Below are 524715 nucleotides of genomic sequence, written 5' to 3' on the forward strand. Positions count from 1 at the left end.
GACTGAAGTGACTCAGCAGCAGCAGCAGAAATCTAGTACATGGTATAACAATTATACAACCCTGTCTAGGGTGTGAATGGAGAAGCTCGAAAGACATGTTGTGCAGTATGCAACCTGTGCAACTGAGCTTGGTGGCCCCACAAGCCTGACTCTTTGGCCTTTATGGAGATTCTATTAAGGACTTAATTTTCTTTAATATAAGCCTTTTCTACTTAAGCTATCTGGGGTGGGGTCTGGACTAAGAACCACGATCGATACTAATAGGATTAATGATGTGTGCCCCATAGGCTAAAAGCCAGCTGACCGATGGAGGTTAAGTGTCTCCCAGGGGCATAAAAACTAATGTTACTCAGAGGGTTTGCCCTTAATTTATTCATTTTTAGAGGAACACGGGAAGGGGATCTGATTCATCCTATCTTCCTTCCTTATTCCAGAAACTGATTTGTTTATTCTTTTGCTCTAGTTGTCAGGGTCAGAGTTCATGGTGAAATAGAGGATCCAAAGGATGGAAATGAGAGTGCGTTACAAATACTTCAGCAGGGAGACTCTGGGGAAAACCTTTGTTGGGTCTCATTGGTGCACTGCTGGGTATCCTATTGTTACAAGGAAGAATGACATCAGCCTGTGTATCATTAGTCTGATAACTCTCTCTGTGTGTGAGTGTGTATGTGTGTGCGAGTGTGAGAGAGAGAGTGTGCGTGTGTGTATGTGTGTGTGCGCGCGCGCGCATGTCTGGTGGAGATAAAGTGATCAGTTCTGAGGTTTTCCAGAATTGTCCAGATTTGAGATGTCTTTATTTTTTAGGCTATTTCTGGGCACATGTGTTTTGGTTGGGCCCTGTGGCGCTGCTCCTCAAGGTCACTGCCATCCCTGCCCAGGGTGTGGTGAGGAGGGAGAACTAGCAGGACCTCCCCCGGGGAATTCTCTCCCCATCAATTGCTGGAAATGCGTGTTTGACTCCATCCTCAGTGCTTCAAACCTGAAGGGAGGAAAGAAGCGGTTTGGTTGCCTCCCGCCCCGCCCCCCTTCCCCTCTGGTGCCCAAGGCAGGGAGGGGAGGCGAGGGGGGCGGCTGTGAGGCTGGGGCAGGCTAGTGTCTGCCCACCGGTCTGATTTCCAGACCATCACTCGGGATCAGCCGGACTGACCTCGCTTTGCTGGGGCCGTTCTTTCCACCTTGATTGGGAGCAGGGGCTGCAGAGGCCGGAAGAGGGAGCCTGTGAGTCGCGTTTGTCCCGTGGCTCCTCCGGTCAGGGTTTGGACAGAGGGGAGTGTCCCGGCGCGACTGGGAGGTGTGGGGCCTCCGATACACACATCCTTGGTTCTAGAACCTGTCCCAGGGCCCGGGCGGCCTCGGAGCCTCTGCGTGCGGGTCGCGTTCCCCTCCTGCGGGACCTCTGCGGGCTGGGGGACAGACTCTTCCGATGAAGGGAGTTGACAGCGGAGGCCTCCCTGTCCCCCTCTCACTTTCCCTTCAGAAGCCCTCCCTCCGCCGGCTCTCAGAGGGGAAACTGCAAGGGGAAAGCCAGTTGTGCCCGTTTCTGGAAACTGCACAGGCAGGAAGTGCCGGCGGTGAGGTCCCAGGAGAGGAGGAAGGGGGGTCTGTGCAGAGGTGTGCCGGGTGTGGCGGGGACCTCTGCTCCCCTCGGGAAGGGCGGGCCCTGGGCTAGGATGAAGGCCTGAGAGAGAGACAGTCTTAACTTCCTGTTGCTTCATTACTGTTCTGTCACACCTCCGGGATTTCACAATCAATCAGGGCCTTTTCTACATTGAGTCCTGTTTCTCTGGCCCCAAGCTGCTGTAGGTCACTGGGATGGGGGTGGGGGGCAGCAGGCAGCCATAAGCCCCCACACTGAGTTTTGTGAAGGTGTTCCAACTTATCTTCTTCACTCGTCACCCCCTGACCCTGGTACGGTCCTTCTTCCATGAGGATATATATTCTCCTTTTCATAAGTCAGATGGCATGACCCAAGGGACAGGCCATCCAGAAAGCCCTCCTTCCACGTAGGAATCTTTGCTTCTTGAAAGGCAAGGTTAAACCCTTCCAGTGACCAAGAGCTCACTCCCTCACAAGGGACCTCATTCCCCTTTAGGACAATTCCATGTGGTAGGAAGTCGTCTTCCTTTGCTTGGGCACCTGGCTGTCTCCTGGAATCTCTCCCCTATTGGTTTGATTTGGCCAAACTTTTGGTATGATCCTTTCTCTACCTAACAGAACTTTAGAAGGTCCAAGGCCTGTTCTAACACATCTTAAGCCTTCTTCTCCAGGTTAAGATGCACCTGCTTCTCTGACCTGTCTTCAGTGGCCTCAGCCTCCTTCCTGTCCGTCCCTCTCTACTGAAGGTCCCTTTGCTGTCCATACCCCCACTCCCTGAACACATCAGGGAGCCTGCCATGTCCTGCGTGGCTCCAGGAAACACCTAACTGGCCAGGACTAGAGGCCACTTCACTCAGATGAGCTCAGGAGCCCCCAGAAGTCAGGGTCCAGTGGGCCCACTTCCCTATCCTTTCCCCTTGTTCACCTCTGGTGCTCAGTGGACACCGATCCCCAGAAAGGGGACCCAATGATGCTAGAATACACAAGCTGAGCCAGATCCTGACAAGCAGCTGTCCTCCTTTTCCTTGCACAGGCCCAGATTTATCCTCAAGTGCTCAGTCAGCCATGCACTTGGGCCTCTCCAAGCTGCAAGGCAGCCAAGGGGCACTGACTTTACTAGAAGATCCCGGAGGAACGGCAAGTCACGTTCAAGACAATATTTTAAAATTAAGACAAACACATACCTATTGTGTCGTGATTTAGTCGCATTAGTCCTATTCAACTCTCTGACCCCATGGACTGTAGCCCCACCAGGCTCCTCTGCCTATGGGATTTTCCAGGCGAGAATGCTGGAGTGGGTTGCCATTTCCTTCTCCAGAGTATCTTCCCGACCCAGGGATCGATCCTGGATCTCTTGCATCGTAGGTGGATTCTTTACCAACTTGAGCCAGGAGGGAAGCCCCTTGTGTAACAGAATGCAAAAATGTGAATTTCAGAGCCACAACAGGAGACTTCAGAGGAGTTTTGTACTATGGGGAAGGTTGCTTTAGGTTATTTCTTTAAAATTCAGTTCGCAATCCCCCAACTGGCAGGCCCCCTTGGCTGAGGGGTCTTTAAGTTGGGCAGAAAACTTGGGGAAGTTCTTGGAGAAACTCCATCTCCTTTCCTATTTGAATGAGGCAAGTGAGGACCAAGGTAGGAAAGTGATTAGCCTGAGGACACACAGCCTGTATCTGGATCTGAAACCCAGATCTGTGTTCTTCCTGTGCTGAGAAATGTTGCATTGCGTTTATAAGAGTGCTTACCACGGGAAGAAAGGGGATCTGAAGACAGAAAAGCAACTCTAGGTTAACCCTTGGTTATATAGAAAATGCAGCTCAAAGATCAATTTTACTCCAAGAGTCAGTGCTCTGGGTTCTGAGTAAGCTTGACCCCATTATATTCCCTTACCTTCTTCAGGGTCTAATGTTCCCTGTTTGGGAGACAGGATCAGGTTAATAAAGAAGAGAAGTCCAGTGCCAGTGCCAGGGAGCAAAAGGAGAAAGGCTGAGATGGAAGTAAGGCCAGCCACAGGTTACTCTGGATGCCAAGCCACGTGACTGGTAGGACTGTCATGTTAAAATGGTCAGCACCCCTTTCACTTTCCCTTGCTCACACACCAAAGGCTGTATCTGCACATGTGAACACACACATACACACACATACACATACCTCACACTCGGAGTCACAGATACCCACAAGCTTATAGATCCAGCAAAGCCTCATGAATCAAAACTGCAGGGAACCACTGAAGACCTGAGCTCTGGATCCCCCATCAGTTCAAAGATCCATTTTACTCCAAGAGTCTGTGCTCTGGGTTCTGAGTAGAGTTGACCCCATTCAAAGCCCCCACCCCGACACCTGCAAGACAATGCAAAGGGGAATCAACGGAACCAGCGAGTTGAGTACCTGTGGCTTTCTTTTACTTAAAACGCTGTCCCTCACATTATTAAATAAGGGTCAAAGATTTGTAATTTTTTTTATAAAGGTGTCTTCAACATTTTTATAAATTTGTGACACCCAATTGTCAAACTCTTGAGCCACAAATGTCTGCACATTGTCTTGTGGCTGTCGCCTCTCACAGAAGTGCAACTCTCAATATCATTTCATCAAGTCAGTTAATACTGTTTAATAAATAGGCCAGAAAATTAGCTGAGAGTTTTTCTTGGCGGGATGCGGCGTGCGACCAAAGTTATGGAAGATTGTCCCTTGAATCACTAAGGCAAACCTTGTTGAGCGTCATTTTACATAAAGCAATCACATAAAAAAGTTATAAATAGAAAAACTTCCAAAGTTCTCCCACAGACAGACAGGGAAATCGGAACATCCAAAAGAAAAAAAAAAGGAAACAAAACACAAACATTCCTACGACCCATTTGCTTCAAGTTCTTGATCATACAGTACTCGACATCTTTGGATATTTTACAATGTACAACTCCAAATTGCAGCCAAGAGAAAACAAAACGAACTAACCAGTCGTCTGAAAAATTGAGTTTATAAGAAGTCATTACCTTTACAAAATAAAAACAAAGCCCCAACACCACTGGATTCTAATTTGTTCATCTTTCCTTGTTTTCTCTTAAAGTTTGGGTCAGCCCCACTCCCTTGACTGAGGAGGGGGTACGTGGGCATGTTGGCTGGTGGGTCCCAGAAGCGAAGGGCAGAGATGGAGACGGGAAGCTGAGAGGCGCTGCCCAGCAGATGACATCCAAGGACCACAGGGTGTCAGCAACAACTCCCTCTGCTCAAAGGGCCAGAGGTGGTGTATGGAGGCAGGGGTTTCTTCCAGCGAGTGGGGGAGCTGGGAGAGTGACAGAGTCTGTGGTCTTCTCTGGCCTTTTTGTTTTTTTGTGTTTGCTCAGGAAGAAGCCAAGGCAATAGGAAGAGCCGAAGTCTCTGTGCCCACAGCTCCAGGGTTGGGGACACCAGCCCTTGCCCACCCCACCCCCTCCCCCAGATGAACTCGCCTCCCTTCTGGGCTACTGAGAAACAAAAGCAAACTCAGCAAGAAAAGGGGCAGGGCAGGAAAGTGGAGAGATCAGGAAGGCCCCAGCTGTCTTCCTTCTCAGGATGGCTACCCACTGGAAAGCCTGGGAGAGGGGGTGGACAGCCCTCACTCACAGAGCCCTCCACGCCCGTCCTGGAGCCAAGGCTCAGACTCCCCACACCGGACACCCGGCTTCCTCCTCAGGGGGCCAGGGAGGGGCTGTGGGTGTTCAAACACAGCAGTGCCAAAGCCCCAAGAAGCCCACAACCGAAAAGCGAACATACACCTGGGTAACTGGGCGCTTTGTTTCTGGGAATCAGATGGAGGGAGGCAACGGCCAGGTGTTGAGAGGTGGCCCCTGTCTTTCTGTGTTGGCCCCAGGAGTCCTGAAAGACTCCTTATGGCATTGCCGGGGGTATGTGGAGGTGGGGACCATGCTAGGTGGTCGTCTCCGGATGTGCCCCTAGGGGAGGTAGGATTTGGAGTTCCCCAAAGCTGCTTGGGGGCTGTGGACAAGCCACACCCAAGCCCTCTTCCTCTGTTACCCTGTCTAGCATGGCCACATTTCTCACTTGTGCTAATGTAAAGATGGTTGTGATAAAACTAAGTCCAGTAAAATAGTATCACCAGGGACATTAGGAGTGCAAGCTCCTGCTCTCTTCAGGCTTCTCTTTGGAGGGATGGGCAGATATGAGCATGTGGGTGGATGGGAAAGGGAAATGAAATCACCAGCCCTCTTTCACAGCAGGGAGAAACTGGGGTACAGAGGGTGAAGAGGTTCAAGGTCACAGGCCAGGGAGGGGAAAATGGGCCTGGATTCCAGGAGCCTCGCTCCTGACTCCAGGAGGCCTCCCAGCCAACAGGGCATCTCCCCTAAGGGTCCTAGGACCACTGGAGACTGGGAAAATGAAGCCATTAGAACCGAGATAGCAGGGACTCCACCACAGAGCAGTGGGGCCCACAGGGTGTGTGTCTCAGGACCCTACCCTCTTCCCTGCTCCATCTGGTCTGCGTCTGGCCAAGCCACCTCCCTCCTTCTAGACTCTCACAGCTCCAAGGTGCTTTGGGACACGTGGCCTGGGGCCCCGCTGTGATATGGGCCCCTGTGAATTTCTCTTTGAGGGCAGAGAGAGGCAGCCAGGGAGAGGCCGCCAGGGAGAGGCCAGGCCTTTTGGGAAGACACCCATCTCAGACACCAGCAAAGGGGAGGCAGCTGCCTCAGGAGGCCCGGAAAATACCACTGCTGCTGCTATTTTTTTTTTTTTTTCTTTTTTTTTTTTTTCTTTCCTTTTGAAATAAAAAGTTCAGACCCATCGGATGGGGCAGGTGGGCCTGGGAGGGGACGGGGAAGCAGGACCGGAGTGGACAAGGACCAGCCTAATTGTTGGCTTCAGACATGGAGGCCACGTGGTTGAGGCCGGCGAGCCCCGGGAGGCTGGCCAGGCCCGCGGCCCAGGGGTCGGGCAGCGGGAAGTAGGGCCGCGCGGCGGCCACGTTCTCGGCCAGCGCGAAGGCCAGGAGGCCCCCCGCGTTCCGCTCTGCCTCGAGCTGGGCGCGCCCGAACAGCTTCATCTGCGTCTCCTCGAACTGCCGCTCCAGCTCCTGCAGGCTCAGCGCGCCCTTGGGTGCGGCCAGGAAGTGCTTGGCTGGGCTGGGGCCCGGGAGGCACACGGCGGCTCCGCCCAGGTGGCCGCCCACGTCGCCCAGCGCGGGGGGCATCACGAAGGCCGCCTTCTCTGGGGCCGGGCCGCCGGGCCCGAAAAGCAGGCTGGCGGCCCTCCAGGCCGCGGGCTTGCGGCCGCGCCGGGGCCGGGCCATGCGGCAGCTCTGGCGCTTGATGTGACGGTGCAGGTGGTCAGAGCGCGTGAAGCTCTTGTAGCAGAACTCGCACTGGTAGGGCCTCACGCCCGTGTGGATGCGCATGTGGTTCTTGAGGTCGTAGTTATGCACGAACTTGGCGTTGCAGTGGATGCACAGATAGGGCCGCTCCCCCGTGTGCTTCCTCATGTGGATTTTCAGCTTGTCCTGCCTGCAACACAGAGCTGGAGTCAGTCCCTGCCTGCAAACCCAGGGGCCGCCCCTGGCTCTCTGCTGAACCAGCCAAGGCTCCCTACTGCCGTGGTGTCAACCCCCAGGAATGGGACCCCGGCTAGAATTTACCTTCAACTAGGACATGGAACAACAGACTGGTTCCAAATAGGAAAAGGAGTACGTCACGGCTGTATATTGTCACCCTGCTTATTTAACTTCTATGCAGAGTACATCATGAGAAACGCTGGGCTGGAAGAAGCACAAGCTGGAATCAAGATTGCCGGGAGAAATATCAATAACCTCAGATATGCAGATGACACCACCCTTATGGCAGAAAGTGAAGAGGAACTAAAAAGCCTCTTGATGAAAGTAAAAGAGGAGAGTGAAAAAGTTGGCTTAAAGCTCAACATTCAGAAAATGAAGATCATGGCATCTGGTCCCAATCACTTTATGGGAAATAGATGGAGAAACAGTGGAAACAGTGTCAGACTTTATTTTTTGGGCTCCAAAATCACTGCAGATGGTGATTGCAGCCATGAAATTAAAAGACGCTTACTCCTTGGAAGAAAAGTTATGACCAACCTAGATAGCATATTGAAAAGCAGAGACATTACTTTGCCAACAAAGGTCCGTCTAGTCAAGGCTATGGTTTTTCCAGTAGTAGTCATGTATGGATGTGAGAGTTGGACTGTGAAGAAAGCTGAGTGCCGAAGAATTGATGCTTTTGAACTGTGGTGTTAGAGAAGACTCTTGAGAGTCCGTTGGCCTGCAAGGAGATCCAACCAGTCCATTCTAAAGGAGATCAGCCCTGGGTGTTCTTTGGAAGGAATGATGCTAAAGCTGAAACTCCAGTACGTTGACCACCTCATGCGAAGAGTTGACTTATTGGAAAAGACTCTGATGCTGGGAGGGATTGGGGGCAGGAGGAGAAGGGGACAACAGAGGATGAGATGGCTGGATGGCATCACTGACTCGATGGATGTGAGTCTGAGTGAACTCCGGGAGTTGGTGATGGACAAGGAGGCCTGGCGTGCTGCGATTCATGGGGTCTCAAAGAGTCGGACACGACTGAGCGACTGAACTGAACTGAACTGTGTGTTTGTGTGTGTGTGTGTGTGTGTGTATGTGTGTGTGTGTGCATGCGCCTGTGCGCGCACTAAATCACTTCAGTCGTGTCTGACACTTTGTGACCCTATAGACTGTAGCCTGCCAGGTTCCTCTGTCCAAGGGATTCTCCAGGCAAGAATACTGGAGTGGGTTGCCATTTCCTACTCCAGGGACTCTTCCCCACCTAGGGATCAAACCCTTATCTCTTACATCTCCTGCATTGGCAGGTGGGTTCTTTACCACTGGCACCACCTGGGAAGCCCACCTTCAACTACTGCACCACTCCAAACAGGTGTGGTTCCTCCCCTGGATTAGAGAGTAGAGTGGGAGCTGGGTTCTGAAAGGCCTCTGTCACTCCAGAACACCTTTTAGGAATAAGATCAGAGAGAATGAAGCACCCATTCCATCTCTCACACAATGGAAAATAGACTTTCTGGGGCCATGCTGCTAAGTCATCTCAGTCGTGTCGGACTCTGTGCGACCCCATAGACAGCAGCCCACCAGGCTCCGGTCCCTGGGATTCTCCAGGCAAGAACACTGGAGTGGGTTGCCATTTCCTTCTCCAATGCATGAAAGTGAAAAGTGAAAGTGAAGTCGCTCAGTCGTATCTGACTCTTAGCGACCCCATGGACTGCAGCCTACCAGGCTCCTCCATCCATGGGATTCTCCAGGCAAGAGTACTGGAGTGGGGTGCCATTGCCTTAGGCCCCCTGAAAGTCAGCAATCTTTCATTGTCTTCCAAGCGGGCAGCCACTTCTGATACTGGATTGCACTTTCAGCTCCGCTCTCTCCAGGCAACGGGGTCTTCCCTCTGGGTTCACCTGGTCCCATCCCAGCCCCTGGGCTGTTGAGACCTGCCTGTCCTCAGCACTAATCTGAAAGTTCCAGATAGCAGGCACACGTTGTTCAAGTCTCCTGCACTGTGGTTTCTTAGCTCCAGCCCTGGGCTCTCCTCTTTGTCTGCAGACAATTCCAGGGTTTACAAAAGAACCAGGTGCAACAAGAATGCAGCCTAAGCTAGGGCAAAGCTTTGCAGGGTTTAAATAGTATTATTCAGAGGTAAGCTATGATGTGGCGGGACGCCTCCCATAGGGTGTGTGTGAGCCCCTACTCCAGCTGCAGACCCACCGCTAACTGAGTGACTTTAGGTGAGTAACAACCTCTCTGCACAAGAGTTGAACCTCGCATGAGACATCAGTTCCTGGTGTGCAGAGATGATGCACAGAAATTTGGGTTCCTGTTGAGCTGGATTCCACACACCTCCTGGTGGTCTTGAAAGGAGGACTGACATCTCAAGACTGTTTTTATAAAGACTGCATGCCGCCTAAACCAGCTAAAGGAGCCTTTCAGGCTGGCCGAGGTGGAGTCTGTGGAGCCATGGGAACTCTCTGCGGCCTTCTGCGCCTTCCTTGACCAGGCCCCTCAGGCCAGGAAGCTGGGTCGTCTCCCACTTCCTCCCTGCAGGTGTGGCTTGGTTGGAGTGTCTGCCTGTCATTTTTGGTTCGGGGTTGATGTTGGAGCAGATATGGAGTCCAGGCACCCGCACTAAAATGGCCAGATTTAAACCACACTCAGCAGCAACCCAGGATGCCAGCGGGAGCGGGTCCTGGCCGCCTGGTGTCCCCCCGACCACTAGAGGTCTCGCTGGCTCTCGTTTTTTTCTGACTAGCTCCCCAGGGGCGGAGCAGGAGAGAAAAGGACTTTCATGAGCATGCTAGGGGGGAGCAGGGGAGAAGGATCAGGAGGATGGATCCATCTCTAGAAGGCAGCCGGGCACCTGGGAGGTGAGGGCGGAGAGGGGGGAGGGCAGGGAGGAGGAAGGGAGGGTTGGTATTCTCCACACACCAGAACTCCCCACCCCCGGGTCCCTGCCCTGCCCACAACCCACCAGCTGCCCCTCAACTGCACAGTGAGTACCCTGCTGTGACATCTCATGCGCCCTCCCCCCACCAGCATCCTGCTCTTAGGGTCTCCGTAATCCAAATTTCATCCAGGTGATTGGATTTTGGAGCAGGAAGGGGATTTAGCGTCTAGGCTAGTTGGCCTCAAAGGTAATGAGCCATTATCAGGGTTTGATGAAACATGGAGGGCTGGGCTCCCCTCCCAGACAGCCTGAGTCAGGAGATCTGTGGGGAGAGAGCAGAGAATTTGCATTTTGAACAAGCTTTCAGATGCCACTGCTGCTGATGCTGCTGGTCTGAGAACCACCTGCCTAGGTTAATCCTTCACTTGGCTGGGGGGCAAACGGTGGCTCAGGGAGGTGAAGTCCCTAAGGTCACCAGAAGGATAATGACTGAGCTGGGACCAGAAGTGCCCAGGCCTCTGTCCTAAGTCCTGCGCTGTGGCCTGCGTGAACATGTAAGGGTGGGGTGCAAAGTGCTGTCTGTACCCCTGGAGTGTGCTTGGGACCCCACACTCTCACACAGGCTCTGATGAGACACTGATGCTCGGTACTCGGCCAGGCTCACTCACTGGCTGAGAGACTCCATCCTGGAGATTCAGGGCCTGGTGGAGCGTCACCAGTGGGGCTTTAAATACATCCTCTCATTCAGTCCTCACTGCAACCTTATAAGGTCGATTAAAAAAATTACTATTATATATATTTAATAGTATCAACCCTGAGGGTCACCCTCAAATAGTGGACAATGCAAGTGGTAAATCTTCAAATGTCAAGGGCCTCCTTTAAATATGCACTGCTCTTCTGAGCTTTTCATTACGGCATCTAAAATAAATCACATCTCAGTAGCGATTGGCCCAAGTGTGTGAGAAGTGCTGAGAAGGTGACTATAAGTTTGTCTCATTGAGTGCCTGCTTGGGGCAGGCGAATACACCATCTCAATGACTCTGGAAGGTCATTATTCACAAGCAAGGTGTAGTGCAGGACGGGGGCCCCTATTAGGGGTGTGGGAACCCCTTCCAGCTGCAGATCTTCCACTGACTTGCTGGATGACCTTTAGGCAAGTTACTTAACCTCTCTGTGCAGAGTTGAACCTAGGGCCAGACATGAGTTCCTATTGACCAGGAATCTGGGTTTGCATGAGCTTAATTCAACACGCCTGGATCAATTTCCTCACTTGGATCCCAAAAGAGATGGGGGCTCAGAGAAGTCAAAGAGCTTTCCCAAAGGTACCAGGCAGTGAGGGGCAGAGGGGCCCGGAGGCCTAACTGGGCAGGGTTTGTTTGCAGGCTCTTTGGAGGATTTCCTACGGAGTGTTTCCAGCCTGAGGCCTGTAGGGGCTGCCTCGAAAAGTGCAGCCCAGACAGTCACACCAGGGCATCGGCAGCCAGCCTTCTGTCTCAGGGGCCAGAAGCCTGGGCCAAGCTGTGGAAGCAGCTCGGCCTGGGCAGGAGCTGCTGTCCCCAGGGGAGACTTTTCCTGAGAGCAGTGGGGAGGGGAGTGGACAGAGCTCTTAAGTTAGTCCTGGAAAAAAATTAGTGATCATTTAGTTTACTGGGAGCATGTCTGAATCAGGGGCTGAGTAACCTGCATTGCTAGCAGTATGCTTCCCAGGACCTTGAAAGCACTGATCCAAGCCGGCCCATTTCCAGGGAGGGAATGGCTTTCTAAGGTGGCCCAGCCTTCTTATTTCAGTAATGGCCTTTCCACACGGATGTGACGAGCAAGTGTGTTGGCTGAGCTGGGCCCCGGCTCGGCACACTCCAAGAACAAGACCAGCTCCTTAGCTGCCCTGGGCCTCAGTTTCCTGGCCTCTAAAATGGGAGGCTCAATGTGTCTGTTAGTTGCTTAGTTGTATCTGACTCTTTGTGACCTTCATGGATTGTAGCCCATCAGGCTCCTCTGTCCATGGGATTCTCCAAAGAACACTGGAGTGGGGTGCCATTCCCTTCTCCAGGGAATCATCCTGACCCAGGGATCAAACCTGGGTCTCCTGCATTGCAGGCAGATTCTTTACTGCCTGAGCCACTAGGGAAGACCTTTAGTGTTCTGAGAATGTTTGCATCTGGGTAATGGGCTAATACTGAATCTCTGGCTGGCTGGCATCATATATCATGACTCTTCTATTCTTGATCTGCTGGCGGAGGCATCATGAGTGAAGCTGGAACGTTCCAGCCTGACTCTCAGCCGGTGAACTCTTAGTCACTTTCCTTCAGAGCTAGGAGTCCGGTGGTTCCCCTTAAAATCTTCCAAGCCCCCCAACCCTGTCAAATGGCCTCTGTGCTAACTCACCCATTAAAATAGCTTTTCAGTCTCCTTACAAGCTCGCCCCTTCCAGTTACAAAGGAATAGGATCTGGGGGCCCTTGGTGACTATAGCGAACAGCACTGTAATTGAATTGTAACTGAATTCAATTGTGTAATTGAAAGTTACTAAGAAGATAGATTTTAGATGTTTTCAGCACAAAAAAAGGTAACTAAGTGAGATAGTGGGTGAGTTAACTAACATGACTGTGGGTAAGCATTTCACAATATATATGCATATTAAATCATCACTGTGGTACATCTTAAATATATACAGTGTTATATGTCAAATATATGTCAATAAAGCTGGAAAAAAGAATCACCCTCTCTCCCTTGCCAGTCCCCTGTCCCTCCTCACAGTATTACACCCACATACCACACAGACTGCTGCTCCCCTAGTGGGCCCTGCTCCGGACAGCTTTGCATCTTTGCATCTCTGCCGGCAGGAGCTGGACTGCCGGTGCCCCTGGCTCAGAGCCTGCCATATTATGGGATGGATGCTGGTCAGCCCTGGCTCCTCCCCCTTCTGTGCGTATCTTTGGACACACCACACTCCATCCTCAGGTTCCTACCAGATGTCCAAGCATAGATGCGCTTCTTCCTTCCCAGCCACGAGCCCCTCATTCCCGCCCTCCTCTTCCCTGCACCCTCGTCCTTCAGCTCTGCCTTCACCCTTGCAAACTGCCCTGCCCGAAATGCCTACCACTCCTAATCCCCGGGATCCTTCAAGGTCAAACTTAAGTGCAGTCTTTCATAATACTTTCCCCTGTCCACCCAGGTCTCATTCTTTGCCCTGACCTTCCAAAGCACTTGAGCACTGCAGCCCAGGGCAGGTCACTCGAGGAGCAAGGAGGGAGCCACAGAGGACCACGTGTCTGCGTCACCTTCTCCTGCCCTCTAATGGCCACTTACGTATGAGCATTACCTGCCCAGCAAGTCCTGAGCTCTGGGGGCCCTGTCTCCCCGTCTGCATTCTGTGGCTCCCACTCAGCCACACGGGCGCTCCTGGCCGGCGGGGATGCTTGTCCAGAGGCTGTCCTCACTGTCTTTGTTTTCCAGGCATGTTATTCCCAGGGCAGGGCCACCATGTGTGCTGTTTCCTTAGCTGCTCGTCACGCCTGCGGAGCCACCATCCCGTCCCTGGCTCCCGGGGACCTGTCTTGTTAGGCGCCTAGATAGCAAGATGATGCAGGAAGCAGCAGATTCATGGGCAAGGAGCACTGGCCCGCAGCAGATGCAAAAAAGGGACCCAGGCTCAGGGACAGTCCTGCCAGAACTAACTGTGAGCTCTGGTGGAGGCATAACTGCGCAGGTGATTATACCTTATCTCACTAAAGCCCATGAAGTCCGAGTTTCCATCATTCTTGGGAGGAAGTGGAGGCAAAGAGAAGTGCCGTAATGGGTCCAGGGCTTTCCTGATCTTGGGTGATAAATGGGGTCATAAACCTGGGTGTGAACTTATGGAGCACTTGCTTCAACCCCTCTGTGTTATGTGGGGGAACTGAGCCCAGAGAGGGCCGGAGGCTTGGCCAAAGTCACACAGCTAGTCAGAGGCAGATCCAGGCCCTGAAGCTGGAGTTCCTCATCACCGTGCCCTGTCCAAGGGGTTGTAGCCCCTGGGAGACACTGAGCTCTGTGTTCCCTGCCCACCAGACCCTGATCTCTTCCTCCTCGTTCAGCACATGGCCCAGATGGTACCAGAACCTGCTCAGATAAGAACCCACCAGATGCTCTGGAGTTCCACCCAGTGCTGACCACTGAATGTACGGTGGGTGGTCATGGCTATGGCCTGCCAGTAGGGGCCGCTTCTCAGAACTCCCCAGCCCAAATCTGACACGCTCCTCTCTTGCCCTGTGCCCTGGTCTGCCATCTCGTCCCTTTACCCCGCACGGGAGCCAGCCCAAGTCACATCCATGCAAGCCCCAGTAGGCATTCCCCCTTCCAACTCCAAGTGCTCCTCATGGAGAAAGATGAGCCAGAACTTGTGGTCTCATTCCCTTGAGTGAAAGGAAGGGGTCGTGGGTCCTGGAGGCTCCCAGGGAGGAGAAAGCTTTCCCAGCACCACCCGTCCAGACTTCTTGGTAACCTGATGGTCGGAGAAAAATTCTCTTCCTGCTGCCACTGCTAATGTCATTACATTATCTTAATAAGGTCCCCAGAGTTGCCAGGGGTGGGAGAACTAAAAAGAAAATACAGGAAAAGAAAAAAAAAAGCAGCAACAGCCAGGATCCTGGCCTTGCCTTGAGAGCCAACAGCTGTTGGGCTACAGAGCAATCAGCAGCTGGCTTGCACTGGGCGTTGGGGTTGGAGGGTAAAAGTCACAGGCTTTATGGGGTGTCCACAGGGGATTTAGTGGAGACTGGGGGAATTGCGGGGCATCAGAGACTGACACCCCGGGGCACAGAGGTTGCCCATCCTTTTCCAGGGCCTCTGTGGGACCTCTGTTGTCATGGGGACTGGTCTCTTTTCAAGTGTTGCAGTTTCTTGACTTCACAGTCGTCGCTCCAGGCACCTGGGAGAGCCAGGCTGCAGACAGGATGCCGGGGGGCTGGGAGGGGACCCTGCCCAGTGATGCTCTCTAGGGGCTCCCTGGACAGGCTGCCTGCACTCAAGGACCCATGTGGCAGGACAGGAGGAACCAAGAGTCTTCCAAAGCCTTCACAGACTCAGGGCCAGGCCCAGTTGACAGTGATGACCGGGACTGGGGCAACAAGGGGTGGGAGGGCCCTGCGATGTGGGTGGGCAGGGAAAAGCCCCTCCAAGCACAGCTGCATCCTAGAGGACATGCAGAGAGGACGAATACCTTCCCATCTTCCCTGGCCCACGTATTCCCTACTCCTCAAGGCCCATCCTAGGGCACCTCTGGTGGCCCCTGGAGTCTCGACCTTTGGCCTGGGCTTCCAGACTTTCAGATGAGGAGGGTCAGGGACATCTTGATCCAGACTGCCTCTGCCCTAAGTCCTGGAGTTCTCTCTCCCAAGTGAGAGCCACGGGACCAGTTTCGTCAGGATCTGTCTCTGCAGCCAGCACAGGCCCCGGCCAGCCTCAGGCAGAAAACAGTGACCTTGGACCAGGCTGGGGGAGTGGACACATAGCCTCAGGCACAGACAGAGGGCTCGGAGCCCAGGTGACCGTAGGATGGTCAGAGCTAGGAGGGGCCAGCATGGGGCCAGAGATACACACTCTGTTTGAAGCCACTGAGGCCTTTTCTGGGGTGCCAGGGTTGTCTCAGAGCTGGGAAAACCAGTGTGGGACAACCATGGGCCTGGCTGAAATCAGGAACCCAGAGGTGAGGTTCCTGATGCCAAGGAATAGACAACATGCTGGTGGGAGGCCTCAGGCCCTTCTTGGACGCCCATAGAATGAGAGCAGCAAGTGGGACCTTAGGCGTGGAAGGGGCTCTGTCGGAAGGCCCTCTGCCATTTCGTGCTGCTGAAGTCATGAGGAATGATGTTCCCATGGGGTGTGAACATGCTGGGAGTGGGCCCTGGAGGCCGAAACTCAGAGCCTGAGCCAAAAGGCCACCTTGCGGGGAGACGTAACTCCCAGGAGGGAGGGGAAGTGGGTCAGCATCAAGAAGAGAGGAAAGGAGACCTGGCCAGAGGGCAGAAGCTCAGCTGTAATTAGGCGAAGACTCAGGCCCCAGAAAGGGAAATGATGTCCAAGAGAAGGACAGGAGGGCAGCAGGTCCCAGGTCCCTCTGCCTCTTGGGCTCCAGTCCAGCAAGTGGCTTTGCCTTGCAAGGGAAACTGGGAATTCTGAGTCAAAGAGGCAGCAGCTGCGGCTGTAAGTGGAGCTGAAGAGTCTCCAGCTGGGGAAGGAGGGTGGGGTTACAGCTGGTGGCTGTAAGGAGTCAGCTGCAAAGGAGGTCCCCACGGAAAGGTTGCGAGGGGACTTGGCTATAGCGAGAGTCACAGGCAACCCCAACCTGGACAGCCAGGGTTGACCCCGACCTGGACGGCCAGGGTTGAGGCTCTCTGATGTTTGAAAGGAGTCCTACAGGGCAGCTCTGGGGAGGAGACAGGAGGGAAGCAAGGAATCAGTGATTCTGAGGAATGTGGTGGGGAGGGGTGTCAGGGGGTGTCCATCGTGTCCAGCCACAGCCCACAGTGAGAAATAAGAGTCCCCAACCTCCCCCCACTCCCAGTATCTCTGCTCTGAGGAGGTGCTGGAGGAGGGGGCGGGTCCCAGAACTTTTCTGGTCTTTCTCAGGAGGGCCAGTGCCCAGTGGGAAAAGAGTGAGGGGAGTTGTGGATAGAGGTGGGCATGGAGCTGCTTCAGCTGGAAGCAGGCCTGGGGACCCAGATGGCTGAGCAGGATTAACCCGAATGGAGGCCAGGGCCCCGGGCTGGAGGGCTACTCTGGCCTGGAGGAGTGTTGAGCCCGCCACCAGGGGGCACAGAGGCCACCCTCAGTGATCAGCAGGAATGTGCTAGAAGGGAGGGTCTGGAATGCGACCCTCCTATGTAACACAGCATGGAGGCTAGCTAGGCCAGAAGGCCCACGCAGAGGATGTTCTGGTGTCAAGAGGGTGAGAAGTCTGACTGTCTTGACTGACCAAGTTAAAAACTTTCCCTAGGGAAGGCAGGGACTCAGCCCCACATGGCCCTCATGGAAAGTGGACTGTGGGAAAGACCCAGAGGAAAGTGGGGGAGGGAAGGGAGATGGGGACTTGGGGGGTGGGGTGGGGGGAGGGGCAGGATCCCGTGGGGTACCCTCTGATGCAGCACCTCCCACTGAAGTTACAGTCCTGGGTCTCCCCTGCAGGGAGGGGTGTCCCCAGTGTCCACCATCTGCTCAGGGGACAAGCAAAGGAGGTGGAGCCTGGATGGCAGGACTCAGGGGCTGGCTTTTCTGGATCTGGCCTGTGAAGACTGTCCACGTCTTAAAGTCATTCCCAAGGGGCCGGGCTTGGAGGCACAGACTGCTAGAGGCCCTGGCTCCAGATGGATGAACTGCACTTGAATTTGGACTGGGCTCTTGCTTGTCTTCCTTCCATTATCCCTGTGCTTTTTTGAAATCTTCCAGGTGTTCTGTGGATCTAAGGTGAATGCAGGGTGGGAGGTGGGGGTGACATCAGAGTGGCAGGGCCGTTAGTGAGCAGTACCTGAGAGGGGGTGAATCTTAGGGACTTTGGGTCTAGCTGCTCTGCAGCAATGAGAGAAGTGAGCACTTGAGGTCAGCACTGCTGACTGGAAGGGGACACACCCCAGGTATAGGGGGCCCTGCCCTTCTACACCTGGAAATTCTCCATTTATTGTCAGCCTGGAGCAGCTGGGAGAGTGTGCTGGAGTTTCCTTCACAGCAGCAGCTGTGAGGGGACCCAAGGCCACCTTGGAAACAATCAGAGTTGTCCTTTGAAGCAGTCACTGGAAGAGCCTGCAGAGCTGTTTCCACAACTGTCGTCTATTCCTTGACCCTCGCTGGAAACCTCAAATAGAGTTTTCAAGCCACCAGAGAGAGCGAGTCTCGTGACTTAGCAGGACTCATCTTGTTTTTCCCCTCAAAGCATTGCCCCTGATTTGATAATCTACCTCATTCAAAACACAGTACTCTGTCCTCAAAACTGAAGCTTTGGGTCCACTGAGGAAAAGCAAAAGAATGAGCTCCCAGCAATTCCTAGAGCTAAACTGCTAAGAGGACGTGGGGGCAGCAGCGCGACTGGGGTCAGTGTGGGTTTCTCCAGGTGGGTTCCTTGGTGGGGACAGTGGCAGTGTGGGCACAAGACCTGGACTAGGAAGTCACCGTCCCAGGGCAGATCCCACCAGGCTCTGTCCACATCAGATAGACACACTGAAACGACGAAGCCCTGATGCAGGGCACTCACCAGGACCTTCCCCACCGTGGACATGGCTGTGAGGGTCAGCCTCACATCAGTGACCACCATTGATACCAACAGACCTTATCTCCCCCAAAGAGGCCCATCGAAACCTAGCCCTGGACAAATCGGACCCCAAAGGATCCCACCAGTCAGTTTGGATCACAAAAGTCGCTGTGCAGAGAAGGTATATAATACTTGAGTGCTGAATGGAACACAGTCCAGGGAAGATGAAAGGTTTATCATGTACTGATTTCAAATTTCCACTTTCATAACAGCATAAAGTTAACCGTCTTCCTAACACGGACAGTCAAGGGGGACCTCATAAAAGGAGGCACATCCTGAAGGTCTGACCCCAAATAGGACTGAAAGGGCCTCCGGGGGTCTCACTGAGGTTCAAGTCCTAGCCCTGCCATTTCCCAACTGGGCTTAGGGGTGGCTGATTAACTACTAGAAGACGGATCACCCATCTGTGGACAAAGGCCATGGCCCTCCCTGACTTCCAGGACGTGGCGGGAGGGGTAGTCTGAGGAATCCACTCAGGACAGGCCCTGGCATGCTGACTGTGCTCCAAATAAAAAAAAAGGGGGGGGGGGGCGCTGCTGCTGCACGCTATTGGGGAGCTTCAAACTGGCTTCCCTGGGTCTGCAGTGGGAGCTTCCCTACTTCCGCCTTAACCAGACGGCTCTGCTCGGATCTATTTCATATCTTAGCCTTCCACCTAGTGGGGTAATATGAGAAAATATTTGAAAATCATTGCGCCTGGTAATGCCCAGCACCTATGACAATGAGCTTCCGGTGCGGCTAGGACCCCGGTGGACCTCCCCTGACCTGGGTCCTTTCCCATCTCGGTGGCCCGCTTTCCATCCGGTGGCCCTCGACTCTCTTCACCGCGCCCCCGGCCCTCCAACCCCCCCCTCCCCCAGCCCGCCCCGCCTCCAGCCCGCCCCGCCCCATCTCGCCCCGCCCCATCTCGCCCCGCCCCATCTCGCCCCGCCCCATCTCGCCCCGCCCCATCTCGCCCCGCCCCCGGCCACCAGCCCCGCCCTTTCTCTGCTCCCATCTCGCCCCGCCTCCGGCCCTCCCAGCCCCGCCCCGGCCCGCCCCCTCCCCATCTCGCCCCACCCCCGTCCCCAGCCCAGCCCCTGCTCCGCCCTGGGCCCGCCCCGCCCCCACAGGCAGCCCTGCGCACCTGGTGAAGCGGACCTCGCAGATGTTGCACATGTATGGCTTCTCCCCGGTGTGGGTCCTCATGTGCCGCGGCAGCTTCCCCGCCCCCATGATGACTTTGTGGCAGATAGGGCACTGCTGAGAGGCCTTGGGCTTCAGCTTGCGCTCCTCCACCAGCGGCCAGGGCGGGAAGAGGCCCCCCAGGTGGGTGGCGCTCAGGAAGTTGAGATAGGCACCGTAGTCATTCTCCGCCTTGATGGGGCCCAGCGGCCCCCCGGGAAGGTCCGGGAACATGTCCTTGAAGAAATCGTTGGGGAAGGGCGGCGGTGGGGGTGGGGGCAGCTCCTCCTTCTCCTCCTCCTTGATCTTGCGGTTCTTGATGACCAGGTCCAGGGGCCCACTGTCCATGGGCTGCTCAGGCAGCTGGGCAAAGGCACCGAAGTCCCCTGGCCAGAGGTGCGGAAAGAAGTCCGGGGCGAATGGAGATAAGGAGGGTCTCCTGTCGGGGAGGCTGGCTTTGGGGTACAGGTTCTCCCTCAGCAGAGATTCGATGGAGAAGTCCCGGATCACGCCCAGGTGGCTAGGGCTGCCGGCCTGGAAGGAGTCGGGGAAGTCCCTGGGTGTGTCCGAATAGGCCTTCTCCGAGAGGTGGTCCGACTTGGAAGGGCTTTGGTGGCAACTGATGTCCTGTGGGTCAGGCAAGTTTTCTTGATCAGCAAAATCCTCTGTGTCATCGTCGTCGTCCTCTTCTTCCTCCTCCTCCTCCTCCTCTTCGTCCTCATCATCGTCCTCCTCGTCATCGTCGTCGTCCTCCTTGTCCCCCCCGGGCTCCATGATCTCCAGGCACACGTTCACGATGCACTGGATCTCCAGCATCCTGGCGGCGTTGAGGATGTGCTTGACGTTGGAGGCGGTGATGGTGAGCGTGGAGGTGTAGGCAAATTCCAGGATGGCGGCCAGCGCCTCGGGCTGGACAAAGTCGATCTCGTAGACGTAGGGCTGGCTGGCTAAGGTGCCGGCCGTGAAGAGCTTCTTGAAGTACTTGCTGCAGGCGGCCAGGACCGAGCGGTGGGTGCGGTATTCCTGCTCCTGCACCACCAGGAGCACGTCGCACAGCAGCCCGTCATGCCGCTGCTCGTTCAGGCTGCAGAGGACCTCGCTGCTGTGGTTGGGGAAGGGAATGCCGATCAGCTCGTCAATGCCATTGGCCATGTTCTCAGCCGGAGCCCTGCGGGGGCACACACAGGAAGAGACTGAGTTAGAGGACCTGGCTGGAGGGGACACCAACTCTGGGGTCCTGGCCCAGAGAGGCCAGGCTGGTGGGCCTAGGCGGTGCTTTCCTATCGCACACCTGCCTTTGCTTGGGGCTCCCCTCCCTCCTCCTCTGCTAGGGAGCTGACCCCTCTTCCTCAGCTTTCCCCACTCTAACCTGTCACTCAGAGCCCCACTCCCAAGTGCCTTTTCTCAAGGTACTACTGGGCTCTTCCCAGGACCCTGAAGGCCCTGGAAGCTAGGCCCCTCATCGGGCAGCTGACGCCTGCCTTTTAGCAAAGTCTATGAAATCTCCTCTCGGGCACGATTTCACCAAATTCCACTTTGGGAATGTGCAAGTCCCGAACGCGAGGCTGGCCGGCCACGTGAGACTCCGCTGCTCTGTGTGCTGCGGGAATGGGGGCCACTCCTGACTCCCACCACGTCTGCCGGTCAGGGGCCAAAGGGGGAGTCTTCTCTCATGACTCAGGGCTCCCGCTGGGAGAACGCTTTGGTTTATTTCACAGATCCTCTGCCTCCTGTCACAGACTCCCATTTTGCTGCTTTTGGCTACTGATGTGGCTGTAATAACAATGGGACTGCTAATGGTAGCTGAGTTGTTCCCCGGTCCAGCTCCATCATGTTGAAGTCTCAAGCCCCAGGATGTCAGAGTGTTACTGTGTATGGAGGTAGGATCTTTAAAGAGGTAATTAAGGTTAAAACGGGGTCCTACGAGTGGCTCTTATCCAGTGTGACCCCCAGAGGGGAGACCATGTGAAAACATGGGGCGGAGGGGGCGGTGGAGGTGGGTGGAGACAGCAAGCTGAAGAGAGAGGCCTCAAAGGAAATGGAGACTGCGACACCTTGATCTTGGACTAGATCCAGCTCTCTAGAACTGTGCGAAAATCAGTCTTGTTCTTTAAGCCCTGCTCCATGGTACTTTGTTATTACAGCCCTAGCAAACTGACACAGTTACTAGAAACCTTAAACCAATTTTGTGACCCCTTTTTGGCAAGGGAATGGGGGCCTTACGGCAGGTGGTTTGCCTTCTGTCCTCAACTTCTGGCTTCATCTTAGTTGATGAGGTTTCCCTTCACTTGCCATTCTTGGTTTTTTAAAAAACAGTGACCTCCTACATACGTATATCTCGAGCCATTTGATAAATATTTATATTCAGTGTTAAATTCAAGTTATATTCGGTGTTAAATTCAAGTGCATTGTTAGCTAATTTATCATGTCAGTATTCTGTTACTCTCAGGGAAACATATCCCTGTGGGGAGAAGCCTCTTCTGAGATACATCAGGATTATCTACACATTAAACACAGTGTGGCCAGTGATAGCTGCTAGGAGGGAGGGGGTCAGAAGGAGGGGTCCGGGCAGAGGACAGCAGGCACCCCCTCTGTTCAGGGAGCAGAACAGAATCAATTTGGACAACAAGCCACCTTAATTTTTAATGCCAGGACACGGAGGGCCCTGCTACTCTGGGCAAAGCTTGGTCATGGCCCATAGATAAATCCTAGCCAAGGCCTGGCCCTTCCCTGGGTGCAGTTACAGTGGGGAGAAAAGAAAAAGGAAAACAAAGCGTGGAAGCCCCATGGCCCAGTGGCAAGAGCTCTGGGAATTCCCATACACTTATCTTCTGGGTGTTTCTGCCCTGAGAAGGCAGATGCAGCAGAAAGGGACAAGGGAGAAGTGTCAGGCCCACAATGCGGGCCCCGAGTGACTTGGAGGCACCAGGGACCCAGTGGGGTGTCAGGGTGTCAGGGTGCCTCTGCCTCCCTCCTCCCTGCTTCTCTATGGGTGATGGAGGGCCTTAGCCTTCCCTGAGCAATCCCACCTGGGCAGGTGTTCAAGCCATTTGCTAGAGCAAAGGCCTTGCTGTTTTCCTGCTGTTTTTAAAAAGGACCAGAGGCCCTGCAGGCCATGTGTTTGTTGCCTGAATAGTCATTGGGTTTCTTCCTGAACGCGGCACTGCCCTGGGGTGTGGGAATGCACAGAGAGCAGACCGAGCAGGGCCCTGCTCTAAAAGAGCTTACAGGGACATAACAACTATGCAAAAGGTGGAGCAAGATCCACCAACGAGGAATAAGAGAGCACCACACACCTACCAGAGTGGCTAAAGTAACAGGAAGTGACAACACCAAATGCTGGCGAAATCATAAAAGACATTGCTGTGTCCGCCTGGCTCTCTCTTGGATCACTCGCTCCGGGGGATGCCATGTCATCAGGACAGTTCTACGGAAGGTCCACAGGGCGAGGGGCTGAGCTGTGCGAGTGACCACCAGGAGACTGGGTCACTGAGCCCCAGTCAAGCCTTCAGATGACAGCAGCCCCCTGACATCCTCACTGCAACCTCATGAAAGAGATTGACTCAGAACCACTTAGCAAAGCTGCTTCTGAGATAGTAAATGTTTATTCTTGTTTTCAGTTGCTCAATTTTAGAGTAATTTGTTATACGTCAATAGATAACAGATAATCCAGGGAGATAAGAGACGATACAACAGGCTATCCAGAGGCACTATTGACTATTCATAGACATTATAGACCTGTGATATTTATCAGGATACTTTCTGGCAATAGCAGTTAAATACTATCTTCTAACAAAATCAATATATTATGACACTTGTTTGATAGATGGAAGTAGATGTATTGAGAAAATGATACCTTTTTCTAATTCCCACAAAGCTGCCCTAATGGTAGCAGGGTTCTGGCCCTCCGAGGACCCTTTTCCTCTGAAAACGCCATTGTGAATGAAATGCCCCCTCAACTGTTAAAAGCCCAAATTAGTAAGACCTCAAGAAATTAGTTCTTTCAAGCAAGTTTTCTTGCTTGCCAAGGGCTTATTCATTTAAAGACAAAAATGTTTTTGAAATGTTTTTCAGGGAAAAATTCCCGCAATTCCTTAGACTCATCCCCATGTTCTTAAGTAGAGGAGTTGGGAACCCACTGGATGGGATGGGAGTGGTCAGAGTCTCGCTCAAGCACTCCAAGGGATGGATCGCACCATCCTGACTTGACATGTCCTGCCTCCCAAGCTTTGGGAGCCTGGTCTGCTAGGGCCTTGGGGTCAGGAACCACAGCTGTGTGACTTTGAGAGGCCCCACCACCTCTCTGAGCTTCTCTTTTCTCATCTTGTCATTGGATGGACAGGGGAAATCTGATAACTGGAGTCATGACCGCGAGGAGGGGCTTCCCATGTGTTACTAGTGGTAAAGAACCTGCCTGCCAATGCTGGAGACATAAGAGGCATGAGTTTGATCCCTGGGTTGGGAAGATCCCCTGGACAAGGGCATGACAACCCACTCCAGTATCGTTGCCTGGAGAATCCCACGGACAGAGGAGCCTGACGGGCTACAGTCCATGGGGTCACAAAGAGTTGGACACGACTGAAGTGATTTAGCACACCTGCACACACGACCTTGAGGAGCTAGAAGCACAAAGGGAATCTGGCCATGAGGAGGGAGGCAATAGGCCTGGGTGACTCTGGACTTGAAGGCTGGTCTGTCCAGCAGTGACTTCTCACCGTGGCATGATTTGGAGTCTTTGTCCCACTCCTGGAGGAACAGAAGTAACCATAGAGCTGGGAGGCGGGGGCTGTTTTTCCTGGCAGGAGGTAGCAGGGGAAGGGGGGCTGTGGCTTGCTGTTTTATTGACTTTTGGGGGAGAAGTGCCCCCACCCTGCCCTCTAGAAGCTTCCCTGGTAACCCTGAGATTCCCATGCCTGGAGGGTCTGCAGACAGCAGTATTCCAGAAGGACTGAACGTCCAGCCCCCCTTCCCACCCGGGCCCTCCCTCCCATGGCCCAAGCGAAGGTACTCTGTCTCCAAGAATAATATGCTCAGGAAAGAAAGTCACACACACACAAAAAGCAAAACCAAACCTCTTAACAGTTAGGAGAGGCTCGTAGGAAGGGGCTAGAAAAAATATAGAGCCCAGAAATAAAGGCAGAGGATAGAAAGGGGGAAAGAGGCGCTTGAAAATGGAGCAAGGGCACAGGTGTGGTCCCCATTCCAGAGGATGTGAAGCCCACCACAGCCTCCCCTGGGCCTGTGCCCTCAGTGGAAGATTCTAGAAGCCAAGGTGTGTCCATATAGCTTATCTGGCAAGGGCAGCATTTCTCAGCTCTGGCCTAGGTTTATTCCTTTACAGCATGAGAATATCATTTGCCTCAGGTACTCTACCTGCCCCCTTCCACTACAGGGAGCTTCATCATGCCCTCAACTCACCAGCGAAAGAAGGGGAGGGCCTGCTCCTACGAGAGGAATGGAGACGAGATGGAGGTGGAGCCTTTGGAGAGAGAGGGCCTTAGACTTCAGAAATGCATTGAAAAACCTGGCTCTAGAAGTCCTCCAGAACTAATTTTTTGAGTGTGACTTGAATTTTTGTTTTTCATTTGTGTCCTATTCTAATAACCCTATCATTCAAGCAAGCAAGCCAACATTTCTAACAACAATCAATACAGCTACCATTAATCAAGTGCCTGTAACATGTCTGCCATTGAACCTCTAATCCTTCTTCACCCAACACAACCCTGAAAGGTACACATTTTTATTATCACCTCCAATTTGGCGGCAAAGAGTATGGAGAGGGTGAGTGACTTGCCCAATGGCAGACACAGTGTCTGAGCCAAGATTTGAACTTGGCTGCATTTGGCACCAAAGCTCATGTTCATTCCTCTTGACCATGCTGCTCCTACAAAGTCCATATGGGAGTGAGGGTTGGGACCCTACCTGTCAGAGGTTTAGAGATTTAATCAGAGACAGAGCTGAGGGGTGTGCACCAGGGGGCCTGAGACCCATGGAGGCCTGGGGGACTCAGGGCTGAGGGCACATGAGAAATAAGGACAGGGAGATAGCAGACCCCTGTGGGCTGGGGGATCCAAGGAGGTTTGCAGGAGGAGGGGCCCTTTCTGAGCTGTGAAAGATAGAGAGGATTTTGTTGGGCAGAGAGGCAGGAAGGACCAGCCCCATAGAATTTGGATCTGGAAAACTTTGGATATCTAGAGTCCCCTCTGAAAGTGTGTTGAACCTGGGTACCGAGCAGGCTCTCACAAGAACTTGCTCTCAGCCAGCATGTGCCTGAAGTCGGCTGATGGCCATCTGACCACAGGGGGCTTCTAATGGGAGGTGGAAAGTGAGGACCCTGCTTTCAGACGTCCTGGGTCACTTCTGGCCTCGGGCACTTAGTATCACCCTCCTGAGCTCGGTTTCTTTATCTGATCGTGGGGATGATAATAATGTCCACCCCACAGAGTGGCTGGGCCGATCAGATGAGGTCAGTGCTTCTGGGACAGAGGAGGTGCGTAGCCACTGCTGGCAATTATGAAGCCCAGGAGGGACCAGGGTCCTAACAGGGGTCTTGGCAGAGGGAGACAGGATCATACCAGGAACTAATTTGCTTTCTGTATAGTTTTGCAGAGATCACACTATTTAATCAGCTCTCCCAAAGACACTCCCAGGGCTACCCTGGCATGTGGAGGACATCATGATCATCCAAGGTCCTTCCACATATCCTGTCTCATGGACTCCTAACCCAAAGAGGCAGGCAAGGCGAGTAGAAACTTTATGCCTATTTTACAGATGAAGAAAATGAGGCACAGAGAGGAGCTGATGCCCAAGGTCACACAGCACATTAGTATCAGAGCTAGAACTAGAGCTAGATGCTTTGATGCCCAAGCTTGTGCCCCCAGCCAGGTGTGGGGCTGCCTGGCTGGTAGGTGCCCCATGTTCTAGGGCTGGCTTTACTAGGAACATGAAGTGCAGGGATGGGTAAATTTTGTATATACTCCTGCTGCTCTCAAGTTTGCTTATCTGGGAACTGGGGAAGTAATTGCATGGCTCTCATCTGCTCCAGGGCAGAGTTTGTCTCTTATATGTCTGTATCATTACCAGGATGCTATCAAGCAGGAACATGGCAGATGCTGAATGAACAAGGTTGGTTCAAATACATGGTAGGGAGAGGCTTAAAGTCACAAAAGGTGGTAAGAAAAGAAAGAAAGTGAGTCACTTAGTCGTGTCTGACTCTTTGCGACCCCATGGACTGTAGCCTGCCAGGTTCCTCCATCTGTGGGATTATCCAGGCAAGAATAATGGAGTGGGTTGCCATTTCCTTCTCCAGGAGATCTTCCCAACCCAGAGATTGAACCCGGGGCTTTCCTGGTGGCTCAGACGGTAAAGCGTCTGCCTGCGATGCAGGAGACCCGGGTTTGATTCTTGGGTCGGGAAGATCCCCTGGAGAAGGAAATGGTAATCCACTCCAGCACTCTTGCCTGGAAAATCCCATGGAAGGAGGAGCCTGATAGGCTACAGTCCATGGGGTTACAAAGAGTCAGACACGACTGAGTGACTTCACTTTCACTTTCATTCCTGCATTGTAGGCAGATGCTTTACCATCTGAGCCACCAGGGAAGTCCCTACAGAAGGTGGTGGGCAGCCCCAATCCTCTGCCTTAGGGACACCTGATATTTTAACAGAACCCTATCATTCCTAAAGTATTTCTATCTGTTCATTTCATCCTTATTACGATTCCCATTTGGCGGGGATCAGAGAGGCTGAGTCACTTGCCCCGAGTCACAGCTTGATTTCTACTACAGTCCCATCTCTTTCCTGTCCTCCATGGTTGCCTCAGTGATGTGACTTTTAGGACAATTCTATTGTTGTGATGCACAAATCCAGCACCTCCTTGAATCATGCTCAGGTCAGCAAATCTGGGGCCCAGAGTGATGTTTCCATCTGCCCCATGGTGAACTGGCCCCAGCTGGCAGGCTCTTTCTGCCCTGGGAGTGCCCCCCTCTCCAGCCTCTAGCCCCTCCCCTGCCTGGGCCTGGCAGAATCAGTGTCTCCAGGAGGGCAAGGGTGGGGTTCTGTAGGGTCAGAGAAGGCATGTGGATTCTTTTCCAGATTTGGGAATGAGGCTAGGTAGCAGCTGGCTGCCTCCTCTGAGCAGGTTCTTAGCATCTCTGTGGTCCGTATAGGCACAGAAACCTGCCAGGGGCTGGTGGGCCAGGGCAGGGCCAGAGCAGGGAGGCCTGGCCCAAGCAGCTGGCCGGCCCCATGAAGCCCTGCTGGGCGCACCCTACCCTGCCCTTGGCAGTTCCCCTAAGCAGAGCAGCCACACCCCTCGGCCTTGGAATGCCCCAGAGGCTGGGGCCAGACATGTAGGCTGGAAGGCTGGGCAGGGCCTCCTCTACTTCCAGCCTGCGCCCTGCCTCCCAGAGCACCTCCAGCAGAGGGCTGCCCCACCTGCTCTGCCGCCCTGCTAAGACATGCCTGGAGCCCGCGGTCCCCAGTTCAGCCTCGGGCCCAGGGCTTGGAGCTGCCTGGTTTCTGTGAAATGAGCTCTGGGTTTCCCTCCTCTGCCAACGATGATGGCCGTGCCAGATGCTCTCCGACAGCTGGAATGCAGGCCCTCTGCCACACATGGTCGTGCCCCCTCATTCTCTGCCTGCTCAACCCCCGACCCCCGCCAATGCCTGACCCCTCCACTCACAGCACACCATGTGAAAGGGCAGAGGCCAGCCTGGCAGGCAGGCACTCCTGTGTTCCTGACCCCACACAGAGGGCTTCTCCCCACATCCCAACTCCTGGGGGGCCTGAGCTTTTGCTCCTGAGACCAGATATTCGAGTCCCCGCCTTACTGCTGTCTGAAGCCCCTGACTTACCATGCTGCGTGTTTGTGGGGCACACCCACTTTCCTCTATACATTTTCTTATGATTCCCAGGTACAGAAGGAATTATTTGGCCCACGTGCTGGTGAAAAACCTAAGCTCGTGCTGGTGAAATGACCCACCCAGGGTCACAGAACAAGGTAAGGAAGTGACAGAGACCCCAGACCCCATGACTTATTACCCACGCCCTGCCCACTGTCTCCTGTGGCATCTATCTCTTTTCACCCCCACCCTCACCATCATTACTCCTCCACATCCCACACGGGTTTGGTTTTTATCAGAACAAGGTCTAGGAGCCCCGTGGGAGTTTGGAGGGAGGACACGAGCCACGTTTGTATAGGGATGAGGCACACTCGGGACAGACTTGGGCGGTACCCCAGAGGGCAGCTGGAGTGATGGGCGACAAACAGCAAGGGGCAGCTGTCCTCCTGGGCTTTGGTCCCGAGGTGGGGCCGGGGCACCTGAGTGTGCGAGCTGTTTAATCTCCCCCTAGAGGAACCTGCTCTTCACAGCATCCCGTGAAAGTGAAAGGAGAAGGGAATGGCAATGCAGGCCAGTATTCTTGCCTGGAGGATTCCACGGACAGAAGAGCCTGGCGAGCTACAGTCCATGGGGCCACAAATGGTCAGACATGGCTGAGTGACTAACACTCCCACTTCCAGAGGAACCTGTTTTTCACAGCATCTAGGTGAACTCCAAGTGGGCATGCTGGGGCCTCTGCCCCCATCCCCTCCCTCAAGGGGTGGCTTGGAGCCTGTTACTTTTCAAAGTGGGGCTTCCCTCATAGCTCAGTCGGTAAAGAATCTGCCTGCAATGCAGGAGACTTGGGTTCGATCTCTGGATCAGGAAGATCCCCTGGAGAAGGAAATGGCAACCCACTCCAGTATTCTTGCCTGGAGAATCCCAGGGACAGAGGAGCCTGGTGGGCTACAGTCCATGGGGTTGCAAGAGTCGGACACGACTGGGTGACTTTCACTACTACTACTACTTTTCAGAGCACTTTGACCTTCATGGTGGCAGGTGAAGCCTATACCCATTTTACAGACCAAGGAACAAAAGGGAAGCGAGGTCAAGTGACAAAGTCCAGCAATAACACTGCAGAGCTCACATATCCCTGAGGCCATACTCTGGGGGCACCCCTGCTGTGCCCCTTGGGCTGGGTTGTCTAAGGGCAGTGTGGCCTGGAGCAAGGCTGTGGGGGCTGAGACCACCCGAAGCTGCCGTGGGGAGGGTTCTCCGTGCTGCCTGGGTTGGCCATGGGAATCTGGGCTGGACAAATAAGTGGTATCCCTTCAAATGGTTGTTCTTTAACCATTTATTCATCCTTTATTTATGAGAGAGAGAGGCAGGGCGGGGTGGAGGGGAAAGACTTGTTTTCTTTTAAGAAATACTGCACACCTCTTTATGTTTGGAATAAAGGATTTACTACTTGTGTTTATTACAGGCGATTTCCCGAGCCAGAAAACTCCTTGGGAGGCTTATTAAACCTTATTAAACCGCTGAAAATTTGGATAATAAAATAAATCACTTGTTTCCCATAAACAGCACTCGGCCGCAGGTTACTGAGTTTCAGAATCCCAGCTGCCTCTGCTGCCTTCTCCAGGCATCCCTGCTGGCAGGCTGGTGGGCTGTGCTCACCACAGCCATGAGCTCACAGGGGGTGGGGGGGGCGGGGGCCACACAGGAGCCCCCCGGGAGCCCTATTCTCTTAGCATTTCTGCCCAAAGGGGCTGTCTCCTGCAGAGGAGTGGGTACGGTTTAGATTGTGTGAATTATTTAAGGAGTTGTGCTTGGAGCAGATTAAGAGTCCCCACTTATTGGAACCCTTCCTGGGGATATATTTTAGTGTTTCTTTTAAAAGGCACCACAGTGGTTGCACAGCTGGCCTGCCTGAGCTCGCCCTGCCTTCAGGCCACCTTGACCTGCGCACCCAGGGCGCCCTGCAATTTGCCCATTGCTGCCGAACCAGGGAACTTGACGGTGGGAGAAGGGAAGCTGGTCCAGGTGAGAGGGCCAGAGCTGTGTTCTGGGAAACGGCCTGAAGAGGAGGTGCTGAGACATGCCCAGGTGTGCAGTCGGCAGAGGGGGCGACAATGCTTTGGGGGAGGAGGTACAATTCTAGTCTGCACTGACAATTCATCTCTGCTCTGCAGCTGAGTTCTTGGTGACCTTCGACTGGCCACATGCCCTTTCTGAGCTGCAGCTTCTTTTATGTGAGACCAGGAGGCTGTGAAGGTCCCTTGCTGGTGCTATGGCATCCTCCAGCTGACCCACTTCAGTCTTTAGGTTCCAGGGTGGATCTCTGGATTCTGAGGGCATGAACAGCTCAGCTTCTGCAGTCTTGGGGCTGCTGTACCAGACCGTGGACTTCCTGATTCAGTCCCCCACACCCCCAACCTCACCCTAGGTGTCTCAGAGACGCTGCCAGGTTATACAGGGAAATAACTGTGCACGCACACTGGGCTTTCAGAGGACAAGTGTTCTATCTGCAAGGTCAGGAGGGGATTAGCATTTGACCACACCAGGCAGGATGATGGACACGTGACCAGTTGATAGAAGATGTATGATACGTTCCCTCTCCATGCCCTGGAAGAAGGGCCACGAGGCCCACTCTGCATTTATCTTCCCAGCTCTCAGACAGTGGCCAGGGATAGGCATGGAGTCTGGAAGTTGGCCAGGGCAGTGGCCAGGGCAGGGTCTGGAAGTTGCTTCCCCAGAATGTGCCCTCATTCATTATAAACAATCCTACAGGCCCTGTGTGGGGAGCGTGGGAGACAGACAGGCACCCAGCTTGCCAGAGATGTGACATATGGAGACAGAGGGTTGCTTCTGAGATTCCTCCAGCTATCGACAGAATGACGCTAGCCATGGAGATTAAACTAGCCATGGAGACGTACCTCAAGTGCCGGGTGTTTCGCTTGGTATGAGTCGCTGACCTAAATATAGTACGTAGATTTTTGCACTCGATAGTCGCTCAGTTGTGTCCGACTCTTTGTGACCCCATTTCTCTTTGTGACTCTTTGTAGCCCTCCAGGCTACATGGGATTCTCCAAGCAAGAATGCTGGAGTGGGTTGCCATTTCCTTCTCCAGGGGATCTTCCCCACTCAGGGATCAAATTTGGCTCTCCTGCATTGCAGGCAGGTTCTTTTTGTCTTTACTCTGCAAAACCCATTTTCAAACGGAGAAACTGAGACAGTCGGGATTCAAACCCAAGCCTTTGGGTCCCAGATTTCCTAAGCAGAGTTTACCCATTTGGGGCTGGAGAAACAGGGACGAGAGGGATGGATGGAATTCCTAAAGAACTCACAGAAAACTGGGAGAGGAAGAAGCCGAGTTCAGAACTGGCCCAGAGGTGAGGACAGGGCCCCTCAGGGCGGGGCCGAGGGGCAGAGGCTCTGTTGGGCTCAGGGCGGGGACTCCACTGAGGAAGCCATGGCAGGGAGAGGAGACCTCAGACGCACCCGCACCCCTGTGTAAGAGGCCGGGGGAAGGAAGTCAGGGAAGTGTCTGGATGGGGGGAGAAATCTGCTTGGCGCTGCGTCTGAGGAGGGGTCAGCAACAGGCAGTCCTGGCGGGGCAGAGCAGGGTGGCTGGAAACTGGCTAGGATCGGGTATCTTCTGACCCACTGCTCAGAGCCACACCCCTGCCCCTCTGCCTGCTCCAACCCATCCCAGGGGAAGGGGACCGGGTAGGGAGAAGCTCCTGGGGGAGGGGGCCTAGGGCAGAGGAGGGCAGGATCACTCTCCCAGGCTTCGTCCAGGTGTAAGATGTCCTAGTTACGCCTCAGCTTTTAAGAGCCACCTCGACCTCCCTGCCCCGTCCACCTCGATTTGGAGATAAGACCCGGATGAGCGGCCCAGCCGGATGGCCTCCCGATCCCACCCCTGCCTGTGTTTTCCAAAGGAAGTGAAACCTCAGATTTGCCTCAAAACTTGCACTTTTCTTCCAAGCAGACGCCATCCGCCACGAGAACTGCCTGGCATTTGACTGGGAGGACAAACTGGAAGCTTGCAATTTTCGGGCGTAATTGCACAGTTCCATATAATATTATTATATAGAACTTTTATTGCACTGAGAAAGTCCAAGCATTTCCTTTTCTTATTTACACTTGAGCCCAGTCCCTCCTCGGCTGTAATTTTCCCGCTTGCCCACTGCACAACTTTCGGCTGTTGGGTTCCAGAAGCCGTGCCCAAAGAAAGGCCAATTAGGATGTGAGTGGAAACTCTTGTCACAAGTGGTTCCCTCACAGAATGGGAATCAATTCACAAACACTGACCACTCGCCACAGCTTGCCTGGGGCTTCATGCTGTGCGGGGCTCTGAACAAGACCTTGCATCTAATTTTGAGGGGCTTCTGGCTTTCCTGACCAGTAAGAATAACCCACAGTCTTCCCTGGTGGCTCAGACAGTAAAGAATCCACCTGCCGATGCAGGAGAGGCAGGAGATGTAGGTTCAATCCCTGGGTTGGGAAGATACTCTGGAGAAGGGAATGGCACCCCACTTCAGTATTCTTGCCTGGAGAATTCCACGGACAGAGGAACCTGGCAGGGTACAGTCCATGGGATTGCAAAGAGTCGGACACAACTGAGTGACTGACACACACACACACACACACACGCACACACACACACACACAAGAATAACCCACAGCAAAATATTAAGGAGAAATATGGACCAAGAGGGAACCCGGTGTGGGCTGGGTCCTACAACTGGGGATGTGGGAGCCAGTAGGTGGAGGTCTGGGCAGAACCCCAGCACCAGGCAGCTGTGATGGAGGGACTCCTTGAGGGCCTACAGCAAACACCCGCTTTTGAGCACAGTCCCTGGAGTCCAGCCTCCTTCGTGTTGGTTTCCAGGGCACATCTCAGGGGAAGAGAGCTGTCCTTCCCTCCGCCACAGTGGCTCAGCCGCAAGTGCGTCCCACACGTCCACAAGCCCCAGCCGGCACCAAGGGCAGGACGCTTTCACACCCTCTGGGGAGGGTGTCTGACTGTCTGCACCTTACAAAGTTAACTATCCCATCCCCCATCTCCCGACCACCACCGTTCATCATCCATTTGCGCTGAGGGTTTTGGTCCCCAGACTACCATAAATTACAGTGAAAATATTCTCAAGGGACAAGAATCGCCCACCCTTCCCCCATCCCTCAGTCCCCAGCCCAAAAAAGCCAAAAAAAGCGCCAGAACAGGCTCAGCAATTTCTTCGTATCTCGGAAGTCTGGTCCCTCTTTGAAGTCTCAAGATCAAAAATGTTGAAGAAATACAAGGTTAAAGAGTTAGAAAAGAGTTGGTGAAAAACATCATTATTTGCAGAGGATATTACTGGATACTTTCCTATACAAACAATGGATAAGCTCAAAAACATAGAGGATCCCATTTACTTGGCAAAGGAAATAGATGTAACACCTAAGAATAAGCTTATAAGAAATGTGTAAGGTCCATATAAAGAGAGTTTTAAAACATGACTCAAGCACTCTTTAAATAGAAAGTATAGCTGTGTTCGGATAGGGAGCTATAATACTGTAAACATGCCAGTTCCCCCCTATATAGTTCAATCAATGTGATATGGTCCCAATAAAAATATCAAGCAGAATTTCTATTGAAATTAGATAAGCTAACTCTAAAGTTTACATGGAAAAATAGGCACTTAAGAATAGCCAAGAGATTTCTAAAACAGATGACTAATGGGAGTAAGGGGACCAGCCTTACCAGATATGAAAACACATTATAAAGTCATAAAAATAGAATATTTGATACTGGATCATGAACAGAGAGACAGATCAAGATGATGCCCATAAACAGACTCACACAAATTTATATACATGTGAACTTAGCAAATAGTGAAGGTAGGATTTCAATTTTATTTTAAGATGGATTTTTCAATAAATAGGATGGGGACAACTGGCCAATCATGTAGGAAACAAACGAAATAAAATTCAGACCCGTTCCCCACTCCTTACACCAAAGCAAATGATGGGTACAGCAACAATTTTAGAATTTTTAAAAAGAATCATGAAAAAAATCAGAAAATAGTTTTATCATCTCAAAGGGAAGTGCTCTTCTAAGTAAGAAATAAATAAGCTGGGAAAAAATATTTGCAAAACATATGATGAGGGCTAATCTCCTTTACAGCAAAAGCTTATATTAAATCAGGAAAAGACCTATACCTTGCTGGAAAATTGCAAAAACCATTTTAGCTAAAAAAAAAAAAAAAAAAGAAAAAAAGAAAACCAAATAAGGAGATCACAGAAAAAGAAATACTAGTAGCTTTTAAATATGTGAAAAATGTTCAGCACCACTCGGGATTAAAGATATAAAGATTACAGAGAGATTTTAACTCTGATGATCAAGAAATTTCCCTTATAAATATTGGTTTCATTATCACATGTAACTAACATAGGTACAAAGCTAATCCCTGCAGTATTGTTCCTATAGCCAAGGACTGGAAGCATCAGTGTTCATCAATGGAGCGCTAGCTGGATACATCATGGAGTACTATGCAACTGCTAAAAAGAATGAGACATATCTGAATGTGGATGTAGGGAGAATAGCTCTAAGATTCAACTGCAACACAGAGTGTGATTTGTTACCATGTTTGGAAAGAAAAAGATGACCACAAGTACATATCTTTTGGTAGATGCATGGGCTGTCTTTAGAAAGACACATTAAAAACTGGGTACTAGGTCTTTCTGAGGTGGTGTTGGAGAGCTGCCAGTGAGGGGTAGAAGGTAATTTATTTTCCTATATGTACTCTTGGGTGGTATTTGAATATTAAAGCCATGGCTATTAAAAAGGTTGAATGATTAAATGCTCTCCCTTCTTTCATAAAACTCTCAAACTCTTCAGGATTTTTTGTAATGTCTGATCACTACTGATTTGTTCTGGGGCCTTTCAACTAATTGATCTGTTTTTCTGTCTGTAAAATGGAGTTAATGACACTGGGCCATCTACCCCATTGGTGGCTGTGAAGATAAGAACTGAATGAGAACAGGCTTTGGCTGCCATCAAGTCCTGTAGGATACAATTGTAGGATATTAGGAGTGGCCTACGGTCTGACTAGAATCTGCCTATGACACAGCACTGTTCCTGTGGCTAGAAAGGCAGGTTATATAGAGGGGTGGATTTTCTAACAGTAGAAGAGCCCACAGTTTCAGCCTCAGGAGGTCAATGTTGGTTAGTCCAACATTTATCATATAGCAACAGAGAACACAGGGAGAAGGAGCCAGGAGGTTGTTTTGGCACCTTCTGAACTTCAAGAACCTTGGGAAGGTCTGGTTGCAAATGATGATCCTCATGATAATCAAAACCTGACTGCTTTCTGGTCAACACCTATTACACAGTTATTAACTCATTCATCATTCCCATTTTACAGGTGTGACTACTGAGCTCTAAAGGATTAAAGGGACTCATTCAAGGCACCCAGACAGGAAGAGGCTGAGCCTCCCGACCTGGATCTGGTCATGTCTGCACTGCAGAACTCTTGATGACTCCCTTTATTTAAGAGATCTCGCCATTCCAGTCTGCCCATCCTAGGCCTCCATTGTCTGGTCTTGACTTTATTTCCCAGTGCTCTCTGACATGGAATCTCTCTTTAAAACTGGCTTGTGCATTGCCCTCCAAACACACCATGCTCATTCCAGCCTTGTGCCTGTTGCTTTAAGCTGCCACACCTCCAGGTCCATGTCTCTTGTCAACAGTCTCTTCAAGACTATGGTTGAGTCTCACTTCTTGCCTAATACCCTTCGTCTGTCACCTAAGGCAAACCTAAAGCCCTCCTGGTCCTGGTCCCTACCTGGGCTGGGACCGTGTCTCCCCCTCTCTCTCTCTTGCTCCCCTGCTCCCATTTCCATTTATTTCATTATATGTCAGGATGGCCCCCAAAGAACCTCACTTTCTGGTATTCAAACCTTGTGAATTCCCTCCCACATTGTATCAGGGTTGGTTGGTGTGACCAGGGAAGTGATGATATGAGACTTCCAAAACTAAGTGATGAGAGACATTTCCACTTTTGCCCTGCTTTCTCTGGGTACTCCTGCTGATGTTGGGAGATACAGAAGCAGCCTATGGCGGGGTCTAAGTGAGGAGGAACTGAGACCTCACCAACAACCAGCTCCAAGTTGCCAGCTACTAAGCGAGCCATCTTGGAAGCAGGTCTTTCAATCCTAATCAAAGTTAACATGATCCCAGTCAATCAGTGTCCTGACTATAACTTCCTGGGAAACCTGAGCCAGATCTCCTCAGCTAAGCTGCTTTTGAATTTCTGACTATAAAATCATGAGAATAAGTGTTTAGTGTTGTTTTCAGCTGCTCAAGTTTGGGAGCATTTTTGTTACACAGCAACAGCTGACTAATGTACATTTCTCTCACCATCCCCGACCCCTCAGGAGTTAGGACCTTATTGCTGGCCCTTGCCCATTTATTGTCTTTACTGGCTTTTCACATATAATCTTATTTGGGCTTCTCAGGTGGCTCAGTGGTAAAGAATCTGCCTGCCGATTCAGAAGATGCAGGAGACACGAGTCGATCCCTAGGTTAGCAAGATCACCTGGAAAAAGAAATGGCAACCTACTCCAGTATTCTTGCCTGGGAAATCCCATGGACAGAGGAACCTGGTCGGCTACAGTCCATAGGGCTGCCAAGAGTTGGACACGACTGAGTGATTGAGAGCGCGCACACACACACACACAGTGTTGTTTAATCTTGTATAATCTTGCTTCCTCAAGAAACAAGAGACATATGTGGTTTATAATTCCCCCGTATCTCCCATAATGCCTAGTGAGGTCTGGGAACAAAGGGTGAGACCAATAATCATTTTCTGACTTCCTATTTGCGAAGAGAAGGTGAGTATGTAACTGAAAGGCCACAGGACATGAATGCATGATTTTTCCTGCTTGACCGTAGCCTTATAAGCATGCAAACAACTCAACTTCCATAGAATACCTGCAAACCCAGCACCTGAGATCCACAGCTCATGCTCACGCTGGAGCATCCATGTGGGAGCACTTGTGAACATTCCCGAGTGTTCCACAGTGAGTCACGGTCATGATTCACCCCAGGGGTCTCCCAGAGGGACTGAGCGGGAGGGGGACCTGGAAAGGGCTGTTACTTCTTACTAATGCCACTGAATGCTGGCTCCACACCCTTTCCAAAAATATTCCTTTCAAAGCTGGAGTAACAGCCCCCACTTCTGATGTTCAGTTCTAAATAGATGGTACGCCTCAGCCCAAAGAACAATTTAGAAGTTCGAGAATCATAAAGAGAAATACTGCCAAGGGAGTTGCTGCTACTGCTTTTAAGAAGCCCCGCTCCCATCCCCTAGTCCCTCTGGAGCTGCCACCCCAGACCCCAGAGACACATCTCCAAACCCGCCCAGGCTCTTCTCCCTACAGGAGCTGGGTAGGAGGACACGACCCTTCCTCCGCTCCCTCCCTCCTCCCATCTCTTTCCCAGGCCTGAGTTTTCTGAGACTAACCCAAAAGAGCTGAAGGGAGGAGGGGAGCCCTTTTGTAAAACGGTGTCTAAACAGAGGCAGCCCCACCAGTTTCTTGGCTGGGTGGGTGGAGGTGACCAAAGATACAATTATAACGGAGCCCATCCTCTCCCACAAGACCCGTTTTAACCAGTGTGTAATAAAGCCCCAGCTCATCCACCCTCTGATTTGGGTCAGATGAGATGCATTTTTAGCTTTTCTGGGGAGTTCATGCCAGCGGGGGAAGCACAAGGGGGAAGAAACAAACAAATAAGCTGCAGTCATTGGAAGAGAGAAGAGTCAGGAGCTGACTGTGCAGGAACCGGGAGTCCATCCTCTGCCTGCCGCCACCGCTGGCCATTCTGGTCCAGACCTGGGCTGGGACCGTGTCTCAGTCTCTCTCTCTCTCTCTCTTGATCCCCTGCTCCCAACATCATGTGCTCTTCCTGCACCATCTTCATCACCTGGGCTCTCCTCTCCATTCCTGCTGTCGCTTATTCAGAAGTGAATCGATTCTCGCCACCAGCTCCCAGTACAGGTGCCAGGATCCACCATGTGGGCCCTACCTACCTTGCCTTCTGCCTGCCTCCAACAACCAGAGCCAGCATGACCGGCTTCCACCACCTTGTCCCTGCTGCCAGAGCCTTGCTGCCTGTCAACTTCCTTAGCACCCCCCCGCCCCGACCTCCACCTTTAGTGGGCTAACTCAGCTCATCCTTTCGGACCTGGCCCAGGCACCACCTCTTCCTGAGATTAGGTGCTTGCCCTCCCTCTCTGCCAGCTCCTACCACGCAGAGATGCAGCTGGAATATGGGTGTGACTGTGATCAACCTGGGGGAGAGGAGGGAGAAGCCACTCGGATGTGAGGTGCTGAGAGTGGGGGTCAGAATAGGGGTAGAGAGACCACAGAGGGTGCTGTGGGATGAGCTCTGGGTGTCAGGAATCCCCATAACCCATGGGGCGAGGGGGCTGCCAGGAATGGAGAGAAGCGTGTCCCCAATCCAATCCCAGGTGCCTGAAAGGTGCTGACCAAGCAGCCACGGTGTTGGAGGGGCTGGGGTGGGACTGGATGAGGTAGGGACAGGAGTGTGACCCTGCTCTGGCCTCCACAGGCGGAGGGACTGTCCACCCAGGGAGGAGAGCAGGACCCCTTGGAAATGTCTATAGGCAATTTACAAAGCTTCGGTTATTAAAATTGTAAAAGGAACAACGTGTCTCCTGATGCAAAGCTCATCAGAAAGAAGGGTAGTGATGAAGGTTTCCTAAAACAGACAATGGACAAATGCTGACAAAAGCTGGATTACTTATATCCCCCAGGAAGTTCCGTCCCTTCCTTTTTCTCTTCGCCCCGACATTCACCATGGTCTATAAAGGAGGCCGCCGCTCTATGCTCTCCAACCTTGGAGCCCGTGGCTTCCTCCCTTCCTTTGTCAGGGAGGCCCTCACCTTCTCCAACAGTCTGAGCCCCCAGTCTCCCTCCAACCATCCTGAGCATTCATTAATTAAGCCCCTCAGGCTGTTGGAGATGAGGGCAGAGGGTCTTCAGACACATAAGAAGCCCCTACTCCATGAGTATGTTGAACAAACTATTTTGAAACACATACGCATTTGGTCAGTTTTCAAATGCAAGCAGATGGGATTGTGACAGATTCAACCCAAAGACACATAAAAACATTACTGAATCACAGGAGCCAGGTGGAGCCAGACAGAGGCCCATGAAATGCTTTGAGCTTCAGAGAGGGATCCTCATCTTTAAAAAGGTGAGCTTCCCACCCCCCAGGGCTGGAATGTGAGTTCCTTGACAGTAAGAATGATTTGCTCCTCTCTACCCAGCACAGGATGGAGTGCGGAGCTTCACACCCGCAGGCATCTGGCATGTTCGTTGAGCGACTCACTGAGCACCCACGGCCTCGTCATCTTGAAGTGGTCAGCGTCACCTTGACCTTCCTGAGGAAGCGATGACCCAGGAACATAAATAACAAAGCTCTCAGTCAGCAGCAGATGCTGGGTAAGCCTGGCCCTTCTAGCAACGTCACCCGGCCACACACTGTGCCCCTGTGCAGCCAAGGAGAGCAAAATGCTAAACCAGAAAACTGCATGAATTAAATTCCCAAGGGGAAAATGAGAGAGTCTTATTTCTTCCGATTAAACAATTTATGGATCAGGATAAGAATTTCCTCTAAAAATCTTCAGCACAATCATGTTTCACAATTGCTATAACCTCAAAACATAACAAGCACAGCCAACTGTGAGACACCCCTTTTTGTTCCTGAGTATTCACAGTTTGAAAGGTGAGGAGAGTGTCCGATCGAGGCCTGTGAAGAGGTTTCATCCCTGGGAGACACTCCCTCCCCTCCTCTCCCAGGAGAAGCTGGGTGAGCCGGGGGCATCCATCACAAAGGATTCCACTCTGGTCGACGATGTCTAAACCTCACATCCCACCTCACCCACAGAGCCCCTGAGCCCTGAGCAAGTTAGACACATGGAGCAGTTTTAATTTCATGCACCACTTCCACACCTACTATGTGCCAGGTCATGAGTGGGCTCTTGTATGTGTATTACCTCCTTGAATCCTTCCAATGACCCTGTGAGCTGGTTATGTCTGCTCCCATTTTCCTATGAGGAGACTAAGCCAGGAGTGGTAAAGTTTCAAGTCCTGGCACGTGCAGTGAGTCAGCGGTCTGCTCCATTCATTCTAAGGGCTCCATGTGAGAGCATCCAACAACCGACAGCTGGGATAATGGTAGAAGGAACTGGGAATTCGGTCTGCGTACATCTTAAGATGGCTTCTAGGATGTCGGGGCTGGGTGGGATCTTCTATAGCTGAGGATGCTGAGGCCCAGAGAGGGGAAAAAGACATCCTCCTAGGCAGACAATGCAGCTTGCACTCCTAGCCACACCAGGGTGCTGGTTCTGGCACTGGGAACCACAGCGGGCACAGGGCACCCTTGTTTTGCCATCTCTGCTCAGCTCTCTGCTGTGGGCAGGAGTCTGTGACTCTGTCTGCCAGGACCCCAGAAAGGATTATTACATGCCAACCTCACCTTGCAGGTTACCCTCCCTGCTTCCCACCACCCAAAGCCCAAGGTGAGACCAATTAATCTTGATTTTCACAAGAATTTCCTGGTTTAAGAATTTGAAAGTCCCATATTCTGGGAATCCCCTGGGTCTGGGCAGAGTGGGATGGGAGCTCACCTAGACGATCTCCAGCTTCTGTATAAACCTCCCGCCTCCACTGCCTTTTGTGATCATGTGATTCAGCTTCCCGAGACACACTATGCAGGGCTTACAGTCCCGACCAACACCCTTGAGAGGCCCTGCCCCAGTCAACGCCGAGGAAGAATTCCTGTTGTCCCTGTGGATTGTTCAACCCTGGCAACCCCGAGAGGGGGCAGCCCTCTGCCTCTGGCTCTGAAGGAGCATGGAGGGGCAGAAGGGGAGGAGACAGATGTGATGAAGATGGGAAGAAGCAGGGGATTACAAGTTAATGAAATCAAGACAAGGAGAAAAGGGAGCCAAGGGAGTTGTAGAGAGAGGAGAGAAAGAGCGAGGCAGCAATATGGGTCATATAAATAAGTAAATGGCCACTTGCCACAGCCAGCTGTGGTCCAGGTTTCAATGATGGCCACAGAGCAGAGACAGATTTAGAGTTACATGGGGCTGTGGGATTACTTGGTTTAACACCCTCATTTTGCAGATTTTGAGAAAACTATAGCCTATAGGACTGGGAGGTACGAGTCTCCAGAGCATAATCATGTCAAACTATTTTTTTTCCCATACAACCCAGAACTTTCATGGTATTTTGTGAGTGACAGTTTCTTAAATGTTCATTAATAAGGATGGTGACAGAAGTGATATTTATCTCTGGCAATACAGTCCTCTTCAGCAGGTCTTTCTGAGTCACTGTCAAGACAAGGGTGGATAATTATCTTGGAAATTTGAGCAATATGGCCACGAAGGATGAGAAGGCGGCCCCAATCTCCTGGGAAGCAGAAGAAGGACTGGCCCCACACGTGGGTAGCTGCTGTGATGGGGTGATTGGAAGGCACCTCACTAAGCTCTCAACACCCCAACGTACCTCTCTTCTCCCAGCCTGAAATGATGCTACCCAGCTCGCCATTCCCACCACTGGGAATTCCCACCAGGACAGATTTTAATGAGGAGCTCTGCTGGTGGGAACCACCAGAGCCATTTTTATCCTGCACCCAAGTTTTCAAGGATTTCTGGATTAGCTCAAGAGCAGTACATGTGAGCTCCTCAGGACAACTGCCCACCCCCACGGAGGATCCAGGGCACCTGACCCTCGGGCCTTGAGTCCACCGTCCACACCACTGGCCATGCAAGTTATTGGGAAGGGGAAGAATGGTGATAGAAACAGGGAGAGTAAGGGGGAATAGGGGAGGGTGGTCTCTCTAGGAGGAGGGAATGAATGGGAGCAAGGGGAAGCGACTAAGGGACTAAGGAAAAGGGCAGGGGACAGTCTAATTTATAGAGAGGCAAAAGCCACAATGGGTGGCTCAGAATCCAGGCTTCCTGAGGGTATTACTAACTATCCTCCCTTCCTCCACCCTCAAAAGGACTTCCTGGTCAAAGATGTCAACACCCAAGATCTGACATGCCTTTTTGGTTGTGGGAGGTCCCCACTGTGAAAGCCTTTGTGGGAGTCAGGACCCGACGGGAGGGCTGAGGAGTCAGTGCTGGGTGGCATGTTGGAAAGCTCTGAAACAGAGGACAGAGCCCTCAGGACAGGAGTCTAGAGGCTGACCTCCTGGCCCGGCTCCAACTAGAGCCAGCCTCCTCGAGGTTACAGGGGTAGCAGGGGCCTTGCCTGGGTCCCTGGGCCTCCAGCCTATGGGCCGCCTCTACCACACAACATAGCTTCCTGCCCAGGGCTCTGAGAAGTGGTGTTATTCAGACTCCAGCTTTCTGTGGTCCCATGAGGACGGCAGGTGGGGAGAGCCCATCTTTTCATCCATCCCTCACCCCTGGAGTTTGGAGAAGGAAATGGCAACCCGCTCCGGTGTTCTTGCCTGGAGAATCCCATGGACAGAGGAGCCTGGCGGGCCATGGTCCATGGGGTCACAGAGAGTCAGACATGACTGAGACGACTAAGCACACATCCCTGGAGCTAACTCAGCATCAGGACTTGTGGCTCTGTTTTCTGCTCCTCCCTCTCCCTGAAACCAGCCCCCGTATGGAAGCTTCATGGTTGAGGCAGCCCTGCTTTTGAGGGTCTCCTGTCTCCAGCAGGCAGAGTCTGCTCTCCCTTCATCTGCTGGCCAGGTGTCATCTCCTGGCCAGCCAAATCTTCGGTTTCCATGCTGTGCACCTTTTGAGGCCCCATAATTATTGCAGGATGTCCCTGGGGCCTGGCCCAGTGGCACCCATGGCCCTGCCAGCCCTGGCTTTCTGCCCTGTCCCTGGAGTCCTCCGTCTGCCCACAGCCTGCTGCATCCAGATTCTGGCTGGATCACAATCTCTGGCCAACGTCACATGCATGCAACATGCATACCTCAGAGGGTCTACACACCCCATCGACGTGGGTGCTCTGAAGCTCTTAGGGCCAGGAGTGAGGGTGACATAACAAGACAAATCACCACAACTGGGCTTTGATTGCAAGCAAATTCCACTTCACAAGCCATATTTAATGCTGAGCAAGAGGTGGGCGTGCAGAGACCGTGTCTGTGGATGATGCATTAAGTGTGTAAACCCGAACACAAATGAAGCAGCCACAAAATTATAGATAGCAGCGGGGCCTGGGTATAAATGCAGACAGTCAGCAACCACTGGGGGGCCTCCCAACCCTCCCCCTACTGAGAGGTGGTGTCAGCGTACACTGTCCCCTCCCGGTTCCCAAGATCTTGAAGAAGGAGTCTTCGGGGTGGGGCCTGGGGAGAGAGGCGGGGCTTGTCTACATGGTGACAGAGATGTCCTTCTCTTTGCTATCTTACTACGTTGCAACTGGGAGGAGAGGAAGGAGCAGCTGCAGGACATTTGATGTCTTGGGATTAAGATCCAGCTCCTCTCTGGCAAGATGCATGACCCAGAAAGGGTGGTCGGCCCCATTGACTCATAGCTTCCCCTGTCAGTGAACAAGCTGAACTAACTTCAAGGTCTCTTCAAGGTTTGACGATCCCTGAGTCTATGATAAATAAAACAGCAATGAACCAGGTATTGGGCCCTGGATAAGTTGCTCTGTTTCTCTGGCCCTTAGTTCCCTTCTTTGCAAAATGAGGTGGGTGACGGTTCAGCTGAGGTGTGTCAACTTGTCTAGGCCCCAGCTTCCAGATATTTGTTCACACACCAGTCTAGATAGATCAGTCTAGGCGGTATTTTTTAGATGAGATTAACATTTACATCAGTAGATTCTGAGTAAAGCAGATGACCCTCCATAATAAGTGTGGGCCTCATCCAATCAGTTCAAGACCCTAAGAGAAAAGAGACTGGGATCCCCAGGGGAGGAGAAAGTTCTGCCTTCAGGCTTACTTCAGGCCTGAACTGCAACATCAGCTCTAACCTGGGTCTCCAGCCTGCGGGCCTGTCCTGCAGATTTTGAACTTGCCAACTCTCACAGTGACATGAGCCAGTTCCTTGAAATAAACCTTCCCTTCTTGCTCTCTGTACACACACACACTGTCAGCTCTGCTTCTCTGGAGAACTCTGACTAATGTGCGATAGTTGGATAAGTTGGTGGTCCTCAGGCATGAGTCCTGTGGGTACCAACCCACGTTACATCACTGCAGGATCTCTTAAAACCACCAGCGTCCAGGCCCCAACCTCAGACCAGTTGAACCAGACTCTCCAAGGATGGGGCCTGGGCACTGGTGTTTTAAACTCCCCAGGGCGTCTCCATATGCACAAGGCTGAGAACCACTGTAGAGTCACTTGGAAGCTTATTAAAAATGTGGCTCCACCTAGGACCTACAAATCAGAGCCTCTGGGGTGGGGTCTTGGCATCTTCAGATGGAAGGAGCACAGGGGTCAGCTGCTCTCTAAAATTTGCAATCTCTGGGCACAAATTGCCTCTCAGGGCCCTCCTGGCTTCAGCAAGCGACAACCCTGAAGCCTGAGTTTCGGGGCCGGAGCTCACAGGTCCTCTCAGGCGGAGGTTGAGGCCATTGCAGTGGGAGAGGCCAGCAGGGCACCGTGTTTGAGATGAGAAGCAGCTCTGCCTCCTGCCCTCCCCGCCCCCCACCAAGGGCATGCGGCACCTACCAGGAGGTCACACCTCCCGGGGTGGGGGCACACACAGTGTCCCGCCCACCTTTGTATCCCTGCCCCGGGCAGGGCCAGGTGCAGACGGGTGCTCACACACACCATTGTTGCCTCACTGACTGAACAGATGGACACATTGTCTCTTCAGGGCTGGGCTCACCTGTCCCCGCGGTTCTGTGGGCGGCACGCCTCTCCCCATTCCCGTCCTCCCTGCTCCAACCTGAAAAGGCCCTGCCCTTCCTCGTCCCATCAGCTCCCCGCCATTCTCAGGGCCCCGCTGACACCCCCTCCCCCGAAAGTTCCTCCTGACTTCTCTGCCCACCCACAGTGCATCTGACGGGATGACAAGAGTGCCCTCCAGCTATCTCACCCACGTGCCCTCTGTCATCCCCAGACTGTGGAAAGGGGCCACCCCCCAGGTCTACCCCGAACAGGGCAGGCGGCTGTGAGAAGGCACGCTGAAGAAATCCCCGCCTTGTGGCTGGGGGAGGCCCACAAGAGCAGGTTGGGATGCTCTGGCCTCTCACACCGCACCCCACCCCTGACTCCCATCTGGGAGCCTCTGTTATCAGGGACGAGGCTTCAAGCTGTGTGTGCCTGGCTCTGTCCCTTCCAATTCCAGGACTCTTGACCAGAAGGCCTCCCCTTCTGGCCTGCCCTCTGGGTGGAGCCAGAAAGGTGTTCAGTGTCCCCAGGAAAGGCACAAATGAGCGGTAGGATTTGAGCCCAGGTGGGAGACTTGGCACAAAAATGTGATAAAAGGCTAATGGGGTTAGTGGCTGGGCAATCACTTCAGGGGAGTCTGGTCTGGTCCCTGGTGGAGAAGAAGAGGGAAGGGATGTGTCAGGCTCTGGGTGAGGCTCCTGGGATTGCTGCCCCATTTCACAGGGGAGGCAACAGAGGCTCTCAGAGGTGACTTCACTTACCCAGGGCAGCTGGCAGAGCCAGGACCCAAACCCAGGTCTGTAAGACTTCAAGGGGATGCCAAGGAGGCGGACAGGGACTCACTGCTTCACCCACTCAACATACACATGTTAAGCAGGCATGAAGTGCCAGGTATCAGGAGGCATATAGCACTGAACCAAGGTCCACACGGCGTTTAGATTCTAGTGAGTGAGGAATGGCATACTTTTGGGCCCTGACATCCTAGAAAACAAGATTTGGTGCTGCCTGCTCGGTTCTAAGAGCTGGTGAGACAAGCCCCTGGCTACAGAATGGTACCTGGCCTCCCACTGTCAAAGTCACAAAGACATTCATAGGATGGCGCCATCTGAGAAAAGATTGGTGCTACCTTGCCAGTCAAAGTATAGAGGTGGCAGGAGGCAGAGGAGGAGCAAGGCTGTCCACGGTGTTAGTGGATGATGGCCAAGAACCCAGCAACGCTGGGAAGAGCCTGCCCTGTCCCAACGTGGGGCCACAGCTCTTTCCACTCAGTGTTCTCCTGGAGAAGAGAAACCCTCTGCCCTGAAACAGCACCAAGAGGTCAGGTCAGAGATTCCCCTTCAAGTCCTACTTTGCATCCCTACACCACGTCACTCCCTTAAAAGTCTGCACCAGACTTGAAGCCCAGAGCAGCTACAAAGGGGGACAGGCATCTGTGCGTGATGGAGGGAGGGATGCAAACACGCAATCATGACAGTTTCTGGATAAGAAGATAGATACCAGGGACCGCCCCACCCCTCATCTTTCCTGATGTTTCTGTGCTGATTCTTTCCTTAGCTTCCTTCTGAGCCTGCATTATCCCCTTTCCCAGCGTGCCTCATAGCCCCACCTCGTGCACCAAAAATTCCCATTAGAGTATACACCAAGATTTCTGGTTCAGAAAATGTGCATATGCCATTTTGATTGCAACTGCTTCTTCCCAGCAGCTCCTTAAGGGCAGGGATCACATCATTCTCCTTTAATGCCTGCAGCACAGTGTCTGGTACATCGCAATGTACAAGCATGATAAATGAATGAAAATTTCATGAGAACTATGGATTCTAAGATATCGCAAATGCAATAAAACACACTTTACACAAAAGCACTATACATACTGCTTAGCTGATTCAGAAAGCCACTGCAGCTAACCCAGGTCCTTGTTATGATGACCTAAGAGTCTCTGAAAAATTTCTGATTATCTGTAATTCAGAGTAAAGATGCATGGATGACTCAATGCCACCAAAATAAAACAAAAAACCCCACAACAACCCAACTCAAAAATGAGCCAAAGACTTGACTAGACAGTTCTCCAAAGATATTCAAATGAACAATAAGCACATGAAAAGGTGATCAGTATCACTAATCATTAGGGAAATTCAAGTCAAAATCATAATGAGATACTACCTCGCACTCATTTGGCTGGCTACTGTCAAGACACCAAAAGGTGCTGGTGAGAATGTAGAGAAATTGGAATGCTGTGTATTGCTGATTGGAATGCAAAATGTTGCAGCTGCTATGGAAAACAGTATGGTGAGTCCTCAAAAAATTAAACGTGGAATTGCCATATGATCAACAATCCCACTTCTGGGTATTTACCCAAAAGAATTGAAAACAAGGACTCTGAGAGAGATTTTTACATCCATGTTCATAGTAGCATTATTCACAATAGCCAAGAGGTGGAATGGAGAAGGCAATGGCACCCCACTCCAGTGTTCTTGCCTGGAGAATCCCAGGGACGGGGGAGCCTGGTGGGCTGCCGTCTATGGGGTTGCATAGAGTCGGACATGACTGAAGCGACCTAGCAGCAGTAAGAGGTGGAAACCACCCCAAATGCATCAACAGGTGACTGGATAAGTATATCCACACAAAAACCATAAAAAGGAATGATGCTTTGAAACATGCTTCATCATGAATGAGCCTTGAAAATATTGTGTTAAGTGAAATAAGTCAGTCACAGAAAGGCAAACATTGTATGATTTTGTCTGTATGACATACTCGAAATTGACAAATCCACAGAGACAGAGAGCAAAGTGGTGGCTGCCAGGGGCTGAGGGGTGGAGAATAAGGAACTATTGTTTAATGGTTATGGAGTTGCAGTTTGGGATGATAAAAAGAGGTTCTGGAGATGAATAGCAGTAACTGCTGCACACCATCTATGTACTTGATGCACCTGAATAATGCCCTTAAATGGTGAATTTCATGTTATATAAGTTTTATAATGAATGAATGAGTGAACCATGGATGCCCCTTGGAGACGGCCTGAGGTGTGAGGAAGGCATTTGATCTCTGGAATCAGTCACCATCTCTAGTCTCAGCTGTGTGGGATCATGTGACACTTTGCCTCTGTGAATTTCAAGTTCCTCATATGGCAACACACTCCAGTATTCTTGCCTGGAGAATTCCAGGGACAGAAGAGCCTGGCAGGCTATAGTCTATAGGGTCACAAAGAGTTGGACACAACTGAATGACTAACACTTTTCATCTGTAAAATGGGTAAGAATACCCCAAACAGGGGAAAGGTACTTACATTACAAAATGGATCTAAGGATTAAATGTGAGCTGATACATGCAGCTTACAGGACAAGGAAGGAAAAGTTACCTCTCCCTCCTCCCCAGCCAGTCCCTGGACAATCACTCCTGTTGACCAGGTTTGCCTTAGGCGCCCAACTCCAGCTCACCTTTCCCCAGGGATACCCAGCCTTCCCACGTTCCACTCCTGAAGGCGGGCTGCCAGCTTCCCACACTTGATTCATGGAGGCAGGGGGTGAGCTGGCCAGGCCTTATTAGTGCCTCCTCAAGGTGCTTGCAACAAGCAAACAAGCAAAGACCGAAATGGGAAAGGTAGAATTTCACTCTCCGTGGGAAGTTTGTGGCAGAGGTATTTTTAGGATGGGAGAAGGAGGGAGGTATTTTTAGGATGGGGTACTCTTCCCATTACTCCTCAAATCCCACTTCACAGCACCCACCTCCTCTTGGGGGGGAAAGGTGGACGGGGGGCCCCTAGCTGCCTTGTTTGGGAGCTGAGGCAGAGCCCCTTCTGCAGAGGAGTCAGTCATCCTATGGTTCGCCCTGGGGCTGGGACCCCAGGTATGTGACCCCGGCCAGGTCCTGCCGGCCTCCTCCCTTTGGCAAATGGAGCATGGGGTTCCCTTCCCCCTGCCGGCCACATCCTCACTCTCCCTTCAGGATGACCTGAAAGGGAAGTTTATAAGAGGAAAAGGAATGAAAAGGATCCATTTAACAGCGCACAGTGGGCGGGGGAACTTCCTGACAGGAAACGCTGTGGAAACCGGGCCCCGTCTGGCCATGGAAAACTGGTTTGGCTCAGAATCGGCCAGAGTGGACAGGAGACCTCGGGCAGCCGCACATCACAATTAAACTGGACTTGTCCAAGTTCACGCTCTTTCTTGTCCCCTCTAAAGTGAACAGACACTATAATAATGTGTACACCACAGGGGGAGAAAGGTACCACTTTTTTTAATCCAGGGGGAAAAAAAAACCCACCCTAAGGGGGGAAGAAAAAAACAACCCTAATTTAGGTCGAAGAGACATAAAGGACTACTGCTCCAGAGAAGGAAATCAGCAGCAGATGTAGGCAGCTCAGCAGAGCCAGGCTGATCAGGGCCTCTGCCACCAGGCCACCAGCCTGAGTCACCAGGGCGGGGAGGGCGGCAGGCAGGCAGGGCGATGGGCAAGGGGTGTTTATCTTTATTCTTGGGCTGGGGTGTGGGGTGCCGGAAACAATGGGAACAGAAGAGTCCCTGGGGCTGGGACAGGCGCAGAGTTGCAGGCAGGAACAGACAGGCTCCCAGCGGGCTGGTCTTCTGGGCCAGAGAATTCAAACAAGCCCTGAACCTGAACAGGGAGAAGGCCTCTCCTCCCCGTTCCCCACCCAACGAGACCTTGCAATTCCCTGTTCGCAGGGCTAAGTCTGGCTGTGGCTGGCCAGCTGGTCTCCGCCCCTGCTTCCCCACCCAACTGTCTTTAAGAGCCCGGCTCGGCCATCCTGCTGCTGGCGTGGGTGGCTCAGCTCTGGCCCGGCCTCCTGCTCTGCTCGGCACCTTGTCCTTGGATCGTGTTCCATCTCCTCTCCTAGCAGTTCCCTTCTTTCCCTTCGCTTGAATTCATTTCCTGCAGTTGCCATGGGAAATGTGAGCTCCAGAGATGAAGGCCTGGCCCCTGCATCTTAGGACCCTAGCTCAGTCTGCAGTGAGCAGCCTGGTGTCACTGCCCCTGGAATGTGGGCTCTCAGGGACGGGGATGGTCCCTATCTTGGTGGCCCTCTAGCCCTCCAGGAGTGGGCCAGCTCAGCGAGTGCCTGTCAAATGAAAGGATGAGTACCAGGGGGCGTCCAGAGAGCCGCCCAGGAGAGCACAGGGGCTTAGAACATCCCCGCACCCTGAGTGGATAAGCACCCACCCTTGTATAAAGAGAATGGTTTGCATGAGACCCTGAGGTCAAGTAAAGACAGAACTTGGTCTGCGACACAGTGACCCGATTCTCCCAGCCCCCCAAACCTCCCAGTGATACAATGAAGAGGAGATGGAGAGCCTGCCCTTAAAGATGTTCCCCTGGCTCAATGCAGAAAACAGAATCAAAGCATCTCTTAGCAGGAGGGCCTCAGAGCTCTGCAGCCTGGGAAGTAGAGTTGGGAAATGGTACCGTCAAGGACATCAGCTTGTCAAAGGAATTGAGACCCTGGTCTCCTGCTGTTTCAAGTCCTTCTCATTCGATGAGGTTTTTGTGGTGAGTCACATAGTTATTAACATACTGGCCCCCTGTTTTTTTTTTAATTCTCAAATTTTCCTTGACCCTTAGACCCCGCTAGTTAATTAAACTCACATCTTTGCCAGCATCAAAATAGGTCATCTCTCAGAGTGCAGAGGGAAGAGAGAGAAGAGAAAAGAGGTGTTTTGCAGTGTTCCAGCATTCAGGTCTCTGCGCTTTATCTCAGGCATTGCTTCTCCCACCCACAGTGCTACAGGCTCCTTCATGAAGAAACACATGTCCGAGCCTCGTCAGTGTGAGTGCCACCATGGTTTACATCAGTACCCAGCTCACAAAACGTCCAGACTCTTGCTTTCTACCTAGTCATTCTACCTACCTCTTCCCGCTCCAATGCCCACCTGGTTCTTTGAGTGATAAGGGGCATAAAAGGGACCCTCCAGTTTTAGCTGTAGCTCCTTGCATTCTTGTCCGGCACTGTGGAGGGTCTTCTAGCTCGGTGCCTGGACAAGAAGACAGAGCAAGGTCCAAGTGGCAATAGCCAGCCCAAGGGGAGCAGGCACGAGCTTGAACCTCGGGCCTGGGGTTCCAGGAAGCACAGTAGCAACCTTCCATCCTCTACTGTGGGCTTGGCCAGGATCAGTGAGCATCGTGCAGTTCTGAGCTGATTTTTCTACACCCCCAGTTCCCCACTCCCAGGATGGGATCTAGGGGCTTCACCTGTAGCTTCTGGGAGAGTGAGAATCCCAGGCCCGCTTCCAGTTTTTCTGGAGGAGGGGGTGGCTAAATCCCTTGGGCTTTTTTTCCCCCAGTGTCAGTTTTCTCCTCCCTGCATCTGAATGGGAGAGTGTTCAGGTTAAATGGAGTTGCCTAGCGCAGCCCCACCTGCTGGGCTGGCTAATCCCCCAGCACCTGCAGAAATCGGAAACACGGGACCCCAGCTGTCCTCGGCAGACTGCACACATAATCCATCTACATGTACTTAAGACAGCGCCTGGCACTAGAACTCAGTGCGAAGGGAGGAACTGCTCTCTGTCCTCTCCTCCTTCCTCCCCAGGGCAGGTTCAGGCAAATCCAGCAGATGCCCACTGAGCCCCTTCGATGCCACTGGCAGTCCCTGGGCCTGCTGCTACAGGATTGGAAGGCAAATGCGTGGTCCTCCAGAGGGCCGAGGGGTCAGGACACCCCTGAGTGGGCTGCTTCTGTGTCACAGGACTTTGTGGAGGTCGTCTACTCCCACGACCTGATTTAATTTTCACAATTCTGTGATGTAAACATGTCCTAATTTCCTTATGAGAAGACTGAGGTTCTGAGAGTGAATGAAGGAATTGACAATCTGGTAGCGGTTTCCCTGCACTCAGCCATAGAGTACGATGTGGTAGGGGCCTGGGAAAGAAAAGCAGAGAGAGGCAGGTGCAGGTGGGCATTTCCCCCGGCGACGGGCCTCCGGCAGTTTTTCTCTGTCTGGGACACTAACCCCAGATGCTCCCTGCTTTCTAAGCACCGCCTGGGCACTGACAGCATGGCTGAGGCTCAGGAAATACTGGTTGTTCAAGTGGCTGATTTCCCAAGTGGAGCAGACAAAAGAACCCCAGGGGCAGGTGAGGGCTCTGGGCTTGGCAGGAGCCTAGTTCAAGCTGTTGATGGACTTGCGTCCTCACAGATCCACTGAGCTCTTGGGATGGCGACTCGTACAATGTGATGGCTCCAGGGGGCACCCCTTGGACCTGCAGGTCAGAGCCAGGGCTCCCATAATGCACCGCTCCACTGAGGACTCACAGGAGCCCAGGAGCACGGGGTCTCTACAACCTCCTTGTCCCCACCCTCCAGCCCTGACCACACTCACTTTTTCCATTAGTCTAAATAAATCAAGGAGGAAAAACTGAAACTGTCACTTAGTCATGTCCAACTCTTTATGACCCCAAGAGCTGTAGCCTGCCAGGCTCCACTATCCATGGAATTTCCCAGGCAAGAATACCGGGGTGGGTTGCTGTTTACTTCTCCAGGGGATCTTCCTGACCTAGGGATGAATCTGGGTCATCTGCACTGCAGGCAGATTCTTTACCTTGATTCTAAATCAAGGAGGAAGCTTCAACGAAATACTAACCTGGCTAAGTACCTCTCCTTAGCAGCCTATGTGTGTGTGTGCGCGCGTGTGTGTGTGTGTGTGTGTGATTGCCTCTAACCAAGAGAGCACCCAAGGTCCTTCCTAGCAAAGGCAATGACAACAGAATGGAAAGAAATTTATGTATATATTATATAGGGGAAAAAGTGAAGAAAATTTCCTCCTCTTTTGTTTTTTTTTTTTTCTTATTTATAAAGGCTCATTCCTAACAATATTAGAAAACATAGAAGGAAAGGAAGAAAATAAAAGTCACTGTCTATCTGGCTATTTGGGGTCTGCCCCATTCACACCTTGTGATATCTACATTTCTTACACATACAGGTGTTTTAAAAATGGGAATATACACTATAAACTGTATACACTGTAATCTGCCTTTTTTCACTTAACAATATTTATACATTTCCCCCCATACTTCCCCCATTGCCTTTACTAGAAAGGAGGTTAGCTGGTCTCTTGGTCACAAGTTGTCAAATATACCTTGAGTGTTTAAAGCCAGGTTAGTACTTAATTAAAATCTCCCCCTTGAATTAATTTGACTAGTTGAAAACAAATATTGGAAAGGAAAAAAAAAAAAAAAGAGAATCTGTGGATGCACACTGGCAGCTACTTTGAAAAATTTTGTTCCAGAACAAATGTTTGAAGAATTCTCCCTCTGTCCTCTGGGATTCGAGCACCCAGCCCCTCTGAGTGAGGAGGAACTGCTGGACACATGAACACTCCTGCGAAGAATCGGGGAGTTGGTGGGTGCAAGTCCTTGGCCCTCCAGGACTCCCTGAGGTCTGTGTCCTGCTCATCGGGGACTCACTGCTGAAGGCTGTGTTCCCAAAACTCAGAATTAAAGGAGAAACTGATAATTATCCAGTCAGTTGAGACAAAGTAGATGGTCACACTTGAGGCCCACCTGGAGGTAAATGTTTTGGCCCTGAACTATTTAGTTGGCTGAATTAACCGGGGAACCATCAGGGCTGCCCACCTGCAGAGCGTCATCCTCCCACAGCTGAGCAGGGCGCACACAAATACAAAGTTAAAAGTTGAAAAAATTCCCAAGTGCTTTGAAGCATCCCAGAGCCCTTCTGGACCTGTGCCCAAGAGCATTTTAGCACAGGGAATGTGCTCCCGATACCCCTCTCTTAGCGGGGGTGACAATTAGGAGAAGGAGGTGGGCGGCACTTGAAAACAGCCTACTTGTGTCTCTGATATGGCAACCCCTAATCCACCCCAGGCCTCCTGCCTCTACCGAGGGTCCCTGCCATAAACACCCCAAACTGGGGAATGAGGAAGGATATGGGGGCACACCCACAGACCCAGCGAACCCGAGCCTGGCATGGGGCCTGGCATGGAGCAGCTGCTTGAGACAACTCATTGAATGAATGAATGAACACGCAGAGAAGGGGGGTGAGAAAGTACAGTCAGGGCGTATGTACAGGATGCCAGGGAGTTCAGCTGTGTCAGCATCAAGGCCTGTGTGAAGGTGGTGGGTGATGAGCAGCTGAAGGTACAGGAACTGACTGTGCAGCAGTGACCCCATTTACCGAGCAGCTGTGAGCACTCCGGCCCTGGGTCACACCCCGCGTCCGCCTTCCTCCCTGACGGAGTTGGGCCTTACCATTGCCACTCCCAGCAGGCAGGACCAGCACTCAGGCCCTACCTGATGCCCTGCTACCTCCCCCGGGGTGTCCACGGGAGAGGCCTGGCAGACGCACCACAAGATACTTTCCATCCCTGACCTTCTCCAGCTCCCACAGCAGATCCAGCGTGAACTGAAGCTGATCCACCCAAGTTGATCCCCCCAGAGTCAGAGTGTGCCAGGTCCCATCTGGGAGGGCCTGGGCACCCGGCAGCCAAGCATCTGTGGTTTGCAGGAGCAAGCTGCCCACCAAACGTGATTCTTCCTAAGGTGGACAGAGCTGAAGGCCACAAGCTGGACCCTCGAATGGTTCCTTCAGGCTTGGAGATGATGGGAGATTTGGGTGCAGCTGGATTTTGTCGCTAAGATGGCCCTCTGGCTCATCTCCCAAGATTCCAATATCCCTTCTTTCATCTGTTCATTCATTCACTTAACAAATAATTATTGAGCACCTACTAAGTACCAGGTTTTGCACTAAGAAAGGAGTTCTAAAAAGAGAGTGCATTCTACAGGGCCTGTGTCTCTAGCATCTCTGAGGTGAGAATGAAGACCCATGGGGGCATATGTCACAGGTGCCTGCACAAAGGCAGGAACGTGGGTCTTTCCACCTCTGCAGACAGCCTAGTGGGACCCCTAGCAGGGTGCCCTCGGGGTAGGCAGGACCCCCTCAACCTTGGGTCTGTGCCTTGGCCCACACTCCACATGCGGCAGCAGGCCAGCCATGCAGGATAGCACAGCAGGTCCCAGGGCGGGGACGGCGAGCCAGCAGCTGTACACAGGAGCGGTCATGCAACGCTCCAGGGCATGCAGACGGCCGTTGGTGAGCACAGACCCAGACCCGCTGAAAGCTCAGCCGCAAGAAACCCAGAGCGGCAGAAAGAACCGGAGAAATACTATTGCTTATTACTTCCACGGGGACCCTAGTTTATATCCAGGGAGTATGACATAAGAGATAGGCTGTCCTTGCTATGGATATTAGGAATTATAGAGGGGTTTTTGTTTTTAATTGAGTTAAAAGTCATATAACAGAAATTAACCATTTAAAGTAAACATTCAGCGGCATGTAGTTCATTCACAATATTATGCAACTACCACCTCCATCTATTTCTAAAACCCACTCCTCATCCTAAAAGGAAACCTCATAACCATTTTGCGATTAAGCTCTGCCTCCCCGCCCCTGCCAGCTCCTGGCAACCACCAATCTGCTTCTGTCTCTATGGATTTACTCATTCTGAATATTTCATATAACTAGACTCATATGTGACCTGTTGTGTCTGGCTTCTTTTACTTGGCATAATGTGTCCACAGTTTGCCTGACTTGTAGTATGTACTAGCAATTCCTTCCTTTTGATGGCTGAATGATATTCTATTGTATGGATATAGTGCAATTTGTTTATTCATTTAATTTTTGATGGATTTTTGCACTGTTTCAACTTTTTGGCTATTGTGAATAGCACAGTATGAAATGAGTGTTCAGTCAACAAGCATTTATTTGAATCTGTTTTCAGTTCTTTTGGGTCTATTCTCAGGAGTGGAATTGCTAGGGGAATTAAATTTTTAGCGCTGGAATGAACTTAAAGGTCAGTTATTCCAATTTTATAGGTGGGGAAGCTGATACCTGAGTAGATTATCTGCCCTGTTGGGGGTCACACTGTGTCAGGATGTGAAGGGTGGCTGAAAGCCAACATGCCAAGGGCTCTCTAAGTTCATCACATATAATTCAAGACTCATCGCCTGTTGTGGGTTCCATGTTGTGGGAGTTCCATGGTGTCCAGCACAGAGTCTCTTGTACATTGATAGGCACCGGTATTTGTGAAGTGAAGGAATGGAAGAAAACATTTCCAACCAGCTTCTAAAAGTTTTACCTTTTACCCATTCTGAAAAGGAACGTGCCCATTATCCCATCTTGGAGGTTCAAAGCATCTTGGGGAACAACTCTACAAGGTTCAGAATAAATGTGTCCTTGGAGGAGATGAGCTTCACTGTAGTGGGATCGGGGGGTGCCTGTCACCCCATCTCCTAACGTTTTCACTCCGTGACTACTTCAGCTTCTCCTCAACACCTCACGCTGTAGGGTGGATGATGCTGGATGGACCTTACTGAACCACAGTGGCCCAAGGAGACGGCAGGTGGCCCACCCTGGCCCAGACTCTCAGGGCCCACAGGCCTGATGGAATGCACTCTCTCTGGGAGGAGGTGATACACTTGAGCCTGTCTGATCGGCCAGCGATACCACTGGGCTCTCATGGTACCAAGTGGTTCCATCCTGTGGGTCACGATGCAGCCCCTAGGACTTCTGCCTGGGGTCTATGGTTCTGCTTCCAAGGAGACGGAGCAAAGGAACCTCTGCTGGCAAGAAAGTCTGGTCTGTGGGCAGCAGAGAGTGCCCAGCAGTTGCGGGGCCCAGGCAAGCTCTTCCCTCATCTTTCTTCCACCTGTAGGACCATCAAAGCTGTGGTCAGCAGCACCATGAAGCTATCCTCACGACACAGCTGCTCCTCCCAGAACAGGGCACTGTCACCACACAGGTGCAGGGCCCACTGCCATTCCAGTGGTTTCTCTGGAAGCACATGGTGTGGAGGTGACATCTCAGTGTCTCCACTGGCTACAAGGTGATAGCCCCGGATCAGATCAGCCCTCTGTGGTGCACAAGGGCTTCCGGGTCAGCGTGTGTCAGCCTAAACGATTCAGGCACCTCTGGGACCCCTGCCCTGCGTCCAGCGCCCAGTAGCTCTAGTCCTAGGCACAGATGTGTCACTCTCAGGTGCCTGAGTGTCCCTTAAGTCGTCAGTGCTGCCAGTAAATGAGCAGCTGGGGATCCACCTCATCCCTCCACGGAGGACGCCTCTTTACAGCCTTCGATAGACCCCAGCGACAGTCCATGTACTTCAGGTACTGACGTGCACGAGGAAGTAAAGGGAGCCACCAACAGAGCTCAGATTAACATAGATGAAAGGAAGGAGCAAGGGCTTGAAAGTTATAATTCAAGGTCTCCTTCCACTCCTCATTCTATCCCTTCCTGGCCTTGGCAAGTCATTTATGCTTGCGGGCCTCAGCTTCTGCATCTGGAAGGGGAGGAACGGCCTCTGCACCATCCCTCGAAGCTCTGCAGCAATCTCCACACATGAGCACACTTGGACGTACGTTGGAGGTGTGACATCAGGCTATGGCTGATGCGGCACCATGGGACATGGACCGAGCTGTCCTGACATGCAAGTGGATATGGGCTCTGCCAGTCCCTGTCTTGGTTGCACACACACCTACAGAATCCATGAGGCCAGAGCAACCTCAGAGCCCACATTCCCCCCACCATCCTCTTTGCCTCTGCCACTCCTGGGAGCCTGGGCACGCTTATGAGTTCCTTCCCGCCTCTTCCCCTATTTGGAATCTGTGCATTCTTTGAGGCACTCATCCTCTGTTTAGCCTCTCAACAGCATTACTGCAGTCTTCTCCTGGGAGCCAGATCCCGAGCAGATGTCCATCTGTCCCTGGAGGAGCCACAGCTGAGAGGACCAGGCAGACTCATCTACAGACAAACATGCTCTCAAGGGTAATATTTGAGGATAAAGATGTGTAACAGTAATAGTGGGCAGCAGAAAGGAGGGGTCAGTGGACTTCCCTGGTGGTCCAGTGGTTAAGGATCTGCCTGCCAATGCAGGGACACAGGTTCGATTCCTGGTCCCGAAAGATCCCACATGCTGCGGTGCAACTAAGCCCGGGCACCACAACCACCAGGCCTATGCTCTTAAGCTCGTATGCCACAACTGCTCAGCCTCCGAGCCGCAACTACGGAAGCCCGCCCTCTAGAGCCTGTGCTCCACAACAAGAGACGCCTTCGCAGAGAGAAGCCTACACACTGCAAAGAAGAGTAGCCCCCATTCGTGGCAACTAGAGAAAGCCTGTGTGCAGCAACAAACACCCAGCACAGCCAAAAACAAACAAATAAATAAAAAGGAGGGGTAAAACCTGCTGGGTGGGGCTTGAAAGACTGAAACCACCTTAGAAGAAGTGGCCCTTGAATGAGCAGCAGACATAAGAGATGCTGGTTTGATCCCTGGGTTGGGACGACCCCCTGGAGGAGGGCATGGTAACCCACTCCAGTATTCTTGCCTGGAGAATCCCATGGACAGAGGAGCCTGGAGGGCTATAGTCCCTGGGATCGCAAAGAGTCAGACATGACTGAAGGGACTTAGCACGCATGCATGCAGACATGTGTGCAAAGGACTCTCTGCCTGAACTGTCCTACGTGGAAGCTACCAGCCACACGTGGCTACTGAGCCCTGGAAATTCAGTGAGTCAAATGAAGATGAACTGTAGGGGTAAAATATACACCAGATTTTGAAGACTTAGTACAAAAACAGAGTAAAATAGAGAAGAAATAATAAATAAGTTTCATATGAATTACATGTTGAATGATAATATTTTGAATACACTGAGTTAAATAAAATGTCACCAAGATTAATGTCATCTATTTCTTCTTCTTCTTTTTTTTTTTTTTTAATGTGACCACTGGTCTGTATACTAGAGAAGAAAACTGGTCCTTCACCCTTTGAGCATCACAATGGTTTGGGCTCTGAGGCATTCTGAGTGAGTTGAAACGAAAACAGTCTCCACAAGGCATTTGTTTTCTATATAATTATTTGCCATCCCCTTGTACCACCTGCTTGGAGAAGATTCCAACACACTGAGCCTTTTAACAGGTCAACAGAGAGTGAGACAGTTGGGGTAAGAGGTGGGGTCTGACCCACCATTATTCTCTGCAAGTGAGACTACAGGTAAAAATCTTTCACAATGGTCTCTGAGTATGATCAGATTGTTAGGTTGGAATTTTCTCAACCCATCTACATTCCTAGCAATCAGGTTCATTATCTATAGGGACCCAAGATGGAAGGAGCTGTCACTCAGGCCCTAAGCAGAGGAGCAGCAAGCTCAAAGAAATGCTAGAATCTGGCTAAGAATGGAGGAGATGGGTGCAGAGTCTCAGCTCCTCACCTTCCTTCTGGGCTGTTTGCTTGTGGAGAGGTATTAATTAGGGGAGTTGAGTACCATGACCAGACATGTGGAAAAAAGAGAAAATATAGGCAAACAGCATACTCTGTGTCCCTTTCATGGGCTAGGCATGGGTTTTACGCAACCTCACTCTCCTCACCTGCTGGGTGGGTACAGACCCATTTTATAGATGAGAAAACTGAGGCTCAGAGGATTAAGTGACTTGCCCAGGTTCTAGTGCAGGTTGCTTCTGACTGCCCCTGACAAAAATGATTTGATACATGAAACTGTGGAGGATTAGGCCTGGCCTAGAAATCAGGCCATATGTTCTGGATTCAAATTTCAGGAGCTGGATGACCTTGGACAAGTGGCTTTCTTTCCCTGAAACTCAATTTTCTTGGAGGGGGGGGGGAAAGGTAGGTATTTGTGGACAAAACCACTGTTTCTTTAACTTTTTTCAACTATAACCAATTATAATATTTTGTTTTCCATGGCCAGGATCTAAATCTGTGTATATGTAAAACTGAAAAAAAAGTTTGATTGAGCAATATTTACTTTACGTATGATATACATTAACATTTTCTAATCTATTATATACATATATATTTAAGCTGATGTATTATGACCCACTAGACTGATCAAATGACCCATAATAAGCTGCCACTTATGATCTGAAAACAGTGCTCCAAATGATTGATATCCAAGCTTCTCTCCAGAACTAATATCCTGAGGGTCTGTTGTTGCGGCCAAACAACAAAAAGTCTGTAAGTACCTCTTGGTCTGGGATGAAATTTTCCCCACCCCTTGCATTCTACCTGCCCCGCCCCTCCTCAGAGAACCAGACCCAGAGAACTTTATTTCTCCACTGGCATCAGAGAGCAGAGAGAGGAGCCTGTAATAAGAACACTGCCTCCCACCCATCAAGAGGGCCCCATCTCTGCAGGCTGTTTGCCAGGACATGGAAATCTCTCTACTATAACAGAATGCTTCTCTGTAATAGAATTTGTTGTAATGGGACTTTACCATCCAGTCTAGCAGCAAAATACATTTCAGAGCCTTGGAAAAGATGAACTTGAAGAAGTCCCCCTGATTGTAAACCGTGCCAGTGAAAGGAAACCCCACTGTCCCTTTTGATGACAAGACTATAAAGGGCCTTATTTCGGCATCCCCTCTGAGGAGCTCATTTTCCTTCTTAGCTTGTCCCTGAAGAAATGAAGGCCTCATCCTGGGGTGAGGGAGCTGCTGTGCTCTAATCTCACATGGTGAATGGGGAGTCGTGGCACTCAGACACAGCTAGGCTGACTGCTAGGATTGTTGCAGCAAAAACCTCTCCCCTCCCTCACTTTCTGCCAAGTGCCTGTGCAAGGTCTCAGTTCAGTGTAGTCACTCACTCGTGTCCAGCTCTTAGCGACCCCATGGGCTGCAGCACGCCAGGCCTCCCTGTCCGTTGCCAGCTCCCAGAGTTTACTCAAACTCATGTCCATTGAGTTGGTGATGTCACCCAACCACCTCATCCTCTGTTGTCCCCTTTTCCTCCAGCCTTCAATTTTTCCCAACCTGATGGTCTTTTCCAATTAGTCAGTTCTTCACATCAGGTGGCCAAAGTATTGGAATTTCAGCTTCAGCATCAAGTCCTTCCAAAGAATATTCAGGACTGATCTCCTTTAGGATGGACTGGTTGGATCTCCTTGCAGTCCAAGGGACTCTCAAGAGTCTTCTCCAACACCACAGTTCAAAAGCATCAACTCTTCCGTGCTAAGCTTTCTTCATGGTCCAACTCTCACATCCATACTTGACTACTGGAAAACCCATAGCTCTGACTAGATGGACCTTTGTTGGCAAAGTAATGTCTCTGCTCTGCAAGGTCGCTACACCTGAGCATTCCAGAAACTTCTGTGAATATGAGGCCTCCTCTGCGTCCAGGTTTCTTGCCTCTTACCCCTGGGTGGATGCCCCAGTGTGCTCCAGTGTGGCACTGAGAAGGCAAACGGGGGGCCTGGGCAGCTAAGGAGGGGTGTGAATGGTGCTGGGGGCAGGCCCAGCTTCTGAAGGCAAAGGGACGGGCCGGCAGCCGGGAGCAGAGCTCAGGGCGAACAGCACACGAAGTCCTGTCACAGGGGCCACCCCTCCTCATGCTGGGTCTTTAATGACCCTCACAATGCCTTGAGTGGGTGTGTGCCTATGTTTCATGTCACCGTTTCTTTTATTTCATTGGTCAAATTAGGAGCTGTTCTAGCTTCAGCTTTGGGGTAACGCCTACAAGTGGTGGCTCTTGGGGTCCTGGCCAGCCTTCCCTCACCGCTCCTGTGCCTTCTGGGCTGACTCCACAGTCGGCCATGAACCATGGTCGGGTGAATTGCTTGGCCCCCCAAACTCTATCCGCAGCCTCAGGCCCCAAGGCTCATACTTACACAGACTCCGATACAGCATGGTCAAGATGGGCTTCCAGGACCTGAAAGTCTACAGTCTGCAGCATCTGGCAGCACATGGGCAGAAGAGGGGGCTGCTTGTGTGGGGTATGGTATCTGGGGGTCAGGGAGGGCCTCTGTCACCGTCACTTCTTTTCCGCCATCCCTCTAAGTCTCCTTGGCCGGCTGATGCCCGTAATTCCACAGCTGGGTTCCCTTGGGGTAAGACAAACCTGGGCTTTCTTGCTGTTGCTTAGTCGTGTCAGAGTCTTTTGCGACCCCATGGATTGAGATTTTCCAGGCAAGAATACTGGAGTGGGTTGCCATTTCCTTTCCCCAGGGGATCTTACCTACCCAGGGATTGAATTGCAGGTGGATTCTTTACCGCTGAGTCTCTGGAGAAACCCATTAAAATGCCCATATCTGGGTGTCTTTACAATCTTACCAGCAATTTCCATCTTAGAATGAATGAGTTCATTCAAATCAACTCAGCTGAACTCAAGGACCTACGTGTTTCTGGGCCTTTCCTGGGCCTTGTGGGGAAGAAAAGGCAAGATGACATAGTGGAAGGGGCTGCAGTCTAGTTCACAGGCTCTGCTGACAGCAGTCTTGAAGGAGAGCTGGGAGTGCGCTGGGGAAAGGAGTCAGAAAGGCGGGGAGAGGAGGGCCCCAGTTTCCCACCACGTACATTTAACCTTGTGAGGTAAGCCCGAGGGGGTGCACTACCCACCCCTCCCCCAGTGAGATGTTCCCCACCAAAGAGGTTTGTCCTGGTGAATGTCAGACGCAAGTTGAACTTCCTGAACCAACGTGAACCAACAAGGACAGAAGATGTAAAAACGCAGCCTATGGATCAGGGTTAGGATTCCTGCCCTGCAGTCTAATCGCTGTGACTCTAAGAGACTTAGCTGCTTTGTGCCTCAGTTTTCTCATCTGTCAAGTGGGGAGAATAATAACACCTACCCCCTAAGGTTATTGTGAGGATTAACAGAGTTCATTAAGTGTTCAAAGACATTACCTGTTAATAGCACCCAAAAGTAGATCTCCTCAGGGGAAACTGAGTGTTGACCACACACAACTGGACTTGGGGCTCATTGTGAGAAATGGGGGCACGGAGAGACTCTGGGGCCCCTTGGGAGTGTCTGCCATCTTTAGAGACCTCTCCCTCCCCGGCCAGCTTTGCCCGGGGGCAGTGACTCTGGCTCTGGCAGGAGGCACCTGAAAGGTTCCGGCTCCTTCTCCAGATCCCTGCTGCTGCCCTGGCCGTGCCTGGCCCATCTTGGCCAGGGATTGTCAGAGGCCAGAGAACCCTTGGTTACTCCAGGGCAGGGCGGGCAGCAGGGTCCTCACTCTCCCTGCAGTAGTCTACTCTGAACATTGCTGGCTGGAGAAAAACCAGGATCGTATCTTTTTCTTGCTCAGTCATCTTCAACGAGTGAGCAGTACTTACTGCTAAGTACTTAGTATTAGTACTTCACCCATGGCATGGAGGACAATTCCTCAACCTGGCATTCACGTTGCCGCCACCCTCTTCCTGGGCTTTTCTTTTTCTCACTGCTATTCATCTGTAATAACCACAGTGAGCCCTCTCTGAGCTCTTAGTTTGTGCCCTGAATGCTCCAAGGGCTCCACATGTAATATCTCATTTAATCCTCACAACAAGCTCCTGGGGTAGATACTACTTTAGCCTCATTTTATAATAGAATACTGAAGCACAGACAGATAAGAAGCATACTCAAGGTGACCTTGCTAGTTGATGGCAGAGTTAGGACTGAATCCCAGGAGCCGGGCAGCAGAGCCTGTCTCCCGCCTATAGTCCCCGAGGGCCACCCCGGCCTCCTAGCAATCTAGGTCACTTTCTGTTCCCCCAACACACCAGGCAGGTCCTGCTGCTCACATCAGCTCTCCCATCGCCTGGGTGCTCTCCCACTCTCGTTGCCTCCAGAGTCCTGTCTCACCCACAAAGGAGCCCCTGAGACAGGGTCCACGTGGAACCAGCGACAAGTCCCCTACTGTTCGGCAGGAATTATCTTTCCTGCTCTGCTTCTTGGCAATGCATGTGAACATCATTTACCTGACTTATTGGATTCTGAGGGCCCGTCTGTGGAACTCTTCATCCTGCCTGGGCAGGACCAGAACTGTCTGCTAGGTGAGTGAATATATGATGTGCAACAGGTTTTAAACTTTACAGACACTCTAACATGTCCCATCTTATTTAATACTCATGACCCTGTGTTGGAGTGGATATTGCTATCCCAGTCGTGCAAATGATAATAAGTACCATTTGTTAAGTACTGTGAGGGTAGAAAGTGAAAGTGCTGGTCATGTCCGACTCTTTGTGACCCCATGGACTATAGCCTTGCCAGGTTCCTCTGTCCATGGAATTCTCCAGGCAAGAATACTGGAGTGGGTAGCCATTCCCTTCTCCAGGGGCTCTTCCCGACTCAGGGATTGAATCCGTGTCTCCTGCATTGCAGGCAGATTGTCTATCATGGGAGCCACCAGGGGAGCCCCGTGCTAACAAGTTAATATATACTTCCTCAAAAACTCTTTCCAGCTATTCTGAGAAGAAACTATAATATTCCCCATTTTCCAGATGAGAACTCTGAGGTCAGAAATGCTCAGTGACCTCCCAGAATCACGCTTGGAGCCAACCCTAAGACTCCCAGTACTGACTTAAACCCCTTTTCTGGCTATATTTGCATTTTAAATAGGCTATGTTCTTATTCTTGCTATACTCCCACTTCTCTGATTTGCACTCAGAACTGTGAGACCCCTCTGACAGCTGGGCTGAGGGGAGTCACCCCCTCACCCCTATCCCTGGCTCTGGGAGCTGCTCAGTGGTTGATACCTGGTGTTGCTAATTCAGGACCAGTGACTGATGGAGCTCAAAGGACTCCAGATTTGTCTCCTTAATGAACTGCTTTTGCTCTTTTCTTCTATTTAACTTCATTCTTTTCTTTCTATTCTTTAAAACTACCATTTTCTTTTCAAAAAGTCTGAAAGCAGTAAATTTACATAAAAATGTAAATAAATAAACATGTGTGATCAGTATCCACATTAACATCTTCCTCATCAAGGTTGTACTCTGATCATCCACCATAAATCAAATGAGACCCAGGTCATGCATCGTTACAGTGCTAAACAGGGTTAAGGAAGAGAGAAGTGGTAGATACAAAGTTAGCCCAACAGGAGCTCATAGCAGGGACACATTGGTCTGAGGTTGAGCTGTCAGAGAAACTGGCCTTAAAGGATGGACAACATTTAGTGATGGATAAGTTATTGGCATCTGGTCCCATCACTTCATGGGAAATAGATGGGGAAACAGTGGAAACAGTGTCAGACTTTATTTTTTGGGGCTCCAAAATCACTGCAGATGGTGATTGCAGCCATGAAATTAAAAGACGCTTACTCCTTGGAAGGAAAGTTATGACCAACCTAGACAGCATATTCAAAAGCTGAGATATTACTTTGCCAACAAAGGTCTGTCTAGTCAAGGCTATGGTTTTTCCAGTGGTCATGTATAGATGTGAGAGTTGGACTGTGAAGAAAGCTGAGCGCCAAAGGATTGATGCTTTTGAACTGTGGTGTTGGAGAAGACTCTTGAGAGTCCCTTGGACTGCAAGGAGATCCAACTAGTCCATTCTAAAAGAGATCAGTCCTGGGTGTTCATTGGAAGGACTGATGCTGAAGCTGAAACTCCAATACTTTGGCCACCTCATGTGAAGAGTTGACTCATTGGAAAAGACCCTGATGCTGGGAGGGATTGGGGGCAGGAGGAGAAGGGTACGACAGAGGATGAGATGGCTGGATGGCATCACCGATTCGATGAACATGAGTTTGGGTGAACTCCGGGAGTTGGTGATGGACAGGAAGGCCTGGCATGCTGCGATTCATGGGGTTGCAAAGAGTCAGACACGACTGAGCAACTGAACTGAACTGAACTGAACTGAAGTTTTAGGCAAAGAAGGGGCTAGGCAACTGGTCTAATAAAAACAACTTCCCCCCAAAATGGCTTCCCTGATGGCTCAGCAGGTAAAGAATCTGCCTGCTATGCAGGAGATGTAGGAGACATGGGTTCGATCCCTGGGTTGGGGAGATCCCCTAGAGAAGGGAATGGCTACCCACGCCAGTATTCTTGCCTGAAAAATCCCATGGACAGAGCAGCCTGGTGGGCTCCAGTCCATGGGGTCACAAAGAGTCAGACACAACAGAGTGAATAAGCACGAGCTGCCCTGAAACAAAGCAACAAGGAAATGAACACAGAAGATGCGTTCGGTGTATCACCTGGTTTCATTTTGGTTGGTGTGATGGATGAATAGAAAAAAAACGGCAGGTGTGGACTTGGCAATGGGCAGGTCAAATTACGGAGCTTCTGCAATGCCAGCCTAAGGATGTGACCTTAACTTGATGGCAGTGGGAACCACTGAAGGTGTGGTGTGCTTAGTCGCTCAGTCGTTTCCAACTCCTTGCAACCCCATGGACCATAGCCCTCCAGGCTCCTCTGTCCATGGGGATTCTCCAGACAAGAATACTAGAGTGGGTTGCCATGCCCTCCTCCAGGGGAATCTTTCCAACCCTGGGATCAAACCCAGGTCTCCCACATCACAGGCGGATTCTTTGCCAGCTGAGCCACCAGGGAAGCCTATGAATAGTGGAGTGGGTAGCCTATCCCTTCTCCAGGGGATCTTCCCAACCCAGGGATGGTACCCAGGTCTCCCACGTTGCAGGTGGATTCTTTACCAGCCAAGCTACTGGGGAAGCCCAGCAATGGGTTGAAATCATGGTTCACGCTGGTGTGCCTGCAGTTTCCTTGGCTCTGCTTTAATAATCACAGGCAGAAGAAAGTGCTTGGGAGAGACTAGTCCTGAATCCATTATTCCAATTAATTAGAATTATCTAGGTTGCTGGTTGAACAAGGATTCCTGTGCTTTACCCAGACTTCAAGTCAGGTTCAGGAAGCAGGGCCCTGGGTTTTGATTCTGACATAGGGAGAAACAGCAGAGCCTCTCACGCTGCACTATCCACTCTGACCGCTTGGGGATTCATTAACTTGTGGATTCTGATCCAAGAAGTCCCGGGAGGAGGCATCAGAGCCGAGTTTTCTAATCAGCTTCCAAGTTCAAGGGCCATACCTGGAGTAGCAAAGTGATAAAATTTTGTCCTAAACCTAAATAGTTGTTTTCACCCTTCAAAGCTTTGGAAAAAATACTTCCGCCTGGTTCTCCAGCCTAATTAATCAGATTCAGGGGTGGAGGCAAGCCTGGGTAGAGTTTAAAACTCGCCAAGTGTGTCTAGTGAGCAGGCAGGTTAAGATTCTCCATCCCTAACTCTAAAGATCAGCCTTCTCGTTCCAGGACTGGATCAAGGGTAGTTCCGTGCTCTAGAACTGGGTGCAAGCAGTGGAGCATGGCCAGTAAGCAGAGCAGTGCAGTGGGCAGCCCCGTGCCCCCGACCTGGGCCAAAAGCCGGCACTCAGGAAGGCTCATGTGGGGTGGGACGCAGTCACAGGCAGCGACAGAAGAACACCCACCTCCAGAGACGGCCTGGACTCTTTTCCTATGCGCAGTGGTGTCCGACTCTTTTCGACCCCATGGACTGTAGCCCGCCAGTCTCCTCTGTCCATGGGATTCTCCAGGCAAGAACACTGGAGTGGGTTGCCATTTCCTACTCCAGGGGATCTTCTCGACCTAGGGACCGAACCCGAGTCTCCAGCAGCATCTCCTGCATTGGCAGGCTTATTCTTTACCACTGAGCCACCTGGGAAGCCCCCAGATTTTCTCAGGTCATCAAAGGGGAAGGTGAGGTGGCAGCACGCATGGGGCCACCCCCAGGCCCTGTCCCCGTGAGCCTGGGATGGGGCGGGGGGAGACATGGTGAACTCTTAGCACCTGGCACTCCACCAGCCACCGAGTGGCAACCCGGGCAGCTTGGTTTTTGGCGCTTGCCTACCTGGCTTAAATCCCGGGGTCCGAATCTCGATCAAACTGAGTTCTCGCCCAGGGTGTTACAAGTCGCTTGCAGTGACACCTACTATGTTCTAGGTGCAATTCCACGTGCTCCTGAACAATGTCAGTCCCTGGGTGAGGAATAGGGAACTGGCCTCAACCAATGAGCAAGGCAAGAAGAAGGAACCAAGTTCTCTCTGAGCCACTGCTCACTGAAGCCCTAGCTGGGTTGAACATGCTCAATGAAGGGCATCAAAAAAAAAAAAAAAAAAAGAGATAGATGAGCAAAGGAGGAGGGGGCCAGGAGGGAGGCTGGGGATAGGAATGCTTCATGTGACCTAGGCCTGCCTTTCGAGATTCAGCCCTCTTTGGCCCCTCTGCAAAGCCTTAACTTCCAGAAAGGTTAGCCAAGCAGGCCTCTTTATTGCAAAATGAGTGTTTCCTGCTCTCGACCTGAGCTTAGCCCAGGCCAGACAGACTCACACTCTCGCTTCTCTGTTACCTGAATCAGGTAACCCTTGCCCACCCTGTCTGGTCTTGCTGGGAGACTCCAGCCCACCGAGCTCCTTCCTCTCTGAGCTCCAGCAGCTGCTGCCACCGGGGGTTGGGGGGGGGGCCCTTATCTCTCCACGTGGCTTCTCTCCGAAGCCAGGCTCTCCATGAGAAATGCATTGCAGCCCACACACACAATTTACAATTGTCTGGTAGCCACATTAAAAAGTAAAGAGAAATAGGTGAAGTTAATCTCTAACAATGTATTTTAATATGATGGTTTCAAGATATATTAACCACGAAGCATGTGAAGTTTGTTTTTTGTACTCAATCTTTGAAATCTGTCATTTTACCTTTGTGAGCACCTCAATTTGGAGAGGCCACATTTCAAGCGCTCCACAGCTATTGGCTGTTCGTGGCTATTGCATGGACAGCTCTGGACTTTGCACTCGGAGGGCAGGAATAATTTTCTAGAGCCCAAGAAGGACTGGGTGTGGGAGCTGGAGGCAATCTTAGGGCCACCTGGTCTAACACCTTCGCTCTGCAGGTGCGGAAACAGCCTCAGCTCACGAGGGGAGGAACTCGCCCCATATCACAGTGAACAGAGGATCTAGCCAGGCTGGAGGTCTGTCTTCTGAACAAGACCCTAATGATCCCCTGTGTCTCAGCCTGTGTGGTCCCCTCCGGGCAGGAAGACTCTGTCCCCTTGTCCACTGTGGATCCTGGAGGGAGGCGAGTGGTGGTAGCTTAGGGTCCACTCGGTGGTCTCTGTTTAGCCACTGGGCAGAGTCCAGTGCTCACTGTTCACACTCAGGCCAGAGCCTCCATTCACCCCCCATCTTCTCTAGTCCTGGGTCGAGCTGTGATCCAGGAGAGAGAAAGACTAGGACGAAGGAACCTTGGCACACAACCGCGTGTGGATGCCAATCATACAATTTTTGGCAGCAGAAGCCACTCTGGGAATCCTGAACACACTGATACTGCAGTCATGAGGCAACCGTCCATCCAATTAGCCTGAGTGGTTGGTTCTCCATGCCGGGTGCACACCTCCAGCCGTGGAGCCGCGCCTGAGATTATAGGAGTGTCGCCTCTACTTCCTAGACTCTGCATCCCATCGGTAACCTACTGAACCACGCCCTCCATGCTCTGAACACTGGGCTAGCAGGCGTTTTTCAGGCCAGCCCAGACACCCAGCGCCCATCAGCTGAGCTGCAGACCTTGCAAGGGGGCAGCTGTGCTGTGCCCACACCTGCTTGTGCCAGTTGTGTTTGTTATTGTTAGTTCACAACTTAATTAAATTGAACAGAAATTGATGAGGTAGAAATTCAAAAAGAAAGCAAGCTGATATTTACATGCAAACTGAAGTGACAGACTCAAAAGTGAGTCATTAAAAAAAATGCTGTTGAATGAGGTAAGTGTGGATGAGATAACAAAATACTGGAAAGCCAACCAGAAACCTAGAAGGATTTTGTACTCAAATATGCTTTACGTGTGTCTTTAAGTTCTTTACTTCAATAAATCCATTTTAGAAACCTCCCAAGATGCCTTATTTATGGGAATGTGAAGGTTATGAGAGAAGAACAATGGGGGACGCCAACCACTAGACCCACATGCCGATAAAAGGCCTTGACCAACCTCAAGAAACTGGTGAAGAAATGTCCACATGCACTGTAAATTAAAACACTTAAGGTATTCACATACCTCTGGTTTCCGATGCCTGCTTTAACTGACTTTTGGAGTTGACTAACTATGGGCTCTAGGCAAAAGCTGACTGAGTCAAATTTTTGCCCTTTGGGCGAAGCCCATGATCCATAGCTGATCTCCATTGAACACTGTGGTTGGAGTATTTGAGGGCCTTGCATTTTAATATGAGGATCTCGTATTGGACAGGGACCAGTCGGGACCAGGAAACTCAGTTCTGTGAGGGAAGTCATGATTACCAACAGCAGGAAGCTGGTAGAATACCTGGAGAGGAGAGGGTATGGGTGCTGACTCGGAGCTTTCCTGCAGGTGCAGGACCATGGTGGGGGGACTTGGAGCCACAGGGACATGGGCACAGCGGAGATGTCACCAGGTTTAGAGAGGGGTAGGGGATCGAAGGAGACACCTGGCTTCTTCCTCCCACCTCCCCTCTTGCCCTGAGCCAAACGTAGCTAGAAGCCCACTGGCAAGGAAGCCCAGGTAACACAGCTTTGGGGTCAGTCCCCAGGAGGCAGAACAGAGCAGGAAAGAAATGCTTCTGAGGGATACAGGCCCAGGACTGGCCCAGATCACCTGAAATCCAAAAAGGCCCCACTCAATGACTCAGAGTGGAATTTCAGACACTTTTAAGGCTGTTCATGAAAAAGTGTGAATTGGAGGCCAGAGCAGGTAGAGACTGTCTTCCCAGTACCCTACAATTGTGCTGCATAAGTGACTGCCTGTGCCGAGGCTGGGCAGCTCTGAGGATAAAACCGGGATGGGGATACCTTCAGACACAGACACCAGACTTCATAGAAGAGGCGGGAACTGGGTGCCCCGAGAAGGCCAAAGTCTTCAGTAGGCGACAAGGCTGGGCTGTACCCCAGCCGTTTAATTTTTAAGACGTTTAAAGTTTGTTTTTCTTTTTAAAGGCTTTCAAAGTTTAATAGGCTTCTTGTTGATTCTAACCAAATCTAAAAGATGGCTAATTTAAATGGCACTGCACTCTCTGTCCAACTCGCTACTGTCCAACTGCTGTCCTGAAGTCAGAGGCTCTGGACCCGATGGGCAACGCGGTCAGGCTACTTGAACAATGGTGCGGGGCCCCTCTCATTTCCCCCTTGTGTTTTCAGCTTATGTGAGTCACTGGGGGGACTATAAAGATTAGCGGCTAATGTTGAGGATGGTGGCGGGTCACAGCTTTAGCATCTGACTAACATTTAAGGGACTTAGCTGCTGGCAGCCACCAGTTGTGTGTCTTGGGGCAGGTCACTTCATCCCCCTTGGGTCTCAGGGTCCTTGTCTGTAAAATAAGGGAGTTTGAACTGACGTTATGCATTTCAGGATCATCCCTCTGACATCAGTTTCCATCACGAGGGCTTTTAAATGGAAGTGAAGAAGGAAAGGGACTTTAGGAAGAAAGTGGAGTCCAGGCAGGCCTTGGAAGAAGCTGAAAAAAATAATCCCTGAGATTAAATTCCCTATCCCCATCATACGCTTTTTCCCTTAAAAGTAGAATGTTAAAGAATAAATCCTAGTTAATTGAGAGTTCTGGTTACTTGGGGTGCACTTAATCAAAGTTTTACTGCATTTTCAATTGCAGTGAGTTACACAGTGGTTTGCATATGCAGTTACTTCTTAAGTGACTTCTGTTCCCTGACCTCATATCTGTTTCATTAAAATTGAACACTTTGAAACGAAAAAGGGAGCACGGAGCAGAATGGTTCCACCTGGATACCGCTCTGGGGAAACAGCAGTCAAGGTGATAAAAAGCAGCATCCAACTATGCCCATACATTAGCCGCCCTGCCTGAGAGGCAGTAATTGTATTTTCAACCACTCTTCATAGCGCTTTTCAACCTGATGAGGCATTTCTAGGTTATTCTTCTCACTCTGGGGCAGGTAACTTTGGTACAAAAATCTCCCCCACTACCCTCTTAGTACAGAGCATAATTGAACTTCGGCTGGCTAAGCAATTGAGCAGATTATCTCAATACTTCCCAAATGCTTGCTTGGGTTTGGACAAAAATAAAGAGCCCTTGAATTCTCACGACCACTTTGGGGCAGTGGTGTTGCCATGTCCTCTAGAGGTGGAGCAGAGGTTTCTGAAAACAAAGCAATTTAGAGCCTGTGTTCTCATTCTGACCAGAGGTCTGGTAGTCAAAGCAAGAGATGGCAGAGTGAGCCAGGAGGAGAGTTCTGGGGTAGGGTCAACCAGTGGGGATCCCAGGCACTGATTACTAGGCGAAGGAATGAATGAATGACTGCTTCTTGCTGAGGTGTCCTCCTGCAGCCCACAGCTGAGGGGCAGATGGCTGGCTTCTACAAGACGGGGAAAAGCCCTGTGAGCTGACAAACAGCTGGAAACCCCTTATGTGGAACCCAGCAACCACAGAAGCCACATTTCAATCAGGCAGGTGGGCTGCAGTCAAGGCACTCACCCAGTATCTCCTCAAAGCTGCCCTTTCTTCTGGAAACTTCTGTCACTGTCCGATAGCACCTGCAGCTCTGCCTTTACTGGGGACTTGGGTCCCTGGGTCCATGAATGCTCTCCTGTCCCTTTATAGAAGTTCCTGAGCTGACTCATCGGGAAAGACTCTGATGCTGGGAAAGACTAAAGGCAGGAGGAGAAGGGGACGACAGAGGATGAGACAGTTGGCTGGCATCACCAACTCAACAGACATGAGTGTGAGCAAGCTCTGGGAGATGGTGATGGACAGGGAAGCCTGGCGTGCTGCAGTCCATGGGGTTGCAAAGACTCAGACACAACTGAGCAATTGAACAACAACAAATGTGCTTACATTCTTTTTCTGGAAAGAGCAGAAGGAGAAAGTGCCCCTTGTGAACATCTGATTGGAAAATAAACAATGAGGAGGCATTTTGATTTAAGAGAGCATAGGAGATCAAACAATGAAGAGAGAGAAAGGAAACTGAACCGCAGGCCTGATCTCTTAAAGACAGGTCACAAGCTGAGTTGAGACTTTTTATGAGAGCTCTGAAATGCCAAGTTCTCTGATGGCAAATGCACTTCCTGGGCAGGGCACTTAGACAGAAAGGAAATGGGGCTCCTGATGACATCAGGGCGGCCACAGATTGCTTCCTGGGCTCTGGCATGACTTTATCCTTATTTTTTTTCTTTAAAATAATTATCAGGATGTGACAATGTTGGAGAGCCCCTTGCCATGCCCCTTTGCCATCTCCCTGTCCAATAGGCTGTTTGGGTGACGAGGGTACTACTTCAGTTGCTGAGATGGGACAGCTGACCAGAGGCTTCCTCCTGAGGTGGAAAGGCTAAATCTCAGTATCATCATGGAGCTTGTGCATCAGTGTTGCCTACTCAGCGATGGACATTAAGACAGCTAGTCGGGCTTGTTCAGAGCGAATCCTAAGGCTTCAACTGTAACAACCAGCAAGAAGTGTTTTCTTCTTTTATACTGGACTTGAGCTAGAGAGGCTGTGGGGCTATCCCTACTGCTGCCATCTTGCCTCCTTGCAGACCTGAGAATGTAGCCAGCCCATCTGGGGAGCAGAGCTAAGAGACAAAGAAACCCGTGTCCAGAGGTGGTTGGACCTGGGGGCAGGGGTATTTGAATCTGACCCTACCCAGAGGTCATTGCCAATACATGTCCTGTTTCACTTCAGCCAGTTTGAGTTGGGTTTTTTCTCATTTGCATCTGCTGCTGCTGCTAAGTCGCTTCAGTCGTGTCCGACTCTGTGCGACCCCATAGACGGAAGCCCACCAGGCTCCCCTGTCCCTGGGATTCTCCAGGCAAGAACACTGGAGTGGGTTGCCATTTCCTTCTCCAGTGCATGAAAGTGAAAAGTGAAAGGGAAGTCACTCAGTCGTGTCCGACTCTTAGCGACCCCATGGACTACAGCCTACCAGGCTCCTCCATCCATGGGATTTTCCAGGCAAGAGTACTGGAGTGGGGTGCCATTGCCTTCTCCGTCATTTGCATCTAAAAAGTCCTATTATACTCTGCCTCATCAATAAAATGGGATTAACAGCTATCCTTCCTATAGGACTGCTGCCAGGAATAACCGCATGCCTCTCAGTTATTTAGAGTGAGCGCCTCTAAAATGCTTTATTAATGACCAGGCAGGTCCTAGCGGTAAATGAAAATACCCCTCTGATAAGTGGTTTGGGGAAGAGGCACCGAGCAGTCTCCAAAGAAAAATAAATGTGGAGAATGCTGTCTCGTATCTCATACAATTTATCCCAGCACGATGCCTGACCCAGGACAGATGCCTCAAAAATAATGGTCAACCGTTCAAAGCTTTTGAAAGAACACCCCTCCCATGTCTGACCACTGGCCCCCTGGGCTTTCCCCATTCAGAATGACACCAGTCCAAGGAGGTCCCATTTTTAGAGCATTTAAGTGGACTCCACTCTCACTCTGGCTTTAGCTTAAACTTTGTGACTGTCCAGAACCCCCAATACATACCTTCGAAAACCCCCAAGCCTACTTGTTCTATGGGGGGTGGGGGGCAGGAAAGGGGGCAGGGTGACAAATTCAGTTGAGGGACTGGGAAAGTTTGGTGACCGTGTGATTCCTAAAAATGAACTGACCGAGTGCAGCCCCATCAACCCTTCCCACTAGCTGGGGTTGGGGCGGGAGTCAGGTGGTTATCTCTGCCATCCAATCTCAGGTGGCTGTCAGCCTTTCCCGAGCCACCTGCACAGGTACGATGGCTCTGCTAATAGCCTTTGTCTGCAAATATCATTCATCACCTAAAACAAGCCTAATACAACGCTAAAGGTCTCCACTCCCATATAGACTTTTAAAAACATTTATTTATTTTTAATTGAAGGATAATTGCTTTAAAGTATTGCATTGGTTTCTGCAGAACATCGACATGAATCAGCCATAGGTTTACCCATGTCCCCTCCCACGTGAACATCCCTCCCAGCTCCCTCCCCATCCTACCCCTCTACGTTGTTACTTGTTACGGAGCCCCGGTTTGTGTTCCCTGAGTCATACAGCAAATTCCCAGTGGCTGTCTTTTACATATGGTAATGTTTCCATGTTACTCTGTCCATATCTCCCACCCATTCCTCCTTCCCCCCACCCAGCCGTGTCCATAAGTCTGTTCTCAATGTCTGTGTCTCCACTGCTGCTCTGCAAATAGGCTCATCAGTACCATTTTTCTAGATTCTGTATATATGCATTAGTATACGATACTTTGGAGAAGGAAATGGCAACCCACTCCAGTGTTCTTGCCTGGAGAATCCCAGGGACAGCAGAGCCTGGTGGGCTGCCGTCCATGGGGTCACACAGAGTCGGACACAACTGAAGCAACTTAGCAGCAGCAGCAGCATATGATACTTGCTTTTCTCTTTCTAACTTACTTCACTTTGTATAATAGGCTCTAGCTTCATCTACCTCATTAGGACTGATTCAAAAGTGTTCCTTTCAATAGCTGAGTAATATTGCATTGAATGTATGTACCACAGCTTATTTATCCATTCATCTGTCAATGGACATCTAAGTTGCTTCCATGTCCTAGCTATTGTAAATAGAGCTGCAATAAACATTGGGTTACATGTATCTTTTTCAACTTTGATTCCCTCAGGGTATACACCTAGTAGTGGGATTGCTGGGTCATATGGTGGTTTTACTCCTAGTTTTTAAAGGAATCTACATACTGTTCTCCACAGTGGCTGTATCAATTTGCATTCCCACCAACAATGGAAGAGGGTTCCCTCTCCAGCATTTACTGTTTGTAGATTTTTCATACTGACTTCCAACGCAATCACTGTAAATTACTTGTGTCTCTAAGCTGCCCACTGCAGCCCTTCTCACGTTCCTCCTTCGAAGCCTGAACCCCCAGGCACTCCCGGGAGGGGGCACCCATATCCCCATTTCTTCAGCAACAGCAGACTTTTCAGTGGTGCTTTCCTTCTCCCACCAACAGCAACACGTACCCCCCCACATCCGGGACATTGGGTTTGGGGGAGTTGGACGCCTTCTCCCAGGTTTTTCTCATCAAGCGTTCCCTTTTCTACTTTTCCTCTGTCGTCAGCAGGTTAGGATTGAAAATCATTTACATGGAAGTAGGTGATTCTACAATTCAGCCTGCATGCTTTTGACAATTAACTGAATAAACTGCTTGGGGTCACTCGGAGTAACAATTCACAGGCTGCCTGTGACAGGCAGAAGTTAAACCCCTCAGTGCCGAGGACCTCCCCATGGGGTGAGGGGGAGGCCGGTTCTGGGGAGGGAAATTCAAGGCATCTTATTATTCACCGGCTCCCTTTCCAGCTCTGACCTTAAGAGTACTCTTAACCTTCCTCCTCCAGCTTGCTAATGGGGAAATAAATCTTGGGAGAGTATCTTAAATTCTTTTTTATCACAGACTGTATCACCGAGATAATAAGACCAGCCTTCAGAGTAACCATTAAGCCACAGAAGGTGTGGTCATCATTTATGATTTTTTTTAGCCTTAATTGCTAGACAGACACTTTAAGTGGGAAGTCTGTCTAATGAGCCCAGTCATTAAAACATCAAAAACTGTTATCTGGGGTTTCTATTTTAGTTAGACATTACATTATTTTAATAAGGGGGCCGCATTTCTTGTCACAGAGTTTGGTAATGGAGGCTGAAGCAACCCCCTGGGGACCGGGGGAGGGGGAGGCAGCCCTGCCTTTGGAAAAACAAGGTCGCAAATCAAGCTGGAGCCCTGGAAGGGGGAGGCAGATGAGCAAGTCTGGGAACCTGACCAGGATGAGGGCCCCCCTGGTTGGGGCAGTGGGGGTGGGGGATGGGGCCGTCCTCCCTGGCCCGGGATGGGGACCGGCAGGGCACAGGGTGTTCTGGCCTCCGTGTGCACCATCTCAGAGCGCTCTGATCTGTTGCCACACCTTGGTGCAGCACGCCCTAGAAGCTCCTTTGCTTTTGGCCTCCTTGCTGCTGCATGGGATAGGAGGCCGCCTGCAGGCCTGCCCAGTCCCTGGCCTCTCTCCTCATCCGAGCCCCCTCCCCCCTCCTCGGGCCTCCTACAGCAGGCATTCTCAGAGCTGGCTGGCAGCACAGGATTGACACTGGGCATTCCCAGCCTGAAGGCTCTAGACGTGGATACTCACTGTTGGCTACTGTTTATTGATCCGGACCAGCACTGCCCTCTGTGAGCCACAGACGCAGGCCACGTGTGTAATTCACAATTTTCTAGTAGCCACATTTAAACAGCAAAAATAAACAAGGTCATTTTAAGGACATATTTAGATACTAACATATTCCAAAATATTATCATTTCAACATCTGGTCAATATTTTTTTAAGGGTTAGGATCTATTTTACATTCCTCTTTTCACACTAAATCTTACCCTTCAAGCTCATCTCCACTTGGACTACATTTCAAGTGCTCCAGAGCCACCTGTGGTAGAGACAACTATATTGGAAAGGTCAGTTCAAGCTTTGGTTTTCCAAGCAGCTAACTGTTACCAAGCACTTACTCTATGCCAGGCACTGTTTTAAGTAGTTTATACATAATGATTCATTTAACACTCATAACAACCCCATTGAGTGGATGCTAATATTATGCCCATTTTACAGGTGAGGAAATTAAGGCAGAGTGAGGTGAAGCAACTTGTTCCAAGTCAGAGCCTGTGAGCAGTACCACCCAAATGAGGCACACTGTAGGTGTGCGCTCAGTATATATTTGAAGCCTGACTGTCTGGCCCCTTGCTCATTCTTAAAGGAACTGAGCCCTAGATGACCCTGCAAATGTGGGACAAATTACCCACCACACCAAGCCATCTGAGAGCAGCTGGTTCCCTCCCTCTTTGTGACTGACTCCCCTGGCCATGGAAGCCCCAGGTAACCACCAGCTGATTGTCTGGGGGTGCATGTCTAATACCAGGAGATCCTCCTGAAATACGAAACTTGCAAACAAGTAGCTTCTGTTTTGAAAAAAAAAAAAAAAAAAAAAAAAAATCAAGAGGTGAGCTTAACAAGACAGCCTTTAAAAAACAACTTACAAAAAAGAAAACTTCTGATACTGACAACTTCTGACATTGAAGCACTGAAGAACAATCCTAAAATTCACCATCAAACCATAGGATAGCAAAAGATGACAAGAGGAAAATGTTTCCTTGGTTATTATCACCCCATCATCAAAAAGATATGCGTGAACGGTAAAGGAACAACACACTCCAGCCTAGTATTTATAGATACTCAATGAATACTGGCTGGAAAGGTCAGCTAACCCAGTGTTCTTGAAAAAGTAGAAAAAGTAGAACCCAGGAAATGGAAAAAGTTCTTGGAAAAAGTAGACAGAGCTTGATAGAAAGAGTTATCATCCATGGTAGCTACTCTGCCACAACTGAGAATGGTTATCAAAACCAGGAAAATAGAGTAGGATGACCTCAGCAGACAGAGGTTTGCATGCAAGGAGTGCGATGTCTCTCAGTGGACGATGAAGGCTGGCAGGGCCCAGAAATGGAAATGTACCATATATGGTCCAGCCTTTACATCCCACATGGTTAGCCTTCCTCACTAGACCAGTGCAAAACACAAAAAGGGACATGTGTAGAAGGGATGGTAGCTTTTCAAAAGGCAGGCATAATTCACAGCACCATTGTGTGGTTTTATATTACAACCCAATTCAACTGATTAGATTTATAAAGAGTGGCAGGAAAGGCAAGTGTCAGACATATCTCCTATATGGGTATACAGGAGAAGAACATACAGGTCTGGGTCACAGACCAGACCAAAACTTCCAAAGCTTAGAAAAGCACATTCTGAATTTGCCTGGTTGTCCAGTAGTTAAGAATCTGCCTGACAATGAAGGGGACATGGGTCCTATCCCTGGTCCAGGAAGATCCCACATGCTGCAGAGCCACTAAGCCTGTGCTCTAGAACCCGGGAGCCACAAATACTGAGCCCAGGTGCTGTTCACTGAAGCCCGTGCACCCAGATCCTGTCCTCCGCAACAAGAGAAGCCCCGCGATGAGAAGGCTGAGAACCACAATGAAGACCCAGCACAACCAAAAACAAATAGTTAAAAACAAAAGCACCATCCCAGAAATAGAAATGAGAGGTCCAGTCTGGCCCCTCCAGGAAGGGAAAGATTCATAGAAAAACAACGAAGACACCCTCAACAACCAAGGCCTCTAGGAAAGATGAAAGGATCAAGGCTTAGTGAGTTGAGAGAAGAGACAGCTGGCAGGCTGCAGGGGTTCTAGCCCAGCAGCACACAGAGTCACGAGCCTGGGTTGAAGCCAGCCAAATGACTCCCTTGCTCTGTGGTCTTGAGCAATTTCTTTACCTTTCAGAGTCCTGGCTCCTTTACCCATAAAACAAGGATGATAATAGCTGCCTTGGCAAGTTGGGCACATTGATAAAAATATATGTAAAGTTACCATCCGACCAAGTGATCCACTCCTACGTATATCCACAAGAAAAATGAAAACATTTGTCCACAGAAAATCTGTATACGAATGTTCATAAGAGTCCCAAAGTGGAAACAACCCAAATGGCCATCAACTGGTGACCGAATAATAGTGTGGTAGATCCACAAAGGGGAATATTATTTGGCATCACAAAGGAATGAACCACTGGTACAAGCTACAACGGATGTGCCTTGAGAACATCGCACTGAGTGGAAGAAGCCAGTCAGAACTGGACCACATGTGGTATGCTTCCATTTCTGTGAAATAAACAGAATCAGCAAATCAGTAGAGACAGAAAGTATATTTGTGGTTACCGGGGGCTGTCGGGGAGTTCAGAAAACATTGATCCTTTCCTCTTAACTAGGGGAGTGGCTGCTGATAGGTATGAGGTTTCTTTTTAAGGTGATGAATATATACTAAAAATGACTGCGGTGATGGTTATACAATTCTGTGAATATACTAAACCTGAATTGTATCCTTTTAATTGGCAAATCACATAGTATGTGAAATGTATTGGTATAAAATCCAGTCAGTACATGGCATATTAAAGGTCCCTGGTAACTGTTGTAATAGAAGATGCTTTCCCCTTCTTATTTATTTGCTAGAAGGATGCAAGAAGGGCAAGTAAGATGGGGACCTAAGTGCCCGCACAGGCCATCTTCCACAGGAGGCAAGCTTCAGGTTTCCCTAGGTGGGCCTCTTCCCAGGTGGAAGTGAAGGCGGTGATCCAGCAGGGTGTGGGCGCGCCATGCACTGCCAGGGCACACCGCAGGGCTCCTGGGCCCCAGGGCAGGCAAGCCCTGAAGTTCAGGGTGGTGGGGTGTGGAGCTTATATGAGTGGAGGCCACACCCAGCTGTCTTCGGATAATTCAGCCTTGATTTCTGTTAACACCACCTCCCATAGCGCCTGCCAGGCTGGCCACACATTAATGAAAGTCTCTGTGTTCCAACCAGGTGGCCTGTTCCCACGGGGTGTTATAGTGTTGAAAGTGCTCCCAAAGGTCCACTTCCAGCCTTTCCTCAGAAGACAAGTCCTTCCTTCTGGCCCCCAATTCTGCCGATGCGGGCAGAGTCTGGAATGGGATTTAGGGTATGGGCAACTTTGGTTCCCAGGCCCACTGCAGACCTTCACAGAACCAAGTGACTGCAGGCCTACGGGAAGGCAGAGCTGAGGACCGGTCACCTTCATCACCACACATGGCTCCTGACACAATCTGATGGAGCCTCCTTTACAAAGCCAGGACCTGGCAAGGAGTCTGAGTGCCTTTCTGCAGCTGCTGTGTAGTCGCTCAGTCATGCTCAGTCATGTCCTACCCTTTGTGGCTTCATGGACTGTAGCCTGCCCGGCTCCTCTGTCTGGGATTTCACAGGTAGGAATACTGCTCTCTACAGAGACACTATTGCATCTTGATACAATTTTTGGGCATGTGGGATTGAGCTAGGTCTTGTAGGACACATGGGGTCCATGGCCCTGGCCCCCTTAATACCATGGTGCCCCCTAGGGGTACAACCCCAAACAAGCTTTCCGCACACACTTTCCAAATGCCCCATGAAGAGTTATTGCTATAGAGCATGATGTGTGGCTGGGGAGGTATTGTACCTGGAAAGCCAAGGTTTCTTCCAGCGCTGTGAGTGGTAAGCTGGGAAGCTTTAACAATCGGCTCTCCTGAATAAAGGAGGGATTGTGGTTCCCTAACCCTAACCCTTGGAAGAAAAGCTATGACAAACCTAGATAGCATATTCAAAAGCAGAGACATTACTTTACCAACAAAGGTCCGTCTAGTCAAAGCTATGGTTATTCCAGTAGTCATGTATGGATGTGAGAGTTGGACTATAAAGAAAGCTGAGTGCCAAAGAATTGATGCTTTTGAACTGTGGTGTTGGAGAAGACTCTTGGGAGTCCCTTGGACTGCAAGGAGATCCAGCCAGTCCATCCTAAAGGAGATCAGTCCTTCATTGGAAGGACTGATGCTGAAGCTGAAACTCTAATACTTGGGTCACCTGATGTGAAGAACCGACTCATTGGAAAAGACCCTGATGCTGGGAAAGACTGAAGGTGGGAGGAGACGGGCGACAGAGGATAAGATGGTTGGATGGCATCACTGACGTGATGGACATGAGTTTGAGTAGGCTCCTGGAGTTGGTGATGGACAGGGAAGCCTGGGGTGCTGCAGTCCATGGGGTCACAAAGAGTTGGACATGACTGAATGACTGAACTGAACTGAACTGCAGTGGGAGGTGGGGGGTGGGCGGTGGTGCTCATGTGCAGACTGTGCTGATTTCCACGGTGTGCCTACCTGCACCACAGCCGATTTCAAGGATGGCTGTGTTGAACAACTGGTTACAAAATTCCTAAAACCTAACCACCGGCTCCTGCGCTCACAGGCAAATATAGGCTGGCCGCCAGCACACCTGCCATTACGAGTCTTCTTGTGCAGCTAATTTAGAAGGTGCCCTGAATTAAGAACTCAATCGGAATATTCTTTGTAGGGTCATGTTTTAGAACCAAATAGTAATACTAATCAAAACCTTGATAGCATCCTGTGACCTGAACCAGGCTTTGGGCAATTGAGAAATGGTTCACTGAATGGCAGGGCTCCTGCCTGTGTGCCAGGCGGGCACAGAGCCAGGCCCTGGGGGCAGGAAGCTGCTTGCTCCTCTCCCCATCCTGGCTTTGGTGGCAAACCCCATCCCACAGCCCCCATCGCATCAGGGGTTAAAGGACTCTGGCTGGGCTCCCCGCTCCTAGCCTTTGCTGACCTGCAACAGAATCCTCTCCTCTGCCCAGCATCTCACCTTCAGAAAGTACTTGACAAACTCCTCTGTGCCCAGACTTAATGTGTGCCTCCTCCCAGGGAACCTTGCATCTCTGAAAGTGGCAACAAAAGGAAGAGGGCAATACTTAAACTGAAGCATCCACAGGCAGGCAAGGCAGGCCTGCAGCTGTAATAAGAAACGAGGGGTGGAAACCCTATTATCCTGAGCAAGGGGTTATGGGAGCAGGATGACAAGAAAGTGGTCCAAGCAAGAAGCTGAAGCCGCCCAGAAGGAGGCATAGATTGAGAACTAGTCCCCAGGCTGGTGGTGGGGAGCCCCAGGAGAGCCGGAGGGAGGGTTGCCAAGAGGGCCAAAGTTCCTGGGAGCTAAAGGCTTTGTTCACTATCCTGATTGTGGGGATGTTTCCCTGGCAAAACCCATCAAACTATAAAACATACACGGTTTATTGTGTGTCAGTTATACCTCAATAAAGCGGCCACAAAAACATCCCCCAGGCAAGCTGTGGAGATGGGTATTCGGCTCGACCCAGAGACCCACCAGCTTGGAACTAACACTCGTGGGCTTAGGAGCGGGATCTGGGGACAGGGGTGGGGGGCGGTGGGACAGGACCTCTCAGGTCGCCCACCTCCAGGCTTGCACAGACTTCAGGGTCCCAGGGAGGGGCAGGGAGGAGCGGGGGATGGTTATATAAGTGGGCTAGGCAAGCAGTCAGACTGCCCGGAATTGTCTGTTTTCGAGGATGAAGGTGATATAATTGGAATCAGAGCCTCAGCTGAACCAGGAAATGAGTGGAGATTTAAATACCAGGATGCAAAGTTTACCAAAGGGATAGGAGAGAGGGAGGGAGGAGAGGCGGAGAATGTGGGGAGGGAGCTTTGGAGAGAAAAGTGGAAAGGGTCAGGAAAGGGAGGAGGGGAGATTGGGAGGAAGGCCAAGGAGGAGGGGATCAAAGAGGGGGAGGGTGGAGGGGAGGAGAGGAGGGCTGGGGAGAGGTGGGGAGGGGGAAGGGAGGGGAGGGGGGCAAAGAGGGGGAGGGTGGAGGGGAGGAGAGGAGGGCTGGGGAGAGGTGGGGAGGGGGAAGGGAGGGGAGGGGGCAAAGAGGGGGAGGGTGGAGGGGAGGAGAGGAGGGCTGGGGAGAGGTGGGGAGGGGGAAGGGAGGGGAGGGGGGCAAAGAGGGGGAGGGTGGAGGGGAGGAGGGGAGGGCTGGGGAGAGGTGGGGAGAGGGATGGAGGGAAGGGAGGGGGAGGGGAGGGGGAGGACCGGGAATCAGGGGAGAAAAGATGCTGACACAGCAAGGCCAGGAGGGGCTTGCAGAGTGGGCTCCCTGAAAAGATTCCAGGAGGTCGCCAACACCTTTCAGGCAGCCGGGAGGGAAAGAAGAGCCTGCAGATACTTCTGGAGAGGAGCGCAGTTGGGTGGAGGCCAGTGGCAGGCCCAGAGGCTAGGCTGGGCTGGGCGGGACCCAGGGGGCTGGGCAGCGCTTGGGTGATCCCGAGAAGCAAGTCACACGCTACCCCAACTTGGGAGCCCTCCTGTGCCGCCTCCCCATTCCCCCCGGGGGGTTGTTTGCAAATAAGGATGGAGTCTAGGTTCATCTCTGGAGGTTAAGAAGGAGCTCAGCTCAGCAAACTCTCCAGGTGCCCAGTGACGTGAAGAACAAGTTACTTAGAGAGTAGCCGTAGAACTGGCTGGTTGAACTGATTTCTATTCAGCCCCTGTCATACGTTGCTCTCAAAGGCGTTCAGATGTTCCTAGGGGGGTTGATTTTATGCCCACACCGATGTTACCTCTTCTTCCTCCCCTCATAAAAACAAAACCTTTCCCTCAAATATTTGTTGTTCAGTCACTAAGTCGTGTCTGACTCCGTGCGATCCCATGGACGGCAGCACCACGGGCTTCTCTGTCCTTCAGTATCTCCTGGAGTTTGCACTCAGCCTCACACTGCAGGCTGTAGGGATGGCCCCACTTCCCAGAATGGGAGACTGAGGCGCCGAGAGGTGAAGTGGCTTAACTATTATTGTTGTTCAGTTGCTAAGTCATGTCCGACTCTTTGCGACCCCATGGACTAGAGCACGCCAGGCTTCCCTCCTTCACTATCTTCTGGAGTTTGCTCACACTCATGTCCATTGAGTTGGTGATACCATCCAACCATCTCACCTTTGGTCGTCCCCTTCTCCTCCTGCCTTCAATCTTTACCAGCATCAGGGTCTTTTCAAATGAGTCAGTTCTTTGCATCAGGTGGCCATAGTATTGGAGTTTCAGCTTCAGCATTAGTCCTTCCAATGAATATTCAGATTGATTTCCTTTAGGATGGACTGGTTGGATCTCCCTGTAGTCCAAGGGACTCTCAAGAGTCTTCTCTAATACCACAGTTCAAAAGCATCAATTCTTTGGCGCTCAGCCTACTTTATGGTCCCCCTCTCACATCCATACATGACTACTGGAAAAACTATAGCCTTGACCAGTTGGACCTTTGTTGGCAAGGTGATGGCTTGGCTTTTTAATACACTGTCTAGGTTTATCATAGCTTTTCTTCCAAGGAGTATGTGTCTTTGAATGTCGTGGCTGCAATCACTGTCTACACTGATTTTGGAGCCCAAGAAAATAAAATCTGCCACTGTTTCTACTTTTTCTCCATCTATTTGCCATGAAGTGATGAGACCAGATGCCATGATCTTTGTTCTATGAATGTTGAGTTTTAAGCAAGCCTTTTCACTCTCTTCTTTCACCCTCATCAAAAGGCTCTTTAGTCTTCACTTTCTGCCATTAGAGTGATATCCTCTGCATAACCCACTCCAGTATTCCTGCCTAGAGAATCCCATGAACAGGGGAGCCTAGTGGGCAATGGTTCATAGGGTCACAAAGAGTTGGACACGTCTGAAGGGACTTTGCACAGTACATCTGCCTATCTAAGGTTGTTGATATTTCTCCTGACAATCTTGATTCTAATTTGTGAGTCTTCCAGCCCGGCATTTTGCATGATGTACTCCGCATAGAAGTTAAATAAGCAGGGTAACAATACATAGCCTTGACCAATTTGGAACCAGTCCATCGTTCCAAGTCTGGTCACTGTAAATTCATGGTAAGTAGTTGGTGGGAAAAACCGTAGATTCTTAGTTTCAGCTTGGTGATCTTTTATATGGTCTGCTCTATTGAACTGATTGACTATAATTACCACCGTCATCATCCATGGGCACAGTAATATTGCCTCACAAGGATGAGAGTGACCAGGTTTCGTGTCTTTTACACATGACTTTGGGCCTGACACAGTCCTACACCATACTGACCAGATGGTGGACGCCTTGCGACTCTCTTGACCACAGCTGCACTTGCTGCCCACAGCCTGGTTGCCCTGCCCCCTTTACCTGGTTTGAAGAGCAGAGCTCTAAAAGCCTCCCTGTTGCTGGCACCTCTTATCCAGCCTGCAGTGCATTTTAAGAGGCACACTCTTTAGGGAGCTAATTACCTAATTAGTGCATCTAGAGGAAGGCTTAAGTTATGAGGCTGATAATAAGGCAAAACCCATGAAACAATTGTGCCAGGCGGCTCCTTGCTGTCAGGCTCGTTGTCTGTGTCAAATTATTAATTATGATTCTTAATCACTCCTTTTCCCGTCAGAACCCCTGAGATTTAATTCGCTTCATCCTTTGCCCCTCCTAGAATACTCAGTTCTGAATGCCTTTCTGCTCCTGGGTGAGGGGGGCGGGCAGGGGGGCGGGGTAAACCATGACATCCAGCCAGGCAGCCTGAGAACACCTGTAGCCACCTGCCTGGCCGCCAAGCCAAGGCCAGGGTCTGCCTGCAGGTCCTGTCCAGGGGAGGGTGTGTTTGGACAGGAAGGCCCAAGGACGGGGTCCCGGGGGGGAGGTGACACTCGATGGGCAAGGGGAGCAGCGCAGTACGTCTGTTGTTAGCAATCTGATGGGGCTGTCGGGCAGGAGAGAAATTAGGCCTATTCCATCGCTTCACGGACAGGACTAGGATCAATGAGCACGATGTGTGAGGTTTGATTGGAGTTTCACAGAATAACCTTCTGACTATCAGAGCTGTGAACTATCCAGGGGGAAACCAGCCTCTGCTGGCCAGACGTGATCTGGCAGCTCATGGACCCTCATCTTTGAGACCCAAGGATTCCTCCCTCTTCTGTGCCCGCTTCCATCCTAAACCGACGGTACTGATAGGTGTCTGGGTCTGTCTGTCTCCCCTACTCCCACCCTGAGGCCAACACTGTGCCTGACTCAGGCTGTGTCCCCCTCCCCCAGCCCCTCTCGCGGCCCCTGGTGCTCAATGAACGTGAGCGAATTTGAGTTGAAACAGAAAACAGGCCCAGCTTCATCAAATCATAAAAGTCCTACACCGACATGAAATGGAATATTTGGATTGGAGGAAATGTCAGCGGTTGCTTAACTTTACTTTTCTCCAAGGAGTGGAATAAATTTATACAATGTTTGTGAAATTAACAGTTGTTTTAAGGATTAAAAAGCCAATATGAAACTTCAAAAGGATCCTTGGATGGCATTTTTTCCCCTTTCCTGAATATTTGGTAACCCAAGGTGAGCTACTATCCAAGACGGTTCTGATCCTGTCGTGATGGTCCAGGTGAGGAATGCAGTGGGGAGCTCTGGGTGGGAGTCAGCAGAAAGACGGTGTAGGAGGTGTGCCCTGTTTAACCTCAGATGTGACAGAGGTGAGGTGGCCTTCTTGTGGATGGACCTTCCATGCTTATTTATTTTTAGACCAACCTTGTCAAAACAAAAAACAAAATATATGTTTTTGTGTGTGTGTGTATATATACACACACACACACAAACATATATATACCAAAATATAACAGAAGAAACTCAGGCATAGCCATTCGAGAAAAAGAGAGAGTAATCACAAATACACAATTCTTCTTGGTAGGCAAGTTAGCAATTTAGGGCCCTAAGATTATTGGGTACATTCTCGTCGAGCCAGCAGTTCTACTTCTCATTGTTTATCCTAATAGTTAAGTATGTGAAACAGTTTTATTACCTAATATGAATCTTGGTATTGTTATGCCATGGAAGAAAATTTAAATGTCCAACAGAAAAAGCTTAAATAAAATATGTGATTGTACATTTATGCAATGAAATGACTTGCAATCGTTAAAATAGTACAGATAAGCATTTTACTGACATGGTAACATGCTACGTGGTGACAGGTATAAGCAGTGTTGGAAAGAAAGATCCCATTTGTTTAACAAAATATATGTTCTCAGAAAAATATCTGGGGTGATATAAATTCATAGTAATAACAGGAACAGGGAGGATTACAACAGTGTAATTTTCTTTCTTATTTTCCTTCTCTCTTTCTCCCTTTCTTCCTTCATTCCTTCTTTCTTCTCTCTCCCTCCCTTCCTCCCCCACCCCCCTTTCTTTCAACAATGGACATGTGTTACTTTTATAATTAAAGAGTTTAAGCTTATGCATGCTTTTCCCAGGAAAAGAATGTCATTATAGATAGTTGAGAGAAAAAAGTTTGCAAAATGTATGTGCAAAAACCTGACGTGTGTGTGTGTGTGTCCACATTGAGAGAAAAAGGAAAATAGACTATCAGAGGATTAAGTCTTCTGTTTCTTACCTGTTTCTTAGTAGTGGAACTTAGAAGATTTTCCTCCTCTTTCCATTGTCTACATAACATGTAAACAGAATTTTACACAAAATGTAAAAAGTTTTGAATGGAATGATTGTGTGTTCTCACATGCTATGTGGGTTTAGCTTTAGAGGAGGTGATAGGAAGTGTCCATGCGGATGATACCTGGCCTTTACATGTGGAGCACCTTTGAGTGTCCATCATGGGAAATCTGCGCCCCCAAATCCAGGAGGCTGATAGGGTGGTATCTCTTGAGTAATCCTTGAAGGTATGCCTCCCGTACTCCTATGACTGGGCATTTTGGGGCAGAAGGGACTGTGACATAGGGGACAGATCCTGGACCTACTGGCCAGTGGACCCACCTGTGATACCAGCTGATCCCCTCCAAGCCTTAGTTTTCTCATCTGCAAAGTGGGGATCATCCTCTCCGACCTGCCACTCTTTCCAGGACTGTGAACGGACATGGAAAAGCAAAACTCCCAGATGCAAGGAAGAACCATCATCGTTAGTTATTGGGAAAGCCAGAGATGAGGCAAAAAAGGTAAGCTAGACAGAGGACGCTAAGTTGCTTCAGTCGTGTCTGACTCTGTGACCCCCATGAGCTATAGCTTGCCAGGCTCCTCTGTCCCTGGGATTCTCCAGGTAAGAATACTGGAGTGGGTTCCTGTGCCCTCCTCCAGGGAATCTTCAGGACCCAGGAATCGAACCCTGGTCTCTTACATCTCCTGCATTGGCAAGTGTGTTCTTTACCACTAGCACCCCTTGGACAGGAGATAATTGAGGTTCAATTGGTTTCTGAACCAGCTTAGACTGGAGCACCTCCCTAGAATTCGCTCTGTCCCACAGGGCTGGCAGGAGGCAAGGGGCAGGGAACGCCTCAGCTCACCTTCATCAGAGGCTACCTCCTGACCTAGGGTATGTCTATCTTCACTCAGCGCAAAGTCAAGGGGAAAGCCATGCAAATCCCGAGGGCTGGTATTCTAGAAACAGCACATGTGCAAATGATGAACTCATCTTATCCTCAAACCCAGCCCTCAATGCAGATTCCATCTCAAGTTGCATTTTGGCCGCTGGTAGTGTGAACACAGCCCCACAGTGTCCGAACAACTTGCTCTGCCTGCTCCCTGTGCAAGGTGTGCTCCTGGTTCGTCATCAGGGGCCACACCAGGAAGTAGGCAGCTCACCAGCACAGGAGGTGGCTGTGCAAACACCATCAGGCCAAGTCTCACTTCACCCTGGGTCTCTGTTGTTGTTGCTTAGTCACTAAGTTGTGTCCGACTCTTTTGTGACCCCATAGACCGTAGCCCCCCAGGCTCCTCTGTCCGTGGGGTTTCCCAGGCAAGAACACCAGAGCGGGTTGCCATTTCCTTCTGCAGGGGATCTTTCTGACCCAGGGATCAAACCCATGTTTCCTGCCTTGGCAGGTGGATTCTTTACCACTGCACCACCAGCGGAGCCTGGGTCTCTGCTCACTTGTCTGTAAGGTGAGGACTGTGTTGTCCCATGAAAGGCCTTTTCTACTTTTGAGATCCTGAGGTCCATCACCTAGCGATCTAGAGGCAATAGTTCTGCCCTTGATAGAAGTCATCACAGTCCTGGGACTGATCTCATACAGGTGGGTCTGAAGATAAATTTACAGGCAGCAGGAATATTGGGCAGGAAAAGAGCTCAAGAAAATATAACTCTATTGGGGAGGACATGGGGCAACTAGGAACGGATGGATGGCTGGATGAACGACTGTTCCCTCCCATGGAACACAGACTGGCATCACTTTATGAACACAAACGCCCCCTCTGACCCAGCCACCTCACCCCTAGTTGTAGAACACAGAGAAACTCCTGGACACAGCTATAGGAGACACGTGACAACATGTTCTCAGAAACATTATTAACAGCAGAAAACCCTGCAACCATCTCCAGTGTCACCGACCTCAAACTGGATAACTAGGTTATGGCGCCTTCACACCGCAGAATACTATTCGGTGGTTAAAATGCATGAACGACAGCTGGCTGCACCCACGTGGGTGAATCGTGGAAACATAATATTGAGAGAAAGAAGCAATCACAGAAGAGATACAGTTTGATTTCATTTATGTAAAGTTCAATAACTTTTTCCTAAACTGTGGACAAATATATATAACATAAAAGTTGCCAAGTCAACCGTTTTGAAGTATACAATTCAGTGGCACTAGGTACGTTCACAATGTTGGGCAACCATCACCACTATTTCTAATACCTTTGCTTCACCCCCAAAAGAAACTCTACCCACTAAGCAATAACTTCCCATTCCTTCCTCCACTCAGCCCTGGGGAACCCCTAACCTACTTTCTGAGCTTATGAATTTGCCTATACTGGATATTTCATATACGTGGATTCATACAATATCTGTCCTTTTATGACTGGTTTATTTTGCTTAGTATAATGTCTTCAAGGTTCATCCATGTTAAGCATGTATTAGAACTTCATTCTTTCTATGGCTTGCACTCATTTCACATGCTAGCAAAGTAATGCTCAAAATTCTCCAAGCTAGGCTTCAACAGTACATGAAACCGAGAGCTTCCAAATGTTCAAGCTGTTTTTAAAAAGGCAGAGGAACCAGAGATCAAATTGCCAACATCTGTTGGATCATAGAAAAAGCAAGAGAATTCCAGAAAAACATCTACTTCTGCTTCATTGACTACGCTAAAGCCTTTGACTGTGTGGATCACAACAAACTGTGGAAAATTTAAAGAGATGGGAATACCAGACCACCTTAGCTGCCTCCTGAGAAACCTGTATGTAGGTCAAGAAGCAACAGCTAGAACTGGACATGGAACAACAGACTGGTTCCAAGTTGGGAAAGGAGTACACCAAGGCTGCATATTGTCACCCTGCTTATTTAACTTATATGCAGAGTACATCATGAGAAATGCTGGGCTGGATGAAGCATAAGCTGGAATCAAGATTGCCAGGAGAAATGTCAATAACCTCATATATGCAGATGACACCACCCTTATGGCAGAAAGTGAAGAAGAACTAAAGAGCCTCCTGAAGAAGGTGAAGGAGGAGAGTGAAAAAGCTGGCTTAAAACTCTACATTCAAAAAACGAAGATCATGGCAGCCGCCCATGACTCCATGGCAAATAGATGGGGAAACAATGGAAGCAGTGACAGATTTTATTTTCTGGGGCTCCAAAATCACTGCAGATGGTGACTGAAGCCATGAAATTAAAAGACGCTTGCTCCTCGGAAGAAAAGCTGTGACAAACCTAGACAGCGTATTAAAAAGCAGAGAATGTCTTTGTAGTAATGGACTTCGCTGACAAAGGTCTGTATAGTCAAAGGATTGGTTTTTCCAGTAGCCATGTATGGATGAGAGAGGGAGACCATAAAGAAGGCTGAGCACCAAAGAACTGATGCTTTAGAACTGTGGCGTTGGAGAAGACTCTTGAGAGTCACTTGGACAGCAGGAGATCAAGCCAGTCAGTTCTAAAGGAAATCAATCTGAATATTCATTGGAAGGCCTGATGCTGAAGCTGAAGCTCCAGTACTTTGGCCACCTGATGCGAAGAACTGACTCATTGGAAAAGACCCTGATGCTGAGAAAGACTGAAGGCAGGAGGAGAAGGGGATGACAGAGGATGAGATGGTTGGATGGCATCACCGACTCAATGGACATGAGTTGGAGCAAACTCCAGGGGATGGTGAAGAACAGGGAGGCCTGGTGTGCTGCAGTCGATGGGGTCACAAAAAGTCAGACACGACTGAGCAACTGAACAACAACAACAAGAACTTTATTCTTTTTATGGCTGAAATATATGTATGAAATGCATATATGTGTATACATATATGTATATACACACACAGAAAAATATCAAATATATATTTGGTTTTTTTTACTGGTTCATCTGTTAATGGGCACTTGTTAGTTTCTATCTTTTGGCTATTGGAAATAATGCTGTCAACATTAGTACACAAGCATCTGTTTGAGTCCCTGTTTTGAAATCTTTTGGGTATCCACCAAGAAGCAGAATTGCTGGGTCATATGGTAATTTTACCTTCAATTTTTTGAGGAAATGCAAACATTTGTGGAGTCCTATATAACTGATGCTGAAGCTGAATATATAACTGATACTGAAGCATCACCAACTCAATAGACATGAGCTGAGCAACTCCAGGAGATAGTGGAGGACAGAGGAGCCTGGCGTGCTGCAGTCCATGGGGTCGCAGAGTCAGATATGACTTAGCGACTGAACAACAACGCATGTAAGTAGTAAAACCATCAGTCAAGCAAGGGAATGATGAGCCCACAGTTCAGGATAATAATTATTTCTGGAAGAAAGGAAGGGGATGCAGTGGATGAAGACTGAGGAGCTTTAGTACTTTGGGTCACATTTTATGCCTGAAACTGAATGACGGGTTCTCAGGAGTTTATTTTCTTCTTCACAACCTACATACACACGGCAGATATTCTTCTGCATGTATCAAATGCTACATTAAATAAAAATAAAAATGTAAAGGAAAGAGTCCACTGCCCAGCACCTCAATAGGATAGCGGCAGAGACCCTGGCGTCCCAGCTCCTGGCGGGAGGGAGTCCCCACCGTGCTCAAGGTGCCGTCCAGCTCAGAAGCCCAGGGTCAGCGCGACCCTTGCTACCTCTCCCATCAGACAGCCAGCTCCTTGAGAGCAGCAAAGGAGGCTAGTTTATCTTTGGATTCTGCCAAATGATGCCTGCTCTACACATTTGTTTACTGAATACATGAAAACATCAAGATTTCTCAGTAGCCTCTTCCCGGAAGCTAACAGCTGTGGCTTTCAGAAAGCCTCCCTTTTAGCCACACCCAAGGTTTCCAGACACAATCCTGAGGATACCTTCTCTCTCCAGCCCTGAGAAGACATAAAGAGAGGGGTTGTCAGGCCCGAAGCCAGCTCTGTCTGCTGCTTCTCTCACTACAACTTCTCTCAGGCAACTGTCTCTCCGGCAGCTCCCCGGAGCAGGCCAGATTCCTGATTCCTCTCCTGATTCCTGTCGCCTGCCAGAGGGTCCCCACCCTCGGAGGGCCCTGCTCTGACCGCTCATCTCTGCCGCTGTTCTCTGCGTGGACTAACTTCGTCCTAGCTGGTACTCACGTACCTTACACGTCCACGGACCTCTTACTGCCCAGTGTGGGGAGGAGGGATGCCGAACAAGCATGGCTTCTGCGTTGCTGTGCCTCAGTGAGAAGCTGACAGTGCTGGGGGTGGATGGCAGAGAGCCAGCGGGCCTCTGTGCCTCTAGGTCTGCTTTTACTTTGCTGCCGGCCGCCTCTGCTGCTGTCCACCCCAGGCAGGGCACTCACCCTAGAACCAATTCTTCTAGCACAACCAACCAGCCTTGGCCGAGGACCCTCATACAGATAGCCCTTCAGCTTCTCCTCCCAGCCTGTGTCGCTGTGTGTTCCCACCCCGAGATCCCGGGGCCTGCATACTCAGAGGCTGCCTCGCAGATATGGCCCACCAAGGACTCGGAACCCAGGCAGGGGCCAGGGCCAAATTTCCAGTATAAAAACATCCCCACCGGAGCTCCACAGTCCCTGGATGAGGGCTGGGTCGGCAGGTCCCAAAGGGGTGTGGCCATCCTCCCAGCGATGCCTGCAGACGCAACCGGATGGACACTCACTTGCCAGTGCTTTCCCACGGGCCACAGCCTCGGCCAGCACCAGCAGATCGCCTTCTTCCAGTCTCGGCGTCTTAAAGTTCCCTCCCAAGGAGCATCACCTTACCAGTCCATCACCACCCTGCCTGGGACTCCGCTTCACATCTACAAAGCTAAGCAACACCTGAGTAATTCTACCAGAATTTTACTTTAATCATGATACTCCCGGCTCAAACAATTAGGTGTCCTCCATCACCTTGATTTGGCTATTCATTCACTTACAAGCAATGAGCCATTCCTAGGCACAGACTGTGCTGGGAACAGGAACACAAAGACCAGGAAAACACCGTCCAACCCCCTCGGCCTGTCCCTCGAAGCCCTCTGCCACAGGGGCCCTTCCTACATAGCCGGGTAGGTCTCGCCTCTCCCCTCATCCAGCCAAACTGGAACGCTCACTTTCCGAGGATCCCTGAACCCGCCACCACTGTTTGTTTCCTTCTGTCTTTCCTCATCTGTTGCTGTTGAAATTCCCTCAAGGTCCCCTTCAAGTGACACCTCCTCCAGGAAGCCTTCCTGGTTAACCCTACCAGAAGCTCACTTCTGAACAGAGAAAGCACAGGGCCTGCATCCACTTGGCCCATTTGGTTCTTCCCCAGTCATGTCGGGAGAGGAGGTCAGAAATGCCCTAAAGGACATTCCATTCTTCAAAGGCAGCAGCTCTGCTTTCTAATTCTTAGGCATCTCCCACAACACTTCGCACACGAGGGCACATGAGCAAAAGCTGTGACCTGGGAAAGGACTTCATTTTTATCTTTCTGAAAATTCCAGCAATGCAACTGGCCAGGAGAGGGGTTAGTGCTATGGACCTAGCCAACAGCTTTTCCTCACTCCAAGAATCCACCAGCCAGAGAAACTACAAGTACATTTTTAAGAAAAATAGGCTATACCAGAATATACTAGTATCTTCACAGACAAAGCAAGTTTCCACCTCTTTATAAATCACAAGTCTTTCCTTATCATTATCTGAAATGCAGATGCTTCAGAGTGGAGACAGAGTCTTAGAGGCAGCACTGAGCAGAACCCACAGTCGAGGTCAGGAGATGAAAGGTAAGAGAGAGGGAATAATGCATGCCAAGCTAACAGACAAGAGAGGAATGTCCAATCTCTCAGTTTCTGCCGAATTGAAAGTCAGTCTGCCATGGTGGGTAAGCACGTAGGTGTTAGGAGGAGAGTCATGGGTTCTGGTCCTAGCTCAGCCACTTTCCCGCTGTGTGGCTGTAGGCAAGTTACTTGGCCTCTCTGGTCTCATATTTCTTCTATAGAACAGTAATAATACATAGTTGCTCACTGGATGGTTTTGAAGCTTCAACAAGCACTTGTAAGTGCTTATAACAGCGCCTGGACCTCTGATCATTTGCTATGAGTCAACCCTTACTGTAAAACAAAAGATCTCACTCATTTCACTCCATGAAATATTATCTATGGATGGAGCCTTTATGACATCTAATGAGCTGTCCAAGTAGAAGAATCTTTACTAAAACAGACCCAATTTCTCCCCAGAAAGGCACTACCAATTTATATTCCTTACAGAAGACATGGATGGAAATATCCATTTCATGGCACCTTTGCTTGCCAGCTCTGGCTATTCTAATTAAAAAAAAACAAAAAAAAAAACAAAGCTTTCTGAAATTGATGACTTAAAAAAAAAACAGGCGGCATCTCAAGAGTTCTATCTTGAGTTTTTTAACTAGTTTTGAGGTTCAACCTTGCCTCACATGTGAACTGGCCGTTTGCCATATATAGTCCCACATATGTGAATTGTCAGTTCCTTTTTCTGCATTTATGCTGCTGAGAGTTATGCTTTTCTCTTAAGGTTTATGGAAGCTCTTTTTATATGGTTAATATATTAACTTTTGCCATATGTTTTACAAATACATGCATATATTTTTAAACTTTCAAAACCATCAAAAGATGTTCACCAAGAGACCTGAAATACTTAGTCTGCCTGATCATTCCTCTTTTAGCATCTTATCCTAAAAATTGGAACCAGGATGTTCATTCTAATGCTATTTATAATAAGAAAATTTGGAAACTACCCAAATATATAGCCCTGAGGGTACATTAATGTGAATGAATAGCATGAAGGCATTAAAATGAGATTGTCTATGAATGATTAGGAAGTGATCACAGCTCAAATGCAAAATAATAAGAACAACATAATGTCCAGTATAACCCAATTTGGCTAAATTAAAAAAAAATCCACTTTAACCAAGGTTGAAACAAGATACACCAAAATACGATAACTTTCATTGGAGTCATTTCTGAGTCATGGAATCAATGTTGCCTTTACCTTCTTCATCCTTTTCTGATTTTCAAAATCTCCTATGATAAATGTATTATTTTCTGTATTTTTAAAATAAAGATTTACTTTTATCATGTCAGTTTTTCAAAATCCAGTGCCCACCAGATGCCTCACTCCGAGGCTTGTTAAAACCTACATTACTGCATCCCACCCCCAGAGTATCTGATTCAGGACGTCCAGGGTGGGGGGCTGAGAGCCTGCATTTCTAACAAGTTCCCAGGTGATGCTTGATACTGCCTGTTCAGGGAACGCACCTGGAGAACCACGGGTTCGTACTAAAGCCCATTGCCTAATTTTCATCTAGCTTGATATGATAAACAAAACCGGCACCTGATCTTAATCTTTGAAGATTGGTTGTTTCTATCAGGAGAGAAAGGAGCCAGAACACCACCACAAGCCCAGTGGGCAAGCCTCCTCGTTCCCACTGCCAGCTCCGCATTCTTGGAAGCCCTACGTTCCATGCATTCCTTCCTTGAAACTACCAGGCACCTCCCTTTCCTTCTCATTTTCCAACCAAGTGAACTTGGGGAATGAGGGCATTTCTCATTAGCATTAGCTCCCACAGTTTGAATGAACGTTCATGTGTGACTGGGGGTGGAGGTGGGAAAACCTCCCAGCCTGTCCATAAACTCCTGATGAGCTCAGGGCACCTTGCACGGGTCCATCAAATGTGTGTTGGTCTGAATGGGTCCTTTCTGCCCTCTGAGGACTGTTCTAAACTGGGAGGACAGAATGGAGAGCAGGATTGGCTGGGTCCTACCTACATGAAGCTTACATTCTAGTGGGAAGACATACACTCTCACAAAAGCATGGATAATAACCTCATTGATGGGCCTGAGCACGCTGAAGGAAATGAAACAGAGGGACAGAATTGTAAGTGATGGGTGGGGCGGTGGGGGGCACTCCACTGGTTGGGCACTAAGACAGGGCCTCCTGAATCTGCAGTGTGATGGTCCTAAGTGAGGTCAAAGGGGCAGGGCAGGATAGATCTCGCTGGGGACCTTGCCCAGCGATTCCAACTCAGTGGGTTTGGAAGGACATCCTGCACTTCTGTCAAGTTCCTGGTTGAGGGGGGTGGGCAGTCCAAGCTGCTGGTCCAGGGACCACCCTCTGAGTAGCAAGGTCTTAGGTCATAGCTTCCCTGGTAGCTCAGGTGGTAAAGAATTCACCTGCAATGCTGGAGACCCCACTTTGATTCCTAGGTCAGGAAGATCCCCTGAAAAAAGGGATAGGCTACCCACTCCAGTATTCTTGGGCTTCCCTGGTGGCTCAGAAGGTAAAGAATCTGCCCGCAGTGTGAGAGATCTGGGTTCGATCCCTGGGTTGGGAAGATCCCCTGGAGAAGGGAAAGGCTACACACTCCAGGATTCTGGCCTGGAGAATTCCATGGACAGAGGAGCCTGGCAGGATACAGTCCATGGGGTTGCAAACAGTCAGACATGACTGAGCAACTTTCCTTTCTAGGTCACAGTAAGGAGTTTGGAATTCAACCTAATTACAATGAGGGGCCACTGAGAGTTTGAAACTAGAGAGCGACAGATTGTATTTATGCTTTCCAAAGATGATTTTGAGAGAGAGAATAATATGGGAGAGCTTGAGAGGCAAGAGTTCAGATGAGAGCTGAGGACCCCGGAGCACTGGAGGTGTGGCTGCAGCCAGGGTTGGCAGGACAGGCTGCGGGCCTGGATGCTGGGGGTGCAGGGTGGGGGAAGCAAAGGAGATTTAACCTGTGCTGAGCCTCGTCCTCCCATCAACCCATCAGGGATTCACTTGAGGACTTCTGGCACTAGGCACACAGTCCGGGCTTCCCAGGTGGCATAGTGGTAAAGAACCCGCTTGCCAATGCAGGAGACACAAGAGACTCAAGTTTGATCCCTGGGATGGGAAGATTCCCTAGAGTAGGAAACGGCAACCCACGCCAGTATTCTGGCCTGGAAAATTTCATGGACAGAGGAGCCTGGAGGGCTACAGTCCATGGGGTTGCAAAGAGTCAGGCACTACTCACACACGCACACACACACACAATCTGTGTTCCAGGCCCTCCCTGACTTGCTGCTAGGAAGGAAGACGCACGGTAAGTTTTCACACTCGCTTTCTGGAGCACCAGCTTGGAAAGCAAGAAACGCAGCTGCAGTGGTGGATGGGCTTGGGTGGGGCTCTGAGGCAGTAAATGGGCATTTCAGGCATCTCTGCCAGGACTCTTGGCTGGTAGGGCCCCCCAGAACTGCCCCTGGTCCTGAGAGTCTTCCTGGGTGGGGGTCAGACACCTCCCATTCCTGCTGCTGTATCTCCTGCAGAGTCAGGCCCAGGGGCACTGTCTTTGCCATTGGCCACTCCAGGTAAGAGAAAGAGACACGGGGAGACAGAGATCCAGCCAATCAGCAGTGGCCGTGATCAAGGAATGATGGTCAGGAGAGAAAGAGGAGGTGGATCACCCAGTTGGTGGCAAAATCTTTACCTAAGCAACTCTCGGGTACACATATGTCTATATCTTTACAGTCAGCCAATAGCCCACCACTGTCGCCAGAGCCTTCTCATTCTCAGCACACACCAGCTGCCCTGGCTGTGTATCCTGAATCTTCTAGAGTCTTCTACAACTGCTCCCTCCCCCTTCTTTCCTTTTAAGGTTAGATTAATGCTCATTTAGAAAAATAAATGTATTTACTGTATCGTAATGTTAAAGGACCATTTGAAAAAATGTACACAGTAGACCCCTCTCCCCCCACGCTCATGCTTCAATACACCTGATTCCATCTCCTCGCTCCCTCTGAGCTGCATTCTTAGCTGTGTGTTGACTGATGGGTGGTGATTAGTGTGGAAGCACTGGGTTGAATGAGAGAGCTTGGCCTACAGGTCTGGGGACAGGCAGGGGAGACAGCAAGACTGATGCTGTGAGCCTCTGCCTGGCCTAGGAGGCAGGACTGAGTCTGTGAAATCAGGGCTTAGAGGAGAGGCAGTGGGGCCTTGGTGCCAAAGGGAAGCAGAGAGGAGCAGAGGGCTGTGCCAGCATGTGGTGGCCCTGGTGTCCCCAGGAAGGTGGCCTTCTCACTGCGCAGTAGCAGAGCTGCCCTTTGCCTGGGCCGGTGCACACCACGGCTCCAGGCGACTTTCAGCAGTGACAGAGTTTCTTGCATGTCCTGCTGCAGCGGGTGGCAGGGTCCTGCAGTTGGGCAAGCTGGGTTTGGAACCATCAGATCTGGCTTGGAAGCGGGGATCTACATGACCGTCTGATGCCAGCACAGCTCAGTGGAGGAACAGCCAGGCGGGCACTGCGATTTTTGTTCTGTTTCTTTTAACAAAGCTTCATAAACCCACATCCATGTTGCTACGCATTGTCTACCTTTGCGGTTTACAATGTTTTCATGGTTTACAATATCCCATGAGTAGACGGCTAACAATTGATATCACCATTCTCCTCTCTTAGGCTACACTGATCGTTAGTAGTTTTTCCTCTCTTGTGAAGAGACAGCAATTGTCACATCTTTACTTTATAGGCACATAGCTGCTGGAGCAGGGTGCGTGAGGGGTGGGCAGGGACCATATGTGCTGTCCTGCCCACATGCACATTTCTCTGGACATGAGCCCTCTAAGCAGGTGGTCTGGAGCCATGTGACTCCAGGCAATTCTACCAAGAGGGCTCAGAGCAACTAAGGGTAGTGAAGGCTGACTTACTACTTTACAACTCGCTCTGCTGAAGCATCTGAAATGAGCAGCGCTGTGCAGGGGTGGTTGGGGCAGGACATTCCAGGTGAGGGCAGAGAACCAGCCACTTCAGGCTTGTGGGGACCAGAGGCCAAATGAACACAAGCAAGACTTTCCCAGGTGGGCGGGTTCCAGGGTTCAGGGGGGTCTAACAACCCTGGATTCCCATTCAGCTGTACATATAGTCTACCCCACAAAGGAGAAAACTGCCCACAGCTTGTGTCTTGGGTTCACTGGAGATGCTCAGTAAATGAATGAATGAGTGAACGGACGAGTTGGGAACACGTTTTGTAACTCACACAGTCTTAGTCCCACCCCTAGGAAATTTGAATATTCCCTCCCAGACCCTGACTCCCTGCAGAAGGAACCGGTGTGCATCCAGGACCCAGGGGAACCTGTCTCTGAGGCTCTGCCCAGAGGAGCTGACACCCTGAGCTGTAGCATCTCCCGCCTAGCAGCTGTGGCCTGGGTGATCGGTGCCCAGGCACTGAGGCCACCAGCAGACCTAGGGCTGCACCTCAACATGGATCACTGACTGCTTTCTGATCACCTGTCTTGTGCTCAGCTCTATGCTAGGGAGCTAAACAGGATATACATCCTGTCCACAGGGAGTTTACAGACTGTGACAGATGAGCCAGATGCAGTCTGTGCAGGTCACAGATATGAGCCACCGGGTCCCCCTTCAAGAAAGACTGGCAGACCAGCTGCTAGGAGAATGGGCTGCAGTCAGTCGTCAGCCTAGAATTTCCCTGCCAGGGTGGCCTGGGCTGCCAAGCCATCCAAACACATGGTCACCCAGCAACACCCATATTCCAGGACTGCCTGAAGTCCCAGGGGCTCTAAAAAGGCATGGGACAAGCCTGAGGAGGCCAGGCATGCTCCAGAGGACCCCCTGGGGATGACCAAGGCTCCAGTACCAGCTTCACCTCTGCCCTGTACCTGCTCTCCCTCAGCCTCCTGCAGGGGTGGATCCCCAGGGCACCCTTGACTAGCATCCTCGCACTAAACTCTGATTCCTGGTCGGCTGGCCAGGGCCCTCAGCCATGGAGAAACAGGGACTATAATGCTGAATATAACTCATAGAGTAAATTCAGAGTTAATTCTGTCCTTTAGCCTCTGAGCGCTGGAAGAACAGTGGATGTAGTGATAAATGCTCTTAAGATACAACCTTGACATGCAGTTCTCTGTAGGAATTGTTATGAAAGTTTTTATTAATTAACTTGTAAAACACAAACACATATATATTATGGTCTTGCTTATTACTAGGAAGAGTTGTCTCTCTCATATTTTATGTATGATGTTGGGCTCTAGGGTCCTTGATGGACGGGAGGAGACCTAGCCTGGGGACAGTGAGAGAGTTCCTTCCTGCAGGGCTCAACCAGCCAGGAAAAAAATGCCAATTAAGGCAAAGCTGTCTGTAAGGAGTCATTCTGGTTGCCATGTTAACCCTATGACCTGGGGATCACAGGCTGGATGCTGGCTCCCCAAGTCTTCAGGCAAGCTGAGCTCCTTTAATTGGCATCTGTTAAGTTGGGGTGCAGTGACCTCTCCCTAGTCATGCTGAACTTTTGCAGGTTTGATGAAAAGCCAATGAAGAGCCAAGCAAAGCCTGCAGTCTGTCTGCCTATCTGAGCCCCTCAGGCGAGACTGGGGTGGGAGGAGGTGGGAACGGCTGCCCCCCATGAGAACATGTAGGAGACAGTGGGTGGCATAAACCTCATCAGAAGCCAAAAGCACCTGCTGAAATAGACTCTGCACCAGAGTCCCCAGAGCCAAACAAAACGCAGCCTATCGCCTTAAAGAACCATAGTGTTTGCCTGCTAATTTCCCTTTTCAGATGCTTTTACTACTAACTTGCATGTGTGCGTGCTAAGTCGCTTCAGTCATGTCGGACTCTGCGACTCTACGGACTGCAGCCTGCCAGGCTCCTCTGTCCCTGGGGATTCTCCAGGCAAGAATACTGGAGTCGGTTGCCATGCCCTCCTTCAGTTACTACTAACTTATTGTTTATTTTATTACTGATCACATAAATCATTACTCCAGACAGCCTTCTGGGGGATGGGAGAGTCTGCATGCCCACCCCTGTGGATCTGGCCAACAGGACCAGCTACAGGAGTCCTGACTGTGTGAGGACCACAAGGGTCTTTGGGGCACACAGATGCAGGGGTTTGGGGGTGTTGGCTGGCTGGCCCAGGGACCTTGGGATTAAGGTTGGGGCACCCACCTTCACTAGCTGAGACTGTGGGAATCCTCACATTTTTAGTTTGGTGTCTGTGACGTGCTCTCTGAGCCAGCCCAGGAGCAGCTTAACTTTGTCAAGGAGCACAGGTGACTTAGATGATGAAAAAAGAATGACATCTTTTGGGAAATCGACAGGAAGGGTTTTAACATTAGTCAGGGAGAAAGCCCCTTGCCAACACCCACTTTCCCAGCCCCTCTGCTCCAATAAAAACAAGTGGCCAATATAGGGACAACCAGAAGGAAGTGTAGGGCCAAGACAAGGCAGGAGTGGTGGCTGCTGACGTAAGCATTCAGCTTTCCATGGTGGTAGCAGGAGAAATACCTGGTCACGGGCAGAACACAGGAGCCACTGGGAAAAGGAGAGGCTCTTGGCGGGGTTGGGCAGGAGTGTCAGGGCCCAGAAACTTGCTCTATGGAAGTGCTGAGTTGAAAACTATTTTCAAAATTATGGCTACTATGGCCCAGATGGTGTATAATTTAGCGTTTTAATAAATTCATCAGCTCAGAAGGCAGCTATAACTTTCCCACTGTATGGATGAACAACCCGAGGCTCAGAGATTCCATGAAGTCCACAGTGACCTGGCTGGAGAGTGGGTGAGCTGAGACTGGACCTCACCCAGCTGGTGCCTCCTGCTGTGGAAGCCATGGAGGAGAAATCATTCCTGAATGGGACTCTGGGTGAGACAGCGTCCCAGAGAGCAAGGTTGCCCAGGCAAGAACGGCATGTCTTCTCTTGTCTGCCTTGCAGACATCCCTGAGTCACTGATCGCCAGTCACCTCGCTGGGAAGCCCCCTTGGTCATACAAGCATGGACAGACCTCTGTGCCAGGGACATCACCACTCAAAGCAACTTGTTTCTCGATTTTTCCATCCAGGGACTCAGATCACAGAAGGCTGGGGAAGCAAGATGGAGGGTGCTGGCCATAACGACCCAAGGACTGTGAGGAGCCATCAAGCACCATGGCAAGAGTGTGGCCTTGGGGGTTGCCTGTGAGTGTTCAGTCATGTCCAACTCTTCGCGACCCCATGGACTATAGCCTGCCAGGCTCCTCTGTCCATGGGGTTTTCCAGGCAAGAATCCTGGAGTGGGTTGCTATTTTCTGCTGCAGGGGATCTTCCCAACCCAGGGATCGAGCCCATGTCTCCTGCAGATGTCCCTCTCTCATGGTGGTGCCTTCTAAGAATGTGTGACGTGGCGAACCGGTCCCCTAGTGCGTCTCGGGCAAGCGATTCCAGCAGGGCCTGCTGTGAGCTGGGCCCGGTGCGCCAGCTCAGGGCCACGGCTGGAGCAGCGGGTGTTCTGGGGAACTGTGCACATGTGGCCTGGCCGTTCTTTGGTGAGAGCATCACTTTTGTAACATTTGACCTCTTCAAAGGATGGCATTTAAAAACTTTATGCACTGATGTCTTCTATTTCCTTTATTACTTCTCATGTTGACCCTCCCCTATTATTACTTGCTCTGGATTTTATACCTGGTAATAATGATGGTGAATAACACATTCAATTGTAATTCTTCACTTTCTTTAGTAAACTGACTTAGTCTAAGAGCAGGCCAGGATTTTGTCATAGACAAGTCTTAATAAATACACCAACATAACTGTATCTTTAATCTACCCACCCCACCAGGGACTTGAAGACGGCCCCTGCTGTTCCCCATCAGAGCAGGTCTCAGAGTCCAGCCCTGCCCGGCGTGATCAGTGGATTTTTATTCAAGCCACCTAAAACCAGTTGTGGCCTCCACTGCTTTCCACAGGGGGCTGCTCAGTTTATTGTTAAAATTCCAGACAGTTGCAGCCCCCACAGGAGATCTTGGCCAAAGGGATGCCCCCGTCTGGCTTCATGTCACCTGGGACATGTGCTGGGAAGAGTCTTGGCACGGCATCATAGTCTGTCCTGTCCAGCCGGTGAGGGCCAGCCCCTAGAGGGGCAAGCACTGAGGGGTGCTCTCATTCCGTCCTCACAGTAACCCTGTGAGTTTCCATCCCCATCTAACAAACGGGGCAGCCACAGCGTGGAGACGTTATGTGACTCACCCAATGCCACAAAGCCTGTGAATGAGAGCCAGGACTTGAGCCAGGCCCTCCCCGGCTGCAGAGCCTGGGAGGCTGTGCCACGGGCTCCATCTCCGCTTCAGGGTCAGTGCCACCCCAAGAAGCCTTCCCTGAGCCCTCTGCCCCTCATCCCTGGCTCTGACTCTGAACAGACCATCTCTCCAGACCAATCAGCAGAGACTCTGACTTTTATAGACTTGCTTCATTGTCAAGTTCTGGTCTTAACCGGGTAAACAGATGACCTTGGGAGGGTAGGGGTCAGAGAGCTGCATCTGCATCCTCTCTGGGGACAGCACAGGGCCTGGCACATGGTAGGGGCCACCTCTGTCTTCAGTGATGAGGCATCACTTGCCATGGCCTCACTGGCCGTGGTCAAGGCCCCACACGTCCTCTCCCGGCTCCCCTGAGAGGAGGCTCACTGGGCCTGGCCTTTCATCCCAGCGTGGGCCCGAGGTTGGCTGACGCTCAGCCCCTTTCCTCTGCCTGGTCTGCAAAGAGTTCACCACCATGTTATTGGAAAGGCTTCCAAGAGCTGGAGTCCAGGTTCACTCAGAGGGTGCACCACGGGAGGGAGGAGGGCGGGAGGTGGGGGGCAGGGAGGGAGCGGGTAGGGAAATGCCTCTCAGAGGGGAGCCCCAGAGAGAAGGCAGGGAGGAGGGGGCAGAGGCCCTAGAGCTGGGTGTGCACCAGGCCAAGCAGGGGCCCACCACCCAGGGCCCCATCCCCTGGGGCAACCCCCATGCTCCATCCTTGGCTTCACTGCATTTGTTCCCCAGCCTTCCTGGGGTCCAGTGTCACCTTGAAGAAACCCACTGGCCAGTAGGAAATTGTTCCACCCACCCAAACATTGACCTGTGGTCTTGTTTACTCTAGCCTGTCCTTTCAGAAGTCCCTGGTTCTCTCTGTCCTTTACTCCAACTTACAGTCCTCCCCAGGATGCCCTAATTCTGGTCATTCTCACCCCAAACCCCCACCACCCCGGGGCCAAGTCTGCGCCCAGGCCGCACAAACAGGTATGATATCGCTTGATCAAGGTGGTCCTATGAGGTCCCCATTCCCACATAAAGTGCCCCCACACTCTGCCCAGAGGTACTGTGCTTTATCCTCACACCTGAAGTGTCTCCCCGCCCACACACCAGGAGAAATGTCCTCTTTCTAAGAAGTGTCCTCTTTCTAAGACAGACATCCCACAAAGCGGGTAACACAGTAGCCAGCATCTTGTACACCTTGGTGTGAATTAGTGTCAAAGATTGACTTTCTCCTAACAACCAGGTCAGATCATCAGAAAGAGAAGACAGAGGGGAAGTCCTGATGCTATGAGGCTGGGTGGCTGGGGTGATTCCAGAGCACAGAGTGACTTCTGAATGGATAAGCTCCACGCAGAGGGAGGAACTTGAACAGTGGAAGAAGAGCACGTCAGGACCAGGAAAAGAAGCCTCGCTGCCCTGCACAAGTATCGGTAAAAGAGAGTGATGAAATACTAGGGGCTGAACATACACTCAGTGTATGTACATGTCTTCCCAGTGTCTCTGTCAGCTGGTGAGAACCCCAAAGCGTAGGCAGTCCATACTCTTAGAGTGTGATGTTCACCAAAGATACGCACAGACACAACACGCCCGCCCCCCGCCCCCCAACACTCACACAATCCAAAAGAAGATACAGCAACGCCCAGAAAACTGCCTCCAGCATATTCCCTTCTAGCTAGGCTGCCCACAGAGGAGGCCCCACAGAGCAGCGGAAGGCGGATCAAGCCTGTTTCCTTTTATTGAAAGTTCTACCCTTCTAGAATTTCTCCTCTGCAGGTCCAGGCCAGGGAGACATTCATCCCCATTCAAATGAACCTTCAAGGTTCTTCCTTCATTGGGAGGGAAAAAAAAATAATTCTCTCAAGCCATTCCAGAGCAGTGGCTCTCAGGTCGCCCAGCGTGCTATTGTGTCTTCACCAGGAAGGCCGGGCGGGCGCGGACTCCGGGCCTTACCTGGCCTTTCTGCTCAGGAGGCAGATCTGTGACTGTACCACCCCCGCTCCGCCCTGCTCCCTCACCCTCCAACAGCTTTAATAAACACCGATTACTTCAGTCCTTCGGGCGCAGCAGTCCGTGAGTTGTCCAGTCAGGGGTGTTGGGGTGGGTGCCAAGGGCTGGATCTCCAAATAAACCAGCCCTCCCTTCCCCTCCTCTGCCGCCTCTCCGGAGCGGGTGGATGTTGAGGAGGAGGGCACGTCTCTGGCTGAGACCAGGGGTGACAGAAGCACTTTTCTGAGCCGCCTGCTGAGGGTGGAGCCCCAGTGGGGAAGGGCGGGGGAGCAGAGCTCGAAAACAGGGTGAGAGGTGAGGCCATCCTCCCCATGTGTCATGAATCCAGGCCTCTCTAAAACCCTCCATCCTAATCAAGGAGCCCTGAAATGGCACCGCGAGGGGCTAGCCTTAGGCTGCCTCTCTGGTTAAAACGTGCTGGCACTTTATTCGAGGATAGAAACAGAGTGTTAGGCAATTTGTCATCCATAGGAGATGTGTGGGAAACGGCTAAATGGATGAAGGAACAAATGACTGACACTCTGGGCCACTGTTAGAAACAGCGGTAGAAGAAGCGGAGGAAAGCTCCGGGGGCTTCAAGGGAGGCGGGTAGGGATGCCACCAAGGGGGCTGGGAGAAGAAAGGGCTGCCAAGCCAAATTCTACCCCATCACTGTTGTGCACACAGCCAGCCAGGCAGTGCGGGCCCTCGAAGAACACGACTCCCTTATCAAGTGACTGCCATTTGCAGCTACATCTTCCTCCAAGAAGTTGTGATAATTGTCCTCAGAGAACGTGACAACAGAGAACGCTCGGAATTGTCATAACTGAACTTCAGAAACCGTGCACTCAAGGGCTCTCTGCATTTTTTTTTTCAGCAGCAGAAACCCCCTTGTACAAATAAAGTTTCATGCAAAAACAGACGCACCCTGAACTGTTCTGCTTGAATCAGCTCTATGAATCCCCTTGGAGATACCTGTCTAATCCAACTCCTTGTTTCAAGCAGGGAAACTGAGGCCCAGAGAGGTCCACCTGTGTTCTCAGGCTCCATCACAACCACCTCCAAGAACCTGGTCTCCTCCGCTGAGCATCTACTTCAGTACCTCTTGGGTGGGGTCCTGGCTCGTATAATCTTTAAAAGGGTCACGAGGTGACAGGCGTCAGGTTTAGGCACTGCTGGATTAAGCACTCGTTTGCAGGTGAAGAGTAAATGAGTAGCAAGATCTGATCCCAGCTGCCTGACAATGATTTCCAAGAAGTTATGGAATTAATTTCTGGTGCTGGGTTTTGCTTATATTGAACTGGACGGCACTGGCAGTAACTCTAGCATGTTCTGGTAAAGGGTACATTTTTTGGTAATCTTTGGCAGTCTTTCAAACTAGGTGAGCCCCACTGTACCACTTGGCTCACATCTATCTCTGTCGAGAGTGTGACTCCAGTCAGTCCCACAGGTATGACAATGGGGAAAAAGACTATTTCATTATGGAGCTGACATACCAGTGAGAACTAGAGCACTCAGCCACACCAAAGCGGTTTTGGATGAATCAATGGATCCTGCTGGCAGCTGGGGCCCAGACAAGAACGGGATGAAGAGGCCTTGAGTTGCCACCTGGTTAAGATGTTAGCTCTCTAACGGTTTTATTTGTGGTCCCAAAGGGGTCATTTAATGCAATAAAAAGGTCAGGATCTTAGTCGAGCCTCCACCAAAGCCCTGCACATTGGACAGCTTGTCCAATGGATGTCACACTCACTTCCGTTCAGGTCAATTTCTTCCTTTGCCCGGGCCTACCTTTCCATCAGCAGCTGCATCTGGATAAAGTGGGGCTGAGGGAGTGGGCCCCACTGCCGGCTCTCTGGAGCACTGCTTGGGGAAACAACCCTTGTGTCCCCCAGGGGACCCTGCACTGCCCATAGAAAGTGAGAGTGAAAACCTGGTCAGAGGTCTGCGACGTGCAGGGGAAATACCAGGCTGGGAAGGATGATCAAGAAGCGGAGACAAACGAGTCTCACTACACGTATGGTAAGCAAACGTGACCACGGATTCCAGAATATTTCCTGGCTGCTGCCTCCTTGAACATATAAGCCCCTAGGAAACAGGATCGCTACAATTACAAAAGCAGATACTATCAATTAATGCTGTCAAAGACATCAAGAGACTGGAATCCTTACACTGCCGATGGGAATGTGAAATGGTACAGCCACTGTGAAAAACAGTCTGGCAGTTTCCCAAAAGAGCTACCATCTGACCCAGGAATTTCACTCCCAGGTATATATCCAAGAGAAAATGCTGACCTATGGCCACACACAAGCTCGCACACAAATGTTCACAGTGTTACTGACAAGAGCCTAACATGGAAATGACCCAGCTATCCATCAAAGGATGACTGAGTTAAAAAAATGTGATATATCCATACAAGGAACATTACTCAGAAATAAAAGGAAATAAAATAGTGATACATGTTACATATGGTTGAACCTTAAAACATTATGTGAAGCGAAAGATGTCAGTCACAAAAGGCCACATGTTCTATGATTCCACTGATATGAAATGTCCAGAAGGCAAATATATTTAGAGACAGATAGCAGACGATTGGTGACCTAGACCTGGGGAGTCGGGGTGAAATGGAGAGTGACTTCTACTGGTTATGGGATTCTTTTCGGTTGTGATGAAACTATTCTAAAATTGACGATGGGGAAGGTAGCACAACTTTGTAAATATACTAAAAACCACTAACTTGTACATTCTAAATGGGTGACTTGTGTGGTATGTGAGTTACATCTCAATAAAGTTGCTACGAAACAGAAAAACAAACCTTAGAAAAGTCCCTGTTGTTTAGGTTTTGCTGACTAGAGGCACCCTCTGCTAGACTTCCCGAGGGCTTAAAGGAGGGCAGGTATCAACAGGAACTGGGGTCACTGTCACCTCTTGCTTTTACCAGGAGCTTCACAAAACCAACGAATCAACCCATTAGCTCCAGGAACAATAGAACTATCAGCGAGAACCCACAGCCAAAAAAGCAAGAGCTGTGAGTGTGCATATGTGCACATGTGTGTGTGCAGGCAAGGCAGAATTCTCCCGAAGGCCAAGTTCAGTTCCATGACATTATTTGGGAAGGTCACATATACATTTGCTTCTGGTTTGTATCTCATTTGAAAACGCCGACATTGACCATGTACTCTATTATTAAGCAATTTTTTCCAGTGTGGTGTCTCGGTGTTGCTCTACACAATTTGTTTGGAGGCTAAACTCACTTTTTGAGAGATGAAGAACATCCCACCCTGGGGTTCTGGCCTAGGAAGGGCAGACTTCGGTTGTGCCAACTTTCCCATCCTGCACCTCACGTGACCCGAGCCAGGCCACCCCTGGGAAAGAACTCTTACCCCGAGGGAAGCTTCCTTCTTTCTGGCTCACTGGCCTCCTGCAGGTGGAGGGGAGCCGGGGGACGAGGAGAGGGAAGGAGGCCCACTCTGGCTGGTCCCCTTCCAAGCAAAGGCCCCGGAGGAGGAGGCCTCCCAAAGGGAACAGAAGGGAGTGAGACAGGAGAGCATACGTTCTGCTCTTTCTAAACACAGGCTCAAAATGGATAGAGGAAAAATTAAATTACACTGCAACTCTGAAAGTCATCCACTGAAGATAAACCCTCCCTTCAAAGAAATTACTCATCTTACTCCATGGTGGTATCTCAGGGTGTCTCAGTATTCAAATGTATTAAGCACTGACATGCACAATGTATAATACAAATGGCTCGTGTCAAAACTCCACTTTCCAAGTTATTATCATCAATTTTTTTCTTTTATGCTAAGTCATGAGAAGTCCAGCGACTTAAAAATCCAAACAAAAACTAACAAGAACATGCGCGCAAAGATGGAAAAACATCCTTCGTGGAAGTTACTATGAAGCGAGCAGCTTCAGAAGGGAAAAAACACAATCTCTGACTAATATGAAGGAGACTCCAAATTGCTCTTGGCAACAATCTCTCAACCCTAGATTCCCCTCCCTCTATTCATCTCCACAGTTCCCAGCCAAAGGAAAATAAACTGAACAGCTCTCTCCCTGGCCCAACCTGTAGGGCTGCACGGCTGAGCAAGCATTGAGCAAACAGACATCCCCATGCAATTATCCACCTGTGCAATCGTGGTAAACACCGGGCAGCCAGGCAGGGACTCGCTGCTCTGACCGGGCTGATCATCTCGATATTGGGAGAAAAATGCCTTTATTCTGGCGCCACGACATCAAAACAAGCATAATATGATCTCGTGACCTCAAACCCAAGAGATTTTCTTTTTTAAAAAACAAGGAAGAGGAAAACCATCCTCCTAGGAAGAGTGGGTATCAGTTCCGAAGAAGGAAGGCCCCAGAGCATCCCTCAGAGTGACTTAGCTTCGAGACAAGATTTATCAGTTCACCTTCCTCACAAAAGTGAGAGTTAATTCTCGAGGTGGTTCTCTTACACCTATTACACCATTCAAGATGGAAGGAGAATTTAACAGGCCAAATGTCCCAGAATATTTATGGCCGTTCTGTCTCTCAAAGATTCATCTGACAACCATTTTTTTAGGGCAGATATGTCAGGTCAGCGGAAACGGAGATGGACAGGAGCATGGGGAAATGGCACTGCGAGTGGAGATATAGTGGAGAGAGCACAAGCTTTTCAGTTGAGTCCTGAAACACCCTGGCAGGCGGGTGTGAGCCGCTCTGAGAGCTCTGCACAGTCCAGAGACCTGGGTTCTAGTGTTGGTTTTGCTACCAAGTGCTGTGAACACGGACAAGCTTCCCCAGTGGTAGGATGCGGGGACTGGCGCTCCCGCTGCAGCTCTGAGAGGATGGCAAGTGCCATCCCAGCCACTGAGGAACGAGGGTAGGGGTGGCAGGATGATGCTCTGGGGTGGCTCTCTGCCCGGCTGGCACAGATGCACACAGGTGCCAGTCCTCCTGGAGGCTGCATGGGGCTCTTGTCATCTCCAGCTGGGATGCGCCAAAACTAAAGTCTCATCGCAGAACCCATGATGATAAACCAATAATCTGAACGGCAGGGTCTCAATCAGCTTCATGGGCACTCTGTGCATGCTATGACGTCTCTTGGAGCTAAGGACCAGTCCTCATGACTGAAGCTTGGGGACACTCATCATTCCAGCCGCCCACCCCTCTCCTTCCCCCAGGCCTCCTGCTGCTACTCCTTCATGGCCGTGCTTCTGGAGCACCTCCCCACGTACCATCTCACTTCATTCACTCAGTACTCACCGCCCACTCTCCTCTCCCAGCGCCTGACCCTGCCGTGCACACGTCACCGAAGGATGTACTATTACAAATACTATTCCCATTGACAGAGGCCAGAGACCAGGTCAGATTCCCGTCACGACACTTAGCATGGTGCTTGGAATCACACGGTAGACAATATCAGTTCAGTTTTGTCGCTCAGTTGTGTCTGGCTCTTTGTGACCCCATGGATTGCAGCACGCCAGGCTTCCCTAACAGTTGCTAAATAAATGACCGACTGATTGAATGGAAAGAAACTCAGGTTCAAGAAGGTGAACAACAGATGTAACATATACCACTGCTGCTGCTAAGTCACGTCAGTCGTGTCCGACTCTGGGCAACCCCATAGACGGCAGCCCACCAAGCTCCACCGTCCCTGGGATTCTCCTGGCAAGAACACTGGAGTGGGTTGCCATTTCCTTCTCCAATGCATGAAAGTGAAAAGTGAAAGTGAAGTCACTCAGTTGTGTCTGACTCTTCGCGATCCCATGGACTACAGCCTACCAGGCTCCTCCGCCCATGGGATTTTCCAGGCAAGAGTACTGGAGTGGGGGTTCCATTGCATTGATACTATTTTTGTACAATTATACCAGAGTGATGTGGAGTCCTGTCTCCTCAACTAAAACTCAACATTCTAAAAGATGGGTGGTTGAACAGGTAGCTTAGATTCCTGGCTCTGTCACTAGGTAGCAGGGTGGCTGACTTAACCTTTCTGAGCTTCGGTTTCCTCATCTGCCAAGTGGAGCTAATGTTTCCTATCTGATGGGCTATGCAGGTTAGAGGAGACCTGGTACATGGGACATGGTCTCTGAATGTCCCCTCCCTCTCCTCCCTGCCGGGAACCTCTCTGGCTTATCTCCCAGTCTTGACTCGGCAGGATGAGCCTCAGGTTCTACAACCCCCAGGCCTGTGCTCTTTCTGTCTCCCTCCCTCGGGGTCCTGCCCCAGTGCCTCCTCTTAGCTGAAGCCTTGGGTGACCTCTCTTCTCATATCCCACACTGGCTCTCCCTGCGGTCTCTCCAGGTCACCCTGCTTGAGCCCTAGGTTTTGCTTATTCTGTGCAAGCCTCATTCATCAGTACTGGACGACCCTTGGTGGTGGCTCAGGCCGGAGTTCTTTCCACATCTCCCAGCAGGTCCTGCGAGGTGTTTGGTGGAATCCTAGTCTATCCGTTTTGTGAAGTTCTGGAACCCACGCTGGAGGCCTCTGTGCCTAGGTGGCACCAGCGTCCAGTGGTTCTGTGTAAGGAGCGCTGGACTCACCTGGCCCCTGGGCCTTCCAGTCCCTTCCCTGTGAAAATGGGGTGATGAGGTCCATGGGGGCTGTCCTTGGGTGGTAGTTTGGGAGAAGTTAGGAAACAGTTCCAAACACCAGGGCCAGATGACAGAGCACAGGCTGACTCAGTCATCTTTTAGGAGGGCGGATTTCTTTCCCCTTTGAGCCCAGGTTGGGCCTTAAGGGGAGAGGGTGGCACCCGGCTACTTTCTCTTCCTGGGGATCTAACCAGAGGAGATTCTAATCCCCAGGACTTAAAACCGGGTGAAGGAGCAGAGCTGAAACTTGAACCTGGCAGGGCCTTCGCCTTTCCTCTCCCTCCCCTTCCATACAATCTTCTATGACTCTAGAGAAAAACTGCCTGATTGTTTCAACCACTTCCTTTACATTTTCATACTTCTGCATTTGGAGGGCTTTGGAAGGGGTACGCCCCCAGTCGGCCAATGAACGGCGGCGTCGGGGCTGCCTCCTGTGCCCGGAGAGCCCAGTACCCGGGTTAAGAAAGAGGGCAGCGGCCCTCAGCCAGGACAGCAGAGGCCAGAAACCAGGACGACCAGACCCGACGACCCTCGGAGCCCTCACTACACACAGGAAAACTGCACCGCGCTGGGCTGTGTAGCGGGGTGCCCGCTCTTTCCAGAGTCCCTCCCAGGCCAGCCCGTGGCCGCTGCAGGGAACCGGGCGCTCGGGAGGGTGCGACAGGGGTCCCACCGCCTTGCGAGCGAGCTCCTGGATGTCCCGGCTTAGCTCTACGCCCACCGACGCCCACCCGCCCTATTCTGCTTGCGATTCAGCCCAGGGACCGCGGCTGGACTCCCTCTGGCTTGCGCAGCGACTTGTGCCAACTCCCCCTTTCATTCCTGCCCCTGTCCTAACTTCTGCCAGGAGTTGCCTTGGCTTCCACACCACCTCCACCCGCAACCAAATTTTGCGTCTGATATTGGAAGGAGGCAAGCTCTTTTTTTGGGGGGGGGTAGCAAGGTATTGAAACTAACAGTGTTCATCGGCCACTACCTTCCTGAGTGCCGCTCGCACTCCGTTGTCCCCTCTCCGTCACCCCAGAACCTGCCGCGAGGGCGGCGGGTGCGGGGAACGAGAGCAGAGTTGCTGCACACCGAGTTCCCGGTTCTTTCCTGCGTTTCGCCGCGAGCCCCTGCATAAGCGCGGGGGCCCCAGCACGCTCGGCTCCAGCCCCAGGGCGGCTCTGAAACTCCTCTCATTCGCCGTCACCCAAGCCGCACGGCTGAGTCGGAGCCGCCACCCGGGCCCGGGATCCCCTCGGTGGAGCGCGAACACCCGCAGCGCCCGAAGAGAGGACGCAGCCGCCCGGCGCCCAAGGGGCCTCCCCCGACCCCAATCCCCACCCTTCCCCATCCAGGGCCGCCTGCCCAGAGCCCCAAGCCCATCCCAAGCCCGCTCCGGTACGGTCCGGTCCGGTCCCAAGGCCGCGGCAAACCCACCTGGCCGCCCCGGGGACGCCGCTCGTTCCCGGGTCGTGTCCTGAGCGCCGCCAGGGTCCCGGGCTGGGAATCCACGCGGCAGCGCAGCTCAGGGGAGCCTGCCGCAGCCGGCGGGAGGTTGTCATTGATTCGTGCAGGGCGAGTTAAGCCATTCCAGGAGTGGTTTTGAGAGAGCACTCCCACCCCTCCCTCCAACCAGAAGTATTTGGCAGGCAGCCCCTTTTCGTCCACCTGTACTGTTGAGCGCGGACCGGGACCAATTTCACCAGTCGCGCTTTACACCTCACTTTTTGATATGCAAAGTAAGCCCTTTGCTCAAAGGGAATGCAGAAATGAAAGCAGGGTGATGGAGGAGTTCCCCGCCCCCTACTTTCCTCCTGGGTCTCACCATTTGTTTATTTTTTTTTTTTTCTCTAATATTTCACAAAATGCCTTACCATTTATCTCAAATCAGGGGCGGCTTTTCATTGTCACTGTCCCCCCCCCCCAATTCTGCATGTCTTTTATTTTTAGAGGCAATTTGATTCCCATTTGCCTGAAACCTGAGCCCAATAAAATTACTGGAATTATATGTTTTCTCTTTAAAGGGTCGTGAGTGTAACTTACCAAATAAAACACTGCACAGCAAGCATTCAAGTGGCAAGTGACAAAGAGGGAGGTGCAGGAAATAGGCAGAGAACCCTCCACTGGGTTGCCCAGGGGAAACTGGCCCAGAAGGAGTCCTGAGGCCTGAGGTGGGGGGTGCCTACGGCCGCTCCTCCCCAACAACAAACAGTATCACCAGACTTGCTTTGGCTTTGCTCCTTTCTAAGACTGACTCAGAAATGCCAACCAGAGACCCAACAGTCCACATTTGGGGTGGGCCAGCCACCAATCCCAGAAAGGTGTGGTGGGGCGCCCTTGCCCAAACTGTTCCTTGAAACCACACACCACGCCCTTTTCAAAAAGTGCCAGCTAGGAGGTGCCTGCTGCTGTCGGCCCTCTTCCCCAATAACTGTCCTTCATTTGGGGCGGGGGGGGGGACCTTCATGAACTCCTTGGTACCTAGGCTGGCAGTTCTCAGAAGTGGGGGAGGAGCAGGGGGTAGGGGGTGGGATCCTTCTTCCCCGGTAACCAGCTCCCCAGTGTGAGATGGAGAATCAGCAGGGAACAAACGAGACCAAAGAGAGGCCTGGACCTCACCACCTCTGCCACCAACATGAAAGCACCCCAAAGCCAAAGGTAAACCCCAAAGGTCCATCACTCTATGAAGGCCAAGGATGGGACGGAGGGTTTGCAGCACGCCAGGAAGAATGGTTCAGACTTAAATGCCTCCTCCAGCAGGTGCCCCCTGCCTGAAATCCCAGTGTTAATGATTCATCCCGTTGTGGGGCACACCCAGCAGAGAGCCTGCTCCAGGCAGGCAAATTTGCTTCAGGAAGGCAGGAAGGGTCTCTCTCTGTGTAGTTCTAAAACTGTAAATACCCATGCGTTCGGGGCAAGAGTCCCTACAAAGGGCTGGAAGGAGTTTGTCAGATTTTCTCTGTATGGTAGGGGGTCACGGGTAGCAGCCTGTGGGGGAGCAGAGAGGTCTGGAAGCAGGGAGGGATGAGGAAGGCAGGGGAGGGAAGGGGAGGGGGTGTGAAGTCAGGGAATTGAGCGCTGGAGGTCAGAAGGGAAGGTGCTTAATCAGGGCAGGTGGACAGTTTCCAAGACTGGATGACTCCATAGCTTTTTATCAAAAACTCCCGGAACACCCAGACCAAAGAATGAAAAGTCAAATCCCTTTGTCCACAGAGGTGCTAATGAAATACCCAATCAAGCACAACTCCACGCTCCACTCCCAGGCCCCGTGGGTGAAGGTGCCAACGCATGACCTGGATGCAGTCAGGATCAATCCAGAAGTGTTGGCTGTGTGCCCACAAGTTAAGGTTTGGTTCTGACTGCCTGGGTGGAGGTGGGGCACCATGGAGTGCCACCCTCGGAGCCTCAGGTCTTGTGAGGAGAGAAAGCACCGGTGGCTTGTCGGCGTGGGGCAGGGTCCACAGAGCACTCTTTGGGGTCCATTAAGGAACCGGGTTCTGCAGTCATGAAGATAGAACTCCTGGAGGGGGGGAGAGGGCTCCTGGAAGCGGTCCCTCAGGCCTGGAAGTTTGTGCTGCTGTGAGCAGGGGTGGGAGTGAGGGCTAGGGGACAGGGCAGCTGGCCAGGTTTACGGGGTTCTCCCAGCAGATAAACCATCAGGCCAACAAGGGAGACCCAGTTTATGGATACAGCTTCCAGCTAAAAGGAGAGAGTACAGGGTAGGGCCTGCTTTGGAAGGAGAGAGGATTGGAGCACCTCTTTCAAACCCAGCTGGAGCTGGATGTGGGCAGAAGGGGAGGAGGCAGGAGGCCGCAGGGAGGGGTGGCGGAGAGTTGCATGCCCAGCCCAGCCTGCCCCTAGGCGGCTCCTCCTAGCAGGGCTCTGGCCCCTGGACCTGAAGGAGTGTCTGAGTAGGCCAGTGGGTGGTGCCAGGGCTGACTGTATTGCAGCCAAGAGCCCCGGGGGAGAGCTGGCCACGGTCCAGCCCACTGGCTGGGTACCTTGGTGGACAGTGGATGTCATTGCACCCTCCCCCTTAATCACTGTGTGTGCGTGCTAGGCTGGGACCCACCCTTTCGGAAGGGCTGTGGGCAAAAAGTGGGGAGCCCTGCCCCAGTCCCCCTCCAGCCTCGCCTCTCCCCTGTTCTCAGCCCCCAAGCCAGCTGCCTCCTGAGAACAGGAACATAAAGGAGTCTTGGCGGGTGGGTGGGGGTTGACGAGAGAGGCTCCCACAGCCACACAGAAGGGGCTCAGGGCGGGCCAGGCTCTAGATCTGTCCCTGTGCCTCTCCTCTGGGGAGGTGGTTCGCCCCCTCCCTCTTACTCACCCCCCTCCCCCTCCTTCCCGCCCCACCCCCTTCCTGGGTCAGGTCGGTCAGAGCACTTGGAAACAGGCTGGCTTACAGACGCCTTGCCTTCCACATCTGCCTCCAAACCCACAACACACTCTTGTTCCAGGGCGGATGAAAGCTCCTGCTCCAACCACCAAGCAATGGCTCAGAAGGCTAAACAGAAGCCCAGGCAGCAAATCGGCTACCGTCAACTTGCAACTTCAGTGGTGCCTGGTCCTCAGCTGTGATGCAGGCACGCAGACAGCTCCTGTCTGGGCGTGCACACTTACCGCATGTCCGTATATACATGTGTAGAGAGGTGGACACAGACACAGGCCGTGTCATCTGAGAACACTAATCATTGCCAGCCATGGAACATCTAGCCCCTCATTTAAGCCTTGCAGCCACATCAGGAGGTAGGTCCTTTCATTCTCTCCCCTTTACTGATGAGGAAACGAGGGCTCAGAGAGGCCATATCACTTGTTTGAGGTCACACGGCTTGATAAATCATAACCACTGGACATAACTAACACCTGGGTCTTTGGACTCTGCTGCCCAGAGGCTGACCCCAGGCTTGGCCTCCGGCTTTTTGTCTGGTTCCTACAACTGGCTCCCTAAGGAGCAGTTTGCTTTGCTGGTGTGTGTGCCTCGGTTTCCCCACCTGCTAAGCAGGCAGAGTAATGGCTCTTACTGAACTGAGAGGCTGTTATTGGCCAGGAGGAGGCTGAGATGGAGGTTAGGCTTTGGTGAAGCACTAGAGCGAGTCTTCCCTAGAGGATGCACACAGCACTGGGGTTGAATGTTTCTCAAGCTGGAAACCTGGAATCACCCTTGCTGCCTCTCTCTCCTTTTGCCGCCTGCCCCCCAACCCTGCCCCAGCCAGCCATCCACGTGTAAGACTCAGATCTCCACAGCAGATCTTGGATCTACCTTCTTCCTGCCTCCTCCCCGACGGCCCCAGCCACCAGCCCGCTCCCCTTGACTTGTGCAGGCAGGACCCTTCACCAGCCCCCCTGCCCTGACTCTTGTCCTGCTCCTTCCACCCAGCGCCACCCAGGTAGTCTCCAGACGTGCATCTGGTCACATCGCAGAGCACTTAACATGCGGGCCAGACGGCTCTCCATGGCCCATGAGGCACAGGGAAATCCCTGCCCCTCTCCACACCCACCCCTGCCTCCCACCCCATCCTCCAGTCACAGGCAGACACGCCAGTTCCTCTGCTTTCCTGTTGTGGGAACTTCCTTGGCCTGCCTTGCCCTCCCCTACTTCAGGTTGTGAAGACACGTCACCTCCTCAGAGAAGGCTTCCTTGACTACCGCAGATAAATTAGAAAACCCGCCCCTCCTCCCCCATTATTTGTTTCTGACCCTTAGTCAAAGCACTCATGCAGCTTGCATACTTATATTTGACGTCATGTTTACATTGAACTGGTGGCTCAGATGGTAACCGTCTGCTTTCGATACGGGAGACCTGGGTTCGATCCCTGGGTCAGGAAGATCCCCTGGAAAAGGAAATGGCAACCCACTCCAGTACTCTTGCTTGGAAAATCCCATGGATGGAGGAGGCTGGTGGGCTACAGTCCATGGGGTTGCAAAGAGTTGGACACAACTGAGCGACTTCACTTTATATTGAACTATATTTGACTGTCCCTTCCACTAGAACAGAGGCTGCTTGTGGGCTGGGGACCCTGTATGTCTTTTTCACTGTATATAGTTGGGCTTCCCTGGTGGCTCATCGGTAAAGAACCCAGGAGACTCGGGTTCAATCTGTGTGTTGGAAAGATCCCCTGGAGAAGAAACTGGCAACCCATTCCAGTATTCTTGCTTGGGAAATCCCAAGGACAGAGGAGCCTGGCAGGCTGCCATCCAAGGGGTGGGAAAGAGTTGGACACAATTTAGCAACTAAACAACAACAAAAACATACCTGAAAAACACAAATAAACAAAAAACATATTTGATACAGGTTAGCCTCCTGACAAACACACTGGGGGAAAAAAACGCTTATAGAGAAAACCCTAGATCCGGGAGACCGGAGGACTGGCTCTAGTCCTGGCTCGGCCACTGGCAGGCTGCGTGCCCCTGGGGGCGTCACCTGCCCTCCCCCATCCTCATCCTCGTCCTCTGTAAGGGGGAACGATTCCCAGGTGGCTCAGAGGGTAAAGCGTCTGCCTGCAATGTGGGAGACCCAGGTTCGATCCCTGGGTCGGGAAGATCCCCTGGAGAAGGAAATGGCAACCCACTCCAGCATTCTTGCCTGGAAAATCCCATGGATGGAGCCTGGTGGGCTACAGTCCATGGGGTCACAAAGAGCCAGACTCGACTGAGCGACTTCACTTGGGGGAACTATGGGTGAGATGACCGCCAGGAGCCTGAGCAGGTCGACATTCAGCAGCCAGGCTGGCTTTCTTCCTCGGAGAATGAATGTGTAGGTGCCAATAAACAAACGAGGAGAGAACGCTGGCTGTCAGGCACTCGAGAGGGCTTCGGGACGGATTCGCTTCTGCTGTTGGCCCCCGGCTGACGCTTGATGCGAATCAGCTCACATCCCTGAGCACTCCTCCCACTACACCCCACTTCCCGCCACCTCTGCACAGGCTGCCACATGAGCGTGGAAACAGGACCACACACAAGTGTGGTCCAGAGCAAGTGAACCAGCAGGAGATCCAGTCAGGGCTGATTTTATCTGGGGATTACCAGCCAACAGCCATTCTCCCCCGACTCGCCACGTCTGAGGGCCCAACCTCTGAGGAGGCCTGTGCATGCATGTCCGTGGCTCCTACACCCGTCACGCTGCTTGGCTTTCACAGCGACCCTGAGTCCCACTCTGCAGATGAGGAAACTGAGGCTTAGATTAAAAAGCGAGTGAGTGGCCGAATGGAGCTCTTTGAAATCAGAGACGCAAAACTCTCGTGAGGTTAATATTCTTATAAAAACTTATGTATATAATTTTAAAGAGAATATTGATGTAGCTGAAAAAACAGAGGCGAGAAGGTGACCCATAATCCCACCACATGAGGCAATGGAACGGCCACAGGGCAGGGCCCCTAGTCTCTCTTCAGTGCTTCAGTGGCCATGACCTACCTCCCCGAAACTGGAGCGGGCAGTCCATGCCCCCCACCCCCAACCGCCTCACTAAACACAGGCTTCACCTGCCATCCTACTTTCAACAAATGTTTAATTAAACATTTAATTAAATTTTGAGGAAAACTCAACTGGCTGGAGTGGAAAGGGGCCGCTTTGGATGCACCCGGCTGCTTCCAACACGGCCCAGCTTCCTGTCAACGACAAGCCGAGTCCTCACTCCTCTAAAGTCCCCGGTTTGTACTGTGCTCACAAGGATGTCCCTGTAATCACGCAGCTCTATCACTCTGATCCTCAGATCAGATTTTATTCACATGTATTAGAATGCCAACATGAGATAACAATTCATCGGCTGTTGAGCATCGAGAACAGAGAGGGAGCCACGACTGAATCTAAGCGAAGCTTATACAGTCACAAAGTTTATCCGAATCTGCCGGTGGCCAGAGCTGCACTCACTTCTGCTCCTGGGTCTTAGGGCAGCAGACACGTCACCCAGAACCCACTGCAGTTGGCCGGACACCTTGATCTAACTCCCTGACTTCTTCAAGCACACAGAGGTGATCCAGGGAAGCCCTGGCCTTTGGTTCCCCAGTCCAGTGGGCACTGGAGAAGAAAGTGAGGCCCAGTGAGGGTGGCCGGGTACTGGGAGCCCTCCTTCCCTCCTCAGGCAGGCTGCGAGACCAGCTGGAGCTCGCCCTGGCCTCGGGTGGGAGCCTCTGAGAGGAGGTTCGGGCTGAGCACAGGGTGCCCAGGTGCCGGAACTGTTGTCTCAGGGGAAGTGAGGGGGAAGTACCCGGCCAGGCTGGGCTCACGGCAGAGTCGGTGAGCTCAGCCCGAGGGCTCAGGGCTGGGGCCTCGCCTTCCGGAATATTGTACTGCATGGCACCCTCGGGAGGAGGGGAGGGCCGCGAGCTTCAGCAGAGCAGCTGGCGCTCTGGGTGACTGGGCCTGTCACCGGAGCAGGCCGGGCGGGCGTCCAGGGAGGAGGGCTTGGTCGGTGGGGGCAGTGGCCGGAAAGGGACCACACTTCCGGCCAGGGAGGCAAGCCCCGCGTCCGTTCCTCCATCCCTCCGCCTCTTTCCTTTGCCAGGTGTGTACTGATTGCCTCCCTGTGGCCCCCACTGCTTCGGCCGTGGCTATAACGTGAATACATCACGCAACACCTTCACATGTCACGTCTCCATCCTCGAGGAGCTGATCATCCAGTAGGGGAGAGACCATGAACAGATAACCATCTACCATGAAGTCAGCTGGGTGAGGCCAAGTCTTTGTCCCTCGGTCTTTTCCTTCTTTGTCGCCCACGGCCTCTCACCTCATTTGATCCCCACCCCCAAGGGGCCAGGAGAGCAGGATTTATAGCTCCCACAGACAGTGAGGCAATGGGGTTGGGGGTGGGGAGGTGACTTGCCCAAGGTCATACTGGGCACAGTGGTGAAGACGCTGCATGTAACCTCAGCCGGCTGACTCCTTGCCCAGTGCTCCCAACACTGTCCTCCCCAGCACAGTCACCTAGACTTAACTGCAAAGCAAGAGAGGACTTAACTCTGTGCTTCTAGCAATGTCCTTTTTTTTTTTTTTTTTTTGTAAAGGGGATATTTATGCACAGAGTACTAAAAAAAGCAAGAAAGGAAGGAAGGCAAGGAGGGAGACAGAGAGAGAAAGCAAGGAAAGGAGGAAGGAAAGGAAGAAAAAAACAGGAACTAAGAATCTCAACCTTCCCTTGAGAAACAACTAACTTACCTGATAGTAAATGACCCTTATGAGACAGGACCCCGTGGGTCTAGGCAGCCTAGGGAACTGAGGTCCCAGCTACACCAGCTGCAAACTCTGGCCTTGACCCAAATTTTCTTTCGTAAATAAGACGAAAGTTGGCCTATCCTTCCTGGGTCCCTGCAAATGTGGGAGGCCCCCTAGCCCAATCAGGCTGTTGATATCCTTGGGCATAGCATGGATGCCCACTTGTCCCTTAGCTGGTGTTTGACCAGGAGGAGGAAGGGTGGTGACAGGAATGGGGAAGATGAGGCAGGGCTGCATGTGTGCGGGCACGCTCGTGTGAGTGTACTGTACATGGAGACTGGTGAGTAGAGGGGCCAGCAGCTGGGCTGGGTGACTGCTGGGGAAAGGCTACTCACCAGCCTCTTCTCTGTTGGATGAAGCAGTGAGCAGGGCTCCAACACCCTCCAGAAAAGTGTCTGCCCTAAATGCTCCCAGGGTGCTCAGGCAGAGGGTGGCCTCACCCCTCCCCTTGTGCTGGTCAGCATGCCATTGCTGAGGTGGGGGGGGGGGGCAGTGGTGAGAATGGCTAGCACAGCCCACGACCCTTCCTGAGGGTCAGACAAGCCAAGCAGGCTGGAAGGTCAGCCCAGTGACCTTCACTCATTGAAGCTGGTGTTTTCATTAAGGTCAAGGGTAGGTCTGTAGGATGAATGGGAGAACAAGGCAGAACTGAATGGTCATGATGGAGATCAAAACAAGGGCCTTGGCCTCCTACAAGGACCACATCAAAGAAAAGACTCACTGTTAACCCCCAAGGACAGGAAAATAATGATAATCATAATAGCTGCAAGCACTAAGGCATCATTTCTTTTAAACCTCGGCAACGATTCTATGAAGTCTATATATTATTATTCCCCTTTTAGAGAATGGCAGCTCAGAGCCAGGATTTGAACCCAGGTCACAATGACCACCATTAAAAATCACTTTTAATCCTGAAAAACTACATGAGGTAGCTCAGAATATTTTTGGCCTTTGAGTGGAGTGGGAGAAATCAGAATGAGACAGAAGGTTTAGTTCAGTTCAGTTCAATCGCTCAGTCGTGTCCGACTCTTTGTGACCCCATGAATCGAAGCACGCCAGGCCTCCCTGTCCATCACCAACTCCTGGAGTTCACTCAGACTCACGTCCATCAAGTCAGTGATGCCATCCAGCCATCTCATCCTCTGTCATCCCCTTTTCCTCCTGCCCCCAATCCCTCCCAGCATCAGGGTCTTTTCCAATGAGTCAACTCTTCGCATGAGGTGGCCAAAGTACTGGAGTTTCAGCTTTAGCATCATTCCTTCCAAAGAAATCCCAGGGCTTATCTCCTTCAGAATGGACTGGTTGGATCTCCTTGCAGTCCAAGGGACTCTCAAGAGTCTTCTCCAACACCACAGTTCAAAAGCATCAATTCTTCAGCGCTCAGATTTCTTCACAGTACAACTCTCACATCCATACATGACCACTGGAAAAACCATAGCCTTGACTAGACGGACCTTTGTTGGCAAAGTAATGTCTCTGCTTTTGAATATGCTATCTAGGTTGGTCATAACTTTTCTTCCAAGGAGTAAGTGTCTTTTAATTTCATGGCTGCAATCACCATCTGCAGTGATTTTGGAGCCCCCCAAAATGAAGTCTGACACTGTTTCCACTGTTTGCCCGTCTATTTCCCATGAAGTGATGGGACCAGATGCCATGATCTAAGTTTTCTGAATGTTGAGCTTTAAGCCAACTTTTTCACTCTCCACTTTCACTTTCATCAAGAGGCTTTTGAGTTCCTCTTCACTTTCTGCCATAAGGGTGGTGTCATCTGCATATCTGAGGTTATTGATATTTCTCCTGGCAATCTTGATTCCAGCTTGTGCTTCTTCCAGCCCAGCGTTTCTCATGATGTACTCTGCATAGAAGTTAAATAAGCAGGGTGACAGTATACAGCCTTGATGTATTCCTTTTCCTATTTGGAACCAGTCTGTTCCATGTCCAGTTCTAACTGTTGCTTCCTGACCTGCATATAGGTTTCTCAAGAGGCAGGCCAGGTGGTCTGGTATTCCCAACTCTTTCAGAATTTCCCACAGTTTATTGTGATCCACACAGTCAAAGGCTTTGGCATAGTCAATAAAGCAGAAATAGATGTTTTTCTGGAACTCTCTTGCTTTTTCCATGATCCAGCGGATGTTGGCAATTTGATCTCTGGTTCCTCTGCCTTTTCTAAAACCAGCTTGAACATCTGGAAGTTCACGGTTCACGTATTGCTGAAGCCTGGCTTGGAGAATTTCGAGCATTACTTTACTAGCGTGTGAGATGAGTGCAATTGTGCGGTAGTTTGAGCATTCTTTGGCGTTGCCTTTCTTTGGGATTGGAATGAAAACTGACCTTTTTCAGTCCTAGTCTTATTAATCATAATGGGGGAAAGCATTAGAGCAGACTCTTGTCTGAGGCTGTCCATGTTGTTTGGGGTATCTCAAGGCCTAGCTTAAATAGCCATCTGCCTATTAGAGTTAGCAGGCTCTACTAGCAGTGAGCTCTAGGACCAGTAAAGTCCTTGGTAAAGACTTTACACTTCCATGGAATTCTCCAGGCCAGAATACTGGAGTGAGTAGCCTTTCCCTTCTCCAGGGATTTTCCCAACACAGGGATCAAACCCAGGTGTCCTGCATTGCAGGCGGATTCTTTACCAGCTGAGCCACAAGGGAAGCCCTCCTTGAAGAATAGGAAGGTTTAACAGTCTGCACTGTCTTCTGTAGGGGAATATGGACTGCGGTGGTTGGAGCATGGCGCTGTCACTCAGAAGACGGATTTCAGTGGTGATAGGTAACTGATTGGTTTGGCCTTGCCAATGAGTGGCCCCGGGTTGAGAATCAGTGCTCTGCAAAGACATTGCCACTCACCTAGGTCCTTTGGGTGTGTGCTGAGGGTGGGGATGCGGAGCAGAGATCGCATGTTAAGCATGATTCTTTACATCAACCATTTTTAATAGCTGCATAGAGCACCAGCGAGTGGATACAATATCTCATACATAAGCACTCTGTCCTCTTGAACACTCGGAACTTTTCCATATTATAGGTAATACTAGGATGAACATTCTTATGAATGAACATCCCCCATATTTGGGATTATTGTCTTAGATTCTCAGAGAAAGGATGGGAAGTATATGAACATTTTCATGGCTCCTAACATATAGCACTAAGTTGCATTTTCCAAAAAAATATTGCACTTTAGGCTGACCTGGCAATGTTCAAGAGTGTCTGTTTAACCACAGAAGCTGCCAGTATTTCCACAATCTCACTTTAAAGATAAGGAACGGAGGCTGGACTTGTCAAAGTGACCTGTGGCCTGTCTGAAGTTACGCTTAGTCAATGCCAAACTGGGGACAAGAACTCAGGAATGTCTTATTCACCAACCAGGGTATTTTGCTGCTGCTGGCTTTCTCTACCTCCAACCAGGCAGGAGGGAAGCCATCAAGCCTGGTGCATCGTTCCCTCTCTGCCCCCTTCTCCCTGCCAGCTCTGATGTCAGCTGCCCAAGGAGCTCACGTTTCAGGGCTTTTCACTGTTTTTCTGCTTCTAAAACCCAGGCCTCTCCTCTCTCAAGCTCCCCACCTTCCGAGAACCTTCCTCCGATGGTTCAAAGGAAATCGTCACATACTTGAACTGCGGGTTAGATGTAGATAAGTGGGTGGGGAAGCAGTGGGACAAAGGCGAGGTGACAGCCAAGGGGAAAGACAAAGGCCAGCCAGACTGGCCAGAGCAGTGGGTGCCACAAGAGGAAAGACACAGCAAGAAGGTGGTTGGGGCCTGACGTGCTGATTAGGGAGTTAAATCTGAGGGACTTGAGAGCATCCCTGGCCAGACGCCTGCTGCGGTGGGGACACGGATTGTTTCCAGAGGAAAGCTGGGCAGGGCCCTTAACAGGCTATCTTGGAGGGTCTCAAAGGATCCTTAAACCCCCCAGCTAGACCATAAGAAAAACTACAAGAGTATCTGAGTATGCTCTTTTTCAGGACAGACAGCCCAGTGTGTTCATCAGATTTTCAAAAAGGTTTCTAACCAACTCCACTCCCCTTCCAAGTTTCAAAGCAAAATTAAAACGAAAGGTTCAAGTCATCTAGAAATATAAACTTTGTTCCTGAGTTACACAAACACACACATTTACCATGGTAAAAAGAGAGGAAATAATTATAGATGGTCCTTCTCAGATAGGTAGATGGTAGATAGATACGTAGGTAGGTGATAAATTGATAGATGATTGTAAATAATTGATAGATGATTTAACGATAAATGATCGACAAGCATTTGCTAGAACAGATCTATAGATAGCAAGTAGTCCCAGTAAAGAGTTATTATTTGTGCCACCTGTTTTCTTCTTTCTTCCTGCGTGACAGGGAGCTGGTGGAGCTGGGAGGAGCTGGAAAACCTGGTCCTGAGGTGTTCAGATCACTGCCCTCCAAGAACGATCAGAGGCAAAGATAAAGCCTTTGTGAAGTGACAAAGTCAGTTAGTGGGAAAATGGGATTTGGTTTCACAACTTTTCCAGAGCCATCTCTTGCGTAAGACGGGACGCCCTTGAAAACAATCACGGTGAGCCCTTCTCGAGCACTTAGTGGGTGTCGGGCACTGTGCTAAGTGCTTTACAAGTATTATCTTGTTTACTTCTCAGCAGCGCTGGTGATTCGGGCAGCACTATACCTCCTGTTTTACAAGAAAGGAAATGGAGGCCCTGGGACATGAAGTCACCAGCCCCAAAGCAAACAGCCGCCAGTGGAACAGTGGGTACCGGAAGCCAGCCGGGCTGGGTCATGGAGCTGGGGCTCGAGACAGCCTTTGAGAGCAGTCATGTCATGTGGTCAGTAATCCACCCCATCCCTGTCTTCCACAAAAGGGTTGGACCCTGAGTAGCTTGGCCCTGCTGTTCTCTTCTCCTTTAAAGGAATAGTTTAGTGAGTATACTTGAAATTATCCAGGTTTATTGTCAATACTTGTGAAAAGTGATAGTAGTATTAATGGTGGTTATAGTCATACCTCCCATTGACTGAGCATCTGAGTCAGACAATACACAAAGGCTGTATAGTCATTTTAATTCCATCCTTACATTTAATTCCATCCTTACAACGAGGCTCCAAGGTGAGTATCAGAGGGGTCTCTTTTACAGATATTGGTGCTGAAGTCCAGGGGGGTTTAGATAACCTGCCGATGTCAGCAGTGAGTGGAGGAAGGCTAGAAGGCACCCCTGCTCTTTTCAGTTCTGTCTCTTTCTGGGCCGCGCAGGGCACAGAGGTGCAGAGGTTGGCAGTCTTGCTGGGGCCTGATGGTTCGGGCATGGAAAAGGCCCAGGTAAAAAGGAAGGAAAGAAGGGGAGAAGAGAAGGAAAGGAAGTAGGGATGAAGGGGGAGATGGAGAGACAGGGGAAGAAGGAAGGGAGGGGAAGAAGGGAAGACGCGTGGTAGCACAGGCTACGCGTCAGGCAGCACCAAGGCAGGGCTGAAGGACCCAAATCTAGAGTTACAAAAGCCCCACCAGAAAATGGCCAGAGTGACTCAGCCCCCCTGAGTCACTCACTCCAGGATACAATCAGAGGTATGGCCCATGTCTTTTTGGAATTTGGCTACAGTCTTTGAGGCCAAAGCTCACTACCCCATAAAATGTTCCTGGGAGGGTCAGGTGAAGATAGGAGTATGCCTTTTCGATTAAAATCCATGGCCTTTTAGCTCCTCCCCTCTCTTGGGTTTTGATCTTGATTCTGGAAGCCCTACGGCCTGGGACACATGAAATGCAGGAGGGACAGCCAGCCCCTAGGATGGAACTAGGAGGGTGGGGGTGGACAGGGTCATAGCCATGATTCAGGGTCAAGGCTGGGAAAACCTATAACGGAGAAGCATGTAAGTCTTGCCAAGAACAGAGGCCAAAGCTGGACACAGAGTCTTGAGAGGACTGTGGGGCAGAGGCTGCAGCCAGTGTTCCACGCAGGGGTCGGGGAGGCGTGATGCTGACACCAGCAGGCATGAGGAGCTCCATCTGAACAGCCAGGAGGAAACAGTCTGGGCCGGATCCCAGGCCCTGGGAGGGTGAGAGGATCCCCTCACAAATGACCCAGTGAGCCTGGGACCCCTGGGCAAGAGGGACACTCTCTTCTGGGTGGGGCAACCCTCCGCACTCAGAGTCCTGGGGCTATTCTCTGGGGCAGGATGAGAGCTGAGCTTGACCAGGAAGTGGGCTCCCAGGAGGTGTGACTGGTGCCCACGTCCCAGAAGCCAGGCTCATCGTCCATGGCAGCCTCCAGAATCCATGCCATCCACTTTCCAGAGCCTTTACTCCCCTGCCCCGGCCTTCAGTCATCCTGGCCTGACATTTTCTTTCAGTTCAGAGAACAAAACTTTGTGTTTCTTGATCCTGAAAGTAACATCCGTGTATCAAGGAAACTACCCTGTGTGGAGGGTGATTTTATCCTACGATAAAGGCAGATTTTCGCCCCGTTTTCCTCTCTGGCCGTTTTACGGTGAGCATTTTCCCTGGTGCCCTTGCCCCACCCTCCCCCCCTCATCCCTGTACTTTTTGCCACCTCATCTTAAGTCTTACCTGCAGGTGCCTCTGGCTGGCATCTGTGTACTCAGATTAAGCAAGCCACGTTGTCACTGCTAAATGCTCAAGTCCTAGTCTTTTCATGGGAATTGCTTAAACAATCGGAAAAAGTTTGCATAACAGAAGCCAAAGAAACCCTCCCCTGGCAGTGCCAGTCATCAGCCAGCGCTGACTCCTAGAAGGAGTCAATACAGAACTCTACCCCATATTCTCTTCTCATTTGTTCTGTAGGTTTGAAACTAGAAAACCAAGCCTGTTAGAATTGGCCATAAAATAAGAGCAAATAGGCCCTTGCGTGACTTGGGCCTCAGGGAGTGAGTAGGAAAGCATGTGCTGAGTGAGTTCAACATGGTGGTTCAACATGTTCTTATTTTCCTTTCAGATTCTTGGCTGTGTCCCAGAGAGAGGAGGTAGGCAAATAAATGAGGTTTTGCTGTACCTCTAACATTCTTTATGTTACACGAGCTTTGTTTCTCGGAAACGTTAAATTATTTCTGTCTCAAGGCTGTAACATTGGTATGGTGCAGTCATCTCAGCGCAGGAAGGGGAATGCTCCTACCTTCCAGGTTTTGCTCCTTTACCCAGACGGAGAACCACTGGTTTAGTGCAAACAGGGCTATACTAGAAAAACCAGATTTTTAGATCCTTCTTTACCTTGAACTGTGGGACTAAGACGGCTGGAAATAGAAGCATATTCAGACCATCAGAGCTGCGAGGCTCCTCAGGGGTCCTACAGACCCATACCCTGACTTCACCCCTAACGAAACAGGGTGTGTCCAAGGTTACAAAAGAAGCTATTGGCTAACCCACAAATACCTCATCCACGCGAGGCTTTATGAAGTGATTAACAACGACATCCTGTGTAGTAATGTGTACATTTACAACCCATCTTGTTTCGAAGGATTTGAGCCAGCTTACAAGAATGCCTCCAATGCAAGGTAAACACACATTAAAAGTAAGAAAGAAAAATGAGGCACAGGGCAAGTAAGAGCAAAGATGGAAGCCAGGCTTGAGATGAACCCTGGAGAGATCTGTGTGCTCGATTCAGCAGAGCCCTAGAAGTGGAACCAAGATGCCCAACAGTCAAGAGTAGGGGGCGATAGGCCAGCCCTGCAGGGCTCCGCATTCTTATTCTCTGGGGCTTGCTACTTCCCTCTCCAGGCATCAGTTTGCCCATCTGTCAGATGGACAAATCCTGCCTTATAGGATCTTCATGAAAATCAACTTAAATCTTGTACGTAAAAGAAAGCACTTAAAAAGTACAGTGTACAAAAGAGCTGATCATTTTATCTTCTTGCTATCTCCTTGTGATGAATGAACTGCTATTCATTTCCATTGGCCGATGTTGACCCCAGGTGTAAACGGCTACAGTTGGTACAGTTAATTCTATATACATTCTTAAGAACGTCAAGCACTGTCCAAACACGAGATGAGAAGCCTTGTAACATTTCCTGAACTCTAATTAAGCCTATTTCCACCATCATACCTTTTTTCCTTTCCTTGGTTGGGAAAAATTAAGATATTAGAAGCAACAGGGACTGTAAAATTCTAATGTGAAGTTTGAGTACCCCCCTAGAAAATTCCTGTTTCCTGGTGCAGACCGTTGTTGCATAGTGGAGAGGAGAGAACGAGGTTGGGGAAGGGGAGTGTGGGCCCTTCAGGGGCGTCCTCAGCCGCAGTTTTGCAGGCACCATTTCGACCTGTCACTCGGAGGGTTTTCCAGCCTTATGTGTTGGGGTGGATGGAATATGGCATTTTCTCAACACCAGCCAGAGCTTTACCTAAAAGTTAACTAGCGGTCGGGAGTGGGCATGCTGGGGTTCCAAGAGGTGGGAGGGGGCAAAGGAGCCACGGAGTTTGAGCAAGCAGAGCTCTGTCCCTTATGTAGCTCTTGTCTGAGATAATAACTGGGGGTACTCACTGAGAAGAGTTTTTCAATAAACAGGGGCATCCATAGCAAGAACTATGTAAATACTATAATAATAGAAATATTAAAAAAAATATAGACAGTATGTCTGGTTTGGGACTGAACACGGGAAGGTCACTACGAGCAAAGATATCCAGCATTCTCCTTGGAAAATCATTGGTCTCACAAGGTCATTGCTTCCAGAGTCCACTGACCTGTGGAGGACAAGTAAACAGTGGGATGAATCGGCCTCAGCTGACACATGGCTACAGAAGAACCTGCATTCTGGTCTGTGTAGCCCTTCACATTTCTCATTATTTGAAGCATTAATGTAGGATTAATATCATCATCCCCATTTTATAGATGAGGAAGCGGAGAGCCGATTGGTTGAAATTATATACTTGTTGGAATGGCAAGAATCTAGTTGTCCCAGGCAGAAAGGCAGCCTGGAATCCTCACTGAAAACAGGAACTCTGGAGAAGACTCTGCATCCTGGTTCCAGCATGGCTTGCTCTTTGACCTTAGGCGAGGTCTGGACTGCAAGGAGATCCAACCAGTCCATCCTAAAGGAGATCAGTCCTGAGTGTTCATCAGAAGGACTGATGTTGAAGCTGAAACTCCAGTACTTTGGCCACCTGACATGAAGAGCTGACTCGTTTGAAAAGACCCTGATGCTGGGAAAGATTGAAGGCAGGAGGGAAAGGGGATGACAGAGGATAAGATGGTTGGATGGCATCACCAACTCAATGGACATGAGTTTGGGTATACTCTGGGAGTTGGTGATGGACAGGGAGGCCTGGCGTGCTGCGGTTCATGGGGTCACAAAGAGTCGGACATGACTGAGCAACCGAACTGAACTGAACTGAGCCCTCGCTGCCTCAGTTTCCTCATCTGTAAAGCTGTTGGCTGGATTACCTAGGTCAACATGTGTAAAGTGCTCAGAACAGCCCCTGACACATGAACTGCCACACGAACATGTCAAACACATCAACTGCCAGCTCAGAGCCCACCTCTGCAGCCCCCAAACCAAAGCAGAGCCACGGCAGGACCCCAAAAGCATGTGCTCCATCCTGCAGGAGAAATTCTGATGCCCCTCAAGGTCAGCAAAGAGGCGTCATGGGGCGGAAAGAGGGCCCAAAGTGGACGGGAGTGGGGAGCAGACACTTGGCAAGCCTCTCCAGTGCCCGGGGAACAGTCCTGCTTCTTCTCCCTTCGAGGACTTTGCCAAGGAGGAACTCACAGGCTCGATAAACCCGTGCCAAGCAGGAACGAGATGCTATCTGGGCCTGACAGGCTGACGAGTTCTGTGTGCACAGCTTCCCACCAGGGGCAAACACCAGCCCGACCGTGCACCGGCCCCACTCCCCTTCTTTGCTTTGGTGGATTTGTTTTGGTTGCTGCCAAGGGCACCCGTCAGAAATGACGGGGAGGTTTGCCTTTGGGGAGGGCTGGGAGAGTGTTAGGCAAACAAGTCCTGGCGAGCCGTCTCATAACTCTGGCCCTAACAGGCCACGGGTTGACCATGGGACTGCATGGTGCGTCCCAAAAGCCATGGGTCCATGCACCAAGGGCCAGGTCTGGACTGGGAGGCAGGCATCCCGCTTCCGGCCCGGGCTCTGCTGCTACGAGGCTCTGTGTCCTTGGCCAAGTACTTCCTCCTTCCAGGTCCTCACTGTTCTCATTTGTAAAATGAGGGTCTTGGGAGGTGGAGGGGGTGATGAGTGCAAAGGCCCTTTTTGGCCCTTCCATCTGTGAGTCTGCAGGAAGCGCCATAGCATTCCAAAGGGCTGCAGGTAGCTCTGCCTTCTCGTGGCTCCTGGGTCCTTTTCTGGAAGACCCTCGGTTGTTACTATTGACATGGCAGCATGGAGGGGTGTCTGTGCATTCAACAGACATGGAGCGTGAGGGTCCCCACGTCCCTCACCCTGTCCTGGTGGGAAGAGAAGAGGATCGACGCCACTGGCAGAGGATGGCACGGAGAGCCAAGGGAAGACTGCCAGGCACAGCCTCCGCCAGCTCACCTGGCCCTCCGTGTGCTGTGTGTGGGGAGCACCAGCCTGGGAAGCCCGCGGCCTTGGCCACATCCCTTCCCCCTCACAGGAGGTCCCTTCATCTGAAAATACCCAGAGCAGAACTAGCTGACCTTGCTCATCCTCTGTTCCTGCACTGTATTGGTTATTGCATGTCCGTTACACACAAGCACTGGAGTGGGGTTGGGAGAAGGGCGAGATTCAAGGTCCCCTTTGCCCTCAAGGAGCTGACCCCATGTCCTCACCATCACTTAATGAATTGATTCATTTATTGAGTACCTACTATGTGCCGGAAGCATCTGGAAAGGGTAGGGGTCATGATCTATTCTTTTTTTTTCCTATCCAGTTCCCCTTGTCCTAATATATGAAATATCTGCACATGTGGTGGTTAAGGGTACAAACCCTAGAGCCAGTCTGCCCAGGGGTGACTCCTGATGATGTTCCAATGACCAGGTTCAGTTTCTCTGACTGTAAGATGGGAAGAATGATAATTCCTACCTCCCAGGGTTCTTATGAGAATTCAAAAATTTAACACTTTCAGAACATTTAGCATAGGGCCTGGCATGTTGACGGTCCCCAGTAACTGTCTATAAATAAAATATTTACCAAGATGAATAGAGCCAGCCTGCTATAAATTCATCATCAAGAGAAAGTCACACACATGCACTTTCCTTCCTATTCTAAATGATGTGGGCACTGTTAACTTAGCCATCAGGCTCTGTGTTCACAGACAGTGCAAAGGCAAACTTCACCGCAGCTAAGCTTAACTATCCTAAGTTCCAAATCGGTAAGGTTCAAGTTCATGAGCTTCTACTATAACCAAAACTAGTCATCATTCATTTCATCCTATTTCCTCTCCAAATACTTAGTTGAAACTGAGACTAGTATTCTAGCTGACTTGAATTTCTCCAACTTTTGGTCTTCCCGGCCCCTCGTGCCAAGGCAGGACTCACAGGCCACGCTCAGCAGGCAGGACCCCAGAGGTGGGGAGAAGCACAGATCCCACTGAGCTCAGGGCAGCCTAGAGCTGAGAACAGGGGCCTCCAGTCCCAAGGCTCAGGATCTGTGGGCTGTGGTCTCCTAACATAATGCCTGGCAGGGTCCCAGGATGACAAGAGCCCCTGCAGGAACAGACATGCTTTGGTCTTTTGCAACCTGTTCCAATATTGGCTGAGGGCAGTAAATGGAAAAGTCACAGGATAAATCTCACTTGGAGTTGCCAATTTGGTTCATGCTTAGACCCACTTCCAGACCCACAATTGCCTTGGGCACAATGACTGGGCTTGAAGTGACCAAAGCTGATGCCAGACTCCTAATGGTGGTCACCACTGGGACAACTACCCCAGAGAAACACCTCACTAGCACACTCAGGGAGAAGGAGCTGGAGCCCCGAGCCCACAGGCCTTTGGGGTGGTCTTCTCACTTCTTCCCAAAATATGTTTCACCAGCTTCCTCACTGAGGGCTCACTCATTCAGCTCACCAGTACTTACTGCACATCAACTCTCTGCCACACAGGTGCTAAGCTAGGTCCCCAACATGAAGCCACCCTACAGCGAAAGCACACTGGGCTGAAGCTGGGAGATGAGGTCAGAGTTCCAGCTCCATCACTAAGGATACGTGTGACAGGTCACTTCCCTCCCTGGCTCTCAAGGGCCTCAATCCATAAAAACCCAGAACTGGGCTGAGAATGCCCTTGGTCCACTTCTGTTAAAGATCCTTTGTTATTTAATCTGTTAGGCAACATCTCTGCTTGGCAATTTGATCTCTGGTTCTTCTGCCTTTTCTAAATCCAGCTTGAACATCTGGAAGTTCACAGTTCACGTACTGTTGAAGCCTGGCTTGGAGAATTTTGAGCATTACTTTACTAGCGTGTGAGATGAGTGCAATTCTGCTGTAGTTTGAGCATCTTAGGCATTGCCTTTCTTTGGGGTTGGAATGAAAACTGACCTTTTCCAGTCCTGTGGCCACTGATGAGTTTTCCAAATTTGCTGGCATACTGAGTACAGCACTTTCACAGCATCATCTTTTAGGATTTGAAATAGCTCAACTGGAATTCCATCACCTCCACTAGCTTTGTTTATAGTGATGCTTCCTAAGGCCCACTTGACTTCACATTCCAGGATGTCTGACTCTAGATGAGTGATCACACCACCGTGATTATCTGGGTCGTGAAAGTCTTTTTTGTATAGTTCTTCTGTGTATTCTTGCCACCTCTTAATATCTTTTGCTTCTGTTGGGTCCATACCATTTCTGTCCTTTATTGAGCCTATCTTTGCATGAAATGTTCTCTTGGTATCTCTAATTTTCTTAAAGAGATCTCTAGTCTTTCCCATTTTATTGTTTGCCTCTATTTCTTTGCATTGATTACTGAGGAAGGCTTTCTTATCTCTCCTTGCTATTCTTTGAACTCTGAATTCAAATGGATATATCTTTCCTTTTCTCCTTTGCCTTTCACTTCTTTTCTATTCACAAGTATTTGTAAGGCCTCCTCAGACAACCATTTTGCCTTTTTGCATTTCTTTTCCTTGGGGATGGTCTTGATCCCTGTCTCCTGTACAGTGTCATGAACCTCCCTCCATAGTTCTTCAGGCACTCTGTCTATCAGATCTAATTCCTTGAATCTGTTTTGTCACTTCCACTGTATAGTCATAAGGGATGCGAAGAACTGACTCACTTGAAAAGACCCTGTTACTGAGAAAGATTGAAGGCATGAGGAGAGGGGGACAACAGAAGATAAGATGGTTGGTGGCATCACCAACTCAATGGACATGAGTTTGAGTAAACTCTGGGAATTGGCGATGGACAGGGAGGCCTGGCGTGCTGCAGTCCATGGGGTCGCAAAGAATCGGACACAACTGAGGGACTGAACTGAACATCTCTGGTGTACAGACAGTGGCAATCTTGGTCAAAGAGCTCCAAGCTTGTAAAAAAATAAAATAACCACAAGCCTAGCAACCCACGAAGTTCTCCATAGCCACAGGGAGGGTTCCTGGTTTGCTCCCTGTAAACAGAAGAACCAGTAGCCTTGGGGATGAATTTGAAGAACTGGCCACAGGGAAACGGTAGGGCAGAGCAGGGGAGGGACAAGGGGGACTGATGTGGCTCCCTTTCAGATGTGATCCGAGGGATCCCCGAAAGGGGTCCTGTGCCCCAAATAGCCCCCCTCCCCCAATCTGGTGTCCTGCCTTTGGAATTTCTCCATTTGCAAGTCACTATGTGGGAGTGGAGGGGTGGCATTCCATCGCAGGGATCTGTGCAACATGCAGACGCTAGAGAAGGATGAGGTTTTTCACCCTGCTGAGGCTGCCTGGGTCTTCTCTCCCTGCCAGCCGGGGCCTGGGCAGCCTGTGGGCACCGAGGCTCTGAGGCCAGAGAAAGAAGGGACCCTGTAGGGATCCTTAGGGGGTTGGGGGCGGGTGGGGTGCGGGGAAAGAGACAAAGAGGGCACGCAAAGAACCTGAATTCTGCAGGAAGGGTCGGAGTGGGAGGGTTGAGGGCCAGAGCTCGCCGCCTCCCTGCGGGTAACCGATTCCTGGGAGGAGCCCACAGGGAGAGGGGAGGGAGAGGGAGGGCGAGTCAGGAGAGAGGGTGGGGCCGCACGGGGGTGCGGATTCACAGAAAAATGCCCGAGTGTGGTGATGGTAGAGGGCGCAGGGCAGCACCCCGGTTCGCGGAGCCCACGCCCCTCGAGTTACCCGGCCGGTTCAGACTGGTTCGCCCACCTCTCCCTCCCCACCAGCCCCTCCGGTTTCATCCCTGAGAAATCAGAATCGGAGCGTGATGCAACCACAGCCGCCCCGCCCCGGCCGCAAGCCCTCCGGACTCCGCGCCCGCCCCACCGACGCCCCCTCCCAGGTCCTGCCGTGTCCCCGCCCCTCCCCGGCGCCCCGCCCCTCCGTCCCCTCTGCGATCCTGCACCCCCGGCTCCCCCCGTCCCCGGAGTCCTCGCCCTCCTCTGGGGCATCCTGGCTGGCTTGGCCCCTCCCCTCCACCGCATCCCTCCGGGTCTCTGCGCTGTCTTCCTCGTGCCCCTCTCCGCGCCCTCTTTCCCCCGGGCCTCTCCTCCGCATTCTCACCCTGCCCTAGCCCGACCTCATCACCCGCCCTCCTCTCCTGGAGGCCGCGGCGCCTCCCCTGACCGCGGGTAACGCTGGAGAGGCCGGCGCCTGCCCCCGGCGGGAACTGCCCTGACACGAGATGGGGGCGGGGGCGGCTGGGGGTTGAGGAGGGGGCCCGAGGGCCGTGAGGGTATAACGCGGAGCCGGACCCCCGCCCTCGTCGCCGCATCCCACTCCCACCCCAACCCCACTCGCCCGCCCACCCCCTTGCAAGGCTTGGTGCCAGGGCCCAGCGTAGGCCAGGCAGCCAGCCAGCCAGGCTCAGCTATCAGCGGGGTGGAGGGCAGTGCCAGCTGCAGGCTTCTCTGCCACCCCAGCAGCCCTGGGCCTCCCTCCAGCAGCACCTTCCACCTGAAACTGGAGCGGGCCGGAGGTGGGGGGCTGGGGGGAGCGGGGTTGGTTTGTCAAAGACAGAGGACCCCGCTGCACCTGGGCATCTTGCTACAAGGGGGAGGCTGGGGCTGATCCTGAGTCAGGGCTAGACTGAAGTCCAGCTCGTTTATTTTCTGGGTGACCTCAGGCAAGTCACCTCTCTGCCTCAGTTTTTGCATTTGTAAAGTGGAGATAATAATAATACCCACCTCCTGGCTGTTGTGACTTTTGGTGCCTGGCACATAATAGTTGCCTGGAGAATCCCATGGACAGAGGAGCCTCTTGGGCTATAGTCCATGCTGTGGCCAAGAGTCCGACACGACTGAAGCGATTTAGCACACTTGCACACCCGCACACATAAAGTAAAAGTGAAAGTCGCTCAGCCTTGTCTGACTCTTTGCCACCCCATGGACTATACAGTTTGTGGAATTCTCCAGGCCAGAATACTGCAGTGGGTAGCCTTTCCCTTCTCCAGGGGATCTTCTCAACCCAGGGATGGAACCCAGGTCTCTTGCACTGTGGGTAGATTCTTTACCAGCTGAGCTATCGGCGAAGCCCAAGAATACTGGAGTGGGTGGTATATCCCTTTTCCAGTGGCTTTTCCTGACCCAGGAATCGAACTGGGATCTCCTGCATTCATAAATAATAATATCAGTATTAATTTATAATTTGAATATTATTATTATCTCCCTGAGGGGGGTTGCCATTTACCAAAGGGAAATAGAGTAGAATCTGTCATTAAAGATCTATTAGGTGCCTGTTATGGACAATGAAGGCCACTTGGCATAGTGCAAGAGTCTTGGGAGTGAGATGTGGGTTTGAATCCCAGCCCTGTCATTTGGTAGCTGTGTGATCTTGAGAAAGTTACCTCTCCTTTCTGAACCACAGCCCCCCAACAGTAAAACAGTGCCAGTAATGCCCACTTGGCAGAGTCAGTGCAGGAAATGAATGAGGTAATGTCAGGAGAGTGTCTAGGGCAGTTCTCAGAGCAAAACAGGTGCCTCTCAGTGAATGAGAGGCATGGAGAAGGTCAGGGGGATGGAAAGGACAGACTCAGTTTCTGCCATGTGGGACCTCTGGGGAGATAAGACTTACATGTGAAAAAAAAATACCACTAACTCAATGGGATCCAAGCTCAGAATCAATTCCAAGGTCAGGAAGAAGTGTTGTGGGAGAGGGGGCATGCCCTTAGCATCCATGAGAACAAATAAACTGCTAAGGGTGGAATCCCAGGCATGGGTGGGGGTGCTTCTGAACAGCTCCCCCTCCTCCGTCAGCTACTCCCTGCACCGCCCCCCCACCACAGCGTTCTCCCACCAGGATCAAGGCAGCAGTCATGGGGCTTGAGGGGTATGCAGTTGCTCCAGGATGGGTGTCAGCATTCGCTTCACTAGGGGAGGCCCTTATAGGAGAAAGAGGAATTTTAAGGGCAGTTGGAAAAGGAGGCCTGAGCACAATCTCCACCCTTTCAAATGGCTGTCAATGAGGCAGAACACCATTGCCACCCACAGCTATGGCTGTGAGACTGGAACCGGGTTCCCTCATCTGTGAAACAACAGGGTGGGCAGGATGCTTTCTAGGCCTCCTCAGCTGCAACCCTCCACCCTTCTTGAAAGCCATACTTGCTCTGATCTGTAGGAATGTGGGGGAGAACCGCTCCTCCTTGGAGGTGCAGGGCTTAGCCCCATCAACCATTCCATGGGCGGGCTCGGAGCCCTCCTTAGTGGAGCAGGAATGAGGTGGGATTCCACCCTGGGACAGGATCCCTGACGCTGGAAGGTCAGCAATTTAATGGAATATGACTCGTGGAGCTAGAAGGAGCCTTGCAAGCAGGCATCCAGCCCTCTCACTTACAGATCAAGAAACAAAAGCCCAGAGAAGTCAAGGGACTTGTCCAAGCTTCATGTGTTTCTTTTGGGGCAGAGCTGAGGTTCAACCCACTGCAGCATAGTATCTCCAATGAATTTATTAATAGTTCACAGCAACAACAACAAGAGATCCCAGTGAGCTGGTAACCAAGGTCAATCAAAACTTCTCTGAGTTTCTCTCATGAAAGCAAAATGGAAATGCTTTCGCTTCACGACCAGGTAAGAAAGTGTTTCTCAAAGTGAGGAAGTTGTCTAAAGGGCCCACACGGCCCCCATCAACACTGTCCAAGGCTGGAGGTGACCAGTGGGGCAATGGGCAGGGGCTCCTGTCAGGTTGGGGCGGGGATTTGCTTTTGTGATCAGCACTGCAGGCTCCCTGAAGAGAGTCCAAGGACACTGGGCTTGAGGACTAATATGCATTTTTATTCTACAATAATTTTCATACTGAGTTCAAGAGGCACCGGCTCCAAGTACATAAAACCAAATCAAATTACATTAATTGATTTTATTGAAACCTGCTGCAGTTGTATTCAAGCCCACAGTCAGGGGCATGACCCCTGTGGAATACCAAAGGGGCTTTTGAAATAATTAAATTAATTACACCCTGGGTTATGCACAAGGGCTTGCTCCTCGTGCTCAAGGCAGGCAATGCCTGCTCACTGCCATGGGTGACATGACTGACCACAAAGTAAGATGCTGCCTAGGGGAGCCCAAGGCGCACACCTTCCATTCCGGGGTGGGTCGTCTTTGTGCTTTTTAGGCAAACACAGATCCACACAGGCACACACACATATGGTCACCGGCTAGAACGGCCCTCTCTCTTTCTCTCTGCCGACTTATGGTCCAAGTCAAGCACTCGCCCCATCCTCCTTGTCCTCCTCGCTCCTTGCTCTGCCTCCTTTCCTGACCACCCCCCACCCTGGATCCCCCAGCACTTACATCCATACCCTTGGAAGATGCACTTTCAGGTTACCCTTTCTTTCATGAGGGGCTACCTGGTATGACTAAGTAAAAGATGAGAAGCCCCTCGAATGCAGAGAATGGGCTGTGACCCTCTCTGGATCTTTCAGGAAGCTCAGCCAAGCTCTGTATACGGAAGAAACTCAGGACATTTATTAAACACCTACTATGTGCTAGGCACTAGTCCAAAACTTTACATGGAGTGTAAAAAAACTAAGTGGAGCTCTGTTGCTTCTAAGTAAATCTTAAAACAATTCCATAAACCCTGTTGCTAATCAGGTGATGGTATCACCCTTCCGATTTGACGATTTACCTACAAACAAATCCCAGTGTCCCTGGTGGAAGGGCTACTCCTCACCAACTTTCATTTCACAGAGGACGTTTTGCAGATCCACAGGGGGAAGGTTCTGGCGCAAGGTCACAGAGTGGTTCAGAGGATGAGCACCCTGTATCCTGTCGGCTCCCAGCTCTGAACACATCTGTCCAGGGAAAAAAGTCACCCATGATTCCAGTTACTCCTGTACTGGGGGCTAACACGCCAGATTAGCCTGTCCTACAGAGAAGACGCTGGGTGTCCAGGGACGGAGTCGCCCACGTTCTGTGGCCTTGTGTGTATTCCAGGAGCAAAGCAGGGCAGAGTGGGGACCTAGCCCTTCACGGACCGAACCCTTACCCCATAGCCCCATCAAGACCTGCTCTACCCTTGCCTTAACCTGTCAGAATACCGTAGGAGACAAAGCCTGCTGCCCTACCCCTGTTGCACAACAAGCTTTCCAAACCCCCACCCCCACCGCAGCCCTCTCCCCGCTTCCGCACGCCTCTCACGACCCTCAAGACTACACTCAAAATAGAGCCCTGGATACCAGCCAACGTGAATCCCCTCCCCGACTGTGACCCTGAGCTGCTTGGTAATAACGACGAACACAATCCTCGTAACCGCGACAGCCACTCTTCACAGAGCTTTGTACTGCTCCGTGCCAGGCACTCCTACGCCTTGCCTTTCCATCTAATCCCCACAATCACCTCACCTGACAGGTGAGGAAACTTAGGTGAAGGGAGGTGAGAAGCTGGCCCAAGCACACAGAGCTCGTAGCTGGTGGGGCCTGGATTCAAAGTCAGGTCTATGGCACGCCTTGCTGGCACCCCCGCAGACTACATCTTCCTCATATTGGTGGGCTGATGCTCCCTCACTGCATTCTTTAGATGAGGATACTTATTTTTAAAGTTGTGGTAAAATATATATATAAAATAAAAGTTGGCGCTGTAACCGTTCGAGGGCATGATTCAGGGGCACTGATTATATTCATGCTGTTGTGCCACCGTCGCCACTATTTTGAAATTTTTTCCATCAGCCCCAATGAAAGCTCTGTAACTACTAAGCAATAACTTCCCAATCCCACCCCCTCCAACCCTCACCCCATCTCGCGAATCCCTGCTCACCTCCAGTCTCCCTTCTGTCTCCATGAATTTGCCTGCTCTAGATATTCATACAAGTGGAATCATACAACATTTGTCCTTTGCCTGCAAAGCCAGTTCTCTTCAACAGTAAGCCTGACCCGTCAACTTTTTAGGCCCTCAGTCTCTCACCGGCCAAAAGGGCACAAGGCCTTGGCCTGCCTTCGTCACCAGGAGGTTGTGGACGCGTGACAGCTTGCGGGTGGGGATATCACCTCGAGGAGGGCCAGGCCTTGGAGGCTCAGCATCCCCAGCTACTGAAGTTTGAGAAAGGTCTCGTTGGGTCCTGAGGGGTTACTGAGGGGACCAAAGAAGCAATGTTTTCGGCTGGGGTGGTGGTGGGGGGCAGAAAGCGGACTCTCTAGAAGGGAAAGGTGGCAAGAGGGGGACCCTGAGACCTCTGGGGGCCTGGGCAGCACTGCTTTGGCACAAGGGGGCCAAGGCGGGCCTTGTATGGACTCTAAGGAGTACTGCACCCCTGGGGAGAAAAGTGGCAGCCCAGCCAGAGTTCAATAGCCCCCTCCCACCAATTTGGGGCCCACAGACTCTTCACCTCCTCCCCACTATCTGCCCCTCCCTGTGGTACCAGCTGGGCAATCACCTTCCTACCTGGGGCATTACTCGTGCAGCTAGCACCCCAGCTCCCCCCAAAAGCCTTCCCGCTCCCCAGTGGTTCCTCTCCAGCTCCACTAGGTCCTTTTCAATCTACATCACGTGATGTACCACACTGTGGGGGGTGGGCAGTGTCTTTCAGGGTGCACGCACAATGGAAAGCCTTCTGCACTAGAGTCCTGGGGCTGCCACCTTCTAGCCGATCTAGGGCAGGCGGCTCAACCACCCTGAGCCCCAGCGCTTCATCCGTGAAGTGGACGTGATAATGCCCACTGCCTGCGGGCTGTCCTCAGGACCAGAGCGAGGCGTGTCTGTGACTTGTAACCTGGGCGTGTGGCGGAGCTACACAGAGACGCAGCACACGACGTGGCAGATCTTCCTGACACTCAATTCTACTCAACTCTTTGGGGGAAAATGCGTCCTTTTTATATTAAAAAAAATAGAGATGATTATGGAGGAGAATGAAAAACTTGGATTGCTTTTAAAAGACCAAACAGGCAACTTCCAGGGCATTTCTAGCTTTCTGGGAGCCATGTTCGTGGTTCTCTCGGAATCACAGCGTGCACTGCCCCCTTTGTTGGAAGGGTGTTTCTGGGATGCGCTGGTGAGACCAACTGCCTGGCCTGTGGCAGGTGCTCAGGAAAGGGCAGCTGTGATGTTTCCCCCAGTTGTCGCGGGGGGATGAGTTTAATGCAATGGCATTGCAACCCCTCTGATTGGTATTGTCTCTTGGTCCCCTTGGGAGAGGCAAGGCACAGGGTGGGAATCACGTGGGGCTGCAGTACCAGACTTTCTGTCTCTGCTTCACCATCACCGGCTGGATGCATATCCTTGGACATATCACTCAATTTCTCTGCACCTGAGTTTATTCCCCTACAAAGTGAGACAGCGTCTTAACAACTCATTATCAAAAAAAGACAAATCCAATTTAAAAAGGAGCAGAAGACCTGAAGAGACAGTTTTCCAAAGAAGACATCCAGATGGCCAACAGGCTCATGAAAAGATGCTCAACATCACTGATCATCAGGGAACTGCAAATCAAAACCACAGTGAAATAGCATCTCACACTTGTCAGAACGGCTGTCATCAAAAAGACAAGAAATAACATCCTCATGTTGATAAGAACGTAGAGAAAGGGAATGCTCATGCACTATTGGCGGGAATGCAAATAGGTGCTGCCACTGTGGAAAAGTGTATGGAGCTTCATTAAAAAAAGTAAAACCAGAACTACTGTATGATTCCGCAATTACACTTCTGGGTATTTATATGAAGAAAAAGAAACACTAACTCAAGAAGATATATGCACCCAATGTCCACTGCAGCACTGTTCACCAAAGCCGAAGTATGAAAGAAACCTGAGTCCATCAGAAAAGATGAATGGAGAAAGAAGATGTGGTATAGATAGATACAATGGAATGTTGTTCAACCATAAAAGGAGAAAAACATCTTGCCATTTGCAGCAACATCAATGGACCTAGAGGGTATTGGGCAAAAGGGAAATAAGTCAAACAAAGACAAATACCATATAATTTCACTTACATGTGGAATCTAAAAGCAAACAAACCAAACAGAAACAAACTTACAGTTACAGAAGAAAACAGGTGGTTTCTAGAGGGGAGCAGGGTGGAGGAGATGAGTGAAACAGGTGAGGAAAACGTAGAGGCGTAAACTTCCAGTCATAAAATGCGTAAGTCACAGGGATATATCGTAGTACACAGGGAATACTGTCAATGAGACTGTAACAACTTTGTATGGTGACAGACGGTAAGACTTTCGTGATCATTTCATAGTATATAAAAATATCGAATCACTGGGTTGTACACCTGAAATTAATATAATATTATAGGTCAATTATACTTCAATTAAAAAAAAAAAAGAAAGAAGACAAATACCCTAACAGCTCCCTTGCAGAGCTCTGTGCAGATGACATCAGAGCTCGCTGGAGGAAACAGAGTCAAGGATGGAGAAGTGCTCACATGCTTGTTTCACTTCATGCTCCCACTGAAGCTTGGGGAGGCAGGTGAGCAAAGGCAGAGGGCTTTTTGCGAGCACACCCAGAGCCCTGAGTGTGAGATGTTGCTACCACAGCCCTGCAAGGCAGACAGGGCAGGGGTGGTGCTGACCACTCTGGAGATGAGGATCCGGGGCCCTCAGTGGAGCTGGAGCCCGTTTCTGACTCCCAGTGGATGGCTCAGCCTCCTTCTAGCACTCAGGGCTGCTCAGAGGTGAAAGGCAGGACCTCAGTGGGCAAGGTGACAAGGAGCTCCTTGTCACCTCCACGTTCATTCAGAGGCAGCAAGGGTGGGAGAGTGGGATCCAAGCCCTTTGAAAAATCTCCTCGCGGTCCTGAGATTTTGGGATTCTAACTGGCTCCCAGATTGAAAAGATGCTCAGCATCACTAATCATCAGGGAAATGCAAATCAAAACCACAGTGCAAAAAGAAAAAAAAAATACATAAAGAGACTAATAAATCCACCTGGACTGGAAGTTTAAAAAAGAAACAAACCACAGTGCAAAGGCTCTGACTTTATCTTTTCTACATTTGCTTATTGCATTTCACTTGGTCGCTTCTTTTCTGGAGAGTCTTGTCCAGAGCGCAGTGCCTGGTGACTGCTTAAAAAACACTTGGTGACGGTCCTGCTGAAGTGGCCCTGGAACCTACCGTCTACGCTGGAACAAACCCTCTGGGACTCAGGCATTGCGGCCACTGACACTGGGCATCCTCTGAAAACCAAGCAGGGCGGAGGCTCATTGGGGCTGTCCTCACTGAACAGGAGGAAGCTCTTCGCTGTGTCCCTGTTGCCCAGCCCCGTCCCCAGACAGCCCCCTCCTCCATCGGCAGGAGGATCCGGTCTCGGCTCAGCCCTGGCCCCTCCACCCCCTGCTGCCGGCCCTGCTGAACCCCATCCCACCCTTCCACCAGAGCTGTCAGTGTGGTTCCCCACACAATGGCCATCCGGAGGTAGTGCTGTGTCCGGTCCCTCCTTGGCCGGAGGCAAAGTCCAGACCCTTCCTCCACCCTCCCAGGCCTCCCACCCACGCCTGAATCTCTACTTTGAAAACTTCCCATGGACCAGTGATCTCTAGGCCACAGCGGCACACCACCCTCGCGTCCCCTCCCAGTCCAGGCCGCCCCTCCCACGGGCCCCAGCCTACCCATTTCCTCTGCCCTTTTCACCCTTTGGCGCCAGGACCAGCTATTCTGAGCCTCTGGCCCAGCTCCTTCCCCTGCCAGCTGCTCCCTTACCAGGGCCTTCATTTCTTGCCTCTTCTTTTTGGAGTGGACCCTTACTTAGTTCTGCCAACAAACAGCATGTGTTCCTATGATACAGGAACACCAAAGGCAGCAAGATTCAGCGCAGATCTAAATGCTTGGGTTGTGCGTGCATGCTGAGTCACTTCAGTTGTATCCGACTCTTTGAGACTCCATGGACTGTAGCCCCCCAGGCTCCTCTGTCCATGGGAGTCTCCAGGCAAGAATACTGGAGTGTGCTGCCCTGTCCTCCTCCAGGGGATCTTCCCAACCCAGAGACTGAACACACCTCTCTTACGTTTGCATTACCAGGCAGGTTCTTTACCACTAGTGCCACCTGGGAAGCCCCAAATGCTTGGGTTACTTGTTTGGAAATGTTAAATGCAGGCCACTGCATTGCTGGGTATGTGTGTGCATGTGTGTGTGTGTGTTTATGCGCGCGCGCGCGTGTGTGTGTGTGTACACACCAATGGACTCTCAGTCCTTCCAAGAAGCTTTTCAAAGCAATCTTTCTCCCCCCTTGCCAGAAACAATGAATTAATAAGGATGAGCCCCAACAGGATTAATAGTCCCTTTCTGGTTACCCAAGCTTCTTGCTTCTTTCATGACACAGCAATCACTGGATTTCAAGGTTTCTTGGAGAAGATGCTAAAACAATTACTGCAGATCTTATAAAATTACACTGAAAGGTATGTTTGAAAAGATAATTTTCTGTATTCGGCTCTGTGAAAAGTTTCCCACAAAAGCAGCAACAGTCAGATAAAGGTCCCCACCCACATAAAACAGTTTTGGTAGATTTTCAGATCCCTTTCAGAGTGTAAGGAAGAGACAGGAGAGAAGGACAGTGCCACAGAAAGGAAAAACAAGCCCCTATGTCTTGATTTGGCCTTGGTGACTGGGAAAACACACTCCTGGGGTTGTCCCGGTCAATATTTGATTCAATGAGCTTATCAGCCAGACCTCAACCTGTGGGAAACAGACAGAGCCTGGCACAGGAGCTGGGTGCTGGGTCAGGTGTCCAAGATGATGGCTGAGTAGGTCCAGGGCCTCCTGGTCAAAGGCCTCCTGCAAAGAGGCCCTCGGAAAATGTTTACTTTCTGGATTTCTGCACCAAAGCTTTCTGATCCTGAAAACTGAAAGTGAAAGTCACTCAGCTGTGTCTGACTCTTTGTGACCCCATGAACTACACAGTCCATGGAATTCTCTAGGCAAGAATACTGGAGTGGGTAGTCGTTCCCTTCTCCAGGGGATCTTTGCAACCCAGGGATCAAACCCAGGTCTCCCGTGTTGCAGGCAGATTCTTTACCAGCTGAACCACAAGGGAGGCCCTCTGATCCTGAAGCTCCAGCCAATTTGTTTTTGACAAATACATGGTTGGTGTGCAGATTTTCCTAAACATGACACAAACCATAATGGGGAAAAACATGATAGATGTGATTAAAGCTCAAACTTTTCTATGATAAAGATACCACGCACAAGTTAAAAGTCAATAATCTAAGCGAAAAGTATTAGCATTATGTATAACAGACACGGCGTGAACCGAAAATATACAAAGAATTCCTCTGAACCAATAAGGAAAACCATGAAATATAAATGTTCACTAAAATTATTTAAACTGTCTGATCTCACTGATGATTTTTAAAATATAAAAACCAGCTCGTAGGTGCTTATGAAGAAAGAGGGATAGGTATTTTAGAGGAAGGGCACTGGATTGAGAGAGAAGACCTGAGGTTCAGTCATCTGTCCTGTGAGACCTTGGACAAATCATTTCTCCATCTAGGAAAGTTTTCTAGTTGATATTTTAGTAGAAGTTGCATGAGGAATGGGGTCTTGTGTCTTTGGCATCAGGCATAAAAATAGCTTCTTAGATCTTCCTCTTTCTCCAAGCTGTTCCATTATGTTTATCATAATATTTATCGCACCCTTCTTCACCACCCCCTTCACTGTAGAAGATTTGAAACAGAGGTGTCAGTGGGTCTGCTTCCCTGCTGTGGAATTTGAGAGGACGGAAGGGAAGTGGCTGAGCTCAGACCCCCTTAGCAGCGCTTGGTATGTGTGACAGCTGCCCTGGGGCTCTTGGCCTGTCTCCATGCGGGCCCGCCTGTGCCATAGAGTCTGCTGGCCAGACAGCAGCATGAGGGCTGGGAGCAGGAGGCAGGCAAGGGGCAGATGATAGAAAGGGGAAGCTCAAAGGAAGAGTGAGGACTTGACGGCCAGGCGGCTTTGGGTTTGAATCTCAACTCCTCCCCCTCCTGCCTGTGGACTGCCTAGCGCATCAATCTGTTTCTTGGAGTCTCAGGTTTCTCTTTCACAAAATGGGTGCAACGTTCTCGCCTCCCAGGCTCATTTCCTGGCCATTACCTGTACCACTCACCAGTGAGGCCGAAGAGACAGCGTCGCCCTGCTGACACTGAACTCCTTCGGCTCCCCCAAACCAGACTGGACAACACCGTGGGCTGGAGTGATGTCTGTGGAGGGGGCAGGGGCCCCAGAGTTCTGAGAAAGCTGGACTAGTGCCGGGGCCCTGTTGTGGTCCCTTTTGAAGTTCCAGCACCTGGCATTTTGCCTTGTGTGTGGAGGGCACAAGATAACATGTGCAAAATGAATGAATAAAATTTATGGATGAGGAAGCCAAGGGCCAAAAAGGTGAAGCGATATCCTCAGGGCTACACAACCCATTAATTACTCAGAGAGGGTCAGGGAGCCTTTCTTTCTTTCTTATCATGGGGAAAACGGAGGAGAGAGCATATAGCCAATTATAGTGGCCCCTGAAGTCTCATGTTCCCCAGGAAAGTCTCATTTTATACCTGCTTCCTTTAACAATTATAATAATGCCCACTTTCACTTTCAAATTGTCTGTTCTCCCAGTTATGAGGGAGACTGGAGAGAAGGACTCTGTGTTTCCCTGGCTCCGTCTACTCCCCCATCCCTCATTTCTCTTAACTTGTCAGATATGCAATTAAAATGTCATTCCATTCTCGATTCAGTGAAAGCCCCATTTAAACTCTGCTCATCCCAAAGGCAACCTTCCCCCAGAAAAACCCATGAAAGCTGAGGTCAGCCATCAAGGTGCTGTCTCTGCCTGCACATGGAGTGATGGGCTTCCTCAGCGCCTAGCTGCCTCCCCTGTACCCGCAGCGAGGAGGGGAAGAAGGCACAGCCTTACCAGGCGGATGCCAGAACAGTCCCCTTCCACCCTGACTGACTAGGATGTAGTCCTCCTATTGCACAGGAGCACCTGGGCCCATCAATGGAGAGAGGGCCTTATTGTGCATAGGTGGGCCTGGCAGCCTCTCCAGAGAAGGACAGGCAGCCTGGGATGAGGGCTGGGGCCTTGTGGTCTATCTACATGAGAAATGTGGGGCTGAGGGGAGGCAGAGAGTCCCAGTAGGAAAGAGAAACAAGAGCACACCAAACCAGCGGGCAGCCTCAGAGATTAGCATTTTCAGATGCGCTCAGGTTCCTGTGGTTTGGCTATTGGATTGAGGAAGGGGGGCGTTCTTCCTGCTGATCCTCAGATATTCGGAGATGGCCACCTCAGTGCAGTAAGTAAGGGCACACGTCTACGGGATCCTTGCAGGCCTGACTCCATGAGTGCCTCTCCCAGAGCCTTTCCTGGGCTCACCCCAGCCCTCTGTGCCCAGCCTCTCTGCACAGAAGGGTGACTGGAGACTTGCATGCACGTAGGCACAGAGGCCTAATGTGGTTGATCCCAAAGCATCTCTTTTGGGAGATGGGTGTGGTGCTTTCCCACTGGAAGATCGCCCGCCTCCTATCATGGTGGGTACTCTTCACTTCCTAATCCCACAGGGAATGCGCACTGGGCTCTGCACACTGCCCGTGCTCAACTGGGAGTGGAGTCTTAGTACCTGGGGTTGGCGGCCCAACCTTCCTGGGCTTAGGTCCTGAAGCTCCCGTGGCCACAGTTGAAGACAGGCTGGGGTCTCACTTGCTCTCCCCAGCCCTGCCTGTACCTGCAGACCCCCTGCCTACAGAGCTCCCAGGCCTGGTTCCTAGAGCAGGACAAAGCCAGTCTCCAGGCTCCTACCCCAGGCTGGCTGACTCCTAGTTTCCCCAAAGGAGGAACCCAGGCCTGCTTTGGCCATCTCTCCCTCTCCTGGAGAGCGCTGGGTGGGACATGGCACCAGCTCTGTGAGGTCAGGAACTCAGATCTCTTGTTTCTTTTTGAATTCCCTTCTCCCTCTCAGCCCTCACTTCCTGGGCTTCCCTGGTGGCTCAGCTGGTAAAGAATCTGCTTGCAATGCAGGAGACCTGGGTTCGATCCCTGGGTTGGGAAGATCCCCTGGAGAAGGGAAAGGCTTCCCACTCCAGTGTTCTGGCCTGGAGAATTCCATGGACTCACAAAGAGTTGGACACGACTGAGTGATGTTGGTTCACGTTCTTCCTCTCAGCCCTCACTTCCTCGCCTAGGCCAGGCCCTCTTCTCTGTCATAAATACCCTAGAAATCATCCATCTGATAGCTGATCTCAGCAGCTGTTTGGTTGGAAAGGCCTAGAAAAAAACCACTGTCCCCACAGTGGGAGTGCTTACTGGCCCACCAGCCCCAGCACAGGCTGGCCAGAGTGGACTCTCAACTTCACTTCACACAAGTGCACTCAAGTCTTCGCTGTCACCCTCTGGCTGCCCTGCAGCGTGGCACACAGAAAACGCACGGTAAGCATCTGTGAGTGAGGGGATGTGCGCCTACTGGGACCAGGTTCTGTGCTGGGCACGCTGCCCATGCCATCAGTGGGCACATGTGATTGTCCCATTGAACGGATGGGCAAGTAGAAGCTCAGACAGTTAAGTGGTTTTCCCAAGGCCATTCAGCAAATGTCCAGCCATATTTCAAGGTTAATTCCTCCTGTCTTTAAAGACTGTGGTCTTTTTACTCGCATTTCTGTGGTTCAGTCAACGCTGACGCTCTGTGCTTAGCACTAGGAGGGATTCAAAGCTGATTGAGAAATAGCCCCAGCTCTTAGGCAGTTCATACTGAAAGGGCCAGACCGTCCCTTCATGACCACCTCCAATAAAAGACAGACATGCCAAATCCTGCCCAAGACGCTGAAACCTCCATGTGCAGACTGTGGGCAGAGGGGTGATGTGCGTTCTGACCGGAGTGGAGAAAGGCGCCTGGGATGAGGTGGCACTGGGTTGGGCCATTAAGGACAGATAGGTCTTGGGCCAGGGATAGAGGCTGAAGAATTCAAGATGGACTTGAGGCAGGCCCCTGGTGGGAAGACAGGCTGAGGTGGGTGCTTCGCTTAAGCACCACGAGGCAGGTCAGGGTGGACAAATTCCACGAGCCTGGTGGAGCAGGAGGAAGGGCTGGCGGGCCTCCGCTCCGGGAGGGTTTAGATCTCTTGGGAGAGCTTGAGCACTGAAGGGCTGGAGGGGAGAGCCCTGCTGCTGCAGAATTGGGAGTGGGGCTGGTATCCGCCGGCCCTCCCTCCTCAAATGTGGTCTGGGAGATTCAGCCAACCTCCTGGCCTCAATCAGCGGGAGCCCCAGGGAGAGCAGATAAGCGAGCTCTGAAGGACGAGCTCCAGCCATGGGGCTGCAGACTTATTATTTTTCCCACACACTTGATTGACAGGACACACGGGCCGCGGGGAGCAGGCTTCTCTGGGCCTCTGCTGACGCTGGGAAGAGGAGGGGAGTAGTGACAGGCCTGAGGCCCTTCGGCCAGCCCTGCCCCCCGGGCTGGGGCCTGGAGGTGGAGAGGCCAGCGGGGCCGCCTGCTGTCCCCCAGCCCTGTCTTCTGTCTCCTAGCTTTTCCTCCCTTCCGGTCAGCACGGTTCAGGGAGGAAACATTTGGCGAGGCTCTTGGGAGAGCCTCTGGCACACAAGCTCCTGCGTTTTCCAGGGCTGGGGGAGGGTGGGCCGAGGGCAGAGGGGGAGTGAGCGTCGGTGTCTGTCTTGAGGGGATGTGTGGGAATACATTCGCCCACTGTGGGCCATTAATACACTGTGAGATCCTTGCTGGGCCTCAGTTTCCATGTCTGTAAAACAGATCTCTTGAAGCTGCCTAGAATAATCCCATCTCCCTCTTCCTGAGGTAGGTGAACAGTTAATTTCCTTCAAGGTTTCTTTGTTATAATTTTCTACCTCCACATTGAAATTTGAACAGTCCCATGGTGTCAAGGGCATTAGACTCGAAACCTGATTAAGAAAATCAGTAGATGCCCTCCAAACACAGGAAACTCGTGTTTATTGAGCTTCCACTCCATGCCAGGCCCTGTGCCAACCGCAAGTGTTTAGTTTGATTGTCTTACATAATCTTCACATCGGCTCTGGGATGAGACGATTTTTAGCCCCATTTCCCCCAATGTGGCAGAATTTCTTGAATTTCTTAAAGTCCTGCAGTGGCTTTCCAACACCAGAATGAAATCCAGACTTCTCCCACACCACCTTCCCAGCACCATGCCACTTTCTGATTTAGCCAGAAAACTTTCCTGGTAGCTCAGCTGATAAAGAATCTGCCGGCAATGCAGGAGATTCCCAGTTCGATTCCTGAGTCAGGAAGATCCCCTGGAGAAGGGCTAGGCAATTCACTCCAGTGTTCTCAGGCTTCCCTGGTGGCTCAAATGGTGAAGAATCCACGTGCAATGTGGGAAATCTGGGTTCGATCCCTGGGTTGGAAAGATCCCCTGGAGGAGGGCATGGCAACCCACTCTACTATTCTTGCCTGTAGAATCCCCATGGACAGAGGTGCCTGGCGGGCTGCAGTCCATGGGGTCACAATGAGTCAGACACGACTGAGCGACTAAGCACAGCACAGCATAGCTGATGGACAGAAGGCTGAGCACCGAAGAACTGATGCTTTAGAACTGTGGTGCTGGAGGACTCTAGAGAATCCTTTGGACAGCAAAGAGATCAAATCAGTCAATCCTAAAGGAAATCAACCCTGAATATTCATTGGAAAGACTGATGCTAAAGCTGAAGCTCTAATAACTTTGGCCACCCGATGTGAAGAGTCAACTCATTGGAAAAGACCCTGATGCTGGGAAAGACTGAGGACAGGAGGAGAAAGGGGCAACAGAGGATGAGATGGTTGGATGGCATCATCGACTCAATGGAATGAGTCTGAACAAACTCTGGGAGAAAGTGAAAGACAGGGAAGCCTGACGTGCTGCAGTTCATGGGTCCCAAAGAGCTGAATGCAACCGGACAACAACTGACAGAGCATGGTTCTCCTACTGGCTCAGCCAAGGCTGACAGTGCTTCCCTGGCCCCACTCATTTATTTCTGCTTTTACTCAGGCCCAATTCATGTCTTGCTCCTCCCTTGAAGAAGGGCAAGGACCAGGGGAGGCAGGTGAGATGCTCAGGGAACTAAATTTAAGGAGATCCTCACTTCCAGGGGCCAGCCCTGCACTTGCACAACTCTGAGAATGAGGCCTCCTTAAATTTGCCAAATGCATTTGCCTCACCCTGTTCCCAGCCTTGTCCCAGTGTCTCTGTGTCCAGCCCAAAGGATACTTGTCAGTCCTCTGAAATTCCCATAGCCCTCTTTTGTGTGTCTTGACACTGGAGCGTGTCATGGGGGCCAGACATGATTCCTTGCATGAGTGCAAGGCAGGGATCACTTTTCCTCTGTCCTCATCCTGAAACCAATAGGATGCAAGGCTTTCAAACCTCCAACCTTCAAGCTACTTCCCCCTCTGCATTCTTCTGCCCTCTTCCCCATCCGCTTAGGAACTCCAATTCATCTTAGAATTTATATTAAAATGATGGTTATCTTTGTGTGTAAATATTACATAGCCATCAAAAATGATATTTCCACATGGATGTAGGAAAATGCTTTCCAACTATGACTGAAAATCCACAGGCTGTAAGAGGTTAATGAATTTTACTATATAAAAAATTTTAAATTATATGGCAAACACCATAAGTAAAATCAAAGATAAACAATAAACGGGGAGAAAATATTTGCTACATATATCGTAGATAAGATTTAATATCACTATTAGGTTTTTTAAAAAGCTGTTATGAATTGAAGCACAAAGGACCAAAATCCCAATAGAAAAGTGGGCGATAGAAAAATGGGCAAAAGAACACACCACTTACAAGAGGAACAGAAATATCCTTAACTATGTAAATATCCAACTTCACACATAAAAAGATACATGCAGATTAAAACTACACTGAGATACCATTTCATACTCATGACATTGGCAAAAGTTCCAAAGCTTGATAGAACCTTCTTCAGCAAGGTTATGAGGAAACAGGTAGGAATGCAAATTGGCACAACCCCATGAAAGGGTACCTGAAATATCTTACAAAACTCCATACACATTTACTCTTCAATTCAGTAATCTTATTCTAAGAAATTTACCCTGAAGAGACACTTCCAACACACACACACAAGCTTTGTGGCATTATTTATAATTATTTTATGGTCATGCATAGGACAGTGGTTGGATAAACTATGGCATGCACACACGGAGTACTATGCAGCTATAAAAAAGAATGAGGAAGACCTCTATGAATGATATGTAGTGTTTTCCAGGAGACTGAATACATAAAGCAAAGTGTTTAAAAAGCATATATGACATACTATTTTTGTGTAAAAAAGAAGGGAAAATGTCAAAACACATAAAAAGTGCTTACTTTTATAGAAAGCAATAGAAGTGTAAATATCAAACAATTAAGTTGACTTCCTACCAGGGGGAGATGGGGTAGAAGGAACACAGGAGAGAGTGTTTTCCTACTATACCTTTTTGTGTAGTTCTGACTTTTGAAAGTATGTTAGTATTCAACCTATTTTAAAAAAAATTACATCAATAAGAATGGGAAGGGAAAATCCCTAAAATTGAATGAAAACTGAAAAAAATAAATAAAATCTAGCAGCAGAGAAGGGTTGGAGTAAGGGAACAAGATTTGTTGACTGAAGCAGTGTAGGTGAAACAATTCTGATGCTATTTTAGATTTAACACAGAATTAAGTGAGTGAGTGAATGTGTTGATGGTTTGGGGAATCTGAGTTTTCACTATGGAAGAAAAACATATAAATATGGAATAGATGATGTAGATGAAGATGAAGTCGCTCAGTCGTGTCCGACTCTTTGTGACCCCCATGGACTGTAGCCTACCAGGCTCCTCCGTCCATGGGATTTTCCAAGCAAGAATACTGGAGTGGGTTGCCATTTCCTTCTCCAGGAGATCTTCCCGACCCAGGGATCGGGCCTGGGTCTCCCACATTGTAGGCAGACGCTTTACCGTCTGCACCACAAAGGAAGATGGAATGGGGTAAGACAAAAAGCATCCCTGTGGAAGTGGATTGGGTTTGGAAGTACTGGTGTGGACTCAGAATGTCTCACACGTGAATATGTAAATGTATATGCATGTCTATGTGCATGTGTGTATACATATATGATGAAAGTTATGTTTATGTGTTTATGCATACTTATATTTTCTAGTTCTATCCCTTAAAAGGGCCAAGAAGCAAAGACATCAGTAGCCGTGAGCACACTCAGAGCCCAGATCTTGGTCTCTAATACCATTCTCCACTAAAAGGAAGCAAGGCTTCTTAAAGAAATGACTGATTCCAGGGCTAGCACCAGGCAGCTACAAGATGAGCCTGGAACCTCTTGTTATGCCAGAGAGCAAGAAAGTTCTCCATAACAGGACTGGTGACATATCAAAATATCATGGGAGTCAACTTACAGGGGCTCCTCTACCGGTCAACTCTGGGGCAGCAGCTTAATCCCCAAAATAATTGAGTACAGTGGAAAATAATAAACTCTTGGAAAAACAGAAATTCACCAGACAGACAAATAAATACATTTTATTGCTTACAATAGTAAATGTATACTGTTTGCACCACAAATAAATTCTACTGTTACAGTAGAAAGCCAAGGGCCAATTGGTAAACATGGAGGTAATGCTGAAGCTGGAAAAGCATCGATTTGCAGCAACCGTCATGTTAAACATGGGATCAGGCATGAGTCATCAATGGATACTACATCCATGAAGAGTAGGGACTTGCATAATTGCAGTCTTCCTATAGACTGCACGCTAGTTTAAGGGAGAAAAAACAATGATCCCCATATTGTGGAGAAACTGGCAATACCTTGACTGGCAGTTCAAAATTAACATCGCCAGTGGGGACCAGTGAGTGATTCCTGGTGTGATTGCCTGAGAAGAGCCCAAAGTAGTGCAGGCAGGTGTCTGCCAAGAATGTATAACCTGAGTCTAATGACAAGGAAACATCAAACAAACCCACAATGAGGAATATTTTATGGAAAGTAAGGAAGCATTGGTATTCTAAACGGCACCCCACTCCAGTACTCTTGCCTGGAAAATCCCATGGACGGAGGAGCCTGGTAGGCTGCAGTCTATGGGGTCGCAAAGAGTCGGACACGACTGAGTGACTTCACCTCACCTCACCTCACACATCTCAAAGTCCTAAAAGACAAAGAAAGGCTGCAAAAATGTTCCAGGTTAAAGGAGGCCAAAGAGACATAACAAAGCAACATCCAACCCTAGACAGGATCCTCAGTGGACAAGGATGTGCCGTAAAGAGCATTATGAGCTTAACTGATGAAATCAAAACACAACATAGACTGGTAATTAGACAAAAGTATACATCCATGTTACATGCATTGATCAGCCATACTATGATTATGCTAGACAATACGCCTATACTTAGAAAACACAAACTGAAGTATTTAGGGGTAACACCCTCAAGTGGTTCAGACCAAATGTGTGTGTGTGTGTGTGTGAGAGAGAGAGAGAGAGAGAGATACAAGTGATACAGTTGATACTGTGAGAGAGCAAAGATTATAAAGGGAATGGGGTAAGTTTCTAACAACAGGTGGGTCTAGAATACAAAGATGTAAGGGTCTTCTTTTTATTTTTTGCAGTTTCTCTTTAATTTGAAATTATTTCATAATAAAACAATTTTAATTGGAAGTTCCAACACTTGAATGATGTTCCCTTCTCTGCAGGTGCAGACCCTCCTCTGCCAGAAGACCCCGGGCAGGCAGCCAGACCAGGGGGCAGCTCAGAAATCAAGCATCTGGGTTCAGTGTGGCCTTGAGCGAGAGCCTCACATCTCCGTCTGTGCTCCCACCTCATGGGCTGTTGGACAAGTGAAACACTGCTGGCCAGGCTTTGCTTTCAGATGATGCTGGCCGGCCGTGGGAAGGGCAAATCACCCTGAGCTCTGTGGGGAGCAGAGCTGAGAGCTGCCTGTGTCTCCGACAGCCATGGTGCGGGGAGCAGAGGCTCTCGCAGGATCGTGACCCCAGACAGGCACTGTCCCAGGCTAGGCTTTGGTGGGCTGAGCCTCTGTGCCCTTTGCTCTGGCCCTGACCCCCACACGTCGTCTTCAGGGCCCACTCCTGGTGGCTCTCTTGCCAGAGCTCCTTCCAGTAAGGCATCAGACGGGGCATTTCCGTGTGGATTCAGCATGGCCCCAGCGCCCCTCTCCAGGGGAACCGTGGTGACAATATGTTTGGTGAAAAGAATGGCGGTCCCTGGAGAAGAAGCTGGGGACTTCCCTGGAGGCCCTGAAATCGACCCCAAGACTCTAGACCCTGACAAGGATACTGGGCAGCCCGCCCTACCCCTGGGGTGTCGTGAGGGCAGAGGCACTGTGCTGCTGTCCCCAGTTGCCCCTCTGGGCTCACTCTGCCCCTGGCACTTGGCTCTGCCCAGAGGCTGTGCCCCAACAGCCTGCAGCCAATGGAGACCCCAGAGGAGCCTGCAGAGAGGGAGAGAGGGAGGTTGGGTGTTTAATGCCTTGTCTCTCTGTCTTCAGGGACCCCTCAGGTCACGGCCCGGCGAGGTGGTCCCCTCCACAGCACCCTGACTGCCTCTACTCTCAGCACCCTTGCGTCCCCGGCCCCTTCAATCGCAGTGTCAATAGCCCCGGGGCACTGTACTGGGGCCTGAGGGGTCCCCTACATCCTGCACAGGCCTTCGGACTCAACTCCCTTCAAATTGCTCACTTTGAGTCTGCCTCCTGCTTTCCGCCAGCCCCTGCCTCCAGCAGACACCTGTGGAGGCAGGCCAGGCAGCCCCCCTGCCGCCGCCCCACCCGGAGACTGTGGTACATGTCTGCCCTCCAGGCCCGTGCACCCGGCTCAGTGAGGGGACCCACCGCGAAGCCATTCATGCCGCAGAACAAAAAGCGAGGGCTGCCGCCCAAGCCCTCTTCTGAGGCTCAGGGCCTCCTGTTCCAACTCTATTTCATCTTTTCATAAGTTACTGTTAACTGAGGCGCATGACAAGAAGGGAATTAAAAGAGAGAAAAGTTGGTGGAGGAATGCCTTTTCTTTTTGGTTAAACCTTTTGTTATCCATTCTTTCGGAGCCTGATTCAACCAGAGGAACGTGTGGCAGAACCCGTTCTTCAAAATTAGTTCCAAGAGACAGGCGGGCTCTTTATTATTCATTCTATTAAAATCAAAATATTAGCTAATGCCTCTCACGCCATCAGAGCGGGCCTGGCGACTCCTCTGATGCATTGTCCTGCTTGAAAGTGAGGAAGGCCTTTCATGCCAAGGCCTCTGTCAAGTCCCTCTGGTCCCCAGCTCACACCAATGACAAACCCTGACGTGCTGGGTCTGAGACACTTGTGGGCCCAGGACGAAGGTCCAGGGCCAGACAGGCAAGGCTGCCTCTTCCTCGGCCCCACCCAGCACTAGAGGGGTCTCCCCGCCCCTGATCCCCGCCTCTATGCCTCCTTGGAGCCCAGGGTGGCCTCAGCAGAGGGGGAACGCCCCTCCTGGTTGCAGGGGTGTGGTTTCCCAGATCCAGAACGGGGAACTGATTTTTGTTATGGAGGGAGGAAAGTGATGATTCAGGGACCCCGAGGCTCAGAGCTCAGAACTGCTTTGCAAGCTTCCTTGGATTCCCCACTGCAACCTTCATCTCTGGAAGAAGGACCACAATGCCAAGGAATTCCTTTAATCTCACAGGAACACACAAGTCTGGATTTCAGCACTCCGAGCTCTAGAGTCACTGAGGTTGATACCTCTGGTGGTGGTGGTGGTGGTGGTATTTTTAATCGGGCCCTGAGGAAGACAGTGAGGTTCTTAGTTCAGTGGAGGCTCATTATCCTTGAGAACCATGTGTGGAACTAGAGCCCTCAGCTGATAAGAGTTAGCTCAGCAGGGTCTGTGCCTATTGACCTGGGTTGTAACATGGATGAGTATAGTTTCCTTGGGGGTCCTCCTAGCTGACTGGGGAGTGAGGGAGACTACACAGACCCAGTAAGGGGCTGCCAAGGGACAGAGAAAGCAGAAATTCCTGAAGGCTGAGTGAACCAAAGAAGGCTTCCTGGAGGAGCTGGGCTTTGACAGATGGTTAAGGACTGGAAAGGAGAGAGGAGAGGAAAGCACAAGGAGAACTGTGAGTGAAAAGCTCATAGGTGGGGGTGGGAGTGAGAGGAGGTGGGAAATGATCAGAGATAAGGCTGGAAGGATCTTGACTGCAAACAAAAGTATGAATTCTTTCTTTCTTCCTTTTGTTTCCTTGAGCCATCCTAAATTCACTGTTAATCTCCCAAGACCTATCTTGTTGATAAATGTTGATTTCCCTTGCACACCTGTTCATATTTCTGATGGAAATGTATTATAAAATCACTCCATTCAGCTGGTGATTACCATGGTAATCAGGAACGCTCACCGGCAGGCCAGCACTCCTCTTGAAAATAAGATTCTGAAGATACAGGCTTTCATTTCACTTACGATGTGCCTGGGGAGAGAGGAAGTGAAGCAGGAGTAGGGTGGGGTGTAGGGGGATGGTCCCCTCCTCTGGGGACATCTTGGCAGACAGCACGGCCCCCAGGGCCTGGGAGGGCTCTGCAGGAAAATGGGGGGAATGGACCAGACTGGGAACAAGCCAATGGGGAAAGTCCCGCATAGCTGGTGTTCTACTGTGTGCTTGCTGCTGGGGACAGCTTGGCTGGATCCCAAGCCAGAAGAGGATGTGAGCTACCGGGTGCCCAAGATCAGGAACCGTGGCTAGAATTCCACTGTGTCCCACTTCTGCCACGAGAACCACCTCTATGCCTCCTGGGATATCATGAAGATGCCATCATCAGCACTGTTATTATTTCTCCCTATCGCAAGATTCTAGTTGTTTAAGGTTTGGTAAAAGCCCCAATACAGGTTTGAACTGTATTATTTAATCCGATTTTAAGTTTTCAAGAGCTCCAACCAGACCGCTTGGCTTTAAATCCCTGTTTCGTCACTGACTGACTGTATGGCCCTGGGCAAGTTATTGAACCTCTCTGCTTCTCCTCACCTGTAAAAGGCTGTCTCTAATGTATAAGAGTATTGGGAGGGTTAAGTGAGTTAATACATGAAAAATGTTAGAATACATCTGTCACAGAATAAGCCCTCAAAAATGCTGGGGAGATAGCAGAGCTGCACCTCTCAGTGGAAGGGGACCAGGGACACTGAGAACAGGTAGTGCCCTGGACTTTGCACACACATTGCCTTGCCTTCTTCTCCTGACACCTACATGTAACCCTGTTGGAATGGTAGGCATCCCAGATCCCTGAAGCCCCTGCTGCATGGTGACAAGTGGTGGGTCTGGGCTGGAACCCAGACTCCCTGCCTCCTTTTCCACAGCTCTTCCATTTTTCTTCCTAAAGATGTTGGTTTGCTGACCTCTGCTTGTTCACCCCAAACTAAGATCCAGTCACCCCCTTACTCTGACTGCAGTCCTGGGACTCTCAGGTCAGCGAACATAGGATTCTAGAACAGTCATATCCCCAAAGTCTACATCCTAAATCATCTACAGCTTTCTGTCACTCCTACCATTGCCCATATGCATTAGTGAAAGTGAAAGTGTTAGTCGCTCAGTCATGTCTGACTCTTTGCGACCCCCGTGGACTGTAGCCTGCCAAGCCCGCCAGGTTTCTCCATCCATGGGATTTTCCAGGCAAGAATACTGGGGTGGGTTGCCATTTCCTTCTCCAGGGGGTCTTCCCAACCCAGGGATGGAGCCCGAGTCTCCTGCATTGCAGGCAGACTCTTTATCATCTGAGCTACCAGGGAAGCTATATGCGTTAGATGTTACCTAATGAAACACCACCACCATAATCATAGCAGCAGTTGCATTTATTGTTTTCCCAGTTCTAGGCACCACAGTACCTTCTCTGTTACTATAATAATAATTGTCATTAATGGAATTACTTTACACCAGACATCGCGTAACCCACATCAGTCCAGGAGCTGTGGCCCCTGCCTCACAGAACACCACCCCCCACCCCCAGCAGTTGCTGACAGGCCATTATTCTGGGTCCTGCTAACTCTGTGCAGTGATAAGGAAACTCCACCAATTTGATGCTTTATCTGGTTGCAGGTTGAGGAAAGATATTATTTCAATCAAGATAATGGTTCTATTTCTTGGACGGAAATGAGATTTTTTTTTTTTTCATTGCCTTGTGGGGGTGTCACCAAAACCTGTCTTGGGACTTGAACAGGTCAGATACAAGTTAGTGGATTTTCTTGTGATCCAAGAGAGAGTGTAAACACGACAGAGAGCAGGAAAGAGGAAAACATACATGCCAGGCCTATGAGATCACAAAGTAAGTTCCATGTGGACATTTATAGGCATAAAACCTGTGGAACAAAAATTCAGAAGGTAAGTGTGTAGTGTGAGCCCGAAAGCCTGCATTTCACACAAGGTAAATGGCCTCTAAGGAAATAAGGATAATGAAGCCACAGACACCAGACTCAGCTATGAGAGCAACTTAAAAGTCTTCTAAACCTGCCTGTCACAGAGGATAGACTTCCTTCGTGACTTTGCTGACAGATGACCCAGCTGCTCTTTCAACACCTCCTCCAACAGGGAGCTCACCAACAATGGAGCCTATGCCATCACTGACCCGCTCCTATGTTGAGGAAAGTATCTCCAGATTACATATTAATCGTAAAGTCAATTCATAAAAGGAAACCACAGTGAGAACTCACAAGGTGCTGACACTGCAGTAGACCTAAACAGACTGTGGAAACAATACACATTTCAGTAAGCCATCAAATGATACGCAAGTAACATTAGGTGATAAATGCAGCGATTTGAATGAGTGAACTTCGTGAACGTTTATATTATTTAAAATATTTGGGAATTTCAAGGGCTGTAACACAGCATCTCAAGCTCTTTAGAGGTGATTTGCTTTAATGAGGAAATAACAATTTTCAATTCTTATATCAATTGTTTATATAGTAACTCTAGGGAGTTTGGAAATATTTATAAAGGCTTTACGTCTTCTGAACATCTCACTGAGAACTGACTTGATGAAATGCTCTCTCTCCAAATAAAAGGTACACCTTGGCTCAGCTGATTCTGGAACAGACCCAGTTCTGCTGATTCTTAAGGACCAAGTGGGTGGTGTCTTACTATAACTGCAATCGGACTGAACAACACTTTGAAATCTAAACTGCCCCACTGTTGGTGTGTATAGACTGTCATCGGAAAGTAACCCCAAATCTGGATAATATTGGTTATCAGCAGAGGAGGAGCCAGGCTGCTTGGGACAGAGGTGGGAAGGATATTTTTCACAGCATACTTTTTGATACTTTTGCATTTAGGGCCATGGAACTGTATTACCTATTAAGAATAAAATTATAGTTTAAAAAAGCACATAGTTATTTCAGTGAAGACAGACTTTGACACCATTGATTTCTATTTTAATATCAATACTCTTAAAATGCAATGAAAATTACTGCCAGGTCAGGTGAAAATTACATTTGGCTATCTTCACAGCACTGACGCTCATGCCAGGGTAGTAAATATGACCAATGCCCCACTCAAACCCATTTTTTCCTGCTGGGCACCCAATCAAAAAGAGACTTGCTCTGATATACCTTTGCTTAGCTCCTCCTTCCTGACTCGGCTTTCCTCCCTCCCTTACAAGCTTTCCCTAACGCTGTCTTTTGCTACATCACATGTGCCTGAATCCTTGTCTCAGGCTCTGCTTCTAGAGAACCCAACCTAAGTCAGTCAGATGCTGCCTTCCTGTATCTTTCCAGAGGCTGGCCCCTGGTGGTAGACGCACACATGAGCCTTCCTCTTTGAGGGCAGAACCGTAACCAATTTCCTGCCCAGTCAAAATCACCAGTCTGATACCATACATTCCATGAAAGGCAGCACAGCAAAACAGTGACCATTCGGAACAGAGTTCCCACAGCTAGACCTGGTGAGACTGCACAGCTCTCTTCTTCCCTAGGATGAATGGGCAGGAGGTAGGAGCAGACCCAGAAGGCCTGCTCCATAATCAGACGTGCAGCAGTGATCAGTGGAAAGTCAGCATGAACATCAGCTCTACCTGCTGAGCAATCTCGAATGAAATACTGAAGCTCTTGGAGCCTCGATTTCCTCATCTGCAAAACGGCACACCTGACAGCCTTTGTGAGGCTCAGATGAGGCAGGACCGTCCAGTGTGCTGCGAACGGGCAACGCCACATAAATCCTGGTTGTTCTTGACATTCAGAACAAGCAAGGATCCTCTGCTTGCTTGGAACAAATCATTAAATTAACCTTTGTTACATAAATATACCCCAGCTGCTCCTCACCCTGGGCATAGTACCTGGAGCTCCCTGCATGAGAAGCAACTCCAGGGAAAAGCACGTGGACACGGGGAACACTGTCCTGGCGACAGTCCACCCGAAGCTTAGGGTGGGTCCCCATCACGGTCTCATGACCCCCAGCTGCAGTTGTCTGGAGAAGGTGGAATCTCTCTCTCACTGAGATGCAAGGAGTATCCCCCATGTGAATTTCCTGTGATCTACCCAGTGTCTGTGTTGATCTCGAATACAACTTCCAACTTGTTGAAAAACCCATATATTCTTTTCCACGTAATGAGTCATAAACTGGCAGAAACCTCATTTTACTTACATAGATCAGGGATACTTGCTATCCTGATTCTTTGCGGGCCAGTCATGAAGGCATGTCAAGCCCTGTACCATGTGGTCCTGCCCAGTGTCATAGCATTTCCTCCCCTCCCCATTAGACCCATGTCTATGACATCCTCTGCGTAGGCCATTGGGGTTCCCATCCTGGGGCCTCATCCTTGTTCCTTTCTCCCCAGAACAGCCTCCCTGCTCCATCAGCCCAGCTCAGCTCTCCCTTGACCCAGGACACCTTCCCTAACCACTCCCATCACCAGCATTTCTGCCTGTGCCATACGGGCCAGAGCAGGATGCGTGCCCTTTCATAAAGTTCTTTCATGGTTTCATGGGCAGATGTCTTCTCTTCCCACATCGGACTGACCATTCCTCCAAAACAGAGCCTGAACCTGCAGCCTCTCTTGTATTTCTCAGGGCCACCAGATAGTACCAGGCATCTGGCGAATTAACAATACTCCCAGATGGAGTAATGGACTGGGTCATATGATTGCTCTCAGTTTAACACGCTGCTAAAGGGCCTGTATGAGAATTTACTGTTCTAAATAAGATCACCCTAGCAGCAAACTTGGAATTGTGCAAACTGTTTGTGGCCCCAGGGCAAAAAATTAAAAAAAAACAACAACACATCATCCTCATACCAAAGGAGTCCGGCTTTCCTCACACACCAATCGACCCCAAGGGAGCTGCTCTCTATCATGAGCCAGTGGGCACCCTCCACTCAGAGGGCAGAGCCGAGGCTCAGACCATGAGCCTTCACAGCCTTCCATCCCTGGGTCCAGTCCCACCCAGCCAGAGGCACCTTCCAGAAGAACCAAAAGCCCGACTTCATCCAGGTCACATTCCCTTCCCCAAACGGGGAAACCCACCCACTTCCCAGGAACATTGTCAAACCACAGACCGAAGAAAGCAAAATTCAGACTCACAAGCGACCACGTCTTCTTAAATTTCAGGCCAGCAGTTTCTGTGCAAACCTGCTCATTTCCTGCAAAGAGAAGAAAGGGATGGAGAAGCATATTAGCATCTGCTCTGGGTATCCTTCAGCAGTTTCCTGGCCAACCTCTGGCTTCTGCACCTTCTCTGCTTTCTCACTCCCAGCAGCATTCTCCCCTCCCAGGAACACCGCATGCTAGTTGGGTGGGCGCCCCTGGCAAGATCCCCCCTCCTCCGGCCGTGGGTTCGGCCCACGTCGCCTCCCTCCCCCTCCCCGGCGCCATGCCAGTCTCAGATTGACCACTGCCTCCAATTCCCTGAAGGCGCTGGGCTTCTTCCCACTCGGAGTGAGGCCTCCTCTTCTGTAGTATGGGGTTGCCTAGCAACCCTGTGCGCCAGCTCAGAAGGCCCTCCTAAATTGGACCTCACAGCACAGGGCATCTCCTTGTACAGCTGCCTGAATCTTAACAATCTGGTTCTGAATAATAACACAATGGTAATTGCATGCATGGGCCCCAAACTACATTTAAATAATGTTCAAGAGCTGACACAAACCAACAAAGGCCAGAAAATGCATTTCGGAGGTTGACTGTAGGGCCAGGCAGGACGTTCGGTGCGGGAGAGAGTTGACACCAAAGACTTGAGTTAATGACAATGCCAACCTGAACTGTGCATTCTCCTGCCTCTCTGCCTGAGCATGTCACCACTTTAATGTGCTTTAGGTGAGTTTGGGATCTGTAGAGGCAATTAATGGCCAGCGGTTGTGATGCCTCAAGACAGGATGTCTTATTGTTCTTCGGCAATGATCGGAGAGATTTTTGGAGGAGGTGGGGAGGACATAGGACCAGAAGGGAGCATTGTGCCTGTGTGATTTCCCGTGGCTTTTACGATTGTGGCTAAATACATTTTAGAAGGTAGGAGAAAGAACTTACCAAGCAAGAGTGCAGAGCATCTGCTACCTCAGTGAGGGACAAATTCAACATGACTGATGCGTTTCAGGATAAGAAGTGAAGGCAAAGAGGCCTTGACGCTGGCTAGCACGCAGACGGCAGCCACTTAGTGTGGCGTGGGGAAAGGCCGTGTGCACGCAGAGTCCAGCCTGCAATCTGTGTCCCTGGCAGAGGGTAATGAAGAGCTCTGCTCAAGGCAGAAGAGTCTTCACGCGTGGGAAACTGCAAGCTGACAATCTGTTCCTCATGGAATGATAGCAGTGAGGGTCAGCTGCTCCCTCCTGATGATTTGAAAACCCAAAGCACTTGTTTTTAAAAGCTCAAAATCATCCTGCAAGGGATTTAAACAGATAGCCGCACACCCATGTTCATAGCAGCATCACTCACAATAGGCAGGAGATGGGAGAAACCCAAGAGTCCATTGGACGAATGGGTGAACAAAATGTGGTTCACATGTATGACGGAATGTTACTCGGAACAAAAAAGGAAGGGAATTCTGATATATCCTTCAACATGGATGAACTAGAAGACATTATGGTAAATGAAAATAAGACAAAACGACAAATGTTGTATGATTTTACTTATATGGGTATCCGGGCTTCCCTGGTGGCTCAGACGGTAAAGAATCTGCCTGCAATGTGGGAGACCTGGGTTCGACCCCTGAGTTGGGAAGATCCCCTAAAGAAGGGAAAAGCTACCCACTCTAGTATCCTTGCCTGGAGAATTCCATGGACAGAGGAGCCTGGCAGGCTACAGTCCACGGGGTTGCGAAGAGTCAGACACGACTGAGCTGACTTTCACGCTTCAATCACAGGGCAGTCAAATTCATAGAGACAGAAAGTAGAATACAGAGGTTACCAGGAGTTGGGGAGAGAGGAGAATGGTGAGTTAGTGTTTAATTTGGGGAAGATGAAGATGAAACTATATGTTCTAGAGATGTATGGTAGCAATAGTTGCACAACAATGTGAATAAACAACGCCACTAACCTATACACTTAAAGACGGTTAATACGGTAAATGTTATGTATGCGCTGCTGCTAAGTCGCTTCAGTCGTGTCCGACTCTGTGCAACCCCATAGACAGCAGCCCACCAGGCTCCACCGTCCCTGGGATTCTCCAGGCAAGAACACTGGAGTGGGTTGCCATTTCCTTCTCCAATGTATGACAGTGAAAAGTGAAAGTGAAGTTGCTCAGTCATGTCTGACTCTTCGCGACCCCATGGACTGCAGCCCACCAGGCTCCTCCGTCCATGGGATTTTCCAGGCAAGAGTGCTGGAGTAGGTTGCCATTGCCTTCCCCGAACGTTATGCATATTTTACCACAATTAAAAAAAAAAAAAATCCTCCTGTGGTAACACAGCTTTTCTCACTCAAGGACAAACTGGGCTGTGTCACTCTGGGCTTGCAAACATGGTGTTCATGCAGCAGCATCACGGATGCAGGTGTCTGAGCATAACAAACAGGATCTCCTTGTGCCCACTTCATGGAGTCCGAACCCCATCACCGCCCAGAGCGGGGACCCCTTCCACCCAGCCGGGCCCATCCCCCACACTCGGGACCGGCTTCCTCCCCCAGGCACATGGGCTCCTTCTTGCCCATGCTGCCTGCCCAGAAAGCCATTTCCTGTGGCCTCCACCAAACCAAATCCGACCCTTTCTAGTGGATCTACGTTCTGCGAACGTCACAAAGCCACCCTTGAGCATTTGTTTGGGAACGATTCTATATTCGTGTCTGAAGGGTTTGTCTCTCCCCTAAATTCTCTGGAAGGACCTTTGGACCGGGATTGTCCCTAACATTTTTTTGTCTGCCACAGGCCCTGAGCACACCCTGTGCTGTTCCCTCAAAGCTCTGGGAGGGAAAATGGGCTGTGCCTCCTTTCACAGGGAATCCGGGCACAGCTCCCTGCCTGGGGTGCAGAGCATACCTGCTGGCTGCAGAACCCTCAAGCTAGAAACTCCAGGCAGGCGAGCGCGTCCCTCCAGCCATTTTGAGGTATAACTCAATGTGTGCAATAAACAATTGAACATTTACAGATTTTATTAATTTGGAAAGGTCATTAGAGCTAACAGCTTCTGTGAGTGAGAGTGAATAAATAGCATGGATACTTTTTTTTTTTCTGCATCCAGATTTTTTTTTCTTGGAACATGCTTTAAGCCTCAAAAAATAATGTTACGAGGGAAAAAAAAGGGGGAAAACATCCAGGCTTAGGACTTCCCTGGGAGTCCATTGGTTAAGATTTTGCCTTCCAATGCAGGGGTGCGAGTTCAACAGTGGCCAGAAAACCAAACAGAAAACAGAAACAATACTGTAACAAATTCAATTCAATAAAGACCTAAAAAAAAAATCCAGGCTTGTGAGATAAGAAGAGTCTGACGAGAGTTCCTGACAAGCCTTGTTCCCTCTCTGAGCCTTGGTCTTCTCCTTTGCTAGTTAAGGAAGTGATCACGAACGTCCCTTCCCACAATTATGGTCTGCGGTGAGAATGTGAAGCTATCAACTTTCCAAGCTAATAGTTACCCATCCCTCACCCCATCCATCCTCCCAAATGTTGGGCACGCTTTCACCTCTGGAGAAATAAGGTTCAAGTTCATGGCCCCTCAGCCAGCAAAAGGTCCTTAAAGATTTCAAGTGCCTTCCTGGACCCTGACCTGGGGGATCTCAAACCCAACAATCTGGCTGCCTTGCTCTCATTAAGGAACACTCCAGACTAATGACTTGTTTCCTCGAATCTCCAGGAAGGGCTGGAAATGGGCCAAAGGACATCATCACCCAGGCTCCGTCTCCTCAGCCCTTGGCTCCATGACCAGTCGGCGCTGTCTGTCAAGGGCCAGACCTCTGCAGGGAGCGCACGCCTGGCTCTCCCCGAGGAGACTCGGAACCAGAGGTCAAGGTGCCGAGGGGTCTGGCTCCAGCCTGCTGTCGCGTGTAGAAACGCTTGGCCCTTGACCAGGCTGTGCAGTCCAACCTCCCTCCCTTTCTTCACTCTCAGCCCCTCTTCTCTCCTCCCCAAGCATACAGACACTGAAGGTGGGAGGCCCATACATGTCTGCAAATCTGTGGCCACAAACTTCTAGGTCCTCTTCTCTGATTGCTCCTGGCTTTCAGTAGCAATAGGAAGACTAAATGTGACTCAGAACTATGAGACTAACAGCCTAACGCTTGTACCAACATTAGAGACCAGGGTTCGATCCCTGGCTCAGGAACATTCCTTGAAGAAGGGAATGGCAATTCACTCCAATTCTTTCCTGGGAATTCTCATAGAGAGGAGCCTGGTGGGCTACCATCCACAGGGTCGTAAAGAGTTGGACACGACTGAGTGACTAACTCCAATATTAATTAATATTAGCTAACACTTTTGTGATGCTTTATAATTTAAAAAAGTGTTTTCCCACGTACCTGTCTGGCAGGTGGGATAGAGTTAACCGTTTACTGAGCAATGGCAGTATTCCAGGGTCTTTGCTACCTGTGGGGATGCACACAAGAGAAGGTGTGGTCCCTGCTTGCAAACTCCCTCCAGGACACTGTACAGTCAGGAAGATGGAAGCACAGAGAAGCTGAGTGACCTTCTCAGAAGAATCCAGCTCACAAGCATCCTTGCTCAAACCAAGCCCTAGAACTCAGAGCCTTTTCCAGGTGTTCCCTCAAGGCCTGCGAGTTTTAGTATGAAATCTCACCTGCATGATGTCAACCAGAGGGACCAGACAGAGCACTGCATGGTTTGGGGACTGTGAAAGTCTAGGCCCAGAATGAACAGTGCCTGTGGGTCAGGCCATATTTGGCCCTGGACACCTGAGAGGAGGAGGCCCCAGACTGGAGACAGGTCAGAGCCTGCTGTCGGCATGACGTTGGCCCCTTGTGACCTTTCTGCTCATGGATAAACACCATTGTTCTCGATAGCACCTTTGTAGAGATGCTGCCTTGAGAGCTGACGCAAATTCATGAAATCTTTTTCCTTCTTTCTTTTTTTAAATCAGCACTAACCTTTCTCTTCCAAGATGCCACAGCACTTACGATCAACATGTGACAGAAAATTGGTGTTGTTCTTCTCAGGGTCTCTAATGGCTTTTTGAAAAGCATCAAATGTCCATGCTGGAGCAATCCTGTAAATCTCTCACTTTACAACCAGCATACCTGAGTCCAGAGAGGGCAAATGTCTCACCCCAGGTCACACCAAGGACAAGACCAGAAGCAGAACATGGGTCCCAGACTCCCAGCCTGGGGCCTGCACACACCTAGTGGGTGGTGGGAGGGTTCCCGTGCGTCCTGTGTACCCTGCGCCCCATAGCAGCCTCAGCAAGCACGCAGGGCTGGGAGGGGCCTGTCTGACGCTGGATGCCAGCAGGTAGACTACAGCCTCCTCCCACCACGCACACTATCCCCGCCGCCGCAACCCCCTCCAGGAATGACTTTCAAGCGACTGACTCTACCTCACGGGGAGGGGTACAGGCTGTGAGAGGTGCCTTCAGGGGACAGGGAGGTCATTAGTCTCTGCTGCAGGGCCTTGCAGCTCCCAGGAGGCCATAATGCTCTGGGGTTTAGAGCCAGACTGACCCTGCCATGGACCAGCTATGTGACCTTGGACAAGTGACTTAACCTCTCTCTGCTTTAGATTTTCACCAGCAAAATGGGCAGAATAATGGCACTGACCTCCTACCTCCCGGGGCTGAAACAGAGATGAAACGAGCCAGTGGGACACACTTGGCACCAGGTGCGGCACCTGTGTTCTCTGGTGAGGATGGTGAGACCAGCTTTTCCCTGGGAGATCAGCCCCATCGGGGAATGCAGACTGTGTGCTCGCTGCTAAGTGCTAGCTCCTAGCTCGAGCCCAGCACATGGATGAGCGCTGACTGCGCTCCCATGGGAAGTGCTACTGGGCTGGTGGCAGCCCAGCACCTGGTGAGAAGACGCCTGGGGTGATGAGCTGTCGCTAGCGTGGGTCAGCTGAGGTCTATGGTGACAGAGAGGCAGGGGCTTCTCTTCCCAGGATCCTTCTGAGGCTGTGTTATGTTGGTTACAGTTTGCTTTTTCTGCTAATATTAAAATTAACCACGCTGAGGTCATAAAATGGCACAGACAGTCCATCTCGTGTTTGTCTAGTCCTTACAGAACCAGACATGCTCTGTCCATAGGATCCAGCAAGCATATACTTAAGTATTCACCCGAGGGAGCTGAAAACTTAGGTCCACACAAAAACCTGCACACAGAAGTTTATGGCAGCTTTATTCATAATTGCCAAAAGTGGAGGCCATCAAGATGTCCTTCAGTGGGCGAATGGAGAAATAAACTGTGGTACATCCATGCAATGGAACATTACTCAGTGCTAAGAAGAAATGCGTTATTAAGTCATGAAGACATCAAGGAGCCTTACATGTGTATTACTAAGTGAAAGAAGCCAATCTGAACGGGCTACATACTATATGATTCCAACTATACGACCTTCTGGAAAAGGAAAAACTATGGAGATAAGGAAAAGATCAGTGGTTGCCAGAGGGCAGACAGTCCAGATAAACAGGTGAATCACAGCGGGTTTTACAGGGAAGCGAAACCATTCTGTGTGACCTTGTAATGGTAGACACATGGTTTTATACATTTGTCAAAACCCGTAAAACTGTACAACACGAAGAGTGAACTCTAGTGTAAACTACGGACTTTAGTAAATAATGATATACCAATAGATTGACAGCTGCACACTATCATATATAAAACAGACAAACAACAAGGAATTACTATATAGCACAGGGAACTATATTCAGTATCTTTTAATAAACTATAATGGAAAAGAAGAAAAATATATACATACATATATACATACACGTATGTATAACTGAATCACTTTGCTGCATACCTGAAGCAAATACAATATACTTCAATAAAATAATAAAATAATGTATCAGTATTGGTTCACCAATTATCACAAATGTACCACATTAATGCAAGATATTAATAGTAGGGGAAACTTGGAGGGAGGGGAAGAAAGAGGGTATGTGGGAACTTTGTACTTTCTGCTCAATTTTTCTATAAACTTAAAACTGTTCTAAAAAAATAGTCTATTAGTTAAAAAAACAACCAACCCAAAAACACAATACTCAGGGCCAATTAGTACCCACCTCCATCACTGGGCCCCACTGGGTGCCACGCTGGGGTCTTGGAGGAAGGTCCAGAGACCAACACGGTCCTTTCAACCAGAAGTACAACCACGCCTGTCCGAAGTGCTAGAGACTGTTTGGGAAAGCCAAGAGGGCAGGCCAGCAGGACCCCCTGCCCCGCCCAGCTGGTGAGGCAAACAGAGGCACGGACCCCAGCAACCGGGACACTTCTGCTTGCCAGGCAGTGACTGAGCATTAACTCACTCTTCCTGAGCACATGCCCTGTGCCAGGCTCACCGCCACTGCCTTCCAGAAGGGAGTCAAACAGAGACCCAGCCCATGCCCACAGCCAGACTCCACCCAACCTTTACTGTTCCTCCACCCCCAACAGCCGATAGAGTAGGTGCCCGATAAACATTCCTTGAATTCAACAGTGATTACTTGCATGCCTCTTTATTTCCCCACGAAAGGAAAGAATCTGATGGTAAGCTTCCCTTTCCTCCAGCAAACTCCTGAGTATTTGCTGAACAGAATAAACAGCAGCACCCCCCACACCTTAGGGGAGACCTTGCGTTTGGTCCAGAGGCCACTTTCCCAACCCTGGGAGCACATTCAGAGGGGCTTCCCCCAGACGCACTTGCAAATGCGATGTTGCTTGGCGTTGAGAGCCCACTCAACAAAGGGACATTTCCCTGCTTTTCCCTGGAAGTGCTGCAAAGTGTGTGTGTGTGTGTGTGGTCATTGCCAAGCAGCCTGCAGGGCAGTAGCATGGCCCTTGGCCCCGGGGCTCAACATGCGGGCATCTCGGGGAAACCCATGAGCTGAGGTCCAGCCCGCAGGGCACCAGTCCAGGTTGGTCTGCTCTGATTGAGAGAGGAGAGAGAGGTGGGGGGATGGGGACAGGAAAGTATGCGTGTGTCACTGGAGAACAGTGTCTTCCAAGGCAACCAAATCCTCTCAGTCATTGCTTTGGCGGGTGATGGCTCCCTTGGAAGTCTGAACTTCTGCGACCTTGGCCTAGAACCTTAAAACAGCCTGAGGAGGAGAAAGGGCTGAACCCAGAGAGCCGAAGCCAAAGCTGGGGCCTGGGGCCTGGGATAGGGGAGGCAAGAGAGCCTGTCCAAGGAACAGAGGCCCAATCTCTCTGGTCAGGCTGCCAGCCCCAGTCCGGCTGCTCAATCACACACGTTTTCTTTTTTGTCTGGCCTCAGGGAAGTATTCCTGGGCTTGGGCAAATCTGAGGCAGGGCTAACAGCAGATCCTTGCCTGAGGAACAGGGAAAGGTTATCCAGGTCCCCACCCCCCAGGGGCCCCTGCCCACACTGCCAGGGTAAGAAGGAGGAGGGCGCCCACTGAGGGGGTCCTTCCCAATGCTCCTCTGGCTGGTGAGGCAGGATGGTGAAAGCTCAGTGGAACCTGAGTGGATGCAGGGGAATGATAGAGAATAGTCGACGCTGTAATATTCAACAATGGTTTAAATCTGGGGAAAAATGTTTTCTTTCCATAACATAAGGAAGAAAGCATGACAAAGCCTTCACGTCTGCAGGGCTCCTGAAGAAGGCATCTCAGCACAGCAGAATTCCCACAGGGGCTGAGGGGCAGAAGGGAGTCTCGTGGGTTTAATAACAAGGTTCTATGTGCCTGCCTTCATTGGCTGATGGGGTCTGGGGCTGCGTGGGCTGCCCACTCTGCCTGTCCGCCTGGTTCTGCTGCCTAGTGGGGCTGGGACTTCGAGGCTGGTGTGGGCACGCGTGTGGGGAGGGGAACCGGAGGGCCCTGGGAGCAAGGCTGCCTCGTCAGCCCCCGTGGGGACGGACATCAGGCTGGCAAAGGCGGCATTCGGAGGTCCACGCGGCAGAACCAGGAGGCGGGCCTGCTCTGTCTTCGTGACCACAGGCTTCCCGTTGGTGGCTTTTCCCGCCTGTGTGGGTCTTGCCCTTGTCCTGGTGCCCTGCACCCTATCACTCATACTCCTCCCTCTATCTAAACCTACTTTCCAGGAAGTTCTATCTCACCTGGTGTCCACTGTGATAGGAATAACTAATACCAGGCTTTCTCTGGTGGTTTGGACGGTAAAGAATCCACCTGCAATGCAGGAGGCCCGAGTTGGATCCCTGGGTCGGGAAGAACCCCTGGAGAAGGGAATGGCAACCCACTGCAGTATTCTTGCCTGGAGAATTCCACAGACAGAGGAGCCTGGTGGGCTACAGCCCATGGGGTCGCAAAGAATCAGACACAACTGAGCAACTAGCACACTTTCTCTTAGAGAAAAAGATGCTTTCAGCCCCCTTTCAGATGGAAGAAAAAAACTGATTCCCCCGGGAAAGGATTTACTTGACTTTTTATTTTCAAACTCCACTGTTTACTCTGCACCCCAATGATGCGAAAGACAGACCTGCAGGTGACACTGTACCTGCAGGCACGGTGGCCAGCAGGGTCCAGGCAGTGCGGGTAGTGCAGCAGGTGTCTGGACAGGGGGCGGGCGACGCCCACAGCCCAAGGAGCACCTGGAGAAGGCCGCCTCCGGAGCTGTCCCCTGCGGCCCCTGCTCCCCCGGGACCGCATCACTCCCCCGGCATGGACACGCCGTTTTATTATCCAAACAAGGGCACTTTGAGAATGAAAGGGGACGCTGTTAATAGTCACCAGGGGACAGTAGGCATAAAGCGGCTGTCCCAGGCCAACCATGACGTGTCCCTCCAGCATGTCAACCAGCCTCTGCGGCCTGGGAAAGTTGAGTCAGAACTCTTCCCTGGAACTCCCACCGCCCAACTTAGAAAAAGATGTCTCCTCAACCACCCAGCTTCCCCTCCCACGAGGCGTCAGAAGCAATCCCGACAGAGGCCCCCAGGCGCACCAGGGCCTCCGGAAGCACTACTTGCATCTGTGTGGAGTATGAGAACTGTCCTGGCCACCCGCCCACCTGGAAGGCCCACCCTCCGATTTCCCCGCAGGTCCCCCCAGCTCTCACCCCCTGTAAGAAGTCTGCCCGGACAGCCCACGTCCCTCGGCATTTTGTGCATCACCGTCCCAGCTCCTCAGGCACGTGGGCATCTTCCCCACCTACTCAAGCGCTCTGAGGGGAGGCGCCATCATGTGTCATTCATCTCCGGCCCCGCCCATCCTGACTCCCCCCCTGACCCCACCCCAGTGCCTTGCTTACAGGAAGTCTCTGATTTAAAGGTTTTTGAAGGAACTGAGTCGAACGGAACTACAACTTTCCCTTGAGAACTGGGGACCCAGGGAGGGAACCCAGTGTCCTACAGCCGGTCGGAAGTCCGTGGTTCTCCCACATCAACTTTTCAGGACAAATATTCCTGAATCTCTATGTCCATTGTGGGGGCTTTAGTGCTGAAATTTGTGCAGTCCTGCAGGGTGGTGACTGTGAGATGGGAGTGTCTGAAATAAAATCCAGAAAGGGTCTCAAGAAGAACTCCAATTTTATAGCTCAGGAGAGGTGTTGGGTTGAACCTGGGTGAGAACCTCTCCTCGGCACCTAAAATCGCCCCGCATCTTGGAAAGATGAGAAAGCAGTCAAGACTAAGTGCAGGAGGGCGGTACATGCAGTAAGCTCAGCGGGTAATCAGGGAGGGCTTCCTGGAGGCAGCAGACAGTAAGCAGAAGCTGAAGGAAGGGGAAGATATGAAGAGTCCGGGCAAAGGGCAGTCTAGAAGAGAGACTCTTAGCAAACAGGCATAGGTGGGAGTGGTCAAGCATAACCAAGGCAGTGAGTGAGCAGATGTGGCTGGAGAAGGAGGTGTGTGTGGAAAGGCCCGAGTTGCAGCCATGAGGGCAGATAAAGAACCCAAACGGCAGCTGCCTCTGAGCTTGAGTCTCACGTATGGAGTCACCCTGCTCCCTGTTCTCTCAGGGTGGGGTGCGGGGTGCGTAGTTTGGGGAGAGTGCAATGTAGGCTGGACCTACTGCTCAGGCTGCTGGGTGACAGCTGGGAGGCAGCAGAGGGGCTGATCCAGGTTGAAGCCATCCTCAGTTTTTTTGTTTTTTTTTTTCCTGCTTCTCTTTGGCTTCTCCCAGTTCTGCCAGTTTTGGGAAACCCAGCCAACGAAGCATCTGTGGCTGATAAGTGTGATCTCGCCCTGCATACCAGCCTCTGAGTCAGAAGAGTGGGAGTGAGTGTCCAGGAGATGAAGCCCACCACAAATAAGCTATGCAGGAAGCCCTCTTAGCTGAGATGATTAGTCAGTGAGCTGAAACATTTTAGCATCTTACATGTTTGTATATTCACTCACTGAACTTTGGATATAAAGCCAAGATGTTTCTCTACCTTCACATCTCCTGGATGTAATTGTTCTGATTGTCTTTCTGGCATAAACCACACTTATTTCTAAGTATGGTTTTCTTAAATGGAATGAGAAGCTAAACACACTTGCAAAATAATCTGAATGCAAAAGTCTCCCTCAATTTCGTGAATATTTCCCCAACCTTTCCTAGTTGTTTCATCCACATCTAACTCAACAGCATTTTTTTATTAAATAAAATGAACTGTTTTTTTTTTTTTGAGCCTTTCCAAATTTTCAACCAATTGTTTCATTGAAACAATTTCTTTTTTTTTTTTTTGCAATGAGATTTAATTGGTTTGTATAATACTTAATTAAATTGCATAATTACAATAGCAAGTTCCACTGGCGTAAACAGGTTTGGGAAGTAAGCCAGCTGCCTCTAGGAAAGCATTCAGCTCAGCTGGTGGGAGCAGACATGGTGGACATTTTGGACAGCCGCCTTCCTGCCCCAAGTGTTCCTCCAGCTGTGGACATCAGTCAGAGGGATGGAGCGAGCTGATGAGTTTGGCAAGCTGGCTAACCGAGTCGTAGAGAGTGTCTAGTGCTCCCCTTATCAGGACTCAGGTTAAGGTTAGCGCTCTGGGGACTAAGGACCTGGTGCTGTCCCCCAGCCCCCACGACATCTTAGTCCTCACCTGGTTCTCTTTCTCCCACCTCCACACCTGTGCTGAGTGGGCCCCCCGCCTCCAGATACTTCTCCCCTCCTCCCCTCCCACACCCCAAATCTCCTCCCGCTGCAGCTGTCCAGGAAGGATTTGGCAAACTAAGGCCTTCTGCTTTAGCGACAGGCAATAGCCAAATGTACCCCCTCCCAACGGTCATGGGAACTCCTTACACAGATGAGTTTCTGATGACGCAATTTCCGGCATCTGTGGTAGGCTGGCTGGGAAGAGAGGTGAAGTCAGGGAACTGTTCAGGAGTTGTCCTTCAATCACTCCAGGCTGAAATTTTTGATCGTGTCCAACTGAGTCACAGTAGTACACACTTCCCTGAAGAATGCGGCTTTGGACTCACCTCTGCCTTTCATTTTTTCATGCTGCCACATCACTTATATGGTGTGGGATGCCCCCTTTAACCTCTCTTATCAAGTCATTTTCTCTATGTCCAGCCTTCCCTGTTTCATGAGTCACACAGAGCAAAAGTTAACTTTTAACTTAAGTTAAATGCCATCAAATCAACCAACCAACCAATCAAAAGAATTAGGAGGGACCTACATCTCATAAAGAGATATTCTCCAGAGGAACACATTTGTACTGGACACTTCTTACTCTGAGCCACCCATCATCCTTTCATCCTTCCTCTTGGCAGAAGAACACCAATTTCCTCCCAGATTACCACTTGCACCTCATAGCCAATGTATTTCTGAGGTGGGTTATGGTTGGCTTAAACCAAGCAGCTCAGTTCAGCTCCCTGGCCATAGTGACCGGAACAAATTCTATCACATAAGATGCAGGACATGTTTCCTGGGGAGCTCTTGGGAAGAAGCTCCATTATCAGAGATATTGAAGGTACGTGTAAGGGCTGGAGCTACTGCAACTGTTTTGCTACTATAAAAGAGTTCAGAGGACAGCACTGAGCTACAGAAAAATGGAGCTGGAGATCTCATCAAGCTATTCCTAAAGATCACTCTGTTTTTTAACTTTATATTTACCTAAGCCAATAAATTCCATTTTTGTTGTTGTTGTTTTACTTTAAAATTTTAACACATATACAAGACTTGAAAAAGTAAAAAGTAATAAAACCCAACAATGAAAAACAGCACTCCTGGCTACACACTGATTTCCAGTTCCCAGAGATCAGATCAGATCAGATTAGTCGCTCAGTCGTGTCTGACTCTTTGCGACCCCATGAATCACAGCACACCAGGCCACCCTGTCCATCACCAACTCCCGGAGTTCACTCAGACTCACGTCCATCGAGTCAGTGATGCCATCCAGCCATCTCATCCTCTGTCGTCCCCTTTTCCTCCTGCCCCCAATCCCTCCCAGCATCAGAGTCTTTCCCAATGAGTCAACTCTTCGCATCAGGTGGCCAAAGTACTGGAGTTTCAGCTTTAGCATCATTCCTTCCAAAGAAATCCCAGGGCTGATCTCCTTCAGAATGGACTGGTTGAATCTCCTTGCAGTCCAAGGGACTCTCACGAGTCTTCTCCAATACCACAGTTCAAAAGCATCAATTCTTCGGCGCTCAGCCTTCTTCACAGTCCAACTCTCACATCCATACATGAACACAGGAAAAACCCTAGCCTTGACTAGACAGACCTTTGTTGGCAAAGTAATGTCTCTGCTTTTGAATATGCTATCTAGGTTGGTCATAACTTTCCTTCCAAGGAGTAAGCGTATCCCAGAGATAACCACTCTCAATTATTTAGCTATTTCTTATTGTCTTTTCTGGAGTAGGAACTGTCAACCCACTCCAGTATCCTTGCCTCAAAAATTCCACGGACAGAGGAGCCTGGAGGACAACAGTCCATTGGGTCGCAGAGTCAGACACGACTGAGCGCACATAACTGATCACTGATCTATGGTCTTCAGTGACATATTTCTAAATAACATGCTGCATTAGTCAGCTACGACTTTCAAAACATGCCACAGAACACCATAGACCTGGGTGGTTTAAACAATACAGATGTATTTCCCATAGTCCTGGAGGCTAGGAAGTCCAGGGTCTAAGTGCCAACCAGTCTGGTTTCTGGGAGAGCCTGCTTCCTGGCTTGCATACAACCACCTCTCACCGTGTCTTCACACAGTCAAGAGTGAGTACCCTGGGGTCTCTTCTTATCAGGATGCTAATCAGGGCTCCATCCTATGACCTCACTTAACCTTAGTTACTTCCTTACTCCAAATATAGCCACACTGGGTTAGGGATATAATATTTGAATTCTGGAGGGCCACAGTTCAGTTCAGAGCACACACTACATATAACCACTTACAGAACTTCCATTTTTAGATATTATATATTAGTGCCCCAGAGAGGAAGATGAGGTTTCCTATGCCCCCAACCCCACTTCCTCTAAACCCACATTTCTATCCTCTCCATTCTCCCAACAGAGTGATGCCACCATCTTGGTTAAAGCAATTGTCGGTGTTCACACTATGGTGACTGGGTAGCCGCTGCTCACGGATAAGCCACGTGATGTTCCTTTCTTCCGTAACATTTTCTCTAGTATTAAAAATGGCTTTGTATGCACCTAACATTTATTTACAGGCTTCCCAGGTGGCTCAGTGGTAAATAATCTGTTTGCCAATGCAGAAGTGCAGGAGATGGTGGGTTTGATCCCTGGGTCGAGAAGATCCCCCTGGAAAAGGAAATGGCAACCCACTCCAGTATTCAGAGAACTCCATGGACCAAGGAACCTGGCGGGCTACAGTCCATGGGGTCTCAAAGAGTCAGACACGACTGAGCATACAATCCTTATTTGCACACACATAGAACTGTTCAAATCCGTCTCCAAACAGTTCAGTGCAGTCTGTCCGTTCCTTTTTGTTTTTTTCCAGGCGCGATCCCATCCAGAGTTCTCCATGCTCCAAGTCCAGCCTGGACCTGAGGCTTCTGCACAGCTGTCACCTGGGATTTCTTACTCCTTGCTTCCTGAATCCTTGCTTCCTGAATCCCACACTGTATTCGTGTCCATTGCTGCTGTAACACATTACTGAAAACGAAGTGGCTTCAAACAACACAGATGTATTGCCTTACAGTTCTGCAGGTCAAAAGTCTGAAATGGGTCTCGCTGGACTAAATCAAGATGTTGGCAGCCTTCCTTTTGAAGGCTCTGGGGGAGAAGAGCTTCGAGAGCCTGTCTGTGTTTCCAGCTTCCAGAGGAACCCACAGTCCTTGGCTAAGAGCTCCTTCCTCCATCGCCTAGCCAAGCGACCTTGGGAGAGTCCTCCCCGGACATCGTGACTCTCATCCACTCCTCTGCCTCCTTCGCTTGCTTATAAGGACCCTGGTGATTATATTGGACCCAGAGGGATAACCCAGGATCATCACCCCATCTCAGGGTTAGCTGTTAGCAATCTTCATTCCCTCTGCAAACTTAACTCCCCTTTTGCTCTGGAATCTCACATTTTCACAGGTTCTGGGCATTGGATGCAGTCATCTTTGGGGACCCATTACGTTGTCTGCTGTCACCATTCTCATTTTGATGTACTCGCCTGCTTCATTTTTACAGGTGTGTAGAAGGTACACCCTCTGAGACCATGCCTATTCGAGCCAACTTTATTCCCTCTCCCTCTTAATAGTCTGTTTGGCTGTGAACAGAAAGGTGGAAACCACCTGCCCTTGGAAGACTGGAGGCATTGTTCCCATGTCTTCCAGTTTCCAGAGACACTGTTGGAAAGCTGCGTTCTGTCCTGTTTGTATGCAGTCTACTTTCTTCCTCTCTGAAAGCTGTATGAAGCCTCACTTTGTCCTTAACACTCTGGGGCTCCACCAGGACAGGTCATCTGGTGGTTCTCTGCACCCACTGTGACCCTCCATGTAGCCTGGAAGCCCGTGTCCTTCAGTCCTGCGGACTTTCTCACACAGCTTCTCCAATAACCTCCATCCCCTCGAGTGTCTGTGCTCTCTATTTCTGGAACCCTTACTGCTGATCCTTCTGGACCAAGCTTCTAAATCTCCTAATTATTTTTTTCCAACTTCCTACATTGTTGTCTTCTTTTCCTACTTTCTAAGAAAGTCCCTCAACTCACCTTTCAAACCTTCCACTGATTTTTAAATTTCTGCTGTTTTATGTTTAACTTCTTAGAGTCCGCCCTTATTCTTTGAATGTTCCTTTTTTACAACCCCCATTCTCATTTTATGGATGCGTTATCTCCTCTTATCTCTCTGAGGACATTAAGTATAGTTTTATTGAAGTTTTCTTCTGCTCCTAGACTTGGCTTTCATCCCTTCAGCTCCTTTTTCTTTCCCTGTCCAGTTTGTTTATTTCCCTCTCTCTTGATCTCACATGTTATAGACTTTTCTTTTCACAAATGCCAGGTAATCCTTGACCAACATTAATAGTTAAGAGCAAGACACTAAAAAGTCAGTGATTTCTCTATGGGTGATTAGGTAGAAATCTGTTTATTTCTTTGGGGGAATATACACATACATAAACACAGAAACATGCAGATACATACACACATATATTTGTATGTGTAGGCATGTATATACACACAAACATACATATACATACCTACACACATATATACACACATATGCATGTGTGTATATGCACTCAAGTACACATATGTATCTACACAAACACACACACACATATACGTAAACACACATACATATGCACATATACATACCTATTCACACATACCGTATGTGTACAATTTTTTCCTTTTGGGCCAATCAGTTTACTTGCAAAGGAACCTCCCAATCACTCTGCTTGGGGGACAGACACTGGGCTACCAGTATTCTTGGGGCAGAGAGTAGAGAGGAGCTGGAAGTCTCACCACTTGCAATGTAATCTTTAAACAAATGCTCTCATTTTGAGTCTAGTGTGCAAACTTGCTCTCAGCTGCACACAGTGTCTCAGGGTCCAAAACTTGACTGAATCATATTTTTTTGAAAAGAAACGTCTAGTCTTTGGCCAAAGCAGAGAGGGGAAGTTTACAGGAGGGGCTCTGGGTGTAAGGATTCTTCATGCAAATTTTCAACCAGTTCCCAAGTTTTCAAAGCCATTCCTCATCTTACCTTCAGAAGTATGTGACTCCCATTTCTGCTCTGCTTGAGGGTTGGCAGGGGGTGGAATGACTGCTTCTCGAGATTTCTTCTCACTACCCACCCTTGCGTTTCATCTCTCTGCTCAGTGAGCAACCGTCCATCCATAGACTTTCTGCTTCCACATCTTTGCTGACATCTTTCACCTGCTCTCTGCTCCTCTCCTGCTCTCACTGTCCTCGGGGCATCAGGCTCTGTCATTTTCTTTATGGCCATGGGTGGAGGGGTGATTAGAAAGGGGGTTGAGATAAATAGATGTGACCAAGGCATCATGTTTAACCAGAGGTCTCCTTCCGGGCTGCTCTAGGTGGCATTTCCGTTCCCAGAACCAGACAGCATCCTGCCTCACACACTGCAGCCTGCGCTCCCCTCCAGAGCCCTAGGCACACAAGGCTGCCCTGCCCACCCCACCAGCGCACTGCCCAATTCAGGGTCCATAGACCCCTGTCCTCTGCTCACACTTCCTCTGAGTGCAGTGCCAGGAGCTTCTAGTGAGTTCTACCCACTCTTGTTAACAGTCCTCAGCTCCCACTCCCATTTAAGTTACTTCCTCACCTGCTCAACTTGAGTACGGAACCTGGATGAATGCAGCAAGCAACACCCCCGCACTGAAGACACAGTGATGTCCTCAGACACTCTGCAGAGTGGCTTGGTCATGAAGAAGCAGCCAAGAACCCGTCACAGACACAGGCTACCCCAAATCATCCACATCTTCCACCTGGTCTCTTTTGCAAACCTCCTTGAGTCCACAGGTCAGAAAATCCCACCCAGACACATTCTAGGATCCACTCTAATACGCAGTCCTGGCAGATGGCCCAAAGTGGCCGATCCCAAGCAAGACAAGGATGGCCAATCTAACCCCTGCCACAGAGACAGATTCTTTATCAACACCAGGCTCACAGATACTCCACCACACCAACCACAAGCAGGCAGGCATGAAGCATCTAATACCACAGGCACCAGGTGTAAATCTAGAGCAGAGGACACTGGCTAGTGCGTTATTACAGTTTTCTTGTCAATATGATTAAAATTCACTGAGTCATTAGGATCAAGTCTTCCAGAAGTACTGTGCCCCTCACGAAGTGTGGCCCAGAGCTGCCATCAGCCATCTGCCCTCCTCCAGGCTCGGACTGTACGCAACAGCAGTCTAATAAAGGCACTGGGTCCACGCAGCCTTGTGGGTGGGCAAGAAGTAGGTGGACTCTCTCTCTTGGGCAGCCTTGAAAAGCCACAGATGTGGTCTCATTCCCTGGGGGAGAGGCCAGTGGTGAATGGCTCTTCTTAGCCCATGCAGGGCAGGGCCACTGCCCTGGGCACTGCCCTCTGGGCCCCACACAGATGGAGACACACCCACAGCAATGTGGGCCATGGCACTTGGGCAGGCAGGCTCTGCTTTCCATACAAGATTGGGTCTAAGCAGCCGAACACCTCAAATCTCATTTAAGCCCACGAAAGGCATTGTCATTTAAGCCATTTCTGTAAAGTGAATCATTCCCCCTCCGCAATCCCCTCTCCTCCTACAAAGTGCATCATTTATCCTTTCTTCAGAGATTCAGAGTCTGAAACCCAGGCGTGCTATAAAGAAGACTCAGCTACTTTAAAATGATTGTTTGAAAATAACAACAACAACACCGGAAACTCCCACCCTCCCCTGACAGCTGTGCCTGAGTGCCTGGAAGCAGTTACAAGCCTCAGCTGAAAATCCAGGAGGCTGGCGGCCCACTGAAGGGATGTTTCTGTAGATCCTGGTCAACCTGATCAGATCTCATCTGCGATCCATTCCCATGACGACACCACCCTGGCTCCACCCGGTCCACCCTCTGGCAAGGTCTAGACGGAGCCCCAGTGATTCATGACTTGGATTTTCCAAGCGTCTCTTCCTCCTTCCCTGTTGTGGAGCCCTTCTCCATCTGCACTCACAGGTGTCCTGCCTTTCCCCAAGCCTCTTCCCTGTGTCTTTTCCAGAGCCACCTCCATTGTCTTGGCCTCAGGCACCTCTTTCTTTAAAAATCCATGATGAAATATTCCAGACATACAAAGAGGCATATAAAATAACATCACAAACACCTGTGTCCCCACCACCCAGCCACATAAATAAAAGGCAGCTCTCTCTAGTCCTGGGCCCACATCCCTCCCGGATGCCACACCTCCCGACTCCATGCCTCCCGGCAGCCTTTGTTCCGTTCTTCCTCGGGAAAAGCCCAGGTTGTGGCATACTTCCCAGGTGTCACCTGGACTCTCTGCATTAATTCTCCCTCTGCCCTTCTTGGTGGGCACCCCCAGCCCCCAGCTTCCCATCTTCATTTGTGATTTGACTACTTCCTTATCCCAGAGGACTGCCCTAGTGGCTCAGATGGTAAAGAGTCTGCCTGCAATGCGGGAGACCTGGGATCAATTCCTGGTTCAGGAAGATCCCCAAGAGAAGGGAATGGCAACCCACTTCAGTATTATTGCCTACAGAATTCCATGGACAGAAGAGCCTGGCGGGCTACAGTCCATGGGGTTGCAGAGAGTGACTGACACACTTTCTTATCCTAGAGGGGACCGGCTCGCCAAGGTCCCAGTCTCCCTGGAAGTTACACAGGTGGGCCAGTGGACCTAGGACTTGCAGTGGGTGATACCACGGGCAGGACTACGTCCTTCCTTCCCTCACCAGTGCGCTTGTGGACACGCATGACTTCTTTGTCCATCAGGTGCTGGGCTGGGAAGGAGGCTGGATAGGGGAACACTCTGCCTTCCATGCCTTGCAGTCCCTGGGGGGCAACAGACATATGCACAGAGGCAGCCCCCAAATCAACTGGGCAGCCTGGGATCTGGGGATCCGCCTGTGGAGCAAGCATGGGAACTGCTGAGGCCTGGGGAGGCTGAGAAGGACTGAGGCTAAGCTCCTGGGGTGGCTGAGATGGAGACAGAGAGGGGCAGGGTGGGACCTTCCAGATGAGAGCAGGTAAGTCAGTAGGGAGAGTGGGCAGAGAAGGGACCCACCCTGGCAGCGGAGGATGGAGGAGAGGTGGACAAACAGAGCCCAGCTGGGTGGGGTGCAGGGTAGCACTGGGCTGAGGAGGTGGGTGTTGATTCTGGGAAAGTGGGGGTGCCCGCTTCTGCCAGGCCCACCGGGTTCTCAGATCGCGCTCAGAGGAGGGGTGCCCTTTGTCACGGCCTCCCCAGCCTGATCACTGACTGTGCTGTTGACATTGGCACGGCCCGGGCAGGGGTGGAGGGTGAATGCCGAACGCCCTCTCACCTGCAGCCCGCCCAGCAAACAAAGGCGCCCACAGAGCCGGGAGGCTCCACAGTGCCTGGCGCCCAGCACATGGGGCAGGGGCGGAGTTCAGGCATGGGGGGGTGTTCCGTGCCGCCTCCTGCCCGCGCCCCAGCCTTGTTCTCCCCTGGGCCCCGGGCCGCCTGCCCCCGCCCCTTGCTCACACTCACTGACGCCCCAGCCCCGATCCAGGCCCTTTGTGGAGCAGGTGTGTTAGGGCACAGGTGCCTGGCTTTGGTGCCATCTGTCAGCATTCACCCCTTTTCCTGTCCAAGGCCCTCAGTGCCACCTCCCTCCGGTCCCACCTTGCTAGCAAAGTCCATATGCCCAAGTGGCTGAAAACAACCCAAAGCGTGCCGTCGAGGGTGGCTGTAATTCAGCAGAGCCGAAGTCCTAGCTCAAGGTTCAGGCAAGAAGCAGGGAAGGCGTCTGCACTGAAACCCCCCTGCCAAGGACCGCGCGCCTCCCCGAGCTCCTCTGGGAGGGCCGCACTACACCCACCCTACCTGGGGAAACCTGGAAGCTGCTGAGAAGAAGGCTAACAGTATGAGTCCATTTTAAGGATGCTCTGAGATGTGGATGAACAGACTCTGTCATCTCCTGATTCTAGAAACGCGCTCTGATGGTGCCAGCAGAAGGGGCAGCAGCTCTATGGAGCTGCCTTCAGTCGCTTTTCTTTTTTTAATTAATTTTTATTGACATATAGTTGATTTACAATGTTGTGTTAGTTTTGATGTACAGCAAAGTGATTCAGATATACAAATTTCTTTTTCTTTTTCTTTTTTTTTTTTTTTTGAGGTGGGGTGTGCTCTAATGGTAAAGAATGGCACTAGTGGTACAGGGGACATAATGAGACATGGGTTTGATCCCTGGGCTGGGAAGATCCCCTGGAGAAGGACACAGCAACCCACTCCAGTATTCTTGCCTGGGAAATCCCATGGACAGAGGAGCCTGATGGCTACAGTCCGTGAGGTTGCAAGAGTCAGACACACCTTAGCGACTAAACCACCACCCGGGCCTGAACCAGGCAGCCCAGCCTGTCAGCCACAGTGTGAGGCCTTCCTTGCATGTCTGTAGTCGGGGACCCTCACTGATGGGCCTCACCCATTCTCTTCAAGATGCCCACCACCTTTTGCATCCTTTCTATCCCTGATTTATATATACCTAGTTGACTACTCCATGAGGTCATACTCTCTGGTGGAGAGAGAATACCCAGAATAGGGTCCCTCCAAAATAGACACACTTCAGGGGGGTAGCCCCCTCCTCTCCACCTCCCCAGTCATCCCATACCCAGTCTCACACTCAAGACCCTGTAAACCTTTCCTATAAACCTTCCCAACCCCGACCCACACTGTTCTTCCCAGCTAAATGCACACTGCTCTCACTAGCTCTGTGCTTGCTGGATCATTGATTGGGAGTGTTCCCTTCTGGACTGTTTCTAAGGTAAAGCCTCAGAGTGGAAAGCCACTGTAGAGAATGACTAATTCCCCTTAAAACTTTGATGGGAGGCAAGGCCCACACAGAGCAGGAAGGCATGAATTAGAAGGCTTAGAGCTTGCTGGTGATGAACAAGAACTTGACCCCAGGTCTCCCACTCCAGTTTAAGGACCCCTCCTCCTTTTCAGGTAGTGTGGGCATTGCTGCCTTGTCTGCAGCGCAATCCTGGAAGATAAGGCCCAGCCAAAGTGAGGACCAAGGAGAGGGTTGCACGGATTAGGACCCTGTGAATGTTTGGTGAATGGTTGTGCTGGGTGTTCCAAGGCCCAGATGACCTCCATGCACCCACTCTTTCAGGGTCAGTGCACGCTTTTGCCAACAGAGCCCAGCTCAGGCCAGAGCCTCCTACAGAAAGCCAGGCATGATCTCTGGAGGGAAAGAGAGGCTGTGTAAATTCCATCTCCTTTGGTCCCACCGGTGATTTCCGCGTGGCCTCTGCATGATCTCTCCTAGCCACTAAGCAAAGAGGTAATGGTGGCAAGGGATAGTAAACAAGAAATAGCTGCTCAGCTGAGGCTGGGGTGGGGAGCAAGCTTGAGTGGGTTTATACCTACCTAGGGACCAATGACCAGTGGTCCCCAGGGCCCAGAGAACATCCCTCTTTCTCTTCCTGCTGCAGGAAGATTTTTCAGGACACTCAGTGAGCATTTATTGAGGTGCAGCATTCTGCAGAAGGCATTGGGGGATGTCCTTTCCCAGTTTGTTTATAGTTTGGTTAAGACAAGACCTGAATTAGTAAATGAATTTTTAGCAAGGTTGCCAAATACGAAGTCCATAATCAAAAATCAATTGTATTTTCTATAGACTAATGATAAACAAATGCAAGATTAAAAAAGGAAATTAAATACCACTTACAATAGCATTCAAAAAATTAAATGCCTAAGAAGTAAATCCAATGAAATATGGGCATAGCATCTATACTGAGAGATATAAAACAATGTGAGAAAAATCAAAGTAAAAATGAAAGTATCAGCCGGCTCTTTGTGACCACATGGACTGTAGCCCGCCAGGCTCCTCTGTCCATGGGGATTCTCCAGGCAAGAATACTGGAGTGGGTTGCCATCCTTTCTCCTGGGGATCTTCTCAACCCAGGGATCGAACCTGGGTCTCCTGAATTGCAGGTAGATTCTTTACCATCTGAGCCACCAGGGAAGCCCAAGAGAAATCAAAGATTAAACAAATGGAGGTGAAAGGATCAATAGTTTTCAGGTGTCTATTTTCTCCAGTTTGATCTACAGATTCAATGCAAGTTCAACAAAAATCCCAGCAGATTGGCCCACATGTGTTTGTGTATATGTGTGTGAAAACTGACAAGTGATTTTAAAATTATATGGAAATTCAAAGAATCTAGAATAGCCAAGGCAATATTGAAGAACAAAGTTGGAGAAGTTCCACTGTGTGATATCAAGACTACAATATAAAGTTCCGGTTCTTGGACAGGTACTTAGACTGATAAATTAGATTTTATTAAAATGAAGAACATGGTTAAAAAATCATTCCGAGAGTAAAATGGCAAACCACAAAGAAAAGATACACGACAGAGAACTGATATGTAGAATATAGCACTGCAAATGAGAAATAGACAGACATGCCAGTTAAAAAAAAAAGGGAAATTATTTGAATTGGCACTTCACAAAAAAGGATACCAAAGTAGCCACTAAACAAACAAAATCATGCAAATGCAAAAATAACAACACAGTGACATACCACTACATCAACCAGAATGGCTAAAATAAAACACCAAAGTGCTGGTGAGGATATGGCGCAACTTAACTGTTAAATTTCTGATAGAAATGTAAATCTATAAACTAGTATTTCAAATAAGTGTTTGGCAATACCTACAAAAGCTAAATAGATACACACTAGAGAAGAGTTCAGCAATTGAACTCTTAGGTATATACCCAACAGAAACAATATTTATGTACACTAAAAGATATCAGTACGAATGTTCATAGAAGCTTTTTTCCAAAGTATTCTTAAACCAGAAGTGACCCAAATGTCCATCAGCAGTAGAGCGGGTAGGTAAATTGTGGTATAGTCACACCATGAATACCACATAGCAACAAATGGGAATGAACCTCTGGCATATTCTTAAAAATGGATGAATCTCATGGATATAATGCCAAGTGAAATATAAAAGGAGTGAATACTGCAGGATTCCATTTATATGAGTTCAAAACAGCAAACTATTGCATGATGATAGAAACCATGGTGGTGTTTATTCTTGAGAGGGTCCCAACTGAAAAGAGCAAGAGGGAGCCTTCCAGAGGGCTGGAATGTCCTCTAACATGACCATGCTTTGATTCTGAGAGTGTTGACTCTCGTAAAAATTCTTCAAGCTTTACATTTCAGATTTGAGCACTTTACCAAGAAGGTGGAGGGGGCAGGGGCAGGACTTCAGTGGGGAGACAGGAAGAGAGTAAAGCAGGACCAGTCAGGGTATAAGTGAGGGCTAAAGCTGGCCTTGGGTGGCTGTCCCTGTGCCCAGGGGCCTAGCCGACGGAGCAGAATTCCAGTAAAGAGGTTAATGCATCGGAAGTCAGCCCCAAAGGTAAGAAGACACCTGCACCAGCACCTAGTCCTCTTTGAAAAGACAAGTAAACAAGAGTGACCTTTGGAAAGGGGTCATCAAGTGCCACTGCCACTGCGGGGACCGTCCTCTGATGTGGCCACTGGGGACCAAGAGGCCGGTATCTCAGGCCTTGGTTTGTTTCAAAGGCTGGCTGCTCTGGAGGAAATTAATAAATGAGTTTTCTTCTCTTCTTCTTCTTCTTCTTCTTTTTTTTTTTAAAATCCAATCTGCAAACACACTTCTCTCCTACTTATTTCCTGGGAGAGGAAGAGGGGGAAAACAATTGGCTCGGAGCCTGCAGCCTTACCCAGATAAGAGAGATGTGGCTTTACTTTGTATAATTCCTGCAGGCTCTTTAACTGTTTCCACCTACCCAATGTGGAATCTGTTGCCTGCCCCAGGAGGGCTCTGTTAGCACTTCTTGCCTGGCCTGATCTGGAAGCTCTGGGTATCCAGCCTCATCCACCCGCTTCCCACCGTCCCAGACTCTCTGTTGGCAGAAGGATGGCTCAAGGGGCCATTTCCTTATCTGCTCCTCCTTTCCCCCACGTAGTTTGTGATTTATTGATATTTGTTTGCTTTGAGCCATCCGGCAATCTGGTTTTATCCCCCCACCCCACGCCCGGCACTTGTATTAGCGTGGCTCTGGAAGTCTGTTATTTGGATTTGCTCTCCATCTGTCCCGCGCTCCGTGTTGCTGTTCTCCATGCTATACTGTTTAAAAATAAAGTCGAAAAAGTAACAACTAAATAGATGACAGCCTGGCAAAAACAGCAGCTGTTGCCCATAAGGCAAAATAGAAAATATTCTCCTGGATGTGTTTATACAGAGATGGATATTGCAGAGTAAGATAGACAAGAAAGAGGTCTCAGCCAGTGCAAGATCATTTAACCCTCTGATGCTGAGAAGGGGATGGATGAACCACGCTGGCACCTGTCACTCAGTCCTTGGCTTCAAAATGTGCTGCACAGAGTCTAAAGAGTCTGGACAGGCATTTGGTTGGTGGCTGGAAACCTCTATGAGATGAGTATCTCCATTCTGACTCCAGGTACAAGCCAGATCTAAGTCAAATCATCAAGCCCAGGCACTGGGACTGATACAACAATGAATTTCCCATGAATTCTGCCCCTGACAAACTTAAATCTTAGTTGAGTTAGCGTGACACAAATTTACCAAAAGTTTACAAGAAAATTCATTTAAAACTTCTGTCATATGACATGCTCCAATACTTTGGCCACCTGAGGTGAAGAGCCAACTCATTGGAAAAGACCCTGATGCTGGGAAAGATTTAGGGCCGGAGGAGAAGGAGGTGACAGAGTATGGTTGGTTGGTTGATATCATCGACTCAATGGACACGAGCTTGAGCAAACTCCAGGAGATGATAGTGAAGGACAGGGAAGACTGGCGTGCTGCGGTTGCCAAGAGCCGGACATGACTGAGCAGATGAACAACAATGACCTCAAAAGCACAAGTGACACAAGAAAAAATAAATCAGACTTATTCAAGTTTAAAACTGTTTTCCTTCAATGAATATAATCAAGAAAGTAAAAAGACAACCTACAGAATGTAAAAAAAAAAAAAAAGTGCAAAGCACATACCTATAAAGGACTTCTGTGTATAATGTATAAAGACATCTTAGAATTCAAAAATAAAAAGACAACCCAATTTTTAAAATATGGCCAAAGGGTCTGAATTAACATTTCTCCAAAGAAGATATACCAATGGCCAATAAGCATCTTTGCTCACCATCAAGGAAACGGAAATCAAAAACACAAAGAGACACTACTTCACACCTGTTCAGATAACTAGAATCAAGAAGTCAGCTAAAAACGAGTATCGGCGAGGATGTGGAGAAATTGGAAGCCTCATGCACTGCTGATAGGAGTGTAAAATTGTGCAGCCACTTTGGAAAACATTCTGGCAGTTCTTCAAATGCTTAAATACAGAGTTACCATATGATCCAGCAATTCTACTTTTAGGTATATACCCAAAAGAAATGAAAATATATGTCCACACATAAGCTTATACAGGAATATTCATATCAACATCACTCAAAATACTAAAATATGGAAACAAATGCTCATCTGTTGAATGGATAAATAAAATGTGGTATATCCAAATAGTGGAATGTTTTCCAGCATAGAAAAGAATGAAGTTCTGATATATGCTACAGTGTGGATGAACCTTGGAAACATTATGCAAAGTGAAAGAAGCCAGTCACAAAAGACCAATGTGACATGATTACATTTACATGAAATATCCAGAAGAGGCAAATCCATAGTGACAGAAAATAGATTAAGTGGCTGCCAGGGGTTGGAGGAGGAGAGAATGAGGAGTGACTGCTAATGGGTATAGGGTACCTCTTTGGGGTGATGAAAATGTTCAGGAGTTAGACGGTGGTGATGGTTGCAAACTGTGTGAATATATTAAAAACTCTTGAATTATATATTTTAAATGGGTGACTTGAATAATAAATGAATTACATCTCAGTTAAGTTGTTTTTAAAAATCCGTAAAGTTTATACCGAGAGGCAAAAGAATAGCCAACTCAATATGGAAGAAAAAGAATAAAGTTGGAGGACTGACACTATCTGACATCACGATGCATTATAAAGATATAAGAATCAAGACAACGTGGTATCAATGAAATAACAAACAATTAGATCAATGGAACAGAATAGAGAACCCGGAAATAGACCCACATAAATACAGTCAACTGATATTTGACAAAGGAGCAAAGACAGTACTCGTGGCTCAGACGGTAAAGAATCTGTCTGCAATGCAGGGAGACCCAGGTTCAATCCCTGAGTCAGGAAGATCCCCTGGAGAAGGGAATGTCTACCCACTCCAGTATTCTTGCCTGGAGAATTCCATGGACAGAGGCTACAGTCCATGGGGATCGCAAAGGCGTGGACACGACTGAGCGACTAACACAAAGACAACACAAGGAAAAAGTCTTTTCAATGGAGTTGGAGCAACTGTATATCCACAAGCAAAAAAAAAATGAACCTAGACACAGATCTCACACCCTTCACAAAAATTAACTCAGAGTGGATCATCAACCTAAATGTGAAATGCTAAACTATAAGACTCCTAGAAGATAACGTAGGAAAAAGCCTAGATGACTTTGAGCATGGTGATAACGTTTTAAATAAGAACACCAAAGATACAATCCATGATAGAAATAATTGATAAGCTGGATTTGTTAAAATTAAAAATTTCTTCTCTGTGAAAGACATTGTCAAAAGAATATGAGAGAAAATACTTCCAAAAGTCACATAGGATGAAGGATTATTACACAAAATACACAACCCTTGAAACTCAACAATAAGAAGATGAACAAACTGATTAAAACTAGACAACAGACCTGAGCAGGCAGCTCACCAGAGAAGGCGAGTAAGCATATGAGCCTTAGCGACCGATCAACAACAACAAAGCATATGAAAATATGTCCAACATGCTATGTTGCTAGAGAATTGCAAATTAAGCCAAAAAGGAGATATCACAAGATTCAAAACACTGGCAACACCAAATGCTGGGGAGGATATGGGAAGTCAGGAGCTCTCACTGCTAGTGGGAATGCAAAATGGTGCAGTCAGTTTGGGAGACAGTTTGGCAGTTTCTTACAAAATTAAACACACTGTTCAACTTCCCTGGTGGTTCAGTGGTTAGGAATCTGCCTGCCAATGTTGAGGACATGGATGCGATCCCTGGTCCAGGAAGATTCCACATGACAAGCGGCAACTAAATCCATTGATTACAACTACCGAGGCCCCATGCCCCAGCTGCTGAAGGCCATGTGCCTAGAGCCTGTGCCCTGCAAGAGAAGCCACAGCAATAAGAGGCCTGTGCACAGCAACCAGAGAATAGCCCACACTCCCTGCAACTAGAGAAAGACTGTGAGCAGCATCCAAGACCCAGGCAGCCAAAAATAAATAAATGAAAAAAACACTTTTTAAAGAAAGTGAAATGACATCCTAGAGAATGCTGCTGCTGCTGCTAAGTCGCTTCAGTCATGTCCGACTCTGTATGACCCCATAGACGGCAGCCCACCAGGCTCCCCCGTCCCTGGGATTCTCCAGGCAAGAACACTGGAGTGGGTTGCCATTTCCTTCTCCAATGCATGAAAGTGAAAAGTGAAAGTGAAGTCGCTCAGTCGTGTCTGACTCCAAGCGACCCCATGGACTGCAGCCCACCAGGCTCCTCCATCCATGGGATTTTCCAAGCAAGAGTACTGGAGTGGGGTGCCATTGCCTTCTCCGAATAGGAGACAATATTTTCAAAAGCAAAACCTAACAAACTCTTATCAAACAATTCAGCAATCATGCTTCTTGGAATCTACCCAAATGAATTGAAAACTTATATTCATACAAAATTCTGCACACAGATGTTTATTGCAGTTTTATTCATAATTACCAAGACTTGAAAGCAACCAAGAGGTCCTTCAGTAGGTAAATGGATAAAAACTTTGGTGCATTCAGACAATGGAAAACTATTCAACACTAAAAAGAAATGAGCTACCAAGTCATGAAGATACATGAAGGTACTTTAAATGTAAACTACAAGTGAAAGAAGCTAGTCTATAAAGGTTACATGCTGTATGATCCCAACTATACTACATTCTGAAAAAGGCAAAACTTTGGAGACTAAAGTAATCTATAGTCACCAAGGGAGGGATGGCTGAGCAAGAAGAACACAGAGGGTTCTTGGGGCAGTGAAACTGTTCTGTAAGATACAATGGTGGATACATGTCATTATACAGTGTTCTGTAAGATACAATGGTGGATACATGTCATTATACAGTGCCATAACCCATAGGATGTACAATACCAAGAGTGAACCCAAATGCTGATTGTGGACTTTGAGTGATTATGTTGTGTTTATCAAATGTACCACATGAACCACTCAAGTGGGGGACCTTGATAATTCATGTGTGGAGACAGGGTGTATGTGAGAAGTCTCTGCACTCTCTGCTCAGTTATGCTGTGAACTTAAAACTGCTCTTAAAAATCAAGTTTATTAATTACAAAAAAAAAAAAAAATCCAAGCCAAGAGAAGAGAAGGGCCAAGTTAGTTTATGATTCATTGCTGAATGGCTCATGCGGTGGGTAACGCTGGACCAGACCCGGTGGCTTTGTGACCTGGTTGTGAGCCTAAATCCTAGTATCCCTTCGCCTTCCCCATCTCCATGACCTTGTTTTCAACCACACGGTGCCTTACTTTGGTTTCCCTTTTCCCAAACCACCACTGTCAGGAAGTCAACCCAGCCAGGAGAGCGTGCTGTGGAACTCTCAGCGAGGGCCCTAATCACAACTGGACCAGCGTATTCTGTGCTCGTGTTGAGTGGACCCACTCTCACCCCGGGAGTCACCGTCTTCACTGGCCTCTCCCACACGCACTAGAAGACACAATGGCCCTGACTGCAAAGCCTGCTGAGGGCATTCCCATGAGAACACTCTACATTCACCAGCACCTCATTACTCTTCCTTTAAAACATTTATTTATTTATTTGGTTGCATTGAGTCTTAGTTGTAGCATGTGGGATCTAGTTCCCTGACCAAGGATCAAACCCAGACAGCCTGCATTGGGAGCATGGAGTCTTAGCCACCGGACCACCAGGGAAGTCCCAGCACCTCACTACTCTTGACATAAGTGAATTCTTGACATAAGTGAAGCAAACAGCTTAACTCCATCAGATCTGAAAAGAAAACTACTAAATTTTACACAATAGTAAAGAGAACAGGGCAGAGAAAGTATGTGCTTGACTCAAATTTATTAACCTCTCCTTTGGGCACTGGTTCTGACTGTTCTGAGCTAAAAGCAGTGCATCCCGTGTGCTTAAAGAACTTGCCCCAGAACTTGGGCCAGGATGAGAACTGGTGCTTAAACAATAAGGGCGCTGGCTAATGGACCATGTCGTGGGTAGGAACAGACTGAGCTTTCAAGGGTGGGCGGCTCCACGGAGCTGTCAAAATGCAGGGCTGGAATGAAGAATGGCCTCCGCAATGCACAGCTGTGACGACGTGTGGGGCAAATGCAGGACGAGGTGAGTCAGAGCTACCTGGACATGCACCAGCCTGTCCCTCCATGAGAGCGGGCATCGTGTGCGGGCAGGGAATGGGTGGCAGTGCCCGAGGGGCTGTGTGCTGCCTGCTACACGACGCCCACCTGGAAGGGCTGGTGGCTTCTTCTTCTCTAAGTCATTTTTTTAAATTGTAGTTAACATACAGATAACATAAAATATAGAAAACATGAAATTTACCATTGTAACCATTTCAAGTGTACAGTTTGGTAGCATCATGCCCATCCACACGACTGTGCAACCATTACCACCCTCCACCTCCAGAACTTTTTCATCTTCCCAAAAAAATTCTACCCCCATTAAATACCAACTCCCCAGTCCCTCCTACCCCTGCCTCTGACCACCACCATGTACTTCCTGTCCCTATGAATCTGATATATCGGACAGGCTGGTGCATGTCCAGGTAGCTACAGTTACCCTAGATAACTATATTAGTGGAGTCATACAGTATTTGTACTTCCGTGATTGTCAAGTTTCACTTAGCATGATGTGTTCAAGGTTCATCTGAGTTGTAGCATGTGTCAGAATTTCCTTCCTTTTTACAGTTGAATAGCATTTCATTGTATGCACAGTCTATACAGACCACATTTGGCTTACCCATTCATCCATCGACAAACATTTGAGTTGCTTCCACTTTTTGCCTGCAGTGAATAATGCTGCTGCGAGCATGAATGCACAAGTATCCGTTCAAGTCTCTGCTTTCTTCTGGATGTTCTCCTGGAGACAGAATTGCTAGATCACATGGTCTCCACTTTAATGTTAGTTACCGTATCATACTTACGTGCTTTGAAAGCTCAGAAGGTCACCAATCTTTTTGTTTTGCTTTTGAAGTGAGCACAGCATAAAATATAAGTTGATTAATAAGTAAATCTCCCCTGAGATCTAGGTTAAAAAAAAACAACAACAACAACAGCCCACCATCATTTTTCCATCTTGATATTAACAGATCATGAGGGGACATCCAAGCCAACTCTCTACTCAATGTGAGATTCTGCCAGAGGACCCCCATAGCGCATGGTCATCTATCCTGAGTGGGAGCACTCCCAGTGACCAGGCACTCACTACCTTAGCAGGCAACTGATTTCACTGCAGGCAGTTTTATCTTCAAGTTCTTTCTGGTGCTGAACAGAAACGTGTGTTCTCCAGTCAGCCACTAAAAAGGAAGAGTTCTTCTGTGGATTTTCTTGGCACAAGAGAAGCCTGGAGAGGGTAGAAAATGCTGTCTTGGTCTCCAAGACTCATGGTCTTACAGTGGAGAGAGTGTTGGCTGATGTAACTGAAGTTACATAACCAACTGAATCATTTAGGGCTAGGAGGCAAAAGGAGTAGCAACAGTTACACCGCCAATAGGAACTGAGGGAGGAAGAAATATCAGTGGCTGGTCATTGGCACTCGCTCCCTCAGGGACAAAGGTGTGAGTTAGAAACCCCCAAACCTAGGTCTCTAGGCCAGACTCCTCTCTCAAGCCTTGGGCTCATGTTCCAGAGTGAGTGAGGATGAAGACGGGGTCCTTGTAAAACATCCTCTCCTTCAGTCAGTCCCACGCCTGTCCATCCTGAGTCTGCCAAGTCCAGGTACTGGTTGCCTGTGGAATCCAACCCTCCTCTCCATCCCCTGGCTCTCTCTGCCAGGAGACCCTCCCCATCCATTATGGGTAGAAGCGTGTCCCTTCAAATTCACAAAATTCATGTCGAACTCCTTACCCTTCGTATCTGTGAATGTGACCTCATTTGGAAATAAGAGTCGTTGCAGATATAACTGTTTATGGCGAGGTCATACTGGAGTAGGGTGGGCCCCAATCCAATAAAAAAGGGGGACATGTGGAGACAGACGTGCACACGGGGACACGTGAAGATGAAGGCAGACGTTGGGGTGATGCTTCTACAAGCCAAGAAACACCAAAGACAGAAGGAACACCAAAGACTGACAGCAAGATACGTGGAGCCAGGGGAAGCAGGGGGCAGTTTCCCTGACGGCTTCCGGAGGAGCCGACCCTGCCGTAGCGTGACCTCAGACTTCCGGTCTCCAAAACGGTGAGAGAAGAACTGGTGTTGTTTGAGGCCCCCAGGCTGTGGGGCTTTGTCATGGCAGCCAGCGCAAACCCGTACACCATTCCTCCCCAGACTCCTTTTGCTCTTCAGTCGCCCAGTCATCTCTGACTCTTTGCGATCCCATGGACTGCAGCACTCCAGGCTTCCCTGTCCTTCACCATCTCCCAGAGCTTGCTCAAACTCATGTCCTTTGAGTCAGTGATGCATCCAACCATCTCATCCTCTGTTGTCCCCTTCTCCTCCTGCCTTCAGTCATTTCCAGCATCAGGGTCTTTTCCAGTGAGTCACCTCTTCGCATCAGGTGGGCAAAGGATTGGAGCTTCTTAGGTAGACTCTAAACTCTGTCTTCAAACTCTCCTGTCCTCCCTTCTGCCACCCTTTAGCCTCCACACAATCATCAGAAACATCCCTGAGACACAGAACTGATACTGCCTCTTGTAGAATGAAAGCCGTTCCAGGGCAGAGCCCAGGGGGGCTGAGATGGCTGCAACCCAGCAATACGTGCAGCACAGGCTTGTCCAGGAGCAAATGGGTGAACGGTGAGTGAGAGCTGGGGGTCACAGGCCTGGGTGTCTCTCACACAGGACAACCAGGAGACACAGTGCAGTCTGATTTCACCAAGGCATCTGCTAGTAGCATTGTTGTTACTGTTGTTGTTTAAATTAAAAGCACACTTGCCCTTTATTCCCTTAAAGTATTTTGTTAAGTCTCCTCACCCTGGATCTGCTCCCCTCTGTCTGAGAACTGCCCTTTCCACTCAGGCCTCTGCTCCCCACCTGACAGTCCCCTGCCCTGGGCCCATCGCCCATGTGCCCTACACCCTTGCCCTTGGTCCTCTAGCCATCAGGAACCCGGCCTGTACTCTGAAGGCTGCTGTCTGGGTGCTGAGAGTGGAGGCCTCTGCTCCAGGCAGCTGGGGCTCTCTCAACTGCCGCTTCGGGCCTCCAACACGCCCCAGGCAGGGCCCTTCCCATCCTTGGGGTCCACTATAGCTTGCCAGCTCACCCCATCCTCCTTCGACAATAACAGCACTTCTGCCCCAAGGCCCTTTCAGTCCACTACCTCACTGGACCCTCCAACCTGGGCCCTGACTGGGGGGCTGGGTTAAGACACCTGGGGTCCCCAGCTTATCGCCGCTGCAGCGAGTTCCCCGTGAACCGTCTGTGGTAGAGCTGCCCTGAGCCCCACTCCCTCCTGCTGCACCGCACACTGCCGGCTCCTGCCCTCCCCAGACCAGGCCGCGATGTCAGCCTCCTGGTGGAATCTGGCCTCGGTCAGCGGAGGAAACAATAGTGATGAGGACCACACAAAACATCTAGCGAGAGACCGACTTGCACGCAGGTCCCCGGCCCCCAAACACAGCAATTCACAGACTCCTCACCACCTCCTTGAAAGGCGGACACTACTCTTATCTCTGTGTTCCAGGTGAGGACCTGCGGGTCACACAGCCTGAATGTGGCCTGGTGTGGATCCCCGGCCGGGCAGTGACGGCGAGCTCCGTGTGCCCCTCCACACTAAGGATTGCATGGCCCACGTGGACCTACTCAGAAGCTGCATTTTAACACGTGGTGATGCCTTCATCTGCAGAAGGAGCGCCTGAAATGGTGAAAAGGTGGGCCCAGTGGGAGGATGAGGGAAGAAAGACCTCTGAGCAGGGGTCTAGCCCACTGCACCTGCCCCCCTCCCCCTTCCTCAGCCATAGTGGGAGGGATGATGGAGCAGCTGAGTGCCTCGATCAGGTCCTCGTTTGGGTTAACTGGGGTCAGTAGAGAGGGCGGGATGAATGAGGGAGATGGGAGGAGATGGAGCCTACTAAAGTGAGGCAGAGGGGGTAAAGAGGAAGCCCTCCAAATGCCCATCGATGCCTGGAAGATGGCCTGGCAGCTGGGGGTGCTGGACAACATCTGTCCCACGAGATTCTGAGGCTCACAGACCTGGTGCAGAGCCTTCAGGCCCTCTCACCAGGCCCACGGTCTGCTGCTGAGGGGCCTGGTGGACCCAACAACATCTGCTCTTGGACCAGAATGCTGAGGCTCTGCTTCTCCTAGTTCATGTATGGGAGATCCAGTTGAGAAGCTGCCAAACCAGCGCCTGCACTCAGCCACCAGACCAGCTCCCTCTGAAATCAGCACAGTTAGGTTCACTCACAGACTGGTTTGGTCTAGAGCGAGCGCTGTTTGGATCTTATCCAAATCAGACACAGGCCAGGGCAGAGAGGAGCTGAATTAATGCACATCAGCCAAGAGCTAGTAAGCCAAGGCTGCAATCCCAGCACCCACATCTGGGGTGCGAGTCTGGAACTTGCTCAGTGATGCTGGGCTCTGGCTCAGACAGTGGCAATGCCTTCTTTCCTCCCTACACATGGGGGCAGAGCAAGGAGAACTCTAAGCAACAAATATTTATTGAGCATCTGAGTGCTGGACACTATGCTGAATGAGGGGGACATAGCTCACAACCCAGACTGCTAAGGGTCAACCCACAGAGCTCAGATTTTCACCTGCACGCCATCCTTACGTCCCAGGTACCCAGGGTCCCAACTTTCAGATTCTTACCCACAATCCAGCCTTAAATCCAGGTTCAGAGGGCCTCTGCCCCACTCTGTGGGAAAATAAACCCACCAAGAGCCAGCAATAGTGGTAGTGAGAAGTTATAAGTGTCATGTACTTTTCTAAGTGCTAAGTTTTCTAAGTGCTAACTTTTCTAAGTTCATTTAAATCTAAAGGAAGTCAGTCCTGAACATTCATTGGAAGGACTGATGTTGAAGCTGAAACTCCAATACTTTGGCCACCTGATGCGAAGAGCTGACTCATTTGAAAAGACCCTGTTGCTGGGAAAGACTGAAGGTGGGAGGAGAAGGGGATGACAGAGGATGAGATGGTTGGATGGTGCCACTGACTCAGTGGACATGAGTTTGAGTAAACTCCTGGAGTTGGTGATGGACAGGGAGTCCTGGCGTGTTGCAGTCTGTGAGGTTGGAAAGAGTCGGACACAACTGAGCAACTGAACTGACTGAACTGAATCCTTGGAATAACCCAGTGAAACAAATATTACCACTGATTCCGTTTTCCAATGGAGAACATGGAGGGACAGAAGGGTACAGTAACTCCCCTTGCACGTCAGTAACTGGCAAGGGGACCACTTACTGGCTGTGTGCCTCTTACCTCCCCGACCACCTCTCACTCTCCCCATGATCCCACCCCTCCCTCATGTCCCTACCGTATGTTTCCTTTATTCTTCCCTCTGCCCTGCCACGAGCAAGCATGCAGTGAGCCCAGGATGCAGTCAAGGCTGCATCCTTGACTTGAGAAACAGGCTGGGCTCTAGGGTCAGCTCCCTGCCCTCCCTGCCAACTCCCCACCTGGATGACCTTGTGAGATGTGTGAGATGCTTGCCCAGCAGGGGACTGCAGTCAAAGAGAGGACGATGAAAGAGTGTGCTGAGAGCAGGACCCTCTTTGCACACGATTTAGGACCATCTTTGTACAGATTGCATGTCTGTTTCTTCTTAGTCATCCCGGGATGTTACTAAGGCAGGTGGTCATGATATCATCCCCATCTCTCAGGTGAGAAAATCCAGGGTTGGGGAAGCAGGGGCTTTACCCAAAGTGGTCCTGGATGCCCCTCCATCCCCACCTCTTACTCCAGCCAGAGCAATTCTCCAAACCCCAGGTTTCCAAGGGAAGGTGAGGGCCTTCCCACACAGACACAGGGCACAAGGGACTATTCCTGTTCCAATATGTATAAATGTGACTGACACGGAACCATTACTAGACTTTACAAGCAGCCCCCTTTACTTGAGAAGGGCATGAGAAAGAGTCTCCTTCAGCTTTCTCATCCCTCCATGGGAACTAGCAAGCAACCAGCTCTGCAAACCCTACACCCTGGGCTCAGCACTATAAAGAACTCCAGGGGAAGCAGCTAGAAATCTGAAAAGGGGAGGGGAGGAGGCAGATGTAGAGCTAGAACATCTTGGTCCAGAGGGCCCTGCCCCTGAGACTGCCAGCCTTGAGCTGCATTCTGAGATAGCCAACCCCAAGTTCAGGCTCTGTGCCAGCGCATTAAAAAAAAAAAAAAAAAAAAGAGTTCTGAAGACTAAATTGACAGGAAGATCCCAGCCCAGTAACTGCATGTGATTACAGCTGGGCTCCTGGACAAAAGAACTTCTCTGTTTCCCAAGGGAAGAGCCGGAGGATAGTTTTACACTGGGGCTGTGGAAGGGTCGCAGGGTCAGAGCAGCCTGGAGACCAAGCAGTGTCTCAAGGGTCAGCCCTGAGACCCAGTAGTGATGCTTTTGGCCCAGCAGAGACCCCAACAGAGGCAGCAGGATCAGGATAGGAAGTAAGGCACTTCCCCACCACATCCCTTCTAATCACCATCATTAACCTATTCTAGAAACCCAAGGGCTTCAACCCCAGGCTCCCTGGCTCTCCCAGACCACCAGTCAGCAAGCTAGCAGGCAGCACGTGTCTAAGAGATATCCAGTTAACCAGCTTTTGCAGGAGAGAGGGCAGGGGAAGAGGACCCTGGTTCTAGAACAGTTTTTCCGCTTGAACACACTGCAATGAGTTATTTTACCAACAGACCCTTGTCACACATATGCACACATGTGGATGTGTGTGTGTGTAGGAGTTTTGGAAATGGCATCCCGGCTTAGTTCTTCATTGAGCTAGCCAGAGAAGTGACCAGAAGTCCCGGGTCTTAGTCCCCATTCTGCTACTATGACGTTGTCACTTAAACTTCTTTAGTCTCAACTTTTGCATCTATAAAATGGGAGAATTGCTTACTCTCTTCTTCAGTCCCTGAAAACAGGGGGTTTTCAGGGAGAGGGTCTGATTTAGAGGCTGCTGTTTTCTGACCTAATAATCTTTCTTCCCTTATGACTTAGAAACCTGGGTGACTCACCTACCTGAAAAAATTACATCGCCAAGTCAACCTTACAGATGGAGGTGGCTAACAGGATATATGTAGCAGTTTTCTGGGGGGTTCACATAGTGTTAGTTGCTCAGTCGTGTCCGACTCTTTGAGACCCCAAGGACTGTAGCCCGCCAGGCTCCTCTGTGCATGGAATTCTCTGGGCAAGAATGCTGGAGTGGGTAGCCATTTCCTTCTCCGGGGGATCTTCTCAACCCAAGGATTGAACCCAGGTCTCTCATATTGCAGGCAGATTCTTTACCATCTGAACCACCAGGGAAGCCCAGGGGTTCACATAAAAGCTCATAAAGAGTCACATTAGGTGGAGCTGCAGGAGCCATCTTGGACCATGAAGATGGTATGGTAAGGATGGTGGAATGGTGTGATAAAAATCCCATATAACTGTGACTATTTCATGCTGGCCCCAAACTGCCTATTTTTTGGCTTTCTTTACTGGAAAAAAATATTTTTTTGAAATTTCTTAAGACAGCACTCCCCAACCTGTTTGGCACCAGAGACCAGTTTCATGCAAGACAGTTTTTCCACAGACCAGGGGTAGGGGGCATGATTTTGGGATGATTCAAGCACATTAAATTTATTGTGCACTTTATTTCTATGATTATTACATCAGCTCCATCTCAGCTCATTGGGCATTAGATCCTGGAGGTTGGGGACCCCTGATTTAAGCGACTGTTGTTTATGATCTCTATTGCTAACTTCGTTTTCTAAGTGATAGAGGACCCAGATGCATTTACACTAATAACCTATTCATCCAGCATCCTACATCAACTCCATGAAAGTCCACGAGAGTCACAAACCTAGAATCAATGGAGAAACCTCAAAACACTAGATCTGATGAAATAAAATTGAGGAGAATCAAATGATGGGAGAAAGGAGCTGCCATCAGCACAAGAAGAGCGTAGACAGAAGCAGCAAGTAGACGCTGGGGCCACAGGGAGGGCCTCACAGAGAGGGCAGAAAGCAAAGGGGGACAGAGGACACCCTGCCGGCCTCCGCCCTGGAGCAAACGGCCCAACAGTGTCAGGTTCCCAGGGCGCCTCTGTACTTCACCGGAGGCAGCCATGGTAAGAACAGTTTTCCAGAACATTTGAGTTATGAGGGGCTCTGTCGAGTAAGCCAATTTTTAAATCACAGCAAGTCTTAGTACCAGTAAGAGCTGGTGTCAAGGTCAGCAGTGCTGCTGACTGGCTGAGGGCAAGTCAACTGACCTTGTCAGGTCTTTCTCCTTATTTATAAACGGGATAATCACAGACACTATTCAGAGTTGTTGTGGATTACAGATAATGTTTATTAAACTACACACTTTGCACAACGCTTGCCACATAGTAAATGCTCAGTAAACAGCTCAACAAACTAATGGGCTTCCCAGATGGCTCTACTGGTAAAGAACCCACCTGCCAATGCGGGAGATGGAAGAGACGGAAGTTCAATCCCTGGGTCGGGAGGATCCCTGGAGGAGGGCGCGGCAAGCCACTCAGTATCCCTGCCTGGAGAATCCCATGGACAGGGGAGCCTGGTGAGCTACAGTCCAGATGGTCACAGAGTCAGACATGACTGAAGTGACTGAGTACACAGACTAATACATACTCTACACAGTGAACGGCAATTATAATGAAATCATTAAAGGATCCCATGTACTTTATTAACTCAGGCAACTACTTTCATTTTATATATATATGAAACACTTTCAGCAGAATATAGGTTGGGCTTGTGATTGGGACTGCTGCTGCTGCTGCTGCTGCTAAGTTGCTTCAGTCGTGTCCGACTCTGTGCGACCCCATAGATGGCAGCCCACCAGGCCCCGCCGTCCCTGGGATTCTCCAGGCAAGAACACTGGAGTGGGGTGCCATTTCCTCCTCCAATGCATGAAAGTGAAAAGTGAAAGGGAAGTCGCTCAGTCGTGTCCGACTCTTAGCGACCCCATGGACTGCAGCCCACCAGGCTCCTCCATCCATGGGATTTTCCAGGCAAGAGTACTGGAGTGGGGTGCCATTGCCTTCTCAACAATCCCAAATGGCTACCCTCTTCTCCCATCTTTGTTCCTACTTGCTCCCAATCTCTTGGTCCTTAAACGAACACACCAACTGACATGTTCTGTTAAGGGGACGTACATCTCAGTCAAAGGCTTTTGAACAGCAGGGCAGGAAGCGGTGGACTATGGAAGTGCCTCAGGCCAACCCCTTCCCTAACACCGAGGGCCAAGGATTTTAAATTGTATGTGCGTGACCCCTTCCCCACCGTCACTGGAAGTACCTGTGGGCAAAGCATGTATGTCGTATACCCTCCCAATCCTCCAGGTGCCATATGGGGCTTCGTCCAGAGTAGTGGCCAGTCTGTGTTCCCTGAGAGAGTGACTGTCCTCGTCCAGATCGTTAGCACTCCACTCTGTACCCAAAAGCACAGAGACAGCACCCCCTCTCTGTCTCCAGATCTGAGGAGAGCCACCCTCAGAAGAGCCCAAGCACAGCTGACTAGGCCAGGACGTTGGACAGGCATTTGGGAATTAAAAGGCCAGTATTCCATGTACAATCGGAGAAGAGAGAGATGCTAGCTCCACCATTTGGGGCAGGTGCCTTTACATTTCTGAGAGTTTGGGTGGGTGAACCAGCTCAACCCATCCCCCTTTTGACCAGTTCTCCAGTCACTAACTATGGTCTGAAAGAATTAGCCAAGAATTAGGTTTCAGGCCGGAGAAGGCAATGGCACCCCACTCCAGTACTCTTGCCTGGAGAGTCCCATGGATGGAGGAGCCTGGTGGGCTGCAGGCCATGGGGTCACTAGGAGTCGGACACGACTGAGCGACTTCGCTTTCACTTTTCACTTTCATGCATTGGAGAAGGAAATGGCAACCCACTCCAGTGTTCTTGCCTGGAGAATCCTAGGGACAGGGGAGCCTGGTGGGCTGCCGTCTATGGGGTCACACAGAGTCGGACACGACTGAAGTGACTTAGCATAGCATAGCATAGGTTTCGGGCAATAATAATAATAATAATAAACAATGTAAGTACTGACACTGTTAGGATGACTTGAAGTACCTGTGGCAAGGGGGAAGCTAGGAACAAGCAGACTGATGCAATCTGAAGATAATTATAAGATAATATATAAGATAATAATATATAAGATATAAGATAATATAAGATAATATATTAATATTGTAATATATTATATTATAATATAATTATATAACAACAATATTATAATATAATGTTATATTAATATGAGATAATATAATATTATTGTAATTATTATATATTGATATATATTACATATAATATAATATAATAATATATAATATAATTATAATATATAATATAATAATAATATAAGGTAATAAGATAATATATAAGATAATAATAAGATAATGATCTGAAGATAATTCATAAATCTCCAGTTCTCCAGGGCTTCCCTGGTGGCTCAGATGGTAAAGCATCTGCCTGCAATGCAGGAGTCCCAGGTTTGATCCCTGGGTCGGGAAGGTCCCCTGGAGAAGGAAATGGAAACCCACTCCAGTACTCTTGCCTGGAAAATTCCATGGACAGAGGAGCCTGGTAGGCTACAGTCCTTGGGTTTGCAAAGAGTAGGACACGACTGACTGAGCAACTTCACTTTTCGTTTTCCAGTCACTAAGGAGGAAAGGCACATATCACGGTCTTACTTGTAACGGCCTCTTCCAAACACCATGAATTATCTTCAGATTGCCTCAGTCTGCTTGCTACTAGCTTCCCCCTTGCCACAGATACTTCAAGTTATCCTAACAGTGTCAATACTTACATTGTTTATTATTTTTATTATTATTGCCTGAAACCTAATCCTTGGCTAATTCTTTCAGACCATAAACAGGCGCTCCATTTTATTAAACTCTGCTTGGCTATCAGATTTTCATTAGACTAGTCTTTGCTTTCTAGTGACTAAAGGGAGAAATAGGAAAATCAGGAAAAGAAAAAAGTATAAAAAACAGAGGTAACTTTATGGGTGGTCCAGTGGCAAAGACTCCACGTTCCCAAAGCAGGGGCCTGGGTTCAAGCCCTGGTCAGATCCCACATGCCACACTAAGAGTTCATGTGCCACAACTAAAGATCCCACGTGCTGAAAGTAAGACCCAGTGCAGCCAAATACATTAAATAAATAAATACATATTTTAGAAAGCCACAAAGAAAAATGCTACCTGGGAGGTATTATAAAACTTGCAGACATGGCGAGTAAACGAGTGCCCCTTCCCTCTCCTCTCCCTCACAAAATGAGAGAGCAGGAGTTGAAACATTGTGACGAGCGGGACATTTATGGGCACAGCTTCTTCTTCCACAGATGAAGCCCAGTTTGAACAGTTGGCTTGAGGAGGGAGGGCGAACCAGGCAAGGCACTGTGCTGTAGCAATGGGAGGAGAGGAACATACACCAAGGAGGCAGGTGAGAGGGCTGAGAAGGTGCTGGAGGGCCCCTCAGGGAACCAGAAGATGCTTCCAGCCTCTCCACGAGTGAAGAGCTTGCCAGGAAGCAAGGGTGGATGGGTGGGCAGTGTTCTCCAAGCCTGTGGCTCCTCAGCCCAGGGAGAAGAACCAGCCAGGAAAGTAGGGCCTCGGGCAATAAGTAGCAGCAACAATCATATTAGCCAAGGTGTTAATTGTGTCCCACCTGCGTGGGCCTTGGTTTCTTCATCTGTACCATGGGAGGAGGGGCTAGAAGATTTCCAAGGCTACTTGCTGGTTTGACCATGGGCGAGTTCATTCTGAGCCTGAGAAGAAATCCTCCCAGCCCTGCTTCCTGAGGAGAGGGCTCTGTGGGCCCCTTTGCCTTGGCACGGGCGACCCCGGGCCCTTGTGTGCCCTCTGCCTGGCACGGGCGACCCCGGGCCCTTGCCAGTTGAGGATGTGGAGCTGCTGGCCTTCTGGTATCGGGGGAGGGGGTGTAGGGGGCTGGGATGGGGAGGCAGGGCCTCCTTTGTCCTTTGCTCATCTCTGCCTCCTCCTCCCGGGTCAGCCCCCTCCTCACTGCCCCACCCCACCCTCTGGCTTGAGGGGGGAGGCTGAGGCAGGAAGGGCAGGAGCAGCCCTGGTGAGTAGTGGTGCTGCCCACTGCCCACCCACAACCTCCTCAGAGGCCAGAAGTCAGGAGACTCTGAGCAGGAGTAAAACCAAAGACAGAGGTTCCAGCTCAGACGGCATTGGACACACACACACAGACGTGCACACCCACAGGTGCACACATGCACTCGCACAGCTATGCCTCCACTAATACCTGCTCATACGCCCACACACTCACATCTATACACACACACACATCCACACACACTCACACACACACTCACATCCATACACACACATCCACACACACACACTCGCATACACACACACATCCATACACACACACATACTCACATCCACACTCACTTCCACACACTCACACACACTCACATCCACACACACTCACTTCCACACACACACACACACTCACACATGCACACACACATCCATACACACACATACATCCCACACACACTCACATCCACACACTCACACACACTCACAAACACACATCCATACACACACACACATACTCACATCCACACACACTCACATCCACACACACTCACACACATACTCACATCCCACACACACTCACTTCCACACACTCACACACACTCACACACACACATCCATACACACACACACACACTCACACACACACATCCACACATACTCACACATACATTCTCACACACATATCCATACACACTCACGCACATATTCACACCCACACACACATACTCACTTACATACACACACATCCATACACACTCACACACATACTCACATCCACACACACTCACTTCCACACATTCACACACACACACATACATCCACACACACACACATCCATACACACACACACACACTCACATCCACACATACTCACACACATACATCCTCACACACATATCCATACACACTCACGCACATATTCACACCCACACACACACACTCACTTACATACACACACACATCCATACACACACACATACTCACATCCACACACACACACACTCATGCACACACACATCCATACACACTCACACACATACATTCTCACACACACACACTCACTTCCACACACTCACACACACACACTCTAGGCTTAACAACAAGGATACTTCTTCCCCCTTCCTTTACCCCCTCCCCCTCCCAGAAAGAATCCTTCTGGCTCTGCAGGGGCAGCCACAGACCTTCAGACCATCTGGAAACAGCAGCCCGGAAGAGCCGGCCAGATTGGAGGTAAAGACAGCCAGGGTCAGGGGAAGGGACGGGGGAGAACAAGGCAGCTGCCAGATTATAGTCAAAATGCCCTGTTCATCCCCCTCCAATCTGCCACCCCTCAAATGCCCCCCAAGCCCCCTTGCCTGCCTGGGCAGCTCACCCCAACTCCAACTTCCTTCCTGCACGCCCACCCACTCCTGCCCCGTTGACACCAGCGCCAACTCTGGTGACATCCAGAAACAGCCACACAGAGTCTAATTTTAGCTCCAATCTTCCCTGGCCATGCTTGTGTGGTTTCTAATTATTTTATTCCCAAGATTTACTTTGATGGATAGTTATACATTTTCCAATTTACTGTACAGTGTCGTGTAAAGTGCCCTTTAAAAAAAAAGAAGTGTGGATTAGTCCGTGCTGTTAATTTCCCCAGTTCTAAGGAGAAATCTGCAGATAATCACCCGCCCTCGAAGCTCTGATTCAATCCCCATTTCCTTTAATACTAATAAAACAGACAGTTCATTTATAAGAAGTTCCCTAAAAGAGGGTATTGAAAAACATTATATTTCTTTTAAAGTTGTTAAAGGGCATAAATCCATTACTCAGATAGAGATCGCTTAATAATTTAATGCCTTTGGCTTGGCATTGTTCCCGGAATATTTTCACTTTATCTGTCTTTATTTTCAGGTTGGAACAAATTGAGGAATAATCAGCTCTGTTGGCGGGAAGTGTCCAAGAGTCCATAGCAGGGAGTGGGGGGAAATGGGAGGCTGGGAGAAAAGGGGAGGGCCGGGGGGCGGGGAGGGGGGAGGGTGTTTGGGGGGAGGGCGTTCAGCTCCTCCAAGACTGTCCGTCTCCTGCACAGGCCTTCAGTCTGGGGAGCTGCCCTGCCCCGCTGCGGCCCAAGGGCCAGCCCTGCTGCTCCAGCCTTCCCTTCGGGCCTCCACGTGGTGGGGCATGTGTCCTGCACCGTAGCCTGCCCAGCTCTGCCTCCCGGAAGCAGGGAGCAGCCTGGGAGGCTCTCACCCCCACAGCCTCTCTCCACCCAGCCAGGCAAGCAGATGGGAGGGTCCATAGACAGAGTCTTTCTGCAAAGGGGATTAGTTTGCATTTTCTAAATAAAATCATTTACATGATGTATTAACCCAACCCCGTAATTAAAATCATTAACGTTTCTTTGTGCAGATTAGCAATAAAGAGAAACTCAGGGCGGGAATCAACATTCCTTCTCACAGGCTCATCAAACAACTCCCCCCTGAAGAAGGCTTGGAAGCCTCCTTCCCCGCCTCCTCACCACGGAGCCTTGCCGGTCCCCTAGTCAAGGACCCTCGGCTGACTCACGGTACAAGTGCTCCGGGAATGTCTGCCCCGACCCCGCCAGAAGCCGCACGGAGCGGGAACCAAAACATTGGGAAAGCAACCCTGGACTGGATAGAAAGTTAGCTGAGCTTAAACCATGACTCTCCGACTCTCTGGTTAAATCTCTGTGTATTCCTTCTCCCCTCTGGTCCTCAGTTTCCCCCTTAAAATTAAACCAAATTGACTAAAGTGATGCTTCAGGACTCTTCCTAGTTCCCAGCACTGTGGCGGGTGTGCTGTCTCTGTGGGTGGGACAGACTTTGGCCATGGCTGGTACTCATAACATGTTTGCTGAAGGGAATTGAAGTGAACCCGCCAGACCAGTGAGGGGATGGGCGTGAGGGAAGATGGGGACATCAACACATCCAGTGCAGGGACGTCAGCTGCCAGTGGGTCCCTGCCAGAGGCCAGCCTGAGACCAGCACCATGGAGCCATCACCCCCGGCCACACTAGGGTGTGCCACCTCCACAGGCCCCGCCCACAGAGTGACCTCATCTGGACTCAGGGCAAAGAGGGAGAGTTAAGGAAGGCTGCCAGGGGTCACAGAGCCAGGGGACCTGACATGCAGGAGCCCCACCTGGAGGAGGCTCATTACACACAGCGAGGGATGCCAACAGTCATATCAAAGAATCCTAAGAGCTGCTGGAAGAGGGGAAGGGGCGAATGTCATAGTGTTGCAGGAAAAAGTGGGGCATGAGAGGATGGTTACATCCCAGGTCTCAGGTGAGTCCCTGGGACAGGCCACCAAGTGTGGGTTCTTGGTTTCACACAGGAAAGAATCCAAGAGTGAGCCACAGTAAAGACGATGAAGATTTATTTAGAGATAGAGATATACATCCCATAGACATACATTCCATAAGGACATTCCAAAGGTCTGTGTAGTCAAAGCTATGGTTTTTCCAGTAGTCATGTATGTATATGAGAGTTGGACCATAAAGAAGGCTGAGCATCGAAGAATTGATGCTTTTAAACTGTGGTGTTGGAGAAGACTCTTGAGAGTCCCTTGGACGGCAAGGAGATCCAACCAGTCCATCCTAAAGGAAATCAGTCCTGAATATTCATTGGAAGGACTGATGCTGAAGCTGAAACTCCAATACTTTGGCCACCTGATGCGAAGAACTGACTCATTGGAAAAGGCCCTAACACTGGGAAAGGTTGCGGGCAGGAGGAGAAAGGAGAGACAGAGGATGAGATGGTTGTATGGCATCACTGACTCAATGGACATGAGTTTGAGCAAACTCCGGGAGATGGTGAAGGACAGGGAAGCCTGGCGTGCTGCAGTCCATGGGGTCACAAAGAGTCAGACGCGACTGAGTGACTGAACAACAACAACATTCCATAGATGGAATGTGATCTGTCTCAGAAACAGAGAATGGCCCTGGAAGGAACACACTCCACAGAGGGAGTATATAGCATCTCAAAAGGGAAGAGGCCCCCAAATATTGGGTGGTTAGTTTTTATGGGCTAGGTAATTTAATGGGCTAAAGACTGGGATTATTATTCCAATTGTCTTGAAGAAGGGGTGGGGATTTCCAGGAACTGGGCCACCACCCACTTTCTGGCCTTTCATGGTTAGACTTAGAACTGTCATGGCACTGTGAAGCATGTCATTTAGCCTGCTGATCTGTAATAAGGTAGTTTAAAGTCTAGTTGAAGTTGACTTATCTGCCATCTAAGACCTGGATGGTTCTAAACAGTTTATGGTGCGTCCTCAACAGCTATGCCACTTTTTTAAAGGTTGTGCCTCTTCCTATCTCAGTAGCAGTCAAGCCGTGCCCCTGTGGGTGGGGGAACTGGACCGGGGAAAATACACAGCTGCTGTGGTTACAATGCCTGCCGTGCAGGCGATCCGGGTGTGATCCCTGGGTCGGGAGGATCCCCTGGAGGAGGGTATAGCAACCCACTCCAGTATTCTTGCTTAGAGAATCCCATGGCCAGAGGAGCCTGGCGGGCTATAGTCCATAGAGTTGCACAGAGTTGGACACGACTGAAGTGACTAAGCACAGCAGCAGTGGTCACAGTCCCTGATGTAATGCCCACGATGGCATGAGCACAAGAGCCTCATATTCATGCCATCCCAATGCTTCTGGTACCAGCAGGAGCTAGCTCTCTTCTCTTTCCAGGGTGATGTTCTGGAAGGAGGATGCTTTAGAATGAGATAGCCATGAGTTCAAATCTCAGCTCCATGGTTCACTAGCTGTGTGACTTTGAACAAGTTACAGAGAATCTCTCGATTGGTCTCCCTACATGAAGAGTGAGCAAAACCTAACTCAGAATGATCAGGAGACTTAAGTGAGGTAAAAAGTGTGAAAATATCTACCATGGTACATGGGACAGCAGCCTCCATAAAGATCACACGGTGTGGCAGGTTAAAATGGATACAAATTCTTTGATATTTCTTTTGTCAAGAGGGGATCTAATCCCCTTGAAAATGAACTGGGCTTATTGATTGCCAATGCAATGTGGTCAAATGACATTCTGTGACCACCAAGGATGGATCATAAGAAGCTTTGAGGCTTCCATGTGGGTCTCTTGGGGCAGTCTCCTGAGCCCAGAACCAGCCCTAGGAAGCACAGCTACCCTGAGATGCCCCACCAGGGTGGTCACATGGAGCCCAACCTTCTAGCCCACCCTGATATTGAATAGTGTGCCTCCAATTTCATGTTTAGCTGAAACCTGTGAATGTGACTTTATTTGGAAATAGAGTCATTACAGACTTAATCAAGTTAAGCTGAGGTCATATTGGATCAGGGTGGGCCCTAAACCCAGTATGACTGGCATCCTTATAAGAAGAAGGTACCCAGGGGAGAGGCCCATGTGAACATGGAGGCAGAGACTCAAGTGATGCATCTATAGCCAAGAAATGCCAAGGACTGCTGGCAACCACCAGAGGCCAGAAGCAAACAAGGATCCCTCCCAGGACTTCCCTGGTGGTCTAGTGGTTAAGACTCCATGTTCCCAATGCAGGAGGCAGAGTTTCAGTCCCTGGTTGGAGAACTAAGATCCCACATACCACACGGTGCAACCTCAAAGAATAAATAATTTTAAAAATTAAAAAAGAAGAATCCTTCCTTAGGGCTTTCAGAGGGAGAATATATCTACTGATACCTTGATTTCAAACTTCTAGATGCCATACATATACGTGAAACCATCTCAGACACCATATAGACCAGCCCATCTTGCAGCCAAGTACCACAGTATGACCTCAGTCGATGTCACATGGAGCAGAGAAATCAATCAGCTGAGTTCCATCCAAATTCCTGACCCACAAAATCATGAGATAAAATAAAATGGACGGTTGTTTTAAGTTAAGTTTTGGGGGTAAATAATTTGGTGAGAGGTTGGAAATTAATTTTGCAGCCATGATTGGAAACACACTAAGTCAGTGGCTGAACTGAAACTAACTTTCCATTCTACCATCTTTCTCCCAGGGAGAGTGAGAGTAAAAGTTGCTCAGCTGTGTCCAACTCTTTGCGACCCCATGGACTATACAGTCCATGGAATTCTCCAGGCCAGAATACTGGAGTGGGTAGCCTTTCCCTTCTCCAGGGGATCTTCCCAATCCAAGGATCGAACACAGGTCTCCCACATTGCAGGTGGATTCTTTACCAGCTGAGCCATAAGGGAAGCCCAAGAATACTGGAGTGGGTAGCCTAGGCTTCTCCAGCAGACCTTCCCTACCCAGGAATTGAACTGGGGTCTCCTGCATTGCAGGCGGATACTTTACCAACTGAGCTATCAAGGAAGTCCATGCTTTCTCCCAATCATGAACCAATTACAATTTCAGTTTCACATGCGTGTATCTCTCGAGTCTTATCCCAGTACCCCAGTAAAGATGTAAAATAAATCGAGAACAGGTAAATGCTGTTATCATTTGTATAGCTCCACCACTCCCCACTCTAGCTGACTGGTTGGGTGTAGGGGGTATAAACAATGGCACGATAATAAACACAACCAAGGCATGTGGGCAAAGAGGTGAGACAGGAGGTAGGGGCAGTGGGGAATGCTAAATGGGAAAGGAAAACAGATTGTGAAGGACTTTGAATGCCAGGATGGAAGCTCTAATACAGAGAAGCTCTAACAAAGACAAGACCCCCTTCCTTGCCTTCCTCGATCCCCATGGATATTCTAATGGGGAGATAACTGCGCTGGGAGGAGCCAGTGCCATTTCACCACCTACATTAGCAGTCTTGTCCTAGCTGGCTGGACGCCACCTGCCTTCCCCAGTACTTTCTAGTGTTAAGGATACTTGTGAAACGCTTATCTGTACTCAGAAGCCCAGGCACAACCAAATGGATAGCTTTGAAAATCAAGGTCTAGGTATCGTCTTCAAAAGAGTCTTCATGGTTTCTGGGAGAGGCTGATGTTCACCTGTGCTTCTTCCATAAAGGGAAATGTTAATTACCTCAACAACTGCAGAGAGAAGGAAGGATGCTTGTGGGCTCAGAAGAAACAGAAGTCCATTTATTGGACTTGCCACCTTGGAGCTCCCACGTGGGGTTAGCTTTTCCTTTGAGGATCGTTGCATCAGCTTCATTCACCTTGGTCATTGTCTCCATTCTACTGCTTCTAATAAGCAATCTGTGCCAGTGAGGGTCCCTTCCATGTGTCAGTTTCCAGGGTCATTGATCACAATACATGAGTCTCAGTGGAATTGCTTCCAGAGGTTTAGAATGTCCTACCTCTCTCTCCAAATTCGAATGTTACCCAGATCTCAAGATCCAGTAAAAATCTCTTCTTCCTGGAGTTTCCTGCAACTCCACTAAGCCACGGCAAACTGGCCTTTCCTTAAGCTTACAGCAGTTTACTATATATGGCAGCAAATCGTTTTGTAAAAACTGTATTTTCTTAAAAATTTCTCTCACAACTACCTAAATATATTTTTAATTTATGATTCTAATAAAAATGAAGACACACTAAAGTTAGAAAAAATTAAAAAATAAACATATACATGATGAAAATTAGGTCTCTGTCCAATCCTAACCCGTCTTGTTCCTCAGAAAAAAAACAGTCTGTGAAGTTTTTTTGTTAGGTCTTCCAGAAATACTTTATGCCTGCTAATATATATCAGTTTAGTTCAGTCACTCAGTCATGTCCAACTCATTGCAACCCCATGGACTGCAGCACACCAGGCTTCCCTTTCCATCACCAACTCCCGGAGCTTTCTCAAACTCATGTGCATGGAGTCAGTGATGTCATCCAACCATCTCATCCTCTGTCGTCCCCTTCTCCTCCCACCTTCAATCTTTCCCAGCATCACGGTCTTTTCAAATGAGTCAGCTCTTCGCATCAGGTGGATATAGACGTACACATATGTTTATTTACACACTAAAATAATAGCAGTACCTCATACACTTTTTCCACATCTTGCTTTTTCATGATGGACTGAGCCTTGTTTTGTGACCCCATACAAGTTTGGCTTGGTGACTTAATCATGTGTGCTTGAGAAACATATGCATTCTCAAGTGTTGAGCACAGGGTTCTGCATATGGCCACTACATCAGGCATGTTGATTAAATTCTAAGCACGTTGATTAATTTTTTCAAGTCTTCCATGAGGTTATTAACGTTTTGGTCCATTTTATCAACTATTGAGAGAAGTGTGCTTAAATCTTCCACTTATAAGGGTGAACTTATTCATTTGTCCTTATACTTCTGTCTTTTTTAATGCAATTTTAAAAGAGGTTTTTTTTTTTTACTTTCCCTTTCTGATATTTCATTGTTAGTATAAAGAAATGCAACAGATGTTAACCTTGTATTCTGCCACCTTGCTGAATTCATCCATCAGTTCTAGTAGTTTCTGTGTGGAATCTTTAGGGTTTTCTCTATGCAGTATCACGTCATCTGCATATAATGACAATTTTACCTCTTCTCTTCCAATCTGGATACCTTTTATTTCTTTTTCTTGTCTGATTGCTCTGACTAGGCCCTCCAATACTATGTTGAATAGACATGGTGAGAGTGGGATCCCTGTTCTTGTTCCAGATTTCAGTGGGAAAGCTTTCAGCTTTTTATCATTGCGTATTATGTTGGCTGTGGTTTTGTCATAAATAGCTTTTATTATGCTGAGATAAGTTCCCTCTGTACCCATTTTGATAAGAGCTTTTATAATGAATGGATACTGAATTTTATCAAATGCTTTTTCTGCATCTATTGAGGTGATCATATGGTTTTTGTTCTTTCTTTTGTTGATATGGTGTATCACATTGATTGATTGGAGTATGTTGAACCATCCCTGTGACCCTGGGATGAATCCAACTTGATTGCAGCTTATGATCTTTTTCACAAGTTTTTGGATTTGGTTTGCTAATACTTTGTTGAGAATTTTTGCATCTATATTCATATAATGATTCCATTTTTATTTGGTTCAAAACCAGGCAAATTTAAATGATTAGGATGAAAACATAGTTGGCAAAAGAAAACCAAGGAAATTATTACCACTAAATAAGGCTAGTAGTTACGTCTCAGGAGTTCCTAGGGTTTCTTGACATGGATGGTGGTGTCTTGGGTGTTTGCATTGTCATTATGTGTTAAACTGCATGTACAAATTTTAAGAAATTTTTATGTGATTAATTATGTTTAAGAGTAAAAAAATTTAAATAAAAAAGAATGGAATAAAAGAGGAAGGAAGTACCTCAAGCACCTTTTCTCATGAAGCTGCTAAAGGATGCATTCCATCCAAACAAGGGAGTATACCAAGAAGAAAGAAGATATTAGATTCAGGAAATACGAATTCAAACAGAAGAGGGTAAGAGACTCCTTGGAGAAGGCAATGGCACCCCACTCCAGTACTCTTGCCTGGAAAATCCCATGGACAGAGGAGCCTGGTAGGCTGCAGTCCATGGGGTCGCTAAGAGTCGGACATGACTGAGCGACTCACTTTCACTTTTCACTTTCATGCATTGGAGAAGGACATGGCAACCCACTCCAGTGTTCTTGCCTGGAGAATCCTAGGGACAGGGGAGCCCGGTGGGCTGCCGTCTATGGGGTCGCACAGAGTCGAACACAACTGAAGCGACTTAGCAGCAGCAGCAAGGGACTCCTTAAAGAGATGGTGCATGAGGATCCCAGAATTATAGCTGTGTATCGGAGAGCAACCAGACAAGAATGGAACAGGTCAGTGTTTGCCAAGAAATTTCTATAAGGAGATGAAATTGACAGTGAAAGTCACTCAGTTGTGTCTGACTCTTTGTGACCCCATGGACTATACAGTCCATGGAGTTCTCCAGGCCATAGTACTGGAGTAGGTAGCCTTTCCCTTCTCCAGAGGATCTTCCCAACCCAGGGATTGAACCCAGGTATCCCAATTGCAGGCAGATTCTTTACCAATTGAGCCACAAGGGAAATTGATAGATTACTATTTTATTTGTTTATTTTGAAGGACTGGAAAGGTATTTATTCAACTAAGGGAACATTCTGGGCTGAATTAATGATAAATACACAGAAAACTAAGCAAACAAACATATAAACAAAACCAAAGACAATTATTAACTCCAGAGAAAACTAAAAAGTTGTGCCAAAAGGGAATCATATATTACATAGCTCAGGTGCAACCAGCACACATCACCACAATAATATAAACAGTGTATATTGATCTAACCACAGTTATGAACTAAGCATGCGGGTAGGGGAAATATGTGTTCCACTGTTGATCTAGGGTAGAGAGAGCTACATCATCCTCTTCTATAATGAAAGTCAATAAATAATGATGTTTAAAATTAAAAAATGAAAAAGTAGTGATATATGCATATTACTTATTATTGTTTTTTAATTGCTAAGTCATGCCCAACTCTTTGCAACCCCATGAACTGTAGCACCCCAGGCTCCTCTGTCCTAACCTCTTCATGGATCACAACTTTGTCGTGGGGAAGGGGGTGGCATAACTCAGTGAAGCTAGGAGCCATTCTGTGCAGGGCCACTCAAGACCTATGGGTCATAGTGAAGAGTTCTGACAAAATGTGGTCCACTGGAGATGGAAATGGCAAACCCCATGGACAGTATGAAAAGGCAGAAAGACATGATGCCAGAAGATGAGCTCCAGGTCAGAAGGCATCCAATATGCTACTGGGGAAGAGCAGAGGGCAATTACTAATAGCTCCAGTAAGAATGAAATGCCTGGGCCAAAGCAGGAACTTCTTTCTTGACACTCAGCTGTGGATGTGTCTGGTAGTGAAAGTAAAGTCCAATATGGTAAAGAACAATATTGCATAGGAACTTGCAATGTTAAGTCCATGAATCAAGGTAAATTGGAGATGGTCAAGTAGGAAATGGCAAGACTGATGGCAAGACATCTTAGAAATCAGTGAACTGAAATGGACAGGAATGGGAGAATTTAATTTAGATGACTATTATAACCACTATTGTGGGCAAGAATCCCTTAGGAGAAATGGAGTAGCCATCATAGTCAACAAAAGAGTTCAAAATGAAGTACTTGGGTGCAGTCTCAAAAATGACAGACAGATCTCAGCTCATTTCTAAGGCAGACCATTCAGCATCACAGTAACCTGTCTATGCCTCAACCACTGATACCTAAGAAGCTGAAATTGAACGGTTCTATGAAGACCTACAAGACCTTCTAGAACTAACACCAAAGGAAAAAAAAAAAAAAAGCATATTACTTAGAGACAGATAAATTAAAATTTAAAAAGAAATACAGCAGAAAAAGGAAAGACGGGGTTGTCTCTGGGAAATGAGGTAGCATGGGGAAAGGACTGTTGTTTTTTTTTAAGAAGTCATTGAACTAGTAGATTCTTTTAAACTCTGAATATAAACAGTTTGATAAAATTAAAATGAAAGATGGAACACCATGTCTCACTTGAGGATGTGCATTAAAAGCATCATTATCAGGTACCTCCACTCCCCCAGACTCTGTCTGGCCATCTCTGCCTCAGGACTCCCATCAACCATGGTCAGGGCCAGGACTGAGTCAGAGATGCAGGGTGCCAGGCTGAGCTGACTCTGAGCACAGATAGGATGGTCTTAAAAGAACAGCTGCTGCTGCTGCTAAGTCGCTTCAGTCGAGACTGACTCTGTGCGAGTCAGTCGGCATAGACGGCAACCCACCAGGCTCCCCTGTCCCTGGGATTCTCCAGGCAAGAACACTGGAGTGGGTTACCATTTCCTTCTCCAATGCATGAAAGTGAAAAGTAAAAGTGAAAGTGAATTCGCTCAGTCGTGTCTGACTCTTAGCGACCCCATGGACTGCAGCCTACCAGGCTCCTCTGTCCATGGGATTTTCCAGGCAAGAGTACTGGAGTGGGGTACCATTGCCTTCTCCGAAAAGAACAGCAATAGACTCAATATACCAAAATTACACCGTGAGGAGTAGGGTTATCCTAAGGCTGCAGGCCAAAATTGCCTCACAGGAGGGGCTCTATCAATGTTACATCATATCAAGATGTTAAATAGGAAACACATCCTGTAATTTTCATACATAGCTAAAAGATATTTTATAGAATTCAACCCTCATTTCTAATAAAACTTTCAGAATAACAGACAGCATCAATATTTAAACCAAATTATAATTAATTTCTCCAAATTTCAAACATATAAAGATGCCTACTATATCATGTTATCAAAATCATTAATAAAAATATAATTAACATTGTCTTGAAAGTTCTTGTCAAAAAAAAGAGATAAAGACAGCATAAGGGAAATAACTACTGAAATGGAAGAGACAAAAATATTGCTTGTATATGATGTGACTATATACCTAGAAAATTAAATCAGCCAAAATGATTCAAATACAAAAATACCTAGTGATCCTGTTAAGTTGTAAGTCAGGTTATATCTCTACCATGCTCTCTCAACTTGAGTGGCTTCCCATCTCATTCAGATTTAATCTAGTGTCCTTATAAGAGCCCCATGTCATCTGGTGATAACCTCGTTTCCCCCCATTCTCTCCCATATTTCTCCACTCCAATCACAGGGCTTCCCTGTTTCCTCAATAAGCTATGTATGTCCCCCACCTCAGGGCCTTTTCATTTGCTGTCCCCCCGTCACTTATTCAGGTCTCTGCTCAAATGATACCTATTTATAGGGGTCAAATGTCACTGCGAGTGGCCTTTCCTGAGTACTAAATCTTTCCCTTATCATTCTTCACTTACTTTTTAAGATTTATTGCTACCTGACATACCAGTTATGTATTTGCTTACTGTCTCTCTCCTCACCAGAATATAATAGCCAATAAGATGGGAATTTCATACACTTGGAGCCTAAAAAAATATCTGGCCCATGAAAGGCACTAGATAATTCTGTGCTGAATAAATGATTAAATGAAATACATATAAAATACTCAAAAGATCCAAAGAGGAATTATTTTCCCTTCTTTGGAAAAATAAAAAGTACTCACAGATGAAGAGATTGACAATTGCCATACATCAAAGCTTCTCTATAATGAAAACTGAAGTTAAAAAGAAGACAACAACTGGTGGTAAATTTTGAATTGACGAGGCAAAAATAATTAATAGTGATAGTCTACAAAAAGCCAATTTAAATTTATAAGAAAACACCAAAACCATAACAGATAAATGAACACATAATCCACAGATATTCAATACAGCCTTAATAAACGCATGGAGAAGTATTAATCTTCATTAGTAAACAAAGGATGTAAATTAAAGCAAATTGGAATAACATTTTATCAGTCAAATTAGCCAAAAAAATGCTTTTGCTAACACTGGTGTAGCTGAGATGAAACCAGTAGGTGCATTCCAGAGTGATGACACTGTTTTAAATAGTATTTTTGGAAAGCAATTCAGCAACATAGAGAAAGAGCCGTATAGATGTCCGTGTCCTCTACCAGTAATTCCTCTATTAGGAATTATTCCTATGGAAATTCAACAGCTGCAAAAAGCTATTTGCAAGAAGATGCTCACTGCAGTGCTATCTATAAAAACCCCAAACTGAAAATATAAATGGCCAACATTAAGGGGAATGGTTTAATAAATTACAGTACCTCAGCACAATGGAATATTATGTGACCATTAAAATGATAATTATGCAGAAACATGAAAAATGTTTATGATCCCCTGGTCACTGAAAACAAGCAGAATACAAAACAGTAGGTATGTACCATGGACAAAACGCCCAGCGTGTATGTACATTTAGAAGATAATATGCAAAAATAATACAGTAGTTGGATTGAGGTTACTGGAATTTTATAGTGAGTTATAAGTAATACTATTTTTTTTAATGATCTCTTTAAATTTCCACTCAGAAGCTTCTGTAATTTCTAACAAGTTAGATTCTGAAAGGCTCTTCCTGTGCCTGGGACAATCCTGCAGGAACTAGCGATTTATATTCGTGTAAAACTTTATTATCTTTACTTGTATTTACACAATAGTAGGATCCCTATCATTACAACTTTCAACTCTCCCTCTGCACGGTGGCTCAGCAGAAAAGAATCTGCCAGCCATTGCAGGCAACACAAGAGACGTGAGTTCCATCCCTGGGTCAGGAAGATCTGCTGGAGTAGGAAATGACAACCCACTGTAGTACTCTTGCCTGGAAAATTCCATGGACAGAGCAGCTGGGCGGGTTACTGTCCATGGGGTCATCGCACACGACTGAGCTTGCACTTTTACCTTTCTGAAATGGCATTTAATGGCAAAGATGCAGAAATATGTCAAACAAAAAAGAATACTCAGGCTAGAGCAAAAATGACCCTCATCAGCACTCATGTCACCTATGGTTGACCACATGAGCTAAATTAAAGTGTTTTTGCCTTGGCCAGCAGTTTTGCTTATAAGAGCTTCTAGGTGGAGGGAGGTCTCCACTCTGCCCAAATCACAACATATGGTCTGAAAACATAGCTGGGACTCGAGTCAGCCACCTTCTAACCACAAGGCACGAATCCAAGTGGATATCCTGGTTATCAGGCATGGGGGGCAAGCAGACCCGTGAGCTCAGACCCTCTGCACCTCTGACAACAAGCATGGCTTGATGGCACAGAATAGGGTGGAGGTCAGCTCTGCTTGGAATGCTTTTCTCCTCATCAACCCACCTGGAGAACAGATTCCCCAAACTTCTTTATGACACCTTCTTGAGTTTTTTAAAAAAAAAATCACATCCTAGTTGTGAGAACTTGAGCAAGCTACTTAAACTCTGTGCCTCACTTTCCTTCTCTGTAATTTGGGAATAATAAGAATTAAATGAGTTAATATCTGCCAAGCAAAGGGAATGTTGCTGTTGCTAAGTCACTTCAGTCGTGTCCGACTCTGTGCGACCCCAGAGACAGCAGCCCACCAGGCTCCCCCATCTCTGGGATTCTCCAGGCAAGAACACTGGAGTGGGTTGCTATTTCCTTCTCTAATGCATGAAAGTGAAAAGTGAAAGTGAAGTCGCTCAGTCATGTCCAACCCTCAGCGACCCCATGGACTGCAGCCTTCCAGGCTCCTCTGTCCATGGGATTTTCCAGGCAAGAGTACTGGAGTGGGGTGCCATTGGTGCCTGGCATATAATAACCACTCACACAAGGTTAGTGATCATTGTGGTGTTGGAATTCACCCAACCCTCATCTCCTTCACTCTATTCTGTACACATTCCTAATAAAGAAACAAAGTCTCAAACCTGCTATGGGACAGAACCTTTTTGCATGATGTAATTCCCAGCCTCCTTCTGGGAAGAAATTAGCTTTGATAAAATGCTTAAGCAATTTTCTGATAAACTTTAATGAGATTAAGACCTCTTCTGGGAAGCCAGTTACCCACCCACTCAGCTGACTGTCAGTCAGAACTTAATGATCTGGAAACAATCCTTTTTTCTTGTATCCAGTCTAAGGGTGATAACCTAATCATTTCGTTTTCCTATAAAATTTTTCTGTGGGACAATCTAGAATTGGCCTGCTTAAGCCTCTTTCCTTGAGACCTGCTTGAACTAAAACTGTGATACATGTTCAAAACTAAAATGTCTGGGAAAAAAGTAACAAACCTATTAAATAAAATAGTTTATACCATTTATTTGTATTCTTTTCTAATTTCCCAACTATAGTTAAGAAGCTGGGAAGCAGGGACAACCATGCTTGTTTTTACCTATATTTTTATACAGAACTTAACATTGTAAGTGATATGTAAAATATAGCCAATAAGTGTTTGTTGAGATAATAAATTAATGCAAGAACAAATAAACCTTTAAAAATAAGTGAAAAGAACACTTATTATTCAGAAGAATGCAGGCCACTGTATTATAAACCACTACCAACTCTGGATTCAGTTGTAGATATCTAAAACTTATTTTAACCTGTGGAGCTTGGGCAAAATTTCTTCACTTTCCTGAGCTACTATTTCTTCATCAGACTATGTACTAACAATGCACCGCAGAGGAGTCATGAATTGGAACAATCTGTACAGAAAGTATAATAGAATGCTAGAAACATTCAGACTTCCCTCTCTTGCCACTGACTCTCTACATAATGCTCAGAAAGCCACTTTTTCTCTCCAGTCCTCAGTTTCCTTATCCCTAAAGTGAGAAGGTAGTGGCACCCCACTCCAGTACTCTTGCCTGGAAAATTCCATGGATGGAGGAGCCTGGTAGGCTGCAGTCCATGGGGTCACTAAGAGTCAGACACGACTGAGTGACTTCACTTTCACTTACTTTCACTTTTCACTTTCATGCATTGGAGAAGGAAATGGCAACCCACTCCAGTGTTCTTGCCTGGAGAATCCCAGGGATGGGGGAGCCTGGTGGGCTGCCATCTCTGGGGTCGCACAGAGTCGGACATGACTGAAGCAATTTAGCAGCAGCAGTAGCAAAGTGAGAATAAAAAATACCTCACATGACAAGGGTACAGTCAGGATAAAATAAGAAAAATGCAAAAATGTTTCCAAAAGTAATCAAAGCCCAGGGAAGACTTCTACTTCCAGCCAATATGGAGAAGCAGGGACCAGACTGGCCCGCCTGCCTGAAATAATCAAAATACATAAAACAATAGCTTTAAGACATTGGGCATCAAGCAATGAAGGACAGTGACACCTAAGAGATGAGGAAAAAGTGACATGAATCATCCAGTTGCCCCAGTTACAACCTTGAGAGAGTATCCAGGCCACAGAGCAAGAAGGCAGACTGAGACAGAGCTTGGTGTTCTCCCTGCGCAGAGGAGACACAGCTGGAATCCAAGGAGACCAAGGCAGTTAAAGTTCATAGGCTTGAGTATCGAAAGTAGAGCTGCACACAGAGAGAAAAAACCCCAGAGATCTGTAGAGAGTTCCCATCAAGTAGTCATGAGTGCTGATCAGTACATGTGAGGAAAACATTCAAAGCCAGGGGAAGAACCACCCAAAAGAATTAGAGGTAACAGTATTTGACACTCACTGGAGCAAGAATAGTGTTATTCCCTTTGGCCAGATTGGAATCATGGCACCTGGTCCCAACACTTCATGGCAAATAGATGAGGAAACAATGGAAACACTGACAGACTTTGTTTTCTTGGGCTCCAAAATCACTGCAGATGGTGACTGCAGCCATGAAATTAAAAGACGCTTGCTCCTTGGAAGAAAAGCTATGACAAGCCTGGACAGTGTATTAAAAAGCAGATACATTACTATGCCAGCAAAGGTCCATATAGTCAAAGCTACGGTTTTTCCAGTAGTCATGTATGGAAGTGAGAGCTGGACCACAGAAAAGGCTGAGCGCCTAAGAATTGATGCTTTTGAACTGTGGTGTTGGAGAAGACTCTTGAGAGTCCCTTGGACTGCAAGGAGATCCAGCCAGTCCATTCTAAAGGAGATCAGGCCTGGGTGTTCTTTGGAAGGACTAATGCTGTAGCTGAAACTCCAATACTGTGGCCACCTGATACGAAGAGCTAACTCATTGGAAAAGACCCTGATGCAGGGCAAGATTGAAGGCAGGAGGAGAAGGGGATGACAGAGGATGAGATGATTGGATGGCATCACAGACAACGGACATGAGTTTGAGCAAACTTTGGGAGATGGTGAAGGACAGGGAAGCCTGGCGTGCTGCAGTCCATGGTGTCGCAAAGAGTCGGACACGACTTAGTGACTGAATAGCAACAACACGGTTCACAGGGCACTGGTTAGAGTACTCGGAAAGGTCACTGAATTTATAACTGCATTTTTTAAAAATAATTGAGTATTTATACAAAAAGTAGCAATGTTACAGAAAACTATATGAACTGTTGGCCCAAATGAACTGTTGGGCCAACCCAACAATATGTTATAAAATGTATATAAAAATAAAATGTACGACAGTAGCATAAAGGCCAGGAGAAGTGGAAATGTACTGTTGTAAGGTTTGTATACTATATATGAAGTGGTATAATAATATTTGAAGGTAGGCTATGACGTTAAAGATTTTTTAAACTTGAGAGGAACCATTAAAGTAACAAAGCAAAGAGTTATAGATAAGAAGTTAACAACGGAGATAAAAAGGAACCATAAAAAGTAATCCAAAGGAAAGCAGGAAAAATGAAATGAAGAGATGGAAAGAGTGAAAGCCAAAGTTGCTCAGTTGTGTCCGACTCTTTGTGACCCATGGACTATACAGTCCATGGAATTCTCCAGGCAAGAATACCGGAGTGGGTAGCCTTTCCCTTCTCCTAGCTGGGAAGAGTAGAAAACAAACATAATGATGGATTTAAACCTAATTGTCAATAATCACATTAAACATAATTGGTCTAAACACTATAGGCAGAGATTAATAGAGGGGCTAAAAAAACACTATAGGCAGAGATTATTTAAGGGGCCAAAAAAAGATTAAACTATATTCTGCCTAAACAAATCCACTTTAAAAATAAATAAACAAAAGTAAAAAGATGAAAGAAGATATACCATGCTGCTGCTGCTAAGTCGCATCAGTCGTGTCCGACTCTGTGCGACCCCATAGACGGCAGCCCACCAGGCTCCCCCGTCCCTGGGATTCTCCAGGCAAGAACACTGGAGTGGGTTGCCATTTCCTTCTCCAATGCATGAAAGTGAAAAGTGAAAGTGAAGTCGCTCAGTCGTGTCCGACTCCTAGCGACCCCATGGACTGCAGCGCACCAGGCTCCTCCGTCCATGGGATTTTCCAGGCAAGAGTACTGGAGTGGGGCTAATACTAATTAAAAGAAAGGCTGGAGTAGCTATAGTAATATTAGACAAAGTACATTTTAAAACCAACTATTACTAAACAAAGTTATTTCATCATGATAAAAAAGTCAGTTTATCGGGGGACACAGCAATCCTGGATGGTTGCACACTTAATAATAGAGCCTCAACAGTGGTTCTCAACCAGGGGTAATTGTGTCCCACCAAGAGACATCGGTCAGTGTCAAGGGCAAAGAAGCTCTGCACCTCTCTACACATTCCTTCCCTAAGCATCTCTTCCCATATGACTGGTCCTGAGTTGTATCTTTTATAATAAACCAGTAGTAATAAGTGAAAAAATAATAATCATAGAGCCTCAAAAAACTTGAAGCTGCTCTACACTTGAAATTAACACAACATTGTAAATCAACTATACCTCAAGTTAAAAAAAAGAAAAGAAAACATGAGGCAGAATCTAAAGAAGAAAGAGATATCCTTAATAGCCAACGTATCTATTCAATTTAGTTCTGTCGCTCAGTCGTGTCCGACTCTTTGCCACCCCATGGACTGCAGCCACGCCAGGCCTCCCTGTCCATCACCAATTCCTGGAGTTTACCAAAACTCATGTCTATTGAGTCAGTGATGCCATCCAAGCATTTCATCCTCTGTCGTCCCCTTCTCCTCCTGCCCTCAATCTTTCCCAGCATCAGGGTCTTTTCAAATGAGTCAGCTCTTTGCATCAGGTGGCCAAAATATTGGAGTTTCAGCTTCAACATCAGTCTTTCCAATGAACACCCAGGACTGATCTCCTCTAGGATGGACTAGTTGGATCTCCTTGCAGTCCAAGGGACTCTCAAGAGTCTTCTCCAACACCATAGTTCAAAAGTATCAATTCTTTGGTGCTCAGCTTTCTTTATAGTCCAACTCTCACATCCATACCTGACTACTGGAAAAACCATAGCCTTTACTAGATGGATCTTTGTTGGCAAAGTAATGTCTCTGCTTTTTAATATGCTGTCTAGGTTGGTCATAACTTTCCTCTCAAGGAGTAAGTGTCTTTTAATTTCCTGGCTGCAGTCACCATCTACAGTGATTTTGGAGCCCAAATCTATTAAGATAATTAAATTTAAAGTTAAAAACCTCTCCATAAAGAAGGTTCTAGCCCCAGATGGCTTCACTGGTGAATTTTACGCAATATTTAAAGAAGAAATTACATCAATTCTACACAAACTCTGCCAGAAAACTGAAGAGAAGGGAATACTTCCCAACTCGTTGTACGAGGCAGCATTATCCTTATACCGAAACCAGACAGAGACACTAAAAGAAAAGTACAGACCGATGTCCCACATCAACAAGATACAGAGACTGTTAACAAAATTTCAGCAAATGGAATTCAACAGCATATTAAAAAGATAATGTGCCATGACCAAGTGGTATTTCTCTTAGATTGTGCCTGTGCTTAGTCATGCTCAATTATTTGCAACTTTATGGACTGTAGCCCACCAGGCTCCTCTGTCCATGGGATTCTCCAGGCAAGAATACTGGAGTGGGTTGTCATGCCCTCCTCCAGGGGATATTCCTTATCCAGGGATTGAACCCCCATCTCCTATGTCTGCATTTGGCAGGTGGCTTCTTTACCACTAGCACCACCTGGGAAGCTTTTATCTCAGATGACAAGGTTGATTTAACATTCAAAAATCAGTGTAAGTCATCATATTAACAAACTAAAAAAGAAAAACCACTTGATCATCTGAATAGACACAGAGCATTAGACAAACCCCTACCACTTGTCCTTGATGAAAAAAAAATTAAAACTATCAGTAAACTTGGACTGGACCTACTAAGGGCATCTACAAAACAAACAGACCTACAGCTAACTTCTACTTAGTGGTGATGAACTGAATGCTGTCCCCCTACGATCAGAACCAATCAAGGGTGTCCACTTTCACCACTTCTATTCAAGGTTTCTGAAGGCTATAGCCAGTGAAAAAAGAAATTAAAAACATCTCAACTGAAATGGAAGAATGAAAACTACTTTTCTTCATAGACAACATCACTATCTATGTAGAAAATCCAATAGGATCTACAAAACAGCTACTTGAACTAATTAAAAAGCTAAACAAGTTTATAAAATGTAAGGTTGACATATAAATATCTACTGTATTTCTATATACTAATATAATTGTATTTCTACATTCTCCCTCTATATCAATTATATTTCAAATAATTGGAAGTGAAATTAAACACGATTACTACTTATACAACATATAAAAACATATGACACACTTCAGAATAAATATGATAACAGATGTGTAAAATCCATACACTGAGAACTACAAAACATTGCTTACAGAAATTAAAAATTTAAATAAATGGAGAAATATACCATAGGTAGGAAGACTATTAATATGTCAATTCTCACAAAATTGACATATAGATTCAATGCAATCCTACACGGTGATTAACACAGCAGGTGATTAACATGCAAATTCTAAAGTTTATGTGAAAATGCAAAAGACCTAGAATAGTCAAAATAATTTTGAAAAAGAACAAAGTTAGAGAACTGACACTATCTGATTTAAAGACTTGGAAAGATACAATAATTAAGACAATTTCTTATTGGCACAAAGATAGATAAATTGATCATTGGAACATAGTAGAGAGTCTAAACGGAGAAGGCAATGGTACCCCACTCCAGTACTCTTGCCTGGAAACTCCATGGACGGAGAAGCCTGGTGGGCTGCAGTCCATGGGGTCGCTAAGAGTTGGACATGACTGAGCGACTTCACTTTCACTCTTCACTTTCATGCATTGGAGAAGGAAATGGCAACCCACTCCAGTGTTCTTGCCTGGAGAATCCCAGGGACGGGGGAGCCTGGTGGGCTGCCGTCTGTGGGGTCACACAGAGTCGAACACGAATGACGTGACTTAGCAACAGTAGCAGCAGAGTCTAAAAATAGACCTATACATATATGAACAACTGATTTTTTACCAAAGTACAAAGATAATTCAGTAGGGAAAGGACAGTCTTGTCAACAAATTATGCTGGAACAGTTAGATACTCATATGTAAAAAAGAAGCACTTTGATATACACCTTACACCATGTACAAAATTTAACTCAAAAATTAACTCAGAATGTTTCACGGTCCTAAATGTAAGACTACAAAATTTCTAGACAAAACCAGAGGAGAAAATCTTTGTAACCTTTAGTTAGGCTAAAATGCTTTAGACATGACACCAAAGGCACTATCTAGAACAGAAACAATTGAAACCTTGGACTTGACCAAAATTTAAAATTTCTGATATTTGTAAGACATTGTTAAGAGAATGAAAAGACAAGCTGCAGACTAGGAGAAATGTTTTCAACTTGTTTTTCTAATAAAGATCTTGTTACCTGGAATAAAAATGCTCCCCAAACTCAGTAATAAGGACAAAAACTAGCTCCTCCAGAATAGGAAAAATTTTAAACAGACACTGAATCAGAGAAAATATACGAATGTCAAATAAGCACATGGAAAGATGACCACCATCATCACTTAAAGGGGAAATACAAATTAAAACCACAATAAGATGTCACACTACAATCATTAAAATGACTAAAATTAAAAAAAGAAAAAAAAGAAAGAAACTGAGAATGCCAAGTGCTTTGGAGGATGTGGGATGACTAGACCACTCAGACACTCCTGGAGGGAGTGGAAATGGTATAACCACTTTGGAAAACAGCTTGGATAGTTTCTTTAAAAGTTAAAGATATACTTACCTCTGTAATCCAGTCATTTCATTCTTTCTCTCCATGAGAAAGTAAAGCATATGCCTACACAAATACTCACACTTGAATGTTCATAGAACTGTATTTATAATAGCCAAGAACTGGAAACAATCCAAATGTGCATCAGATAAATAAACTACTGTAATATGTCCATATAATGTGATACTGCTGCTGCTAAGTCGCTTCAGTCGTGTCCGACTCTGTGCGACCCCACAGACGACAGCCCACCAGGCTCCCCCGTCCCTGGGATTCTCCAGGCAAGAACACTGGAGTGGGTTGCCATTTCCTTCTCCAATGCATGAAAGTGAAGAGTGAAAGTGAAGTCACTCAGTCGTGTCTGACTCTTCGAGACCCCATGGACTGCAGCCTACCAGGCTCCTCCGTCCATGGGATTTTCCAGGCAAGAGTACTGGAGTGGGGTGCCATTGCCTTCTCACTAGTGTGATACTAGTGAGCAATAAAAAGGAATAAATTATAGATACATGCCACAACATGGATTAATCTCAAAATAATTGCACTGGGTGAAAGAAACCAGAAGAAAAGAGTACATACTCTGATTCTATTTACATAAAATTCTAGAAAATGCAAATACTGTGTAGTGAGAAAAAGCAAATCTATCACAGAGCATGCCCTCTTCCCTGGGTATAGGAAAGGGTGGGAGGGTATGATTACAAAGGAGCCTCAGAAAACTTTTGGGGTGAAGGACAAGTTCATTATTTTCATTACAGTGCTGATGTCACAGGTGTATACATAAGCCAAAACGTATAAAACTGTACACTTAAACAGAGAAGGCAATGACACCCCACTCCAGTACTTTTGCCTGGAAGATCCCATGGACGGAGAAACCTGGTAGGCTGCAGTCCATGGGGTCGCTAAGAGTCGGACACGACTGAGCGACTTCACTTTCACTTTTCACTTTCATGCATTGGAGAAGGAAATGGCAACCCACTCCAGTGTTCTTGCCTGGAGAATCCCAGGGACAGGGGAGCCTGGTGGGCTGCCGTCTATGGGGTCGCACAGAGTCGGACATGACTGAAGCGACTTAGCAGCAGCAGCAAACATGTGCAGTTTATTTTGTTTCTGTTACATCTCAATAAAGCTGCTAAGGGACCTCCCTGGTGGTCCAGAGGCTAAGAGTCTGTGCTCCCAGTGCAGGGGTCCTAGGTTCAATCCCTGATGGGGAACGAGATCCCATATGCCACAGCCGAGAGTTTGTATACTGCAAGTAAAAAGATCTTGCATGCAACCACTAAAGATCTCACATGCCACAGCTAAGACTCGGGGCAGCCAAATTAATTAATTAATCTTAAAAAAAACCTGATATGAACAATGCACATTGCAACAAGGAATGGCCATCACCAGCTATCACTGGGATCCAGCAGAAGAGGGTCAAGCCAGACCCTGACAGCCACCATGCAGGAGCCAGTCTGAGCTTCCTTCTGGTCTGGGAGATGCTCCACACCCCCCACTTACTATTTCTGTGACTCATCTCTGAGTGGAAGGAGGTCAGTAAAGTTTTGCATCTAGGAAAACCAAAGCGAGAAATATCAGTGAAGGCCACATTAACGCCAGACTGTTATCTGGAAGGCAGTTTTGACTCACTCACCCCACTCCCTGATTGCCACTTCCTCCCAGCAGATAGCAGAGAAGTCTGTTCTAGGTCCAGAGGTCTGACCTCTCAGTCCAGTTTGAGAATCTTGCCTTCTTCCCAGCTGAAACTGCTCTCCCGAAAAAACAAAATCATGATAAAAAGCAGCAGTGTGGCCTCACACCAGGCTTTAATGGGCAAATTCGTATGAGCAAGGGCAAAATGAAGGACAGCAAGTAAAACACTGAATTAAAAGCCACTTAAATTAAGAATTCAATAGCATCCACTTAACTAATAAATAGTATTCCTCTCTGCCATTGATCGACTCAGGATCGTAATGAAGAGTTCCAGGGGCAACAGCAGAATGTCTTAATTCATGGTATAAACGTCACCAACTCTTGGGTTCCAAAGATTGACTGTGTCGGAGAAGAGCGGAATGGAGAGCCCACAGGAATTAATTCTTGGAACATCCCTGCGGGGTCAGCATTATTATATCCTGCTTCTAGGTGGATTTAATATCTCAAGTGCTGGGCAGGGCGCTGTTTGCCCAGGGGAGGCTCCATAATCATTATTAAGTGATGATGGGGTAGAGAGACTGGAGTTGGAGCTCACACTAGATCAGCTGGCTTATTTATTTCCAAGTTAAGAGACTGAACCAATGTAGTGTTGTTATTATCATGGTGATGATTATTGCCATGGTGTATAATAATGGCCCGGGCTTCCCTGTTGGCTCAGTGATAAAGAATCCTCCTGCCAATGTAGGAGACACATGTTCGATTCCTGGGTGGGAGGATTCCCTGGAGAAGGACATAGCAACCCACTCCAGTATTCTTGCCTGGGAAATCCATGGGCAGAGGATCCTGGTAGGCTACAGTCCATAGGGTCACAAAGATTAGGACACAACTTTAGCGACTCAACTATGATAACAATAATAATGGCCCAGAGCGGCCAAAACTACGTAGGAAAGAGCACCAAGTCCCAGGCTTCAGAGATCTGTTTTCTCATAGGACAGTGTCTTGCAAAATAAGAGTTCATCTGAAGGATGTCTCCTATTCCCACCCTAGAGTCCCAACCAATCTGCCTGCAGTGCAGGAGACTTGGGCTCGATCCCTGGGTTGGGAAGATACCCTGGAGAAGGGAATGGCAACCCACTCCAGTATTCTTGCTTGAGAATCCCATGGACAGAAGAGCGTGGCAGGCTACAGTCCATGAGGTCGCAAAGGGTTGGACATGACTGGGTAACTAATCCTTTCAGAGTCCCACCCAAGAGGTCTGCCAGGAGTCCTCTCCTAGATCCATTCCCAGCATCACAGAGCAGTGTCACGTCATGGACACAAAGCTTTCACGTGGACCCCGAGTTCTCATTGCCACTTCTCCTTGGGAAGTGATGCCGGGTGGCTTTAGCTTGGGCTCCATGGGCCCCCCCAAGCACTCCCTTAACAGGATGTGCAGGTCAGGAAAAGGCACGTGGGGCATAAATCCGCTCTGCCTCTGCCGAATCACCCTTGAGGTCTGTTTCCTTGGGAGTGGGTGGTCTGAACAGGATGCCCTGGACCAATGCCATCTTGGGTTCTGTGAGTGGGGTCGGGGGGACCAAAGCAAGAGGGACAGAAGGGAAATGCAGAGGGAACAAACACCATTTTCTCTGTCCTTGGGCACCGTCTGGGGTTCTGGGCATGGGGCTGGGATTCCTATCCCGGGAAAGTCACACGAGCATATGGAAGAGCGTGAGCACGGAAAGGACCCTGAGGCAGCCTTCCTCCCATCTGACAGCGACTCTCAGTTTCAAGTCGAGGGAGTCGAAGCTCAGGAGGACACAGCGGCCAGCTCCAGGCCGCAGAGCTAGAGGAGGGCAGAGCTGGGTGTGGCCCTGGTGCCCTCCCTCGGTCCAGACTGTCAATCACGCTTCTAGTCCCTCAGAAGAGTGAAGATGAAGGATGAGAGGCCCTGAGAGGTGGCCTGTAATCAAGGAATAGGTGGATTTTGCACATCTGCTAAGTCTCTACCCTCCAGGCAGGCCCTGTGGGCACTCTGAGGAAAAGACTATGAGGGACCTGCCCTTACTCGCTCCCTGAGGAGGTGACGCTCACCCACATGAAACCCTCCAACAGAAACGTCAGGCAGTACCTGGATCATGTGGACCACGTGAAAATGTGAGAAAATGGCATCATCAGAGTTTTAGGGTGAGCCCTACAGAACCACGTCATACATGGGGACCCCAAATTACCAGCACACACAAAAACACTCCCCAGCCTTCCTTTTCCCTTGGACATACCCAACAGACAGGGACCTGTAAACATGTAACCATGAACGCAGTACAAGCACGCACAGCAGGACTCAGGTCCCTCTCACTAGACATGGCTAGCTTTTATTTCCCAGGATATGGGACTGGATTGGGTGGTTCCTAGGCTCTTTCAAGTCCAAGACCACAGAGCACATTCTGGACCACTCACAAAGCCTGACAACACTCGGCAGCCAGTATCTGCTGATGTAGAAACTACAAGCCCAGAGCCTTTGCCGGTCCCCTGGAGAGCCAATCACCGTAACGGCACCTTCCTAATTCTCCTACAACACATGGACCACAAAGCCTTCAGCACCCCACTCATGGAACACCTCCGTGTGGCCAGCCTCGTTCCTGTTCCCCAGCCTGGAGTTGTCCCAGCTCCCATGGGAAGCCCGTCCTTGGGCCTGACTTGATTCCTTACCAACCCACAAACACCTGTGCTTGGAGAAGCTTTCCTCCGCCTAGCAAGTCCTTTTCGTGGTCTCTCCAGCTGGCCAAATCCTACCTGTTATTCAGGGCTACCCTCCATGGCCAGAGGGCAGCAGTTCACACGGCCCTCCCTGCCCCCCTGGGTCCCCAGCATGGGTTCCAGCAGCACCACGCACACAGTTCCAACACAGGCAGCTGGTGGGGGCAGGTCACGCCCGTGCATCCTCCCATCATCACCAGCACCCCTAGGCAGCCTCAAACCGCATTCTCCTCTGCATCCGCCCACTGAACAGAGCAAAGGATGAGGGGACTCAAACAGACTCGGAGGAAACCTAGTCGCCCCTGCATTTTTTCAGAGGAAGGAATAAAGGACCATCAGAAGTGGATTTAATGGATGCATGCAGCTGAGTTCGATGACACTCTTAAAATGCCCTCCCATCCTCACTGGGTGCCCCTCTGCCTTCTGCTGCAGAGCCCTGGGGGGTGAGCAGCATGGCAGATTGACAGGGCTATCCATGCTCTGGATGCTGGGGAACTGAGTCTATTCAGTCCACGAGGCTCCGGGGTGACAATAAAAACTCTACCAAACAGAGCAAAGGACATAAACAGATGATACACTGGCAGAAATACAAATAATAAACATATAGAATAAATTAGCAATCAAAGCTATGCAAATTAAACCACTCAAGCCCCCTCAATTGCCAAGTAAGGTAATAGTGTATCACTTTATTCCTATAAATTAGCACCAAAAAAATGGAATTAATAAATCAAGTGCTGGTAGGACCGTGGATAAATGGGAACATTCATAAATGGCTAGCAGCATTAAGATCTGATACAATATTTGAGGGGGAACTATTTAGGCAAACATATTCAAACCCCTAGAGATATCTGTGCCTGTAGCTTTAGAATCCCACTGCTGGGTTTCGGCCTCAAGAACTAAAGAGAAACTGCAGCTCTGCCATTGCTGAATCAGCACTTCTGTAGGTTGATGACTGCTAATACCTCCGGTGTGTGGGTGACATCTCTACAGTCAATTAATGAGCCACTCTTTGTAAGATATAACATTAGCCAGCCTGGCTAACATCAATTACCGTCAAAGGCTGAGCTGTAATCGTAGGGCGAATAAGGCTGAGCCGCTCATTGTTGAAAATGACCAAGAACCAAATCACCTTTCAGAACAAAACTGGGATAAATCAGAGAGAAAACAAAGGAAGGAGCACTCGCCGCATGTCACTTCACACAGCTGGCTCCATGTCACTGCACAGCCTCACGGAGCCAGCGAGGGTCCCCCAGCCCAGCGAGACCCAGGACCTTCCGAGTGGCTGGGTTCCAGCTGTCAGACACAAGCCTGGCTTCACAGAGGTGGAGCAACAGCTTTTCCATGTGCTGGAAAGCCAGGCTTCTTCGCAAAGCTTGGCTACAGGGGTTGGGATTAGGGAAGCTGGCTGGGGAGGGCTATCACCAAATCACCATGGCAACAGTCTCCCTGGCATCGCCCTCCCCTAACCCGGCCAGCCCCCACCAACTGGTCTGCTCACACGGGGACTGTGACTAACTGCTTCGTGTGGCAGGCGCTTCCCGCAGGCTTGTGCCTGTGAGAGAGCAGAAAGGGTGACGACTTTGACTTCGTAAAGCATTTATCCACCGGTTATCTCAATTCAATTCACCCTGACAACCACGAAGCGGGTAGAAGGGACAGCAGGGTGCAGGTGAGAAGGCGACAGACAGAAAGCGTAAACCTCTCGGAAAGCTCAGAGAGGGCGCGCACCTCCTCTCTGGGGAGGGGACTGTGGGCGGAGACATCTGCCTTCTAGACACGGCTGTGTGACCTGGGCATCTCACTTAACCTCTCTGGTGGAGCGGGGAACGGGAAGACTGGACTAGGGCCGGAGACTGTACACTTTCAGATTAAATTGATGAGCATAAAAAATAAAAGTAGGAGTGCTGACATAGGGGTGCCAGATTTGCCCTAGTTACAACATCAAAACCCACCTAGCACCTACTCTGTCCTCTGTAAACCATCCAATAACACTATAGTTTCCTAAAAGAAAAGACACTTTAACTCCCCTAAAGTAGGAAGGACAGAATCTCCAAATAAAAAAATAATCCTTTAATTGGACATTTGAAGCATGGTCTTTCTCTCACTTCATTCCAACTGGAATGATAACTCACAGGGACCTGAGGGTGGAGTCTGAGGACCCCTGAGGGTCCGGAACTCCAGGAAAGCAGGACACTGGCTGTCACCATCCTAGAAATGCATGAATTCAGTGGGAGCTGTCTGGCGATACCAGGACCTCCAACTCCTGGGACTACGGAACTCCCGTCTGATCCAGCTATGCAAAATGGTATCACTTTTTTGTTCTCTTTTGGTTTGTTGTTCCAAAGCAGGAGCAATGTTTTCTCTACATAAACAGAAAATCTCAGTTTCACCTTTTCCTCAGCAGTTTCTCCAGATGAACCTCTTTTCTAAGTGGAGGAATTCCTGCCAGTCTGTCTTAGGGTGCTAAAAGGTTCTTGGTCCAAAATGCAGCCTCCACCCCAATTGCACCTCACATGGACACAAGGTCCTGCCAGACTGTGTGTTCTTCCAGGACAAAATGGTAGGGATCTCCAGAAACGGTAAAGTGGAAACAGTTCCTCCAAGGCAGTGACTGGGAGAATGGAAGCCCATCTCTGGGCTCCTGTTTAAGGCACATGGTCTCTGTCCCCTTCTCTCTAATGTGCCAGGGCTCGAAATTGAACCAGCATTGGAATAACCCGCAGTGCCAATTAAAACAAAAACACAGACTCCTGGGCCCCACCCCAGAATTTCTGATTCACTGGGACTGGGGTGGAACCTAAGAATCTGTATTTCCAACAAGCTCCCAGTTGGTGCTGACGCTGCTAGTCTGGTACCATATTCTGAGACTCACAGCTACTTGCTCATCCTTCCTGGGGGCTCCCCAACCTGTGACAAAGCATCTGGGATCCCGAGATGGAGCAAGGACAGGGTAAGGCCATAGGCTGGAACCTAGAGAAGGTGGTGCAGTGAGGGGAAGGATGTCAATGCAAATGTGGACGTCTGCAGGAAGCCTGACAAATTCTGAGGCTACAGAATTTCTCTGCAGGGTGCTGGTAATCCCCATTCACAGAGGAGAGGTCTAATTGACTACAGGGTCCCAGAAGCACTAAGTGGAATCCTAGTGTGAGCCCCACCTCCTGAATCCTCGCAAGGCTGCCTAGAGGCACTTTGGGAGGAGGAAGGGATGGCCTCTCTGCCCAGCTCTTCAGCACATCCAAAACCACGCTGAGCTGAGCGTGCCTGCCCCAGGCTCCTGAGGCTGGGAGCCCACATTTTCATTCTCAACTCATCCTTGTCTTTTGCTCACCTGATCTGCTGTGCTCTGCTGTGCTCAGAAACTGGCTAAAACCTGCCCAGTTTATTCTTGCCCAGCTTCATTGCCAAATCAATTGAGGGATGGTCCCTGCCCTGAGAATTGAGGAGGTTTGGGCCCAGTTCAAGCCCTGACGTTGACACACTAAAGCTTATAGCTTCTTTGAGCCTGAGTCTATCTGATAAAAGGACATATTGATCACTACCTGACTTGAGCAAGTAAGGAAATGAATGTGTAGGTAAATCAAAAATATAAACATACAACACAGTGTAAGTTATTCAATAAGGCCAGTGTATAGTGACATAGAGTCTTCTTGCCAGACTTCAGTCAGGCTCCTCTGAGCGCTCTTCTTCATCAGGCCTCGACCTTGGCCCTGCCCTTGATAAGCCTGCATGAGCAAGAATCCTATGAAGTCCGTTTAGCAAAAATCCCCCTACCCTTGATGTTCTCTTTCAGTCATTTTCCATCCACTTACCTTCACCTTACTCCTTGGCGAGGCACTCTCACTTGTCCTTGTTGAATTTGCAGCTGAGCTCCATTCTACAGGAAAGTCTCTTTTCCCTACTCTAATAGCCTCTGAATAAAATCTCTCTTAACACTTGAACTAGCTTCTGGCTCTGGTTCTGGTTCTCTCTGACATTAGTCAATATATTCCTGGAAATTGAAGACTAGAACACTTGAATTTAAGTCTTGGTTCATCTCTGATTATCACTGATCAAGTTACTGATCCTCTTGGGGCCACTGTTTGCTTGTCTCTAGAGCACTGAGTGTAGTGGGACATGCCCCGTCGGAGAAATAAATGACATCCTGCAGATAGGACACTTAGCTGGGTACTGCCCAATGGTGAGGCTGCAGTAAATGAATAGTGTTTGCTAAGATCTCACTTAAAGTTGGTGATGGAAAGAGGTGGCATCGCTTTTGCAGTGGTCCTGTCAGAGATGTACCTCTTGAATCTAAGCATGCCGACATCAGACAAAGTCTCCATGTGGGGCATTTCCAGAATAACTGGCCTGTACTCACCCAAAGCATCCAAACCATGGAGTAAGGGAATGACCGAGAAACAGTTCCACACTGCTAGAGATGCCAAGTGTGATTACAAACTGGATCTTTTCCTAAGAGTCATTATGGAGACAATGAGCAAAGCGTGATGGGGGTCTGAAGATAATAGCCACATATCAGAGGTAATTTCCTGATTTTGTGGCTAGCTTATGGTTCTGTAGGAGAAGGTCCTTGTTTGCAGGAAATATACACTAATATATTCTGGGGTGGGTGGGGCCTCAGGTGGCAGCTTACTCATGGTCTGGCATGGAGGAAGTTTTGTTCTGTATTTGTAACTCTTTATAGTTTGAGATTCCTTCAAAGTAAAGAAATGATTTTAAAATAATTTTTTTTAAAAATGAAGCAATGCTCAGAGGGGTTTAAGCGGTCTGGCAGGACTAGGACTCACTAACACCCAGGCCTTCTGATCCCAGGGCTAGTGTTCTTCCCAAGACTAAGTCATGGCAGTGCGGAAGGCACTCAGGAGGCACTTAATAAGTAAGTACGATTTTAAAGGGCTTGGTTCTAGTCCCCACTCTGCTTTTAACCACAGGCAAGTCCCTCCCCCTCTCTGCACACTGGTCTCTTCATTTGCAGAATGAGCAGGTGTCAGGCACCCAGGGTCTCTAACAAGGGGACTGCCACACTCTAGATGTTTGGAAATATGGGCACAATGCACCCACAGTCCTACACAGCCAAGTCTTGCCCTCATCCTAGCACTGTAGAGAAACTACTTTGTTTTTTTCATAATTTTAGCAGGCGTTATTCACCATTTTGAAAGAAATCTCGTCCAAATAGCAGTGCTGCTCTGGGTAGCTGAGCTGCTCACCCTTGCATCAGGACTCTCTAGGGCTCTACACATGGGGCAAACTCCTGACCACTTCACTCTGTCTCCTAGTCTAGTCCTGCCTGAGCATCGACGGTGAAATACACACAATTTTATGAGAAGTTACTTTCCTTTCATTTCTCTTTTATGTTACAGTTAGGTTTATAGAATGGATTTTTTTTTTAATCCTCTATGTAGGCATATGTATTTAAATGTATCCATGAATTTCATTCAGACTCCAAGACATTTGGTATAAAAAAGGGCATTGGGTAACCATGCTTGCAATCTACTGTTCTGTCTAACAAGCTCCTCCTCACTCTTGTGAAGGACTGCATAGCAGTCTACTGTTTAACCATTCATTTTCTGAGAGACATTTAGATTATTTGAGGTTATTTTCCATTTTTCAATGCTTCAAATAAGGCTACAGTGAATATCCTGGTATCTGCCTCTATGGTACATGATTAATTTCTAAAGAAGTCAAATTTGATCAAAGTACAAGGCCATATCCTTCTGGCAAAACCCATCAGATACCCTCTCAGCACCATGGATGCCACAGGATGGAAACACTTTTCCCTTTCTTGTCCCTGCCTCTTCACTGTCAACAACTGGCTGACCCCTGACAACATTTCATCCCGTGTTAGGTAAACCACACATGCGCCACTTGACAACAGGCCCCCTCAACAGATCTATTCAACTAAAACTGATCAGCAGGAAGAAAGCGTGGCTTGGCACAACACCCTCAGCTGGAGTTTACACAATTCGAAACGCATTTTGTTCTGACAGCAAAGTCTTTTTGCAACTAGGTCTTCTTTTTTTATCAGTATGGTAACCAAGCCCAGAGGAACGAAGGAAGACCAAATTCTCCTTCACACTCCCACACACGCTGGCTTCTCTCCAAAAGCTCCTCTGAGCCCATCATGGTGTGGTTTGCTGGTGGGAAGGTCTTTTAGATTTCTAGCTTCTAAATGTCTCTATCTCACGTATGTAAATGCAAGCTCTCTCCATAGGCCTGCATTCAAAACATATCAGCCATTTCAGCAACTGTGTACAGCATTTGTAAGAGACAATGTCCATAGGTGGACAAGGGCAAGTTTGAGGTGAAGTATTTGGAGAATAACAAGCCACATACTTCTTTTAGGCACTGAATTTCAAGGTCCAATAGGATATTTCTCACAACTACAAGGATTGCTCCAAGTTCACCTCATTCACTTAGCAATTTATTCACAATATGGGTATAGAAGACTAAAAGAAAAAATCTGTACCTTGACACATTAAAAATGGCAAGACAGATTTTAGTTGAGCTACTCTACTGGAGGGGAGAGACTTCAATATAGAGCTGAACTCAACTCTGAACTGAGCAAAGAGATCCAGGGATTCATAGCCAAGAAGTAGAGTGAAGGGGTCAGTGGATGGAAATTACTAAGAGAAACTTGATTTGATATCAAGCATAGGGGAACTCTCTACCTTTGATATTAAAAGTGGGAGATGAGGAACTTGATCAACTATTCAGTTCAGTTCAGTTCAGTTCAGTCGCTCAGTCCTGTCCAACTCTTTGCGGCCCCATGAATCACAGCACACCAGGCCTCCCTGTCCATCACCAACTCCCAGAGTTCACTCAGACTCACGTCCATTGAGTCGGTGATGCCATCCAGCCATCTCATCCTCTGTCGTCCCCTTTTCCTCCTGCCCCCAATCCCTCCCAGCATCAGGGTCTTTTCCAATGAGTCAACTCTTCACATCAACTATTAAGGATAATCAAATATCAAGTGGGTGGAGGAACATCCCTCGTGGTCTTCCCTAGTTGAGAGTCTGCCTGCCCACTCAGGGGACACAGGTTTGATCTCTGGTTCAGGAAGATTCCATATGCCTTGGGGCCATCAAGCCCATGTGTCACAACTACTGAGCCTACATGACACAACCACCGCAGCCCGTGTGCCCTAGAGCACATGCTCTGCAGGAAGAGAAGCCACCAGTGAGAAGCCTGTGCCCCACAACGAGAGAGTGGCCCTGGGTCACTGCAACTAGAGAAAGCTCGCACACAGCAACGAAGACCCAGTGCAGCCAAAAATAAATAAGCAAATTAAAATTAAAAAAAAAGAATGGGTGCATATACTGGCTTAAAAGTATGCTGCATATACTTGCTAAAACTGGTCTGGGCAGGCCAAAGTCAAGGCCTAGTTGAGAAGAGGGCTAGAGGAGACTGACTAAGTTAAGTTAAGAAAGGAGAGCTTATCAACACAGATATAGATATAGATATAGATGATATAGGTATAGGTGTAGGTATAGATGGGCTTTCCAGATAGTGCTAGTGGTAAAGAACCTGCACGCCAATGCAGGAGACATAAGAGATGTGGGTTTGATCGCTGAGTCTGGACGATCCCCTGGAGGAGGGCATGGCAACCCACTCCAGTTTCTTGCCTGGAGAATCTTAGGCTTATGAACAAACTGGACATTTGAACATACACTCGGAAGGAAATTTGTTTGTTTGGAGGGGACTTACTGTATAGATCTAGACGTAGGTGTGAGTATAAAAAGAGAGATGAATATAGAACTACACATGAATATTGATATATAAAATTATATATATAAATATAATCAGGTATCATGCTGGAAGCTGAGAATGAAGAGGTAGATAAGAAAAAGTCCCTGTTTAGAAAGAGCTCAGCATGGACCTTCCACACCTTGTGCACTGAGATAGTGAGAGCAGACCAAAAGCACCATGATCAAAGTATGGAATCCACAGTAAGCATGTTCAACTCTCAGATTACAGGGACAGCTGAGATCATGGGCACACATGAGCCGGGACCACATCCAAAGACATTTAGGAGACTCCTGGGAGCTGAGGGAGGGAAGCCCACAACTCTAAGGCAGAAGTCACTTCAAAGGGTAGATGGTTCCGGCAATATTTTATTCCTAGGGTGATTTCCTTCTGAGCCTCTGTCCTGGAGGCCTCTGGTTTGCACTGAAGATTCATTAGGTTGGTCTAAAGCTGATGAGGAAAGAGCAACTATTGTCCTTAAATCTTATAATGGTCTCCAAAGTCAGCTTCAGGGGTCCAGAGCTTCCACTCCCCGCCACTAGTTAGGCAGCTCCGGGGAGATTCTTAAAGAGAACGCTGTGATTTTGGAGCATTTGTGATGGCCAGAGGATTACCTTGGTTCTCATGGGCAAGGGGCCAAATTGCACACAATTCCTAGGTTTCATCTTACATATGAACACATTACAAAGAAGCCTACCTAGAAGCTTTAAAAGTTATCTGTAAAGATAAACTTTTTATACAAGCAGAGAACAATGAAAAGTATTTACAAAGAGTATACAATGACCAATGGTACCCCACTCCAGTACTCTTGCCTGGAAAATCCCATGGACGGAGGAGCCTGGTGGGCTGCAGTCCATGGGGTCGCTAGAGTCTGACACGACTGAGCGACTTCACTCTCACGTTTCACTTTCATGCATTGGAGAAGGAAATGGCAACCCACTCCAGTGTTCTTGCCTGGAGGATCCCAGGGATGGGGGAGCCTGGTGGGCTGCTGTCTCTGGGGTCGCACAGAGTCGGACACGACTGAAGCGACTTAGCAGCAGCAGCATACAATGACCTAAGGTTATGCCCATAATATAGTATAAGTAAAAACAACCAAACCAAACCGGGATATACAACATTATCTACAGTATTACCTTTTATGTATAGAAAAGACATTGGAAAATGTCTGGCGATGATTCCACTCAAGAGGGTGTTGTAAGTTCATGCTTTGTGTAAAGTCACCCTGATAACACTCCCCAAAATATTTTATAGCAAAAATTAAGAGCCATATTCAAAAGCAGGATTTAGAAGTGAAACAGGAAAGGACGTAGTGAGAAGGGCTGATGCTGTGGCCTGTTTGGCATGGGGCCTGGCAGCAAGGAGAAGCTACCAGAAATTCAGCCTCTATGGTATAAACTCCTTATACAGGTCAAGGGGCAAAAGTCATTGCTCAAAACCAGGGGCAGGTGCTCATCTCATGCTCACAGAAGCAGCTCTCCAGAGACGGTTCTGATCACTCAGGTTCTGCATTTCATACGAAGCTAAGTACTGTAGGAAATTCTAGGACTCAAACACAGCCTTACTCCAGGATCTGAGGCAGGCTCAGTGAATGATCTGCAACGGATGGCAGTATAGGGCCGAAGACAGCACTGAAGGCTCTGTAACTTAGTGGGGCAAAGACAAAGTTACTCACAGAGAAGCGTGAACACTGGAAAAGGAAGAAAAACAGCTTGTCAATGACAACGAAGAGAGAAAAGAAAATGCTGAGAGAGACAACTGACAAAATCCACAACTGAGAGATAAACTGACTCAAGATGAAATAAAAATAATAGAAAGATCTGAAAAAAAATTAAACAGCATGCTTTAGTAGCCTCAAATAGAGAATAACAATCATAAAAGGAAAAAGAATTACCAAAAATAGCAGATAAAAATAAACTAAAACTAGCTCTATATGGAAAAGATTCAATAATTGCTGATAATTAAAACTAGGGGCATAGAAATAAAGTATAATGAATTATGAAATCTACATTGGACATAATTACAATGAAAATTAGTAAATTAGAAGAGACCATTAGGGAATTCATATATATATATTGTGTGTGTAAATATATATACTTTAAACTTTTTATTTTATGTTGGAATATAACCAATAAACAATGTTGTGATTGCTGCGGGTGAGCAGTGAAGGGGCTCAACCATACATATACACGTATCCATTCTCCCCCAGACTCCCCTCCCATCCGGCTGCCATGTAACACTGAGCAGAGTTCCATGTGCTGTACAGTAGGTCCTGTTGGTAATCCATTGTAAATACAGCTGTGTGTACATGTCCATCCCAAACTCCCTAACTATCCCTCCCCCTCATCCTTCCCCCGGCAACCCTAAGTTCATTCTCTAAGTCTGTGAATCTGTTTCTGTTCTGTTAGTAAGTTCATTTGTAACATTACTTTTTAGAAGAGACAATTAGAGAATTTACCCAGAAGGAAATATAGAGAGTAATTAAAATTTTTTTAAATATAAAGACAAATCAGTCAAATATATAGGCATTCTGAAGAGGCAAATAGAATGAACAGTTGAAAAGCAATATTCACAAATATGATGGCTAAGAGTTTCCTAAATCTAAAGCAACCAGAGCTACCAGATGAAAAAAGCAGTTTTTAATATCATAGTTGTCAGATTAAAAAACACTTTTAATAAGTTATTTAAAAGTCATGAGCAGGGTATGTACATATAAATTCTCATTTAGATGTGAAGTGGCAAGAACGAGGCATAAGATAAAGAGAAAAACCTTAAAAGCTATCATATAGTTAACTTGTGAAGGAAACATAATTATGAAGGAAAGCAGACCTACTCAGGTCTGCTTTCTAATAATCAGATCAGATCAGATCAGTCGCACAGTCGTGTCTGACTCTTTGCGACCCCATGAATTGCAGCACGCCAGGCCTCCCTGTCCATCACCAACTCCCGGAGTTCACTCAGACTCACGTCCATTGAGTCAGTGATGCCATCCAGCCATCTCATCCTCTGTCATCCCCTTCTCCTCTTGCCTCCAATCCCTCCCAGCATCAGAGTCTTTTCCAATGAGTCAACTCTTCGCATGAGGTGGCCAAAGTATTGGAGTTTCAGCTTTAGCATCATTCCTTCCAAAGAAATCCCAGGGCTGATCTTCAGAATGGACTGGTTGGATCTCCTTGCAGTCCAAGGGACTCTCAAGAGTCTTCTCCAACACCACAGCTCAAAAGCATCAATTCTTTGGTGCTCAGCCTTCTTCACAGTCCAACTCTCACATCCATACATGACCACTGGAAAAACCATAGCCTTGACTAGACGAAACTTTGTTGGCAAGGTAATGTCTCTGCTTTTGAATATGCTATCTAGGTTGGTCATAACTTTCCTTCCAAGGAGTAAGCGTCTTTTGATTTCATGGCTGCAGTCACCATCTGCAGTGATTTTGGAGCCCAGAAAAATAAAGTCTGCCACTGTTTCCACTGTTTCCCCATCTATTTCCCATGAAGTGATGGGACCAGATGCCATGATTTTAGTTTTCTGAATGTTCAGCTTTAAGCCAACTTTTTCACTCTCCACTTTCACTTTCATCAAGAGGCTTTTGAGTTCCTCTTCACTTTCTGTCATAAGGGTGGTGTCATCTGCATATCTGAAGTTATTGATATTTCTCCCGGCAATCTTGATTCCAGCTTGTGCTTCTTCCAGCCCAGCATTTCTCATGATGTACTCTGCATATAAGTTAAATAAACAGGGTGACAATATACAGCCTTGATGAACTCCTTTTCCTATTTAGAACCAGTCTGTTGTTCCATGTCCAGTTCTAACTGCTGCTTCCTGACCTGCATACAAATTTCTCAAGAGGCAGATCATGTGGTCTGGTATTCCCATCTCTTTCAGAATTTCCCACAGTTTATTGTGATCCACACAGTCAAAAGCTTTGGCATAGTCAATAAAGCAGAAATAGATGCTTTTCTGGAACTCTCTTGCCTTTTCCATGATCCAGCGGATGTTGGCAATTTGATCTCTGGTTCCTCTGCCTTTTCTAAAACCAGCTTGAACATCAGGAAGTTCACAGTTCACATATTGCTGAAGCCTGGCTTGGAGAATTTTGAGCATTACTTTACTAGCGTGTGAGATGAGTGCAATTGTGCGGTAGTTTGAGCATTCTTTGGCATTGCCTTTCTTTGGGATTGGAATGAAAACTGACCTTTTCCAGTCCTGTGGCCACTGCTGAGTTTTCCAAATTTGCTGGCATATTGAGTGCAGCACTTTCACAGCATCATCTTTCAGGATTTGGAATAGCTCCACTGGAATTCCATCACCTCCACTAGCTTTGTTCATAGTGATGCTTTCTAAGGCCCACTTGACTTCACATTCCAGGATGTCTGGCTCTAGGTCAGTGATCACACTATTGTGATTATCTGGGTCATGAAGATCTTTCTAATAATAGATGTCTAATAATCTAATAATAGATGTCAAGAGTCAATAAGTAATATTGTCAATAAATGAGAAAAAGAGAAATTTTATTCTAACATTCTATATCCAGTTAAATAAAAATTCAACAGAAAGAAATAAAGCAGAAAAAAAAGAAAGAAGTAGATTTTTTTTTCATATATACAAAGACTAAGAGAGTTAGTTAATCACCCACAGACCCTCACTGAAAAAACCACTTGAGGACATATTTCAGCAGAAAGAAAGTGAGCAGAGTACAAAACAAATAAAATGGTAACCACAGCAATTGAAAAAAGGTGGTTTGCTTTATTTATTATTTGTTGTTTTAAATTACTGATTTTGTGTGTGGTTGAAAGAAAAGGGTGTTAAATTTCTAGACAACAGTAGCAAAGTGCAGAAAGGAGAGAACGTTCTAAGTGTAGATAAACTCAATTAAGGGCCTTTTCTTGTTCAAGCGAAATAGAAAGAGACTGAATAATTTTAGGTTTTGTTAGAAAATACTATATACTTAAGATTGCATGATGTATAGGTAAAGGGTTATCTCTTAAAAATAAAAAACCTCAAATCCACTTTTTAACTAGTAGTGGAGGAAAACTAAATAGCAAAAATGTGATGAGTCTAACAAGAGAAGAGAAAGAGAAAAAGAGAAAAGCAAAAAATATATATATCCATTAAAACACACATACATACATATGGGGAAAAAGGTAATAAAAATAAGTCCATATCAGTAAATGAAATATAAAACTGGATTAATATCACCAATTAAAAGAAATTCTCATATTGGGTAGAAAGAGAAAAAAGGCCTGCCAAATATTGTTATGTGTGCTGTGCTAAGATGCTTCAGTCATGTCCAACTCTTTGCGACCCAGTGGATTGTAGCCCGCCAAGTTCCTCTCTCCATGGGATTCTCCAGACAAGAATACTGGAGTGGGTTGCCATGCCCTCTTCCAGGGGATCTTCCCGACCCAGGGATTCACGTTTCTTATGTCTCTTGCATTGGCAGGCGGGTTCTTTACCACTATTGCCATCTGAGAAACCCAATAAAGACCACTTGAAACAAAGCAAAATAAATAAATTGACAATAAAGTGATTAAAAAAAGACATTCTAGTCAAATAATAACTGATATGACACTGTTAATTTAGACAAACAGGTGATAGAGAAGGAATAAATGTAACTGAGTTAAAGGTTCACTTCAAAAAGTTAGTAAAGGAAGTTCAAATTAAACACAAAGAAACAGTGGAAATAATAAATATAAGAATGCATAGTAATGAATAGAAAACAAATACTAAAACCTAAAGCTAGTTCCTTGGAAGAAAAATCTTTGGCAAGAATGAACAAAAGGAAAAGACACAAAAAAAAATCATAATACTATTTAAATGAGGATTTCTTGTTAAAAACAGTAGATATTTCATAAATCAAAAGAGAAAAGATCAACTAAATTAGAAAAACACATTCTTTTAAAAAAATGATAAATAACTATAACTGATTTAAGAAGAAGGAAACCTGTAAACGTACATGACCACAGAAGAACTGAACTGAATCAGAAAACTGTGACTCTCCCCTCAAAGTCACAGGTCAAAGAAGGCATCGTAGGCAAGTTTTGCCAAATCTTCATGAAATAGCTAATCTCCATCCAAAGCAAATGGCTTCAAAGAATGAAATAAGAGAGATAAACTATTAAAATTATTTTATAATGCTGGTATAACCTTAATAAACTGCAGGGTAAAACATTAAAAGAAAATTACAGGTCTGTATCACTTATGAACATAGATACAAAAATCCTAATTAACATATTCTCAAATCTAATTTAGCAGTGTATAAAAATTATATCAGGGTCAACTACAGATTCTTATAAATATAAGTATGTTCATTATCTATTTATTAATATAATATGCCACATTATCAGATTAAGAGGGAAAAAAGTAAGATCAGCTTAGTAAATGCTCAAACAAAATCTTTTGATAAAATTCCATATCTATTCACGGTAACTAAGCAAAAAGGAAGAGAAAAGAACCTCTTTAATCTGATGAAAGTATTTCTTTAAAAATAATGGGTAAAAAAAAACTAATGGTAAACATCATATGTAATAGTGAAAATGTACATGTATTACAGTCAGGAACCTAACAAGGCTGCCACTCTCACTTACATTATTCTTTACTAAATCTGAAGCCCTAGCTAGTAAAATAAGACAATAAAAAGAAAGCATACTAACGGGGGGGAAAAAAAGACAAAACTCTCATTCTTTAAGAAGCTATCATTGTTCCTGAGGCACCAAAAGCCAAAATTTAGCAAGATGATAGGAAAGGCATGAAGGAAGATCTGATCAGTTGGAGAAATACATGCCAGGCTCCGTGATGAGAAGAGTCAACGTTGTGGTGCTAATTCTTCGCAAATCAATCTGGAAACCAATGCAGTTTCAGACAAAATGCCATGAAGGTTACCACTTCACACCAAATAGAATGGACAATGGTGCAATCACTTCGGGAAGCAGTCTGGCAGCTTCTCAAAAGGTTAAACATAGAATCACCATATGACCCAGCCCTTTCACCACTAGGTATATAGCCAAGAGAAAAGAAAACATACGTTGACACAAAAACTTGCACACAAATGTTCATAGTAGCATTATTCACAACAAGTCAAAAGTGAAAACAAGCTAAATGTCTACCAACTGATGAACGGATAAACAAAATATGGTGGGTATATCCATACAATGAGATGTTATCTGGCCATAAAAAGGAAATGAAGTATGACTCCTGCTACAACGTGGATGAACCTTAAAAACATTATGCAAAGTGAAATAAGTGAGACACAAAAGAAAATGCTGTATGATTCTATTTATATGAAGTGTGGAGAACAGGCAAACCCACAGAGACAAAGGAGATTTCCTGACAGAGACAAAAGTGGTTTCCTGGAAGCAAGTGGCGGGGAATGGGAAGTGATTGCTAATAGGTGTGGGATTTCTTTTGGGGTGATAAAAATGTTGTAGAATTAGATAGTAGAGATGATTTTGCAACTTTGTGAATATACTTAAAAACCACTGAATTATACACTTTTAAAAGAGTGAAATTTAATTGTTCATAAATTGTATTTCAATTTTTCAAAATTACCATCAAGGTTTTTTGTGCTATGTGACAGAGGTCACAAAACTCATACAGAAATATACAGGGCCAAGAACTGCTAAGAGAATTTTGAAAAAAAAATTGCAAAGACTTGCTCTATTATTATCTCAAGACTTGTTAGAAAACAAAGTAATAGACTTACATGTTACTTCTTCTTTAAACTTTTTATTTTACACTGGGATATAGCAAGGTGATGGCACCCCACTCCAGTACTCTTGCCTGGAAAATCCCATGGATGGAGGAGCCTGGTAGCCTGCAGTCCACGGGGTCGCTAAGAGTCGGACACGACTGAGCGACTTCACTTTGACTTTTTACTTTCATGCATTGGAGAAGGAAATGGCAACCCACTCCAGTGTTCTTGCCTGGAGAATCCTAGGGACAGAGGAGCCTGGTGGGCTGCCATCTATGGGGTCACACAGAGTCGGACACGACTGAGCGACTTCACTTCACTATCGCCAGGTAACAATGCTGAGTTTCAGGTGGACAGCAAATGGATTCAGCCATTCTCCCACAAACTCTCCTCCATCCAGGCTGCCACATAACACTGAGCAGAGTTTCCTATTCTATACAGTAGGACCTTGTTGGCTATCTGTTTCAAATATAGCAGTCTATAGATGTTGATCCCAAACTCCATAAATATCCTTTCCTCCCACCCTTCCCCTGGTAATCATAAGTTTGTCCTCTAATAGACTTATATATTATTATTACAGGAATGGACAATTAAGCCCAAAAGAAATAGCAATCCAAGAAAGAAACTCATAGATAGAGGCAAACTTGGCATACGGCAAACTTGGCATTAGGAATCAGTAGGGAAAGGATCAGAGAAGGCAATGGCACCCCACTCCAATGTTCTTGCCTGGAGAATCCCAGGGATGGGGGAGCCTGGTGGGCTGCCGTCTCTGGGGTCGCACAGAGTCGGACGTGACTGAAGCGACTTAGCAGCAGCAGCAGCTGGGAAAGGATAAAGACCCTTCAAACAGTTTACTTGTAAGTGAAAAAAAGTGAGATTGCTATCAGTGAAGTTTGAAACAACAATGAAATTCCATTTCACATTCAGATTAGTTAAAAGTATACAATAGCTGTTATATTTTAGGGAAAAAGGAAAAGAATTGAAAGGTGAAAATGAGGTGTCAATGGTTATCTACAACACATTATTTCTAAAAAGGGAAAGGATTCAAATCAAATATGGCAGAAATATTAAGATTCATTAATTATGGTTCATGGTATATGGATAACAGTTATATAATTTCTCTGTACATTTCTACATGCTTGAAATAATGTCTAATTTTTAAAACCTCCATAAAAATATTACTGATAGGAAATATGCCAAAATATTGAATGGTTTTCTCAGAGCTGTGAAAACACAGGTAATTTTCTTCTTTCTATTTTCATGTATTTTCCATTTTTAGAATGATAAGCAGGTGTTACTGTTAAGGTAGGAGAACATTGAAACTATCAAAAAAGGAAATAATCCACTTTGTCACTGCTGTCCCCTGAAGAAACACACATTATATCCTGCATAAAACGATCATTTCTGTAAATTCCATGGCATGTTGTCCTTTTCATAACACCTCCACCCATCTGTCTCATGATCGGTGTGTGAAGCAGATGGGCAAAGCATCACGTGAAGTGTTCTTAGTTACACGGGGTGTTAGTACATGTGGATTAGGGCCAGATCAAGAACCAGTGTTTTAGGACTCAATCTGACACTTTTCTACTACACCAAACTACCTCTTAACAATCCCAGATGGCCCCTGGGTAAAAAGGTATACAGTTACTCCCTAGCTTCCAGACAGTTATTCTCTAAGGTATATTTGTTAAATTGGGTATTTTGAACTCAAATTTTATTTTATCACAAAAACAGCATTATGATAGAAAGTTAGGTTCAAAAGTTCATGGACAACACCATCTCCACCTGATCTCTTTTGTAAGAGTTGCAACCAGTTGCTGGTTTCACCAACTCCAGCTGTGTGATACACCTGGCATTCCAAACTCCGCAGAGCACCGAAGAATTGATGCTTTTGAACTGTGGTGTTGGAGAAGACTCTTGAGAGTCCTTGGACTCACAAGGAGATCCAACCAGTCCATCCTAAAGAAAATCAGTCCTGAATGTTCATTGGAAGGACTGATGCTGAAGCTGAAACTCCAATACTTTGGCCACCTGATGTGAACAGCCGGCTCGTTTGAAAAGACCCTGATGCTGGGAAAGATTGAAGGCGGGAGGAGAAGGGGATGACAGAGGATGAGATGGTTGGGTTGCATCACCGACTGAATGGCCTTGAGTTTGAGCAAGCTCTGGGAGATGGTAAAGGACAGGGAAGCCTGGTATGCTGCAGTCCATGGGGTAGCAAACGGTGGGACAAGACTGAGCGACTGAACAACGACAACAAAGATGCTAATACTTCACCCAGGCCTTCCCAGTCTTTTTATAAATATCATCATGGTCCACACAGTAGCTCAAGCCAAAACTCTGGGGTGTTATCCCTGAGTTTCCCCTCTTCCTCCCCAGCCCCTGTGTTCACCCGCCTTCACCACTGTTGACACCCAACCCATCACTGAAGTCTGTGAGTGTGCCTCTAAAGTAAATCTCAGTTCCTTCCATTTGTCTCCCTTCTCCTATCACTGATGTGGTCCCGGCCACCATCTCCTCTCCCCCCCAGTCTAAGTCACAGTCATTGGACCCTTGGCAAGAAGGCAAAGAGTGGGAGCCAGCAAGTAAGGACCCTGACTCTCGTCTTTGGGCGTTTAAGTCCATAGGCATCTGCTCTTGTCCTGGCCGAGAAACTATTTACAAAAGTGTCCTCACCATCCCCCACCTCACTACCACCCACCACGCCATGCACCCCTAGCTCTCATTACACGCTGTCTATTCACTAATCCTTCCTTTCACAGAGACTTGCTCTGGGGCCCTTGTCATCTCCAACTTGAAACCCAAGTTATCCTTCCTAATTATAAGGAGTACTTATTGCTGGAAAAGAGTCACAAGTTAGCAAAACAGTAACTTAATTAAAAGAAAAGTCTGATCTCTAGCAATGGAAAATTAACCAATTAATTAATTGATAGCAAACCAGCCCTAGCTGAACTGATAGAGTGCTTTCATAAACAAATCTTGCAAAAACATAGATGAATGCTAATAACCAATACCGTGATATTCTGCCTACACGGACGCTTTGCTAGAAGAAAGCAGACCCCTTTCTCCGTGTGGTTTTCCCACTGTACAACCAGGGTTATTTGTATCACTAAGTGTAGCATCAGGGCATACATTTATTTGGGAAATGCTGAGTGTCTCAGAGCTTCAGAGGTCATTATGCTGAGTTCCTGCAGGCGGGACATAGCCTCGCTCAGTCTCTAAGCTTGATGCCCAGAACAATGCCTGACCCAGAGTTTGTTAAAATGAATCAACTCCAGATCACTGACTTAAAGCTCAGGAGTTGAAGCCCAGAGAGGTCAAGGGACTTGCCCAAGATTACAGGGTTCCTTTTTAATGGAGCCGGGGTCACCACACTCGGGTCTCCTGACCCTCAAGCCACACTATATTATATATCCAAAGAGGGGGTGGGGGGAGTGTACTTAATACTTTCTTTCCCCTACATTTGACGTGCTCTCCTAGCTTTAAATGACCTGAAAGAATGCTTGGCACCATCTTCCAAGAAGCAGGTAAACTGCAGAGTGGCAGCACCCCTTGTGAGCCTTGGATTTCTGCCCTTGGTTCTTAAGGATACCATGTTTAAAATTAATAAAAACAGAAGTCTTTCAAATTGCAGCCATCTGTAAGCATCATTATGCTGAGAACATTAAGCAACAGGGACAAACAGATCTGTTTTCTCTCCACAAAAGCCAGTTCAATTTTGGAAATTTGCTTCTGGAAACATCTCAGGTATGAGATCCTGGAACTGGACTCAGGATACAGAGAAGGAGGTGTGAAGGACAGATGGGATTGGAGGAGCTGGACAAGGACAGGGCGGATGATAAAAGGTACAGGATCACCAGAACAACAACAACAAAAAAACCTCGGATTTTTATAACCCGAGGTGACTTCCAGAATTCTCATGTTGGAAAAACTCTTCCTGTGCCTCGTGAAAAACAGCCCTTCTTATTCCTAGTCTCTCTTTCTTTTTCTCCAGCTTTGTAAATGACCCTAACAGGGCTCAGGTATGTTCCCAAGCTTAAGATTTTCTGCCCCAAATCAAAGTGCAAAATAAACAGCGATTCTACTTACATCTTGAGAATTAGAAGCTTACAGCTCTTCTGAGAAAGGCTAGAACTCCTAATAAGCTGTTTAACAAATATGCGAGGTGCGAGTTTTATGGCTGCGAAACTAAGAACAGTGGCTGAGGCAGGGACACGCCTGACCGTGGGAAAGGGGTGCTTGGCCTCCACCCTGCTCCCCGGTAAATCTGGAGGTTGCTCCCACAATTTATAATCACAAAAATAGCATACGAGCCTTTTTTTCTTTTTTTAAATCAACCTCCTTTCTTCCAGGTGACAGCTTCTTCTCCTTCAGGACACTGGGGGTCAGGCAAAGCAGGAGCTGGGCAGAGAAAAGAATAAGGGCTCACGTGCGCCGATGGCTACAGGAAGCCAACTTTAGGTGTCTCCCCATGATGGGTAATTTCCAAAGATGGCCACGACGATCTTCCTGTCGAGAGGTGGGCGATGTTTCCCTACCCCTTAATCTGGACTGGCCATGTGCTGTGTCTTGGCACACGGATAAAACGTGGTGGAAGTGACCTTCTGGGCCTGAAGTGGCCGCAGCTTCCACATTCACAGAGGTGGGTCCCCGTCATTGTGTACAGTAGACAGGCTGTTCTGCTACAGAGAGAGATCCTGGAGAACGGAGACCATGAGAAGAGAAACAGGCCACATGGAGAAGACACAAGGCTACAGCCAAGAGCCAGCATCAGGGCACCAGACCAGAGAGGGGCGCCGTCTTGGATCCTCAGCTCCAACTGAGTGGCCCAAACAGAAGAAAGAAAAGCTTTGGACATAGAGTCCTGCCCAAATTCCCGACTCACAGGGCTGTGAGCAATGCTTGCTTTAAGACACTTTATCTGGGGTTGCTTTGCCATGTAGCAGTAGGTACCAATCAACTGTTCTCTGCTGTCAACTGGTTCTTCATAGGCGGTCCCTGAGGAACTGTATGGGTTGTGGTTTTGAATTTGTTTATGCTTTTGGTTTTTTTAAAAAATATATCAACTGGAGAATCTTGCTGTGGACAGCAGAAGTGATTTGAGACTGACAGAGCCCTTAAACCTGCCTGGAAAGGGGACTGGTGGCCCACACATCATCACGTGTGCTTCACATGTGCTCAGAGGGAAGAAGTCCATGGTGTGACCCATCCCAGGGCCAGAGGGCAGCCCTTCAGAGCCAGCGCCTCACCCACCCCCTCTCCTCACAACACAGACCGATGACTGCTTTCTGAGCAAGCAGCTCCCACTCCACCGTTTAAAAAAGAATGCCCTAGAAGGAAATCCAGAACATCCAGTCCTCACAGGTCTTGGTCCCTCTCCAGTCTGAAGTGACGGCTGGCACATCGGCCTGCCTCTATGCTTCAGGCTCCCTGCCTCCCCGAAGTCATTTCATGGTCAACATGGCAAAAAAAGGAAAGAAAAAAGAGGCCACGCTGATCCACACAAAGCTTGTGACAGGGCCAGCATCCCTCACATCTGGCTGCAGGTGGCTCCAGCAAGACGTGGCGGCGTTTATCGCCAGTGAATCACGTCCAAGCTCCACTGGAGAAAAAAGCACCTAAACAAAGGGAAGACAAAGGACCACCTGGAGCCTGGTGTGTTCTACCTTCTGATAACAGCACTGCCTGGATTTTGTAGGGGGGTGGCGGGAAGACAAGGGGTCACTCCCCCCACATAGCCAGCGCTTGGCAGCTGCTAGAATGAAGGCAACCTCAGTCCTGAGCCTCAGGTAGCCTCCCTACTATAGCTTCATGGGTGAGGGGGCAGCACAAAGCACAGAGATTGCGGGTGCTGGGCTGCTGACCCAGGCTCATGTTCACGGAAATAGGAAGGAAGGGAGAAATAAACTCTTGGAAGGGTTCTGCACTGATTTTACCTTGACACCCTCACTTTGCGCAGAATTCAAGAGCCCTGAAGAAGACAACAAGAAACTCTTAAGGCAGTGGCTAGGAGAAAATCTGGGACTGAGAGACAAGCAGATGTAAGTCATTGGAAAGGGCCTGGAAGAGAGGGGAACGCACCTGAGGAATGTACCTATTACCCAGAGGAACACTGCTCGTTCCACAAAAGTTTATTGAACATCTATTATGTGCCAGGTACTGTACTAGGTGCTAGGAGTAGAAGGGCAATCAGGGCACACATGGTCTTTGCCCCGAGAAGCTCCCATCCTGCAGGAGGACACAGTCAGAGCACTTACTAGAGGGTGTTTGGGCAAGTCAGAAAAGGAGGTTTAGGCAGAAAAGGAAGTTTAGGCATAGCAGAAGCCAGAGAAGGGTGCAGCCCACTTCAGTGTGGCCTTGGGAGGTTCCCGGGCTCCTGTGGCTTCACTCAGAGGTAAGGACACTCTTTGCTCCCCTCCCTGAAGTCCCACAGTTCCCCTCGCAGTGCCATTGCATAGGGCATTAACTGGATTCGGGCTATCTTCCCACGTGTTTCCAAAACGTTGCTTCTGTGAAGGCACTCACCTGCCCAAAAGCCTTCTATGACAACCCACTGCCTATTGAATAAACTCCTCAACATTTTGGCTTGGCTTACATAGTCTGCTCCAATCCATCCGAATATACCTGGAACAGAAAGTTCCCAAAAGGAACACCCCAATCTCTGTTAACATTCACCTGCACAGCTATGTGATGAGTTCCACCCCCAACTCTGACCACATTTACAAACATCTCCATTTCTATATATGAGCCCTCAACCCAAGAGTCTATTTATTTAGAGTTATGCATACTTGGGCCAGCAGAGCCAATAAGGCATGATAGGAAAAATCTAGGAAAAGACCCCAGGCCCAAATCACACTCAGCACCCAGAAGGTCTGAAATTCTCCACTAGCTATTAGTTGCTGATTTAAGCTTTATCTTTACTTGGCAGTTTCTAAAATTAAAAGGACTTAGCGTTGTGACCCAGGTGGCGCTAGTGGTAAACAATCCGCCTGCCAATGCAGGAGACGTAACAGGTATGGGCTCCATCCCTGGGTTGGGAAGATCCCCTGGAGGAGGGCACGGCAACCCACTCCAGCATTCCTGCCTGGAGAATCCCAGGGACAGAAGAGCCTGGCGGGCTACAGTCTATAGGGTCGCAAAGAGTCGGACACGACTGAAGCGACTTAGCACACACACAGTGTTGTGACCCAGTAAATTCTAGTCCTAGGAATATAGTTAACAGAAATGCTTATGATCATTCGCCAGAAGACACGTTTAAGACTCATCGTGGACGTGCTGACGGTAATAGTCTCAACCTAGAAGCTATCCAAATGCCCATCTACAGTAAGATGGATTCATGGTGATACATTCACATAATAAAATACAATACAGAAACGAGAAAGAACAAACTGCACTACACACAGGAGTATGGATGAATTCCCAGACACAATGTTGAGTAAAATCAGACAGACACAAAAGAGTAATACTACACAGTTCCACTTGCATAAATACAAAGTTCAAGACTAAGCGGTCCTGTTAAAAGGAGAGTGGTTCCCCTTGGTAGCATGAAAATGACTGGAAGGTGGCTTCTGGGATCCTGATAACACGCTCTGTCATGATCTAGATGCTGGTTTGAGCCATAAACTATGGTGCATGCATATTTTTCTATGTATGTAAAACGTCAGCAAAAAGTTTACTTTAAAAGGAGGAAAAAGGAAAAATAATATTGATGCGGGTGCACAGAAATGGATACTTTCTTACGTTGGAGAATGCGAATTAGTTTCAGGAAGGGAACCTGGAAATATTCATCAAAAACCTTTAAAAGCTTCATGTCTTTTGACTCAGTGATTTCAATTCTAGGAATTTATCTTCAGGAAATAATGAAAATGTGCGGTAGTACCTGTCACAGAATTATTTATAATAGAGAAAATTTAGGAAAAGCCTAAATGTGGACCATGTATAGACTTATTGTGCAGCCACTAAAATGTTTTATAAAATATTTAATGAAAGGATTATGGGAGATTTTAATTTCTTCTTTCTCCCTTTTCCCCCAAATTCCCAACAAATGACATTTATTACATGAGTTATTTGGAAATAAAGAAATGCAAATACCTGTGTAGAAATTAATAATTTAATTCTGCATTCATTCAACAAGCAGGTACTGCAATCTTCCATCGCCAGGCACGGGTAGAGTACTGAATAGGTTTAGGGCCTGCTCTCAAGAACCTTAGTTTGGTGAGATTTTAAGTTGAATGTGAATCAACCACAGCTCATGCTGTGGTTGGCGAGAGCAACCTATCTGAAGTCAGGATACACGAATTCAGCCTCAGCTCCACAATTTGCTTTTTAAAAAAATTTTCAGTGTCTTGGTAGGTGAGCTTCTCTCTCTATTTATCCGTTCCTTCATGTGTAAAATGAGTATAATAAGAACTCTCCTGGCTACCTCACCCTGAGACAGTCAGCTGCGAAGGAGACCACTGAGCATGCCCTGAAGATGCAGGCTATAAATATGATCAGGTAATCCTTCGTGTCACAAACAAAAGGGGCACACGCATGCTATCCAGTTCTATTAAGAAATATCATGCCCTCCAGCCTTCATCCTGCCTGTAGGTTACCCTGCCCTCCTCTGAGTCTTGCTCAAGGCGCCAGCATCCATGACAGGTGGAGGGAAGTGCTTTTTATCATTGAATTCCGGTTGCATTGTAGGATGGTAGAGAATGTGGTCTGTGTGATGTTGACTTCTTTAGTGGCCTTGTCCACGCTCAGTTTCTATAAATGTGTGACTGAAAAGAAAGCATAGTTTCCACTTGTAAGACGCAGGGTTTTATATATAGATCCACTGGTTGAGGCCTGTTATTTGCCGTTTGAACCTTTCATAACCTTACAAGTTTATATCTTCCATTTCTACAAGATGTGCTAAAAATCTCCTACGGTAATTATGAATGTCTTTTTCTCCTTCCCATTCTTTCCATTTGTGCTTCCCTTTAGGGGGGGCTATGTTGTCTGGCACATAAGAATTCATGATCGTCCTAGTGGACTGTCCCTTTTATCATTACACAATGATCTTCTTTATCTACGCTATTTCTCCTTACTTTTTACACTGTTGCTCCTGCTGCTACTGCTAAGTCACTTCAGTCATGTCCGACTCTGTGCGACCCCATAGACGGCAGCCCACCAGGCTCCCCCATTCCTGGGATTCTCTAGGCAAGAACACTGGAGTGGGTTGTCATTTTCTTCTCCAATGCATGGAAGTGAAAAGTGGAAGTGAAGTCGCTTAGTTGCGTCCGACTCTTCGCGACCCCATGGACTGCAGCCCACCAGGCTCCTCCATCCATGGGATTTTCCAGGCAAGAGTACTGGAGTGGAATGCCATTGCCTTCTCCTTTACATTGTTATGCAATTGCAATACCAGCTTTATTTTGTTATCTATACTGTTTATTCTCTTCCAACTCTTGGCTCTTAATTTTTGTGTGTCAACAAATTGTATGTGTGTCTTATAACTTGCAGATACCTGGATTTTGTCCTTTTCTAGAAAAGAAAATTCTTTTTTCAATGCAAGTGTTTCTCTTTAATGAGAGAATTTTAATTGTTTTGAGTATGATTTCAGCTAGGGATTCCACTTCCACATGGGTGAATTTTTTGTTTTTTCACTCCCGGCACTTGGAAGATGTACGTGTCTTTAAGGATTCCCTGAGCTGATAAATAAGTACTCATAGCTCTCATTTTACGAAAGGGACCACCCTTTGCGACTCCTGGTTTGAAGCCCAGGCTCAAAAATACTGTTCTGTTGGGTTGTGGTGGTTGTTATCCTGACCATCAAGGTGTAGGACATTAAGATCAAGTGCGTGTTTATGCGTGTGTCAGGAGGCGGAGGTGGGGCGGGGTGGGGGACCGTGGGGAAGCGGGGAGGACTGCGCACTCCTTCTTTGTCAGCTGGGTCCGCCATGGTTGTTGCTCAGCCACCAAGTCGTGTGTGACTCTCTGCAGTGGGATGGACTGCAGCACGCAGCCCTGGTGGCTCAGACAGTAAAGAATCCACCAAGGTACCCAGATAAAAAACAATGGAATAAAAATAATGGAAATCATCCTCAAAGTGCTGAAATGACTAGACCATAGAATTGTGCATCCAGAAAAAGTATCTTTTAAGAATGGAGGTGAAATGAAGACATTATCAAAAAAAACTGAAAATGAGAGCTATGACCACCAACAAATAAGTCAATGAAGGTATTTCTAAATAAAACTTTCAACTCTCAGGAAAATATAATAATAATTCTAAATTCATATTTAATAAAATATCCTCAAAATATGTGTAGAAAACAATTTTTAATGTACAGAAAGAAATGAGGTAAACACAACATTAAAGTGGGAAATTTTAAAACTCTTCTCACAGTAATTGACAGATCAGATACAATAAGCAAAAATAGAGAAGTTCTGAACTTTTAACTTTGATTAATTAACAAGTGTTTTAAATTCAAAGTCTTCAAATTAGAGAACACCTTGGGCTTACATAGAAAAATTTTAGAAACTGATGAGATATAAAGCAATTTCAAATGATTCTAAAGAACAGTCCATGTTCTTTGATCTTCATGTCATTAAATTAGAAATCAGTTATAAAAGTAAACTAAAAAACAAATATTAAAAATTATATTAAAAATACAAAATTATAATAAAAGTTTTTAAATACATAGAACTGAATGATAATAAAAATACTTTCTATCAGATTTATGAGATGCAGATAAAGCAGTATATAGAGAGAAGTATGGGGCTTTCCAGGTGGTGCTAAGTGGTAAAGAATCCAGCTGCCAATGCAGAAGACAGAAGAGATGCGGTTCAATCTCTGGGTCGGGAAGATCCCCTGGAGGAGGGCATGGCAACCCACTCCAGTATTTTTGTCTGGATAATCCCATGGACAGAGGAGCCTGGTGGACTATGGTCCATAGAGTTCTAAAGAGTCAGACACAACTGAAGCAACTTAGCTCTCAGCACTAGAGAGAAGTATAGAGTCTTAAATTCTTATATTATAAAAAGAAGTTAATTAATAAAGAATATATAGAGAGGAATAGAAAAGTAGGAAATCAACAAAACAGAAAACAAAGATACAAAAGAGAAAATTAACAAAGCAAATAAATGTTGCTTTAAAAGACCAACCTTTGTGAAACTGAATAGAAAAGTGGGAAGAGAAGAATAAAATCAATTAACATCAAGAAAGAAAGTATGGGGCAGCTAACTTCAGATACTCAAAGGATTTTGAAAGATCAAAAGAAAAAAATGAAGAACTTTAAGTCAATAGATTTGAAAATTTAAGTAAAATAGACAAATTCCTAGAAGACTATAACTACAAAAATGAATTTTAGAACAAATAGAAAATCTGACATGTCTTATAATCAGTAAATATTGAATAAGTAACTTTAAATCTTCCCACAAAGAAAACAAGAGGTCCAGATGGTTTTACAGGCAGGTCCTATCTGACATGCAATGACTAAACCATTTCACCATCTATATAATCTTCTTAAGTGTAAGAAAAAAAGCCTATTTTTAACCCATTTTGTGAGGCTAATGAAAACTTGAGGCTGGGAAAATCTGAAAAAGGAAAATTACAGGCCAACCTCATTCATGAATAAAGATGCAAAAAAGGTTAAAAATAATAATAAAGTCAAATATAGAAATATATCTTAAAATATATATATATATATATATACACAGTTAAATTTTTGCAAGGAATTGGGAAAAGATGAGAGAAACTGCTAGTGTAATTTGCCAGAGTAATGGATTAAAAGAGACTAATGATATAATCATCTCAGAAGAGGGGAGAAATCATGTGATAAAATGCTAACAGTTATTTCTGAATAAAATCTTAGCAAGCCAAGAACTTAATGAGCTTCCCTAACCTGATAAAGGCCATCTAATACTGCAAACATGGTACTTAATGGTGACATCCTGGGAGCATTCCCTTTAATATCAGGAACAACACAAGGTTGTCTATCACCTCTGCCTCTGCTCAACTCTGTACTGGACATCCCTAGCTAAATACAGTACAGCAAGAAAAAAAAATAAAGAGTGTACAAGTTGGAAAGTAAGAAACAAAACTACCACTATTTGAATGACACAATCCTCTACGGAGATCGAAAAGAACTGACAGCAATGTTAGAATTTAAAAGATAGGGAGGTTGCTAGTTAAAAGATCAATATATACATCAATTGTTTTACTATGTACCTGAAAAAAGAAATGTTTAGAAGATACATATCACTGGGTATTATAGTCAAAGCTATGGTCTTTCCAGTAGTCACGTACAGATGTGAGAGCTGGACCATAAAGAAGGCAGAGCGCTGAAGAATTGACCCTTTCGAACTGTGGTGTGGACTCTTGCGAGTCCCTTGGACTGCAAGGAGATCAAACCAGTCAGTCCTAAAGGAAATCAACGCTGAATATCCATTGGAAGGACTGACATTTAAGCTCCAATTCTTTGGCCACCTATGCGAAAAGCCGACTCATTGGAAAAGACCTTCATGCTGGGAAAGATTGAGGGCAGAAGGGGAAGAGGGCAACAGAGGATGAGATGGTTGGATGACATTACTGATTCAATGGACATGAACTTGGGCAAACTCAGGGAGATGGTGAAGGACAGGAAAGCCTGGTGTGCCACAGTCCACAGAGCTGCAGAGTTAGAAACAACTTTGGTCGCTGAACAACAAAAATAAAAAAGTGGAAACTGTCGATTGAACTTCACTGGCCAGTCAAGGCACTGTGATGCCACTTCCCACCCATTGCAGCAGTTCAGTTCAGTTCAGTTGTTCAGTCATGTCTGACTCTGCGATCCCATGGACTGCAGCACCCCAGGCCTCCCTGTCCATCACCAACTCCCAGAGTCTACTCAAACTCATGTCCATTGAGTCGGTGATGCCATCCAAAGAGCTCATCCTCTGTCGCCCCCTTCTCCTCCCACCTTCAATCTTTCCCAGCATCAGGGTCTTTTCAAATGAGTCAGTTCTTCACATCAGGTGGCCAAGTATTGGAGTTTCAGCTTCAGCATCAGTCCTTCCAATGAATACTCAGGACTGATTTCCTTTAGGATGGACTGGTTGGATCTCCTTGCAGTCCAAGGGACTCTCAAGAGTCTTCTCCAACACCACAGTTCAAAAGCATCAATTCTTTGGCACTCAGCTTTCTTTATGGTCCAACTCTCATATCCATACATGACCACAGGAAAAACCATAGCCTTGACTAGACGGACCTTTGTTGGCAAAGTAATGTCTCTGCTTTTTAAAATGCTGTCTAGGTTGGTCATAATTTTTCTTCCAAGGAGCAAGTGTCTTTTAATTTCATGGCTGCAGTCACCATCTGCAGTGATTTTGGAGCCCAAAAAATAGGGTCTCACTGTTTCCACTGTTTCCCCACCTATTTCCCATGAAGTGGTGGGACCAGATGCCATGATCTTAGTTTTCTGAATGTTGAGTTTTAAGCCAACTTTTTCACTCTCCTCTTTCACTTTCATCAAGAGGCTCTTTAGTTCTTCTTCGGTTTCTACCATAAGGGTGGGTCATCTGCATTTCTGAGGTTATTGATATTTCTCCCAGCAATCTTGATTCCAGCCTGTGCTTCATCCAGCCCAGCATTTCTCATGATGTACTCTGCATATAAGTTAAATAAGCAGGGTGACAACATACAGCCTTGGTGTACTCCTTTCCCGATTTGGAAACAGTCTGTTGTTCCATGTCCAGTTCTAACTGTTGCTTCCTGACTTTCATACAGATTTCTCAAGAGGCAGGTCAGGCGGTCTGGTATTCCCATCTCTTTCAGAATTTCCCACAGCTGGTTGTGATCCACACAGTCAAATGCTTTGGCATAGTCAATAAAGCAGAAGTAGATGTTTTTCTAGCACTCTCTTGCTTTTTTGATGATCCAACAGATGTTGGCAATTTGATCTCTGGTTCCTCTGCCTTTTCTAAAACCAGCTTGAACATCTGGAAGTTCACGGTTCACGTACTGTTGAAGCCTGGCTTGGAGAATTTTGAGCATTACTTTACTTGCATGTGAGATGAGTGCAATTGTGCGGTAGTTTGAGCATTCTTTGGCATTGCCTTTCTTAGGGATTGGAATGAAAACTGACCTTTTCCAGTCCCGTGGCCACTGCTGAGTTTTCCCAATTTGCTGGCATATTGAGTGCAGCACCTTGACAGCATCATCTTTTAGGATTTGAAATACCTCAAATGGAATTCCATCTCCTCCACTAGCTTTTTTCGTAGCGATTCTTCCTAAGGCCCACTTGACTTTGCATTCCAGGATGCCTGGCTCTAGGTGAGTGATCACACCATCGTGATTATGTGGCTTGTGAAGATCTTTTTTGTATAGTTCTTCTGTGTATTCTTGCCACCTCTCCTTATTATCTTCTGCTTCTGTTAGGTCCATACCATTTCTGTCCTTTATTGAGCCCATCTTTGCATGAAATATTCCCTTGGTATCTCTAATTATCTTGAAGAGATTTCTGGTCTTTCCCATTCTATTGCTTTCCTCTATTTCTTTGTATTGATTGCTAAGGAAGGCTTTCTTATCTCTACTTGCTATTCTTTGGAACTCTGCATTCAAGTGGGTATATCTTTCCTTTTCTCCTATGCCTTTTGCTTCTCTTTTTTTGACAGCTATTTGTAAGGCCTCCTCAGACAACCATTTTGCCTTTTTGCACTTCTTTTTCTTGGGGATGGTCTTGACCACTGCCTCCTGTACAATGTCACGAACCTCTGTCCATAGATCTTCAGGCACTCTGTGTCTATCAGATCTAGTCCCTTGAATTTATTTCTCATTTCCACTGTACAATCATAAGGGATTTGATTTAGGTCATACCTAAATGGTCTAGTGGTTTTCCCTACTTTTTTCAATTTAAGTCTGAATTTTGCAATAAGAAGTTCATGATTGGAGCCATGTCCAACACTATGATGCCACTTCCCACCCATTGCACAGTACCAGCCATTGATGAAGGTAAGTAGGGATGTTCACATATTGTTACTAGGAATGTAATTAGGTTTTGTTTTTTAAAAAGCATTGGAACTGGCTGCTGGATATTTTCTCAAGGATGAGTCCAAGACTTCTGTTGAAACACAAGACAGTTTCTTTGCCTAAGCCTCATAACAATTTAGGAAATTATCTATTCTAGCAGAGTGTGTGGCCCAGTTCTTGCCTCCTGTGTTAAAGGTTTCTATTAACTATTGTCATATGTAATGCGACTACTTTTCTATTTCACACAGAATTATAAGAAAATACTTTTCCCCAAGGTTAGTAGTTTATCCAGGGATCCACTCATTCTTTTCTGTTTCTTGTTTTAGTTCATTTCACCAGGGTTTTTTGTTTTGTTTTTGTCTATTTCTTCCTTCAGCTTTGTAAAAGCCTGGACACGTGATTTTTACAAAGTGTTTCAAGAAATAAATTTTACCTCGTATCTATAAAAAAAAAAGCACTGAAGGGCAAATGAGTGATATACAAATAAGTAAATGAAGACATGTGTGTCCTAACACCCAGAAAATTCACTTTCAGGTATGTTCTGCATTTCTAGTCTCTCACTGTGTGTCAGGAGAGTTCAAGGATATTAATCACAGCATTGGAACAGCAAAAGAAATAGACGCAGCTAAATGTCCTTCAACAAGAGAATGGTCTGCTGACCTATGAAGTGTTATGCAGCAATGGAAAAGAATGAAGCAGGCCTATGTGTACTGTCATGGAAAGTTACTCAGTTAAGCAAAGAAAACCAAGCAGAAACCTACAGAAGATGGAGTATGATTTTTTAAACAGCACAAAACATAATTATGTATTTACATATGCAAATCATTCATGTGCCTGGCAGGTTTTAAGTGCTAAGGATACAATGAAACTGATAGTCATTCAGCCATGTCCAACTCTTTGCAAACCCATGAACTATATAGCCTTCTAGGCGCCTCTGTCCCTGGGATTTTCCAGGCAAGAATACTGGAGTGGGTTGCCATTTCCTTCTCCAGGGGATCTTCCTGACCCAAGAAGCGAACCTGGGTCTCCTGCATTGCAGACAATAACAATCAAAAAAAGCAAAAAATTCCTACCTACGTGGAATTTACATTCTAGCACATATACATATACACATAGCTATGGATCCAGCCTTACGTGGACCTATGTGTATGTTTGGGCATAGAAAAGGTCCTAGAGTGTGAACACTAACCATAACAGTAGTTACCATCCAAGTCAGATGCAATGTGGATACCAAACAATGAAGTATACGGCAGTTAAAATGAATGAACCTGATGTCTATACTGTTTCCACTGTTTCCCCATCTATTTCCCATGTAGTGAGAGGATCAGATGCCATGATTAGTTTTCTGAATGTTGAGCTTTAAGCCAACTTTTTCACTCTCCTCTTTCACTTTCATCAAGAGGCTTTTTAGTTCCTCTTCACTTTCTGCCATAAGGGTGGTGTTATCTGCATATCTGAGGTTATTGATATTTCTCCCGGCAATCTTGATTCCAGCTTGTGCTTCTTCCAGCCCAGCGTTTCTCATGATGTACACTGTATAGAAGTTAAATAAGCAGGGTGACCACATACAGCCTTGGTGTACTCCTTTCCTGATTCGGAACCAGTCTGTTGTTCCATGTCCAGTTCTAACTGTTGCTTCCTGACCTGCATACAGGTTTCTCAAGAGGCAGGTCAGGCGGTCTGGTATTCCCATCTCTTTCAGAATTTTCCACAGTTTATTGTGATCCACACAGATGGTGATTTCAACCATGAAATTAAAAGACACTTACTCCTTGGAAGGAAAGTTATGACCAAACTAGATAGCATATTAAAAAGCAGAGACATTACTTTGCCAACAAAGGTCCGTCTAGTCAAGGCTATGGTTTTTCCAGTGGTCAAATATGGATGTGAGAGTTGGACTGTGAAGAAAGCTGAGCACTGAAGAGTTGATGCTTTTGAACTGTGGTGTTGGAGTTTTGAACTGTGGTCTTCTCCAGCATAGTTGGAGAAGTCCCTTGGACTCTTGAGAGTCCCTTGGACTGCAAGGAGATCCAAACCGTCCATCCTAAAGGAGATCAGTCCTGGGTGTTCTTTGGAAGGACTGATGCTGAAGCTGAAACTCCAATACTTTGGCCACCTCATGCGAAGAGTTGACTCATTGGAAAAGACCCTGATGCTGGGAGGGATTGGGGGCAGGAGGAGAAGGGGACGACAGAGGATGAGATGGCTGGATGGCATCACCGACTTGATGGACATGAGTTTGGGTAGACTCTGGGAGTTGGTGATGGACAGGGAGGCCTGGTGTGCTGCGATTCACGGGGTCGCAAAGAGTTGGATACGACTGAGAGACTGGACTGCACTGAACTGATGTCTATACAGCAGTATGGAGAGGTGATTCATGTGCTTTGGTCACCTGATCTCACTAAGGCTCAGTTTCTACACTTGTGAAAATAGGGTTATAATAGTTATGCTAGTACCTCCTTCTGGGGCTGTTGTGTGCTTTCAAAGAGATCATTCGTTTAGAGAATTTAACATGTAGTGGATGCTCAATGAATGATAACTATCAGTATTTTCACAAGGTGGAGGAAAGAGACCTAAACCATCCATAGGACTGTGAATGGCTTCTGGCTGGGGCTGTGTGCTCCAAGGTTCAAAGGCCAGTGCCAGGACCCTGGGGAAATCTGTCCAACCTTGCTCCCTTTGGGCTGACCAAGCCCCTGAGAGTAACAAGCCTCTGTGTGCAGGAGAAGGCAGGCAATGAGTCCCCCGGGTAGACAGGGTTTGCAACCTCCAGGCCAGGTGGTGGCATGCTCGTGGAGAGTGTGTCCTGCTTCTGATTCACTTGCTGCAGGGCAGACCCTAATTACCGTGGATTGCTGAGTACAACTGCTCCCCTGAGGTGTTTGTGAAGGTCATTAGGAATACACAGGGGGACACTGGGGACAGTCTATGCTTCCTTCCCTGGGCAAGTGGCAGGTCTATTGTTAAAAGAAAATGAACATGTCCTGAGCTGAATTGTAGGTCAGCATCTCCCAGGCCTGTGAGCTCTTCCCATTGAGGGAAAGCAAGGCCCCATCTTCTCTTTGCAGGGAGTTCTTGCAATGAGACACCCCTTCCCCATGCTCCAGGGGGCTGAAGCCAGGAAGGCAAAGGCAAGAGCATACAGGGGCGCCCCTGGGCTCTCATGCCCCTCCCCTGCCACCTTCCTTCCTGGGGCTGCCCTCCTCGGCCTCTGTGTAGGTGTCTGGAAAGTGTGGCCGAAAAGATCAAAATCCCTGGCCCAAGCCAACATATCAAGTGAAAAGAACATTCTCCAGACCCTCAAAAACGAGCGGCTCCTCAAGTAATATTTATTTGTTTGGAGGGTCACAAGCCTTGGCTACCCAATATCATCTCCTGAGCCTGAACTCTACGGCAGTCACTACAGAACTTCCTGCTTTCAGGAAAAAATAGACTGGAGCCCTCAGATCGATGGTCCAGCCAGCCTTAGTAAGAGCACACCACCACCAAGTTTAGGGGCTTTGCTTCAAGAGTATCTTGGTCCTCAAACAGGGCATTTTTAGCAGCCTTAGGCCAGAAAGTAGCCAAACTTGTATAGAAATGGCCATCTCCTACACCAGCTGCTGTCAACTCACTTCTAGGTGGCCCCACAAACTCAGGGAGGGAGGTAACAGGGAGAGCTGGGGAGTCAACTTCCAGGAATGGAAAAGCGAAGATCATTAAATCTCTCTCTGTCTGGTTGGACTGGATTTAGTGAACAACAACCTCTACTCCCATGAAGAGGCTTCTTCTCCCAGGGGATTAAAATCCGATAGATACTCAGAAGTTACCGCAACAGCCCCAAAGAAAACGCCCAAGGAGAAAGCTGGATGCAGCCCATTCTCCTGAGACCCATGGCCTCCTCACTCACTGGGATGGTGGCTTCTGGACCTGGTTGTTGCAGAAACCATCCTAATGTCTAGATGGCACTCTGGATGTGGAAAGGGCTCTACAATCACTTATGTTCATAGACCTAGGACTAATCAAAATATGGCCCCATTCCATCACCACAGCCATTTTGATCACTGTGGTCAAAGTTATTTTCCAGTGCTCTTGATGAACGAGTGGTCTCCCTGTGTGGGTGAGGAGGGGGCTGCAAAGGGAATACAGCAGCAAGGGGGCACTGGTCAAGGCTGCTGGAGTCTGGGGGCAGGGCTAACTCAGACCTGAGGATGCTAGACCTCTGCTATGGAAAACTCTAGAAAGGGGATTCAGCCTCTGAAAACTGGCTACCATCTGCTATGTACACACTCACAATATCTCCATCATTGTACATCCATCACCAAGCACATCCATAATCCTTCTGGGAAGCAGGCATACCATTCCATTCTAAGACTGGAGAGTTTAAGTCACTTACCCAAGGTCATACCTCTAGTGAGGACAGAATGACATTTGGGACTAGGCCTGTCTGACTCCAAAGCTTTTCACCATGAGCATCTCCAAGCTGCTCATACCCCTCAAATCAGGTAGAAGAGAAACAGCCTATATTCAGACACCACTTCCCAGAGGGGCCCAGTTTTATATCAGAATCAGCTACAGAGGATGCTGATTTATCCTTCCAAACTTCCTTCCTCCTGTGCCAATCTTGGGGAGACAAGAAACGGCAGCTGGCATGAAGGAAGAGAAGGGGGAAGCAGAGAAAAAAGATACCATCCGTTGCAGACACCAAACCTGGGCGGGGACCTAAGGGGAGGCAGGGGTGGACAAGGAGGCTGCAACTGAACATGGAATGAGAGATGGAGCTTAGGGTTTTTAAATGGGGTGGACTTTCAATATTTGAAAATGAAGCTCTTTTACCTGGCTGTGACCAGAAATGGGAGGGGACCTGCCCAAGATTTGATACAGGGACTGGAGAAAAGAGCCCAAGAAGCTGTATGAAAAACAGTGAAGTGGGAAAAAAAGAAACCTCTCTCATGACTTCAACCACTGTGCCTAGCTCATTGCATGAAGCACTGAAATCAACTGCTACTACCAAGCCTGCTGCTCATTACTGACCCTTCACGCAGAGGCTGGCACTGTGCTGACATGGCACCATGCTGACACATCAGCCAGCCGTAACTGACTTTCCTTGTGTCTAACCTCACTGGATGGCCAGTTCCCTGCAGGTAGGAAGTGTGTCTGGCTCAGTACCGCAGCTTCCATGTTAGGACAATACCTGCTGTTGTTCGGTCACTAAGTCGTGTTCACTCTTTGTGACCCCATGGACTGTAGCATTCTAGGCTTCCCTGTCCTTCACTGTCTCTGGGAGTTTTGCAAACTCATGTCCATTGAGTCGGTGATGCCACCCAACCATCTCTGTCGCCCCCTTCTCCTTCTCCCCTCAATCTTTCCCAGCATCAGGGTATTCCCAAATGCTTAATGTGTTCCAAATGTGTGTGTGTGCAAAGTCGCTTCAGTCGTGTTTGACTCTCTGTGACCCCATGGACTGTAGCCTACCAGGCTCCTCTGTCCATGGGGTTCTCCTGGCAAGAATACTGGAGGGGGTTGCCATGCCCTCCTCCAGGGGGTCTTCCTGACCCAGGGATCAAACCCACGTCTCTTATGTCTCCTACATTGGCAGGTGGGTTCTTTACTACTACCACCACCTGGGAAGCCCCAAATGCCTGTAGACCCTCAATAAAGATTTGGTAAATGAACAAAGGAAGTTCTAAGCCATAAATTGTCATTTGGTATTTATTAGTAGTCACATCACCTCCTATCTCATCTCCTTCTCTTTTTGACGCTCCTTTTCAATCTGGTGGAGATGTTAATAAACTTCAGAATGGCCCCAAATAAGGAGGACGGTAATCAGGAGAAAAAATAGTTGGAAGATTAAAGAGACCAAGTATGAATCATTAAAGGGGAAGAGTGTAGAATTGGAAGAAAAATTGTAGCAAAAGACCCTCTCACCTACCTGCTAAGAGAGGCAGGCATAACAGAGTAGCAGTATCAGTCATTCGTCCAGAATGCTACGACCCTTTATCCACATTTTTAGCTCCCCTGAGAACAATGACACGAAAGAAGATAGAGAGTCAGGCCCACGGCAGCTGTGCTTTCTCGGCAAGGAGCTACGGCCACCGCAGGAGTCATTAGGAGGGACAAAGCGTCCATCTCCCTGGAGGAAGGTGGGCGCTGCTCCAGTGTTTCAGCATGTACCAGCCCCTGGGACCCAGAAGAAAACCTTAGCAGAGGCGTGGGCTGGGGCTAAGCAATTCACACACACATGCGGTCTGCACATCCCGGCCTGGAATTCTGAATTAATCACCGGCAGGACTCACGATGGGCAGATGGGAGGGAGTGGCAGGAAGGAGTCAAACCAGCAGCCTAGGCAGCTGCTAAATTTAGCCTGGTCCCCAAAGCAGGACTTAATTAAATTAATCCTGCACACTTCCCTCCACCCCCCAGGCCCTGTTCCCAGGTGGGTTTTTGCTGTTCCTAGGTTGGTTCACATTATAACATGGGCCTCCACATGCCGATCCCCTTGACAGGAGCCCCAGGCCAGCTCCTCCGGCTCGGGTGCTGGGAAGGGAGCACAATTCCCAGTCGTCCCTGCTCCTCCAAGGAGCTGGGTGCAGCCCGGAGCAAGGCCACTTGCAGCAAGGTTGTGCCAGGCAGATGGCTCTCCGCCTGCTGAGATGGACTCAGCTCCCTGCCACCCTCCACCGAGGAGGCCCTCCCATCAGGGCAAGCGTTCCGCTGACCTGCCTGGGTTCTGGCTTCCGCAAGGCTGGGCCTTCCCTGGTCACTGTCTGTCCCCACGCAGAGCCTTCAACCCCCACCTTTGGCGCCCACAAGGCAGTTATTTCAGCTGATCTCAGAGCAGCTCCGTGAGTGTGGCAGGAAGGGTTATCTTTGCTCCATGGGTCCATTGAGTGAGCTATTGGTTTCCAGATTTTCAACTCAGACCCTTCCCTTCAGAGTCTGTAATGTCCCCTGCACTCAACACCCTGGCATTAACCATCACGGTTTTCACTGATACCACTTAAGCCAGCTTTGAATAGGAATGCAGACTGGAGACCTGGTCTCCACCCACCGCAAGCTTGTTGCAGGACAACAGTGGGAGACGTGATTCAGGCGTCTGCTCCTCATGGTGAAACCGGCAGATGAAAGGGTGTTCTAGGGTTGAATGTAAAGGTCAGCCGCACTCAGGCAACTCTTTAAACCCGACTTGGCCCTGCCCTCCTCCCCCATCAGGGAGAAGCCCGGGTCTCAGACTCCACTGGCCTTCAGGATGACCTGAAGGCTTGGCAAACAGCGCACCGGGCCCCACCCATGTTGCTTCGGGTCCAGGGTGGGTCCTGAGAATGTGCATCCCAATAAGCTCTCAGGAGACCCTGACGCGACAGGTCCAGGGGCCACACTTTTAAAGCAGTTGTCCTGCCTGATGGCTATCACCATTCCCCCCACCCCACCATGGGGGACAAATTTCAGTGTCCTGTTTGACTAAAGGTAGGACCAAACTCCTGTTTCCCGGGCTCCCTCCAGTCCACTGCTCCTTCCAGGACGCTTCCTCTGTGTAAGTGAGGAGGTGCAGGGGGTGGGGATTCAGTGATGGCTGCGAGTGGAAGTTTCTCCCTTCCCCAGCTCGCCTTCTGGGACCCAAGCCCAGGAAGATTCAGGCTACAATGTTTTTAGCTCGAGGGAGTCAGCTGCTCTCAGTGGTCAAATTCAATTCAACAAATCTTCCTGGAGTTCCTTCCAGGCACTTGGCCCAGTTTGGGGTTGGAATGGTTCAAGAGGCCTAAAGCAGTCTCAAATCTACAAGGAAGTTAAATTCTAGGTGGCAGGCTTGGGACCACTCCCAAAGAAATGCCCCACCCCATCTGACCACTCCTCTGAGCCAGAACTCTGCCAGCAGGTGCAGAAAGTCAAAGGCTGAAGGGGTGGGTGGGGCGAGGTGCGTGGGAAAGGGGTCCACTTCTGAATATCTGAAAATCCCAGGGAGGGGTGCTGCACTGGGCCAGTTGGGGTCACAGCCTAGGGATTAGGTGTCAGTCACATCTGCTGGGCTGCCTCGATCCCTTCCCTCCGCTGGCACCCAGCAGGCAGTGCCCAGAAAGGAAGCCGTGTCCAGGTCAGTGAGTTCCCTCCAACCAAGGACCCTGCTGGGGCTGGGACTCCTTCCCAGGAGAACCTGTCGCCTGGACCTTACCAACCCCCTCCCTCCCTCCCCTAGTCCGTTCTACCTCCGTGCTAGACCACCAGCCCAGCAGTAGCCTGTTGGATTCCTGGGGGGCCCAGGGCTGTTGCAGGACAGGAGCGGGAAGAGGGCTTCCCATGTGCCCTGTGCAGCCTGGCAGACAGTCTCTTGCCCCAAGCTGCCTTCCTGTGCCCGCAAGAAGCTGCATCCCAGGGGCTCCTCACCAGGGAGCCTCTAAGGGTCTCAGGTAAACCTCCCTGCTGAGCGCACAGGCTGAGTTACAGCATCCCATGAATCACTTTCTTCTTTCTTTTTTTTCCTTTAAAATTTCTTCTATTTTTCCCCTCTCCCCTGCATATGAGTCTTTTCTTAACTTGGGGATATAATCATATTATTTTTTAAAATTAGGTATTACAGGGCATAATACAACATCCAGGGGCTTCCCAGCTGGCTCAGTGGTTAAGAATCTGCCTGCCAAGCAGGAGACTTGGGTTCGATCCCTGGGTTGGGAAGTTTCCCCTGGAGAAGGGAATGGCAACCCACTCCAGTATTCTTGCCTGGAGAATCCCATGGACAGAGAAGCCTGGAATGGACTAAGCAACTGAGCATGCACAATAACCAGAAAGCATGAAAGGACACAGTGAAAAAAAAAGCTTCTGTCTTGTAATGTGTGCAGAAGGGACCTCTGTTGCCCACGTCCTCCGAGGGACACCCTGCGGTCGGCCAGCATAGTCCCAAGGGAAATCTTTTCTTCACAGATGGTGGCTTACTACACAAACTACTCTGTACCTTGCTGTTTTCTTCTACATTTCTATTTAATCATAAAAATATTCCATATAAACTGACGAGTACTGCGTCATAAAACAAACATCCTTGAACCCACGACTAGCATCATCACAGAACCCCAGGTGGCTCAGGGGTAAAGAACCTGCCTGCCAATGCAGAAGACTCAGGTTTGATCTCTGAGTCGGGAAGATCCCCCGGAGAAGGGAATGGCTACCCACCCCAGTGTTCTTGTCTGGGAAATCCCATGAACAGAAGAGCCTGGCGGGGTACAGTCCATGGGATTGCAAAGGAATTGGACATGACTTAGCGACTAAACAACAGCATCATCACAACTTATTATCATGCTGTGTTTGCCTTTGGGTTTTGTTTTTAGAAATAAGATGTTGTACCTGTGGTTGGAGCCCTGCAGCCACGACCCTGGTCCTATTCCCCACACCTCCATCCCTCACCCCGACCCCACGCAGAGGGAAGTTCTATCAGGCACTTGCTGTCTACAGTCTCCTACTTCCCTGCTTGTCCCTCTGCCTGGGCTCCCCCTCCCACTTAAGGAAATCCCTTCTGGGCTAGGGATGTGCTCCGCGGTTTGAGAGCCAGCCTGCAGTCTGTCTGGACACGGCAGGCATTCACAGTCACTTCCCTGTTACTCTAACAAATGAGGGGCTATTAGAGCAGCACTTGGCATTGCTGTGTGACCAGGCAATTGTGGATGTTTTAAACCTCGCGGACTCCCAAATAGCATTGTCCCCTTCAGTCAGAAGCCATTGCAAGTGGCATAGATCACAGCCGAAAATCAATGCCTGCTAATGTCCCTGCAGGAAGGCAGAAACATTAACTTCATGAATCCTCCTTCTGTTTACATGCTCATTATGAGGATAAAATGTTACTTGGGTTGGGTCAGGCTTTTCGCTGCTTCAGAGGTGGTCCTGAATGAAAATATGTGCCTTAATTTTGGTATGGCTGATGTTGCACATTATATACGAAATGCAAACTCCATCTCTTTTCTTTATCGTCACTAAGCGTTCCACTATCAAGGGAGGAGCTGGGGGATGAGGCTGCCTGTCTGTCTTGCTATAACCTGGAGCTGGGGACAGACCTGCCATTGTTCATCCCTCTGAGGGCACTGGCCTTTCTTCCCTGGGGGAGATGACCAGGGCTCGGAGGGCCATCCAGCATCCTACACCTGGTTGTTTAAGGCCCTCCTACCCTCACAGCCACCTCCAGACTGGGAACTGCACCTGCAGGGAGTTTCCACGGTCTGCACTCGGCTGATGGCCCAGACCAGTGCTGCACCATCATCACGCAGAGCTGGGGCACCTGAAGACCATCCTGGCCCCACATTCATCATTTGCAAACAAGGCAACTGAGACCAGAGATGGGGTGTCATGGGCCAAGGTGCCCAACAGGCTGGTTCCAACACAGCCCTCAGGGGGACCTGCATCCCTGAGCAGGGCCAGGCCACAGCGAGTGTGGGCCACGGTGGGAGTGAGGAACTCCCAGTCGCTGGTCCTGTCTGGGTCCCTTTCCCCTGCTTGCGCCTAGGTCCCCGGGTCCTGCCTGAGCTCTGGAGATCTGTCCTCCAGCGCTTGGGCTCTTATCAGAAGCTGCCCTCTGGAAAGAAGAGCAGAACAAAAGCAGTCATTCTGTCCACACATACATTTCTGCTCTGCAGCTCGGGCCGAGTAGTTCAGAACTGCCGTGTGGTTTCTGAGGACACAGAGGCCTTTCCGGCTCCCCTGCTCAAGCTCCCCTTTACCCTCCTCTAAAGGCACAGACAGGGGCGCTCGGTCCCCCAGAGGCCCTGCCCCAAGGATGGGCAGGCAGGGCAAGGAGCAGAAAATGGGGCCCTGAGAGGGTGACCACTGGCGATGGGAACGAGGGCAGAGGGAACTCAGAAGAGGGAGAGGGTTCTCCCGGGCCTTTGCAGTGCGACCTCTGTTAAGCACTTGGTGCCCAGCGCTCCTGGGGACAGAAATGCGTCTCCACTGTCACGGAGCAAAGGATTTGTGCTTTCCTCACTCATCACATTCTCACCGCTCCCTGGAGCATCCATTCCCTGCCATCAGCACTGATGAGAATGATTATGATTTATATAAACTGTAGATCCTTCATACTTCAGAAAGCATCTTAGCACCCATTACCCTATTTGATCCCCACGAGGTGGACACTCGCAAAAGCATGAGGAAAACAAAGAAAGTGACAAAAGAGGTGAAGACATAAAGCGGATCCTGAAGTTAGATCTCCTCACCACCAGGCTTCATTCCCCACCACCACCACCACCAACCGGACCACCCAGGGGGTTGTCATTGTTGGGCTCAACAAACGAGAGAGACAGGAAGAGAGATGGATGGGATGGGAGATCAGGGTGGACAAGGATGTGGATCCCACAGAAAGGTCCCAGTAGGTCCAGCTATGGGCGAGGAGGAGTCAGCTGGGCAAGAAGGAGGATGACAGAGTCTAGAAGGAGGATGGGAAACACCAGACCGAACACAGCACGTGCAAAGACCCTGGGGGAAGGGGAAGAGAGCTCAGCTCCTTTGAAAAGTGAAAATAGAGCATAGATATTGTATCTGTAGATATAACACATCAATAGTAACTGACACTGGATACAAATTTTTTATGCCACAACTACACCCACACCCAGAATGGATCTATGGCTGCTTTTATTGGGTTGGCCAAAAAGTTCTTTCAGGTTTCCATACACTGTTACGGAAAACCCTGAATGAACTTTTTGGCCAATCCAATAAAAAAAAAGTAACGTATATATTATAGGCAAAGTGAAAGTCATTCAGTCGTGTCCGACTCTTTGGGACCCCATGGACTATACAGTCCATGGAATTCTCCAGGCCAGAATACTGGAGTGGGTAGCCTTTCCCTTCTCCAGGGCCTCTTCTCAACGCAGGGGTTGAACCCAGGTCTCCCACATTGCAGGCAGATTCTTTACCAGCTGAGCCACAAGGGAAGCCCATATTATAGGCAAAGGGAATCCTCAAAGACCACGTATGCGGTGAAAGCCGTGCTCCTCAAATGTTGAACAGCATAGGAGTCTCCTGGAGCCTTGCTATTATGCATGTCCTGGTTGGGAGTCTAGAGTGGGGCCTGAGACGCTGCATGTCTAACAAGCCCCTGCACTACTGGGTCCACAACCACACTTCCAGCAGCAGACCCGGCGGCAGGCACTAGAACGGGGGCTCTCACTCTGCTAGACTTTAGGGTCCCCTGAGGGGCTCTGCATACATGAAGATGAGCCTACCCAGTCCAAGGGAATCGGACACTCTGGGGGTGGGGCCTGAGCGGACGTTTTAGAAGCTCCCGCTGTGATACTAACTGTGCAGGCCAGTTGCAAGTTCCCGGCTAGATATTTCACAAGTTTCAGGTTTACATTTGTCCTCTTGGCCTGGCAGATGAGTTGTGAACTCCCGTCTACTTCATGACATGGGATTTTACCGGCAGGGAGTGTACAGGCTCCAGCAGAGGAAACCAGATGTTTCTGCCCCAAGTAGAAACCGTACGCTGTCAGAGCTGGACATCTAACTCAATCTCATTTTCCAGCTGATGCTACTGAAGTCCTAGCCCACAGAGCTGGTAAGCCGAAGGGCCAGGACGAGAACACTGGTCTCCCAGCCCCAGGGCAGGGCTCTTTCTACGTTCCAGGCAGATATTAAGCAGGAAGGCCTCCTGAGACAGACCAGGGATTGAATCCGTGGAGCCAGTGGTAAAGAACCCTCCTGCCAATGCAGAAACAGAAGAGGCCCGGGGTTCCATCCCTGGGTGGGGAAGATCTCCTAGAGAAAGAAACGGCAACTGACTCCAGGATTCTTGCCTGGAGAATCCCATGGACAGAGGAGCCTGGCAGGCTACAGTCCTTGGTGTCATAAAGAGTTGGACACAACTGAAGCAACTTAGCACTCAGACGCCCTGAAAGATGCAGGGCTGGAGATGGGTGGGGCGGGATCAGGAACAATTCCAAGGGATGAGTGACATCCAGAAAAGAAATAGGGGGGCAAAAATGTTGGGGGGCAGGGGCAGAGGTAGAGGAAGCCACCCCAGTTCCTTTCAAGCCATAAGATTTAAGCAATGCCTGCTCTGTCCACCCTCTAGCCCTGGAAGGCTGTTGTGAATTAGCAGATGGGCAGAGGGAGCCAGGAGCAGCACAGCAAGGTGGGGAGAGGGGTACCGCCAGGCCAAGACAGGAGCCCAGGAGACAGCTGTGTGTTACAAACAGTGATGTTCCTGAGCTGAAGACACACCTCAGACAGGGCGCAGGCTGGGCACAATCTATCTTTTAGGAAGTTTTCAGAAAATTAAAAGAAAAAAAAATCACATTCTTGACCATCCACGGCAAATGCCCTCCGAGGACCTGATAATGTTACTTACTTGTCCTGAGCAAGGAATGCTATTATCAGTCTGTTGTTGGGCACCCAGACACCCAGGACAGATGAGGAAGGGGGAGGGACAGGAAAGACTGAGCCAGAAAAGGATTCTAAGGACAGGATAGCCGGTCGCAGCCACAGGGAGCGATGTCTATGCAGAAGGCGGGTCTGAGTGCCCAGCCGTGATGAGCGGCTGGGGAGGTTCGTGGGGAGGTGGGGGGCAGGAAGTAGGTACAGAATGTGCCTGGATCTCACAAAGAACCCTCTGACAGCAAGCTGTCTGAGAGCGGGACGTTCTGCCCTCCAGCCCACCCTCCAGCCCGGTGAGCCCTGGTCCTGGGAACATCTGAGTACAGATTGGATGGCCAGCTCTCCTGGAGACTGTGGGAAAAGAGACTGACCAGGATGATGCTGGGTGAGAAGTCTTGGCTGTTTTCTACCAGATCTCAGCTTACACTGGCTTTGCGTGGTGAGGCTCTGTTTTGATTTCTCTGTCTTTGCTGGCTTAGGAGAACAGGGGTTGGGGGGCAGCGATGGAAAGTGCTCGCCATGGCTCCCAGCTGAGAGGAAGGCACCAGCGACCCTCCTGGAGACCAGCCAGCACCCTGACGGACAGGCCTTAAGGGAATAAAGACCCGATGCTTCAGAAAACATCTGAAAAGCAGCTTTCAGCCCATCTCGCAAAGATGGGCTCCCCCTGCCATCTCTTGACCTGCCCCCCTTGATTCCTCGTTATCCCCACACAGATCTATAACAGAATAGATCTATAACAGAATTCCTCCCCCTCCTCTGCCAACTGAGGATGCTCTGTCCTGTCGTCCCCACGCAGGAGGCCCAGCCCCTCTTGGCAGACACACCGGTCATTGAGGAGTAGACACCAATGGAGACAAAGCTGAGAGGAGATGGGGAGGGCCATGGGCTCCCCTGGTGGCTCAGAAGGTAAAGAATCTGCCTGCAATGCAGGAGACCCAGGTTTGATCTCTGGGTCAGGAAGCTCTCCTGGAGAAGGGCATGGCTACCCACTCCAGTATTCTTGCCTGGTGATCCCGTGGACAGAGGAGCCTGGCGGGCTACAGCCCAGGGGGTCGAAAAGAGTCTGACGCGACTGAGGGACTAACACGTCACTGTCACCAGGAATGTTAAACTAAAGAGCAGACGCCTCTCGTTTTCTGACACTCCCTCGGCCACTTCCCTGAACTCAGTCCCAGCCTCCAGCCAGGACCCTCCCTCTCTCCCTCCTTTCCCACCATTTCTGCCTGTATTTATAGAGGACTTCTCTATTTTTTCTCTTTCTGCTCATGGCCTCAAGGCCTCATCTCTCACCCAAATGACCTATCAAGGTAGTTCTTAAGTGAAAGCAGTTTCTGCCCTAGGAGAGCACTAATGTCAGCAGGTAAAATAATAATTTTTCTTTTCGCTGCATGTTCGATAACAGAGAGCTGGTGAAATCCAGCCAGATCGATGTCTGCCTTATCGCTGGTAAACTAGCAGTGGCTAGGCCAGACGGGGCTGCTTGAATTTGAACTTGAACCTCTCGACATCCCTCCACAAAGCCCCTTTCCAAAAACCACACTGCAAAACTGACCTCCAGTTTGCTGAGAGCAACACCAAGTCCCAGTAAAGCTCTGGCCCCAGCTGGTGTCTGAGAACCACTATTGTTCGCTGTCTGCAGATTCAACCTGTGAATGTACCCTCCAGTCTGGGTGCATCAGGATCCACTTCCCTGGGTAACGCCAGAGCCCATAAGCCAAGCACAGAGTCTTGCTTTTAGAGCTTAGTGTCCCCTTCATGTTCACTGGTGCTGGGAATGATGCAAGAAATAGGAGAACAGAAGCAGTGTTGTGCTAGCTGGACAGCATGCCTAACCCCTCACAAAAGCTTCCACGCCTCACCTTCACCTTCCTATCACCAGGAGGCCCTCAGCCTGCACCCGGGCAATAGGGCCAATCTGCAACCACTGTGGGAACCTGTCTTTGAATTTCATGACTTCCAGGTACCCAGTGATGCTCTTTGCATCTAGCTCATGACCGGCTCTCTCATTAGACTGGAGGAGGGGGAGAAGATAAGTTAGCCCTAACAGCCTACTCTTAGGTTTCCAAAACAAAAGGTAATGACCATAGACTCCCAGCCTGCCTTGGACAAGATCTCAGATGTTCTGATGATCCTTTTAATCCCAAGGATCTACAAGGCAGGGTCGGTGGGAAGTACAGATTGAAAAGATAATGCCACATTGTGTAACAGCAGTGTGCATTCTCAGTCACTCAGTACGTCCGACTCTTTGCAACGCTATGGGCTGCAGCCCACCAGGCTCCTCTGTCCATGGGATTCTCCAGGCAACAATACTGGAGTGGGGTGCATTTCGTACTCCAAGAGATCTTCCCAACCCAGGGATCGAACTCACATCTCCAGCACTGGCAGGCAGATTCTTTACCTCTGAGCCACTTCAGAAGCCCTGTGACAGCAGGGCCCTCCCCAAATACCTGGCGGACCCAAGAGAAGTTCCTGAAATTCCGCAAGTCCATTCCTCCTGCATAAGAAGTTAAAATACAAAATACAGCACAGGGCTGATGTTTCGAGTTTATATTGGCCATGAGACTAGAGATTGGGGTGAAAGATCTCAGCAAGGCTCCTTAGAAGGTTGGAGACCAGACCCCAGAGAGACTGGGAGGAGGGGGTGACCGGGCCTCGATCCCAGGCTCTCTCCACATCCACTTTGCTTTGTGACCTGGGTTAACTCACCTCTGGGCCTCTATCTTCCCATTGCAAAGTAGAACCAAAAATAAACTTATCTTGCTCCTTGCAAAGTAAAGAATAGCTTTACCGGTTGCTGGTTAGGGAAATGGTTCTGTGATAAGAATAACAAGACCTTAGTCTGGGCCAGGTATTGTTTTCACACAGAATAATTTGTGTAATCCTTCCACGATTCCAGAGATGGGAGCTATGACTGTTCCCGTTTTGCAGATGAAGATCCTGGGGCAACTAGCTTTGGGTTCCCCAGCCAGGGTGGGGGTTGGAGTGCTGAGTGGCAGAGCCAGGAAGGAACCCAGGCCATCGGTCCCTGGAGCCCACACCTTGACTACCACACTCTGCAGCCTCTGTGTGCAGGGCCTGCGGGCACAGAGGATACGCCAGGCTGCCTCTCCTACTGTTCTCCAGTGCACGAGGGGTTAGGTTGACTTGCTCACAAAACAGGGGCAGCCTGGGGTCCTTATTCTACTGAGAGCTGAGGAGCTATCTAGACCCATGTTAAGGCTGCACCTCGGAAGGGGTTCTCCACTCCAGTATGGGGTATGGACCTGTTGTTAAAAAAAGATAGTCTTGCTAGATTTGATTTCTGACACCGGGACTTTATTTGAATCCTGTTTGAGACAAGGCTGGTTTTCCTTCTGGCGCTCTGCAGGCCTGACAGCACGGGGAGGGAGGAAGAGTCCAGAGCCTTTGTTACCTTTAATTAGGTGTGTGCTCATTGATTGATTGATTGATTTTTCTTTCCCGAGTGGCAAGAGAGGACAGTGGCCTACTCCCCAGGTGCTCAGATCCTGCCGCTGGAATGATAACAAGCGCTAAGCAGGACCCACGCACCATCCCGGGGCTGCAAGGCCTCCACCGGCTCCCTGTCAAACCTCAAATTGATTCTGAAATTGCTTAGAGGACGTAAAGTGGTGAACAATTTGAAACCCGTGTAATTATCTGAATGGCTGTTGCTGGGTGACCTGGCCATCACTGCCTGAGACCATCTGAAGAGGCCGGAGCTTACGGTTCCAAAACGAAATCGTAAAAGACCTACTGGGGAATGTTGGATTCAAGCAAGACAGACCCGCCCCGAATGCTCCTGGCTCAGAGGATGGGAGTGCGGTGGCTCTGCGGGCAAATTAAAAAGGTTACCCTCGGAAATACCCCTCAGACCGTGGCTTTACAGACAGACTGCTCAATCAACCGAGTGTCTGCAGGGCACCAGCCATGTGCCTGGCACCATAAGAGACATGACAAGCAGAGGAGGAGGAGGTGCCCTGCTCCTGGTGACGCGCGTGAGAACACTGACATGTGGGAAATGTTAAACCATATCACGTGTTTCATTGGAAGTTAGGAGGAGCTAATACTCAAATGAGTGGTAACACACAAGGTGAGTTACAAGAGGGACTGCAGGCCAGGCCACATCCCCCATCACAAGTGCTCCCAGCCTCCTAAGATAGAGAAACTGAGGCCCAGAAGTCACCGTCCAGGCTCCCAGCACCGTGTCACAGGCATGAATGGCCAATCCACAGGAAGCAACAAGAAAACCATGAGGCTGTGGAGTCCCCACGCCAGCCACGTTTTTGAAAAAGAAACTCTCAGGAACACATTCCAGAAAGAATAAAACTAGAAGCTGAGCTCCGGGGTGTCACCATGGTTGTGGCGCCAAGGTTTTCACCACTTAAAATTTCTGTGAACAAACAGTAGTTCCAACAGAAAAGCCAAGTCTGAGCACTGGCCCTGTGGGGACGACGTCTCAAAAACATGTTTTCACAAGAAATGTATTTAAAGACAGCATCCTCTGTTGCACAGACAGCTCCTTTCGTGAGCATGCCGTTGGGTGATTCCTGCGAGACGCCCCGTCTTCAGCCTGCCCTGGGCACTCCGGCCTCCCAGGGTCTCCCACTGACCCCTTCCATGGGTGGCCATTAACCCCCACTCTTCAGGCTCCAGGTCGTGTCAGGGGGAGTTTGCAAAGGACCAGCACCCTCCAGGAATCAGGAACCTTATCCTATTTTGCTCTCTCCCTCTCTTTTATCCTTATCATTGTAAAATATACATAACGTGAAATTTCCCACTCAAGTATTCAAGTGTGCAGTTGAGTGGCATTAGGTGCAGTCACACCGTTGGGCAGCCTTCACCACCATACATTGCCAGCACCTTTTGTCTCACCAGTTAGCACAGTGCCTGGGAAATAATAGATGCTCAGTAAATACTTATTGACTGAATGGGTGAATTCAGGGGCCTGACATGGAATCCCACAGAGCTGCAAGCATTCAGCTATGCTGATCTCATCAGCCCAGGTCCCCACTCCCCTCTCCAGTCAGTGACTTCCAGCTGTGCCTCAACAACTGTCCCCGGAGCCCAGGAAGGTGCAGGAACCCCCACCCTAGAATGATGCCAACTTTCATGATTTCCTACTCGGTGTTCACTTGAAAAAAAAAAAGAAATAGAAAAGCAGGCTCCTTACAGCCCAGCATTAAAAGCCAACAAGAATTAGCCCCAGAGAAAAAGTAGGTGGGGCACCTCGTGCTGATACGCACGGTGTGCCGGAATCCTCCGAGGAGCACAGTATAAAAACGTAAGCCAGCGGGTTCCACGGAGCAGGCCTGGCAAGAGCTATCTGCCAACTATCTGCCACCTTCTTACCACCTTCCCTCCACCCTCCCGCTCCACCCTCCTAAGGAATCTCAGGCCTGGCACAAGAAACAAACGAGGGGCTTTACTGTCCCTGTAATTGCTCCAAACCCCATTAATTACATGGTAAGCCTCCAACAATAGGCCCGCTGCCTGCCTTAACACAAGCTCCACTCGGGGCGGATTCGGGGCCTCCAGGGCCTCAGTTTCCACCCTATAAAATGAGGGGTTGATGAATGCTAAGCCCCTTTCAGGCTCCGCGCTCTATGACTCCGAGCCTGGAGAGCCAGTGGCCTCCTCGGACGCCCAAAGGCACAAGACAACTAATTACTTCTCACACTGTCACCATAAAATGTCAAACACTATCTACAAAGACAGCAGGCCGGAATCACAAAACTTTCTCTCCTGGCTGAAAAGGACCGGCCCCAGGCTAGGGGGCTGGTGAGGGGCAACGATAAAACAGGCTGCCAAGTCCCAGACTCAGGCCGGATCCCATCGAGCTGCAACTACTTATTAAGGTGGCATTTATTGCCGTTAGAGCCTTCCAAGCAATTTACAAGGCCATCTAAAGTCGTACCCACCTTTAGATTCTGCCACCTTCCACTGCAAGAACAGGTATCCCTTACTTTACACAAACAGCTGTTCTGGACGCCGGAGGAGACTACACTTTTTGGTACAATTTTTTATGTAGCAGAGACTCCTACAGTTAATCTTAAAAAAAAAAAAAAAAATTAGCCTGATCACCCTCCGCCAACCTACCCCTTTTCTACATTGAAGCTTTTGGATGCTGGTTTTGCTTGAAGCAAGAGGTACCTGTGAGGCACCAACCAATGTATCGTTGCCATCCGTGAAAGGCCATGCATACACGCACACACATAGTTACCACGTGCAAACAAAGGCACTCTGGTTGAGCCGGTTCTGACCAGTGCAGCCCCCACTCCGCTCCCTGCCCCCAGGTCCCCCATCCCCAAGAGAGGGCAGGGGGTCTGGAGTGGGGCCAGTTGCTTAGCTCCACCCTCCCCATTGTTTTTCTACAGGGGTTCAACTGGCATTGAGGGCAGGACAAGTCTCCACGGTGCCCGTGCCCAGCCCTCAGCCACTATATGCCAGTTTTCTCCCCCACCCCACCAGTCACCATAACAACCAACACCCTGTCCTTCCCCCAGCCTCCCACCACCCCCAACACGTTGGCAAACACTTCTGGAGCCGGTCCACTGCATGCCCAGCCTGCCCAGAGCCTCAGTTTCTGGATGGGCACTCCAGTTCTCCTGCCAGCCAAGGACGGCCCTAGAGCGCCTGGCCCCTCTTGGCCAGAGTTCCCAAATTGCTATCTGTGGCAAAAGACTTGCTGTTTTTTTGTTTTTTTTTTTTTAATTCCTAAACTATCAGAGACCAATAATTTGGGGAAGTAAAATAAAAATTAATAGAAAAAAAATCATGTGCTTAGATGTTGTACCAATATACATTTCAAGAAAAGTTTCTAAATATTTATTCTTAATTTCTAGACAGATTGGTAACAACCTGTTACCCAGGGACCACATCTCAAGTCACCCTAGGCCAGTGGTGTTTAGGTCTGTGGTCTGGGAACTTAATGGAAATGCCAGTTTTCCAGCCCATCCCAGACCTTGTGAATCTGTAACCCTGGGGTGGAGCCCAGCAATGCATAAACAAGCACTCCACATCATTCTGATGCATGCATAAGTCTGCCAGCCAATGCTTTAAGCAGCCCCTTCCCTCACAGTCAACTGGTCTGGGACCCCAGGAACCCTATAGAAAGTAAGGTCTAGCTGAGGATTCTAGAACTTTCCAGGTCAGGACTCTGGCCATGTTCCCCACAACATGTGCCATTGAATTAGAAGAGCCCTCTGAGGCTCAGCCACAGGCTATGAAGATGAGGGAGGGGAAAAGAAGATGAAAATTAAGATCATTGGAGCCCCACACTGTCAGGAAAATACTTGTTAATTAGGGCCAGACTCCTGGAGATCAGCAAGGGAGGCTTGCCTGAGACCACTAGTCTCCATTAGCATTTTCCCAAGGGGGGCATCCAGGTTATAAAATAGGAGGGCCGTGTGTGATTTGCATACAATTTGCATATGCCTACTTGGACCGCATTCTCTTCTCCAGCGATTTTCAACAGAATTACGATCTTTTCTTAGAAAACCACTGCTGCCCTAAGGGTTGTCACTTATCATTTTTCCTGATTTCTCCTCCTCACTCTCCCTCTCTGACAAATCCACAACCCTAAGCAAAAATCTAAGGAAGGCAGAGAAGCACACAAGTGGGGACAGTGGCCGCTTCTTAGAGAAAATGGTAGCCGGGATTGTTCCTGGCAGAGCATCACCTTCCAAATTGAACGGACTTAGGAGTTTCACAAACCTGGGAAATAAAGATTTTAAGGGGAGAGTACCAAATTTTCATGTAGGCAACATTTACTGCCTCCACAGCTATGAAAGATAGTGCATCAGGAAATTGCTGGTGGTCCAGTACTTAGGATTTCGTGTTCTCCCCGTGGTCTCCCCGAGAGCCCAAGTTCAATCCCTGGTCAGGGAACTAAGATTCCATAAGCCATGTGGCATGGCTAAATGAATACAAGATAGTGCATCTTATTACCAAAAATACTGGAAGGATATAAATCTCAGAATAAGGGACAACCCTTTGAAGAGAGATCAGTTTAATCTTAGAGTGAGAAATTCACTACATTATACTGGTTTTTCTCATTTCTTCCGAGACTAGGATCTGCATCCTGGCTTCACCAAGTGCCAGCTGGGCAACCTCGGACTTCCGTCTTCCAGTTCAGAGCTGGGACAGTGAGACCTGTCTTGAAAGGATCTGCAATGAGCTGCAAAGCAAAGCAACCCGGCACAGCAAGTGCTCAAAATGCCATTGCTACTTTCCACCACCCATTGCCTTTCTTTAATCACAGCTGTTGTCATTATTACTAGGAGGTTTTTTTCAGTTCAGTTCAGTTTAGTCCCTCAGTTGTGTCTGACTCTCTGCGACCCCATGGACTGCAGCACGCCAGCCTTCCCTGTCCATCACCAACTCCCAGAGCTTGCCAAAACTCATGTCCATCAAGTCAGTGATGCCATCCAACCATCTCATCCTCTGTTGTCCCTTTCTCCTCCCATTTCTTGCCACTCCCTCTGAACAAAGGAAAATTATTCCTGCCACTTTCTGTTTTCCAGACTGTTCATGAAGGTCTGGATTTTAAAACCAGAATTACAAGAAATAGATTCAAGTTGAAAAAAGAGCTACATCCAAGACTCCCAAAGAAAGGCTACTGTTGGGACACCCAGCTTTCTTTCTTCTAAGCGAGGGACAGACTTTTTTCTTTTTCTTTTCTTTTTTTCTTCAAAGGATGGCAAGCAGCCTTATTTCAGAAGGCCTAGGAAAGGTGCTGTCCGCCCAAGCCTACAAGCGTGGGCAGGCAAATTACTTTCCCGAGTTTTCTTTCAAAACAGGTTTTTGGGCCTCAAAGCCCCTGAGTTTCTCTTCCTCTGCTTCCCCGCCAGCCCGAGTCTCTGGGGAGACCGAGGTGTGGGCACATCACACTCGGCAACTCAGGCTGGTATCAGCAACTCCTTCTGTGGGGTGACCTGGTAAGCCCACCTGTCTCTACAGCACTGCCGTTTCTAGGAGACACAGCAGCAGGCCTCACATGCCCAGCTACAAGTGTCAACAAGACGTAACTGCCTGCCCCCCGTATGATAAATTAGTGCACATCTTTTCAGCCAATTCGGGCCCTCAGTTATGTCATAAGCAACCTTTAATAACGGTTCCCAGATTCACTCCATCAACAACAGGAAAGGAAAAAGGTCTGGCACCTGCAGGTCAAGCCCAGAGCTATCTCTGACCACCTCCCTGCCCTCTTGCCCCTGTTTTCCAAAGAAAAGCCCAGGATTACGCATGTCATCAGTGTGTTCCCACAGCAGCCACGCCCTCCCCATGGTGGGAGCCGCTGAGGACACGTGAGCTGCCTGGCTCACCACTGAACCTCCCTCCCCGTGTCCACCACAGAGCAGGTGCATGGCAAATGACTATCAAATAAATGAATCCAAAAAGAGTAAATGGAATTTCACCCTTTTCTGCCTAAAATGGAGCCAGGGACTATGACAGCAGTTCCCAGTTGTGGGCAGCTTTGCCTCCAGGGGACATCTGGCAATCGCTGAAGACATTTTTAGTTCTCACCAACTCAGGAGTTGGGATGGTGTTACCGGCATCTAGAAGAGAGAGGTCAGGGATACTACTAAATATCCTTCAATGCTCAGGACAATCCCTGCACAACAGATGAGAAAATCGAGGTTCAGAGAGGTCAAATAAGTTGCCCAAGAACACACAGCTATTCAGTGACTGGGATGGGACTCGAACTAACCTGTGACTGACACCAAATCTGTGGTCTCAGCTGGTCCCTCGCAGGGAAAGCCAGGGAGCAGAAGGGATCCAGAAGGCATGCAAGGCTTATGTATGGAAAAATTATTTGTTAATATTTGCCTTTATTCTGATTTTTCTTCATTGATAAAACAAGTAGAAACAGCAGCCACCTTGGACCCACTTCTTCCCCAGAAGCTTGCTTTGACTCCTGACATTCCCCAATGAGTTAGTCTTCCAGGTCAAGGCAAGAATCTCTGTACTTCTGCCTCAGTTCTCCCATCTTCTAAGGGCATCGGTAACCTCCCATCTGCTTGTCTAGCTTCTGCCCGTCGCTCAAGGATGGCATCAGGACTTCTTCCCCTACAGAGCCAGGTCTGACTTCCTGACCTGACCCTTGTCAGGGGCATCGAAGGAGCTCTCAGGTAGCATCCAATCCACATGCCCAGGCTTTAGCCGCATCCTGGAGCCCCAGGTCCTCCTGGGTCTTGCAACCAGCTGGCCCACTTCCCTGCCCGACCCTCAGGCTCATCCCAGATCTCAGACAGGACCTCCCTGAGGCCAAGCAGGCAGCGGATGTCCACCCCACCCTTCCCAGCACTGGCCCTGCCCCAGAAAGCTTGTCCTCCTGGTCTTGACTGGTCACCGCACACCTCAGTTAATCATGTTACTCACAGGGTCACCACTCAGTCCTGCTCCTCCAGCAAGCAGCCAAGTGATGATTCTTTATATCATGGTTTTACACACCTGTGGCTCTTTATTTATAAAGATCAATGTTTACCAGCCTATTTTCTGGATTCAGACTGCCTGGGTTCAAACCCCAGCTCTGCTGCTTTCTGGCCATGGAACTTTGGGCAGGCTACTTAAATGCTCTGGGCCTCGTATGAACAGCAAAGGTAGTAACAGCACCCACCTCACAGCAATGTTGGGAGAATTAAGAGCTTACCTGAGCGCCTGGCACATAATAAGTGCTCCATAACGGTCAGCTCTGGTCGTGTCACTCTCCCTGTCCCTAGGAGTTCATCTGCCACAGGCTGCTAGGACAGTATCTCAGACATCATTGCTCAGCCGTGTGTTAGACACAAAGCCAGTGCTGGGTGAGATGCTGGGGTAACAGTGAACAGAGAAGCTCTCCTATGATGCCGTGGGGCAGGGTTGCCTCAGTAAGTGTCAGCTGACTCCATGTGAGCCTTCCTGACCACAGATGTTTGAGCTTCTTCCCTCAGTTCCTACTGTCAGCTCATCTGACATTCCCATGGCTATTTATGAATCCCAGAAGCTCTTGCATGCATGGTTCATCCAATCTTCCTTTCGTTATAGTTAATACTCTCCTATCCCTTTACAGGTGTGGACCTGAGGCTCAGAGAGGTTAAATGACTTGCCCAAAGTCACACAGTACTCAATCTGTGAATCCAAAGACAGGGTCTCTCTTTCCCAGACCACCTGTGGCACCATTCACAGGAACAGGATCCCCTAAAGCTGTGGGATGGATTCATCTTATACCTAGGAAAACTCAGAGAGAATCTGCCAAGAATGAGCCCAGGGAAGTGGCTCTCAAGCCTGCCTGGGAATTCGACTCACCTGGGGAGAGGATGTGGAAAAAATGGCAACCCTTCTGCATCATTGGTGTGACTGTAAAATGGGGCAACCACTATGAAAAAGAGGATGGTGATTCCTCAAATTCATTAATTTACAAACATTTAAAATGGAACTACCATACAATTGAGTGATCTCATTTCTGAGTTACGTACCCCAAAGAATTGAAAGCAGGGTCTCAAAGAGAAAGTTGCACATCCGTGTTCCCAGCAGCATTCTTCACAACAGCGAAGAGCCAGAAGCAACCCAAGTGTCCACCAATGGATGAGTGGATAAGTGAACTGTGGTCCATACACACCGTGGAATGTTATTCAGCTTTAAAAAGGACGGAAATCCTCCATCACATGCTACAGCACGCATGCATCCTGAGGACACTATGCTAATTGAAATAAAGCAGTCACAAAAAGACGAAGACTGCATTACTATACATGAGGCATCTAAAAGCGGTCAAATTCATAAAAACAGAAAGTGGCACCCAGGGCCGGATGGAAGGAGGAACGGGGTGTTGTTGTTTAATAGGCACGAGGGTCAGATTTGAGAGATGCAAGAGTTCTAGAGAGCTGCTTCACAATAAAGTGAATATACTTAACACTATAAACTGTACACTTACAAACGGTTACGATGGTAAATTTTGTTACACATTTTATCACACACACACACAAAAGTTAAAGTCCCTTGCTTGGGTCCTGCCCCAGATAAATTAACTCCGCATTGCAGACTAAACTCCAAGCAGCAATGTTTTCAGACCCGCATGTCCCACCCCACCTCCCCTCACTTCCCCATGAGCCTGTGGTTAGCCCGCAATCACTGCCCTGTTTCCTTGCTACTTGAAGTATAGTCCTTGGGCCAGTGGCACTGGACTGGAAGCCTGTTAGAACTGCAGAGCCTCCGCCCTCCTCCAGACTTACTGAATGGTACATGCGTGCTAAGTCGCTTCCGTCGTGTCTGACTCTTTGCGACCCCATGGACTGTAGCCCGCCAGGCTCCTCTGTCCCTGGGATTCTCCAGGCAAGAATACTGGAGTGCGTTGCCATGCCCTCCTCCAGGGGATCTTCCCGACCCAGGGATCAAACCTGTGTCTCTTTGTCTCCTGCACTGGCAGGCAGGTTCTTTACCACTAATGGCACCGGAAGCCTACATCTTACTAAGAATCCTGTCTCCAGGGCCTCGGTAAGTAGAGCCGGTCCCACAGAGGCTGGAAAGCAGAGAACACATTTATCATCTCTCTTGGGCCCAGCCCCCTTGTTAGGAGATGTCTTTGTGGGTGAAGTTGCCAGATTGAGCAAACAAAAACTCAAGATTAAATCTGAATTTGAATTTCACTTCAATTTGAATTTTAGGTAAATGATAAATGAGTTTTAGAACAAGCATGTCCTGTGCAATATTTTTCCCACTGTGTACCTGAAACTCAACTTTAGCTGGGCATCCTGTATTTTATCTGGCAACCCTCTTCACGGAGCCCAGTGCTGGGGGGAGAGGAGAGACGAGCGGATGGGAGGGTCACTGCAAATAAGGGCCGAGTTTGCTGAGAGCTGCTGGAACTAGTTCAGGGGATGATGGGTGGCGGCTGGTAGGGGCAGCACAGGGTCCCCAGTCAGAAAGGTGTCTCCAGCTGAGCCTCCCTGGGGACTAGAGGAAGAAGAGCCCACAGTTGCCCCCTTTTCTCCAGGCCAGCCCACCCTTCCAGAGACTCCTGATGGCTGGAAGTAGGGTTCAGCCTGCAGGTCACACAAAGCGCTGGCCCTCCTTTTTAATGAGCCATTCTCCTGGGACTTCACGCGTAGGCAGATGGGCAGACACTATTTGCAGCCAACGGAAGCGTCCTGACAGGGCTGTTAGTGGTATGGTTCCCTCAGCTCCCCTTCCTCGCCTGGAGTCTACACAGCCGCTTGGGATGACTGAAGTCCTCTCTGGAGGGCATGGTGACCAGAGGCAGGGAACCTTCTCTTGTCCTCGTTTGGGTCTGTCAACACCACAATATCATCTGCCTGGGGAATGCCTCCAAGAGCACCAATTAGAGCTGGGATAAAATGTGTGCGGTTGCAGAAGGCAGCAGAGCGAAGACACTGGAAACCCAGAGACTTCTGCATCAACAGGTACTGGGGAGATGAGAAAAACACCCAGCACTTGTCCACAGCTGGAAATTTGCTGGGGGGATATTTGGACCAGCAATACTGAATGAGGCTCACAGGACTCAGGAACTTCTGAAAATTAAACACCTGACAGGATGCAGGGAAACAACCGAAGGTTCTCTAAAGTCTGGTGAGGACCAGGAACTCAGATTTATAATGGAATGGAGGTTATCCCCACCAGGGCCTATGATGTCCAAGGTCACGCCATTTTCTTCTCCTCCCCAGGCCCTATGCCTGCCCTGCTTGGTGCAAAGATCCCCGTCTTTGTTCAAGAGCCCACTCTGTGCCTTTTACTAAGCCTTGGACCCCTAAGAAGCAACTTCCTGCTTTCAGCAAAGTGGGAAGTAAGGAAGTAAACTGGAACCAGCCCCAAATCCCACACTCCCAGTGGAATGGCAGCTCCTAATGGGCGTGATGGGTCAGCCTCTCGGGGTGGGTGCTGCAGAGTTTGACCCCCACTCTGCTCCATCCAGCTGTCCAGAGAGTCCAGGCTGGGTGAACCTGTGTCCAGCTCTGACCCTTAGGGGGGCTCAATTAGCTTCATGACCCCCCCCTCCAGAGTGTAACACAAAATGGAAAGAAGTCGATGAACAAACCTTTGGGGACAGGTCTTGTGGATGGAGGGGTAGCTTTGAGTACAACCTAAGTGCCTAAAGCCCCCAGCCCAGCCCCACTCAGGGAGGATCAGCTGCCCCTGCTGACCCCACCCCTCTTGCCCCCGTTAGTTCACATCCCTGACTGTCCAGCCCTAAAGACCTAACAACGGGCTCCCCATCCTTCCCACTCACACCTTGGCCACCACCGCCAGCCACCGGGGGCACACAGTGCTGGCACTGGGACTCCAGAAACACTCCTGTACTCAGTTCCCCTCCTCACAGATGAAGTAGAATCAGGATTGTCCAAAGAATGAGCGTTGACTAAAGTCAGGCATGGGTGTCTGCCTAGGCAGGAAGCCACAGGTTATACCAGGAGGTGGCTGTGGTATGGTGAAAAGTCAAGAGACCTGGTACTCCTGCGTGACCTTGAGCAAGTTGCCAGGCCTCTCTGGGCTTCAGTAAAATGAGGATATGTGTATCCATCACACATAGTTGCTGTGAGAATTGTGTAAAGCAATAAATGTGAACACATATTGCACAAAGATAGCACAGTGGTAAAGAATCTGCCTACCAATGTAGGAGATGCAGGAGACTCAGATTTGATCCCTGGGTCAGAAAGATCCCCTGGAGCAGGAAATGGCAACCCACTCCAATATTCTTGCCTGCAAAAGTCCATGGGCAAGGGAGCCTGCTGGGCTAAGTCCACGGGGTCACAAAGAGTCAGATACGACTGAGCTCACACACATACACAGCACATAGAAGATGCTCCACAAACGCTGCCCTGTCCAAAACCTTTGGCTAAAGCCCTGTCCCTAGTTGGACATAATGACCAAGGTTAACGCCTTTAGGGAGCAGGCAACATCATCATTTCTGAACACAGGAACTGATAACAAGACAGTGTCTACTGTTTTGACCGAGGCCTCTAGGCCAGCTCCACCCAGACTTCAGATTCCAGAAACACAACATCTCCCCCAAAGTCCTGTGTCCCCCGGGGACTCCAGATGAAGATGCCCCTGAAGGTCCAGCTCTGAAGATGCCAAGTCCAGAGCCCATGTGCAAAGCACTGCTGCTGTTAGCTGACAGTATAGTCTCCTGCTAGGTGACAGCCATGTGCCAAGCTTAATACACATCCTCACAGCAGCCCTGAGGTCAGCACTCTCTGTTACCATCACCATCGTACAGACGAAGTGAGTCAACATCCCAGCCCCTACAGCTACTGAACAGAAACCTGCGCTCAAGGTGCTAGCAGAGTGTCTGACCCGGTGGTTCTCAATCCTGGATGAAGAGGAAATCATCTGGGGAGGCTTTAAAACAGACTGATCCCTTCTGATTCCACGGATCTGGGTGGGTGAGGGCCTCCATGTTTGAGAAGTTCCAGGGCAATGCCAGTGTGCAGCCTGGGTGGTGAGAGGGCACACTGAGCTGTCAGTCCCTCCCCTCTCTGGAAGGCTGCCTCCCTCCTCGCCACCCACCCCAGGTTGTCTCACCAGGGTGCGCGGCACCAGCACTAGCCCCACCCCCTTCCGCAGTGCCACACACCTGCACTCAACTTCTAGGCTTCTGGGCCTGCAGGTGCTTAGTGGAAACTGAGGCTGGGTGGTGACCTTATTCCCAGAGGAGCCCAGCTATCTGTCTTCTGCTCTCTGCCGCCCCCTGTGGACGCCAGCGAGTAGAACATGTCACAGCATGCACTTTCCTTCCTTCCCGCGTCCCTTCAGGCTGGTCTGGAACCACCTGCTTCACACATCCGCACTGTGTGAGGGTTCCATCTTCCTCAACTTCCCTGGTTCCTGGAGAGGCCCGTCTGCCTTCCCCAGGCTGATCCACAAGGCGCGGCCCAGGCAGCCCCTTCCAGACCAGCTACAGGCCTGCACAAAGGCTGCCATGGTGGACAGGCCATTCTTCACCTGGAAGGGTAAAATCTGTGGGCCCATCCTCCCTGTGGTCAAACCTGGCTCACTTGAGCCCAACACTGGGCAGAAGCCAGCACAATGTTCATTTCTTTGCCTGACCTTGACCCTGCTGTGTGTACCCCAGGGCAGGAGCAGTCATTCTGCGGACAGTCTCTATTGTTTGCTCAATCCTATGCCTGGCCCTCCAGTTTCCCCATTGCTTCCATTTGCTCCTAATGTGAAAAGATCTTGCCCCTGAGTGGGTGCTCCTAGTGCCAAGAAGAGGAGGGGATGGCTGGAGACCCCTGACAGGGTCAGCCAGCCCTTGCCCATTCAGGTCATTGCATGCCGAGCTTTGCTGAGGGAGGCACCTGCAGTCCCTCAGGGTCTTGGTGTGGAAAGAGATAAACTCTGCTCTGACCAAGGGCACAGCCCCAGCCTGTTCCCCTCTCCTGGGATCCAAGCCCAAAGGCTCAGCCTGTTAATAGGTTCTGAGCCCCCCAGGTCCTGTAAGCACAAGGCCCAGGGGTGTTTTCCTTTAATACAGAAGAGATGGATTGAAAGAGACAGAAACAGACAGGCAAATCTTGGTAAGCATCAGAAGTCTGTTTCTCCTCTTAAAAACTGCCCGTCAATTAACAAGCATTTGTGAGCAATTCCAGAACGCGTGCATGTGTGTGTGTCGAATGTCGATTTGCAACTGAGTCATTAAATGGGGTTCCTAAAGGGCTGGCGGAGGTGATAAGTGTGAGCTCACCCCCTTGTTTACTCAGAGATGACCTGGTGCAGGGTCAGTAGAGGCACACGATACAAGTTCAAATCCTGCCTCCAGCCCTTAAGCCGTTTGAGTGTGACTGCAGGCCAGTCACTCACTTCTTGTGTGTCAGTTTCCATCTGCTTAGTGGGGTTAATAAAACACTTAGCAGAGTGCCTTGTGCACACTCCAGAAGTGTTAGCTGGCACTACGTGTGTGTGTTAGTCACTCAGTCGTACTCAACTCTTTGTGACCCCATGAACTGTAGCCCACCAGGCTCCTCTATCCATGGGACTTCCCAGGCACGAGTACTAGAATGGGTTGCCATTCCCTTCTCCAGGGGATCTTCCTGACCCAGGGATAGAACCCAGGTCTCCTGCATTGCAGGCAGATTATTTACCATCTGAACCACCAGGAAAGCCCCATGGGGAGACATAAAGTCAAATATTCATTCCATCAATACTTTTTGTTTGTCAAAAGGAATAAACCACAGCACATGCAACAATGTTAGTGGATCTTAACAATATAATATTAAATGAGAAGGACTTTGAAGATTATATACAACATAATAAGTTTTGAATAGGCTAAAAATAACTACAGCAAAATATATCTATTAGGAATACACATAGATTAGATGCAATGGAATTAGTAAAAAGAAAAGCAAAATGATAAAGATTAAGGAAGGTGATGACCTCGAGTGGGAAGGCCTGAGGCAGGATCTTATGTCTGGGTGTAGATTTGTCATATCCTTGCTTTGCTTTGAGTGATGAGTTCTTGGCTGCTTATTACATAAACTAAAAAAAAAAAAAAACAAAAAACCTAAATAACTACATAATTAAATAAAATCAGACCATGCCTGGACTAATAGAGGGAATGTTATCAGCCAAAGATTGTGATTAAACCAGTTTTAAGCATCAGTGGTACACAAGGAAGAAAACAAATATACTGGCCATCCATGGCTGGCTAAATACTATTCCAGGTCTGGGTTTGCACCAGCAACTGTAATAATAATAATAATAAAATCTCCCCCCTATCAGAGCTCACATTCTGGTGTAGAGAGATAGACTCTCTACACTATATATATAGTGTCAGCATAGAAGAGGTATAGAGAGAAATGAAGATCCAGGAGACAGGAAGCAGGTGGTCCAGGAAGGCTTCACAAAACAAGTGACATTCAAGCAAAGGCCTGAAGAAGGGGGAGGAAGGGGGCCTGCAGATCTCTGGGGGCTGAGGGAACATCTCAGGCAAAGGCCTTGAGGCAAGAGGGCCCAGGACGGGGAGGAGGCCAGTGGCTGGAGGGATCAGGAGGGGAAATGGGGGCCCTGCAGCTCACTCGAGGACTTGGACCTTGAGTGACGTGGGGAGACACTGGAAGGTTCTGAGAAAAGGAGCCCACTGACACATTTTAAAGGATCCCTCTGGCTAGACTGCTGGGGACAGAGGCTAGGACTCTAATCAGGAAGCAACTGCGATCATCCAGGTCAGAGATGAGGATGCTGGGGCCTGAGAGGCCACAGGGGAGCAGGCGAGAGGTGGCCAAATCGTGATACAGTGATGGCCCAGCCGCTGCTCTCCTGGGCCCTCCAAGGCTGGCAGCAAAGACCAGACACACATCCAAATATCCACAATGCAACATCTATGATCAACTCTACGACTGGTTACATAGCATCCTGCTGCCCTGCAGAGGTCCTGTTCTTCAGACCCTGGCTCTGGGCAGCTGCCTCCTCTGGATCATCACACTCTTTCCCAAACCCTCTTGCAGCTGAAAATCTTGGTCATCTGTGTGGCTAGACAGGTGATACTGGTTCTCCATCCAGAGTCCGTTGGTCCCACGATTTTCCACCCCATGATGAGGCCTTCCCCTGCACCCCAACCAAGGTTTCCATGGGCCCTCATTACAAGTCTCAATGTGGCCAGTGTCAGAGCCCAGGGAAGCTTTGAATCCATGGCTCCCACTGAAATCACCTGAGTCCCACCCCCAGAGACTGCTGTCATCCGTCCGAGGGATAGCCAGAGCTTCCAGGTGATTCAAACGTGCAGCCAGGGTTGCAAGTCACTGCTCCAGAGGACTGGCCTGGTTCCCTGCCCCGATCCCTACAGGTGCTTCATGCCCATGAGCCTCTTTCCTGCCCCCTGCTCTCCTAGGTAAATCCCCAGCTGGTGCATCCCCCACTGAGGTGAGGCCCCTCTGCAGCCTGATCAGCCTCGAGATTGAGCAGACAGCACTCCCCTAACTCTCAGGGTAGGGCTGGGATCCAGGCCGCCCCACATGCCTGGAGCATGGAGCACATACCCAGGACCACCCGCTTCCAGGGGCCCTGGGGGCTGCTTCTGGCCAGAAAAGCCCTGCAGCTCGGATTCATTTAATCAAGGCTGTGCTGGACTGGCTTCCTGCCCCTGCTCCTCCCCATCCTTCCTCCTTTAGGACTAGGACTTCGAATGCATTTTTATTAGACTTTTCCTAGGTGAAAATAGTGCTGGTCTGGGGGTGGGGAAACTGGATGGAGTGTGATTTACACTTACCCTGAGTCCTCACACCTCCCAAGGGCAGCCGGAATCGGCAGCCTGCTCACAGAGCTGCTGGCAGATGGGGAGCCCTGCAAAGTCTGAGCTCAGATCTGCCCCAGCGGGAGCCACATCTCTGCACAAGGGCCCAAAACCTCACAAAAGCCAAAGGCCCTTTGGAAAACAAACAGGGGAAGGTGGGTGTCAGTGTCTGGAGGGTTCAGGCAAAGACACCACTCAGAGAAACAGCCTGAACCCCTTACACATGAGATCAGACTGTCCCTATTATATTTTCTCTTTGCTCCAAGCAGCACTTCTCTCTCTCTCTCTTTTTTAAAGTCAATTGCATTTCTTGCTTTCGTTCTTTATTTTGCTACAACAGGTCTTAGCTGCGGGACACAAGGTCTTCGTTGCATCACGGAGAATCTTCACTTGTGGCACGAGGACTCTCCAGCTGTGTCACACCGGCTCCCCAGCGTGTGTGCCCAGTAGCTGCAGCCCATGCGCTTAGTCTCTCCTCAGATTGTGGGATCTTAGTTTCCTACCAGGGATCGAACCCACGTCCCCCGCCTAATCATTCCACTCCTTCTATGTCTGTGCACTGTGGTGTTAATCCTCTAGGGAGGAGGCAGATTTTTTTTTTTTTAAAAGCCTGTTGGGCATTTATTTACAACCTTGATAAGGGTTAAGGAGGGGCTGACCCAGCCCAGAGGGTCAGCAAAGGGACAGCCTAGCTGCTCTCTGATGAGTGTGCAAGGGGTAAAACCATGAAGGTGAGGGACCCCAGCGCCCAGAAAGCAGGTGTGTGCCTCGTGAAGCAGAAAAGAGCATGGCTTGTCCTAGAAACCAAGAGAAGAGGCGGGGCGGGGGGAGGGGGGAGAAAGCCGATGAGTGGGCGGGACCTGTGGGCCCTGCTAAGAATCTGGAATTGATGTTTTCAAACTGTGGTGCTGGAGAAGACTCTTGAGAGTCCCTTGGACTGCAAGGAGCTCCAACCACTCCATCCTAAAGGAAATTGACCCTGAATATTCATTGGAAGGACTGATGCTGAGACTGAAGCTCCAATTCTTTGGCCACTTGATGCAAAGAGCCAAATCATTGGAAAAGATCCTGATGCTGGGAAAGACTGCAGGCAGGAGGAGAAGGGGGCGACAGAGGATGAGGTGGTTGGATGGCATCACCGATTCAAGGAACATGAGTTTGAGCAAGCTCTGGGAGATAATGAAGGGAAGCCTGGTGTGCTGTACTCCATGGAGTTGCAAAGAGTTGGACACGACTTAGAGACTGAACATCAACAACTACCTTTATCCTAGAAGCAGTGAGAGGCCCTTAGAGGCTCTAAATAGGGCACTGTCAGGTCAGATGAGCATATCCACTATACATTGTGTACAGATCAGGGTGGGGACAGCGGTGGCGAGAGAAAATGCAGAAGGACCAGTTGGGTTTCTGGGCGAGTCCAGGAGGGTGATGGGGAATGGAGGGATTGGCAGACCTCAGAACTGACCATGGAGGTCACGGGGCATAGGGAGGACTGAGGCAGGAGGTTTAGAGGACTGTGATGCTGTTTACAGGAGGAGGGAACCCAGGGTGTGGGGCCCGGGTCAGGAGTTCCATGTGGGCACCCTGCGTTTGAGGAGCGCTAAACACGGCAACCCTGGACTGAGTGACTGACTTAGCTACCAGCTGATTCACTGAAAAATGATGCCCAGAACCTCTTTCCTGGGACAAGACTCAGTGTGAGGCACCCACCCACCTAGGACGCACCCTGGACGGGAATAGACCACAGAAAAGACACTGCGGGTGGCCAAGCCCTGGGGGAAAGAGTCCATGTAGTGAAAATGTAAGTTAGTATTACTATTACCTTATCAGATCGGACAAGATCACAGTCAAAGGTGGGGCCACGGCAGCTTGTAATAGACATGGGCTCTCAGGTGGCAGTTGGCTGTTGCGCTGATTCTTTCTCACTCGGAAGCTAGATCACGGTACTAATGTGAAGCATGTGTGAAATATCCCTTTTTCATGCACTAGCAGCGAAAGGGCTTCACAAACCTGTAGCCCAATGAATGTACTTCTGAGTAATGGGAATCCGCAGGTGGGCATCATTTTATTATCATGTACAAGCCATCGTCATCTAAGCTTTGATGTCACGTTAAAGAAACTGCTCGAGCCACTGAGGGCGGTGAGGAATCACCAGCACAAGGCCCCTCGTGGAGAAAGTGACACTTGACTGCTATCCAGGACCTGAGGATTTAAAAACTGTACTGAATGCCATTAGGCTGCTCCTAGAACCACAACATGTGAGGAAAGGAATGGACCTCGGGCCCTGTGCAGTGAGTGAGGGAGGGGACTTGTACAGAATCACTCAGTCCATCAGTGGCTGATCAAGGACCGGAATCCATACCATCTAACTTGTCAGGATGCCTCTTCCATTGTGCTTAGGACCTCAAGAAACCTTTCTAGAGATTCCCAGTCTCTCAGGCCCTAGGTTGAGTCTTCACTGAAACCATCAGAGGAAATGAGAGCAAAGATTATTTCTAACAGTCCAAGTTGGCAGGCAAAGAACACTGCATCTTGGCGGATGTTTTGGGAACTAGGGGATGCTAGGGGACTGGGGGATAGTTGCTTGGAAGACAAGGAAATGGCACAGGGCTCAGGGAACAAAGTCTTATTGGCTTATCTGTTTATAAACAATGCATACTTTACCTGCTTCTAGAAAAGATTTGGGGTGGTTTGCAATTTAAAACATGCACATGCAATAAAATAGTTCAGACTGACATCAGATTGCAGAATTGTCTTTAATAGCAAAAAGAAAACTGGAAACGATTCAAGTGCCTCTTTATAGGGGGCTGGTTCAAAAAAAAATTGTTCATGTATCCTGTGGAATACTACACAGCTATTTTAAGAAATGAAGCATTTGCTCTGTGTACTAATATGGAGAAATTTAAGCTACATTTAAGGAAATTTAAAAAAAGTAAGGTGCAGAATATACAGCAGGGTATCTTTTGTATGGTAAAGTGGTAAGCTAAGAATCTACTGAAATTTCTCATTTTAGCATAAGGAAAACACAAAAAATAAGCCTAGAAGTTATATAAATGGCCTGTAGAGGGCGCCAGGGGGAGCATGCAATCGCAGTGCATACCTGTGGGTGTCAGTTTGATTTCTGAACTATAGAAAATGCTTCACCTATTCAAAAATTCTAATTCAATTAGAAATGAAACCCTCCAGGCCCTCCTCGCTTGTCCCCAGCATGGCCCTGGTTCCCCCCACTCTGGGGGTACAGGGGGGACACCTGTGCCCTGGCCCTGCTCGGCCACAGTATTTGTTGGAGAAGAATTCTGCAGAGGTGAGAAGATAGCACCCTCAATTAAGGATGGTGGCTTCGGCTGTGTAAGCGAGCTCTTTCCTCCCAGGCTCCTCTCTGACCCCTCCCAGAGTAGGAGGGGGCAGCCAGCCATCACATCCATTAAAATGTACTGCCAACCACCCAGACGTCCACTGAGGAGGTAAAATAAATTCTAACCTATTAATAAATTATATCCATATTATAGACGACCATAGTATAAAAAACTAGAGTGATGTGTATGAGCAGTTTTTAAAAGATTATATTAAGTAAAAACACAAGCTGCAGAACATAATATATAGCTTGATCCCATCTTTCTGTAATATGGATCTATTTTTCCAAATCCATGGCAACAATATAAATACAGACAGTGATATGGATGTGAAACTTCTCTGAATTGTTGATAGTGATGATCTCTGGGGTGGGGTGGGGGTGTCTCACAATTTCCCTCACTCATTCAAACATGGGTATATTGTTTTGTTTTCTTATACAAAGCAATTATTATTTTCGTAATCCAAACAGCGAGGAGATCAAATTAGTCAATCCTAAAGGAAATCGACCCTGAAAATTCATTGGAAGGACTGAAGCTGAAGCTCCAATACTTTGGCCACCTAATGCGAAGAGCCAACTCATTGGAAAAGACCCTGATGTTGGGAAAGATTGAGGGCAGGAGGAGAAGCGGGCAGCAGAGGATGAGATGGTTATATAGCATCACCAACTCAATGGACATCAATCTGAGGAAACTTCAGGAAATAGTGAAGAACAGAGAAGCCTGGCATGCTGCAGTGCATGGGGTCGTGAAGAGTCAAACACCACTTGGCGACTGAACGGCAACAACAGTCCACACCTAGATCTCGCTCATTCATTACATTCATTGCTGCTCTTGTGGATCTAGCCAGAGAGTCAGTGGAAGAACCTCCCTCCCAGCCCTGCCCCATCCCACAGATGGGAAACTGAGGCCCAAAGAGGTCAAGGGACTTCCTCGGCATCACACAGTGAGTTAACAGCAAAGCTCCGCTGAGACCTCCTATCTCCTGACTCAGCCCTACACTCTTTACACTATGCCTTGCAGCCTGAAAATAAAATTAGTGTGTATTTGTAGAAGGTTCTTTATGTGACTGGTAGGGGGAAACAGAGGTAATATTGGCAAAAAAAAAAAAAAAAAAAATACTTGGCACTCCAGGACTCATTACCTGGCTGCCAGGTCAATAACACCTCCATTGATTCATGAAAGATTCCAGGCAAGTATTCATTTAAAGAAGAACCATTAACTGTAAATCAATGCCCAGAGTGAGTGCTAAGTTACAAAGTGAGTTAGAATAAGTGGGTAAATGGAAGGCTGGTCTCAGCCCCAAGGGCCACCTGACTGTTACCCACCAGAGCAGGGAGAAGATATTCCCTCTGACCCAGAAAAGCAGCAGCAGGTCAGGGTCAGGGAAGGCTTCTTCAAGGAGTATCTCTCTAACACAAAAATAATTGCCACTGCCTCCCCAAAGCAGCTGCAATGGCAAGATGCCTAGTAATCAATTAACAAGTGGTATTAAATCTGTGGCGCATTGGGCTAGGAAGGCCAGCAGACAGGCATAGAGATGGTCACCTATTCCTTGGTCATCACTGCTTCACAACTTAGAAAGGCTTTAACTCAATCATTCCTTTAGAGCCTCTTGATGTCATGCTGCTGGCAGTTTTTAATCTTTGCTTTGTGTCTGAGGAAGCAATTCCATGACTTGTTCAGGGTCCCACAGGGCACTTCCAAAGCCGAGCTGGACGCCAGGTCTGCCAGACTTGGTCCCACACACTTCTCCCACAGCCCACTCTGTTGGGGGCAGCAGTGTCCAGAAAATTGGACGAACAGCCTCTGGCAAAGTGGACAGGCCAAAACGCACAGGACAAACCAGTCTGGAGTCGTGTGCTGTCTCTCCTCCCGCCCACCCCAGACCACCTGTGGTCACACTTTGCCACTCTGAGGTTTTTGTCCTTTGAGGACAGTTTGCATGTGAGGGTTTTTATATGTGAATACACATGAACACAGTTTTCTAAATGTTTGGCTCTTTATATTTCTTGCAGTGTTTTTACATTCATCGCCCATTAAACTATCTTCGGAGTTAAATGATGTCATCAGTACAGGCAATCTAACTATTTCCAGTTAATAGATGAGGAAACTGAGGCTCAGGGCAACTTGTCCCGTGTCTTATTACTTCTCAGTGTAAAAGAGGGGGAGGCCAAGCGCTCTCTCTGTGTCATTTCATTTCATCCTCCCAACTGTCCTGGAAAGGAGGGAGGTGTGGTTGCCCCTTCCTACCCTTGAGGACACAGAGGCTCAGGGAGGCTAGGTCCCCTGCCCCAAGTGGCAGAGCCAGAACCCAGCACCGCAGGCCCGCAGCTGAGGTGTACAGTTGCAAGGAAGATCCACAGTGGGGCCGATTTCATGCCAGGGACTGAGTAGGTCCTTCCCCAAATACCAATACTAACAATAGCTTCCTGAGCCTTCAAATGTGCCGGGAGTGGGCTGAGCTCTGTCCTTGCAGGACTCTGGGGGACAAGGCAGGGGGCCAGGTTGCCTCTGAATCCTCGAGTGGCAGAGCTGGGCCCCCTCATGCTGAAGCATCCAGCATAGCCCCGTCCCTTTCTAGGACCTTTTCATTCGTTTCTGCTGTGCAAGTACAAGGACAGTGTGGGCTCCTAGCTAACAAGTGCCTCTGATGGCTACTCATCCCAAGTAACGCCATGCACACCCGCCGGGAGGAGTCAGAGCCAACCACCTCCCCAAGCTCTGCACCCAAGAAACTGGGCCGGCTCCCAGGGTGCCTCAAATCCCTTCAACTTTACTGGAGCAATTGCTGCCCACCTTTTGCTTGATTCCACTCAGGCCGTCTTCTCTCTGTGCCCTAAGGAATGATTTGCTGATGATAATAAACATTTCCACAAGAAGGCTCGGGTATCTCTGAATCATAATTTATTGCTTTGTTTCCGTGGTTGATAATTTTTTTTTTTTTTACTGAAAAGACAGGGCAGGAGTGAGTGAGTATGGATGGGATGAGTAATCCCAGCTGCTCTAAGCTCTGCTGGGAAGACAGACAAAAGGGGTGGAGATGGAGAGAAGAGAACAGGAGTGGGTAGAAGGCCGGACAGGGGGAGCATGACCTCAGGTTCGGACAGGGAAGACTTGGGCCCCCAAGTCAGATAAGACTGCTCAGCTGAAGCCTGTAGACATGTGGAGGCGGCAGACAGGAAAGCATTCCAACGGAATGATCCACAAACAACAAAGGGATGGCCCGTCCGGACATTCCCAGGCTTCAGACTCAAATGCCACCTCCTCCAGGTGGCCTTCAAAGGTTACTTCAGCCAAGAGTGATGCCCCCTGTCCTCTGAACCTGAACCTTTCATCTCTCCCTATGGTTAGAGGGCTTTGCGGTCACTGTATATTCGCACTGCCACTCCCCCTCCCCCAGCTTCATCATGAGCTCCCAAAAGGCAGGGAACTTGTTTTCACCTCTTCTCTACATTTGAAGCACATGACACCCAGGACAGTCTTTACTTTTAGGTGATATTAGACCACACCTGTACACAGAGCCATGAGCCTCCAAGCAAACATTTGTGGATCAAGTTTCAGAAAATGGCACCAAATAATAATCATACATTTTAACCTTTGGTGTTGGGCTTTACACTGCTTGAAGCCTTTTCATATTCTTGGAACATAAGTGGCAGGTGATATGAAGCTCATTTTGTTAGATAAGAAAACTGAGGCTCAGAAAGTTTGAGTGATTGACCAATCACCAGTTAGTAAATAGAAACAGCTCTCGAACCCAGGTTTCTGACCTTCCTGATTTTCATTAGAGGAGCTGAAAGTTTCTATCTGCTCTGAAGCACATGACGTATTATTTAAGGGAACACAGCACTGCTATAGCCTACCCCGACTCAAGACACACAGTATGTATTAACATACATTCACAGTACAATCAGGGCTTCCTTGGTGGCTTAGATGGTAAAGAATCTGCCTGCAATGCAGAAGACCTGGGTTCAGTCCCTGGGTCAGGAAGATTCCCTGGAGAAGGGAACGTTTACACACTCCGTTGGCACCTGGCAGGCTACAGTCCATGGGGTCACAAAGAGAGACTAACACTATCACAGCTTAATCAAGGCTCTAAAAACCTGTTTGGCTTTGTTCAATGCTACCTTCTCCAAATTTACCTTACCTGGAACCCTTTTGCATGGGATACCTACAAAATCCCAAACTGGGGAAATGTTCTATTGAACAACTGTTATTTTTCTAAAGGGTAAATCATGTTCTAAGAGAAGCTATACATTATAGAGGAAGAAAGGCTTCAGTTAGATGAATAAAGCTCTAATGGTGAAATTTCAGGCTTCAGCCAGTCAATAAGGACATTAATTATTATTTTACTTTTTATTATTGAACACTTCAAATACACACAAAATAGAAAAGCGTAATAAATCCCCACGTACCCATCACCAATCACCAAACCAGCTTCAACAATATTCAACAATCTGGTTTTGCTTCATTCTTTTAAATTTAAAATGTTTTAGAGACAATCCCAGACATCATTGTAAATACTTCAGTATATAACATTGCCACAATATCACATACCCTAAAATAATTAACAGTAATTCCTGGATCTCTAACTCCCAGCCTGTCTCTAATCTCCTATTTGAGAGATTAGAATAACCTCCTATTGAGCGAATATTGATTCTCTCAGAGAGAATCAAGGTGGACTTGGGTCAGGATTCAAACTCAACCCACACAGGGTGCTTGGTCAGTATGTCTATTAAACGACTTTAAATCTGTAACAATTCCCTCACGTCTCCCTTTTATTTTCCCTTGACCTCTTCTTGGAGAAGTTAGGGCATCTGTCCTAAGGAGCCCTCTCGGCCTGGATCTGGTGACGGCCTCCCTGTGCTGGGCTTTCCCATATGCCTCCAGTTCCTGCATAAGCTGGCCGCTAGAGTCATAGGCAGGAGCAGCTTTATGGTGGGAAAATGTGCTGGGTGGTGCTGTGTCCTTTCCATTACGTAGCAGCTGGTTGCCTACTTTTAGCAAAGCTAACACTGATCCATGGGTTTGGATGCTGGAGAACACATCTTTTTTGAGCAAGTAGGTCCTCCTAGCAGCTCCAAAGTCCTATCACATTCTAGAATTTGGTTCTAGATAATCTCTAACCCAAGAGTTCATGGAGGATTCTCTCTACCATCAAACTCCAAAACTCTTATTAGCTTATCCTTTCCTAGGCTATTTCTGAGTGATCTTTGACCTTTTTTTTTTTTTTTAATAAAAAAGAAAAGACACTTTTAAATGACCAGACAACCTGGAGACCCCATGTTCCCTTCAGGCCAGGCCCTAGCAGCGACTGCACAGACTTAGCTGGAGTCCCAGGGTCTCCATGGCCCATGGATTCCTCCGCCCGTCAGTCTCAAGGAGAACAAGAACACATAGTTGAACTTGATAAATATGTATCCAAAAATTTTAAAAACCAAATTACACAAATCAAGCTTATTCTGAGAGGTTCGTTTTGCCAGGGGTCTCTAGTGCTCCAATCAGCATAATTAAATAGCAAGATCTCTCTAGAATTGATTGTGGTTTTCACGTTTTTTTATCATCCAAGGACCATTTCAGTGAGATGATTTTAAGCTAATAAGAGCCCCCAAATTAGAAACTAATTAAGGAGATGGAAAATACAAATGTATTTGTTTTTAGTCAGGCACTATTTTTATCAGAGGAATCATGAAAAATTAAAATTGTTAAAGTACTCATATGAAGGTTGTCAGTCAAGGACAACGTGGCTTTCTGCCTCTCCCTGCTGCAACGTTTTAAGGTGATGTATCAGAAGCCGTTCCCAAGGGGCCCCCAGGAAGCAATAAAGAGACCAATTTTGAAGAGAATTACACACTGCTAGGCTTGGTAAGGAAAAAGGGGGTTGCCATAATATTCTCAAATCTTTGGTGATTAAGAGTCACAGTGCCTCTTCCTTTTTGAATGCATGATGCCTGGCAACAACATTAAATCATTGCAGTGCTCTTTCTCATGCCCATTTAACAGATGAGAACATTAAGGCCTGGAGAAGTTGAGAGGTGTGCAGAGGGTCATGAACAAACTTAGAAAGAATCTAGACTATTTATCTATCTAAATGTGCTTGATTTTATGACACCCCCTCCTTGCTGTCCCCTACATGTGACATAGATTATCTTTTAAAATAGATGCTAAGTCACCGTGACACTGCTTTGGAGACTCCTTCAGGATTCGTGACAGCCTGGAGAGCTCAGGCCCCAGGAGAGAAGCAGGAACCAGAAGCCAGCTGCCCCTGGGGGAGGAAGCGCCAGTCTAGTGAGGCCGCAGCAGGGGACCCACAGATGACTGCAGTGAGCATCTAAGGACCACTGACACAACCACAGACTATCAGATGTTGACCCAACCTTGAAAATGCTGCTTCAGTCCCCAGGGACTGTAGACTGTGCCCTGATTCCAGCATGGCTGATACCCGGTTACTCTTTGCATCACCGACCAGCACCTCCTAGTCCTGCTGCCTCCATACCAGCCCTGAGGACAGGGGACCTGCTGGTAGACTCCCTCTTCAAACCTCCTTCCCCATCGCAGAATCCTCACCAAACCCAATACCGGTGAAGAGGACCCTATGGCACTTCCTTGGTTTCAGGTCTCTCTCCCCTCAGGCCCAGGAAGGACAGAAGGTGAACTTTCCTAATAACTGGGGAGAGATACCAAACTCGGGGAGATGAGTTAAAGACCCACACACTAGGCTGAAGGCAAATAAAGACGTCAGGGAAACCTGCCACTGACACGCAGGAGACAACCGGTTGGTTCAGAAGCGCCTGCGGAGGAGCAGGCAGGGGAGCACTGCGTTGGGCCTGCGGGCGGGAGGACAGTGCGTGATGCTGACCCAGGCTGCCTCGTGATGCTGAGCGGGAGGGCACGGTTAGAACCCACCCAGGTCTCAAACAAGGAAACACCCCAAGGAGGGAATTAAGAGTTTCAATAATATTTTATAACTTTACAAAGGACTTTCACATATACGATCTCATTTGTGTCTCAGAAAAACCCCAAAGGCAGGAATTATTTAACTGATTCTTCAGATGAAGCTGGGTTTAGGGGAATTTGATTTTGTGGCGTGCTAACCCTGTGCCAGTGACCTGTGTCAGGATGCTATGCTAATTCACATACAGAGCAATGACTGTTTTCAGCTGCTGCTGGAAACCAGTGCCTGGAGTAGATGTCATTCACAGAGTAATAAAGAAAAATACTGTCTCCAAGCCCAGAAAGAGCAGCCATATCTATGACACTGGCTCTCTGGCCCTAAAGGAGAATAGCCTGTATTTTTACGGCTTTGGAAAGAAAGGAGGCAGGTGGGGTAGGGATGGATCTTTGTTTCAAAGGCAGAGATGGGAGGGATGGGAAGGACAAGCAGATTTTGGAGTAGGGTACCTGAGTCAGCTTCCAAAACACTTGGGATGGCTTAGGTAATGGGTCCTGGGGTGGCCAGCAACCCTCAGCCCTGAAACACAGCACCACAGTGGTGTCCGCACTCTAAAGCTAAAAGTCTGGGGACCCCAGAATTTCCTATGACAGAGCTGACATAGGGCTGCAAGCTGCCTGCAGGGCCTGCCTCCTCCAGGTGACCAACCACACGGCTCTGGACAAGGAGGGCCACAGGCAGACGCCACACCACCCTGGGCGAAGATCCAGGCTCATCCCTGCCCCTTTGTCCTGCCCTATGAAAATGCACGGTCCTCATACAACAGAAAGGTTAGGGACAGAACTACAGAAAATCCTACCAGGAAACTTTTGCCAAACTTAGCCCATAGGGGGAACACCACTTGGTTTTATTTAATTTCAGTTCAGTTCAGTTGCTCAGTCGTGTCCAACTCTTTGTAACCACATGGACCACAGCATGTCAGGCCTCCCTGTCCATCACCAACTCCTGGAGTTTACTCAAATTCATGTCCCTTGAGTCAGTGATTCCATCCAACCATCTCATCCTCTGTCGTCCCCTTCTCCTCCCACCTTCAATCTTTCCCAGCATCAGGGTCTTTTCCAATGAGTCAGTTCTTTGCATCAGGTGGCCAAAGGATTGGAGTTTCAGCTTCAGTATCAGTCCTCACAATAAAAAGCTTATTTCTTGGCATGGAATGTCACCAAGTAATCATCATTTTCTTTAGTCCTCACAGTTACCCAGTAAAATAGACCTTCTTAGTGCCACTCCCAAAGCAGGTTCTAAAGCTCAGAGAGCTTTGGGAACTGCTGGGGGTCAGCCCCAGACCTGGAAGTGGTGGTGTCCCAAGGTTAGCTAGGGGGCTCCACGGCCAGGCCAGGACATACGTTACCGTCCAGAACAAGTAATTCAAGACATCTCTGATTCTTCAAGCCAGTTTCCCTAAGAATTCATTTCAGAGGTATCATGAGAAGAGGACAGAATAGTAGATCCTGTTGTTTAGCTCTGGATACACCTGGCTTCTGGTGCCCCTGAACAAGATGCTCTGAATTCTAGACACAGGTTGACCAATACAGTAGCCACAGGCCACGGGTGCTATTGAACACTTGCAATGTGGCTGGTCCAAACCCAAGATAATTGGAAGCACCAAATGCACTCTGGACCTCAAAGACTATGTTCAGAAAGAAGAATATGATCTATCTTGTTACTAATCATTATATTCACTCCATGTTGCAGTGATAATACTTTGAACACATTGAGTTCAAGGAAATGTCATTACAATTCATTTTACTTGCTTCAAATTTAAAACCATGTGTGCGGCTCATGCTTGGTCTCTCTGGACAGTCCCTCTCCAGGTCCGAAGTCTTGCCCCGGTTTCTGTACCCACCTCACCCTGCCCCACTCCCCTCCTGTGGACAGCACTGGAAGCCGAGGAGGCAAGACTCTCCAAGTATTCTGAGAACGTCCTCTCTTCTCAATGTTTCTGTAAATTCCTGGGCACGCCCCTCCCACCCTGTACCCTACTCAGTGCCCAGAAAGCATCTCCGGGCCCAGCCACTGCCAAAGCACTTGCACACAGTCACCATTTCCGAGTGTTTGGATCCACCTTAAACCACATTTTCCACAGCCAGAGGAATGCTGAGAACCAGGTTTCCAAAGCCCAGGCCTCAACTGTGTTAAGTTGATCAGTCGTGTCCAGCTTCAAACCAGTTCGCGGTTGGAAGTCCTGGGAATTCGGATGCGTTTCTCCCAGGCTTCTTTACTCCCTCCTGCCTGCAGACCGTGAGCTCCTCCAAGAGCAGAACAATGGAAGCAAACTAAATGGCTGATCACTTATTACGGTGCCAGCTGCAGTGCTGGGTGCTTTGCACGTCTCGTTTTATTTAATTCTCCCAACCAGCCTATGAGTGAGGAAGTCTTGTTCCCATTTTGAAGACAGGAGCCTGAGGCTCCCAGAATCTGGGATCTGTCTCTACTCCCATGCTTTTTCCCTCTGCCCTTTATTCCCTCCCCTGGGAGCAGACACATCTCATGCATCTTTGTCTGGCACTAGCATGGTGCCGAGTGCAAAACAGGTACTTGGTAAATATTGAGAAACTAGGTTAAGAACCTTCTGATAGATTCAATCTGCTGTTCTTTCTTGACTTAATCAGAATGTATTTTGCCCCTAACCTTCTTAAGGCTGCACACATGAGAAGTCCTCACCCACCCACCTGAAGATCCCCTGGAGCAGGGCATGGCTCCAGTATTCTTGCCTGAGAATCCCATGGACAGAGGAGCCTGGCGGGCTGAATACAGTCCATAGGGTCACCAATGGGTGGATACAACCGAAGCGACTTAACACACACACACCTGCAGGACTGGGCTTTTTCTGCCTCCTCCTGCCCCCATTACTTCCCATCACAAGGCCCCGCAGATTCAGCCCTGCCCAGGTCCCTAGCCAAGCTGAAAATGCACAGACCACCTCTTCCACTGAGAGACAGGGCTCTGAGGATAGCCCAGGGCCAGTACACTAGGGTCTAGGGTGCCTGGGGACACAGCTAGCCCCAGGAAATTATGAAGATGTCAGCTCCCTAGCAAAGTACCCCCAGGCCTAGCCAGACCCCTGACTATCCTCGCTGGGATCCCCCCCACCCCAAAGTTCGATTCCCCTTCCATTTGTTCATATAGACAAAAGTCAAGTCCTGGGCCTGCCTGGTGCCTGAAGCTGATCCATTTCCTAGAATTGGGTTGTTTTCTGGATTTCTTCTTCATCTTATTCTTTCTGCCTGATTTAGAACAAGGCCACCCAGAAGTCCTAAGACTCTGCCCCACCCCACCCTTTGGCTAGGCCTCATGGACCCTGACACTGGCCTGCACAGGAATGGAATTTGCCCCACCCACTTGGGCCTCCTGCCCCAGGTCACTGGCTTTCTCCCCCTGCCCTGGTCAGTTTCCCAAGGCCCAAGCTATTTTTGCTCCCACCCTAGCCTGTTGTTTACCCCATGGTGGAAATGGCCAGAGTAGTACCCAGTATGATACAGTGGCCAAATGGCCAGTGGGAACAGGTTCTCCACCAGGTGGCCAATGGGAACAGGCCCTCCATCAGATCAGAACTCATCTTTGGGGTCTCCATCCCACTAGATCCTGGTCCTTTTGCCTCAGGGCTTTGTCCTCTAGACTCTGAGGACCTTCTTAATGTTTTCTGCCATGGCTGATCTCCTCCAATTACCTGCTAGACCTAGAGTGTCTGCCAGCCCCTTCCTGAGCTCTCCAGACCCCTACTCATGACCTCCCCTAGCCAACCTTGATCATCTGCTACTTGCCCTGGCATCTTTGGAGGGCTGAAGGAAGCCACAAAGTCCCTACTTCCTTTTTAACAAGAAATACCAACCCATTACCTCACCTGTCATTCAAGAAATCTGATCCAACCCGGAACACTTCTCAGCCAATGGGGCCTCCAGGTCTGTTGCTCAGGTATCACCAATATAGGAAAGAGTTCCTGCCTGTCTTGCTGCCTCTGTTTCCCCACCAGCATTCATGCCCTGCCTCCCAAGGGAGCTATGGGAAATAATGACTCCTTGATTTGTTACTCTGAGGTCTTAAAACAGGAGGTGATACATCCATAATGGCATCATGCCTTCCTACAAGGTAGAGTAAGTGAACCTGCCTGATGCTAAATCTTCTGGTGCTAACTCCAGCAAGGGCTTGGGGCAGAAACTAATAACTATAAAGCATGCATCTATCATCTTATCAGGCCTTACTCTGCTCTGTTTGCATAGTTATCTTCCCAAGAGTTGACATTGTATGTCTACTCCAGGCTGATATATTCTCCTACCTGCCACATCATTCAGAAAGGATTGATGAACCTCAGGTTCATTACCTGTCATTACACCGTGTACATGTCACTGGGGGCCGAAGTATCAATTCCTCTTGAGTCTCCCCAGTGAAGCAGTCCTGCCTTGGAGGCTCCAGGTCCAATGCGCTGCAGATGGTGCTCACGCTGCAGGCTCTGGAGGGCTCCACGCCATCTCTTACCTTCTCCTGGCTGGGCCTGCTCCTTGGGGGTGGTGTGGCCTTCCGAGTGCCCTGCTGCTTCAGAGTGAGACCTGCAGGAAGAACAGAGGCCCGATGACTCCTGGGCCAGAGACACAGGTCCAAGTCCTAGCTGTTCTAGAACTTTCCAGCCATCTTTTTTCTTCTCTCTCTCTCTCTTTTATTATTAGGTCTTATAACTCCAGGTGACTGTATAGACTACCTCAACTAGGGTCTTCACTGCCAATGTCCCACCCACCAACCCTACCCCCAGCCTTCTGCATGCATGCCTCCCCCCAAACACACACACGTTTGTTCTTAATCTTACCTCTGCATAGTTTATTTCACCTGCCTGAAAGACCAACTCTCAGTCACTCATTCTACCCACCATTCAGAGTTCAGCTCATCCCCACCAACAGACCCCACTGCCCCAGAAAGAAGAAGGACCTGGGTGTCTTCCCTCCACCAATGAAACCCACAAAGAACAAGGCCATGCCTACTGGGGATATTCTTCAACTCTTGTAGCCCAGGTCCCTGGGTGGCTTCCAGTGTGCTGTGGGTTTGGGGCTCCAGAAAGGCCACCCACCTGCAGCCTCCTTTCACTGCCCTTCACTCAGAGTGAGAGACAAGGGTACTCTGCAAACCTCGCTGCAGAGGGACACAGATACTGCCCACTGAGTGACCACATTTCGTAGCCAAGACCACAGCTCACCCTCTGGGATAGGGGGTGGGGGCAGGTGGTCAGAGCCTCCAGCTAGAAGCAGCCATGCCCTGGCATGCAGATCTTCTAGGCTCTGGAAACGGGCCACACTGGCAGTATCCCTGCACCTCTGACCAGGGATGGACTCCAGCTCCTGGGGGTGCTGCCCAGACAGCTGTGACTCTGAGCTCCACGCCAACCTTGGGCTCCTCTGGGACTCAGTGGACCCACTGCGGAGAAGGGGCTGCAGCGGGTGAAGAGCATCCGCCAGGGCCACCAGCGCTGCAGGTAAGAGGAAGCACCATGGACAGGGATGAGGGGAGGAAGGCAGGGCCCTGGAGTCCCTGGGATGCTCTCAGCCTAACGACAACGTCTTACACACGTATCATAATTTATACCCTGCCAGCTGCTTTTGCATCCACGACACCCGTTTGGTTTCACAGTAGTGATGTGAAGGGATCCTCTTTAAAGGTTACTTTGGAGATAAGGAAACAAAGGCACAAAAAGGTTGAGCATCTCACTAAAGATCACACAGGAAGGTAGCAAAAGAGTCAAGGCTAGAATTTCTGACTCCCAGTTATCATTCTTTCCAGCAAGCCCCTAAGACCTGAGTTAATTTCCTACCGTGTCGGGGGGCGGGGGTCAGTAGGAGTGGGGAGGGGGAGGGGAACACAGGTGTGGGGGGATGGGGAGAAGAGACGAATACAGGAGTAGGGTCGGGCCGTGGTCTCTCTCCTGAGAGGAGGATCTAGGTGAAGACAGCACAGAGTGATAAATAGGGAAGGAAGGAATGTGGGGGCTCCGAGCTGACAGGAGCAGCTCAGGCGAAGAGGAAGCTGCTGTGATAAATAGCCACAGCTGGGGGTGGAGGAGGGGCAGAGTGCCAACCTTGAGACTCCAGGGGACCCGACTCTACAGCTCTGCCCCCGGGCATTTCTGCGCAAGGCAGCACCAGGGGTAAGATGCCCCTTTGAAAGAACTAAGCAGTTATTGGTATTACCTTCAAAAAGCATATATACAGGTCAATGCTCTTTTGTTAATGTGATATACTCCTAAATAATGAAAATGGAAAGGAAAAAAAAAACACTACCCTTAGTTCCAGCCCCTACAAAGAAAGATCTCAGATGCTCCTGGATGATGGGATTCTCAGCTTGATGCCAAAGCTACTCTGTTTCTCCTGGAGAAGTCACACCTAGGGAATTGTTATCCGGCAACAGAAGGCAGTTTGAGCTCCTTCTAGAACAAGCAGCACAGTCAAAGGCCAGAAAACCCAGGATAGGTGGCAAATCCATGGAATTAAACAGAAAAAAATGGCCCAAACACCAATGTCAGCCATGAGCCCACGGCAGACCCACATGCCCACCTTCCTCAGCAGCGAACCAGAACTCAAGACATCAGGCTACAGGAAGAACAGAAAGTCATCTCCTGGGGGTACCGCTCTGTGTCTCTAGCAGCCCGAGGCAGGGGTGGGGTCCTTGTTCTACCTAGTAAGAAGTGAGCCCTACTGTGCACACACGCCACTTGCCCTGGAGGAGGGGGGAGAAGCCCACCCTTTCGAAGCTGGTCACCAGCTCGCCCAGCGGGCTACAGGATCACCTGGCGGCTGGAGTTCCAGAAGCAAACAGCCAGAGCACATCAGTTTTTGCTGGGGGTGAGAGGGTGGGGACGGGAGCCCTCTCGAGCCCTCCTGCAAGGTGGGGCTGAAGCATATTCACAGCAGACGGTGCTGTCGCCCGCGCTCCGGGATTCTCACTCCTAATTATCTGTGCTGTCAGCAAAACAATTAACCCTCAAAGAAAAATGGCACCATCCCCTCCCGACCATATGAAAAGGCAATTTTTCCCAAGGACGAGGGACACTCGGGGCAGCAGCAGAGGGAAAGTAGGGCAGCCTTGCGCTCGATTCCGGATCTCACTCACCCTGGGTGATTTCGCCAAGCTCTGACCTCCAAGGTCTGCCGCATGGCAGCCCGCACTTCCTTTCCCATAAAAAGAGGGGAGTGAGTCCAATCCCTAGGGACCCCTTCAGTCCCACAGCGCTACCGTGCTACAGGCAAGCATGGTTCTTCCCCTTCGAATTCTAAGTTCCTTTGGAGCAGAGATGGAGCTTCCATTTGTTCCTCCATTCATTTGCTCACTTGCTTATCCACTCATTCATTCATTCAGTTATTGTGGAGACATAAATAAAATGTCTATTCAGCCTTCTTGACCACTGCTTGGAGCTCTCTTCCCCTGAGATGTGGGAAGAGGAAGGAAGGATGGAGCAGGTCGAGGTGGGAGACGCTAGGGGCTTCCACACTTGGCACTAACTTGGCATCAGAGACGCAGGGTTTGATCCCTGGGTCGGGAAGATCCCCTGGAGGAGGGCATGGCGACCCACTGCAGTACTCTTGCCTGGACAATCCCATGGACAGAGGAGCGTGGTGGGCTACAGCCCATAGGTTCACAAAGAGTCGGACACGACTGAAGAGACTGAGCACACACATATGTAAGAGGGAAATCCTGCTGCTGCATTTGTGTTCTCTCTGCAGGTTCAGCTGCAGGAAGGCAGACTCCTCTCCAGAGAGCTGAATGCGGTAAGAAAGCCACCGTGGTCCGCAGGGCGGGCCCGCAGAGGGGTGGAGAGGTGCCGTGTAAGGAGGTCTCAAAGCCCCCGTCAGCCGCTGGGGGCGCTGCAGGTAGCACTTCACCCGTGTTCATTAAGTGCCTCAGTGAATGAACCAGAATGCCCCTTCTTAAAGGACCTGTTTAAAAGAAAGGAGCGCTTTGACAGGGCTGAGACATACTGATCAGTACCGAAGGGGCACTATTTAAGACTGGGTTCGGTTGGTCTGTTTCATACACTGTCATGCACTTTCATGGGAAAGAAAGCAGGGTGAGAAGGAAATTGTAGTGTTCACGGTCACCCGGGGCCACGTTTTTGCAGGCGCCATCTGGAGAGGTTGAAGGGCTGGCGGTTCACAGACAAGGAGCCCACAGGTGGCCCCACGTCCAGCCTCGCTTTGGTCCCCATCCCCACGGCCTCCCAGGATCACCCCTCAACAGACTGGGGAACTCACAAGGCAGAAGGGAAGGCCCAGATGGGGGGCACTGTCTGGCCTACTTTGCCCCTGACCCCCGTGGGGCTGCAGATCCCCTACTCAGGCAATGTTTTGGGCGCCTGGAAAAGGAGTGTGGAAAACAGATAGGGTCTGGGGGTCGGGGGGAGGGGGTGGGGGAGGGAGCTGAGACTCCTCCTCCACCACCATTTTGCCCAGTTCAAGCCTTGTGACATCTTTCTTCCATCTCCTTGTCTCCCATCCGGCTACCAGCTCTCGCCTTCACCCAGTGCCCAGGAGCACAGGCTCGGATGCCAGCTACTCGGCATAAAAGGAGTGTGTTTATATTCAGAGCAGGCCATTGCCCACTCAGAATCTGCCCACCCGAAGGCAGCACATGTGACTGTACCCCCTGCCCAGAGCCCAAGCGGGACAGATGCCAACCTCTGGCTGGAGACATTTCTAAATATGAGCTGGCACAAAGAGTCAGGTTCCCAGGCCTCCACTGCTCTGGGAGACCCAGCCAGGGCTGTCAAGACTGCCGGGAAGGAGAGGGGCTGGGGGCAGGCAGGAGCAGGAGGTGGCCATCTGAGGCAGCCATCAGTCCCAGAAATATCACCTGAGCCTCTCCCTGGCCTTCCAGCCTTGTTAGGGGGAGAGACAGGATTGCCCTGCACCCAGAAAGCCTAATCAATTGCCCAAAACCCTTGGCGGCAGGCACAGGAAATCCACTGCTTGCTCAAATGCACATGGATTAAAAATACACAAATAGAATATATTTTTTCTTTCCCTCTCCTCAACCCCCTGAAGCCTAGGATGCTTGTTAAAAATAGCCTTGCTGTGGCATGGATCTTACAAAACCCAGGGGCTGGCAGGAAAATTAAGAAGCCATTGGAGGCAGCACTAAGTGGCTACCCCTGGGGAGTGGGCTGAGGAGGACTGGGAAGGGGTGCTTTTAAGTGTTTGCAGACATGCTGCTTGGATTTTTAACAAGCAGATATTATTTTTATTAGTTAGCTTTGGGTTTTTTTTTTTTTTTAATGGAGGTTCATCTATTGCATCTTCCTGCCTAAGCTGAAGGCTGAACTTACACTGACCTAGCAACATGACAACTCAGTGCTGGCAGCCTGGGTGGTGAACAGACTCCTTAGCACACAGGGCACCAGAGGCAAATTCAGCCCAGAGTCACAAACGGAGCATGAGTGAGAGTCTCACATCTATAACCTGATGGCTGTCTGATCTCAGATAAGCCACTTGAACTCTCTGGGCTACAGTTTCATTAACTGTAAAATGAGGCAGTTGGATTAAATGCTCAACCAGGTATCTTCTAGCTGTAAGCATTTCACAAGTTTAAGGATTGGAAAAACATCTAAAACTTGCCCTGTGTTTGTTCCCATCATGAATAGGCAAGGGGAATGTGCCCCTGGCCTGGGGTGCAGTTTTAAAATCAAGGGACAAAAGAAATCCAAATTGGAAAAGGAGAAATAAAACTGTCACTGTTTGCAGATGACATGATACTTATACACAGAAAATTCTAAAGATGCTACTAGAAAACTATTAGAGCTTATCAATGAATTTGGTGAAATTGCAGGATACAAAATTAAAACACAGAAATCTCTTGTATTCCTACACACTAACAATGAAAGATCAGAAAAAGAAATTAAGGAAACAATCCTATTTACCATCACATCATAAGAATAAAATAACTAGGAATAAACCTACATAAAGAGGCAAGAGAACTGTACTCAGAAAACTCTAAGAAACTGAGGAAAGAAATAAAAAAGGACACAAAGAGATGGAGAGATATACCATATTCTCGAATTGGAAGAATCAATATTGTCAAGATGATTGTACTACCCAAAGCAATCTTCAGATTCAATGCAACCCCTATTAAATTACCAATGGCATTTTTTCACAGAATTAGAACCAAAAAAAAAAAGTTACAATTTGTATGGAAACACAAAAGACCCCAAGATTCCTTTTTCAAGCAATCTTGAGAAAGAAAAACAGAGCTGGAGGAATCAGGCTCTCTGACTTTAGACTATACCACAAAGCTACAGTAATCAAAACAGTATGGTGCTAGCAGAAAAACAGAAATATAGATCGCTGGAACAGGACAGAAAGCCCAGAGGTAAACCCTATGGTCACCTAATCCCTGACTAAAGAGGCAAGAATATACAATGGAGAAAAGACAGTGTCTTCAGTAAGCAGTGCTGGACAGTGACGTATAAAAGACTAAACTTAGAATGCTCCCTAACCCAATACACAAAAATAAACCCCAAATGGATTAAAGACCTCAATGTAAGGCTGGATATTATAAAAGTCTTAGAGGAAAACACAGGCAGAACATTCTCTGACATAAATCAAAGCAAGATCTTTTTTTTATCCACCTCCTAAAGTAATGAAAGTAAAAACAAAAATAAACAAAAGGGACCTAACTAAACTTAAGAGCTTTTGTACAGCGATGGAAACCAGAAACAAAACAAAAAGACAACCCACAGACTAGGAGAAAATATTTCCAAATGAAGCAAACTATAAGGGATTAATCTCCAAAATATACAAACAGCTCATGCAGCTCAATTAAAAAAAAAAAACTAATCAAAAAAATAGGCAGAAGAACTAAATATACATCTCTCCAAAGAAGACATACAGATGGCCAAAAAGAACATGAAAAGATGCTTAACATCATGAATTATTAGAGAAATGCAAATCAAACCTACAGTGAGGTATCACCTCACACTGGTCAGAATAGCCATCATCAAAAACTCTACCAACAAAAACTCCACCAACTGGAGAGGATGTGGAGAAAAAGGAACCTTGCTACACTGTTGGTGGGAATGTAAATTGGTACAGCCACTACGGAGAACAATATGAAAAGTCCTTAAAAAACTAAAAATAGAGCTATCATATGGTCCAGCAATTTCATTCCTGGGTGTAATATCTGGAGAAAACCATAATTTGAAAAGATACATGTACCCCAGTGTTTACTGCAGCCCTATTTACAATAACCAACAACACAGAACACAGAAGAAACCTAAGTGTCCACCAACAGAAGAATGGAAAAAGAAGATGTGGTACATATACATAATGAAATATTACTCAGCCATAAAAAAGAATAAAATAATGCCATTTTCAGCAACATGGATGGACCTAGAGATTGTCATACTGAGTGAAGTCAGACAGAGAATGACAAATATCATGACATCACTTAAATGTAGAATCTTTTAAAAATGGTACAAATGAACTTATTTACAGAACAGAAATAGAGTCACAGATGTAGAAAACAAACTTAGGTTACCAGGGGTGGGGGATAAATTGGGAGATTGGAGATTGGGAGATAGATGTATACACCCTGCTGCTGCTGCTGCTAAGTCGCTTCAGTCGTGTCCGACTCTGTGCGACCCCAGAGACGGCAGCCCACCAGGCTCCCCATCCCTGGGACCCTCCAGGCAAGAACACTGGAGTGGGTTGCCATTTCCTTTCCAATGCATGAAAGTGAAAAGTGAAAGAGAAGTCATTCAGTCATGTCCAACTCTTCGCGACCCCATGGACTGCAGCCTACCAGGCTCCTCCGTCCATGGGATTTTCCAGGCAAGAATACTGGAGTGGGGTGCCATTGCCTTCTCCGTATACACCCTGCTGCTGCTGCTGCTAAGTCGCTTCAGTCGTGTCCGACTCTGTGCGACCCCATAGACGGCAGCCCAGCAGGCTCCCAAATAGATAACTAATAAAGACCTACTGTATAGCACAGAGAACTCTATTCAATCCTCTGTAATGACATATATGGGAAACAATCTTAAAAAGAGTGTATATATGTATATGTGATTCAGTTTGCTGTACAGAAGAAACTGACATAACATTGTAAATCATCTATACTCCAATAAAATTTTTTTTAAGTTTTTATCAAATCTAAAAAAATAAGATCAAGAGAGAAAGGGAAGGAAAGAAGCTGTTCTGAGTGGAGAAACCAGTATCACACCTTGTGGATGAAGTATGCAAGTTGGAAAAAGTCTCACAGTGGGGCCCAAAATGTCCTAGGCTCAAATCCTGACTTCAGCTATTAGTAACTATGGGAACTCAGGAATTGTTTATCAGTGGTACAAACAGACCTCCTCGTCTGTAACATGGGATATGAATACCCACCTCCAAAGGCTATTGTAATGGGACTTCCCTGGTCGTCCAGTGGTTAAGAATCCACCTGCCAAAGTAGGGGACATGGGTTCCATCCCTGGTCTAGGAAGATTCCACATGCTGTAGGTCAACTAAGCCCATGCTCCACAACTGCTGAAACCTGCACTCGAGAGCCCAGGCTCTGCAACAAGAGAGGCCACTGCAATGAGAAGCCCACACACTGCAGCTCGACAGCAGCCCTGCTTGCTGCAACTCGAGAAAGCCCATGCACAGCAATGAAAACCCAGTACCGCCACAAATAAACAAATGTCTAAAAAAGCAAAGGCTGTCGCGATTGTTATATGTAAGGAAGTGAAAAAATACCCAGCTCATTGTGGGAGCTTAACATGCTTTCCTTCTTTCCTTCCTCCTGTCGTTTACCCTCCACAGCACTGCAGGGCGGTTAAGAGCGTGGGCTCTGGAATGAGGTTGGTCTTCCAGCTCCAGCACCTATTCACTGCTGACCGTGGCCAAGCAGCTTCATTTCTCTGTGCCTCAGCTTCTTCACCCACTAAGTGGGAGTGAGCCAGGGCGGGTTACTGTGTTCCTGCCCCTCCTAGCCAACTGAGCCCTCGATTTTCAATCTTGCATCTTCCATAGATTTTCACAGGCCTCCTTCCTTCCTGCTATCTCTCTAAGATTCCTGGTGCACAGCTGCCCACCACCTGTCCACCTGGCCCTTGCCTACTCACTCCCTGTCCCCTCTCCATTTGGCCAGCTCTCTGCAGGCTGTACATCTGGCCAGGATTCTTTCCTGGAACAGGGGAATGTGTTTCAGCTCAGTGCTTCTCAAGCTTTAGTGTGCTTAGGAATCACCTGGGGATCTTGTCAGAACAGAGATGCAGGTTCAGATTTGGTGGGTCCCAGTTTAGGTCTGAGATTCTGTATTTCTAACAAGTTCCCAGGGGATGTCCATGCCACTGGTCTGGGACCACCCTTTGATTAGCAAGGCTGTATGGAAGAAATCCTGGTGTGTTTGTGTATGTGTGTGTAGGGGGGATGGAGACAGGGACAAGGCAGGCCAGTTATCCAAATCAGAGAAGGAGCAGAATTTTAACAGAGATGGCATGAGGGAGACCAAGAAAATGAAAAGGAGGAGAGTGTTTTACAAAATGATGTGACATTACCCAACCAATAAAAATGATGTTTATTGAGATAATGCAGCAGCACAAAAGAGGCCTACGACATAGTAACTGAAAAAGCAGACTGCCCATTATTCTCTCACACACACACACACACACACACATCTTCAACTCTTCCAAAGGCACATTTAAAAAAACTGATGGCAGGATGACAGCTCAGGACAGTGAAGGCTGTGTTACAGGATTATAACCACATGTATTTTCATTTCTTTGTCATTTTCTAGATGTTCTTGGTGAAATTTTATCATTTTTGTAATTTAAAATTTACCTTCTATACACTCTCAAATGCCCACTCCCCCAGCTCCTCAGTTATCCTGTTACTGAGGTTTGATGTATTTTGAGCACAAGCTGCCATCACTGAGACAGCAAGAAAATGGTGCATTAAACCTCAGTCAAACCCCAAAATAAAGCAACCCAGATTCTGTTCTTCCTCTAAGCCAAGGGTCCAGCTCTTTGGAAGGCTGGCGTTGCCACCTCTCACTATAGCAACAGGGAGACCCTGGTAACCCCGAGCTTACAGTTATTAAGAGTAAAAATTGAGTCTGTGGAGAGATGTGCAGTAAGATGTTTCCCCGGGTTTGCATTGGACAGGCCAGGTTCTGAGCCCTCTCAGCCTCTCTTAAAAAAAAAATAGAAAGCAAAAACCAGACTCTAGGAGCTCTTTCCCACAAGGTGTGCTTGGCATTTTCTTCTTTGTTTCCCACTTCAGGGCTGTAGGCTGCCTTTCAAACCAGTCTCTGACATCCCTGGAGGCAGGCCGTTCTAGAGTAGGAGTCACTGTCCAGCCCAGGGATGCTTGCAACCCACTTATGTGTGGGGCGTGTTCACAGCATTCCCAGCACCCCACCCCCAGGCTGTCTGTGTACCTCTATCCGGCTCACCTGGCTTTCCAACACCCCCACCCATTCACCTAGGCCCTGTCCCATTCTATGCAGTACCTCCTCAATTTGCCCTTGGGCAGGTGTTTCAGGCCCCCCAGCCTCCCATCTAGGCCTTAGCTCTAACCTCTGGGAGGCTGGAAGGGGTCCCAGCGTTGGTCTGGCTGCTCCTGCCAGAGGTACAGTGTCTGAATCCAGGCCTGCTCTCCAGAACCCTGAATCTGTTTTGCACTCTAGTGAACCAAGTTCAAGGCCCAGTTCTGCCACCATCTGGCTATGGAATCTTGGGTAGACCCCTTCACATCTATGAACCTATAAACATTTAAAAATGAGTTTATAGGAGGCCTCCCTGGTGGGTCTTGGGAAAGAATCCACCTGCCAATCCAGGAGAGACAGGTTTGATCCCTGGCCCGGGAAGATCCCACATGCCACAGAGCAACTAAGCCCATGCACCACAACTACTGAGCCCACATGCTGCAACCACTGAAGCCTGCACACCCAAGGCCTGAGCTCTGCAATAAAAGAAGCCACCGCAACGAGAAGCCTGGGCCCCACAGCTAGAGAGTAGCCCCCGCTTGTCACAATTAAAGAAAAGCCCGTGCAGCAACAAAGACCCAGTATGGTCAAAAATAAATAAATAACATTAAATTTTAAAAATGGGTTTATAGAATCTCATGGTCTCTTTTGGTCCTAATATGCCATCAAACCAGCAGGAATAACTGTTTACAGTTTTTCTAGCAATACAGACAAGATATTTCACACACAAGAATTTCTAAACAACTAAGCATTGCCCCTTCAAGCAACAAAATGTGTTTCATTTTAGCCCTACTGCACTAAGTTGCTTTAAAAAAAAACGAGACAATATACGTTTCTCTTCATTTTGTGGCAAGGAAGAAAACCTAACATTTGTCTGTGTACTCCTTTCCCCAGCTTTGTTCCACAAAGCACTCGCAGTGGCCAAGGTGCTGAAAATAACATAACCATAACCTTGTCTTCAAGGCCCTCTGGCATCTCTATGAGATGCTCTCCTACATCAGGAGATTTGTCCCTACTGCTCCAGTTTTCTCTCTTCCTCTACCTGGCCCACCCCACAGTGAGGTTCCCAGAGGTCATGCTACCTGTTAGGAATGGTGGCTGCCCTAAGAAGCTTCCTCACTTCTAATGTGCAGCCCCCTGGGCTGGGCGGCCATGGAGCTCTGACCAAGGGGTCAGGTGGAGTGGTGGTCTCAGGATAAGGAGCCATGGCTTCAGCCATTTCACTGATTAGAGGCAGTTATCTCTCACTCTGCGATCCATGTCCTGGACAGCAGAGGTGAGAGCCAGCAGAGTTCCAGATAACTGAAGTATTAATATCTGTGGCTTGACTCCACACCTAAACCAGCACTTACTGCTGCTTCGTTGGCTGTTTTTCCCAGAGGGGGCATTTAGAGATCACCAGAGTTGCTATCATTTCCACCAGGGCCAGACTAGAAGGCAAGCTCAGGTTTAGAATTTAATCCCAACTGTATACATCCCTGGGGTCACTCCTTTCTCCAAACTGATCCTCAAGTTTCAATATGCCCTTGTCTGGCTTCTTCCCATAAGAGATGCTATAATTTCCCCCAAATGAGGCTTTCTTTTCAGAGGAAGCCATCAATGGGCACTAGATCAGATGCCGGCTCGTCCCTAAACCAGAAACACCTGGTATCGCCATCCCTGGCTCCGCCCCCTCCTTTCCCTGGCCACGCCCCTCCATCCCTGGCCACGCCTCCTCTTCCTTCCCCATCCCCACCCGTCTACAAGGCAGTCGCAAAACCTCGAGGCCCTCTGCCTTTGTCCCTCGTCCCAGGTCAGAGTAGATATGCACCAACAAACTCTTACTGTCCCCTGTGCACACCCAGCTTCCCATCTGAGCCCGTCAACTCCACTTTTATCACCCACCTGTCACGCCCCCTGAACATGCGCACTTCCTGCTCCGTGCACGACTGGGCGCCCACATCACTCATTCTAGGGAGGACACCAGCGGAGAGCCTGGAGGTTGTGGTTGGAAAAGGGAATTTCAGAGTTTTCAAGCCTGGAGGTGGGCAGTTCTGAAAGGGTGCCTTTATGGAAAAGCCAGGCTGTAGGAGGGGGAAGCTTCTAGAAAAAAATAAACACTAAATCCACTCTGAGACCAAGATGGGAGATGGTTTACAAAACGCTGAAGTTGGTAAGAAAAGGGCAGGAAATGAGGGCAGAGGAGGCCTGGAGGTGGATGTGGGAGGCTGCTGGGAAAGAAGGTGAGGTGATGCATAACCCAGGTAGAGATGGAGGAGCTGAAGAGGCTGAAAGGGAGTGTTAGCACCATGGCAGGTATCCAGCGCTGCCTGCCACATGACCGGGCCCAAGATGCCACCTGGAGGGTGTCCGAGAAGGGGCCTCTGCAGACCCACAGCCCTGCTGGGTCTGACCCAGGGAGCAGCATGGCAGTAAGGAAATGAGCTGACAGTAAAACAGCATGAACCTTAACCACCACCAAGAGCCAGGACTCCCCCAGGGACAAGTCAAGTCAGTCCTCACAGCAACGCCACCCCAGCACCCGTTCCTGCTTTAGCATCTGGTCTTCCCAAAGGGGAGGACCATATACTGTCGGAGCTGACGTTACCACCAGGGTCAGATCAGAAGCCAAGCTCAGGTTTAAAACTGAACCCCAACTCTGTACATCCCTGTGTCATTCCATGTCTGAGTCCAGCTCCCTCTCCTACAAATGACCAAACTGAGGCTTAGAAAGAGTCAGCAACCAGAGTCTGAATTCAAATCCTCTCAACTACCTGGCTCCCAGACGTGCTCCCTCAGCCGCCAGATGTGCCCGCCAACCCTCTCGGTTTCTTATCAGCACAAGGATGGTGGCTCTGTGGGCTTTGCTCTAGGGTACCCTGGCATCTCCCCACATGAAACACTGCATCTCATGTGTTCCCAGCGTGAACACACTGCTCTAAGTCTCCTGCAGAGCCTGAGATGTGCGCCAAGACCACTTCCTCAGGGAAGGCCGATTTCCAAGAGTGACAGCGTGTACACGTGTCACCTGGCTGTGTGCGTGGCCACCTCTGCTCAGACACACAGAGACGTAGGCCGGAAGAGGGAGCCTTGAAAGGCAAAGACTGATCCTAGGACACTGGACGCTGGGGGTGTGGAGGAGAGGGAGCAGAGGGAAGCAGGGAGAGGGCAGCTGGGTCTGGAGGGGTCTTTCGATGCAGCCTTGAGTGTGGCAGCTGGCAGGATTTGAGAAGCACGTATTAGCAGCTTAGTGACGTCTTCGAATGGGGAAGATGAACAGCATTCTAGCAATACATGATAGGGGAGGAGGATTAGAGGAGGAAGTCAGTGTTCCCTTTATTTCCTGTATAAAATGGGCATGGACAGAGGAACCAGAAGAAGAGAACAATGATACATTTTCTCTTAATGCGTGCGATGGTGCTAAGTCGCTTCAGTCGTGTTCAATTCCTTATAACCCCATGGACTGTAGCCCGCCAGGTTCCTCCGTCCATGGGATTCTCCAGGCAAGAATACTGGAGTGGGTACCCATGCCCTCCTCCAGGGAATCTTTATGACCCAGGGATCGAACTCACATCTTCTGCGTCTCCTGCGTTGCAGTGGATTCTTTACCGTTGAGCCACTGGGGTTGGCTCAAAGACCAAGGCTCCATCCTTCTGTGCTTCTTGCATACTTCCTAATGCCCGCCTGGCCACGCCCGATGCACTGCATAGCTGCTTCATCCAACAGGTTCTAGTGTGTCCCTGGAGTGTATTTGGTCTTGTCAAGATGATGAGTGGGCAACAAATTAACGCTGTAACAGATGCATGAGGGCACACATGGTCTCATGAGGGAAGGCAGAATGCCCGCCTCCCAAAGCAGAAACCCAGAGTCATCCGGTCCTCGAGTGATGCTGAATGAACGGTGCCCACGGTGAGTGCTTTAGGAGGAAGGTTCAGAGCACAGACAAGTCTCAAGGTGGTGGGTTCTTCCACTCTGGAGGTATTCAAGGCAGGATGACTGGCAGGAAGCAGGGGAAGGAGGGAAAGTCCAGTCCATTGGGCCCAAGATAACAAGGCGCCTAGAAATACCCTGCCCGGCAGGCCACAGGGGTGGGGGAGGGCACGCAGTGCACTCGTCCTGAGGCCAGTTTCAAGGAGCAGGGGATACGGCCAAATTTTCCATGAAGCTCCCCCAGGGCAGCGGCCAGGCCTTTTTCATTTTATGGTCCTGCATGTAGCATAGTGCCTGCCATGCTAGGTACTCCCACAGTCCTCCAAGAGCAACGGTTCCTCAGTATTTAGTCTGCACCACCCAGCACAGCACTGAAAGCTGTTTCTTTTGTGCTCATCCACTCTAACTAGACTGTGGGCTTCTATCCAAAACTGTCTTATTTATTGGTTTGAGTACATATTAGTTTTCCATGAACACTGTAACAAATGATTACAAACTCTGCAACTTAACACAAGTTTATTATCTTACAGTTTGAAGGCCAGAAACCTGACATGGATCTCATCGGGCTAAAACCAACGTGTTAGCTGGGCTGTGTTCCCTCCTGGAGGCCTTAAGGGAAGATCCATTCCCTCGCCTCTTGAAGCTTTGTGAAGCTGCCTGCATTCCTTGGCTTGTGAGTCCCTCCCTCCGTCTTCAAAGCTAGCAGCGTGGCCTCTTTCTGACTGTTCTTCTGTTGTCACTTCTCCCTCTCTGACCGCAGCCAGGCATGGTCTCTCGCTGTTGGGGGATTCATGTGTTTTGACTGGGCCCACCTGGATAATTCAGGCTCCTCTCTCCATCTCAAGGTCATAGCCTTAACCACATCTGCAAAGACCCTTAAGCCATGTACAGGTTCTGAGGCCTGGGGAGTGGACATCTTTGGGGGCCATTATTCACCCACCACAAACAGAAATACCTTCACGTTATTCACAGTTGAAATGACACAAAGGGCTATGGAATGCAGCTTTCCTCCCATCCCGGTCATTCACGGCCTACTTCTTCCCGTTAATATTTCCCCCATAGATTTGAACCAGCTGACATGTACACATGCACGGCCCACCTCCTGCCATATACTGGCGTGAGATGTAAACTTGATTTACCACAGAAGCCATGGGTCACATTTCCTTCAGGTTTGGACTCAGGAAGCCCTTGGGGATCACTGCTGCTCACAAGCTCTCAGACTCTTGGTGATGGGGGCAGGGCCTGGCGAGGAGGATAAAACCAGCAGCCAGCAAAGGAGGGACACAAGCTCCCTGGATGGAAAGGAGTGGCTTTGTGCATCTCCCACCTAACAAACTGCTCCTCCCGCATGGACATCCCACCAGGTTGGGCGCCAAAGGGCTTCCCCAGTGCAGAGAGCATCTTACTTCTGCTTAAGGAGGGGCTCTCAGCAGGACTGTAATCTAAGAGGACATGACATGTGGTTTGGGGTTTCCGGACTCCCAGCTGCATCCTGAGACACTATTTTCCTGCCCTTCATCCATTCCCCACAGAGATGTTGCGTTAACTCAAATGGTGCAATGTGTATTAAGTCGGTTTTGATCTAAAGATAAGCTAAATGGCAACTTCGATGAAAGTGATTAAGATTTCACAGCAGCAACCGCTGGGCTTGGAAACCGTTCCCCTTCCCCCTGCCAGCCTAGCCTGGCTCCACCTCTGCAGCAGGGCAAGCTCAGGCTGGGGCACAGGACCCAGGATGCTACCCACTGGCGGATTTCTGTCGGGCAGAGCAGGAAGGTGGCTGGAGGGGAGAGAACAGAGCGTTGAACCCCTACAAGTGAGCCTGAGGGGCCCTGACAGGCCCGAGGTTGGGGGGCTAGGGCCCCACCCTCTGCCCAGCCCCCTCCCTCACCTCTATTTGACCTCTACTTGGCCTGCCAGGTCCAGCTCAAGAGTCCCCTCTGCTAGGAAGCCCCAGGCCTGGATTTGGTAGTATGTCAGGAGATAAAAACATGCCTCAGAGAGTGTCACGTGAGGAGCTGAACTTCAGAGAAGAGCAGAAGTGACCAAAGTTAAAGACAGAAGCAATGTGTAAACAAGTGAGCAAAGTGATGTCAAGATAGAAGGTAAGTTAAAAAGCTGTGACCTCTGTGTCTGGGGGACCAGGGTCCAGGCTTTTCTCACCCTCGGCTCTCAGGGGTACCTCGGACAAACCATCAGCCAGACTTGTGTGTGCTGTGTACTAAGTCGCTTCAGTAGTGTCTAACTCTTTGTGATCCTATGGATGCAGCCTGCCAGGCTCCTCTGACCATGGGATTCTCCAGGCAGGAATACTGGAGTGGACTGTCATGCCATCCTCCAAGGGATCTTCTCGACTCAGGGATCAAACTTACATCTCTTATGTCTCCTACATTGGCAGGCAGGTTCTTTAACACTAGCACCACCTGGGAAGCCCTCAAACAGCCTTCAGTTCAGTTCAGTTCAGTTGCTCAGTCATGTCCGACTCTGCAACCCCATGAATCGCAGCATGCCAGGCCTCTCTGTCCATCACAAACAGCCTTAGACATCTGTATATGAGAGTTTTGTCATCAGCCCTGCCCACCTCACACAGCTGTTGTACATTAAGTAAAAGAAAAGATGAGAAAGTTCTCTGGAAGCCTAAAAGCAATACAGAAATAGAAACTGATATAACAATAATCCTATGCCTTTGCTGTGAATTGCTGTCTGCACAGAGCTTCCTATTCTGTACCTCCTGATCCTCAAAGCAACAACGGGATTCAGGAAAGGACAGTCATACCCAATGTACAGATGTGAAAACTGAGGTGCAGAGAGCTCAAGCCCACAATCACACAGACCACAAGGGGCATAGCTGATGGTGGCGTCCAGGTCTTCTAACTCCAAGCAGTGTTCTGTTTACTTCAGAGGCACCCAGCGTTGCCTAAAAGCACAGCCTCTGCTATTCAGAAACCCTCCTTCTCCTTTAATACTGCCACTTCTCCTAGCTTTGCTGACTGATAAATGCACTTCTCCAGGCTCTTTGTAATCAGCAGTGTTGGGGAGGTAGGCAGGCTACAGACTGGGCTCAGCTTCTGACCCTCTGCAGGGCTACGGAAGAGTCCCTGTCCCCCAGTTCCCACCAAATCTGTGTAACTTTGATGCTAAAACCACTTAATGACCTAATCTAGGTGCTTCCAGGAAATGCACTCAGGCCTTTCTCGAAGGACCAGGCCTTTGTGACAACACAGGGAGCAGGACAGAGCCAGGTGCACAGAAAGGGCACCCAACAAGATCCTAGGGGCTCCATGGACATCTTCTCAGTTCTCTCATGATAATTTCAGGTCAGCATCAGTATCAACGAGGAGCAGAATGGTTGTGTGACCTGCCCACTGACGTCACACAGCCTGGAAGTGCTCGGTCTCAAAGGCCCATGTCTGCATTTTCCATCACAGCATGACTGGGAGAGAGATGGAGATAGAGGCACAGTGCTGGGCCTCCTGTGTTCCCTGCCCCCACAAAAAGGGCTTTATCTACACTTCAAGCCACTTTCTGGGCCTTCCAAATTTTCCTTCCTTCAGTGAATTAGGTGGGAGAAAAGACAGTCAGTTGGTAGCAGAAATTAGACTCCAGTTGTCAGATACAGGCATTCTGTAAAAGCAGTGTCTAGGGATGGGACTGCCTGGGAATACATCTGTGTAATTCACACCTGTGAGCAGAACTCCAACTTTCTACAAACAGGTATGTTCGGCTGACATAATCAATCTCAACATGAACACAATTAATGACTTCGCTCATGACAGGTTCTTGCTGGAGCTTTATATGTACTATATACACTGTTCCCACTTACAGACCATCTTATATGGACAAACCTGACTTTGGAATAGGAAAATAAGGAGGCAATTAATCCTCTGGCAAAAGGACTCACCTGAGATTTCCTCAACTTCTCGTCATCCCCAAATACAACTAGTAGAGTTTCTCTTCCCACCCAGAGCATAGGTATCCATGGACTTGGAAAGATGACTTGAGAAACACAGCTATTTCCTCCTTTCCTGACTGCGAATCTAGCACCAATTTTATCCCTTCTCGCCAGTTAAGTAGGAGAGGAGAAGGCCAGTGTGCCAGGGTTAGGTCTGAAATGTAGTAGTACATTCCCCTCAATGTTCCAATAAAGGAGAGGAGATAGGGGAACCAAAGAAGTTGGATAGAGCTATTGAGAGTTCAGGCTTCCCAGGTGGCTCAGTGGATAAAGAATCCACCTGCAAAGCAGAAGACACAGGTTCCATCCCTGGGTCAGGAAGATCCCCTGGGAGGAGGGTATGGCAACCTACTCCAATATTCTTGCCTGGAGAATCCCATGGACAGAGGAGCCAGGCAGGCTATGGTCCATAGGACTGTGAAGAGCTGGACATGACTGAAGCAACTGAGCGTGGGTGCATGCATTGTGAGCCTGCCAAGCGCACTGATGCCTCCCTGTGAGATCAGCATCCAGGCCTCCTGAGCATCCAGGCCTCCTGCCTCCCACCACCCAGAGAATATTCTCATTGACATTCTCTAGGGAAAGCCTCCGCGTACTTTCCCTAAACCCACTGTGTCTCCTGCTTCCTCTCTGATCACACCTGGACTTTATTATACTGCATCTCTGCCTCCACACCCATCAAAGTTAACCTGTCCTATGTCCCTTGCCACTGATTCTTGGAGAAAAGGGCTGCCGTGTCAACCTCTTCTAAGGGGACATAGAATGTGGTGGTGATGGTGGTTTAGTTGCTAAGTCATATCTGACTCTTAAGACCCCATGGACTATAGCCCGCCAGGCTCCTCTGTCCATGGGATTCTCCAGGCAAGAATATTGGAGTGTGTTGCCATTTCCTTCTCCAGAGGATCTTCCCGTCCCAGGAATCGAACACAGGTGTCCTGCATTGCAGGAAGATTTTTTACGGACTGAACTAACACGAGCCTCTTGGAGAGAGTGATGTTTTGAACAAAAGGATATAATCTCCAACAGTGAAATTCCAAGGACAGTGAGGAAGAAACAGGGTGCAGGATAAATGGGGGGAGGGAATGACAGAGAAAGCACTGAGATTCAGCCTTGAAATCATGTCACACGGACTGGCCATGAGCTACTACTACTAAAAAATCTGTTTTTCAAAAGTTAAGACTCAATTTCCAGATGTCTGCTTTGGGGAGCCAAACTACTGTTGATCGGTGTCCAGTTCATCATGGAATAAAGTCTGAACTCCTCACCCCAGCCTTTCAGACCTGCCACGGTCAGCTCCCCCTTCCTGCCCCTAGTAGGAATCCACTCGGCCTTTGGCTTCCTCTCTGCTGGCCCCAGACCTACTCTGGGCTTCCCAGGTTGTGCCTCTACACGCTGGCCCAGCTCCAGGGACCCTCTCATTTGTCAGCAAGGCACAACTCCAGGGGGGCACCACTGCCTTCCCAGGTCACACGTGTGCAGTACACAGCACAGTCCTCCAGGTCTGCCCGCCTTCACCACCTCTCTGCTGAGGACGCCTCTCTCCCCCACGGCACACTCCCTCTCCCCAACCTTCTTGGTGCCCCCATCACCTTGGGGTCACTTCAGTGCTTTGACACTGACTGTCTCATATTCCCTTGATCTGGATGGGTGGGACTGGGTCCCCGATTAGGGCATAAGTGCCCGGGGGAGGGGGGAGCGACTGGGTCCTGAGTCTGTAGAAACCACCCTCACTCCCAGGCTAGTGGGTTGAGAATTTGGCATTGGTTTTCAAAGTGTGATCCTGGGAGCAGCAACCAGCACCTGGCAACACAAATTTAATGCAAATTCTCGCCCAATCCCTCTCCCGCCCCAGCCAATGTCAGACACTCTGGAGGTGGGCCCAGCACACTTTTTAGCAAGCCCGCCAGGCAATTCGGGATGCACAGAAAGTCCGAGAACCACTCAGGAACGGGGTCCTCTGCACACGCTGCTGGGTTTGCTGAACTGATTAGCAGCGTTTTCCAACTCAGAGAGGTTCGGGCCCACTCGGGGCTGCCCATTTCATTGGTCCCTCTTGGGTACCCAACTCCCACGTTTGGTCTAAAGAATCAGAACCAGCTGGCTCAGAGAGCCTCCCCAGCAGCCTGACACACTGTCACGCCCAGGCTAAACACAAACACCAGCAGACAGGCTGCCGCCAGCTTCCTCCAAAGGGCACCCTGGTCCACAAACCCTCCCTGGTCCAGCTAACTAGGTGAGCATATTATTCATCGACCGACTAGAGTTGAACAACATCCTCATCTCCCCACCGGGTGACCCGTCCCAGCTGCGGTAAGTACTTTTCCAACCCGGAGCTCGGCATCTCCAAGACCCCCCTCGAAGTCCCCCACACCTTTCACAGCCTGCCCCCGCTAAACCCCCAACATTCCAGCTCCCAGGCAGAACTGGGGTGGAGAGGGGAGGTCAGACAGGAAATAAAGAGCCAGGTTCCCAGCCCCACTCCAGACACACAGACTCCGAATCTGTAGCAGGGGGGCCCAGTGCTGAACCGCCTTTCCTGGAAAATCTTATCATCAGACAATCTAAACACAAACCCGCCCTCCTTCCTGGACAGATGGGGAAACTCGGGCCCCGGGACAGTGACCTGGGGCCTCCCAGACCATCTGAGACCACGGAGCACTCTCGCCATCTTCTCGGCCCCCTTTCATGGCCTGGATGTCCACCCAGAGTTCCTAACACATACTTCTGAACCCTCCGCTGGCTCAGCCTTGCCTCCCCAGTTAAACTGCAAAGGTCTAGGGGTGGTGCCAGGCCACAGTCTTGAGTTCCCCCGCCCCTGCTCCCACCCCTTAGTACCGTGTTCAGAGCTGGGCACAGGAAGCATCAATAACTGGTCAAGGAACGCTGACCCACCCAGGCAGCCCGCACTCATCAGCAGCGTATGCACTAAGATGAATCCACCGGATCACCAGATTGTCACCTTGAAACACCCTAGAAGATCTGTCCCAGGAGGGCTAGAGAACATACACTCTGTGGGGAAGCACCCAGCCACTTGGAGAGCTGCCCATAGAGGAGGCCAGAGCAACGGTGGTGGGGGATACAGAGGATGAGGGTGCAGAGTCAGAGGGACAGGCTTCCCCTCCTTGTGGATTCTGCTCAGAGAAACACAGCTGGGAAACGGGACACAGCGCTCACACTTTCTCACCTCTGCCTCTCCAGAGCCTTGACGCTGTCACACAGGAAAGGTGACAATGAAACCGAGACAAAGAAGAGCTCCAAGGAGAAAACACACCCGCTTAATCTCTGGCTCACAGGGAATCCTCACAGATGCCCCCCCGAGAGCACGGGACACAGGACAGGCCTTCTCCCCCACCCCCCGCCCACGGCACGAAGGTGACTGTCTGCTGAGATCTGAGCTGCCGGGGCTCCGGGGCAGGTCTGGCACTCAAACGTTGCCCGAGCCAACCCTGCCCTGGTCCTCCCCGCCTTCCTGCCTCAGTCAGAGAGGCTGGCAGCACAGACAACCCCCAACATCTCCGTGGCCTGAGACAGCAGAAGTGTGTTTTATGCTCCCGGGACATGGGTGTCTATATTTCACCCTTTTCATTTTCATATTTGCCCGAATCCCATGACACAGAGTTTACATTGTTGTCACAGAGCACAACTGTTCTGGGCAAAGAACCAATTGCTCGGCCAGTCTGGCTAAACCAGGTCACGCTGTGGTAACAACAACCATCCACTGCAGACCAGGCTTGTCGCCGTCACGCAGAGTTCCAGGCTGTGGCAGGAGCCACGCTCTCGAATGTGGCCGACCGTCCTGTCGTGCAGGGCCTTGAGCTGGTCATTAAACATTCCAACTGGGAGGTGAAATCCAGCACACGCTGTCCACACTCTACTGGCCAGAACTCACAACCCCACCCCACAACAAGGGGGACAGAACAGACGATCCAGGGCAGAGACAGAGAGCTGATGACCACCCACCCGCAAACACACACCCACGGCCCCCCAGGGCTGGTGCCTGACATTCTTACACCCGAGCTTCATGCCTTTCCCTCCCCTGCGAGAAGCCAAGCTTTCTCCTGGTCTTTGTCATTTTCACTCCAGGAGAAAGGAAAGCTTTCCAAGCCAGTTTAGAGAGAGGAATCTATGAAGATGATTGAAATGTGATTTTCAAAGAAAATGACAGGGAACAGACATTATTACAATATATAATATCACAATCTCACAGTATATAGCAACACTCCACTCTATAACATAACACACTTTTAGCTCTAACAGGCAGTTGAAATGAAAGGTTTTCTAGTGATGGCAACATGTCGGGACGCCAGATAGGACTGCGAGAGCGAGTCAGGCAGAATGTACAAAGGAAAATTTCAAGAATGAGTTTAACAACAGTTCAAGGATACAAAAGGAGGCCAGAGAAGGCCTGCCCTGCAAGTATGGCCCCTTGAAACCCATCAAAAGCTGATGGCGTCAGTTCTGCGAGGATGCTTTGTGACTCTAACAGCCGTCCTTTTCTTTTCTCCCCCCAAGAGAGAAGGGTGGGAGAGACCTTGGAAAGGAAGCCATGGGTAGTACGAAACAGGAACAACAAAAAAAATCTGTATTGAGGTGGGGGTGGGGGAGGGGCAGAGGAAGAGACCCCTGCCCTTCTGGAGGGGCCTCATCATCGGGGGATGCAGATGCAGAAGAAGAATCCAGAAAAGCACACAGCACACTGGAGTTGCTCTCTGGCTCAGAGCTGCAGTGCTCTGGCTGCTTCCACAGGTCCAGTCATACCACCCCAGGATGCGGGTACCTGGAATTGTTCAGGATGGGGCCTTCCTGGAGGAAGCTCCCTGCTGTCTGCAGAGATCAGAACGTGGTGGAGGGTGGACAAGTCAAGATGACCCTTGAAAACTGTGAATCAATAAATCTATCCCAGGTGAGGGTAACTACTTTGCCAAGCATCGGAATACAGGAACAATACCCAAGTCATTCCTTGGGTATTCCAAAGTCACTATGGCTTGTCAAGACGCTTCCAGTTGTTCTTTGCATGTCAGTCAACTCGACTGTAATACAAACGTTTACTGAGTGCTGGCTCTGCACCAGACTCTGCAAATCTAAGAGCAAGAGCTCGAAAGAGAGAGCGCCAGGCACGAAGCCTTCTCTCCCAGAGCTCCCAGGTCTGAGGCGCACATGCTGTGCTTAATGCAGAGTGAGGAGAGGCTGAGAGCAGCAAGGCTGAGCAGCAGGGGCTCAGAGCCTGAGGTGAGGCTGAGCCCGCAGGGGGAGGGAGCAGAGGATCAGGGGAGGCTCCTTGCGGGATCTGACAGTTAAGCTGGGATTTATAAGACGAACATTTCTCCAGCATGAGGTTTGGGGTAGTGGTAGGCCAGGAAGGTTTTACGGGGATATATTACGAAATATGGAAAATCCCAGAGCCATGACACACCAGGACAGATCTGAGGAATGAATGCAAATGTGAAAGGAAGAGTTGGAAGAGATATAGGCAAGGGCCACAGCACAAGGGGCTTCCCAGGTGGTGCTAGTGGTAAAGAAGCGAAGTCGCTCAGTCGTGTCCGCTCTTTGCAACTCCATGGACTATAGCCTATGAGGTTCCTCCATCCATGGAATTTTCCAGGCAAGAGTACTGGAGTGGGTTGCCGTTTCCTTCTCCAGGGGATCTTCCTGACCCAGGGGTTGAACCCAGGTCTCCAGCATTGCAAGCAGACGATTTTACCGTTTGAGCCACCAGGGAAACTCCCCAGTGGTAAAGAACCCACCTGCCAATGCAGGAGACACAAGAGACTCAGGGAAGATCCCCTGGAGAAAGGCATGGCAACCCACTCCAGTATTCCTACCTGGAGAATCCCATGGACAGAGGAGCCTGACGGGTTACAGTCCACTGGGTTGCAGAGTCAGCCATGACTGAAGCAACTTAGCACAGCACAAAGGGCTTTGCGTTGAATTGACTCTAGAGCACAGAGGCAGCCAGGGCAGGAGGTCAGGACACCTTAAGAGGCTGGACCAATAGCCCAGGTGAGAGGAGGGCTGAACCAAGGCAGTGCTGGTGGGCACTGAGGGGAAGCTACAGGTATGAGAAATATTTCAGAAGTGGAATCCCTAAAATTAGGTGATCTTGATGCAAAGTTGAGGGTGAGGGTGAAGGGAGGATGTGAGGGAGCCAAAGGAAGGAGAATGTGTCATAAAGGGCACACATAAAGGGTCCCAAAGGGTCCACAGCTTATCTGCGGCAGAGACCTCAGGTAGACAAGGATGGAGCGGCTGGCGGCCATAGGAAATGCGTGGCCTCTGAGAGGAAAAGGGAGGTCTCGCCATGACTTACATGTTCTAGAAACCTAGTTGTATGGCAAAGGGGAACGGAAGAGGGGCTCCGAGGGGCCCAGGTGCGTTTTCTTTTTACCACAGGATGGAGGAATTGTTTTCTGCCCGAAGGGGAAGAAGCCAGTGGAGGGCGATGGGAATTTGAAGACGGGAGCTGGGAAGGGGAAGGGCTGGTAAATGGTGCCAGAAGTGGATGAAGTCTGGAATGCACACAGTGGGGTAAACCTGTGCAGGAGACCACGAATTTGGGACATCTGGTCTCCCCGTGTTAGGCAGCCCTCCTAAGGAATGATGTCCAGAGACTCACAGGAGACAGAATACAGAACACAATGGTGTTCATGCCATATTTTAATTTCTATAGAAGTCTTAGTTTCTCAAAATGTTTTCATGAATGATCTCACTCATTCGGCGAAATGACTCTGTGAGATAGGTGTGAATAGTCCCACGAGACACCAGAGGATGCTTCCTTGGACTCACAGAGTAAGAGAGTGATGGGGCTGGTGTTGGTAACCTGGCTTCCTGGCTCCAGTCTGCTGCTTTCCCTGGTGTCCCAGCAACTTCAGATTCCCAGCTCTCGATCCCACAGGGGACTCATGCTAACTCACCCGCACAGTCTTTTGCTAAATATACAATTTCAATGTACTCATTTAATTTTATCTTGAAAAAATACATCCAGAATCAGGCTTAAAACATATCAAGTTGTTGTCATTGGTTAGTCACTAAGTTATGTCTGACTCCTTGCAACCCATGGATTGTAATCCACCAGGCTCCTCTGTCCATGGGATTTCCCAGGTGGGAATACTGGAGTGGGCTGCCATTTCCTCCTCCAAAACATATCATAGCATCTAGTAAACATGATTTTCAAAAAAATCTACTAGGAATGTTGAGATTCTGATAAACCCTCTCTCCTCTCTTGTGTGCGCCCTGTGCTGCATCATGTGGAGAGTGGGTCTCAAAGCAGGGGCATGCTGGGGTTTGGGGTTAGGGTTAGCCCTTAAGAAGTACTAAGCTTAGGATGCATCTGGGATCATGGGATCAGAACCTCTTTGGGGTTGGGGGGTGGGAGGGGGTGGCAATCAGAAGCATCCAAGGGATTCAGCTGCCCAGGGAGGACTCAGAACCCTGATGTGGAGGAAAAGACAGCCCCAGAAGGCTTATGCGAGGTGCCCAAGACAGAAAGGGAGAAGCTGAAGCTAGACAGATTCAAAGAGTCTGGTCAAACACATAGGCCCATCAGACAATATGTCAGGAGGAGAGACACAGAGAGAAACTGTCTCCAGCCATGTAATTCCAGCTCTACCTGCCATGAAGCTTTTGCCCCTGATGGGCATGCTCCCATTTGCCTTTTCGAATGCTGTCCCATAAGAAAGGCAGGTTTGGATATTTCTTCCCCTTTTACAGATGAGATAACTGAGGCCTAAAGCTGTGAAATGCCTGCCTGGGGTTGTCATCTTTATGGAACAAAAACAACCCAAGTGGAGGACCAGACCCCACTTTCCAAGAGGAACCTCTGGGACAGAGAGCTGACACTGGGCCCTCCCCATTGCCAAGGTCTTCCCACATAGGGGCCCTTCTCATATTCCTAAGGGGGACCCTTGCCAGTGAGCTCACCTCTTCCCGGAGTCACAGGGTATTCCTTGATGGGCACCCAACTCTCTCTAACAATCCTGCAACACACACTGTTTTATGCCCCCAAATGGAAGTCTTGTCACCTGCATCACCGAGTTCCCTTACATCTCTAACTAAAATAAGAAGCTTGGGTAAGTTCTCAAGTAACTCTGCCCACCACCCCAAATGGCTCTAAGAAAGGTACAGACAGCCCCCTGCCTCCTGCTCCAAATCAGAGCCCTTTCTCATCTCTCATGAGACATGGAGCTCTGACAACCCCCAAGAATTCACAATGGCGTCACTTCACACAGCATCTGGAAGGATGCAGCGCCTACCCCCATGACCTACTGCCTGGTTGGGAAGCTATAATGTGCACACAGGAAACAGGAGAACCAAGAGTTCAACTGGTTGAAACTGACCTTGGGTGTGTTCCAGCTCTTGGGCAAGTCATCCAATGTCTTTTTAACCTCAGTCTACTCTGGTGGCTCAGGGGTAAAGAATCCACCTGCAGTGCAAGAGTTTCAATCCTTGGGTCAGGAAGATTCCCTGGAGAAGGAAATGGCAACCCAGGCCAGTATTCTTGCCCGGAAAATCCCAAGGACAGAGGAGCCTGGCAGGCTACAGTCCATGGGGTTGCAAAGAGTCGGACATGACTGAGTGACTAAACAACAATAACTCATCAAAATAATGGAGACATAAAACTAATACTACCTTAGAGGGCAGAGTGGGGTCAAATGAATTAATCCATAACAGTGCCCAGAAGGTGCACTACATAAAAGATATTTGGGCTCCAAAATGCTGCTTGTTATTGCTATTTGTTTTTCGTGTTTACTAGATGCTCATAGGAGGGAAGGACCATGCAGCCTAGAGTAGTCAGGAGACAATTTCCACCTGAGGCTGGGCTTTTAAACATCAATACAGTTGACAAGGGAGAGCACCATGCAAGAGGAGGACAGAAAATGAGATGCTCAGAGGTGGAATGGGGGCGTTCACTGGCTGTCAGGGAGCCATGAAGTGTGAGGCCTAGGCCCGACCCCCTAGAATTCCTGCCACTGCTGCAAGACAGACCACATTATTAAAGAAAATACCCCACAGGAACCGAAACCAAACAACTGCAGGCAACAGGAGTTCAGGAAACCTTTGGCTCTATCTCCAAGGCAATTGAAAAGAGCTCAAAACAGATTAAAATATGAGATGAATTTTGAAGCCCAGGAATGAGAGAAAATGAATCCTGTGACTGAGGAGCCAATGTGATTATTTCATTATTTGGTTAGAAAGTTAAAATGTGCAGGAAATGTCAGATGCTTTCTCAAGATGGAGGGAGGTTAGGAAGAGTGTGGCGTGGGGGGGGGGGGGTGGGTATTCTTTTTAATACTAAAAAATAGCTTTACCTTGACTTGGCTGAAATCAGAATAACCCCCTTGGGAGGGCAACTGGCCCTTCTGCCAGTCTGTGTAAGGTTGTTTTAAGACACACATCCTGCCTTTTAAAAGAACTCTCCCATCCAATAAAATGAATCAAGCCCCACGAGCCCCCAGGTGAAGAGCACCTCACCCCACCCTTCAAGGCACTGATGATGGCTTAGCCCCCAACCGGAGCTGGTAGAAAGCCCAGGCACCAGCAGCTTCTCCCTGCAGTCTCTCTCCGGCTTTCCTGCCCAGATTGATACCTCTCTTCCCTGGACAATCCCCACCCTTAGGTCTGTTTACTGTCTAGGCCACCCTGTGTCCCTATGCCCCCATCTCCATGTCCATCATTCATTCAGTTATTCACTAAAAGTTTCTTAGGTAGCAACTTGCAGGCTGTGCTGGATGCTGAGGACACAGTGGCATGGGAGGCCTGGTCCCTTCCTGCAGAGAGTCACCCATCTATTAAAGAAGATAGCTGGGCAGTGGGCAGCAGAGAAGGCTGGGGAAGCCAGAGACGGGCCGGTTAATCCTGCCTGCAGGGCAAAGTGAAGTTGCTCAGTCATGTCCGACTCTTTGCGACCCCATGGACTGTAGCCTATCAGGCTCCTCCGTCCATGGGATTTTCCAGGCAAGAGTGCTGGAGTGGATTGCCATTTCCTTCTCCAGGGGGTCTTCCCGACCCAGGTATCGAACCCGGGTCTCCTGCATTGCAGGCAGACGCTTTACCGTCTGAGCCACCAGGGAAGCCTCAGGCAAATCCTCAAAGGAGGCACCATCTGGGCCTGACCTTTGAGTTGGCTTTGATTATGCAGAGAAGAGTAAAGGGAGTTCCAGTTGGGGGAACAGAAGAAAGCCAAGGCCCATGGCCAGGAACTGTGACCCAACCCAAGAGAGAGTGAAGAGGCAAGTTTGGCTTGTGTGAACAGGCCACATGAGAGGCGAGAGGGAAAGCTAAGGAAGTACACTGAGGCTTGATGGATGGGGGCTTTTGTATTTTGATATTTTAACATAAGGACTTCCCTGGTGGCTCAGATGGTAAAACGTCTCCCTACAATGTGGGAGACCCAGGTTCAATCCCTGGGTCAGGAAGATCTCCTGGAGAAGGAAATGGCAACCCACTCCAGTATTCTTGCCTGGAAAATCCCATGGATGGAGGAGCCTGGTGGGCTACAGTCCATGGGGTTGCAAAGAGTCGGACATGACTGAGCGACTTCACTTTTCTTTCAACACATTAAATGGTTTGAATTCAAAAGGTATAAAAGGATATACAGTGAAAAATCACTTTCCCATCCCTGCCCCCAGCTATCCTATTCCCCATCTCAAAGGCAACCAATGTTAGCAGTTTCTTATGTACCCTTACAGAGATATTTTATGCATATACTAGAAAATAGATACCTCTTTTGCCCTTCCTGCACAAATAGTAGCATTTTATATATATATATGAAATACCTTTCTACCTTTTCCATTTAATTTTATATATTGTAAACCAGTAGTTTTCAAAATGGAGTGTGTATCATAATTACCCACTGGCTTGCTAAAACACAGACTGTGGAGCCTCACTCCAGGGTCTCGTGTTCAGTGGGTCCAGGGAGGGGCCTGAGGTCATACGTTCCCATCAAGCTCCCAGGTGACACTGCTCGTCAAAGAACCGTACTCTAAGAATCACTGGTGTAGATCACGCGACCTGAATGTATGAAGAGCTGCCTCCTTCATCTTGTGGCTGAGTAGTATTCCATTGATTGGATGTACAGTGATGTACTCACCCAGCCCCTCCCATTTGGACTGTTTCCAATCTTTTGTTATTTCCAACAATTCTACAGTGATTACATTTGTGCGTTCATTCCTGCATTCATGTGGGGTAGAGATCTGGGATACAGTCTGGGTCAAAGGCTTTGCACACTGACCATTTTGACAGATAACTGCCAGAAACTTGGAGAGAAACTTAAATGCTGATATAAGAAAATCTGAATTTTAACAAATGCAGACATTTAAGCAGAAGACTAGTAAGGTCATGGATATGCTTTAGGAAGACTAAACTGCCTCCATAGTGTGGAATGGAGTAGAAAACTATCCATGTGGAGGACAGATCCCAAGGGCATCCCAGGAGACCTGCCTGCATATGATCATACCTTTGAGTGTGGGTGGGACCCATGACTGACTTCTAACCAGTGCAATCTGGCAAAGATGATGAGGTGTCACTTTGGTGATCACAATACATTATTTTGCCCCATTTTGATAGTAGCTGGACACTAGAGACACTCTTTCTCCCTTTCTAGCTTTGTGAAGGAAGCATCCATGAATTCCACAAGTACAACAACCACATGAAAAAGGAAATGGATTCTTCCCCAGCTGAGTCTCCTGATTAGAACCCAGTCCTGGGGGACACCTTGATTGCAGTTTCATGAGAGCCCTTAAGGCCAGGACTTAGCTCAGATGTGCCAGGACTTATGGTTCACAGAAATAATAAGCCTATGAGATAATAAATGTGTGTTGTTTCAAGCAACTAACTCTGCACTGATTTGTTTGGTAGCAAAAGATAACTAAAACAAACATTTTGGCAGGTTCTCAAAATACAGGCCAAAACGGTGAAGGCCTGAAGTGAACAGATGTCAAGGGCAGAAGAGGGGAATAGGGATGAGGGGTGGATGTGGCAGATATTTAAGAAGGGAGCAGGAATAGTGATTCACAAGAGGAGCAAACCGAGATGAACTCCTACCATCATGGGGCAAGATGGTTGGAAAATGTCCCCGAAACAGGCTCAGCCCGTTTTCATGAGGTCAAATCACAGAGCAATCCGAGGTGGGGAGAATCCAACGTGCTTGTTCCTTAACCCTCTTCAGAAGTGTTTCTTTCCTTGCAGAGAGCTCCAAGAGGACCTCAGCACAGCCACCCCAGACCACCAGCCATCATCGGTAATTTGCTGACAAAGCAGATAAGCACCTACACGTAGAAGACCCACAGGAAATCAAGGTGGCATTTCAAACCCCTGGGGACATGATAGACATTATTTTCAAATAATTGTGTTGAGACAATTCAGGAATGATTGGGGGTGGGGGGGAATGGATCCCATATATCAAGGACATAAACAAAAGATGAAACTATGAAAAAAGTTAGAAGAAAAGTATGGAAGAGTATCTGTAATAATCTTGAACTAGGAAGAACTTCAAAAACATGACCCAAATCCAAATGCCACTTTTAAAAATGCTAAAAATAAAATGCTATACCTGAGTTCAAATTTTTTTAAATATCTAATACCACAAAATACAATAAAATCAAAAGAAAATGCAAAAAATAAGAACAAAACATTGGCAACATAGCTGACAGGCACAGGGCTAATTTCCTTGCTACATAAATAATGTGCATGTGTACATGCACGTCTCTTAAGAAGCAACCCAGTAGAGAAATGTACAATAAAGAAGACATTAAATTGTCTGTCCACAAAGCAGGGAACACGAATGCATTTAACACATCTGAAATGATGCACATCCTCACACGTAGCAGGAAATACGAATTAAAACTACAGTGCAATGCAGTTGTTCATATATTAGGTTGGCAAATACGCTTAAATATACACAGTGCTACAGAGCCAGAGTGTATATATAACCGCTCTCATTCATGGTTAATGGAGTTTAAATTGTTGTCACTACCAAGTGTGGAAAGAGAAACACACAGACTGTCTTGAAAAGGACGCACAAGCACTGGTAACAGCGGCAGTCTGCGGCAGAAGACCCAGGTGGCCACTCCGAGACACAGGAAGTGAAAGGGGAATCTTCACGCATCCATTTTGTACTGTTTAAAACTTTCTCAAACATATAATACCACATTCTCAATAATTCTAAAAAGTAATAAAGTGAAGGAAGTAGAGAGGACTTCCATTTCTGGGAAGACAGAATAAACACATTTTACCCTATATATACATCCCCCTAAGTACAACTAAAAACCCTGAATTTTATACATAAAACAAACGCACCATGAAACTGAAAGGTAAAGAAGAGCAACTGGCTGGCGACCTGGGAGCCTGGGCTCCTCAGGAAGACAAGACAGTAAGCTTGCTGGATGGTGGGTTTTCTTTTGGCCTCACGTAGCCCAGATTTGGAGCTGAAGATGCCGGCAACTTGGAAATATCAATGGGCATAGACAAAAAAAATTCCCGCAAAAGCGTGCTCTTTCTAGCCAAAAGACTAGGAAAGGGGCAGCTTAGAAAGACAAACTGGTATATAGCAATTGCTTTAATCTGGCCAAACACTGCAGAAAAATCTGTGGTCCCACCCCCATCCATGCTTCTGGACTCCCACTCCGACCCAGCAGTAATGACACACCCCAACCCCTCCTTGCTGGAGTAGTGTCAGAGGAGGTTTACTGGAAAGTCAAGACTTTTTACTACTGCTCAGCATAAAAGCCCACTCTCAACCCCTGTGGTGTCAGTGGAGGTCACAAGGGGACCAGTAACTAGGCATTCCAACCCCTCCAATCCAGAAAGGAATTTGTTGAGGTCAAGTGGACTTCAACTTCCACCTGGCAGTAATAAGGCAGTGCTCCCAAACTCCCCTCTGGAGCATGTTTTAAATAAAAAATAGCCAAAGTGAAAGGCTTAAATAGGATTTAAGGTCTCAAAATATATTACCCAAAATGTCCATGTTTCAATTTTTAAAATCACTTATCACAAAGAACCAGGAAAATCTTAAACTATGCCAACTCCAAAATGACAGACATGTCAGAATTATCTGGCAAAGATATTAAAGCAGCCATTATAAAAAATGTTCCAGAGACTTCCCTGGGAGTCAGTGGTTAAGACTCCAAGCTTCCAATGCAGGGGCCACAGGTTTGATCCCTGGTTAGGGAACTAAGATCCCACATACCACGTGGCATGGCAAAAGAAAAAGTTTCAACAAGCAACTATGAACATGTTTGAAACCAATGCAAAAACCTAACAAGGAAATATAAGATATAAAGAAGAACCAAAGAAAACTTTAGAACTGAAAAATACATTAACTGAAATGCCAAATTCAATTAATGAGTTCAATAGCAGAATGGAGAGAACAGAGGAAAGAATCAATGAACTGCAATATAGAGCAATAAAAATTACCCAAACTGAAAAAACAGAAAACAGACTGAAAAAGCAAACAAACAAAGCCTCAGGCATCTATAGTAAAACAACAAAAAGTCTAACATTCTTATAACTGAAGTCCAAAGGAGAAAAAGGGTGGGCTGAAAACGTGCCCAATAATAAAAATCCCTCAAATTTGGAGAAAGACACAGATTCAAGAAGATGAAAGAATTTTTAAATGAAATAAACTGAAATAAATCCACATCATGACACATCACAGTCAAACTTCTGAAAACAAAGACACAGAAAAAAATCTTGAAAACAGCACTAGAGAAATTACACCTACCAATATGGGGAAACAATTAGAATGATAGCAGATTTCTCGCCAGAAACCATGGAGACCCAAATAAGCAGAACAACATTTTTCAAGTGTGAAAAGAACTATCAACCCAGAATTCTATATCCAGTGAAAATATCCTTTAGGGATGAAGGGGAAATAAATTTATTCTGAGATGAAAGAAAATTAAGATAATTTGTTGCTAACGGACCTATCTCCTAAAAGAGTGGCTAAAGGAAGTTCTTTAGAAAAAAAAAGAAAAAAGAAATGATTGAAGAAATCTTTGAATATCAGAAAGAAGAACATACTTAAGTAAAAGTGTAGGTAAATACAAAACTGATTTATTCCTCCTCTTAAACTTCTAATTGATATTTGATAGTTGAAGCAAAAATTATAACACTAATGTAGTTTTAAATATATGTAGAGGAAATATTTCAGACTATCACCTTATAATCAGGAGAAGGTTAAAAAGACATACAGGAAGGTAAAGTTTCTATAATTTGCTCAAATTGGTAAAATGATGACACCAGAATGATGTATTGTCATGTCCACATAATGTACATATCACTAAAAAGACTAAGCAAACAATATAAACTGAAAAATATTATAGGTAAGTCAAAGTGGAATATTTAAAAATGCTTAGGTAACACATGAAAAAGCAGGGAAAAAGAAAATAAACATGAAAGCAAGAACAAACAAAAAATATAAAATTGCATAAAACATCACTAATTACATTAAAAGTGAATAATCTAAAGATACCAGTTTAAAAACATGAATCACTATTCTGTCAATAAGACATTCACTTGGAGTAAAATGATATAGGCAGGTTGAAAATAAAAGGATGCAAATGCATATATCATATAGACATTAATCAAAAGAAAAAAAATGGTTATATAAATAGGAGATAAATTAGACTTCAGGGGGAAACATTACCAGAGACAAAGAGGAATATTTTTTAACTTTATTTTTATTATTGACACTATTACAGATAGAATGATCACAATCATATTAACAAAAATATGGAACACTTCATAAATTTGTGTGTCATCCTTGTTCAGGGGCATGCTTATCTTCTCTGTATTGTTCCAATTTTAGCATATGTGCTGCTGAAGTGAGTACAGAGAGGAATATAATATAATGATAAAAGGTTAATCCACCAAGAAGTCATAGCAATCCTAAATTCACATGCATCAAATAGAGATACAAAATATGTGAAGCAAAACCTGATAGAGCTGAAAAGAATAAAAACATAAATCCACACTTACATTTTCAGATTTCAACATTCCTCTCTCAAAAATGAATAAAACTAGGCAATCAGCAAGGATATGGAAAAACTAAAAAAAAAAAGAAAAAGAAAAACTCAAAAACACCATCAGCCAACAAAATCTAATCAACATTTCCAGAATACTCCACCCAGTAATAGCAAAATGTACATTTTTCTCAAGTGCTCAAAGAACATACGCCAAGATAGACTATATCCTAGGCCATAAAACAAATCTAAATAAGTTCAAAAGAGCTGAATTTTCATACAGAATTCATTTTCTATTTCATATAGAGTGTGTTCTCTGACCTCAGGGGAATCAAACTAGAAATCATAACAGCAAGATAACAGGAAAACCTCTAAACACTTGGAAACAAATCAGTGTACTTCTAAATAATCTGTGAGTCAAAGAGGAATCCATATGTCCTTGAAATGGGTGAATTGTTAAGCTAATCATGGTTCATCCATACCACGGATCACTACTCAGTAATAAAAAGGAACAAACTACTGGTAAATGTACCAACCTGGATGAATCTCCAGGGAATTACACAGTAAAAAAAGTCTGTCTCAGAAAGTTGCACTTTTACTATATTATTACATTTACATAACATTCTTGAAATGATAAAATTATGGAAATGAAGAACAGATTATTAGTTTTCAGAGGTTAAGTAAAGAATCAGAGCAGAGAAGGGAAGTGGACATGGCTATGAAATGGGGACAGGAGAGACCCATGTGGTGATGAAAATATTCTGCTTCTTAATTGTATCAATATCCTAATTGTGATTCTGTATTATATTTTATAAGATATTGCCAATGGAGAAAACTAGGTTAAGGATACAAGGGATTCCTCTGTATTATTTTTTATAACTGCATGCGAATCTCTAATTATCTCAAAATAAAAAGCTTAATTACAAAAGAGTAGAGAATCCCTCCCAGAAGATGTGTTATCAAAGCAAGAATGCCAGTATACACATTCTCCTTTTCTCGCTCTTTCTCCCCCTCTCTCAGACAAACACACACAGACACCCCACCTATCAAGTGCCTTCAGCTATCACCATCTACATTTGCACTGACTTTCTGCCTCTCTTTGGACCAGCCTCATCCAGTCCTTTGTGAGTTCAGAGAAAATACCTCTGAGGCCTTTCCTTTGGCTCCTGAAGCTCTTCCCCAGCTTGGCCTAGGAGCAAGCACTGAATGTATAAAAGGAACTGAGAACTCACTAAGGAGATAAGGGCTGGCAGGTAGCCAAGCTGCATTTTAGGAAGGCCATGCCCCTGAAATTAAACATAAAAGAGGATATATGTATGGTACATGGTTCTGTGCACACCACAGGCTTTTCTGGAGAGATGGTCTGTGGCTCTTACCCACTTCTCAAAGACATTCATTTCCCAAAGAGGCAAGAGAAGGCAGAGGCCTACACTTGAGACCCACACCACCATTTTCTGCAGCCTCAGGAACAACTAGTGAGCTCTGCCAAGCCCAGACCACCTTCTGGAATCTCCCAAGAAGCCTCCTGGTATTCCTCCTCAGCCCTTAGGATGTTCAGCTTCCATCCTGTAGAGCTGGAAATGTCAGAGCTTGAAAATCTTTCATTTAAAATTTCCATGCCCACCCACCAGAAGAAGAAACTGAAGCCCAGAAATACAGGATGACTTTGCAAGATCATCCAGAAAGTTAGCTGCCTAGTTCAAACCAGAACTCAGGTCTCCTCCTTGCTACCAGCTTTGGGACATCTGTTCCTTAGGTTGGCATGAGAGCCGGACCTCAGACAGGGCAACCAGGAGAGCAAAGGCAGGGCAGAAGGCCTGCTGCCACCATGGTATCACCAGTGAAAGGCGGCAGTGGGGACACACCCAGGCACTGGGTTAAAACAAGCACAGATATGCAGATGTTAATGAGCAAATGCTTCCTCTGGACTACCCAGCAGTCCTTCCAAAGTGGTAGTGAGCATTATACCTCAGAGGTACAAACAGGTGGCAATGAAGCTCAGGAACACTAGAGAAATGCCATCACCTTGGAAAACAGGCCATTCAAGGCCACTCTTTCCCAGGGATGTTTCCATCCAATCCCTTCTTTCTCCAAGCCCCTTCACTCCCACCCGTGGCTCCATTCACCACATGCTCACTCACCCCGCAAATAATAAGTAAGGGGTTCCAGAGATTTGTGAATGAGGGGTTAGGAGGCAGGAGGCCCTGAACTCTAAAGATGCAAATAACATCTCCAGCCCAGTCAGGCCCAATGCGAGTCCTGTAGCCCTATGTGTGCCTAACCCTTGCACCCATCAACAGGCCCATTGCTGACCTCCCATCACCCTCGAGCCGTCTGTCTCCCTCATGGCTGTCTCCACTCATTTTTCTTCCCACCTGAAGGCTCAGCTGACTACAGTCTGCAGAGAATTGGGAGCAGGGAGAGCCTTGTCACCAGACAATTGGAAGAGCCTCCTGCCCTGTCTCCAAGCTTGCAGCCCTTTAATCTGTAGCCACAGTGAACATCCCAAATCACACCTCAGACCATAGCACTCTCCTGGCATGCCTGTGCCTCCCAGCATTTCCCAGACTCCTTTGCAGTTAGGCTGGAGCCATGTGCCTGGTTCTAGCCAAATTGAACAGGGTAAGAGTGAAACTCCACATGTCACTTCCAGGTTGGGGGTGCTAGGAGTCAGCATGCTTTCTCCACCCTTCTCTTTTCTCCCACTGTCACTCTGAAGGTCTCAGCAGACATCACTGGAGTAGAATCATTGAGCTATTAACATGTTAGGGGTTGCTTATTGGACAGTTAGCATTGACTGACTAATAAACTTTCCAGTGGGGAGCCATTGCCCTCAGGATATAAGTCCAAACCCTTTAGTGTAGCCATGCTCAATGCCTTTTATGGCCTGGCCCAGACCCCATATCTGGACTGACTCTTGGCCCTCCCCTAAACACACTCTTACAGTAACTGTGATTCAACCATATTTGTAGGTTCTGGAAGAGCTATGCCTCTTCTCCCTCAGGATGTCCCCTCTATCTAGAACACCCTTATCTCTCTCCACTCCCACCCCTCCATCTGCTTAGCAAACTCCTACTCACTCTTCAACTCCCAGCTCAAGCAGCCCCCAACTCCAGCTTTCCATGGAAGAGCTGGGGGCAGCTTCTTCCTCACTGGAGGCACCCCCTCTCCAGCTCCCAGAGAGTCCCTTGCTCATCCTGTATCTCAGCTTTTGTGTTTGACTTTGGGCGCTGCCCACTGAGCTGTGAACTCCACAAAGACAAGGGGAGTGTTCTCCCCATCTTTGTTTTCCTAGAGCCTTCCTCAACATCCATTCCTTCAGAAGATGGTTAATGAGCACACAAATAGAGCCTACATGCAATTCCTGGGGAAGATCACCTCTGCTTGAGAGAGAGATTCAAACAAGTTGTAGGAGCTCTTCACGAAAAGAAGAGGCTTGGAGTGAGGAATAAAACGACCCATAATTACCCTGGGCTCTAGAAAGAGCTCTAACAGGCCAGCTCTGGCTGGCTCTGTCCCCCATTGCCTCAATGTCCCTGGCCAAGGGAGTCCCCTCTCTGTCATCTCGGGTCTCTCGCAGCACCAGGTTACGTGGTTCTGAGCATGGCAAAGCCATTTCAGCCATCCTACCTGCTCTTCCTGTAGTCCCTCTCTTTCCCAGAGGCCTCCACTCAGAGCACCCCATCCATTTCCCCTGACCACTTACCCATTTAACTAGAACCTAGTAAGTCATCCACCAGCAAGGTATGAAGTATTACACTTCCTCGGGCATTCTACTTTAATATGAGACCACGGGACACTCAATGGAGCAGTGCTCACCAAGGAATTTCAGGCAGTGGAACAGACATCCAGCCAGTGGTGAGGAATGCTCTGGAGACATGCCTTTCCTGACCCTCCACTAATCCACCCATCACGACGCCCAGGCGAGAGTTGAGTGCTGGCCTGAAAGAGAGTTAATGTCGGTGGAATATCCTGAGGGCGGGACCCGAGCTCCTCACTCCTCATTCCGCAGTCTCTTTTATCTGGTATTTCTGGGCAAGACAATGAGCAGACAGACTGGAAAGTTACAGGCAGGCCAGCTTTGCCGATCCCTGCCAAAAATGCAGCGAAGGAAGCTGGAGGAAGACTCGAGCCTCTTTAATTTCCTCTTCTGTTTGGCTTCGCCTGTGCTCCCCCTCCCACACCACTTGGAGTCTTCTCTGCCCTGGCTCTAACTCAGGAGCAGCCTAGCTTCCCATCCCAGATGTGGGAAACCCCTCCCTCACCCCAGACCCTTTGACTGGTGTGCTGGTCACACTGGTAAGGCTCTGGCCTCCCTTGAACAGCAACGGCACTTAAAAGCAGGAGCTCAACTAGGAAGTCAAATTTCCAGGCCAAGCTGGAAACACGGTGGGCAAGAAAGGCTGGGGGTAGGGGGATGGTCTCTCATTCTGTTGCTCCAGACTAGAATCAGGACCCAGCCAGAAACGAAGCTGGGAAGGGACTAAGTAGGAAGCACTCTCAAGAGAGGAGCGTCCTCAGAATGCCAACGGGACCACTTAGAGTGCCCCACCCCTACCCAGCAGGATCTCCACCATCTACATGTGAGCACATGTACCCACACAACAAGCGTAAATGCAGAAGAAGACAAACAAACAAAAAGATCAGGATTGAAATCTGTCTCTATCCTCTACTGACTTCTTCCTCTGCAAACTGGGAACAGTTTTCAGGATTGCAATGAGCACAACACTCCTGCTATGCGACTTGCACAGAGAGAGCCCTCCATAAATGTGAATTCTTCCCCAGATCCTGGCAACTAATTGCCATTTGAAAATGACAGCTGTGCCATCAACTGGCTTAGTGACCCCAGGCAAGTCCCTCACCATCTGGGGCTTTCTTAAGCTTTCCTAACCTTGAAGAGCAGGCTTTCTCCAACTGAAGTGTGCATCAGAATCACCTGGAGGGCAGGTAAACACAGATGACTGAGGCCCAACCCCAGAGTTCCTGATTCTGCATTTCTGGGCTGGGACTGGACGCTTTGCATTTCTAACAAGTTCCCCAGTGATGTTGATGTTGCTGGTCTGGGAAGCACACTTTGAGAAGCTCTGAAGCTGAAGCAGTCTAAAATGTCTAGTTCTAGCAGTTTAAAGAGTACATTAAACTAATCCACATTAGGTGATGGCTACTGGTTCAATGTGTTCTTAAGGCTCCTTGTACTTTAAATAGGATAATGTCTTGACTCAAAGAAATCATCTTTTATTGCCCTACTTCTAAGCTGGGTATCAAAAGAGTCCTCGAGTCTATGACTAGGACAATGATGTGGAGAGAATCGTTGTGGAGAGGCTTCCAGGCCTCTCTAGTCTCACTATGCAGGTGTGACGGAAAAGGCATTTCATTTGCTAAACTCTGATGTCCCAAGTGACTCAGCTGCACTTGGCTAATTACCATTTAGGGGCATGACATCTGAGGCCGAAGAAAGGCCCCTGGTTGCCTCAAATCAGCCCAAGGCCAGGCACCATTGCTAGAAGCAGGGCTGTCAGTCAGCTGTGACATTCTGGGTGCCCCCCACCAACCTCTGTCACAGTCGGGGAGAGCAGCCCCTGCCTGGGGAGGCCGGCAGAGCCCAGAGCCTGCAGCCCCAGAGGCTGCCACTCTGTACCCCTGCCATGTGGGCTGTAGAACCCTCTCAGCTTCATTCCCTGCCTTTGTGTCACTCTAAGACCTGTCCAGCAAGGGGGCCGGGCTCTGTACATGTTGCTGTCATTCTGCTAATGCTCTGGGCCTGCCTCAGGGAAGAGAACTGCCCTGCATGTCAATTACAGGATAATGACACCTCCTCCGTGACTGCGCACTAGTCCCCACCCAGCACGGCCCTGCCTTTGGTGCACAGGAACACTGAAAAGGGAAGAGATCGTTAGGGCGCAGCACCTCCCAGCCCCACTGTGTTCTCAATATTTCTATTCGCAAACTCAGGCACGTGGACAAAGTCTTCAGGAAAAAGGTCAGGGCTGAGAAAAAGAAAGAATGAATCCAAGGCCTGAAAGAGGGCTGAGATAAGCCCTCAGACACCCAGCCTGGGCTTCCACTCCAGCCCTGCATGCAGATCACAGGAGATGGGGAGGGGGGTGCCTCCAGCCAAGCCCACCCCCAGAGCATCACCCCACCAATCACCTGGTTTTGCTTTTGTTCATGCACCACTCATTGCTGTCTGAGTAGTGGATCGGTGATGGAGCTCTAAAGACAAACAAGAGGTGCCCCCTCCCACTCCCTCCAAAGCTCCTGGCCCAAGAGGGCAAAGCAGATATACACATTATCGTCAGAAAATGCAGTGAGAGCAATGAAGGCAAAGTCTATGAGAGCTCAGGAGAAGAGACGGCCAAGTTTTCTTGGGGGTGGGGGTGGAAGGAAGAACAGAATAAAGCAGGGCACAGAGGGTGACATCTGAACTCACCCGAAAGGATGACTAGGAGAAACCATGTCTGGACAGGGATAATATTAAAATCTGTAACAAATGCTAAGGCCTAATCCTGGCCAAATGAGAGCAGATGCTGGGCTTGAATGTCAGCCTTACCAGGTAAATATGGCAAGTTAGACATATGCATCTATTATTTCTGCTTCCTCCCCAAACCCTACTGGAATGATCTTCTTCTTTTTTTAAGTTAGTATAAACAGACAAAGATGGGAAGAACCAAAGAGGAGAGAAAAGTAACAGAATTGGGTTTGCTTTTTTAGATGTTAAACATATTTTGTATAATGTTTATTAAACATATTTTGTAAAATATAAGATGTTAAACATATTTATATTAGAATACAGTTGATTAGGCTTCCCAGGTGGCTCACATGGTAAAGAATCTGCCTGTAATGTGGGAGACCTGGGCTCGATCCCTGGGTGGGGAAGATCCCCTGGAGAAGGGCATGGCAACCCACTCCAGTATTCTTGCTTGGAGAATCCCACAGACAGAAGAGCCTGAAGGGCTACAGTCCATGGGGTCACAAAGAGTCAGATGGACATGACTGAGCAACTAATACACACATGGTTGATTAGCAATGCTGTGATAGTTTCAGGTGTGCAGCAAAGTGATTCGGTTATACATACACATGTATCTATTCTTTTCAAGTTCTTTTCCATTTAGGTTGCTACATAATATTGAATAGAGTTACATGTGCTATACAGTAGGTTCTTGGTGATTATCCATTTTAAACATATCAGTGTGTACATATCAATCCAAACTCCTTAACTATCCCATCCCCCTACACTTCCTCCGTGGTAACCATAAGTTCGTTCTCTAATTCTGTAAGTCTGTTTCTGTAACAGAATTTTGGAAGCTGGAAATCAGATGAACAAGTGGTGAATGTCCTGGGAATCCCTAGAATCTGAGTTCTAAGTCAGCTGTTGGGGAAGCTGAGTACCAATCCAATCTAAACAGCAAAAACCCATTAACAGTTCAGAAACTAGTGGTACCAATCCTCTTGAAAACAGGAGAAGACTTCCCTAGCAGTTCAGTAGTTAAGACTCCACACTTCCACTGCTGGGGGCATGGATTCAGTCCCTAGCTGGGGGGCAGAAAAGGAAGGAGGAGCGAAGGGGTGAGGGATAAAACAAAGAAGGTTCGTTGGCAACCTGTTTGGGGAACAGTTAGAGTCCAGATTCTTTGCCTGACTAGCAGTGGCCCTTTGCCCAGCCCAGCAGAAAATGGAGGTCTATTCTTTGAAATAAACAGAGGCTTTCTTGCCTGGAAGACGCCCAGCAGAATCGAAGACATATACCTGCTTTGCTGAAAACAGAGGGATTAAAGAACATTCACATGCATTCTGGTTACTGATACCCCTTCTCCCCTGGGAACTCAGAGCACCAACCCTCAGGATTCTACTCTCTAGGCGAAAGGCAAGATGAGCCTTCTGAGGACCCCAACTTGACTACAAAAAAAAAAAAAGACGTCTTGATTTAAGAAAGACTTCATCTCATACGACTCAATATAAAAAAAAATAAAAATAAACACTATGATTAAGAAATGGGCAGAGGACCTGAAGAGACATTTCTCCAAGGAAGACACACAGATGGCCAAAAGACACATGAAAAGATGCTCAACATCACTAATCATCAGGGACATGCAGATGAAAACCACACTGAGATATCACCTCACACCTGTCAGAATGGCTATCATCAGAACGACAATAAAAAACAAGAGCTGCCAAGGTTGTGGAGAAAAGAGAACCCTTGTGTACTGTTGGTGGGAATATCAACTGCTACAGCCACTATGCAAAATAGTATGGAGGTTCATCAAAAAATTAAAAATAGAACTACAATATGATCTAGCAATTCCACTTCTGAAAACATTAACTCAAAAAGATACATGTACCCCAATGTTCACTGCAGCATTATTCACAATAGCCAAGATATAGGGGAACCTGAGAGTTCATCTATAGATGAGTGGGTAAAGCAGATATGATATATATATATATGATCATTGATATATGACCCATATATCAATACAATGGAATATTACCCATAGAATAGAATGGAATGTTCCCATTTGTGACAACATGAATGGTCCTAGAGGGTCTCATGCTAAGTGAAATAAGTTAGACAGAGAAAGGCAAATACCATATGATCTTACTTATATGTGGAACTTAAAAGAGAAACAGGCTCATAGATACAGAGAACAAACTGGTGGTCACCAGAAGGCAGGCGGATGAGGGTTGGGTGAAACAGGTGAAGATGATTAAGGTGTACAAACTTCCAGTTATAAAATAAATAAGTCACAGGAACGTAGTGTACTGAATAGGGAATATAGTCAAAAATATTGCAATAAGCTTGCATGGTGACAATGGTTACTAGACTTAGCATGGTAATTGATTCATAATGTATACAAATGTTGAATCACTCTGTTGGATATCTGAAATTAATATAATATTGTATGTCAACAATACTTCAGTTTAAAGAATAAAAATAAATACTGCATAACACTTAAGACTCCACAAGAGAAAGGCCCAGCCAGATTTTTCTCCAGTGAAACCCATGGTCATCAAATCCCACCTGCATTGCAATTCTTAAATGTGTGCAGATAAGCAAGAATAGCCAGATAACTGAATAAAGTGTCAAAATTCTATCATGAACTTCTTCAAAGAGGTAATACTGGAATCATAAAATAGGATGCTATAAAAACATTCAGAGAATAACAACATAAAAGGAATCCTTATGAATTAAAAATATAACAGATTAAATCCCAATAGAGGGTTGGAAGGTAAAGCTGAGAAAACATCCTATAAAGTAAAAAGATGAAGAGATAGAAAGAAGAAAAGAGAATTAGAAATCCAGTTCAGAAGGTCCACTCTCCAAATGAGAGTCTTAGAAAAGAGGGAACTGAATGGGGGGCATAAAAAAACAGTAAATTTAATCTACAAAAACCGGGAAATGAAGAGAAGGTACAGAGTTTGCAGACTGCAAAGGCCAGCCATGTGGGTTCTTGGATAAAAACATGAGCACACCGACAGAAACAGATCCACTGTAAGGCAAAGTACATCATTACGACATCTTAGAATACTGGGTCCAAAAAGAAAAACCAAGAACAGAACACATTCCTGCATCAGAAGACTCAATATTAAAATGCCAGTCCTTCCCAACTTTATCTATAGACTCAACATAATCTCAATCAAAATCCCAGAAAGCTATCTTGTAGTTCTTGACAAACTGATTCTAAAGTTTATACAGAAAAGCAAAAGATCTTGCATAACCAACAAAATATAGAAGAACAAAGCTGAAAGACTCACGCTACCTAATTACCAAATTGACTATAAGGCTACAGTAATCAAAACAAGATGTGAAGTGAACAGTGAAAGAAGAGACACATAGATCAATAAAACAGAACTGACAGCCTAGGAAAAGGCCCACACAAATGTAGATAACTCATCTTTGACAAAAGAGCAAAGGCAACTTAATTGAAAATGGAAAGTCTTGTCAACAAATGATGCTGTAACAATTGGATTGCAACTACGCACACACACACACACACACACACACACACACACACACAGTCCAGTTAGAAATAGACTTTATACCTCACGTGAAAAGTCAAAATTGATCACAGACTTAAATTTAAAATGTGAAACTCTAAAACTTCTTGTTGAAAACACAATAGAAAATCTCCATGAACTTGGGTTTGCTGGTGAGTTTTAAAATATGACATCAATAGCAAAAGTTTTGAAAAGCACAGATATTTGAAAGGAAAACAATTGCTAAGTTGAACTTTCTTCCATTTAAAAAATTTGTGATCCATGAAAGAAAACCCCCAGATTGCTTGTCTTTCTCCCAATGTCTCCTCAGACAAGGGGGAAAATATCTACAAAACATATATCTCAGAAAGGACTTATAATATCAAGTAATAACTTGTAATACCAATACTTCTTATATATATATAATTTCTTCAATTTATTTTGGCTGTGCCGGGTCTTCATTTCTGCGAAGACTTTTCTCTAGCTGCAGTGAGCGGGGGCTCCTCTCTGGTGGTGCCCGGCCTCTCATTGCGGTGGCTTCTGTTGTTGCAGAGCACACGCTCCAGGTGCACGGGCTTCAGGAGTTGCAACACATGGTCTCAGTAGTTGTGGTTCCTAGGCTTTAGAGCACAGGTTCAATAGCTGTGGCTCATGGGCTTAGCTGCTCCTTGTCATGTGGGATCTTCCTGGATCAGGGATTGAACCCATGTCTCCTGCATTGGCAAGCAGATTCTTTACTGAGCCAACATGGAAACCCAATACCAATACTTCTATACCAAAATATACCAAAACAACAACAACAACTCTTAAAACTTAATAATGAGAAGACAAATAAGCCAGTTTTAAAATGGGCAAATAGATACCTCACCAAAGAAGATATACGGATGGCGAATAAGTGTATGAAAAGATCCTCAGCAGCATTTGTGATGAGTGAGCTGCAAATCAAAACAATGATGAAATATCACTACATACCTTAGAATGGTTAAAACCCCAAAACTGACCATACCAACTGTTGTCAATAAGGTGGAGCAATAAGATCTCAGTGGTTGGTGCAGAAAATACGAGATGATACAGTCACTAGGGAAGACATTTTGGCAACTATTTTACAAAGTGAAACATACGTTACCATATGATCCAAGTATAATCCTCTTAGGTGTACACCCAGCTCATTTGAAAACTTTTGCCCACATAAAAACCTGTATGTGAATGCTTATGGCAGCTTTATTCAAACTGCCCAAAACTGGGGACTTCCCTGGTGGTCCAATGGCTAAGACTCTGTGCTCCCAGTGCAGGAGGCCTGGGTTCAATCCCTGGTCGGAGAAGTAGACCCCACTTTAGATGACACAACTGAGAGTTCAAACACCTCAATGAAGATTCCGCAGGCTTGCAACTAAGACCCCACAAAACCAAATAAATAAATAATTAAAAAAAAATTTAATTGCCAAAACTTGGAAGCAATCAAGATATCTTTCAATAATTGAGTGGATAAACAATCTGTAGCACATTCATAGAATGAGATATTACTCAGGAACAATAAGAAATGAGCTACCAAGCCTCAAGAAGATATGGATGAATCTTAAATGTGTATTGCTAAATGAAAGAACCAATTTGAAAAACTACATACTGCATGATTTCAATTATATGACATCCTGGAAAGGCAAAACTATAGGACGGTAAACAGATCAGTGATTACCAAGGGGTCAGGGGAGACAGAGTAAAACATGTGACACGCAGGAGATGTGTATGATGGTGAAACTATTCTGTACAATACTGTAATGGTGAAAACAAGACGTCAAACACGTGTCAAAATCCACAAAACTTGACAGCACAAAGACGAAATTTTCATATATGAGAAAAAGGAGATATCCTAGGATAGAATTCAGAATATGACACTAGAATCTAAAAGCATTACATATAAAAACGAGTTCACTGAAGGGGGTGGGAAATAAAGGGCTGACCTAAGTCACTTTGAATATAAGCAAAGTACATAAAACTAAAGGAAAATCAATAATAAATCATACTGATAGTATGTAGCCTTGATTTATCGTGATGACATTGACACTTCACTTCTGTGATCTTCTTCTGCACATAAGAACTGGATTCTGTACACACGTTCTGCACATAAGAACTGGATTCTGTACACACGTTCTGCACATAAGAACTGGATTCTGTACACACGTTCTGCACATAAGAACTGGATTCTGTACACACGTTCTGCACATAAGAACTGGATTCTGTATACACGTTCTGTACATAAGAACTGGAACTGATAAAGTTATTTCCCACAAGAATATAGGTTGACAACTCTGAAATTATTACACATGTATAAAGGAACTAAATATTAAATAAATGAATGGCATATGGTGGGAGCCAGGTTTCTCACTATTTCAATGGACAGTTAAAATAAGCAAAGGCTAGAATGATCCATGTGGTAATGGATTAGTATTGGAGACATCACTATGAACTCATGTTTACCTAATACAGAAACATTTACAGATACATATATATATATATACACACACACATACTCAGTTTATTATGTCTATCTATATAGATATAGATCTATATAGATATATCTATCTATATAGATATAGATATATCTACCTATCTATATCTATCTATCTATCTATATATAGGCCTCCCAGGTGGTGCAGTGGTAAAGAATCTGCCTGTCAATGCAGGAGACGTAGGAAACACAGGTTTGATTCCCTGGTCAGGAAGATCCCCTGGAGTAGGAAATGACAATCCACTCCAGTATGTTTGCCTGGAAAATTCCATGGACAGTGAAGCCTGGCAAGCTACAGTCTATGGGGTCACAAAGAGTTGGACATGACTGAGCAACTGAGCATGTGATATCCTTGCTCTATCATCTGAGAAAGCCCAGAAGAAATGTCACCCCCGAAGCAATGATCACACTAGTGCCCAGATCTTGGTTTCCAATACCATTTCTTCAATAAAAGGAGCTCGGTCTCCTTAGAGAAGTGGTTGGTTCTAGGACTCAAGCAGAAAATACACAAAATGAGCCTAGAGCATCTTGTAGTGCCAGAGAATTAATAAACTGCTAAGGCACACAGTAATGGGGGAATGCCAGAGGAATACAAGAGCCAATAGAAAGAGTTCCCAATGGCAAAAACTGGAACAATTTAAGCAACAAAGTAAAGTAGTACTGGGTCATAACCCAAAGTATAAAATAAGTTCATAGTAATATAAATAAATAATTGATTGGGTAAACCAAAGAGAAAAAATAAACAAATCTCCCGTGTGGGAAAATTTTAAATAATTTATTAATGTAACTCCCTATTTCTTAAGAACGGACTATGCATAGTGACTCTCGTTCAAAGAGAAAATTGTGGAAAGGAAGAAAAAAAAGAAGAGTTTCTTTAAAATGGAGAAACTTAACAAACACTATCTCAAGTCAGATGATCAAAGTTAAAATCAATAGTAAGTTATATTGATAGTATGTAGCCTTGATTGAATGTGATGAAAGTGACACTTTACTTCTGTGATCTTCCCCAAAACACATTACTCTACTATAATCATGAGAAAAAGTTCAGATATATCCCAATTAAGGGACATTCTGCAAAACCATATGACCGGTGCTCCCGAAAACTCTCAAGGTCAGCAAAAATGTCTTAGAGACTGTCAGATATGGCAACTTAGTAGACATGACAATTCAGTGTAATTTATTATCACGTATGGGATCCTAGAAGAGGAAGTGACTTTAGAAGAAAACTAAGGAAATATGATGAAGAATGGTTATTTAGTAAATGGCAGTATATCCAAATCAGTTATTTTATGTGGACAAATGTACCATATGACTAGAAGATGTTCAAAACAAAGACAGCTAAGTGTGAAGTACACGGGAACTCGCTGTACTATCTGCACAGTAATTTTGTAAATCTAAAACTGTTATAAAATTAAAAGTTTCTTAATTTTATAAAAAAAAAACTTTTAAAACCCCTAAACTTTTTCAACTTCAAAAATTTTTAAGTTTAAATTTTTAAACTTCAAAAAAAAAAAATTTAAACCCCTACAACGTTCCAGAAAGAAAAAAAAAATAGGGCATGTAAAAGATCAGGTATCAGAATAGTTTCAGACTTCTCAATAATAATAGTGAAACCTAAAAGAAAATTGGAAAAAAGCTTCAAAATTCTGAAGGAAAATAATTTTCTAACTAGAATTCTATACCCAGCCAAACTGTAATCAAGTGCGATGATAGAATAAATATACTTGCAGTCATACAAAGTTTCAAATAATTTATATCCCATATACCTCTTTTTAGGGAGTTACCAGAGGATATGATCTACTAATATAGGGGTGTAAACCAAGAAACAGTAAGCCATGGAATATGAGAAACAGAAAATCCAACACAAGAGAAAGTCCAAGGGAATCTCAGGGTGATCCCAAGACAATAACTATGCACCAGGCACAGAGATCAATCAGTCCATTTTGAAGCCCTTCAGAGATACAAACAGGGATTTCTGAATGGAAAAAAAAAATCTGAACAGTCTGAGAAGAGATTTAAACAACAGATGGGGTTTGAAAATTTAATTAGTAATAAAAATATGAAATCATAAACGAAAAATAATGCACTGATCAACTTTAGGGAAACAAAGAATGACTCAAGAAAGGAACAGCATCATAGAAATACTAAATGCATAATCATAAAATGTAAACAGTCAATATTTATGATATAAATATTTTAGGAAGATAAGGGAGGTGGTGTGTCAGTCAGATTTTACTAGGGTATATTGCAGTGACAAGATAAGTCTCAAAGGTTTACAAGCATTCTCACTCGTGTAACATTGCAGCACAGCTGTGGGTCAGCTATGACTATACCACATGTCTCCTTCATTATAGGATCTAAGCTAAAGAATTAGCCCCTTAATGAGACATGTCCATTTTCTTGGCAGAGGGGAAAAAGTAACTCACCCACAGCATGCAATGGCTCCTAAACTTCTGATCAGAAGTGGAATACATCACTTCTACTCATATTCCATTGATCAAGCTAATCATAGGGCCAAGCTCAATGTCAATTTTATTATTCACCTATTGGTAAGCTAGTTACATTACAATGTGAACAGACATATGATTCAATTGGGAACAGTCATACAAATGACCGGAGAAGGCAATGGCACCCCACTCCAGTACTCTTGCCTGGAAAATCCCATGGATAGGAGCCTGGAAGGCTGAAGTCCATGGGGTCGCTGAGGGTCGGACACGACTGAGCGACTTCACTTTCACTTTTCACTTTCATGCATTGGAGAAGGAAATGGCAACCCATTCCAGTGTTCTTGCCTGGAGAATCCCAGGGACGGGGGAGCCTGGTGGGCTGCATCTATGGGGTCGCACAGCGTTGGACACGACTGAAGCAACTTAGTAGTAGTAGCATACAAATGACAAGTATATTTGTACACCTGGAGGGCAAGTGCAGCAAAAGAGCTAAATTTTCACCTTCTAGTAGCAGGAAGCCAGTAGACAATGCCTAAAACCGAAAAAACAAAAGTGGCCATTCATGCACGTTATTTAGAAATATGGACGTAAGTGTAATAATTTAAGAGAAAGAACTGAAAGTAGTTGCCTCTAGAGAGGAGGAAAATGGAGGTAAGGGAACAGGGGACTGTTGTTTTTTATAACAAATCTGTAAAACCATTTGGCAAAAGTAACTGAAAGATGACAAATAACAAGGAGGCCAAGCAGCTCTTAATGGCTAATCTAACTGTGCCGTGGTTACTTCTCACTCCGTTCTTGATGATAAGGACATGAATCTCTCCCCTTTAAACAAAGGAAGCGACATCAGTGACAGCTACTGTTGTGTCAACGCCCCTTAAAGCCCAGCACCTGGTGCCACGCATCCTCCGTGAGGGCACTCCTGCCGACCTAAGTGAAACCTACGTATCCTTGACTTCCTCTCAACTAGACTCTGCATTATCCGCGCCACAAAAGAAGGATAATAACACCCAAACCAATAACAGAATATAACTCAGAAATCACATGACTGACTTGAAAACACATCCTTGTTATTGCTGTGCAGGTGACTTGCCATACTAAGTATTCAGGTCAGCTCAGTTCTACAAATAACATTTAAATTAAAATTTGCCCCAAATGATAAAATACGCAGCTGACCAAGTGTTAACATTCTTCTTTCCCGTCCTTTACTCTTGAGATATATTCTGCGTCTTGAAAGCTGTGAAAGTAGAGATGTGAAAATACTTTAATCACTGTTTAGCAGTAATTCAAATTTGACCCAATATTTTCTCCTTAGGTTAGCTAGGCCAGATGTGAACTTTGGGTAGGTATTACATCCCAGTGGACTTCTGTAACATAATCAAAAGTGGATATAATTGCATTAGTCTCAAAAGACCATGAGTCATTCATCTATCAGCCCTCACACTCAGCAGGCTCAGATCAATATAGAATTTCCTTTCATTAAGAACTCCTTTTAGACCTCCAAAACAAAAACTTTAGTAAAATGCTATTTCAACTAGAATCTTCTATAAAATGATGAGGCTTAAAGGATAGTAGCATACTTTTCATTGCATTTCTTTTTATACTCTGCTGTTTGAATATCTAAAAAAAATTTTTTTAATATTTTTCTAAAGCACCAGAAAAGGGGGGAGGGTTAGAAAGGCATATAAAAGAGTTTAGCGTGTGGTAGGAACAGCAAACAGCAGACTGTCACCGGACTTGTAGTATTTGGATGAGGCTGGAAGGAAGTTCTGGGAGCCACGCTTGCAACGGTCTCACGCTCTGATGAAGGGACTTGACTTGAAGCTCAGGTATCAGGAAGATAACCCAGAGGGCTGAATAATCTCAGGGGTCAGAACAAGTGGGAAAGAAGGATCTATCGTTACCTCATTTTAAATCACAAGGGCCTGCGCTGAAAGTGAAAGTGAAGTCGCTCAGTCATGTCCAATTCTTTGCGACCCCATGAACTGTAGCTTACCAAGCTCCTCTGTCCATGGGATCTTCCAGGCAATAGTACTGGAATGGATTGCCAGTTCCTTCTCCAGAGGATCTTCCCGACCCAGGGATTGAACCCAGGTCTCCCGCATTGTAGACAGAGGCTTTACCGTCTGAGCCACCAAGGCAGTCTGCCTAGAACACTAAAAATGGAAGTGGAGCTGATGGGATAAAGACAGAGGCAAAAAGATGGTGGACTCAGTAAGATTTGGGCAATACCGCAAAGAGCGAGGTAAAAGGGAGAAGGATAGAAATAGGAAACAAGGTTTGATAAGTGGTTTTAGGTTTCTGCCACGACCACCCACCCAAGGACAAGTCCTCTTGTCTCAATCTGATGACCTATGTTTGACCAGCTCAGCCTTGGGACAGATCACCTGCCCTGAAACCAGGCAGACGGTCCCTGGAGCTCCCACACACAGGGAACTGGGGGACTGAAAACACTGGGTGAGTCTGTAACCAAGTGGGAAAAGGAGCATGGCTCCTGCTCCCTGTCACCACATTCCCAGAAGAGAAGCTGCTGGAAATCAGAGGGTGTGGCCAGGAAGCTGGGAGCGGAATTGGGGAAGATGTGGCAGAAGGCATCACAGAGGCTGCATCTGACACACCCCAGTGTCAGCTGCAGCCTCATTGCAGCCACCCAATCAAACGCACGCGTGTCCTTGGGTGAGTGGGGTGGCCACCATGACCACACAGCCGAGGTGAGTTGTGGCAGACCTCATATTTGTTTTGGAGACGTTTTATTTCATATTTACTATTTTTTGGATTGCAGATCTCTTTTCAACTTGCAAACAATATTTCTTTTCAGGTCTCAAGCCTTTTTAATAGGTCTTTGAGACATTTGTAGACCCTGGTATACCCATAGTGCGCTGTGTGGCAAGTAGGAAGCAACTGACAACCTCTTGAGGTTGATGGCGGTGGTGGGGGTGGCGGGGCGGGTAGTCACTGGATTAGAACATCATGACGAAGGGCTATGGTCAGGGTTTCAGTTCCTATCCTAGCCGACTGGTTTTGCACAGCCCAGCAATAACAGATCCCATCCTGAGGTACAGCCAGAGGGGGTGAAAGGCCCCATTACAATTCCAAATGCATGTGCTATTTATTGTAAAGGGTGTAAAATGGGCCCTACACAAAGGTAGGTCTGCCCAGAAAGCACTCACCATTGGGAGTGGAAGGTGGGACGGCAGAGATGGACGTACCGAAGCAGACAAAAAGTCCCTTTAACCTCTTCCAGCTAGCTGTTCAGAAATACACAGGAAACCCTTGATATTTGCAGAGTCGTGATTTGTGGTTTCAAACATGCACAGTATTGCTTGCTCCTCGCTCCTCGCCAGCCCACACGGTAATGCTGCAGGCAGCCAGTGCGGCAGACACACAGCCCATGTGTCTCTACAAAGCTCCCTCACAGTGGCCTTTCAGCTGCCCAGATGCTTGAGGAGGGTCTCCCCTCCCCCACCCCCAAGTTGCCACAAGTACGCTCTTTTTAACCCCTTATGGTTGAGTCACAGAACCATAGGATGCTTGAACTAGAAGACAAGGCTCTTAACCCCCACTCTTTTCTTACTCTCTGCCCATTATTCCTGCCATCCCAGCCCCTGCCTAACGCAATCAGGAAGAGGTGTCTCCTAAGCAGAGGCCTCAGGTTGACACATCGCAGGTTGAACTCTGATGGAGAGGACTTCTCCATCTACCCCAAGAACAGTCACAGCTGGCGTGCTTGATCAAGAAACCCTGCCCTCGCCCACCACCAATAGCAAGCATCTTCCAGGCTAGATATGAGAAGGTGGAGAGAAGAGATGGAGAGAAGGGAGAAGGATAAAGGCTGAGTCCACAAGGGAAGAAAATGTACCTCCCTAACAAAGGTCAGTTTTCATTCCAATCCCAAAGAAAGGCAATGCCAAACAATGCTCAAACTGCCGCACAATTGCACTCATCTCACACACTAGTAAAGTCATGCTCAAAATTCTCCAAGCCAGGCTTCAGCAATATGTGAACCGTGAACTTCCTGATGTTCAAGCTGGTTTTAGAAAAGGCAGAGGAACCAGAGATCAAATTGCCAACATCCGCTGGATCATGGAAAAAGCAAGAGAGTTCCAGAAAAACATCTATTTCTGCTTTATTGACTATGCCAAAGCCTTTGACTGTGTGGATCACAATAAACTGTGGAAAATTCTGAAAGAGACGGGAATACCAGACCACCTGACCTGCCTCTTGAGAAATTTGTATGCAGGTCAGGAAGCAACAGTTAGAACTGGACATGGAACAACAGACTGGTTCCAAATAGGAAAAGGAGTTCGTCAAGGCTGTATATTGTCACCCTGTTTATTTAACTTCTATGCAGAGTACATCATGAGAAATGCTGGACTGGAAGAAGCACAAGCTGGAATCAAGATTGCCGGGAGAAATATCAATCACCTCAGATATGCAGATGACACCACCCTTATGAGAGAAAGTGAAGAGGAACTCAAAAGCCTCTTGATGAAAGTGAAAGAGGAGAGTGAAAAAGTTGGCTTAAAGCTCAACATTCAGAAAACGAAGATCATGGCATCTGGTCCCACGGCTTCATGGGAAATAGATGGGGAAACAGTGGAAACAGTGTCAGACTTTATTTTTTTGGACTCCAAAATCATTTCAGATGGTGACTGCAGCCATGAAATTAAAAGACGCTTACTCCTTGGAAGGAAAGTTATGACCAACCTAGATAGCATATTCAAAAGCAGAGACATTACTTTGCCAACAAATGTTCATCTAGTCAAGGCTATGGTTTTTCCTGTGGTCATGTATGGATGTGAGAGTTGGACTGTGAAGAAGGCTGAGCACCGAAGAATTGATGCTTGTGAACTGTGGTGTTGGAAAAGACTCTTGAGAGTCCCTGGGACTGCAAGGAGATCCAACCAGTCCATTCTGAAGGAGATCAGCCCTGGGATTTCTTTGGAAGAAATGATGCTAAAGCTGAAACTCCAGTACTTTGGCCACCTCATGCGAAGAGTTGACTCATTGGAAAAGACTCTGATGCTGGGAGGGATTAGGGGCAGAAGAAGGGGACAAGAGAGGATGAGATGGCTGGATGGCATCACTGACTCGATGGACATGAGTCTGAGTGAACTCCGGGAGTTGGTGAGGGACAGGGAGGCCTGGCGTGCTGAGATTCATGGGGTCGCAAAGAGTTGGACACGACTGAGCGACTGATCTGATCTGAACATCCAGGCAAACTTGGATTCAAGGTCTATTTCTCTCATCCATCCAACAAATCTTTACCCTGGCCGGTGCAGTGCTGCAAACAGAGGGGCAGAGATGCCTGGCAAAGAGGGGAATGCAATCTAAGTTGAAGAAACTCAGTGTACCCAGGGTCACCGTATTTTCCAAACCACAAATCAGAGCTCTTCTGGAAAACCTAGCTCACAGAAGAGCAGAAAACACATGAAAGAACCTTGAGTGTAGGGTGGTGAGCTGCAGCCTGTGTACAGATGTGCTCAGAGAATGCAACTGGTAACCTGAATAAATCCAGGGCCCCACATTACCCAGTCTCTGCCAGGACTCTAGTCAAACATGCAAAATCCAGCAAGCTACAGTAACTGAATGGAGATTCCAGTCTTGTCCTGCTTCAGCTCAAAGAATGATACTGAATAGTAAGTGATAACCCACAGAGTCATCTTTCAGGGTGTTCTTTCTCTCCTCCCCAAATATCCCAGAACTCTCTAGAGCCTCTCCTTGTCAAATCTTCCAAACCCTTCTGGGTCCCCAGCACATGGCTTCTCTATTCTCTTTCTCCTGTTTTAGCCCACTGTGCAGTGGGAGCTATTAGTTCCCATGGGATGATCCAGGAAGACTTTTTAGAGTGGGTGGCACGTATAGTAAATTTTTAAAGATGAGTTGGATTTTAATAGAGAAATGAAGAACATTCCAGGTTGAGGGGCTATAACGAGCAAAACCAGGAGGGGGCATGAAATTCCCTGTTACGTCAGGGACAGCAGAGTAGCTGGGGTCAGTGTGTGCAAAGAGAGAAAATGAGACTGGAGAGCCTAATCAAGGGTGGATTTGGAAGTCAGAAATCTGGATTTACTGGACACCTTCTGGTAGAAAGATAAGGTGTATCAAAAAGCATTCTGGGAAAACCCATTGTTTGAATTAGAAAGGAGACCGATGTGAAATGTATTAAATCCACCCACCAAGACAGCCCTCATTTTCTTTTTCTTTTATATTGGAGGGTAGCCGATTAACAGTGTTGCAAAGTTTCAGGTGAACAGCAAGTGGCTCAGACATACATGTACATGTGTCCATTCTCCCCCAAACCCCACTCCCTTCCCGGCTGCCACACATGGTGAGCACTTCTCTATGCTATACAGTAGGTCCTTGTTGGTTATCCATTTTAACTATAGCAGTGTGCACTTGTCCATCCCAAACTCCCTAACTATCTCTTCTTCCCATCCTTCCCCTGTGGTAAACATACGTTCCTTCTCTAAGTCTGTGAGTATTTTACCATTTTGCAAGTAAGCTCATTTGTATCATTTCTTTTTAGGCTCCAAATATAAGTGATGTCATACAATATTTCTCCTTATTTGTCTGACTTTCTTCACTCAGTATGACAATCTCTAGGTCTAGCCATGGTAAAAAAAAAAAAAAAAAAAATCAGCACCCATTTTAACAGATGCCAAAAATGAATGGGTTTTTATTTCTAAAAGGCAGGTGTAGCAGAAATTATGGAAAACTTGGTCACCTGAAAGCCACAGATAACTCAGGGGTCTCGCTGTTGTATCACTTATGGCCAGCTGCCTCCTCTAGGAAATCTCTTTCCTGAACTTCAGAAAGTTGCAAAACAAACCAGCTTACACAGTATCAATATCATGAATACCAACTGACAAAGAGAGAAAGAAAGCATGGTTTTCACCTAAAATACTAGTCTAATTAGTTATGCATGTTTTTTGTTTTTATTTTTAATTGGAAGATAATTGCTTCACAATTGTGCTGACTTCTGCCATACAACAATCTGAATCAGCCATAAGTATACATATGTCCCTCCCTCTTAAACCTCCTCCTCACCCCCTACCCCATCCCATTCCTCTAAGTTGTCACAGAGTACCAGTTTGAACTCCCTGTCTTACACAGCAACTTCCCATTAGCTATCTATTTTTCATATGATAATGCATATCTTTCAATGCTACTCTCTCAATTTGTCCCACCCTGTCTTCCCCTGCTGTATCCAAAGTCTGTGTCTGTGTCTCTGATTCTGCCCTGCAAATAGGTTCTTCAGTACCCTTTTTCTTGATTCCATATACATGCATTAATATACAATATTTCTTCTTCTGTGTAATGGGCTTTTGTACTGTTGGTGAGAATATAAATTGATACAGCCACTATGGAGAACAGTAAGGAGATTCCCTAAAAAAAAAATTAGGAATAAAACTACCATGTGACCCAGCAATCCCACTACTGGGCATATACCCTGAGGAAACCATAATTGAAAAAGACGCACGTACCCCAGTGTTCACTGCAGCATGATTTACAATAGGTAGGATATGGAAACAACTGAGATGACAATCGGCAAATGAATGGATACAGAAGTTGCGGTACATATATGCAAGGGAATACTACTCAGCCACAAAAAGGATCACATCTGAGTCAGTTCTAATGAGGTGCATGCTTGTTTTATAAGACTGCTTCTTCCTTCTAGTCAAAATCCCAGCCATGCTTCAAAACCTCAACCCTCCCTGCTGTCCTTGTGAATACCTGCAATACCAAATAGTTTGCCAACAATTTCTGATGCTGTCCTATATTTTTTCATCTTGTTTCAATAGATGTTCATGTCTTCTCCCTCCTGAGGGAAGACGTCCGTAAGATCAAGTAGTGCATATTATATTATCAACGCCTAGCCATGTGTCAGGACACAGAAAGAACAAATAAACTGTTGCTGAGTAACTGATTTTTTTTTAAGTGTCTGTAAAACATAGCAGTACTTGTATTACTTTCTTCTATAATGGGAAATCCTTGAGAGAAGCTGACTTTAGCAAACTGATTTTTAAATATCTTATTTCATTTAGACTGACAGACACTAATATCATAGAAGTTGGAGCTGGAAGACAGAAACACTTGGGTACCTTAGCACATTTCACATGAAAGCAGTTAGTGTAACTGATCTAGAACCAGTAGGTACAAAGGGATTGTTAGACAAGCACATCAGTACTTACAAAAGATGTTCTCCGAGAGATCAAATGCCATCCCCTCTCATCTTGTTTACAGGATTCATTTGGCCTCCTCCTGCCAATAGTCTTTATTTGGACCAAGTTACACTGCAGCCCAATCCTGTCTGAGTCATCACACTTTCTAAATAATTGCAGTCTGATTAATGTGGAGACTTTAGGCTGGAAGTAGCAGGTTAACTGTGCACGTGGCAAAACCACATTTTGTCATTTACAAATTCACAGAGAGATGGTCAGCCCCCGTGTGTACATGCTTATGTGTGTCTGTACAGTGGGCCTGCCTGTTGACCTCGTGCGCTCCTGGGGGCCTGCTGCACCTCTACAGGTTAGGTCTTAAAAGAGCAGGGCAGAGACAGTGGGACTCAGAGACAGATGGAAAGATGTGGATTCAAATCTTGATCAGGCAGCTTCCCAGCGTATGATCCTGAGCCAGGCCTGTCACTTCCCTGATGCTTGGCTTTCTTGCATCCAAAGGGTTGTTATAAAGATTGAAAATATGTGTGAGCACTTAGCACAGAGAAAATATTAATAAATGGTAGTGATGTCAGGACTGCCCCCCCACCAGGTATTCCCCCTGAGTGGCCTCACAGCTTCAGTCATCCAGACCACCCAGATCCAAACCCCAGTCTGAAGAGGCCAGCTGGAGCTGCATTCACAAGCAGGGAGACTCTCCTGATAAAAAACAAAACAAAACAAAACAAAAAAAACAAAAAACAAAGAACTGGATCAATACAGAAAAGGAGAGAGCTGGGGAAAGCAAGCAGCCATGCTCCTTCATGCCTACTCACCCTGCAGAGCCCAGCACAGGGCCTGACACTCATAAAGCCCTTGACACATATTTCTGAATGAGCCACTAAATGGGTGAATGGGAGCTGTCTGAATGCTCTATACACAGGTTTCTCTAGAATCCTTTCTCCACATCAGGAGAGACCTATGCTTAGTGAGCTGGAGTCAGATTTCCAGCAGAAAAGTGTTGCTGGTGTATTTAAAGACCCCATCAGTGATTTCAGATGAAACTATGGATGATCACAAGAAGGGTGGGACTGTCCTGGGAACATGTATTAAAGGAAAATCCACCAGGTTGATCAAAGACACTGTTGCCTTTTGGTGTTTTCATTAAATCAATCATTTTTTAATTACAAAAGTAGTATATGTTCATACTAGGAAAAATCAGAAAACACAAGCTAAAAGAAAAAGTGTTAATCTTTTTAAAGATTTATTTTATATGGATTATTTTTTAAAGTCTTTATTGAATTTTTTACAATATTGCTTCTGTTTTTGTTTTTTGGCCACAAGGCATGTGGGATCTTACTTAGCTCCTCAACCAGAGATCAAACCAGCATCCCTGCATTGGAAGATGAAGTCTTTACCACTAGACCACCAGGAAAGTCCCCCTCAAATGTTAATTTAATAATATTTTAACATTCATTATTCTAGACTTTTTCTATACATAGATACATTTTTTCTTGTCAAAAAATAGTGTCTTTTTTTTGCTAAGCAATTTATCTCTTTCATCTTTTCCAAAGCACTAGATATTCTCCATAAAATTTATTTTCCTTTGATCTAGAAGAGAGCTTCTTTTTTTAATATAAATTTATTTATTTTCATTGGAGGCTAATTACTTTACAATATTGTATTGGTTTTGCCATACATTTACATGAGTCCACCATGGGTACACATGTGTTCCCCATCCTGAACCCCCCTCCCACCTCCCTCCCCATACCATCCCTCTGGGTCATCCCAGTGCACCAGTTTTTTAATGCATACACACATCATAAAAGTAAGACATGATCAAAAAAAGCCAAAGAGTAACAAAGAGTAATAAATGAAACGAAAAGTAAAAGCCCCTCCCACTATCATGCCCCATCACAGTCCAAGAGTGACAATTTTTAATAACTGCTGGTAATTGTTTAAAAATTATAATCACAAGAGGCATAGTTATGGCTGATTTGTGTTGTTGTATGGCAGAAACCAACACAACATTATAAAAATCAAAAATAAAAATAAAAAAAATTATAATCACCACATATCACTTACCTGCTTAAAACCTTCCTACAACCTCACAGTCACAGCAAGTTCCAAGCCCACCCCACACCCGTCCGCTCTGAGCCTCCACTTCTCCAGGGACAGACCTAGACCTACAGTCACCATCTCCAAGGTCCAGAGTCCCTGGCAGGCCATGACTCTGCATTCATACTTTGCTCTCCATGCCTGGGAAAGTGAGGCAGGAGCGGCAAGTATGAGGGGCAACCTGAGTGAGAGCTGGCAGGCTTTGGCTCCTTCCCCTTTGCCCCCTTCTCCTTTGCCCAGAGGCCCTTACAGTTGACAAAAGGACCCCTTCTCTGGGCCTCACACTCACCTTCATGTGGTACAAGGTCAGTGTGTGAGGGCAAATGGCCTGGTCAAGAAAGTCAGTAAGCTGGGCCGTAGCAGACAGGGGCTCCAGTCTTCCTTCTGCAAATAACTTGTTATGTGACTTAAAATCTCCCAGTTTCCATTTCCTCATCAATAAAATGAACCGATGGTGGTTCATTTGGATGGTCTAGTGGACTAGACCATCCAACTCTCTTCCAGTGTTAGCGCTCAGTGCCTGAGAAGCTAGGCCATGGTCATCTGGGTGATAACCATCACATGAAGGCAAACTGCACCTGCCCAGGGAAGGAAGTCCTCCGAGTGGCGAGGCCCTGCACTAGACTCTGCCTGCATGGGTCTCTCAGCCTCCTTTACTCTCAAGAACTCTGTGAAGTAAGTAATTTTCCACCCTGATTTGACTCCACAAGAAAAAAGAGGCTCAGAAATCTTAAGTAACAGGTTCAACTTCCCATGACTGCTAAGTGGCAGAGCCAGGGGTTAAAGCCAGTCAATCTGTTTCTCAGGTTCTCTTTTATGCTCTTTCTGAGTGAAGTTCATTGGATTTGGAGGTTGTTTTTGAAGCACATGTAATAAAATTTTATTAGAAATGCATGGAAATATTTTAAGCTTAACGTGTTATAAGGCAAAGTATAATGTCCAATTTATTGGATTTTTGATATGCAATTCAGTCAACTCTATATCCTACAGGATAATAAAATTCTTCATTAAATTAACTGGACATGACTTAACCAATTATGACATTGACAAAACAATGCAGAACCAGTACTCTGACCCTCAGCTGTTATCCATCGATCACGACTTAACATACCCCTCACTCTTCCTACAGCTATGGTTCTCAAACTGGAGAGTGCATTAAAAGCTCCAGGAAAGCTGGTTAAACTCCAGAACACTGGGCTCACGCATAGAAATTCTCATTCAGTTGGTCTTAGTAAGGTGGGGACTGAAAATCTGCATTTCTCACCAGATCCCAATAGATCTGGGGACCCCGGTTAGAGAATCCCTGCTCTCAGACACCCCTGTCCTCTTGGCTCATCTGGTTCCTACAGGCTCAAGCATTCCACTGTCCAGCTGGAAATGCCACTGTTTAGCTGTCATGATTTTGTTCCTCTCTTCGAGTTTTCTACCTACTTCTCCCCCTCTGGCTTCAGCACAAGGGAAAGCTTGGCTTTCTGCCCCATTAGTTGGCTTTCGGCTCCACACCAGCTGGCAAAGGCTGAAAGGGAAAGCCTCTAAGTAAGCACCCTAGCAGGGCGAATTCCCTTGAATCAGAGGGAAGGACTGTTCGCCTTTCAAAGCATAAGATCTCCCCTTTCCACTACACATTGGGTATCTAATAGCTACTTGCATCTACATACAATTGGTTTCTTCACTTGCTTTTTTTTTTTTTTTTTTTTTTTTGGCACAGCTCTGAATTCTTCAAGATGAAATGCTCTTTTTTTTGCCCCCCAAACATCATTTTCTGAGAACTTTCTTTTAAAACACATACACGCCCCAACAAAATGCAACCAGGATACACAACAGAGGTTTCTACACAGAAGTCCAAGTACAAGCTATGGCTATTTCTCTATTTGGCCTAATCTCTTTGTTTGGACTTGTCGGCTATAATCAAAGAATTGCTGCTTCTGGAATAAAGGTCTGAGGGAGCGGGTTCTTCACTTGACCTCTGCTCCTTTCAGGATTCCTAGATGATGAGAGGTGATGAGAAAGGACAGCAGGGCATCCTTACCGAGATGCTTTAAAGCAGAAAAAGACAGCTCTGGAGCAGGACTGGGGAGGTAGGACATGAGACGCCTATAAGGAGATAAATGAACCTTGGATGACCCCACTGCCACGTGCCCTCCTGCCCACACTTGCCCTGTCCACGGTAGGCCATTCTGACAGGGCAGTGCAATGAAAAGGCAGTGCCACCGTCCTGGACAGTTGCGAGCCCAGGATATGGCCCCGGGTCTACTGCTGACCAGCGAGTGTCCCTGGACCACATCCTTCAGCCCGAGGGACAGTATCTGGTTGTGTGTATATAGGGGCACTGGCCTGGATGACCTCCGAAATCCGCTGCAGCAGTCTGTGAGTGAGAACAGGAAATGGTGTTAGCCAAATGTGCTAATGATTATGCTTTTGATGTGACAATACCTCGGCACTTGTGAACTGTTAATGACCAGGGAGGAACAGTTGTTGTCCAAGCACTGAAAAGCCCCACCTGCCAGGGTGGGACCAAGAGGAATCAGGAGGGGCACTGCCCAGAGTGTGCCCCCCGCAAGCCTGCTCTGCCCTCCACACTTCCTGCCCACGTGGCTCCTTCTGCAGAGAAGATAAGGGGAGAGGACACAAGTGCACGGGCTGCAGAGGATAAAAGATTCCTTCCCTTTTCCTCCTCCTTCCACAATCTCTGCCCTACTAACAACCCTGACATCACATATGCACAAATATATATACATATACATACATATATACATATGCATATGTATACACACATACACATGCATATGTATACACATGCATATAATATATGTATATGTGCACACATATACATATGTATATACATACATACACATACATATATATGTATGTATATACATATATAACATTCCCTGACATACATATATATATATAGAAATATGTATGTATGTTGTTAAAAATTAATCACTGCATGGTAAACCTAAAACAAAGTAAATTCTATGGCATATAAATTATACCTCAATAAAGCTGTTAAAATGTTTTTAAAAGAGAATTTTTATAAAGTTAAGTTTTCATTTAATTCTTCTGCAATTAAACTCTGAATCAAAACTAAAGGAAGTTTCCATCAGGACAGCTTCAAGATGAACACACACAAGCACACACACACACACACACACAGAGACACACACAGGAATAAAGCAGACATTTCTAAGTAACAATAAGCCACAGAGGGCAGAAGCCAAGAGGAAGCAAGGTGATCATAAGCACCCCGAGGTCAGTAACCTCAGCACCTGAATTACAGACGCTGTCATTTCAGCATCTGGAAAATGATGCCCCTTGCTCAAGGAATCTGCCTGCAATGCAGGAGACCTGGGTTCAATCCCTGGGTCAGGAAGATCCCCAGGAGAAGGGGATGGCAACCCACTCCAGTATTCTTGCCTGGAGAATCCCATGGACAGAGGAACCTGGTGGCCTACAGTCTATGGAGTCACAAAGAGTTGGACCCAACTAAGTGACTAAACACTTTCTTTTGCTTCAAGGAAGCCGGAACCCTTCTAGATATTCTAAAGGGCATACAGTGCCCAGTCTTCAGGGCAGCATTTGCTTTCTGACTGAACATCAAAAGGGCAAAACAGACCAGACGATGAATAAAGCCACTAGACTTCTTTCCCAGCCCTGGCCAGTTCCATGGCCCAGGTCAGTCCCATGACAGTGAACTTCCGCAGCATTTCTGCTGCAACCATGGCACTGGAAGACCCCTAAGGCTCAGCTATTTAACCCCCCACACTGAAATGGGGCATAATAGACTTCAACTTAGGACTTCCCTGGTGGCTCAGTGGAAAAGAATCCTACAATACAGGAAACTCAGGTTCAATCCCTGGGTCGGGAAGACCCCCTGGAGAAGGAAAATGACAACCCACTCCAGTATTCCTGCCTAGGAAATTCCATGAACAGAAAGGAGCCCGGCAGGCTGTAGTCTATGGGATCACAAAAGAGTCAGACATGACTTGGCGACTGAACAACAGATTTCAACTTGGTGTCCTTTTTTTCCCTGAACTTGAAAAAGAAAATCTCCACTTGACTGTTTTTAAAATTCAGGTGCCTTCTACTTGTAAGATCTTAAAAACATGTAGGTTTTTTTTCTTCCTTCTGCTCTATTTTGTTTGGTCAAATCAAGGCTGCCACTGGCAGATTCTCTAATGACTGATTAGAGGTTGGGTGTAGGTGGCTGGATTTTCCGGTGATATTAGCTTGAAAGGGCAATTTGTGAAGAGCTCTCTGCCGTGTCAGGAGCGCAGCTAAGCCAGACACACGGCAAATGACTGAAGGTGCGGGGTGGGGTGAGGGGTGAGCAGCGAGGGATCCAAACCGGGACAGGATAAGACGCAGTGGCTTCATTTATTTTGACAAATCTTTTCTTTTTAATCATCTGTAATAAGACCACAGCACATTGTGCCAAGTGTTCGATATATTTTGGATAGGTAATGAAGTCTAGGAAATAGGCAGCATAACTCAGCTTCCATCTATTAAATCCTTGCTGAGAAGTAAAGCCAGAGGTGTGTGTGTGTGTGAAGAGAGAGAGAGAATTATAGGGCTGGTACATTAGCAGGGGCAAAAACTAGCCCAGTTCTACTACTACATCGAGATTTAGAACATCAGAGTACAGTGACTACATTTTTCTGTAGAGATCTTTACAGCTATTTGAAATTATGAACCCATAATATGCAAATGCACGGGTCTAAGAAATACACATTCTTGGCAGAGACTGAAGATGTTATAATGTGTGCTGTAAACGGCAACGCGTATGTGTATAAAATCAGTGCGCACATACTAACTGGTCGATTATCCCCTCTAAAACCACACATAAATTCTCCTGACAGCAATTGGAATTTCGCATACATCCCAAGAATGAACAGACTTTTAATGTGCTGTGTGTGTATATGAAGGATGGAATATAAAAAAAAAATTAAAAAACAATAACAACAACAACAATGGAAAGGGTCACCAGGCTACGAGAGCTTCCTGACCCTCGAGCGTGACCATAAAGGGACTGGGGGCTATGGTTTCCTTTTGAATATGATAATTATGATATTAGTAGTAATCAATACTATTTATTGAGTTCTGGGCTCTGTGAGAGCCAGTATGCTGGGCGCTCTCCATTTAAGAAGGGAAGAAGGTGAGTGGGGAGAAGGGATGGGAGGAGAGAGAGAGAGGTGTGTGTGTGTATGCTGTTTTGAAATGCTTTACCACTGCGGCAAGTGCTACTTTCCCCAGGGATGTCACCATTTACAATGGTGAAGATGTTAGCTTGTCCACAAGCTGGGCAGGAAGAGATGCCAGGTCGCTCTGGTATCCCTAGGCAGAGTCCTGGTACAGAAGATGTGTCCTTTTGTGGTGTGACTACCTCAGACCTGGACTCAAGATCTACGTAATAGCCGTGCCCGAGTGAAAAACAGAAAACTCAGGACATGCACTCCAGAATCTGAGAAGAGGTAACCAATTCCCAAAATAGAATGGTGCTGAGTCAGGGCTATACAGACGCAGCGTCTTGACAATTGTAAGGAAGGAACAGCAAAGCCTCTGATCACACAAGGGCTTCTAATGACTCCTGCAAATACGTGATGCTCAGCGAGGTGGCTCGGTCTGGTGCATCAGAATCTGTCGTGAGGAGTTTCTGGCAAAGCAATGGAAATAAAACATAGCGTGCTTTAGTTTTCCATAATGTAAGCGGAAATAGCAGTTTATCAAATAATTCACTTTTACAACCTTTCTCACCAGTCCCACGCCCTTAGGAAAACATCTTAGGAAAACACGCCAGGGCTCCAGGTAGACAAAGGCAATCACACGCTCATCGGTGTCCCCATGGGTGGCAAGGAGAGGGACTGGGATCTTGCCCTCTGCTTTCTCATCCGTACCACCCAGCTTGTGAGCACAGATACCAAGTTCTCAGAAAAGAGCTGAAATCTGACTTACGAGATGATTTGCAAAATAGGCACAAGCACATCCCACATCAGAGCTAAGCCAGAAACAGGAAACGTTTTCCTCCCTTCGGGGTGCTTTCCACATTCTACAAGAGTCAGGGCAAGGAGCCTAAGAACATGGCCATAACTTCTTCAGGTGAGATTCAAACCTACTAAGGCTTCATTCATTCCCAGTGCTACAGGCAGTCAGAAAAACAACAGGTGGGCTTTTGTGTCCAAGTGGTTTCTATTTATGTATAAGTCAGTACCAGGACAGAGAACCCTGAGATTACAAAGATGGATGGAAATCTACTGGAGGATCTTACAAAAACTTGGGCCTTGGAGTGGGGTCCTTGAAGCTTTCCAGCACATCACACAGCCCAACCATTACCCAGGACTTACCAGCCCTCACATCCTCTCCTCTGCTCCTGTCCAGTCACCACTCCAACCCCACATACTACAAGGCCCACAGCCCAAAGAGGGTGTGATGAAAGAGGGATTCTCATCCTCCACAGTGGGCCACAAAGTCCTTAGCAAGTCGTGGGACTCTCACAGAAGTTGGAATACAGAACCATGAATCTACCAGATGAAAACACACAGACAAACCACACCTCTGGCATGTCTTAAAACCTGAGCCCAGTGGCTTGATATTCCTTTGTGCTGGCGGTTGCATTTTTACATCAGTGCCATGCATGTGCATGCGTGCTAAGTTGCTTCAGTGGTGTCCGACTCTGTGACCCCGTGGACTGCAGCCTGCTAGGCCCCTCCATCCATGGGATTCTCCAGGCAAGAATACAGGAGTGGGTTGCCATGCCGTCCTCCAGGGGATCTTCCCGACCCAGGGATGGAACCCGCATCTCTTAGATCTCCTGCATTGGCAGGCGGGTTCTTTACTTCTGGAGCCACCTTCCACAACTGGCTCCAAAAACAGTTTCCCAAAATGTCATAAGAAAGAGATACTGGTCAATGGATAAAAATCATCCCAGTTTGGTTCTGGACTGAAATACATGGTTTCAATACATGGTATCAAGTGGATTGTTGTTGTTGCTGTTATTTAGTCGCTAAGTCATATCTGACTCTTTTGTGACCCGTATGTGGACTGTATGTACCCTGCCAGGCTCCTCTGTCCGGGATTTCCCAGGCAAGGATACTGGAATGGGTTGTCATTTCCTTCTTCAGGGGATCTTCCCAACCCAGGGATTGAACCCACTGCATTGGTAGGCAGATTCTTTACCACTGAGCCACCAGGGAAGCCCATTAAATGGATTCTCTCTTCCTAAATTCTTAAGGCTTAATGGGAAAATTGATATTACTGCATCCCCTGAAGCATACCAGAATTGAGTTAAACAAGTAAAAAAAAAAAAAAATAGAGTGAACTGGATAGATGGGTAAACAGCCAAGGAATTAAGATTTACTGCAATTACTCCTCCAGCCTCACCCCTTAACCAACTGCATTTCCTCTTGCTTCCTATGTGGGCTTTTCTGCAAAGAGGCAACTTCTTGGCAGAACATGACATGGAGCACAGGGCCCCACCGCCATTCCTGTGAACAGGCTGTTTCTCCCCGAATAATGTCTGGGAATCTCAGTGTCAATTTAGGTGCAGTGGGCAGAAGATGGGCTCTGAAACCTGAGCTCTGTTAAATGGGAATAATAATGCCATATGTACATTGCTGTGGGACTGAATGGGGATACCACACCTGGGCAGTGTCTGCTGTGGAGCAGTCCCTAAACTGACGTTAGTGTCCATCCTCCGACCACGCTCCCTTTCTGAGGCTCATCTCACGTCTCACATCCTGTCGACTCCAGGCTGACAGCCTCTCTTTTCTGTAAAGTCTTACAGTTCTTACAAGACAGACTGCATCACTTAGCTCTTCAGTATTAAGCCTGTGTATATCTTACATACATCATCATTTTCCCAGCCAGGTTTTCAAATCCTTCTGGGAGACCATGTCTTGGGCTTCTTCTGATGCTCTGCAGAGCTTGTGCTGTGCTTAGTCACTCAGTTGTGTCCGACTCTTTGAGACCTCCTGGACTGTAGCCCTCCAGGCTCCTCTGTCCATGGGGATTCTCCAGGCAAGAATACTAGAGTGGGATGCCACGCCCTCCTCCAGGAGATCTTCCCAACCCAGGAATCGAACCTAGTTCTCTCGCATTGCAGATGAATTCTTAACTGTCTAAGCCAACAAGGAAGCCCTGAAGACACAGTGGGGGCTCCAAGGCACCTTGTTTTCTCTGTGGGATCCCAGTTTCTCTCCCTCACCCCACCCGCACAACCATACAATTAGAAATTCTTTGTGATGGGCAGTTTCTAGGGCCAATCTGGAACTCTTCAGCAACTTTAGTTAGTTGCCTTCAAGCCTGCTGATAAAGGTTTACCTTCAGGCCACTTCCAGTAAGTATTCTGAGCTCCCAAGAGAACAGGCTGAAAGGACTGGGGCCAGTGTTCCTGAAAGGAGATGCCCTCAACCCAGGAGGGTAGCACAAAGCTGCAAACACACAGGGACAGCCTACAGAGGCTCCAGCTCAAGTGGGTCGAGGGTGCCTCCTTCAACACAGTGGGGTTGTTTTCCCCCATTAACCCCATCCCTTCTGTCTGCAGGCTGCTCTGCCATCTCTGCCCATTTCCTGAGAAGGGCTTGGCCTCAGGGAGAGCCTTGCTCTCCAGACTGAAGACCTCTCTGTTTTCCTGGGATAAACAGGGGTTTCAAAGCTCCTCAAGGTCAGAAGAAGCACAGCGAGGACACAGTCTACCTGGCTGACCTGGGGTCCCAGACCCTGCCTTATGGAGGACCTTGCAGATGGATGGTGACCTAGAGAGGCAGGTGAGCGGGACCAAGGATATGGTGCCACAAGCTCAGGCTTCCCTGGTGGCTCGGATGGTAAAGAATCTGCCTGCAATGCGGGAGACCTGGGTTCGATCCCTGGGTTGGGAAGATCCCCTGGAGAAGGGAATAGCTACCCACTCCAGTATTCTGGCCTAGAGACTCCATGGACAGAGGAACCTGGGTACAGTCCACAAGCTTGGGCAGGAACCCTCGCTGCTCACAGGCAGGCAATCAGCCCAGAGCCCCTCCTTGAAACCATGCCCCCACATCCAGTCAAAGGGCCCAACGTTCCCTCTATGGCTCCTACTTCCCCTCCATCAAGGCTGCTCCCAGAGTGCTGCTTTAACTGTTCTTTCCCTCCATCAAAGTCACCCCTACTCCAACCCAGAACAGGAGTGCTAGCCTTTAAGCCTCCTCCTTTTGTGTCCCCCCTACCCACTGCCTGGCCCAGTGCCCAGGACACAGTGCATAGTAGGAACTCAAGAAACATTAGTTAAATAATGTTGACCACAGAATTTGTTGTCCAGGAAGCTCGATGCAGAAAAAAAAAAAAGTTTATTCTGCTCTTCATCTTTAAACAATTAAGCAATTTTGTTCTTTGAAGCACCTTGTGAACAATAAATCAGCAAGACAAGAATGCTATCAATTTGTCTTTATTCAGAAAACTCAAGGTTTGCTTTCATTAAAAAAAAATCATTGGGTAAAACCCAAGATTATTAAATAAGCAAAAGACTGGAAACAACCAAAATATCCATCTATAAGGGTCTGGTTAAATAAACTAAGGTATAGCCATATAATGTAATTTATGCAGTCAAAATAAACAAGTAAAAAAGAACAAAAAGTTCTTAAATAGTCAAAATTTGCTATTCAGTAAATATAAAGTGAAATAAGAATGTATATGGTATGCTTCCATTTAGATAAAAAATTTTTAAATACACACACACATGCAGGTACACACACACACACATACACATATTTTCCAGTACATGCAGTCAATATTTCTAAACCTAAGAGATAAGTAGAAGTGGTTGCCTAGGGATAAGGGGACTAAGAGATGGGGTGAGAGAAAGACAGTTCACTTTGAATACCCTTTTGTACCTTTTGAATTTTAAACCATGTAAGTATTGACCTATTCGAAAAAATTAAATTAGAAATTCAAAGCAAACAATAGGTGGAAAAGTAATAAAAAATCTACTTTAGGAAAACATAAAAGAGAAATCCCCATTTAAAAAGGGTTCAAGGCAGCCCCGCTGAGTCATCTGTTAACTGCGGAGAAAACAAAAACCGAGGCGGCACCCTTGTGTGGCCAAAAGGACATGTGGTGGCCGCTGGCACTGGTCTGCGCTCCTCTCCACTTTCCTGGGGGACCTCAGAGAGGAGCAGGGCCTCTATGACCCCCTCAGCTTCCTCCTCGGAGAATGGGTTTGCTCGGACCAGCTCTTAGGGCGCACAGGCCTGCTCCCGTGTGGGAAGAGGGAATCCCCAGGTAGACCCAGCTAGTTACTCACTGACAATCTAATTTTAAAAGACGAGACACTCCTTAAAAAGGAGAGAGAGTTTCCTTCCCCTTGCTGAAGCCTGTGGCAGGCAGATAAAAACCTCAAATCCCTCCTCACCAGAATGTGATGAAACCAGTGCCTCTGACTCCAAGAGCTTAAAATACACTTGCGGACACACCCTTCCCTCCAAACACACCTGCTGCTTTTTTCCTCTCTCTTCCCACATCCTCTCTGGACAGGCCACGTGCCCATTTATGACAGAGCTGAAATATTTCCTTTTTTGTTCTAATATTTCCTGCAGGGCCCCTCCCCTCTTTTATGACTGCCATTCACAGCCATCTGGGACGAACAGGAACAACGCGCCGCTTCAGGATTTAAAGACAATGACAACATGTCACTTTTTAAAAATAACACAGTTAACAGAGGTTCCCCCCAACCGCGAAATATACTTTTTAAATAAATGCAACTTGAAAGCAGTGACTAGATACTGTCCACTCTGGCAGAGGCTCAGAGAGATGTGTGGGTCTCTCTCAACTGTCCAGACAGAACTTTCTAACGAGATGCTTTTAAACATGGGGCCCAGCAGTATTCTCTGTTGCCCAAACTTTCTCTCCAAGCCCCACCTCCACCCACTTCAAACTTACAAAGTGGCTAAATTTGCTTTCCATGCCTTTTCTGCAGGAATAAGGGAAACCAGAGCCAGAATGGCTCTGAGATAATACAACTGCACTTTAGAGGATGAGAAAATTGAGCTCCACAGTGGAACAGGTCCCAGCAATACATAGTTCGCCCTCCAAGGGCCAGGATATAAAGTCTCATAGTCCTTTACTTCTTCCTGAATTTGCTTGCTTTTCACACGTTTCCTCCCAGAGGACAGCTTGTGACACGTGGCCTCCTTTGGCCATGCAGAGCCCCCCCAGGTAGCTCCAGCTCCCCCAGACTGGCCCTCCAACCTGTTCCCCAGGCTCCCCACCCTGTCTCCAGGGGACTACAGACCCCTTGAAATGCGACTCCTGTCAGATGTTGAAATGGTAATATCTTGGATATATTGGGTTAAACAAAAGACCCAAAATTCATTTACCCATTTCTTTTTACTTCTTTAAAACGTGGGACTTCCCTGGTGGTCCCAGTGATTAAGACTCTGTGCTTCCAGTGCAGGGGACAAGGGTTCGATCCCTGGTCAGGGAACTAAGATGCCGTATGGTGCAACCAAAAACAAACAAACAAACAAAATCCTCCCCTCCCCCCAAAAAAATTAAAATATGACTGCTAGAAATTTTAAATTACCTGCAGGACTCACATTATATCTTCAATAGACTGTGCTGCTCTAGGTCATAAGCCATTTATCCCAGTCGTCAAAACTGACCTGTCCCGTGTCCGAGTTTCTGCACAGCCATTTTCTATTCTAAAGACCAGCCATGCCAGGCATTCCTGAGTAGATAGTATGCCCCGGAGGCACGCTGACACTGAGACTCTGAATCCTCACAATGATTGCAAGGAGTGTTTCTCCCCTTCTGTAGGAGGTAGAAAGAGAGATCCTGTCACCCTACAAGTGACATTAATTCTACCTGAGCACTGGCTTCCCAACAGTCATCTGTCTTGGAGGATTTTTATGCCTTAAAGTATAGTGGTAGCTTGGGGAGGAAGAGGAGGTGGAGGAGAAGAAAATAAAGTCTTGAGTCCTCTTCAACACAAATCCTTGGTCTCCTCCCAAGTCAATAACTGTGGCTTCCACGTGGGAAGGAATTGTGCCAAGTGCTATGTGTATATCATCTCATCCCATTTTCTCCATAACCCTTTGGAGTGGGTTATCTCTGTTTTCTAGATAAGGAAACTAAGACTTAGAGAGGTTAAGTTACATGCTGAAGGTGACCAGGGGAAAGTGGCCAAGCCATAGGATTGGCTCCACAGCTCCACACCCATGCTCCTCACCACCCCTGAACCTGTCTCGGCTTCCTCACCTGCAGGATGAGGAAAATACCTGCCTGAAGGCAAGGTTGGAAGCTCCGTGGTCCTCAGGGACCCTTCCTCCCCTGGGAGTAGGTTCTGGGCTCCTGATGAAGTGCTAGTTGGAAGAATCTCTGCTTCCAGTCACTGTCTGGATGGGCAACACCCCACATCCTAGGCGAACAACCTGCTCCTACACTCTTGACCTTGGGGCTCTCTTGACCTTGAGTTTCCTCCTGCCTGGGTGCCTTCCCGTTCCTGTCTCACAGAATTAAGTGTCTCTCGGCTCCTATATCAAGACTCCATCTAAACTTCATCTCTTCCAAAAATGCATCAAAACTATTAACTCAGAAAGCTGCCCTTTCTTACTTTGCTTTCCAGAAGGTGATGCTCTTCCTCAGGGTCCTGAACTCCCTCCCCAGTAAAACTCACTCTCAGAAGAAGCCTTGACATCGACAGACTTAACCAGGGTCTGTCTCAGGAATTATTCTGCATTTAACTCATTCAGCAAAATGTATCTTGAGCATCCTTTGCCCACCAGGCGTTCTTTGGACCCTGAGCATAGCAGTGACAGTGACAAAGTCCCTGGGCTTCTGAAGGTTTCCCCCAAACAGTGATGCCCTAAACATGCTATTCCAACCATCCCGGTTCATATTTCTCAAGGTTCTGCTGCTGTTGTTTGTAGGTCAAGGAATGATTAGCTAATGGGCATTGGGTATGGTTTGTGTTTTGTAATGGTAAATAAAGTATGATACATTACTTGAAGGAATGCAACACAACCACAAAAATATGTTTCTAAAGAACACTGTGGCATTGGTAAATGTAATAGAACCCTCAGTAAGGGATAGCTTGCAACTCTGTATACAAGTGGCCCTTAACAAGGTGATGGAGGGAGGTACTTGGTGAGAAATACCTTTCTAGCCAGGCTTGCCTGGCTTAGCGGTAAAGAATCTGCCTGCAATGCAAGAGACACAGATTCAATCCCTGGGTTGGGCCTGGGTTGGGAAGATCCCTTGGAGAAGTAAATGGACACTCACTCGAGTGTTCTTGCCTGCAGAAGCCCATGGACAGAGGAGCCTGGTGGGCTGCAGTCCATGGGGTTGCAAAGAGTCAGACACGACTGAGAGACTAGACCACCACCACACCTTTCTAACCATATCCAGTGTTATGGGTGGGGCAGGAGGGCGATGATTTCCTGATTCAAACCGTGGATGGTAAAGCCAATGTTCTCAGCCAGTAAGGAGACCTGGAAAACCCATTTTTTCTAAGTATCAGTAATTCAGTGGGAATGTGAATCACTCCCAAACTTCCAAGAAAAAGAAACCTTTCTGTTTATTAAAAAAACTATGTGGATTTTCAAAGCTGTAGAAAACAACACTCAATCCTAATTATATTTATATGTGAGTAGGTCGCCATGTGTGCTGGTGAATACAGAAAAAAAGACTGGAAGGAAATATTCCAAAATCAGGGTGCTGAAGCAGTTTTCAGTTTTAATGTTATACCTTTCCATATTTTCCAAATTTTCTATCATGACCCTATTGCTTTTATAATCAGAAAATAAGCAGAAAACTGAACCCTAATAGTTTTTAAATTTCCTCATGTATCTGTTTTTAGAGGCACCATTTCAGTGGGGTTTGGAGATCAGCAGGGTATGAAACTCAAATGAAATTCCCCATTCCTGCAGGGCTGTGCATACCCCCTTGGCCCTGAAGAGAAGCTCTCCCCACTTCCACGTTGGCAGCCAGCTGTCCACAGCTGTTCTGAGAAGGCTGCAGATGAATGGAGCTGGTGGAAAAACACAACATTCCTGACTCTCCAAGGATGGCATTATACTTGGAACTCTTGCTCACCAAAGAAGTAAATAAATAGAAGAGAGAGAGGGGTGGCAGTCAGCAACTGAGAGGAACTTCAGTGCTGGAGGTGGGTCAGTTGCTCGAGTTCATACCATTAGAAAGAAGACCCCTCCGCCTAAGTCAACCATCCTTTTCAAATCAGGGTTAAGGCAGCTTGACCATAGGCCTCCTGGGCTGTACCTCTTGAATGCCACCTTCCCTTCCTGCCACACATCAGCGTGAGTATGAACAAGCTTTATATCTGCCTCTAAGCTAAAGGGATTCCCAGCGCAGGGCCCCTGGCTGATTCATCTTCGTATACCTTCTAGCATTAATGTGCATATCACCATTCACCAACTATTTCACCACCTATTCACCAACTATTTTCTCAGCCACTGCCAGGCACTGTTCTGCCATTGAGAATACATGAAGAGCAAAACAGACAAGCTCCTTGTCTTCATGGAGCTTACATTCTAGTGGGGGAGGCAGACAATAGACCAAAGGAGAACCCAGATTATGCCCCAGACAGAATGGGGCACTATGAAGAATCCATTACTGGGCTCTTTCAGTTGAGATCTAATGACAGGTAAAGCCAGCTATCGGCAGATCTGCAGGAAGGGCCTCGCTGACAAGGAGAACAGCCAAAGAGAAACCCATGAGCTCCGTGTGCTGAAGGAGCCAAAAAGAACTAGGTGGCTGGAGTACAGGGGGGTGGGGAGATGGTCAGAGAGGAAGGCAGGGGCGAGGGGAGCACACGAGTGGCACCCCTGCCCCACTATAGGAGACTCCCTCTGCGGCTCCATGAGTGTCCGTGAGGCTGGGTTGAGCCGTGAGAGCCCATAGAGAAGGACCGCATGGCCGTCAGTTGAATTGATGAATGGGTTCCCATCATCCCAGAGGACCAATCAGCTTGACTCAGGGGTCTCAAAATGTCTATGGAGCCCCCTCTCTTCTCACCCACACTCTGCTTCCACGTCCTGGTCCTCCTGACACCCCCTTCACAGCACCAAGGAGCACAGCGGATGGCAGCAAAGGAGCAAGCCTGTCCACCATGCCCAGCCCTAGGCATGCATTCAGCAAACACTTCCATTCCCAGCCCTTGGGGTGGGCACTGAGGGTGTGAAGATGAACACCACAAGCCCAGCTCCCAAAAGCTGCCCCAGGCTCACAGGGCACCACCATCGGCTGGAGCTGCCCGGCACCCACCTCTCCAGGTGGGCCTCCTGGTAAAACCTGCTGTGAGCGCCTGACTTGGTTCTGAAGGGTGGATTCATTCACTCCAAGGGGTTGAACAGAGAGACGAGCTCAGTGTCCTGCCTGCTTCCTCTGCTCGCCCCCCAGCCCATTCCTCCCTCCACTGACCCAGGGAGAAGATACGCCCAGTCTCAGAAATGAAGTTGTAATTGGTGGGGTGGCAGGTACCATGTCTTTGAAGACACAGGTGTTTGGTGTTGGCTTGAAGAGTGGGAGGGGATGGGGACCACTGGGGACCAGTCTGGGGAAGGGGTTGGGGAGGAGGGAAAACACTCAGACCCCCTCAGTCAGCCCTGCACAGAAATGCCACAGAGCATGGTCAGAGAGGGCCGTGTCTAATTTGTTGCTTTCAGAATCTTCTCGGCATAAAACTCATTGTTGCCCTTATTTGCAGAAGTCAGTTACCCCCGACCTGAGCGGGTTCTTAAGCTCCGCCCTGCGAGGTTTCTGGAATGTCCCTCATTTTGTGCAAACAGGGGGTCAGTGCCTGAGAAAAAGCGGCCACGCCATAGCTCTAGGAAATGCTTGTATCCCAGGTCCCCCAGAGCAGCTGAAGCTGCCAGAAGCCCTGCAGGGCCCCTCCACACAGGTCAGGGGTCACTCCAACACCCGCCAGGCAGTGGGCGGCAGGTTTTCTCCCAGTGGGCACAGCCATCCAGGGGAGAAGTCAGTGCCGAGCCTGGTTCCAGACCCTTGAGTCTTTTCCTCCCAGGAGGGGAGGAGGGTTATAAATAGCCTGGACTCCTTCAGCCGTCCACAGCACAGATCCCACACCCCCGCCCCAGCCTCGGCCAGCTGGTCCCTCCTCGCCCAAGTTCCCACAGCCTGCTGGAGAGGGAGGGAATCAGCTCACCCACAGTGGGGGTGGGGAACCAAGCCCTTCAGGGCCCCTTGGGAGCAAGTGGCCACCTATGAATTATCACTGTAACCCTGCCACACCTCTACACCCCTTTGGAAGTGCAGGGCTGCAGAGAGGCGAGCAGCTCCCTATATGATCAGGGAGCCTCTTTCACTCTGGTCTTTCACCACCAGGGGCTTCCCTGGTGGCTCAGTTGGTAAAGAGTCTGTCCGCAATGCGGGAGACCAGGGTTCAATCCCTGGGTCGGGAAGATCCCCTGGAGAAAGGAAAGACTACCCACCCCAGATCCCCTGGAGAAGGGAAAGGCTACCCACCCCAGTATTCCTGCCTGGAGAACCCCATGGACAGAGGAGCCTGGCGGGCTATAGTCCATGGGGTCACAAAGAGTTGGACCTGGTTAAGTGACTAACACTTTTACTTTTCACTTTTTCGTTTCACCCAGGTCAGCCTAGAAACCCCAAGCTGCACCTCAGTGTATGTTAATGAAGTGAATGGAGTTACAGGAATAACATTCTCCCCTCTCTCTGCCTCAGTGTCCCCACTGTAAGATGAATAAAAGCTGAACCCTGAACGATGAGGCACCTATGAGGTTAGCATGCAGTAAAAGTGAAAAGGCACTGTTAAAACACTGCATGATCATGAAGATACCAGATCCTGGCTTCCTCTACAGGAGCCCCAAGCACAACTCTGGGGACACTGATTCTTTTCTGTTTATGAGAGAAGAATTATGCTCAGTGACATTGCATTAGCCCTGAATTCTTGATATTTCATGCCCTTGAAAGCATAAAACTTACAAAATATTCTCTCTTACAAGTCATTTCTGACTAATACAGATTGACACACACCACATCCAGAATTATTTTGGTTTAATATGGTTCTGCTGGGCTGTACATGACATTTGACTCTGAAGAATAAGCATGGCCCTAGAATATTTAGGTCTGGGGAGAAAAAAGTCCTCTTAACTGTTTACCACTCAAATCCTTCCCCCCCATACACACTGGTAAGAAACAAGTGGCTAAAATTTAAGTGGCCAACTTGCAGTTCTTTTTAATTAAGACACTTTGTTTTCTCAATAAAATACAGGGTAAAAAACATTTACTGAAAACCCACTCATTGATGTTTAATAGCTGTGTCAAATACTCATAACAACATTTATTCCAACACCCCCAGATAATTGCTCATCTTTCTCATTTAGTATCCACAACAGCACAGCATTTGTGTCCAAGTGTAATTGATCCAGAATTGGGCTTCCTTTCAAAAATATCTGTAAAACCTAATTACCAGGAAAACAGAGTTCTGGCATCCTACGGAAAGTGGGTGCTTCGCAGTGAGACAAGCTGCAAACTCATCTTGGCTAATCAAGCCACATTATGTTACAAAAGGAGTTTAAGGAATCTGGGGTGAGGAGGGAGCAGGGAAAGTTGGGATAGTGTCAGACTGGAAATCTGCAGTGACAGTTCTGATTTTTTTTTTTTTTTAAGCCAAGGACAGGGGCCAGGAAATTAGCTGGCAAACATGGATGTAGAAAGTACCAGATAATGAGCCCATGATGGGCTTGGGGTGTGGGGGTGGCATTTCTGATCTCAGGCTCTACAAGGCCTTGCTGAAGGAAGTCTCTCCACCCTGCTCTGGGAGGTTGATGTCATTTCTAGCCTCCCCCAGCCTCTAACGACTGTGGCAGGTCACTCTCCTTCCCTGAGCCTGAGTCTGCTCATCTGCAAAAATGAGCGCTCTTAATATTTCTAGGGCCTCTTTCAGCTCCAAAATTCTGTGACTTCCTTTACAGCAAAGGGTGTGCTTTCTACTCAGGTACTTGGTGGGGCTGGGGGGAACAGGGAGTGGGAACGGGACCAGCCAGAATGAAGGACTGAGTGTTTCCAACTCTCATGCAGTTCTGTACGGACTTGCAACACCAGGGTATCAGACTCTTTGGGGATAATGATTTCTTTCAGGCCAGGAATGGACCTACCCGGGTGGTGCTAACCTCGCTGCCCTGGATTCATCAACCTGGCCAATGAGGAAAAGGGCCAAACCACTGGACTTCTTGAGGAGCCTCTCTCCCAGAGCCGACCAAGGCACAGCTTCCTCTTCTGAGGGTCTTCCCTTCCCACTGTCATCCATCTTTCTGTCCCAGAGCCCCCAGAAACCCCAGCCCAGCGAGGCTCCCTCGCCAGGCAGTACACGCCACCAATTCCTGCTTCCCCTCGGTCCTGGACCCTCCACACCTCGGCTTGGGTACCAGCCACCGCGGCTGGATTCAAAGGAAACGAGAGTTGTTGCCGCTCCGCTTTTCTTGGGTTCCTCCTGGCACTCTTCCTAACGAAATCAGAGAAGCAGCCCTAATAACAAAGCAACACAGCGGCCGGAAGACGGTTAGCTCTCAAAGGAGCAGATGACCCAGACCAGGAGCGAAGGCGTGCCGGGTTCCTTTGTGCGTCTCTAGGAAGAGACTTTGGGTTGACCTCTGCGGGCAACAGATACCGGGCTGGCCCTCGCTTAACTTTTCCCAGACGCGGAGGAACCGTTGCGTGCGCCCATTTCGCGCAACTTCCCAATTGGACAGCAGCATGGGTTTCAGGGTCCTGCAAAGACACCACCTCGAGCAGGCATCTCTAGGAAGTCCTGGCGGCGCATCGCGAGATGCGGGGTCCCAGGTTTCCCAGTCCCTTCCTAATCTTCAAGGTAAAAGCTCAGTGCGAGCGCCAGAGTCTCAGGAAACCGCCACTCTCCAAAACGTCCCCGCGCCTTCCCGGCAGAAGTGCGGTAAAACTTTTGGCAGAAACCACCTGTGGCTGTCGACAGGCCCGCCCCGCCCGGGCCCGAAGGCGCCGCCGAGCCCGGGACGGCATGCGCCCGCAGAAGTTCCCTTCCAGCCCCGCGCGCCACTTCGCTCCGGGCCGCGGTGCCAGCCAGGAGGCGCGGCGCCCGCTCTCTGGCTCGCTCTCCGCTGGCTCTCCCCTCCTCCCTCCCCCCCACCTCCTCCCGCCTCCTCCCGTTGCATGGCTGCCGCACGGAGCCCCTGAATAGCCACCGCAGCCCCCCGCCTCCTGCCCGCCGCGCCAGGGACGCCCCTGCCCCCGCCGGCGCCCCAGGGCGCGCGGACCGCCGGCCTCCTAGCAACAGCTCGGGAGATGACTCCCCGGCGCCAGCGATGTAAAGCCACCCCTCTGGGAGCCCCGCGACCCCCCGACCCGCCTCGGCACAAGCGAGGTGCGGGGAAGATCGCGACCCTCGCAGGCGATGCCTCAGCTCGGCACGCGAAGCCACTCACCTCTGCGCGCCGCCCGACCTGCGCGCCTCCAGCACTTGGCGCCGGGCCGCGGTCCTCGCGTCCTCCTTCGCCGCCGCTGCGGTTCGTCTGTCCCTGCGCGCCGAAGCAGCGCGGGCCGCGGGGCTGTCAGAGTCTCGTGGCCGGGCTGCGCCCGCGGTGTGGAGCCGAGCGGCTGTGGCGGGCGCGCGGCAGCTCCTCCCTCCCCGCGCCTCGCCTCCGCCCTCCCTGCGCCCCGCCTCCCGCGCCTCCGCGGCTGTCAGCCCCGCGCCCCGCGCCCCGCGCCCGCGCTGCCCGCGCCACCGGCTCGGGGTGCGCACTAGGCTAAAGGGCCCGGATGTCTGCGGTTGCCCCTCGCCGGCTCCCGCTCCCTCCCCTACGCCCCCTCCCCGCCCTGCCACACATGCACTTGCTGCGTCCCAACCTCCTCCTCGGCTCCAATTAATTTCTATTTTGACAGTAACTGTGGCGGCGGGCGGGGCGCCCAGGACCCGCAGGGGCGGCGGGCGGCAGTCAGGACGCGGCGCGGGGGGCGGAGTGCGGGGCCGGGCAGAGCCACCCTCAGCTTGGGGCTCCTCGTCTTTTCTCTTTCTTTCCTTTTTTTCTCTTTGCCTCCTCCAGGATTTAAAGGGACAGCCCCGGCCAAGGCGAGGGGCCAGGCGTCCGCCGTTTCTCCGGTCTCCAGACGCCCTCTGCGGCCCGGCCGGACCCTCCCGCACCCGGAGCACAGGCTCCAAGCCGCCGGGTATTTTTAGGTCCACACCCGGCCCGGGACAGCGGGGCGGCGGAGCTTGGCTCGGTGGCCCCGGCGCACGGCTATTTTTACAGAGTCCGATTGTGGGGGTGGGGGAGGAAATAAAAGAACTCAGCAGCTGCTTTTCCAACCGAAAGTCTTAGGGAGCAAGGCGTGGGGGGCTTGAAGTTTCCCTAATGCTCTCCGAATTCCAGAGAGCTCAGAAAGACACCTCTCCGACAACGAGAAACCACAGGCGCGCAGCTCCCCAGAGCTCCCAAATCCCTGCGGGCCTCCCCGCCCTAGAAGGCGCTCGGGCGTGGGGAGCACACCACTACCACCCCCTCGCCAGTCAGTGTACCCCGCACGCTGCACCGCGCTGGCCTGGGACCGGCCTCGGGCTGCCGGTCCCTCCCCTGGACCGCCTGGAGGGCGGGCCTTCCGAAGCATCCAATCAGCCGGCTTCGCAGCCAAGAGGCGGGCCCTGGGAGGACTTGGCTCCACCCCCGTCCCTCCAAGCCCCGCCTCCGCGGATAGGGTACCAGCAGGAGAGTCTGTTTGAGAAGCGCAGCGCGGCGGCAAGCGGTGATGGACAGCGCGAAGGGCCCATCCGAGAGCAGAGGAGGGGGCCTTGGTCCCGGAGCGACGGCTTGGCGACTCGAGCAGACCTTCTGGCCACTCGCAGGCCGGGGTACACGGACGCTCTGCCTTTTTACCACCCCGCTTTCTGCATTCCCGGGTGACATAGAAACCCCTGCCCGCTTTGGCAGGCGGGACGTCTGCAACTGTACCCTCGGAAGTCAACCGATCGTCTCCGGACCTCCTCCTTCAGGGGCAGCGAAGTTATCGGTCCTCAAAGTCTTTGAGGAGCTGCGCTTTCCTGAGCCGTGCTTGGCGCCCAGGAGAGACGAGAAAGAGTATCCCGCCCTCCTGTTTCATCCTATCCATAGACGAATGAGCGGACCATCGAACTCCTGCTGTCTGCGGAGCGTCTGACTATTTATTGAAGATACTCGATGACATCCTTCACAGAATTCATGAAAATAAATGTATGAACCTTTTGCTTGGCGCTTCTTACCAGTGTTGCTCACAAGGAATTGTCCTCGTTTCATTCATTCGTGTAATAAATGCACATTGCATGGTACCACTTTGGTGTAATGAAAACAAGGGGAAAGGCTCTGGAATGGGATGTGACAGCGGAAAGCTAGGCACAAACATGAAAGGAAGAGCTGATATGTAGGGCTGTGTACAGCCTACACTGGCCAGGGGCCTGGCTTTTCCTAATAAGAAAATGTCATTCATTTGACAGTTTGAACAACCAGCTTATCCAAACTGTTCAAAGGCAGTTTGAAGAAATCTAAAGAAGTCTGTCGTGGAAACTAAGAATTTTAGATGCAGGATGTCAGACTTCCAAGTAGCTAGAGCAAAATAACATCCTCGCCGTAAGCAGTCCTGGGAGCCCTTGCCCTCCCAAATTAGGTTGTCTGTCTCCCTGCTAAATTAGGTTGTCTGCCTCACTTCCTTTCATTAAAGGGTCTTCAGTCATTTGGAAGACTATTGACCCAGCTGATATGGTCAAGCTTAAGCCAGAAGCATGGGGGTGCGTTTAGGATGTACCTGGGAGATGTGAGCCCTGTGAATACCTACAGACGATAGGAATGCACTCTAGGGGATGAGGGCAGCCATGGCAGTGAAATGGGTGTTTTGTTTAAGAACAAGAGGGATGTGGTTACTAAATTAGAAATGCCTCTAAATCAGAAAGGTTCTCCTCCCTTCTCTGGGTACAGCTGGCTCAGAGCAGATGTCCAGATGGGGATCACTGAATGGCTTTTCGAGTCGTGAGCTATGGAAGAAGGGTCCATGTTCTGGACAGTGAGCTACAGGGCTTCTGAACCTAAGCACCACAGGCAAACATTTTATAAATTTAAGAGCAATCAGGATGGGACTGGTCTACATTAGTGATATTTCAGAATATTTTTAAAGACAGCAGCTATTACACTGGAGAAGGCAATGGCACCCCACTCCAGCACTCTTGCCTGGAAAATCCCATGGGCGGAGGAGCCTGGTAGGCTGCAGTCCATGGGGTCACAGAGTCAGACACAACTGAGTGACTTCACTTTCACTTTTCTCTTTCATGCATTGGAGAAGGAAATGGCAACCCACTCTAGTGTTCTTGCCTAGAGAATCCCAGGGATGGGGGAGCCTGGTGGGCTCTATGGGGTCGCAGAGTTGGACACAACTGAAGTGACCTAGCAGCAGCTATTACACTGCATTCACAATTTTTATTCAGTTGTCTTTTTCCCGACAAGACTTCAAGCTCCTTACCCAGCTTGGTATCCTGCGTACACTTTGCTGATAGGTGCTCATTAAAAGATGAATGAACACCAAGTCGTTTCAGAATGGTGGAGTAAGCAGGGCAACATGCACAGGCGGAAATCAAGTACACTCAAGACGCATTTAGCGACTTACTTGTCTGCACAGAACTGCAACTGTCAGTTTTGCCATACATAACAGGATTTACTGGCTCATGCCAGGCTCTTCTCTTTATCCACCATGTAACCTAGAAAAGCAACTTATTCGATTCCTCAGTGCATCCATTTCCAAATATGTAGAACAGAGATACGAGTAGGAACTCTTCTTCACCTTAGGGACGTTAGAATGACCAGGTGAGAAAAGGTGTGGGCAAGTGTAACCTCATGAATGACATTCCTTAAGAGGTTATTGTGGATCAAGCACTGAGGAATACATAGTAAACCGTCAATATTATTATTGGTATAAATTTTTGCAGAAATTATCTGAGAATTGGGTTCATATATTTATCTGTGCTATCTGTGTGTTCAAATCCTAAAAGATGATGCTGTGAAAGTGCTGCACTCAATATGCCAGCAAATTGGGAAAACTCAGCAGTGGCCACAGGACTGGAAAAGTCAGTTTTCATTCCCATCCCTAAGAAAGGCAATGCCAAAGAATGCTCAAACTACTGCACAATTGCACTCATCTCACACGCTAGTCAAGTAATGCTCAAAATTCCCTAAGCCAGGCTTCAACAGTATGTGAACCATGAACTTCCAAATGTTCAAGCTGGACTTAGAAAAGGCAGAGGAACCAGAGATCAAATTGCCAACATCCACTGGATCATCAAAAAAGCAAGAGAGTTCCAGAAAAACATCTATTTCTGCTTTATTGACTATGCCAAAGCCTTTGACTGCGTGGGTCACAATAAACTGTGGAAAATTCTGAAAGAGATGGGCATACCAGACCATCTGACCTGCCTCTTGAGATATCTGTATGCAGGTCAAGAAGCAACAGTTAGATCTGGACATGGAACAACAGACTGGTTCCAAATCGGGAAAGGAGTACATCAAGGCTGTATATTGCCACCCTGTTTATTTAACTTATATGCAGAGTACATCATGAGAAATGCCAGGCTGGATGATGCACAAGCTTGAATCAAGATTTCTGGGAGAAATATCAATAACCTCAGATATGCAGATTACACCACCCTTATGGCAGAAAGCAAAGAAGAACTAAAGAGCCCCTTGATGAAAGTGAAAGAGTAGAGTGAAGAAGTTGGCTTAAAACTCAGCATTCAGAAAACAAAGACCACGGCATCTGGTTCTATCACTTCATGGCAAATAGATGGCGAAACAGTGTAAACAGTGGCAGACTTTATTTTGTTGGGCTCCAAAATCACTGCAGATGGTGATTGCAGCCATGAAATTAAAAGATGCTTACTCCTTGGAAGAAAAGTGATGACCAACCTAGACAGCATATTCAAAAGCAGAGACATTACTTTGCCAACAAAGGTCCATCTAGTCAAGGCTATGGTTTTTCCAGTAGTCATGTATGGATGTAAGAGTTGGACTATATAGAAAGCTGAGCACCAAAGAATTGATGCTTTTGAACTGTGGTGTTGGAGAAGACTCTTGAGAGTCCCTTGGACTGCAAGGAGATCCAACCAGTCCATTCTGAAAGAGATCAGTCATGAGTTTTCATTGGAAGGACTGATGCTGAAGCTGAAACTCCAATACTTTGGCCACCTGATGCGAAGAGCTGACTCATTGGAAAAGACCCTGATGCTGGGAAAGATTGAAGGCAGGAGGAGAAGGGGACGACAGAGCATGAGATGGTTGGATGGAATCACCGACTCAATGGACATGAGTTTGGGTAAACTCCGGGAGTTGGTGATGGACAGGGAGGCCTGGCATGCTGCAGTCCATGGGGTCGCAAAGAGTTGGACACAACAGAGTGACTGAACTGAACTTAACTGATTTATCTGTGTCCCAAGGGTGGTTAAGAGGCTGATTCAAGAAAAAAGAAAAGGGAGGAATTAACATTTATAGAGCTCCTCGTATTGTTATGTGTTCCTCAGGACAACCCTGTGTGATGCATTTTGTTATGACCATTTATAGATAAGCGGCTTCCCCAGTGGTTCAGTGGTAAAGAATCTGCCTGCAACGCAGGAGACACAGGAAACATGGGTCCGATCCCTGGGTTGGGAAGATTCCCCTGGTGGAGGAAATGGCAGCCCACTCCAGAATTCTTGCTGGAAAATCCCATGGACAGAGCAGCCTGGTGGGCTATAGTCCAAAGGGTCGCAAAGAATCAGACATGACTGAGCACAGAGACCCACCATAGATGAGAAGTCTGAAATCAATTGCAATGGTAATGAGCAAGGTTCCGAAGCTGGGAAGTGGCAAAGGCAACTCTGGAACCCAGGTTTGTAAGTTCCGGAATCCAATCGGCAACTTAGCCTGTGGTGCTGCCTCTAGAGAAGAAAGAGGAAAGAGCCTGTAAGGAAATGGGGCTAAAGAGAATTGCAAGAAAACAATTGGTAAAGAATCTGCCTGCAGTGCAGGAGACCTGGGTTCGATTCATGGGTCAAGAAGATGCCCTGGAGAAGGAAATGGCAACCCACTCCAGTATTCTTGCCTGGAGAATCCCATGGAGGGAGGAGCCTGGCAGGCTAGCCCATCGCGTCACAAGCGTTGGACACAGAGACTAAACCACCACCAAATAGTCTATTTTACCACAAGATAGGTGGGACGAGATGCAGTCTTGTTTGAGAGGAACTTTCTGGAGAGGGTGGCATTTGATTCAGTCCCTTTAGATTCACATACACACTCTCTCTTTTTTTAATTTTTGATTTTGAGATCATTTCAGATTTTCAGAAAAGTAACAAAAATAACAAAAAGAATTACCATCAGAGAGGATGTGGAGAAAAGGGAACCCTCTTGCACTGTTGGTGGGAATGTAAGCTGACACAGCCACTATAGAGAACAGTATGGAGATTCCTATAAAAACTAGAAATAAAATTACTATATGACCCAGCAATCCCACTACTGGGCATATACCCTGAGGAAACATAACTGAAAAAGACACATGTGCCCCAATGTTCACTGAAGCACTACTTACAAGAGTTAGGACATGGAAGCAATCTAGATATTGCATGGAAGTAACCTAGGTTGTTGATATTTCTCCTGGTAATCTTGATTCCAGCTTGTGCTTCATCCAACCTGGCATTTCACATGGTGTACTCTCTATAAGTTAAATAAGCAGGGTGACCTTATCATAATCCTTTACCAATTCTGAACCAGTCCATTGTTCCACGTCCAGTTCTAACTGTTGCTTCTTGACCTGCATATCAGTTTCTCAGGAGGCAGATAAGGTGGTCTGGTATTCCCATCTCTTTAAGCATTTTCCATGGTTTGCTGTCATCCACACAGTCAAAGGCTTTAAGCGTCTTCAAAGAAGCAGAAGTAGATGTTTTTCTGGAATTCCCTTGCTTTTTCTCTGATCCAACCAATGTTGGCAATTTGACCTCTGGTTCTTCTGCCTTTTTAAAATCCAGCTTGTACATCTGAGAGTTCCTGATTCAGGTACTATTGAAGCCTAGCTTGAAGAATTTTGAGCATTACCTTGCTGGCATCTGAAATGAGCAAAACTGTGCAGTAATTTGAATTTTCTTTGGCTTTGCCCTTCTTTGGGATTGGAATGAAAGCTGACCTTTGCCAGTCCATAGCCTGTCTACATAAACAATTTTATTTTAAAAATGCATTACAAAATTCATAGCCCACATGAAGTATAGTGATTTAATGATGGAGATTTATTATAATGGATAAAGAAGAGGTATTTATTTATTGTCTCATTGGTGCATATAAAGGTTCTGCATATGTCCAACTACCACCTCTTCCTGTTCACATCCCAAAACCACTTTTTCATTTCTTTCCTGTCCACTATTGCCAAATGCACTGTTTTCAGTTAATTTCCTATCTATCTCCCACTTTGAGAAAATGTATCAACACATAGTTACTCAGGACACTGGACTCCTCAGAACTATTTGTATTGAAGGCCATAGCTGTTCTTGCCTCTGCAGTTCGGATACACCACTGACTCGTGACTTTGCATCATTCACCCTGCGGTCTGTGAATACTGGATTCCAACTACTCTCAAAAGTTATTTCTGTGCTTTGTTGATGAGGACCTCTTACCCAGCCTATGCTGGAAAATGTGAGCCATTATTCATTTCCAGATCATGCTAAGTTTACCATTTGGGATTACATAGTATAAACATTGGAGAAGGAAATGGCAACCCACTCCAGTATTCTTGCCTAGAGAATCCTGTGGACAGTGGAGCCTGGTGGGCTGCCATCTATGGGGTCGCACAGAGTCAGACACGACTGAAGCAACTTAACAGCAGCAACAATATAAACATAAAACAACACATCTTCCACTTTTCTCTTAAAGTTTTTAGGTTATAATCACTGCATTCCTAGAATGTGACCTCTTTCAATATTGACCAGATCCCCATACACTGGGTTGAATAGTGTCCTCTTATAATTCAGACCACCTGGGACCTGTGAAAAAGAAAGAAAGATAGTGCTAAGTCATGTCTGACTCTTGCGATCCCATGAACTGTAGCCCACCAGGCTCCTCTGTCCATGGGGTTCTCCAGGCAAGAATACTGGAGTGGGTTGCCATTTCCTTCTCCAGGGGATCTTCATGACCCAGGAATTGAACCCAGGCCTCCTGCATTGCAAGCAGATGCTTTACCGACTGAGCTACACAGGAAGCCCCAATTCAGTGTTGTCAGAAGTGGGATTCTGTGACTGTGACCTTATTTAGAAACAAGGCTTTTGCAGGTGGAATCAAGTTAAGGTAAGGTCATATGGGATTGGGGTGGGCCCTAAATCTGGTAAAGTGAAGTGAAGTTGCTCAGTTGTGTCCGACTCTTTACAATCCCATGGACTGTAGCCTACCAGGCTCCTCCATCCATGGAATTTTCCAGGCAAGAGTACTGGAATGGGTTTCCATTTCCTTCTCCAGGGGATCTTCCCAACCCAGGGATTGAACCCAGGTCTCCCACATTGCAGGCAGACGCTTTACTGTCTGAGCTACCAGGGAAGCCCCCAAAATCTGGTAAAGGGTATTCTTATAAGGAAAGGGAAATTTGGAGACACAAACACACAGAGGATAACGCCATGTGAAGACGGAGGCAGAGATTGGAACAAGCCATCTGTAAACCAAGGAACAGCAAAGATTGCTGGCAACACAGAAGCTGAGAGAGAAGCATGGATCAGACTCTCAGTGTCTCCAGGAGGAACCAAACCTGCTGACACCTTGATTTCAAGGCTCTGGAGTCCAGAACTGTATGTGAATAAAACACTAGGTTTATGATAATTTTGTCACAACAGTCCTAGGAAACAAACATGTCCTGCTTTCTAAAGAGTGATCACAGTGGGAAGGATACGTGAGGAGCCTGTGTGTGGGGCGAGAAGCGAGGAATATTTATGCAAGAAATGTTCAACCCATGTCCAGCATGTTTTCATACCATCCTGAAAAGATGTGACATCACCACATCAGCTGGAGGTAAGAGAGGACATTGATGAGAAAAGCCCATAGGCATTGTAAAAATGTGGTCTCAAAAGCCATCAGAGGAAATGGCCAGTGCCACTGCTGGAGGATGGGCTGACCCATGGCACAGACCCTACTGCAGGTGCAGGGTGACTGGACTGTGTGCCAGGGGAGGGACGTCTGGGGTGAAGGATGCCTGCCACCAGACCTGCAACCCTTGGGTGTATAGATCAGCAGCAGCACCATGGCCTGATTACATAAGAATGAGAGCTGTGCACCAACCCATACACATGGCTCAAGCGTAAGGGTCAGCAGTGGACCATCAGTTACCCAGGGCCCCAAACTCCTCCTGTATCCATAAGGGTCACCCCAAATCATCATGTCTGCACCTTTTGGGTGGCCCAGTCTCCCATGAATCCACAAACAAATACTACAGTGGTCAGGAGTAGCTATCCATCATCAGGCCACCCTCCCAGAACCAGAGTCTGGGCCTAGCAGGGATGACTCCAGACATAAGTCCTGGAGCCCTTCCCACTCCTGGGACAGAAGCGTCAGAATGTGCTCGAAGGGGAGACACAGGGTCTGGAGCACTCACAGGTTCTGGGCTGGGCTGGGGGCAATGTGCCTAGCTGATCCCAGGCCCAGGAAGGAATTCTGACAATCTCAGTGAAGACACTACAAAGCCCAGGGCCTTCTGAAGCTCAAGGATGGAACAGGATCTCATTTGTGTGGGCCTGCAAGGACTCCCTCCTTGACCAAATTTTAGTCAGGCTCCTCTGAGCCTCTTCTCAATTAAGCCTTGACCCTGGTCCGCTGAGTCCAGTTTTAGCCAAGAATCCTGCTAAGCCTTGATATCTGATCATCCTTGCTATCTAATCAAGTTCTTCATCTCCCATCCTTGATATCTAAGTCCTTGGTCTGCCTTTAACAAGAAGCCCATTAGGCCAGTTTAGCAAGAATGCTCTTACTCTTAATATGTAATCTAGTTACTATTAGTCATTTCCCACCCACTGACCCCATGTCTACATCCCCAGCTCTCTGCTGTGGAGTTAAGCTCAGCTCTGTACTGAATTCCCTGTTCCCCACTACAGTAGCTCAATTAAATGTCTTGCCTTTCTTTAGTATTCAGTTCAGTTCAGTTCAGTTGCTCAGTCATGTCCGACTCTTTGCGACCCCATGAATTGCAGCACACCAGGCCTCCCTGTCCCTCACCAACTCCCAGAGTTCACTCAGACTCACGTCCATCGAGTCAGTGATGCCATCCAGACATCTCATTCTCTGTCGTCCTCTTCTCCTCCTGCCCCCAGTCCCTCCCAGCATCAGAGTCTTTTCCAATGAGTCAACTCTTCACATGAGGTGGCCAAAGTACTGGAGTTTCAGCTTTAGCATCATTCCCTCCAAAGAAATCCCAGGGCTGATCTCCTTCAGAATGGACTGGTTGGATCTCCTTGCAGTCCAAGGGACTCTCAAGAGTCTTCTCCAACACCACAGTTCAAAAGCATCAGTTCTTCGGCACTCAGCCTTCTTCACAGTCCAACTCTCACATCCATACATGACCACAGGAAAAACCATAGCCTTGATGAGACAGACCTTTGTTGGCAAAGTAATGTCTCTGCTTTTGAATATGCAGATAGCATAGCAAATAGGTTGGTCATAACTTTCCTTCCAAGGAGTAAGCGTCTTTTAATTTCATGGCTGCAGTCACCATCTGCAGTGATTTTGGAGTCCAAAAAAATAAAGTCTGACACTGTTTCCACTGTTTCCCCATCTATTTGCCATGAAGTGATGGGACCAGATGCCATGATCTTCGTTTTCTGAATGTTGAACTTTAAGCCAACTTTTTCACTCTCCACTTTCACTTTCATCAAGAAACTTTCTAGTTCCTCTTCACTTTCTGCCATAAGGGTGGTGTCATCAGCATATCTGAGGTTACTGATATTTCTCCTGGCAATCTTGATTCCAGCTTGGGTTTCTTCCAGTCCAGCGTTTCTCATGATGTACTCTGAATATAAGGTAAATAAGCAGGGTGATAATATACAGCCTTGACATACTCCTTTTCCTATTTGGAACCAGTCTGTTGTTCCATGTCCATTTCTAACTGTTGCTTCCTGACCTGCATACAGATTTCTCAAGAGGCAGGTCAGGTGATCTGGTATTCCCATCTCTTTCAGAATTTTCCACAGTTGATTGTGATCCACACAGTCAAAGGCTTTGGCATAGTCAATAAAGCAGAAATAGATATTTTTCTAGGTGAAAAAAAATGTTTTTTCTGATCAAAGGCTGGGACTGATTTTATTCAGGTGCATTTCAGTGTTCCGTGTGTGTGTGTTATTTGTTTCATACAAGTGAGTTCATATTACACATATTATTTATAAATTGATTTTTTGTTTGGCAATATTTATTGCCTTTATTGAAATCAACAAATATACATTTAGTCCATACTTTTATGATTAAAAATTGTCTGTTTTAATTTGTCAGCTTTTACTATTACAAGCAACCCTACAGTGAACATGCTCAGAGCTTCATCTTTGTGCATATCCTTACTTATTACTTTCTAAAATTGAGGTATAGTTGATTAACAATATTATATTAGTTTTGGACTTCTCAGGTGGTCCAGTGGTTAAGAATCTGCCTGCCAGTGCAGGGAAAAGTGGTTCGATCCCTGGTCCAGGAAGATTCCACATGCCACGAGACAACTAAGCCTGTGCTCCACAACTGCTGAGCCTGCTCTCCAGAGCCCTCAAACTGCAACTACTGAAGCCTGTGCACCCTAGAGCTCTTGCTGCCAACAAGAGATGCCACCTGGGTGAGAAGCCGACACATTGTAACTAGAGAGTAGGCCCCACTCAATGCATCTAGAGAAAGCCCACATGCAGCAACAAACGCCCAGCACAGCCAAAAAGTTTAATGAATTAATTTTTTTTAAATACAAGAAATTTTAAAAAATATATTAAGTTTTAAGTGTACAACTTAGTGATTTTGTGGATGACACTCCATTTATAGCTATAAAATATTGGCTATATTTCTATGTTGAATAACATATTCTTGTAGCTTATTTTTTTTGTAAGTAGTAGTTTGTACCTATTAAACCCCTAACCCCTACCTTGCCCTTCCTCCCTTCCCTCTCTCCACTGGTAACCACTAGTTCATATCTGTAAGTCTCTTTCTTATTTGTTCTGTTTACTAGTTTATCTCATTTTTTAGATTCCAGACATAAGTAATAACCTACAGTATTTGTCTTTCTATGACTGACTTATTTAACTAAGCATAATATCCTCCAGGTCCAGTCATATTGTTGCAAATGGAAAAATCTCATTCTTTTTTATGGTTGAGTAGTTCTCCACTGTGTGTGTGTGTGTGTGTGTGTAACCCACATGTTCTTGATTCATTCATCTGTTGGTGTTTAGGTTACTTCCATATCTTGGCTATTGTAAATCAGACTGCTATAAATTTTGAGATGCATTCATCTTTTCAAGTTAGTTTTTTCATTCTCTTGCATATATATACATACACACACACACACCCAGGAGTGGAACTGATAGCTCATACTGGCTGCACCAATTGACATTCCCAAAAACAGTATATAAGGGGTTCCCTTTCACCGCATCCTTGCCAACAACATTTGTGGTCTTTTTGAGGATGACCATTCTCACAGGTATGAGGCGAGGGCTCACTGTGGTTTTAACTTGCATGTATCTGATGATTAGCAAAGTCCAGCATATTTTCATGTGCCTGTGGATCATCTATATGTTTTCTTTGGAAAAATATCTGTTCAGTCCCTCTGCCCATTTTTAAGTCAGGCTCTGTGTTTTTGAGATTGAGTGTGTGAGCTGTTTGTATATTTGGGGTATTAAGCCCTTAGTGGTCATATCATTTGCAAATTCTTCTTCCACTCAGTAGGTTGTCTTTTCATATTGTCAATAGTTTCCTCAACTGTGCAAAGGTTTTAAGTTTAACGCGGTCCCATTTGTTTATTTTCACTTTTATTTCCTTTGCTTCAGGAGATAGATCCAAATAAATATTGCTACAATTTCGGTCAAATAGTGTTCTACTTATGTTTTGTTCTAGGAGTTTTATAGTATCCAGTTTTATATTTAGGTCTTTAATCCATTTTGAAATTTTGTGTATATGGTATTAGATAACATTATAATTTCATTCTTTTACATGTAGCTGTCCACTTTTCCTGAACCCTGGGTCAGGAAGATCCCCTGGAGGAGGATCTTCTCAGGTGGCACAGTGGTAAAGAATCTGCCTGCCAATTCAGGAGACCTAAGAGAAGTGGGTTTGATCCCTGGGTCAGAAAGATTCCCTGGTGTAGGAAATGGTAACCCACTCCAGTATTCTCGCCTAGAAAATTTCATGGACAGAGGAGCCTGGTGGGCTACAGTCCATGGGGTCACAAAGAGTCAGACATGACTGGGCATACAACGCAACACAACATTTGTAGATAGTGTCGATTTTAATATTTCCTTTCCAGTGTGGATTCCTTTTATTTCTTTTTCTTAGGTGATTCCTGTGGCTAGAACTCCCAATACTATGTTAAATAAAAGTGGTGAGAGTGGGCATCCTTGTCTTGTTCTTGATCTTTGAGGAAATACTTTTGGCTTTTCACTACTGACTCTGATGTCAACTGGGCTTACCATACTTTATTATATGGTCTTTATTATATTGAGGTATGTTCCCTCTATGCCTGCTTTCTGGAGAGGTTTTATAGTAAATAAATGTTGAATTTTGTCAAAGGCTTTCTCTACCTCTGTTGAAATAATCATATGACTTTATTCTTCAGTTTGTTAATTTGATGTATCACATTTTGATTTGTAGATATTGAACCATTCTTGCATCCCTAAGTTCAATCCTTTTGATCATGATCTTTTTTATGTATTACTGGATTTGGTTTCCTGATATATTTTTTGAGAATTTTTTTTAATCTATGCTCATCACTGATATTGGCCTGTAGTTTTCTTTTTTGTGTGATATCTTTGGTTTGGTATTAGGGTGATGCTGGACTCACAGAATGAGTCTGAAAGTATTCCTTCCTCTGCAATTTTTTGAAATACTTTGAGAAAGATAGGTGTTAACTATTCTCTAAATATTTAGTAGAATTCACCTGAGAAGTCATCTGGTCCTGGACTTTAGCTTCTTGGGAGTTTTTTTAATTGCTGGTTCAACTTTTTTTTAACTGATAATTGATCTGTTCATATTTTGTTTTTTCCTGATTCAGTCTTGGATGATTGCACATTTCTAGGAATTTGTCCATTTCTACTAGGTTGTCTATTTTATTGCTGTATTGTTGTTTGTAGTAATTTCATGATTTGCTGCATTTGTATTTCAGTTGTAACTCCTCTCTTTTTTTTCATTTCTGAGTTCAGTTTAGTCACTCAGTCGTGTCCAACTCTTTGTGACCTCATGGACTGGAGCATGCTAGGCTTCCCTGTCCATTACCTACTCCCAGAGCTTGTTCAAACTCATGTCCACCGAGTTGGTGATGCCATCCAATCATTCATCCTCTGTTGTCCCCTTCTCCTCCACCTTCAATCTTTCCCAGCATCAGGGTCTTTTCCAATGAGTCAGTTCTCCGCATCAGGTGGCCAAAGTAATGGAGCATCAGCTTCAGCATCAGTCCTTCCAATGAATATTCAGGATTGATTTCCTTTAGGATGGACTGGTTGGATCTCCTCACAGTCTAAGGGACTCTCAAAGAGTCTTCTCCAACACCACAGTTCAAAAGCATCAATTCTTCAGCACTCAGCTTTCTTTATAGTCCAACTCTTACATCCATACATGACTACTGGAAAAACCATATCTTGGACTAGACGGACCTTTGTTGGCAAAGTAATGTCTCTGCTTTTTAATATGCTATCTAGGTTGATCAAAGCTTTTCTTCCAAGGAGCAAGCGTCTTTTAATTTCATGGCTGCAATCACCATCTGTAGTAATTTTGGAGCCCAAAAATATAAAGTCTCTCACTGTTTCCATTGTTTCCCCATCTATTTTCCATGAAGTGATGGGACCAGATGCCATGATCTTAGTTTTCTGAATGTTGAGTTTTAAGCCAACTTATTCACTGTCCTCTTAAGAGGCTCTTTAGTTCTTTGCTTTCTGCTATAAGGGTGGTGTCATCTGCGTATCTGAGGTTATTGATATTTCTCCCGGCAATCTTGATTCCAGCTTGTGCTTCATCCAGCCTGGCATTTCACATGATGTACTCTGCATAGAAGTTAAACAAGCAGGCAGATAATATACAGCCGTGGTGTACTCCTTTCCCGATTTGGAAACAGTCTGTTGTTTCATGTCCTGTTCTATCTATTGCTTCTTGACCTACACACAGATTTCTCAGGAGGAAGGTAAGGTGGTCTGGTATTCCCATCTCTTTAAGAATCTTCCGCAGTTTGTTGTGATTTGGGCCCTTTCTCTTTTTTTCTTTATGAGTCTGCCTAAAGATTTATCACTCTTTTTTATCTTTTCTAAGAACCAGCTCTTAGTTTCATTGATAGTTTTTTTTCTTTTTCCTTTTTTAGTCTCTAATCCATTTATTTCTGCTCTGATTTTTGTGATTTATGTCCTTCTACTAACTTTGGATATTGTTTGTTCTGCTTTTCCTACGTTCTTTAGCTATAAAGTTAGGTTGTTTATTTCAGATTTCTCTTATTTCCTGAGGTAAGCTTGTATCACTATAAATTTCCCTCTTACACTGCTTTTGCTAGGTCACATAGATTCACACTATTGAGTTTTTGCTTTCATTTGTCTCCAGCTATTTTTTTTACTTCCTCTTTGACGTCTTTGGTGATCCATCCGTTGTTTAGTAACATATTGTTTAGCCTCCGTGTGTTCGCATTTTTTGCAGTTTTTTTATTATAGTTGATTTCTATAAGTGTTGTGGTTGGAAAAGATGCATAATATGATTTCAGTTTTCACAAATTTATTGAGGCTTGTTTTGTGGTCTAGCATATCCTTAAGAATGTTCCATATGTTCTTGATAAAAATGTGTATTCTGCTGCTTTTGGTTGGAATGTTCTATATGTATCTAGAACGTTCTTTATGTATCTATTAATCCATCTGATATAATGTGTCATTTAAGGCCACTTTTTCCTTATGGCTTCTCTATTTGGGTGACCTGTCCATTGATTTCAGTGGAATGTTAAAGTCCTTTACTATTATTGTGTTACAGTTGGTCTCTCCTACATCCATTAATATTTGCCTTATATACTAAGTAGTCCTATGTTGGGTCCATATATATTTAGAATTGTTATATCTTCTTAAATTGATCCCTTGATCATTACATAGTGTCCTTCTTTGTCTCTTTTATAGTCTTAATTTTAAATTCTATTTCAGCTGATTTAAGTATTGCTACTCCAACTTTTTAAAATTTACATTTACATGGAATACTTTTTCCTACTCCCTCATTTTCAGTCTGTTTGTGTCTCTAAATCTGAAGTGACTTTCTTTTAGGTAGTATATGTACATGTCTTATTTTCATTCAGCCACCATATGTCTTTTGACTGGGGTATTGAGTCAATTTACATTTAAAGTAACTTTTGAGACATATATGTTTACTGACATAAATTATTTTGGGATTGCTTTGGTAGTTCTTTTCTGTTCCTTTCTTCTTCTTTAATTTCTTCCCTTTTGATTTGATGACTATTTTTGTGTTGTGTTTGAATTCCTTTTTCTTTTCTGTGTATGTGTTATAGATTTTTGGCTTCTGATTACCATGAAGTTTATACATAGCAATCTATATATATATGTGTGTGTGTGTATGCATGTGCGATTGTTTCAAGTTGCTAATCACTTAGTTTCAAATGCATTTTAACAAACCTGCATTGTAACTCTTATCTCCTTGTGATCTCTGTTTTTGACATATTTTGCATCTTTTTGTTTTGTGTATTCCTCAACTGCTCATTGTAGATACAAATGGTTTTACTTTCTTATTTTAACGTTCCTACTAGCTTTGTACATGGTTGATTTACTACCTTTACTTTATATTTGCCTTTCTCTATAAGATTTTTCTTTTCATAATCTTCATGTTTCTAGTTGTGGCCTTTTATTTTTCACTCAGAGAAGTTTCTTTAACATTCCTTGTAAAGCTAACTTGGTAGTATCGAACTTTTTAGTTTTTGCTTATCTGTAAAACTTTTGATCTCGTCAATAAATCTGAATAAGAGGTTTGCCTGGTAAAGTATTCTTGGTTGTAGAATTTTCCCCTTAATCACCTTAAATATATCATGCCACTCCCTTCTGGTCTGCTGAGTTTCTGCTGAAAAATCAACTGACAACCTTGTATGTGACTTGTTGCCTTTCCCTGGCTGCTTTTAACATTCTCTCTTTATCTTTAATTTTTGCCATTTTAATGATAATGCATTGATGTGGTCCCCTTTGGATTGCTTTTAATTATTTCTTGAGAATAAATGTGGGAAATTAAATTACTGGGTCAAAATATATACACATCTGTAAGATTAGATGCATGTATGTGCTCAGTCACTCAGTCGTGTCTGACTCTCTGTGGCCCCATGGACTGTAGCCCACGAGGCTTCTCTAACCATGGAATCTTCCAGGCAAGAATACTGGAGTGGGGTGCTATTTCCTAATTCAAGGGGTCTTCCTGATCCAGGGATCAAACCCACATCTCTTTCATCTCCTGCATTGGCAGGCAGATTCTTTACCACTAGAGCCACCTGGGAAGCCCTAAAGATTAGATAGCTAATGTTAAATTGCCTGCCAAAATAACATACCAGTGTGCATTCCTGCAGTACTTAAGAGTGTCTAAGAGTTCACTATATAGAGAGTAAATAAATGGGAAAATATCAGCTTAATTAATAATTTCAAAATGTAGATTAAAACAGGAAGCTTGGCAAAGCTCAATTATTTTTCTTTTAATGTATCAATCTAGATGTCTTTGCCAAACTTCTTGTTTTAATTTAAAATTTTAAATTATTAATGAGGCTGATATTTTTCCATAAGATTTTTGGCCATAAACGTTTTTCCTTTGTTAATTGCTTATTTGTGCACTTGGCCCATTTCCTGATGAGTTGTTCATTTCCCCTCTATTTTTGTAACAGCTCTTCACATAGTGAGGATGTTCGTCCCTTGACTGTCTCATATATTACAGATATTTTTACCGCTTTGCCATTAGCTTTTTTAAAAAAAATAAGCAACACTTCATGAATTTGTGTGTCATCCTTGCACAGGGGCCATGCTAATCTTTTCTGTATTGTTCCAATTTTAGTATATGTGCTGCTAAAGTGAGCATGGCTTTTAAATTTTGTTTGTATTGATGTCTTTAATATTCTTGATTACAAAGGAATATATCATCTCTGTATATTTATAATGATCACAATTATACCAGGTTAAAAAAAATTCAATCTACCATCACATCCACAAAACAGAAGAATTTTACTTTTCTCCCCAGAAATAACCACATTTAATAATTTGTTAATGACTTTCCAAGCCCTTTCTATGCATTTCTGTTGTGGTTTGTTTTGATGTATAGAGGTTTGTTTGGTCCTTAGTTACTTCTTTTTGGCTGTGCTGAGTCTTCATTGCTGCATGGGCTTCTCACTAGTTGTGGCAGGCAGGGCCTGCTGTCTGGTTTCAGCGAGCCGGCTTCTTATTGGGATAGCTTCCCTTGTTGCCAGAGCACGGGCTCTAGGGCCCACAGGCTTCAGTGGGATCAAACCCGAGTCTCCTGCATTGGCAGGCAGATTCTTTACCACTGAGCCACCAGGGAAGCCTTGTTTTGATGTATAAAAGTTTTCAACTCTGATTAGTTATTCACTTCTTAAAACTTGATTAAGACGTTATCTACTCTATGACTTTGTCATATTAGAAACACCTTTCTGATTACAAAATATGCACAAATATTCACCCATATTTCCTCCCAATGTGTTTATGGTTTCACATATATATCTTTAATGAATCTTGAACTTACTTTGCTTTTTTCCAAATACATGGATATGCTGCTGCTGCTGCTGCTAAGTCACCTCAGTCGTGTCCGACTCTGTGCGACCCCATAGACGGCAGCCCACCAGGCTCCCCCGTCCCTGGGATTCTCCAGGCAAGAACACTGGAGTGGGTTGCCATTTCCTTCTCCAGTGCATGAAAGTGAAAAGTGGAAGTGAAGTCGCTCAGTCGTGTCTGACCCTCAGCGACCCCATGGACTGCAGCCTTCCAGGCTCCTCCATCCATGGGATTTTCCAGGTAAGAGTACTGGAGTGGGGTGCCATTACCTTCTCCGACATGGATTATGATGGGTACTTAAAAAAAAAACACACATCCCAGAATAAAGGGAAATGTACAAAGTTAAGAATTTGCAAAGTTGCTCAAGAAATAGGAGTATGGTATAGCTGTAGTACAGAAGACTGATATGGGAAAAATAGAAGATACTGCTGGAAGAGTAGGTAATTTAAGATCAAGGAGGAATTTGAGGTTGAAGGCAAGGAGGCCAGAAGGTCTGAAAGACCTGGGGACAGGAAGTATCTAACCAGAGCCATCCTTAGAGCAATGTGAGCAGGTGCGCTGAGACAGGGAGATGTGAGATGGCCAGCACAGAGGGTCAGGTGCCCGCAACTAAGATGTAAACTAGATCAGAGGTAGTGGGGACAGAGGGGAGGTGATGATTGTTAGATACCCGAAAGAGTCCACAGGACTTCAGAGGTGGCTGAATATAAAGAAGGGAGTCTGCTGTGTGGTCATGAGGACAAAGACTGCTCGTCGTTTGGAGGGAGTTGTTCTGCTCTACACAGCTCTTCTCTCTCTGTTTTCTCAAGTAGGTTGAAGAGGTTTCCCCTTCTTCATTTTACAGATGGGAAAACCAAGGCTGGGGAGGACAGGACTTGCCCCAGAGAGTCAGGCCCCTTGTGGCCCAATCTGGGTGGAAATGCAGGCAGCCAGGCTCCGGAGCTCTGTTATTTCTCACTGAATATGGGCTACCTCACTTCACCTGTGTGCACAGGTTGGGGGTGGTGGGGTGGGTGATGAGGGTGCAAGTGCCTGTGTGTCCATGTGTTCCATGGGCATGTGGAAGAGGCGTGTAACACACGCACCAGCTGGGCTTCTCTCCCAGGAGCTGGTGACGGGCACCAGTGCTCCCTGGATGGCTTCCTCTTCCCAAACAAACATTCATATGACACAATGTCTGAAAGCTCAGAAGACTTCCTGTCTCCATCGGGCCAAAGCCCTGCCTGCTGCAAGCCTGGGGCCATTGGAACTATCTCCAGCCCTCTACTGCCCTCCACCCTCAGTCTCCAGCTCCAGGACTCATGAAACGCCATGAGCTCACTATGCCTGGCCTGCTTGGCACCAGCTACATAAAGAGGCTGGACATTCTTCTGCCAAAGAAAACCCAGTGGCTGGGCCAGCAACCTGGACTTTCTCCAACAAGCTAGTTCAGCCACACTTCACCTCAAGGTTCCATCCCCTCCAGGGCGTCTGCTACTCCCATCAGGGCCCCAATCTAAGGAACGCTGAATAGGCCCCACCTTTACCAAAAAGGGAGTCATGTTTCCCAGGGGCTAGTACCTTCTCTATCAGATGCAAAATAAGCCAGCAACAGTGCACAGAGTGAAAGGAGGCCTGGCGGTCTTTAACCAACAGTAATCTATTCATTCTTTGAGGCCCAGTTGATTTGTCATTCACTCAGTGACTTCTTACCCAAATTTCACCCAAAAGCGCTAATTAATTGCTTCTCTGGGCCTAGACAGCATATTAAAAAGCAGAGACATCACTTTGTCAACAAAGGTCCGTCTAGTCAAGGCTATGGTTTTTCTTGTGGTCATGTATGGATGTAAGAGCTGGACTGTGAATAAAGCTGAGAGCTGAAGAATTGATGCTTTTGAACTGTGGTGTTGGAGAAGACTCTTGAGAGTCCCTTGGACTGCAAGGAGATCCAACCAGTCCATCCTAAAGGAGATCAGTCCTGGGTGTTCATTGGAAGGACTGATGCTGAAGCTGAAACTCCAATACTTTGGCCACCTCATGCGAAGAGTTGACTCATTGGAAAAGACTCTGATGCTGAGAGTGATTGGGGGCAGGAGGAGAAGGGGACGACAGAGGATGAGATGGTTGGATGGCATCACAGACTCAATGGGCATGGGTCTAGGTGGATTCCAGGAGTTGGTGATGGACAGGGAGGCCTGGCGTGCTATGGTTCATGGGGTCACAAACAGTCAGACACTACTGAGCAACTGAACTGAACTGAACTGGGCTCCCATAGCAAGTGTGTGCGGTGTTATAGCCTTCGTTGCCTCAGAAGCAAATAGGTTCCATCTTTTGTGCCAATTCTGATTGATAGGTAGTGATTACCTGATGGCTGTGTCAAGAAGGATGCTGAGGCCATATGCAAACCAACAGAAAATTTACCATCACTCTTTAGAAAGGTAGGTGTGTGGGTGGCATGCAGGTACCATGCAACTATGTCTGCCAACCAAGACTGCCACACTGCATTGCCCTCCATCCCCACAGTGGTCTCCAATCACCATCTGAGCAGTCTGGGTACAGGACTACATTCGCTCACCTTTGTATCTCCAGTGCCTAGCACCATGCCTGGCTCTTAGTAGGTGGTCAAGATGTATTTTGCTGAGTGAATAGTTGGTTTGAAGTTTCCATAATCTTTCCCATAGAGTGAAGAAGAAGATGAACCCACTCTGGCTGTAGACAAGAGGGAATTAGGTAACCTTGACCCTCCCTCTGGCTCTCGGGGAGGCCACTCCTTCTCTGGACACTTGAGTGTCTCCAGTAATCTTACAGGAATCTTATGGTCATCATGTCCAATAAGGCCTTGTGCCCAGCTCGTCTTCACATTAATAACTTCAGGTTACTTTAATGCACAGTGTACCGAGCAGGTTGGCTCCCATAGGCATTTAGTAATTCCTGATCAAACGAATTAATGTATCTTCTACTGTCTACTTGCCACTTTTCTTCTGTTTGCAGGAAAGTGCGCCACCCACTGTTCATTTTAACATCTGGTAGCAAATGAATCACCAGGTTACATAGTTGTGCTTTGTTGCCTCTTACCAAGCAGTGACTGTCTTAATTGAGTTTATGAATAGTAACTGAATCATAGAATTCTAAATTGGAATGTACCAAACTTTTTCAAGCTTATTTTAAAGCTGAGGAAACTCAGACACTAATTATTGACAGAGTTGCTATCCACTCTCATCACTTCACTTTCATATTCATTCACTCAGTAACTTTTTCAGAGTGAATATTTAACAAAAAACACATTTTACAGGTTGTTTTTGCAAGAACACAGAGCAAACTGTACTTCCTAATGTTTTGATATCTCATTTGTATTTCTGTGATCTTTTAGACAAGACCAACTTTATGTATTTTTTGTGTGTATAAATGTTTGTAACTCCTTTATTTGTAATACAAAAAAACTAGAGAAAACTCAAATGTCCATCCACAGGTGAAAGAATAAGCAGATGTCTGTATATCCATGCAATGAAATGCCACTCTGCAACTAAAAGGAACATGTGACTGAAACATGCAACAAAACTGATGAATCTCACAAACATTCTGCTGAGCGAAAGAGGCGGGAAGCAAAAGAATGCATGCTACATCATTCCCTTTATATACCATTTTAGAAAAAGCAAACTATAGTGAAAGGAAGCAGGTCAGTGATTACCTAGAGTTAGGGGTACTAGAGAGCAAGAATTAATATAATTCTATAGTAACTAACAGCATGCTATAGGTAAAACTACAGATAAACAGATGAGTAAAATAGACAGCCAAGAAAGAGTTCTACACAACCATTAACTTGCTTTATGGCAGAGGTACTGCTACTATTACTACTCAATGGTGGAAAGATAACTCTAGGCCAAGCGGATTTCCATATGCAAAAATTAACCTTGACCTCTAGTTCACATCATATACAAACTACCTCACATCACACACAAACATTAATTCTAGAGAAAAATATAAGAGTTTTTTCATTATATTCAAGGAGACAAATTTTTCTTAATAAAGTACAAAAAACACTAACCAAAAAAGGTTGCATTGATAAATTTTACTTCATTGAGCCAAGAATATCTTTTAATCAAAAGATAAGATAAAATAGAGTGAAAGGATTGGCCAAATTGGGAGAAGATATGTATATATTCTGACTAATATCCAGAACATATAAAAAGCTCCATTATGAGTATGAAAAAGTTAGACAAGCCAATTTTTTAAAAAAAATAATGAACATGCAGAATAGACATACAGAAAGGTGTGCTCGACATCATTATGAATCAGGGATATACATCTACACTTTGCTCCTCCCAATAGAAATGACTAAAATTAAAAGTACTGATAATCCTGTTAGTGAGAATGTGAAGCACCTTCAACTCTCACACACTGATGGCAGAAGTGTAAATCTGATGCTACCACTTTGGAATATACTTTGGCTCTGACAATGCACATCCCTGTAAAATTCTGTCAAGGAGTACACTTGAAATTTGTGCATTTTCCCACCTGTAAATTACATCTCAATAAACAAGAAAAATCACAAAAATGAAAGAAGATGAGACAATAGGAGAAATCCAAACACAAAATGTATATTTGGCCATATGAAGGAATTAGTACTAATTCTGCAGACGTGAAATAGCATTGTAGTCATGTAGACAAAACTAACTTTAAATGTAGGTAAAATTAGCAGGACCGCCCACCAGGTTCAGTCCAAATTCCTCCCCTAACCGTACACAGCCCTTTAGTAAGAAATTTACCAACAACCTAACACGTGTCTTAACCAAGTATCACCAGTTATGCAAAAGAGGTAGAAAACACAGCCCATGCCCTCCAAGTACTTTTCTCTGCAACTATCTAGAGCTTTAAACAGTCTCTGTAGGTTGTCAAGGGGCTTCCCAGGTGGCTCAGTGGTAAAGAACCCGCCTGCCAATGCAGGAGATATAAGAGACCCGGGTTCGATCCCTGGGTCAGGAAGATCCCTTGGAGGAGGGTACGGCAACCCAGTATTCCTGCCTGGAGCATCCTGTGGATGGCTACAGTCCATCAGGTCACAAAGAACTGGACACAACTGAAGTGACCATGCACACATACACATATGTGTGTGTGTATATATAATGAGAAATATAACTTACATACACATTTGTAAACAAAAAATACTCAATATCACCCCATACCCTCTTCAGCACTCCTGGGCTCAGGAACAAAGCCCTGATAGACTCGGGGTTTACTTAGTTTTGTGGGGTGTGACCACAATGAATGGCCTTAGGAAGCATAGATTCTGAGCACTTCCATGTAATTTTGGAAGGACTTCTGTGTCCATTTTTACTGCAAACTGTTGGCTATCGTTTCATTTTGCTTGTCTTCCTGCTTTTCACTGTTTTTATTCAGGGCTCTTCAAGAAAGCCACTCTGGGTAAACCCTTGGCCACTGTTTTCCTGCAGCCTTTCTCCGCCTCTTTGCCTTTAGAACAGGTCATTTACTGGATCCCCCTGAAGACCAGCATCATGGGCACTGGATGTGTGCAGCTGTTCATAACAGATCTCACACTCGGTTCAACGTTCTGCTGTAGCTGTCCTGACACTCTCAGTAACTTTGTCTTTGAATTTGTGTGTTATAAGTTAACATCCAATAGGGTGATGGAGACTGGGCATGAGAGGGGAGATATGGTAAGTATGTGTCCTCTGCTCTTTGCTCCCATTTACATGTAGTGTTAGCTGGACCCACTGTGCAGCTCCATAACACGCTCAGCTTGCCCTCTCTTTGTGTCTGGATGAACTCCCATGTATCATGGGCCCACAGGAATTCTGTGCTCATATGCCATGTCTGCATGGCTACAACAGCCCTGAAAGGCCACTCTTTCCATTCGAGCCAGAACTTGCTTCAAATACAGAAAGACAATAATGGCAATTCTAAGAAACACAAATGACCAAAGAACCAATCATATCCTTTTTTTTTTTTTCACATTGCATCTCTGTATTAGTCAATCAGTTCTGCTGAAAACGATGACATAAAAAGAAAAGAAAAGAAAAGGCAACCCCAATTCCTTTCCCTTTAAGTCCTTCCTTAAAGGACTTAAAAGACTGACAAGTTCAGTCATGTCCAACTCTTTTGCAACCCCATGGACTGTAGTTCATCAGGCTCCTCTGCCCAGGGGGATTCTCCAGGCAAGAATACTGGCATGAGTTGCCATATCCTCCTCCAGGGGATCTTCCCAACCTAGGGATCGAACCCAGGTCTGCACTGCAGGCAAATTCTTTACTGTCTGAGCCACCAGGGAAGCCAAAGAATACAGGAGTACATAGCCTATCCCTTCTCCAGGGGATCCTTCCAACCCAGGAATTGAACTGGGGTCTTCTGCATTGCAGGCAGATTTTTTACAAGCTGAACTACCAGGGAAGCCCCCAGATGCTTTTATATTTACGTTTAAAACTGGCTTTGTGTATTCACAATAGCCAAAAGCTGGAGATAACCCATGTGTCTAGCCCACATTCACCCATGGATGAGTGAGGAACCCAGAGATGCTAAACTCATAGAGACAGAGGGTAGAGCGGTGTTGCCAGGGTCTGGGAGGAGAGCAGAGTCAGGAGGTAGTGTTCAGGGGTACAGAGTCTCAGCTTTGCAAGATGAAAGATGTTCACAATGGATGGTGGTGTTGGCTGTACAACACTGTAAATGTCCTGAAGCCCACTGAACTGTGCATTTAAATGGTTAAAATGGTGTTACATTATGTATATTTGACCCCAATTAAAAGATGATAAGTGAGCGAATGAATAAAAACTGGTACAATATAAAGATGAATAGCAAAAGTCATACTAATTGCTTAAATGTTTAATTTCTCTTATGATGACACAAACTAACAAATGCAAAAATAAAAATGAATTGAGAGAGAGCACAGAAGAAAGGGAAAAGCTTTGCATTTTAGTACCCTTAACTGCATTTGCATTTTGTACTGGGCCCTGCAGAGTAGGACCTGGTCCTGTCCTCAGCCTCCTGTCGACAGCTCAGTCCCCATGCCCTGGTTCCTTCCTCTGCACCTATATTGGCCACTTGAGAGAAATAGTCTCTCCTTTTCCCTCTTTTTCTCAAAATTATTTCTTTATTTGGCTGCGCTGGGTCTTAGTTGCAGCATGCGGCATCTAGTTCCCTGACCAAAGATGGAACCTGGGCCCCCTGCGTCGGGAGCTCAGAGTCTTAGCCACCAGACCACCAGGGACATTCCTCTTTTTCCCTCTTATTTCTCTTCCATTCTCATTCTCCCTCCCTCCTGCCCTTCCTTTTTAAACCAAGGGCAAGAGAGTTGCTATCACATCTCTCCATTTATTTTCCTTGACGTATTCACCTCCTTCCTCACACCCCTCATCCCTCACTGAGCCGGCCCAAAGCATCCTTGGTCTCTGTACAAAACCCACTCTCTCCACTTGCAACAACCCCCTTCTCCTCTTGCATCCTGAAGCCGAAGCCCTTTGTCCTGGAGCCCCCCAGACCGCTTCCTCTGTCCTCCTGCCTCCTCCCAGCTTCAGTCACCCCTGTGAGATCCCAGCCACTCGGAGCCGACCATTGTTCTTCTTTGGACTCCCTAGATTCAAACGGGATCATCCAGAAACACTTTTCTTTAAAAAGAGCAGATGAGCAGCCCAAATGTCCATCAAAAGACGAATGGATAAACACAATGTGGTCTGTACATACAGTGGAATTATTATCCAGCTGTTAAGCGGAAGGAAATTCTGACCCGTGCTGCAGCATGGATGAACCCTGAAGGCCTTATGCAAAGTGAAGTATGTCAGACACAAAAGAACCAGTACTATATAATTCCCCTGATATAAGGTTCCTAGAGCAGCAAGTTCATCCCAACAGAAAGTGGAATTGTGGTTGCCAGGGACTATGGGGAGGGAGAAATGAAGAATTATTTTTTGGTTCCAGACATGGATGTGGCAAGTACATACAACATGGTGAAGGTACTTAATGCCACTGAATTGTATACTTTAAAATGATTAAAACAGTAAAATTTATGTTATATATATTTTAACCACAATTCTAAAAGAAAGGACAGGTAGGAATGCTAATCTGTGGCCCTGTCTCTTTACCATTTCCCTTCTCCACCTAGAGGTATGTGTGTCCTGGAGAAAAGGAAAGATGATTTATGCCCTCAGTTCAAGACTGGACAGGAAAAAAGACAGAGCAAATGAAGGCGAGGATGTGGTGTCATTTATCAAGCTTATGGTGCCAGTTGAAGGGTTGTTTTCAGAGAATCACTTGAGGGCTCTCTGATGATGGCAGAATAGAGCTGGATATTCAGGGAGGGGAAATGACTCACCGGGTCCTCCCAGGTCGTGGGTGGCAAGGACAGTGCTGGAGTCAGGGCAGCCCGGCTCCCAGTCCAGGGCTCTTTCCTCTCCACTGAAGCCTCCATGTGGTTGCAGCCATGTGAAGACAGCATCTGAGTCAGCAACTACAACGAAACGAAGTAGGGACTCTAAGGAAAGTATTCATAGAGGAGCCATGGGCTCAGTTTCCCAGAACTGGACCAGAGGAGACTCGGGATGAACAGCTACGAAGCCTATAAGGCAAGGGGCCCAGAACTGGAATCCAGGGTGGACGTAACAGTACACCAGAGGACACAGCGGCATCCTGGGCCGTGTTTCTGTCGTGGGCACCACTGTCGTTTGGCTCAGGACTGTTCCAGGCATAGTGGGACTTCTAGCATCTCCAGTCCCTGCCCTCTAAATTCCATAAGCGCCCCCTGGTCTCTGTGATTACACTATGCACCCAACACATTTTCAAATGCCATCAGGGGGTGGGTACCATTCCTAGCTAGCTTCTATGGGTCTATGTTTTAGGCCATGTATGCAGGGTGGGAGGCTTCATGGGCAAGCGACTAGAACAGTCACCTGGGGCCCTCCACTCCAAAGGGTCCTGCATGAGGAGTTTAATGCTCCAAGGGTACCATCTTGAAATTCTTCATCCTTCTCCCCTTGAGCCTGTGGAACTGTCCACAAACAACCGAGAATGTGCTGAGGACTTGGGGCTTCTGTTCTTGTGCAATCCCACCTCCTGCTGCCTCCCCAGGATGGGTTCTTCGCCACCCACCCCATGACCCCTGGCATCTCAGATTCCACTCAGTTTCACCGTCCACACCCTCATCACTCGACCCCATCACATTGGTGGAGGAGGACGAGGGGTCACGTTCTATATTGCCCTCCACTCCCCAGCAGAGACCAAGTCAAGCTGAAGGTTGAGTGCAGGCCCCTTGGCCTCTCCAGACAGGACAAGGCAGTGACTATCACTGCCCTGGGCTGGCAGTGCCACGGCACATTGTGGGGTGGCTCAGCAAGGGGCCCTTGCTCACCCTCAATGCAGGTACACAGCTTCTCTTTGGCTATTCTCTTTTAGGGTTTGCCCATCTACCTGTGGGTTGGGCGGGTGGAGGCCCATAGGAAGGCAGACTGATTCCCCACTCCCAGCTGGGACCCTGCATTTTACACAGAACCCACAAGTTACAGGGACAGCTCCGCACCAACAATAGAGTCAGCAGTGGACACAGATGTGGGGATGATTTCAGAAAACGGTTTGATGTAGACTCCATGGTTCCCTCGGGGCTCAGTGGTAAAGAATCTGCCTGCCAATGCAGGAGACAAGAGTGCGATCCCTGGGTCGGGAAGATCCCCTGGAGAAGGAAATGGCAACCCACTTCAGTATTCTTGCCTGGAGAACCCCATGGACGAGGAGCCTGGCAAGTCATGGGATTGCAGAACAGTCAGCCACGACTCAGCGACTAAATAACAACAATAACCATGGGTTTTAGTGACTGATTACATGTGGAGGGGAAGGGAGGATTTTAAGACACTCTGCCCCATTTTTAGCCCAGAAATGGAGAAAGATCAGTTTGTTTGAAGGAGGTATAAAAAAAAGGGGAGAAATAACACATCTATTCTGAAACATATTTATTTTGAGATTATTGTAGAGACAGCCAGAAAGCATTTGGAAGTCAAAATTTGTGAGCTGTATGTGTGTGGATGGTATTTGAAGTTATAGGAACAAGAGAGAAGGGCCAGGACAAGATGTTAGGGCTGGAGGAGGGGCAAAGACGCTGCAGGGACACAAAGTGAGATTCAGACAGAAACGCAGGCACTGAATTCGGTCACTAGAAAGTCACCAAGTACCTTAGACTGCACTGTCCAATACGATTGCCACTAGCCATATGTAGCAATTAAGTTATGGTTAAACTTAAGTAAAATGTAAAATCCAGTTCCACAAGCCACACTGCATGTCCTCAGTAGCCACATGTGCCTAGGGGTTACCACACTGGGCCACTCAGAATAGAACATCCTCACAGAATGCCCTATTGAACAGCACAGCCTTATAGCAGGTTCTGGGGAGCGCAAGAGCAGAGGCAAGCTCACAGTGGGCAAAAACGTGGGGAGAGGTGAGGGTGAGGGTGGTCAGTTTGGAAAGTAGGTTCCTGATCGCCAAGCCCAGAGGCACTGGCTTGCCCAGATGCAGCTGTGAGGTACGCTGAGAACTGAAACCTTCAAATGAGATGCTTCTATGGGAAACCTGGTGGAGAAAATTGTACTCTCCAGACTTCTTTAGGCAGAACACAGAATTTCGTAAGAATTTCCCTTGGGGTAGAAATTTAGGAGGTGAGTTGGCTCAAAGGTGACATACCTGCCCTGCTGAAGGGGACAGAATATCTTGGGGTACAGGCAAGGGAGCTGTGCAGAGAGAAGCAGAGTGCAGAGCAGGGATAACGGGGAGATGGGCACAGCTGGACAACATGCTGGGACAGTCCTGCCTTTAACCCTCCACATCTTCAGGAAACGTCCATGAAAACCACAAAATCCCGTGTTGGTGGGGTTCTTGTGGGAAGCAGAGAAAGTACAATGTTGACCACTTAGATATCACTTGAAGACCACAAAGTCAGGTTCTAACCAAGTTCATTCAGATCCCCAAGGGGCACTCGTAAAATAGTTTATTCTAAAAGAGTTTAGGATGCAGCTTATTTAGGATGCAGGTTTAACTTTTTCTTGATTTTTAGCATGCATCTAAAGAGCAAGCCCTATGTTTTAAAAAATAATAATCAGATGCCTATAAATGTATGAATATCTAAAGCAACAAAATTAAATATTTATTAAACCTGGCTCAGATCTGTCCATCCTCATGCATGTCGGAGATAAGAGCCCTCCAGAGGTGTGAGGAATCCAGAGCCACTTATAGACCTGGAGTGCTTATCAAGGGGGTTTTGAAAGTTATACCTGGGCATTGCCACCTCTTTGAGATGGAAACTTCATGTAAATGGCACTTTCCTTCTGTCTGTGACTGCAGCCACCCTCCCCTCCCTGCGTCCCTAGGGCCCTGTACACGTACCTACTTCGTCCCCTGCAGAGCATCTGAGCCAAGATGGTCTGGTGGGTGTGATGAGGGGGGAGGGCTTCAGAGACGTCTCAACCTGGCTGAGGCCTGCAGGCTGGTTCAAGCAGTGCCAGGACTGGACACTCCAGGCACCCTGGGCTCACCAATTCCACCCTTCCTGGCTGGCAGGGATGTCTCACCTGCTTCAGGCTTGCTTGGCTCGAAATCAGCATCCAACGCTACCACCCCGGGCCTCCAGGCTCGCCTGCACTCGAGGTTTCCGGGGCTTTCGCGCAGGCGCAGTGCTGGACACCCAGAAGGCTCTCAATTACACGCTTGTCGAATGACCGCTACGAGGTCTGCGGCTCTTGGGAAGACTTCTTGCCATCACAAACTTCACAGATCAGTTTTCCCCCTCTCACCTGCTTATCCTTCAGGTTCTCAATCGTTTGTCAACCTGAATAAACGCGAGTCTTGCCTCCTCAAGTCACTTGCTGCCTCGAGAGTTTATTTTCGAAGCAACTTAGCAACATTTGTGTTACAGATTCTCACAGCGGAAGCAGTCGGTGGGGCTGCCCTCACTCTCCAGATACTCAGAATCCCACATCCCGCGCGTGAGGTGCCCTGCGAGCACCTTGGGTTTTCACCCGAGGGCTTCTTCTTAGCCCGAGTGCCAAGGAGGTCCCGCCCAGGGGGTCCCGCCCAGGAGGAGCCCTGGAGGATGGGAGCTGGAGGATAAGAACTCCGGCTCCTTCCTGCCTCTGGGGGCCCCGGGCAAGCTGATTCTGTCTGCTACTTTTCCAAGGTGACACTGAACCCCTTTCCATCTCCCGAAATCCACCTTTCTCCTGTCCTTTTTAATTTATTTTTTATTGAAGGATAATTGCTTACAGAACTTCGCTGTTTTTTTGCCAAACCTCAACATGTATCAGCCACAGGTCTCGTGTCCTTCTTGGTCCATCCCACTGCCCCACTCTCCCAGCAGGGCTTCCTGGGAACATCTCCGGATCAGACTGCTGTGCCAAAGTCTTGTCTCGGCATCCGAGTCCAGCAAAACCCAGACAAAGACAACTTCTTTTAACAGGAAAGATACTGCTTTTCTGAAATTGTTCGTTGTGGATTTAAAAAAAAATCGCTTTTATGTTGTGAATTATAATGCATGTAAATGCACAGATATTGCATATATAGGTCGATAAATTATCACAAAGTGAATACCATCCAGATGGAGAAATAAAACATTGCCAGTGCCCCAGAGGCCCCCTCTTGCTGTGTCCCCTCCCCACTCATCCTCCTTCCCTAGCCAGTCTCCTGGCTTCTAACACCATAGATGATTTCACCGGCTTTTGAAGTTTATGTCAATGCACTAATTCAATATATATTCTTCTGAGTCCAACTTCAATATATATTCAGTGTAGAACTTCAGTATGTTCAATATATTTTCTTCCATTCAACATCATGGGTGTGAGATCCATCTGTCTACTGCATGGGGCCCTAGTTTATTCATTTGTGCTGCGTCACCCTCTGTTGTATGGTTAGACCACAATGTACTTATCTGTCATCTGTTGATAGTCATACGGGGTTATTACCAAAAAAAATTTTTTTTAATTGCTTCCGTGAACATTCTTGTGGATGCACACAGGAACACAGTTCTGTTGACTCTGTGCGCCAGAAGAGACTTGTGGATTAGGGGGCACTTGTGATAGTAAGTGGAGGAAAAGTCTTTTTAAGCAGAAAAGCCTCTCTGGATGCTCATAGTGTGATACCACACAGGCAGCTGGGTTCTTACTGTTCCCACATTATGACAGGGCCACATAAGGGAACCTGTATTCATTTCCTGGGGCTGCTGTTGCAAATTCCCACAAGCAGAAATTTATCTTTCCACAGTCTGGGACCAGAAGTCAGGAATCGAGGTTCAGCAGTGCCGGTTCCATCTGGAGGCTCTGACTGGTATCCTTCCATCCTCTCCCCTAGCTTCTGGTGGCCTGTGACAGGCTCTGGCTTGCAGAGGCATCTCTCCAGGCTCTGACTCTGTCCTCGCACTGCCTGCTCCCTTGTGGGTCTCCTCCCCTTTTCTTCTCTCATAAGGACACTTGTGATTGAATCTAGAGCACATGCTAATCTCAGATGATCTCAATTACCTTAATTACACCTAAAAAGACCCTTTCCCAGATACAGTCATATTCACAGTTTTGGAGTGGACTCATATTTGGGAGAACCATTCAGCGTAGTATAGGACCCAAAAAGTTGGAGAGTCCCTAAGAATTAAAATTTGAAATCGGTACACAATGAAGGGGCTAACTTTTCCAAGGAATCTCCTTGGGTAGTGGGCAGGACATCTCCCAAATCAAATCAGGACAAGCACAGTCTGGAAGAAATTCATTGAAGTCTTCTACAGTGATCGCTTCGTTAGAATCTACATCATTTTTCCATTTTGTAAAAAGGCACCATAAAAATAAAAGTGCTTCTAGCCAGGGTCATGCTTAGGTTGTTATGGTCTAATGACTTGGATGGATGGTTGCAACTCCATGCATTCCAGCCAGTCCTCCCGAACAGAAGTGGGAGGTAGTGGAAGGGAGGACATCTGGGCATCGAGGGAGAGTCAGGACCCTAAATGAGAGGAGAAACCCTGAAGACAGGCTTTTTCACCTTGCACTTATTCTGAGGACTCACTGGGAGCACAAGTGTCCCGGCTGAAGAAAAACACAAACCACAAATAGGAAAGAGAATTTCACTTTACGAAGAATTTTTTTTAAAGAAATCCTGCCTAAATCATTCTATGCAAGCTCCCTTTAGAAATAGAGGGGCCCCCCACCAGGCTCCTCTTGCCTATGGGGTTTCCCAGGCAAGAATACTGGAGTGGACTGCCATGTCCTCCTCCAAGGATCTTTCCAAACCACGGATCGAACCCGCATCTCGGTTCTCCTGAATTGGCAAGCAGGGTCTTGACCACTCATGCCATCTGGGAAGCCCTTGCTCCACCCCAACCTCTGGCAAACACCTCTCTGTTCTCTAACCCTATAGATTTACCTTTTCCAGAGGGTCACATACGTAGATCATAGAGGGTGTAGCTTCTGGAGACTGGCTTCTTTCAGGATGTCTGAGACTCACACATGTCACTTTCACGGCCATGTAGATTCCCTTGTATGGATGTACTACGGTTTGCTTTATTCACAGACTGAAGGATATTTGGGTTGTTTACGGTTTGGGGTGATTTTGAATAAAACAGCTACAAATTTTAAAAAGAAATAGAAGGCCCCTTCATACATTAAAAACAGCATTTTTTTCCCCAATACTGGTTTTGTCCACAGTTTTTCAGGACCATCTTTACTGCCAAAATCCAGGTTTTCTGGTACCAATGAAAATGCTCTGATGGCTCACTCCTTGCCTGCCCTAGTCTCATGAGTAGTTAAAATCAACTCTAATGAATAGGCTGATCTCATGCTTGTCCTCATCTAAAGAAAAGCAGAGGTTTTCCTACATGAAACAAGCCACATCCTGTCTGACGGCTCCGGGATCCTCTCTTCCTCCCGTCTCTCCATCTTTTGAACAGAATTAACTAATTCAAAAGTAGTAGAAGGTTTTGGGGGGGGAGGATTTTCTTTAAATTTAGAATTTATTCAGAACGAAATCCTACTCTTCTTGCACAAGTATGTTGGTTATTTGCTCAGTTCTGAAATTTGCTTGAAGCTGAAGCATAAGTTCTCCAGGCAGAGCCATTCACCAGCAGTAATGCAATAACCGGGAATAACAGCGGTGGAATGTTGGTGCTCTGAGTCCACTGGCCCCCTGGAAGCTTCCATTTACACCCAGTGGTGTTAGCACAGCCCAGAATCATTTATACCAGCAGCAGGCCTGTCCCACTTGCTTTCCCTCTCTCTTCCCCATGCTCACCTCTCCATTGGCCCCCAAGATGTGTCCCTGCCAGCCCCGTGCCCCACTGAGTGAAGCTGGTACAGGGCACGCCTACGGCAGATACACTACGCTGTCTTCTGACTGTGGTGTGGTGGGAAGGACGGAGAAGGAGATCAGGTGAAGCCAACTAACTAGGGGTCCTTGAGCAAGTCCCTTCACCTCTCCACGTTCGAGTGCTCCTTCTCTTGGGAATCACTCCTTGGAGCTGCAGGGATGAGCCCTGCAGGCAGACCACCTGACTTTCGAATTCTAACTCCCTGATTTACAAGCTCTGTGACCTTGGGCAAAAGGCTCAACATCTTTGAATTGTAATCTGGGGATAATAAAATGCCTATTTCCTAGGTTGAGGATGAACTGAATTAATACAGGTGAGGTGTGCAGAGCAGTGCCTGCCATGGAGTAAGAGCTCAGTAAATGTTGGCTGTTACATCATGTGTGAGACTCACATGAAATGCTGGGTGTGGGAGGACTTTGAGAGGTACAGAGTCAGAGGGATGAGAAGCAAGCACGTGGCTATTTTCCTAGTGCTCACAACCCCTGTATTTATGGTCTCTCATTTCTTAGCCTTTTCAATTCCTTTCTTTCAGAAATACCCAAAGCCATGCATGAAATGAGGGAAGTACATGCCGTTTTCTAAAGGACTGGCGTGCTGGGTCATGAACCGCCTCTTGGGCTGGGATCTGAACACCTCATTTCTGACTCATAGTTACAGCCCTTTTTGAACTAGAAGATCCAAAAGCTCTTTCCTGAATCTCTGGCTCACCAGCAACATAATCTTGAATATACTGCTTGGTTTCCTCAAGGGATCTATAAAAACTGCCCTGTCTCCTTTGGGGAACATTATGAGGTTCAAAAGGGAAGTGCTTTGCAAACTGAAAAGTGCCCCCCCTCAACTACACAAACATAGCTGATTCTTGGAGGAGAGGAAAGGTCAGGGAAACTTTGAGGATGGGCATTGGATCTTGGTCATCCTTCTATCTAACCCCTGATCCCAGCGTCGCCTGCAAGCACCTGGCTGGGACCTTTATTGAGCTGGGACCTTGGTGCTCAATAAAAGGCTTGCTGGGATGATTTGAGTTGGGGAGGGAGAGGGAGGTATTAACAACCCTGTGGGTTTCCAGCCCTGAAGGCCTGACATCTCTCAGCAGTGTGTGGGCCATTAGGAGCCTGCCAAACACGTCACCCGTGAAATCACAGGGCCACCAGGAAGGCGGTGTGGGGTGGGGTCAGCAGGAATGTACTAATTTTGTCAATTGCACGGTGCCATCATGCACACACCCATGGGCGGCAGTGAGGAAGCAGAGGAGGGGAAGGGAAAGTCGACAGTTTCATGTGAGTGAATTGCAGGTCCTGCCAGATGGCTCACAGGCCTGGGGCTGGCCCTGAGCAAAGCTGCAGGAGGAGAGTTTGTTTTCACTGTTGTCACTCCCTCCATTTCATCATCTTCTCCATTCCCGCCCCCTCTCACCCCCAAATACACACACACACACACACACATCCTACCCCGACACCTGTCCCGTGATGTGTCCCACTCTCCGTCTGGAAGCCCGCCTGCCTGACCCACAGGGAAGCCGTGACCTGAGCCTTATCTTGCTCCCTGACCTATGGCTCTCCATCTCCCACCAACCTCCCTCTGCTCCACAATCCATCTGTCCCACACTTGCTGATCTAACTTCATCCTCTCTCACATTCACTAGTTTGAACTCCACTTTGTATTATCATGTTCCAAGCCCAGATGTGCCTCCCAATGAGAAAGCAGTCTCCATGAGGTTGGAGACCTTGTCTGATCCTCTTTGCAGTTCACGCAGAGCCCTGCAGTGTTGGGACCACACAAGGTGTTTCATGAACATTCAGGAATGTGCTGGGCTTTTTACCAGTTCCCTGCACCTCTTGTACGGGTAGCCACAGAGTCTAAGTGTCCATAAGAGTTGAGTGGGGTCAGGAGGACTTAAAGACCCTGAGGATGGAGGGAATGAGGTCCTTAAAGGAACTAGCTAGACTCTTCTTCCCTTAGGCAGTGTCATGGGACTATAGTGTTCCATGAAAAAAAAAGGCTGCTTCAACTTGGGTGAAAAATATATCAGAACTCTGTCTTATTTTACAATATTTCCACTAGTCAAGAATGAGTTCCAACTTAAAAAAGAAAAGAAAAGGAAGAAGAGACAATGACAAGCCCAGATAATTTCACATATATTTTTTCAAAACTTGGAAGATAATTCTTTTGAATACACTCAGAGCACAGAAAAAAGTAAACCAACTAACCCGTCGTATGAGATTAATATGACTCTCATTGCAAAAGCAAACTAAGGTAGTACAGGTCATGAAAAGTAAAAATCAGATTCACATTATAAACTTGGATGAATACAGCAATCCTAAATTAACTAACAAATTGAAGAGAGCCATGTACAAATAAAACTATATCATAATCAAGTAGAATTTAATACAGGAATATAAGGATGGTTTAAAAGCTCAGAAGATCATTTTTATTGGAATATTATTGTTTCACAATGTTGTGCTAGTTTCTGCTGTACAAGCAAGTGAATCAGCTTTATGTATACACATATTCCCTCCTTCTTGGACCACCCACCCATCTAGGTCATCACAGGGCACTGAACTGAGCTTCTTGTGCTTTGTAGCTGGCTATAAAGCACTGGAAATCTTTTAATATATTACACTGTATTAACTAATTATAGGAGAAAATTGATATCCTCATGTCAATGCTGAAAAACCATTAAGTAGACATTAAGTATACTTCAACAGTCATTCATGATAAAGAAGTATGGGCAAACCAGAAATGATAGAAAACTTTATTAACAGGACAAATAGACTCTATCAAATTATCAGGATAAGAAAGTGCAGGAAACTTTCATGTAAGAACAACATAAAATTAACGCATTTCTATAAATCAGTAATAGACAATTAGAAAAGGTAGTGAAGAAAAACAGCTCATTCATTAGAGCAATAAAGTTTAGGAGGAACATAAGACTAAATTTGACAGAAGAAAAATGGTCAAGATCTTCACAAAGAAATTTACAAATCTCAGTGGTTATCTATCACTGGAGCCAGCCACCTTAAAACTCAGACGCCTAAAATGGCGACATTTTATTTGCTCTTGACCCTAGAGGTCTGCAGTCTGGTCTAGGCTTAGCTAGGGCGGTTTCTTTGCTGGTCTCACCTAGGGTCTCTCATGTCAGCTGGCATCTCAGTGGCTCATGATATAACTTGGCCTCACTCAAGTGTCCGGTGGGCTGGCACCAGTGTTGTCTAGGCCACCTTTCTGCAGTCACATGGCAGGGGAAGAGTTCCAAGAAGGTAACAGCAGAACTGAAAGGCATCTTGCGTGAGGTGCAGACACTGAAGACATACAATAACACTTCCACTGTATTTCTCTGGTAAATGCAAAGCTTAAGGCCAGTCCGGATTCAAGGCATAGAGAACTGACAACATTACCCTGTAAAGCGTTGTGGATCCTAGGATGGGAACAGGTGACTCCCCTGACAAGCAACCAGCCACACAAGTCTCACTGAATGTAAAAGGTGAGGTGAATAAAGGGAAAAGTATGCCTTATTCATACAAATGGGAAGATTTAGAATTATAAAAAAAAAAACAATTCTAATTCTGCCTAAAGTAGTCTATAAAGTTTTAATTGCCATAAAAATTCCAAGGTCGTTTTTCATTTTGTTGTTGTTATGTGTAGCTTGATGATGTTGCCCTAAAATGCATTGGAAGGAGTGAAAGAATAAGAAAGAGGTTTATTAAGAAAGGACTCCATAGTATATCACGTAAATGGGAGTTGTTTTAAAAGAAACATGGCGGGCGGGGGGACAGAATTAAAGGTAAAGAGAGTGGATTGAACAAATGTTTCACTTTCACTTCCTCTCAAAATCCCACTCTTCAAATGACAGTAAAGTAAAAACAAAGAGTGAAAGAACAGAAAAGAACTCTAGAAAAAAAATTATGGAGGCTAAGAAGCAGATGAGAGAGTGGGAAGTAACTTAGCCACTCAGTAGATCCAAGCTAACTGAGTTGTAGGCCATCCACGTGGAAAAACAAGAAGCAATGGGACAGGATGATAGAGCTCCCCAAAGACTCAGGAAAGGGTGGAACCAGTTATCTCTGGAAATAACGGTGAAGATGCAGCTAAAATAAATAGTTGAAAGTCTGGGCAGGACCCAGATTCCCAGACTCCCTCCCAGCTCTGCACAGCCAGACAGTGGCCACCCATCATGGAAGCCTGGAAGACTCCAAGTTTATTCTCTAGAGAGGATCCAACAGGAGGCAGTTACCCTGATGGGGCAGTGTTGAGGGCAGAAGTTCCTACTAAAAGCTGGAATATTAGCGAGTATGTGTGCATTGGAGGCGGAGCTTCAGAGTTCTATTTTGAGCCTCTCCTCCAAGAACCATGGAAGCCAGGCACTCATCCAGAGACAGGAAACAACTTCATCAGCCCAAGAAGAAAAACCTAACTGATACTGAAAATCTCCAAGAGATGATCTAGATTGATCATCTCAGGATAATCTCAACTCACATACCCAGAGCTTGCAATCAGGTTTCTACGCCTATAAGAACACAAAGACACACGAAGAAAAACCACTAGCATAAAAGACAGAGGCCTAGATGAACAAATGGGGAGGGGGGACAAATTTAAGAAGCAAAGTTGATCTGAGAGGAAGCAAACTCAAAAAAATGTTACAATTAATATCCTCCGAGAAATGAGAAGATATTTTAACCATAGAACAAGGAGAGATTATTAGGAAAAGGAACAAAGAACAAAAATGAGTGCTCCTGAGAAAGAAAAACATCAAATTAGAAATGAAAAAAAAAAAGGTCAATAAAAGAATAGAAGGCAAGGTTGAGAAAAGAGGACAAAGAAAATAGGATGAAAAATAGGAAAGAGAAGAAAATTAGAAGACTAATTCAGGAGCTTTGATACATAAACAATAGGAGCTCCAGTAAAAACAACAGAAAGCATGGCAGAGAGGAGTCCCAGTGATAGAGGGAGAAGGGAGAAGGGAGAGGGGAAGGAAGGAAGGAAAATCTGAGAAGAGAGTTAAGAAGAAAACCTCCCAGAATTGAAGTACAGGAGTTCACAGATTTAATGAACCTACCAAGCACCCTGGGCTTCCCTGGTGGCTCAGAGGGTAAAGCGTCTGCCTGCAGTGTGGGAGACCTGGGTTCAGTCCTTGGGTAGGGAAGATCCCCTGGAGAAGGAACTGGCAACCCACTCCAGTACTCTTGCCTGAAAAATTCCATGGACGGAGGACCCTGATAGGATACAGTCTATGGGGTCGCAAAGAGTCGGACAGGACTGAGCGACTTCACTTTCACTTTCAGTTTTTCACCAAGCACCCAGCACAATGGATGAAATATCACGATGAAAGTTTAGAACGTTGTCTACCAAGGAAAAAATATTCTCCAAGTTTAAAAAGATCAGCAAGGCTTTGGACTTTTCAACAGTCCTACAGGAAGCCTGAAGATATTGGTGAATACCTCCAAAATTCTGAAAAAGTACTTCCAATCTAGAATTTCATAACCACCCAAGGTGCCAATCAATTGGGAAGTGGGAATAAAAATATTTCCAGACATTTTACAATATTAACCTTCCATCTACTTCTACCCAGGGAGCTGCTAGAGGAATGTGTCCCTAGAACCAAGCAATAAACTAATAATAAGGAAGAAAGGGGACCCAGGATATCTTACACTAAAGAGAGACTGGGCTTGAAGAAAAGACCCAGAGTGACAGCTGTTTACCAGACGTAGAGGCTTCCAGCCTACAGGGGAGTGTGTCAGAAAAGTGCAAGAAAGACTCCTCAGAAGACTAAACAGACTAAATATCTGATGATTATGAAGGGGAGAATGAGACAATTGTTGAAGCCTTTATGATTGAATTAGATACATGTAAATAGAAAGCCAAGTAAACAAACAAACAAAAAAAGGCAAGATAATTATTACCTCCAAGAGAAACAAAAAGTCATGTAGGGAAGGGAAGTCATCATGGTTCACTACGTGGTTTTACACAGTCAGGTTAACGTGAACCTCCAAATATCCATGTGATCAAAACTATGACCCAACACATTGAGGGGCTGGGGAGGGAACATTTAAGTGCACAGAGCAGAGAAATTCCCAGTAGACTAACTTTCAAAACTTAATGGTTAAAACTGAAAAAATTATGAGGTAGCAATACAAATTTAGAGATACTATTTAGAGCCATGGAAATAAGTATCACAATAATCAGAGTTGAGAATGACTGCTCCCAGGGAGGGAATGTAGGGGGAGGGATAAGGGACACCGTTTTTCATAGCAAAGCCTATAAAACAATTTGACTGTGCCTATGTATAACTTTGATAAAAATACAAGCTTTAAAAATAAAAACTTTTTAAGTAAAATGGTGGAAATAATACTGGCTTTCACCATTTTATCAGGCTTGAAAAATTGCAAAATGCCATACAAGTGAAAGGTACTTCATGACTAATGAGCCACAGGAATAATTGCACAGGTCAGTATTTATAATCTGGTTGATATTTTGAAATGTCACAACTCTGTCATATATGTTCAATCTTCCAAATTGTTTGCACTTATTTAGCATAACTTGTTCCAAAATCCAGGAAGCATTCATGCTACACACACACACACACACACACACACACACACACACACACACACAGAAAGAGCGAGAGAGAAAAACATGCGGGAAGATCTAAGAATAGCCAAGGCAATTGAATAACAAACTGGCAGGGGACTTACTTTACCCGTTATTAAGATTTTGCAGAAAACTGTAAAAATTAAGAGTAGTATGGGCACAGAAGAAAGAATACACTGATAGAACCAAACAGAGGGTCCAGATGGACCCTGATACATCTATTAGGACGAATACACAGATGGAACCCTAAAATGTGACAAACATTGAGAATTACACACTCCGAAAAATGAGGTTAAATAATTGACTATCTAAATGGAAAAACTAATATAAAATGTAGTGTCTTGTTTTTTTTGGAGAGAAAGCTGAGACAAATAGCAAGATTTAACATTTTTTAAGCTGAATGAGAGTTAGGTAAAAACATAAAAGCAAACAGAACTTCCCCCTGAATGCTTTGTGGTTGGTTACTGAACGCAGGGCAAGAAGGGGACTGCAAGGGCAGGGAGAAACCAGCCTAGAAGAAATTGGAGGCCACTGCAAGAGCAAGGAAAAGAGCCGATGTGTATTTCAATAAAAGATGGTGGCTCTGGGGATAGAGACATCTATCCCATGTCACATGGCTTTGGCTCATCCAGCAGACATTCCTAAGGGAGACTTGATAAAACCTAGAAAGTGATTGGATTCTGGTAATCAGAAAAAGGAAGAGTCAACAGACTCCTGGGTACCTAGCTAATAAGTCAGCCTGGATTTACAACCGATGTAGGTAGGATATAATCATTTCCATTGCGGATATGTTTAAATCTGAGGCTGTTACAGAATTTTAGTTGGAGCTGTCTAATAAGGAGTGGTAAATACAAAGTATGCAGTTCAGGAGAGAATTGGAGCTGGAAACAGATTCAGAGAGAGCATCCTTGCTGAATGGAATTAAGTCCCCTTTACATGCCACCATAATCCTGCCTCCCTTTCCATCACAAAGCTGTCATCATCAACTGCAGCTACTTGATGTCTCCTCACTAGGCTGTAAATCTTGAGAAGTTGAGGAGTTTGTCTTGTTCTCTGCTGTATCACAACGTGTCTGGCACATACTAGGTCCTTTATTCAAGAGGGGAAGATGAGGAAAGGCAGAACCTTGGGGAACACCAAAACCTATGGGTCTGGCAGCAAGAGAAGACCATCAAAGAGACAGTCAGAGTAATCACCAGAACAAAAGAAGAACTGCGGGATGAGCATTCGCAAGCAGTCAAGATGCTCCTGTCCTGCAGAGGTTTCCCACTTGCCCCATTCCAGCTCTTCCTCGAGAAACTTCCCCATTCACAGTCCAGGGACCAGGTCACTCTCCTTCCTCGAGAGGCTGATTAGAACAAAGATGGACACTTAACAGTTGTGTCCATCTGTCAGTGATGAGGTTTTGAGGGTAAGTCGAGGAAGAGCAAAGTCAGCGTCTTGAGGATCTGAAGCCACAAGTCATTCTGGGGGAGCAGGGCTTCAGGGAGAGAAAAGGAAGCTAATAGCAGAGGGAGAAAGGGAATGAATAAACACAGTCTCCATTCCCAGTTACTTTCCAATTTCCAGTTCTAGCCCCTGTAAGACCTGCCCTGACCCTAGGTTTTATGGGACCCAATAAACCTCTTTTATTCCTGAGCTACTTTGAGTGGACTTCTGTTCTTTCTACCCACCCAGATTGAACTAGAACTGTCTTTATTATATCTATCTATAGATAGATAGATATAGATATATCTACAGATAGATATAAACTATATATATATAGTATAGATAACAACAATTTTAAAGGAAATCAAATCTCCATGGACTCATGAAAATCTTTACCTTTACTGGAGATTGTTGACAACCCTCTACTTATATTAAAAATATAATCTTCACTTGCACTTGAAACACTCCTGTTTAGAATTTAGAGCTAGAAGGAAGTTTAGAACCTGCCAAAGAGGGAGGGACTTGATTGCCTGCAGACATACGCTGCTTAGTGGCCTAGAAGGGACTTCATTCCAAAAGTGCGGACTCCCAGGGATCTTGCCACCAATGTACTCCGTTCCCCCAACTCTAGTCTCAAGGAAACATGTAGCAATCACTGCACAATGGTGCTGAGTACTCAGCCCCAAAAGTGCTCCAAATCCAACTCTAAGATAAAACACTCAAACCAGTGGCTGGTTTCTCTGTAGCAGGACGCCTCCACCAGGAAGGTGCCCTGAATGAGGGCAAACGTGCAGAGAATGGCCTTTGATATCCACTTCATTACAGTCAAATGCTGAGCAAGATTTGATTTGTTGAAATCCTGTGTTCCTTCTGTGCGTTTTGAAAGTCATGTCTGGTGCTCAACTCAGAACCAAGATTTCGTGCTGGATGAAGGCAGTGGGATGGCGTGTGCTCAGGGTTGGGAACTCCTCTGAACAATGCTCCCAGCCCTTCCAAACTGGTCCAGGAGGTCCGGCCATGGTTGACTTCCTCCTGCACAGCCGAGGATGCCAATTGAAACATGGCATCCTGCCAAGACTGTGGGACCATCAGATCCCAGGTTCTCAGATCCAGGTTCTGGGGGCAGAAGGCAGATCTCCTGCCAAGGTCTCCAAACCTGGCTCCTCCCGAGCTCTTGTCCTGGCCTCCTCTTTGGAAAAGGGGACATCAGTCTTCAGCTGATTCCTGACGTGGGTCGGGTTGGAGCCCTGGAATCTGCAGGCCCTCATCCAGCTTGCCTCACACTCTCCGGCCCAGAAAGGCTGGTTTGCAGCATCTGGAAAAGCATTTACCCGTTTGGTTGTGGTCTGCCCTTGTAGCCAAGCCGGCTCCAAGTGCCACATTTCCAAGCTGCACGTCCAGTACCAGCTGCCGCAGCCCGAAAACACTCAGGAGAGGTGACAATGACACCCACTCGTATAGCTGCCGCGTGGCTGTCCTTCCTCCATTCTTTGAACTCAAAAAATTTTGTTTTTGTTAAATGAAGGGAGGAAAAGGCTGCCATCATTGTCTGAAATTCTTCCTCCAGAAGTCTCTGCAGCAATGCTTCACAGACTGAGGGAGAAGAGTTTAAATGAAAATTGATCTGGCTTATTATGCCATTTATCTTCCCAAACTTCTTAGAGAGGAGCAGGGGCATAGACCTCCTGTCCATTTTGCGTGTGGGGAAACTGAGGCTGAAGGAACTACAGAGACTCACAGCTGCGGGGAAAGAGCCAGTTATAGCAGCAAAGCAGGGCCATCTGAGAACATGTGCGTTGATGGGTAGACAGACCTTTCCTGACTTGAAGGACTCACACAGTTGTCAGGCGCTCTGGACACTATGGGTGGGGAATTCAAAGAGCAGAGGAACGGGGTCCCTTTGCAGCATTAATTTGAGTGACCCCTCATTTAAGCCTGTACCCCGAACTCCAAGCCTGGTACTCTTGTACTGGTGCCCCCAAGACCTAGCACAAGTGACCCCACCCTGGAGGTTTTTTTCTAATTACTCAGTCCCCATCCCCCTGCCCATCAAAGAACTATTCTCCCAGTCACAGTCGGAACCACACACTCATTCTTTACTGCTCTCAAACTTATACTAGTCTTCTCTCAACTAGATTGCTAGCTGCTTCTCAAGGGCAGGGACCATGCCCTAGATTTTGGAAACCCCAGTCCTACTGGTTTCCTCACTGTTTGCCAAATGGCAGGGTCACGAGCACACCCCGAGGGGCAGGATCAAGAAAGACAGTCCTTTGGAACTTGGAGAAAAGCTGTCTTGTTTCCATTAGAAGCGGTGGGAGACGTTGGGTGGAAGCAGCCATCTGAAATGACTGTTGATAAGCGTGGCTTCCTCTTCAGACCATGGAAGGTGGCTCTGCACTTAAGTTCACACATGAGAGAGTGGATCTGGGATGAACCCCCTGGTCAGCTGACCCAGGCTGACGCTACCCACAGGGAAATTTTTTCTGCATCACACCATTAGTGTTCACATGTATATCATGTATATATGTCATGGGGCCTCTAGACTGCAAGCTCCCTATGTGCTGGGATAATTCAAAATTCTTTTAGACATCATAATACAGTATTGGACACATAACTGGTGCTCTGTTAACAGTGACTGATAAACATGAGCATCCAACCAAAAAAAGAGTCCCTAACCCAAGCTGAATAAATGAGAAAGGACCACCTTACAGGTGGAGAGATGAAATAGATAACTCTTGGTAGCTCCTGCCAGTTGGCTGCAGGATTGCCTCTATGACTCTGATCACCAGGAAAAGAACCTGAGAAGCTTCTTCACACCTCCATATTCCAACCTCAGTCCCCTCCCTCCGAGTGGCACCTCCCTAGCACCACGCATATTAAATGCCATGAGTGAGACTCAGAATCAGGGCACCATAAACCTGGTTCCATCTATTCCCGTGAGCAAGTGATTTCTCTTCCAGAGTCTCAGTGCTTATACCTGTTTAAAAAAAAAAAAAGGAGTTAGCTGGCTTATTGCTGAAGGACACTCATGCTCTGAAAATCTAATGGTCTAGAATGGCAGGTGGGGTGTCTCTTTGATTCTGTTTGGTTGGTTTGCTTGTATATGTCTTAACTTTGCATGGCCATCTTTACTGGGGTGGACAACACAATTATCTACATCAAATACCCTTACCCTGCTCCGGAGAGGCCTGGATAGTGCCTAAGGCTACCTAAAAGGAGATGTGAAATGACTTTGAAGTCTCTGCTGCTACTGTTGCTAAGTCACTTCAGTCGTGTCTGACTCTGTGTGACCCCATAGACGGCAGCCCACCAGGCTCCCCCGTCCCTGGGATTCTCCAAGCAAGAACGCTGGAGTGGGTTGCCACTTCCTTCTCCAATGCATGAAAGTGAAAAGAGAAAGTGAAGTCACTCAGTCGTGTCTGACCCTCAGCGACCCCATGGACTGTAGCCTTCCAGGCTCCTCCATCCATGGGATTTTCCAGGCAGGAGTACTGGAGTGGGGTGCCATTGCCTTCTCCGTTGAAGTCTCTAATTTCCCTTATCAATTCATGTAAAATTTGTATGTTTTCTATATTATTACTGAGTTAAGATAGAAGGCTTCTTCCTTACACCCTAAAATAAAGAGACCCTCCAGGAAGGGGTTAATGTTAAAGTTGTTTGAGCCAAAGTGCCAATCTATAGGGGCTTCCCTGGTGGCTCAGCGGTAAAGACTCTGCCTGCAATGCAGGATTTGCAGGAGATACAGGTTTGATCCCTGGGTCAGGAAGATCCCCCTGGAGGAGAGCATGGAAACCCACTCCAGTATTCTTGCCTGGAGAATCCCATGGACAGAGGAGCCCGGATGGCTACAGTCCAGATGGTCTAGAAGAGTCAGACACAACTGAAGCAACTTATCACGCATACACAATGTACAGGTGTCTTCAGGGACAACAGAACTGCCAGGGCTAAATATTCATCTTTTGATCCAGCTAAAAATCCCTCATCAGGTATTTTTCTTTTGCTGTAAAAATGCAAATTCTCTTGGGAATGGTCTAAAAGTTGGACCAAACAGAAACGAGGCTGAGATTCTATCCTTGGATCCGGGAAGCCAGTTCCAGCAGGACAGTCTGGGGCTGTGGGGATTAGCAGTAGCTGGTGAGAACAGCTGAGGATTTTGATAAACTTCCATCAAGTCAACACCATGACTCGACTGTGTCCTCCAGAACAAGAAGGACATGCTGTGCGGGTCTGAGCAATGACTGGGCAGGTCCTTTGAAAATACTGCATTCGAAGGGAGCTGAAACCACATCTCTGGGGGACTTGGACTAATTGTCCAGGTTAGTCTGGACAGAGACCATGGGTGTCCATCTCATGCAGAATGGATGGAGAGACCAGAGGTGGGGCCAGGTTGGGAGAGGCTCCCTATTGTCATCGAGATTGATTTGTGTGACCTCTGACGGCGGAAAGCAGACCGGTGCTCACCTGTTTCAGGTGAGGGCTCAGAAGAGGGAGGCCGAGAGCCCTGTGCAATGCAGGTGGGCTGCCTCCGTGGAAGGGAGCTTGCTTATCCTGGTCCGGGAAGAGTGGAGGTGGGAGCTAGCTGACCACGGGGTGATGGGATTCTATGAAACAGTGGGGTACACATGGAGATGCAACCCGAGAGTCCCTTCTGGGAAGCATTGTTGTCCAGCTGTGAGGAGCATGGTCAGAGGTGAGTGGACAGCCTCCAGCATTAGCTCTTCAGGGTTGGCTTCGGTTGCAGGGAGCCTTCTCCCCTGCGGCTCACGTGTGTATGACGGGAGGCAGTGGGCATGCAAAGCCTCCAGGCAGCTGCAGGACACACTCTGATGGGCGTTCAGAGCTAGGTTGGCTGAGGCTTTGTTGCAGCTGCATCACTGTTGGGCATCTCCCCTGCCCTCAACCTCCACTTCTAGAAAACCTTACCTGAGATGAAAGGATACTGCATGGACTGGTCACCCAGAGATTCTGGGACATCATACTCTCATCACTGACGTACAACTAGAGTGTGAATGAATTCACTGAAATCTTGACAGAGAACAAGTCCATAGAGGTGCAACGTCAGAAAGTGCCAGCAGGGAGGCCACAAGAAGAGGAGGTTAAAAGACGATGGACTGAATTGTACACTTTAAATGGGTGGTAGGTGCGTTAGATCTCAGGAAAACTTCTTACAGTTTTTTGTTTTTTTAGGGACAATAGAGTTACTGTAAGGTGGCCGGTCACTCTCTGCTAGGAGACTTGCCCTATAGCCCCAAACCAGGAGCTGAAAGGACACAGGCAAGACCCACGGCCCCTCAACCTGGCTGTGTGCCCCCACAAAACAGAGCAGGCGTGCCTGGGGCCTGCTTCTCAGTCTTGGACGTCCCAGTGACACCACCCGCCTCGCTGTGCCCGAGTCCAGAGGGAGGCGCCCTGCCAGCGGCCAGAGCCCAGTGCACCATTTTGTTCTCCTGACACTGGGGTCTGCAGACGTCTCCCGTAAAGGACACCCCACCCCCATACTCTGGCAACTACTTAACCCTGCTGCCGTAGCACAAAAGCAGCCACAGACGCTACATAAATGGTCCTGGCTTTGTTCAAAGAAAACTTTATCTACAAAACAAGCAATGGTAAAGATCTCTCCCAGGGAGTACAGTTTGCTGACCTCTGTCCTAGCATCATGGACCAGCCTACTTGGAACAGAAAAGTTTTCTCTCTTTGAGACCCAATCAGGCATCATGTTGCAGGGGTCTTTATTGTCTCACTGGGGAAATGGGACCAAATGCTCTATATATGTAACATAGATTTCAGTTCAGCTGAGAACAGAGGCTCAGAGAATATGGTTCCTGCTCTCAAGGAACCCACCTGAGTTCTGGAGACATGTAAACAAGCAGATAAGTCTCATTTCACATGCAGAAGAAATATTGTTGCTGTTCAGTTGCAACCCTATGGACTGCAGCACACTAGGCTTCCCTGTCCTTCACTATCTCCAGGAGTTTGCTCAAACTCATGTCCGTTGAGTTGGTGATGCCATGCAACCATCTCATCCTCTGTTGTCCCCTTCTCCTGCCTTCAATCTTTCCCAGCATCAGGGTATTTTCCAACGTGTCAGCTCTTCGCATCAGGTGGCCAAAGTATCGAAGCTTCAGCTTCAGCATCAGTCCTTCCAATGAATATTCAGGGTTGATCTCCTTCAGGATTAACTGGTTGGATCTACTTGCTGTCCAAGGGACTCTCAAGAGTCTTCTCCAGCACCGTAATTCAAAAGCATCAATTGTTCAGTGCTCAGCCTTCCTTACGGTTCAACTCTCACATGCATACTTGGCTACTGAAAAAACCGTAGAAGAAATGTAGGCACATATACAAAGGTTTAGGCTAAAACCATCACTGGCATTGTCACCAGATACAGATCGTTAGGCTGGGGGCTGGTCCATTGGCCCTTGAGGTGGGCTATTGAAGCAGCATCTTTAGCGCCTTCCAGTCTCTGTTCATCTACAGAGAACTTGACTTTTCCAGTTCATCTTGGAAACAAGGACAAAGATAATCCCAGCTTGTCACTGAGGCCAGACCCTGCAGGGCTTGTCTTGATGCACAAGCCACCAGGAAGGGAGGGTGATCGTGGCCATCATGGGAAAGGCCAGGGGCTGGGTGTGGCTCCAGAGGCCACATTCCTGTTTCCTGAGCCTCCTCAGTATATTGCAGCTTGTGTGTGCGCTCTTCCCTCTGCTGTGCCACCTGGTACCCTCCCGGGCCCTGTCTAGGGGTGCCCTCTGGTGGCCTGTAGCCTGGAAAGCTTTGGTGTCTCTTAAGGAAACAGGCTTCCCAAATGGCTCAGTGGTCAAGAATCCCCTTGCCAATGCAGGAGACGCAGGTTCAATCCCTGGGTTGAGAAGATCCCCTGGAGGAGAGCATGGCAGCCCACTCCAGTATTCTTGCCTAGAGAATTCCATGGAGAGAGGAGCCTGGTGGGCTACAGTCCATAGGGTCAGACACAACTGACCACCTGTGTGCACAGAACCAGCCAGGCAGGAAGAAAACCTAACAATGAGTTGCAGAGATTTCCCCCAGGCTCCTTCTTCCCAACACAAGCTCCAGCCTCCCCCCACCCACTTCTTTATTTTTTATTCTTTTTAATTTTTTTTGTCACACCATGCGCAGCTTGTAGGGTTTTAGTTCCCCAGCCAGGGATCAAATCCAGGCCCTTGGCAATGAGAGCATGAAATCCTCCTCATTGGACTGCCCAGGAATTTCCCCCTAGGAATTTTGGGACATGCCCAGTTCTGAGGAGGAATCCTTTTCAACCCCATCAGCTTTCAGTTTGGGCGATTCTACCATCAAACCACTCCCTGGAGACTTGGCATTCTGGATTGTTTATGGCAGAGAGATCACCCCAAATCTTCAAAGGCGCTTAGGCCCAATGGATAAAAAGGCTTCTGCGAATTTTTCTAATGGGGAGCACACTTTTCCTTTGCATCTACCCCTCAATGCTGAACCACTCCCCTGCCTCCCAATCCTTTTCCTTCAGTGTCTCCCATAGCTGAGGTCTCAGTGGAGAAGGACAGTCTCCTCCTCGGTGTTAAATGCTCTAAGGAAAGCATTTCTGGTAAATGTGATCCTTTCAATGGAGCCGTTGTTCTGGCTGAAGCTTGCGTGCTCCTAACCCTCAGTGGAGGCCATCCACACGTTTTCTTCCTCAACCAGGGGCAAGGCCTGTGGCCCATGCCTTCCGGTGATGTTGCTGATGGCTGCGGCCCTAGCAGCCCTATCCTTGGCAAAGCAGTAATGTTGGTAGAACCCAGTTTTTGTTCCAGGGCCCCCTGGCTTTTGTAGAGCTTATTCCTTCTGCCCCCTGCCCCGGGGCCCACTCTTCTACTCTAATGCATCCTCCATCATCCAAAAATCTATGTGCACTGATATGCGTGTCCCTCCCCACGAGGCTTGCCTTTTCCAACCTTTATTTCTTTTGGAAAAGGACATTGTTCTGGAAACAAAATACCTGGATTTTTCATTCCAGTCCTGCCACTGATGGCTGTGTGATCCCGGACAAAGCAATTTCTCTCTATAATATGGTCCAGGCCAGGAATTCTCAACTTGGCTGCACATTAGAATCACACAGAAAGCTTTCTAAAAGTATCTTTTGTTGCCTGGGGCCAACCCCAGAAAGTCAGTTTCATTTGGTGTGGGGCAGGACCCAAGCATTGAGGAAGGCATGAAAACCCACTCCAGTATTCTAGCCTGGAGAATCCCATAGACATAGGAGCCGGGTGGGCTACAGTCCATGGGGTCACAAAGAGTCGGACACAATGAAGTGACTTAGCACACACCACACAGGACCCAGGCATTAGGGCTTTTTATTGTCTTTGGATAGTTATCCAGTGTAGTCAAGTGGAGCTGTTCAAGCAACTTCCAGTCATCAGGAGGGTTCAGAAGTTTAGGGGCATGGGGAAGGGGAAGTCTCTGAGAGCCCTAGCATTGTCCCTTACTATTTGCCTACATGCTAAGCCTTAGCATCCCTCATAGCTATGAGGCTTCCCTCATAGTTCAGTCGGTAAAGAGACGGCCTGCAATGCAGGAGACCCGGGTTTGGTTACTGGGTTGGGAAGATCCCTTGGAGCAGGAAATGGCAACCCACTCCAGTATCCTTGCTGGAGAATCCATGGACAGAGGAGCCTGGCGGACTACAGTCTGTGGGGTCTCAAGAGTCAGACACGACTGAGCGACTAGGCACATACAATCCAACCTTGGATTCAGGAAATACATGTGGAAGTCCATCTGGAGCAAAGAGAAAAGCACAAGACAGCAAGGGCTGAGGTAATTAAGGAACACGGTCTTTTTATAAAAATTCTAAGCAGAGCCCTTTCAAGCCTCCAGAACTATGGTGCGGCTCCATCAGCTTTGGGGTGACTGAGCAGCAGCCAACATCACGTTTAGCGGCCGGATTGTCCTGTAACCCATGACAGGGCTGCGGGAGAAGCACAGGGGCTAGAGACCAGACACGACCGGAGCTGGCTTAGCCCAGGAAACACCCTGATAACTGGTCCCAGAGCCAGTGCCCCGCCCATTTCTCACTACATCCTGAAGACAGCAAACCCTGCAGCCGTTGGTTGACTGCATGGACTCCTGAGGCAGGCTGCTTGGGTTAAAATGCCTGCTTCACTACTTACTAGCCATGTAACCTCAGACGCGCTGCTCAACCCCTCTGTGCCTTGTTTCCTTCCCTGTAAGATGGAAATAATAATAATGTCTACCTCTTAGGGTTGTTCTTAAAATTAGATGGGTTGGTACTTGAGCTGTGCATGAAACTTAGAATGTGCTAAAGAATTGTTTCCTTTCATTCAGGAGAAACCTCACACTATTCTGGAATGGGAATCCAAAGACCTGGCTTTCCCTCCCAGCTCCACCTTGATTTAGCTGGGTGTTCTGGGGTGAAAGTGAAAGTCGCTCAGTCATGTCTGACTCTTTGCAACCCCATGGACTATACAGTCAATGGAATTCTCCAGGCCAGAATACCACAGTGGGTAGCCATTCCCTTCTCCAGGGGATCTTTCCAACCCAGGGATCAAACCCAGGTCTCCCACATTGCAGGTGGATTCTTTACCAGGGGTAGGATTCTTTACCAGGGTACTCCTCTGGGGTAGGTGACCTCATTTCCCTACGCCAGGGCCCTCTGTTCTAAACTGAGGAGTAGAACTAACCCCCTTACTCGAAAGTCCTCCATGGATCCCCACTGACCTCACAATAAAGTCCCAGGTCCCTGGCTTGGCCTTTGGTGCCCTTGGTGTCTCCAGCTCCTGCCCTTCACTCCAGCCTCAATCCACAGAACGCCCAGGGTGGTCATGGCTGCTGAGTGGGCTTGTAGGGCATCATCATATCATGTCTCTGCTCCACTCAAAGGCTCCCCATGGCTTTGTACCACTGAGAGTAAAACCCCAGGCTGTCTGTATATCCTGCCTGGCCCCACAATCTGACCTCAGCTCCCACCTCTCTCCCTCTCCACCTGACACCCAGTTCTCTGGTTCTTGGCTGTTCCCAAGCTCTGGAAAAAGAAAGGCCAGGGTGAGCTGCAGTCCTTCTGGAAGCTCTGAACCATAAGAGTGGCCTTCCCTGACCACCCCATACACAAGGGCACACTGCCCCCATCATCCTGTCTCATGTTTCCCAGCTGCCCCGTCATCCCTAATATATTATATATTCATTTACAGTCTGTATCCCCTTCCACAATGTAAGCTCAAGAGACCAGGGGCGTTGTTGGGCTCCTTGCTGTGTCCCCAGCTCTGAGGATCATGCTGGACACATACTAGGTGTCCCGAAACTGTGCTGAAAGCTGAAGGATGCTGACTTGCCTACTAGACGAAGTTATGTTATTGCAAGGAACACGCAGGAAAGACATATCTCAACCAAAAAGGATAAACCTCTTTTACAGATGATGTCACACATGGGCATGGATGGGGAGGCTATTTTAGGAGCAGTGGGAAGATTCCTAGCCGAGGTCCTCAGATTAGGACACTGGGGCAATGCCCACCACCTGTGAGCATGAGGAATGGGTAAACACGGCAAGCCATTTAGCTCAGCCCATCTGACCAGAGGACTAAACTTTGAATATAGACTGATGGTCTATTCTCTCTGAAAGGGCTCGAGAAAACAGACAGTGCTCCAGACTCACCATGCCCACCACAATGCCCACTGTCCGTCATTATACCTCCAGGCACCTAGGAAGCCACCAGGGGCTGGTGGCCACCTGGGCTGTCCCACTGTGGGCAGGACACTCCTTACTGTGTCTTACTTCTGTACTACATCATGTGAACCCTTGGTAGCTTCCAAAATGAAGCTACATGGTTTGATGGCAGATCTCTGGTGGGAAATGCCACCCTTTAATTGTCCTTAAATAGAGTCCTTTTTATTCAAAGCTTAATTCAGTTAATTTTCCCAATATAAATAAATAATCTAAAGTGTAAGCAGGCCTTTCCATGGCTGACCAGTGGTTAAGACTATGCTCCCACTGCAGGGAGCACTTGTTTGATCCCTGGTCAGGGAAGTAAGATCCCACATGCCACATAGTGTGGTCAAAAAAATTAAAAAGTAAAGTGTAAGCAAATTCTCTCGCAGGCTGTGCTGACTCTCTGCCTCTGCTCCATTTAAAGACCTCCCCTGGCAGAGCCTAGGCCCAGCTTTCCCTGAACCTACTCAGAAGTTCCCTCTCCCATGGCGTTGCACTGATTTCGCGTGGGCGTCATGTGTCCTGGGGAGGGCATAAAGGGGCTGCAAGGAACACCTGCCCACGCACCTGGGCTCCCAGATCTGTGTCCTTTGTCCAATCCTAACACCACCCTGGTCTAGGGGGACCCAAGAGATACTGTGGTCCCCAGAGTCTACCTGGGGTTTATGATGTGAGGGATGAGCAGGAGACACCCATAAAAAGCAAGCTGGGGAAGAATTATGTTACCATTTCATGAACAATCGAGTTAAATTTTGTGAAAACAGCTGGGAGTGCTTCAGGAGAGAAAAAAGTCCAGAGTGGACTACAGTCATTCTGGAAGCTCTAAGACCCAACTCCAAAGCTCACTCCTTCTGGGAAGACTTCTCCAGGGTGGGATGAGCCCTCCCCACTGCAGGTCTTGTTGCACGAATCCTCATGGGCACCTCGCAGGAGGTACTGAGCGGTCACCACCTTCTCTTGTGATTATTTAAGTACAGGGTGAATCACCCTTCAGGAGACCTGCCGTGGACCTGGGGCAGAAGCCTGTCTGTGAGCTTCATTGCTTCCCACACTTCCCTCCACTCTGCCACTGAGCACAGCCTAACGGGATCCATGTCCCTCACCAGACTTAATGCCCTGGGAGGGGAGGAGCCATGTTGGTCTAGTTCAGAGCCATGTGCCCTAAGCCCTGTGCAATGCCTAGACCATGATCTATGGTCATCAATCAATATTTGCTGAATGAAGGAATCCCCCCTACTAGAATGCAGCTGGGGCCATGCTTTATATTCTCTGCATTCTTATCTATACATAAACAGTATTGGCACCCTTGTGATTTTCTGGTTGAATGAATGAATGCAAGGAAGATTTCACAGCAGAGATATAATTTGAACTGGGCCTTCAAGGATGCAGCAGTCTACAAAGTCCCAGAGAGAGTGATGTGGTTAAGATCCCATCAGCCTTTTACTGTGGTCCAACTCCCTTGATGGAGTCTTTCATTTTAGACCCGATTAACAATGAGGAATGCACCCAGAGGCATAATAGAGAAAGTATGCCAGCCGCCTCAATTCTGCCTCTGGCACCAGCCATATACACACCCAGGCGTCGTCTTTATACCCTCCTAGTCCAGCACAATGCCTAGCACATAGCAGATTCCTCATTAATATGTGTTGAATGAAATCAAATATAGCCAACCCATTATTAAGTATCCCGCAGCCCATAAGTCTCTGGATTGAAGGGAAATGTGTGCAGAACTGGAGACTCAAGCAAAATGCCACTAATCTGCCAGGCTAGACTCTGCAGCCTTAGTTTCTGCAGAATTAAAGGATTAAGTCTGAGATAGGCACCAAGCCATGTCAAGTGTGAGCTGTAACCTTCGTTCTGAAGTCTGTCACACATCAGACCTAGAGGCGAGAGCCGGCCCTTTGTAGCTGAGTGGGGAGGAGTCTGGCCCAGCCCCTCAGGGCAGGGGTGGGGATGGCAGATACATGATCCATGTGAGGATGGATGGGTACAGGGGCATCTGATGGAAGAGAGGGTCCTGAGGAAGGGAGGTACCTAATTCACAGCATGGAAGGAGGTGTTTGGAGGCCCACAAGCCTCATCCATCTTGGTGAGTGGTGGGTCACCCCAGTTCCCAGAATTGTAGTCTCTTTTCTCCCAGAGAGGCTGATCCATGGATAGTTTGAGCTCGAATATTTCAAATGCAGGGCAATGAGCACAAAGGAAAACATAATATTACCTTTTCCTCCTGTCTGTACCTCTGGCCCCAGTAAACAGAAGAGAGGGAGTGAAAGGGAGTGGAAGGGGAGGGGAGAGGAGGGAAGGGAGGGGAAGGAAGAAGCAAGAGAGAAAAGAGAGCAGTTGGATTTTCGCCTCCCCGTCCCCAGTCTGCACTGCAGGAAAGTTCCTTTGGGCTCATCACGTGGTGCAGGTGCTGCTGGCGAGGCCCCTTCTGGGAACTGGTTGCCAAATTCATTGAGCCTGATGAGCAGCTGTGAGCCAACGTGGGGCGGAGCCAAGCGAGTCACTTACCTGCTGGGCTCCCGTGTATTTGTGGGTTCTCTGGACGGGACCTGGGAGGACAATCGGGGGGCCACCTTCATCCAGCTCTATGACTCTGCCTTCCAGGAGTGCTCCAGTGGCTGCCAGGACACACTGCAAAGCTCCAGCCCTGCCAGCCCCGGGACAAGATGCTGCCAGCTCTCAGCTCAGGGGAGCTCTCCCCAGCCCACCAGACCCCTCTTTCTCAGATGGGTGGCCACACACTGCATCCCTGCCTCTTTGCTTAAGGACTTTGAGCCTCAGATCCTCTAGGTATTCGTTATACCAGGAGCAATATCAGTAACCTCCCCGCACCCTCCGCCCATGACAGGGGGCTGCCAGCACAATCCAGGCAGACAGTGGATATGAGGCCAAGATGACCACACCCAGGTGGTTGTGGTTTAGTTGCTAAGTCATGTCCGACTCTGCAATCCCATGGACTGTAGCCCGCCAGGCTCCTCTGTCTATAGTATTTCCCAGGCAAGAATACTGGAGTGGGTTGCCATTTCCTTCTCCATGGGATCTTCCTGACCCAGGGATTCAACCCAGGTCTCCTGCATTGCAGGTGGTCTCCTTCACAGCAGGCGGATTCTTTACCGACTGAGTCACCAAGGAAGGCCTTACATCAGGGTTCCAAGTTAATTACAAAGTAACAGGGGAAAGACAGCAGTGCTCAGAGTGACTGGTGGTGATGAGGGTGAGGGCCAGCTGGGCTCTGCCCGTCCTCTCCAGCAGGTCTGCGAGCAAGGCCGCAGGGCGCGGGCAGGGATCCCGAGCACCGAGACCTGGCACCGTAGCTACGACAGGCCTGAACTCAGGCAGGACCATGCCACAGGGCCAGCTGGGGCCTTTCAGGGGCCCAGGCAGGGAGGCCAAGCAGGAGGGTGTGGGCCACAAGCTTACTTGGCACCTCTTGGCTTGTTTCCAGGTCTTACCAGGATGGAACAGCCCTAGAGGGCACCTCATAGAGCTGCCCAGGCTAAACCAGAACTTCATGAGCGCCCCTCAGGACCCCCCCTCCCAATTCTCAGAGTCCTGTCACCTCTACCTTTCTGCTAGACTCCTTCCTGAAGAGCATCAGCACCCTCTTCAGGGATCAGGAGATAATGGAACCGAAATATCAGCGAGGACCCTGGGGGGCTGGCATGGAGCCTGGCATCACTGGGAACAGGAACGGGGGAGTGGGCCCGCCCGTCCCAGGTGAGCGCTAGGGGAGGGGTTGACGGGGCAGCCAGTGGGCAGCGAGCACCTAAGCGGCCACCACCCAGGATAGAATGTGAGGTCAAGAAAGAGAGAACGCTAGGAGCCAGAGAAATGAGACAGTCCGGTCTATCTAGAGTCAGGAGGGCTTTCATAGAGGGGCTGGCATTTCAGAAGAGTCACCACTGAGCCATGTTTCTGCCCTCAGGCTGGGTGTAGGCTTTGACTCAACCACTCTTAGAAGCAAATAGTTCCAAACGTGCGTTGTCTCATGTGTAAAATGAGGAAAAGAACCTTTCTATGGAAATGTTTCTATAGGAAAAATTGCTATAGGAAGCAGCTATCGTAGTAGAGTGTGGTCATGTCCACAGCACTGAGCAGGCCGTCTGCTGTAAAAGAGCCCCAGTCACCACTCACTAAGGACCGGTGGGGTTTGAACTTACAAAGATGGTGGGGAAAGGGAAGGCGTGGGAGGATGGTATAGATCAACTTAGCCCATTGGTTTAGGTTTCAGCTACTCAAGGCACAATCTCATTTTAAACAACCAAGGAAGTTTCCATTTAAAGAACTTGGGTGGGGAAACGTCTTATGAAATGAAAATTCCTTTTGAAAGCATGAAAAATCTCTCCCTGTTTTCCTAGTTTCAAGTCTGAGTTTCGTCGTTAATTCAGTGTGTATCGAGCAAGTCCTTTATTGAGGATGTCAGGCTGAGGATTTGGCAATTCAGAGATCAGGTGGTCTCCAACCTCAAGGAGTTTCTGAGTAACAAATGCACAGGTCCTAGAGAGATGGGTATTTTTCAAGAAGCCTAGTCCAGCCCCTCTTTCAAATATCTCTAGGGAAATGGACGGGTTCCCCTACCCACCAATGTTGGGCAGACCAGCTTTTTCTGCTAAAATCAGGGCCAATGGGCCACTACTGACCCAGATGGGTCAAGCACCCCCAGCTGGAGGTGAACATTGGAGGTCTGGTGAGAAATTCCAAGACCCAAGAGGAAAACTTCCCCAATCAGCCTTCCTTTACTGAATTTAAAATTAACAGCCCAACTGTAAAGAGAGCTTTTGCTCTGTGTTCACAGGTAAAGGACCAGCCCATGCAGATCTGACCTTGACTCTGATTCTCACCTCTCTTGCCGCAGATCAGAGCCACAGAAAACATCAACCCTCAGTTCACCAACAGGTGCTCTTTGGCAAAAGACATTCAGCCTTGTGTGGGTTTGTTGGAAGCGGTTGGGGGGGGTGGGTTGCAGAATATCTGCATCATCGCTTCTTGGGCTGTGCCTGCTATATGAAGGGGTTCATCACAACATGAGATGGATTCTTTCATCGTCCCCATCTTACAGATGAGAAAACTGAGACTTAGTAAGATTGAGTAACCTATCCAATGATCATACAGCTAAAATGAAGAATGAATACCATGGGTGGACACCAAAGCCTGTATTTTTAACCACAGTTCTCCCAACACCCAACCTAGTGCCGTGATTTCAATACTCTGCTACTTTGCTTTAAGATGCCTTCTATGTCAGAATAGGAGAACTGTGAACTGTATACAAGGGGGTTGGAAACTCACAGCCTGGGGGCAGGGGAGGATGTATCAGAACAGGAAATAAGTTTTATTTGGCTACAATAATGTTTCAAAAATAGAATTTTAAAATTTAAATTATTTGTCTAGCCTGCCCTGTGTTTTATTACATCTTTGCATGTGTGATTACTTGCCTGGGCCCAGAAAGTATTTGAATCCATGACCCCCGGTAGAGCCCATCTCACCCGACTGTGACTTCAGGGCCGTGCCTTGAATCCTTTTGTTCTGAAGGCACTTTACCTTCTTTCCTACAGAAAGTACTTTGGGGCTGTCTCACCTGCAGTGAGAATTCAGACCACAGAGCCAGTCAAGCCAATGAGGCTCTAACATTTTCCCCTACTCTGTCCACCTTGTCTCTCCCTGCCTGCCCTGCAAAGGACTCCACAGTCCTAGACAGGCAGCCTGTGTTCCCTAGGCCGGAAGTCCGCTGAGTGTGGGCAGCTTCAGCGGGAGCCTGGCTGTCAGCGCTAACCCCACAGTCTTCACTGGACTCAGGAATCCACAAGCCTGGCATTGACAGAGGCCCCCGGGTGCAAGGCTGGGCCACTGCTCTAGTTTTTGCAGATCTGAGGCAGCTCTCAACTCAGACCTGCCATGTTCTTGGGACGGCAGCTTAAGTGAGGCCTCTGGGTCCAGGAGAGAGGGTAGCTGGTCCCCCAGGTGTCCTAAGGGCTCTGGACACCCCTCTGTTTACGTGTTCCAGGACAAAATCTTGGGCAACCTTGTTTCATGAAACCAGGAGTCAGCTTCCTGATGGGAAAACTGCTGTGGAATAAAAGGGTGTGTGTGTGTGTGCGCGTGTGTGTGTTGGGGTGAGGATGCAAGAAAAGAGGGGAAAAAGAAGAGAGGAAGGAAAAAACAAACAGCCCAACTCAAAAGACATGTGGTTTTCTTCTTGTGGTTTGATGCAAGGGCTTTGTGGTTTAAGTGAAGATCGGAGCCCAGAATGTGGGAGAGCTAAAGACTGGGTGGGGCTGGGCAGAGTCCTGAGAACAAAGAGTCTATTGAGGAAGCTCTGCCCAGGGAGAGGCGGGCAGCAGGAGGGCAGGCATCTCCGACTCACCTGGGAACCCGCCTGGCACAGGCTTCTGGTCTACCCGAGAAGCCGTCACAGCCTGACTCATACAGGAGCCCTTCTGCCTCTGAGATGGCAACTCAGATGCAGTATTGTACAAGGGAAGTTTCCAAGCCTGTGAGCCTGGGCTTGGAGTTCCGAAAACAAAGTCCCCATGGAGAAAGACATGAGATGAAGACAAAGTTTTGAATTCTGTGCAGTCACTAACAGTGACCCTGAGCTTGGACCAGACCACTTACAGCTCCAACTTCCCAAGATTCTAGACTCTTTTTGAGATGTGACCTTTCTTCCTTCTCTCAAGCCCAGCAACATGAAGTTTATATGACACTTAAACTTGCCAGATGCTCTTCTAAATGCTCTCTACTAACTCATTAATCTTCAGAAGTCTGTAAAATGGGTCCTATGACTTCCCATTTTACAGATGAGGAAACTGAGGCTCAGAGAGATTGGGTGATATGCTGGATTGTGAGTCTGGGTAGTGAACTCTGTTACCAATGATGTACTGGCTCATTCTGGTAAGCTGAGAATGCCCAAGATGAGGCCAAAAAGGAGATTCCCAAGGCACAGACCCCTATAGTCCATTCCCTTCCTCCAGCTCCCAACCCCCTCCCCCGGTACACACAAACCAATGCAAAAGATGATGTTCAGCACCCAGAGAGGCTAGGAGGCCTGGAGAAAGGCAGGTGGCAGGTCCACCTGGCCCCCTTCCTTCTGAGAGGTAAGAACTGGGCTCTGGCAAAGGTGAAGATCTTGATAAGTCAGACTCCTACCATGCAAAGCAGCCTTTGAACAAAATCTCTGCTATGATTACAGTGCCCCAGGCTTGGAATTTTTGGCATTTTTTTTCTAAACATTGGAAACCCCATTGACTATCACTATTGTTACTGGAAAGCTCTTTGAAATGGTTATATAAGAATAATACTGGTGCTCCCATCAACCCAGTCAGGGTCACTCCCCACCCAATCCAGAGTGAAGGCCACAGGGCTGCATACGCACACACACACACACACACAGGCCTGCACACCCACACACACAGGCCTGCACACACACACACACAGGCCTGCACACACACACACACAAACACAGAGGCCTGCACACACACAGGCCTGCACACCCACACACACACACAGGCCTGCACACCCACACACACACACGCCTGCACACACACACACACACGCCTACACACACACACACACAGGCCTGCACACCCCCACACCCACACACAGGCCTGTACACCCCCACACACACATAGGCCTGCACACCCACATACACAGAGGTCTGCATACGCCCCTCCACACACACACACACACACGCACACACATGGGCCTGCACACCCAATACACACACAGGCCTGCACACACACACACACAGAGGTCTGCCTACCCACACACACGCGCGCGCACACACAGGCCTGCATGCCCACACAAATCTATTGGATTTCCTTTCAGCCAGACCAGGTGCTGTGAGAACACATCTCACTTCCTGCTCCTGGCCGCTCACTCCCATCCCACCCCATCAGTCTCACACCTCCCTTCTCGGAAGATCACTGAGCGTTGTTAAAGCCAACAGGGTTCTGGGAGACCATCGAAGGTCACACAAAGCAGTCAGTTGGTAGAAAGAGCCTTTCAGAGCCGCAGAGGCCAGTAATTTGCAGCCCATCACTAAGCTCTCTAAAATATCAATAAAAATACTCGCCAAAGTGGTGACTGTGAAGATTAACAGGGGCTCTGCTCATAGAGTCCAGCGCACAGTGCCTGGGGCGGGGTAAGTGCCCAGGATGATGCTACGCCCACCTAGACCTGCACCTGAGTTCCTGACAGAGAAACTGACACTGAGGGAGTGGTCTCGAATGACCACATGTACCCAGAATTTTGATTAGCACTTTACATATATTCCTTTATTTATTCCATGAGGTCAGACAAAGACCACCTGAAACTCATAGTCGAGGTTAAGGGACTTTTTCAAGGTCACTCAGGCTAGTAAGTAGCCAAGCTCAGATTTACACACTTGAAAAGACTGTAGGGGTCCAGAGACCATTTCTTTATCAGTCTCCCCAGTGGCCTAAAAATTGTGATGAATCAATGAAAGAGTGAATGAAAAAAAAATGGGCTAGGAAAGTCTGAATTCAGCAAAACCCTCAGAATCTTATTGAAATAGAATCAAGTCACCCATAGCCTCAACACCACCAAGGAGATCTCTTCTATTTCCTGGGACTAATGTGGGTCAAAGGAGCTTCACTGCCAACGGGTCTGTTTCTGCAAGGACCAGGCATGTCTGTAGAACAGAGATAAATACATAATGCAATGCTCATTCGAAGCCAGTTTGTTGTGGCCAAGCCTTAAGTACCCTCCGGGCCACCCTGGAGACACAAGAAAAGAAGAGCCAGTCTTGTTCTTACCATTCACTGGGGAGGTAAGAAGTTCTGAGTGAAAGGAGACAAGATAAGACTGAGCCCCGGATCTGAGGGAGAAGGAAGCAATGCCATGCAGAAGGGAGGAGGGAGCCAGTGAGGGCTGAGTGGACCCAGATGTTAGCGGGCAGGGGCGTGGATCCCAGGCTTGTACCACTCACTCTCTCCTGCCTCCCCTTTCTCGCCACAGAACTTTCCTCATGGAATTCTCCAGTCCCAAGTGTCCCTCTTTGACTTGTTTAAATCTGGGCCCCCACAAAGGAACACTTTAGGCTGTTAGGTACAGGGCATTCCTGATGCCTGAGATCTGGGGAGGCTCTGAATTTCTGTGGGACTTCCAGATCATTTTCTTTCCCTCTTTAATTTTTCAGAGCAGTTTTAGGTTCACAGTAAAACCGAGGAGTAAATCCAAAGTGTTCCCATATGCCTGCTGCCCACCCCCTGACCTCCCCTTCTGTCAGCAACCCCCACCACACTGGTACATGGGTTACATGAACCTACCTTAACACGTCCTTAGACCCAGAGCCCAGAGTTTCTGTTAGGGTCCACTCTGGGTGTTGTGCATACCAGGAGTTCTGACATGTGTATAATGACGTGTCTCTATCATAGTTTCACTGCCTTAAGAATCCCCTGTGTTCTGCCTATTCATCCCTCTCTCCCCCAAAACTGGCAACCATGAATCTTTTTACTGTTTCCATAGTTATTTTTAATGTTTTGTTATTGTGGTAAAAGTCACATAATATAAAACATACCACTTTAACCATATTTAACTGTACGGTTCAATGGCACCAAGTACAATCGCGTTGCTGTGCAACTCTCACCGTCATCCATCTCCCGAAGTTTTCACCTTCCTAAGTGGAAACTCTGCCCCCATTAAAACACTAACTCCATATTACCCCTCCCCTGCCCCCACCCCATCCCTGGACCTTGGCATCTACCAATCTACTTTCTGACTCTATGAATTTTAACTATTCTAGGTATCTGGCATCCACTCCAGTATTCTTGCCTGGAGAATCCCATGGACAGAGGAGCTTTGCGGGCTGCAATCCATAGGGTCACACAGAGTCGGACACAACTGAAGCGATTTAGCACACATGCACACAGGTATCTCACATAAGTGGAGTCAAACAATATTTGTCTGCACCTAATGTATACTGGGTTTCCCCTGATGGCTCAGACAGTAAAGAATCTTACTGCAATGCAGGATACCTGGGTTCAATGCCTGGGTAGGGAAGATCCCCTGGAGAAGGGATTGGCTAACCACTCCAGTATTCTTGCTTGGAGAATCCCATGGACAGAGGAGCCTGGTAGGCTACAGATCATGGTGTTGCAAAGAGTTGGACATGACTGATCAACTAACACTTTCACTACTTGCAATATATGTTGGAATGCATTTTAAAGTTAACTTAAAATTAACGTCCTACAAACAGGTCGTATCTTCTTTTTTTTCCCCCTGTACTATACAGTAGATTCTCACTAGTTATCTGTTTTATACATAGTTGTGTATATATGCCAGTCCCAATCTCCCAGTTTATCCCACTGCTTCCTTCCCACCTTGGTGTCCATATGTTTGTTCTCAATGTCTGTGTCTCTGTTTCTGCTTTGAACATAGATTCATCTGTACTATTTTGTCTGTGTCTCTGTTTCTGCTTTGAACATAGATGCATCTGTACTATTTTCCTAGATTCCACATATATGCCTTAATATACAATATTTGTTTTTCTTTTTCTGACTTAACTTTAACTTCACTCTGTATGATGGTCTCTAGGTCCATCCACATCTCTGCAAATGGTACAATTTTGTTTCTTTTTAATGGCTGAGTAATATTCCATTATATATATATAGATAGATATATATAGATATATCTCACATCTTCTTTATCCATTCTTCTATTGATAGACATCTAGGTTGCTTCCATGTCCTAGCTATTGTAAATAGTGCCACAAAGAACATTGGGGTGCATGTATCTTTTGGTATTACGGTTTCCTCTGGGTATACGCCCAATAGTGGGCTGGGTTATATGGTAGTTCTATTTTTAGTTTTTTAAGGAGTCTCCATACTGTTGTCCATAGTGACTGTACCAATTTACATTTCCACCAACAGTGAACGGGAGTTCCCTTTGTTCCACACCCTCTCCAGCATTTATTGTTTGTAGATTTTTTGATGGTAGCTTCTGACTGTTATGAGGTGGTATTTCACTACAGTCTTGATCTGCATTTGTCTAATAATTAGTGATATCGAGTATCTTTTCATATACCTCTTGGCCATCTGTATGTCTTCTCTGGAGAAATGTGTCTTCAGGTCTTCTGCCCATTTTTTGATCAGATTGCTTGTTCTTTTGGTATTGAGCTGCATGAGCTGTTTGTATATTTTGGAGATTAATTTCCTGTTAGTCGCTTCATTTGCAAATATTTTCTCCCATTCTGAGGGTTGTTTTTGTATCTTGTTTATGGTTTCTTTTGTTGTACAAAAGCTTTTAAGTCCCATTTGTTAATTTTTGTTTTTATTTTCATTATTCTAGGAGGTGGGTCAAAAAAGACCTTGATTGATGTTAAAGAGTGTCCTGCCTATGTTTTCCTCTAAGAGTTTGATAGTGTTAAGCCTTAGTGGGACTTCCCTGGTAGCTCAGATGGTAAAGCGTCTGCCTACAATGCAGGAGACCTGGGTTCAATCCCTGGGTTAGGAAGATTCCCTGGAGAAGGAAATGGAAACCCACTCCAGTATTCTTGCCTGGAAAATCCCATGGACGGAGGAGCCTGGTAGGCTATAGTCAGTCCGTGGGGTCGCAAAGAGTTGGACACGACTGAGCGACTTCACTTTCACTTTCAAGCCTTACGCTGAGTAATCTGGTCTAATAGTGGTCCCTTCTTTATATCTTCAGTTGTCAATCTCTTCTGCTATCTTCCTGTATTTCTCATCAATCTTTGCTCTATAAATAGCTGCAAATTCTGTGTGCCTGAAGGAAGAAGAGAGCTCAGAATCTTCCTGAGCTACCATTTTGGCCACTATTAGTGAAGTGAAGTCACTCAGTCGTGTCCGGCTCTTTGCAACCCCGTGGACTGTAGCCCACTAGGCTCCTCCGTCCATGGGATTCTCCAGGCAAGAATACTGGAGTGGGTTGCCATTTCCTTCTCCAAAGGAAGGCCACTATTAATGATGTGTATTTATATTTTAAGTGAGTTTCTTGTGCAAAGTATATAACTGGACCTTGCTTTTTTAATCTACTCTGACAGTCTCTGTCTTTTAATTGTGTATTTAAAACACTGATGTTTAAGGACTTCATTGGTGGTCCTGTGGTTAAGAACCCACCTTCCATTGCAGGGGATCATGGCCTGGGAACGAAGATCCCACATGCCATGGGGCAACTAAGCCTGAATGCTACAGCTACTGAACCTGCACACCACGACTAGCAAGAAGTTCTGGATGAAGAAGTAAAGCCATCGAAGCAAGAGAAAGCATCACAGGGAAAAGTATTCTTTTTCTACTCTGGAAATATGAACCTGTCACTACAATGATTATCTCTTCCATCGAATCCTAAAAGGTCAACCCTACAGAGCTCAATTAGCTTGGGCTTCCCTGGTAGCTCAGCTGGTAAAGAACCTGCCTGCAATGCAGGAGACCCTGGTCCTTTCCTGGGTCAGGGAGATCCACTGGAGAAGGGATAGACTACCCACTCCAGTATTCTTGGGCTTCCCTGGTGGTTCAGCTGGTAAAGAATCCGTCTGCAATGCGGGAGACCTGGGTTTGATCCCTGAGTCTGGAAGATCCCTTGGAGAAGGTAAAGACTACCCCTTCCAGTATTCTGGCCTGGAGAATTCCATGGAATATATAGTCCATGGGGTCGCAAAGAGTCAGACACGACTAAGTGATTTTTTTATTATTTTTTTTTATTCTTATCTTGTATGTTCTGCTGTCAAAAGTTAGTGAAGGCTTGGGTGTGGGATGAATTGGGAGACTGGGATTGACATATATATACTATTGATACTATGTATGAAATTGATAACTAATGAGAACTGAGTGTATAGCACAGGGAGCTCTACTCAGTGCTCTGTGGAGACCTAAATGGGAAGGAAATCTAAAAAAGAGGGATTATATGTACACATATAACTGATTCACTTTGTTGTATAGCAGAAACTAACATAACATTGTAAAGCAACTATACTCCAATTAAAAAAATTTTTTTAATTTTTTAAATTAAAATTAAAAGCTTCAGTCTGGTTTTCCTTCACCAGTACCTGTGGCTGTCCCAGCCTATGGAGCTCCACAAAACCCAGCACAGAGTTGCAAGCCATGATCCATCTCAAGAGAAAAATGCATGCCCTTCAAGTTCACTTGAGGACGTACAATATCTGGAAGCCATTGGATTTATCCCCAGGGGGAAAAAAATTCAATCTGGCCTGAGGAAGCAATAAGTTAGATTTTGAAGATCGGGATCCAACACTGGATTATGTGGACCTTTCAGAAAACCCATTATACTGAAACTGAACTCTTGCCACTGCTAAATTAGAGCATGACGATTCATAGCAAAAAAAAGGAATCCACACTTTACAGAAAGGGTTATCATCTGGATTCTTAAAACATGGAGAGCTCTCCCATACTTTTCAGGAGCAGAGCTATTGCATAAAACTAGGCACACCTGGATGCTTTCATGGGCAATGTTCACCTTTAAGCCTTAAATTATAATATGTTGGGCCCTTGAAAGTAACAGAATCGCATCTGGCTAAGTAGTCTTTAAGGAAGGAATAACAGGAACCTAATTTGTTCCTGTTATCCTGAAGCACAGTATATGCGACACTGCTGCTGCTGCTGCTGAGTCGCTTCAGTCGTGTCCGACTCTGTGCGACCCTGTAGACGGCAGCCCACCAGGCTCCGCCGTCCCTGGGATTCTCCAGGCAAGAATACTGGAGTGAGTTGTCATTTCCTTCTCCAACATGCGACGCTAGATCCTTGAATTATAACCCTTGGTTTCCTTCCTGAGGCTCTGCCTCTCTCCTGATCTGTGCTGCTGCTACTGCTTGAAATGACCTCCCTTAGCAGAAGTCCAAGGTAGGCCCCAGCCACATGGGGCAATGTGTACCACGTGCCATACTGAGGTGCCCTCCAGGTCTGCTGCTGCTGCTAAGTCACTTCAGTCGTGTCCGACTCTGTGGGACCCCATAGACGGCAGCCCACCACGCTCCCCCGTCCCTGGGATTCTCCAGGCAAGAACACTGAAGTGGGTTGCCATTTCCTTCTCCAATGCATGAAAGCAAAAAGTGAAAGTGAAGTTGCTCAGTCATGTCTGACTCTTCACGACCCCATGGACTGCAGCCAACCAGGCTCCTCCGTCCATGGGATTTTCCAGGCAAGAGTACTGGAGTGGGGTGCCATCACCTTCTCCAGCCCTCCAGGTCTAGCTTTAGCTTAAACTCCACACTCAGGACACGGCACTTGGCTGTCTGAGCGTGATCTGGTCATAGAGCCAGATAATGTAACACAGTGGTGTTAGTATCCCTAAGGAATGGAAGATGGAAGGAAGCTGCATAAAACATTTATCCCCATTTCTCCCTTCCATGGATTACTCTGAGGACTAGTTTCTCCTTGAAAATCTTGTGGAGAAAATCCCAAGTGCAGCCTGAGCATGCAAACCAATTGAGTTGAATGTCTTTCCACCACTTGTAACACAATGGCCAATACAGTAACACTGTGGGAACTTCTTATTTCCTTGACTCACTTCCCATTTTCCTTCACCCTCATCCCCCTGGTCTTGCATGTCACAAATCTAACATTAGCATTTTGAGCTTTGCTTAAAGTTCTGTCCTAGCCTAGAAAACATGGGCTAAAACAGCTGTCCAAGAGTGACTCTAGAAAATAATCCTCTGGATGGAATTAGGGAGGTGAATAGTCCATCTGTCTGAGAGTAACAGGTACTCCCTTGCTGGTACATGGAATGGAAGTAGTTCCTCTGCATTTGGTGGATCCATTTCTTCAACTTTCACTCTAGTTACCTGGGATAAAGTGCAAGTGGAGGGGGGTCAGGCAATGCCCAGTGGAGATCGAGTGGTCACAGCAGTCACTAATACAGAAACGATGTGAATGACAAGGATTGTAGATTAGGGTGGATACCGATGACAGCATTAAACACATTTAAATAAAAACAGGCTCAGGGAGGTCAATTTAAGGCATAATCTAAAATTCAGATGACCTGTATGGCAATATTGGAGAAGGAAATGGCAACCCACTCCAGTATTCTTGCCTGGATAATTCCATGGACAAAGGAACCTGGCAGGCTGCAGTCCATGGGGTCACAAAGAGTCGGTTGGACACTACTAAAGCGACTGAGATATGGTAATATTGAAAGAAGTCTTTTTTGGGGGGCAGTATCAGGGAAGACTGGGCTGAATATCAGGGCAAGGACCTGATGTTAAGCATTCCAAGGGGGACACATGTATACCTATGGTTGATTCATGTTGGTGTATGGCAAAAAAAATCACAGCACTGTAAATCAATTATCCTCCAATTAAAATAAATTATTTTTTTAATTTTCTTTTATTTTTTAAATTTTCTTTTATTTATTTTTTTTAATTATTATTATTTTTTAACTTTACAATATTGTATTGGTTTTGCCATACATCAGCATGCATCCGCCACGGTTGTACACGTGTTCCCCATCCTGAACCCCTAATTAAAATAAATTAATTTAAAAATAAAAAATAAGAGCTCCATACCTGCCATTAAGATAAAATACAGAAACTTGACAAATATTCTATGTCCAGTCAGAACCCGGATAGGGAACACGTGGGACTCTGAGCTCTAGGATGGAGACATTTAGGTGAATGAACCAAGCGTCTTGAAACTCCAAGTTCCCTTAAACCTCCTTCTCAAGGAAGCAGCACCTTCACCTTTGCCAGAGGATACTAGACTCTGCTTGCCTGGAGAACGTTCAGTGATCTCACCCGAAGCGGTTTCTTCATAAGATAGTGCTTGTTGTCCTCAAGACAAAGTTAGTCTTGTTCCAGCAACCCTCCTTGTCTCCATATTGATAGTCAAAGTCAGGTCCCAGCAAGGTCAGATGGAGACACAGAATCTCTGTTTCTGGAGGAAATTGCCTAGATAGGAAAGAAATGATAAAACCTAGCATCAGCTGAGGATCATAAATGAAAACCAGTTTTGAGTGTGCTAGACCAGAGGCTGGCAAAACATAGGACTGGAGAGTGGAGAATTCACTGACATGTAGTAACTCACATATGACTCACAATTTCATTTGTGTCCAGAATACCTGGGTAGTTTGCTGGGATGGTTACTTGGAGCCTGACTCCACAGGGGACCACAGTAAATAAAGTGGCAATGCCAAGTTGGCATAGTATTCAAGATGTCAGAAGGCTTGGGGAGATGGGAATATTAAACAGATTTATCCCAGGTATGGTCCAAAAACCTGCCACTCAGAGAATATACCCTTTGCTAAGGCAGTATAAAAACACATTGGTGAGGAAAATGTCAGCATCTTAGAGAAACTCAACATGGGCTTTCAGAGGCATGATGAACAAAATGACTTAATAGGAAGCAAGTTGGAGGGCCTTTGAGATTCCTTGAGCTGCAGGGATTTATGGCTGCTGTAAACAGCTTTTGGTGTCCTGGAGTTAAGGTAAATGGATGATCAATTAGAATGCTAACATATTTATATGCATGGAAAAAAAAATCTCAATCTGGAAAATAGTAGGCAGACATTGTCCAATGCAAAGGAAAAACTGTGCCTTTACCCCTAAGCCGGTTCACAGACTCAGAGTCCATGGTGAAGGGAATTCCAAGACTCTAAGTCCTGACCAAAGTCAGCGTCCAGAGGATCCAGTGCATCTGGGACACTCTGTGGTTATTCTCCAAGTTCCCAAATATATAGTTAGGATAGATAAGCTTAGCATACACCTAGCAGCTGACAGATCCCTCACAGTATTGGCCTGATTGGTGGGCTAAGGGTCATTACAATTGGAAGAGTCAATTGGAAGTCCTTGAAATTTCCCCATCCCTAATACCAACCTCCAAATTAATCAGAAGCATTATCATATTTTTGGAGGAATTTCAGAATTAGCACCACCAACAAAGATTGGAAAGATAAAAGAGGTGGCCTCTATTGCTTTTTGATTAAATTCACCCCTGACAATGGAGTACTGCAAAATATTCAGTCTAAATATGAGTCTTTAATTGGGACAGACCAACACAGTGCCTGGAAATCCTTCAGTGGGTAGAGTCGAAAAAGTTGATGTTTACTTAGCAAGAACAGCGATCCACATTCACTGTCCTGTCCCAGGGGTATGATAAGTTTCTTGCACAGTCATGATATATCAGAACACCATACTGGTCCACTATACTGATGACATTGTGCTGACTGGAACAGGTGAGCAGTAGCTGGTGAATACCTTAAATGCTTTAGTAAGACACGTCCATGGCAAGGAGTGGGAGCTGTATCTCCACAGACTCAGATACACACCACATTGGTGGGCTTTTTTTAAGTTTCATTTGTCTGGGATATGTTGGCACGTCTCTGTCAGGTAAAAAGCGGATTGATGCATCATGCACCTTAAAATATTGGGTTGGTCGAAAAGTTCACTTGAGTTGGAAAAACCCGACACTAAGGAAGAGGCATAATACTTGCAGTTTCCTTGGATTTGGAAAGCACTAGAGTCTAAATTTTTATTCCATTTCTCTGATGACTCAAAAAACCTCAGTTTTGAATGAGCAGCAAGTTCAAGTTGTGGTTCCAGGTACTGTGTTTCATGGGCCATGTGACCAACAGACCCAAAGGAGCTGGGAGTATCTGTCGTGGAGAAGGACAGTCCTCAGTAGGATAGTCACAGCACAAAGCCCTCAGATTCTGGGGCAGATTCAAGGCCATGCTCGTAACCACTGGGTCATCACAGTTTCTCTTCAGATATAGCTCATCTTCGATCTCTCTCTCTAGCCCCTTTCTTCCCAGTTTAAGACACCATAATCACTCATGTGGATAAAGAACGCAGACAGATAATATTTCACTGCATCCCCACCACAACCTCATGAGATAGGAAGGTGTGAGAGAAACAGCACTCATCAATATCCATTTTCTCCTCTTCTTCCTGGCATGGGACTAAAATACACTTCCTAGACCCTCTTCTGCGCTTCCCTGGTGACTCAGTGGTAAAGAATCTGCCTGCCAATCCAGGAGACATAGATTTGATCCCTGGGTTGGGAAGATCCCCTGGAGAAGGAAATAGCAACCCATTCCAGTATGTTTGCCTGGGAAATCCAGGGACAAAGGAACCTGGCAGGCTATAGTCCATGGGGTCACCAAAGAGTTGGACATGACTTAGTGATTAAATAACACACCCTCCTGCAGTTAGGTTAGGACCAAGTGATTTAATTCAGACCATTGGAAAATGATTTGTGTCTCTCCCAGGCCTGGCCCATCCAAATCTCCTAGGTGTGGCCTTCCGTTCTGTATCTGGCTCATGGAGACCTTGGAGGCCACATCCTAAAGATGGCAGCTCCATCATATGAGAGGCGCCTGGGTCTCCGAAGGACCACATGGAGCAGAGGCCCCTGTCTGACTTCCACTGGACATGAACATGAGCAAGGAAGGTTTTGATATTGTTAAACCACTGAGAGTCTGGGATTATTTGTTAGAACAGTTCAGTTCAGTTCAGTTCAGTCGCTCAGTCATGTCCGACTCTTTGCAACCCCATGAATTGCAGCACGCCAGGCCTCCCTGTCCATCACCAACTCCCGGAGTTCACTCAGACTCACGTCCATCGAGTCAGTGATGCCATCCAGCCATCTCATCCTCTGTCGTCCCCTTCTACTCCTGCCCCCAATCCCTCCCAGCATCAGAGTCTTTTCCAATGAGTCAACTCTTCACATGAGGTGGCCAAAGTACTGGAGTTTCAGCTTAAGCATCATTTCTTCCAAAGAAATCCCAGGACTGATCTCCTTCAGAATGGACTGGTTGGATCTCCTTGCAGTCCAAGGGACTCTCAAGAGTCTTCTCCAACACCACAGTTCAAAAGCATCAATTCTTCGGCACTCAGCCTTCTTCACAGTCCAACTCTCACATCCATACATGACCACAGGAAAAACCATAGCCTTGACTAGACGGACTTTTGTTGGCAAAGTAATGTCTCAGTTTTTGAATATGCTAGCTAGGTTGGTCATAACTTTCCTTCCAAGGAGTAAGTGTCTTTTAATTTCATGGCTGCAGTCACCATCTGCAGTGATTTTGGAGCCCAAAAAAATAAAGTCTGACACTGTTTCCACTGTTTCCCCATTTATTTCCCATGAGGTGATGGGACTGGATGCCATGATCTTCATTTTCTGAATGTTGAGCTTTAAGCCAACTTTTTCACTCTCCACTTTCACTTTCATCAAGAGGCTTTTTAGTTCCTCTTCACTTTCTGCCATAAGGGTGGTGTCATTTTCATATCTGAGGTTATTGATATTTCTCCCAGAAATCTTGATTCCAGCTTGTGCTTCTTCCAGTCCAGCGTTTCTCATGATGTACTCTGCATAGAAGTTAAATAAGCAGGGTGACAATATACAGCCTTGACGTACTCCTTTTCCTATTTGGAACCAGTCTGTTGTTCCATGTCCAGTTCTAACTGTTGCTTCCTGACCTGCATACAGATTTCTCAGGAGGCAGGTCAGGTGGTCTGGTATTCCTATCTCTTTCAGAATTTCCCACAGTTGATTGTGATCCACACAGTCAAAGGCTTTGGCATAGTCAATAAAGCAGAAATAGATGTTTTTCTGAAACTCTCTTGCTTTTTCGATGATCCAGAGGATGTTGGCAATTTGATCTCTGCCTAGCCTAAATGAAACAAGAAGAAAAGTGTGGATTTTATTACGAAAATATCAAAAGGTAAGAAAGGTGCAGATAATGGGAAATCACCTGGGTTGCAATCAAACACAGCTAGAGATAGATTCATGGCCCAACCACTTGCTGGTTGTATAACTTTGTAAAACTGTCATTCAATATCTCTGAGCCTCAATTTCCATATCTAATAAATGAAAATATATAATCTTGCAAGCTTATCATGAGAATGAGGGATACTATTGATAATATGCCGGGCACACTTACTGGCATACAGTAGGTGCTCAATGAACATTCACTCTCATTACTGCCAGTCACATGGTAAATAACACAGTGCTCCGTTTTCTGAAGGCCAGCCCAGAACAAACTTGCTGCCCACACTGTTTTCCCCAGGCTTGCTTTGTACTGCAACCAAAATGGTCACCTTTTTATTAGAAAGGAACCCCCTCATTGGAATTCACATTTCTGAAAACAGACTGAAAACCAGTTCTAAACACTCTTTGCCTGCACATATATGAAGGGACAGAATTAGGTCCAGAGGTAACCAAAATGATGCAACCGTGTATTTTGATGTAACAGAATTCTATTACATTTGAAATGAAAGTGACGAAGAGGTCACAAGTGGTGACCAAGGCTGCAGTCTTCTACTCTGCACTTAGATTCAAAAGCAGCCTGTTTCCAAGACTGTGGAGTTGATTTACTTCAGGAAGAAGTTTTCGCGCCCTCCTTCCGACACCCTTAATTGCTGCGCCCTCTGGTGGTCATGATATTCTAAAGGAACTCAATCCTGAATATTCATTGGAAGGACTGATGCTGAAGCTGAAACTCTAATATTTTGGCCACCTGATGCGAAGAACTGACTCATTTGAAAAGACCCTGATGCTGGGAAAGATTGAAGGCGGGAGGAGAAGGGGATGACAGAGGATGAGATGGTTGGATGGCATCACCGATTCAATGGACATGAGTGTGGATAAACTCTGCGAGTTAGTGATGAACAAGTAGGCCTGGCGTGCTGCAGTCCATGGGGTCACAAAGAGTCAGACACGACTGAGCAACTGAACTGAACTGACTTGTGGTCATGAATTTACTCATCTCTGTCTATTTCTGATTTTAAAAGAAAGATGGACTTTAAAGAAGGGGCTAGAGCATTAGGAACCTCACCCTTGTTCAGGATCCAGGTATTCAGGTTCATGCAGTCTGTGAAAGAGACCAGGCTGATGCATGTACAGTCTGATGGCAGAGACTGAGTGACCCGAGGCAGATGAGGGGGGCAATAAGACGGCTCAGCAGTAATGGGGAGGATCAAGCATTTCAAAGGGGAAACCATTGATTTAGAGATGGATTCAAATAAGAGGAAGGAAGCAGAATTGTGCAAGAATAGGCTAGGGGATGGCTCTTGCTTCCAGACCACTGGCCGCATTCAGGTTATTCCTCCCCCAGAAGGTACAAAAAATACAATACTCCACTGTGCAATCTGAAGTCAGCACCACCCACTTTTCCCACACTGCTTTCCCCTCTTCTGTCTCCTTTATGCCTCATTCCTGCACCAGCCAGGGAGGCTGGCCAGCTAACTCCCAGGCAAAAGAAACGGTAGCGGTGTCAACACCTGAAATCCTGTACCTACTGGTATGATGCCTGAGACTTCTGTCCACCCCACCCGCCCCCACCATCCCGTAGAGATTCGTTCCTTAAGAGAAGCCCTTTCTGGGCTTCAAAGCAGAAGGCAAGATCTATTCATAGGAAAAGGGGGTATCATTTTCTTAAAAAAAAAAATTTCAGCGGATTAAGCAAAGATAAACAGCTTTCTATTATGCAGCACTTCTCAGGGCCTTAAACACATTAATGTGTTCTAGGAGTCAGCTACAGGGGATTGCAGGAGGGCATTTCCAAAATTTATTTGAGCATTGTAACCTGCTTTTCAAAGAGCATCTTGAAAGATGCTCTCTGGCATCCACTTGAGAAGCACTTCCTTAAACGGTTAGTGAGCTCATTCCTATTAAGGTCCTGGCTGCCAGTGGGCAGGTCCTTGTGATTGGAAGAATTCTATCCCCGGGCCAAGATACCAGAGTTCCCCTCCGGCCTTGCATTCCTTGAGTGCTCTGGTCGCCTGTGTGCGTGCTCAGTCACTTCAGTCATGTCCGACTCTCCATGACCCCAGGGACTGTAGCCCACCAGGTTCCTCTATCCATGGGATTCTCCAGGCAAGAATACTGAAATGGGTTGCCAGGCCCTCCTCCAGGGGATCTCCCCGACCCAGGGATCAAACCTGCATCTCTTACGTCTCCTGCATTGGCAAGTGGGTTCTTTACCACTAGCGCCACCTGGTTAGTTCCCTCCATTTCTTTGGGTTCTACTTCGTCATCTACGGACTTTCCTGGTGCTCAGAGGGTAAACTGTCTGCCTACAGTGCGGGAGACCTGGGTTCAATCCCTGGGTCAGGAAGATCCTCTGCAGAAGGCAATGGCACCCCACTCCAGTACTCTTGCCTGGAAAATCCCATGGACGGAGGAGGGTAGTAGGCTACATTCCATGGGGTCACAAAGAGTCGGACACCACTGAGCAACTTCACTTTCACTTTTCCTCATCTACAAAGTGAAGTTTGGAGAGATCAGTGGTTTTCAAACTGTTTCAAGGAGACTTAAGGCTTCATGGAGGTACTTCATCCGTTCCACAACAACCATAAAATTTCCAAAACTTAAGATAAATGTGGATTCCCGAGGGAATCCATTACACTCTTTTTGCCACTCATTTTATATGGAAGATTTACCAAAGATTCCAATCGGTGAAAAGAGTCTATTTGCCAAAACCAAATATTTTGCTAAAATATATGATCTCTGAGGACAGTTTCATGCATATATAGTTGTAGAGGTGTATGAACTAGCAATCCAAGAGAACAGCCTGGAATTACAAGATTTACTAGTTGCTAGATGCGTGATGTGGCCAAGTCACAAGACTTCAGGGGAACTTATTAGACCCAGATCATTGGGTTATTGGGAATAACGAGAGGGAATGAATGCGACTACCCTGAAAACTGGTAAGGATACACTTTGGGTGAAGTAGGGGTTATTCCAGATCGGCAGGGGGAACCGGATGCAGGGCAGGGTGCCCTGAGGCTGAAGTTGCTGCTCCCTGGGTCTCTGCAGGAGCCTCTTCCTTTCCTGTCTCCCAGCTCCCCGCTCCAGCTCAATCCACTGTGTTAGCAATTAATCTGCCTCAAATAACTCCTTTCTTACTACCCAGTTGCCCGTGAACCTATGAGTTGAAACCTTTGCAGAAGCTCCATGCCTGGTTCTCAGTGGTACCCCGGGGAGGTGCAATCTGCACAGCTAGCCAGCAGAGGAAAAAATAGACATCATGGGTTTTCAAAAAAGAAACCAAAACTGAAATTACCCAATCCTTAAAAAGCAATGACACAAGAGCCTTACACAGCATATCTATGGGCTTTAACAAAAACAGAATTTAGAGGAAAATTCATAATTTCAAATCAGTATATTGGAAAATTGGGGAAAATCAATAAACTAAGAACATGGCAAGGGCAATGGGTCACAGTAGCCGTTTAGGTTTTTAATCTCTCTATAACTCCTCTCAACAAACAAGCAGACCAGATAAGATACTACCAGTTAAAAAACAAAATAAAGCAAATAAATGAAAAATCTACATATAACCTCTTCAACCAAACTAGGCTATGTAAGAAGAAATCTATCAAACCCTGCATGCTCAGTCCCTTCAACTGTATCTGACTCTCTGCGACCCCATGGACTGTAGCCCACAGGCTGCTCTGTCCATGGGATTCTCCAGGCAAGAATACTGGAGTGGGTTGCCATGCCCTTCTCCAGGGAATCTTCCCGACCCAGGGATTGAACCCAGGTCTCCCACATTGCAGGCAGAGTCTTTACCATCTGAGCCACCAAGGAAGGCTAGCCTATAGAGTTCTAGGTCTGGGGACTGGGGCTGGAACAGGAAATCCCCCAAACCACATTTATATATATAGCTCAGAGACAAAGAAGTGGCTATAGAGACAGGCCTTACTTGGAGTCATTCATATACTGACAGAGAAGGTGACTTTAGGCTTGGAGCTGGAAAACTCTCCTAGCCCATCTCCTCCCAATGTTCCCTCCCCACTCCCAACCAGAAACTCATCCTAAAAGCCTAGCAAAGCCACCTGCTTCAGACATGAAGGGATGGGACTTCCCTAGTGGTCCAGTGACTAAGATTCCATGCTCCCAATGCAGGGGGCCCAGCTTCAATCCCTGGTCAGGGAGATAAACCTCACAAGCCACAACTAAGAGTTCACATGCCGCACCTAAAGATCCTGCATGCCATAACTAAGACCCAGCTCAGCCAAATAAGCAAATATCTTCTTTTTTTTAATGAGGGGAAAACAAAATACAACCTGGGACCTTTTCTTGGGTCTGTGTCTTGGCAATTGGAGGTACCGCTGCAGTGAACGCTGGGGCGCATGTGTCATTATGAATGAAGGTTTTTCATAATATAGGCCTAGGTGTGAGTATTAGAAGCCTAGGTTTAGCTGTCTTGAAATTTTTTGTTCTGGCCTGTGGAGGCTGTCCCTTCAAGGGGCTGTTGCCAATATCTATTCCCAGGGAACATGAAGGGGGCTCCATCATCTCCTGGCTCTCTCCTCCATGTACTGTTTGCAGACAGGATGGCCATTCCTGGAGAACGACATGGCAACCCACTCCAATATTCTTGCCTGGAGAATCCCACAGACAGAGGAGCCTGGTGGGCTACAGTCCATGGGGTCGCAAAGAGTTGGACACAACTGAGCAATTCACAAACACACACACCACTTAGTTACTTTTCCAAAAATGAAAATGAAATAAATAACATTGGAGCCACAACAGACATCTTTAATACTCTAAGTCATTGACCTTTGCTGCTGTTGCTGCTGCTGCTGCTAAGTCGCTTCAGTCGTGTCCGACTCTGTGCGACCCCATAGACGGCAGCCCACCAGGCTCCCCCGTCCCTGGGATTCTCCAGGCAAGAACACTGGAGTGGGTTGCCATTTCCTTCTCCAATGCATGAAAGTGAAAAGTGAAAGTGAAGTTGCTCAGTTGTGTCTGACTCTTAGCGACCCCATGGACTGCAGCCTACCAGGCTCCTCTGTCCATGGGATTTTCCATTGACCTTTGGCCACCTCTAATTTCAGCCTCAACTGCAATTGATCTGTCTCATTTTGCTTTCTGCCCTGGGCCTTTCTCCACTGCCTCGGGAGCACCCTCAACTCACTTATCAGAAATACAGGAGAATTTGTCATCGCTCACAGTCACCCATGAGTGGACCCTGGAGGAGGAAATGGCAACCCACTCCAATATTTGTGGCTAGAAAATCCCATGGATGGAGGAGCCTGGTGGGCTATAAGTCCGTGGGATCACAAAGAGTCGGACAGGACTGAGTGACTTCACTTTCACTTTCATGAGTGGAAGTAGAATGCACATAGACCCACCTGTAAAGGGGGCTCAAGTTTTTTTTTCCCTCATCAAGTGACCATAAAGAACTCTCCATGAGGCCATGGTCATATACTGAAGGAGTGGAAGCAGCGTGATAGGACTGAAGAGGGCTGAGCTCTCTGTATCTTCTGGACCTGCATGAACCTCAGGGCTTACACACCATTTGCCTTTTTCTATCTTTATCTATTTGGCTATGCCAGGCCTTAGCTGCAGCACATGGGCTCTCCTTACTGCAGCAGGCAGGATCTTCAGTTGCAGCCCATGGGATCTAGTTCCCTGACCAGGATTGAACCCGGGCCCCCCTGCATTGAAGCTTGAAGTTTTAGCCACTGGACCACCCGGGAAGGCCCTACAGCATGTCTATTTGATAACAGATTGCTCACACCCAATCTTCTGGGGTGGTGAGTCAGGTTACCCCCAGTACCAGAGAGGAAGCTCAGGCCTTATGGACCTTCTACGTTTCATGCATAAGCCTCCGTCTTCACCAAGGCCAAGTAGCAAACCAGAAGCTCTTTCTCAAATGAGACTCTGCACCAGTCCATAGACTAGCTCAGAAATCCTAGAGGTCTGGGCTGTGGTTCTCCTGCTGGTATTTTCCAGAAACTCCAGAGAGCATCTGTATTTGCTACAGACACTTTGAGCCGATCTGTCGCTCATCAGACCCAAGCGGCGGGCAACTTGTTCTACAGAAACCTTTCTTGCTCTGGTTGCCGCTTGAAACTGCATGTGATGTATTAACTCAGACTTTCTGTGTCCAGCCAAATCTTTGATCTGACAAGTTACTCTTTACCCTTGGAAAATAACACCACCATGATTTCTTTCACTGATTTTTCATACAGGACATATTCAGAAAAGTCAACTATACAGGGCTCTATTAGCCTTGCAGTTATTGTGCATTTTTTCTTCATCTAATGCCACATAACACTTGGTAAGATGTTTCCTTAGCTTTTTCCATTCTACTTAGAAAACTGTAACAAACAAGGTTTGGTCTTTCCAGATTCCATTGTGTCTGCATTTGAAGTACTCAATTCTTTTTTCACTGTACTATGAATAGTGGGCCTTGACATGGTGCCACAATGACCTTATGTCACGCGTGGAACCCTGGTCCAGGATGATTCCACATGCCTCAGGGCAAGTAAGCCTGAGCGCCGCAGCTACTGGGTCTGTGCGCCCTAAAGCCCATGCTCTGCAACGAGAGAAGCCCCTGCAACGAGATGCCCTCACACTGCCACTAGGGAGTAGACCCTGGTCCCTGCAACTAGAGGAAGCCTGCTCACAGCAACAGAGACCCAGTGTAGCCAAATATGGCTTCCCAGGTGGCGCTGGTGGTAAAGAACCCGCCTGCCAATGCAGGAGATGTAAGAGACATGAGTTCGATCCCTGGGTTGGGAAGACCCCCTGGAGGAGAGCATGACAACCCCCTCCAGTGTTCTTGCCTGGAGAATCCCATGGACAGATGAGCCTGGCAGGCTACAGTCCATAGGATCACACAAAGTCAGACACAACTGAAGTGACTTAGCACAGCACAGCACAAAGCCAAATAAAAGTTAATTAATAAAAACTACCTTATGTCATAATACTGTTCAAAAATTTTCTGTTGTGAAAAACACAAGAAGTAAATTATATATGTGTGTGTATATATCTGTGTGTGTGTGTCAAAGAAAAGATAGTTTTCCTATTTTCATTTTATTTTCTCAACTTCATGTAGTTTCTTTGGAGTATTTTCCTCTCTTCTACAAGTCAGAGATATATGAGTTTCATTTTTTTCAGCTTCCTTAAACGTAGACTGTGCAGCTGTGGGTTGAAAAGGGGAGTCTTCCAATGTCTCCTTTTAAGTCAATGATCCATCCTGAAAAATAATACAATAAATCATAAGTACATTTTCTTTTATTTTAGAATAAAGCATATTAAATTATAAAATAATAAATGCCTTTATATAATATTTTAAAAGTTAGAAAAGTTTTCCAAAAGGGTAAAGGTAAAAAATATTATTGCAAAAGAAAACAACAAAGAGTACTTACTTCTTCTGTTTCTGTATATATGCAAAAAAGAAAACTTTGGGATTTCCAAACAACCATGTATTATACAATAATACAGTCACAGAGATTGTATCAGGTATAACCAAAGACAGGCAGTAAGAGAATCCCGAGAAAAAAAATTAACTTCACCTCTGAAAATGCAGTATTTATGTTAATATCTTAATCCTACTAACTCAGAAGATTCTAGAGCACAAAAGAATACGTAAGTACACACTCCATTATCTGCCAGAGTAATAACACCATCATATATTGAGAATCCCTTGGACTGCAAGGAGATCAAACCAGTCAATCCTAAAGGAAATCAGTCCTGAATATTCACTGGAAGGACTGATGCTGAAGCTGAAACTTCAATACTTCAGCCACCTGATGTGACGAACTGACTCATTTGAAAAGACCCTGATGCTGGGGAAAGATTGAAGGCAGGAGGAGAAGGGGATGACAGAGGATGAGATGGTTGGATAGCCTCACCGACTCAATGGACATGAGTTTGAGTAAACTCCGGAAGTTGGTGATGGACAGGGAAGCCTGCCGTGATGCAGTCCATGACATCGCAAAGAGTCAGACACAACTGAGCGACTGAACTTAACTGGTATTATGAAATCTCTGGATTGAACTGTTATGGAAGAGTGACTCCTTCATACCTTCCATTTTTGCCCTTTCTGAATAGGAATGTCTATAACCACTACCCTATGCCTCTCCACAGGTGTATATTGGGTGTCTTGGGAACGGATAACTCATCTCTTTAGTTCCACAGGTCCACAGAAGCTGTGCTCACAAGCTACACCCCAGGAGGCTCATCTTGTCTGAGATTTTGGAGAGTTTATTCTATAATGAGTTTATACTATAATGAGGCAAGACTTGGGGGGACTGGTTCCAAATAGGAAAAGAAGTACGTCAAGGCTGTATATTGTCACCCTGCTTATTTAACTTATATGCAGAGTACATCATGAGAAATGCTGGACTGGAGGAAACACAAGCTGGAATCAAGATTGCCGGGAGAAATATCAATCACCTCAGATATGCAGATGACACCACCCTTACGGCAGAAAGTGAAGAGGAACTCAAAAGCCTCTTGATGAAAGTGAAAGTGGAGAGTGAAAAAGTTGGCTTAAAGCTCAATCTTCAGAAAACGAAGATCATGGCATCCGGTCCCATCACTTCATGGGAAATAGATGGGGAAACAGTGGAAACAGTGTCAGACTTTATTTTTTTGGGCTCCAAAATCACTGCAGATGGTGACTGCAGCCATGAAATTAAAAGACACTTACTCCTTGGAAGGAAAGTTATGACCAACCTAGATAGCATATTCAAAAGCAGAGACAGTACTTTGCCAACAAAGGTCCGTCTAGTCAAGGCTATGGTTTTTCCTGTGGTCATGTATGGATGTGAGAGTTGGACTGTGAAGAAGGCTGAGCGCCAAAGAATTGATGCTTTTGAACTGTGGTGTTGGAGAAGACTCTTGAGAGTCCCTTGGACTGCAAGGAGATCCAACCAGTCCATTCTGAAGGAGATCAGCCCTGGGATTTCTTTGGAAGGAATGATGCTAAAGCTGAAACTCCAGTACTTTGGCCACCTCATGCGAAGAGTTGACTCATTGGAAAAGACTCTGATGCTGGGAGGGATTGGGGGCAGGAGGAGAACGGGACGACAGAGGATGAGATGGCTGGATGGCATCACTGACTCGATGGACGTGAGTCTGAGTGAACTCCGGGAGTTGGTGATGGACAGGGAGGCCTGGCGTGCTGTGATTTATGGGGTTGCGAAGAGTCGGACACAACTGAGCGACTGAACTGAAATGAACTGAACTGGTAGGGAGTGAATACATTTTGCATGTGAGAAGAGCATTAATCACTGGATACCAGAGAGCAGACTAGAGCAGACATAACTCTTAAAGTAACTCTGGTGTTTATGCCTCTGTGTAGTTCCCCGCCCTTGAGCGTGGGGCTATCTGTACCTTGATTCTAACCAAAGAGAGCAAGAGGGATAGGGTGTCAGTCCTGTGATTACTTACATAAGACTCTATCTCGATAGCAGACTCTCTCCTTGCTTACTTTGAAGAATCCAGCTGCTACCAAGAAGCAAGATACAGCAGCAAGGAACTGAATACTGCCAACAACCACATAAATGGGAAGTGAAGGCTTCCCAAGTAAAGCTTACAGTTGAGAAGTTACGTAGGTCCTCTGCACCTTAATTGCAGCCTAAGAAACCCTAAACAAAGAGCCCACCTAAGCTATACCTAGACTTCTGACCAGGAAATGTCTTTAAAACCCCTCATAGCACGCTAACATAAAAGGAAACATCCTTGGACTTCCCCGGTGGTCCAGTGGTTAGGAATCTGCCTGTCAATGCAGGGACAGGGTTCAGTCCCTGGTTTGGAAGATCCCGCACACTGTGGGGCAACTAATTCCCTGTGCCACAGCTACTGAAGCCCCTGTGCCTAGGGCCCGTGCTCTGCAACGAGCAAGCAATGAGAAGTCTGCACACCAAAACTGGAGTAGCTCCCTGATCACCACAGCTAGAGAAAGCCGGCACACAGCAACAAAGACCCAGCTCAGCCAAAAATAAACATAAATAAAGAAATAAAATCCTTCAAAAAAAGAAGAAAAAAAAAAGGAAATGTCCTTTTTTAAAGTATCCAGCAAAAACCTACATAAAAGATTTTTAATTGTAAAAGATTAGAAGTATTCCCTTTAGAGTCGGAAAACAAGGATCCTACTAGCACCAGACAAGAAAAAAAAAAAAATTACAGGTATAAGTATTAGAAAGCAAGAAGCAGAACTGTAATTATTTTCAGGTAACGTAGAAAACCCAATAGAATATACAGATTAATTATTGGATTAATGAGAGTTCATAAATTGTATGGTTATGAGACCAGTATACAAAAATGATTGCTTTCTTACACTCTAATAATAGAGTTTTTTAAATGTAGTATAAGAAAAAACATTTTTAAGGGTAACTAAACAAATCTAACAAAACACATGAATGAATTTAAGAAATTAAGCTATAAAAATGTTTATATATTTTAAAAGAAGATATTAAAAATATTATTTTCATGGCTAGAATACCAGAGATGTCAGGTCTATAAATTTAATATAATTCATTTAAATTTAAATAAATTTTTTCATCAAATTTGGCAAATTTAAATTATTAAGGAATGAAATTTTAAAAAGCAAAAAGCCAATACTAACAAAGTCAATTTTGGAGATAAACATGATATAAGGACTAGATCTAGAAGCTATCAAAATATGAAGCTAAAGGAATTACAATGCTGCACTATTAACACAATAACAGAAAAATCAACCAGTGGTAAAGAATAGAAAAGGTCCCTACATGCACAGGACTTGTTTTTCAACCTTGAGGGCATTGTAAATTAGCAGGAAACAGATGACCTCTTCTATATATGATGCTGGGTCTGTTACTTAATGGTATGAAAAAAACAAAAGTGAATTCCAAGTCACATTATACATTAAAATCTTTTCCAGGTGAATTAAAGAACTACATATTTTAACTTTTTGAAAAAAATACAAAATATCTTTATGTACTTGGGGTTGGAAAAGCCAAAAGATCAAAAGCACAAACTGTAAACAAAAATGCTTAAATGTCCTTCCTACCAAGTAAAAACATTGTTTTATACTCTCGTGTATAAAAAGACACCAAAATAAAGCAATAAGACGAGCCATATAGATGTGTCTAGCTCGCAAATAAACTCATTCATATCTTGTTTGTAGTAGTCAGAGATTCAAGAGAAGAGAATGGAAAATTGTGGTAAATTCATACAATAAAATATTATACAGCAGCGAAAATAAACTATGCCTACACATATCCACAGAGACTTCTCAAAAAGCTAACATTAAGTTGAAAAAAGCACAAGTTTCAGAAGGATACATACTCTATGATATATTTAGAGACGGTTTTTAAATATGCAGTTCTACCATCTGTTGTTTAGGAATACATATGCATATAGTAATAGTGTCAATGCATGTGTCGAAAGGATAGACACCAAATTTAGGATGGTCGTTCCCTTTGTGGGGTAGAATGTAAGAAAAAAATGTGATTGAGGAAGGGCCAAAAAGCTTCAACTATATTTATTTTATTTCCCAAGATGAATGTTATGCCTTTTTCTAAATATTTTGGATGTTTTATATACATCATGATAATTAAAAAAAAAAAAAAAATGAGTCTGGGTCTTTGGTAAAACCTTCAAGCTGCCGGATCAAGTTTTCCGAGCCAACACAGCCTCATAGTCATTTTTGTTACTGTCACCAAAGGTTCCTACAGGATTCAGGAGGTCTTGTTTAACCATCGCAGCTCTTGGATCCGCTTTTGTCTCAGCTTCTATGAATTGTGGGGCCTTCCACCTTGTCCAGTATTGTGTAGATGTACACCCTAATTAGCTCATGTACACTCACCCACCATAAAAGGACAATGACAATACCTACCATTTCTTGGATGCTCTCTGTGTGTCAATGTGGTACGTAACTCTCTACATCCATTCATTTAAACCATCTTTACAGTAACTATCTTGCCAACCAGGAAACTGGAAATCAGAGACGCTAGGGTCCTTAGCCCCGCCCATTTTCTACCGGCCCTTCCTGGCCTCTCTCTGCTGCCTCCCAGGGCTACCTGAGTCCAGATCCTCTCGGACGATGGTGTGGGCTGATGCAGTGACGGACTCTGCCCGGGAGTGCGGTTCTGATGGCACAGAGCCTTGGTGACGAGACCAGCCTCAGACTGAAGGCCGCACCGATGTGGCCCCCAGTGCGCAGGCTTGCGCCACAGCTGTACAGCGCCCTGGTCCCCACCCACCCGCCGTCAGTCACAGGCGCAGACCAGTCCGAGTATTTGCTACCAGAGCCCACTAGGGGTCTCTGTTACTTTATTTTTCTGTTGACTGAAGGCTTGCTAAAGCCACCCTGCTGCTGCTGCTGCTGCTGCTAAGTCGCCTCACTCGTGTCCGACTCTGTGAGACCCCATAGATGGAAGCCCACCAGGCTCCGCCGTCCCTGGGATTCTCCAGGCAAGAACACTGGAGTGGGTTGCCATTTCCTTCTCCAATGCATGAAAGTGGAAAGTGAAAAGGGAAAATCAAGTCGCTCAGTCGTGTCCGACTCTTAGCGATCCCATGGACTGCAGCCTACCAGGCTCCTCCGACTATGGGATTTTCGAGGCAAGAGTACTGGAGTGGGGTGCCATTGCCTTCTCCAAAAACCACCTTAAACCTGTTCAAAGCCAGAAAGTAGGCTGCCTGGAATTCTGTGGTCTTCAGAGAAACCAGACTCCTACAACCAAAACTGGGCCCGAGAGGGTGGAGAGAAGAGAACTCACATTTGTCGGAGGATTTGGTTGGAGCACTTCCCTGTTTCAGCCAGTTCTCATACCTTAATGTTAAGAAGCCAACATTTAAGTAATGATCCGCATGTGCAAGGCACTGTTGTATACTCTTTACAAATATTAACTTCTTAAGCTTCACAACAACCCAGGAGTTAAGTAGGGTTAAGTAATTTGCCTAAGGTCACACAGCTGGTAAGTAGTATGGTCATTTAGTCAGTTCATCCTCGTGACAACTCTGTATGGTAGATACTGCCATCCCTAGTTTGCAGACGAGGAGCCCAGGCTCAGAAACATTGAGGCCAACATTATACAGTAGCAGAAGGGGAATCCACATCTAGGTCTATGTGACTCAGGACGAAATATAAGACAAAAGATCTTCCCAGAGAGGGAGAGAGGACCAGTTCCCAAGTCCTGTGTCCTCGGCCCCGTGTGGGTCACATACACAGGCTTATGGACACCATGAAGGACTGGGTGGTCCACTCTCTGCTGAAGACAGGGGGAGCTGTTCTGAACTCGTGCAAGAACTATGTCAAAGGAAACAAGAGTGACGAGGTCTGGCATCCTGTGCGTGAATCGTCATTTCCCCCTTCTTCCTCCTCCATCTGAGTGTGTGCAGAAAGTAACGAGGAAGCATTGCACTGGGGATGGGCAAGTCCTTGGTCAGGGCCAGCAGAGGTTGCTATAAGGTGGGATCTGAGAGGATCTACTGAAAGCCTCGATTAATTCCTCTTTAATCCAACTTTTAACTGCTGCCTGGGAACCACCCCTCACCCCCCACCATTTAGAAATGTATTTATTTGACTTAAGGCATTCACCTCTGTTAAAATACAAATATCGCCTGTGGTGGTCTTAGGGTCATTCACCAAACATGTCTGGTTGACCATCCATCTGCATGGTGGGATGGGACCCCTGTCTGTCCCTGTGGACACGTGAAAAAGGAAAAGAAACTGTGAGTGGGTGTGGCGTGAATCACTTCCGGCTGGAAGCTTGTCCATCCCACGCATGATTCTTCAAACTGTCCTTCCCTCTGCCACAGCGACCAGCAATGGTCCAGGCAGCGTCAGGTCTAGCAGCTTGGGTCCCAGAGTAAGACTTCTGTGGACACGTGGTGTGAGTGTCGCTAGTGGTAAAGAACCCGCCTGCCAATGCAGGAGATGTTAGAGACACGAGTTCGATCCCTGGGTCAGGAAGATCCCCTGGAGGAGGGCATGGCAACCCACTCCAGTATTCTTGCCTGGGGAGAATCCCATGGACAGAGGAGCCTGGCAGACTGCAGATCATAGGGTTGCAAAGAGTCAGACACGACTGAATTGACTTAGCATGCACACACGCAGTGTGAGTGCAAAATAGTTCTGTGGCATTAGACTCTAGATTTTGAGCTTAGGTGTAATAGTTCAACCTAGTTGATCCTGACTGATACACCAGCAGGGTGTATTCATCTAGAGTCAGCCTTTAATAACTTATATACTGAGGTTGCACACAGCCCGGATTTTGGAAAAACTGGAGTTTTACTGCGAGGGAAAAAAAAAGAAGGAAAAAAAAATCTGTGATAGTTAATCTTTAAAGATGGTCCCAAACAATTCCACTCCTCTGATACGTACATGTGATTCCTCACATCAAAAGGTAGAATCTAATTTTCCTGATCTTGAGTCTGGACTGATTTTAGTAACTTGCTTGGCCAACAGAGTGAGTTAGGGAATGATACTCTGGGATGGCCAAGGCTAGGTCCTGAGAAGTCTGGGTCCCTTGGAACACTCTTGCGATGTCCCTCTAAGCAGCTGTCACGCTGGAGAAACTCAAACCATCAGAGGCCTATCACCAGCTCTCGCTGAGCTCCAAGCCACCTTGAAGCCATGTGAGCAAGTCATCTTGAACATCAAGCCCTGTGAAGCTTTCAGTCCCGGGCACCATGTGTATAAACACATGAGAACCGCCCCGCCAGTCAACCAAGGAAGTCAAGTGGGGGTAATAATACTGTTGTTTCAGCTACTACAATTTGGGTGTGTGTGTTATGCTGCAATATATGAAATTAGTAGATATTGATTCCTGGAAGCAGGGTGTTGCTGTGGGGACTATTAATTTTTATTGGAGAACAGATGCTTTACAATGTTGTGTTAGTTTCTGCTGCACAGCACATTGAATCAGCTTTATGTTTACGTACATCCACTCTTTTTCAGATTCCCTTCCCATTTAGGTGAGCAGTGAGTAGAGTTTCCAGTGCTATGGAGTAGGCTCTCGTTAGTTATCTATTTTATACATAGTATTACATGTATGTCAATCCCAACCTCCAACACATCTCCCCCTCTTTCCCTACTTGGTGTACATACATTTGTTCTCCACGTCTGTGTCTCTATTTCTGCTTTGCAGATAAGATTATCTATGCCATTCTTCTAGATTGCACATGTATGTGCTAATATACAATATTTATTTTTCTCTTTCTGACTTTTTTCACTCCGTATGACCATTCCTAGGTCCATCCATGTCTCTGCAGATAGCACCATTCCATTCCTTTTCATGGCTGAGTAGTATTCCATTGCGTATAAGTACCACAGCTTCTTTATCCATTCCTCTGCTGAGGAACGTTTTTTGTTTGTTTTTTAATCTAAGATTGGTGGCATTGGCTTTGAGAGGAGTGAAAAGACAGAAGCTGGAAAGGCTCAGCGGAGATGTTTGGCAAAAGCCTGATGGGCAGGAGCATGAACGTAGAGAAAAGATTCTTTCTTCTTCATGCAGGGAAGGGAAGTTGCAACACTGGGAACTTCGGTGACATTATTAGAAAATATACCTAATAAACTGGTACATTTGACTATGGAGATTTCCTGGCTGAGAATGCTAAGTGTCCATATGTTTTTTTTAGGTGCTTTGACAAGGTACCTACAAAGATTAAAAAGAGAGAGAGAGAGAGAAATGAACTAAAGACAAACTGTTTCTATTTTTTATTTAAAGCCGTTCCCTGACAACATTTTTACAGCAGTTTGAAGGAGATCCTATTTCAAATCCTGAAAGATGATGCTGTGAAAGTGCTGCACTCAATATGCCAGCAAATTTGGAATACTCAGCAGTGGCCACAGGACTGGAAAAGGTCAGTTTTCATTCCAATCCCAAAGAAAGGCAATGCCAAAGAATGCTCAAACTACTGCACAATTGCACTCATCTCACATGCAAGTAAAGTAATGTTCAAAATTCTCCAAGCCAGGCTTCAGCAATACATGAACTGTGAACTTCCTGATGTTCAAGCTGGTTTTAGAAAAGGCAGAGGAACCAGAGATCAAATTGTCAACATCCGCTGGATCATCGAAAAAGCAAGAGAGTTCCAGAAAAACATCTATTTCTGCTTTATTGACTATGCCAAAGCCTTTGACTGTGTGGATCACAATCAACTGTGGAAAATTCTGAAAGAGATGGGAATACCAGACCACCTGACCTGCCTCTTGAGAAATCTGTATGCAGATCAGGAAGCAACAGTTAGAACTGGACATGGAACAACAGACTGGTTCCAAATAGGAAAAGGAGTAAGTCAAGGCTGTATATTGTCACCCTGCTTACTTAACTTATATGCAGAGTACATCATGAGAAACGCTGGACTGGAAGAAACACAAGCTGGAATCAAGATTGCCGGGAGAAATATCAATCACCTCAGATATGCAGATGATACCACCCTTGTGGCAGAAAGTGAAGAGGAACTAAGAAGCCTCTTGATGAAGGTGAAAGAGGAGAGTGAAAAAGTTGGCTTAAAGCTCAACATTCAGAAAACGAAGATCATGGCATCCAGTCCCATCACTTCATAGGAAATAGATGGAGAAACAGTGGAAACAGTGTCAGACTTTATTTTTCGGGCTCCAAAATCACTGCAGATGGTGACTGCAGCCATGAAATTAAAAGACACTTACTCCTTGGAAGGAAAGTTATGACCAACCTAGATAGCATATTCAAAAGCAGAGACAGTACTTTGCCAACAAAGGTCCGTCTAGTCAAGGCTATGGTTTTTCTTGTGGTCGTGTATGGATATGAGAGTTGGACTGTGAAGAAGGCTGAGCGCCGAAGAATTGATGCTTTTGAACTGTGGTGTTGGAGAAGACTCTTGAGAGTCCCTTGGACTGCAAGGAGATCCAACCAGTCCATTCTGAAGGAGATCAGCCCTGGGATTTCTTTGGAAGGAATGATGCTAAAGCTGAAACTCCAGTACTTTGGCCACCTCATGTGAAGAGTTGACTCATTGGAAAAGACTCTGATGCTGGGAGGGATTGGGGGCAGGAGGAGAAGAGGACGACAGAGGATGAGATGGCTGGATGGCATCACTGACTCGATGGACGTGAGTCTGAGTGAACTCCGGGAGTTGGTGATGGACAGGGAGGCCTGGCGTGCTGCTATTCATGGGGTCGCAAAGAGTTGGACACGACTGAGCAACTGAACTAAACTGAACTGAACTGAACTGAACTGAAGGAGATCCAACCAGTCCATTCTAAAGGAGATCAGTCCTGGGTGTTCATTGGAAGGACTGATGCTGAGGCTGAAACTCCAATACTTTGGCCACCTCGTGCGAAGAGTTGACTCATTGGAAAAGACCCTGATGCTGGGAGGGATTGGAGGCAGGAAGAGAAGGGGATGACAGAGGATGAGATGGCTGGATGGCATCACCGACTCGATGGACGTTAGTTTGAGTGAACTCTGGGAGTTGGTGATGGACAGGGAGGCCTGGTGTGCTGCGATTGATGGGGTCGCAAAGAGTCGGACATGACTGAGCGACTGAACTGAAGTGAACTGAGGTTCTCAGCAAAATTGAGAGGAAGGTGCAGAGATTTCCTATCCACTCCCTGCCCCTACACATGCATAGCCCACCCCGTTACCAACGTCCCCCACCAGAGGGGTACATTTTTTACATTGATGAACCTCCATCAACACATCATTATCACCCAAAGTCCATAGTGCACATCAGGGTCCACTCTTGGTGTCGTGCGTTCTGTAGGTTTGGATGGAAAGTATTATATGTACCATCCATTACAGTATTATGCACAGTATTTTCACTGACTTCCCTAAAATTTCTCTTAGAGACTGTTATGAATTTGCAGTCAAATGATAGGTGGACCTGGAGTTGTATGAAGACTTGAAGGAGCTACAACCCAAGGTATCTCACTTGCATGGCTGACAGTTGATGCTGTTGGCTGGGAGCTCAGATGAGGCTGTTAACTGGAGCACCCACAGGTCCCATCTGTGTGTGACTTGGACTTCTCATAGCATGGTGGTGGGGCTTCCTTGTGGAAGCATCTCAATGATGTGTTTAATTACATATGCTTAGTATTAGGGTTATTATTAGGATCATTAGAAGAATTAGAATTATTTTGCTATTATAAGATACTCACACTACCCATGAAATGGTATAGTGTTATTTGAAAGTAGAGTTGAACTAGTTATAAGTGTGTATTTCAACCTCTAGGGAAGCCACTAAAAAAGTTTTTTAAAAAAGTATAATGATATGCTAAGAAAAGAGAGAAAATGGAATCATGTAAAATGTTCAGTTAAAATCATAAATGGCTGGAAAAGAATGGAAGAGAAAAATAGGAATAAATGGCAAGAACAACAAATAGAAACAATGATAAAGATGGTAGTTGTTAATCCAAGTTGTGAAGTCGCTCAGTCGTGTCCGACTCTTTGTGACCCCATGGACTGTAGCCCACCGGCTCCTCCATCCATGGAATTTTCTAGGCAAGAGTACTGGAGTGGGTTGCCATTTCCTTCTCCTGGGGATCTTCCCAACCCAGGGATCGAAGCTGGGTCTCCCGCATTGCAGGCAGTCGCTTTACCGTCTGAGCCACCAGGGAATCCAACGAAAGCAATAATCCCTTTGAACATCAGTGGTCACAGCAAGAGTGACCTGGGTGAGCAGATGACCCTCCTCAGTGTGAGTGGATGTCATCCAGTTCACTGAGTGCTTAACTGAACAAAACAGTGGAGGAGGGGTGGATTCACTCTCTCTGCTTGAGCTGAGACGCCCGTTTTCTCCCACCCTTGGACACTGGTGCTCCTGGTTCTTGGACTCAAAGACTTGCACCATCAGCCCCCTGGTTCTCAGGCCTTCAGACCCAGACTGGATTACACCACCAGCTCTCTTGGCTCTCCAGCTTGTAGTCAACAGACAATGGGCCTCCTCGTCCTCTGCTTGCAACCCCATGGATTGTAGCCTGCCAGGCTCCTCTGTCCATGGGATTTTCCAGACAAGAATACTGGAATGGGTTGCCATTTCCTTCTGCATGAGCCACTTCTTATAGTAAATCTCCTGATAGAGATAGATAGATAATGGATGAATAGGTAGATGGATGGATGAATGGATAGATGGATGGATAGATAGATAGATAGACAGGTCCATCAACCCTATTGGTCGTTTCTCTGGAGAGCCTTAATACAAAGGAGTCCTGGTGTCCAGTCCTGGCTGTTTCACTCATTTTAATAACCAGAGTTGTCTGTATGTGTGATGAATGCATAGTAAGATCCCTGTCACTAGGAGTATTCAAGCACAGTTCAGAAAACAGCCCCATGAGGTCTTTAGCTCAGTAAATAAATGAATAATGTAATAAACTTGATCCTGAGGGCAGTAGAGAGCCATGAAACAGCCTTGTAACAGGGCTGTTTTAGACTTGGGCGTGACATCAGTAAGTGTTCAGTTTGTAAAGATTCCAGTGACAGTCAGATGGAGACTGGATTAGAGTGGGAGAGAACTGGAAGCTGGGAGATATTTGAAAAATATTGTGGTAATCTAGAGAGACATGAAGGTCTGAACAGAGGCGTTATCCCTTCCAGCATTTGGCATATTCATTCATTCATTCACTCAAGAAGTACTTATCAAGCCCCCAACATGAGTCGGGCATTACTTTAAGCAATGGGAATTCTAACTGAGTATGAGAAGGGTATATATTGTATTGTTTTATTATTTAACTCTTCTAATTAACTTGCTTCTGGGCCAATTGAGAGTCTTCCTTTACATTTTGCTCAATAAAAAGGACTTGAATTGAATTAAAATAATATGACAATTGTGATAAATCCCTCAGCTGTGCAGTTCGATGATTAAGACTTGGGTCATAGAGATAGAGAAGATAGGTCACTAAGGGCAACAGGAAAATCGCCCACATCCCACATGCCAGCATCCTGTCAATCCTGGAAACAAGTCACTCGGTCTGTGGGTTCTTTTTGCAAAAGCTGGAGTCAGCTGAAGGCTCTGGTTCCACATTGCAGAATCCCACTCCTTGCTGAGGCTCTTCATAATATTTGGGTGTAGATAGAAACGAACACATTCCCAGAAGAGGAGAGAGAAAGACTGGTCTAACAGCCAAGTGAGAGAAAGGAGGAAAGAACATTCTTCTTAGTGTTTCTAAAAATACCTCCAGTCAAGACACCTCATTCAGAGTTGTTCAGATATGAAAATGAAATAGAAATCTCATGCTGCCTTTATCCTAAGAGCTTATTGGAAGGCAGAATGGGCTACCAATGATCTCTTCCTAGGTCTTGTGCCAAAAAGATCTTTTGGACAGCAGGGTCTACCTTTAGTGCGTGGGCAAGTTAATTTGGAGTTTGGGGTTTGTCCGTAGGAAGAGAGGGATCTGGACAAAAACAATAAATATAATCAAGATGGTGGTTCTTTTGTCAACTGCTTTTCACCTTCACTTTTCTAGATGCTCTGGCACTTCAGGAGGATGTGGGAACTAGTCTTACCTTTCCACTAATTGCCGTACAACTATTCTGATTTGGGGAGGAACATAGAGTCCAAGACCTATTTATTCTGTGATTCACAGTTCTAACTTTGTCTGGCTGGGGCAGGGAGACAGTCTGGACAAAGTGCCCTGCGGTGCTCAGTGGCACATGACCCAGCTGTGGGAAGCAGAATGAGAGAGTGATCGAGAAATCATACCTGTCGGGACCCCAGCCCTGCAGCATGGGTAAAAGCTGAAGCGAGGGTGGGGTGGCCCCTCCCTGGAATCTTACAGGCTCCCTTGCTCTCCTGTGCTCAGGCTCATCTCCTCCCTGAGAGAACATTGGTCTGCAAACTCTTCAGGTCCAGACGTCACACTCTCTCCAGGTGGTGAGGCGGTGGGCTCTTCTCCCTTGTCTGGCCCTAACCAGGCCTCACCTGGGCTCACCTGGGTTGTGCTGCACCTCCAGACTCTACGGCTCCCATTCAAGAAGATGTGGCTTAAGAAGCTTCCAGGACAGAGTGGACTCTCCATATTTGGTAGCTATTATCCTCAACTTAGCCTTCTGAGGCTCAGTCTCCTCATCTACAAAACGGGTTTAACAGCTGCTGTTGATACTTTGGAAGATGCATCACCAGGATAAGGGTTTATTGGATGTCAACAGGCACCATGCTAAGTACTTCACAGGCAATATTTTCATTTATATTACCCAAACTTCATCACTACCATGATTATCTTTGTTTTACAGATAAGAAATCTGAGCAAAGATGGTTTTTTAACAGCTTGCCCAAGGTCACACAGCTAGTAAGTTATAGAGCCAGCACTGAAAATCAGATTGATCTCCAAAGCTGGAGTGCTTGATGGATGCATATAAAGTATCGGTCATAATAAGAGTACTAGTTTATTAACTGCTGGTAAACAGATCACCCCAAATCTTAGTGGATCAAGACAACCAACGATTATTTAGTCCACGGTTCTGCAGATCAGTTAACTTAAGCTATGCTCCCTCAGGTGGTCCTTTCGGCCTTTGCTGGCTCCCTTGTGCCTCTGTGGTCAGGGGCAGGTGGCGAGGTGGCTCTGCTTGCATGTCTTGGCAGGCTGCAATCTGGGGCTCTGGAGCTCTCTTCCACGTGGCCCCTCGTCCTCCAGCAGACTAGCCTGCGGCTCTCCCAGGGCAGGGGCCTGGGCTTGGAATTGGCACACTGTCCCTTCTGCCCCACTCTTCTATTCAAAGTGAGTCACAAGCCAGCCCAGATTCAATAAAGAGGGAACGAGGCTCCAGCTCTTGCTAGGTGGTCCTGCAAAGACACAGTCTGAGGAAGTAATGAACAGAGCAATCAATCTATCACGATAGGGGGTCACTAAACACAGGTAGTGTGACTCTCAGATATTTTTGGACAGTATTCATCAAACTCAGATCATTACTCTATAGTCATTAAGTGCCCCTAGAGAATTCCTTGTAGCCATCCAGACTCTCTCAGCTACAAGGAGGGCAGAAACCAGTTCTTCAGGAATCTTTCTCCACCTTTGGCTCTCACTTCCTCTGGGATGGCATCCTTCTCCCTCAACCCCTTGGGGTGGCAGAAGTGACCACCAGCAGCCACAGGCTGCTCCCTCTCTCCCCCATTTACTGAAAGAGACTGCCTCTATCCCAACACCTCTAAGAAAACCCTGGAATGAGTCCCATCAGCTCAGGTGGGGTCTCCAAGCCCATCCCTTAGGTCCTCGTGGTCACTAATTGACAAGGTCTGAGCCTCAGCTTCATTCCTGACCGAGAAGGGAGGTGTCCCATCAAGAAGAAGAAGACAGTGCTGTTCCCAGAGTCTGGAGAGAGGGCCCCAGAAGAGACCCCTTGGTAGATGTCAACCGCCTGGCCTTTCTCGTGCCCCCAGAGGAAGCCCTCCCTCATTCCCTGGAGCCCCTACTTTGGTCTGCATTTCTAGGTTACAATGCACTAACTGGATCTTAAGTGCTTATTTCACCAGTGATTACATTTTTTTCTTCTCTATCATAGTTTATTATAAGATATTGAATATAATTCCCTATGCTGTACAGTTGGATTTCATTGCTTATTTCATATATTACAGTTTGTATCTTCTAATCCCAAGATCCTAATTTATCCCTCCCCTTCCAAGTATTTTGTCATCTGTTATAAAGTTCAAGGGGAACATCTTTGAGCTAAAGCAAAGTTGCCTTTCAATGCTAATTTTGAAATCCTAAATGAGAATATCGTGGAAGGATCAAAATGAGAACTACTCAGATTAGAAAGTGCAAAATGAAAAGCAAGACAAACAAGACAGGACAGGAAGTCGATAAGAAGAGAAGGTGGCCTTCGGCATACGGAATATACTGGATAATTCCCGCTCTGTGGAACATCCTGGAATGAAGCCTGGGCAAAGGCTAGAGAGAAAGGAGAGATCTTGGCCTCTGCGCCAGAAATTCTTCTTACTTTTAACCTTAAAATTTCCATGGCCCTAATTCAGGGTGAGGAGTGTATGCTTAGTCACTCTTGAGACCAACTCTTTGTGACCCCATGGACTGTGACCGCACGGACTGTAACCTGCCAGGCTCCTCTGTCCATGGAATTTTTCAGGCAAGAATACTGGAGAGTTGCCATTTCCGACTCCAGGAGATCTTCCCGACCCAGGGATCGAACCTGCGTCTCTTGTGTCTCCTGCATGACAGGCAGATTCTCTACCGCTACCCATCCTAGGAAGCCCAGAGTGCCCTGTGTTCAAATCTCTGCTACCCCAACTTACAAGTTGTGTGATCTGTGTAGGAGCATGTATCATTTATTGTCCAAATCAGGACATCTTAGAAAGTGAAAGAGGATGTTATTAATGATTTTACAAGGGCAATATAATGTATGGGCATTCGTCTCTTAAGCAAAATGATATTTTTGTTTCTAATGGCACACGATGATAGATACAATATCTATTTAGCATTTATTACTAATCTGTGCTCAGTTCTGCCCCTACTGTCTGTAATTCTATTGTGTGTGAACTATAATATTATCCCCATCTTTTCAGATGAGAAAACTGAGGATTGAAGAAGTTAATTAACGTTACCAAGACCTAGGTGGCAATATGTTCCAGTTTTCTTATAACTATACAGTTCAGTTCAGTTCAGTTCTGTCGCTCAGTCATGTCCGACTCTTTGTGACCCCAAATACAGTAATGGGACTGTAAAGAACCATTAGAGGGAATTCCCTGGTGGTCCAGTGTTTGGGACTCCCTGCTTTCACTGCAGTGGGGCATGGGCTCAATCGCTGGTTGGGGAACTAAGATCTGGCATGACTAAAAAAATAAAAACCATTAGAACTTGAACATCTAAATGAGTCTCCTTGCTGGGAGCACTTATCTTGAGAAACTACTCAGCTACCATTGCTGCTCATAACTAAACACGTTTGGAATTATGCCTTTGGAACATCTCACAGATATTGACACACATGTATTTAAAATTTTTTAATTTATTTTTATTGAGAGGTAATTGACATATAACATTATATTACTTTCAGATGTACAACATAACAATCTGATGTTTGTATACATTGAGAAATGACCATGACAGGAGGTCAGCTTCATCACCGTCCATAGTTATAATTTTTTTCTTGTGATGAAAACTTAAGATCTCCCTCTTAGCAATGTTCCAATACACAACACAGTACTGCTACTGTACGCACCATGCTGTACATTACATCCCCATGACTCACTTATTTTATAACTGAATGTTTGCACCTTTTGACCCTCTTTGCCAATTTTATTCCCCCTTCCCCACACCAGTTCTTGAAAATCATTTTTCTGATAATACATCTTCATCCATAGAGAATAAATATGATTTTTGAAAGGAACCCAAAGTCATCCCTTCTGACCCTCTTTACAGCCAGAAAAAGCTAGAAAACCTACAAAATCATAATTTGCTAGAGCCCATCAAAAAATGGATGTCCCAGGCCAGCACAACTAGCATGAATTCTAAGGGTGGATGGGTCCCGCCTTGGAGGAGAGACGGGACACGAGCCCTGTTCGTGCACACCTGCAACCAGGCAAAAAGGGAAGAAAAGGCCAGCAGACAAAAGTCAGCAGGAAGCAACCGGACAAAATGTTTGAAGAATCACAAAGGCCAAGGGTGGATTACCCTGAGATGGTAGAACCTCCGGGAGTTGCAGGGAGCTCCTGCCCCTCAGCGTGCTTCTCCTCGTGGTACCCTAGCCGGGTTCTTCCGAGAAGGCAGTGGCAACCCACTCCAGTACTCTTGCCTGGAGAGTCCCATGGGTGGAGGAGCCTGGTAGGCTGCAGTCCATGGGGTCGCTGGGGGTCGCACACGACTGAGTGACTTCACTTTCACTTTTCACTTTCATGCATTGGAGAAGGAAATGGCAACCCATTCCAGTGTTCTTGCCTGGAGAATCCCAGGGACGGGGGAGCCTGGTGGGCTGCTGTCTATGGGGTGGCAGAGTCAGATACGACTGAAGCAACTTAGTAGCAGCAGCAGCAGCCAGGTTCTTGGCTTCCTTCAGTTCAGTTCAATCTCTCAGTCGTGTCCGACTCTTTGTGACCCCATGAATCACAGCATGCCAGGCCTCCCTGTCCATCACAAACTCCTGGAGTTCACTCAGGCTCAGGTCCATCGAGTCAGTGATGCCATCCAGCCATCTCATCCTCTGTCATCCTCTTCTCCTCCTGCCCCCAATCCCTTCCAGCATCAGAGTCTTTTCCAATGAGTCAACTCTTCTCATGAGGTGGCCAAAGTACTGGAGTTTCAGCTTTAGCATCATTCCTTCCAAAGAAATCCCAGGGCTAATCTCCTTCAGAATGGACTGGTTGGATCTCCATGCAGTCCAAGGGACTCTCAAGAGTCTTCTCCAACACCACAGTTCAAAAGCATCAATTCTTCGGTGCTCAGCTTTCTTCACAGTCCAACTCTCACATCCATACATGACCACTGGAAAAACCATAGCCTTGACTAGACAGACCTTTATTGGCAAAGTAATGTCTCTGCTTTTGAATATGCTATCTAGGTTGGTCATAACTTTTCTTCCAAGGAGTAAGCGTCTTTTAATTTCATTGCTGCAGTCACCATCTGCAGTGATTTTGGAGCCTAAAACATTAAAGGCAGTCACTGTTTGCACTGTTTCCCCATCTATTTCCCATGAAGTGATGGGACCAGATGCCATGATCTTCGTTTTCTGAATGTTGAGCTTTAAGCCAACTTTTTCACTCTCCACTTTCCTTTCATCAAGAGGCTTTTGAGTTCCTCTTCACTTTCTGCCATAAGGGTGGTGTCATTTTCATATCTGAGGTTATTGATATTTCTCCTGGCAATCTTGATTTCAGCTTGTGCTTCCTCCAGCCCAGCATTTCTCATGATGTACTCTGCACATAAGTTAAATAAGCAGAGTGACAGTATACAGCCTTGACGTTTTTCCTATTTGGAACCAGTCTGTTGTTCCATGCCCAGTTCTAACTGTTGCTTCCTGACCTGCATACAGGTTTCTCAAGAGGCAGGTAAGGTGGTCTGGTATTCCCATCTCTTTCAGAATTTTCCAGTCAGTAGAAACTGATGAAATTTTTGCCAAGAAATTCAGGCTAGGCTTTATTGACGTCTCTGTTGCAGCACAGGGGAGCAAGAAAAAAACAACAGGTTTGCTTGCTTGTTGCCTGCTCCCTGAGGGGGGCTTGCTCCTAATATTGGGCCAGTGGTGTGTGCAGGGGTCAGGCTGGAGGCGTGGCTTGCCCATGCCTTTAGGTGGTATGTAGTACCCTGTTTTTGCTCCTGGTTCTTCAGACCTGGCAGTTGTATCTTTGTATCTTTTGTTCAGAAACTGCTCTAACTACCTTGCAGTTATTTTCAGTCCCATATAGTTTCTTTGTATTTTGTTGCTTTGAGGAGAGGTGTGTCCAGGCTCAGGCATTGCCACACTGCAACAAGGGGCCCCAGGTCCCAGCCTGTCTCACATGGAGCCACCAAACCCTCATGAATAAGGGGACAAGGAGGAAGTCCAGAGAAAACCTTCCTCCATGTTCAAAACTGGAAGAGGGATGTGATAATAACTGTGGGAAAAGCATGAGATCACACCCGTATCTTTTCTCCCCAAAAAGGGCATTAAGCCACTGAGGACAGGCCAGCAACACTTTGACCCCTAGGGCACATGCGAAGACACACTGCCGCTGGAGAAAGGGAAGAGAAGAAAGTCTGAACTCCCAGGGGAGGAGCTGGATCCACACTCTTAGGTCTCTATTGGAGAAAACCCAACTTCCAAGACAGAGACCAGAACCCGCCCAAGGCTGGGGCTGAAACGGAACAACAGAGAACCACACTTCCACCGTCAGCACCCGCCAGCAAGCATCAAGTAACAGACAACTGCAGTCTGCCACTGGGGAAGGGGTGAGGCGGTGGGAAGAGACTCTGAGGGGCAGGCGCACAGGGGAGCTGAGAGTAGAGAAGGAGCATTGAGAAAAAATCCTTCTGGCAACACAAGCCCCTCCCTTAGTATATGGTGATGCTACTCAATAGAATAAGCAGAAAAATCAGCAAAGACTTAGCAGGCCTGTACAACACTTCCAAACATCTTGACCTAATCGAATTTATAGAACATGCCAAAAATGACATCAGAATACATATGCTTTATAAGTGCACATAAAACATTCACCATCGCTACAACAATTAATTTAAAAGAATTGAAATCATGGAAAGTATGATCTCAGACCATACTGGAATTAGAAATAGATTGCAGAAAGATATCTGGACAATCCCCAAATCTCTGTAAACTATGTACCATACATCCAAGTAACCCATGAATCAAAGAAGACACGTGGCAATTAGAAAATATTTTGCATGGAATGAAAATGAAACAAAACAACAATTTGTGAAAATACAGCTAACACAGCACTTAGAGGAAAATTATAGCATCACTTGATGGAGAAAGATTTTGGTTTGAGGGAAATGGATATATTAATAATAATGAGCATCTCAAAACATTTATGTATATCTTCTTAATTATATCTCAGTAATTATTTATAATTTTTCAACTAGAGATCCTGCAAGTCTTTCACCATAAGTTCTGAGTTCACAAAAAGAAGAAATGAGGACTTCCCTGGTGGTCCAGTGGCTAACACTCCGAGCTCCCAATGCAGGAGGCCCAAGTTCCACCCCTGGTCAGGGAACTAGATCCCTTCAGTTCAGTTCAGTTCAGTCACTCAGTCGTGTCCGACTCTTCGAGACCCCATGAATCGCAGCACGCCAGCCCTCCCTGTCCATCACCAACTCCTGGAGTTCACTCAGACCCACGTCAATCGAGTCGGTGATGCCATCCAGACATCTCATCCTCTGTCATCCCCTTCTACTCCTGCCCCCAATCCCTCCCAGCATCAGAGTCTTTTCCAATGAGTCAACTCTTCGCATGAGATGGCCAAAGTACTGGAGTTTCAGCTGTAGCATCATTCCTTCCAAAGAAATCCCAGGGCTGATCTCCTTCAGAATGGACTGATTGGATCGCCTTGCAGTCCAAGGGACTCTCAAGAGTCTTCTCCAACACCACAGTTCAAAAGCATCAATTCTTTGGCGCTCAGCTTTCTTCACAGTCCAACTCTCACATCCATACATGACCACAGGAAAAACCATAGCCTTGACTAGACGAACCTTTGTTGGCAAAGTAATGTCTCTGCTTTTGAATATGCTATCATATGCTATTTCCTTCCAAGGAGTAAGCGTCTTTTAATTTCATGGCTGCAGTCACCATCTGCAGTGATTTTGGAGCCCAACAAAATGAAGTCTGACACTGTTTCCACTGTTTCCCCATTTATTTCCCATGAAGTGATGGGACCGGATGCCATGATCTTAGTTTTCTGAATGTTGAGCTTTAAGCCAACTTTTTCACTCTCCACTTTCACTTTCATCAAGAGGCTTCTTAGCTCCTCTTCACTTTCTGCCATAAGGGTGGTGTCATCTACATATCTGAGGTTATTGATATTTCTCCCCACAATCTTGATTCCAGCTTGTGCTTCTTCCAGTCCAGCGTTTCTCATGATGTACTCTGCATATAAGCTAAATAAGCAGGGTGACAATATACAGCCTTGACGTACTCCTTTCTTGATTTGGAACCAGTCTGTTGTTCCATGTCCAGTTCTAACTGTTGCTTCCTGACCTACATACCGATTTCTCAAGAGGCAGGTTAGGTGGTCTGGTATTCCCATCTCTTTCAGAATTTTCCACAGTTTATTGTCATCCATACAGTCAAAGGCTTTGGCATAGTCAATAAAGCAGAAATAGATGTTTTTCTGGAACTCTCTTGCTTTTTCGATGATCCAGTGGATGTTGGCAATTTGATCTCTGGTTCCTCTGCCTTTTCTAAAACCAGCTTGAACATCAGGAATTTCACAGTTCATGTATTGCTGAAGGCTGGCTTGGAGAATTTTGAGCATTACTTTACTAGCATGTGAGATGAGTGCAATTGTGCAGTCGTTTGAGCATTCTTTGGCATTGCCTTTCTTTGGGATTGGAATGAAAACTGACCTTTTCCAGTCCTGTGACCACTGCTGAGTTTTCCAAATTTGTTGACATATTGAGTGCGGCACTTTCAGAGCATCATCTTTCAGGATTTGAAATAGCTCAACTGGAACTCCATCACCTCCACTAGCTTTGTTCGTAGTGATGCTTTCTAAGGCCCACTTGACTTCACAGTCCAGAATGTCAGGCTCTAGATGAGTGATCACACCATCATGATTATCTGGGTCATGAAGATCTTTTTTGTACAGTTCTTCTTGCCACCTCTCCTTAATATCTTCTGCTTCTGTTAGGTCCATACCATTTCTGTCCTTTATCGAGCCCATCTTTGCATGAAATGTCCCTTTGGTATCTCTAATTTTCTTGAAGAGATCTCTAGTCTTTCCCATTCTGTTGTTTTCCTCTATTTCTTTGCATTGATTTCTGAGGAAGGCTTTCTTATCTCTTCTTGCTATTCTTTGGAACTCTGCATTCAGATGCTTATATCTTTCCTTTTCTCCTTTGCTTTTCACTTCTCTTCTTTTCACAGATATTTGTAAGGCCTCCTCAGACAGCCATTTTGCTTTTTTGCATTTCTTTTCCATGGGGATGGTCTTGATCCCTGTCTTCTGTACAAAGTCATGAACCTCATTCCATAGTTCATCAGGCACTCTATCTATCAGATCTAGGCCCTTAAATCTATTTCTCACTTCCACTGTATAATCATAAGGGATTTGATTTAGGTCATACCTGAATGGTCTAGTGGTTTTCCCTACTTTCTTCAATTTAAGTCTGAATTTGGTAATAAGGAATTCATGATCTGAGCCACAGTCAGCTCCTGGTCTTGTTTTTGTTGACTGTATAGAGCTTCTCCATCTTTGGCTGCAAAGAATATAATCAATCTGATTTCAGTGTTGACCATCTGGTGATGTCCATGTGTAGAGTCTTCTCTTGTGTTGTTGGAAGAGGGTGTTTGCTATGACCAGTGCATTTTCTTGGCAAAATTCTATTAGTCTTTGCCCTGCTTCATTCCGTATTCCAAAGCCAAATTTGCCTGTTACTCCAGGCGTTTCTTGACTTCCTACTTTTGCATTCCAGTCCCCTATAATGAAAAGGACATCTTTTTTGGGTGTTAGTTCGAAAAGGTCTTGTAGTTCTTCATAGAACCGTTCAACTTCAGCTTAGGCCGCCACTAAAGGCCACAACTAAAGAGTCAGTTGGTGCAGCCAAATAAATAAATAAATATTATTTAAGAAAGAAGAAATGACCTTTGAGCATAAACTAGAGCTTTAATTTCATTAGGGGTCTATTCCAAATAAAATGAAGCAATAAAGCTTCACTTATTCATTTTATCAATGTTTATTCAAATAACCAGTACAAGTGAAGTATTTCTAGTTGCTCCATGCCCAAAAGGCAGATCAGATTATTAGTTTCTTGAAGGTAAGAGAATGTCTATTTGACTGGAAATGAACAATCCTTAACGGATTTTCCTACCAGGTGAGACTCACTCATAAAAGCGTTTTAACAGACATCACCTCTGTTAGCCAAGTTTCTTCAAGACTCAGCTCCAGCGGCACTTTGTCTGAGACATTGTTGCCAATGGCAACTGGCCATCCATGCTGAGCCAGTGCCTCCCTGTGTCTCTCATGTCACCCTGTGATTAGTTAGACTGTGAGAAACAAAGGCCTGAAACGTGATGACAAACACTCAGGAGTTTACTCACTCATTTAAAAACCTGTTGTGAAGGTGGGCAGTCCGAGGCCAGTGTGGCAGCTCCATGAAATCATCCACTTTCTTCTCCAGCATCCTCACCACAAAACTTCATCCTCAAGGTCACCACATAATCCAAAATGGCAGTTGCAAATGCAGCCTCTGATCCACACGGTAGACACTGGGAGGGGCGGCAGGTTCCCAAGGTGACCCTTCCCTCTAAGCGGTCTCCCCAGACATCCCATTGGCACACCCCCTTACATCACACCAGCCAGGAGCTAGTCATAAGTGAAGAAACCTGGAAGATGCAGTCTTTATCCTGGGTAGCAATGTTCCCAGCTAAGAGTCAGGATTCTGTGACTACTGAGAGAGAAAATGCATATGGACCAGAAACTGGTAGTTCCTGCCAACCACACTGACTATGTCACATTTTAACTGCCTGGTTGTCTGTCTGTGTTACAAGAACGTGTATTGGGAGTGGCCAGCAGTACCTAACCCACAATAGGCAATGGAAAAAAATTTTAACTTTTGTATTGAGATTTATCATACTCACATCATAGTGAGTGCACTAACCTTACGGGTATGTCTGTCTCAATGAATTTTCACATGTGAATATACCTGTGGGCTTCCCTAGTAGCTCAGCTGGTAGAGAATCCACCTGTAATTCAAGAGACCCAGGGTCAATTCCTGGGTCAGAAAGATCCCCTAGAGAAAGGCTAGGCTACCCATTCCAGTATTCTTGGGCTTCCCTGGTGGCTCAGATGGTAAAGAATCCACCTGCAATGTGGGTTCTGAAAGGTTGCTGCTGAGCCATGAAAGATGCCAGGATTGTTGGCCTCTGGAGGAGAGGAATTCAATCTGGGGCCAGTGACGAGACTTGATCGCTCAGAGCTTTTGTGTGACAAAGCTTTATTAAAGTATAAATGAGACAGACAAAGCTTCTGATAGACATCAGGAGGCAGAAAGCGTGCGCCCCCCGCTAGTCTTTAGCCAGATGTTTTATGTCTGTTGGAAAGCTATTAATCAGATAAGAGAGACATCTCAAGACTGAGGGAGTTTCACCAGGCCCCTTTCCCACAATATACATTTTTGAGATAGGATGGCATGAGATGTGTCATCCCCCAGCCATAAAACAATTGATCTGAATACTGGTTTGTTGAGCTATTATCAACCCGAGGTTTGAGAAAAAAAAAGTTAGTCTTAGGTGGAACCATTTGAAGAAAGGCAAATTCCAAAGCAAATACATAGTTTAATTAACATCGCTTAAGAAAAACATTTCCATACATCAACATGCATCCGCCACTGGTGTACATGTGTTCCCCATCCTGAACCCCGCTCCGACCTCCCTCCCTATACCATCCCTCTGGGTCACCCCAGTGCACCAGCCCCAAGCTTCCTGTATCCTGCATCAGACCTGGATTGGCGATTCATTTCTTATATGATATTATACATGTTTTAATGCCATTCTCCCAAATCATCCCCCCCCCCACCTCTCCCACAGAGTCCAAAAGACTGTTCTATACATCTGTGTCTCTTTTGCTGTCTTGCATACAGGGTTGTCGTTACCATCTTTCTAAATTCCATATATATGCGGATGCATGTTGATGTATGGCAAAACCAATACAATATTGTAAAGTAAAAAAAAAAATAATAATAAAATAAATAAAATAAAAAGAAAAACATTTCCATAAGAAAAACGCATTGGTTAATTCAAGGTTTGAGAAAAGTTAAGTTCAGGTGGAACCAGGTGTCGTCATGGCAACACAGAATTTTAAGAGGAACCTGCTTTTAATCTTGTGTAGAGAAGGAAAAAAAATCTGACACTTGTAGTTTGTTTCCTCCTCCTGCTTTATCTCTCCATCAAATGTCTGACACTTACATTCTATTTCCTCCATTTGGAGACCCCTGGCCTTCCTGCCTCTTACCCTCTCAGTTCGACCCCTGAGTTGGAAAGATTCCCAGGAGGAGGGCATGGCAACCCACTCCAGTGTTCTCGCCTGGAGAATCCCCATGGACAGAGGAGCCTGGTGGGCTACAATCCATGGGGTCACAAAGAGTCAGACACTACTGAGCAGTGAAGCACAGCACAGCACATGTAACCACTGCCCAGGTCCCAGTAAAGGCCATTTCCCCCACTCTAAAGGTTTCCTTCCTGCCCCTTCCTAGTCAACTCCTCCCATAGGTAACCACACTTCCAACTTCTCACCTCAATTCATTTTGCCTGTTCTTGAATTTCAGTTCAGTCACTCAGTCGTGTCTGACTCTTTGCAACCCCATGAACCGCAGCACACCAGGCCTCCCCGTCCATCACCAACTTCCAGAGTTCATCCAAACCCATGTCCATCGAGTCGGTGATGCCATCCAACCATCTCATCCTCTATCGTCCCCTTCTCCTCCTGCCCCCAATCTTTCCCAGCATCAGGGTCTTTTCAAATGAGTCAGCTCTTCACATCAGGTGGCCAAAGTACTGGAATTTCAGCTTCAACATCAGTCCCTCCAATGAACACCCAGGACTGATCTCCTTTAGGATGAACTTCATATCCATGAAATCATATGGCACTTTACGTTTTAACCAACTAAGGATTTCTAGGAATTGTAAACCATCCAATCTAAATTTTCCAGGTTAGTCTTCATTTTGAACATGCTGTAATAAAAACATTCTTACTTTCTAGAAGATTGGATTCCTACTTGACATACCCAGATGCTGTCAACAGACATTATGTAGTCCAATTCCCTTTGGCCTTAACTGTTTTCCACAATAAAGTTGTCTCATCCGTCCTCCTTTTTAAAGAGAAATGTGCCTTGAAAGGCCATCTCCATCAAGAAGCCTCCTGCCACAGCTCTGGGTGTGCCAGGACTCTCAGCGTGTGTTTGACGGGGAGAGGGATGACGCTGGGACATAAACAAAAGCTGGCAGTGGAGACAGACAGAGCCAGGGCTGGCCATCTGGAACCCCTGCAGCTGGCCCAGCGGGATGCTGCGTGCCAGTCCCAACTGCCCAGCTGGAGGATTCTCCACCTCTGCCACCCCCACCGTTGGCAAGGAACCATCTCCCTCCTCGCTGGCACTCGGCTCATTTCCTATTGGTCAGAAGGAGAAGAGTGGGCCCAGATTTGTTCATTAGGCCCAGCAGGACATGGCAAAAGCTTGGCAGCAACGAAAGCAGCAGACAAAAGGCTGTCGGAGCGGGGTCTGATGGGAAGGCAGTGCAGCTTAGAGCAAAAGCACGGCATCTCTGCCACCTAAGAAAAGGACCCCACTCTTCTTGGAAACCACTGCGGAAAGTTTGTCCCGCCACGTGTCAGGCTTTGGCTAAAACCAGGAAGTTGATGGGGACAAGGGGGTGGGGGAGGGGTGGGAGGGGCAGAGGGGATACAGCACAGTGAAGGAAGCCATCCTTCACATGCAGGTGGGGAGTGGGGCCCTGGGGGAAAGACGGTGCTGGAACCAGGGTGCTGCCCCACCCTCCTACCCCACCCCTGCTTCAGCACACCTCAGAAGATCCCCAGAGAGCATCTCTCCAGCCCCAGCCTCCAACTCTGGAAGTCCCTGATGAGGGTGGAGAGGCAGCTCAAACCACTACCCAGGGGGAGAAGTAAATCTTCTATTCCAGGTACATCTCCTGGCCTGGTCCTAACCCCACCGCCATCATTTCCCCCTCCTTTTATGCACGCTAGGACCACAGCTCAATTCAGCTTTGTCGTGTCAGGCTGGGATGATGTCCCCTGGAGGCGTCTCCCAAAATGCACTGGCCCCACGAGTCCATTTGGACAGCCATAGGAAACGTGAACAAAGAAAGAGGGAAGAAAAGCATCTATTCACGGGCTCCCAGCCACCACTGGTCGTTTTTGTTCCGTGGGGTGGGTGGACCTCTCCTGCACTCCCCAGCTGCGTATGCAGAGCACCAGTTGGGTTTCCACGAGTCCCGTGTGTCAGTGTCAGCTTAACCTTTTAGGACAGGACATGAGAGTATAAACAAGGCTGTCCTTAGGTCATACGTGGCCTTGGCAGATGTTTTCTGTGGGCTCCATCTGTATAAACAATTTGATTGAAAAGTCTACTAGTTTCAGAGTTTCGCAGTCTACATGAGATACAGTGATTTGTTGACGGGAATTTAGATAATGGGCCAAGAATTGGTATTTACATGCTTGTTTATTCTCCTATCAACACACGTGAAGTTTTCTTTAGACGTATCCAAGCACCATGTCTTCCTGTTCAGGGCAGGAAGTAGCTCTTCGTGTTCATGACTCTCAGGGCACCTGACTAATCACAAGCCTGAGAAAAGGTAGCAGCACTGTTATTACAGGCTCGTGACTCTTTGGAACCAGTCTGTACTCAAGCAAGAAAGATCTTCTTGCCTCTGCAATTCTGCAATATTTAATTGCAATTCTGCAATATTTAATGCTGGCTACCTCATTACTCATAAGGCTGCCCCATCTTATGGAGCCACCTGTGAATACTGGCTTCCAACGACTCTTAAAGGTTGTTGAAGTGCTTCACGGCTGCTGCTGCTGCTAAGTCACTTCAGTCGTGTCCGACTCTGTGAGACCTCATAGACGGCAGCCCACCAGGCTCCCCCGTCCCTGGGATTCTCCAGGCAAGAACACTGGAGTGGGTTGCCATTTCCTTCTCCAATACATGAAAGTGAAGGAAATGGCAACCCACTCCAGTGCTTCACGAAGATGACCACAAATTCAAGTCTCACTCAGAGTATTCATGAAAAGGTAAGGGATGATTCATTTCCTGGACAAGCATGTTAAAGTTGTCCTTCTAAGTTTTACAATGTAAATTAAACAATGTAAATTATGTCTCCCAACGTGTATTCCCATTTTGTCCTTAATCTTTGCATCCCTGAATTCAATCTGTCTCAAAGTTTATTTCACCCTTGCCTTCCATATGTGGCCGTCAAAGGGGGGACTAGTGAGAGGCCTGTGGGGAGAGTAAGAAGAGTAGAACAACTTCCACAGGAGAAGTCTATCCCTCATTCTGCTAGTCTTCAGACTGGCCTGGGAGAATGTGATATCACAGCCACAATCAGAAGGGCCCATTGACTTTGAGAGCGAGAAGCTGGAAAGTATGGAGGAGAAGGAAGGGCCATCCCTGGAGGACTTTGGAACAAACCAGAAATGGGACCTGAGTGACCCCACAGGCTTGAGTCCTGGAGCTCTTTAGGATATCTATGTAACCCCTTGCATGGTATGTGTATGTGTGTGTGTGTGTGTTTCATGGGAGAAATCAGGCCCCACACTCATACAGGTTGCAACGCAGGTTTAGGAGCTTAGAAAATTCCATGGAAGGAGTGGTGAGGGATCACCAAGCCTGAGGCTCCCACCAGAGTCATGGGTCTTGCCTGCCTGGATCTAAGTGATGGTGGTTCTGAGTGATGGATTGGTCCAAGATGACACAAGAAGATTGGTCCCGTGGGAAGTTGGTCGGAGCCCCTTGGGATTGATGCCTACAGTAGAGGCTAGAATACAAGACAGGAGGTCTACATGATCTGTCAGGGTGCATAAAAGTTCTGACGTCCTCCTCCACAAGGTTTTAAACTCCCTACGGATAAGGACCATGTCCTTAAATGCCTCATATCATATAACATAAGCCCATGAGGATTTAACTAAATGCTCAATAACACTTAAACTTACTCCATCCGTTATTTAAAGGTTTTCATCAAAGTCCTGCCTCATATGTGCACAAAAACCATCAAGCTTTATGAAGAATAAAAGGAAATATGCAATATAATCCCTGCCTATGAAACAACTGGGTAATTTGATTGTTTAATCGAAAGAAGGGAGTGATGAACCTGAAGTTCACAGAAGAGTCCACCCTCTTCCTGAAGGGCTGGATAGTAGTGCTGTCTTAGGTTTAGGCTGTCAAAACTAGATATCACAGGCTGGATGTCTTAAACTATAGAAATGTATTTTCTCACTGTTCTGGAGGCTGGGAAATCCACGTGCAAGTTGCCGGCAAGGTAGATTTCACTCTGGGGCCTCTTCTCTTGGCTTTTGTTGCTGTTGTTCATTCACCTCAGTCGTGTCCAACTCTTTGAGACCCTATGGACTGTAGCATGCCTGGCTTCCTTGTCCTTCACCATCTTCTGGAGGTTGCTCAAACTCATGTCCATTGACTCAGTGATGCCATCCAACCATCTCATCCTCAGTTGTCCCCTTCTCCTCCTGCCTTCAATCTTTCCCAGCATCAAGGTCTTTTCCAATGTGTCAGCTCTTCACATCAGGTGGCCAAAGTATTGGAGCTTCACCTTCAGCATCAGTCCTTCCAATGAACAATCAGGGTTGATTTCTTGGCTTTTAGGAGGATGCCATCTCACTGTGTGCTCATGTGAGCTCTTTATGATTTTACAGAGAGGGGGAGATAGAGAGCAAGCTCCCTGGTGTCTTTTCCATAAAGGCATAAATCCCATCCTGGGGGGGCCAACACTCATGACATCTTCTGATTACTTCCCAAAGGACCATCTCCAAATACCATTCCACTGGAGGTTAGGGCTTCAACATATGAATGTGGTGGGAAGGATCACAGACATTCAGTCCATAACAAGAGCCCAACACATATTAGGGACTCAATAAATATTTGCTGAATGAATGAATTAGGAACTCCAGATGATTTTGCCCAGAATATGGACTCCCATGGATGGCCACAGTGAAGTCAAATAAATAAGCATGTATCAAATATCACACAGTCAAAGGCTCTAGCATAGTCAATGGAGCAGAAGTAGATGTTTTGGAATTCCCTTGCTTTCTCCATGATACAACGGATGTTGGCAATTTGATCTCTGGTTCCTCTGCCTTTCCTAAATCCAGCTTATATTCCCTAATGGCTCAGCTGGTAAAGAATCTGCCTGCAATGCAGGAGACCTGGGTTCAATCCCTGGTTTGGGAAGATCCTTTGGAGAAGGGAAAGGCTACCCACTCCAGTATTCTGGCCTGGAGAATTCCATGGACTGTATAGTCCATGGGGTTGCAAAGAGTTGGACATGACTGAGCCACTTTCACTTCATTTGGCTTCAATTCAGCTGTATTATACATCTGGAAGTTCTCAGTTCACATACTGCTGAAGCCTAGCTTGAAGGATTTTGAGCCTAACCTTGCTAGCATGAGAAATGAGCACATTCTTTGGCATTGCCCTTATTTGGGATTGGAATGAAAGCTCATCTTTTCCAGTCCTGTGGCCACTGCTGAATTTTCCAAATTTGCTGACATATTGAGTACAATACCTTTGCAGCATCATCTTCTAGGATTTGAAATAGCTCAGCTGGAATTCCATCACCCCCACTAGCTTTATTTGTAGTAATGTTTCCTAAGGCACACTTGTCTTCACACTCCAGGATGTCTGGCTCTAGGTGAGTGACCACACTATTGTGGTTATCTGTGTCATTAAGATGTTTCTTGTATAGTTCTTCTGTCTATTCTTGCCACTTTTTCTTAATATCTTCTGCTTCTATTAGGTCCTTGATATTTCTGTCCTTTATTGTGCCCATCTTGGCATGAAATGTTCCCTTGGTATCTCTAATTTTTTCAAAGATATCTCTAGTCTATCCCATTCTATTGTTTCCCTCTATTTCTTTGCATTGTTCTTTTAAGAAGGACTTCTTATCTCTCCTTGCTACTCAAAACATGGAAAATTATAACAAATTGTGGAAAATTCTGAGATTGAACCTGGGCCCTTGACAGTTAAAGTATGAAGTCCTAACCATTCGACTGCCAAGGAATTCCCTAAATGTTTATTTAATGGGGAAACAAAGAAAAGACAAAAGTCAGAGGTTATCTGTGGGAGCTTATGATCAGAGCCAGATCTTAGGGAAACAGATAAATAGAAGGTCTCTTCCTATTTGGTGCCATCCTAATACCCCTTCCAGAACCTTCTGTATTCTGCTGTTCTGAGATCCTAGGACCCTCCTTCCAGCTGCTCAGAACTACTATACCATTGCTCCTCTGGCAGCTCACCTTGTGTAAAGAATCACACCCAAACCTACTTCCCACCACCCCACACTCAACATGAAAACTTCCCTGCTTCTAACTCTTGTCGAATGGTGCAAGAATTACCTGCTAATTAACACCAGATAGATGACTGAGGACTCCTAGGTGAGGCTTCTATTTTTCTATGCCTGGAGAACCCTTGTTCTTGGGGAACACACTGAATCCCTTTCTCCTCTCTCCTAGTGCCAAGTGGGAACTTTGAGACTGGATGAGGCTGATGGTACTCAGAGCCACTCTGAAGGGCTATTCTGTGAACAGCATACTTCTGGGATGTTTGGAAAGTCCTGCCCCAGAAAGGATACTACCTTTCTCCATGACTTCCATAGAAAGCACCATTTTTTTTTTAAACTCCACTATTAGAAGTAAGATATAAAATGCCAATGACTGATTAGGCTAAACCTAGGGCAATGGCACCCCACTCCAGTACTCTTGCCTGGAAAATCCCATGGATGGAGGAGCCTGGTGAGCTGCAGTCCATGGGGTCGCTAAGAGTTGGACACGACTGAGCGACTTCACTTTACTTTTCACTTTCATGCATTGGAGAAGGAAATGGCAACCCACTCCAGTGTTCTTGCCTGGAGAATCCCAGGGACGGGGGAGCCTGGTGGGCTGCCATCTATGGGGTCACACAGAGTCCGACATGACTGAAGCGACTTAGCGGCAGCAGCAGCAGGGATCTATAATCTAAGAATCGTCTCAAATCATGACCTAAATCATCAAATCTGAGGTTCTCCAGCCTGGCCTTATATTAGAACCCCTTGTGGGATGTGGATGAAAAATACTGCCTGCTATTCAGTAGCCAGGGTTTTCCTGGTAGCTCAGTTACAGGGTTTTCCCGGTAGCTCAGTGGGTAAAGAATCCACCTTCAATGTATTACACGCAGGAGATGTGGGTTCAATCCCTGGGTTGGGAAGATCCCTTGGAAGAGGTCATGGCAACCCACTCCAGTATTCTTGCCTGAGAAAATCCCATGGACAGAGGCGCCTGATGGGCTACAGTCCACAGGATCACAAAGAGTCGAACACGACTAAAGCAACTGAGCACGCACGTACGTTCAGTAAACAAAGGCTGCTGGAGCCATCGACCCAGCAGCCACTAAAGCCACCCCCAACCTTGCACCCTGAGGGGATTCAAGGAGGAGAAAAACAGGACATTGGCCCTTGATAGCTAATGTGAAATGTGAGAGTCACTCAGTCATGCCCCACTCTTTGAAACCCCATGGACTGTAGCCCACCAGGCTCCTCTGTTTAAGCCACCGATCAAAGTGGTGATTTCAATGAGCCCAGATGCCGGCATCTTCCCATGCACAGAAAAGCATTAAATTCATTAACTGAAGATGTCTAGTTTTCTTTCATTAACAGTAATCATCTGATGTTTCACCTACCTGGTTTTTGTGACAAAACTCCTATATATTCTGGCTCATCCCTTACCTCTTCAGAGCAGTCCCTGGCAGCTATCTGAGAGGCTGTCTTCCAGGTTTAAGTCTTCAGAAAATCCACTGAATAAAACATAATTCTCGACTTCTAGGTTGTACTTTTTTTTTAGTCAATAAGAACTTATAAAACACACTGATGTCTCCAAATATTCTGATTTAAATGGTCTGCATTGGATCCAGGGCAATGATATTTTTAAAAAGTAACCTCAGATGGTTCCAGTATATAACCAGAGTTGAGGTTACACACTGATCTCGCCCTTCCCTGCCCTGGCCCCACGACCTTATTCAAGAGGAGGCAGAACCAGAGAAGGGGGGAACACGATTTGCCCAAGGTCACAAAGCCAGGAAGCCGCCAAGCCAGCACCAAAACCCCAGCCCCTAGCTTCTCAGAACTCTTCTGTCCACAGCTATAAATACTGCTCTTCCCAAGCTCAGCTTCTGAAACAGGAGGGATGGGAGTGAGGTCAAACCCATCCTTTGTACCCCTACACTGAATTAACCCTCAGAGACAGAGTTTTGGGTGAAGTGGAAAAGAACAGCTTTATTGCCTTGCCAGGCAAAAGGGGCCACAGTGGGCTAATGCCCTTAAAACTGTGTATCCCCTCCTGGAGTGGGTAGTGAGAGGTTTAATAATAATGATTCAATGAGGACATAATCAGCTTGTGGACATTCTTCTATTTGGTTGGTGGTGAGGTAAGTGTGAATCAGCATCATCAACCTTCTGGTTCCAACCAGTCTGGGGTCTACATGCTTGTGGGGAGCTAGAAGTTAATCATTAATTTCTCCCACCCGGCGGGGGTTTCAGTATCTGCAAAACATCTCACAGATATTGTGTGTGTCCCTTGATGGGGAACCAGGACCTTGCCCCAAGGCTGCACTATTGTTTCTCTTGACTGTTCCTCTGTTGTCTCGCATCTCCTCCCTTTCCTAATTAACAACTGTCTGGGGGGATTCCTTGGTGATCCAGTGGTTAGAACTCTGTGCTTCTACTTCAGGGGGCAACTAAGATCCTGCATGCTGTGCTGCTGCTGCTGCTAAGTGCATGCGTGGCCAAAAAAACCAACTGTTTGAATCCGCCCTTGGGATCTCAGGGAAGGTCACAGAGGCTGAAGGAAGCCTATTTCCTGTAATCAAAGAAATGAGGGGCACAGGAAGGATTTTGTGGCCAGGAGCCACACAGGGTCCTACTCGAGAACAGAAGAAAGGCCAGATCGTGAAGGAAGGAGGATAGGTAGGCAGGGGGACCACAGCTAAGTTCACCCGATTGCACATGAGAAGGCAGTGCTGATGAGTAACCAGCTTAGCTCTTTGCACGGCTTCCTCCAGGGGAAGAAGAAAGTAGTTGAGTCCTAAGATTACGCTCTGTGCTCACTGTCACAGCCTCCACTGTTCCCAGCTTTGTAGCACAGTGAATGTTACCACAGTCCCCCAACCCAGGTACAATTCCCAGCTCTGAAAAGGCAGCTGACCTGTTCCTTTCACCTGCCCAGGGAAAACTGCAGTCGACACAAATGGGGCCACTCCCGGGGAACAGTCCGGCTGAAAGGGCCCTGTGTCTCAGAGGCTGCACATAATACCCAATTATCCCCCGGCTTCCCAAGGGAGAGAATGGAGAGGTGAAGGTTTTCAAAAGCCCAGCGGCCCTCAAGGTTCCATTATGGGGATACTCACATAGCCGCCTTTCTGCAAACCCCATGGAAGGTCACGGGGACACGGAACAACAGAAGCGGCTCTTTGGGCACTGGAGAACAGCCTCTCTCCCAGTCCTGGCCCAACCAGAGAAACCCAGCTTCTATTCTGGGTGCTGGAAATGAAGATGGAGAGCCCTGATGCAGAAATTCACCATCACACAGGAGGCCTCCTCCAGGTAATCCCAGGTGGCTTTGGAAAAGACCCACAGACAAGCCACAAGGAAGTCCAAGCAAGGAGGTCCTCCTCTCATCCAAGTCAGCTCTGTGCTCTGTGACCCTCCTTCTAACCACCCCCCTTCCTTAGTCCCACTCTCGTCTCAGCATCCTTGACTGCAGGCCCCGCCCATCAACCTCTGCTTCAGGCTCTTGTCTCCATCTGTGCCATTGTCTCTCCGACCATAGTCGTCAAGGGTACCAACTACTCTTCCAGCTTTGCTTCCCCCCAGCTGCTAATGCAGCGCTGAACTCACATAAATCCAATGTAATAAATATTTTTAGAATTCATCAACAGAGACTGAGAGAGAAGACATTTTTTTTTTGTCTTCAAATTTGAATTTCTGGGCTTGACTTCACCCCCTTTCCTTTTCATCACCAGAAGCATAGGGGTTTTGACAACATACACATAGCTCATGAAAAACATGTATTCTTAAATTCCACAAGTATTTTAAGAAGAGAGTATTCTGTAGTGTTTAAGAGTACTGGGTCCCAGCGCTTCAATTTTGAGTTTCAGTAATTACTACCTGGGTTCAGTTCAGTTCAGTTCAGTCGCTCAGTCGTGTCCAACTCTTTGCAACCCCATGAATCGCAGCACGCCAGGCCTCCCTGTCCATCACCAACTCCCGGAGTTCACTCAGACTCACGTCCATAGAGTCGGTGGTGCCATCCAGCCACCTCATCCTCCGTCATCCCCTTCTCCTCCTGCCCCCAATCCATCCCAGCATCAGAGTCTTTTCCAATGAGTCAACTCTTTGCATGAGGTGGCCAAAGTACTGGAGTTCCAAGCTTCAGTTTCCTCATCTGTAAAATGGAATTAATACTAGTGTGGCTCAGACGGTAAAGAATTGCCTGCAATGTGGGAGACCCAAGTTCAATCCCCGAGTCAGGAAGATTATCTGGAGAAGGGAATCACTATCCACTCCAGTATTCTTACCTGGAGAACTCTATGGACAGAGGAGCCTGACCAGCTATATAGCCCATGTAGTTGCAAAGAATCGGACACGGCTGAGCAACTAACATTTTGACTTCTCACATTTTTCAGGTCCTTCCGTGTTGTGAAGATGACACAGGACAGGTCCTGCTCCTTGCACGCTGCCCAGCACACGCAAGTGCTGGGCCAAAGTGAAGTATCATTTATTGAGCACCTACATAACTCTTGGCCAATGTGGAGCAAGGTGCTGGGCATACAAAGGAAATTAAGGCAAACATGTGTTCTCAAGACTCGTAATCTAGGGGGAGAGGCAGACCCATAGAGGATCATCATAAAGCAGGGTAACAACTGTAGCCCAGTGATATGAACAGGGTATTTTAGGAAGCCCAGAGCGAGGAACCCACCAGACTTCCTGGAGGGTGACCGCTGAGGGAAAGATGAACAGAAAAGCTGGGAATGGAGATGGCCTTCCAGGCAAAAGAAACTACGTGAGCCAGGGGCAAGAGACAGTCTATCAAATGGGTGGAAGGGCGGGTAAAGGGGGGGAAACTGACTGGTGTTGCTGGATAACTAAACAGAAGACAGGAAAGAACATGTGGGTGGGCTGGCTACCTTTGTCTTTTTTCCCATTGCTGGTGTGGTTCAACAGAGGTGTCTCAGATTGAGAGATGCCTGAAATGGACACCTCCTTGGTTTCTGTCACCCACTTATTTTTTGGCTTGAGAAATGTTTGTTTGTTTTTTCCTGATTTATTATTCTATCAGGTATAATCCTCCTTTCCACGCTGTTACCTGTAGACTTCTGGCCTCCCAGGTGGCAGCCTTAGGAAGTATCCAGTGTGCAGCCCCTCTCCAGGCCCATGTGCCAGTAGCACCTGGAGCGGAAGTAGTAGGTGTCCCCTTGGTGTCAGGGGCCTCACTTCCATTCTCCAGAGCAGAACAAGGGGGCCACGTGGCAAGCAGGGACCAGGGAGTCATGGCTGCAGAGAGAGGGCATCAGTTTGACCAAGGACACTCACTAGCCATACTCATACCCAGAGCAGGATAAGCACTGTCCCCGGGCCTCCTTCCTGTCCAGGCTGGGACCAAAGGCTCAGGGCTCCAGAAAAGAAACAGACGTCACCCTGGGGACTGAAAGCAGGGGAACTTTTGCTTACTGTGTGTTAGTTGCTTACTCGTGTCCGACTCTTTGCAACCCTATAGACTGCAGCCCCCCAGGCCCCTCCATCCATGGGATTCTCCAGGCAAGAACACTGGAGTGGGTTGCTATTTCCTTCTCCAAAAGAAACTATAGAAAGAAAGAAAGGGAAGTCACTCAGTCATGTCCGACTCTTTGCAACCCCATGGACTGTTGCCTACCAGGCTCCTCCATCTATGGAATTCTCCAGGCAAGAGTACTGGAGTGGGCTGCCATTTCCTTCTCTGTTTATTTACTACTGACTTGATTTTTTACCTTCAGCAAGATGATTTATCTTGCGGGCTGGATCAGATCAGATCAGATCAGTCACTCAGTCGTGTTCGACTCTTTGCAACCCCATGAATTGCAGCATGCCAGGCCTCCCTGTCCATCACCAACTCCCGGAGTTCACTCAGACTCACGTCCATCGAGTCAGTGATGCCATCCAGTCATCTCATCCTCTGTTGTCCCCTTCTCCTCTTGCCCCCAATCCCTCCCAGCATCAGAGTCTTTTCCAATGAGTCAACTCTTCGCATGAGGTGGCCAAAGTACTGGAGTTTCAGCTTTAGCATCATTCCCTCCAAAGAAATCCCAGGGCTGATCTCCTTCAGAATGGACTGGTTGGATCTCCTTGCAGTCCAAGAGACTCTCAAGAGTCTTCTCCAACATCACCTTTTACAAATTTATAGGTGTAAAAATAACATACAGGCTTTCCAGGTGGCACAGTGGTGAAGAATCTGCCTGACAGTACAGGAGATGCGAGAGATGCAGGTACAGTCCCTGGGTTGGGAAGATTCCCTGGAGAAGGAAATGGCAACCCACTCCAGTATTCTTTCCTGAAGAATCCCATGGACAGAGGAGCCTGGCAGGTTACAACCCATAGGATCACTAAGAGTTGGACATGATTGAGCACACACACACACACACACAAAGTATAATAAGACATGATTAAGCATTAACATTTTAAAATGGATATGCATCATTACATTGCATGACAAAACTTATCAAATTGTCACCATGGATATGCTGTCTCATAATATGAATGTTTAAATTACAAAATAACTTGCTATGAATTAATATATTTTACTTAAGCACAGGAATGGATAAGCAAGTACCCAAAGTTTGATGCTTCAGATGCCAGGGAAGTCCAAGGTACAGGATAGGGTTGACATCCTAGCTTTCTGGGTTTCCAGATCCTTGATTTGCGGGCGTGACCTCAGGACGAGGTGTAAGAGATAAAGCTCCACTGAATCTGCCCATCCGGAACAAAGTTCCCAACAAAGTGACTGCCCAGGTTCTTTAACTCAAGGACTATTTTATTGTATCCCCTACTTGTTTTTAGGAAGCATGTGCTTGAGGGATGAGGGGGAACTATCAGATTTAGTCTACCTCAGATCTGAGATCTGTAGTTAGCGGCATTGTTCCCTGGGAGGCCCTTGTGAGTCCTAGGGGTGGTCTACCCCTAAATATGCCACAACGGTGTCTTGATTGTTTTGAATGAAAGGTACACAGGAGGGATATTCTGACCCTCCTCTCTGTCTCCCTAAAAAGAGGAAGTAAATCTCTCATATGAAAGATACAATAGGGAAATCAGGCTGCTCTGTGCTTAGTTGCTCAGTTGTGTTCCACTCTTTGCGATCCCATTGACTGTAGCCCGCCAGGCTCCTCTGTCCATGGGGATTCTCCAGGCAAGAATACTGGAGCAGGTTGCCATGCCCTCCTCCAGAGGATCTTCCTAACAGGGATCGAACACAGGTCTCCCACATTGCAAGTGGATTTTTTTTTTTATCATCTGAGCCACCAAGGAAGCCTTATAAATAAACCTTGTTACTTCTTTAATGTAGCACACCAAACCCAAACTCTGTTCAGATTCTTCATTAATTGAGCACCCAAATCCAAGTTTCTTTGTCAATTCCTCTCAAATTTACTGTTGCTTTATCTAAACGGTAGAAAAGCTGCCTGTTTTTGCCACTTCTTAGACCCTATTTCTGTGAGACCTCAGAGTGCACATATTAAAATGTGTTCCTTTTTCTCCTGTTAATAATAATGTTATTATTAGTCAAGCCAGGAGTACTCAAGACAGGTGGTGGGGTGGGGGACTTCCCAGGTGGTCCAGTGGCTAAGATTCCGCGCTCTCAGTGCAGGGGGCCTGGGTTTGATTCCTAGTCAGGAAATTGGATCCCACGTGCCTCCACTGGGAGTTCATGTGCCTGTTGCTGCTGCTGCTGAGCCACTTCTGTTGTGTCCGACTCTGTGCGACTCCATAGACGACAGCCCACCAGGCTCCCCCGTCCCTGGGATTCTCCAGGCAAGAACACTGGAGTGGGTTGCCATTTCCTTCTCCAATGCAGGAAAGTGAAAAGTGAAAGTGAAGTCGCTCAGTCGTGTCTGACTCTTCGTGACCCCATGGACTGCAGCCTACCAGGCTCCTTCACCCATGGGATTTTCCAGGCAAGACTACTAGAGTGGGTTGCCATTGCCTTCTCCAGTTCATGTGCCGAAACTAACAAAAAAAATAATAATAATAAGATCCCAGGTGCCACATGAAGACGGAAGATCCTGCGCGCCTCAACTAAGACCTGGTGCAACCAGAGTAATTAATTAATTAATTATCTTTTAAAAAGAGGAGTAGAGGGGGAAATTTCTTCTCCTGACACCTTGTACCAATGCAGAGGCAGCAGGAGTCAATGGCACAGCCCTTGACTCACAGAACCTGTTGCTTGGGATCAACACCTTCAACCAGGAATAAGCTGGACAAAGGACTGATGGAGGATCAAGTCTCAAGGCTGCCTCCTGCCTCCTCACAGGTCTGCTCCTGGAATTCAGTGCTCACCTGTCCTGGGCATCCAGACTTCTGCATGAACAACACTGAGTAAGGAATTCACCGAGTGGAGGACTGACTGGTCCAGGATGGCCCTTTCATACCTTCAGACAGGCGGTGGGGACACAACTGCATGCCAGGATCCACCCCCATCGCCATAGAAGGAGATGCTCCAGCAGCAGGATCACATACTTCCTGGTTGTACTAACACACTGCATCACGGGACCTGCCACCGCTGGCAGGAGTGAGGATACACAGAGGTGGTATAGGAAGGAAGTTACGGGCTCACATCTGGCATCAGATAGACCTGATCTTGAACCCAGGCTCCACCTCTTGGAAACCTCACAAGTTAGCATAAAGCTTTTCAAACCTTCGCTTCCTCTTTCATTAAATGGGAGTAAACGCACCCACCTTACAGGGATCTTGTGAAGATTAAATAAAATCAGGCATGTCCTAAGACTGGCACATGTTAAATATTCAAGACAGGTTAGCTGCTATTGTTGCCAATATTATTGCCATGACAAGGATAAGTGCTATAATCTAGTTTATGAGCTTCGTTTTGCATAATGTACCAGGTGTTGGCGATCCTAAGGCAAATAAGCCATAGCATGTGTCCTATGTCTGGTTATAGTTTAGTGGTAGAAGGAGATAAAGAAAAATTTCTATCATAAATTCAGAGTATAGGTACTATAGCAGAGGTAAGCACAGGGAAGTGAGAACCCATAAGGGCATTTAACCCACTGCAGGGGTGGGAAGGAAGCAGGCTGCTAATGGCTTCTGGAAGGATGCAGCTTGTGAGTGGAGGCCTACAGGGTGGGGGAGTATAAGCCCCATGGAAGGATGGAGGAGAGGGAAAAACTGAACAACGGCTCAGGGAAGAACATTCCAGGCAGTAAGGACAAGGGCAAGACTGTGTCTTCTGGCAAGTCAAAGCCATGGGCTATCTTGGCTATCAGTTCAGTTCAGTTCAGTCGCTCAGTCGTGTCTGATTCATAGGAGGCCAGGCCTCCCTATCCATCACCAACTCCCAGAGTCCACCCAAACCCATGTCCATCGAGTCAGTGATGCCATCCAACCATCTCATCCTCTGTCTTCCCATTCTCCTCCTGCCCTCAATCTTTCCCAGAATCAGGGTCTTTTCAAATGAGTCAGCTCTCCGCATCAGGTGGCCAAAGTACTGGAGTTTCAGCTTCAACATCAGTCCCTCCAATGAACACCCAGGATTGATCTCCTTTAGAATGGACTGGTTGGATCTCCTTGCAGTCCAAGGGACTCTCAAGAGTCTTCTCCAACAAAAGCATCAATTCTTCAGCACTCAGCTTTCTTTGCAGTCCAACTCTCACATCCATACATGACTACTGGAAAAACCATAGCCTTGACTAGACGAACCTTTGTTGGCAAAGTAATGTCTCTGCTTTTTAATATGCTGTCTAGGTTGGTCTAACTTTCCTTCCAAGGAGTAAGCATCTTTTAATTTCATGGCTGCAGTCACCATCTTCAGTAATTTTGGAGCCCAACAAAATAAAGTCACCCACTGTTCCACTGTTTCCCCATCTATTTGCCATGAAGTGATGGGGCTGGATGCCATGATCTTGGCAGTAATGGGAGGAAAATATGATTTGGTGGCCAAGGTGCCATCTGCCTTGGTGTTACCAAGGTTACACCAGAAGAACAGTTTTGGATGGCTTATTATCACTGGACATGACAGAGCACTCTGGCTAGCTGTCAAATATCCACCTTCCCTTATTGTGCACCAACAAATACCCTACTGTTGATTGCCACAAATGCCCAGGTAAAAATCCATTTCCCATAAACAGCAAGGTCCTACAGAATAACAGGGAACCATATTCAATATCCTGTGATAAACCACAATGGAAAAAAATATAAAAAAGAATGTACTTTCCTGGTGGTCCAGTGGTTAAGAATCCATCTTCCAATGCAGGGGACATGGGCTTCATCCCTGGTCAGAGAACTAAGATCCCACATGCCACTAGGCTAACCAAAGATCCTTCTTGCCGCAACTAAGACCTATGCAGCCAAATAAAGAAAAAAACATTTTTTTAAAAAAGAATGTACACATGTGTAAAACTGAATTGCTTTGCTGTACAGCAGAAACTAACATTGTAAATCAACTGTGCTGCTGCTGCTGCTGCTAAGTCGCTTCAGTCATGTCCGACTCTGTGCAATCCCATAGACGGCAGCCCACCAGGCTCCCCCATCCCTGGGATTCTCCAGGCAAGAACACTGGAGTGGGCTGCCATTTCCTTCTCCAATGCATGAAAGTGAAAAGTGAAAGTGAAGTCACTCAGTCGCGTCCGACTCTTAGCGACCCCATGGACTGCAGCCTACCAGGTTCCTCCGTCTATGGGATTTTCCAGGCAAGAGTACTGGGGTGGGGTGCCATTGCCTTCTGTACATCAGTTTAAAAAAAAAGGTTCTTGTTCAGTTCAGTTCAGTTCAGTTACTCAGTCGTATCTGACTCTTAGCGACCCCATGGACTGTGTAGGGGAAGGGAGTTAGAGAAGGTGAGGTTCAGAAAAAGAATAAGACCAGCACTTTACAGGAACAGATCACCTTTAATGAGGTGAGAAGGGGCAGCAGTCAGATTAGTGAGCTGCAGTCCATTCTAAAGGAGATCAGTCCTGGGTGTTCATTGGAAGGACTGATGCTAAAGCTGAAACTCCAATACTTTGGCCACCTCATGCGAAGAGTTGACTCATTGGAAAAGACCCTGATGCTGGGAGGGATTGGGGGCAGAAGGAGAAGGGGATGACAGAGGATGAGATGGCTGAATGCCATCACCGACTCGATGGACATGAGTTTGAGTAAACTCCGGGAGTTGGTGATGGACAGGGAGGCCTGGCGTGCTGCGATTCATGGGGTCGCAAAGAGTTGGACACGACTAAGTGACTGAACTGAACTGAATACTAACCCAAGAAAAGAGTAAGTATATATAGGCATATATGTGGAAATCTACTGTCTTAAGGGGACCCGTTCTGGTCCAAGGTTGTTCAGATTAGTTACCTCTTAAACCGCTGGGGCAAGGAATTCTGAAGATTGGCCAGAGGCTGGGACAGGCTGGGAGCTGGGTGTAATCAACCTTAATTTACATTTTTTTCTTCCAGTGAGAGAGTTCTTTGTTTTGCATAGAATGGTGAGGAGGACCTGGAGGGGAGTTTTAACTCCAGGCTATTTTGAGCCCTGTAACTTTCCTTCAGACTGCAGCATGTCAGGCTTCTCTGTCCATCACCAACTCCTGGAGCTTACTCAAACTCTTGTTTTTTGAATCAATGATGTCATCCAACCATCTCATCCTCTGTTGTCCCCTTCCTCTCCTACCTTCAATCTTTCCTAGCACCAAGGTCTTTTCAAATGAGTGAGTTCTTCACATCAGGTTGTCAAAGTATTGGAGTGTCAGCTTCAGTATCAGCCCTTTGAATGATATTCAGGACTGATTTCCTTTAGGATTGATGTGTGCTAAGTTTAAAAAATCCTTTTCCCACCTTTCTTGCAAACAGAGGTTCCAATGCAATGTATGCAGAAATTTATTTTTTACTTAGAACAAAAATTCCAGACATACACAAAAGTAGAGAAAATAGTGTAAAACTGCCATGTACACTTCATATAGTTGCATAGCTGTTGATATTTTGCCATTTTTGTTTCATCTACCCTTCCACTTGTCTTTTATTTTCTAGATTATTTTAAAGCAAAGGTCAGATGTTATGTTACTTCCACCCAAAAATATTTCAGTGTGATGGGATCACCGACTCAATGGACATGGATTTGGGTGGACTCCGGGAGTTGGTGATGGACAGGGAGGCCAATCCCTTATACAGTGGAAGTGAGAAATGGATTTAAGGGACTAGATCTGATAGGCAGAGTGCCTGATGAACTATGGATGGAGGTTTGTGACATTGTACAGAAGACAGGGAGCAAAACCATCCCCAAGAAAAAGAAATGCAAGAAAGCAAAATGGTTGTCTGAGGAGGCCTTACAAATAGCTGTGAAAAGAAGAGAAGTGAAAAGCAAAGGAGAATAGGAAAGATATACCCAGTTGAATGCAGAGTTCCAAAGAATAGCAAGGAGAGATAAGAAAGCCTTCCTCAGCGATCAGTACAAAGAAATAGAGGAAAACAACAGAATGGGAAAGACTAGAGATCTCTTCAAGAAAATTAGAGATACCAAGGGAACATTTCATGCAAAGATGGGCTCGATAAAGGACAGAAATGGTATGGACCTAACAGAAGCAGAAGATATTAAGGAGAGGTGGCAAGAATACACAGAAGAACTATACAAAAAAGATCTTCAAGACCCAGATAATCACGAAGGTGTTATCACTCACACTCACCTAGAGCCGGACATCCTGGAATGTGAAGTCAAGTGGGCCTTAGGAAGCATCACTACGAACAAAGCTAGTGGAGGTGATGGAATTCCAGTTGAGCTATTTCAAATTTTAAAAGATGATGCTATGAAAGTGCTGCACTCAATATGTCAACAAATTTGGAAAACTCAGCAGTGGCCACAGGACTGGAAAAGGTCAGTTTTCATTCCAATCCCCAAGAAAGGCAATGCCAAAGAATTCTCAAACTACCACACAATTGCACTCATCTCACACGCTAGTAAAGTAATGCTCAAAATTCTCCATGCCAGGCTTCAGCAATACACGAACCGTGAACTTCCTGATGTTCAAGCTGGTTTTAGAAAAGGCAGAGGAACCAGAGATCAAATTGCCAACATCCGCTGGATCATAGAAAAAGCAAGAGAGTTCCAGAAAAACATCTATTTCTGCTTTATTGACTATGCCAAAGCCTTTGACTGTGTGGATCACAATCAACTGTGGAAAATTCTGAAAGAGATGGGAATACCAGACCACCTGACCTGCCTCTTGAGAAACCTGTATACAGGTCAGGAAGCAACAGTTAGAACTGGGCATGGAACAACAGACTGGTCCCAAATAGGAAAAGGAGTACGTCAAGGCTGTATATTGTCACCCTGCTTATTTAACTTATATGCAGAGTACATCATGAGAAACGCTGGACTGGAAGAAACACAAGCTGGAATCAAGATTGCAGGGAGAAATATTAATAACCTCAGATATGCAGATGACACCCCCTTATGGCAGAAAGCAAAGAAGAACTAAAGAGCCTCTTGATGAAAGTGAAAGAGGAGAGTGAAAAAGTTGGCTTTAGATCAGATCAGATCAGTCGCTCAGTCGTGTCCGACTCTTTGCGACCCCATGAATCGCAGCACGCCAGGCCTCCCTGTCCATCACCAACTCCTGGAGTTCACTCAGACTCACGTCCATCGAGTCAGTGATGCCATCCAGCTATCTCATCCTCTGTCATCCCCTTCTCCTCCTGCCCCCAATCCCTCCCAGCATCAGAGTCTTTTCCAATGAGTCAACTCTTCGCATGAGGTGGCCAAAGTATTGGAGTTTCAGCTTTAGCATCATTCCTTCCAAAGAAATCCCAGGGCTGATCTCCTTCAGAATGGACTGGTTGGATCTCCTTGCAGTCCAAGGGATTCTCAAGAGTCTTCTCCAACACCACAGTTCAAAAGCATCAATTCTTCGGCGCTCAGCCTTCTTCACAGTCCAACTCTTGCATCCATACATGACCACAGGAAAAACCATAGCCTTGACTAGATGAACCTTTCTTGGCAAAGTAATGTCTCTGCTTTTGAATATGCCATCTAGGTTGGTCATAACCTTCCTTCCAAGGAAAGCTCAATATTTCGAAAACTAAGATCATGGCATCCAGTCCCATCACTTCATGGCAAATAGATGGGGAAACAGTGGGTGACTTTATTTTTCTGGGCTCCAAAATCACTGCGGATGGTGATTGCAGCCATGAAATTAAAAGACGCTTACTCCTTGGAAGGAAAGTTATGACCAACCTAGTTCAGTTCAGTTCAGTGTCTCAGTCGTGTCCAACTCTTTGCAACCCCATGAATTGCAGCACGCCAGGCTCCCTGTCCATCACCAACTCCCGGAGTTCACTCAAACTCACGTCCATCAAGTCGGGGATGCCATCCACCCATCTCATCCTCTGTCGTCCCCTTCTCCTCCTGTCCCCAATCCCTCCCAGCATCAGAGTCTTTTCCAATGAGTCAACTCTTTGCATGAGGTGGCCAAAGTACTGCAGCATATTAAAAAGCAGAGACATTACTTTGCCAACAAAGGTCCATCTAGTCAAGGCTATGGTTTTTCCAGTAGTCATGTATGGATATAAGAGTTGGACTATAAAGAAAGCTGAGAATGAAAGAATTGATGCTTTTGAACTGTGGTGCTGGAGAAGACTCTTGAGAGTCCCTTGGACTGCAAGGAGATCCAACCAGTTCATCCTAAAGGAGATCAGTCCTGGGTGTTCATTGGAGGGACTGATGTTGAAGCTGAAACTCCAATACTTTGTCCACCTGATGCGGAGAGCTGTCTCATTTGAAAAGACCCTGATGTCAGGAAAGATTGAGGGCAGGAGGAGAAGGGGACGACAGAGGATGAGATGGTTGGATAGCATCACCGACACAATGGACATGGGTTTGGGTGGACTCTGGGAGTTGGTGATAGACAGGGAGGCCTGGCGTGCTGCAGTTCATGGGGTCGCAAAGAGTCAGACAGGACTGAGGGACTGAACTGAGCTCCAAGAGATACTTTCTTTGTTAACATTACCACAATACCAGTATCATACCTGACAAAATTAATAAGGCTTCCTCAATAAAATCCAAAATACCCTGTTTTTCCTTGGGAATTTTTTTTAAGGGGACTAATTTGGTAGTGACCCACGAGCCCTTTGGCCCTTTATCACCGCTGTGACTGAGACAGGCTGGGACCTGGGACCCTTTGCTGCAGGGCTGCAATACTTGCACCTGGACACACCTCTCTTCCAGCAACAAAATACAAAGAAACTATATGGGACTAAAAATAACTGCCTGCGTGCCTAGTTGGGACAAATTATGGCCAAAAGATACAAATAGGCCAAAAAATCCAACTGTTACTTCTGAACAGCATGGTGCAGAAACATGCCTCCTGCACTCAGCACAGTGGGGTGGGCAAACCGCCCAAGCTACCAGGCCCTACTCTCTGGACATACCTACCCTCCCCCCATATAAGGAACAAACTTGCCCCCCAACCCCTGCTCAGGGAGTGAGAGAGCGAGGGAACGTGCTACCTGTTCCTACTCCCAGCTGCTACAGCAGGGGCCCCAAAAAGCCTTGCTTGAATTTCTTGCCTGGCGTCTAATCAATTTCCACCAAGGGGGGAAGGTCAGGAACCCTAGTCAGTATCATGAACATGAGTCAACTTTGAGGATGGAAACCATATACTAGGGAGGACAAGTCTGGGAAGACAGGGGGAGCTAGGGCTCAGATCACTTCAAGGTGAGGAGCTTAACTCTGGACTCCTTGTTTCTTAGTCTGGATTTTTTCTTCTTTTTTTTTAATTAATAGATTTTGCTTTTTGAGCAATTTTTGGGTTTACAGAAAGGACAGAGAGTTCCCAGATTCCCCTGTCCCCATCCCCACTGGATCCTTTATTACTAACCTCTTGCATTAGTATGGTATATTTGTTACAATTGACAGCTGATATTGATTCATTATTATTCACTAAAGTCCACACTTGGTGGTGTACATTGCATGGGTTTTAGAAAATATATAAGGACTTGTGGGTTTCCCTGGTGGCTCAGACAGTAAGGAATCTGCCTACAACACAGGAGACCCAGGTTTGATCCCTGGGTCAGGAAGATCCTCTGAAGAAGGGAATGGCTCCCTACTCCAGTATTCTTGCCTGTAGAATCCCGTGGACAGAGGAGCCCAGCAGGCTAGAGTCCATGAGGTTGTGAAGAGTTGGACAAGACTGAGTGACTAACACACCACACACACACACACACACACATGCACACACACACACACACAAGAACTTGTATTCTTGCCTGTAGGATCCCATGGACAGAGGAGCCTGGCAGGCTAGAGTCCATGAGGTTGCAAAGAGTTGGACAAGACTGAATGACTAAGACACACATACACACACACAAGAACTTGTATCCACCATTACAGAATTATACAGAGTAGTTTTACCGCCTTAAAAAATCCTCTGCGCTTGACCTGCTTATCCCCGACCTGTTCCTTCCCTGGAACCCTTAGCAACCACGTATCTTTCAACTATCTTCCCACAGTTTTGTCTTTTCCAGAATGTCACATCGTTGAAATCATACAGCCTTTTCAGATTGGCTTTTTTCACTTAGCAATATGCATTTAAGTTTCCTCCATGAATTTTCATGACTTGATAGCTCATTTCTTTTTAGCGTTGAACAATTATCCATTGCCTGGATGTACCACAGTTTGTTTACCCATTCACCTACTGAAGGGCATCCTGGTGGCTTCCAAGTTTTGGAAATTACGAATAAAGCTGCCGTAAACATCCACGGGCAGGTTTTTGTGTGCACATAAGTTTTCAATTATTTTGAGTAAATAACCAAAGAATGAGATTGCTGGATCACATGGTGAGAACATGTTTAGTTCTATAAGAAACTGCCAAACTGTCTTCCAAAGTGACTATACAAAGTTTCTTTTTAATGTGAGAGAAAATTCTGTTGTTTTTTTTAAACCACTATAACTTGGATCTCTGCAACTGAATGCAGTTCCTAGAGATCTCTTCAAGAAAATTAGAGATACAAAGGGAGTATTTCATGCAAAGACGGGCTCAATAAAGGACAGAAATGGTATGGACCTAACAGAAGCAGAAGATATTAAGAAGAGGTGGCAAGAATACACAGAAGAACTGTACAAAAAAGATCTTCATGACCCAGATAATCACGATGGTGTGATCACTCATCTAGAGCCAGACATCCTGGACTGTGAAGTCAAGTGGGCCTTAGAAAGCATCACTATGAACAAAGCTAGTGGAGGTGATGGAATTCCAGTTGAGCTACTTCAAATCCTGAAAGATGATGCCATGAAAGTGCTGCACTCAATATGTCAACAAATTTGGAAAACTCAACAGTGGCCACAGGACTGGAAAAGGTCAGTGTTCATTCCAATCCCAAAGAAAGGCAATGCCAAAGAATATGCAAACTACTGCACAATTGCACTCATCTCACACGCTACTAAAGTAATGCTCAAAATTCTCCAAGCCAGGCTTCAGCAATATGTGAACCATAAAATTCCTGATGTTCAAGCTGGTTTTAGAAAAGGCAGAGGAACCAGAGATCAAATTGCCAACATCCACTGGATCATCGAAAAAGCAAGAGAGTTCCAGAAAAACATCTATTTCTGCTTTGGCATATTGACTATGCCAAAGCCTTTGACTGCGTGGATCACAATCAACTGTGGAAAATTCTGAAAGAGATGGGAATATCAGACCACCTGACCTGCCTCTTGAGAAATCTGTATGCAGGTCAGGAAGCAACAGTTAGAACTGGGCATGGAACAACAGACTGGTTCCAAATCAAGAAAGGAGTACATCATGGCTGTATATTGTTACCCTGCTTATTTAACTTCTATGCAGAGTACATCATGAGAAACGCTGGACTAGAAGAAACACAAGCCGGAATCAAGATTGCCGGGAGAAATATCAATCACCTCAGATATGCAGATGACACCACCCTTATGGCAGAAAGCAAAGAAGAAATAAAGAGCTTCTTGATGAAAGTGAAAGAGGAGAGTGAAAAAGTTGGCTTAAAGCTCAACATTCAGAAAACGAAGATCATGGCATCCGGTCCCATCACTTCATGACAGATAGATGGGGAAACAGTGGAAACAGTGGGTGACTTTATTTTTCTGGGCTCCAAAATCACTGCAGATGGTGACTGCAGCCATGAAATTAAAAGACGCTTACTCCTTGGAAGGAAAGTTATGACCAACCTAGATAGCATATTCAAAAGCAGAGACATTACTTTGCCAACAAAGGTCCGTCTAGTCCAGGCTATGGTTTTTCCTGTGGTCATGTATGGATGTGAGAGTTGCACTGTGAAGAAGGCTGAGCACCGAAGAATTGTTGCTTTTGAACTGTGGTGTTGGAGAAGACTCTTGAGAGTCCCTTGGACTGCATGGAGATCCAACCAGTCCATTCTGAAGGAGATCAGCCCTGGGATTTCTTTGGAAGGAATGATGCTAAAGCTGAAACTCCAGTACTTTGGCCGCCTCATGCGAAGAGTTGACTCATTGGAAAAGTCTCTGATGCTGGGAGGGATTGGGGGCAGGAGGAGAAGGGGATGACAGAGGATGAGATGGCTGGATGGCATCACTGACTCGATGGACGTGAGTCTGGGTGAATTCCGGGAGTTGGTGATGGACAGGGAGGCCTGGCATGCTGTGATTCATGGGGTCGAAAAGAGTCGGACAAGACTGAGCAACTGAACTGAACTGAAAGGATATGGTGAGAATGTGCCTGCTGAATGCTTGTAACCCAAATGAAAATCTACCAACAGCAGGTCATCTTAACCAAAAAGCCAGAAGTAACTGCTCACCTAGTCAGGCATTCTCTTCCACTGATGTTTCTTCTTTTTCAGGAGAAAGTCAAGAGATACTGCCAAATGCACAGCAAAGCCATGGCTCTCTCCTCTTCTAGTTCTCTAGTACCATCAGCCACACAAGAAAAGATCTCAGTTTGGCTCAGCTTATTGTTTCTGTCTGGTTCAGGGTTTTCCAGGTGGCACCAATGGTAAAGAATCTGCCGGGCAAGGCAGGAGATGCAAGAGATGAGAGTTCGATCCCTGGGTTGGAAAGATCCCATGAAGTAGGAAATGGCAATTCTCTCCATTTTTCTTGCCTGGAGAATCTTACAGACAGAGGAATCTGGCAGGCTACAGTCAATGGGGTCGCAAAGAGTTGGACACGAATGAGCGATTGAACACAATGGAGCGATCGAACATACATGCACAAGAAGTCTTCAAGTGATTCCTTCTTCTAGTGGCTGCTTACAAATCACTTAATAATCTGTTTCACCCATCTTTGGCATTTTCCTGATCATTTCATAATTTCTCCAAGATTAAGGATAGTGGTTTGATATCTGCAAATCCTTTTGTAGTTGGAATCCTCAAACGCTGAAGCGAATACATATTCCCTACTGTCATTATCCAGTAATCAAAATCATTTTAGCGACTTGATTTGGCTTCATGCTGTGCAATAGATGGTTTCTGGGGGAGCTATATATACATCACATTGTTATAAATTAATTCCTGTTTTAAATGAATGGGGAAAGCTCATCACAGAAGAGGATAATTCAGTGAATCCTTCTATAAAGCAAATAAATCCATTATATGAATAATCACCCTCTAATTTAGTTCTCTATGAATATGAAATGTTCAAATATTGAGAGTTTTTTCACATATGGAGATTATAACTGAACATTTGGTTATATTCAATCTCTTTTTTCTTCTTTAATATCATTATTGTCTTCATTATTTTTTATTGTCATTACCCGGGAAGTCACTAAATTTTAGGAACAAAATAAAAGAACTGCATTGCTAGAATCTGTTCTGTTAATCCCTAAGCAGGTCTTATTCTGTGTTGAGGAATCTTGTAGCCTCTTTCAGTGGCATATGATTACTTGGTTATATGACCTTGGGTGAATCAACAATTATGTAAATTTCCTGGGCCTCCATTCCTTTATCTATAAAGCAGGAATGATAAAGTTGGTGTTAAGAATTAAATGAGATAACTAACATAGAGATGGTTAATTTTCTGCGTGAACTTGACTGGGCTAAGGGATGCCCAGGTAATGGTAAAACATTATTTCTGGGTGTGTCTGTGAGGGTGTCTCCAGAAAAGACTGGAATTTGAATTGGTAAATGTAATAAAGAAGATCACCCTCATTAATGTGGGTGGGCATCATTCAATCTACTGAGAGTTTGGCTGGAACAAAAAGGCAGAAAAAGGGCAAATTCTCTCTCTCTATTTGAGCTGAGAAACCCATTTTATCCAGCCTTCAGGCATCGGTGCTCCTGGTTTTCAAGTCTTTGGACCAGGACTGAATTATACCACTGGATTCTTTGGGTCTCCAGCTTGCAAATGACAGATCCTAGGACTTCTTGGTCTCAATAATTGTATGAGTCAATTCCTACAATAAACTCCCTCTTACATATTTACATATCCAACCTATTGGTTCTGTTTCTCTGGAGAACTCTAATACAAGTGGCTACCATGTGCTATGTACTCAATTAATATCAGTTACTATAACTGCTATTAATAGAAGTGTTATTAAACAGTGAGGTTAGACAGGCTTTCTCCTTAATAAAAAATTATTATTACCACTTCCACCCATTATGATGGGCTCTGTGGGAAAATAAAACAAGTAAAGGTTGGCAAGGATACGGAGACATTGGAACCCTTGCACATTGTTGGTGTAAAGTAAAAATGGTGCAGCTATGATGGAAAAAAGTATGGTGGTTCCTCAGGAAACTGAAAAGAAGAACTACCATCTGATTCAGCAATTCTGCTCCCGGGTATATGCCCCAAAGAATTGAAAGCAAGGTCTTGAGATATTTACACACACATGTTCACTCAAGTATTATTCACAACAACCAAGAGGTGAAAGCAGCCCAAATGTTCATTAACAGATGAAATGAATAAAGAAAATGGACAAGAGAATATCATTCAGCCTTAAAAAACAGGAAATTCTGACACATGCGGTAACATACTTGATCCTTGAGGACATCACGCCAAGTGAAAAAAGCTTGCCACAAAAGAGCAAACACTGTGAAGAAAAAAAAAAGAACCAATACAGTATCATTTCACTTATATGAGGCCCCTGCTCAAGCTCATGGAGAAGGAAATGGCAACCCACTCCAGTGCTCTTGCCTGAAAAATTCCATGGGCCTGAAGAGCCTGGTAGGAGCTACAGTCTGTGGGATCGAAAAGAGTTGGGCACCACGTAGAAGGCAATGGCACCCCACTCCAGTACTTTTGCCTGGAGAATCCCATGGACGGAGGAGCCTGGTAGGCTATAGTCCATGGGGTTGTTAAGAGTCAGACACAACTGACAGACTTCACTTTCACTTTTCACTTTCATGCACTGGAGAAGGAAATGGCAAGCCACTCCAGTGTTCTTGCCAGGAGAATCCCAGGAACAGAGGAGCCTGGTGGGCTGCCGTCTATGGGGTCGCAGTAAAGATGGATTCTTTACTGCTGAGCCACTGTGGAAGCCCATATGAAGCCCCAGAGAAGTTAAATTCAGTTCAGTTCAGTTCAGTTGCTCAGTTGTGTCTGACTCTTTGCGACCCCATGGACTGTCGCACACCAGGCTTCCCTGTCCATCTCCAACTCCCAGAGCTTGCTCAAACTCATGTCCATCGAGTCCGTGATGCCATTCAATCATCTCATCCACTGTCGTCCCCCTCTCCTCCTGCTTTCAATCCTTCCTAGCATCAGGGTCTTTCCCAGTGAGTCAGTTCTTCACACCAGGTGGCCGAATGGAAACAAAAAGTAGAATGGTGGTTTCCCAGGGCTGTGAGGCAGCGAGAAGGAAGAGCTTTTGTTTAAGGGGTACAGAGTCTCAGTTTTGCAAAAGGAAGAGTTCTGTGGATGGATGATGGTGATGGTAGCGTAACAATATGAGTGTTCTTAGTGCCACTGAATTGTGCACTTAAACATAGTTAACATGGTAAATTTATACGTATTTCATCATGATTTTTTAAGATTTAAAAATCTGAGGAGAAGGAAATGCCAACCCATTCCCGTATTCTTGCCTGGGAAATCCCACGGACAGAGGAACCTGGCGGGCTACAGTCCATGGGGTCGCACACATGACAGGGGTGGAGGAAGATGGGTTGATAGCAATAAACAGGTAGAACTACAAAAATTTTTTTGAGAAAAATTCCTATCATTCCAAGATGGGAGGTTTTCTAGGCCTAGAAAATGGTATCATACCAGGTGGCAGGAGAGCAAAAGAAAAGGAGAGGTGGCAGTAGGGACAACGTGTTCTTTGGCGGAAATGAACAGGCTGCCATAGCTGACAGGTGGACCACGCAGGACGGGTTCACACGCACAAGCGCCCCTGGAGCTAATTCCATGGCTGAGTAGCTTCACAAAGCACAGCTGAGGTTATGACCCGCATCTGGATAACTACAGCTTCCAGAGCCAGGACCTGCCCACGAAGCTGGTATTCAAAAATTGTAACTCTATGCACAGCAGAAGAGTTCACTGGTGCTGACTGAGTAATTAAATTACAAGGTGATTATTAGTCTGCTCAGCCAAAAAGATGACATCTGAATCTGAGTACTCAAAGTAGCCATGGACGAAAACTCCTCCCAGAAAAAAAAAAAAAAGAAAAAAACTATAACTAAATTAATGCCATTTTCCACCAATTATAGATGCCCTCCAGTGACTACAAGGTTGTCATGGCAACATGCCCACTGAAAGGGTATGTTTGATAAGGCCTGAACTCAAGGATACCAGGAACGGAGTGTTGTGAATCTTATCTCTACATCAGACCAAACTGTTTTCTGGGATGAAGGCTAGGAGAACTGTCACCAGTCTGCTCCTGTCTCTTCCGCCAGCTTATCCAAGGTTCCAGGCTGGTGGGCCACCTCTGCTGCTGCCCTTTAGGGAGAGGAGCAGCCCCAACATCTCCCCACACTTTCCCTTCTCCTGGGATGGTCTCCCTTTCAGTGTCAGCCAACTGGCATCTTTCCTTATTTTTCTGAAAATCTCCCCTGCCTTTTCTTCCAGGCAGGCTTCCATGACCAACTGGCAGTTCAGAGGTCGCTAGACCAGATTCAATTCCATTGCTTAGCTCTGCAGAGAAGGAAATGGCAACCCACTCCAGTATTCCTGCCTAGAGAATCCTGTGGACAGAGGAGCCTGGTGGGCTGCAGTCCATAGGGTCGCACAGAGTTGGACACGACTGAAGCAACTTAGCATGCATGCATGAATGCCTTGGAGAAGGAAATGGCAGCCCACTCTAGTATTCTTGTCTGGAGAATCCTGGGGACAGAGGAGCCTGGTGGGGTGCCGTCTATGGGGTAGCACAGAGTCGGACACAACTGACATGACTTAGCAGCAGCAGCTCTGCACATCTCAGACTGTACAGAAACTCATCAAAAAAAAAAAAAAAGGCAGAGCCCTTATTTTGGTTTAAGATGATCCAAAATAAATTCAAGGGCTCCTTGAATTTAAGTACCCTTTATTCAAGTACCAAACCTGATCAAAACCAGTCAATGCTGTGAATCATATTTATACCATCAAAGCAGTCCAGAAAAGTTGCTGACAGAGCAAAATATTGTCAATCAGCTCTGATGTTGAATGTACCAGATGAGCTGCTATTTAAAGAAAGTATGGTTACTCCTTTTGTAAAAGGGGTAAGCATCTCATAAAATATCTTTTGTGTAAACTCCTATTTTCATATACAAGGTGAATTTTAGAATTTAAAAAGCTGTCTCAAGTCCTTTCTGGAAAGAGTGGAGTATAAACAAATTTTTGATCAATACTGTCAACACGGAAAAACAAGAGGAATGTGGGTATATGTATCTGCCCATGGGTGGAGGAGGGACTCCACATTAGCCCCTAGAGCACCCAGTCTCTTCCTTATCCCCTAGGTTCCGCTGAACTGGCAGTTCTTGTTCAGTCGCTCAGTCGTGTCCAGCTCTTTGAGACCCCAAGGACTGCAGAAGTAGCAGAGCTTGCACTGAAAGTGCCGATGGGGTTACTGGGACCTCAGCTCAGGCCAGACTGGACTCGCTGGGCCTAGGACTGCGGTACGTTCCACTGTCCAAATTACCACTCAGAAACAAAATCTAACCCCACTCTCCTGGGCCACAGAATAAAGTCCAAATTGCCAAGATTTTCACTCAAGATCCCACTCAGCCTATCCCCAATATAACAACAAAAACAACAATTGAAAAAGAAAAGTTAACCACCACTGAGCCCTTACGGTGTGCTTTCTATACGTGAGTTTCTTAATCCTCGTGACAACTTACCAAGGAAAGCACAATTACTTTTCTGATTTAGAGAGGACAGAGAGCTCAAGTTGCCCAAGGCTGTCACCCGGTTATAAAAGGTGACAACGAGATTCACGTTCTGGTCTGTGTACGTCATGAGTCCAGGCTCCAACCAGCTCCACAGCACTGCCTTTCTGGACTAACTGCCTCCTTCTTCCTTTTGCTAGTTCCCACTTATAAACTCCTGCCATCCACCCATGGGACAGCCCCTTCCCTGCTTATCCCCTTCCCATGCAAATCACGCTCAGGCCTCAGACCTGTCTTGGGTCCCATTTCTCCGGTCAAACTTTCCCCTCCCCCCAGCCCTCAAGATTCCCTTTCTCTGGACAATAACCTGCCTATGTTGCTCATCCTGCATGTTTCAGGCTTTAGTCTTACACTGCCATGTCTGCTTAAGGTGTGTCTGTCTCTTTTCTGAACTGATGTCCTGTAAGCCTAGTTGTCTGCACATTTTTGTGTGTGCTTATCACTCTGCTGTGTAGGAGACACAGCAGGTGTGGGTTTAATTCCCGGGTCAGGAAGATCCTCCGGAGGAGGAAAGGGCAACCCATTTCAATATTCTCACCTGGAGAATTCCATGGACAGAGGAGCCTGCTGGGCTACAGTCCATAGGGTCGCAAAGAGTCGGACACATCTGAGTGACTAAGCCTGCATGTATGCATGATATCTAACTCAGAGCGAACACATCGTATGTACCTTAGTAAACACTAGAGTTATAAAAAAGAGGTCATTTCAATGACTTTTCCAATAGTGTTTCTACAGACTTTTTAATGATACAGAAATGTGTGTTTTTAATTTTATTAATGGGTTTACCTGGATGAATAATGTATAAGTAATGCTATCTCAGCCATTATATATAATAAATCACTGGTTTAAAACACAATAAAATAAAAAGTACTAGGGTAATAGATGGGAGAAGGCAGTGGCAACCCATTCCAGTACTCTTGCCTGGAAAATCCCATGGACAGAGGAGCCTGGTAGGCTGCAGTCCATGGGGTCGCTAAGAGTCGGACATGACTGAGCAACTTCACTTT

The 524715-nt window shown here is 47.5% G+C and overlaps 1 protein-coding gene and 2 non-coding genes across 3 annotated transcripts; all 3 read right to left on the minus strand.

Moving 5' to 3' along the window:
• Positions 1-6370: 6370 nt before the first annotated feature.
• Positions 6371-388855, minus strand: ZBTB7C (zinc finger and BTB domain containing 7C). Its single transcript, XM_055559728.1, has 5 exons — positions 388636-388855; positions 310078-310303; positions 163333-163391; positions 19411-20616; positions 6371-7091 (listed from the first exon to the last, which is right to left on the minus strand). The coding sequence occupies exons 4-5, from the start codon at positions 20598-20600 to the stop codon at positions 6440-6442; spliced, it is 1842 nt and encodes a 613-aa protein (XP_055415703.1). The 5' UTR covers positions 20601-20616; positions 163333-163391; positions 310078-310303; positions 388636-388855; the 3' UTR covers positions 6371-6439.
• On the minus strand, positions 343774-343879 carry LOC129636352 (U6 spliceosomal RNA). The gene has a single exon (XR_008706893.1). It is a non-coding gene; the product is annotated as a U6 spliceosomal RNA (small nuclear RNA).
• Positions 388856-406357: 17502 nt separating the features above from the next.
• On the minus strand, positions 406358-406464 carry LOC129636351 (U6 spliceosomal RNA). Its single transcript, XR_008706892.1, has one exon. It is a non-coding gene; the product is annotated as a U6 spliceosomal RNA (small nuclear RNA).
• Positions 406465-524715: the final 118251 nt, after the last annotated feature.

This window comes from Bubalus kerabau, chromosome 21, assembly GCF_029407905.1.
Source record: "Bubalus kerabau isolate K-KA32 ecotype Philippines breed swamp buffalo chromosome 21, PCC_UOA_SB_1v2, whole genome shotgun sequence".
Taxonomy (NCBI): domain Eukaryota; kingdom Metazoa; phylum Chordata; class Mammalia; order Artiodactyla; family Bovidae; genus Bubalus; species Bubalus kerabau.

Bases quoted from the DNA above. Each gene is read 5' to 3' on its own strand.
- ZBTB7C (XM_055559728.1), bottom strand. From the start codon at position 20,600: ATGGCCAATGGCATTGACGAGCTGATCGGCATTCCCTTCCCCAACCAC. The intron at 7,092-19,410 runs GTGCGCAGGGCT...TCTGTGTTGCAG, and splicing joins TGCGAGGTCCGCTTCACCAG to GCAGGACAAGCTGAAAATCC.